The sequence below is a fragment of the Melanotaenia boesemani genome, chromosome 4, assembly GCF_017639745.1.
Source record: "Melanotaenia boesemani isolate fMelBoe1 chromosome 4, fMelBoe1.pri, whole genome shotgun sequence".
Taxonomy (NCBI): Eukaryota; Metazoa; Chordata; class Actinopteri; order Atheriniformes; family Melanotaeniidae; genus Melanotaenia; species Melanotaenia boesemani.
This window is the reverse complement of record NC_055685.1, coordinates 28,145,574-28,564,613: the sequence shown is the minus strand read 5'-3', so window position 1 is coordinate 28,564,613 and position 419,040 is coordinate 28,145,574. Positions and strand designations below refer to the sequence as shown.

The following is a 419,040-nucleotide window of genomic DNA, read 5'->3' as shown; positions in this document are numbered from 1 at the left end:
CTTAGAGAATATGAATGGTTTAAAGTCTGTTTGCTAATTAGTTGCTGTTATTTATGCATAGCATAAAGCATATTTGAGCATATTCAGAAATTACAAAACAGAGTTAGCTAAAAAAAAAAAAGGCAATTATTTAATATTTTTTATTAAGCAATATTTTATTAATGGGACAGAGAAAATAATGTCAAATGTAGAAATTTAAACATTTTACCATTTGATGAAAATTATTAGCTCATCTTGAATTTGATGCCAACAACACATTACAAAAATGTTGGGACAGGAGCCAGTGGCACTTAAAAGAAACAGCTGGAGAAACATGTTGCAACTAATTTGTTTAATTGGAAACAGGTTAGTAATATGATTATGTTTAAAAAGAGCACCTTAGGGAAGCAGAGTATTTCACAAATAAAGCTGGCTAAAGGGTTAAGCAATTTCTAAAAAAAAAAACTGCCTATAAATTATTTTCTCAAAATAAAATTATAAAAACTTTAAATATTCTGTTGTTTGCAGGATGTAATATCATTAAAAAATTTCAACAGTCTGGAATGTGACTTTACATCAAAAATGGACACAAGTCTGTCATGGAAATCACTGCATGGGCTCAGGAGTACTCCCAAATGTCTGTAAACAAAGTTCACTGTACCATTCACAAATACAGGTTAAACCAAGCGATGAAGAAGCCATATGTGAACATGAAAAACTGTCTTCTTTTAGCCCAACCTCCTTTAACATAGGCTGAGGCAAAGAGGAAAACTCTCATGTTGCCATACAGATCTAAATATTAGACCTTTTTAGAAGTCATGGATGACACATCCTCCAGACTAGAGAGAAGACCATCTGGCTTGCCACCAGCGCTTGGTTCAAATCCCAGCATCTCTAATGGTATCTGGATGCATTAGTGACAATGGAACTGGTAATTTGCACATCTGTAAAGTAACCACAAATGCTGAAAGGTTTAAGTAGGATTTAGGGCAACATATGCTGCCACCCAGATGACATCTCTTTAATGGAAGGCCTTGCATCTTTCAGCAAGACAAAACTAAATAGTAAACTGAATCTCTCACAAAAGCATGGATTCATCTTCCTGCAATCCAGACCTTTTACCAACTGAAAACATTTGGGACATCTTGAAATCCAAAATACAACAAAAAAGACCATGGACTGTTGATCAGCTGGAATCCTAGGTCAGACAAAAATGGGATCCCAAAGATCCAGTATTTAGTGTCCTTAGTTCACAGATGTTTAAACAAACTTTTGTCAGAAGAAGAAGGGGTGTTACACGGTGGTTAACATCAGCCTATCCTAACATTTTTTAGACATGCTACCACCATCAAATTTAAAATAAGTTCTGGTTTTCACAAAATATTAAATATCTCATGGTCTAAATGTAATGTTTTCTGTGTTCTGCTGTTAATAAAATAATACTTATTTGGTTTGCTATCATTGGACTCTATTTTGATTTACATATTGCACAATGTGTGAGCTTTTATGGAATTGGTATTGTAGTAAAAATCCATCAAACCAATTATCCTCATGTGTGTGTCAAAAAACATAGTGAAAAAACTAAATAATGATCTTATGGTACAAATATACTTCTTTGAGATTGTCTAAAAACAATTCCTACACATGTGCACTGAATAATTCATTTTGAATACAACTTTTTACAGTTAAGCTGAAGCTCGGCCTCATTAAGCTCTGCGCAAAACCTTTCCAACCCCACAATTTAAGCCGTTTTAGACCAAATCTGTGTTTTTCCATTTCTAACAAATAATAATAACAATAATAATAATAATAATTATACATAGAAAGCTTGCATATGTTTTATAAATCCATTATAGATGCAAGTCAAAATGAAGCCATCAAGTAATGACGATGATTTTGTGGTATTCTCCTTTCTTCATGGTAAAAAGAAAAAAAGAGTAGACAACTAGTAAGCCACCGTATCTCATGTGAAGAGCAAGAAGAGTTTCACCAGCTGATAAAAGCAGCCCGATTATCTGATAATAATCCAGATGTGGTTTAATGTGTCAGTGGTCCAGTTTGATCCCCTGCTAATCATACTGGAACCATGCATTAAGAGGAAGTCATAACATGCCTGGTGCTGGGATCATACCAGATGTAATTTTTGTTTATGATCTCTTCAAAACACATTAAAATCTTTAATTAATTAATTTAAAAAAACAGAAAATCTATCATATTCTAAAAACATCTGAGCTGCTGTGTACATGTGATTACCTTATTGTGACACTGGATGTGTTTTTCAACATCTCAGAAAACTTGTTCACTTTATGAAATATTTAATATTATTATCTGTTTTATTTACTTGAAATATTTCTTAATGGAAAAGTGAGTGACTAAAGTTGATGACTTAGAAAATCCAGTCTGGTCTCATACATCATACACCCTGGTTTTGTTTGGAATGCTCAATGTCGGATTTCAGTGTGTGGTGCATTGAAACAATTTCTTTCCATGTCATTATCTGATCCACTGCTTCAAAGAGATGAAGCCAAGAAACAAGGAAAGCCAAAAATTGAAGGACAACACATAAAGTGGAAAACCTGCTGTCCCAAAGGGGGTTTTTATTGAGTCTATTGTAAAGTACTAGTCCTGTCATACTTAAAAGTAAACAGATTAAGTAATTTGGTGTCAAACTTATAAAGAGGATGACGGTTGTGTGTGAGGCAGGGATACAAAACAGTGGATGAAATGAGGAAAAGGACATGGGAAAACAATTTCTGAAAACTTCAAAATTGTTTTGCATCTATAATTGGCACAAGTACTGATGACTGCCATTTTATTTTAAATGCCATAATTACATATATTACATATATTTTTATAATATGGCACAGTAAAAATCTAAAGTTTGGGTATTTCCTTTCTTGGATTAAGCAAACAAATAAATAAATAAAGACATTCCTATTAATTTTTGTTTATTCACAAATGCATATAGAGCAATACTACCATCAAACACACATATACACAAATATAGGCTGTAAAATTACACCTACAAATAGTTTTAAGGTTACATCGACTTGCAAAAACTGCATTACTATTAGATTTTATTTTATTATATTATATTTGCAAAAGTGCGCTTTTATGTGTCACCATAATTGTTACAAAATACCAGCTGCTTCCATTGAAAAAAACTGATAAATACATAGACTGAGGAATGACAGAACAAAGCGCATCTAGCAGTGTTTTGCACTACAGATTTGAGATTAACATTCTGTATATGTACTAAAGGGCATACAAGTGTGTCTAATCTTATAGATTTTTCCATAAATATATGCAGTACATTTTCTTTTAGGTATTTAATATGAACTGCATGGCATATTTATACATGAACAACTTAATGAATAAAGTGGACCACATATTTCTCCTGATCCAATAATAACATGTTTAGAAATCACCCACACTCACTGGACATCTAAAAATATTAAGCACTAATGGAAAAAAAAAGTCCAACAGTCAATATGTGACATTTTGGAACAATTTCCATTGACTTCATTTCACATTAAGTAAAGGGATCTTTTTTTTTTTGCACTGTATTTCTGCCAGTTACAAACCATTCTTTTTTGCACTAAACATCCAACATCTTTTTTTTTGTAACTCAGCTGATAATGAAAATAATTATTAGCTACAGCCCTACGGCTTTATCATGAGTGAAATCCCAGCAGATATACAATCTAACATCACGAGATTGATATTACAGTGATACATCCGCCCACAGCTCTGCACAATGTGCACAGGCCTGCATGAAATGCTCACAGCACAAACAGGGCGACTGACTCATTGTGTCTGACTGATTCAAAGGGACATGATAGGAACCTGTTTGAGGTGGTCGGAGCAGAAAGAAACTAATATAGTGCGTTTTACAAGTCAAATGACAGAAAATCCATCCAAATTGTGTGCATGTGTGCACAAATGTGTCTGAGTGGTTTAAGCAAATCACTTTGCTTTTTTTTCTCTTCAGTGGTTGATGTAAATGACCTGTACATGGAAACTAACCTCATTACCTTTGTTTTCTCGCTAGCATCCAATATGCAAGCATGGCATGCTCATGCATACACATACATATATACACATTTGGATGAGTCACCTTATAAAAATCTGCAAATATATGAATAATTCAAAGGTGATCATTCATTCCTGTCCATTGTGCCTATTATATAAAGCTAACACAGTATGACACACTCAAGGTTACACTTCTTAAACAATTCAAACTCAGGTCCTGTCAGCCGCCATCCTTCCCTCAGCCCATCCTCTCTTTCATTCACCACATTTTTCCCTCTGCATCTCTTACAGTCACTGCTGCCTCTCTCACTGGCCTCCTCCACTGACCCAGTCCTCTCGTTCACTCTCTGAAATATTGATAATGGACTCTCACTTGGTCTGCTCCCTCTTCCTCTCTGTCTCTTTTCTCCTCATATTCCCATCTGTGGTGCATCAGCAAGCCAAATCAGCATTAAAACCCCGTTTGTGGGAGTTCACTGTTCAAGGCAGCACACAAGACACTGCCATTAAGGTATGTGTAATAATGATTTCAGCTGATCCATGGCATACCCCCTCTTCTGTATCAGCTTTAGACACCCTGAGTCATTAGCCATTTGTGCCTATACCCCTCTGAAGAGTACAGAGGAGGCTAATAACGTGCATATGAATATTTTACAGCACTCACGCCTGGCTCTCCTACTACTGACCCAAGTAGAGGTAGGAGTCTCTGGACAGCAACATATCAGATCCCTGTGTGTCAGTGATCAAATGGCACTTGGCAGCAGCAGCAATGTAGCAAGGCACCTCTGCTGTCTTCACGGGCATTGATCATGTATGTGCACTTGTGCATTTGAACAGAGAGAAAGAGCAAGAGCTGAAGAGAGGGAGTGAGACGAAGGGGCGGGGTGCATCCTCACAGCCCATATACATATCTTACCGTCAATCCTCCGGTTTCCCTCTTCCTCCTCCTCCGCGCTCACTGCGTCTCCCGCATCCCGTCTCCGCGCCCTCACCCACTGAACTCTACTCCTTGTCTCCTGCTCCTCTGCGTCCGATGCATGAAAAAAAAAAATAATAATAATAAAAAAAATCGATAGGAAAATTTTGATGTGCTGTACCAGCTGGATTATATGTCAGTCATTAGCACGATATGTCCAACAACTGGGCGTCCGCTCCCTCCTCCCTGTGATCAGTGTACTGTGCAGAGCTCTGCTCCGCTGGACCTCACACCCTCCCTCCGTCCTGTCGAGGCTCGATGTCTTCCCCGCTGTGTTGTGTGACTGTGCGTCACGTTGGTATCATAATTCCCACGGGTTTCATGCCCGGAGGTAATGCGGGCTGTAGGCCTTAAGAGCTCCGAAGTATAAAGGGAGCAAAAATGCACGATGGACTATAAAAACATTAATAATTAGGCGCAAATAACTGCACAAACCGTGGTTGCTCTGCGTCCCTCCTTCGATTTCTACAGCTCACCAAGCCCTGCTGTCGCTTGTCATTGTTGGTCCTATGTCTCCAGCATCGTTCATTAAGTACATCCTCGTATTTCAATGGAAAAAAATAACGTCGACGTGATAACAGCCGCTTCGCATATCCTTGACGAATCGTGATGAGACGCAGCGGCACATCAGGACGGATGTGGGGATTTATTAGGCTTTTTAAAAAGAGGGGGCAATAATCGCGTTAAATATATGCTGGGGTAAAAAGAAAACAAAAAAACAAAAATACACAAAGACAACAGCTGGACAGCCAGGAGAGATAAGGTTTCCCGCTCCTGGCCTCGCCTTGTATCCGTCCTTCTCTCTTCTTCGCTCTTTCCATCCGCTGGTCCGCTTGTTGCGCGTTCTGCACTCGAGAGCGCGCAACGCGTCTGTGCTTTTGTGTGCGCACGTGTGAGCGTTTATGCGTGCGCGTGTGCAGACAGAGAGAGAGAGAGAGAGAGAGACAGAGAGAGAGAGAGGCAGGGGGTGTGGGGGCTTCGACTATATTGTCAAGGTTTGTCTGAGTGAGCAACAATAAGATGCTGTGTAGGCAAAAGCAAAGGAATATAGAATAAACAGAGGCTCGCGTATGTGTTGGTATCTGTCTCTTCTTACATTTCTGACCAGCTCCGAGTACACTAAGCATTTTCAGTTCTTTGATGGAGAAAGGGGGTTATTGTGTGTGCTGCACAGACAGCCAGCACAAGCTTTTGCAGTATTTCCATTACAGTCACGGGGAGCTTTGTTTCATTCTGCTCTGATAGAAAATATGACCTGTTTGTCAGTCTTTCCAGGATGCTAAAGCTTTGAAATAAATCATTAGGCCTTTTTAAAGCACATCAAATTATACCAATCAAACCATCACACCTCAATGACACCTGATGATACTCTGGTTTCATCATCTGTCTCTCAGATACATTTTTCTGCTGCTGCCATTATACTGTCACACTGCCATCCAGCTTCTTCTTTCTATTTGGAGGTACTGACAGCATGTGTTTAAGGCTTGGGACAGTCAGAGAAAGAAGGAAGAAAAGCTTGCATATTCCTCTGAGAGAGCTGTTGCAAATGGGGATCCTGACTGATCACATAAAGACATTTAGGAGGAAGGGTGCAAAGTCTAAACATAGTCTTCAGTACATTCAAAGGAAATCACTGATTATGTAGCACAGCTAGTTTCCCCATCACTTCACCAGTCTCCCTTTGAATAGCTCTGATTGCTGCTTGTGTAATCTATAAGTGCAGCTAGATTTCGCAAATACTCAAAACAAAGTCACTAACAAAATTATTTTAATGGTGCTGAATAATTCATTGATTTTAGATTATGCATGTTGGGCTTTAATTGGATGGTACACATTATCATGTATAAAGTGCATTACAGAGCTCTGCTGTCATAAATGGGGAAATGGTTTCAACTAATGCTTCTTGGTGTAATCAAACAAGCCAAACTTGGCCAACACCAAAAGCTTTCTTTGCTGTAAACTTGGCAACATTCAAAGATGTCAAAATGAAGCTGATTATTAGCTGAAGCCAGCCTTGGTTAGCAGCCTTCAGTGAAAGTGTTTCACATGGTTTTGAATTATTTGATGGCATATCTGTTTTTGTAAGACCACAGTCTTCTATTGCCTCTCATTTCAAGCAGTAGAGCCAAAAAAAGAAAGAAAAATCAGCTTTCAGTTTCCACTTCACAGATAAGAAACATGAATGTTTTATGAATTTTAGCTGAGAAATGTTTTTTTGTTTGGATAAACAAAACTGCATTCATGGCTGTACCGAACAAAGCTTAGTGACAAAGCTTTTTTTTTTTTTTATCTCTAATCACAGCAACTTTTGGATTAAAAACACAGTCTTGACCTCTGGTTTTTGGTCTGCATCACCATGGTGACCCGCCTACATCCTTGTCATCAGCTCCAGCTTCCACTTTCCCATCATCATCACCACCTCCACCCCAACCCCTGCGATATTTCTTCTTCTTTTTCTTCTTCTCATCCTCCACCTTATACTTAAGTCTTCTGACAGGGTCACTCAAGCTACGCATGGATTTCTCCTCAAAGTCCTCTGTTGTAAGGAAGTTCCTGTCAATGAGCTCTGCTGCCTCGTGCCAGTTGCGGTAGCAGTCTGGGCCCAGACGGATTATCTCCTCTACTGCATTAGGGATGAGGATAGAGCAGTCGGGGCGCAGCACCACCACTGTGGGCAGCTCCTCCACATTAAACATAGCCTCCAGCTCCCTGTGAAAATACACACACATACGGGCACATTATACCATAGAGCTAATGGATTTATGCAGCTTGGCCTATTTACATTGTCATCATTCACCAACAGGCTGTATACACTACTGACTGGTTGGTCCCACACACCTCCTGTAGGGGTCCTCATAGGCCAGGAACAACGACTTCTTTGGAAGCTCCTTGAGGAAGTTTTCTAGTTGTTCCTCTGACTCATCCAAACTGAGAAGTGAAAGAAAAAACACCAAACCGTTAAGAGATTAAGAAAGATATACAGCCTTCTGTAGTTCAAGTCTAGAAAACTGTTCAAATGTAGTTTTTATGACTTCTTATTATCATATATAAATGGTTACACACAAAATTTAACATCAAAATGATCAGCATTCAAAGTTTTAAGCACAGTTTATATATATATATATATATATACACACAAACACAGGCACACACACACACACACACACACACACACACACACACACACACACACACACACACACACACACACACACACACACACACAGAACCAAGTGTTCCATTGTGGCCACAAGCCAAAGAGGGCATCACTATTGACAGAAGGCACAAGAAAGGCCAGAGTTTTTTTTGTAATAATCTTAAGGCCCCAGGGAGATCAACAGCAGATTGTTAAAGCAAGTCTAAAATTTCTAAAATGCCACAGTCTCTGGAAGAATGTTCTATGAACAGGGGGCTCTTTAATGTGTAATCAGGAAAAGAGATGAAGTCTGTAAGCTGATGTAAAGAATGTGCACATTACACCAATACATGTTGGTTAAATTATGTTTTAAGGCTTCTTTCTGCCACTGCTGATGTCAATGAACACATCCAGTGAAAGACAATGTCAGACTATTAAGGCAGTTTAAAGTGAAATGTGTCTCCTTCTGTACAAAATAAAAAAAAATATGTAAGGTTTGGGATTAATGTCCAGGGTCAGCAGGACAGTAACATAAAACACACCCTCAGCAAAGAAGTGTGGTTAAAAAATAATAAATTATAAGCTTTTAACAGCTAAAATCTGCCGCTGTAAAAAGTACTGGTGATGCAAGACGTTTCCAGATGGCTGTATGTATGGAGCATTTAGAGAGTGTTCCCAACATTTCTTCAAACAAATAAACTCAACACACAAAGTATAATAATATTAATATTTGATTTATTATTTATCCCCTTTAATACAACTGGTGTTGTATCATACATTGTTGGGAAGCCTGCTTAGTCACCTTAAGAACAAGGTATAACTTGTAAAGATTGAGTTTCTTGGGAATGAGCGGCACAGCTAAACGTGTGGGTAGTGCCCTGAAAAATGTGCTTACAGTTTTCTCCTGTTGGTATTCACTTTGGATTTGAGTTGGTTGGTGCATTAGATGATTTCACGTTCCTATGGTAATAAGGAAAAACAACACATATTGATCATTTTTACATTTTCAGGGACCTCAGTAGTGTGTCCATGTACAACCATAACAGCTTGGCATCTGCTCCTCATGCTGGTCACCATCCTGGTTACATCTTGCTGTGGAGTGGCATCTCATTCCTCCACCAGGGGTTTTTAAAGGTCAACCAGTGTGGTTGAGTTGCTTACTCTGGCACACACAACACACCCAAGCTGATCCCACAAGTGGTCTGGACTCACAGCAGGCCATTTCCTCAGCATTTCCATTCTCCCCACTCCCAAATTCCAGAGGTTCTCTGTGATGACCTCTGTGGAGAAGCGTTGTCATCCTGGAGGATGAAGGTCCCATATTCTGGAGATATGGGAACACAGCTGGCTCCAGAATCTCAGCCCAATACGACTGTCTGTCAATTGATAGTCAGGCCCCAGTTGTACATCTGTGATTGACACACACCTGAATCTCAAAACAAGCATGAGTACTATCAGGAGACTATTGCAGGGGACTGTGGCACTTTTTTGGTGCTACTACCCACACATTTAGCCATGCTGCTCATTCCATATGCGTATGATCCTTATTATTTACATCTTGTGACAAAAGTGACTAATTAAGCTTTTCATTGAAGTGTAATACAATGCCAGTTGGTATTATTAAAGGGGATAAATAATTGACCAAACACAAATCAGGATCAGGATGAGGTTGCTGCGCTTTGTGGACTAATTCCTGTCATATGCATTAGTGAGCAGCCCCTCATACAGTGCAGTTAGTTATAAACACTTAGATAAGTGTTCGCTGGTGGACAGTGTACCTGATGTACAGGAGAACCAGCTGTGCGGCACGCTCCACATAGAACTCATCTGTCAGCTGTTTGAAGAATTCATGGAGTGTTGGAGCAAACTTCTGGCAGGTCTCACATTCAGTAGATGCAAAGAAAAGCATCAGGATACGATTCTGCAGGCGCATGACAATCTCACGTTCAGTGTCCAGTTCATCCTGGTCTTTGTTGTTTTTCACCAGGACTCGATCAATAAAAAGATCCACCATGACGACCAGTTCAGTGCAGAGATTAGGAAGCTGGCAAGGACACAAAACAAATCATTTTATACTCTTTAGAACTTACAGAAAATTAATCAAATTATTAGTTACCTTTTTTATTTCTGTCTGCAAACTGCATCAAATCTGTGAGCCTTCAAATGAGAAGAATAATCCCCCCAAAACAGTTTCATACCTGGCAACTACTAGACATATAAAATATACACTTTTTTATTTGTAAAAAAAATAAAATTATGCAAATTTGACAAATAATACAGTTTTTTTTTACAGAGATGCCAGCTTATCAACATTTGATTAAACAAAAATGAAAAGAGTAAATAATGAAAAATCAAGCTTTATTGTGTAGCAACACCTTATGCTCCAAAACTGATTTGGTTTTGTGGCTTCAGATAATTACACAGTTGGAAAAGCGTGATAAAATCATGGCATGCATATAAAACTGGGGAGCCTATACAGGAAAACGTAATTTTCTTAGACTGAAACCATTTAGATTAGGTTTAACAAGTCTGGACAATTTCATGATATGGGCCTTGGATTTACAGCTGTGAATGCAGAATAGAAAAGTCAAACAGTGAGTCATAAATAAACAAATACATCAACATTTGTAATTATTTTCACTGGTCTACACAAACGTATCTCCTTAAGGATGACTGTCGTCATCGATTTCCACTCAGTTATGCTTCCATCTATTAATCATTTAATCTTGCTTGCTGTTAAACCCGATAATCCTCACAGTTGCTTACCTATATTATCTCCCCTTGAGGCAGGGAATCCAAAAAGAGAATAGTCTTCAAATTTAGTTTTATTTTTCTTTTCAACCTTCCCGTGATCACTCGAATCAGCTCCAAGCCTGTCAGTATGTGTCACAGCCACCCATTGACTCGTCTCCCTCACCTCGGTGGCAGTAGCTGCTCTCTCGCTCTTCTTCTCAGTCTCCCGTCCTCCGTCAGGAGGGAGGGACTGAAAGACAAGGTGACGGAGGGAACATGAAGTGCTCACAGTCTTTGTCTGGGCGTGTGTGTGTGTGTGTGTGTGTGTGGGTGTCTGTGCACTGGCTTAACAGCCATGTCTCTCTGAATAAAGAGGTATTACAGAATGAGAGATGTGCTCAAAAGAATTAAATAAGAGAGATTAATGAAGTGAGCCACAGTGAGACTTGTTGTTCAGTAACTAATGGAGAAGCAGAACCACAGGGAATCTCTGCATAGTGATGGAGTTTGATTCAGTCTATTGGACCCAGCATTAATGACCATGAAATGTGAGAGGTGAGAAAGACTTTTTTTTTTTTTAATGTTTGTTTATTGTTATTATTGTTTGTTTAGTTTTTTTCTGGGAATATTTTAGATATGGGATTTTAGCTATTTGACAGTTCTGGACCTTCTCTATGTATCAAATGTTTTAGTAGGGTGACAGATCTGAACTGCAGCCAGGTCAGTTTAGTATCTGGACTATTCTACTGCGCAGCCATGCTGTTATAATCTGTGCAGAAATGTGTTTTGGCAATGCTTTTCTGTATTAAGTAAGGCTTTCTTTGAAAAGAATTTAATCTGTGTGGAAACATGTTGCTCTAACCTGAATTTACTGTTCAGGATTAATGGTGCCACACAGATTACAGATGTGGAAGTCCAGTTAAGTCTCACAAAAACACATAATCATTGCATCATTTATCCACAACTTTATCATATACATTTACCCAATATGCAGTAGTGTCACAATAATGTTCAGAAATTGTCATATGGTAGTGTTTGTCATTGTCTGGTGTTGAGGATAGGGAGACATTCAAATGATGTGAGCAAACTTGTAACATTGTATTCAATGATATTTAAAGGTGGTACAATAATCACAAACAAATAAATTTAGTATATCATTAAAAATGGTGTTTCTATTGGTATCAAATCACTTTACTAAAATAACTGTGAATGAGCTGTTAATATCTTCTTGCTGTGGGTCCACATACATGGCGTCTGCCATATTTGTGCCACCATTTATGTGAGCTGAGAACCATCTGAGCTTTAAAACTGCAGTACTGGCTTTGTTTGATCTACGCTAGAGCACCGTTTAAGATAAGTAATGCCTTAAAAAGAAGATGACAGTACACAATTTTGAAGCAGACACCTGTAGTACAGTCATTGCTGCAGCTGAAGCCACTTGCAGATGAAACATGTTTGTGTCAGGAATAATTTTGGCCACTGACAGCCACCATCTATTCATAACTGTGCTTGGCATGTAAAGTCGTAGTTATGCCCGTTATTTACCACTAGATGCCCGTAATTCATACATTGTGTACCTTTTAGCCAAGCCATGCTTTAATCAACATGAATGTTTTATGTTGCAAACAAACAAACTGTTAAAACACATTAGCTAACAACATCCCATCAGTCAAAACCAGGAGAATGTTGTGCTTTGTGCCGTTGTAGTTATATTCTGCATTTGTGGATGCTAACTGTTGACTGGTAATAGTAGAGTTTATTACATATGGTTGAAATTATTTTAGAAATGTGTGTACACATGGGCTGAAGAGTGTGAGTCAAAACATTCATTTATCATCAAAACACACGTTCTTTTATAAATACCAATCTATGAAAAGAAAAAGGTGTTTGCATGAGTTTTTTCTGTGTGTGTCTCATTTGTGCTTCAGGTCGAAGGTATTTTTGTGTATCTAATATTAACATTTAACAGACACTTTTATTCAGTGATTAACAAGTAAGAAACAAAGAAAAATAATATGCATCATTGGTACATTTTTAAAGAATTTAAAGAATTTCCAAAGCATTCAAATAATTTCTTTCTTCCCTTTTATGCAACACCCAACTTTCATAAAAACAGGATTATACATATTTGCATCTATCAGTGAAAACAATGACATTTAATTTGTTCTCGGACAAACAGCTGGTCATATTCAAGACAAATAAATTATGGCAACTGCTATCATTTTTACAATCACAAAATTAATCATTTATATTCTTAAAATATACGTCAGATGCAGGAGCAGGTGAGCAGTACTCTATTCCACTTTCTTTCATCTTTTCCTCCATGTTCCTTTATGTGTGTCCTTTCCCTTCATATCCCAGGTGTCATCTTTCTCCTCATTATCATTTCTGTCTTTGCCCTTCTCCCATAACTTCCACCATTTCTTTTTCCTCTTGTCGTCCTCTGTCTTGTACTTGAGTCTTCTCACGGGGTCGGTGGCACTACGTAGATTAAGGTCATCAAACTCTTCATTCAGCATAAAGGTCCTTTCAACGATCTCAGCTGATTCTTGCCAGTTGCGGAAACAATGAGTGCCAAGAGAAGAGATGTCCTTCACAGCATTTGGAGAGAGGACAGATCCATCCGGGCGAAGCACCACTACTGTTGGTACATCTTTCACTTTAAACATGGACTGCAATTCCCTGAACAAGAAGAAAACACACACACACAACTTACATACAAACAGTAAAATGTCTTAAAGATGTTGCAGCAAAGGACAGAAAAGTACCCGACACAGGTAGCTCAAATTAAAAAATACTTTGTCCTGATAGCCACTTACTTTCTGTACAAGTCCTCAAAGGGCAGGAAAAAAATTTTTTTGTGCAGCTCTTTGAGAAATCTTTCCTGCTGCTCCCCTGATTGGTCCAAACTGGAGAGAGAAAGATGGACATCTTACAACTAATAAAACAGTGTACATGTGTTTATACAAAGGGTGCAAAGAAGTTGTAAATGAAAGCTGAGATGAGGACCTGATGTAGATGAGTGCAAGCAGTTTGGGGTATTCGATGTATGCAGGATCTTTCAGTTTCTTGATAAAGTCATTCAAAGCAGGCACAAACTTCTGGCACGTCTCACACTCAGCAGATGCAAAGAACAGCAACAGGATGCGGTTTTCTAGGATGCCGATGATCTCACGCTCTGTGTTGAGTTCATCCTGATCGGAGTTGTTCTCTATTAGAACGTGGTTTAGGAACAGGTCCACCATGATGGAAAACAGGAATGGAAAACCCCTCTGTGGAGAAAAGATGGCAGCTTTATATAGAAATGTCATCCTGATGTATGATATCAGTCATGATTAATGCACTTTTATTTATTTTTTATCTTTGTTATTTTTTTTTGTTTTTTGTTTATTGTTCAAAGTCAGGTGCCATATAGGAACCATATTTCAAAAAGTAAATGTCCAGTGTCCAGACACAAATATTTTATCAGTAATGTGAACTATAAACATTTTACCAGCCTTTTTTTTTTTTGTTATTTTTGTTGGCAACAAGTTAAAGTTTAAACGAAGATCTACATTTGAATATGATTTGCAAATTGCAAATTATTCTTTATTAAACTATTTTGAATAAAACATTAAAACATTAAAAGTTCATATTGCCTTCCAGTCCTCTGGAACTGGTGCATTTATTATCCCCCTTTGAAAATTTCTCACTCGTAAATCCTCTCGCATCATACGAGTTGGATTGTCTTTTTTTCTTTTTTTTCTTTCTTGTTTTTGTTTTGTTGCGTTTTCTTTGTTCCCTTTTCTAAACAATTGTCTTATTCCCCACAAGACAAAATACCAGAATTACTTTAGTTGTCAGAAGTGTTCATAGTGTAATAGTTTGCTATGTTTACCCATCTGTAAGGACTCAAACAACCTCTAACTGGACAGGGGCACTTCAGAGGCCATTCAGATGGGCTTGTGCCCCTCCGACTCAACATCCAGACCTGCCCATGTTTTTTTGTTCTTTGTATTTCATGTTTTTCTGAATGAAAAACTTAAATAATGCAAAGATATTGAGAGCAAAGCTTTTGTATTGAGCTTTAATTGTCGGTGTATGAAGGAGAGAAACATCCAAAAAATTGAAGAGTTTTCTCTTTTTTTTTTTACCCATAATTTAAAAAAAAAAAAAAAAAAAGAATGAAAGAAAAAAAAACACAAGCTGCCTCACATTATGGTAATAGACTTCTGAAATCCTGGTTGTATTCCTAAGGTATATCTGTTTTCTGATTACTCTAGGCTAAATCATTAGCCTAACTGTATAATTGCCTAAGCCATAGTTAAAGGTTTTATAGGCTCTGATGCAAATTGAATTGGGAGTTTTAACTTGTCATTGCTTTGTGCTCACTCTAAAAGGTAAAAAACAATAATTAAAAATTCTTTCTTAAAGGCCTTTGGGAAAAAAAACAATTTAATCCTAACAACAAAACATCAAGCTATGTACTCATCTAACTTAATCTCAGCAAAATGCTTTTCCTCAGTTAAAACATGACCTTACTTCGATGAGAGATTACAACATGGCCCTTTAAATGATGAGTTTTGGAAAAATATGTTGCCTGATAAAAGCTTGATAAAAGTCATTTTATTTCTAATTTTTACTTTGTGTACTCTCTAGTAGTTTCATTGATTTGAATTTGGGCCAGCACTTTGGTCAATGCTTGTTGTTTTTAAATGTGCCTAAAATAAACTGACTTGATGCACCAGTTCATTTCTACCACACATGCAGGTTTCAGAGCAAAATTTAATGTGGCCAGCGTCTGGAAACAGCCTAGTCATTTGACAAAGGAACAAACCAATAAATGGTCTTTATTCAGATTAAATGAATGCATTATAAAGCTGTTTGTTTGTAATATCTGAATTCAGATTCTCCTGTTGTCCTACTGGATAATGTTTTTTCCATCTCCTAAAGGGAAGCTACTGAGAGATTGACTAGCTGAGTCATGCCTACACAAATGGAAATCCAGTCTGCAGAGTTTTCTAAAACAAAAAGAAATAATAATCTAAACATCACAGCAGCCCAGCTTGAACCAGTTAGACAGAATAAATAAGGCTTTTATGAAATGCTGTTTTCAAAGAGCCGACTTATAGCTCAGAAAATACTCACACATACTAATAAGAAAAGGGGGGGCATAAGAAATAAATCAGAAACTGAAATAAAGTTTAGGCCTGAGAGCTGAGAAATGGGCTTTATCTCTCTTGCCCAGCCTGTATTTCTGTCCTGGCAGCCGGTGCGGGCTGTGAATTGACAGCGATAACCTCACAAATTAGATTTGGCTCGCTGGCACTGAGCTGTGCCAGATCCACCTGAGACTATGATTCTGGACTGCAACTTCCAAGACTGATGTGCGAGAATTATGTTTGAAATTGAGCAGCATCAGACGTTACCCAGAGAATAAAGATCTACTGTAAGACTTTCGAATAATACGGTGCACTTTGCAGTCTGATATACACCAGCATTTCTGCCATGTTTTGTTTGTTGCTAATTTAATAGCCCATCAATCTTTGTATGTGCACTGGCAGCTGAATTTACACAAGTAATTCTGCTCACCTTGAAACTCCTCGACTCCCACAGGAAATATATCCACAGATTTTCTCCTCCTTCAAGCCATTGTGGTTTTTATTTGATTTATTTTCTCTTTTCCTTTAAATCCTGTGAAGTTTGTTATTTTACTGACACCTTTCACTGCCTCTTCACTCCTCTCTGTAATTTGTTCACTCTGCACTCTGTGGTCTACTGAGGGAGATTAGAGATAGCTGGAGGTGTGGCAGAGCTGTAATTGAGGGGTAGAGGTTGCTCCTAAGTGTTTGCTGTGTGTGTGTGTGTATGTGCACATACGTGTGCTCGGCAGCCCCTAAAACTCCAGCTCAAGAGTAGAAATCTTATTACTTGAAGAGAAGAAGGGAGGGTGGTAAAGAAGGATGAAAAAAAGACAACAAATTGGATTGCAGAGCAAGGACAGGCGTACACTGTAGGTAAATAGGTGGAAAAAAGACAGAGAAAAAAATGCAAAGAGCAGAGACATCAAGCATCAAGTGAGCGTAATGGCCTGTTTCAACAGCCAAGGTGAGCAGCTGAAGTCTGATGTTGCCCATTTACCCTCCAAAGCATAATGATGAATCTCATGCATCTGTTCCAGGTGATTTGACAGCCAGGATGTGAGATCAAGCAAATGAAATGAACTGAGAAAGTTGACAGCTTGGGCATGGTTCTGGTAAACTCTGGGTTGTTCACTGGAAAAGTGCTTACTGATTTGCAGAGGCACATGCAGAAAATACCCAGGCTAATCTCAGAGAGAGCCAATAGGTAAATATAGAGGTGGGAGAGCGAGAGATGTAATAGGATTACTCTGAGTCACGTAGACAAAACGTCACTGCCCATGAATGCATACACACTCATACTTACACACCCACAGCATAATGCACATATACACACTTTGTGGATTGAAGAGGGAGTACTCACAATGAATGCCAAAGCTTTTTAGCCATCCCCGAGGCATAACTTTACTGTGTGGGTGCCAGTGTAAATATGTCTGTTCAGTCAACATATGACAGTAAATTAGCTGTATTGATGATTTCTCATAACTGTAGAGACCTGTTTGCTTATCAGCTTTACTTCAGTAAAAATGTCAGTGTTTGTGGATGGAAAACTGTCTAACGCATAACAGTTCCTGTTATTATCACTTGTACTTCATACTTTCTGTGCAAAAGTTTGGACATCTATACAATCACAACACTTGTGACAAATAACAGGTTAAATAAAAAAATATACATTTTCACACCTTATAGCACCTGGCAGTAGGTTGGATATCCTTATTAGTCAGTAATTAAACATTTCCTCCTTAAATTTGAGGTTTTGGAAACAGACAAAGAGGGCAAGAGAAAGGATTATAGCTTCATTCAAGGTGTCCATGCTGACCAGTGGACTACTGAACATCAGAACTGTTTCATGGAGAAATGAAGGAATGCAATCTGGTATAATGCATCACACTTTGTTTTACATCGTGTGGATAGGCATGTGCAGTTTCCACTGGGAAACCTTGTTTCCTGAGGATCCAATTCATGAGGATGCTACTTTGAGACATCACACTTACTTAAAGATGATTGCTGACCAAACACACCCCTTTAAAGAAACACTATTTTCTGTTAGCAGGGGTCTCTTTTAGGACTACACAAATGTTTTAAGAATGGTTAAGAAACACGAAAATAAGTTTGAGATGTTGGTTTGTTGTCACCAAATGTCCAGTCTCAGATTTGTAGGATGTCCAATCCATGGAGGCCCCACCTCATGACTTATGGTACTTGATATCGGATAGCATTATATACTTTCAGAGGGCTAGAGAAATCCATGCCTTAATGAGCCAGGTCGGTTTAAATGGGGGGAAAAACTACTCAGAATTACAAAACATGGAGAAGCAGCATTTAGCTGTTAAGCTGCAAACAAGTGGAACAAACTGCCAGTGGAGATTAAACTTTCACCAAATGTAGAAACTTTTAAATCTAAAAACTTTAAAGCTGAAAACATTTATTTTCTCATGCGCCTATGCGTGAAATCTGCAATGTATCTTTTAACATATCCAGACTGTTGCTTGTTTTTATTTGTTTTGAGTTATTTCACATGATTTTATTATGATTTTTTGCTTTTAATGTCTTACGTAAAACACTTGGAAATGTCTTGTATATAAAATGTGCTATACAAATAAACTTTTCTTAACTTGCCATTAGGGATTTTGTTTAAAAATGTTATGCAGAACAAGTGTCTTGTTTTTATGTGGTATAATTTTAGATCAAAATAGAAACAGAAAATGAGTATAAAAATCAAAGGTTTTGAGGTTAGAGCCCAGACATAACTGTATAAACTGGATTTGTCAGGACTACAGCTCACCAAGGATCAGTGTTGGGAAATGCTAAATACTAATGCAATTTTCAAAGATTTATAATTACGCTGATTCTGAGTCTTTTCCCAATTATCAGTCGCCTGGGGTTGTTATGTAAGCTGATCAGCTCTCTAAAATATTAGTATAATTGACACTCATAAAACAGGAGAGCAGATGAACATAACATAGTATATTCAGGTACAATCCTGTTTGTGATGTGATTAAGAAATGATAAAGTATTGGTCTGAAAGAACAATAAAACTTTCTATGTGTTGCCTGTAGGGATGTTAGAAAGGTAAAAGTCTTTTAAAGATCCTGAAAAGAAGATTTTGGAGTGGTGATGTAATGAGTTAACAGGAAATCAAATAAAAAACCTTTCCACCATCCTCAATTCAAAATTCATCATTTAACATTATCGTAGAGCAAGCAGTTTACCCAGCAGGTCTCTCTTCTTCCCCTTCTGTTGTGTTTTGTGAGTTGTGATTGTAATTTGTGAGTAGGTGGGCGTAACTCCATTAGTAGCAACTTGCAATTTGTACTGTTCAAATGTCACATCATTCACACCAAACCTTTAAATAATAAATGAATCTAAATTACATCATGGATGTTATTTTGACACCTGTCTGAACATTTTCACTGACCAGTCACACCCCAGCCCTCTCCGACAGCAGCAGACTCCATTATCAGGATGCAGTGGGCCACATGAAAAACTGCTCAGGAAAAGCTAAAAGAACATGAGAAAGAGTGTGAGGTGTTCATCAGTGTCCAACTCAACCAGACACCAATCTGATGAGATCTGACACCATCTGTTGGAAGCATACACGTGGACCCCACATCACAATCTACAGTCTGAATGATCTACATCTCAGTGGCAGACACTCTGGGGCATCCTCACATCTTTGCCCATGCCCTGATCGGTTAGTTTCATTCAGCTTCCTATAAACGCTATGAAATGCACCCAAATAAATAAAGAAAAAACTCAAAACAGACAGGTAAGTGTTTCAAATACGGCACTGGTGAAAGTAGAGAGAATTTTATTTTCTGTGACTATTTCCTTGCTTGTGAGTGGGCCTCTTTGTTCTGATTACCGTCCACGCCTGCAATCTTTTCATGACAATAATCCAAAGAACACTTCCAAAACAAATCACACAAGTATTTCTAAAGAAAAAAAAGCAGAACTATTAGGCCAAATGTGTTTCCTGAATACCAAAGAACACACTGTTGATATACTGTGGAGGCCTGCATTTTCACTACAGTAAACCTAAACAGGCAGTTTTGAACTTTACATTTACCCTGCTGTTCAGCTTAGAGGTAATGCAATCTTTGTACGGTGATGCAGTTTTGATTCATGCAGCTGCACACACACAGTGACACAGCAGTATGCTCATTTCTGTTGAATACACATACTTGATGAAGACATCGTTTCTTTGTGTAATAACTTTTTCTCTGTAATTTAATTGCGAACCCCTAATTAGACATTATGAAACTGGGGAACACGGGCTTGTTTTACTGGTGGTTTAAAGGTTGATTATTAAAACAGTGAGTGAGGAGGAGCAATCATGTCCTGCTGAAGCTCAAACTGACCATTATGTAATTACAGACACCAGCAGGCTGTAATTAAAAGAAGTCTCTGTTGCACTGTGGGATGTTCTCATTTGTGCTAAAATAAAACTGCAGCGTGGTCACACAGGAGTCAATAGAGATATTTTAAGATGTCTAGCTGCTTCAGCAAGACATGAACCCAAAATCAGAGTGCTGACTTACACTTAGGGTCAAGTTTTGAGGTGCCGATGCTCAAACAGTTCAGCAGGAAACAATGTCAGTCAGTTTTATAATCAAGTTTTACTTCCCTTTTGTTAAAAATAAAAACAAAATAAACAAAAGACTTACAAAGACAGGAGAAAAAAAACAAGTTTCTAAAAATATACATTTGTTTCAACAAAGAACATGCAAAGATTACTAGTTTGGATTAAAACTGAATCATGAAACACTAAATCAATTCTTCTGCTTGGTAGTCATGTTAACAAAAGAGAAAACAGACACCTTTAAAGAAAATAAAATATAATAAATGACATTAGGTATTGTGAACAACACACAGGCTACTTGGAACTACACTAAGCAAAAGGATAAGAAAAAGAAAACATTGGTAGATAAATCTTCAGTCTCACAAGATGATTTGACAGAAACATCATAACATATTTTCCTCCGCAAAAAATGATGCCTTTATTCTTTGCTTTCATCTAAAAATGAATCTCTTATTGGGAGAACCAACCACCATAAATGGACATGCAAAAGAGTCACAAGCCAAACAGCTGAGAAGCCACAGAGTGCAGTGAAAAAAAACAAAAAAAACAAAGGCAGTACTTTAAGGATTCTGGTTTCTTCCAAGAGTCAGTAAAAATATGTTATATGTGTTTAAAAAGGAACAAATTTTAACTCAACATACTGCAGATTTTCACTTAGGATAATGGAGAGATCTGGTTCTGTGAAACTAGGAGGTACAAATTCTGATTGAAGTCGTCTGAAACATTTTTAACATGTGAAACTATGATCCAATTTTCTTCCAATTTTATTTATTTTATTGCAAAAAAAACATGATATGCACTACCAGTCAAAAGTTTGGACCCATTTCTCCATTAGATTTAATGGGAAAGTGTGTCCAAACCTTTGACTTGTACTGTACATCATGGCATGACTTTGGAAAACATTCATTAAGGAAAAGAAACTGTTATTGGATCAGATTGTGTACAAGGCATGTGTGTTAAATGCAATAAATAAAACTAAAGCTGCTGGCTGACTCTTCAAGAGTTTACACTACATCTTATCTCTCAACAGAAAGATTGAATAGAGGAGCGAGAAACTAACAAGGAAAGGCATTTGTTCTCCTCATCAACTCAGTGTCCATTAATTCTGCCTCTACTGCCTTTATCTCCCAATTTCTGTTACCTCCATGTTTTCCCATTCCCTCCCTCTATCAAAGCTTTGTTTCATCTCCTTTATCTCTGCATGTCAGAGTTCAGTATCTTCTACTTCTCTTCATGTCTTTGTTTCTTCATCACAGCTCGTCCCGTGCACTCCAGTTCTCCAGTTTTGACTGCAGCACGTCTGAGTTTTGGGCCTTGAAGCTCAGCTCTCCCTGCTCCTGAGTCTTCCTTGACTTGGCTCGATCCCAGTCAGTTTTGACTGAGTCGTTGTCCCAGACCACAGAAGTTTCTGTGTCACTGATGTAGCCCGGGTCTCCTGTGTAATGGGTTGGATACACCAGAAGTGGCTCAGCAGAAAATGCACGTAGATCCCGATGCTCAAAGTGGTCCATGTACTCTGAACTGATAAGGATAGGAAAGGGGATGTAATTATATCGAGTAGAGCACCACAGAACAGGAATCAATGAGGTGAGACTAAGAAGAGGGCCAGAGAGAGGATGGGTTATACTCACATTGGATGTTTGTTGTACATCACAGGGAGGAACTCATCAAGAGGAAGAATCTTTCTCAGAGGCTCAGCCTGGAGGAGCTTTTTGGCTCCTTGTAACGACAGCATGTAGCCAAGTGTCCAGTAGGAGTAGTCTGCCTCGACCAGATTGTTGACGTTTGGTACAGATTTTTCTGGGTGGTCAATTTGCATCCGTTTCCGTCCAATGTAACTGAAAAAAAAAAATTAAAATGGGATAAAACAAAGAAACAACTTTTTGTTAAAAATTACAACATCTGGTATGTAAGTTCAGCTGTGAAGAACCCAGAATCCAAGTTGCATCATGTCAAATTCATTTCACCACCTACTTTTATAATGTTGTGGAAAAAAATGCAGTAAATCCTCTTTTAATAACTGTGTGAAAAATGTATGTATCATGATTTGAATAACTTGAAAAGTCCCAGAACTTTCAAGGCCAGATCCAAGAGATCAGACCTTGAAGGTTATCATGACTGAAGTTAGTGTTACACATAAATAACCTGATGCATATTTTCTTGACAAGTTTACGTATTAGAAATGTGAGACAAACTTACACCTGATCAATGCAAACAGAGTAAAACAAATGTTACAAATGCATGAACCTTCAAATGAGCAACAATGAAAATGAGCTTCCACAAAAGATTTCTCTCCTTTACTCAAGCCAGTCAGTATCAAACTTTAATAACTGATTATATCCCAAACATTTTGTAACAAGAAATATTTGAACCCCTTTAAAAATGTTGTTCCTATTTACAGTATTATGAGAAAAAGTCGGTGCTAGTATCAGACCATTTTCAGAGAACACTGACCTATGAACCATCCAAGCATAAAACAGTACTTAACCAATGCTGTGTGCACATTACAGACAGCTCAGCAATGAACCAAATTTAAATTGTATATTTACGTACTTTGTTATGACCAACCCATAACTGAGACAAAGTTAATTAAGTTGCATCAATGGAGAATGCCAAATGAAAGAAAAAACACTACCTACAACACATGAGGAGCATCTGAAAGTGATGTCCTTAAGAAAAAAAAAACAAAAAAAACAGCAAAAACCTGACACAGAAATGAGAGGTGCATCTGGACCTTCATTTAATCCAGTTACTGTTTCCTGAAGCCTCAACAGAAAATGGTTTTCACTGAGGGGTGGCTGTTAAGGGACTATTCTTATGAAAGGGAAACAGGGAGAAAAGGCCACAGTATGCCAAATAACACAAGAATTGGACTGAAAATCAGTGGCAACAGTTCCAGTGAAGTGATGAATTCTCCCTGGAATCCAGACATCAACATTACTGAAGCAGCGTGGGATCATTGTAACAAAGAACAGAACAGAAGGCAGCAACATCCAAAGAAGAGCTTTGAAATATCCTTCAAGAAGCCTGGAGAAGTTGTGTTCAGGCTTTGTTGGAAAACAAGGATGGTTGTATCAAATGTTTCCTCTGTGTCAAATTTCCTCTGTGTTTCAACCATTTCCACATTTCCTGTCAATATATAACAAATACAAGTTTGATTTAAATTTGTGGTTCAGTGCAGTTCACAGGTTAGATTAATCTAGAACAAATAAAAACTACACTACAGCTGATGTGCTCATTTTAAGCTACTCTCAGCTTGCTAACAATTTTAACGTAAATTTTCTGGAAAACTGCAGCGGGACAGTTCTCAGTAGTTGAATGTTAAGATGCATTATTCCACAAACGATTTCGACATCTGATTGGTGGCAGTTGAAATATTGCATGCGACAGATGGATGGATGCCACTGTAGGGGATGATGATAATCCTCTTTGTTTACTAAACTCTGTTTTTCCTCTGTTCATTGAAGCTACACTCACATGAGATCCCAGTCCAGCTTGTGTGTCGTCACCTCCTGCAGCAGCGCCTGGAGACGGCGTTTAAAGAACACCTCAAAGCGAAGATCATCTTCAAGGACCAGGGAGGTCTGTAGACGACGCTCAATTATCTAAATACACACAGACATGCACACACATGTGCATGCACGCACGCACACACACACACAAAGGATTTAGAGCATTACAGTGGTGGTGAGATGCAGATGATCCGGATCATACATTATAATCTAAAGTGTGCGAAAGTGTAGCAATTAGTGTAATGTCTAATAAATTATTTACTGGCATCAATGGCATTTTAAATGTGTATTTTGTGCCAACTTAAGCAAATCCTTTTTTTTTTATTTTATTTTTTAATTTAACTTAAGCAAATCCTTGATTTGAATTTAAATTGGCAAAAAAAAAAAAAAAAAAGAGGAAATTGCACTGAGCCACATGTGGAAAGTAGGGCAGGCGGTGAGTCAGCTGTGTTGGTTCAGCCAATTGATTTGATTGTTTTTAAGTGCAAGTTGACACAAATTTGCATGATGGCATGTGTGACATTTCAGTTCAATTGTACTTCATACTCTTTCACAAATGATTCAGGACACTGCAGCAGAGCTTTGACCCAAAAATTCACAGTGTACATTCTGGTAAATGTCAAAGAAACTGAACTTCTGAATTAAAATTACACCATATAATAACAAAGACCGCCAAGAAAAGTTTGCTAGATTTCAATTTCAATTTAATAATGTTGCTAAATAAAATATGATTACTTACCTTAGAATTAATGATTTATACCCATTTCTGCAATGTTATTTACGTGAAAGGTACATATAGAGTGCTGCTCGGGGGGTGGCAGAGTTAGAAAGTGGAGGAATCAGTAGTTGTTGATGCTGTTTTATGAAAAGACTGAGAGTACACATTTGAGAATTTAAGGATAATGCTTTATAAGTCATGCAAAAATGCATGAATCACCCTCACATGCACTTTTTCTTCTGTCCTGACTGAGCACTTTAAGAACATATCCAGCACATTATTACACCTATGCTGCTTTTAAACTAGAAACTACAGTGCTTTTCATCTCCCAGTGTTTAACACTATCAATGTTTTTTAAATCTGCCATTGTGTTTAAATCTGTCACAGTTTTTTAATGAGTTTGTAGAATGTGTGTTTGTACTAAGCACTGATGAAACGGAGAACAGTATTACGTTTCCTCATATGCTGCAGGTGTGTAATGAAAGTGATAATAAACTGAACTGAAATCATCAAAGAAAGGTGAAGCAAATTTGGAATAAGCGAAGGCAGAAAACAAGCATAAACACCAGTGTGGTTTTCCTCAAATGAAAATTTCTGATGCAGACCTGTGGAGTGATGCTGGCAGGTAGCTCAGGGGGCATGCAAGCTGGACACTATGTCCATCATGACTGCTAAATACCAGTAATTGTTACACACTGTTATATTAACAAGGCTTCTTCACCGAAGACTGCTGCTTGGTCTCTAAGTCAAAGCAATAGACCCAGCTATCATCTTGTGGAGATCATCAACGTGCGTGTTGGATCTGTTTGCTTACTGCACAATTTAAGACACAGCAGAAACCAACGATGCAAACCTGCTAAGCGTCTGAACAGCAGCGGTGAAAATTTAAAGAGGTATATTATTAAAGGTTTAATCAGGTTCTGTTCTAGTTCTTGAAAAATAATCAGTAGTTATTACAGAAATAGTTTTTAAGACAGATATGCAAAACTATCCTTATAGGACAACCTCATGGCTGATGGTGGTTAGTTTACAACATTATAACTGTTCTGTCGAAATAAAGCAGGAAAATGTCAAAGAAAACTGTTTTCATTTCTGAGAGGATGTTGATGTAAATTGTAAGCAAATAGACATATAGACATTTTTCTTTAACTTTTTGTATATATACAACATCAGGAAAAAACGTAATTCACAAGTCACTTTGTCTCAACAGTTTATATTATCTGCCACATGTCCAAAGTGTCTCACCTCTTTCCAGACGTTGTGATGTGAGAGAAAACAACCCAGTTCACCCTTGGTGAGAGGTCGACCATGATAAGGGTCTTTGTATCCTGGCAGCATCTTAATCCCCATAGTCTGTATATCAGAAGTATTCAGAGCTCTGGGAGGGAATGAACAAAGATATTAGAGAAGAAATCAATAAGTTGTATGTATATAGTGTCCACAAAGATGGGAAGCAAAGGGCTGCATAAACATTTAAAAACAAATAAATCACAAACCATGTAGTTTTTAGGACAGTTATGAATTCAGGTTAGAGAGGATGTGAATCAAAATACTTTAAATATAGTATAATTCCTAATGAGCTGATATTTAACTACGCAATTAACTTGCATGTGAGCTGAATCAAAATGTTTCAGGACATCTTTAAATGACAGCATGCAACCTGCATCTTTTCACCTGGTCGTCTCAGCCTTGCTTCCCTTCATTTATCGACACCACATGTTAGAGAAGAACATATTAGGAAGACATAGGCAACAGAGGAGGAAGAAGATGAGACGTACTTGCCATCAACAGCTTCAACAACCTTACAGCTGAGCTCCTGCTCATACAGGCTTCTTTTCATTCGATTATAACGCTCAGTTCTCCGCACCAGATTTATCATAAAAACCTGAGTGCACACAAACACAAAACTTCACACACACGCCCAGGTTTTAGTCTCTGCTTGTGAGTATGTGAGAGTGTGTGTTGTGTACCTCATCAAAGCCCAGCTTGTCAGGCTGCTTGGCAGAAAGAAACAGGAAGCTGGAGGGCTCCAACGGTGGATATTTCACTGTGGAAGAAAACGGGGAAAGTTACAAAGAGAATTACTAATGTGTCAGAACAGGGGTTCCCAAAATGTGGTCTAGGAAACTGCAGGGGTTCTCCCCAGAACCCCTGCAGTTTCCTGGATTGTGCAACCTCTGGTGGGTCTCCTGGGATCTCACAAAAATTAAGCATTTTTTTATGTAAAGGTTATATCCATTTTGTACACAAGGTTTCTTTTAATGTTCCTTTTTATGAAGAGGTTTTTATCTATTGACATCTTAAAAGGGGAAAAAAAGGTTTTGTTGATTGTCATAGGTAGACATGTAATATACTGTGTCATCATCTATTATACAAAATCTAAGCCAGAAGCAGTGTGAGGCATTTTATACCTTTATAGAGATAGCAGACATGCACTCCTCAAAAACCTAACAAAGCATTTCATAACCAAGAAGAGAAAGCATCAAAAACGATAAATAATCGATAGTAGCACTCAACAGTCTTCATAATATATCTCTACGGTCACAAAACAAATCTTTGTTCACTTCAGATTCTGTGTTTTCTACAACTGAGCAAAACTTAGTACCAGCACTATAGCACCAACGCAGCCAAGAGCAACTCACAGCTCAGATTGTTTCAGAAGTTATTGATGACTTCCTCCGAGTGGCAACAAATAGTTAAAACGTGTGGATATGCATCTGCAGGAGCTGAGAGAAGCAGTACACAGATGTAAGTCCAAGATGGGAAAACATTAGCAATGATCTCAATATGAGATGAGCTATTAGTCAATTTCCAAACAATTAATTTCATAATTTTACAGTAAGAAACATTACTCACAATCTGAAAATGTTTAAGACAGCTGCTAATCAGAGACAAACAACATCTTTCAGTGCTCCTTAATGTTCTTCAAAGTACTGAATCACAGAGTACACAGAGGGCCTGATTTATTATAGGTCTGTGTGTGTAAAAACTAGGGATGGGACTTGGACGTGGCAATTACGATTAATTATTAACAAAAAAATTAACGCATTTAATTACAGTTTGAATTCAAAACTACGCGGAACCTTTTGCCAGTGCAAGAGTTCCTGGTACACTGATAAGACTGGTGCACACCTCAGAGCTCGGCTAAAAATTAGCAACTCTGGTGCTATATTTAGCAAGTTTTCAGACCCCTTTAGTGACTCTATTTGATAGAAATCGACTATCGATAAATCTAGAGGCGTTTTCTGGTGTAACCGGCGACTTTAGAGAATGATGAGGGTAGGAGCGTAGATCGACCGGTACCAATGTTATTTTATTAAAAGGTCTATTAAATTTAGAATTTAAATAAATTATATTTATTATAGCACATATACAGCACGTATACGGAAATCTGGAAACCAGTCAGGACACATCTAGTTTTGTCCATCAAAAATTATTAAATTTGCATCTAATATGATTAAATCCACTCCCATTTCCTAAAACTCACCCATGATCTCCAGGTGGGTGTGCATAAAGCTCTCTGCCTCATCCTGAAAGGTAGCATGAGCACGCATTGGAACTGGAAAGTAACCGTAGATTTCTTTGTTGCACACATACATCTGCACATCTGAGGGGAGGAAGGACAAACAGTCTTACACATTGAACCAACTTTACGGGTCCTCAACATGAAGAGCCTCTTGAAATTTTTCCTACCTGCCATGCGAGCTGAGTAGGCAAAGATAATGACATCATCCAGAGCCCAACTGTATTCTGGGTGCGGTGGGTAAAAAGCCAGCTTACGAGAGGCCTCTTTCCTTAGATCCACCAGGTAGGTAGAGTGAACCATCGGTACAGCAAAACAGCCACGACGTTCCCGCCTGCGGATGGGCATGTAGGCTGGTGTACGCTTGTAGTAACCCTGAAGCACAAAATTGTTCCAGTCAGGGGACGAAAATGACAAAAAATTAATAGATCTGTCTCTCTGGTGCGTTTTGTGTCAGATAAAATACGACTTTTCTTTTCTTTTCTGTTTTGAAAATAAGAAAATACAAGAACTTAAAAGGCATCTTGCTGAACAGACATTGATCACAAACATCTTTTGTGATTCAAAATCTTGCATTTATTTTTTAATCATGTTTTATATTCACCCAATTAAATCATGAAGCCTAAGAGCAAATATGTTCAGTAAAATCAGCGTCAACATGCTGAGAAAACAGACCAAATTAAACGTAATGACTGTGTAGTCATGAAGCTTCATCAGCGCTGGATATTGCATCAATGTTTCTGAGACAAAACAAATTGCTTACTTTAATCATAAATTAATTTGCCAGCGCACGAAGAACCTGCTCAGTAATTAAAGAAGGAAAAGTACACCAAGTTCAGCTAACATACCAAAACCTCTTTCCTTCAGTCTCAAATTGATTCATTTCTTCTTTCTAGTGACTTATTGCATAAATGTAATTTCCTCCCAAGCAAATTTACTTCCAGGATATTTCTCCATGTTATGAAAATAAAAGGAAATTTATTCAACAAAACTAAATTAAAATGGAAACTGTATTCCAACCTAATACTGATTTCCATTTTTCATCCAGTCTATAAAGAGGATTTTATAGAGAAATCCAAAGACAGTACTAGACCAATTCAATACCCTTCATTTACAAAACAGCTAATAATCAGTTTAAAAACAAAAGCAAAAAAAGGACAATGAATTTACCCACAAATCATAACTAACCGATTACATACAGAAAGTTAATTGTCAAAGAGGCAAAAAAAAGTTAATCAAATGTGAACTAGAAGCTCTCAGAGGGCTCAGACCTCCACCAAGCCACTGTAAACAAACTTTGCCAATGATTGTGGGTATTGTTTTTGAGTTAGAAGCTCTAATGGCAAAAATTATCCCTATTAGTTAGTGTTGTATCTAATTTAATATCAGATTCAAAGAAACTGTTAAGAAAATTTTGCTGGACAACCTGGTTGCATGTCTGTGATGAAATCTGGTGCAATATGAACATGTGAAAGGAAATAGAAAAAAAAGAAAACTGGGTGGACAGTCTGAAGGAAGCATGAAACATGTGTCGTGGTGGTTATGGTCCACCATCTCATTTGCAACCACATTCTCCTCCCACTTCTCAAAAGATTTTAAAGCACAAGAAAATCAGTCATTAATCTGTCATGTGGAGTGTCTCTAGAAACCCTGTGATACATCATCTCTGCAACCTGTTTGAAGTCTTTGTGTTGATGAGAAAAACACAATGCTAATGAAAAGAATGTAAAGAAACATTTAAAGTAGCCACTTTGTATGCCATCGCTTTCAGTCTATGCTTGGAATTTAAAACTGATTAAAGTTACTAACCTTGAAGTCATCACTAACTGTTAGTAATACTGTAAAATATTATTACTGCATTATAACAAAGTACCTCTGTTTGCCTTCTGACCATCGTAAGTGTTAAAAAGCAAAACTATCAGCAAAGCCTTTCTACCACAACCATGCTGTGTAAGCTACACCACATCCAACATGTGCATGTGGTGAGAAAGATGTGAAGAGACTGTGTCTGATATACAGATTGAAAAGAAATCTCTGCTACCTGTGAAGTCATGCCACACCAGAAGTTGGAATATGCAGCTCTGGATTCCAGCATGGGAGCTGCAATGGTCTTGTTCTCCTTCATCAGCTTCCACAACACATCCGGATTGGTGAGCAGGTTGTCACAGTCAACCACCTGGAGACGGGAGAGGATGGCCAAATATTGACTATGGTGTAAGCATGCACAACGTGTCCCTCACTGCCACTAAATGACCGATTCTTAGACCTTCTCTTCTCACAGTGTATGGTTTTAAACAAGCCTTAGAAACTGCACGGGAAAGGGGGGGTGTTTTGTTTTTGTTCTGGTAGGTTCTTCTACAATCCACTGTGTTATTTCTACTAGTGTCTTTGTTGGTATTTTTCCTGTGTGAGAGGATGCAGTAGATAGGAACTGTGGGATATTTAGAGCCAGGAAATGATAGGCAGTGTAGGTCCAGCCGGCTGGAAGTCAAACAGCTGCTAAGGGGATTTTAGTCCAAGCGATAAAATGCAGTCCATCCATTTAACCATAAGGTCACCCCCACCCCCTCTTCTATGTTTTGGATAAGTGCTTTTCCATGTTTAGAGATTCTCCAACAGTGAATGCCAAAAATTATGTTTGTTGGGTTTGGTGGGCGTTTTTGTGCCAGCTGAGAACAACAGCTGTACTCTTAAGATTTTCTTCAGCTCTAACATGTTTTCTCTGATACTCAAGTATTTCCTCTTTATCTTTGTGATTATATATGCAGGCCTATAAGTATTACTTAGTATATTTAAGTCAAAATAAAACAGATCCATCACTGTACAGGTGGAGCATATAACACTGACCATTTGATTAAGAAACTGAGAAAAAGCTGGTTCTGTGCTGAGGATAGAACAAGAATGATGCACAAGGTGCTGAAAGTAGTGAAAGATTCCTCACATCCTCTACATAATACAGTGAAGAAACAACAGTGAGAGACTTCTTCAACCTTAACCCTGCCAACAGTCATCACCCAGAATAATAACTAAGTATTATTTTTATTACAAAAAAAAAAAAAAAAAAAAACTATTACAACACTGAAATTTCCCTCTGGGATAAAATATTTGTTATTTTATTTCATTTCAAGATGCAGTGTTGAGTTAGGAAGCATCAGGTCCTGGAAAACATGTGGAAACTATTTTGATACTTACCCCCAGGGTTAAATTAAGACTGGTCGTGTTGAGTGGAAAAGGCTCTGCGGTTTCAAGCCTGCCATGTGTGAACATGCCTTCAAGCATCAGCAACATCGGCTGAAAATTTCTACATAAATGTATGAAGATCTACATTTCAAATACACTAGAGATTTAGAAGAATAGGCCAATTACATCTTTATGTGTTCAGTATGTTATTATCCAATACAGAAATGGTGGTGTAAAGCATGTCAATAAACTGTCTTTTAACAAATCTGATATAAGTCACATATGGACAAAAAAATCAGACCTTAAGCTGCAGTGTGAATGGAGTCTAATTTCCTAATCATCTTGCACATGCTGCTTTTATGCCTTCCTACGAGCAAAAGTCATGGCAGGAGACGAACTCACATCTGTCACATCTGTTCAAACTAAACTCTTGAAAATGGAATATTTAGGAAACTGGTACAGGGGTCTCCTTTGTCCCAAATATCCACTTGAACCCAAGATTGAAGTTAGTAGAATTTTGTTGGTTAAGTATCAAGTTTTCTTCACAAAACAAGTTTCCACCCTAACACAAGATTTTATAAACTAAATGAAAAAAAGTCCCCAGAAGGTCTTAACAGGTTAAAATGGTGTTTTATAACCAAAAGGGTCAAAGATCAAGTCTGGACATGTATGGATGTGACTGCAGCTGTTCTGCAGCAGCATTAAACCGTGTGGCAGTACTTTCAATTCAGTAAAATTTAAGAAAATATTTCAAAAGATACATAAGTTACTAATGAAGAAGAGAGATATGATGGCATATTTCTTAGAAATGATCTCTTAAGTATTATTTAAAGTAAAAAAGGCCATGTTGAGACTATAACTTATACATTTACATTGCCTGGGAATGGTGTGATGAATACAGAGAAACACTGTACCGCAGTTAGGCTAACACAGTTAAGTCAAATTTATAAGATAACAAAAGTGTCATTTTCATCCAATTTCCTTGAGTTGGCAGTCAGCAGGTATCGGTATCAAATAAGAGACAGAGGAGTTTAGAGCCATGACTCAGCTTACAACAATTAGCACAGACATCTCCTAACACACATAACTCAAGAGCAAGAAATAAGAGGATACGTATGTTACTGCTGAATGGATGATAACGTACCAGGAAGTAGTCGGCCCAGATCTCGCGGGCAGTGTCTAGTGCTGCCTGACGGAGCTTCATTATATGCTCATAACGGAGATTATTCCAGTGCTTTGGGCCCACCTCGTCCTCAAAGGCACTGAAACATGTAAAAACAGACCCATTAAACAATGTGCACATCACCCATGTACAATCCCACATTCCCACACTCACAGAACACAGTACCTGGGTTCATCGTCAGGTCTCCACTCCACATAGTGATAGTAATTCTGCACTTTGACGAGCCAGTCTCTTAGAATAGCTGTGGTGTTATCTATGTTGTGATCTGTCGCCACCCTGTGGGAGAATAACAGACAACAGAGGCGATATGAAAAGAACGTGTCTAATTTGACTCAGGGATAAATGCAGAGATAAAATCTTTATCACTCTGTATGGGATTTGATATTAAAACAGCAACATAGTACGTATGAACCAGTCCAACATGCAAGGACCAGTGTTGATCTTGATGCTGCTTTTATTAAGACGATGCTACTTCACATTAAGAGTTTTAGCCCTTGGCTGTCCTAGGAACGACTCAGGATCCCCCAGGATCAGCTGGCAAACGTGGCCAAGGAGAGGGAAGTCTGGGCTTCCTTGCTTAGCTGCCCCCACAACCCGACCCCGGATAAGTGGCAAGAAAATGGATGAACAGAAGTCTTAATGCTGTGCCTGGTGGCACATTCTAAAGCTTTTATTCTATTATAACTAGGAAAGCAGGTACATGCTGCATGAGGCAAAATGTATATCAATTTGAACTGGGAGCTGGTGAACTAGTGGCATTTATTTGGTGCTATGCTTTCTTTGCACATCTATCCACTGGTTCAGTGTAGATGGAGTGGAGAATATATAATCCAAAGCAAACAGCTAGGCTAGCAAAACTGAAAATATCACACAGCTCTACATATTAAATTAGCACATTTACAAGATAAATTTCAGAAGAGGGGCTTGAAACGCATAAGTAGAATAATGTACCTACCCATTAACATTCAATGAGTAGGTGTGTTTAAGAAGCATCAAGATGTTGATGTTTAAATAAATGCCAAAAATCCATTTTGGAAATATTCACAAGTAAGCTAATGTTGATGAAATGAAAAAGGGAGAACTTAGAAAAGTGGAAGTGAAGCAGCTGGACGGCCCTGATCAAGATTACAAATGAGCCGTTGATTGCACCTGACTCTGGGTTTAACCATACTCATCCTTCATCATCCGTCCACTCTAGCTTGTATCACATCTTCAGAGACTAGCTTGCTTGATTTAGCTTGAATCATGTAGCCTGACCTCAATTTGTCTAACATAGGAATTAGAATAAAACCTATTCCAGTTACTAAACTTTTCCCAAGAGCTCTGTCAATGCTCCAATTTCATCTTTTCTGGGCGCTCTCCTTTTTCATTTAGTTTGAGAACAAAATGTCCCCATAAAATTGTTGCGGTGTTGCTGCGGTCAGACAAGTTCTTTCTATGCTTTAGATGGGTCCGGCAATGTCGTCTACAATGATTTTCGTCAAATTAGTATCAGCGGACATAAAAATTTCCCTTTCAGCCACTGAATATAAAAACTGCAACTTTTAAGTTAAAAACATAAAAAAAGGCATAACTTTTAAAGGTAAAGAAAGTACTGAAGTTGTATATTTAACTTTAAATGTTACATTTATGACCCGGCACTACACTGGCTTTTTATCACTTTTAGGGTCTTGTTATCATTAGTTTTGCATCACAAAAAGTCAGGTGTGAGCAGACAAGAACACAGACATAATGGGGGCTTGAGAAGGCCAGGAGCCACATTCATCTGCTGTCTGTGTTATCACAACAAATCCCAGTGTCTCATAGACGAACAGCAACACAGACCAGCAAGCGAGTGAAAGAATGTGTAAATATAACAGAAACGGATCCACTTCTAACCCTGCCATGTAGTGAGTGACACTCAGCGTGCTGCTGGTGTTTGTTTCCCAGCACTCTGAGGTAATTTAGCACAGCAGTGCCATCTCAACGCCTACATGTGACCAACTCACCGATCCATCTTTTTCTCTCAAGTTTTCTCTGTGTCTGTCTACCTCTCGTCAGTTAGAAATATCTTCAGAGGCTGTGAATGGTCAGGGGTAGTGAATGAAGATGGTTAATGGGGGAGTAATTATTTTGGATTGTAGCACTTCTAATGGATAGAGCTGAGAAGAGGAATGAATGGGTAAATAATTTAAGAATTTATAAAATTTATTCTGCACGTCACTGCAGAGCACAAGCACTCCACTATTAGGCAGACGGCATGCATGTGTGTGTATGTTGCTGCTTGCCAGGTATTTAATCTTAGCCTGTCACACTAATCACCGCAGGTATCTGCAGGTGGCCTACTAGTCTTTACATTTCATTTTAAAACTTTTTCACATTAGTTTTTCCATCAATGGGGATATAAAGCATGTTGTATATTAAAGCAACCAAAGTGAAAATAGTTTGCCAAGAGGGCATGGTTAGAGCTGAGCACAAGATGTGAATTTCAAGTTTAGCATCCCGCATGGTTTGTTTAAAGAGACACAAGGATTTATGAATCCATCATTCAAGCTCCCTCAGATTAGAAGGAGTCTCAGCATCCCCTCTGATCAAACAATCCGATTTATATCAATTAATTATACTGGCTTTAAATTCAGATCCCTGCTGTCACGTTAAATATAACTCTGCTTGAGGCTTTTTGGTTCCATTTTTCTAAGTCAGTCCCCTGAACAAAAGAAAGGGGGTAAAGAGAGCTAGTCTGTCAGGTGTGGCTGATAATGGAAAGATTAACTCAATCATTACAAATACGGTAAATCTGCTGGCAAAAGAACAAACTAAGAAGAGGAAGTAACTCAGGAAAGTAACGGGAACATTCTGGAAGTCTGGGGCTGGGTGAAAAGAGGAAGAAGCCTCACAAAAAGTGCTGAACTAAGCATGAGTTTGACACTTCGGTGCTTAAAAAAAAACTTTTTACAACATATTTTCTGCTCCCAGTCGAGCCCTGAAGACGGATATGTGGAAGGGGAAAGGGAGGGGAAGAAAAAGGGAGGGAGAAGTCGGGGGAAGAAAACGGAGGGGCGATGAGTAAAGACTGAAGACTGACTGAATGGAACTTTTCATGGGCACTTCTCTGCTGGAGGATGCCTCCCCCCGTGCATCGCTCTCCTTGCGCTTAGGTCCACCCCGGCGACCGTGGAGCCATGCTGTTTGTCAATTCCAACAGTTTCCTTTCCGATATAATTTACAAACTTAACGCAGACATATTTTGTACACAAGCACAAACACGTGGAGATATTTCTAAATAAATTTTACAACTTGAGAGTTGGAAATTACTCTTATTAAGACCTACTTTACTGGCAGTTTCGTCCTAAAACACCTTTAAAAGTTTTGACATTATACCGAAAGTCTTGTGTTAATTGTTGTAATTACTGTGTGGTACAGTGCTTAGTTAACGATGACGCTCACCACAGCGCAATGCGGTCCTTCGGGTAGTTGAGGCGCTCGATGGTTCCCAGAAACAGCGGCAGGGAGTGCGCTGAGTTGCGGCAGACCAGAGCGATGACAACCCGAGGAGCGAGGAGCGGAGACTCGGGGCTCCAGCGCTCCTCGGGGAAATATCCCTGACTCGGGCCCGGTAGTAGGAAGTAAAGCAGGGCAAGCAGCACCAAAGTGACCCGGAGCATCGCAAGGGGAGAAAAACTCGTAAATGACGCGGCAGACGGAGAGGAAAGACAGAGAGTGTAGAAGGAGACGATCCCTCTGTTGTGTTATGCCGATTCTGGATACATGGCGGAGTGGATGTCTGAATTAAAGGGGACGTCTGCGCCGCTTTAAGGGGAACTCGCTGTTCTCCAAAACGACACAACGCAAGCGTCTGTGTGACGGTTACATGGTGAAAATTTATTATAAAAATTATGTCCTGCTAGATGAGATTAGAACTACCTCTTCCTAAAACGAATTACAACCACAGGTCAATTGGACATTTACGAATCCCCTTGTGAAAAGGATGCCCTCCCCTTTAAGAAAAGAGGAAGATGCTCTCCATAGGAAGCAGATGGATCAGCTATTAGGCGTGTCAGGCTTCTACAGGGCTGTTGTAGGTTACGAAAAAAAGAAAAAAACTTTACACTTATAGACAGATGACCGCCTCTCCTGAGCCGCGGGTTTCATCTTTTTATGCATCTATCTGCAAGGTCAGACTCAGGTCTAGACCATTTCAGATGAACAGGCAGGCCCACAGATCGAGAGTGGCAAATAACACATTTCAGGAAAGGGACTAAATCGTAGAAAATAACTGGTTATTACAACTCATATGGTCTTGTCATGCAAGAAATAAGGTTAAATGTTTAAAAACAAAAGGCCAGTGAAATGTTTTTCCCTCAACAATTGTTTACTTAAGATGATCCTGCATATGGCTTCAATCACTTAATCACAAACACTTCTACTTTATTTATGAAGAAAAATTTGCTTTGGGCCAAATCACAAGTTTTAACAGTGTTTCTTCAGCATTCTTAGGTTTTGAACTTTATGCAGTTGTCATAACTTGCAATGTTATGACGTTTACAACCATCCATCCGTCCATCCATCCATTTTCTCTACTGCTCAGTCCAGTTAAGGGTTGCGGGCAAGCTGGAGCCTATCCCGGCAAGGCGAGAGGCAGGGTACACCCTGGACAGGTCGCCAGTCCATTGCAGGGCAACTTTTATAACCGCTTCATAAAATATAAGCACTTTGAACATCCAAATATTAACGCCCACACTATAAGCATCCATCCGTCCGTCCATTTTCTGCTGCTTATCCGGAGTCGGGTCGCGGGCACAGCTGCCTAAGCAGGGAAACCCAGACTTCCCTCTCCCCGGCCACATTCACCAGCTCATCTGGAGGAATCACGAGGCTTTCCCAGGCCAGCCGAGAGATGTAGTCCGTCCAGCGCGTCCTAGGTCTTCCTCGGGGCCTCTTTCCGGTGGGACGTGCCCGGAACACCTCACCAGGGAGGCGTCCAGGAGGCATCCTGGATATCTTAGTGAGATAATGCTGTGTGAATGCTGCAGTATGATCAAGAACATGGTCCTGTTGATGTAGCCTTGAACAACATATAGAGTACATGCTGCATTCACTTGCACTTCAGCATCTGAGGTTTACCCAGATAAAAGTCAATTTACACTGAATAGCTGTTAAAATTTAATTGTCTTCTCTCGGGATGGCACCTGGGGATTAGTCAGATTTTAGAGGTAGCCTGTAATAAGCTGTATGGCCCATGCTGAGGTTGATCTTATTCTCAGTTCGTACAAAATTGTCTCACTATGGCTCAGCGTAATAAAGAACCAGGCCGGTGTGCACTAGATAAAAGAAGAACAATAGACAGACATTTAATGTTGTAATTACTAATAACTAATTTGATGTGTCTTGATCAGATGTGGAAAAATTGTCTTTCAGGCAAAAACGTCTCTGGACGCTGACTTGAATAATAAAAAGAAGTTTATTACAAAAGTTCAGACATCAAAACAGATTTCTGCAGCAAAATCTGGAGGTCCCAAAGCCAGAACGAAGACCTAAAGACATTATGTGTCGTTCTGTCTTATATAGGGTTTAAACAAAGAAAATTCCTCAGTCCTGTGTCCTCCAATCATAGAGTTTGCCTATAGGATGCTCATTTGCATGGAATGCATGTTCTTGTGTCAATCCAGTCTGTGGGACAGAGAACCTTATACGGTAAAGACTTAAGTGTGTACCATACAAATGCTATGCTTAGATACCTCAGTTTAAATGCCAGAAATGCTGAACTGCTTTCTAATGAATCAGTTATAATTAAACACAGCAAGGCCATTTTTGACATGAGACTTATTCACTAAATATACTTTGAAAGACTTTACTTAGTAGTGACACATACTTTCCTCCAAACCTGCCAATGACATATGCTTATTCTGCTATTGACTTTTGTTTGATGTAATTTAGTGGACTGGATTATTGAAGTCTGAAGAAAGAAGGCATATTAGCTAATTAAAAATGTATTAATTTAACACATAGGGACCTCAGTAGCATGTGGAAGACCCATGCAGCCACAATAATCTGGCACCTCCTCCTCATGCTGATCACCCACCCATGCACAGGGATAACATAGAAACTCCACATAGAAAGGCCCTAGATGAGGTCCTAACAAGATCCCCACATTTCTAAGATACTTTTATATTTTTATAAAACATTTCTGAGCAAAACTGCAAACTCCATCTTGAACGAGACTTAAGGATCCACTTTGAATTTTTATCCTGAAACTGATAGCAAGCAAGTCACATTGGAGCTTAAATGCACATCGTAGCTCATGAAAATATTTAATTTTAAAGTATTTATCAATCAGTACTGATATATGACATCCTAATAATATTGTGCAAAGCTAAAATATGTTTTTCTTTATCCAAAGACATCAATATTCTGTTAAAAAAACAACAACATAGAATTGTGCATCTAAAAGGCTTGAATTTGGTTAATTTTTATTTAACTTTATTTCTGTTGCACTCACCTTCAAGAAAGGTGCAATAACAGAAATACAATGAGTGAACAGGATTTATGTGTAAGTATACATAACTGAAAAATATGGCCTGCAGGAATAAGCATTTTGTATGAGGTTCCTGGCAATCTGCCACTCAACAACTTAAATCAAAAGAAAAAGTCAATGAAAAAAAAAAGCATTTATCATTCTGGAGACAAGTGAAAACAAAGCCTGTACTGCCATTTAACCCAATTTTCCCAGTAGGAAGCTCTGTTTGTTTTATACTTAAAAATAGGCATCAGATTATCTCTGCCAGGTTATTGAGGACAGCAGTTGTCGTGGCAACACCAGAGTAAAAAAAAGGATGTTTTTTTTTAAAAAAAACAATGAAAAGGTATCTTTAAATGTTACATTTTTAAACCAACATATGACAACTAAATAGTACAAATGTCACTTGACAGGCAGAATGTTTGACATGCTGAGTATTGCAGTGTGGACATGCAACAACATGCTACAAAGTCATTGTTGAAAAAAGGCTGAAAAAGTCCTGAAGCTGTCTTTCAAGCATAGTATTGTTTTACGTAGCAGTCAGGCATCCACAAGTCGGCAAAGAAGGTTAAGCACATGCTGTTGTACAAGTGAAGGCGTTGGAGTTGTTCTCTTAAAGCGGATTTTTAAGAGCATGACCGAAACAAATAGCATGCTGCGTTTGGTTGCAGTTGTCCTTCAATTGCTTTAATTAAGTCATTATGGCCTTCTGCAAAACAATGTTGTCCACCAATTATTTTAGAGCATTTTCTTTTTTCCAAGTATAACATGGAATTTTATTTCATCATATATTTTACGCTCTTAATGCATTTAAACAAAGACCATTTCATTATAAAGTGAAAGTGGCAAATTTGTTGTGAAAATTGTTTAAGATAATTTAAGATATACGTAGGGAGTGATCGATCCACCTGGACAAGCTCGCAAATGTAGCTGGGGAGAGGGAAGTCTGGACTTCACTTCTTGGGCAACTGCACCCACAACCCATAGCCAGATAAGCAGTAGAAAAGTAGAAAAATGGAGAAGGTGTTGTAGAAAAATTACCAAGAGTCTGGAATGAGTAAAAGTATATAAGGTTTATTTACAGGAGAAGTATTGAATAAAGAATTACTTGCAAGTAAGAGAGTGGTCATCTCGACTTGCGTGGAGTCAGAGAGAAACTTGTTTTATTCAGCTGGTCCCCAGCTGAAGGTCAAACAGCAAAATAATAATATGAGGAATAATATGAGGAATAGAAGACTGAGGGGAGCCACTTTCTTCCAGTTTTCAGACAAAGCTTACATACCACAACAAGCTGATGGGAAGACAGGTAATTCTATAAGTCACCTGATATACTTAAGGTGTGAGTTCACACAAAAGCCCAGGCACGTCAACACATTTAATCATACAAAAAATGAAAAGTAGCTGAAGTATACAGGCATACCTGTGATGTGTCGGCACATGTCATCACAAGGTACTCACTCAGGTACGGAGGTGAAGCTCTGACAGCCAGAAAGTACAAACTCTGTCTTACTAATACCTGGAATATTTAAAGTCATAACTAATCGTACTAAAAGCATGTAAGGATGCTTTATCAGCCTACAGTGGAAGCACGAGAAATATGCATGCAAATGGATTCAGGTTTACCTCTGGTGTCATGACTTTCCTCTGCAAAACAGTGGGTGACTTGCAGGTGGCAATGTGTCCAGCTCTCACCTACACGCTGAGGCAGAGCCCCCTCCATGACAATGACCATGCTATATCACATTCTTTATCACAAAGTTCATCATAAAAGAAATACTATCAAATTTTAACGTCAACACAGATTTTTTTGTTTGAATATTGTTGTCAAAAGCTTGTGTGACTTTCCTCACAGTGTGCTGAATCAGAGGGCGCCATGTGATTCTTCCTCCGGTGTGCCAGCAGATGAGAACAGTGGTGTTTAGAAGGAGGAATCAGGTTATCCAGGATGTCTGTGATGTATTTAATGAGTAGGACCATAAATCATTAGACAAGTGTGCTCTTTTTTGTATGATGTGCAATGCTGCAGAAGATACCTCCATTGAGCCAAATTTCTTATTTATAGACACTGTGGATAATTATTATAGTTATGAGAAAAGATTTCAGCATTTTAAGATTTTTGTTTGTAAAAAAAAAGCACCTTGTAAATGACCTTCAGTAATGACTAAGTTTAATAAGTTTTTTCTAATCTTTATAAGTTGTATACTCTGTTACAAAGGAAGCTGTTTTATTTTTAAACTCTGGCTTTTTTCTTGAAGTAAATGGTGCCATAGAAAAGGAAACATATGAGGGAAAGAATGGAAAGATTTTGAGGATTTTGAGAACGAACAACATCTCTCCTGAACTGCTGAAAACCTTCTACCACTGTTCTATAGAGAGCCTACTGACATATTCCTTTTTAGCATGGGTTGGGAACTGCACAGAAGCAGACAGAGCTGCTTTCCAGAGGGTAGTAAACTTCCCTTCCCTGAAAGACATCTACAGATCACGCTGTGAAAGCAAGGCCTGCAGAATCAACTGAGACATCATTCATTCCTTCCACTATAGCTTTTCTCTTTGCCCTCTGGGAGGCACTAAAGGGCCCTGAAGTGCCATAGAACAAGGCTGAGGAACATCTTCTACCCCTCAGCTATGTTCCATGAGCTGAGCTTGTGCTCCCCTATCCCATGGCCCCTCACCTCCACTGATCTGACCTTTTTTTAATCTTCTTTTTATTTATTTATTTAGGCACACAGATTTTTCACCTGCGTCCTGAGCGATTAGCTCTCTTGGCACGTAAAAGGATGAATTGAAATGGTCTCCCTTTGAATGTGATTGAGACGATTCAGAATGCCAGGGCGCCATTCACACATTAACACGTGGTGCGTGTTTCAGAGATGGTGTGATAAGAGGAACATACTCTCCTTTCAGTGTTCTGTTTTAGATGTGTTATATTTCATGCAGGATTTGTTGAATGATGGGAAAACCTTTTCTACCATTAAGGTTTATTTAGTTATTTCAGTCTGCCATGCGGGTTTTGGTGATGCACCTGTTGGTCAGCATGTGCCAATAAGGAGATTTATGAAAGGCACGCATAGTCTGTGGCCTATGATTAGGACTTAAGTACCATCATGGGATTTGCCTGTAAGATTGGAAGCTCTCTTAAGACTGCTTTCAAGCCCAGAGTTCATTGATTTAAAGACACTGTCTCTTAAAGCTATTCTTTTGCTGGCTTTAACATCAGCAAAACTAATTGGTGAGCTGCATGCTCTTTCTGTGCGTGCCTCTTGTTTGTGTTTTTCTCCAAATTTTGAAAGGATTGCAACCTCCTGAGCCCATAGCTCCATACCAGTCATTGGGGATGGGTGTGTGGGTTGATGATGGATGATGGGTGTGGTGGTATGGTATGAGTCGAGGAGTTACGCTTTGGAGCATGCAATCTGGGAATAGGCTACGTCTCCCATGGTGAGATACTGAATGGGCTTTGACAGGGAATGTTAGGTTACTTTTGTAACCCTGGTTCTCTAAAAACTGAGTGAGGTATCTAACTGCACTCCCCTTCTTGCATGAGCAGGCGAAACACATACCCTTTGGCATACCTGCAGAGTTACCTGCAGAGGTCTGGAGGTACTAATGAAGGGGGTAGCTGCCCCTGTGCCAGGCATGTGATTGGTCTGTTGACAGACTTGGTGGTAATGGAGCTTCTGTGGTCATGCCAGAGAGCACTTCCCTTAGAAAGATACCTCACTCCTTTTTCATAGAACCGGGGTTACGATTGTTACCTAATGTTATATTGCGAACAGACAAACCAATGTTGCTGAAAGCATACCCTCTGGCAGTGTCACTGTAGTCTGGAAACAAGTCCTATCAACTGATCATGTAAAATTAAATTTATAAGAAAAGTTTATTGTTTATTTATTTTTTATTAATTTTTTTTACAAAAGAGGTGTAGAATTTAAAAATAATACATATCCAATTGTGAAACACAGGAGTTGGTTGATCATGCTTTGGGTTTGTGTTACAGCAAGTCAAGCAGGCACATTTCACTTATGGTGGAAAATGAACATTTATTTCAAATGCCATTTATTTCTTTAAGCAAAAATTACTCTGACAAAAATGCTGAATAAAATTATATCTAGAGAAATTAAACATACATCAGCTTTCAAAATGGATTATTTCAAGAGCCGTAGGAGGTTTTAAACTGGCTCCACTACTACCCTGATTTAAATATAATTAAAAAATTACTGTACAAGTACATAAGAATTACATAGTCTAAATATCTTACAAAATTAAAAGCCTTATAAAGAAGAATGGAAAACAAAACAATGTCTACAAAATGGAAAACTTGCCAGCGCAGAACTAAATGGTGCTCAAACGTTGTGCCCTTCTCATTTATTGTTGTTTTGAAACAGAATAAATTCAAAATGAAAGACTGACCCTTACATATAATCAGAATCATCAGTTTAAATTGTGCATAAATAATAGAGGACATTCAGTTAGACTAAAAAAAAAGTGAGGACAGAATATAAGAAATTTCAACATTTAAAATAGTTCAGGGACATAAAAACCACTCCAAACTTAACAACTAATATGATAACTCATTCAAGGTGGGATAAAGAGTCAGATTATCCTGAAATATAAACAGTTACCCCAACCTCATATATATATATGACAAACATACCTTAGATATATTTTTGTTCCTTAGAGTTTAGGTCACAGGTAAGTTTTTCTCCCATTAAATGTGGCTTTATTCTCACGAGTCTATCCACAGTAATTTCTCTCTTCTGCTCCTACTTTACTCCATCTTATTCTAGTCATTCACTAATGTTTTTTTACAGCTTCTTCTCCACTTTCGCCCTGATTCACAAACTATTTCAGTGCAGTAGATTCAATAAAACTGATTTATGTTGACAGTCACAACCTGGCAATCAAGGCAAAACAACTACTCACTCCACTGATACTCTTATATTTAAGTATATTTGAAGCAATGTTAAACAGTGGAGTCAGGAACAACAGAAGTAAGTGACTGATAAGGCTTTTGCTCAGAAAGGTGTAAGCGTGGTGATTATAGCACAGCATCATCATCTTATGGAGAATTAATGGACTCCGTAGACAAATATAAAACTTCTTTGCTCACTTTCAAACCCACAAGATTAGCTTCCATTCATCTCAAAGCTAGTCATTATCACCTTCCCACCTCCTTTCATGTAATGTCTCTGGTGACAGATTAAACAGACTGAGATTAAGGCTGTTCATGGTCAAAACGCCACCATTATGTTTTACAAATCTGAAGCATGAATAGACCATATGAGTCGACTGCATTATCACCAACGTCAGTGAAATGGAAGCGTCGTTAACAAGGACACAGGGAAATTCAGGCACATCCAAACTGCATTACTATCTCACAGGCTTGGAGCCCAGTCACATAATCTGTTCTCTGGGAACCGTGTGATTAACACAAAGGCTCACAAACCAGAATCAGTGGTACAGCCACAATCTCTACAGATAAACATGTGAAAAAACTAATGAATGAGTAGGAACAGAGTAATAAAACATTTCACTGTCAGTGAATGTAAATTTCTGAGTCCTTAGGTGTGATTATTTTCATGTGAAAATGAAAGTAAGATTTACATAAGCTTAAAAATAATCTCATTTTAACCAAGTCTTAATTAGGTCAACACAAACCCAGATGTTATTATTTAATAAAAACTAAACCAAAATGCAAAGGAGATGCATTCGCTTTACTACTTCCATGGGAATTGAGAAAGTACTTCTTTGTGTTTATTGGTGGATTGCAATAAAACTTTAAACTGTATACCACCAGCTACCAAGGACACCACGAGGACCTGGAGAATCATTGAGTTGACTATGAACTCTTATGTACTTGCGATTCCATTTGTCAGACAGCAGAAATTTGATTAAAATTGGGTCTTTTAGCAGAATTGTGATCCTAATACACCAGCAAATTTGCAACAGAACAACTAAAGAATAAAATAAACAATGTATTGTAGTGATGAAATCAAAATCCAGACCTTAGTCTGGTTGACATGCTGTGGTGGGACTTTAAGAAAGATGTGCATAAATATGTCCACAAACCTCAATGAGCCAATGATGTAGAGTGGGTCAGAATTCCTCCATAGTAATGGGTGACTTACATGGTGTAAAATGTCATGTGTTGTTATTCTTTTAAGGCTGTATTTACCTCATTTTAAGAGGGGCAGATTGACCTTTGTAGGGTCAGACTATTTTTTCTTTTTAATATGTCCTGATACATAAAACCTTTGAACTGAAACTGGCTCCACTTTATTTTTACATGACTGTCAGTCTAGAGAGTTAACAGTCAGCTGTTGAGAAGGAATGTGAAAGCACATAATGAAGCCTGAAATGGCTCCATTATAAAATACACAGGCACATGCTGGGACACCTTTTGTAGGAGATGATGTGTTTCATCTTGTCCTGGACTGTAAATCACAGCCTGAACTACTGGTGATTCTAAATTAGCCATAGAAATGAGTTGAGCATGCAAAGTTGTCTGTCTCTGTTAACCTCATGAGAGATTGACGACCTGTCCAAGAGTGCCCCGCCTCCTGTCCCATGATAAGTTTGAAAGGCTACAGTCCTCCCTCCTCAACCCTGTGTACAATAAAGCAGGAATTTAGACTGAAAGGATGAAGGAATGCAATAAAAACAGCAAATGCCCACACCAGCTGTGTGTGCAAATGAGCACATGATTCAAAACATGGTTCACTTCTGAAGACAGATGTGTACTCATATTTTCAAGATCTGAGCAGCCCAGAGAGTTAAAGGGCAGCTGAACTGGATCCATGCAGAGGTGTTGGATGTCAAACAGCAGTGCTTCATAGTCAGATGACAAACTTAAATACAAATTTTGCAACTTTATTAGACTTTGAAACTGAGAGGCTTAAATTTGGTATTAGGAAAATTCAAAACCTCCATAAGGTCTAAAACTGGGATTTTAAAGACGCTGAATTGTGACTGTACAGATGACTAGCATAAAATATCACAAGAATCTAAACAAATACTACACAGCTACACCTCTATGTCAAAAACATGAAAGTGAAATGAGTTTTGTCCTGGGATATGAGAATAAACCATAAATAATAGAGTCAGGGTGTCGAATTGACACTGCAGGATGATATATGCCTACATCTGGTGGTTGCATGTTGGCTCCTCTTTAAGTTTGAAGAGACTGTAAGCAGATCTTTAGTTCCTCTTGTGGTTGACACAGATACAGGCCACTTTCAGACTGCAACTGCACTGCAACACTGACACCAAAAGATCAGTGCACCTCCCCCTTGCTGTTCTCCAGTTCCCACTTGTCCTGACGGCTTCGTTTTGACAAGCCAAACTAGCGCCAGATCTGTCGGAACAACCATGAGCAACCAAGCATCTCTCCCTGCACCCCTTCTCAGACCTGAGGTAGACGTCTTGCCTCTCTCATCCCTGGACTCTCCAGAGTGGTGTGAAGAACACAAGGAGTACCTGTCTTTGTTCTGTCTGGATGACTTGAAGCCCTTATGTAAACACTGTGCTCCTGACAGTCACGAAGGGCACAGGGTTTACCTTTTAACTGAGGCAGCAGTTGACTGTAAGGTAGGAATCTGGCCACTGGAACTGCAGCTGCAAATCGGAAACTGCACTGAACACATAAATCATACCAAAATATTTGTACTCTGAACTCATAAGGGCATAAGAAAAAATATATATTTTTAAGAATAGAACTAAACAATAGTCAACATATGTTTGTCAAAAGGGCCATTGATTGTTTAAAAAAGTATTTATGTGTATAAATGGAACCCCTTACCCTAACCCTAATTAAAACCATATAGTAGCCTATTTTTAGGAGAAATCTCAGTAGCTCAGAACAGTCAGAAAAAATAACTTTTGTAATAAAACTTTTCTATTCAGTTATTTTTTTTGTCTAGTGTGACAGGATCTCAGATGACCTGAAAAACACATCCTGAAGGATCAGATAAAGAGCATCTGGTAGGAATTTACTCTTTCCCTCAAGGACACCAGCAGGGCAGATGATTGCCATTCATGGTGCTTGAATGCTAGCATTCCAGTTACATCAGCTTGATGCTACAATACCAAACCAAAGGAAATTACATTTCTGTAAACAAAGCTAGTGATGAAAGCATATCCACATTTTTACTTAAGCATGACTCAATTTTGAGGTAAAAAGCTGTCATTAAAAATAAACATTTTTGCAAACTTTTGCATAAACAGAAAGAGAGACAATACTGCTGTTTTAAATATTTTTTCTACAATAGTACAGGTGCTTGAGAGTAAAATATAAAGAGCTTATTGTGCAGAATAAATTACCCTGTTATAGTTTTATTTCATCAGTATCAAATATACTATAGTGAATAGGATTTAAAACGTACAGCCTGTCAGTACAGTGGTGTTTTAAGACGGGAATAATTTTCTATTTATTTACTTCTACCACTTTCACACACGTGACTCATTCAGCTCCAACTCTGGTGTGTTGTTATAGGTTGTCTCACCCAAGTTTTGAAATGAGTCTCGCTCACTTTAGGTCCTTTGGCAGAAGTTTGACTTGGCCATTTAAAACAGTATTTTCAGTTTATTTATTTATTTATTGTAAATTGTATTACTTATTTAAGTATTTATTATGTATTTTAATATCTTTATTAATTCTTCTTAAACATTTTCATCATTTTATGCTGACATCTTACTGTGTACACATCTAACTTGACTTGGTGAAACTGGCGCTTGGTGAAAGACACCAAGTTGCACTGAGGTGTCAAAACAACACCTGCTAAGATAAGAACCTCGAAGACAAAACTCAATCTTCTTCACAGCTACACTGTTTTATTTTTCCCTCCCTCTGTGGATAGAAGTCTCTACACATTATTCATTCATTTCAGAACCTCTTTTTCTCTTCTCAAATAAGCTTAGTTAAAATTCACCCATCCAGACTCTTAAGTCATTTTTCTACAACAACTGTTGTGGCTCAGAGGTTCTGGGGTATAAAATATTTTTCAGCTTCTTCAAGTTGATCACATATCTCATAATTACTCACATTTTCCACCAATAAATGTCAACTCAGAACAGCCTATTACCTTTAACATTTACAAAAAGTACTGACTGAAGTGGGAGTTGGATGCAATGTACAGTAGTTTCATATTTTGTTCTCTTTTGGACACTAGGAGGAGCTCGAAACATTGCTGAACAGACTGACCATGAAGATGAATCTCTTCAAGCAGTTCATACAAACCTGTCAACATTCTTCCAAGTTCAATCAGGTGCATCTTCCATACCCACCTAAAAAATATATTTCCTAACTTCTTCGCCTTTCTGCATCAGTTATTGATCTTTTCCTTTTCTTTTGAGACCGAGACAAGACTCACAGAGGAGCTCATGAAAAAAGAATTTGAGAAATTTCACCAGTTTCTGAGACAGGAGGAAGCAGCCAGGCTTCTTGCACTGAGGCTGGAAAAGGAGGAAAAGATTAGCAAGGCAGAGGAAAGAATAGCCAAGATGAATCAGGTGATAAAATCTTTGGAGGAGAAGATCCAACTGATTGAAGGGGAGCTCGATGCTGGAGGAGACGGAACTGAATTTTTACAGGTGACATCAATCAAATGATGCACAGTTAGTAAAAGAATTGGGATATGTATTATATCTTTAATCACTCAAATTCTTACCCACAGCATTACCAAGACACAATGAGCAGGTACTGGACTTTACAATAGTTTTTTTTTTTTTTTATCAGACCAACACATGCAAAAAGAAGACCAGTAAATATCTGTCCATTAATTCACTGCAGCACATGGATAAATCACATGATGCCACAGAAATTGTGCAGACCTCTACTTGATGTGGCGAAACACTTGGGTAACCTCCTGTATGCTGTGTGGGAGAAGATTAAACACATCGCTCCGTACAGTTAGTGCCTCTTCATTTATGCATTTTGTATTGTCTTCTTTGTTCTGTCCTTTGAATGCTTCTGACTTCCTTTGTGTTTTACAGCTCCAGTCACCCTGGACCCCAGAACAGCTGGCCAGTCTCTCAGAGTATCTCCTGAGCTTAACAGAGTCCAGATCACCTCTGGGCCTTTGCTGGAATCAGAAAAGGATATCGATGAGATTTTCCCTGTCCCAGCTAACCCTGAACGATTCCATCATACCTCCTGCATCCTGACTAAAGAGGGCTTTACAACAGGAGAACACAGTTGGGACATTGAGGTATTGGCATTTTGTTTGTAGACATTTGTATTTATAAGCTCATGTTTGTGGAAAACTTGGTTTCAATTATTTAAATTTACAACTCCAATTCCAAAAAGTTGTCACTTTGTGTAAAATGTAAACAGAATGCAATGGTTTTCAAATCTCAAACTAATAACATTTTTATTTTATTCCTAATTCAACATTGAACATATCAAATGTTGAAAGTAAGTAGTTTTGCTATTTCTTGAAAAATATTAGCTTATCTGCAATTTAATGGCAGCAACATAGAGTTGCCTCTAAGTTTACATCCTCCCAGCATCCCTTCTTCTTTCACCAACACTGTTAACATCTGGGAAATGATGAGACTGGTTGCTGGACCTTTGGGAGCAGAATATTTCCCATCCTTGTATGATATAGGATTCTAGCTACTCAAGCTGCTGGGTCCCATTTGCCACATTTTGTATTTCATGATGCTTTTCAAAAAAGCTGTGTCACTGCAATAGCTGTGGCATACCGTTGAGCATTGTCTTGCTAAAATATGCCTTTGATGAAATAGACATCATTTGGATGGGAGCAAATGCTGCTCTTAAACTTGCCTTTCAGCATTGATTGAACATTTCCACATGTGCAGGCTGATAGTTTCATAAACCATTAGAGATGCAGGTCTTTAAACTGCTAATAACATTCTGTGGTCTGGAGGGTGTACGAGTGATCCATGATGCATGAACTCATGTATGCATGATCCATGAATTCCAAGATAATTTCCTATTTAGATATGTATGACCACAGAACATTTTCCACTTTCCTAAGCTCATGGTGTGATTTCCATGAGATTCTTGTCTATCTTTTGCTACGTTATCTAAGGGCCCAAAGATCAGGATGTCATCGTCCAAGTGGGATGAGGTGATGAAATGAACCCAAATCAGAACAATAAAGGAGATGAAGCCTAGTGATGTTATGCTCGAGCCCATCTGCTCGAGTCCGCCTCAATCATTTGAATTAGAAAAGTTGCGACCATTGTTTCAACACTTCTTTAAGGCATCAAGTCACATGACCACACCAACTGAGATCTCTTTACATTGTCTGTGCATCTCGAGCTGCTCCCAGGAAATTTAAAGGCACTGAGTTTGTTAATCTGTCAATGCTTTAAACGGGTTTCGATCACACTGTAAATCAAAGGTTTTTGAGAGATTTTTCTAGCGATCATTTATCATTCCATTTAGAAGATAGATTGAATGAAAGGATCACATTAGAATATTATATGAAATCACACTTAGTTTAGATATATTACCATAAATTCACACAGTGACAAACGCTTAATACATTCACAGACATACACATAGACAAAGCACACACACATAAACAAAAATGGATAGAATTTTACTACACAAGCAGTGTAAACGAGTTGATTTCATTTAATTTTTCCACCTTTTGTTGACCTAATTGAAACTGTTTTAAGTTGTGTTATCATAAAATTTAAGATGAGCTAATATTGTTCATGAAATTGTGAAATGTCCTTTCAATATTTCATATATCTTGTGTTCTATTGTGAATAAAATACTGTTTTATGATATTTGCAAATCATTGCATAATTTCATTCAGTGACCCAACTTTTATAATTATAGTGATGCAATATATTGGTGTTAGTTTATGAAATCTACCAGGATATACTGTATTTGTACACCATACTGTCCTGAGGAAATTATTTTTGTGTTTTAAAAGTAAATGGTTTTCTTTGTTGCTTTAATCAGGTTGGCAACATTAACAACTGGACACTTGGTGTGGCTGCTCAATCAGTGCCCAGAAGGGGAGAGTTTGAAGTATGTCCAGAGGCAGGACTCTGGTGTATCAGCCTACAAGATGGAGAGTACCGAGCTCTCACAAGTCCCACTAAAATCCTCAACTTTGACAACTCACACCACCTCAGCAAGGTCCATGTGAGGCTGGACTGTGATGGAGGGATGCTGGAATTCAGAAATGCTGATACTGGTGTACTTATTTTTACCTTCACACATTGCTTTGCTGAAATAGTGTACCCATACTTTGAGAGTATATATGTGGGGGGTAGTCTTGCCGTGTTGGCACAAGAAGTGAACATCAGCTTGGGGTCAGATTATAACTCACTGGAAGGTACTGCTATCATTTTGGAGGACCAGGAAATGAAAAGCCAATCTCCATCAGAGAACAATATTGTCACTGACTCAAACAGCACCATCAAAATAGACGTTGGGCATTTGATCGAAGACAAGGAGGCAAAAGCAATTTGTCCGATTAGAGAGAATACAACAAAACCTAGTGAAAAGGTAAATAGATTAAACAATACAACTGCTATCAGAAAACACATCAGAAAAACCAGATATAACGTGACCTACCACGTTTCACTGAACAGAGCCCTGAACAACATCAACAATGAATGTGCCACAATGAACATGGCAACCATAAATAAAGCTTGATAAACAGTTACAAGAATCCTAATCTCTGTTATAAATAACAAGAGTACGCAGCCACACTGAATTGTAATATCTAAAAATAAATGCTGGATTGGTGTATTGTAAACACAGTTCTAGCAGGTTGCAGTGGTGCTATGTCTGCCTGCATCACTTTGTTCCAAACTTTTCTAAATGTGTCCTTATTACATACATATGAATTTTATTGTTTCTTCTAGTGAGCCAGTTAAACACACATGCACACAAACACACACACAAACTGGAATCACAGACATCACTTTTCCTTCAAAGGACAAGAACATTATTAGTGTTTCTTCATGTTGGCTGTAAGCAGTTAGAATCACAGGAAGCCCGACATGACATCCAGCAGTCTGAGATTAGGGTCAATGATTTTTCTGTTAGTATTTGAATTTATTAGGTTTCCATGTCTTTCATTGATCTAATATTCAGTTTTATTATTAACAAATTAACATGCAGATGAATTTTAAGTTCTGTTGAAGTGAATATACTTGAACTTTTTAAATAAAGTAAATGAATAATTACTTTTCTGAGTAATTAATTACTTTTATGATGCTGTAACTCCCTTACTAACGCAGTTACTTTTTGCGAGAACAAACTAGTAACTTTAATTAAATCCTTTTTAAAGTAATGTGCCCAATGTCATTCCATTTATTTTTCATATATAATTGTATTTAAATTAGGGCTGTATGGCAAGCCAAAAGGGCCATAATTCGCCACTCTATTGGCGCATTTGTAATAAAACGGCGGGAAAAAACGCTGTTTTGTGGTGAAAAACGGCGTTAAAAGCGCCGTTTTATGTGGCTAAAACAGCGTAAAATACGCTGTTAAAGCTTCGGTAAACGCCGAAAAATATGACGTTTTTGGTGGTCTTTAAACACTGTTCAATAAACGCGCGTAAAAAGCGCTGTTTTGTCGGACTTTAACGCGTGTTTAAAACGGTGTTTTGTGCAACTAAAACACACGTAAAAAGTGCCATTTTGTTGTATTATAATTATTCCAGCCCCTTTTTTGCCAGTACAACTTAACCGTGATCATTCAATCAGTAAGGATACAAGTTCAAATATGGATCAAATATGTTATATCTTTTCTAAAGAAAGAAAGAAAGAAAGAAAGAATTCTTTGTTCACAGATGTCAACATACATACGTTATTATCTGAAACCACACACTGAGCACCAACCTATGCATAAATAAATTAATAACGCTTATATTTAATAGTATAGATAATAAAGTGTATATACTACTATATTTACTATAGTATATTGTACTTAAAGAAGAACAGCATAATAAAAGATAAAACTATTAATCCCACAACAGGTAAATTTACAAATGCAGTAGAATGAAAAGTATATACCACAGTAACTGCTGTTCTATGTACAACCATCTATGTATATCCATACATACACCACCTGCTGGTGGTGGTGTCCAGGGTGTTAACAATCCAGGACTGATACTAGACTGGCCAGAGAAATTTACTGGTCATTTACAGGTAGTATATACACTTTATTATCTATATTATTAAATATAGACACTATTAATTTAGTCTGTCTCATTGTAATGCATAGGTTGGTGCTCAGTGTGTGGTTTCAGACAATAATGTATGTATGTCAACATCTGTGAACAAAGAATTCTTCCTTTCTTTCTTTCTTTCTTTTTTTGCTTAGAAAAGACATAACAAATTGTATCCTGGCAGTGCATTTGAATATGGCTGGAGATGTAAGCACACATGCAGACTGCAGTGTTACTGGAACAATGCAGACAATCCTTCAGAAAAGATCAGTGATGAACTGAAGTGGTCTGCTCTTATTCTTTACTGATAGGATGATCACGGTTCAATTTTACTGGCTGTACAAAAAAGGGGCTGGAATAATTATAATACAACAAAACGGCACTTTTTACGCGCGTTTTAGTTGCACAAAACCATGGCAAGCCAAAGGGTCCATAATTCGCCACTATATTTGGGCGTTTGTAATAAAACGGCGTAAAATATGCCGTTTTGTGGTAAAAAAAAAATGGCGTAAAATACGCCGTTTCTTAAAGCTTGGGTAAACGCCGAAAAATATGACGTTTTTGGTGGTCTTTAAACACCGCTATTTGCGGCGTTCAATGAACACGTGTAAAAAGCGCCGTTTTGTCGGACTTTAACACGTGTTTAAAACGGCGTTTTGTGCAACTAAAACACATTTATAGATAGATATAGATTTAAAAAAAATATTTTAGCCATGTGTGGAAGGTCCAGAGAGCCACTTGCAGCCCCAGAGTTGCAGGTTGGAGACCCCTGATGTAGTGTTTGTAAACCAAAATTTACTGCATTTTTATATATATATATAACCTGTAACCTGTAACCAAGTCATGCAACAACTGGTGAAACTGAACCAGAACAAGGCTGCAGGTCCAGATGGTGTCAGTCCCAGAGTTCTCAAGACCTGCTCAAAACAGCTATGTCCGATTCTCCAGCACCTGTTCAACACCAGCCTGAGTCAGAGAAGAATCCCGGTGCTGTGGAAAACATCCTGCCTTGTTCCAGTGCCTAAAAAACCACAACCAGCTGAACCAAAAGACTACAGACCAGTCGCCCTGACATCTCACGTCATGAAAGTCCTGGAGAGACTCTTACTGGCTCACCTCAGCAAGCAGGTGAACACCTTTCAGGACCCATTACAGTTTGCATACCGTAATGGGCTTGGGGTTGAAGATGCCATCATATACCTGCTTCAGAGAGCCCACTCTCATCTGGACCAGTCAGGCAGCACTTTGAGGGTCATGTTCTTTGATTTCTCAAGTGCTTTTAATACAATTCAGCCTGCTCTGCTGTGTGAGAAGCTGCAGAAATTCCAGGTGGATCCCTCCACAACCACCTGGATTTACGACTACCTCACAAACAGACCACAGTTTGTGAGACTGAAAGGTTGTGTGTCTGAGATGGTGGTCAGCTGCACTGGAACACCACAAGGGACTGTACTTTCACCATTTCTATTCACGCTGTACACCTCAGACTTCCAGTACAACTCTGAGTTCTGTCATCTGCAGAAATACTCTGATGACTCAGCAGTTGTTGGGTGTATCAGTGATGGACAAGAAGCAGAGTACAGAGAACTGGTCGGTCAGTTTGTGAAATGGTGCGGTGACAATCATCTCATCTTGAATACCAAGAAAACAAAGGAGATGATTGTTGACTTCAGGAGGAACAAGAACACACATAGAAGTGTTTCCATCATGGGAGAGGAGGTGGAGGTGGTGGAGGAATACAAGTACCTTGGAGTTCAGCTGGACAACAGACTTGAGTGGAAAAGCAACACTGAGTACATTTACAAGAAAGGTCAGAGCAGACTCTACTTCTTAAGGAAGCTGAGATCTTTTAACGTCTGCACCAAAATGTTGCAAATGTTCTACAGGTCTGTTGTTGAAAGTGCAATCAGCTTTGCAGCAATCTGCTGGGGCAGCGGCATCAGAACCAGAGACTTGAAAAGAATTAACAAACTGATCAAGAAAGCCGGTTCTGTGCTTGGAGTAACTCTGGAGCCGCTGGAGTTGATCATCAAAAAAAGAATTCTGTACAAGCTGACGAAGATAATGGAAGATCCTTCACACCCTCTACACAACGCCGTGACGAAACAACAGAGTGTGTTCAGTGGGAGGCTTGTTCAAGTCCGATGCAAGACAGAGAGATACAGAAGATCCTTCCTTCCAGCAGCTATCAGGCTGAAGAACAAAGCCCTTAATTAATTAATGTGATTGTTAAAAAAAAAAAAAAAAAAAAAAATTACTACTACTACAATATTGAATTTCCCTTTGGGATTAATAAAGTATTTTTCATTTCATTTCATTTCATTTCATATATATATATATATATATATATATATATATATATATATATATATATAGCCGTAGGTCTTCTTTTAAAGGAAAGAGACATTTTGCGACAATGCGATTATTGCAATTAAAAATTTTAATAGTTGCCCAGCACTAATTTAATTGCAAAAACACAATGCAGTCATTTTTCATTTTATTTGCAAAGAGAATACTTTCTGACAAGCACGTTGTCTTGACACACAGTCTGTATTTTTTCCCTCTTCTCTCATAGTGACACTTTACCCTTTGTAATGGCGTTATATAGTTCATCAGTAACAGCCTCATAACATCCAGCACGAGTGTTTAGAAAATAGATCTGTTCCTTCGTGTCTTGTGGTTTATATCCTTCCTTCTGCAGACGAACCTTCTGAATTTTGAAAGTACCTGAGAATAAAAGGGAGGAAAATAAGTTACATAAGCTTGTTACATTTTTAGCAATAAGCTCTGTCCTTCAATTGTTTTCTCACCTGTGGTGTCAACAGATGGCATGAGTCGCAGGAAGACAGGCCGTGCATAGGAGGGAAGGGCTTTTTGTACAGCAATCAAGAATACATCAAGGTCCAAATGGCTTCCTGAATGAGCTATAGCTGCCATACCTGCTTTTCCTTCAACACCTGCTCACACACATATACAGACAGCTGAAACAATGACTGCTTTCACACAACTCCCCCCCCTTTTTTTTTTCTCTCTACTCTTACATGATTGGATTATATGATTTTACCTGGTACAGACACCCCATAGACAGCTACATCAGCATGCCCCAGCAGGCCACTGAGGACCCCCTCCACCTCCGTGGTAGAAACATTCTCCCCCCGCCATCGAAATGTGTCTCCGCTGCGGTCCTTGAAATATATGTAGCCATATTCATCCATCACCATCACATCACCTGATGATTAGAGACATAGAACAACGTAGCACAATACACAAACAAAAAGCTCACTACATGTTAGTGCAATTTGAAATCGAGCTTTCTAATAATGGATACCTTTGAATGAACACAGCAAAGCTGGATATCAAAAACTCACACATCACATAAATACTACTCTGATTATAAAGAGACAGAATAAAACGTGCCTGAGATATAAGCAGAGTCTCCCATCTTGAATACATTGTGAGCTATTTTTTGATTGGTTGAATCCTGATCAGCATAGCCGTCAAATCTTCTGAGCGGATCGGTGTCATTAATGCATCCCACTAACATGCCCGGTTCCCCTGCAGAGGTAGAGACAGACCTTTGTTGATTATGTGCAACATGTTTTCTTCATGTTCTGGTTTTATCTGTGTGTGTGTGTGATGTTACCAGGCAGACAGGGTATACAGAGTCCTTGTGAATCCCTGAGCAACTCTCGCTGATCCTGCTTCACCCTGACTAGTCTGATGGGGTAAAAGCTGGGCATGATGCGACTACTGAAGCCACACGATCCTACCTGGATGTGTAAACAGACCGCATGAGACAAGACTTTTTTCAAATTTTTCAGTTTAAGAAGTTGCATAAAAGCACACCTTTCCATCAATGTTGATCAGGCTGCAGTTACATTCAGTTGCACCATAAAATTCCCCAACTCGTTGGATTCTGAATCTCTGGACAAACTCTTCCCACACAGATGGACGGAGGCCGTTACCGATGGCAACTCGAACCTTGTGATGAGTCTCAGATGGACGAATAGGCTGGGCCAACAGATAACGGCAGATTTCACCTATATACTGAATTACCTGGATAGACACACAGAAGCACAATCAAACACCAGATTGAACTGTTTTCAGAAGTGTTTAGTAAAATCATCAATAAGGCTTCTGACCTGCAGACACACTTATTGTAGCAGTGTGTACTTACAGTGCAGTTATGTTTGACGCAGTCGTCCCAGAAACGACTAGCTGAGAACTTCCTCCTGATTACAACAGTTACACCAAACAGCAAACACTGTCCTACTCCCATGATGGTACCTATAAATATTCACATGAAATGCACAGTGGCAGTAGTAAAAAAAACTAGTCAAGAATTCAACCAATGGGAGCAAAGTACAATTTAAGCATATTAAAAAGGGAACATTCTAAATTGACTCTATTTCAAAAGGGTGTGGTTATTTAAATTAAGAGCTATATGATGCATAAATGAAATCAAAACAAAACCTACCTGCAGAGTGATAGAGGGGAAGACAGTTATAGATTATGTCATCACGACATATGCCATAAGCATGAAAACCAAAGGCAGTAATTCGGAAGTACCTGCCAAACAAGATTTTAAAAAGTGAATTACAGAAATTGACACCACTTGTTTGTACATATTAACAGACTGAAACTGTCCTCCTTCCCAAAATATGCCGTTAAGATTTCTGTTTATACAGGCAGAAATCAAAGAGCACGCAGCCTCTAGTGGTCATGACAGTAACTGCATATGAAGTGTAAAAATGGCATGATATAGATAGGATAGGAGGAGATAGGAGGATAGAGTTTCAGCCCTAGCCAAGATCATTTTCTAAACATTAGCAAAGTATTTTACATTACTAACCCTAACCATGTAATGTTATCGTCAAAACCCAACGCAATGATAAAGTTTGCACTTGTGTAGAGTTTGCATGTCCTTCCTGTGCATGTCTAGATTTTCTCCAAGAACTCTGGTTTCTTCTGGTCCAAAAACATACATATTTCATTAATTGTTGGCTCCTTATTATTTCTAGGAATAAATGTGTGTGTAAGTGGTTGTTTGCTTCTCTGTATGTTAGCCCTGTGATGGACTGATGATCTATGCAATCTGTTATGAAAATGCTTTGTATGCTTTATAAGTAAAATTTGATTTGTTTTGAAAATGCTTTACTTCCAAAATAATTAGTGACTAAATAATAAACAAACAAATGTTGAAAATCATATTTCACCTTTAGAAATGAAAATTGGAAGTCTAAAGTCCTATAGAGCTAAATCAAGGCTGATAACTCACCGACTGTGCACAACTATCGCTGCCTTTGGCATTCCTGTTGTACCAGAGGTGTAAATGTAGAAAAGTCTGCCTGCATTGAAACAGAGGAGAAAATCCACAGACTTTAAACACTTTTAGTGCTTAGAGTGTCTGTTTCGTATTTTCATTTGTGTGGTATGCACCAAGAGTCCCTCTTCATTCCTTAACATGCTCCTTTCTCTCCTGACAGGCAAGCAAAGACTTGAGGATCATTGACAAAGGAATGCAATGAGTTAACAGATGTAAAAATAATAGATTTTACCAGAAAGGAAATCTGCTGATAAATATACAAATGCTCAATTATCCTGTAATATTGACATCAGTGATTTTGGTGATATTTGTAAGAAATTAATTAAATAAAGATAAATATTGATCCCAAAGTGCGTATTTGTTGACGTTCGTTTTTTCATTTTCCTTTTTTTTCTAAGTGAGCTGATGATTTGTTTGACATAACTTTGTTTGTGTGTGTTGGTACAAGTTGTGAAATAGTTATATCCCTAGCCAAGGCCAAGGAGAGTGGAATCTGGCAGACGGCAGTTTGCTCCTGCAGGCAAAGACTTGCTAAGAAGAAAGTAGTGTTGCAATCAAATGTTTGTAAAATGTAACATAACATTCATAAAGCAACAAAACCCTACCCTCATCCCATTGATAAGCACTACAGAGCCTTACTGTTAAATCCTTTCTTCAGTTTGTGGGCCGGCGGGTGTGTGGGAGAACGGGCCAGCAGGGCATTCAAACTCTGAACCTGAGCGCTGCAAAGCTTCTCCTCATCTTCCTCATTACCACTGCTGAACAAAACCACGCCGGGCTGCAAAGAGTCAGTCACTTCTGATACCGCTGGCAGAGAATCAAACATGTATATGAGGATACAGAGAAGATAATACATTCTTTTATTAACTGAGTCGCAACATAAAACTTCAAATAGCAAATATTTTCATCTGCATTGTCTGTACCCACCTTTCGCCGTTTCTGTTCCAAATACCAATGCCCGAGCACCACACACACTGACGCTGTGCAACAGTGAGTGTTGTCGAAGGTTGTGGTTGATGAGAGCAGCCTCTACACCTATCATAGCCAGGCCCAGCCATAAAGCTACCACTAAAGGCTGGTTTTCCATGTACAAAGCCACAACATCACCCTCAGCCCAGCCCTGTTCTAGAGCCCAATTAGCAACAGCATGGCATCGCTCCTGCAGCTCCTTAAAACTCCAAACCTGGAAAATATACAGAAATGCAGTGAGTTTGTTTATTTATTCTTTTATCAACATCTCAGTGGGGGTGCAACTACTTTTGTTGATGCATTCATTTTTAATCGCTTCACCTCTCCTGTGGCCTCATAGATCAAAGCGGGTTTATCTGGATGCAGTGTCACGATCTGGGCAAATAAGGCAGGGATGGTGCTTCTATTTCGCAGATTACGATACATAGAAAACCTCACCCGCACAATGATAGCCAAACACCTATTAGACAGAAAAAGTCAAGGAAAGATGGAAGGTTGAAAACAGTGAAAGGAAGATCTCTAGGTTCATAATGGGAGGCATAAACCAAAGTATTCTAACAAATTTGTTTAAAAAAACTACTTGCATACAATAAATCTCTCTTGATGGTGTGCAGAAAAATACGAATGTTCTTCCAGGATCCCATCCATGCAATGAAGAGTCCCAGCCCTGTTAACAGGGTGCAGAGCCAAGGGAGGGAACACAACCACACAGTCCCCAAAACAGTGAGGCTCAAAATCACACAACTCATCAGATTCATTATCTGTGGAAATAGAAACAGGGACCTCAAACACAAACAGAATCAAAGTAAACAAAATTTCAATTTGGAGAGCTGAAGCTTACCTTACAGAAGATTTTTATAATACTTCACTAAGAAAAAGACGCATAAAACAGCAGCCTAAAGAGCTTCCTCTCAAGTGAGCCACAGAGGCAGCTCTAAGCAGATGTTTACAGTGTGGCTGTCAGAGGTTAAATGCCTTATAAGCAGCACAGAGCAGTGCAAGTTACAACTCATATCTCTTACGTCACAGCAGCGAGTGTGACTCTTTAGCCCTGGAGGCAAAATGTCATAGTTTTGTAGTTTTGTAAAAAGGCCTACTGCAGTTTTAGTTTTACATGCTTTTTATGTGTGTGCAACAGTTGGTGGGTGAGAACTTTTGTATAGAAGACAGACTCAATCTTAATAACAAACACTCTTAACTGTCAATTAAAATTAACATTAAGAATAAGAAAACTTTTATTAGTCCCTCAGTGGGAAAATTGCATTACCGTCTACATAAACATCCGGAAGCTTTCTAACAACTGACTGAGACTCATGTCAGCAAAAACATTCATGAAGAAGATTTTCCAGATGAAGTAGAAGCTTTAATTAATTTTGTGGTGAATATTTTCAGAAAAAACAGTACCAAATAGTATACAAGACAAAGTACAAAAATAAGCAAATAAAACTATAGTCTATCATAATAACAAGGATTTTTACATTCACAAAAAAACGCAAAATGCATTTTGCTTTTTTCACATAAAAAACGTCAAATAAAATCAGAGGTTTTGATGATCATAAAAAGTGCAGTCCCACTTATGAAGCCAAGAATAGCTCATCTATTCAAAACAATTATCAGGAATTTAAATCTCAACAAAGTGTAAGACAAAACCAAATCTTTCCTTTTTTTCCAGTTATCATCTTTCTCAGATCTTTTTTTTTTTTTTTTACCCATGTTAGTAAATTTAGAGATATGAAAATATCCATTCAAGGCTCTATAAGAGAGACTGCTCCTCAAGTGTTCATGATTTTTGAGTGAACATGTGCTGATCATCATTTTTACAATAGAAAAGTGCAATAAAATATTCAAACTCATGTCTGGACAGATCCCATTACTGTTGAGGCTCTCATTTCAGGGATGAGACTTCAACCTTACAGTAAGTAACATTGCATGAAAGCACAGGCAAACGGCTATAATAAGAACACATTACACAAATCCACATTTATTGGATAAACAATTTGATTGCAGGAAGCTGAAGGCTTATCAGAAGGGTGGGTCTGTTTTTGTTAATTGCCCATAGAGTCATTTTGTCCCAAATTTGTTTGCTTGGTTTACAATACCAAGAATAAAAACTACAATCATCAAATATACTACTTAAAAAAAAGAGCACAGCTCAATTGTAAACCAAGTTGTATCCCTTAAAGATAGCCACAAGTGATTAAAAAATCACTCATTTTGTTTGAAACCAAAGCAACAACTGGACGCCACATGGAAACTTTCATTTGCTTTCTCATTACAACATACTGTTAAATACAGTTCATGTAAACAAAAAGCATACCCACCCTTACTTTAACATTTAACATGTATATAAAATACAGTGCAAACTACTTGCTCGTGCTCATACTGTATGTATATAGAGTAGACTGCTACTGTTTGCACTTTTAAATAAATACATATAAAACAAGTCAAATTTTCCATCACTTTGAAGGGAATACAGCTTATATGATTGTGATATGTTCTCCATCCACTGAAGAGTGACTCAAGTGGTTTCACTTTTATCTAAAAAGTTCATGAATAAACACTTTAACTTTGGTTTCTTTTTGCCAATTGAACCATTTACTCCTAAATAAAAATGTCATTTTTCACACAGCTTGATCTTCAGGGAATGTCAAAGAAGACTATTTACTCAAAAGAATTAAGTAAATGAAAAAATTGCCTGTATTACTATTGACTGGTAGATATTACCAGACTACTTACTTTAATAGATCTAGGTACAGTATGGTTTTTAGTTCTACAAAATAGTAATAATAAATTAAAATAAAATTTATAAAATTGGTCCCATTAGCTTAATAAACTATAAAAATCTCAAAATAAAAAATATCTGAAAATATTCAAATAAAATGTTATAACTAGAGCCACATTAATTGCAGCAGCTCACAAAATATCTAACCTGTGAGACTAAAGATAAACACCAACCTGCAGGCCCTCAGTACCAAATAATGAAAATAATTTTGAAAATTATTTCCTTAAGTTTCAGAGGTAATATTGTCCTGTTTGAAATAATCTCAGCACAAGGATGTGCATCTCAAACGTAACGGCCAAATCCTCATAATAAGGGGAGATTTTGTAGTAGCTATGTCCGTCAATTTTATACACTCTCTCCCCTTTTCTGACTTTCAGTTTTTTAACCTTTGGTGGGCACAAAATGGTAGTTTGAGGTGTCACTGATTTAACAACACACCAGAAGAGAATTTAAACTGGTTTGCAGGTAATAAACTTGATTACTCATACATTTCAATTGGAAGTGAGTCACACCTTTATCCAAAACAGACTGGAGGTGTAATAGTCTGTCTTTGAAGTATCATAACCTTCATATTTGGGATTCTCCTGTGTGCTGTCCAGTCCGAGATCCCTAAAGGGAGACAAACCATGTCATGAGAAACAGAGTCATCATTTAAGCAAAAATAACTAAAATGGGATCAGCTTAGATTAAAATTTTGTTTTTAATTTATTGTTTTGTTTGTTCTTTTGTTATTATTCATAGGACACTGTTATGTGGCTTAAAAACAAAATAAAACATACATTCTTTTGAAATTGACCAGGAACAAGGACCAGATTGAAAATGAGTGGAAAAGGCAATGTCCAAAAGAAAACTTTTCTTCAGAAAACCTTGATAATTGTTGCCAAATACCATTTAAAAATGTCTGGCTCTTCAGTGGATGCAGCATAAAGAGAAATGAAGACTTTCGTGCAAAACTGGACTGAAACATGTTTGCAGACCAATCACAGCCACAATGCGGCAACAGCACTTCTCAACGATCAGAGGCGGGTCTGGAAAATTTCGGATGGGGAAGAGGGCACAGGAAATAGGGTGGCACATGTAGACATGAGGCAGTTGGCGAGATGATACTCTTTAGTGTTGATGTAGAAGATACAGAAGTACATTACATGCTGCATTCACTTGCACTTGGACATCTGAGTTTTACCCTGGTAGAGGAGTAAAACGCTCTAGAGTTCTTAGGGTGGGGGGGCAACTCCCTGAATACCAATCCTCTAAGTCAAATCTGGTGATATGGCACCTTCCACCTTGGCTGTGCTGAGGTACGAGTGCTGCTATTTGTGCTCCAGAGCATAACTTTAGGGATACATTCGGAAAATTACCTTTCGATTCTCGATTCACAGTTTTGTTCAAAGTATTGCTGCTCCCCTCTCCTCATTATTTTCCAGCATGGCTTTCTGCAGCAGGAGAATAAATGACAATACATGGCATCTCTAGATATTTCTGTCTGGCTGTGAACTGTCAGTTTTTTTTTATTTTTTTCCACAGCAGCTGTATCACTTATGATTTCGTTTATGATGCCAAATTAAAATAAATGTTGCTTAAGATTTGGTGGCCCTGGCCAATACCAATATTCAAAAAGAGAAATGGTGAAAATAAACAAGATGGTGATTGGCTGGAAAGGGGGAGAAAGATGGATTAGCTTTAGTTAAAAGAGCTGAAGAATAAATCAGGAGGAGAATAATAAATCAATGAATCGAATGAATAAAATAGTATTTTCCGTTTGTTTAAACATTTATGTTTCATAGCACAAACACTCTTCAACACTTTGCCTCTTTCTCAGATTTTATATGAATACAACTGAAGTGCAGCTTTATTCTCAATGGCGTGGCTTCATTTCTTTCTTGGTGGTGCAGTCAAAGTTGACTTTTTCTGAATGTGAATGTGCAGGAACTGTCTTAAACTTGGGATTTCTTCCAACAACGTTAAAGAATGCCCCTAGTTTAGGACCTTCCACTACAGAAAGTCATTGAATGTTCTGACTTTCCAACTGTTTTTATGTAGCACAGACAAAAAAACATACATACCTGTGACTGACTGCTGGAGGGATTGGTGGTGCTGAGGTCCGAGTATCTCTTCTTTTGTGGTGTGCAGATACATGAGAAGAAATTTGCATATTCTTCTCTCACCTGCAGAGGGCAGCAGAACACCAGTAAAACAATCTGTAACTACCAAACGTACTAACAATAACATACATGCAATCTACTTGTCATGAATATTTTCCCGTATTCTACGTTTTAAATTAAATCATTTTAAACCAGTCATCAGACTTCTGCCAAGCCATAGGGTCACTCACCTGAGAAAATACCCAAAAGGCCAGACAGTCCACTCAGTTACAAACCCCATTTTCACATGCTTGTGTATACTTCATTCAAATACCACTACCTATTCCCATAATCAGGATAGATGCCACATCTTATTTACAAGTCTTGACCCTGGAAACATACCCTTAGACACCAGGATGAAACAAATGCTATAATAATCGTAGTTAAAAATTAGAGAAAAATTACATTTTCTCTAATGGCAGCGGTCTGGGTTAGTTGTTAGTATTAACATTGACATACACATGATCATGACGGATGGAGGAAAATGTATATTCATGAAGAGAATTACAATGGTGAACTGGATCATTCCCAAAATGTGATCACTTGTTCTTTTTCCATTTCTTAGATTTCCTGAAAATTTAATGAAAAATTTGTCCATAACTTTTTGAGTTATATTGCCAACAGAGAGACAGAAAAACCAACGCTGCCGAAAACATAAACTCAGGCTAGGCAAAGGCAATGATTTAATCTAACACGTTAATATTAAACTTTGCCACAAGTCCACACCCAGCTTTACTCTCACACACTGGATCCTACCTGTTTAGACAGCAGGCAGTGCATGACAAAGACCAGAGCACCCTGCAGGCTGTTTAGGATTGTGAAAATATATTCCACCGCTGGCAAGCCCGCTTGAAACAGGAAGGCCCCAAACACCCACATGAGACCCAGTATACACATCTGGGCTATGGCGGTTACTGTGAAAGCTCTGCAGGGGATAAACGATAATGGAACATAAGGAAAAACAGATAGAGCATGGTAAAAGATTACACACTGCACATTCAGTTAATTATTACATGTCTCAAAAACCCCTGGGGATTAAATAAAAAGAAAAATGCTCAAAGAAGCTACAGAATAAACAGTTCCAATAACTGTCTGTTGAAAGTTAGTTGTAGATAAAAAGATAAGGCAAATTAGAGATATAAAATATGAGATTAAAGAGAACAAGCTATTTAAAAAAAAAACAGTCCCTAGCATTGTGCTCATACACTGCATGCTCTCTTTATATTATTCACTGAGCCAATGTATTCACTTTTTTATATGAAGATGAAGGTTTAAACTCAGCTCTTCAGAATCAGATGGTGAGTCAACCATCTAGCCACTTTAAAACAAAAAAAATGTAATGTGTGGGCTGGTTGCTCATTTCTCTACCCAAAGAAACATCTTGATTTTAGTTTATAAGGGTTCATCAAACTAAAGAAACTTCTCTCTACTCAGTTTTTGCTGAGGAAGTTCCAAATTCCTTGGATAAATCATTGATTAATGAGCCGATACATTGCATGATGGATACTTTTTAATTAAGATGTGCTTTGCAGCTGCATACTTTGGAGTTTCTACTGCATTAGTTGAGTAGAAAAATAAGCATAGACAGGACTGGAGGGGGACATCCATTTTTTGAAAAAAAAATTCCCTGAATATTTTTTCACATTCTTTCCATTAAAGCATTTCTCTACAGTGAAGCTACTCCACTAAATCTTCATCCTCTTTTTCAGTTGTACAATGGACATATGTTACCTAACAAATGGAAGAAAAAAAAAGGCTGCAAGACCCTTACTGTTACATATGCACACATCCATAAATATAAGGACTGACTTGATTTTGTGCAGCTTGGAGAGGTCTGGGTTTAGGCTGGCGAACTTCTGGGCGAGTTTCCAGACAGTGATGATGAAGAAAAAGACGTTGAGTATGACGATGAAGCAAACAGGGCCAAAGAAGCTCCAGATAAGGCCATTGTCGAGGGACAGCCAGCAGCTAGGTTTAGGAGGAAGGAAATGTTTACGTCACTGATTGACAAGAGCAATATTGTGTTAACCACTAATGCCATCACAATGACGCAAACATCAATGTGGTAACGTTTACAAAAACAAATATACTTCCCACAGTGTTTTGTCTCAGGTTTGCTCTTCGACACAACAAACAAGAAGAAATTTATTTAATTTTTGCTTCCCTTAAACACTTACTGGTGGGGAGTTCCGTATCCCTCTGGTCTTATGATGGCAGATATAACGACGATAGCAAGAGGTGTGCCGTAGCCAGCGGCAAACAGGTACAGGGGCCGAACGGTGGCGTTGAACACCAGGACGACCATGCGATATAGCTGCACTCCTTCTAACAGCATCCAGGTGATCACACCCAAGAAGAAGAAATGGAGCGCCCCTGCAACAAACTTACAGCCGCCCTGTGATGCAGAGAATTACAGTTCAGAGAGGATGGAGCTCACGAGGACAGGACTTTCAGATTAAATGATCAATATAGATCAGTGGGAGGAGAAGTAGATTTCTCATTTTATTTTACATAAAACAGGTATTGCATTACATTACATATGTCATGCTTTCTAAATTTTTTGAGTACATTTTTAAATACAAAAGAAGTTCATTTTGGAAGACCTTTCCTTCTTGCTACTTGTGCTTTTCCTCTGCTATTCCCTGCTTTCCCACGCTGTCAAAACTTCCACATTCATTATGAAGTCACTGCTCTGGTCCATTGGCCTTGCTGCTTCCTCTCTTACCCAACCAATCTTCTTTTCTCATTTCACTTCTGTCTTTCTATTTCCAGACCACGCGTCACACGCGTCACGTTTGATGGCAAGACAGGAATAAGAATGTGTTGCTAGAAGCTTTGCACGGAGCAAGATGTTGCAGTGGCTTGTTTCCAGGTAATGAAAGCAATAGTCTTTATGTCATGGAATTCTGCATTCGCAGAGCTTCAGTCATACGTTTTATTTTGCATTTCAACCAATAAATCATTCCTGAATGCAACAAAGAAATTTTAATTGCATTTTGGCAACAGATGTTTTAGTTGTCAAATAATTCATAAGCTATGACTAAATCCTCCACCCATTAATGACACAAGAAGATGCTTTGAATATTTAATGAATTACCAAATGAAGTCCAACTTTTTGGTGTTCTTGGGAATTTGGGAATATAAACACCACAAAGGCTGGAACATGTTCACCAGTTGTAAACATAAATTCTTATGAGAGATAAATTCAGCAGTCAGCATAACTTGAGTCACACATCCTTGTAATTTAACTTACCTCAGGTTTAGTTTGAGAAATTCCCGCCAGGAAAATGAGGTCAGCCATGAAGAGGCAGATACAGAGGTGCAGGTGAATGGTGGTGCGGGTCCCTTGTATGGAGCGGCAAAACTTAAATGTCAGGATGCTCAGAATAAGACAGAGAAGCGAGATGGCAAGTCCCAGCTTAGTCACCACCATCAGTCCAAAGTTCGGCTGGAAGAGAAGATATTTTATGCTCTAATAACTGAATTCTATTACATTTAATTTACTTTATTTATTGCTCCAAATCACAACAAAAATCATAATTATACACTTTAGTGGGAAAATAAACAAGTTCAATACAAAAGCCAAGCAGACAAAAACTAGCTCAAAGATTAATTTCTCAGTAATGACAAACAGGAAGAAAGATGCAGCCAAAAACCATAACAAGGACACACTGTCTGTTCTTTACATGCTTAACGCTAGTGTTTGGACAACCACAAAGGAAGTCACATGCTGGTAAGCAGCAGAGTGTTACCATCAGGAGAATATGTGTTACTTAAGTACTAAAGAAAAAAATGGCGTCATGACAACCCATTTAAACGGGACTAGTGTAGCTGCAAAACCTAAATAAACCACAGATTCATCTGTCACAATGTTATTTCAAAGTATAGGTTGGTACAGCTTGTATTTGTATCAACAAGCAAATTAAAGATGCAAATTGAATAAAAGGTTTAAAAAAAACTACAGAAACTCTACAGCTTAAATATTTTAAGACTAAATGTCAGCACATTATTTCGATTTCTGTTAAGGTTTGGGTATATATTACTTACCTCCATGGGGTAAAGGGCCATAAGCACAGCAAAGCTGCTCAGATGTTTGCATGTACACACAGTGTGTGTGGCATTGGACTGCTGCTGAGAGCAACCATCTGTGGACCAGGCACCTTTCTCTTTCCAATAGGCGCAGATGTAGCTCAGCTCCGGCGACTCCTTTATATCCTAATGCACAAACCCAAATCCAAAATCTCAAAGACAGGCTGTATGTTTTATTTATATCTGCATGTAATTTTAAAGACTGCTCTTAACCTTCTTAGTAAAAAGCCTCAAAAGATGTTTTGCAGTTATAATATAGTTAAGATCTGTAATTAAAGTCAAAAAGAGCCAAAGGATGGATTTGAAGTTTAGCTGAGTAGAACATATTATAAACATTGGGTTTATTAGGATGTATTTCAATAGTAATGATTAAAAAAAAACAAAAAAAACAATGAGCTCACTGGTTAAAGTTGGACTATAAGGTGTGACTACCTGTAGATGTCTGAAAGTGATGTTGACAGGGTGGCTTAGATTCTGAGTGGATGGGTTAGAAACCACAACAGACACAACTTTGGAGAAGATCTGGAAGGATGGTCCCGGTTCTTGTTGTTCAAGCTCCTCAAAAGACCTGTTCACAGATCCCTCAAGGTTCTTGTAGCTCAACAATCCAGCCATAGCAAACCCTTTAAAAGATACTCAGTCATGTTAGGCTGTTGATGTAAAGTGTTACTTATTCATAACAGAAGAGGAGTTTACCTGGATATGCTCCCGTCCCAGCTGCTGCCGTCCAGTCAGTGCTGAGGCTAGCATGGTCATTGGTCAAATGAATTGCTCCAGTTGGTCGGGTCATTCCTCTTTGAACAGCAATCTCTGCATCTATTTAAGCAAACATGACCAGAAAGAATCTTAGTCCCCTAAAAGTGAATCAGCGTGTAACCTTTTTCAGATGTGCAAATCTGAGTTGAGATTATGGGGTCAGGCTTCTTACCTGTCTGGGTGGTCTCTATCTTGGTTTTGTTGTGTATTAGCTGAGGACCAATCAGTAAAATAGAGTTCTCCACAGCACCGAGCAGCTCAGTCACACCTTCACTGCTGTCCACAGGTCCAGGAGACAGGATCGAATCGGTCGCTGTGAGAAGTTTCTGTCCGAAGTGCACATGAAAAATACCATTAAATTTCAATGTTCTTCAAAATGTTGTCACTTAATTTGTTTTAACTGCGTTATTCAGTCTATTTATTTTGCAGGTGGGGGATGAATCTATATGATGGATAACTCTAGTTCCAGCCACAAAGAGGCTTCCACTCAGCTTTTCTGTTTTTTCTCACTTACAGTGCCAGTCAAAAGTTTGGACACACGTTCCCATTAGATTTAATCAGTAAGTTTGTCCACATTTTTGACTGGTACTGTACATCCAAAATGGATCAAAACATGTTGTAAAAATATTTATTTTTCTTTATTTTTTATTTTTATTTTAAGGATCTTCTGCTCAAAATGTGTCCAGCTAACATTTATTTTCTTATTCTATTAAAAATATATTTTTGTTGTGTCTAAACAACCCACACAAATGGATTAGTAGATTTTAAAAAATACACACCCTTTGAGGCGTGAATAAAGTAAAAACTGAAGCCTCTTTTTTATACTCCTAAGTCTCTAACGTTTAGCAGTGTTGGGCAATTGTGAGCTCAATATTATAGTTTAGCCCAACTACATACTTTAGCCTGAGAAATTGTTCCCTTTTAACTTGAATATCTGCAGTTTCTCTTTCATATAGATCCCCTTGCAGGAAAAAAAAAAGCATCTCAACTTTGTGGTGGAAACTTCTGGTTGGGCTGACACATGATTTGCATGTGGTGTCGGTAAGTTTGTGTTTTGTATCCATTTCTGACCTCTAGCAACGCTTCTCCATCAGCCTTCTTTTCATCAGAAGTGGTGGGGTTGGACAGAGTCAAACAGCTGTTTCTCATCATGGACAACATGTCTGCCAGGCCTCCGAGCAACTGGGAATCACAGACAGAAGGAATAAAGAGACTATTCAACTTTTTTGGGTTAACATTAGTCAAACCCTTGATGTTCCTTTTATGCATTATTTAAGTAGTCAGTAGTTGTGATTTCTGCAGTCAGTAGCTGTTCACTCGTCACACACTTACTTGCATAGGCTTGTTGTCCACACTGAATCTGCCACAGCTGAGCTCTAGATAAAACAAAGCCAAACATTTATATTAACATCATGCCAGTTGACTCTTGAACTCGACTGCAACATTTGCTTAAATCAGAGAAATCTGACAGAATCATTAAAAATTAGGCACTGAACAGCATCTGATCGGCATTTTCTTGTGAGACACCGCAGACCCCTGGAATTTTATTAGTCAGCACAAAAACAAGAGTTAAAGGCAGTGGAGAGTGTTCACAACAGAAAGGGAACAGAGATACGCTGGATAAAAGATAATAAAACTCCAGGAGATAAAGTCTAGCCAAGAAACAGATTAATTCTTTTTCTCTGCCCTGCTAAGTAAAAAGGTCAGTTTTAGGTGTCACTGTGTAACTGTGCCGACAGCAATCCACCACAACGAGACATTTTCAGAAGGATTTGCAACAAAAGAATTGAAATTAAGAGGGAATAAAAGCACATTTGACAGCAAAAGAACATTTTAAATGGTAAGTAAAGTACTTACTAGAGCATTGGGTCCTTTCATTACCATAATTGGTATATCCTGTTTCACATTTGCACCAATAACTCCCATTAGTGTTCTCACAAGAGCCTTTCTCTCCACAGATGTGTTCGTTTTTCATTTCAGCTTCCTTGCATTCATTTATATCTGTGTAAGGACAGAGCAGGAGGGATAAGTGATGACTGACATTCCTCAAGAATGACCTCTTTGATAAGGCAGGTGGATAAAAACAGAGAAGATATTTCATGAGCTCATTATTATTCACTATCGGAGAAATTTGTGGTTTGTGTGAGGGTGAATTTCTCAGTAAAATCATTTCTGAACTTTCCTGGCGTGTGCAGTTATGAGGTGTTGACTTGTTAATTAGAGATAGTGAAGATCTACAAGATACAGCCAGCGGGAAGTAAGAAAAGGCTTTGTTGGTTAAGTCAGAGTATGTTGTGGTTAAATTGTCAGGTTATATGAGGTTATGTTTTATTTTAATGCTGTCAGAGCAACAGTCAACCGCGCAGTGAGAGCAGTTTATTTATGCACCAGGCATATGTACACATTTAATCTTAACTACAGCCCATGTTCCCGTTTTCTTCTTTAACCCCTTATCAAGCGGGGTCATTTTGGCAAAAACGCCTGTAATATGACCTCTCCAAATTAGAATTACTGCTGTTATTGAACCCTCTAAATTGTTAGTACAGGCTTGGGCTCTTTGTAAAGGTAACACTCTCTAGTTTCACCCACAGCAATCAGAATCACTGTAAGTATTACTGATAAAAAGTAATACACTTTAGAACACACAGAAAAAATTTTTTTTTTGTCCTAGCCTAAAATTTTGAGACCCATCTGGATGGGAAATATTGATCTTTGACCTATAGAGAGCCCTCAAAGGTAAGGAAAGTCCTTTCCTTCCAGAAAACGTTCTGCTTTTCTGTAAAAAAGGCTATAGTGTTAGCGCTGTGGTTGTTGTGTGTCAAAATGGTTTATATCATCGGAAAGACGAGACTTTGAGCTTTCATTTGATGTGTATATTGTGGGCATTCATGACGGAGGGGCTTGCACACATGGCTGCATTGTTGTTGATTAGTAGTTATGTAGCGGGACCGGTACGTCTGCAATGTAAGAGGTTAAAGTACTTTCAACAAAAACCACACAACCCAGAGGGGGGTTTTGCTGCTGTAGCGTTATTGTATCTGTTACTTCTGCAATAAAGAAATGACTAGGCCAGTTCTTTTTCATAACTCTGCTCTGCATGTGTTATTGTTACACCATCTTCCAGCATTTATCTGAAATACTGCAGATAATTAAATTGCATGAGGTTATGTCAGAGTACATCTTTAGCTGTTTATGCATGTCATGAATGATTGTTGACATGAAAAATAGTTAAACCTGAATGCAGACAGCATATGGCAGAAAGTACTAGATCCTTATCAGGTAATAACAGCAGTAAGAACAGAAATCATCTGAGTGGGCTTTAATTTACACTTCCTGTCTGCAGCCTACACCATCACAGCCAAGTTCTTATCTTTCTTTCTTACTTTTTTTTTTTATTTTTGAATACAAATGTGTCATAAATGACCATAAAGTGACCTTTTTTTTTTAAGCTGTTAGGTGCAGTCAAAGTTAACTTTCCCAGGACAGTGCCATCCAACATGAAGTAAAAAAAAAAAAGAACACACACATACAATTAAAAACCACCACCTACCTTCACAGTTTCCAGGGCTACTGCTGTTCTTGATGTACCCAGACATGCAGATGCAGCTGTAGTTCCCAATCTGATTTTGGCAAATAGCCAAATGACCGCATGAATGTAGATTTTCAGTACATTCATTGATATCTGACAGAGTAACAAGACAACTGTTTACAGCAACTCTGGAGACACATATCACTGTCAGTGGCTTCACACATACACACACACTTACCAATGCACGGTCCTTCCACTGCTGTGAAGTTCGTTTTTCCATGATTACCCTTGTACCCACTGAGGCATTGACAGTAGTAGCTGCCATTCGTGTTGATGCAGTTTGAGTTGTTTCCACATATAGATGGTTTTTCTTCACACTCATCATAATCTGTAGTTTAATATATACATAAATAAAAGAGATTAACAGATCGATACAATTCAATATTCATTGTGTGACTAAAGCTCCACTATCCACCTTTGGGCACTTCTCTAAGTATTTTGCTGCTGCTTGCCAGCAGTTATCCTGATTTAAGAAATTAAAAAGCTTGTAACTGGCTCTGGATATGAGCTTAAATAGCAAAATTGGAAAAGTAAAAAAACAGCAACAAGAAAGAGGAACATTATCAATAAAACTATTTTCCCAGTTAATCTCCACAAAGGGGTATTTCATTACAATAACACCATTGAGTGGGAGCGTCCACACTCTCTGGTCCCTGTAGGTTCAGGTATGGAAGGACACTAAAAGGAAAGCTCAGTGAAGATTTACCCTGACATCGGTTATTAATTGATGTTTGACCGAGTCCACATTCTCTGGAGACAGATATCCACGTCGCACACACAAACCCTGCAGAGAAAGACACAAAGATCAATTACTTAAACCTCACATGTAAACTAAATAAGTTAATATATAAACCTAATCTACATGGAGGGGGGGTTCAAGCTTGCAGTCAGCGTGGCACTGGCACACCGTGGACCCTCCCTAGAACCGCCCCTCTCTACCCAGTCCAACACACCTGATTCAAATTAAATGAGTCTCTTCAACAACTTGTTGTCAAGCATGTGGACCCATTAATCTGATTCAGGTGTGCTGCAGCAGGAAACATCCAAGGCCCACAGGACAGCAGCCCTAAGGACCGACTTTTAACACCACTGCTGTGTGATCCACCTTACTCATAATAATAAATTATTTAAATGGGTGACATCTCATCTATTTTAATTATTTTGAGAATTACTGTTCTAAAATTAATTTAGTCCATAACTGTGTACCAGGTTGTAATCCTTATAGACCTTTAATTATCTAGTTGTGAAAACATAAAAAACAAAAGAAACACACACACACACACACACACACACACACACATAAGTGTCTCCATCTGGGTTAGGAGTCAAAAATGAAGTATGATGAAGTATCTACGACAATGCTGCACGTCACAGCTCATCTTTACTTTTAATTAGATCTGATTATAAACAACACAGATCAAGTCAATGTTAAAGTCCCAGCTTGATACTGCTGTGTGTTACGTCCTTATTGTGGTCTTTATTTTAACTTCCTACCTTGTGATAGACTGGAAACTGGTCTAAATTGCTTAAATTGTAGCTATGAGAAACTCCAAGCTTGTGTCATAACTCTAAACATGGAGAAAATATGCATCCAAAAGTGACGGTCTGCATACAGGCCCCTGATTGAGCCAGTATGTGATAAACTGGGAGTAATAACAGGTTGCCCACCATGGCTCTCTGAAAGTTTCCAGTTGGCAGTATGCAGCAATCATTGGTCTGTGTAATGCGGACCTCATTTTTTATGTCACTGGGAAAAAAGCTTTTTTCAGCTCCAAGTTAATGCCCACTTGCTGCTACTGTATTTTCGTTAAACAACCATCATCTTGCTAGGAACATTTGCTGTGTATGGGAATGTTTTTCTTCCTTCATTTGGTTTTAGCTTACACTCATTTCACTTTATTTCCACTTTCATTAATATTTCTCTCTTGAAGTCATGTGTACACACTCAGAGGACCCTTTTAGAACAATATTTATTGTAATTTTATCTATTTCCCCTTTTAAACTCCAGCCATGACAAACCCTCAGCAAGCTAGAAATATGTTACACATCAAAACAGAAGCATGGCAACAACCTATGACTAAGGAGTCAGTGAAATAACAAAGCAGCTACCAGTCCACATGGTGTTTAACATTCCTAGATCCCTCCGCTGTGTTTCCTTTCTTTGACCACAATGAGCCTCCTGTTAGTCCATGATGAGGCTGGAGTCCCACATTGACGCTTCAAGCAAACCAGACAGGGCTCAACAGTAGGACTGAGTGTGAGAAACACTGTGACTGAGTCTAATTACATGATGAAGTATCTGTGGATGGAAACAAGGCCCTGAATTTTTTCAGAGAGTAACTTTGTGCTCAGCTCACAGACTCCATTCACCAGTAAGCAGAATTCACTGCCTCTACTATGACTTTTCTGCCTTCTATTTCTTTGTAAACTGTGTTGCATTTCTCTGTTTCTCTTTCTGTTGCACTGAACACAGACCTAACTTTCCATTGTTACCTCTTCCCCTTTTGAAAACACATGAGCTTATTTCAGTTACTCAGATTTTCAAGACATCTAACCTTTGAAGAGATCTTAGTCAAAATAATTGTTTCGTTTTGTGGATAGTATGACTGTAGTTTCCGTCATCTTGTGTGTCTGTGTCATCTAGCAGCTACCACTAAAATGACTGATAACATCTGTGAGTGTTGTGTCTGTCTTAATATATAAAGACAGATTTTATCGACTTGATAACATCACAACTGTGAATGATACAGACATATACCCTTTTGGCAAACATACCAACATTTAAGTAAAAAAAATGACTTGTCAGGCTTAGTCTAGGGATCCTCTAATGCTGGTGATGACTTTGAAAATCCAAAAAATCCAATAATTGAAATGGAGCTCTGAGGAATTTGAACTGTTTTAGATAAGAATTCCAAAGGTGCTTCAGTCATTACATTTGAGACATATTGTTCAAACTTTTTATGCATAAGCTACGGGTATACATTTTGAAACATTGGCTGGATTACAAAGCTTATAACAAGAAAACTGTACAGGCATCACAGCAGGCATCAATGCTGTTCTTTATTTTATACCAACAGATGGTTTCCAAGAGTCAACAGTCAGTGTTTGCTTAAATAAAAAATATCATACTGTCATCAAGTCCTGTCATCGCTTCTTATTCTGTGATAATATAAAATGTAAGGTGATGTGATGATGTAGTATAGGCATACATTTAACGTTATGATGATGGTATAACCAAATTGACTCCAAACAGTTGCTTATGTACAAGGTATAATGCAACATAAATATTAATTTGTTGAGGTTTCCATTTTCTTTTAGAGCTGCATCAGATCTGTAACAACCTCTGTTAGAAAAATCCAACTCTGAACAGTTTTTTTCATTATTTACTCTGTATTTCTGTTTCTGTTCCTGTTTTTGAGAACACAGGGAACTTTTCAATTGTTAATAATATGATTTAGAAAATAATAACCAAAGAATGATGTGATCAATGAATAAAATAGACAAAACCGTACAACATATGTCTTATCTATGCTCTTAGATGACATACAATACATGCAAAGTACTGATTATTTTTCAGTACAATATAGGGACTATCCTACATACTTTGCTTCACTGTGAATAGTTGATACTTAACGTTTTGTTGCATCATCTTTGCACAACTTTAGAATAGTGGCACCTTTGTTTTAGTTTGACCAGGTGACAATATGTTTGCTGCTGTAGTTCATTTACACCCTTGCATGTTGCCACAACACTTTAATGCTCTGGATTTATGTAACTCTGACAGTCTGAGCATCCTCTCTGGACTCTGTGGACTGGTCAGTGTTTTAATGACAGTGGTTTAAGTTGCACAGTTTCTCTGACCTCAGTTTACAATCCACAACCACTGTAGAAAACACTTCTGATAAGGTGTTATCTTGGCAAAGCACGGATCCTTAGTGGGATTATCAATGTGACTTTACGTTAAAACTTCACTCTTTAAAGTTCAAAAGATGTGGTTTATAATATTTAGAAATACCAAATTAGCTGATATGCACTTAAAAACATTTCTACAACTTCACAATATCTAAGAAGGAAAACTATCAGACAAAGTTAAGTACATCAACTTAAGTGTTGGAATATTTCTAAAATTTCCCACACTTTTGGTTCTTTCTTTTTTCAGTCACCCTTCACACACCCACTGAGTCACACAGACATGCACAAAGACATAAAGTGGCTTCTCTGGTAGACTTACCAAACATTAGTAGTTTCTTCCCAAACCACATGTTGATGGCAAACAATAGTCCCGTACAAAAGAAAATCTTTAGAAAAAATACTCAATTTTATTTTAATTAAAAAGCTTAGCTCCTTTCAGGTTAAAGAAAGGTGTATCATCGAGCATAAAAGTAGTCCAAGGTTCATAACAATCCACAAAGTATTAGAGGGGACAAACAAAAAGTTATCTACAAAAAGAGCTTTCCTTTTAGAGGACTATATTTATAACTGAGGCAGAGGAAAGAAGAGTGAACCCTGACCAGCTTTCTTCTTGTCTTTGATTTAAGATTCTGTGAGCTTGCCTCGCGCTGACATTCTCCGCCCCAATCTGCTTTACTTTCTCTATTCCTCCCCCTCACTTATCTCTGTGGGTTTGTGTCCCTCACGTTGCTCTTTCTTGCTCTTTTTTCTTTCACTCCAGATCTTTTCTCGCAAACACGTTTCTCACACAGGCCCCATATCGCGTTGCTTGCACACACAAACCCCCACTCTGTCTAAGCCATTTTTCGCCTTTCCCTCTCGTACGCTTCAGTGGCCTCTATTTCAGGAGCTATTCAAAGCAGTCTCATGAGATACAGGAGAAAAAAAACGAGATAGGGGGGCTGAAGAGAGGGCGATGACTAACACTCAGTCCAAACAGCTGCTGCTGTACTTGAGTTTTGCCAGTAAGCAACGTTATATCCGCTCCAGATTCTCCACCAACTCCTTCTCTGCACCCCCCCTTCCCTCTTCAGGATTTAGCCCTTCACCCATTCCCAGCGGAAAACTAAATATTCTCATCCCCTCCAGACAACAGACTGAAGACGGATGTGAAGGATGATCTCTACAAGACCCCAATGTTTAGTTTAGATGTTATACAGACATGAACTAATAATCTAAGAAAGTTAAGACACTGTAAAAAAAAAAAAAAAAAAAATATATATATATATATATGTACATATATATATACATATATATATATATATATATATATATATAGCAAAGGAGGCCACTAATTTTTAATGACCTGAAGACCCACATATAATATGTGCAGTTCTTTGACAGTCAAAGAGGGGTGGAAAACATCCCCGAGGCCACTTTTTAATAAATTCATTGTGTTTTTTCTTTTGTTTATTTTCCTTATGTTGTGTTACTTAGTTCACAAGTTTAGCTTTTTTTGTGTTAGACAAGAGTTGATGCAGAATTGATCGAGTAATCTGATAAACAGTTTTTAATAACTTTCCAATAACTGTCTGCAAAGAGTCATCGGAAGGTAAGTTGCACAAAATTCAGGAATACACAAGCAAAACCAGACATTTTAGTCATATATGTAAAAGAAAGGTATTCAGTAATTCTCTCAACTCTATGCTGTGTTTATACTTTAATTTCCACAAGTATTGCCTGTGTTTGGTGTGTGGAGAGGCAAATAACCGATGGGTTATAGGATTAGTCATATGAGTAACATGCTCCTCCTTGATCCACTTGTAATTTCCATTCAGCAGTGATGTTTGTAAACAAATATTATTTTTGAAAGAAAGCAAAAAACTTTTTACAAAATTGTCAAACGGTGTTATTTATTTTAGTGCTTTTAGAATAAACATTTAAAAAAAATGTTGACAGAAACTCTAAAGGAATTACCTGAAAGTAATGTTTAGTTCTTCCAGATAATCTGACTCTGAACTCTGACTCACTAGTAATTAATTAGTCTAAAAAGCTGAGTGTGATAAGTAGAAAGTTCTGTTTGAACTGTTTATCTTTTAGCAGCAGATACACCAGACGTGTCAGCTGTGTTCCTGTTTAACTCTCCGTTTAACCACTTCCTTTTATTCACATTAAAAATTCACATATGCATCATTAGCTGGTGAAGAAATTCAGAACCTGATAGCTGAACTTCTGCTTGGTCTTGACCAAACAATCACCGCTGACAGGGAAGTGTGCCAACTGTCAGTTGACGTCTGCTTCGTCTGCTGCAAGTAGACACAAAAAGATTATAGAGGAAAGGACAGCAACTTTTACAAATGTGTGGAAGGAAATTGAATTAGAAAATCAGATTGAGAGGAGAGGTTGAACTAAGATAAAGACATACTTCTAACAGATTTAATTTTATATCCAAGTGCGGAGATGATCTCTGTTGTCATGGTTACTGCACTGTTTATACAACAATATCTTCTACCACAAGGTGAATGTCTTATTTTTAAGTGTGTGATGTAAATGACAAATGATGTCATGATCAGAAGCTGAGTTTCTGTTCCTGTGGTGGTGTCACACAGTATGATTTCTGTGCCAAAACCATTTTTCACAGTGAGAGAAAAGCTCCCTGATGTGACTTAATTTCTTTCCTTTTGGTCTGACATTGTCTCTCTCTGCCTTGGCTTTCTGAATCAACATCTTGACTCTCATTATTTTTCACATTTTTCATTATATTAGTGCAGACAGAGGGCCAGACAGATGGAGACAAATAAAGAGACACATGGAGACACACAAATTACACACACATGTAGGCAGGAAGAGGATGAGCTTAGGTTGCTTCAGCATCTTCAATAAACAAAAGGCTAAATGAAAGCAGACATCTTGTCCACACATGTGTGTGTATGTGTCTTTGCTGGGGTAGGGCAAAGGGCAGGGTTTTTTTTTACAACTGCACTTGTATATCTTGTGTTTTCTCCTATAAACACAGTTCCACCCAATAAGTATGTTTTTTTTTATTTAGTTCCCACATTAGGACCTTTTCTAGAATGATAACTGACTCATCCTTATCAAGATAAAAGTCCTGCTGATGCTGAACATCTTTTTGGGGTCCTGGTTAAGGTTAGAGCTAAGGTGTGAAACTGGGTGAGCACTGAGATTAGGGTTAGTCTGTACACAATGAATGGATATCAACTCAATTTCCTAGCAAGGATAGTTAAACAAGAGTGTGTGAATGAGAGTGTGTGTGATTGTGTGCCTGCATGCACTTTTGTTGGCTGCCAGTGAGCATTAATCCCACATGCATTTTATTGACGTCTGTGCATTGTGACTATCAGTCATCCTAAAAGAAGGAGCTGTGTGGGAAAAATGTGATCTGTCAGAGGGAGAAGATTATTTATACAAGTAGCAGTTTAAACTGTTTAAAAGAAAAGATATGTGGTTAGGCCTCAGTTTACTTTCTAGCTGTGATTTGCATGTGAGTGTGTGACAGACTGTCATTTGATCAAAATGGCAGAAACTGAAACAGTCATCACCTCCCTGGCCGAGGCGGTTTGTGCATGAATGCAAAACAGCTGACTAGTGAGCTAATCTAAAAGTATCCATGTGTAGAAACCCACCTGCAGCCCCACACATTACACATGTTGCACAGAAAAGTGATGTAACTGAAGGCAGTTTGTTAAAAAAAAAAAAAAAAAAGACAGCAAGAAAGATAATACACCATGACTTTTCAGGAAACACAAAGAGCATTTCACTCAAATACAATAACACATGAAACATTTCAAGATTTTACACAAAAAATAAATAAAAATCTAAAGATGCAACCCATTTCAGAACTACAAAGCAACACGTGAGTGCAACAAAGGAGTGAATCATTTTACAAAACACACTTACAGAAACAAAAAAATCATTTTACTTTACATTATATCATCAATTACATCATTACATCAAAGGCATATTTCTCGAAATGCAAAATGCAACATTTTACTAAAAAACAGAAACATTTAACAAAATACAGAAAAAAAACGACAAAATTACAGTAATTTTCTTTAAAGATATATTTCCTAAAACATCACCTTTTAAGACACAACAAACTCAAAACAATTTGTTTTTTAAAATTCTGCTGTGTATTGTCCAGTGTTGTAATGTTTTTTACTTCTGGCCTTCCATACATTTCATCATTATTTCCTAAAATAACAGTTTCTTTCACAATGTGGCAACAGTTGTTTCTGATTTCACGTTACCAACCAGCTCATTCAGATCTCAGATATGAATTTTTGTCTCTTAGCTTGTGTAAAAAGTCAAAAGAAGTGCATTGTGTTGCTTGTGAAAGTGTTCAAACTTCCAAATGTTGGATTAGCTCTCACTGGGCTAAACCTTTTTCCTTTTTCCTTTTCAACTTGTATATGCTCCCTTTGGGTAAAATATTACAAAACTATAGCATTAATTATCAAAGTTATGCAGATGATACACAACTTTATGTGTCTCTGTCACCAGATGACTGCAGTCCAATAGACTTAATGTGTCAGTGTCTGGAGCAAATAAACACCTGGATGAGGGAGAATTTCCTACAATTAAATGAAGACAAAACTGAGATTATTCTGTTTGGTAGCAAAGAGAAGAGGGTCAGCATTGGCAAACACCTGGAGACTCGGGCTCTTAAAATTACCAACCAAGTTCGTAACCTGGGAGTGTTGATAGACTCAGATCTGACTTTCAGCAGCCATATCAAAGCTGTCACTAAGACAGCTTTTTACCAGCTCAGAAACATCAACAGAATTAAAAGTTTAGTCTCCCAGAAAGACCAAGAGAAACTCATCCATGCATTCATCTCCAGTAGACTGGATTACTGTAATGGTCTTTTAACAGGACTTCCTAAAAAGAGCATTAAACATCTGCAGCTCATCCAGAACGCTGCTGCTAGAGTTTTAACCAGGACTAAGAGATCTGAACACATCACACCAGTTTTAAAATCTTTACACTGGCTTCCAGTCAGTCACAGAATAGATTTTAAAACCCTTCTGATCATTTACAAATCCCAGAATGGTTTAGGCCCAGAATACATCTGTGATATGTTCAGAGAATATAAACCTAGCAGAGCTCTTAGATCCAAAGACTCTGGTCAACTAGTCCAGGCCAGAGTCCAGACTAAACATGGAGAAGCAGCATTTAGCTGTTATGCTGCAAACAAATGGAACAAACTGCCAGTGGAGATTAAACTTTCCCCAAATGTAGACATTTTTAAATCCAGGTTAAAAACTTTTCTTTTCTCATGCGCCTATGCATGAAATCTGCACGGTAACTTTTTTTTTTAACTTATCTTGCTTTTAATCATTTTAATGTAATTTATTATTTTATTGTGATTATGTGTTGATTATGTGTTGATGCCTTTTACTATTCTAAATATCTGTAATGTCTTTGTTTTATGTAAAGCACTTTGAATTGTCCTGTACATGAAATGTGCTATACAAATAAACTGCCTTGCCTTGCCTTGCCTTGCCTATACTGTAACAGGCTAACTTTTCAGCTCAGTCTTTAAAAAGAGATGCAGTCCCTCCCCTGTTAGCTTTACTCAGAGCTAACAGGGGAGGAATCCTCAAGACATTTAAGATCCTCAAGATATCTAGGAAGTTACCAAGAAAAATGGGAATTCCCAGCTTAAAAGTTAAATGAAAACCAGAAACTGGAAGTCAAAATACTCTTATCTCCAATAACTGTCTCAGACATTTTTTAACGACAGTAAATCACTGGATTATCCCTTTAATGCATTTATTATTAAATCCAGCGTGGATTGTCAAAGCACATAAAGACAGTTGCCTTCATGTGACATTAATGGCATAAAAAATGAGTTTGGAAATACTTAGAAGAAACAAAGCTAATTTGTTTCCACCCAATAGCACACAAATTATGGTGGAAGAATTCTTTCATTCTTAAAGCTCTTTTCCAGAAGGATAGCAGAATATAATGCTGTTGAACAATATGTGTGCAGAGATGGAGCCAAGGGGGGATATCACCATTCTTACAATCTGACTGCCCTTCGCCATGACATACATTATTTTTGCAGAAGCACAACTTCCTATTACCTGGTGCATAAAACATGGCAGGGGGTGGAAAATAGTTTTCCAGCAGAAGAATTAGTATTAAAAAAGCAGGCAGGTAAAATTAAGTCTGTTTTGAGTAAATAACTTTTAATGATATGGAATGCTACCATATGCTAAAAAGCCCTAAAATAGTACTGCAGCTATTATTCATGTGAAGCAGTGCTGAGGTAGCTAACATAGCCAAAGTTATAAACTGGTTGTTGTGATGGTGAACCACAACATCATGTTGAGAAGATACAGCTGCACACAGCTGCACATTTGGCCACAAGTAATCACACCATGTTAGTCTCCCTATGCCAGCACATTTTACCAAGACCAGCCCCTTTCCTCTCTTTTCTGCCATGTCCCTGATAACATTGCTTCACTATTGCATCACATTTGTATGGTGGAAAGTTTTTGGTTGAAGAGTAACCAAAATAGAAACGTCAGTGTGATGAACTGCTGGCACACACACCTGTAAACAGACTCTTTCCTTATGGAAACAGGATGAATGAAGCATAATCACACTGTAGCAGTTGCTTTTTACATCCTCAACATATTATTTTATTTTCCACCAGTCTGGAAGGACAGCTGATGATATGGTACACGCTGACAACTCATCGACCCCCACTCAGTTACTGCGTCCTCGTTCCTTCTCATTTTATAACTCTTTACTTACCTTTTCACCACTCACCTCGTCTACATCACTTCTCTATATATATTTATATCAGCTTTTACTTTTATGGTTCTTTTTCATTTTTGTTTTACGTATTATATCTTGATTAAACAAAACACTGCTCTACAGAAACTGCATGATACTAAAACAGTCGAGCACTGTGGGTTCAGGAGTAGCAGGATAATCAAGTTAATATTCAAAGTTAAAATATACTAGCTCAAAACCACTGGTCGTCATTTCTTTTCTCTGGTTTAAATATTGTAAACATCCTGTTAATGTATTCACATACATTATATAGAGAATTTATAAAACACATAACAAAGGAAACAGAAAATAAATACAAAAAGTACAATGCACTCCACATCCTGTTCTGTTCCATGGTCTCACCATATTTACTTACTATATAGAGGTTTGGGGCAATACATATAAAAGTTTGCTTGGTATTAGTATTCAAACGGCAATAAAGATTAATTCGAGTCATCCATAAAGCAGGTTATCTTGAACACACAAATCCACTTTTTGTTAAGTCCAAAATAGTAAAATTATATGCTGAAAAGTCCGCGCTCCTCCCTCTTTCTTCTACTTTTACACCCTGTGTTGTAACCAGAAGTGCAGCCCAGGCTTTTTTTCTCAATATCAAGTGGTTTCCACTTTGACTGAGGTATACACACAGATGTGGTTGATATTTAAAAACTTTGGTCTTATTTAATTCACCAAGCTTTTACAAGAGAGGATTTTGTGCAACACAGGAAGAACTGTAAGCTAGTGAAAGCAGCTGGACATTAGCCTGTGTCTGATGACGACAGCCTTTTAAGTGGTTGGAGATTAAGTAAATCTTGTGATTCCAGGGCACCCTGACACTGGTCTGTATTTGTTGTGCCTTGCAAATGCTACAACACATCTTCACATCTACTTACAGTAATAGGTGACCAGAAGCAGCTATAAGGCCGTTAGTCTACTCCATGAATTTGTTAAAATGTTTAGCTTTTGCAGACACAATCCCCACAATCATCAAAGATGAACAAATTCTGCACAATATTAAATTAGGATGGGATAAATTAGATTCACGGTTATTTCGTTGAGATGATTATGCAAATAAAATAAGTTTGAACGCTGTCATACTGCACGCCTGTCACAAAAAAGTGTGAATACAAACACATTTGCAAGCAAGAACCAAGCATAAGTGTTAAAAGCTCACAGTGCACACTGAAACTCTGGTGCAAACTCTTCAATCAATGCTTTGTCAAGTATATACAGGAAGTCTGTATACATAAGTGTTTTGCAACAATGAGTCATCCCTGTTGAGTGTACAACACAACTCAATATACAAAAAGTCAATGTTAAAAACATTGACCTGAGATGGCTTGAACTTTTTGTTGGCTTCTGAAAATACCAAACCAAGCAAACCCAATGTGCAGGAGCTGCCAGTCCTTGAAAGGGGGTGATAACAGTGATAATGAACAGAAATAGCTCTGCTTTATGCTCTGTAAAATAAATAAATAAATAAATAAAAGCAGTTCTGTGGACTTGATTTGTGGATTTGTAATGGAGAAACTTTCCCTTCACATCAGTTGGAAGAGAGATCAGGAGATGAGTTATTCATCTATTAAAATGGGACTAGCTGTTAAGTTTACACTGAACCAGATCTGGTGTTGGAGCACCCATAACATTATATACATACACTACCGTTCAAAAGTTTGGGGTCACTTTGCCATGGGATTCAATAAGGAAGTGACCCCAAACTTTTGAACGGTAGTGTATATATATATATATATATAGAGAGAGAGAGAGAGAGAGAGAGAGAGAGAGAGAGAGAGAGTGTAGTAAAAGAAAAACTGAGGGGTGGCTCCAGAATTCCACACAGTGCTGCACATGAAATGATTTCAGATTAGCATACAGGGTATATTGTTGCTGCTTCCTGTTTCACAAGAACGGGACCATTTCTCAGACTCATTGTGAGATCAGAGTTGTGATTTTCTGTTTTCTGGTATTCATTTCACTCTGCAGTCAACACAATACAGAAACCCAATGCATTATCACCCCCATCAGCCTCCCTTCCTATGTTCTGAATAAACTGTTGTTTCTTTATTGTTTCTATAAGGTGCCCTACAGCAGCTTATCGGACCAGGTGGAAACCCATAGCAACAGCCCCGGCAGGCGCCCTGTGTTCCACCAATCACTTCCTGAGGAAGCTCTTGTCTCATTGGGTCTTTCCTGAGCGATCCTTTTGACTGTTATTACTGCTGGAACATCACACTGGTTTTCATCCTAAACCAGTAAAAGTTCTTAATGATGTGCAGAAAGAGGATTTTACTGCTTTTGTGGGCTGATGCAACCTCAGTGCTTTTGTTTTTTTCTTTCTTTCTTTTCAACGAACATGAACAATATATTACAGTCCTGTCAGATATTATTGCTGTCTAATGTGCAGATACCTCCACTTATAACTGCCTGCCCCAGTCAAAGGCCAGCCAACTTCCAGCCAGTTTTAGTCAAAGACTTTGCAGAAGTTTGGCTGGAAAGTGGATGCTTGTGCGTAAAGCAGTCAGCCATTCTAAGTGGCTGTATCTGTAATGTTTCTGAAGTTGTGACAAGTGGTCTATATGAGTTTGTGTGTGTGAAAATCGCCTGTGTGGAACATCATCTTGAGTTTCTCTGTTTATATGAAGCTCCATCAGAGCCCATAAATTCAAGTCTAGTTAATATGTATACAAGACCAAGCACGGACACTGAGGAAATGAATGCAAGGAATTTGTGTTTCCTCCCATTGCTGATGCATTCATCCATTCTTTTCTAACTTAAATCCCTTTAATAATTTTGAAATAAGAATTAATTTGGCTATCCCTCTTGTGCATTCCTCTCTAAAATCAGTTCTCTTTGACCCCTAGTACTACTGTCTGTGAAGTGAGGGGGTGGATTGATGTAACAGAGGGCAGATGTTTCCTCCCAAGCTTTGAAGTGCTTGTAAAGATGCAGTAAGGACCAGAGAAAAGGGTACAAGCCTTTTTCTCCATGGAGACATTACAAGGGAGGCCACAGTCACGCTCAGCAGATACAGGCTTCGTTCTGGCAGCAGTTTTGGAAATGGCAGCTCACTGTCCCACCTTCTGTAACCACAAACCCTTAATGTCGAACTGCCACCTAATATAGACAGAGCTGCTTTAAATGTTGCATAAGAACTCAACCGTCAATGAACACATGTTGCAACACATTTGTTTGGTCAAGAAGAACTTTTTCCAGGGGAGGGTTATAGTTTACATTTACATGGTGGGCTGCAGTATTTGGTCAAAGGTTTCTGTCAAAAAAAGAAACTTTGAATGTGGACTGCATCTGTCACTCCATTTATTAACAGTGTGACAGCTAAGATCATTTTATTAGCCTGAGGGCAATGTGTGTGTGTGTGTGTGTGTGTGTGTGTGTGTGTGTGTGTGTGTGTGTGTGTGTGTGTGTGTGTGTGTGTGTGTGTGTGTGTGTGTGTGTGTGTTAAAGGAAGATATTGCCACCATGTGGTTGAAAAAGTTACTTTGGGGTGATCCTTGTATTTAAAATCAGTATGATAGAGGAAAAAATGTAACATAAATAATTTCTGAAAAGCAAATGCGCCACATTTGTGTTTTTTAAAGTCTAAATGAGACGTATAATCTTCCACTTTATATTAAAAAAGTATGTTCTTGTGTTTTTTCACTGAGTAGAACAACTTGCAGCTGCAAGTTGTTTTTAGTAATGATCTTCTGCTGCTCATCATATCACTGACAGCCCTTCTTATCTGCCCCCTCACAAACTCTGTAATTCATTCAAGGACAAGGAAAGAAGAAGTGCGTTAAAACCATTTTGAGTAGGTTCTGTAGACAGTGTACTGAGTAGTGACACATGCCAACATGATGGGAGTGTATATTAACCAAGTCTGTGAGTACTTCTCCAGAGTCACCCAGCCGACTGTGTGTTGACTGCGTGACTCTCATTGCTGTTCAGCTCTTAATAAATATTTGATTTGACTCCCACCGATTGTGTGATATTATTTAAAATGAAATTCCACTACACTTCCCCGAGTTTCTTCCGACTCCATGTGAGTCGGAATGACCACTCTCATTACTTGCAAGTAACTTGTCTGTGTTCATTTTCCCTTTAATAAATTTTGTTATACTTTTACTCATTCCAGACTCCTGGCATTTTTTTTCTACAACAGGACCTTTTTTATACATTTGGAGAGACAGGAAAGTTGGTCAGAGAGCGGGAGTGACATGCAGCATATGAGCTGCTCAATCAGCTGAGCCAAATGCCAGCCTAATTATTATTGATATTTCTTGCTATAACTCCTGATATAAACACCCAAATAGACGAAGATGGGAAACTACTGACAAGAAGGAAAATATTCTGCTGTTAAAGAAAGTTAAATGCAAAATGTGGTGATGAGCTCCATTTTACCTTTTGAATGGCTACACAGACAAGTTGCTGAATAGTCTGAATGAAATGTAAACTCCGGTGAGCCACAATTTAATTACAGAGGCTGTAATTCACGGTATTGTAACAAAGGGATCTTTACTGAAGAGTTTACAGGTGGGTTTTGACCTTGAGATGTCTGTGTTGGGATGGTCTAAAGGGGGCACAAACTGAAGCTCTTCAGTTTTTAAGCTGCTTTGCCAGCATTTGTGAATTTATTGCCTTTTCTGTTTATTTATGTCAGTTAAAGATTTAATAAGAATCAAAGTGACATTGTGAAATACATCTTATAATCATAAGCACACCTAAGATTCACTTTTAATGTTTAAATTTTACTGTTTACTTACACAGACCCTCATTAAGCACACTTGAGGAAAACATAAAAGCAGTTTTCATTATACACTAAGCTATATTTTCATGTTATCGTAATATCAGAAGTGTTACTAAAATTTTGAACAGTGGTTTACCAGATTACATGTGTGAAAGAGAGCTGGTTGTAATGTGAAGAAAAACCCTCACATTCACACTTTTAGAAGCAATCACGTCAATAAAAGCAACACTATTTCCTGTAAAGTACAAAATTAACCTGTACTCACAGAAGTATCAAAAGTTTAAGGATCAATAGCATGATATACATCAACATATATGAATTTATTAAATATGATTTCACTGTATAGATTCTTTTTGTCAGCCAGACGCTGTGTGAACAAGTTATTTCAGCCTGTAAAGATAAACAGACAAAAACACAAAACAGACCTGATTAGACAGCGAAAAACAAATGGAAAAACTGTTTTTATATGGTTAAAATCACCAATCCTGAACATCAGCTCACCTTGTATTATGACCTTAGCCAGAGCCTCACTGGAGCCAACGTGGTTGGTGGCCACACACTTGTATGTTCCGCTGTCGCTCTGTCTAACACGGGCTATCAGCAGCTTTCCATCCTTTGTGGTCTCTGCTCCAGCAGGTAAAGCAGCCCTGCCCACCCGAGTCCAGGAAAACTGGATGGGATGAGAGCCGTGAGAGAGGCATTGCAACTGCAGGGCATCTCCGGGCTGGAGCCTCACCTGGTCAGGCAGGCAGGTGGCGTATGGGGGGCCTGATGAGGGAGAACAACGTGAATCTATAAACATGAGGACAGACCTCAGAATCTGGGTTTGTTTGATATCTGTGTCGTCCACTCACTGTCCACCTCCATCTGCGTGTACGCCTCACTGTAGCCATGTATGTTTGTTGCATTACAAATGTATTGTCCTGAGTCTTGCCGTCCCACGTTAGTCAGAGTCAGAACTCCATTGACTACAGTATGTTTCCATGGCAATGGTGCACGTAGCTTGGACCAGGAGATGTCAGGAGGAGGGGAACCTAGAGGGACATAAATTTGAGAAATGGAAGCAGAACAAAGAAACATTTATAACACAGCCATATTGGCACCTTACCTCTGGCCTGACACTCCATTGTGACTGTTTGCCCCTCCACCGCTGTTATTTCTTCAACCGTCACTGAAGCCACAGGCGATCCAGGGGGCCCCTCGACAATGATCTGAATTTTCACTTCTGACATCCCTTCATTGTTCTCAGCTTGGCAAATATACACTCCTGACTCCTCTGGGTGTATAGCAGACCACTGCAGAACAAACAAACAAACAAAAAATAGTCAGACATAATGTAATATAATGTATTTGTCCGAAATATGGAAATTGTTATAAGTTTTATATTTCACCTTTATAGTGCTGACATCATTTGTCTCTGTGGAGACCAGCTGCAGGGTTGAGCCTTCGTGTTTCCAGGACACTGTGGGGCGAGGCCTGCCCGAGAAGCGACATTGCACCATCACAGGCTCACCCATTCTGACCCGGAGTGGTCCCGCTGGTGTCAGTCGTAATTTAGGAGCATCTGAAAGGAAGATTGTATAAAAACTCTTATTTCAAAATATATACTCATATTATGCAGACAAAGAGCAAGATTTTGGTGCCATAATCTCCCTGACTTTTATTTGCTTCATTGACTATTCACAACCTGCTCTCATCTGATGACAGCTAAGCATTTTATCAGTTTTGTTTAATCTATCTGAATTCTTTTAAACATCTAAGAGACACATAGCAGAGCTGAGATAGACATAAACCAGCTGTGCTTACACATTATCACTGGTGTAAAACATGTAGAGAAATGTAAGCAGACTTTTTTTTAAGGGCAACACAAAACTACTAAGACAAAGCTCACGTTTGACGTTCAGCACAGCTTTGGCAGAGCTGCGGCCTGCAGAGCTGACGGCCACACAGTGGTATTGGCCCTGGTTTCCTGGTCGAGCATTGGCAACTGTCAACACAGACCCATCAGGACCGACCTTCACATTGTCTAGATGAGGGAGAGAGGAAAAAAACACAGTAAAGCCTTGTAGTTTTACAGTCATGTTATTACACTGTCTTCCAGTTCAAAAGTTAAAGAAATCAGAAAATAATAGGGGAAAAATCCTCTAGTCATCGCTGGAGGATTCTTAATATTTTAATATCTTAAAAAAGAACTTAAAACCTCAGATGAACAAAAGCACATATTACACTCTTGTTCCGAAATTAGGCCAAAATTCACAACCTATGTGGAGAAAACTAAGAGCAGATTCACATACAATTTAAAAGGTTAAGTATCAGCAGCAGGATGCTGCAAATCAAATTAAGTAAACAACAGCAGCTGAAAAAGCAGACATCATGTCAGTTTGCTGGTTGGAGCATTCAGGTGTGTACTAACACAAGGAGGAAAGACATCAAATAATTTTTTTTTTTATGCAGCACTTTTCATACAGAAAATAGCACAAAGTACTTTACATAAAAAACATTTTGGTCCATTAAAAAGAAGATTTCACACACTATGCCCTAACAATCTTAAAACACACCCCTGATCATATTCTCTCTCTCACATGTACACACACACATACAACATGCATGCATCACCACCCACACCCCCATCCTATTTTGCACGCTAACCTCTATGTTTCTATGTATGTCTCTTTAACTGAATATTAACATGGAAATAAACATCTGGCTTGACGCTGCTGTGAGGAAACTATATCTTGGGGATCCATTCACACCAGGAGCCAGCCCACTCAAAACCAGAGAGGCTGCCACCACTGGAAAGAACCTAGATTAGGGCAGGCTGGGGTCCACACCACAGCCATAGCACCCTCAGTAAAACAAGACAATAAACACAGAGACCCATATAAATAGATATTATTTAAAATACATTTTAAAAGTATATGATTTAAAAATAAGTTGGAAATAAATATATAAAATGTTGAATAAATAAATCCAAACCAATAAAATAAACAAGAAAATAAATAGGAAAATAAAATAGAATCAAACAAAAAATTCTGTTAAAAGTAAACAAAAAAAGGCAGGTCTTTGACCTCTTTTTAAAAACCTGGGGTTTTCTGGCAGGCTGTACCAGAGTCGAGGGCAGTAATGAGCAGTCTCTATACTGTGGTTTGTACTTAAACCAGATTAATATTTTTCTAAAATATTGCATTTGTTCAAAAAACAATAATTGGATTAAAAAAGGGGGGTTTTCTACAATTTTACCTGAAAACAGCTGGATACAGGTGGGTATTTATCAAGAATTTTAGGATCTCAAAGGCACTCCATCAGAAGGGACTTCACTACTGCCATTTTGAAGGCAGAGGGGAAAACACCTGCCTTCAAAACAGCAGTGGTGAAGCCCCTTTCAAGGCGGATGGGAAAACACCAGGCTGCCTAGTAGCGTGGTGGTTAGCACCACAGCTTCACACCAAGAAAGTTGCTGGGTGGAGGTTTGATGCTGCGGAGGGGGGGGGGGGGGGGGGTGGCCTTTCTGTGTGGAGTTTGCATGTTCTCCCCATGTATGTGTTGGTTCTAATGCATGTTAGGCTAATGGGTCACGCTAAATTCTCCCTGTGTGTGTGCGTGTGTGTGTTTGTGAATTTGTTGTTTGTCTATCTGTTTTGGCCCTGCGATGGACTGGTGACCTGTCCAGGGTGTACCTGCCTCTCACCTGCTAAACAATGCTGGGATAGGCTCCAGCTTACCCACGACCCAAAATGGAACAAGCAGTACAGAGAATGAATGAATGGGAAAACACCCATCTGAAGAAATTTATTTAGTACATTTAAACGCTAAATAAAAGTTTTTAGGTGACGTGGGAATTGGACCTACAAGGCAGGTCGCTGACTTTGTAGAAGCAGTGCTCCATATATGTTACAATCAACATTTTGTTGAGATGAAAGGCTGGATCTCATAGCACTGATCTTACTTGTTCAAATCTGTGTTTGTATAAAAGACTGATTGTTCTAAAACTGAATTTCAAGTTGTTTTTATTGTCCATAAGGAGGTTTGATTCTTACCACTTTAACTGTCTTATTGTAGATTTTGAGTTGTTCATGAAAACTTTATAAAATTTAATTAAATTAATTAATTTAGTTTTCCTCCATTTCCTCTCTGCTCTCCTGCAATTTCTTTTCAGTTTCTTCATTTCATCATTTCTCTGTGGGTTGCTCTTCTTGTTTTTATTTTAATGGAGCCACAAAGTCAATGGTCCACTTGAGTTTGCTGTTGAAAAGATCAACAATAAAATCACAAGAGGCAGGTTAAATCTGATCAGGAGTTTAATGTAAAATATCAATAAAAAAAGATAGAATTTCCTCACAGGTCTTTCCAGGGCCTCCTGTTGGATAGAACTGGTGATATTAAAAAATACACAGCAGTGGCCTAACACTGAAGTAGTTACTAGAAAAGTAATTGTTGCTGCCTTTTAATCTGGGAAGAGTTATATAATAACTTGACAAATTCCAGTTTAATAATTCAATATCTGACCCACAGCTGACCCAAAAATGGAGGCTGAGAACGAGACTGTTATCCGCTGTTATATTTTTAAATAGCTATCTTGAGATAACTAGTAAATTTACTTGTCATCTCAAGATAACAAGGATAATTTTCTCAGACCCCATGACAGCTGATGGGAGGGTCTACAGTCATGGTGCATGTGTGTAATTATGTGAACGAGTGATTGGTAAAACTTAACAGCCAGACACGTTGCAATTTCAGTTTTCATCAGACTTGATAGAAGTAAAATCAAATCAGAGGTATTGATCACTGATTGATGTTACTCAAACTGACGTCAGCATGCATCCGTTGCTGTACTGAGGACCCATGGATCCACCAGTTGAGGTGTTGGGAGAGAATTTGAACGTTGAGAATAAAAGTAGTTTACAGGTTAAATGTTAAAGTTTATGAAAGGACAATTAGAAAAAGACTAAATGAGTGTGGCTTCTTTGAAGGGCTAGCAGAGGAAAGCCTCAGGATTTAGCAAAGACCTATCTGAACAAACCACAGGACTTGTGTCCTTTAGAGAGATGAAACCAAACTGAATGCACAGTACCACGTTTGTTGAAAAATATCATGGGATGTACTTAGTATTCCACTCACTTTTTTTGGACATGGCTTTGCATTTTCTGTGTCTTGACTCTGATACATGATACCTTACAACTGATCAGTGTCCTGACTGTGAAATTGTATGAACAGTGCTTATGTGTCAGTGTTATTACTTCTGACCTGGCAATGCTTGAGCATTAGTTTTACTCCACTCCAGTTGGACAGGTTGTACGGTGCTCTTCGCTTGGCACCTAAAACTGGCAGACTCCCCTTGGCGCACAGTAGCCGTCCGGGGTTCCACAGTGACAACAGGAGCCTGAGCAGCCACTATGCAGAAAAGCAGAGTCATCAAACGTACATAGAAGAGCAACCACAAGTAGTTTGCGAACTTTTAGAAGTGTCTGGGTAAAAGAATACATGATAAACAAACACCACCCCAAAGCAAACAAACAGAGCAAACACAAAATGAACTGTGCTGCTACCTGATGATAAAAGCTGTAGGAAATATATTTCCCACACTGAAAATTGAATCAAAGACAACAATGAATACTTCTCTGCATTGACGCATTAGCTCACCTAAATGATATTAGATTAGATTTTTCCATAGTCTAAATTTTTCCCAGAGATTTGTGTTTCCAGAAATATCCAAAGGGTATACAAACTGTTGTGCCCAAATCATGTCATTGTGCTTTCCTTAGGTTTAGTGTAGAATAAATCTGTATAAAGTACAGACTGAGAAGTGTCTTCCTTATTCGGCACACTGGTTCCTACAACATTTTTTATCTAATTTTTAGAGCAATGAGAACAATTATGTGTCAGCTGGCCATTTAAACACAGCTATGTCTCACAACTAACAGAGGTACTGTTGAAGTGTGAGCGATGTGTGGATTCAGTGTTAGAAAACAAGCAGCGATGCAACAAATGTGATTTTGTTGTTTAAATGAAATCAGATTCATTACCTGAACATATTAGAAAGCAAAAGATGAGAAGCGCAGTAGATGAATCCATGATGAGAGCAGACGAGACTGGCTGTTTCTGCTGTGCACAACCCCTCTCTGTTTGCCTCTTATCATTTTCAACCTTTAACCATTCAACTGTCCTCTTCCCCAATTTAAATATAGCTGATACTTCCAGTCACGTATGAACACAGACGTTTTCATTTTTGAACTCTGAGCAAATAATGGTCTGATTTCTACGTAATGATATCCAAGGATATTTGAGCTGCTCTTAGCCAACTTTGTGGCTAAACTGTTGGTATGTCAGGCAACAAACTAGTTGCCTAGTAGTTGCTAGTTGCTAGTTGCTAGTAGAAAACTATCTTTCTTTCCAGAGAGTGATCTCTCTGCAGACAAACTCTTTGCATGTGTTCATCAGTGAGCATGTTCCTATAGTGGGATTTTAAAGCCTCTCAGCACAAACTGAAAGTCTTTATGAATACAAATTTCCATGTTTTGGTCCAGTTTTTGCTGTAATTTAGATATATTTGTAATATATAGGTGTTTCGGTCACTATGGTTATATTGTTTTGCAATTATAAAATTTTGCTGAGCTAAAGAATGATCAGGTATTTGAAAACGTATGTACAATGGCCTCTAAATGATCATCAAATGGCTGTTTTTTTAAAAATCACAGTTCACTGAAAGATCCCAAAAGCAGCTCCAATTGCATTAAGAAATTTCAGCAAATTAAAATGTAAATGTATTCAATTATTGTCTTCATTTTACACCAATAGATCCGACAAATCATCTCAAATCTTTGTCATATAATGACCAAATCATACAGTACAGGTTGACATATATTTATGTTTTATCAAGAAATGTGTTAAAATTTATGTTTTAAGTTAGGGAATTTTGGGCTTAATCCATCTGAGAATAATGTAGATTTGCATAAAATCTTCTGATGTGAATAACTCAGTCAGAACAACTTCCGCTCTTCTGTTTACCTTGCTCGATTTATTGACATTCCTCTCTAAAGATTAACTGCAAACACAACAGGAATGATGAAAGAAGGAGTCTGAAGGAAATAGTTGAAGATGCACTGACACAACTCAACACTAGGGGGCATATTTGAGTAACAACAGGAGAAAAACCTTTTAGACTTCTTTGGTTACGTTTCTTTAAAAGCAAATAAGGCAACAACCCAACACACACGTTATAAATGATAATGAGTTGGTTATGTGAGGACTGCAAATATATTTAAGAAAAAAATTACATATACACAGTTACGTAGGACAAAATGCTTTTTTTTTATTAAATAAATCTTGAAATAAAAATAGTCACATTTGGGTTGACAGTTCAAAAGCACATGGAGACCCTATCTTTTTAACATTTTCCTTATTTTAAGCGCCTTCATTAATTGTTTACTTCTCAGGTCTTTCTTTCTGTTTTTCTTGAATTGAACTGGAAAAGAAAAAAAAACACTCTTTTTACATAAGTCCCCTCTTACACTATATATATATATATATATATATATATATATATATATATATATATATATATATATATATATATGACGTGTGTGTATTATTGTTAATTATTATTAATATTATTATTAAATATTATTTAGATCGCATTTATCTCGCACACGTCTACACTACCACAATCAAAATCAGAAAGTAAAACTGTATGTTTGGTAACGTGGAAGACCGCTGCTTTTAAGCAGATCACAATGTCTGGGAAAAGCTGCTTTTGATGTTCACCTAAACATGGTTAACATGATCATTGATAAGTGTGAATGTGTACGTGCGCATGCATTTTTGATGCCGCGAGTGTGCATGAGTAAGCGCGTGCGTGTACTATTGGGCGTTACATTCGATTTGTTCTTCGATCCGTGACAGATTACAGATATGTATCAAGGCCATGAAGCAGGAGCGTTCTAAACGTTGACATTCTGTTTTTGACATTCGGAAGAAACTCTGAAAGTCAGAAATTTGGACAAAAATCTGTCTTTAACAACCGTGTGTTAAAGACATTTACGGGCATAATCTAAAGTTTAAGTGGAAAGATCAACCAGAAGCAGAATTTCTGCCAAATGTGGCTCTGGCATCATTAGGTAAGTCATCATTATCAAACACAACATGGAACTTTATATATATCAGACAGGAATTATTTGTTTTTGAGATTCCTAACTAAATATATTTATATGTTTTGTGTGCAGGAGCAAAAATTGTAACTTGCAGGACCTCAGCATCATACGAGTGGATAAGACCATGCATCTTTATTCAACATTCTTCAAAAAAGCAAATTAGTTTCTCCAAATGTTGTCATACATGTATGTACTACATTCAGAAAACATAATGATGACTGATTATTCAACTAAATCTAACAGTTTTTTTATACATTAGACTTACCAACTAACCATAATTTCTTTTTCTGTTCAGGGATCATCAAATCTGCTTCCTGGAAACTGCTGGTCCTTTGCTGGTCAGCAAGGACACATAACTATATTCCTGTCTCACAAAGTTCCCATCAGCCATGTGACACTGGGTTATATATTAAAGTCTGTATCTCCATCTGGAACGACATCAAGTGCGCCTAAGGAGTTTTCTGTCTATGTAAGTCACCAGTTTCTCATTTTTCATTACTTTAATACTTTAAAATCTTGTCTAAATCTTTTTAAATTTACAGATACAGAGACCAGAGAAGTGTTAACCAAAAATATATCTCTTTTATCTTCCAGGGAAAGAAAACAATGGAAGATGAGGGAACTCTCATTGGAACCTTTATGTATAATAATGATGGAGACCAGTTCCAAACCTTTAAGATAGAGGTAAGTATAATCCTATGCTGTCATGCATGTGAGCACGTGCATACATAAAATGTATCTAATCTATTATTTATTTTCATCTTCTATTTACATATGTCCCCATCACACTAACACTCATTCGTCTTTTTTGTCACACAGGACCATAAGGAGGAAATGTTTAGTTTTGTAAAGTTAAAGGTGAACAGCAACTGGGGCGAGCCGAAGTACACCTGTCAGTATAATTTCAGAGTACACGGAAAGAATAGTAGCCCACACCCCATCCCTTACCAGAAATTACTAGAGTAGAATAAGACACATAAAAAAATATAAATTTAACTAAACAAAACAAAACCTACAAGATCATCTAACAGGACAAAATATGCAGATAAAAAAAGAACAGCATAGAACAACATGGATTAAAATTTTTGTGATCCCTGGAGACGTGACTAGGAGATAGTGTCAGGGCCTGGTGTGGGGACCCAAGATGCTTAACCGAGCAGGAGGAAGGTGAATGGAGGAATGTAGATGTTTCATAGTACAAAAACCCAAAAGTCACTGCTACAGCAGCTTCCAGAAAAACACAAGCCAAACTGAAAAAAAGGAAACAGTGGACTGAAGGAACAACTATAACTACAAGGAAAAAGGTACTACATAATAACAATGGCAAGGAGAAATTGAAACCAAATACACAAAGGACAACCAGAAACAGGCTAAATGAGTTAGCTAAAACAAACCAGGTGCATTAATGACAGGAAGAAGAAAGCAAAATGGAAAACAAGGGAAAATCTACAAAATAAGACAAGAAAAACAGAAAACAGACCAATCAATCAATCAAAATCCAGAGACCCTGGCAGGATCCAAATGCAGGACTGAGATAAGAGACCAGCACAAGGAGGATCATCTCTTGGACATGAAATAGGATATAAGACTAGAGTCTAAAGAAAGACTACAGAAATCCAAGAAACACTACAGCAAAAAAGCAAAGACAATAAAAAAAAAAAACAAAAACAAGAAAAAATCAAAGAGAGAATAGAACATAACAGAGTAGCTAAAACAGAGGAGGAAAATACAAATAGAAAAAAACAAATACAAAAAAAAACAGACAGCAAAAAACAACACCTAAAACACCAGAGAAGAGACCATAAAATGAACATAAAAAGCAAACAAGAACACATGAAGCCTTGAACTAAATAGGATTTTTGTGATACATGGAGATAGGATCCAAATTCAGGACTGAGATGAGACACCAACACAAGAAGGAAATTTCTCTTAGACATAAAAGCGGATACAAGCCCAGAATATAAAGACAGTCTACAGCTGTGTCCCAATCAGTGTCTGCAGACTTCGGAGTATCCTTGTAGTCCACAGACTTTGTAGTCTGCTACACATATATATATATATATATATATATATATATATATATATATATATATATATATATATATATATATATATATATATATATATGTATATATATATATATTAGGGCTGTCAAATAAAATAACATTTTTAATCAGATTAATCACCATTCGCGAATAGGCCTGAATTTTGCCTTTCTTTACTGTATCAACAGAACAAGCCAATGTCACAAATATTTAAACTTTGTTTATTTATAAAGCGTGTTTCCTGCCCAAGGCAACACAAAGTGCTTTACAAGATAAAAAAAAAGCATATTTCATGTCATGCATAATAAAAATAAAACAAGCCTTTCTACATCAAAATAGAATTACATAACAATAAAAAACACTTAAAATCTTTCACACAGTCGCATGCACAGCATGCACAGCATGCACAGCATGCACATGTAAACTGCATATAAACTGCATGTAAACTGACTTTATAAAATACAGTTTAAAAGAGTGTTAACTGGCTCCAGGTCATCAGGAGACACAGCAAAAAAAAGCTGCGTATCATCAGCATTGCTGTGAAAATCAATGCCGTGTCTCCTGATGACGTCCCCAAGAGGCAACATGTACAAATAAAAAACTATCGGGCGTAAAATTGATCCTTGGGGAACCCCACATTTGACTTCATGGATTTCTGAGGAGCATGTATCCACACTTACAAAAAATTGCAGATCTTTGAGATAGGAGCAAACCCATTTAAGAACAGTACCTGAGAGGCCCACCAGACTTCTGAGTCTGTCTATTAAAATTTGGTGATCAACTGTATCAAAGTATCACTGAGACCCAGTAGAACCAGGACAGAAAGTTTCTGTGAGTCTAAATTTAGTCTGAGGTCATTAACATTTTTACAAGGGCCGTCTCGGTACTGTGGTTTGCCCTAAAACCAGATTGATATTTTTCTAAACTCTTGTGTTTACTCAGAAACTCATGCAGTTAAATAAAAACAGCTCTTTCTGTCATTTTACTTAAAAAAGGTAAGTTGGATACAGGTTGGTAATTAGTAAGAATTTTTAGATCTAAATTCACTTCAGAGGGGGCCTCACCACCGCCAGTTTAAAGGCGGCAGGGAAGACACCCGTCTGAAGACAGTAATTTATTATGTTTAAAAGCTCAGGCTCAAAGAAACCATAAAATATTTTTAAAAGTGATGTGGGAATTGGGTCTAAAAGGCAGGTTGTTGGGTTTAGTTGGGAGAAAACTCAACCAACCATCTTTGCATCAACCAGGACAAAGCTCTCCAGCGCTTCCTCAGGTATGTTAAAATCAATATGCCGTTGAGATAAAAGGTTGGATCTAATAACATTCATCTTACTTCTGTGGTCTGCAAAGTCCTGCATGCAGCATCTGATGCAGGCATGGAGGACTTGTTAAAATCTGTGTTTGTTAAAAGATCAATGGTTTTAAAAAAGGAATTTTGGGTTGTTTTTATTATTTGTGATGAGGTTTGAATAGTAGAGTTTTCTTGCCTGTTTTGCTTAATTCTCACCGGGGCCTCCTGTTGGCTAAAACTGGTGATGTTAAAAAAAATACAGTAGTGGTCTGACACAACCAGGTCAACAACAGAGGACACACCAGTGGACAGGCCATAGGTTATGACCAGGTCCAGGGCGTGCCCTCAGTTGTGAGTAAGTTGTGTAACATGCTGTTCAAAACCCATACTATTTAAAATGTTTGAAAACTCATTGGTGTAGGAATCACTACTGTTGTCAGTGTGAAGGTTAAAATCACCAGTTATTAAAATCTTATTGTATTTAATGTGTACGGTTGATAAAAATTCTGAAAACTCTTTAATAAAACAGGAAGGAGGCTTTGGTGGTCTATAAATTGTACTGGATAAAACAGGTGGGTTGGTAAAAACAAATGAATGATGCTCAAATGAACAATAGTTGTTCCAATGAGATTATTTTTGCTGCTATCTAAAATTAGATTATTAATAATAAAAGATTTGTTTGACAGCGATCTGATGTTTAAAAGAGCCATGTTGAGTGTTGCAGGAGGATTCGGCTGTAAAGTTGTGGATATGGTTCCGTACTAGAAGCTGTATGTATGGGATGGAGACATCTTACGGTGGAGGTATGTGGATAGGCATGTTTATACTGTCTTCTGGTGATGTGTACTACTATGTGATGTGTCTGAGAGTGTTTTAACTGGGGGAGGTGTGTACTGGCTGGACCGTCAATCTGAGAAAGCTTTGCAGGATTGGAGGGTGAGATCAATGATGAGAAGATGAGAACCTGTGTGATTTGGATGTAAAACGTCTGCTTTGAAAAAGTGTGGTCTGTTGTAGAATGTGGTGAAGTTTTTTATGTATAGAAAACTAATGGAGTGACAGTAACCAGATATGAAGTTGGCAGATGCGGATGATAGTGGGGTGAAGGAAGTGGACCAGAGATGATGCAGTGTTTATTTACCTGTTTGATGCTGTTGATGATGTTGATAAAATCCTTTTTTAGAGCCTCTGACTGTTGGAACTTGAGATCATTTGTACCTGCATGTATTACAACAATGGAACCTGAGGGGTGTTGATGGAATAGATGGGGGGCGGAGTTAGTGATGTTTGTAACTGTTGAACCTAAATGACAGGATGTGAGGCACCTGTTAATGCGCACATGTCGGACAATGGAGTCTCAATGGAGCATGCGGGGGGTCAGCTCCAGACTTTGGGTGATGATGCTGCAGGACTTTTATCACTTCTGCACAAACGCTTACACTTCAATAATAAAAGGGAACACGTGTTTTTTCATCCAGATCAGTTTCTTCATCAATGTTGGCTGTTTAACTTCAGACGTCTCTTCTGATGGTTTCATGACAGAAATTTTTACCATGGAGACGGTTGGTGAAATAATGATGTATAAATTCTGAATTATAATCTAGAACATGGTAGAGATGATGCAGAAGAACATATAGAAGTAAATTATATGCTGCATTTACTGAAGGTCGGGGAAGGTCCGTTAACACTAAATATTTGTAGCATATATATATATATATATTTATATATATATATACATACACTCGCTCTCTATTTGTTTCTCAGCAGGTATCTGTGGTTCTGCTATTTATGTGTATGTATCTAGTGTGGTATGACATTGTTATTTTTAATAACTTCTGCTTTCTTATTTATGTCTCAGCAGGTTTTTATGTTTGTGTGTGTATAACAACATGCAATGGCAATAACAATGTCTTTATGACATTATTGTTGCTATTATCTTGTGCTTATCCTTTTCTGTCTCAGCAGGTATCCCTGGCTTACCTTTATATGTATACTGTGTGTTATGACATTATTATTGACATTAACTTTCACTTTTTTATTTCTCTTTCAGCAGGTATCTGTGGTTCTGCTATTTATGTGTATGTATCTAGTCTGATATAACATTGTTATTTTTAATAACTTCTGCTTTTTTATTTATGTCTCAGCAGGTTTTTATGTTTGTGTGTATAACAACGTGCAATGGCAATAACAGTCATTATGACATTGTTCTTGCTATTACCTTGTGCTTATCCTTTTCTGTCTCAGCAGGCATCCCTGGCTTACCTTTATACGTATATTGTGTGTTATGACATTATTATTGACATTAACTTGTGATTTTTTATTTCTCTCTCAGCAGGTATCCCTGACTCAGTCTCATTGTGCTTGTTTTATCTCTCTGTCCTGTCCTCTCCATCCCCAACCGGTGGCTGAGCCTGGTTCTGCTGGAGGTTTATTTTTCTTTTGAAAGAAAGCTTTGTTTCCTCTCCACTGTCGCCCACGTGCATGCTCAGAATGGGGGATTGAATTGAAGATAAGATTCGATGCAATCCGTTGGTTTCCTTAGGTAACCATTTATAATTATGAATTGGCTCATATAAATTAAAAATTGGGCTAAATAAAATATTTAATTACTAAGTTTAATGGCTGTCTCTGAAATCTTTATTTCTTTTTTTCTGTTGTTAATTTTATGATTCCCTTGCCTCTTACCTGACAGAATATGAAATAGACTCCACAACAACAAATTACTTACTTATGCAGAACGGCTCTGTTAACAATATTTCTTTTACTCTCGGGATTACAGCAACAAAAAAAACTCCTGCTTTTTCATGTAGTGTCCACTAGATGTCACTGTAATCAGGAGATTGAAACGCTTGACAAGTTATGAAGACATGATCAAAAATTTTGTAAAATGAGAAAATATATTGCATCAAAACTGTTTAGTTTTGGAAATGATGAGGCACAAAGAAACCAGATTTAAATAAACTATCTTGCACTGTTTTTTGTATTTAGCTGATCAAGCGAGACAGGGCCAAAATGTGTTCACATGAACTTTTAGTCTTTTTAGGGGCGGACTACAAGGAAAGTAGGACTGAAGAATATCTTCTTGACTTGACCCAGATGAGCGATGGATTTTTTTAGCATGTGCAAAAACATGTTTGCTTTTATAAAACAAAATATTATACAGCATCTCAGCTTTCAAATTCTGACCACCTTAAAGCAGACAAAAAAACTGGGTTACACTTATAAATTAATGAAAGTAATTAACATATAAATCAACAATATTAAAAACTAAATCAAATCAAACTTTATTTATAAAGCGCTTTTCATGCTGAAGACAACACAAAGTGCTTTACATGATTAAAAAAAAATCATGTATATTTCAATTAATGCATACTAAAAAATAAAACAAGCCTTTACACACATTGAAATAGAATTATATAATAAAAAAAGTTTCGTCCTGGTGAGTGTAATATGATATAATAAATATACTGTTGGCTGTGAAAACAAATCTTCTATGGGACATTACATTGAGATGATTTTGAGTCATGTTTTATATAAATGCAATCATCTCAAATTCATTCATACCCTTCTATTAAAGGCAAAATTCTCAATAATTACTCAAATAACCAGAAACTAAAAAAGTAGTAATAAATAAAAATAAGACATTGCTTTTGAATTGCAGTTGAGAAAAATAATTAAAAATAAAAAAATAAACGGCCATGCAATGTTTGGTGACCTGTCCAGGGTTTATATATTTATATATTATATTTATATCAAACATGGCTCAAATCCTTTGTTTTTCCTTTATTTTAAACTAAAATTTAAAAACAAGGTAAATATTTGTTACAAAAAAAAAAAAAAAAGCTTTTAAAGTTCGAAAAGTGTTTTGGAAGAAGCTGAACATCTAGTCCAAAACCCTTTTATCAATAACAACTTAAATATTGACACTTTCACAGCATCTACGAATAATATTACACATTATATCATATTACAATATCACATTACACAACACACAATGGTAGTACTCATAATAAATCATTATTACAATATACATAGCTTTCAACAGATATCATTATTAGCTTCATATCCTTCAATTATCTAATCTTTTATCGTTTATCGTTTTATCGTTATTTCATTTCATTAGGCTACTATGGACACCACATTGCTATTTTTAATGATGGTTATAAGTTTTCCTACTAATAACCCAACTTATATAGTCAGTGTATAGTCAACTTATATAATCAGTGGTTAATAATGCAGCTTTTTGTTACTAATGCTGTTACATTTGTTAAATACATAAAGCCATAAACATAAACACAACCACTTTGTGTACAGTTTTCTTTACTCCTTGTTTTACTGCAGATTTCTTTAACCTACTAATTGGGATTCTTGTGCTGAAGAAGATTACACTCAAATAACCCACAGGTTGTGTGGCTTGTAAATGCTACCCTACCCTACTCACCCTCATTTTCATGTAGGCCTAAATGAGAACTGATAATTTTTTCAGCAACTCTCTGTCATCCAACTTCACAGTAGCCTATGCCCAAAGGACCTGCTAAGGTCTGGCACTTTAATCAGTAACGCCCCACAAATGTAGAAATAATTAATCTAATCTCATTTGAAAGAGTTTGCTGAAATAGAGAGTGATGAAAAAATTATGTATAACCTTCCAAATACTTGCAGTCTGGACTGTATGTATAATGAGGCCTTTGATGCCTAAGAGCAGAGCTGAAGCCAGGTCTGTTATGCAGATATGCTAATTATGGGAAAAATTAGGACGGGAATGTCTGTTTGTAGCATGAGCTGCTGTGACAAAAACACTCCAATACACTGGATTGAATGTCAGACTAAGTTACAGTATATTGGTGAGAGCCGAGAAAAAGTGGACGGCATATTCTCGTGCCGCTGCTGCCATCTTGCGTTCAGATTACGACGTAACTTCGCGTATGACGCGCATGCCCCGAAGCTTGATGGATATTGTAGTTGGGATGACTTCATCACTTCCTGGTTCGACTTGTCTACGGACATTTCGGCTGGTAACTAAGAAGTGTTTCATGTTTTTTTCCAGCGAACAACACATCGAAAAAACAGAAGTAATACAGACACAGGGTAAGTATCAGTTTATGTTCACAGCAGTCACTTTATAGAAAATGATAATTTAACTTATTTAAAGCAAGAAACAGAAGTTTTGTCAACCGAACAATCGTTAGAGTGTAAAGTAACCATGACATTTACTGAAATGCGCATGAGACATATGTATAAAAATCAATCAATAAACGGGGATTTGTTGTGTCATTTATAAAATGGGGTAATGTTGGTGTCAGAGTCTGTTAAAGTTCAGCTAAAACTGACTGAAGCTATTTGGATTTGGTTTTGTTTCTACGTTTCTAACAAAATGCTTGACATAGGAACAATTTCATAAGGACACGAAGTACATTTTCCTATGTATGTCATTGCTTCACTCCAAACCTAAAATAGTTCATTGATTGGTTTCCATGACTGTAATTTGTCGACTCTTTCCTAAAATTTAATATTATTTTTATTTACACTTTTGAAGTTTTATACCACCTTATGGTTCTACTTTTGCGTGTGTTTTGGTGGGTGTGTTTTTAATTTGATTATCCTTTTTATTGTTGAACAAGCTAGCTTTGAAAGATTGGGATATGTGTTCCTTGGAGCTGATCATTTTTTTTAAGTCCATAACAGCACTTGACACTTAAAAAAATGTAGTAGGTTATTGATAAGGTTGTAGGTTCAAATAAACCTCTGACTGGAAAATTTGGAGATTCAAATAAGAAAATTCCTATTCCTGTTGCTATTAGGGAGACAAATTCTTGAACTGAATTGTTTAATACAGTTTCTGATTTTATCACAACATAACTATTTAGCTGTTGTTTCCTAAACAATGAAGCTTCATGGTAGCACACACTTTCAGACCTAATTCACCTCCATAGGCTACTTATTGTTATTGCATCGACACAGCAAGTTTGTTCTCAATGCCAGCATGTCAGAGGACACATTCTTCTACACTCAGACACAAAGTGTGGACAATGGGAGCGTTTGCTAACACAGTTGTGTAGTGGTTTTTAAGGTTTTGAAAGCTGTGATTGGCTCTTGTGGACTCACCACCTGCAGGAGAGACCACAGGATCAGGTGGAGTGTGAGCTGGGCGGACAGTTGCAGAAGCTAGCCCTAGTGACGTGGAACATCAAAGAACATCCAAAGAGCTGAGCCATAAGGCAAAGCTATCGATTTACCAGTTGATGTACGTTCCTATCCTCACCTGTGGTCATGAGCTGTGGGTAGTGACCTCCGTAGGGTGGCCAGGTTCTTCCTTAGAGATAGGGTGAGAAGCTCAGTCATCCAGGAGGGGCTCAGAGTAGATTTTCTTCTCCTCTATATCAAGAGGAACCAGATGAGGTGGTTTGGGCATCTGGTCAGGATGGCTCCCTGGTCCGGTGTTCTGGACACATCCCACTAGGAGGAGACATTGGGGAAGACCCAGGACACGCTGGTGGGACTTTGCAAGCTGGCAAATGTGGTTGGGGAGAGGGAAGTCTGCAGCCTACAGCACCTTGTATTTAGTTTAATGAAGACCGTAATATTGAGCAGTCCCCATTATTTTCAGTCTATTTGACAAATATAAATTGTTACAAAAACACAAGATTTCGTCTTGGGCCAAAATGACCCCAAAAGAAAACAAGAGAGTTAAAGTTTGTCAACTTATCAAGAGTTCCTCCCAAGGAACAACTGCCTGTCCCAAAAGGGATCAGCTGTTTTTCTTTTCATCAACCCCATTTTTAGCATTTAAAGCTAAACTTAAAAGTGACAGAGTCCTTTGGTTTGGTTTGGTTTGGTTTGGTTTGATTTGATTTGGTGTTACTTTGGACTCTTTTTTACTTTGTTCTTTGGATAAAACAGGGCATCTATTCCCACTTAGTTATCTTCCCAGTGACCCCACTATTTAAAAAAATGCTGTAATTTAACCTTTAAATTTATTCACTACTGTCCTTAAGATTGAAATCCGTTTGGCAGTTGCTGATATGTAATAGTAGATAACCTAATATTAGATTTTCTTCATAAATTCTTCAGGTGAGGGTGCAAATGTGATGATATTTTAGGTTTTTATGTAGAAATGCACAGGGGTTTTCAAACTTCTAAACATCATTAGATGTGTTTAGATTCACCATTTGCCTTTACACCCACCAGTGAAACACTTACCTTTCTTTATTACAGTTTCCCCTATTTCTCTCTTCCTCAGATGTCCTTGATGGAGCATAATTTAGTTCGGCCTGTGACTGCAGTGGCTTGGACGTCCAACTCCAGCACCTGCCCCAAAGATTTTAACCTGGTAGGAAAGAATTATGAGGAACAGATTTGGCGAGCTTTTTTATTTCAATCTAACTTGACCAATTGTTTCTGTTTTAGTTTAAAGTTTTAAGCAAAGCCTAATTGATGCAACCCTCTTTATCAGTAGTTGGTGAGATGAGGTCTGAATCTGTACTTTAGAACCAGGGATTGTTTAGAATGACATCAGGTGACTGTAAATTACCATTGCTGAAGATTCAGAGTAAAAAAAAGCCTGTTGCCATTAAATGTGCATGTGTTTGTGTTAATTATTTAAACACTGTAAATATTTTTTGAATTTATGGTCCACAATTTAATCCAACAAACAAGTTTGTTTAGCTTGAGGACAAGGTGTTTCATAAACATGGCCTCCATGCAGTAAACAGTTGTATACACAATCAGATCTGCACATTTCCAGAACAGTTTACTCTGCTGGCCAGGATACAGCTGAATGCTGGAGCCAGTGTTTATAAAAGGTCTGGAAATCAGCAGCTACTAATGACGTAGCCTCCAGGAGCTTCGGCTGTGGTTGCAGAGCCTCAGGTGTTGCCAGTTGATATTTGAATAACAAACACATGGACCAAGACTTTATGTTACCTGTCCTGGTGACTGTTTGAATCAAGACAAAAAAAAGGACCTTAAAAGCAAATAATAGATTAATGATTTACTTTGGTGAATGCATTCAGCCTCTTCTCATCATCTTGTGAGCTTTTTCCTTACATTCAGTTCAGCTTTATTTGTATAGCACCAATTTACAACAAAGTCCTCTCAAGGAATTTTACAGATGTAATCGATTCAAGCCAATTTATTGTGATCCAAATAAAACAAATCCACATTAGTTCATTTTGTAATAACAGTGTTAATAAAAGAAAAATAGCCTAGCTAAGGAAAGCCAACAGATTCAAATCTAGTCTTTTATTCATCTAGAAATAGAACTTTTCAGATACCAACAGATTCTATTGATCTGCTATGGAAATGATTCTCTTTACACCTCAAGTTGTTTAAGTGTTTTCACTGTAATATGGCCAAAAGCTGCAGTTGGCTTGTTAAATGTTCCTTTCTTTCTTCATATCTCTCAACTTTCTGTAGATCAGCATCACCGAGGATGGATCATCAGCAAACTTCACTCGCAGTTTTGCGATAAAGTCTGGATATTACCTCTGTTACAGCAAGGTAGACACATCCTATATTTAATAAATTATAAAGTTTACATCACAGCAATACTTACGTATGTTTGTCGTCATCCCTTTGGGTTCTATACTCATACAAATGAACTGTTTTCTCCTGTATAGGACCTGACAGGTGGCATGATAGTGTCAGACCTTCAAGTTATTTCAGAAAAAGACTCCATCCCTCATGGTTACTGCTATATTGCAGAGCACCTTGAAGCAAGTAAGGAAAGACACACATATTTGCTAATTCTCCACAGGATAATTTATGTATTTTTTATGCTGGTTTGTTTTGCTGTCTGATGGATGAAAGAATTCTGTATTTTTGTGTGTTCAGAGACCTCCGTTTCAAAGAAAAAACGTGTGTGCGTACGTGTAGTCCCAGTGGGCAGTGTGGACACAGCTGTGTTGGATGTCAAACTGACGAGTAAAAGCAAAATGATGTTGCAGCACTACACATGTGTTGGGTTAGTAGCATTTACATTTACATTTGCTATTTTTATATATGTGTGTTTGTTCATATATATATATATATATATATATATATATATATATATATATATATATATATATATATATATATATATATATATAAAACTACAATATATATTTTTTACAAATAGATCATCTAAATGGTAATTTGATTTGTGTTTTAGTGCCTTGTTGAAATTAAAAAAAATAATAATCTGCCATTATATGTGTCTTTTACACAGTGACATCCATGGATATGTGCTGTGGTGCAGGAAGGGGCATTTTTCTAACCCGATGCCCCAAGCCAAGCCCCGCAGTCTCTCCTTGGACATCCGCCAACTTTCCTTGGAGCAGCCACCTGCTCCTCTTCCTCTCAGACCAAGGTAGAGCTCTTAAATAAAATGTGTAGTTTCTAGATGTCATAATAATTTTTTGTCTGGCAGGAATTTGCAGACAATTGATGATTTCATGAACTTACGTTGTAGTTTTTATCAAAGCATTAATATCTTCTTTTTGTTTCCCCAGCAACCCTCCTCCTCCTCTGCCACACAGCAGGCTAAGTCAGAGACGCTGCAGCCTCAGTGTTAAGGACAACCTGGATAAACCTGCTGACAGCAGTTTTCAGGGAATTACAGGTACACCAAACCTTTTTTAAACTAAATAAAATTCAGTTATTCAAAATCCAGTTTTACATTAATTTTCCTCGCTGCTTCATTCAAAGTACTTAAGTAATAATCTTGAGAAAGGCCCGAGGGATAAAAATATAACGTTAAATAAATTTGAAGCTGGCCTGTGCAGCACTTTTTTCCTCTTATTGTTTTTTTGTTTGTTTGTTTTTTTTTTTTTTGTATCTCTTCAATCATCAGCACCTCACTGCAATTCTTGACAGGCAATACTTAACCATATAATTCATTTATGAAATTTGTAAATTACCAGAGGTTTGACACCAAGTGAGTCGTATTGCCAAAGTTATTATGGGGACATAGTTTTCTGAAATGTTTTGGTAACACGACAGCTTTTCTAATGATGAGCAGTGAGCACAGTTGTTTTTGGCTCTTTAAATGTTACCTCTCATTTTAGCTCAGTTCAGTGTTTTTGCTGCTGCTCTTCACTTTGTGTGTGTCTCTATTTTTAAAATCAACATACAAGAACTAGCAAAAAAAACTCCTTAATTAATTATATTTTTGGTGGATGTTCATTCAGCTGTTTTCTTTGGCTAATAATAATAGAATAAACAAATGATATGGTACCAAACAGTTGAATTTTCCAGCTGAACATTTTGACTTTGTAGAACAGGCCTAAAAAACTAATAAAATTTTCTAATAAATGGCTTATTTTTTATTATTTCAGTACCTGTTACAGGTAAATAGAAAGTGCTGTTAATGCCAAAATCTGTAGAATTTCTGTGTAAAAAGCAGAAGATTTGTCAAATGAATATCCATCATTTACCATGAGTCCAGTCTCTTAATGTAATTGCAGCAGTGGGGACTTGTGGTGGCTCCTATCAGTACTTTTTACAGAAAACCAGCAGGGATTACCGACACCAGGGATGCTAGTCCTTGGGGGCTGCAGTCCTGCAGGTTTTTAGATGTTTCCCTGCTCCAATCCACTTGATTCTAATTTAAATGGATCTCCTGAACAGCATGTTGTCAAGTTCTGACCAAGTCTATTAATGATTCATTAATCTGTGTTAGATGTGTCAAAGCAGGAAACATGTAACACCTGCAGGACAATGGCCCTTGAGGGCCAGAACCAGACACCCCTGGCCAACACGTTTATTAGACATTTGAATAATTTAAAGAAGTCCATGCCAGAAAGAGGCTCAAGTCTTCCCTCAGACACAGGACATTACTAATATTATTACATGAGGGACCTTCTTCATCATTTTCCCTCCTTGCAGCCCTAGATGGAGTTCCTTTCATCCTGCATCCAAATTACGACATCCAGGCAAATGGAACGGTATGGTTCATATTTTCAACAAACTAAAGTAACAGAATGCAAAGATATCTGATAGTTTTTACATTTCTAACATTTATTTTTCTTATCGCTTGTCTCTATTACAAACAAGTTTGTTTGAGCTTTTCTCTTATGTTCCTCTTAGACTCTTCAGCTAAACACACAATTAAACAACATTCGTATAAAGTCTCTGAGAGACATTGAAAATGAAGTAAGTTCCCATCTGATCACTGATTTCTGCTTTGTGATGTTTCTGCTTCTATAAAATGAGGATAAACTTCCTTTGTTTTGGGGTTTTTCAGTATAGCTACACATTCACTGTTGAGGAATCCGCTGCAAAGAGGACCAGACCTGCAATCCAAACAGGAGAGGCCTCCTTGGCTCAGTGATCTTTGCACTTTGTCGAAACAAAACCAAGTTTCTGTTTTTTATTCTGTCCAATGAAGGTTTCTAATGTAACATCTGACATCAGGTGCAAATGAAGGATGATGTCAAAATGTAGAGTCATATTAGTAGTCATTTAGTCTCACATGTTAAGTCTGTTACCACAATTTAAAAGATGTAAAGCCTTCAAATTTCCTATTTACCAAAGAAAGGATCTGTTTGAAAAACATTACAGGGTTTAAAGGTGTGGCAAATCTCTGGAGCTCAACAGTATCTCCTGCTCTGAACCAATCATCTGCCGCTTTAAGCCAGAAGTCTTTGTTTTCACTTTCTTTATATTTAAATGTGGGATACTTGTTTATAACGAAGATGCACTTTGCTGCTTAATATGTCTTCTTGCTCTTTTGTATATTTCCTATGTTTGCTACAGAACTTTGTCATTTTAGATCAGTAAGTGTCAAACAGAGCTGTAACATTTTTGATCAGCTTTGCTTATGATGCTGATGTAGTTAGACTAACATAATCTGTCTAAATGTAAAATATGGTGCAGTTCCCTGAAAGAACAGTGGTTTACTGTTTAGTTTATATCACTCCCAATAATTAATATGTCATATTTTAAGGTGGATGGAGGGAAGAGGAAAGTTGTGTTTTTTGTTTCTATACTTTAAGATGTGTTGTATTGATGGGGAAAATATTTATTTCTTCCCTATTTTAATGTAAGGACCAAATATTTATCATTGTTGAACTGCCGTTTTTGTTACCTTTACAATAAACTCTTATTGCATCAAAGAATAAAAGCAGCAAAACAGCAACTTGTGTGTTTTGTACATAAAGCAAAAAATGTTTGCATTTATACATTTTTCACACACAAAGCTTGCAGAAAGTTTGATGTAAATTAAAACAAAAATGCAAAGTCGATGAAGAACCGTGCAGGACATGCAGTTATAGATGGTATGTTTTAGTTGCAGTGGCCAGATCTGAGGTGTAATGAAATCAGTTTATTTTGATTTATACACAATTTTTTTTTCTAAATTAAAGGAAATTGTTCCCAATGTTTTGAGTGTGTTACTGTAAATTTGTTATATAAATTATACCTTGTTCCCTGATTTTTGGTGGTTGCACATTGTGGTGCAATAGTGCCATCTGCTGTAAACGGACACATTTATGCAGACTTCTCTTTGCACTACAAATCAGCCAGATGAAAATGTCAGTGTTTTTGTGAATGAATTAAAATGTCATATCATTTGTAGAATGCATTTAAATACAACATTAATGTTTCTGTCTCCACTAGCAGCTAAGATTAATTTATTTTCATAAAAAAATAAGTGACTATACTTTACAGTACCATAACATTAATGATTTCAATTTTAGAAATGGTTTCAATTTATAGCTATATTAAATGAAGGAAGGGGTTTAGCATAATGCATGTATTGTATTTTCTGGGTTTTGATGTTAATAATAAATGAACCTCTTTAAAATGACTTAAAATCCAGTCATATGTTGAGTGAGAGCTGCAACTTTTAGTTTAAATAATTGGGACTTTCACACAGTCAGAAGGAACTATAGTTTCTTATAGATCTGAAAGTGTAATTTAAAACAGAAAATGTTAAAAGTTTTTAAAAAGGCAAGTATAAATATGCTCTATACCCTGTTCGCTCACAAGTACATCGTCACCCTTAAGTTCTCAATGACAGTGCAGTAAAAGGATGCATCTATGGCAGAGAAGTACTCTAAAGGAGGGGCGTGGCCAGTCTGGTCTCATGGTGTGAGGACAACAATCTCACCCTCAACACAGCCAAATGAAGAAGATCTTAGTAAACATGTGGGAAGAGAGCTCACCTTATCATCTGCTGTTCATTTGAGAGCTTCAAATAGCTGGGCGTCCATATCACTGAGGACCTTACACATCACACAGCTGGACAAGATGGCTCATCAGCAGCTGTACCTTATTAGGAGGCTGAAGAAATTTGGACCATTACCTAAGATCCTCAGGAATATCTACAGCTGCACCACTGAGAGCATCGTCACCACTTGCATCAACTAGTACAGCAGTGCTACTGCCTTGGACTATAAATCTTCTGTCCTCTTTGCAGAGCATTTATCACCATAGAGTCCACAGGAGAGCTGCCTCCATTCTGAAGAGCAATACCTGCCTCCAGCATGGACGGGTCACACTTCTACCTTCAGGCCAGAGGTGCACAAGTATGACATGCAGGACTTCCAGATTAAAGTGCTGTTTCTTCTCCATCAGACTCCTTTAATGGAGTCTGATGGGAGATCAGTCTACTATTTACTTTTTCCAATTTGGACATTACACCACTTTGCACTGTACATTTTAATTTGTCTCTATTATCTTATTTAATATTATCCACCATTTGCTTCTTAGTTTCTTCTATTAATTTCTATTTTCCTACTTTTCATATTTATTTGGTGTTCTCAGACAGCAAAGAAAGAATTTCATTGTACAGAGAAACTTTTATATGACACATTGTGTAATTTTCAAACAGAGTGGCATTTGTTGCTAAATGCAATGTTTAAGGACTGCACTGGTGGGCAAGGTAGGGTGAAGGTGGGAGGTGGGGTGGGAGAGTGTTAAAACAAATTTGTTGCAAAAGTAACTGTATACATGCAAGGTTAGTTATACAGTTTAATTGTGGTGTAACTTTGAAATTACTATTATAGTTTAATTTTAGTGTAATTTTCAAGGTACAAAAAAAATTACATCATTTACATTCTCTGAGGATTAATGGTACAGTAATGTGCAAAAATCTACATTTTGCTTATAAGAAAACAGACTTTCTTAGAAATATTTAAAGTGGTCTTAAATGATGGTTATCCAGGTTCGCTTAAAGTATTTAACATTTTTTCTTTGAAGATTAGCTTCCTTTTCAATCACTTTAAGTCCACATGAAACTGACTATTATGGATGGATGGATGGATGGATGGATGAGTCTCTTAACACTCATTCAAGCAAAAACAGACATCAAACTCTAGGGATGAACAAGAGGCCATTTTAAAATGTACCTTTAGGCTAAGGCTTTCAAAAACAAGTGATTTGCTCCCATTTCTTTTGTAACATTTACAAAAAATGTCAACGATAAGACTGTTTGGCCTTTTTGAACCAACAAGATGATTCCCAAAGAGTCAGTAGCTGTAAATAAATAAATAAATAAATAAATAAATAACAAAAAAGTGCCATATCTCAGCATGAAATGACGTGAAAAGAAAACTGAGGAAATATGGGAAATTGAGTTCAAAAGAATAAGTCAGGTATAAAAACGAACTTTGCTTTCTAGTAATAACAGATTATTCAAAACCAGGGTCGCGAGAGTGCTGGAGCTGTTCCATCACAAAGAATCCGATCACTCATCTAGCGAGAATTTAGAGAATCAAATCAGCCTAACATGTAGCTATGTCTTTGGACATTAATGAATTACAAAGGCTTTTAATGAGTGTGTTTGTGGTCTAGTGGGAGCAGTGCTGGTTTCCACGATTTCGGTGCAGTAGTCGGTGCTAGGGAGGGGTGTGTCCTACGGGAACTGTTGTAGGGACAAACTTCGTTTTCTCGAGATAACGAAGTAAATTATCCCTTTTTCATGAGAAAATGGTCCTCGTTATCTCGAGATAATGATTTTATGTTATTTTTGAATAACAGCCAAGCACGGCCACTTTTAGTTTTCGTAAGATAACAAATAAAATAAACCTAAGATAATATTAATAAAAATAGAATAATCTTTAGAAAACATGCAAACAGCTGGAATTTAGCTTAACTGTACAGAGAAATACACAGACCGCAACCTTGAAGGTTATTTTGGTCTAATTTCCTCTGCTAATGCCTATACTACTGATGACTTCCATCCAATCTGGTGCAGTTATTGTATTATAATTAGTATTTTGCTCACTGCTGATAAATTTTTAGGACTAAAGTCACTGCTGGTCTGTTTGTTCTGTTTTCCGGAAAACGAGCTCTGATTCCAACCAGCTGTTTCCCGCCTCGCACAGATCAGCTGCACACACACACACACACTCGTAGTAGGCGGAGGCTAGATCCACACACACACACACACACATTGGAGGGAACCCCATCAGCTGTGGAAAGCAACACAGCTTGGATTTGCTTTTATTTTCTTTATCGCTCCTCCTCAGATTAAATCTGAAACCGCGTTTATGAGTTGTGCCATCCAGGAGTTCAGTTAGTGCTCGGCCATTAAAACGAAGATCATAATATTTAACGAGTAAGGAAGTGGGGAGAAAGGAAAACAGAAAACACGAACTACAGAAGGTGGCTGTGAAAGCATGGAATATTTCATGATGCCGACAGAGAAGATACCGTCCTTACAGCAGTTCAAGAAGACGGAAAAGGATGTTATTGGAGGTCTTTGCAGGTGTGTGGCACAAGTTGGACATTTGTTATGGGGCGATACAGCTTGCACAAATTATTCTTCATGTGGCTATAGCATGTGGATGTGTGTGTGGTAGTCTGACTTAATGTAGCATGCTAGCTGTTAGCTCCAGTGCCATATCCTGGCAGCTGAAACATGGTTGTAAAAAAAGAAAAAAGCTGATTGTTGTGCATTTTCAGTCTGTTGACAACGATTATATACGTCCCTTTTCGTACGGTCGTCTTACCTATGCCGATTGAATAAGTCGTTACAGTTTATAAATCACGTTTCGAATAATATTACTAAGAAATATGTAAATCTGCTAGGTGGAATCGATACATTCAGATCCAGATGGATACCAACCACGTGGTAGTTAACGTGTTCGCCGCCGCTTCGCAGTTTCCCAACAAATCACGTCTGTAACGACATAGTTCTTACAACACTTGCTGTTTCCTCACATAATAAAACAAATGAATATATATTTTTTTGCACATGTGTGAAATTAGAGTGTTTTAATCTGAGTATAGGCGCGTGGAGATGTGTGCTTGAATACTGCACCGCGCAACAGCCAGCGCTGGGTCATGTGCTAAAATTAGCTTAGCTAAGCTAACAAGTTACATATCACTGCGCACTTGTTTTCTGAATGAGTTAAATACAAACAGGTTTCCTGAAACTAAATTCTATTAGCTTGTTCAACTGCGCCCATATGTCTCATGTGAGTTACAGTGGATACATTTGTGTATCTGTCTGGTACAGGTCGGAAACAAAGCGCTAGCTCTGTGCTACTGACGGAAAGCATTGTTCTCCACGGTGCCAGAGGGCCTGCTGCTTCTGGCGGAGTCACATTTCAAAGCTACTGCCGTCCAGACTGGCTCACGCGCCCCCTTTTGGCCACAATAAAAGCCCCACTTCTCCTGACAACAGCTGGTTTCATCTCTGAGCTACAAACCCCAAAACCCTCAAGAGTGAGAGACAGATGCGGTTGTGTCGTTTTCTGATCAAAAGAGCTTAGATTTGTGTAAGAAAATAAGTGTATTTTGATGAGCATCAATTAAATTTAATCCCCAGTGGCCTACAGGTTTGGTAAATAGACTATTATTTATATGTAAAAAATCTGTAACCAGCACATTTCTAGTTGTTTATTTGTTATGATGGACTTAACTTAAGTCTGAAAATGGAAAGTTTAATAAGATTCCTCCCAGCTGTGTTAGAGTTGAAGAAGTGCATGCTTAATTCAGTTTCTCCAAAAGATTTAAAATACGATGGAGCATAAAGTTATGAATGAGTCTCTTGAAGATAAATTGTAATGTTGGATTTAAGCATTAAAATATGATTGCTTGCTCATCCGCTGTAGAGACAAACTGTTATGGCCACATCAGCTGCATCTTGTCTCCGACCTTTCGACTCGGTAAACTTCCCAGATCTGGTTCTTCAGGTTTGTTGTTGACATCCACAGCCTTAATGGTTCACAAATTTTTTTCCCCCCTTTGAGTAAATATGACACAAGGTTTTACCAGCATGACATCTGACATCATGAGGTAGCAGTGGGCGAGGGGGCACTGAGTTCAGCCAAACTCAGAGACCTCCTTGCAGCTTGACTGAGGAATGTGAAGGGGTCGCAGTGGCAGTCAGGAAAACACCAGGTTGGAGACTTGAGGTGTTATTGTTAGAGATTACAGGCAGTTACAGTTTTTTTTTTGTGCATCATTGCAGCACTAAAATACCAATTTCATCGAATGAGGTCAGATGTGAGAGTTATGATCCCCCCCCCCCAAAGTTTCTGGAGCTAAATTAAATCAAGCCTAAATTCCTCAAAGAGGTATACTCTCTACAGGCCAGTGCTGATTTTCATAGTTTTACCAAACATGATCTGGATCTGTACCAAATTAGTTCTTCCTTTGCGCAAGCTCACATTCCTCACCAGGTTTAACGAGATTAAGCTGGATATTTGCTTCTGCATAGTTTAGCCTACAAAAAGAAAAACAAGTCAGAACAACGACACATCTTTTCCTAGCTCGTAAGAAGGCTGAATTAAAATCTAGATCCAGATTACTTTGAACTTTGTTACTTCAGGGTGTGATGATGATGAGCATCTCCAACCTTTGATTCCTCTCAGCTTGGCCAACATCCCCCTCAGTCCAGAGTCAGCCCAGGATCAGGAGAGACGAATCCGCCGTGAAATCGCCAACAGCAACGAGCGGCGTCGTATGCAGAGCATCAACGCTGGTTTTCAGTCTCTTAAAACACTCCTACCACACACAGACGGAGAGAAACTCAGCAAGGTGCCTTTTTTTCTTTTTCTCCTCTTAATGAGCACAACATGGGTTTGAAAGTCATGATATAACTTTTCTCTGTGCATCATCATTGCCAGGCTGCCATCTTGCAGCAGACAGCAGACTACATCTTCGCTTTGGAGCAAGAAAAGACTCAACTTCTGGCCCAGAACAACCAGCTCAAACGTTTCATCCAGGTAAATGCATGTGCCATGTCTTCGTTGCATATCACAAAGGTCTGGATGTTGCATGCTGTTTTAACTCTATCTTACAGATACACATGTCACGCATTGGCTTTTTCTTGCATAGGTAGTGAAACAACACTAAAGCCATCATCTCAGCTTACTTGCTGCTAATATGTTTTGGTTGTTATGTGTAATCTGTTGACATCAGATAGTTTTAGTAATAGGAACCAATGCTAAACAAGGACTAAGGTGTCATGATTAAAGATTTTATTGGTATGATCATTGTCAGAGAATAACAATTTTACAGTTATTATGTGTTAATTTGACACAGCACATATAACTCTAACAAAAAAAATTCCAGTCAGGTCGAATATATTTGAACAGTAAAATGATCCGGCCAAAAAGGTTTCTAAGCCTTTTGGTTTTTCTCATCCGTATCATGTAACGTTAAGTGAATGCTGCTTAACTCGTCACATTGTGCTTTAATCCCATTCTGCCATACTTAAGCGGGCATGCTTCTTCTGCATGTAGAAGTAACACAAGCAGCAACGTTGTTTGTTCCATATACAAGTAGAGCTGATCTTAAACAGTTTGCACATAATTTTTATAAAAAGTAACCATGTTGAGGGATCTTTACAATTAATTAATCACAGCATTTCATACCATGAGTAATTGTGAAATCAAGTGATTGTGACATTTCTAACAAGTACACAAAAACATTGCAGAGTGCTGATTGGTCAGGGAGGATCGTCACCTGTAAGCGTAACAATAGCAACAGTGTTAATGTAGAAGTGCTGAAGTCCTGAACACAGGTAGCAGTGGGGACAGAAAGCTCACAGAAAACGTCTCATACGGTTTCTTCTATTTTTTAATATTCATTTCTCTAATTAAAGCACCACTTTACATATTATACATTATACCTTCCTCTTCTTCACTGGTGAGGTGTGTCTTCTTGCACATGAACAGATTTCACATCCTGGGAAACAGTTGAAAGTCGTCTTTGTGTTCAAGTGCAGTTTTGTTTGTTCAGTTTCTGGCGATGCAAGCTGGCTCTTTAAGTTGGTTTGGTGTGAGAACCGTTAGAGCTTTTGGCTGGGTAAGATGGCCTAAAAACAAAATCTCCAAATTTGATTTCCGATTTTATATTTGTTAGTGCTTTCGGACAAACGCCGTTCGGATATGAAGGGTGAACTGAGTCCGCTGCTAACTATGGAAGCCCAAGGAGAGCGTTTGCGGTCCCGATTTTCATAAGAATAAATAATCAGAAATGAAAAGTTTGATTGATTGATTTTTATTGATTAATCACACAGCCCTAATACCATCCAGTTAGTCATCTGACCTTATTTTCTTGTCACACTGGCATTTGTTGAGTTTAACACACTTCCCTTTAAGCAGACACGACTTGTTAAGGTTATGTTTAAAATTTTTATGGTAATACTGTTTTACATTTAAGTTTGTGGCCTCTTCCTTTTTCATCACAGGAATTTAGTAGCACTTCACCTAAAAGGAGGCGAGCAGAGGAGAAGGATGAGGGGATCGGGTCTCCAGACATGCTGGAGGAAGAGAAGGTTGAGGAGCTGAGGAGGGAGATGTTAGAGCTTCGGCAGCAACTGGACAAGGAGCGCTCGGCTCGCATGCAGCTGGAGGAGCAGGTGAGGCCGGATTGATGTAAAAATATTTGTTGTAGTTGTACAGGTGACTTGATGGTTTAAAAACCCGATTCAGCTGAAGCCTGTTAAAAAAAAACTGCTATATTTGGTTAATGTGGACTATTACTGTCCACATTGCGATGTTATTATAGGATCTTCTGCAATTTAAAGAGCAAACATGAAACTACAATACATCTTGTGGTGCTGACACATTTATTAGCAAATCCATCAGTTCCTGATTAGCTCACATCCTGGATCTGCCTGAACACCAGGTTCAGACTTAAGACTGAACAGGTGCTGAAAGCAAACAAACCAAAAGAGGCCATTAAAGTGGTCAGTAAACATGAGGGGGAGCAGGTGTTTAGTTTTTCCAAAGAGTCTCAATAGAGTCTGGGAGAACGTCATAATGTGGTATTAAATGTATTTTCATGTAATTAAGCAATGCAACATCGTATGCTTTTTTGTGTGTGCAGTTGTAATAAAAAAGGTAAAAAAAGCTTTTAAAAAAAACTCACTGCATTTTTAGAAGACTAATAAGAACAATTAACACCCACAATTGTGGGTGGCTGGCTCCATGCATGTTATAAGTTGGATTAAAAATAAGGCTGCAGCTGTTGGTTGATGAATTTAGTTGCACTATGTAACTTTCTGACCCTAAAACTCTGCATTCCTGATTTGGGATAGCACAGTGACATTTTTTATGTATATTTCTGGAGCAGCTGCTACCCAGCAGCTTCCCTGGGCCAAGAAACTGCACTTCACAATTTTCGTTCCCGGGACGCCGTGTGATGTTTCAGCTGAGTTTCGTTTTACACACCGCGTCACCAGCCACCAAGCGGATATAAACACGCTGATCATTTTGAACACATACAGTGGCATATTAAGCAAAGAAACACAAGAGGATATTATCGAAGGAAGAGAGGGAAAAGAATACAAGAGTTAACATAGGGCTGACTTTTACTGGCTGGAGAGAGCTCACAGTACAGGTAGGATGCAAGATGGATGCCGAATTAGCTGTCATTACGGGGCGTGTCACCGAGAACATCTGCCAAAGTTTCGTAGTGTGTCTTTAACGCGTGCCCATGTTCCACGTGTGCTCCTGTAGGTGCGCTCTCTGGACACCCAGCTGCACCCAGAGCGTCTGAAGGTGATCACCCAGCAGGTGGAGGAGGAGCAGGCGCTTATCCAGAGCCAGACGCTGCTACGGCTACAGCAGATTCAAGCCGCTGACAGACAAACACATAGTCCACAGGTCAGAAACACGCATGGACAGAAGGTTATCAACAGCAGTATGTTTACCTCTGCTTTAATCTAATTAATGTCAGGGCTCCAGAGGGCGGCCAATATTGCCTGGAATTCGCCACACAAATGCGCTTAACATTTAGGTGGTTTTCACACCTGATGGTCTACTAGGCTCGATGCTATTGGGGACTCTGTTCAGTTGGAGGTTGCAACATTCAGCCGGTCCAAGTTTGCTTTCGGACTGCGTCTAGTCAAAAGATCCTTTTGAATAACATTTTCCTCTCCTCACCAGAGGCAGCACAACATCAAGATTAACTGAAAGAGAAGATTAACTACAAACAAGATAAACTTTCATATACTGGTTAAGACAGGGAAACTTCTGTTTCCACCATATAAGTTGGGGGATGGACTGTTCTCTCTGAGCTGGGGTGAGGTCCTGCCCCAACTGGAGGATCTCATTCAGGGGTGAGGGAAGAATAGAGCGATAGAATGACAGGTAGACTGGTGTGGGGTTGGCAGTGATGTGGTCTCTACATCAGCCTGTCATAGTGAAGAAGGTGCTGAGCCAAAGGGCAAAGTTCTCGATTTACTGGTCTGTCTACATTTCTACCCTGACTTATGGTCACGAGCTGTAGGTAGTAATCGAAAGAACGAAATGACGAATTCAAGAGACTGAAATGATGTTTCCTTGCAGAGTATCTTAGATATCTGGTTATAAGCTCAACCATCACAGAGGTACTCAGAGTAGAGTTGTCCATGAGAGCCAGATGAGGTGGCTTGGGCATCTGATTATCATGCCTCCTGGATGCCTCCCTTTGGAGGTTTTCCCAGCATGGAGGTCACCAGGAAGAGGCCCAGGGAAGATCCAGGACATGCAGGAGGGACTAAGTCCTTCAGCCGGCCGGGCGATGCTTTTGGGATTTCTCCAGGGAAACTTAAAGAAATGGCCAGGGAGTGGGAAGTCAGGGTCTTGCTGCTTACACTACTACACCCATCACTCGACCGTGGATATAGGCAGAAGATAATGAATGGATGGATGGAAATATTAGTCTGTTTTCAGCATTTGTTTCACTTGCACTAAGCTGAGACCTATGTTTTCAGGTGTACCAGAGTTCACTTCTATGATGTTCGTTAGAGTTCAGTTGCACATTTGCACCTCCCCCAACAAAGCAAACTTTCTGAACAAACAAACAAAAGAACGGTTGGTCTGGATGCACCTTTAGCTGGTCCTTTTAGGGCCAGGATATACTTGCTGTTAGTGACGCATGCGCATTAGTATCATGGCTGGCATGCATTCTCGCATTCATTAGGCAAGTAGGCCGCTCACGTTGATGCGAGGAAACGTGTTGTTTGAGCGAGTTGCAGTATTGACTTGATCACTAGAGGCACTTCTATGAACAAGACCATGAACACGACAGGTCAGAGTTAAACACAATGGCGGATAGTTTGAAGACCGTATCTCGGACCTTGTACCGGCATCTTCCTCCCCATTGCACAGTAACTTGTGCCTTAACAATTGGCACCAAATTGGAACTGTTTTGGGGGTGAATGCCCTGGAATTACATGTGACCGGTAGATCGACCTTTTCACTATTTCAGAGTGCTGTGTACTGCCCCATCAGGTGACCTGCAGTAATGAGCATTTTGGCCATGTCGTGCTTCCATTGTTTGCAGCAAGTATATACACAAACATAGCGGAACACTGACGTGTAAGCTTGCGTTCACAGCGAGTACATCCCAGCCCTTATTGTAGTGGAGCTAGAGGCATGATGGAAATCAACTAACTAACTAATGCAGGCAGTAAGTCTTGAATATGTTGTCTGTTCCCCAGGTGCTGATTCCTGCCTCCACCCACCACCCCACGGTCATTGTCCCGGCCCCAACACTAACCCAGCATCACCATGTCACCGTGGTGACCATGAGCCCGTCTGCACACACCAGCACCGTGTCCACTTCCAGACAGAACCTGGACACCATTGTGCAGGTTTGAGCTAGTTTTTTTTACTCTCTGTGGAGAATCGTAGTTGCGCGAGTATCGTTGTTCATACATGTGATTGTCCCAGTATTAACATAGTTTTGTTTCTGTCTGGCAGGCCATCCAGCATATTGAACGCACTCAGGAAAGGAAAGCCAGCACCGAGGATGAGCAAAGAAGAGCCGTCATTGTTAGCCCCACCCACGTCGCCATGGACACCGCCTGCTCAGACACAGACACAGACACAGAGGGAGAGGACTGTTCAATGAACTGATCCGCCCCATAGACATGTGCTCTGTACACACACACACACACACACACACATACACACATACAAACACTTAAAATACCTACTCATTGTAAGATTCCCTCCAGGAGCTTGACTACTTTAAAAAAAATAAATAAAAAGAGAGAGAAAAGAAATATTTCCTTGGCATTATCCAAACTCCTGAATCCAGTAGTTAAGCTCTGTGTCAGTCTTGTACTGTAAAATCTCTGAATATTGACAATATAGGATGTTCAGCTTCCAGAGGAGGCCCTGCAGGATCTTTAGAGTCTGTTTTTCAATGTCAGAGCCGGTCTGTGGCTACTTGAAAAAAGAAAGGGTCTTTTCATGTAAAAAGCTATCACCATCTGTCACCCTCATGTGTGCAAACAGGATCCATCGTTACTGGCACACAGACAGTATTACTACAAGTTAACGGAGTCAGTATCTCGGAGAGTTGAATGTAACAACACAATAAGCAAGCAGCTCTGATGTGAGATACAGAGTTACTTTTTGTCTTTATATATGTTCCTGTATCTCATGTCCAGGGGCTGTAAAACCAACTTTAAAACACAACAAAGCCATTTCTAAATTTCAGAACTTAAAATTAATTAATAAATTAAAAAAAAACACACAATTGAAAATTTGAAGATGCACGTTGAATGAAATTATTTCTGATTTACTTGAAAAAGGATTGCTGTTTGATACCTAAATACGCCCTTGAAAATAAGCTGAACAATGTTTCATTGGTGGTCTTTCAGTTTTAATGTTTTTAAAGTTTATGTTGACATTTGCTTACTCAGTGCTAAAGGTTAAAATGATGTCGAAATTAGCAATTTTGAGGTTTGTCGGGTTTCCACAGAAAGCTCTCTGAGATGAAGCTGAGCCAGCTGTCCCTTTTACTTATCACCCATTTGGTGCACTCGTAGGTGAGGTAGAAAAAGCAAAATGAAAAGTTTTAGTAGCTTTTGGTAAAAAAAACAAAAAAAAACAGGTGTTACTGTGCAATCCATTAGACATTCAGACTAAATCAGATTCTTCATAGTTTGGCTGATGTGGAGAATCTGGAGCAGATTTGGGTGATTCAGATTTCCAGTGCTCCTCCAAAGACCTGAAACAACCATCTGGTCTTGGTTTGTCAGTTTCACCGACTATGCACCAACGTTGTTGGTATTTATGCAATTCCATCTTCTGTACATTTTGTTGGCATCATTTATCCATGAGGTGAAGTTCTCTATGCACCGTTGATAGGTGTGTACATTACACCTACAGATATGTATGAAACTTGACATGCTCCTATCAAAGAATGTAGTCTCTATTCGTAAGGTGCTTTTTTTGTGTGTGTGTGTGTCAACATGGTGCTCTGCTGGTGAACAGTGAGCTGAGGCCAAAAGCCTACATGTAAGTTCAGTTTGTCACGTTTCCTGAGCGTGCCTGAATTTAAAAAAAAAAAAAAAAAAGTTTTTTCATAAGTGATATTTGTCATTACTTGTAGAAAAGAGGAGTGAGAGGAGGAGGTGAGGAGTTGCATTTATTCACATGCTAAAATATATCGAGCTTCCATCCAATTTAGAAAAGAAACCTTTAGGAATAGTTGGAGCATTGGCAGCTTTAGTTGGAAAACTAATGATAGCTCGGTGGAGGTTTTCAGTGTTGGGTGAAAGTGAGACGACACTGAAAAGCTCTGAAGTGAATTGCAGATGTGCCCAGCCCCTCTCCTTTTCTCTGACATGCACCAAGTCTGTCTGCCTCATGTTAGTCTGCTTATGTTTGTCTCGGGAATTTGACTGGAAACCCCTGCCACGAGCTTCTCTCCTGTCGTACTCGATTTGATTCGCTGACTTGATGCTGTAAACATTCCTTTATTTGGATTTTTATGAGTTTTTTTTTTTTATGTCCTGTATGATCTGTTGCCAACTAAAAGCGTATTACTAATCACAGTTTTCTCTTGTCTTAAGCAGCTTTTTGGTTTGACGTCCTGTTTATTTTTCAAACCAAACAAGGGGGGTGGGTGGGGAGGGAGGGGGTCATATTGTTATGAAGCTTGGTTAAAGGGTTTGGTGTTGCTTTGACTATTGTTTTGCCACAACCTGAATTTTAGGTGTGGTTTGGTTATCGGTCAGAGAAGCACTTCAGCCTTGAATGTTTCTGTACTTGTGTTGGCAGCACTGCTGTCTTTTGGTGGACTTTTACATATGAAGCACTTGTTGTTCTGTACTGCCTGAACCAATGATGAGGAAGTTGAGTTGGGTTTTTTTTTTTTTTTTTTTTTTTTTTTTTTTTGTTGTTTTGTTTTACTCTAATTTTTTGCTGCCATTTTACTTTTTGTAAGCTCTTTGCTGTGACACAATTTAACATCTGTCCATGGTGTTTTGCTCTTTTGTCTATTTGTACTCCTTGTTCTACTTTCCATTTTTTTTCAGTGACAAGACTTTTTATACTTTGTGTGACTTAGTTTTTTTTTTCCATCAGTCCATGTTGAGAACGTGTTATATTTTGTTTATATTAAAAAAAAAGTGGTTAAACAGACCTTTGTAAAGATGAAAAAAATAAATAAAATTTGTACTTTTTTTATTACACTTGGTCTCAGCTGTTATTATAGGTGTAACTGTTTGTGTCCACCAGGGGGCGACAGTGAGTGATTCCTCATGAGGCGTCAGCAGGCGTCTTCTTCAAGCCGTTAGTTCACATTATGGCAAACACAAGCACAGGTGGCTTGTTTTAGTCACATTTTTTGTATAATTGCTTATAAGATCTTTTTAAGTGTATCAACTCTGTACAGGACATAGTAAATAAAGTTTTAACAGTCATGGAGCCGTGAGGCTTCATTTTACCAGGCTCAAACTCACACTGTTCTGCAGGTTTTATATTTATGATCACTAACTTTATTTAATATATAATGTCAAAATGCCTAAAGTAAAAAGTAGTTAAACCAGAATGCAGTTATGTTTTTTCAGAAAGGAACAAAAGCAGTGGAAAAATTGTGTAATAAGAAAAGAGAGGAAAACAAAACAAACTTGGAGCACCTTGTTAAAAAAAAGGTTGAGCAGCAAAAGGTCTGTAACAGTGTTGAGTTTGGAAAGATTGAAATGTATTATTTAATCAGCTATGTTACATAACATTAGTAAAACATTAAGAGAATTCACAAAATTCTACATAAACAATGCACACAATACCATACCAGGAGGTGTGCTTTTGCCTTTCAAGCAATTGTTAGGTTCACAAGAAATTAATTTTAGATATTGACTAATAGAGAGTTAATAATGTACAATAGAAGCTGAAATACTTATCTTAAATGGATATAAATACAGTATATAATGTTGTCACAGCAGTCTGTCCTAGCAGCTACTTGGCAGGAGGGAGGGTAGAGCTTGGGCAGGTCACCAGTCCATCACTGGACTTCCACAAGGACACTGCTGAACAACTCAGGAAGAATTTAGAGACACCAGTTAACCAAACATGCATGTTTTTGGACTGTGGGAGGAAGCTGGAGCACTCACACATGCATGAGGACATGCAAACTATACACAGAAAGGCCCCATATGAGATTTGAATAACGGACCTTATTGCTATGAGGCGACAGTGCTAACCACAACACCAACCTACAGCCATGTGTGCATGTATTTCACAGACTGACTCTGTAGGAACACCATAACAAAGTTTTGGCTTTCTCATTTAAAATTTTATCAATTTATATAAAACACTTAAATTCTTTTGGAATTTACATGAAAAAAATTACTTCTTATTTGAATTCTGGCTGCATAAAAACATATATCTTGAATGTGGAAACCAGCTCATCGCTGCCACCACAAATGGAGGTTAAAACTCTTCTATGCATAAACAAGCATAAACAGCAATACTTCTCCATCCTTTCTGGATCTTATGAAGACAACACAGAAACACTGCTGAATTTCCTGAGCTACAGATCGTAATAACCAGAGTCAGGGACATTTAAGAGGAAAGGAACTAGCCTGCTTGTTATTAATGCAAAATCAGCTTCTATGATGGTATGTTGGTGAATTATAGCAATACCCTTGCAGACATATTTTATGGCAATCCATATGATAAGCATTGTTTTATACACACAAATAAAAAGGAAAGCTCCATTACAGACAAAATCACCAAAGTCCTCAGCTTTCATTGAGTTTTCATTGAGTTCCTGTTATAAACCACCCATCACTGTTATTCACTACTGTGGCAAAACTGAACACCCAAAAAGTATAATGAAATATCCTCTAATCATTTTAGCTAAAGAACTTTCAAACTTAAAACCTTAAGAGCACAACATAATCAGTAATTCCCTTCCTGCTTCACTCCCTCAATGTTCCTGATTGGAGCAGGCAGCTGTTCTGACTCACCATGGTAGATATGGGTGCAGCTGCTGCACCACACCTCCTCTGGCATGCCCTCTGACTTTCGCCACAGCAGTATATATAGCTGGGGAAGATGATCAGAAGGCCCCTGGCAGCCAAAATGAAGTCTCTGGTGTCTGTGTGCTGCTTGCTGTCTCTCCTGGCTTTGTCAGCTGCAGGTATGGAGGAGGGTTGACATGGGGTTTTGGGTGATATAGTCAAGATTTGCAGAGCTGTTTGTTGGATGAATTCAGGGAGTTGTTCAAGCAGGTACTGCCAAGTGAAATGGAAATTTTACTTCAGCTGAAATGGCTGCACATGTATGTGGCCTGTGTCTTTCACAGTTTTGCAAGTTGCAGTGATTATGTTAGGTCATTGGAAGTTAGTTGCATTTTTGTCAAATTCTTTGATCAAATGACAACATTTTCACCTAAATTAGGGAAGTACTGTATGCTGTTGTGATCCAGGGCAGAATTAGTAAAGGTTGAGGTGTGATACCAGGTGATGGAAACTGTTCTGTCTTTCTCTTATTCTCCCTGGCCTGAAGAAAGACACTGCAACAGCAATGACTGAGTACATGAACGCAATACCAAGAGTCGCATACACAGCTTTTCCAGTTAGACAGTCTATTCACAGCACTAGGAATTTTGGCTTTGTTTAGCAATATGATATTTTACAAGGTTGTCTTAAAGTCTGTTTCACGTTCATAACTTGTTCTGTATGTCACACATTGAAGCTGTCCACATCACGTGTGACTCCCAGGTTGTTGCAGTATTAGAGGCTGATAATTGACTTCTACATTACAGCTAAAGCAGGGAACACCCTTGTCTGTCCTTGCACCAAATCGTTTTGACCCCCACAAGTTGCTGTAGTCAGGTGTCAGGGATCCATCAGACAAAGTCGTCATCAGATACTGTTGTCACCAATGGTATGGACAGATACACATCTCTTTAAAGCTCTCAGGAATGCACACACATCACGTACTCGGGTGTTTAGACTTATTTGATTACATCTTCTTGCAAACACAAAGCCATAAAGTACAAGTAGATTCTGTTTCTGCAGGACAAGTGAGTGCTGCATTTAATGTCACTTTATCTGCTCTGTCTGCAGAGCTGCTAATCTGCCATTCTAGTCAGTGGAAAGCATATGGGGGGTGTCCCATCTAAAACAGGCATGAGAGAGATCAGAGGTGGCCGTGTAGGACCAGAGGACAGTAGCTAAACAGCTGGACTTTTTGAAGTTACGTAACTATATAATTAAGTGCTTTTAAAAGTCAAATTAAATAGAAGTAACCTGAGGTAGAAAGAGTTGTAATTAATTAAATTTGGTGCAGATAAACCTCTGCTGATTTGTGTTTCTAAGCACTTTTCCTGATGTCAGGTGTCGTAAACTTGCATTAGATCACTTCTGGCCTTTGTTTAGTTTATTTCTTTGTATCTAGTTATTCTATTAAATTTTCATTTGCTTTTATTCACTCTTATTTATGCATTTATTTTTATATAATTTATTTTATTATTGATTATTATTTATTTATTGCTATTAATCCATTTAATATTAAACTGTACTTTTCCTTTTTGTTGTGTTTTTCCCCATTTTTTCCTGTATTTATTTCAATCTTTAACAACTTTAAATAAATTTAGGCATTACAGGGTTAAGCACTGAGGAATAACTTTGCAAACATTATTGTGTATTTACACCAGTTTTCACTGTGACTGTTATGTTGAATGTGCAGTGTGGAAGTGATAATTTCTAGTACTTAGGTGTTTATTGTTCTTGAAGAAGATTCTCAGTCATGCACAGTTGTACATTGTTGCATGGACTGCAAGCAATAGTGCAGAGTTGCAGCCCAGCTTCATGACAATCACAGGGAGGTGAAGAGCGTCACACTTCCTGAAAATAGAACTGGAATTATCCCTCCTTCTTTTCACCCTCTGACTCATTGTGGGACTATTTCTGTTTATCCAGCAACCAGGCACCTGTCCCACTCTGTCCCCACAACACTGAGCTCTGAACTGGCTTCATTCAGCAGCAGCAGTGGGGTGCTGGGACTGCAGGAGTACCAGAGACACACTTTGGTAGTGATGGAAGCCAGCAAAGGATCTGCATGCTGCACTTGTAACTTAATAATGCGTTACAATGATTTTTATTTATTTATTTTTCATGTTGTGACTTCTCTCTTCTCCTATTCTTTGATGATGACCCTGCAAAGTGTTAATCCACTACTCTTTACTTAATTTGTGCCAGAATGGATTTAACTGAAATTACAATGTGAAGGAAAAAGAAAAAAAACAATAACACATTTTAAATCTGAACTGATCAATGTTTTATTTTCTAATTGAATTAAATAACTGTAATCTGAGAAAGAATTGTTACAAAACTGTTGCTCTGCTGTTTTCATTTTAATAATCAGTCTTGCAGCTGTTGCAGAGAGCTGTTTTCTAACAAAGTTTCCTCTGTTAAGAAGCCAAGTGCTTCTCTAAGGAGCAGCTACAGACTAAAACAGACCTGTATAAAGAGTGAAGACTTATATTTGATGACCAGAAAACTTTATACCTTTGATGGATTCAGTGTGAGCAATTTTATGAGAGATGAAGTGTTGACAGTTTGCTGGACTAGAATATTCAGATGCAAACACAATGCCAAGGAGAAAACACATCAGCAATGATCTTAAAGAAACAACTGTTGCGGCCCATCAGTCTGAGAAGGGTTATAATATTATTACCAAACATTGTCATGAAAGATCGTTCACAAGAGGAAAAGATTCAAGACATTCGTCAGCCATTCCAACAGTGGTCATCCCAGCATGTTCACACCAAGATCAGATGGTCCAATGCTCAGTGAAATTGCCAAAAACCAAATAAAATAGCATCTCAGTTTTTGCAGGCCTCACAACAGTTAAAGTTCACAACAGTCCAATATGGAAAGACAGAATAAGTATGGCTTGTTTGGAAAAATTTCCCAGAGAAATGTTCCTTTTTAAAAAGAAAGGCACAGTTGAAACCAGGGTTCTTCAACTCCAGTCCTCAGAGCCACTGGCCTGCAAGTTTTAGATGTTTCCCAGCTTCAACACACCTGACTGAAAACAAGCTGTCAGATCCATTTCAGTTGAATCAGGGGTGTCAGAGCAGGAAAGCCCCTACAACCTGCAGGATAGTGGCCCTTGAGGACTGGAACTAAAGAGTCCTGGCGCGTAGTGGGTGTGATAGGATACAAGTGTATGTATTCAAGATTTTATGTATTGTAATGCATATCCAAGGCATGTCAGAGCCCCGTTCTTATACAACTAACTTTAACTATGTATTGTATATATATATATATATATATATATATATATATATATATATATATATATATATATATATATATATATATATATATATATATATATATATATATATATATACATATATATATATATATATATATGTATATATATATATGTGTGTATATATATATATATATGTATATATAATTCCCTGTTTCTCTTAACATCTTTTAAATTGATTTGTTAATTAACTTCCAGTGTCTTGTCCAAATAAAATTGAAACTGATAGTAACAAAACCCTCTTACCAACTGTCAAGCATGATGTTGCAAGTAATGATTTTGGCTTGTTTTGCATAGTCAGGACCGTGGCAATTTAAAGCCAGCGAATAAACCACAACCTGCTCTGTATTCACAAGTCAAATGTGAGGTCATCTGCATGAAAACTAAAGCATGACAGAAATTCTATTCTATTCTATCTCTAGCTGGACGTCAAGAAAGCTGTGCTCCAATGAAAAATGGAAAACCTCAATAAACATATTAACGTGAATTTTTGATTCCCACCCTCAAAACAATGGGTGAAGTTTTGCAACTGTTGATGTTGCTAGATGAGATGCTAACTACGGCTATCCTGACTTGTTTTTATTTACCAGGGAAGTAATTAAAAACAAATTCTTATTTACAGTGACTGCTTGATTCATTTAGAAGGGAAAATAATGTCATGGTAATCTATCCAGTTGTTGAGATCTTTAAATCTGTTCCAGCCAACCACACTGCATTCCTGCAGCAATGCTTCCATTGTGACGGAAGAGAAGCTGCCAGCTTTTTGTTTTTTTCCTCTTTATCATTTAAGGCTTAGCAGAATCAGCCTCAGAAACACCGCTGTGTATTCTCACTTGTACTTTATCTCTCCTATCGCCCTCCCCCACCATCATACCATTTTCCTCTTCCTAACAATATTAACTTTTAATTCAATTTGGCCACTGCTAGAAGCTACCACAGCAGAAAATGATCTCCCTGCTTTATCTGGAAAGCTATGTCTAGATATGCTATCTGGAAAAAAAAACTGGTTGACTAACTTTAAGTTGTATAATTGCAGGTGAGTACATGTAATATGTGTGGATAGCGATTGTTTATCAGTTAAAGTTTGACATTCATTCTTTGGCTGATAATACAGAGGGTTTTTCCTCAAAATTTGGATGTCAAACTGTTCAAGTGTACCATATTTACTATACAGACTTTGATAAGAAAGTTAGAGATTAGACTCACAGAGCACATTTAAGATACTCTGTGCAACAAGTCTGGGTATGTAAAGCCTCTTAAATGTTAGTTTATTGGCTCACTGCAGGATCTTGACTCCTACTGCTGTTCATGTTACAATGCAGCGGATGCTGTAACACCACGTCTTTGGACTGCATCCAAACCTGACACCACTCGATCAGACCAAGCTGAGCACCATCAGATGCTGGTCAGATTACTCCCTCAGTCAGGCTGGGTTTTATGAGACCCCCACTGCAGTGACTGCGAGAGGCTGGACGGGCACCCCTCAAACTGAGTCAGCAGCATCTACCCAATCTATCTTGAAAAGTATCACTAGACAGTTACACTCCATATTTTCAGCATTGTTGATACATGAGTTGAATTTCTGTGTTTGGTAGTTGTGATTTTAGGGTTTAACTAAAGCCACAACATTGCAATCTTTGATGGATGGGTCACGTACAAAATCAAAACTGTGATCTGTTCCAATATCATAAGTCCTAAAACCTTATGGTTTAAAAAGGCTTATTTTTTCTGAGTGCACACAATGTTCTGTGGTGTCCAACACTGACATATCTGCCCCTGGGAGGTGATAAGCTAAACCGCTTCCAGATACAAGAGGTGGCAAACAACATCATAAGGGTAAAATTGTTGTGGGATTGGCTGCCTCAAAATAGAGGGAAGAAAGCATCATGGATAGCAGTCAGGGTGACAGGATAGTACATGGAGTCCTGCTAGCATCATTCAAGACAAGTGACATTAAATCCTCCAGCCAAGCTCAAAATACAGCGTAATGCAGAAATTAAATGAAAGCCATTTGTAAAGTTGTCTTTCCAGCTGCAATTTTAGTGGCCCTATAGTTTGCCTGAATTATGATCTTGCTTTACTTTGGTGAACTAAATGAAGATGCGTGCCAACCCATATGTACTGATAGAAAAACAAAGAAATAATCACGTTTTGCATCTTCAGCTGGTTCAAGTATTGCTGCTGTGGTGTTTCCACACTAAACACAATCCCTCATAGCAGGAAAGTCTAGGTTATTATTGATGTCTCAGTTCCATTAAATGCTCCAATAGGCCATGAAATTGAGTGGTGTCCAGCATTTTGATTATTTTCTTGTCAAAATTCGGAATTTTATGTTAAGGATCAACCAGATTTATGAGTTATTAATAAAACTTACATGAAAAACTTACAAACTAACACTAAACAGAACAAATGATGCAAATAACAGCTGCCAGAAGCTTTCAATCTTCATCCCTGTCTCTTAACTTATCTTGTAACATGAGCTGCAGGCATTCATTTAACTGTCTCATTTCACACTGTGCACCACTCTGCTCCTCCAGTTAAAATTAAACACAGGTCACAAACTTGTGCTTTTTTTAATACTTCATTTGTGAAGAGTGTCAACTGTAAATCCATATGATGTAATGAAAGGGAGCCCCCTCTTTATAGGTACAAACACCTTCTATCAAAACCTATGTTCACTCAGTTTGGAAAAGTTAAACTGTTTAGCTTTGTAAAAAATACAATCACAACCACTAAATCAGAGTAACAATGGCCTTAATTTACTTTCAAAAACAAATGTTGGGGTATTAAGTGGGAAAAAATCCAAAAGAAAACACAAAGTAAATAGATTAATGGAGGATTAATGTGTACATCTGTTATTTCCTGTGCTATAAATAATAATAATATTCTGAGGGGAAAACTTAGGTTTTTGGCACAATAAACATGTCTTAAGGATTTTAAGCATAAAAAATGAAGACAGACTAAAACCCTCAAGCTTATTGCTTACTTTTTCAGATTTACAGTCACTCTAGATAAAGTGATGTTGGTACACCACCTTAACAACTAACATAAATACTTCAGTATCTTTCATTAGTTCAAACAAATTGCTATAATTTGCAATGGGAAAAAAAATCACAAAACTTCATTTATGTGTTTTTTTGGAGTGTTTAATTCCAAAAATATAAATTCATTCACTTGAAATCATTTGCTATAGCTGAGTGGAATTCTTCCGTCATTTTTTTTTTTTTGGATCCTGCAGACAACTGTCTGCTGTTTGTTAGCCTTAAATAGCTCATTCCTTATGGCACCATTCAAGGAGCTGTAATCTGAGTCAGAAATCTGGGAGGTGCTGAACGTGTGATCCGCTCTGTTCTTTCTCACAGTGACTGAGTTCAGGTCAAGTGCTGACGTAGCGCACAAAGGTGACCAGTCTGTGTTTAAATTAGTACTTTGTGAAGTCTGATACATTTCATTGAACTTGATTGATTATTTAGACAGATTTACCTGTAATAGACCTGCCAGGTAGCCAGATTCCCACTGAAAATTGTAGGAGCAAACAATGAGCATCAACATGAGCGTGAGGGCTGTAATGTCAGAAATTATGACTTTTCACAAACAGTTATATATATGACAGCAGTTAATCTGTGGCATTTTTAACAGGCAAAATATTTTCCACTTATAAATGTTAACGTTTTGTGTTATGCTCAAGAGAAGCGTATGTGTTTATATTCATTTTTTATTCTGGCAGACTCCTCCATCCTCGATGAGGAGCCTTTGATGCATCTGCAGCTCCAGCAGCCAGAGGGAGACCTCTTCTCCTGTGGATGTGACGCAGCAGAGGATCAACAGAGCCAGAGCTCCTCCAATGACACCCCAGCTCCTGAGAGAGCCATGTGCCAGCCCTGCAAACCCCTGTCAACTACTGAAAAAGAGCCTGCAACCCCCTTAGAGCATGAGGAAGAGGAGGAGGATCAAGCACCCCTACCTGAGGATGATTTTTCTGCTGAGGTGGTTTCAACTGAAGAAGAAGACCAGGAGGAAGTTGTAGAAGAGGATCGAATTGTGACATCTGAGGAAAAGGCTGAAGCAGAGCCTGAAGAGGAGTCACTGGAGGATCAAAGTATGGAGGAGGAAGAATCTGAAGAAGTTGTATTACCTGTAGAAGAGGAGGAGAAACCTGAAGAGGGCGAGGGAGAGGCGATGGAGCAATTTTCTCAAGTACAAGTGGATACAAGTCAGGAGGCTGATCTAGAGGAGGAAGAAACAGCTGCTGCTGACAAAGAAGCTGCTAAGGAATTAGAAGATGTGGACACAAAAGAAGGAACAGAAGTGGCAGCAGAGGAGCAAATAACTGTGGAAACGGTCCAGCGGGAAGCTACAGTTGCTGAGGAGGATGACACAGGAGCTGAATCAGAACCAGAACCAAATCCAGAACTAGAACCAGTGGCATTTCCTGAAACAGAACCTGAACCTGAGGAAGCTCAACAAGAACTAGAATCACAAGCTGCACCAGAGGAGATTTTAGATCCACAACCAGAAGCAGAAGTGGTAGCAGAGCCTGAAACTGAAGTAATACCAAAACCAAAAGCAGAACTTGATGACATTTCAGAGCCAGATCTAAATCCCAGGCCTGAACCAGAACTGGAGGTCCCTCCTCAGGTGGAGCCTGAACCTTTTGTGGAGGAGGTTACACCAGAATCTGTTGAGGAAGTTGCTGTGGAGGATGTAGTGGTGGAAACCCCAGTGGAGGCTCCCGTTGCTGCACAGGAATTGAAAGTAGAGGAGGCGCCTGCAGAGTCTCAAGCCAAAGGTACTAAAGGATGTTTTCATTTCAGGAGTAATATCATTTTAAAGAATTTCCCAGTTTGAATTTACCATCTCCTAATAGTGAAACAGTTCAAGTTTGCTTACAAGAAAAACCTCTTCTAGTTTTCTGTCTCAGAAGACCAGGAGTGATCCTGTTACACTAAATCTCATCTGATTCAGTTGTACTTCTAGAAGCATGCTGTTCTCTTGTGCCCATGTTGCTATTATGAGACAAAATTTTAAGAATTTATCCAATCTATTAAATTCATACTGTGAATAAGTTCCTTGCACTGGTACAATTTTTATTTAATACATATTGTCACAGTCCATCTGTTTATGCAAGGCAAAGATTGACACCAATGTGACATCTGGATGCAAAAATGTCATGGTATAATCAGGAAGTAGTTGGTTCAGCAAAATAACTAAAAATGGGTATAATCAAGTGGCTAGCCTCTGCACAAACATCAAACTAACACATAACGGTTTTTATAAACCACTAAAGCCACAACATTGTTTTTTTTGGAGGCAAAGCAGTTAAGCTACATGGACTCAAATTTTGCTTCTTCTTGGAGACAATTACTTCTCAAGCACTCCAGTGCCACAAATGAGTAAAAAATGGAGAAACATTTATACTCTTCACCTTTGAAAAATGTGCTCCATTCTTAAGAATTATGTACTTATATGTTATTATGTAAGTAATATCTTCATATATATATATCTTTGTAACAAAACTCATAACTGTAATATTATGGCACACACCAGCCAATTGAAGTGCAGATAATAACAAAAATAAACACTCAGAGAGAGAAGATGTCTGCCAAGCCATAGGGTCACTCTCCTGAGAATTACCCCCAAAAACGATCAAAATCCGTCCATAACTGTTTGAGCTATGTTGCAAACAGACAGACAGACAGACAAACAGGCCGACACCACCGAAAATATAGCCTTCGCCTTGGTTGAGTTAATAACCAAACAAATACACCACAAGAGCACTACAATAATAAGAAAAAAAGTGTTTTGCATAATGATTATAAATCTATTTTCTTAAAAAATACATGTCTAGCAATACTGTTGAAAGGTCCTGAGGTCCCCAATATCAGTCAGGTTGTGGCACAAGCAACATTTTTTCTCATCTTCACCTAAATTGGAATTGATGATCATCAGAAAAAAAAACTTGATTTATTTGGGTATAAGATTTTAACTGATATAAGTCATGACAGCAAAAGCCTACCTTTGTCACCTTTTTTTCATTTCTGACTTTGTTCCAAACCTCCCGAATTTGACACTGAGAAGCTAAAGAGGAATTAGTAACAACCTTTAGTACAGAAATAAACAGACTAAAATAGCATTGGAAAGGAATACACAGATACTGGACAACAGCATGACATAACAGTTGGACCAGTACTCAGCTCAGATGGCCTGGTCACTCACAGCTCAGAAAAATCATCTACCTGGGGGAATACACTGGTTTTGTCATTTCTGCAAAGGTTTTGCACTCCATAACTCTACCCACTCTTACCCACAGTATAACATAAATGTTCTCTGTTCCTCCCATTAGATCACAAAGAAGCTGAAGCTAAGGCCTCTACTCTGAGGGACCGCTCTCACATCGAGGACATGCTTCGCCTGGCAACTGCTGAGCCCTCTGCAGAGTTCTCTGGTAAGGCACATTTTATCAATTCAGTGTTACTGATATAAAACAATATGCACAGTGAATTTTCACCAACTGCTCAGGCCCCAAAGCAAATAGAAACACATGCACATATTAAACACAGTGAAACACATGATGCTGATCAGACATGGGGATCTTCAGCGATGTCTCTCTGACTTTTCTTGTCCAAACGTCGGAAGTTAAATATTGAAATAATAATGCATCAGAATGTTTACAGTAAGTCTGCCAGTGGAAAATAAAACCAGATGTGTTTGCATGGAAAGGAAAGGAAGTCTGAACCAATTTAGGCGGCTTTTCTGCTGAAACTATTCCGAAAATTGTTTCATGATGTCTAGGTCCCAGGCTTCTATGTGTGAGAGCGTAAAATGTGTGTGTGTGTGTGTGTGTGTGTGTGTGTGTGTGTGTGTGTGTGTGTGTGTGTGTGTGTGTGTGTGTGTGTGTGTGTGTGTGTGTGTGTGCGTGTGTGTGTGCAGACAAGTCTTAAGGCAGGTGATTAATCAGTGCAAATGTTTAACTGTCTTCTGCATGAAAACCCCTCTGTTCTGTTGATGCTAAAGCCAGCCTCCTAATCACTTCAGCTCCATTCACTAAACTTTATTCATCACGTACAGTCAATTATACTAGTAACAGCATCCCAAATATTGCAACTCAGCTCCTCTTTGCTCTTCTCTTTGAAGGTGCTATAAAGACGGTGCTGAACATCTACCACAAGGCCATCAAACCGATGGAGCAAGCCTTCAAGTACAATGAGCTCAGACAGCATGAGGTCACAGGTAACTGAACTGCACCACACAAACCACTGCCTTAACAGCTTAACTTTTACAAATCCATTTCACAAAATGCATCATGCACAAATAAAACTGCAACTTGTAATGTCAAAATCTAATAAGAAACCTAATAATAAAATCTAAAATCTAATAACACCCTTTACCCACTCACAGGCACTACTCTGGACATTTTTCAGTACCTACAGTGCTTGTTATAATTAACTGGAGTTGTGAAGAAATCATGAAGTACAAATAATGTCATAATTAAGAATGTGTATGCAGCCAGGGTTGGTCATTTTTCAAACCAGACACACAGAGAAACACAATAAGGACTCTGTCTGCTGAAATTTAAAGGGAACATTGTGCTGGCCAGGCGCCCCACAACTTTGTTCCATAGCACTTGAGGGCAGGAAGGGGGCCAGAATGAAGACTTCACTCTGTGCCATGTGACTTTGAGACACCATGTGGTGCAGAATAAAAGTACATGATTGCAATCAGAATATTTAAAGGTTTTCTTTTTTTTCTTCCTTATCATGATTTTGCATTGACATCAGGAGATTCTCAATGCTCAGTGGAACTTCAGGCAAAACCACTGTTTAATTTTGAGATTTTGGGTTATTTTGCCTCCATAAATCTTTTGGTTTTAGCCTTTTCAACTTCATCTAAATGTTTATTGTCTGATACATTTTCACTTTATGCAAACCAACATATATTTAATTACATAAAATTTGCATTGCATTAAGACATAACTTCTCATTAAACATTTAATAGAAAAACATTGCAGAGAATAAGGTGCAGTTACAGATCTGCATAGTTCTCTATACAGCATTTTATAAGATTTCTGTTTAAAGTAAATTATATAATGTACTTTTTTTGGGCCTTTTTGCCCCTTTTTTCCATCCTGTTCTGATTCACAAACCTGCAGATGGTGAGGTCACCTCCAAGCCTATGGTTTTGTTTCTGGGACCTTGGAGTGTGGGCAAATCCTCCATGATCAACTACCTGCTGGGTCTTCATGGCACCCCTCAGGAGCTATACACAGGTTCGGATTAAAACCTGATTGCTAATGTGTCAGCATTAAAAATACTGAACCTTTATGCAGATCTAGTGAAATCTCTCCTATCTATTTCTTTTCTGCACCAGGTGCTGAACCCACCACATCTGAGTACACCGTCATCATGCATGGTGAGAAGTTTCGGTCCATAGAAGGTATCGTCATGGCAGCAGACAGTTCAAGATCCTTCTCTCCCCTGGAGAAGTTTGGCCAGGGCTTCCTGGAGAAACTAGTCGGCATTGAGATGCCCCACAAGCTGCTTGAGAGGGTTACTTTTGTTGACACACCAGGCATCATTGAAAACCGCAAGCAGCAGGAAAGAGGTGACTGAATAGAAATATGTTAAAAAAAAGATGTAAGATATTAACTGACTTGAGTTTCTTTGTCAAAAGAAACAGAAAAATAGCATCTTCTTTTCATTGTAGAGTAGTATCAGCTCTCAGTTATCAGTATCACATTAATCAGTGAGGTGCAACACACACTGTGAAGCAGGCAGGCTGACAGTTATTTAGACCTGGAAATGTTGCATCCCATCAGATTTATGAGATTTTTAATAAGTTCACTTGTATGATTTGTACATAAAACCATTTAAAAGGTGTGAAATGTGTCTCTCTATGGTATTTCAGAAGATCTCTTCTCATGTGATCCATCTCTAACAGTCTTATTCTTTGTCAGGTTACCCATACAATGAGGTGTGTCAGTGGTTCATCGATCGAGCTGATCTGATCTTCCTGGTGTTTGACCCAACCAAGCTGGATGTGGGCGGGGAGCTGGAGATGCTCTTCAGACAGATGAAGGGCCGTGAGTCTCAAATTCGCCTCATCCTCAACAAGGCAGACAGCCTTACCACACAGGATCTGATGAGGGTCTACGGGGCCCTGTTCTGGAGCATGGCACCACTGATCAATGTCACAGAGCCCCCGCGAGTGTATGTCAGCTCATTCTGGCCTCAGGACTACGCTAAAGATACCAGCCGAGAGCTCTTCATGAGGGAGGAGATCTCCCTGCTGGAGGACCTGAACCAGGTAAATCTTGTGACTACAGTAAAACAGTTTGTCTCCTTTTGTTTTTTTGTTATTTTTTTTATGCCTTCTTTCTTTTTATCACACTTTTCTTCTTATAGGTGATTGAAAATCAGATAGAGAACAAAATCGCTTTCATCCGCCAGCACGCCATCCGTGTGCGCATCCACGCCCTGCTGGTGGACCGCTATCTTCAGACCTACTATGACAAGCTGGGCTGGTTTAGTGACCCACATGAGGTGTTTCAAGACATTGTCAATGACCCGGACAAGTTTTATATCTTCAAGTCCATTCTGGCCAAAACAAATGTCAGCAAGTTCGACCTGCCAGACAAGGAGGCCTACCAGGACTTCTTTGGCGTCAACCCCATGTCTAACTTCAAGCAGCTCTCCTACCACTGCGGCTGGACTGGTGGCTGTCTGCTAGAGAAGATAGAGAAAGCCATCTCTCATGATCTTCCAGCTCTGCTCAGCAGCGTCAGCAAAAGCACAGACACACCGGCCCCACCGAAGGCAGCGCCAACACCCCCACCTCCTCTCCCTGGTACCTGCGAGGGTCCCGGCTGTGAGGAGAAACCCAAGAACCGCTGGAGGAAGCAATAAGATGAAGGAGAAGGGTGCAGGAAGATGAACAGAGGAGGCAGATGGCAGCAGCAGCCCGAGGGTTCCTGAAAAAGGTTTCACTTCTGGTTGTGGGAAGGCTGGGGGAGAAGAAAATGTGAAAGATATATAACTGGAAGACCAGAGAATCAGGGAGGACTTAAAAGTATTTATTAATGAGTATTTGAATCTGCTCAATGTATGAAACTGACATCTGACTACCAAAGCCCTGTACAGGACAACAAAACAATATTTGACCACAGTTTCGTGTAAATAGATGTGAAGTGTTGTCAAATTTCCATCTGAGGCTATCGCTGTTTTGCAAGCTGTGCTAAATATCTGCAACAGAAACATACTTAAGAGGTAACGTCTTGTAAACCTCTCATGATTGTTTTCCAGTTTCTCACTGAGGTTTATTATTTATTCACGTTTTTTCCATTAGAGAACGATGCTGGCAGTGATTATACTCCTGTCTAATTATTCAGTCTAACATGCTGTGCTGTGATTCATGTAACCACCTGGATAATGTCCTAAAACCCGGGTAGGCTGATATTTGTATGTTAAAATAAAGAGAAGGTTGCTCACTTTGCATTCAGCTGCTGTATCTCTGTTACTGGACACTGCACAGTAGCTTGACTGTATTGCACTGTACTGTATTCATTATGTAAAATGTTTTTATTTTAACATGTACTCTGGATTTTTAGAGAATTTAGAGAATATTGCATTTTAATTGTAGTTACGTAAGCTTGTATTCAGTGTGAGGCCTTTTCAGCCCTTTGAACAGATAGTATTATCTCAACCTATGAATTTCATATGAAATTCAACATTTTCAAGCTGTTTGTAATCCTCATTGTCTTGTGTGATTTATTTTAAGTAAATAAAGGAACAGTATCAAGCCTGTTTCTTTCTTGATTTCTCCAAAGTATCCAGTTAAAATCTCTTCACACAATGTATATGTTTCACTGTTAAGCTGACAAAAGAAAAAAAGACTTTTGAAATGGAGTTAGGGTAATCAGGGGATATACGTACAAGCAGATATGAGATCGCCATTTTGATTTCAGACATAACAACAAGGTGAGCAAACACTAGCCCCACCAAAACGTGAAAGAAAAATGTTTTCTGAAAGTTCTTGGTTAATTATTATCTGTAGTTACTAAAAATAGACACCAGATGGCGCTTCTATTTAGTCAGTTGGCTTCTTTAAAAAGCTGCTAAATTTTAGATTTTAAAATATGTTAACTCCAAATTCAGAGTAGAAATCAACTATTGGCCAGAAGAAAAAAAAAACAAAAAAGAAAAAACTTGGAAGCAAATCACTCTTGTCTGTGTCTTTTAATAAGATCCTTAATAAGCGACATATTCTTAAAATCTCCTAATGCAGCCTTTGTGGTTTTGTTATCATCCTTGCTATTGCATTAAATAGGTTCATTTGCTTTGAAGAGGGCATATGTTGTAGTCTATATGAGTCTTAATGTTGATTTGGTTAGTTTACAAAAACTCTTTCGATAGATTCCAGATATCAGAAACAAGAAGATGCAACAAAATCAACTGATGAGAATCATTCAATAACAAATATGCTCCATTAAGAAGAAGTTACTGTCTCACAGTATTTTATTAGTTTGATTTATATTGCATCCCTACAACAGCAACTGAAAATGTGTACAGTCAGTTACAGCCTCACTATAATAATGTTGCAAGTCATACAGTCATCAGGTATACACATGGGGGACGGAGAAAGAGGAAGGCTCAGCTAAAAACACTCTCGAAGCTACTGCATGTCTTTACATTCATTTATCAACCTTAATGAGTGTATATGTTTTTCCTCCATTTTATAATTCACAATTAAAAGAATAATTAGAGCTAATTACTACTGGGTCTGGCTGTAAATATATTAAGGTTTCTTTATAGCTCCAGTTATTCTGGCAACAAGATTTTGTAATAACAATATTACTCCAATCTCAGAGGAGGTAGTAATAATTTCTGTTTGTTACCACCTTAATTTAAGACAGTGTTTTTCTTTCCATATATAAACAAATCAATTTGGAGATGGAAAAAGTGAGTCTGATTTTATGATAACTGTAAAACAACAATAACTCAAAGCAATTCTCTTTCTGTAAGGCAGCTTTACATCATTGTGGAGAAATTTTGGCTCTTTTTCAATAATGTTGCTTTATTTCATAAAGGTTTGTGTGCATTTATTTATGTACAGTTCTTGTCTTGGTCTTGTCACAGCATTTCTAGCAGGCTGAGGACTGAACTTTGGACCATTGCTACACCTTAATTCTTTTCAGCCAGTCTGTGGTAGATTTGCTGGTGTGTTTCAGATCATTGTCCCGTTGCATGACTCTGTTCTGGTAGGGCTTTAGCTGTAGGACAGGGTGACTCTACAATACTTTAGGTTTACAGAGGAGTTCACGACTGGCTCACTGACTGCAAGGTGTCTGGGTATTGTGGCTGCAAAACAAATGTAAATCCACTATCCACCCTCTTACTTTAGTCGACAAAGTGTATTATGACGAAAGCACCTTCACTTTGGTCTCATCTGTCCAAGAGACATTATTCTACAAGTCTTGCGATTTGTTCAGATGCAGCTTTGTAAACTTAAGTCGGACTGCCATGTTTGTTTTAGAACAAAAGGCTTTTTCTCGGCAACACTTGCAACCAAGTCGTACGTGTTGAGTATTTTTTTTACTGTGCTGTCATGAACTTTAACATAATAAGAGGGGTGTGTAGGAGATGTAGCTCTTGGGTATTTTTCAGTTTCTTTGAGCTTGGGACATCCATCTCTGGGAAGACTGGTAGCTGTGTTGAATGTTTTCTACTTGTAAATCCTTCACAAATTGATGAGCAGCAACAATTGTTTCTCAAAGATCATCACCAGCTACATATCAATTAATCAAGAGTATTTGATTAGCAGCACCTGACTTAACTTATTTAAGACCTTGTATGGACCAAAAAAATTTTTTTCTTTTTAGTTTGCCCCACTGTATAGAATTTTTCCATTTTAATATACTTCTTCTTCCAACGACTGCTAATCTTTATTATTATTATTATTAATGCACTTTTATTGCTTTCTGCACTCTGCTGAAATGTTTTATGTAAAGCACTTTGAATTGTCTTGTACATGAAATGTGCTATACAAATAAATTTGCCTTGCCTTATTTCAGAATTGGCTATAAAAAACAATTAAGAACAATTTTAAAATAAATAAATAAATAAAGCAATGCGTGACCAATAAAGATTTTGACTAAATGATTGCAAATAAAGTAAAAAACACAAACACACATCTTTACAAAATGTCCCAATGAGCCGTCCAGTAGCTGTTTGGATATTTTCCAGTTTAAACATTAAAATTTGTACAATAAACCACTTAACTGCTCATCTGGGAAAACTCCATCTGTTTGATATGAGTGGAGTTTCATCTTCGTCACTAATCTTTTTGGAGGTTTGTTGGGTGGATGCACCTCCCAACAAGAATGTTTCCTCTCATTCTTAAACATCTTGATTAAAATCTGAAGCTTTGCTGCAGCAGACACTAAACTCTGAGGTGAAAAGTTCATTTCTCCACATCAATGTATATATGATACCACTTCTTTTTGCTTGACAAGGCATGGACACAACTGTTTATACATGTTATGCCTTTAAACACACTTTTGAGCTTGTATTTGCTGAGCTGACACACCGTGCTCCCAGGCACAGTGTCAGCCCAGACTTATCAGCGAAGCTTTATCAACTCCTCAAACAGTCCTGTCCTGTAAGCTCTTGAACTTAAGCATGAACACACCACCCACACACCCTTTACACACACACACACACTTACTTGAGCAAAGCACAGAGGGTTAACTTCATGGAATTTAAAGTTTAAACATCATTGCATCTTTAAACATCCTCACCCACACTGAATCAGCACTATAAACCTTTATTACCTTGTTTACTTTCTTACTGTTCACCTGCTGTTTAAAATCTCATCACTTTACAACCTCTAGTTAAATATAGCCTGGATACACCAAGCAAGAATATATTAGCTAATATACTCCATCTCACATCCAACTTACCTTTGACAATAGTTTTTTTTAAAGCAGCAATAAACAAAAATGAAACGTAAAAAAAGTACATGTATCTGAGTTAGTCAAGGCTAATTTTTATCAGTAGTACTTTTCCGCTATGTCATCAGGCATCCAAATTTTATTAAGTAAAAGAAAAAGTAGTCCAATTAAAAGACCCTAATAAAAAGTAAAATTAGCAAACCACTTCATTTCAGATAAAATCAACGGATTATTAAATGACTGTGTTGATTCTCGAAGCTTTTACTTCACGTTGTGTTTAACTGATGATGCCTTTCTGATTAATTGCAGAACATAATTGCACTGATGAGATGTAATAAAGGGGAGAAACCAGCTAACTAAGCTCTCCTGTGTGGGATTGCAGACTACTGTCTTCTCTGACTGCTCTCCTTCTAACTCTGTTTGTAGAAGATTTCAAACAGAACAAACCAGAGGATAAGGAGTTCAACCATCATGCCTTGTAAATTTAATGAGCAGGGTATATTTCTCTGGAATATAACAGTGACAAAAACTGAATGGATTATTATCGTCTGATTGAAAAAAATGCTTATTTGTATAATGATAAGGCTGAACTGAAAACTGAAGAGTTATCAAACTATAGCTAATTTAATAGAAACTCACTGAATGAAAACAAATGTTTCTTGCAGAAAGTCTATGATACATGTTAAATTTACCAAATGGCGCTTTAGCTTACTACACCCCCTTAAATGTGGTGCTAAAAACTGCTACCCAAATTTCCCTGAGGACTCTCCAAAGGGATTAATAAAGTATTTCTATTGTAAAAGTTAGGTTTTGAGTCTAAATACAAATTTAAATATTTAGTTTATTATAAACCTATGCATTTGAAGGTTTTTCTGTTAAGTTTTAAAACTTTATTTTTATTGTGTCAAAATTTATTTGAAGACTGGACTTTTTCACAAATACCTTTGGCAACTTTATCTATTCATCTTTCATCATGAAAGTAAAATAAGCCCTCAAAAGCTTGCATTCACACAGCTGTGGTATTAAACAGTTATGTTCTTCCATCCACTGGAAAATATTAACAATGATAGGTGTTTCTAAACTGCATTTTTAAACACCTGTCTTGTACAGTACACTAAAATGCATGATAATTGGAAACTCTGGGAGAACTCTAGGAAATTCAGGAAAAAGATGCTTGAAATGAATTCTCTGTCAGGAAGGGTTTCTCCATCTGCCTTTCATCATGAGCACAGATCTCCATCAAATGTGACCCCTGTGTGAAAACAATTTACATATCTTTATTTGCAAAAAACTATATATATATATATATATATATATATATTAGTTTCAAATAAATAAATAAATGACGTGTCAAATGTATCCAGAATCCTTTGTTGTATTTTTGTTTTATGATGAGTCAAATGTTTGACAGCTTTGGACTGAATTTTTAGTAGTTTATTTGGTACCTGAACTGTTTTACTTTGGGGCCATACTGTCATAATTTGTGCAGAGTGTGTGGTTTAGTATGGTCTTGTTTAAACAACTGAAGTCTTCCTTTAAAAAAGACATCTGAATGACTTTGAATGTTGTATATATACAGGATTATATATATACACTATATACACTGTTGAACCCATTCCTGACTTTACTGAGAGAGCCTAATTTCGCTGACCTACACTACACTTTCAATTTATTTCATATAACAAGCCTTTTTTTTTTGCATTTTCTTGCTCATGTACTAACTTCTTTGCAGCCACTTTGAAGTCTAACATTCATTAATAGAATTACACAGACAATTTGAAGTCAAGCAGTATAGACTAAGTCCAGCTATTAAGAACAAAGTACAGCTATTACTGGTTCATTTTTGGGTGAACTTGACATGGTGTTTATCATTTGCAGAGATGTTGCAACCACAAATAATAAATAAATAAATAAATAAATAAATAAAAGCAGGTTGAACATTCCCTGAGGGTTAACAATTTTCTTTATTTCATGTTTTTTATGTTAGCAGTCCTTGTTGAGTGCAAAGGAATGATCAATGTCAACAGCAACATAAATCGTGCAAACAATTCAATATAAATGCTAAAATAGTCATTCACAAGCGACTGAAAGAAGCCGAGCTCTTTATTGAATCACCAAACATCAAGTTAAAAGATAGGGAAGCAGGGAAATATCGGAAGTCAAAGTCTACCTTCAAATTTCAAAGTCTACCTTCAAATTAGATTCAATAATACTGTGCAGTTAGCTATCTCTGCTATCTGTTAGCAGACAGCTAACAAATCAACTCTTAATATCTGTGATATGCACTTCTACATATATATATATATATATATATATATATATATATATATATATATATATATATATATATATATATATATATATATATATATAGTTGAGTTATGTATTCTACTCCAACTAGCCTACACATTTCTGTAGTTAACATTAGCTTCAAATGAAGCTAGCTATCAAGAACGGTACTCATTCTCTCGATCTTCAGTGGTAGCAACATGTATTTATTCGCCTTCTATATATCCTAACTGCTGTCTAACTGAACGTAAATACAACAAGTTGATAGAAAGTTTTAGAATAAAAACAAATACTGCTACTTCTTTAGCTTGCCAAAGTGTTATGTAGCATATTTAGCCTGTTTACGCATAATTAGGAAAAAATTGGTTAAGAGTGGTTTAAACATTTTAATATCATTGTTTGCCTAGTTGAAGGCTGGACCGGAAACAGTATTTTCCTTCACTGCGGTGTGCTTTACAGATCTCACCACCCCACACAGCCACAACAGCTGGGGAAGGATTTCCCACCCAGTGACAACGAAGAAGGTGGCAGTTACATGACTGAAGATATCACGTTCGCCCGTATAAGACCGAACATAACAGGCGTATAACTCCAGCTGTGACTGCGTCTGTTCAGCGTCCAACTCCGTTTTAGAGCTGTAACAAGGGTGACAACCAGCAACGGACGGAAGAGGACGCACCACAGCCAGAGCGCACAGTGTTGTGTTTGTTGGACACATGGATTTCAGCGAAAACTAGTACTATCCAGACCTAAGGAATTGGTTGAGATAAGAATATAAGGAGCGCTTTTTAATCATCCAACCGAGAAGAGCCAAGTTGCTCCGGATTTTTGTCCGTCTTTGCACCAAGGGAATGCGGAGGGAGGAAATCCAGTCTCAGCTCCAAATAAGCAGAGACTCTTAACTGAGTCTTCTCCAAACACAGGAAATACGGCCTGGGAAGAAAAAAAAAGTTTGGGAGCTTTTGGGAACGAGAGGGGGCCTATCGCTGACGCTTTGCATGCGTTTTAGGTTACGACTTGACATTTTTACCATAACATTTTGGTAGTTAGTGTTCCATCTGTCCTACAGAGGAAGTTGTAGAAAAGCATTCCCATTTTACATGCTGTTGGTGGTGTTATTTGCAAAAGTTTTGATCATCACTATTTATAGACCAGCCTGTTCCGACCGAGGCTGTTCCTCAGAACTGTAGCCTATGTTTTGCCAACTGCGCGCAACAAGTTGCAGACACTGTCAGCAGAGATAAACCTACGCCAATTTGGGGCAGTGGATGGAATTTTCTGCTCTTGTCTTTTCGGACCATTCGTCTTTGAATAGCGCATACCCCTCCCCGAGCCCCTCTTTGAAAAGCAAAGGGGAAAATAAACGGTGGAGATCCGGAGAGGGAGTTCAGGAAAGGACGGGGCTGCATCGGTGGGAATAGGCCTGTCTGACAGGCCTTCAATGATTTGGGTCTTGGGCTGGACAGGGCAAAATAACTCGGTCACGAATTGTTTAGTTTTTCTTCAAATTCTTTTTTCTTTCTTTTTGGAGTGGCCCGTTCGAATAAAGATGGAAATTGAATGTAGGGGAATAAGAAAGGGAATTCCTTCACGCTTTGAGCCGTGTATGAGAATGGATGTAGTGAGAGGTAAAACCCATTTAATAACAGATCATCCATTTTTTTAATTACCTGGATGAAGTGGTTCTTCTCATTTCAGACTGGCATGGGTTTTAATTGAAACATTTACTGTGTTTAAAGATAACCACGCTCGATAAAATGAAGGGAATTCATAAACTCCAAACACATTTTTATTTCAAGACTGGTGGTCGTTGATAATAACAAGATTTTGGATGTGTTTTAACAGGGAAAGAGGAGTGTAAATGGACCATTTATCGCGTATTTTGTGGAGATAAGAAGGACATTGTAACTTTTACAGCCAGCTGTTGACAGCTTAAATCAGTATCTGCACACACGATGAAACCTTGGACTTGAACTGTTTTTTTTTTCTTCTTCTTTTTCACTCAATCAACCTGATTGAAGGATGAGGGAAGAAACTGGCATTTTTTCCTGACGTTACCTAACTTTATTGTGTCAGTAGTATCAAAACCTTGCGCACATCCACAGGAGATCATTACCAGTCGTGTAACGTCAGGGCTGACTTGATGAAGAAAAACCGTTGCATCACTAACCAGTCTTTTCCGAGAAGGATGTTCAATTCAGGAGGCAGAAAGAGTGATGAGTGTTTTTACCGCAGCTGGAGAGAAAGCCGGGCTCCTACCCAGAGCCTCTTTGGAGAGGGATGCATGTAATGTGAGCACTGACGCAAAACCCAGACTCGGATAATGGTGTGCTCAAGAAACTGGAACGGCGCGTCTTATGTGAGTGAGTGAGTTGAGTGTGCAGGCTGCTGTGTGCGTAGCCAATACGTCTGTACCGCGCTCACCATTCATGCAGTGTGATTATTCTAACGAACACCTTCCCTCGTCTGCCTTGTTTTGTCACTCCGTCACAGCCGCCTCCTCCTTCCTTTTCCGCGCCACGCGTGCACACCCGGCGCTCGTGCACTGAGTCTAATTGCCTGAGCGCCTTCAGAAGATATTATTATTAATATTTAACACCCCTTGTTGCACATCTCCCTCTCCACTCGTTTCCGCGTCACACCAGTCAACATGGCCACTCTTCAACATCACCGGCAGCTTCTTATGCATGGCACGGAGGTGAGCTGCGGCTCCGGCGGGGATGGGGCTGTCACCGTGCGGATTACCAACAACTCCCCACACCTGCATCAGCGCGAGCCACCCAGGGCTGCCAATAGTGGAGCAGGAGGAGCTGGAGGCTGTGGGGGTGCTAATAAAGTGAACCCTAACCTGCACAAATACAGCATCTCCTCCAGCTGCAGCTCTGCAGATTCCAGACCGGCTGTGACCTCCACTTCGAGGGTGAAAAGAATACCGCCCCTGTTTGAGCGTTCTGCCGCCCAGTGCTGGGACCCCAAGTTTGACTCTCCTGTCCTGGAAGAGGCGTGCCAAGAGAGGTGTTTTCCTCAAAAGCAAAGGCGGTTCCGCTATGTCTTGTTCTATCTAGCTGTGGCAGCTGGACTCTGGGGGGTGTACTTTGGGGTCAATAATGACCGCTGCTGCCCTACGACCTTCCTAGCACCCACTGCCTCGTTTTTGGCCTTATTAGTGCTCCTCTTTTTGTTCACCTTCACTCAGCCATATTCATGGTGGTACAACCAAACCACCTTGCTCCTGATAGCAGTGACCTTTGCCATAACTTTGGCTCCACAGATACAAACTGCTGGTTATACTGAGCTGGAGTGGGCTGGTGGTGGGAATGCCTCATATCACTCCTTGAAGAATGTGGCCTCACCTCAAGTCCCTTGCATCTCCCCTGTTGGCACCTTTTCTTTGTGTATGGAGGTTCTTTTGTTATTATACAGTGTTCTCCATGTCCGCCTGTATGCTTCGGTAATGCTGGGACTCCTGTATTCTATATTGTTTGAGGCATTAGGATGGCTTCCATTGCTTCACAGGAGTTATGACACAACTGGACATGTGTCAGGGTTAGTGGGCACTGACTGGGAAGAGGACACACTACGCTGGCTGGGCCCAGCCAAAGGCCTACTACACTTATGTGCCCATGTCATTGGCATCCACCTGTTCATCATGTCTGAAGTACGTTCCCGTAGCACATTTCTAAAAGTGGGCCAGGCTATCATGCATGGCAAAGACTTAGAGGTGGAAAAGGCCTTGAAGGAGCGTATGATTCACTCAGTCATGCCAAGACGAGTTGCAGACGAGCTGATGAAGCAGGGCGATGACGAGGGTGGTGGCGAGAATTCTGGCAAGCGATACTCCTCTGGTGCCTGCTCTGCCTCGGCTGTCACAGTGGGTGGTGGAGGAAGCGGCGGAGCTTCTCAAGCACAAAGTGTCATGAGCTCCAAGAATAACCCTCACAACAATCACAAACGCAAAAAGACCTCGATCCCCAAAGGGCAGATCATATTTAGGCCCTTTAACATGAAACGGATGGAGCCTGTCAGCATCCTCTTTGCAGATATTGTGGGTTTCACCAAAATGTCTGCCAATAAGTCAGCACCAGCTTTGGTGGGCCTTCTTAATGACTTGTTTGGACGTTTTGACAGACTCTGTGAGCTAACTTTTTGTGAGAAGATCAGCACTCTGGGAGATTGCTACTACTGTGTAGCAGGCTGTCCTGAGCCCAGACCGGAACATGCCCACTGCTGTGTGGAGATGGGTTTAGGCATGATCCAGGCCATTGAGCAGTTCTGTCTGGAGACATGTGAGACTGTTAGCATGCGTGTTGGTGTTCATACAGGCACCGTCCTGTGTGGCATCTTGGGAATGAAGCGCTTCAAATTTGACGTATGGTCAAATGACGTTAATCTGGCGAACCTGATGGAGCAGCTGGGTGTGGCAGGCAAGGTTCACCTGTCTGAAGCCACCGCCAGATTTCTGGATGACCGTTATCAGGTTGAAGACGGGCAGGTGGCAGAGAGAGCTGGGCAAAGTGTGATGGAGAAACTGAAGGGTAAGTGACTTTAATAGTGTTTTCCATATAATTGCTTTGCATCAAATGACACAGATTACACTGACTAATAATTACCTTGAAAGAAAAATGTGCAATAAGGTTATATTCAGAGTTTACTGAGTTGTGATGACATGTTCGATACTGAATTTGGGATCAAGGCAAGTTTATTTGTATTGTACAATTTAATGACAGGGAGATTCAAAGTGCTTTACAGAGACATTAAAACATAACACAGGAGAAAATAAGAAGCATAATTTGTCATTAAAAACAAAACAGAAAGGAAGAAGAAAGACTGGTATAATAACAGTATGTGAAACATCATTTAGTTTCAAAATTTAATCTTAAAACAAAGTGCTAATTAGGACTAAAATAAGAACCCTATTGAAATGCAGCAGAGAACAGGTGGGTCTTTAACATGGATTTAAATAAACTGAGTGTTTCAGCTGATCTGAGGCTTTCTGGGAGTTTGTTCCAGACATGTGGAGCATAGAAGCTGAATGCAGCTTCTCCATGTCTGGTTCTGACTCTGGGAACTGATAAAAGACAATATCCAAATGACCTGAGGGTTCTGGTAGGTTCATACTGGGTAAAGAGGTCACTGATGTATTTTGGACCATTCAGAGCTTTTTAGACCAGCAGAACTTTAAAGTCTATTTTCTGACGGACAGGCAGCCAGTGTAAAGACCTCAGAGCTGGACTGTTGTAGTCCACTTTCTTGGTCTTATTGAGGACCTGAGCAGCAGGTCTACAGGTAGATCGGTAAAAACACTGTTACAACAATCAAGCGGACGAAAGCTGAAAGTATGGACTAGTTTTTCCAGGTCCTTTTGGGACATCAGCTCTTTCACCCTTGAGATATACTTAAGGTGATAGTAGGCTGACGTTGTGATTCCTTTAATGCATTTTTCAAAACTGAGTCCATCCACACACCCAGATTTCTGGCCTGGTTGGTGGTTTTAAGGTGTATAGAATGAGGCTCTATGTTGATCATTAATCTTTTCTCTTTGGTTCCAAAGGCAATCACCTCAGTTCTGAGTAAATGTGTACACCTTAGCACTTGGTCATCAGGTCTGACTTGGGGTCATTGCATGTTTAGATTACACTGAAAAATGTTATCTGACCAGCTAGTCCTGTTAAAACGGTGTAGCAGCCTCAGCAGAGATCAAGCTGTTAGACTAAGAGATTAGAGCACCAGGAAGAGGAACGTAGTTTGGGTTATATCAGTTGGATACTGTTCAACATTTCTCAACAGATAGTTGACATGTGGAGCTTTCAGTACATATATCATGTTATTGCTGAAGTTTATGTTTTACCCTACTCATTAAAATCTCAATCATACTGAACTGTGGTACTGTAGGGATAAATACAGCTTGTAAGTGTTATATTTTGTAGCAGAACGCCACAGATATGTTTTGAATGACACAGAATTGTGCCTCTGAGATTAGAACCTTTAATCTCCAAATACAACAAATGGATTTGAAATCCTCACAGCAGACAAATGTTAGCAACTTGCATAATAACAATATTAATGGACGCTACCAGCTCAAGGATGACAAGATAAGCATATATTTTTAAGGGAAGGCTTAGATATGAAACTGTGACTGATGCAGAAAACTGGCACAGTATAATGGATCGTTTGATAAGGTTGTTTGGATGAAGACAAACAAGGTCAGTTTGGCAGCACAAAGCCTCTCGGGTCTGTTTTAGCTCTCACCCATAGCAGTTTTTGGCTCATGTTCCTGACTGGTTGTGGCTTGTTGTTGCGGTTAGGTCGCATGAGCTGAGATTGCAGTCAATAAGAAGAGGACTGGATGGATTTACTGTTCTGAGGGAGTCTATTCTGCTGGCTTCTGCTGGATTAAACAGGCGCTCATCATATTGTGCCCACCACCTGTAGGAAAAGTAGTAGGAAGGTGCAGAGGCCAAAAAGACAACAGAAGGCAGGATAAAAACAGTGCTGTGTGCCTGTACGCAATTTGTTCAGCATTAACAGGCAATTCAGTTCATGAATAGAGGTTAATGGATCAGAGCATTTACTTAGAGAAAAACACAGTTGAAATGTATTTGTGTTAATAATTTGTTCAAAAATAATAATAGAAAGATAAAAGCACATTTAATTTTTAAACCCCTGGCAAACAAAAAATGTGGAATCACTACTCTTAGAGGCTGTTCCTTCATTTATTTTTGTAGGATAATGAACTAACTATTTTATCTAACAGCTTAACATTGTTGCTTTGCAAAACATGCCTAAGAAAAGAAAAGTAAAAACATATTTAATTTCACATTGAATTGATCTTCATGGGAGGGCTTCACTAATGACAAACAGTATTCTTCATTTATCAGGTTAAAACTTTTTTGTATAGCAAATGACAGATGAGATTTGCAGAATTAAACCTTGATATTGATCTTTTTTTGAAAAACAAAAAAGAACATTTTATAATAAATATATGTATGTAAAGAAAGGTTTTAATGCTCTGCTCTGTGACAATATACATGACCATAATGAACAATAACTTAATGATCAAAATACCTACTTTTGCACAGTGTAATGAGAAAATTGTCTAAAATATCAAAGTACTGTCATGCATTTACTTTAGAGGTAATACCTGCTATTGTCCCTGGGCCTTTACCCATCATTCATTGCCATTTTTATCTCTGAGTGTGGAAATTTGCTTGTTCTTTTGGGCACCAAACCAAAGTTCCAGCATCTTGTCCTTGCCAAGTGAAGATTCAGAATTGAACACCACTGTAGCTCACTGTAACCCTATTTTTTTTGTTTAGCTGTTAATGATGGTTTAGAAACAGCCACAAATGTTTTGCTGATGTTGAATTACCTTCTTAAAGGAGTTTTATCATCCTGTCTGTTGTTTTAACTGACAGTTCATATGTTGGTACCGTGTTTCCTGCCAATTAGACAAGTGCAACTCTTCATTACGGTCTGCAAGAACTCTTTTAACTGCAGACTAGTTTGCATATTAAAATAATATATGTTTTTATTTTTAATGCAAATAACAAGGTATTTCCAATAATTTCTTCTCTGCTTGCTTTGCCATTAATTCAGATTTTTTTATGAAGTTTTAAAATGTATATTTTACAAAGCCAGAATCTTTAACTGTCACATTAAATAAAACAACTGAATAGACATCCTCTTGAAATGGTGACTCCGTATTATTTTGCAAGGAGCTGCTCTACACAAGGGATCTAATAGGTGGTTTGATAATTCATCTGTTTAAAATAATAAGCATTTTGATGGTTATGGACTTTCAAATACCAAAATTTGCTTTACTTTTTTTCTCTTTTTAACTACTGCTGACTAAGTTAAAGTGGGGACTCAGGTTATCACTTTGGGCATAACATGTTGAAGCCCTGTCATTCTTTAATATCCTCCTGACTACCAGTGGTTCAGATTTGTCCTCTGTGGGGGACATTTGTAAACTTGTAAATTTGTGAATATCTCCCACCCACTGCATTCTACTGAGTTAACTCCTTTTGCTATCTACAGAGGACGTTTAGGGCTTTTCAATGATACCAAATGTGAAGGGGTGGGGCTTTGGTACCTTTTGGTAACAAAAAAAATGTGATTGGACAGTATTTTTTTTTCCTGGTAGTCAAGAGGATATAATTAATCTTGACAAATTATCCGTAATCACATTTACCTTTGCCATTAAATATGTATGCACACACTCAAAATACAACATGCAGTTCTGCTTCAAATAATGTAACTAATCTCTCCAGCAGGGAGTTCCTCGTGGGCTCTCTAATATTAGGTCGCTTGTGAGAAGAGACTGTCTGTTCTATTGTCAGGCCTTATATCAGAGTGTATTCACACTTGGCACTAAATGGTGCCATCACTCTCTATTTCCAGACTGGTGAACGGTGACAGAGTGAGATATTGACAAGAGGTTTTTGTTGGGGAGAAAAGAGGAGATTGAATGGCATTTAGTTTCCCACTGAAAGAGAGAGGAACATTTCCTGCTCAGGGCATGAGATGGCACTGAACGCTTTGATCCAGACAAACAATGATTTGCATTGTTTTGTTTTTTGTTTTTTTCTTTCACAGAGTTTTTTAATTGAGATATAAAAATAGTATTGAACACTGACTGGTGCAATAATTGCTCTGTGACAGTGTTAATCTGCTCATCTTAAATGCTCCATTTGACAGAAATTTGTCAATATGCCAGATTGTTTCACAGTAAAAAAAAAACAAAACAAAACTTTGAGTGAGCTATATAGTAAGGGATTTGTCTTCAAAGCTTTTTTGAGAAATCTAAACTTAGTGTAACTCAAAGTAGTATCTTAAACGAAATTAAATTAAATTAAATTAGGCCAGATATTCAGTTCGTGTCTTTGAGCTGAAACAACTCATGTTAAGTTGAAAATATTTCTGAAAAATTTGTGACAACTTAGGTCAACAGGGTTGCTTCAGCTTTATTGCTTGAGTAAGGACATATTTACTCAAAGATAGTCTGGGGGACTCATTTCGATTGGATGGGAAATTTACGAAAAATTTCCCACCATCATTTGGTTTGGTTTGCTTTCACACTGCACTTTTCTGAAGTGGCTCAAACTGCCTGGACAAAGTCATGCAGTTAAAACAGCTGCTCGCCAGGGGTAGAATTCCCCAAAATGACTGCTGACCAACAAGAAAGAAGAAAATCTTGCTCGTTGATTGGCTCTTTCATTGCAAGTAAACCATGGAGCAACACCAAGTCTACGAAGTCTTAAGGTTTCTGTTTTTATTTAGTGTTCAAACCCAATAAGGTTTTTACCAGAAGTTTCCAGTTGTCCAGTATGAGCAGCAGAAGAGACGAGTTGTCTGACATGTTTTGCTACAAAAAGTCCTACATCACTTCCTCTCAGTGGTTCACTAGATGATCCATTTTCATTCACACTGCAGGGTTATCACACCAGGATTCACTTAGATGTGGGGTAAGAATTCCTGTTTTCAAGTGGACCAGAATTTGCTTCTTTGGTCCGCACTATGCGCATTCACACTGCTCCAAATGAACCATACTATCTGTGGAACTGGGCCAGGGTTAGTTTGAAGCAGACCAAACAATCCCCGTGTGAATGTGCCCTAAATCTCAAAAGTCTGTATTCCATCCATCTTCTATACCCACTTATTCCAGCGCAGGGCTCACGTGGGGCAGGAGCCCTTTTCCCGAAGAAAGGCCAAGTCTCAAACCAGGAATCTTGTTGCTGTGAGGCGACCGTGCTAACTACCACGCCACCTTGTTGCCCAGGAAGTCTGTATAAAATAATTCAAATAGCCCTTAAAAATCACATTATTTATAATTTCCGTATTAAACATTTCTATTGCAACATCATCACAGGCTGTGTCAAAGCCATAATCAATTATATCAGCTACCAAACTGGTCTTTAGGGTTTGAGTCCTGGCTGAACAGTTGGTACAGGTTCATGGAAACCCTTTAAATGATCCTGTGGTGATTAGCACTGTTGCTTCACAGCAAAAAGATCCTTGGTCCGAGCCTCGGCCTTTCTGTGTAGTCTACATGTGTGAGTGAGAATGATTGTTTGTCTCTCTGTGATTGATTGGCGACCTGTCCAGGGTGTACCCTGCCCCTGATCTACTAGCTGCTGGAATAGGCTCCAGCCCGTAAATGGGTATAGAAAATGGATGGATGGATGAAATACAGACTTTCCAACTATGAATAGTGGAAAAAAAACTAAAAGTAAGTCATCCTGCTTGAACGCATTTTTGAATAAATTTAAATAAATAGATCATGCAGTATCAACTTAAATAAAGAGCATAAATCAAAATCGAAATATTAAGTTTGACTAACTTGAGACTACTATTCAGAGATATTTGTAATTTAATAACATGAGTTGTGTCAGTTCAAAGACATGAGTAGACCTAAATAGCTATCCTAACTCATAAATTTAAGATTCTGCTTTGTTATCCTCTTAATTTAGGTTAACACAACACCAGAATCCTTAGTTAAGTTACCTCAAAAAATCTTTTTATCTGGATGGGTCCCTTTCAGAAGATCACTCAAATTTTTTAACAACTTATTTTTGCAGCATGTGTCCTTCTGTATTTAAGACCACTTGCATCCGACTGTTGTAGTGAGGTGTTGCCATTTGGTGATTTTTCATCACTCTTTTGTGTATGAACGGCCTCTCTTGGTCTGTTGTCTCCACTCCTCTTTGCCTACAATGTCTCTTTTAAACTGTTCTTCCCTATCTCATGTTATCAAACACTTTTAAACTAAGTGTCTGATAACATAAGAACTAAATCAGCTATTGAAAATTGTAGACACTATGAACTTTATTGTATTAAAAAAAGCTTACAATGTGTTTGCAGCCCCTGGTGCATTTAATGTCTCTTTCATGTGTAAGTGATGAAGTGAATAATATTGGTGGGTTTCTTGCCCTCTGTCTGTTAGCATTGTCTTTCATGTCCGTCATTATTTCCTCTGCTTTTCCTCACCCTTGCTGTGTTATCCCAGTCACTGCCTCAGTTTCCCACCTGTCACCCGGGTCTGTCTGTACTAGTGGTCTGTTGTGTAACGCTGCTTTAGTGCTGCGTGTCTGTCTTTAGTCAAAGCTCTGCCATAGATCCCCCAGCAGGCTGAATGAGTCACCTCAGACGGCATGCTTTGAGCTATTCTCCTCTTAATATCTCAACACCCATCACAGTGTTCCCCTGTTAGTGCCAAGAACTCAGCTAACTAAGCAGTGTCTAGCCATGAATTAGATGCAGTAGTTTGTCAGCCATTGTTTAAGAAATGCACTGTCTGGGTTTATGCAGCAGCTAAAAATCTATAAAAAAAATAGTAAAGCTATATTTACTAGGGTTAGATATACTGGTAGTTTGGATTTTATTGATTGTGTTATTGTAATTGTCACTTACTAATAAATAATTCTATTGATCATGCACTGCATAACCAGCTGCAAAAAATAAAGAAAGGACATGAAAACATTTAACATATGAAACTCTGCATTTGACAGTTGCAGGTCTGCCTCTGCAGTTTTGCTTGTCAACTATCATGATAACAACTGAGAAGAAAAAGCCTAATTTTGAAGTATACAATACTACTAATCTTATTTGCATTACACTTAATACTTTGCAATATAATTTTGGGTTGAAATTTCAGTTTTATGTCTCAGCTATTTTTAAAAAAAGCACTTTGCACAAGTGTACTATAATTTGAGTTGCTTCTGCTATTTAAAAACCATAAAAGATAAATGAAAAAAAATATTTATCTAAAGCATAAATTATTACTACACAAATGTTTATCTTAAGCAATATGCCTGTAATAAAACACATTGCTGTAGTGTGATCAGAGATTAACAAAGCCAACCAGTCACGTTACACTGATATGCTTACGTATATAAAATTACCCGAGCGGCCATTTCTTTACATCTACAAATATTAACTAAAAGCAACATAATTTGTCATTTTATCTCATTGGCACAACATAAACGTCTTTCAGACTCTGGATAGCTACATGCTAGCCATTTACGAAATAACAGCTGTTGAAGTTCCAGCAAAAGCAGCTCAACTCCACTATAGCTTTTTACCTGCACAGTTGACATTTTGCACTTTTTCCCTCTCATCTGCCCTTAGCTAGCAATAGAGAATGGCTGTAAAGATCTGGATGCTAACCATGTCTGATGGATTGTTTTGGAGTGTAAAGCAGGATTAATTACAGTCTGTGCTAACTGTGTTTTGAGCTAATAACAGCAATGACAAGTTTCATCATGTCATGATGAGACCTTTATTAGATTTGCAAATCCCATCAGTGTCAAAAGCAGGAAGTTGCAATGTGGATGTAGGTGTAGCCCCTCCATTTTTATTTAATTTAACCAAGTCAGTCCTCACATTTAAACACTTCGCCTCCACAGAGATGAGAGCAGCATGTTAAACATGTCGTTGCAAGAGCTGCAGATTTATTTTCAGATGCGAGCGGCTGAAAAATTAGATTTAGCATGAAAAACCAATAAAAATACCAGCTAGATATACAGAGAAGCTGGCATGGCAAAATTAATCTTGTAGATGAACGGGACATGTTCAGTACCTGAGTCTAAAGTCATGAAATTGAACTAAATTTAACCTTTAACAAATGTTATTTTCCGTTTGAGATTTAATTATTACTATATTTAATGTTTACTAGGTTTTTTTTTGTTTTGTTTTGTTTTTTTAAACTTAGCGTTTACAGCAGGGGTGTCAAACTCCAGTTCCCGAGGGCCGGTATCCTGCAGGTTTTCATTGTTTCCCTGATCTAACACACCTGAATAAAAACTAATGGATCCAACAGCTTCTTGTCAACTTCTTCACAATACCTTATTAATTTCAGTCAGGTGTGTTAGATCAGGGAAACAATGAAAACCTGCAGGATACCGGCCCTCGAGGACCGGCGTTTGACACCCCTGGTTTACAGGATTGACTAAAAGGACAATACACTGATCTGCAAATAAAAACAAGGACAAGTTTAAAACTACAAATAGAAAATGCCAATAAAAGAGTCACTTAATATTACTAATCAGTCAGAAACTGTTATCAATATATGACTGGTTCACTGCACCTTCCCTAGCATTTTTTCTGTATTGCCTTTTTTTCACTTTTTACTGAGCAAACTAAACTATATTTTCAAGCTTAACAACATTTTTAAAAGAAAAAAGATGTTTACACTTGCTAGTTTGGGGAGGCATGGCTCAGTGGGTAGAGTGGTCGTCTTGTAGCTGAGGGTTGCCGGTTCGATCCTCAGCTTGTCAAGCTCATGTTGAGGTGTTTTTTTTTCTTCTTCTTCTGTCTTTCTTTTTTTTTTTTTTTTTTTTTTTTACATACACAACAGTTAGGACTGCTGCAGTAAACAACACCCATGGTGGAGAGTTAACAGATAATTTCTACATTTTCGTTATAAAGCAATTCAGGACATGCAGAGGATTAATTTTCTCACTGTTTCTCTCAGTGGTACACTGTTTTCAGGTTTCAATTTGTCAGTAATGGTGTTAGATTTTACACATAGATTAGATTTCCGGTTAGATTATTATTTATTTCTTCCTAAAAAAAAATCCTCAATTTTCCTCCTATTTGAACTGCTGTTGTGTAACTGGCTGCTCCCAATCCCTCTGCTCAGCTACTCGTGTCTCATCTGTCCTTTCTAATTCAGTCCTGCCATGTCTCTTTTAGCTTCTAGCACACAGACAGTAGAACATTTCTCTGCAGGTGGCGAGGACTGCAGTTTTCCTCTCTAGGGTTCTTGTGAAGCTGGTCTTTATATTCTCCCCTTCATCTGTTGTGGTTATACTTTTTTCTAGGCTTCCCTCAATAAGTGTGGTTAGTTTAGAAAAAGAGTTTGTAGGTTTTAAGTTTTTCTTAATAATCTGTGTGTGGATTTGTCTATCACGGATATTTTATTTGATGGTGCAGCACAGCAGCAGGTTTTACAATACCGCTTCTAGACTCAAGGTTTGGGTTTTGAACTCTTCTCATGGTATCATAGCATAGCACTGGCTCCTTTTCACATTCAGTTTGCATCATGCAAAGGTAACATTCGTGTGTGGGCATAAATGTGTGTTTGCACATACACATGTGCAAGAGGCATGCATGTGTTCTTGTTTTTTTTTTTTGTTTTTTTCAGTTTGCAACTCAGGAGTCGCTGTTTTTTACCTCAGTAAATATCTATTTGAATATTACCAAAATAAACTATGTAAATTCATAAATTTAATCAATTGCATTTCTCTTCATCTGTAGCTTCTTTACTAGAAAATGAACTGAGTCATTTTCACTGTATCACATAGGTAGCATTATGAAGCTATTGTATATATTGTTTACTTTCTGCAGCCAAAGTTTTTCAGCTTTTTCTGCTGCAGCTGATTAACATTTTATTACAAAATGTGCAGAAAAAGGGGCAAACATTAAAGCAGAGACCAATGGCAGTAAGCTTGCTGTCTGTGTTGTATTGTAATTGCCTCTCCTCCTCAGATATTCATGTTTCAGCAAGCAGCCGCACTGCACAGGCTTGTCAAACTAAAATGTGTGTGTGTGTGTGTGTGTGTGTGTGTGTGTGTGTGTGTGTGTGTGTGTGTGTGTGTGTGTGTGTGTGTGTGTGTGTTTGACAATAAAGATAAGGCATCCAGGTAATATAACAAAGCGACTGATCAGTCTTTGTGCCTTAGATACACTGACACACGTGCGCTGTTCACACAGAAATTTATCACCAGCAGGTGTGCAGAGACTGTAGAAGTTAATTTTAGCATTTATGTTGTTTATGTACGATGAACCGTGTGAATGTCTCTTTTTCTTTACTGACCCTTCTTTCTTTTTTTCCTGCACTTTCATACACACCAACCTGTAATATGCTGCTCCTTGGTATACAATCTCTTATAATCTACAACTGAAGAATGCAAGAAAGCCCTATTTTTCTGACATTATTAGCAAAAACTATCATAATGCTCGGGTCTTACTCGCTATTGTTGACAGGTTAACAAACCCTCCTGTGTCAATAGCACCTGAACTTTATTCCACCAAGGCCTGCAATGAGTTTGCCAAATTTTTCATGGAAAAAATCCAAAATATCAGACAAGTAGTTGGTTTATCAACAGCAGGTTCAACAGACATACTGTGTCCATTGAAAACCAGTTTAAGCACCATGACACAGTTTAATCCCATTAACAGCAAAGATCTGGGCGACATCTTATGTCAGCTGAACTTCTCCCCTTGCTGCTTGGACATCCTACCCACAGGTTTCTTCAAAAAGGTCTCAAAGACTCTGGAGCCGGATCTGTTACAGATTGTGAACTTGTCTATAATTTCTGGCATCTTCTCAGAACTTTTAAAAACAGCTGTAATCAAGCCGCTGCTAAAAAGGGACAACCTAGACAAGACACAAATGAGCAACTACAGGCCGATCTCAAATCTTCCTTTTCTAAGTAAGATAATTGAAAAAGCCGTTTTTCATCAACTAAACAACTTTTTAACATAAAACAACTGCTATGATGTCTTCCAGTCAGATTTTAGACGGCACCACAGCGCTGAGACTGCTCTGACCAAAGTCATTAATGACATATGTTTGAATACAGATGATGGAAAAATGTCAGTCTTAGTCTTACTGGACCTCAGTGCTGCATTTGATACAGTCGACCACAATAAATTGCTTAAATGACTGGAGAACTGGGTGGGCCTCTCTGGCACTGCGCTACACTGGTTTAAATCTTATTTAGAGAACAGAAAGTACTTTGTGTCAATAGGTAATTTTACATCTGAGCAGACAAAAATCACATGTGGAGTTCCCCAAGGTTCCATCCTGGGGCCTCTTCTGTTTAACATCTACATGCTCCCACTGGCACAGGTCATAAAGAAAAACAAAATTAGTTACCATAGCTATGCAGATGACACACAGTTATATATTACAATGTCATCAGGAGACTGAGGCCCCATACAGGCTCTTGGTAAATGCATTGAGGAAATTAATGACTGGATGTATCTAAACTTTCTTCAGTTAAACAAAAACAAAACTGTGGTGATTGTCTTTGGAGCCAAAGAGAAACGATTAAAGGTCACCACAGAGCTTCAGTCTATACACCTAAAAACCACCAACCAGGCCAGAAATCTGGGTGTGTTGATGGACTGAGACATTAGCCTTGAAAAACACATTAAGGGAATTACAAAATTAACCTACTATTAAGAATATATCAAGGGTAAAAGATCTGATGTCTCAGCAGGACCAGGAAAAACTAGTCTATGCTTTCATCTTTAGTCGGCTTGATTATTGTAACAGTGTTTTTACAGGTTCTACCTAAAAAAAAAATCAATTAGACACCTGCAGCTTATTCAGAACTCTGCTGCTCAAGTCTTCACCAAGACCAAAAGAGTGGACCACATCTGTCCAGCTCTGAGGTCTTTACACTGGCTGCCTGTTTGTCAGAGAATAGACTTTAAAGTTCTGCTGCTGGTCTATAAAGCTCTGAATAGTTTAGGACCAAAATTCATCAGTGACCTCTTAACCCAGTATGAACCTACCAGAACCCTCAGGTCATCTGGTTCCAGTTTCTTATCAGTCCCCAGAGTCAGAACCAGACATGGAGACCCACCTGTTCTCTGCTGCATTTCAATAGTTTTTATTTAGAAGTCAAAATCTACATCTGGTTCTTTTAAGCTGGAATCATGTTTTAATATTGTCTTTAACTTTATTTCTTGCATTTTGTTTATTTTATTTTCGCATATTCCTTCTGCTTTTATTTCATTAATTGAATTGTCTTGTACATGAAATGTGCTATACAAATAAATTTGCCTTTGCCTTTTGCCTTTGTTCATCCCTGGAAGCAAACGTGTGCCTTTTATTCAACATGGTTGTCTTCATATGACTTAAGACGTTTTTATTTTTTGTTTTATTGCAATTAATCCATGATTTACAGAATGTTTTTACATAAGATGTGTTAATTATGTCTGCTGCAGACATTTGTCAGTTCTGTTCATACAGTTCCTTTTCTCTCCTAATCATACGAAGATCTGCTCACCGGGGATAAGTCACCTGGCATTAAAATGCATTATGTCTAAAGAAGGGATGTCAACAACAAAGAGGCTTAGACCAAAACCTTATTGCAAATATCCAGTTTTATGGTTTCATGTTACCATTGACTGTTCTGCTAAAAACTGTAGCTTGTGGATTATTCTAAGAAAGTGTGAATTGAAAGCACATCAGAAGATGTATTTGCTTTTTTTCTCTGAGAGAATGACAAGAACTTTAGATCTGGAATGGCCATCTGTGATTGGATCTTGTTTTACATCTCTGCTGGGAAACTCTGAAACTGGTGTGTGACCTTATTTATGTGCAGTCTCAAGAGGTTGCAAGAGCTGTCAACTTGTGATTGAATTTTCAGAAATGAGTTACACAATTAGAGTTATGGACAAAGTAAGGAAACCTAAGAAAGTCTATAAAGGATTCATACACTAAAGTTTAGGACCAGACATGGATTTTGAAGTCGATATAGTAACCTTGATGTTATCCATCCCACTATGGAGCATAAAGTTTGGAATGTTTTCTGTCTCCATATTGCTTCTTTCAATGAGTGAATATTGAATCTGACAGATAACAGTGGAAACTACACACCCCCATGATGTAGTGACTTAACAGCCATAAGGAGCCCTAAAGAAAATCCTATTTTAGCATCTGTTTTATAGTACAGCACCTTTCAAACTTTCCATTAATCAGGTGTAAACTAAATAGTCATCTTAATATGTGCAGGTGCAGGCAGTGACTGAGATGCTGTCCACCTGCTCAAGAAACTTGATTATGTTCACATGGTTATTGTCAGTTGTCTCATCTGCCATTATTGTGTTTATCATAACTAATATTAATTGTTTTAAAAATGATTTTTTAAGTTTTGGTTCATGCTGCAACTTTTTCTCACATACAGTAATGCCAGAGAAAAGTGTCCCCAGATGAAGTGAAAGATCACATTTTTCCTTAAACTGCTGTTACTGTCATTGTTATAGTGCAAAGAAAATCCTCATGACCATGAGGTCAGCAGATTATTTTATTCTACTTATAATAGGATGCTTACATGTAGAGTAGCAATAATTTAAACTGATCCCTCAGGATGTTTTAAATTCTAATATAGATTTTTATGACAATATGACAAGTTCTTGTAGGAAAGCTTTGACTTTAAAAGGACTTCACTATTATACTTAACTTCATGTACTACACAGTTTTTCTTGAATTATAAATATCACACGTATACTGTGGCTCTCTGATCTACAAATGGTGTAAGTCAAAATGCAATTCTGATTAGTTAAAGTAGCCTTAAGATTATATAGCCATTACAAAGAGAACTGAGGCAACAAATCAATATTTTTGCACTAAACTGCACAATCAGGAATTTTTTTAAACAAATGGGTTTCACCCTTCTGGTGTTCTGGTTGCTCTTTAGATTTCGAGGCACTATGCTTCTTTTAGTTGCAGTCAAGAATATTTCTGCATTATTCTGCCTACATCATGGCAAACCTCTTTTTTGACAGTACAAACTACCAGCAGCAATCAGTCAGTAACCACCAGTCAGTAGCTCAGATAGCAGAACTTTTCTACAGATAGTCCACTTCAGATTCAACCATGCAGTTACCTTGTGTTTTCCTCTGCATATTTCACACTCTAATAGAGCTTTAGTAACATCCCTGCCCATTGCATAGTTCTCTCTTTTTATGAATCTGTAGTTACACATACTCAGTGTCTTTCCCATCAACCAAACTGTCTTTTATTCATACTTCCCACAAATTTCACTGGAGTTTTGTCATTTCTGTTGCTTAAGAATGTCATGAGTCAAGTTTGTTTGCATGTGTGTTTACTGTTGATAAGCGTGCCATGCCCTGTCCTTGCCTGATTGCAGATGTATAGCCAACACACCCTTATGTTTTTGTACTTCTACCTTTGTGAGGACACACATAGAAAGAACCTAATGATTATAAAATATGAACCTGTTTCCAACTTAAACCAATAAAATAAAGTCTTGGCCCTTAAACACCCACTTGAAAGTGTGTCAGGAATAACAATGCCCCCTTTTTCCAAAAGGTTTCCAGGCCCGTGCATACATATGAACACCCACACAGCAATAATCTTTGAATTGTCTATCCCTGTAGTTTCCTGTCCTTGTAAAGCGTCTTGCTATTTTTAGAAAGAGTCTGTTTTTGTAATCACTTGAACTCCAAACATATGATTTCCCTTCTCATATTAAATGTATGTTTGTATGTGAGTTGTCAGTCATTCTGTTAACCTTTATGTAACACTGTTGAGACATGATATTGCCTCTAATGTGTGTGTTTGCCTGGATTTCACAAATACTTAAGGGGATTTAGTGTGTGTTTGTGAAGTAGAGTTGTACTTAGGAGTATCATACTTGTAGTAGGCAGCAGCCTGAGTGCCCTCAGTCTTTGGATACAGAAACAAATCCTTAAAGATGAGTTAAAATCGTACTAAGAATGGGGCCATGACAAAAGCAAAGTTGTTGCCATCTAAAATAATGCAAACTTTCATGGCTGTTCAAACTATATGGATTTTTGTGGGTCAGTGAGGAATTTTACATTGTTAGTTTTACATCAAACATATACTGGATCCATGCGACGTAATCTACGTTTCTACACGGTGTTGTAGGACTGTGACATTGGTAGTTTTCTCCATGACAGATTTTTTTCCCCACAGATCTTCTTTAGGACAACCTCTAGGTGCAGCTCAAACACACTGGGTAACTTTGATGGAGGTTGCTCTGGTTGTCTGGCAACACTCTTCATCAGCCAATATATTCTCAGCCTAATGCTTTACCAGAAACAGATGCAGGAGGCTGCAGCTGTTAAGTACGTTTCACTTCCATCTTGCTTTTCTTGTTCATTTAGCTCAGAGACCATAAAAAACTCTTGAGATAAGGAGAAGCAGATTACACCCTCGTATGAGCAAATACCACAATATTTTATATTTTACAACTGATTCCATTTTTATTGGAATCTGTGTCGTTCCCTCTTATACCAGTTAGCATATAGCTTTTGACGTTTAATCACCATTCAGTCTTGCATGAAATGACTGCAATAGTTGTGGATATCTTTTGGTTCCACCACAGCATGGCATTGATGGGAACATAATATCTGGGTGCACATTGTAATATTCCACTGAGGATGCTATACTCGAGGCTACGAAAGTGGGTGCAGTGCACATTTAAAGTCCTTGTCTTAAAAATAAACTAGCCTCATTATCCCAGAGAGCTGTGGTTATCAGAAACTGTGGTCCAGCACTGCATGTTAGAGTGAAATCCTTGGTACATCGGACCAAGATGTTTTAGTTTTACATGTGATTACTATCCATGGAGAATTCTACTAGTTTTAGCAGGTGCATCTGCTTTTAAAAAAATCTGTTTAAACATAGTGCTATTGCTGGAAAAGATGGCACAAGCAAACTTAATTAGGTTAATAAAGCCAAATTTTATAAGCATAACTCATGGAAAAACAATTTTAAAAAGCCCATTTTTGTTTTTGTAAGAATTGCTTTAAATGTTGAAGTATGCTTTGTCATGGTTATCCCTTTGACCTACTGGTCATCAAATGTTGGATTGTCATTATGATTCACTGTCAGGGGACAAAGGCTCACCCAACACGCCTGTTGAATTGTTACTAATTGACCAGCTCACACAGGGTGTATCACTGTTCGAGTAGCAAAGTTGAAAAATTGAATGTGTGTATGTATGTGGGTCGGTGGAAGCCTGTCATGGACAGCTGTAAACTTTCATTTGGGGTTTACACACACACACACACATGGTAATATCTCCCACACACCAGCCAGTCAGTATTTATTTTGTGTGTGTGTGTAATTTGACAACTTTTTAAAATTCCCACATTTGCAACAGCTGTTTGTGTCAGTGAGACAACACTGTGATTGTCTCAGCTGCCCTGTGTTTGTGTGTGTGTGTTTGTGTGTGTGTGTTTTCCAGCTACAGTTCGATAGAGTGCTGCTGTGTTAAATGGCTTTTCTGAATAATAGACACAATGCAAAATCCATGACCTTCCTCTGTGTTGGTTTGTGAAGATGAGCTGCTCATAAAACAGAGAAATAAGAGTTTATGGTCTGCGCAGGGAAAAACTCAGGGTGAGATTCATGATCACTAACTCAACACACAAACAAAGAATGAATGACACACAGAGACACCTTGAGTTTGAAAACTTGTTTAAATATTTTGACTGCCACATCACAAGGCAAGGCGTTGGATAGAGGTGTAATTTACTGCTAAACATGTCAGGAAAAAAAGGTCTGAAATTTATAGTATATAATCAACATGTAAATAACTTTAAATCAGTTTGTTGCACCTACTCAGCATTTACAATGACATGCAATATCATTAGATTTATACACTGTATTTATTAGATGCTAAGTTTACATTTACTTTTTATGCAAACCTTTTGAAACATCTCAATAGTTAAGTCGGGATTAGCATGGGTTTCCTATAAATGCATTTCCATCCCTGTGGACACATCGTTTTGTCCTTATTGTCTTGTTGCAGTGGCTTAAGATACACATTAATGTTTGTGCAAAGTGGCACAGAGAAAGGTATCATGGGTAATCTCCAGTCACAGCCGCTCACAAAGCAGAAGATACAGACATTTAACAGGTATGTCATTAGTTAACAGGTTTGGGGTCATGATCCTGTAGTAAAGGATTGGGCAAATTATCAGTCTAACTAACTAAGAGCAGGATGAAATGTCCTGCCCTTGGCACGTTTTGGCACTTTTCAGAGCTTTCAGCACCACTGAATGATTAATATTTGTGTATGAGTGTTTTTGATTTGGTATGTCTAATTTTATCCTATGGGAACAGCATTGCTCAAACAGTTCTTTGGCGGGTGGTGCTGCTCTTCCAGCATTTCATTCCACAACATACCGCAATACAAAAGATGGAAATGCAAACTGTGGAAGTCAATGTCTCAGATTTAGTCTTGGCTTCGGAATAGTTACGTTACATGAAGGTGTTGATGCAAAGCAGTAAAACCCCAAAGAACTTTTGATAGATCTTGAGGCTTCGGCTGTAACTTGATGCACCTTGTTAGGAAAATATCAACTTTGCCTCAAAAAGCAGCATACTGATTGACTTTGTAGACAACCACGGAACTGACAGATTTTTCTGCCAGTCATGGTTAAAAAAATGTGATGTTTACTTCATTTACTTTATTCAAAATGGGTGCTTTCATCTCAGATTCAGAAGTCAGTGCAGATTTAATGTTTCTGCCAGTCTGGATTGCTGACCACTAGATCACTATCTGGGATTTAAAGTGCTATTCCCTGGTGCTACTTGGAAAGAAAGACTTGTGTGACTGGAGGGAAGAAAGAGAAGGAAGGAAGGAAAGGAGGGGGCAAATTTTCTGGTCATGGATTTCACACAGTCTAACTCTGGGCAGAGAATAAGGTGTGTGTGTGTAATAGAGAGAGAGAGAGAGATTGATGAGGGCATTGTGAATCCATGACATACAGCAGAATGATTCATCCCATGCAACACATGTATGACTCAAATAACACTGTGTAATTCATTCATCATTTGCTCTAGAGAACTATCACACTAAGATACAGCCTTGTAAGGATGATGAATATCCACTACCTCGCTGCATAGGCTTCAGTTCGCTCCTGTACTCTGTTAACTAACTAGAACTTACAGTCAACTTACTAAAAGGAATTTGTGGATTTTGTGACTTGACTTATTAGACTAAGGTTGGTCATTTGTTCTTAAGGACTCTCAGCAGCCTCTTTTGGAGAAACCCAGAAACTCTGTGAACTGAAGAACAAAAATGCCTTTTAACAGCTGTGTGTGTGTGTGGGGTGTGTGTGTGTGTGTGTGTGTGTGTGTGTGTGTGTGTGTGTGTGTGTGTGTGTGTGTGTGTGTGTGTGTGTGTGTGTGTGTGGTGTTTATCAGAGTGACGCAGTGGCAGTCGGAGTGCGTCACTGTTCCTACATGCCACAGAAATGCTCACTTGAGGAAAGAGATTGATAATTGCTGAAGTTACATGAGTTGCATGTAAAGCGGTAAGCTGCAGTGTTCCTCCTAAAACTCCTTTCCATTGGAACGTGACTAAGGTCTTGAGTTTGACCCAAAACCCAAGAACTCATGCTCATTGACCCATCAAACTCCTCATAGATGCCTAATTAAATCCCTGCAGGGTGATTTAAAAAAAAAACTTCTAAAAGAAATGGACTGGGAGGGAGAGAAAGGGTCAAAGAAGAAGGGGAGAGTGAGGAACTCCCTGTACTGAAATGATGGCACAAATGAGGGAAGGGATGGGAGGGAGGATGTTTGAGGGAGGATTGTGTGAGAGCCTCATCTCTTGGTTCCATCAGCGTGTCCAAATATGGAGGCTTCTGCTATTGTCGAGCCCTGTTCTCAAGACCCGCCAACGACCAGGGAGAAAGCTGGAGGGTTAATGGGGGGAGGGGGAGTGGTGGGAGAAAGATTTAGCTGAAAAATGAGAAACCAAGATAAGATGGGTAGTGTGAGGTGCTGTGGGATGTAAGGCTAGACTAGATGACTAGACAAGAGAAGTTACAAGCTAGTTTTTGGTAAATTCAAACAGATGATGTGGAAAGGAAAAACATGTTGAAGCCTATTTTTAGGGCTGGAGTTGTTTATTTTCTGACTGTTGCAAGCAGTAAGATGAAAGTGAAAAATGAGAGACCAAAGTGATTTCATGAAAAAAAAAAAAAAAAAAAGCGAATGTTAATTAATCCTTTTCTACTTCTGGTTTGAAGTTGATTGGCTTTAATTCTTATATGGCTTAAGTCTCTTCCTTCTCCATCTCAGTAAGGCCTTCCACACATAGACTGTGGTATAATATTGCTAAGAAGACCTTTTTCATGCCATTGCTCACTTTTACTTGTTCACAATGACTCAGGAATCAGTGTTGTGATGTGTGATGCAACCTGTCTGCATCTCACGTGATGTATCCCATCATCCGAGATCTTCCTTTCGCACGGACGTCGATTTGACTCTGCATCTACTTTCACTGCAAAGGAGCAAAACCAAACCTTCCGCTAGTCTGTCTGGATACCTTTTATGTCCTGAAATAAATAGAAATAAAAGCTGCTTTTCGCTTGTTTATTTTCACATATATATTCACTATTTTTGTGTGTGGGACCAGAGGGAAGCCAGTGACCTTTGGGCCACTGGGGATGGCTTTGATCATGTGGTTGGAAGCTGCCATAAGGCGAAAGGTCATTTGTCAGGAAGTGCAGAGTCCGGACTGGGTTGACCCTCTGGGGATTGTCTGAAATGTCAGTTTTAGTTAAAAACATTCACTCAGACAGTCCACCAGCAGAACTGGTGTGTGAATTTCTATTAACTCATGTATGGTTTCGTACGTGAGCACTATGGAGTGATCTTGCCAGAGTTTCTGTAAGCGTTAGTGTGTAGTGAAGGTTAAGGAAAGCTGTTCAATCATTCACCTGTATTTATGAGTGAGCTATTAGATTAAAGCCGGTAAACAGTACAAGACAATGATATCTTTGATAATGCTTTTTTTTTTTTTTTATTTAAATGTTTATAGTTTGATCAGACGGTCCAAAAAACCCAGTGTAATTTCCCAAATCCTAAAGGATATTCTCAGATTGATTACTTAATCCAACATTTAATAAATGATATTCATTTTTCACACAAAGAAAGAATTTTTTCCCCCTTTTTTCATACATAAACAAATGCTGACAAGTAAATACAGCAACTTTTTCAGTGTGTTCATGGGAGAGCCATTTTCTAATGTGTTTGCGCGTGTGCTCAATATGCGCATGGTCTTGGAGTGTACATGTGGAATGTGACGACTCAGCTACACTTCCTCTCCATTTATCCCTGGTTTCACCGATTGACTGATTTATGTGTGTGTGTATATACCCTTTATATGTGGTTTCATGCAAGTGAATGGATGTGCATGTAGTGTGCATGTGTGTTTTCAAGTCGGGGGTGTTGTCAAATACCTGAGGTTTGTCATACAAGCAGGAAGTGCCAGGTTTGTGTGTGTTTGTGTCTGCTCCTTCGGATCAAGCAGCTAGTTTGTCTGAGACAGATAGATCCTGTGTATTTCCTGAAAAGTATTTCATCTTCAAGTTTATGGTAAACAATTTATTTACACAAGGAATAATTAACACAAATTGAGTTATGACTTCTTAAAATTAAATGTGAAAAGCTTTCCATTATTTTGCACACTTCTACACTCATGGAAACAAAAGTTCCTAAACAAATATGAAAAAAAATTGCTGGTTGCACTGATGGATAGTAGGGATACACTGATACCATATTTTTTTAAACCGAGTGTGAGTTCTTATATTTGAGTACTTGTTGATACTGAGTACCGATATGAGTACTAATAAATCCTATTACAGTTCACTGGTGAGTGTAGACCAGAATGTCAGATGTGATAACGGAGTGGTAAATTGTGTGAAATATCAAATACTGAAAAGCTTTTTTTTTCTGTCCGATGGTTAATCCTGTGGCCATTCTCTAATTGTAAGGCTTGTCAGAGTCTTCATAAATAAGAAGGATAAAACGTTTTTTTGGTGGATCATCTTCACAGCTGTGACAAAGTAGCTAAAAGGCCAAAATCAGCTTCTCTCGCAGAGATAATGACAAATTCAGGTTTTTAAAATGATACCCATAATAATTTGTTTCTGGACACCTGATGATAAAAATTCTAAATTTAAGGCTTTAAGAAACTATCAGCAACTTCATAAATTAGAAGGAAAGGGTGATTTTTGGTGAATTCGCTTCACCACCAAGTTTTTTTCACTTTGGTGTTGTATTCTGTAGTATCACTTTCATGAATACAGAGTATGAGTACATGCATGCATATACACACTACTGGTATTGGTGTATCTTTAATGGATATGTTAGAAATGAAAGGAAGACCAATATATATGAATCAAAATGATCCCGCTTACTCTGGTTTTATTATGGTATGATTTAGAAGTTATTACATTGTAATCTGTCTTTAGAATGACATAGGTGACAGATTTGTATTTCGAGAGGTTAGACAGTGTTTATTCACAATAAACTTCTTCAATGTGTGCTTGGGAGCCAGCAGGTTGTCCTATAAAGCCCTTCTTATGCACATTAACAAATTAAATGTAAACGAACAATAAACATCAAACAAATGTCTTTGGTTGCAGGACCATAACAACAGTTGTCTTTGAGCCACTGCTCCTCAGTCTTCTCTCATCCAGGACTGTTAATAATCCCTCAGTGCTTAGCATTAAGATAGGGGGTCACACCAGTGCTGAAATTTATCTCACATAGCGTAGGAAGCACAGATCTTCAACTTACAAGTGTACTTAACGATAAAGTAAACATGGATTTCAGTCTGGCCATTTTGTTGTAGTTGTGAGGGGTTGTCCTTAACTGAACTGTGTCTGCTCCAGCTGGCCTGAATAAATCAATAAATCCCATTGAGCTGCATTGAGACTGGTGTCAGTTTTTTTCTTAGAATACTCCCTGTGTAAGGCCTCAGTGGACATACACACACACACACAGCTTAGCTTTGCTAAGCTGTAGAGCATGAACACATGCACAGAAGTACCACACATGCTGTAATGAACTGTAAATGGAAAACAGTACATACACAAAACTTTGCACCAGCACACACACACAACTGCTGGAAAACAATCTTTCACTGTAGGCGCTGTCATGCAGTTAAACACTCTGAAAAGTCAAGGTTTGTTTTTAAATTTAGAACAGACCGATAAACTCTGAAAGATGAAATGGACGTAAACAGAATGTGGGTTATCCGAGGAATGCTAAAAATCCAAAACCTTCACTCCACTCCTGGTCTCACCATCTCTGTGCCAACTGCCACTATTTTCACTATCTTGTCCAGGAGTCTAACTTGTTGGCATGTAGCTTGTTGTGCAGAAAGCATAATAACTTAATATGTAATATGTATATTTATTATTAGTCAAGCATGTTATGACCATAAAGATATTATTTTCTGTCTTTGCAATTAAATATAGTCTAAAAATCATTCAATAATGTGACTTTCCTTAGCACTTACAAACTAGGAATAGTACTATTTTTCATTTAGATAAAGGCTGAATAAATCACTCTGTCATGTTAGGTGTTTTTTCCTGGTTTTTTCCTGGTTCCCTACAGAGAAGATTCACATCGGGCACTTTTCTGTTACCAGGTTTGGAGTTAAACAGTAACAGCCACTAACTTGGGGCAAAGTTTTGAGGAAGAAGAAATTAAATCCAGATATCGCCGCAATATGCTTTAGGAAAAATAAAAAATTAAACATTTTTGGAAATGGTAGTTCTGTTTTTCTTATATGCATCAATGCTTCCAATAATGGCAGAAACGAGTGTGAAATAGACATTTTGTTTTAGTTAGTTTCATTTTTCAATTTTATTACAAACAGTAGCTCTGAAAAGATAAAAAATACAGGCTTGGACAGCAAATGATAAGTAAAGACATGCTCCTTTATTCATGATTAAAGTGCCCTTGAACACAACATTTAAATACCCCAACTGGTGCTTCACCTGCTCCTTTGAGGTACCCAGTGTGTGCTTTATTCTTCCAACAGCCAAAGGTTTGTCTTTTTTATTTCTCTAAAAGCACAATTTAGTAAAAGATTACTTAATTGTCAACCTTGAAACTTGGTTGAAAGTCACTATATTATAGGTATAGGAGTGATAAATTGTTCATTTTTTAAGCTTAAAACTGGAGCTATCTGGGATTTCTAGAAAGTAAAACAGTAATGTTTCATTCTGCTGACAGGGCAGTGATGGGAAAACAAGATCAAAACAGAGAGAGGAAGGCGAATGTCCCTGTTAACTTAGGGGGGGAAGGGCAGCACAGAAATATCAGTTAAACTTTTGTGGGAGTGCATATTTGTGTCTGAGTCCAAACTCTGGAAGTTGCTAGCCTGAAGGCTGAGGACTTCTACCAAATGTATGGGCTCAAAATAAAAGACACACACCACCTCCAGTATAAGTTTACTGTAAATAATTTAATTTAAGCAGACTAGGAGGGAATTAAAGTTTTGGTGCAACTCCATCATGTGATCCACTGGAATTAGGAAATACTTTGATGAATCATAGAAAGATTCTGTCAGTGAAATAATCATACAACAGAGCATAGAAACAGACTTCAGTCTACTGGTAATCAGGTTGCAAAAGTACATACATGATTTATTTTAGTATTTAGTATTTATTCAACTTATATGCATACAGTACAGGCTCTGACAGATAAGTAAAAAGTTATCCTTTTAGAGACAACTCTACCAGCTGTTTGTTGACAAAGTGAACTGATCCTTATATGTAGAAACACCCTGATGGGTGCCTTCATGACACCCATTATCTTTATGTGATAAAGATGTCCATAAAAAAGGAATGAAACACTTTTGAAAATGTTTCATAATAGTTTCATTGGGCAAAGTCAAGTCAGCTGAGCACAGAGAGCCAACTTTAGTTTATTACAGACAGACAGATAAGATACAGTAGATACATTGATAAATAGATTTAATTTATAGACCTACAGTTACAAGTTATAATTTAAACATATAAGGGCTGTGCATTTTTAAGTTGCCATTATTTGTAGCATAGTTGTAATATATTGGATTATTCTAGAAGATAGTTCCTTTATAGTATAGTTTCAATTCCTTGTAAAGCTGCTTCGATGGACTATAGTGTGTGAGATGTGGTTATAAAGGTGTATCATTATAATTTATTATTAACTCTTACTTATTCAGGTAGTCCCACTGAGACCCACACAGGCCCATTTACAAGAGAGACCTGTTTATCTAACCTAACATGCATGCCTTTGGATGCCCCCTTCCACCGAATGCATTGTTGATATTGCGTGTTAATCAATCAATCAACCTTTATTTATATAGCACCTTCTCATACCCCAGGGTACCCAAAGTGCTGTACAGATAAAATTACAACAAATAAAACATCAAAACATAGAAAAACCTGTATACAGAATATACTAATACAGAACAATGCTATAACTACTAGCATTAGCTTAATAACATTATTTAACATGCTGAGGGCTCAACCCTGCAAGGCAAGTTGCAAATGAGCAGGAGAGAGAGCAAGTTTTTCACAACCCCCCTAGGAATTACTGTCAGAAATTTTACTGTTTATTGTCCCCCCCAAAAAAAATGAAATGGGATTTTCACCCCTGGCGGTTTGAATCAGACATTTTAAGCACAGTCTGAAGTTGTCGTTGAATGGCAAGATTACATTTGATTGTCCTTGTGATTTAGCTTTGCTGTGTCTTGTTAATTCTATTGTGTGTCAACTGAAAAAACTACAGAGCCCGTCTGGTGACATTACTAGAAATATATTAATTTGTGGCCATTCTTTATAAACAAGTGGGAGCAAGATGACCCCACATTAGTTATGTGTGGGAACGTCTGACTAAAACATGCTTGTAATATGGGTAATCATGATTTTATTAAATGAAATTGTAATGTTGATATTAATTATAATGACATTGTTGAGCTTACTGGCTTTGCCTAACTAAATAGTTAACAGCACAACAAGAAATGGAGGTGGGACAACAGGTGTGGCAGCTCCACTGCCCAAAACTACAAATCATACAAAAACAGGCAACAGTCTGCTTACTGATGGGACATACGTCCTATTATAAAGAAAAGACAAATAGTTGGTGTCCCATCATGCAGGTTTGAATTGATGATGTAATGATGCAAAATAACAGTAGTTTCAAATTCAGTGAAACTAAAGTACTAAGCCTCTTTAAAAAAATGTAAGCACTACAAAGTGAAGGTATTTGTATATAAATGTAGCTTGTGAAAACATTTGTACTGACCTCCACCTGAAATGAAATTAGTTTAAAACTTTCAAAAGTAAGTTTTCATTTCAGTTCATTAAATCTCAACATTTTAAAGGGAAATTTAACTGTGAGTAATAGTGAAACTAAAACCTAGTATGTAGCCATTAATGCCAGTACAGTTCTTCTAGAGTATTATTGAAGACAAGCATTTTTTTTCACATTAGATCATTACTTTAGTTACTCAAAGGAAGATAAAACAAAAAAGGGAAAAAATGGGAGTTTCTCATTGCAGAGTTGGAGGAATAAAAAAGATGCAGAGACATCTGTGTGTTTGATTAAAAAAGAAAACATCAAAACTGTTTCAAATCCTCTGTAGTACACAAACTAACCTAATAGTCCACCCACTAAGCATCAGATTGATGCATACGCTTTTACATAGACGTAGGTCAGATCAGACACATGTTTTAATATCATTCCTTTTTCTGTTTTAGAAAGAAACTAATATCAGGAAGGCAAATGGCTCCTCCCTCATTTTAACGTTTAATGCTTCCACATATCTAGTATTTCATAGTATGTGTCAGGGATGTGATCGTTAGATTAGCAAATTCTAGATAAAATCCCAAAGTGAAGCTGAATCAGTGTGGAATTTCATAATTTATTGTAACTCCCATTTAAAGCTCCTAGAACTTCAGATTTCCAATACAAGTAAGCTAAAGATGAGAAAATGCAAAGGTAAAAAAAAAAAAAAAAGCAGTGTTAATATTTAATTTAAAGTAAAACTTTAGTTAAAAGCTTTATGGCTAACTCACTAATTTATGGATGCATTCCTACTTTTGTCCCTGATGCAGAGGGGGGCTGTAGCAGGATAGCTGCTAAAGCACAAGCTAAAACCTGTCATTGAAACTCTGCGTGGTGGCAGCTCACATCAATGAAACACAACTGCCAGTCAGGGGTCTCTTTTTTATCATATCCACACTATCAAGGATAGGGGTGTTAGCTGAAGCCAGCTAACCAGGTTACTGTGTGTTTGGACAGGCTGATAACAGCTGGCGGTGAGCCACCACTCTAATCCACTGTTTGTGTATTTCCTTGTTGGCTCTGCACCAGTGTGAAGAGGCCAGACCCCTAAGCTGCTATGCAAACATAGTTGGTGAAACACCCAATACAGCATTACCATCTGCTTGTCAGCATTTGTTTGCATCAACACAGATCTTGATTGACTGATGAGTGTATTGCTCCTTTCAAACACATGTCATGCTATGGCCTCATCAGTCTGTTAAAGCTGTCCTTTTAGACTTTTTTTGTGGTGGGATTGTGTAAATTTAGTAGATGTTACATGTTTTTAAAACTGTCCAGCCTTTAGTTAACACCTGGGGGAGTTGCTTTTCCCCCCACAAAGAACAAAACAAAGCAAAGCAAAACAAGAAAAAGATTCAGGACTTTAGACTGCTACCATTTAGTGCTTAGAGTTTGTTGCTTTAATCATTTTTTTAAATTGTCATGATCATCAGGACTACCTGGGAGAATTGGTGTGTCAAGAGCACATGCATTGTACTTCTTGTTGTAGAAGTATAGAGTGGGGAGAGTTGTGCACAGACTCACTTTTCTATGCTCAGTAGCTCCCTAAGCTCATTTTTTGCTTTGCTTTCTTGATGACAAAGATGCAATCAAGACCCACTTGTTTCAGCAGAAGTGAGTCATGCAGTTTTTCTGGCCACTCAACCTCAAACGTACACATGAAGCATGTGTGAAGCTCAAAACTAGCATGAGACATAAAGTGTACAGTGACAAATCCACTGCTGATGCTGCAGCATGTCTGCCAGAAGCACTTTAAGAACATGAATTTGTTGTGTTAGATGTCAATTTAAATAGTTATATATATTTTTTTTTGCAATAAAGAGCACCCAATTGAAATAGCTGAAACATTAATTTAGAGTTTTGCACTCATCGTAAACTCATTATTATGAAATAGATTTTACTAATAATTGACATATTTCACAATATGTTTGCAAAGGATCATCAGCACATGAATGCATATTAATAACGTAATAATAAGAACGTTAGAAGTACTTCACAAATAAGAATATGACTCGTGGATTTCTGAAACATAGAAGTTTTCTTTTATATTAAGTACATTATTGTGGGCTTTTTTTCTGTCATATTTAACCTGTGCTCAGCAGTCTCTTTGCTGTGTGCATCAGGAAGGAGAGCTTGCAGTTTGGCCAGAAATAGGACCTAAACCATTCATGCTAGATACAGAGCAACTGAAAACTTTGTGGCTGTTATTCTTTGACATGAACAAGACATGAAGGAGGAGTTCAGTGAGCATTTATGTGTTTTGGAGTGTTGGGACATTAACTATCTCATCACAAATTATTCTGGGGTACTATCATTTTTGGTTTAAGTTGCTCCTGCAGTGTTTTTTTATAATAAATAAAACTGAAACAGAATGTCATAATTATGAATTTAAACTTTTTATGTTTGTAATTTCTCTTAGGCATGAAAACGTACCTGATCTCAGGAAGGAAGCTGGACCATGATGTGCAGTGTGGCTGTTCTCAGGTTGGACTGTCAAGCATGGATTATGTTGGAGCCAGCCTGTCCTCCTGCCCTCCACCCCGCACACCAGACCTCATTGCTGGAGGGGCCCATGCTCCTGAGTCTCTGCTGCCTCACCAACCAACAGACAAGACTGGGGTAAGAATAATAGTAAAAATAGGTAAATAACCCTTTATAAGTTGCTTTACTTACCTTGTTGTGCTAAAAGACTGACTCTAAGCTGACTAAGATCTAAGTTAGGGATATAATGCGACGCTTAATTAACGCAACACTTAATTAACGCCGTTAATTTTTTAATCGCGCGTTAAGGCCGCTGGCTTTGATGATAGAAACATGGCGTCTCTGTCTCCCTTCCCTGTTGCAGCTGTCCGTCTGATGGAATAAGGAGAGAGAGGGTTTATCAAAATGAAGAGACAGAACATCGTGATTTTTGGACGGGAAACTGCTCCCAAAAGACAATGAAAAACTTTTTATTTATTATAATTTTTTTAATAAATGCAGTTTTAATTTAGGCAAGACAGCAAAGGTAATACATGCTTTCTGACTTTTACAAACGTGCAGCATAAATCAGGCCTTCTTCTGCCTCTGGTTCGGTGAATCTTGGTCATAGCAAGATGAAACTTCCAGCTGTGGAATCTGTGAGATGTGAGCTTTCAGTAGAGGAGCTGTTTTTCGTGTTCATGGGGAGACATCGTCTGTGTTTACATATTTTTCAGACTTTGTGAACCTGGTCTTTGAATTGTTTGCTGTCTTAACTGTGTTTGTTGGTGATAGAAATAGTTTTGCTGAGCTGGTAGCTGAGATTCTGGACTTTCTGTGGATACCACACATGTTTATAGTTACATCTACAGACCTGACGGAAACGAGATGTTAACCCCTTAACTCCCGGTAGCGGAGGGTGCAGGTGCAGAGGTGAAGCTAAACAGTCAAGCTAAGAATGAAAGGTCATAGGCCAGAAATCTGGATAATAAACCACTTAAGGTGCATGGATGGAAGTTATTGTGCATATTGTGAATATTTCTCTCTCCTCACCATCTAGAAGCTGTGAGATTCTAATCCTGCTTTCTGACTGTTCACCTGATGCTGATATTCATCACATATTGTTCCTTCTGTGTTTATGAGGAAGCAGCTTCACTTAAATTCATCCTGAACATTTCATCCTTCTTTCTCATAAATATTTGATTTTATAAATATGTATGAAGAAAAATGTTAACTGTTGCTGTTTAAAGAGAAAACTGCTGCTAAACCTGTTTGTGTTTAGTGCAAGGGTCTGCAGCCTTTCCAGTCCAAAGAGCCATTTTTCCCTCAGTCAGCTAAATATTTTTGAAGAACCACATTTTTATTTCCATTTTTAGGTTTTAAAATAAATAAAAACATAAAACCTTTATAAAAAAAAAGAGGATAGACAGACTTTCTTCTAAGAAATGTAGATATTTGTGAAAAATGATGTAAAAGGAAAAAAAAAAGTCCCTGGTTTTCAACCTAAAGACAAGAAAGATAGATTTAAAAAAATATTTTAGCCACGTATTTAGAGGCTTTGTGCAAGGTCCAGAGAGCCACTTGCAGCTCATGAGTCGCAGGTTGAACACCCCTGATGTAGTGTTTGTAAACCAAAATTTACTGCATTTTCTTTATATAGCCATGGGCCTTTATTTAAAGGAAAGAAAGAGAAAAAGACATTTTGCGCATAACAATGTGATTAATCCCAGCATGTCATGCGATTAATTGCGATTAAAAAATTTAATGGTTGCCCAGCACTAATATATATATATATATATATATATATATATATGACACACTTTCTTATTAATTCCAATGGTTAAATGTGTCCAACCTCTTTACTGGTAGAAAAAACAAATTGATTGTACATACCCTACAAGAGGAAAAAACAAGAAAGATTGTTGTCCAGCTCTTCTAGTACTTCTCCACTGAGTAGACGGTGGGTAGCCCAGCTTCATCAGATGGTGTGTAACTGTTTTCCGAAATGTTACTCATGCTTTTACTTTGGTTCCAAATAACCTCAGATTAATTTCTCAGTCCTAATTATTGTGAAGGTAATGACTGGATTGCACAGCTACCAATAATTTAGCATAGACTAAACTAAACATTTAAATGCAAACAGCTCAGTCAGTCATACTATATAAATTTAGAATTTTTTATAGCACAAGCTGCTTTTGTATAATATGTTATACTTTGTCAGCCGTTCAGCCTGATGTCATTTTCTCTCTAGCCTCCCTGTGTGCACCACAGTACAGTATGGCCCTCTGTGGCAGAGCAGGGTGATGATGTGGCCATGTTGAATGGCTGCCAGGAAGAACTCAAGACAAGCAGTGCCAAGGTACAGACACACAGTAACATTAACACTTACACCTGTCAAGTAGCTTGTGAAGCATATTTGGTCACTTACATAAGCGTCTCAACAAGCAACCCCAGCATTTTCCTTTTTTTCTGACAATTCCTCATCCATCTCTCCTTTATCACCTTTATCTGCTCATTCAGTTTATCCCAGGTCATAGCCCCAGGGCAGCCAACGGCCTCCTGAGTCCTCCGCTGGAGGACCCAGTGCGTGCCAGTCAAAGTTCCCTGTGTGACATCCTCCAGGAGAAAGAAAAGAAGACCAGCACAAGCACAGGAACTGGCACTAGCCTTGGCATGGCTGGAGGCACGGGGGCAACAGGTTCAGGCATGGATCACTCTGCCCTCATTCAGCTGCGTGCCGAGAACTTCAAAAAGAAAAGCGACGGCCACTTTGTAGATGTTATCAGGGAGGACAGGTGAGCAAGAGGTTAAAGGTGGAGTTGATGAACTGATAATGTCTCTGCTGACTTGGCAGCAGTGATAAAAGCGATGTTTTATTATGAATACAGTCTTTTCATACTATTTTTCATCAGTACTAAACCTTTGCACACGTCTGTATTTACCCTGAAACTCTAAAAAGATGCACACACCAAACAGAAAATGTGAAGTAGGTGCACTTGTGCATCTTCCCGCTTCTTTGTTTCCTTCTAAACATACTACAGTAAAAAGTTTAAGTGATGCTAAACATTTCAGTTAAAGCCTCATGTATGCTTTCATGTGTTTAGATCTGCCCAAATGGATGTACCAGTGGGTCACTTCATAATAACCAAAATTAATACAATGCACACTACTGTTATATCATGAATGAAGGACATTTAAGTAGAATTATGCACTAGAAATTTCTTCATCTTAAACAATTAATTGAAATAAAACCTACCAACAGTGGTGGTATACAACATAAAATGTCAACGTCTTATTAACTTGTAATGTGTTCAGTGTCTCAGTGTGATGAGGAGGACTGTTTAAATACAAGTTGTCATAGAGCCAGAAAATCCAGTGGTCAATTCATCACTCAGACACTGTGGTTGATTCAAAGTGTGTATTATTCCAGTGGAAAGTCATGTTACCCTTTAATACCATTTTTTCTTTTCTGACTGATTCCCAGTCTGATGAAGGACTACTTTTTCAAGCCACCTATCAACAAAATCAGCCTCAACTTCCTAGAGAGATCTCTAGAAAAGGCCTATCGCAACAGCTACAAGGAGGAGGTACAGATACATGATCAAATACACACACGCACACACACACACACACACACACACTGTGTTCTGTATTGATATACAGAAAGACTGATATTATAACCTAGTTTTAAACCTCTTTTTATGCCCTTTCTGTAAATGTGATTTCCACCCAGCTTGTCACTGCTCATAATAATCTGAAAGTAGTTCCACATACAATACAATTATTTTGACCCCTTTTAGAATATTTGTATAATAACGCACACACAACAGAACCTGTTCCAGTTGCCCAACACTGACCCCCACAGTCTTGCAGCCCCCTGCTGTTAAACTAATGTTACTACAAACAAAACATAGACTAATTATACAAGCTTATATGCAGTTGTATCTTGTTTGTTTATTATTAAAATATTTATGAAATATAGATGCAAGTAGTTGTCATTTTATCCTCTTTTTAATCCATAATTTGAAATTAAATATGTTTTGTGGTCATGCTTGGCTCATCCACCCATCATAGCTGTGGTTTGTTGTAACACAGATAAACATTAAGTTTTTGTTCTTTTTTCTGTAAATGAGATTGGACACAAGACAGGCATGAAAACTATAAATAGATTTGACTGCCTGTGATCTGTACAAGATGCTTCGGGGAAAATGTGCCTCTTGCTGCTTCTCGTCATTTATGCCGCACATTTTCCTGCAGGTGAAGAACAAGATTAAGGTTCAGACATTTGCGAGCTCCACCTTCAGCTCCTTTCTGGACGTTCTCCTCAGCTGTTTTGTCTCCCTGGCATTAACCCTGGCCTGCTTCCTTCCATCTCTGGTGAGCCCAGCCACTGTGGGCTCCTCAGCGCTCACTGCTCTGGTCGTGGCTCCCCTGGTTGCTCTGCTACAGTTGGCCTCACTGGTGTTTGCCATACGGTGAGGGTTTTAAGCAGATGACATGCACCCATATAGACTAATGGGTTTGGGTTTATACCACTTTATATCAGAAATATTGACAAATAAACTATTAGAATTTTTTTGGTTAACATAACAAACTTTGACTATTTTATTAAACATAAGTGAGTCAGTGTTTTTTCCCCAGTTTTGAGTTTTCTTTTTTCTTTTTTTTCCTGGCAGGATAGAGCAACCACTGAAATATTATTTACAAATGTTAAAGTGGGCTGTCCTTGCATTTAAATCTAAATCTCTTTGGCTTTAGTGTCACAGGATCCAACAAACCACTGATAGACCAATGTGTTGCATTGCAACTGTCCACTGAAACCAGCACAAATTACAGAATGCTGTTTAATGTTTTATTTGGCTCACCGGCCACAGAGGATTAATTCCCCCAGTCAGATCTGACTGGCTCAGGCTTTTGAGAAACACTAGCAGTGGCTCAGAAACTGGCTCAATGACATATTGCTACCAGGTCCAGTTCCAAACCTCAAAAATTATAATAAAATAAAATAAAAAAAAAGAAAACACAACTGGCTGGATATTCCAGCACTCAAAAGTGCTAAAAGTAATTTTTGTAATTGTCTATTGTTTAATATGTGTGCATTGGGAGTATTTACTCATTACCATGCATAACTAGGCCATAAATCTTCATGTCTTTGCTGGATAAAAAGATGTGCAGAGAAAATACCATTTTCTTTATTTTGATTTTGTTATTACTGGGTTTAGTTTATTTAGATTCTCATTCTGACAAGTTGGAGAATGATTATGTAATTTGAATTTTTTGTAATGTTTTACACTTTTTATGCCCTTTTGAGAGCTCCTCTGGGATGGGCATAGGAAATTAGCACTAACTATAAATACTGTGATACTGTTAATGCATGTTAGTGCATGTTAATGCATCTGTCCCTGTTGAATAAACAATAAATTAAATGAAAAAAGTTTATTTTTAAAATAGTAAATTCCTCTAAATTTTCTTAACTGAGGACCTTCCCTCCTTTCTCAGTAGTGATTTTTGCTCTTCATTAAGCTTAAAACCTCCTCTGCAAACAGCCTGAGACAGATTTTTTACATTTGATAAACAAATAAACCCCATTAGAAGAGCTGGCTCCTCAAGACTGAATTTCACCTATTTTAATTTATTTACAGTTAGCTGAACTTATTTTAAAACCTTACTCTGTATTTTTAGGTTATGAAATGGCTTAGCACCTTTGAGTGAATTCCAACAGGTGAATATTTCAGAGGAATTTTGTAAAATTTTTTTGCTGCACTACCCACACGTTTAGCTGCGTTGCTCATTTCACAGAAACATGATCCTTGCAAGTTATTCGTCGTTGTAAAGGTGACTAATCAGGCTTTCCAGTGGTATACAATAGAACAGCAGCTGGTAATGTCAACATTTGTTGTTTTAAACAGACTCCTAAATAAGTTGGCTAAACTTGATTTATGCTTGACGTTATGCTGCTGGACATATATCCCCGTCTGCCTCCTCATAATTCTTTGTCCTCTCTTTCCCCCCATAGCATAACCTTCTATTTGGAGGACCTGATGAGCTGCACTCGCTCCCTTCTCAAGGTCATTTCTGGCTGGGTCTCTCGCCATGTGATTGGGGCTGTTTTGGTTTCCCTTCCAGCCATCTCTGTCCTGTCCCACCTCATATGCAGCGTTCATCCTCCCCTTCAGGTAAATGTAAGCATTTGGTGTTGAGGTTAAAAGTAAAAATATGCAGAGATTGAGTAACATCTCTTTATTAGATTTAAACACTTTGCATCATTTGCACTGAGAATAAACTTAAACATGTTTCAGATTAGCAGTATTTAGAAAGTAAAATGAGCTGTAGTTAAATCCAGCTACAACTTGCTGTGCTTTAGATGTGACTGATCCTCACACTGAAGATAGAATGCTCACACAGCTGCTGTCAACACCAAATCATGCTGGAGAATGAGATCACAGACATTTTTTAATAGAGGTTGCAGCATGTTTAGTAACTTCTCCTGTTTACAGTGCCACTGCTTTAATTTGCACTCTTGATTCTCAAACTGTAATGGCTTCTACTCACTAATATCTTCGTGCAATTGTGAACAGAGATGAGCTAGCAAGAGTAAAGGTTTGTCTTTGGTGGCCTAAAGACCGAGTTTAATTAGAAGGTATCAGTCTTGATATGATATTTAGATGCAAATTAGCTACAAATCTTCAGCAGACATCCCTTTTTGACATTACTGCCAGAAACGTTTTTTCCCCTCTCTGAGTCTTGCATTTGAAAGAATTCAGCCACCATTTTTTTCTCCTTTTTGAGTCATCCAGCCTCATCCAGCTCTGTACAAGCCTGACTTCTCCTTCCAGCTTCCAGCCAACGGCTGCTCACAAGATGTCCGGTGTTTTGATATCTTGTTTTTCACCAATTTTACTATTTCTCTCCCTCCCTGCTATGTCTTATCCCTTAGCTCTCTCCATCTCCTTGGGGCTTGTAGATCAAAGCACTAGTTTAAGGAATATTTTTTAATTAGACATGCAATTTATTGGACTTTCATGTCTTTGACGTTACCGAAGCCCAAATATCAGGCCTGAAAGGTGGGAAAGGCAAGACGAAAGGGGGAATGTGTAGGGATGGGAAGTATAAAGATGTTATAATTTCAATGTAATTATTAACAATTTGTGAATTTTCTCAACTGTCTATATCTCTTTACACAAAAAGAGCACCTCAGAGGCCATATCAGCATGACTTTCCATTGAGTTTTTTTATGACTATGATCTCGTTATATATGTATATTTTGTGACACCACAAACAGTGTCTTACATGTACGTTATATGCGATATCACTGTTTATTTCTTTATTTCTGAATATACTTTTGTCAAAATATCATTGGCAAGAATTGAAAGACCTCTCACAATGCCAGAAGAAAGGGAAAAATATCTCAAATGATTACCATGTTTGTTACAAAACAACCTTTTATTTGCTCTGAAAAATGTAAAATATAGTAAAAAAACATTAATAATGCTGTGGGTTGTCAGTTTCAGTCCTACATTCATTTAGAAAATTGCAATAAAACATAAAATGTAAAATTGCAGATTTTTTTTTTTTCTTATTTATGTATCATAAACTTGTAATATAATTTGTGTTTAGTGGATTATTTCTTGTGTTGTAACAACACTTTTTTGTAATAAATCCTATACTGTTGAAAAGCATGTTGATTTCCCTTTAAAATGAAGCCACATTTGCAAAGAAAATGCATTTGTGGGATGAGCAGCAGGGTTGAGTATGTGGGTTGCACCCATAAGAAACTTGCCAAATCATCTCTGCCAATGCCTAACAGTTGATTATGCTATTGACTCTTGTTTTGTATTGTTTATTGGATTGGATTATTAAAGCCTGAAGAAACAAGATTAATGGCAATTTAACAATTTATTCATTTAACAAACAGGGACCTTAGTAGCACGTGGAAGAACCATACACGGTCACAACAGTCCTCATTCTGGTCACCACCGTGGTCACACACTGCTGTGGGATGACGTCATTTTCTTCAACCAGCATTTGTCACAGTTCAGCCACTGTTATTGTGTTGGCCACTCTGGCCCGAACAGCTGATCCCACAAGTGTTCAATGGAATTGAGGTCAGGACAGCAGACATCCTCTTCCCTCCATAATGCTGGAGGTTGTCTCAGGTAAACTCCACACTGTGGTGATGAGCCAATCCCAGACTGTGAAGATATGGGATTGTCACTGGTTGCAGAATCTCATCTCGATATCTCTCTGCACTGAGATTGTCTCCCATGAGGACAAGAGTTGTTTTTCCAGTGAGGAAAATTCTGCTACACACCGTCACACTGGCTCCACCAAAAGCTGTTACCCTATCATTACAGCAATGACCATAGCCTTCTCTACACCCTCTCCACACTTTGACTCTTATGATCTAACTGCTTTTGGCAGAATCTGGACTCATCACTGAAAATAACATTCCTAATGAGGCGACCAGCTCATTAGGAATGTTTTTGTGAACTCCAAAGAGTCAGTAGCAGAATAAGCTGTTTGCCATTGGCAGAAAAGATGAGGCACATTTTTTATGGACACGTTCCACATACTCAACTCTGCTGCTCATCCTACAAATGCATTTTCCTTACAAATGCGGCACCATATAAAATAGACAGATTTCCCAACCGTTTATGATTTATTACCTAAAAGCATTGTTACAACAAAGAAAAAAAATCCACCAAATGTATAAATATACACTGCTCAAAAAAAAAAAAGGGGAACACTTAGGAAGCAACACTGATTGACAATCAATTTCACATGCTGTTGTGCAAATTGAATAGACAACAGGTGGATTATAGGCAATTAGCAAGACACCCCCAATAAAGGAGTGGTTCTGCAGGTGGTGACCACAGACCACTTCTCAGTTTCTATGCTTTCTGGCTGATGTCTTGGTCACTTTTGAATGCTGGTGGTGCTTTCACTCTAGTTGGTAGCATGACACGGAGTCTACAACCCACACAAGTGGCTCAGGTAGTGCAGCTCATCCAGGATGGCACGTCAGTCGGAGCTTTAGAATTTGCCAGAGAACACCAAGATTGGCAACACTGGCGCCCTGTGCTTTTCACAGATGAAAGCAGGTTCACACTGAGACATGTGACAGATTTGACAGAGTCTGGAGATGCTGTGGAGAACGTTCTGCTGCTGGCAACATTCTCCAGCATGACCGGTTTGGCAGTGGGTCAGTAATGGTGTGGGGTGGCATTTCTTTGGGGGGCTGCACAGCCCTCCATGTGCTCGCCAGAGGTAGCCTGACTGCCATTAGGTACCAAGATGAGATCCTCAGACCCCTTGTGAGACCATATGATGGTGCGGTTGGTCCTGGGTTCCTCCTAATGCGAGACAATGCTAGACCTAATGTGGCTGGAATGTGTCAGCAGTTCCTGCAAGACGAAGGCATTGATGCTGTGAACTGGTCCGCCCATTCCCCAGACCTGAATCCAAGAGAGCACATCTGGGACATCATGTCTCACTCCATCCACCAATAGACTGTCAAGGAGTTGATGGATGCTTTAGTCCAGGTCTGGGAGGAGATCCCTCAGGATTATCTGCAAGATGCTGCAGATAATCTGAGTTAACTGGATTTCAGATCAAATTATACTGGAATTTTTAAATTCTGGTCAGAGTTTATAGTATTATCATCGCCTCAATCAGACCACATTTGGATAGATACAGAATTTTTTTCTTTTAAATCTGGAAGAAATCTTGATCCCCACTGACTACAGCAGTAGAAAACTATGTTTTGATCGCTCTGTTACGTTGATAAATGCAATGATCATCTTCTTTTCCTCTAGGTGACCATGTTCCTGTGCTGTGCCACCATCCTGGCCATCATCCAATATTGTAACTTCTGTCAGTTGAGTTTTTGGATGCGTTCAGTCCTGGCCACTGCTACAGGGGTCGCTCTGCTGCTATTGTTGTACAGTCCCTTGCACAGGTGCAGTGTAATGTTATCTGTATATATATACAATGATGCATATGTGGGATACTTAAAAATGGCAACGGAATCAATTTAGACGAAAGTATAGTCATTTTTAGGCAACACATGAGTAAATGTCTGGACTTGAAGCAATGTTTCTACTGATTCAAGGAACATTTCTACCAAATTCTTATATTAAATCATTATTTTTTAAACAGGTTTTCATTTGAAGTACTTGTTTTGGACATTCCTCTATCTGTTTCTGAGCCAGTAAACAGATTTAATCTAATCTGCACTGTAGATGCCTGCATGTGTGTGTGAATGGTTTTTTTTCCTGACAGACCCTGTTTTCATCTCTTTTAGCTCAAGTAATAACAGCATGCCACTTCATGGGTGAGTGTCTCCATAGAAACAGAGCATCTTGATCAATGAATGACACTTGAAGGGTCAACAGGAGCAACAGCTCTCCATTGTCGTTTTCATGACTACAGCTATTTTGTTCATTGGCTGCTTTCCTGATATTATGCTGCTATCCATCTCTCAGATATCTCCTCCATCTCTCACCGTGTGCGCCGGTAATGGCTGTTAAATGCCACAAATGTTAGAAATGACTCATCCAGCCTACGAGTCACAACCAAACTTTAATTAAAAATCACCCCAATTCTCAAAGAATATAGTTACTATGCTTTATGAAAAGAATGCAATGATTTGCACATCTAGAAACAGAAAATTCTTCAAATCCTAAAAGTTTTACTACTTTGTGAAACATGGTTTATCATGTCTGTAATAACAGCAAAACATGTCAGAAAAGTTTAGATACTGGCATTAAAAAGGCTGGCTAAATGAATGGCACTTAAAAAAAGAGCTGGAGGAACACGTTGTGACTAATTAGGCTAATTAGCACCAGGTAAAGGACAAGACTTGGTATAAAAGAATATCTTTGAAAACTAGAGAATAGAAAATGAGCAGAGGTTCAGTAATTGTGAAGACTTTGAATATTTAATCATCTCTACTGCATAGTATCACCAAAGGAATCCAAGAATGTGGACACATCTTTGTGTTCAAGAGATATGGCTGAAACTGCTTTGTCAGCACTGTATGAAAAACATGGCCACAGAGACACTTACAGAAATCATTGTGAACATAGTTCACCACGCCATCCACAAATCCAGGTAAAAAAAAAAAATCTATGGAAAGAAACAGTCATTTGTGAACATGATCTAGACGTGTCATTGTCTTCTTTAGGCTAAAGCTCATTTATAATGTACCAAACCAAAGGGTAAAACTGTTTATGCAATCAAATAATCAAAATTTGAAATTCTTGGCCTGTCCTCCAGATTAAAGTAGAGAGGGACTATCTGGCTTGATTTCAGTTCTGTATTCCAAAACCTGAATGGGATGGGATATATAATTACCTATGGAGCTGGGAACTTTCACATCTTAAAAGGCACCATCAATACTGAAAGTTATATTAAGGTTTTAGAGCAACATATGCTCTCATCCAGATAATGTCTTTTCATTTCATTGTCTTGCATTTCAGCAACACAACCATGAATAATATGCTGAATCTATTGTAGCAGCATGACTTTGTAGTAGAAGAGTGCAGGTGTTGGACTGACCTGCCTCTCATCCAAACCGTCCACCATTTATTTGGCTAAAATAATAACAGGACTGTTGAGTAGCTAGAATTCTATATCAGACCAGTTGTTAAAAGACTTGTTAAATGAAGAAAGAATGCTACACAGTGGTAACGTGTAACGTTTAATATATTTTTATGGTGTAATGTGAGTTTTATTTTAGATTTGCATTTGCTGCATTGTTGCAGATTTGCAGTGTCCCAACTTTTTTGGAAGTGATTTATTTATCAATTTTACTTGCCGTGATCAATTGACGAGGCTACAGCTTCGATGTCTAGAACAAATGAACACAGGATCACTAAAATAATAAACTATTTTACATACACTTTTACTGAACACATTGAGTTGTCACTCAAGGTTGAAAAAGAAATTTAGCACCTCTGAGAACCAGTCTTGGTTGAAAACTTAATTTCTTCTTGTTTAACCATTCTGTTTTTGATGTGATGTTTGCCCTGGGTAATTTCCATGTTGCATCATCCATAAAGAAAAAAATTTTTTTTTATTCATTTAAAAGTCTACCACTGGAAAGTGTAGCATAGCACCTCAAACCATGACACTCCCAACTCTGTGTTTCACAAATGGAAAAAGCCTTTAGTGCAAATGTACACTGCTGTTTTACCTACAAAATACAAACAGTCTTTTTTCCAAAAACCTAAATATTTGTTTTAAGTGTGCACAGATTATTGTCACTGAAGTGTTGTGAAACAACCAGATGGTCTTTATTGAATCTGACATGTGTTGCAGTTATTTCTACAGCACTGGTTTCCTAGCATTGTTCTTCTGTATATTTGTGAATACACAGACCTTTAAAAATCAATTTATTAGTATTTCTGACTATGTGCATGTAATGTTTAATCTAAAATTGTGCTAATGTTACTGTGATTAATACAGATTTTGACCAGACTTTCATTAAACAGACTTGTTGCAGGTTTATTTAACGGGACCACATACTACAATTTATAATTCTAGTTTTATCTGTTTAATCTGAACCTGACTGTATAAACTAGGGTGAAGTCACTAGCTCAAATTGTCACATTATTTTTCTGCCTAAAATGTGAATAGTTACTCAGTGTGAGATAATCAGTCCATATTGGAAACTCTTATAATCCCAAATGCTTTGCCATTTTCTATAAATAAAATAAAACTATAAATGTATGTTAAACTTTAAGTTGTAGATCTACGAGGTAACATCTGTATCTTAGAGCCATCCTTAGTCTTTTCTTATTAATTCCCTAGATTTCTCTCATTCTGGACTCACTGTCATACTGTTTTATTCCTCAGACTGAACATCTCCACACTGAGTGAAGGTGGTTCAGAACTGGGTCCAGGCCCTCCTCAGCAACTCTTTGAACTCTTGGTCCCAGAGGCCATCCTGGCATTTTTCTTGCTTCTTCTCCTCGTCTGGTTCCTCAATCGTGAGTTTGAGGTCAGCTACCGTCTCCATTACCATGGCAACGTGGAGGCTGATAAGCACCGCTCCAAGATTCAGATGATGAGAGACCAAGCGGAATGGTTACTGGACAACATCATCCCAATCCATGTCGCCGACCAGCTCAAGGTTTTTGTTTGCTGTTGAATCAGAAATATCAGATTTGATTTAGTTTAGGCTTTTGTCTTTTATTTTTAGTTAATTTGTGAATGTTTCGAGTTTAGATCGATGAGAAAAATAGCCTCAACATTTCTTTATTATCATTATTATTATTATTGCCATAATCATATTAATTATCAATTCATTAATAATTAATATCCATTACAATGAAATGTACCAAAGTAGAAGTTTATTTACCTTTTTTGAGTAAAATAACTGAAATGTGCTTTCTGTTTTGTATTCTCAGCTGACCCAAAGCTACTCCAAGAACCATGACAGTGTTGGTGTGATTTTTGCCAGTATTGTTAACTTTAGTGAATTCTATGAAGAGAGCTATGAGGGAGGAAAAGAGTGCTACCGTGTCTTGAATGAGCTGATTGGAGACTTTGATGAACTCCTACGGAAAGCTGAATTCAAAAGCGTGGAAAAAATCAAGACTATCGGCTCTACTTACATGGCAGCATCAGGACTGAATGTCCAGCAGCTGGCTGAGGAAGATGATGATTCTCCACATGCCCATCTCAGGGCACTTTTCAACTTTGCCCTTGAGATGATGGGTGTCCTGGATGATTTCAACAAAAACATGCTGGGCTTTGGTTTTAAACTTCGTATTGGATTTAACCACGGGCCCCTAACAGCAGGGGTGATTGGCACCACTAAGCTGCTTTATGACATCTGGGGGGACACGGTCAACATTGCCAGCCGCATGGACTCCACAGGTGTGGAATGCCGGGTGCAAGTGAGCGAGGAAAGCCATGCTGTGCTCAGCGCCATGGGTTTAGAGTTTGACTACAGAGGGACAGTGAATGTTAAGGGCAAAGGCCAAATGAGGACCTTTCTCTACCCCAAAAGTGAGGAAAGTCCATGCCAGGATCGAATGGAGCTGGCAGCTGGAGTTGGACCTTTGTCTGCGGCTTTACCTGCCAGTAACACTTCAGTATACGCTGCCCAGGCAGTAGCTCCTCCTGCCTCTCCTTCCACTCCTTCAACCTTCTCTCTTTCCACTCTTTCCCCTCAGCCCCAATGCACTGTAAGGCCTGTAGGGGCAGGGCCTGAGCCTATCTCCGCCAAGTGCTCAGAAGTGAGGGACGAAGGATATAGGGACGCTGCACACCTACCTGAACAATCCCCTGTCATAGACATCATTCAGCCCCCTGCCCATTCTGAGCCAGGCCCACAAGCCAGTGCTGCAAAAGCGCCCTCCCCAGTGCAGCCTGCTCCTCTCGCACTTCAGGAGGAAGATGAAGAAGAAGAGGCCAACGAGTTTACAAAACTCAATGAGGAGTTTTATGCTCGTTTCTGATCCCTCATCTCCCCTGCCCTATATTCCCCGACTAACCCCAGCTGTTGCCTCTCCTGGTTCTGGTTGCAGATGTGGGCTTCCTTTAAGCAAAGCGTTTTTGGCACAGAAGAAGGAGCTGGTCACTTCGACAAAAATAACGGCATCAATGGCTTTTAAAACGGCTACCGAGATTTTTCATTGGAGTGTTGCCTTAGTGCGTGTTAGACCTGTGTTGAGCACAGTGGTTTCTAATGGAGGAAAAGGATGAAAAGGGTCAAGACAAAGAGAGGGAAGATATATCGGTGTTGCTTATTTTTTCCGTAATAGTTTTTGTCATCAAGTGCCTTCAGGACTAGAACAGTGAACAAATAAATATAAATACTGAACAAATTTTAAGAATATCACACTACACAACACGCTGGTGGTTCATACTCCGTGCTTTTATTTCAAATGCAAATATTTCTTTATAAATCATTATCTTTGTGCCATATCAGTTGTTTTAACTTGATCAAAGTCCTGACTATTGCGTAAGGAAAATCTTCTTCTCTTTTTTTTTTTTTAGATTTAATTTAAGTGCCAGCACAGTATGATGGGCTGAGCAGGAAATTATGGGAAAAATGAGGGAATCACATGATGCAGTGTTAGTTTACATATTCTGCTTTTACACGAGGGCTTAAACACAGTATTCATTTATGCCAGAGTTTCACTTTCAAGGGGACATGCTACAAAAGCAGCTTGTGTAGATTTTAGCTGGTATTGTAGCTAAATGCACATTATAAGCACAGTTCTTGCACAGTGTTTTATCGACCACTTGTATTTGGTATCTTATTACTGCTTATTAGCTTATAAGAAATTTTAATGAGTTCTTTCAATCAAAAGCACAAAATCTAATTAGATAAGGGAATCTATAGGTGGTTTTAAAGAGTAATGCCATCACGAAAGCAGGAAGGCACTTTAAATATACTTAAAGTCACTCCAAAATCAGTTTTTTGAGTATGTAACACTCACCCCCTGTAGACTGGAAAGATGCAGCGGGAGGCTGAGAAGGTGGGTTGATTCATGCATTTAACCTTATAGATGGCAAAAAATAGAAACCCACTTTATTTTGTATTGTCAATAGATTTAATTAATGAATGAAAAGACCAAATCAATCTGCATCTGATAGCCTTTGACTTCCCTTCGTTTTGTGGCATTCGGCTGCAGTCCAGTTTGTAAATTTGTCACAGGAGTTTAAAAATGGAGAAAGCGATTTTTTTAAACTTTAGTATACACCAGAGAACTTTCTTGACATACTGAAAAAAAGATGAGGAATGACATCTAACTCAAAGCCAGCGCAGCAACTCTATTTTTTCACGAGTCCTGAGACAGTAAATTGTGAGACATTTTTGGAGACTTTTCCATTATTGGACTTGGTGCAGTTTCAACAGAAGTATTATGTTACCTGGTTTGCTGATTGTAATAATTTTAAGACAATAAAATAACCTACGCCAAGCTTTCAAAACAGGCAGCGCTGCCAGTAGATTGAATTAATTACTGTTTGTGGTCTTTTCATATGATGCAATTAAACAAATCCAGAACAACACCAGTTATCCATTAAAAAGCTACAGTGGGGTGAGAGTTGAATACTTCAATGATTTTGGGTGGAATACAACTTTTAACAGGACTGTGAGGGACAATCACTGTGTAGTTAGACGTAGATGACGGGGCGGTCCGCGTGCAGTCGCTTCCGTATCAAAGAACAGAGCAACTGAATTTTTTTTTCCACAGTACTGTGTTAAACCTCAGAGTTAAAATTGTGTGATGCTCCATTTGTTGCTTTCATTGCCAAAAACTAGACATAAAAAGAAAGAAAAAAAAAAAAGAAAAGAAAAAAAAGATTAGACCATTGCTACAGATTTACTCAACAGATCAGTGTTGTCTGCCTTTAGCTGTGTGATTTGCTGTTGAAGGGTTGGGACTTTTTAAAACCTCTTCCCTAAGAGGGGCCCTCTACTGTATCGATATTGTGCCACTTTAATAGAGTGATCTATAGGTGCAGTGCAACCTAAACTAGCTGATTGTTTTGTGGTGCCTAAAAGTATGACTGTATTTTTTTCTTTTTCTTTTTTTTAAGTATTTTGGTTTTCAGTAAGTTTTTTATGCTGTCATAATAAGGATAGATTATGATTGTATCTTTGAGAAAATTATGCTTCTACAGTGTTTGCTGCAATTTTCATTTGACAAATTCCATTTTTTTTTTTTTTGTTTTGTTTTGTTTTTCTTTGCTTCTTTCCAGTGTATTCATCCTGTTATTAACCAGGTGTCTAAAATGTTGTGGTCGTGTTCACATTGAACAGCTGCCTCTGTTTGTTCTATTTTGTCTTTATTCACTTCATGTTTTGCCTTTTCTCTTGAAAGCACTTATTTTTCTCTTGTACTCTGTGTGTATATGTTCGGTATGTGTGTGAGAAACTTCAGACTTGTACTAAATATCAAAAAGAGAAAAAAAAGGTGCAAAAGGAAATCGTACTAGACCCCCTTTTTTAAGCCGTTATCTCGTTGCAGCTGTCTCATTTGTATAGGAATGACATTTAAACTATACATTATTTAAAAAGAAAAAGCAGGAAAGGCCTGAAATTTCAGATGCATCAGTTGACACATCACCAACACATTACAGAGTCTTTCCTTCAAGTGTGGCCACATGCAAAGATACAGACATGACAACAGAATGGAGGAACCATCTCTTTTTATCTGTATCATCTGTAGCATGAAAATGTGTTTACCTCTGCCATTGTGCATTCCAAACATAAACAACCAGTGCCTTTTCATTTTGATTATGTTTAATAAGTAAATGTGAGATGTGACTATATCAAATAACATAATCTTAGTAGCATATAATACCATAAAAATCCAAAGAAGCATCCCCTTAAGCCGTCATTGTAGCTTCAGACGTAGAGTAACGTGAGATCTGCTCTTGTGATGCAAACTTTCTTGTCCTCTTGTGATGCATTTATCTCATCTTACTTGTATTTGTCAAATGTAATGAATCAGAGCACACAAAGTTACAGAAAAAATTAAAATATCAGGTATCAGTCATGAAGGAAAGTTCTTGTTTCTAACTAACATTTTCCAAATTACCATTCTGCCTTATGTAGTTTTTCTTTTTCTTTTTTTTTTAAGATAATCCATGGGTTTCAAGCCATGTGGCTGCACAGCATTAAGAGGCTACCCCAAAATACTTTTGAGTTATAGGTGGACTCCATGGCTACACAACCTTTCCAGTAGTACAGGGCTGTACAGTCCCGTAAATAAAATATTAAAGTGAACCCCACTACCTCTGTGATCTGTGAGGCAGTAAGGGGGGAGATGTGTTTGTGATCTCTTTTGCATGTGAGCCATCTCTTTTTTTTATTCCACACCACACTCAACTTTCTTTTATTTAATTTCAGTATCCCTCTTTCTATATTTATGTTGGACCTGAAGCATATATTCCCAATATTGCAGGAAATTTAAATCATCATGCTTTGCTTCTTTAAGATTATTAGGATATTGTATTAATAAGTTGTGAATGGTGAGATTTGTTTCAGTTTTGGCAAAGGGAATGGATTAGAAAACAGTACTCCCTTCACAAAAACGTAGTTTAAAAACAGTAATGTGCAAGAAGAATAAGTTGTTTAGCAATCCCTTTTTGTTGAAGCAATGTGATTGTGTCCTATGACAGTGATATAATAAAAGACATAGAAGGGCATAATGTTAGCATTTACGTTCATCATCATGAAACAGCATCACCTAATCACTAGTAAATGGTGACAACTATTAAACTGCAAATAAAATCAACCCATACAAAAGTTATACAGTGTTGTTTGATTTGAAATGTTATTAGTTTTTGATTTTAGCTTTTTTGTTTATGGATGAGATGTATTATATATGTTTTGTGCACATTACCCATGTATCATTTATCAACACATGATCGTAATCTGTACACATTTGCACAAAGCACTCAGTGTTTGTACATATGCAGTTATTTTGTCACACATGATTTTTTTATACATGTGCATGTGTCAGAGATTTTTGTCTGAAAACAAAGAGACATGTATTATCAGATTGTGTCTATTTGTGTAAGTGTGAGATATATGGTTTTATTCCTCTTCTTTTTTTCCAGTATGAGAGAAATAAATGTCCAAGCAGAAAACTAAAGAGTCTATTGTAAAGTATAAAGACAAGTTCATTTTGAACAATTGTATAAGCACACAGTTACTGGTTATCAGAAGATTTTTGACATTTTAAGATGACATTACAAGATATGACAGGGCAAAAACTCAAAAGCGTAAAGAAGCATTACTTGCACCAATGTTGCCCAAGGTTTAGAACGCTATAAGAATATCCAGAAGATCCCAGAACTAATAGCCCATGGAAGAGCTCTATATCATCAGCTGCCTGATTACTTTACTACTGTAAACAGTAGAACCAAGTAAATAGTTTTAGACATCGGTAATTTGTCATTTTTAAAAAGAAAGTATGACTAAAAGCAGACATTATTGCTTCTGCAAGGGTTAGATAAATGTGTTTGAAAACACTTCAATATAAGGGGTCAAAATCTGTAAATAGGCTTTAAAAATTAAGCATTCTAATTTTTAACATGAAAACAAATCTGAGGAGTAGAATGTAGAGATTTGAAAAGTGTATATAATTAACTTATGGGTTTCTGTTCGATTAATATTTTTAAAGTAATAAAATTTATTTGAAAAATTTGTGAAAATTTTAATTGAGACGCATGTAAACTGCTTGTGCTTCTGGCAGTGCAGGAGCGCCCCCAGCGGCTAACAGATGTAGTGTTTTCACGTAGGGCGTGATTGCGCGGCCCCTCCCCCTCCACAGTCGATCTGGAAAAGAAAAAAAAACTTTTTTGTATCGAAGGAATCAACAGCCGCCATCTTGTCGCGGCTCGGAATTGGGATTTCGGTCCAACACTGGGTTTTACGTAGAAATCGACCATCCTAACCGGGATATGACAACGTCCTTCTGCATAAAACGAAACCTTAACGTCGCATCGGAGACATTTTGTGCGAATAAACGGGAATTGGATCGGTGGTCGTCGGGCAGAACAGCTCCGTATATCTGATTTCCCCTTCAGAGTGCGGCGATTCAGCCCCTGTCGCCGTTCGGGAGCAGTTTTGTTTACCGTGGGCAAGCGGAGACCAGATCGTGACTTTCGAGGGGATTTGCAAAAATCTTGGATTTTTATGCAATTGTGCATTTTTGTGGAGATTCGCGCGATTTTTGCATGAAGAAATTTTGACGTCACGCAAAATGGGTACTTTGAACATCTAGAAATTGCGACTTTCTCCCGGAATGCATCAATCCACCTGATTTGTCTGGATTCTCATCTTGAAGCTTGATTTGTACATGGGGAACATTTTATTTTGGGTTATTTAATGATAATAATGTGGGTGTTGGGTGTTGGATTATCATGGGGTGAATGGCGGTGGCGAAGCGGGGCGCTATTGCATTTCTTTTGAAAGACACTGACTCTCACAGCAAGGAATAGCTAACGCTAACAGTTAACTTAGCTGGTAGCAATCAATTAGCTAGATATTAGCCAGTTAGCTAACGTTAGCAGGCTGCCAGCTTGCTAATGTGCTAACTGGGAAGGCTTGGATTGATCAAGCAGCTTCCTTGTTTAAAATTCACAGTTGTCAACTTAAGAAAACAGAATAGAAAACAATTATGGCTGAAAACCTGCTGGATGTCGGACCTCCCAGCTCCAAGCGGCCGAAGCTGAATTCACCTGCCCTGTCAGCGTCTGACGGACAAGGTAAAGGCCCTAACACACATTATACACGTAAAACTCGCAGTAATTAATATTTGGTCTTAGTCTAACAATGTTTTATTTGTTATTAATGGCATTTACCAACCATGCAATATAGTTCTGGGTTAGTAGGTCAATTTGGTGTACTGCACTTAGTTACTTTGTTGTGAGCACGCAACTGCATCTACTTTCTGTGCTCCAGTGCCAGCTTGTTAGGTTAGGTACACTTGTGTTAATGCTGTTTGATACATCTGTGCAAAGCATCATCCCTCCACTTGAGTCTAACGCAACAGTTAAACAGCATTGCTACATACAGGTTGTGCTAAAAGCACTCGGTAAAGACAGTGCTGCAGGTTTAGTGGGGGGAAAATAAATAAAAAAAAATGGTCACCCTTATGAAAGTTTGGATTTCAGCTGTTTGTCCATATGTTGGGCTTATTTATTTTGTTTATTATTTTTGTTTTTATTCATTTATTTATTTTGCTAAACTATTGGTGACAGTCGACCGAGCATGTTATGCATGTAAAGGCAAAAAGTACATATTTAGCATGTACATGTCTTTGAACACTTCCAGTAAATTTCAGCATGTTGGAAAATAGCCTTTCTTGAAGAGAAGCTTATGGTGACGTTTAGGTGTTGTGCATAACACCAGGCACAATGATTTTGATGGGTGAAATGGGGGTTAGAACAACATAGAGTCCTCTCCAAAATGACATCTGTTACAAATTCATATGCTTCTGTAATTCATAATGCACTACGATACTGTAGCTGATAATGTTTCCATGCTGGTGTTGCTGAAATTGGGAGTTATTTAAGAAAACGTGTCATATTATATATTGTGCTGCTCAGTGTTCCTGTCTGTTGATGCTGCTGTAGATGTGAATAAACAAAGATGACATGTCTAATGCCTGAACTCATCTCAGCTATCAAGTGTATAAAAAAAACATATTGGCAAAGATAAAAAGGAAAAGATTTAAAAAAAAAAAAAAAAAAACAGGGGCAGCCACCTACTTGGTCTCTGTCACTGCACCTCGAAGCAAGCATGCAACCTTACTCCCAGCCTGTATGAGACAGGGCAGCATTTGATTTTGTAGATTTTTTTCTTTTGCTGCTTAAGCTTATGTAAAGAGTACCCTTATGGGACACTTTTTTTCTGTAGTAACATGCATTCTTGAAATGCATGATAAGAATATGCATGCATGGTTCTGTGAAAAAGTGTTGAGTTTCCATGTCTTACTTTGTGCCAAGCTTTTTTTTTTTTTTTTAAGTAATCTTTTGAAGTGTTAAGGTTAAGAGCTGTAGTTTTGTTGCAGTCTTTATGAAGGTCTCTCAAAGTTTATTGGGACATTGCCTGCCTTTTCATCCATTTTCAGTCCAGTCCATTCACCTGAACATTTATAGAGGCGTGAGTATTTTCATATGTTTGGCTGTGTAACACTGACTTATGAATCATACAAGCATTCAGTGGCACCAAACTCAATGTATGAGCCAGTGCTGTAACATAATGGGCAGCTTAGTAAATAACTGTTTTTATTTATTTTTTAAAATTGTGCCTTTAGGCACTTTTTAGTAGCAACCTGTCACAGACATATTTCTTTATGAATAATGCTGAAAAAATATTTTGATTAGCATGGAATTGTTTTTTTTTTGTTCCAAGAAGGGTAATCCACAAAAGCTTTCGGCTTTAAGGAAACTGGACAAGTGAAGTGGAACAGAAATGGCAGAATTAAAAACTATTTAAAACGGATGAATAATTGTCTAAGTGATCTACATTTGAAGAACAAAAATAAAGAAATAAAATTTCTTGACAGAAATAAATGGGTAGGGAATAACCCATAAAAAATGTGAGAGCTGTATCTGGCCCTTCAGGTAATCCATCTATTTGAATCCTCTTCAGAAATGGAAGGATGGCCATCAAAAAGCCATTGTACGGCAGGAAAAAACCTGAAATTTTGTAGCAACTGATCGTATCGGGTGATTAATCTTGTCAGAGCTGAGACCTCAACATTATTGAAAAGGTGTTAACCATTTTGACAGAGAACTCAACAAAAAGCAGCAAACAAACAAGAAAAGCTTTAAAATGCCACCCAATAAGGCTAAAGGACTATTCTTGAAGACTCCTGTGTTAGTTGTTGAGAAAATCTTTTGAGTTGTATCACTGTCATATTGACTTTAGTTTTAAATGAGCTATTAGAAACACGATTACAAGTTTACTGGTTTAAGCACACTTTTTGTGCTCCTTTAATTTAAATTGAACTGTCAAATTTGATTAATTTAAAATAAGTAAATGCCCATTTAGTAATTCTAAAGATGTAATTGTCCTAAAAGCGTAAGTGTTTAAATATGAATGCACTGAATTATCTGAATACATGTCAGTCTTATGATGCATTACATTCTCTTGACATTATGGTCTTATCTGCAAGCATTGAAACTTAATGCACCATATGCATTTAATCCAGTCAGCCACTGTGAAATATGAAAGAATTTTAAAAATAATAATTATTCTTGTCTATACCTTTTGAAAAATATACTAAATCCCAAAACTTAGTTACATTTATATCAAATCTTTAATTTTGTCGACTGTTACATTCAGGTGACATGTCAATGCACACATCTGTCACTGCAAGCAGTCAGTTTATGACGTGATAATGTTTCATAAAGGTTGTCACAAATTAATTTAAAACAGTCGCAGAAAGGATTTTTTTTTTTTTTTTTTTTTTTAAATCATTGTTTTTGTTTTACTGTTGGCACGTTGTAGTTGAGTTGGTTTCATTAAACCTGCAGTTGTTTTCATCCCACCCCAAAAACGTTCTTCTAAACCCACCACCAAACAGACAGGGTTTTTACAGTTCTTCTAAAAAAAAAAATAGTAACAACGCCACCTTGAGTCAAGCTAAATAATAATAATAAAAAGTTGCCTTAGCATTTAGTTGAAACTACTTAGCCATGGCTACATTTATATGTGAGTTTGTGGTTCAGTTACATGACTCTTTCTGCACTTAATTATCTGAAGACGGGAGAACAAATTGTGCCAAACTTTCCCCTCTATCATTTAAAAAATGTCATTTTTGTAATTTTCTTGTTTCCCTTTTCTAGTTAAATGGTATTCTGCCGGTTAGAATGATCTCCCCATGTACGCATGGGTTCTCTCTGGGTAGTCGGGCATCCTCCCACCATCCAAAGACATTCATATGAGGTTAATTGATCACTTTAAATTCTCTTGGTCACTTTAAATTCTCCCTTGGAGTGAGTGTGTGGATGTTTCTCTCTGTGTTGGCCCTGTAATGGACTGGTGACCTGTCCAGTGTGTACCCTGCCTCTCGCCTGCTAGTTACAAGGATAGACTCAAGATTCCCCTGTGATCCTGAATTGGAATAGAAAATAGAAAATGAATGAAGTCCACACGGAAGAGTAACCACCTGTGAAGTTAATGTCATGGATGTATTTCACTGTTTTGAACTGTGAAATTAATCACGGGTGCCCAGAGTCCCAGCTCCGTTCCTTAAGGGGCTGCGGCCTGCAGATTTTAGACGTTTCCTTGCTCCAACATGCCCAATTCAGTTAAATGGCTCTTCTCAACAGCTTGTCAAGTGTTGTCCAAACATGCTGAACCAGATGTGCTGCAGCAGAAAACATCCAAAACCTGCAGGACAGTGGCCCTCGATGACCGGAGCTGGGCACCCCAGCTATAACCAAAGATGATTTTTTATTTATTTATTTTTTAAAACATTTAGAAGTGGTGGAAGCCCGGCAGTGTTTGGGAAGACTGAGCGAGAGTGAAAGCAGAGTACAACCCCCCCCCCCCCCCCCCCCCCCCCCCCAAAAAAAAAACTTGTGTATTTTGGGTTTAAGCCGTGTAACAGTGGGATGCATAGTAAAGTGTGTTTTGGCCTGGTTGCAGCACCGCAAGGCAACACCACAAATCTCTACAGTCACATTAATCACGTACAAAGCAAGAAACAAAGACAGACGTCAATAACCGGACTGAACCTCTTATACAATGCGCATATATATAGATATATATATATAATGTGCAGTTAACTGACGTTAAGTGCAGTTTAATCCTTTGCATTTCTTTTCCTGCTATAACGGCACTTGATTTTTCAAATGAGGAAAGCCTGCAGAATGTTATTATTTGAAATTACTCTGGGGAAAAAAGTACATATAGAGCTGTAAGAAATAAATGCAGCAGATCTGAACAGACTTTTTTTTTTTGATTAATGTTCTTTTATAGGCAAGTACTAATAGGCTCTGTTAGTTTCACGCTCATTATGTGCAATAAGGGCATTTTAAAAAGGTTTTTAATAACCATTGAACCAGTCTAGACCTCAACTTGTTAGTTTTTTTTTTTTTTGTTAAAGTTCAGTGCGAAAAACATTTTGTGAAAAAATCATGCCAGAGAATCGTGATCTTAATTCTGAGCAGAAAAATTGTAATTCACATTTTTTTCTGAACCGTGCAGCCCTAATATATATAGGTAGATGGATAAAAAAAAATTGTTGTGCAGTTGTTCAGCTGAATGCCTCCTTGTTTAATTTAAAAGCATTGCTTCCTTTTTATGTCTTAATTTTCACAATATTGATGCCAGGAGTAAATTGACTTGATGTTTATAGTCACACATAACCCTACAGGAAACTAAATTTGATTTTTGATCTATCAGTCACTCAGTAGGTCAGTGGTTGATTATAAATGTCAATAATTTGGAGAACAGGGCTGTAAATGGGCAATTCAGCACATTTAATTGCTTTGACAACAGATCTGAGTCTCTCCTTTCTCTACACACTGATCCAAAATATGACCACAAGCATGACAAAAGGACTGTAGATAAGTTTTATTGACCTTTTTTTAAAACATTTTTATTCATTTTATGTATACATATTTTTTTTGCGTGAGCTGACTTATGACCCTGGTTTGTTGGGAACAGCCACAAGGGATTGTGATGTACATGCAAAAGTTGTATTTATTTAGTTTTGAGTCCTTTAGGAAAGTAGACTAAGAAGGTTTTTCTCTACTCACCCCAGTTGACCGATTTTAAATAGCTTGCCTTAATGTTGACATCTACTTACTCCCTATAGTCCCCACATTAACAAAATCCAGTTTTTTAATGGGTGGGACTCCATAAAAAAATAATCAAATTGATTAGAGGCTTTGTAATTGATTAATCTTGTGTAATCGCATTTTAATCACATGATAGTACTTGGACCAAAAAGCAAATCTTTAATTTGTATTGGATGACTGAATCAAACAATAAATACAGACATTAATAATGTAAACTCAAGCTCTAGTATGTGTGCAAAAATGCATTTAATTGCATTTCAATTTAAAACAGTAGAAAAAGAAATAGAAAATATCCCTGGCCCAAATTGAACAGACCTAAAGTTAAAGTGTCATTTTAAGTACTTTAACTAACAGCTCCAGGTGTTCTCTAATTAGGTTTCAACAACATGTTGTAGTACTTTTAGCTTTTTTAATGTTTTCATCCACACTCTGCATTAATAGACATTAATTTCTGACAGTAAGCCAGGGTAGGACCAGCCAGTGTCAGCTTTGCACGCTTCATTTTCAGTCTGGTCATGAAGCAGAGGTGAACGTCTCCTGTTCTGACTGCAGCTGTGAGGGCTAATGGATGGGGGAGGGGCCAGTGGAAGTGCTGCTCATTGAGAACAAGTAAACATTCTTTTACGTTAGTTTCCAAAAAGTTTCCAATAACACCAGAAAAAGTCACTAGATTTGTTGCTAGTCACTTCCTTGAAAGAGAGTCTAGAGGGGTCTGAAAGCTGAAGTGTCCAACAATTTGATAGTGAAAGATCTGTGCAGAATGTGGACTGGAGACCCCCAGGTCACAATGAAAAACGCTTTCCAAGGTGGTGGAGAATGAGAGGGCTAAGATCCTGTGGGACTTCCAGATATAGACTGACAAAATGGTGGTGGCCAACCAACTGGACATTGTGATCATAGATAAGCAGCAAAGGAATGCCATAGTGATCGATGCAGCCATCCCCAACAATGGAAATATCAGGAAAAAGCAACACAAGAAACTGGAGAAATATCAAGGACTCAAGGAAGAGCTGAAGGAAAGCCTGGAAGGTTAAGGCAACAGCAGTACCAGTGGTCATCAGTGTGTCCCCCACACTGGAGAGGTGGTGCCAACAGATACCTGGAGAAACATCAGACATCTTCATCCCATCCAGAAGAGTGCAGTCGTAGGAACAGTTAAAGCCTGGTACACACAAAGATTTTTTTGGCTGTTTTTGTCCCGATTTTGCCTCTTTTCAACCACAGATGGCAAACGCCTGAATATCCTAACTCTTATAACATTTTTCTGTACAATTATCGTCTGGTCTGAGGTGTGTTACAAGCAGATTTGTCCCGATAATCCGCTCTGAAACGAGTCATAGCCGACAATTGGAAATATTGAACGTGTTCAATATTTCAGAGGCAATTTCTGAGGAACGCCGACGACTTGTGCATTGTGTCTGCTTGGATGGTGGCGTAGTACGGAATGTAGCCAATCAGAGAGAAAGTTGGCTGGGGAACAAGGAAGTAAAGAAAGTCCGTGTTCACGCCGTCTCCAGTGTGTTATTTTTTTTTTCACTTCTGGCTTTTTCTATTAACAATAGTCCCAAGACCACCATAATTACCTAGTCCTATATATCCCCTTCCATGCTGTGTGTTGTGTTTTCCCGTTTTTTACTATGTTTCTTCTTCTTCTTCTGTTTTTTAGCGGGTTGTTGCTATGGTTCTTCTATGTTTTTGTTAGATAACATTTGGTCAGGTGAGATGTCCAGCTTGAAGGACTAGATTGTAGATCACTTGCGGAACAGCATCGTTATGTGTGTGTTCTGTGATTAGATTATCGGATCAAAACTGTTAAATGCCTGATCTTTTTATCTTCACGTGTGAGGTCTCGACCAGATAAAAAATCTTATAAGATTAAAAAAATTGTTATGAGTGTACCAGGCTTAAGATACTACATAGGTCAAGCTCTTGGGAGTCTGGTAGAGGACCTGAGCTTGAGATGAACAGCCACCCAGCCAAGCCAGGGAAATGGGAGGTTGAATGAGGGAAGAGTATATGAATGTATATTAGGGATGGACCGATATGAAAAATTTGGCCGATACCGATATCCGATAATAATGTTGTTATGGCCGATGACTGATATTTACCGATGTCTATATATGTATTTTGTTTCAAAAGGTTTAAGATTATGAAATTCTGTACTAAGTAAAAATTATACAAACATTAGGGGCGTTGGCTTCCCACCACTGTTTGTAAGGTTCTGGATGGTAGTTTTTCAGATGACATATCAAATTTGTGGTGTTGAATGATTTGACTTGGCATCGCTTCGACTTTGCAAATGCTGCATACTGCTTTTCAAATATCTTCTTTTGACACTGGGAAAAATTACCACACAGCTGACATTGCTTCTAGCTTCAGTTACATACCACAATGTAAAGTTGCATCGCTGTCAAGTGTCCAAACATGGCTAAACCCCCCTCGTCCTCCCGAGATACATGTGCAAACAACCTTTAGAAAAAATAAATATTGGCTGTTAATATCGGCCCAGTTTTGCTCATCGAACTGATATGTTAAAATGACTTAACAGCCAATACTGATGTTAATGCCCATATATCGTGCATCCCTTATTGTGCATCCCTTTTTTATTTTATATATATATATATATATATATATATATATATATATATATATATATATACTACCTGTCAACTATTTTATTAGAGGAGAGCTCCCCTGATATGTATCTCAGAACCTGTTCATAATTTAATTTAAATGATCAGACCTGTGTCTCCAACATTTGCAGAGCACCAATGATTTAGAGAAGACATGCCCTTGTCTTCTGTGTCAGACATGGATCTGATTGACATGAGAATGAAAATGTAGTTTACTTATATATATATATATATATATATATATATATATATACACACACACAAAATATACTATACTATAATACTATATTATTATATTATAATAATATAATATATATTATATACTATAATATACGTGTGTGTATGTATGTATATATATATATATATATGGTAAATAACATCAGGCTGATATATGTCTAAGCACATGTGGTTTATGTGAATCCTGCAGCATCCATGTAGCTACTGTTAGACCGAATTGAATGAGGGAACGAAAGATGGGTGGTCCCTTGAGCCCCAAACAAGCTCCTTCCACATGGAACACCTGCATGTTTGATGCCGGAGGACAGACTGTGAGCTAGCATAGCAGATTTGCGCAGCCAGGCTGTGTTTACTCAGGGAAGTGTGTAGGCCAAGAGCCCTCATTAAAAGCTGAACACTGACTGAATCTCAATGAAGATATCCAGCAGCCGTAGATGGTAATGATTTCTCTTTTGTTCCTGTTAAATTCCAATTCTTAACACAGGGACTTTGTTTACTTTGTTACTAGCCAATAAAGTTAATGTTTGTAATAAAAGGAAGTTTCTTCAGGATGCAATGTGGACATGCCATGCCAATATAGCTGTAATCAGTTATAGAGGAACTAGAAGTAAAATGGTTCCCTGTCAAAACAAAAGCTAAGGATTACATATTGGTGGAGCATCATTTATAAAAAGATTAGCAGGATGTTTTGTGAAACAGGATCCAGTTTAACATTTAATAACTGCCATTTCAACAAACGGGAATTGATCAACATGAAGTTAATGTTAAAACTATCCTATTCTTATACGAATACCCTGCATCATATAGTTAAGCAAATACTAGGTATGCACAGATCCAGTTTATTCATTTTCAATACCAATGTAGTATCAGCCGATACCAATCGGGTACCCATACAGAAAACAGCGCTGAATTATATAACAAATTTATTTCTCATTGTGATCTTTCATTTGTGCAAGGCAACATCAGACTATAGAGATATAATTGTACTGAATTACTTATTTTAAAACTGTGGATTGTTTTATTATTTAAATAAACTAACAATCTTAAATAAGCTTCACAAGCTTGGTCAAACGAAAAAATATAACTAAACCTCTCCTTGTTCAGTCAGGTTAAATAAGAGTATAACACCCAATGTAAAATAATAAAGTGGTGAAACTGGAAAAAAATAGCTTGACTACTCTTGATAAACAGCATGAAAAATAAACAAGAACAAAACCTTTTTTAAATGGTTCAGTTAGTTCAATTAAGAATTCAAAATCCAATGTAAAATAAGTAATAATGGAGCTGAAATTGAGGTGACAAAAGCAAAACAGTAGCTCCACTAGCTTGGTTGGTAGATATTCAAAATAAACACAAATCAGCTCTTTACAATAGTTTAATGCAATTGTCCAATTATTTAATCATTAATTATTGCATTTGTATGTTTTGATCTCCGTTAGCTGTTGGAGTACAACTATTCTATAATTTCTTCATCCACGATCAACCACCAACCATGCTCAACACCGGTGTTTAAAAACTCATCAGCCTGATGTTATTTACCTTATTTAAATGATGGCATGTACTTTCTGACTCTACAAGGTCGCATGTTCAGAGTTCTCCTCTGCCCAGATGTGCAAAGACACGTGCTTGCACATACGCAGAGAACGCATTGGAAAATATGTGGCGTAAATAATAGATTATATCCAGGCTTTGCTAATTTACCCTCCATCCCGTTGATAAAACTGAAGTACCGTAGTTTGATCGTAGTTTTACGTAATTCTTACAGCTATTCATCATTGTCTCTGCTCCATTGTACCAATCTGTGGTCCATTGTAGATTTCAACTGCAGCTGGGTTTCTCAACCATATATTTTCGATCAGTTAATGTGTTTAATTGAGAGCAAAACACAAAAACTCTGCAAGCCGAAGATCCGGCATGTTGCCGGAATACTTTAAGCCCTGAAATTAAACATCCATTACAAAAGCTGCTTAATAAAACAATAGCTTTAATGGCTTGTTTAAAAAAAAAAAAGAAAGAAAAGGAAAAAAGTCCCAACTTGCCAAGCATTTTCACGCACATACCACTGTGTCAGCGACCTGCTCAAGCAGATTTATCAATCTTCTCGGAACATTCGCTGTGTGGATATTACATGTAGCTGTTGAGTGCGTTGGCTCAGGTAGTGTTAAAAAGTTCCTGATTCTTTCGCTTGCTCAACTTTGCAAACAAATGTGAGCCTCCATGTGTTGATTGGTTAATGTGTGATGTCACTCAAAGCGCACAGCATAGAATTACACCAAATATAGCTGCACCCATGGATCGGGTGAATGAATTAATGTGGATTAAAGCAGTTTTTGTTAGCTGAAGCAGAGTTCACATTAATTGGCTGATGGCTAATATAAAAAACAGAATAAGTTTGATAATGTCAGATAAGCTGCCTTCTTCAGTAATGGTGGACCAGTGACGTCATTAGTCCAGATATCCACAGTGCCGTCCTTGTCTGCAGATACGAGGTATTTAAGGCTTGCAATAAAGCTGGCACCATAACACACAAAACATTAGCTGTATTTGTCTATAGCTACTTGTAGTTGTACTGTAGGTGGCACTGGAGAATTCCCTGGTGTTTGGCACAAGTACTCGACATGTCTTGCAGAGTGCCTGTGTTTGTAGTGTGTCGTCTCTCTCATAACCAGCGAAGTTCGAAATAGCTGATGTGCTGTTCTGTTTAGTTACAAGTTCTTCTGCATCCACATTTTCCTCGCTCCTCTACATTCAGCCATCAAAATGCTTACTCCATGTGCTCTAGTATTCCAGCCGTTAGCATCTACATGGAGCATGTAGGACATTTGATTCGCATTGACGTGCACAGAGCATGAACGCTAAGCAGTGTTTGGAAAGCATCATGTCACTTCCTCAAAATATTCAAATAAGGACCATTTATCACAAATCAGGCAGTTGTTGCAATATGCATGGCGCAAAGGCTAATATCACAATGAAGGTAAATTTTTGATATATATGTTGCACTCCTATAGAAAATTATGCAGTATAATTAAAATTACGTAAAGAACAACAGCAGGTTTTAAATGGAGAGTGAAGTAATTGGCATGTGATTTTGGCCCTGGCTGGGTTTGAACCTATGACTGCAAGACCTAAAGACATTACCTTAACCCACTAGACTGTCCAGTCAGGCGGTGCACTCCTGTGCAGAGGCACAAAAATGTCTGTAATGAGAAGTTGTGCAAAAATGTGTAAGGTTGAATTGAAAAGCTTTAAAGAAGTTTAAAATAGTTTGCAGATATAATTATTTGGCTTAAGTCAATAGTAGAAATATTGTTTTGAGGTACTATAATGGTGGGATGTTTGATAAATTGTAAATTGCAAAAGAAAAAAATTGATGTGCAATGCTTCAAACTTTTCAAGTTCACTTTTCCTATTTTTGTGCAGCTTCAATCCACTTTGATTCTGCAGCAAGTTGACTTTGCAAATGCAGCAAACACCTTAGAGCAACGAGTTTAATCATACAGTATGAATTGGTCTTAATGGTATAAGTAAGATTTTAACCTGGAGACTGGTGCAGAATGTGCAGATTATTGAAAAAATGTCCAGAGTTTGATTTGACCTGTGATCTGCAGTGTTGCAGTCCTGCATCACTACACATGCCTCTATATGCTCTAAGGCTATAGAGGCACATTTATATGTCGGGGTAGAAGCACTTGGATTTTTACCATTGGGAGAAGAATGCGTTTTGCTGGACACTCTTCAGTGATGCACCCTGCTGACGAGGTTTTTAACTCATTATGCACAAGATTGTCCAATCGCTGGGGTCAGTTTCTGCATTGTCCAATCTGCATTTGGTCTGAAGAGCTTTTGTCTAATCAAATGGCTGGATTTAAACTTGGACAAAATGCTTAAAAACTCTAAAAGTATAAAAGTTAAAAATGAAAAAAGCTGTTGCTGCATCTCTCTAGAACAAACAGGTGTGATCAATTTCAACTTAATGGTGTTGTCTGGTTGTTCAGAGCTGCTTCCTTATAGCAAACAGGCCAAGTTATGTTTGTGTCCTTTGTATTTCAAATATATAAGTGGTAGGGCTGGGTTATAAATCCATTTTGAAATTGCCATTTATGACCATTTATTTTGGTGAAATTGTGATTTTTCTTTCTTTTAATATGCACAGCAAACACTTCGTGGGCTTATACTCTAATGTGACTCAGGCTGTAACAGTAACTCACGGAGTAACATTAGTTTCAGACTATTTGTGACCATTATGTTTAAAATGCAGCTCTGTTAAAGATGACATGGTTTGACATCTAAGAAAAAGCCTGGTTTTTATTTTGGTTCATATGAGTCATGACTTCATGGCCAAGAAAATAATGGAGAGGAGGAAATGTGATTTAACATTAAAGGGCATCAGAGGGCTGCATAAATAATGTTTTGCCAGTAACGTCGCTCATTATATTGCTTATATATAGCATACACCTCTGGCCTAAATTTAAATCAGCCCAACTGGTAGCTATATTAATGCATGCTCCATAGAAAGAAAAAGTCACAATACAAAATTGAAAATAAAATAAATTAAGTAAGTTATTTCAATTCATATATTTTTTTTTTATTTAATGGCTGATTAATCGGTTATCTGAATTTCTATCTGCCAAATATCTGAATCGGCATCAGCCTCAAAAAATCCTGATTAGTTGGCCTCTAATCCTGTATGATGAGAATGGATCCCAGTGGAAGAGATCACTGAAGCAGTTGCGTATCGCCAAACTGATTAAGTCACCTACTTAAACAATAACAATAAAACAGACAATAAGCTTGTTCTTGTTATCGAATTATCACAGCAAATAAATGAGATATTTAATAAGAGTTAGGTCAGGGTAATGAATGTCCTTTTTATGAACTAGACTAGAGAGAGGTGTTATGAGGAATGAGAAGAAGAGATGAGGAAGGTAGCGTGATAGAAAATGACTGAACTGAAGAAATTGAAGATCTGTCACATAAATGACAGTCATTAAGTGTAAGCATCGCATGGTGTAGCATTGGACTTAAACAAAAAATAAATATACAAATTTTCAGCTTACAAACTGTGCACCATCACCCTTGTTGGACTCTGTTTTGTTTTTTTGTTTTGTTTTTTTTGCCAATCCAGACGAACGGAAACATATCTGCTTGTCATTATAAAAATTTGCAGAATTTTCTGAAATTATGTCCCAGTTCCTGCTATCCCATGCTTAACCCTCAATCAAGACATTTATAATGGGAAGTATTGAATGAGAGATGCATTGTGAAGTGTTTTTGTAGAACCCGTAGCAAGATTGAAAATTGCCCTTAGTGTGACCATGGACCTCATTGTGCGTTTTTGTGACGGATCCAATTCTCAACTTTAGCAGCTTGTAAGATGTTGTAGTATGTTGTAGATCTTTCCGCTTTTAAAGTTTTATTTGGCTAATTTTAACGCTGAGAAATATTTTGACAAGTTTGCTTATTTGTCCACTAGCTGGGCAAAGAGACTAGAAAAACGAACTATTCATGTTCACGCAGCCCCGCTAATCTTTTCTCTCCGTCTTAATCACTTCATCTCAAACAAATCGGACCTCCCTAGGCTCTCAGTATTATGCTAACACCTCTTGATGGTGTGACACAAATATTCCTCTACATCCCAGCAGGATTCTCTGTCACACTAAACTTGCCAGCCAGTGACGATCCTCTTATTATTACGCTGTGTTGTTTTTCTTGTACGGCTGGGAAAGGCCATAGCACAGCAGCGTTTAGCATATATGTTTTTTAATATCCTGTAATTGGAAACGGTAGTGAGCTGTCATGTGAAATTGTGACATGTTTCACAAAGAGCAAATGTAATATCTTTAAAATGGGATCAAATTTATCTTGTTTCTTTTCTCTCCCTTCTCATAGATCTGGTGAGTTCTCTATCCTGGGATGATTTGGAAAATGACCTTCCAGATGAATTGATCCCTAATGGAAGTGATTTAACCCTGATGGGTGGGATGCCCTCAAATGGTGGAGCAACACCTGGAGCTGGGGGGCCAGGTGGCACCCAAGTAGGTCTTGCTGGTGGTGCCAATGTTGTCCCGGATGCCGCTGCTAAGCATAAGCAGCTCTCAGAACTTCTTCGAGCTAGTAGCACCTCCAGTATTGCAGGGGTACAGGGCACAGGGCTCAACTCGGCTAGTCCTCAACCTGGAGGCATGGGTCCACAGCTGGGAGCGCCACTGGGCAAGAGCCCCCTTGGCCAGGGTTCTCCCAACAACCACCCCTCCCCCCAAGCTCACAAAGCAGGAACACCAACTGGAGTAGCAGGACAGAACAACAATAACAGTACTGCAGCTATGGGCTTGAACACAACAGGGTTCAACCAGGCTATGATTAACAATAGCCAGGGCCATGCCGGACTCTTGGCTCAGGGAGGACAACCTCAACCTGGGCAGGTGATGAATGGTGGTCTTGTGCCAGGAGCTGGGAGAGGACGGGGAGCTGGAGTAGCAGGCATGCAGTACCAAGGTTCAGCGCTGCAAGGAACTGCGCCAGGACCAGGAGGATCTGGAAGCGCATTGGCAGAAACACTTACCCAGGGAGGGCAGCAGATGGGAGCTCATACCACCCTTGGTGCAGCCCAGCAAGCAGGCAACATGAAGGTGAGTCATGCTCCCACGTTTTCACGTATAGCATTTCTGCATTCAGGATGTTAAGGCACACAGGGAATATTTCTCTGATTATGATATATTTGCATATACTTGTGTATTGTAGATGTAAATAGTTTAAACACTGGGCGCAAGTTTAAGGTTGGATCATTTGAAAACCTGTAGATTTCTGGCAAATAAAAGTCATCGGCTGAATGGAGATTTTTCATCTAAGCTTGAACGTTGTCAGGTTGTTCTTGTAGGGAAGACATAACCAGTGTAATGCCTTTTATCTTCTGGATATGTCTAAAATCGCATGATGCCCTTTGTCAATCCTGGATTATATATTTTTATTTGAGAATGTATTTAATTTTTACTTTGAGATGGAAAAGCATGAAATTATATGGAGAAAATACAAAATCTACCCATTAGCTTGAAAGATGCCAACAGACACAGACATTTCACTATAAATAAGATTTCGTTTGGTCAGTGCAAAAGGGGGAATAAGGAAATGTTTTAAAACTGAATTAAAGACATTTTACATTGACATTGAACAGCTCAGACTGAAACCTTTGGCCTTCAGAATTTACTACTACGTAACACAGGAGGATGCAGCATCACCCCTAGTGCTGAGCGAATGCATGCTGTAATATTTCCTCCTGGCAAAGTGGGTATTTGTAGAATCAGGAAATTGCAGAAAGTGCTAAGGAGGTCCTTCTAATTCCAGTCTCTAATGTGGCAACAGAGCTGGAATTTAACCTTCAGAGCAAAATCAAACAGCCATGCTGAGTTGTATGTCCAAGGCAAAGATGCAAAACCTGAAAACTCCTGCCTCTGCAGCAGTTTTTCTTGATGTTTTTGAAGCACAAGCTAGAATCCCCCTCCATGTGATTTATAGCACAACATTACTAAGGCCGTCTGATGACATAGAAAGAAAAAAAAGTGTAACATAGATAGATGCAGACTTGTGGCCACACATTAGTTTAGCACATATTTATGGGTAGTCATTTAGTTTGATTCTGTTTTAATTTTGAGGTTAATATAGAATTGTAACCGAGCGTACGTGGTTGTTGATGCAGTAGTAATCCCTGTCCTGTTTAAGAATGCATGGCCCCAAGAGAATTTCCTTTTGATATTACCAAATGGTTTCAGTAATAAACTAGAAGCACTCAGAACGCAGACCTCCGCTAAGCCCTTGTAATTTTTTTCCATTTTTTTTTTTATTCCATTTCTGAGATTTCATCAAAATCCGTCCTCAACTCTTTGAATTATGTTGCTAACAGATAAACCAGTGCCCTTGAATACATGACTTTGGCAGAGGTATTGAATTGATTATTTTTCTCATCTGGTTAAAATTATGAAAGGGATAGCTACATAATGAAAAAGGTCTGCCAGAAATGCATCAAGCAATTACAGCTACACTTGGGAACGATATTGAGAAAGCATTTAACTTCTCTCTCCTAATGCTCATAAACTAGCTAGCTAGCTGCATGCTCCTTCTCCATGCTTCTTCCTGTCTCTCCTGAAACAACAACACACATGTGCGCAGGAGAGTTTTCTGGGTGGGCGGAGGAGTGAGCTGTCGGTCTGCTGTGAAAGAAGTTGTGCCGTGTGGAGTGAGCTTCACTTCGACCAGCAGATAGAGCGCTACGAAGAAAATCCGTTGATGTGATAGTTTATACTTGACGTTCGCGATATAGCCATTTTATATATCCTATGTAAAAAAACATCTCAGGATACATCACGTATACTCTATACATTGCCCACCCCTACTTTAGTTTTTTAAAATATTGTTTGTAAATGAGTCCTTGCTCTATTAAAATATACTCTGCCTGGCCAAAAATAAGTTGCCACATGGATTAAACTTAGCAAATGGGGACAAGCCTCCAATTGGATAATTACTGCATGGACGATTATCTTCCAGCTGGCAACAAGTTATTTAACCCCAGCTGATGCAATTAGTCGCTTCTAATTCCATGTCAAAAGACTCATGCTGTGGTCGTGGGAAATGCGTTGGTCTGTTTAAGAAGGGTCAAATCATTGACATTCATCACGCAGATATGCCATCTCAGATGAAACCATCTAAGGAGATGGCTGAAACTATTAAAACTGCATTGGTCTGCCTCTGACCTCCGTAGAGGCGTGGTCGCATTTGCACGATCTCACTCACCACTCTTCATCACTGATCACTCCTTATTCCTCATGTTCTGCATGCTGACACAGTCACTGAGTTACCCAGTGGGTTTATATACGAAGAGATTCTTCTTCTTTTTTTCTTTTTTTTTAGTAGTTTTTTTTAGTTAGTATCTGGTCGCTGTTGTGCTACTTTCATGATATGTCTTTTTGATTTGGTTATTATTTAAACTCTTAATGACTAGCAGCTCTGTTTTTTTGTAAAAGTTGTAGGAAATTTTCTGGTGTGTTCATGTACAGGTGTAACAGTTTGTTGTCTAGCGATGGTGTGGATTGAAGGGTCCGTTGCCTTCTGTCTGTGATGTGTTTGTCTCCTTTCTTCTTTCCTTTTTACTTCTTTTTACTATTTTACTATTATCTTTTTCTGGCCCCTCCGGTCAAGTCCAGCAAGATTACATAGATTCCGTGATTCAAAGTAAATAAATAAATAAATTAATCAGATTATCAAGAGGAGCCTTACCCATAGACCTCCCCTTGGCAGAGCAAATTTGTTCAGTACGATACAGAACCAGATTATCATTTTGCTAGCTATGATGCTGGACAGGACATTAAAAAAAAAAAAGAAAGAAACTATTAAAACTGGGTTAAGAATTGTCCAATGCATTATTAAAAACTGGAAGAATAATGGGGAACTATCTTCGACGAAGAAATGTGCTCGGAAAAAAATCAGAATGATGATGATCAGCGACCACTCAAATATTTGGTGAAATCAAGTCAACGACAAACAACGGTAGAAGTCAGAGCTATGTTTAATCGTGGAGTAAAGCATTTCTGTATGCACGATGCGAAGGGAACTCGAGGGGTTGAGACTGAACAGCTGTGTAGCCATAAGAAAACCACTAATCAGTGAGGCTAACTGGAGAAAAAGGCTTCAATTTGCTAGGGAGCATAAAGCCTGTACTCTGGAGCAACGGAAGAAGGTCATGTAGTCTGAAGAGTCCAGATTTACCCTGTTGCAGAGTGATGGACGCTAGGAATGAAAAGCTGAAATGCTCGATTTACAAAATGATAGAAAATACGATAAGGGGCTCATGATACGAAATACTCAGGATACGAAAATGGAGGAAAATTATCTGAGCATAATGAAATTGATGAAAGGCAAATTGACAGCAAAAAATTGGACAGTGTATGGATTTTTGCTCTACAAATACAGAAAAAAAACTAATGTCAAGTTATACCACCTGTGTCCACAACAACAAACCTTAAATGAACCATAAAACCTTAGTCTTTGACATGTTTTTATACTTTTGGCTCAAAGTAAAATATAAAAAACATAACAAAAAACCTTTGTCTTTTTTTTTGTTCGGTCTTATATGCAACAAGCAAACATTTTGCCATCCTCTCTATAAAATATAAAAGTTAGATGTTGTATTTTGAGGTAAATTATGGCTAGTGCAAAAATATAAACATCAAATTATACTCTGCGTAATGTCTTTTGCTCGCCGACTTGCAGCATGAAATGGCACAGCAAATAATTTCTGCAGAGTAGTTTGATTTTTTGGTAGCTTTTTAGGCTTTGGAACTAGCTTCTCCTTATGATGATGTTGTAAATGGTACATCATGCTAGTTGTGCTGTAAAGCGTAGTGAACCAACATAGCTTGCAGCTCGTTTTTTGTTCGATCCACAGTCTTCTCGCCGTTGCTGTCTATCTTGGTTGGGAAGCCAAAATGAGTCCACACCACCGACTTTTGTAAAGCCGGAGCGTCCATAGTAACCTTGTGTTCCATTATTATAAAGTGAGACTGCCGTTTATAGTAGGGCGAGAGGGTCAAACTTAATCCCAGGACTCAGAGCGCGGGGCCCCTTTGTGTTCTTAAATTTTTTTTATTTATTTATTTAGTTTTTAAATTTTGACTTTTCATGTGTTTTTAGTTTGTCCTTTTTTTGTTTTTGCAAAATTTCGTATCTTGAAATTTCATTACACCTCCTAATGGACGCATCGGGGTAAGAAGAGAGGCAGTTGAAGTGATGCACCCAGCATGCTTGGTGCCTGCTGGACCTGCACTTTTTAATAAAAACCAGTGTTTCCTGACCCTTATATTAGAGGAGCGCCCCAACCCATCAACAGCAACTCCCGCCTCCCAAGTTTATTTTATTTTCTATAATTACTTAATATCTGATATATTTTTTCATTCAATTTTTTTAGATTAAAATATTCATATTTTATGATTTAGGTTATTTTTATTTTGCACCAGATCTCAAAAGAAGTAATCTAGGCCGACTTTCCTCTAAAACAGGTTTGTTTGTTTTTTTTTCTTTTATTATAAAACTGAACAGCCTGGTTTCATTTCTTATTCTCATGTTGACATGTAATTGCGTCGTGGCATGTCTATAGATGCAGTGCTGAATGCACACATAGGAGAGCTACACTCCCATCAACAAGGAGAGAGTGCATGTTGGAAATTGTTGCGTCAAAAACAGACAAAAATATCTGATTTAAGATCTGCTCTTATTTAAAAATAAGAGCAGCTGGAGAAGAAGCAGGTGAAGGAGTTTCCTGCTCCGGTGTACTAAGAACTTTATGTCCATTGGGAAACGCACACAGCTGAACAATCAGTCTCCTTCTGAGGTGTATTACTGCTTAAAATTGGCGTGTTAAATTCAGCTTCTATCTCTAACACTCATAAACTAGCCTGCTAGCTGCATACTCCCACGTACACCTTGTGTCCATGCTTCTTTCCTGTCTCCTGAAACAACGTGCATGTTTGTTGGCCAGAGGCTGTTATGACTCCTTCATATCACATGTTTTTTTTGTTATTGTATTTGCATGGGGGAAAAGTGATGGTGTTTCCCACTTGCTTTCTCTGGGTTATCGAGTAGCACTTGTCTATCAAATATGTGGGAATAGACAGGTATTGTAAGAAATATAATTGTTTAAATTGACTAATTGACTTAACTGGAGAGTTGGCAGCCAGATCAGCCAGAAAAGTCAGCTTTGCTCCAGATTGGTAAGGTGATAGTTGGCTTCCGTTTCATCTGCCAATGTATGGAGTCGGGGCTGAATAGGACTTCTAAGGAGAGTGGGTGTTTGTGTGTGTCCTCTTGCTTAGCTGTGTTGAAAGGCTGCCAGTGTCTGGGCGTCTCAGCTGGATCTTTTTTATCTGGTCTGTTGGAGCGGTGTCAACAGCCTGAGGGGATACAGCCTGGCCTGACAGTCTGGTCTGGTTTCCCGCTCTGTGGATGAGAGAGCAGCAGCAAATAAATCCATTTGTAAAGCAAGGCACTAACAAGCTGTCACACAACGTAATATATACATGCATGTTTCTAAGAGGGTAAGAAGTACGATATGAATCTTTTTGAAAATCTGTAAAGTCCAGACTATGTCCCCTAGTTTCTCAATGTGAATGTTGGTTTGCAGAATTAAAAACTTGTGATCTAACAGCATCTTTATTCTTGTTTGCCGACTTTATGACTAGCTTTCTGTAATGGGGATGGAAGGAGGTGGAGAAAAGGTCTGGCTTGATGCTGTAGTCAAGTTGAAATCTTTTAACTGAGTTGGTGTCATGCGGAGCTGTCATTGTGCCATAGTATCTCTGGGCTTATTAAGACACAGTTTTCCTGGCAAAGTTACAATAGTGCTTGTCCAGGCGGAGGGTGTCTTGTAATGACAAATTGCCATTGGAATGGCAGTACCCTTCTTGGAACATTGGCTACTGTGAATGGCTCTTAAAACTCAGAGAAATGTTTGTCATTCAGAATGAATGTATAGTTGTATCCAGACTTTTAGATTGGTACTGTATAAGTTCACATTTTGAATGCCTCAATCCTTTTAGCAAAAAGATTACCCTTCAAAGGTTTTGGGCTGTGAAGATGCTTTCCCTGTGAACTAAACCCTGCAAAATTATATTTACTTCTGTGTCTCTTGTCTGCTTTTCCAGATGGGTATAGGTACCAATGGAAGTCCTTTTGGGCCTCAACCTTATGGTCAAGGGGCTGCGGGACCGGGCCAACAACTAAACCCACAGCAGCAGCTCCAGAACAAGGCTGCCCTTGCCAACAGCCTGCCACCATTCCCTAATGAGCTCAAAGGGGCTGCTGTTACGAGTGTGCCAAATATGGTTAGTGTTTGCACTTTACCTACACAAAACAACAAAGATTTGTTTTTGTACTTTTACCTCCCACAAAAGCATTAAATATTTTCAAGTTAAAGATAATTTACTTCTGAGCACTGAGTAATTCAAAAAACTTTGTTCTCCTGTTACTTCCACACAGCAGCTCCAGCAGCCGCAGCAGCAGGCAGCAATGCTCCCACTGGCCGGCAGTGGAGGTGTGGCAGTGCCTTCGGCAGGTCCCACAGCGGACCCGGAGAAGCGCAAGCTGATCCAGCAGCAGCTGGTCCTGCTGCTTCATGCACACAAGTGCCAGCGACGAGAGCAGGCCAATGGGGAGGTAAGGGCCTGCGCCCTGCCTCACTGCCGCACAATGAAGAACGTCCTCAACCACATGACCCACTGCCAGGCCGGCAAATCCTGCCAGGGTAAGTCAGAGCAGTCTTAGCCTATTTGAAGATTAGCTTGATCATTTTCAAAAGATGTAATGTTAAAAATTACTGGTTTTTAAAGGTTGTGACTTTATCACCAACAACTTAAAATAAGTTTAAGTTTATGAATCACATACAGTGACTTCTCAACTAGTTTAACTCACTGGATCATTTAGGCTTTAGATTTCAGTTAGTCTTGTCTGCATAGAGAGGTCTGCTGTAGGAAGTCAGTGTCTCAAGGTTTTTTGTTAATGACTAAATAAGTGTAGAGTCATAGCCATGAAAGTTGCCACAGTTTTAGATATTTTCTTGCTTCTGAAACTTGGAGGAAAGAGTTGACAGAGCATTTAAATTCAGCTGAACTCCATGAAGCTGTTTGGTTTGGGTGAAAATGGCTAACATGGTAGCTCATATCAGTTATACTGGATCATCAAAATATTTAGCTGCAAGGTGAATGTTACAGCCTGCCTTCCTGTGATGGAGACTTTCCTTCAAGCTACTCTGATTTCCTATTTGGCTTTGTGTTGTTTTGGGGCTTGTGTGACCAAAAGGTGCCAAGTTCTAGGACTTGGTATTGATGTCAGTGTCTCTCATAAATCCATAACTGTCCCAAAATATGAGCAAAAAAGTTGGTTATCTGGTTTCTTAATTTTAGACTTGCTGATTTTTCAAATAAAAACCTTGTCAAATTTGACCAGATTTGGTGTTGAATAGTGGGCAGTACCCTACCTGGCCCATGGAGCCACATATCAGATTTTAAAAAACCAAAAATATAAATATACATAAGCAAATAATGCTGTGGCTTTTCATGGGAACGTAAAATCTGAGTCTGTTCCTCTATATTCTGCACCCTAGTTAATTTCCTCTTGCACAGGATCCTTGCCTCTCATACTACTGAAATAACTAGAGAGATTTCTACTTCAAAACCCAGTTATCTCCACCATTATGATAGCACTGCTGTGTTTGACTTTTTGCCAGTAGTGTTGGTTTTCTCACAATGATAATGAAGTTATTGTGCTTATTTGTGCATAGTTCTTGAAGCTTGAGGTCGTGTACTTAGTGAGTTGGAGCTGCTTTGATAAGTGCCAGGTAACTAGCATACGTGGTTTCTATCCATTTATTTCTTGTGCGATATGCTGCTTTACAAAGCTTGGAAACAAATTGCAAGAACTACTTTTCATTGGGTCCAACCGTGATCTTTGAGGAGTTATTTAAGTGACTTGAGTTTGGTTTTATCTTTGCACCTACCTGTCTTACTTTGTCTGCATTTTCCCACTAGATGATCATAATTTTGTGGGGGTTTTTTATTACACGTCTGTGTCTTAGCTTGCTGTCTTTTATGTGTAGTATATGTTTGGTCTTCAAGGTGGTTAAAAAAAAACTATTCCAGGAAGCTCACAATTCTGCAAATGCACCATTAAGTTTAGTTGAGTATCTGACCTGGTATAGCTTAGATCATTTCTATAGTTAATTAAAACAAGAGTTCAGTTAGTCTTGACAAAGTGAGGAATTTATGTCCAAGTTGTTCATCCAGAAGTTTGAATTGATGTTTTTTAAGATGAGTTAATTTAATGTAAGGTATACTTCCAAGTGTTGAATCACCTTTTGCTGGGATAATAGGTTCTAATGAAGCACTGGTACAGGAATATATACCATCTTAATTGTGAGGCAACACTATGCCTTCATAGAGAATATGTTGTTCAAAAGGAAGCATAGTGTAGCAGCTGGTATTTTTAATGTAAACATGAAAACTACAGCAATATTTTATTTGTATTAAGCGCTTGGTAGGGACCAGTTATGAGGATGAGATTTTGAAATCTTGTTTTTCTCTCTCTTGCTTCCTTTGCAGTGGCTCACTGTGCATCATCCAGGCAGATCATCTCCCACTGGAAAAATTGCACACGACACGACTGTCCTGTCTGTTTGCCGCTGAAGAATGCTAGCGACAAACACACCCAGCAGCGTAAGTAAAAGTAGCAATCTTAAACACACCATCGCTCAACTACTGTCAAGTCATTTTCCTTAACTGTAGGCTGTACAAAAGAAATAAGGCTGAACTACTTATATCAATTATTCAGCAAGCAGAATGTCAGGACTTAAAAACAACAACAACAAAAGAACAAAAAAACTTTGTGTTGCCTTCCAGATGCCTTGGTTTTTTGTCTTGACAGGTGTAAGAGCTGCAAAGATGTTGTGATGTAGTGTGCATGTCTTGCCAGAGTCAGTTTTATTTCTGTGTGCTCCTTCCTTTTTCTTTTGCTCTGTTCACCAAGTTTGATCATTTTTTCTACGTCAGACTGCTTATCTTCCTGTTTTGTTTTTAAGGCTATCATGTAACTGTTGTCTGTTTGGCTTCCCTCAATTTTAGTCATTGTACAAACTTGAGAGTGTTGTATAATTTGTTTTTATTTATTTAATTATTTTGCTTTCAATAAAACATATTTTCATTTATATGTATATTTTTTTAAATTTGGTGTCATGTTAAATCTGCTAGATGGACAACACTACATGTTGGTACCAGTTTAGTTACTGTATCATATTTGGGTCTTTAAAACTGTTGGTTCTGTCTCTATTCCCAGCCTTGCTGAGTTCCCCAAATACCGGTCTCCAGAACTCCATGTCCTCTGTTGGTGTGGGCCAGCCCACTGCTCCCAACATCAATCCCCCAGCCCCTATAGACCCCAGCTCCATGCAGAGAGCCTATGCCGCACTTGGTTTGCCCTATAGCAGCCAGGCCACTGGACAGGCTCAAGCCCAGCAGGCCCCAGGACAGACTGTGGGTGCTCAGAACTCCCAGGCCCTGATGAGACCCATCGGTACTATTGGTAAAATCAATTTAGCCATTTTTTTTTTTTTTTTTTTAACATATATTTTCTTTTAGCACATCAGTCACAGTATACTGGGTCCTCTTGTCATGTATGAATGACACATACGTAGATATAATGAAATATTTCTATATTATCTATACCTGTCTATTTAAACTAAAGCAATGCTATACGTTCACACCATGATGTATTTACAGGTAACCAGATTACTCTTGGAGGTGGGACAATGGGCGTGACCACTTCAGAACAGACGAACCTGCACACAGACTCCCTTCCCAACACACTCAACACTAACAAGTCAGTCCCTGTTTCACATAATTACTAAAGTGCTTTTGTCTCCCCAAAATGTTGCAAAATGAAAGTGGCTTCTTGAATTGTAAATGACTATTGGATCCACTTTTGTTGTGAGAGTTAAAATTATGTAATTATAAGAAGAGATGTATTATTACATGTTTTAATGTAACTTTCATATCATTTTGCTGCCAGTCAACTGCTGTCAGACGGCTCATCTGTGGGCTCAATGGGCAGCCTACCCACAGCAGCACCTGTCTCTGCCACAGGCTCTAGGAAAGCCTGGCATGAGCATGTCACTCAGGACCTGCGCAATCACCTCGTACACAAACTGTAAGTGTAAAGCTGAGCTGGAGAGATTTCATTCACACATGAAACAATTTGAACCAAAAGCAGCATTTTACAGTATGGTGTTGAAAATGACCAGAGACTATAATTGCTACAAATTCTGCTCATTTTTGGCAGAGTACAAGCCATATTCCCTACCCCTGACCCGGCAGCTTTGAAGGACAGACGAATGGAAAACCTTGTGGCCTACGCCCGAAAGGTAGAAGGGGACATGTATGAGTCCGCTAACAGCCGGGTAAGTTTTATTTTAAATAAAAAAAAACAAACAGTTGTAGTTACCATTCAAATTGCTTGGCAACAAAAAAATACAATGCAAATCTGGTTAAATTAACTTTAAATTTCACATCATACTCGATGTAATCAGTCATTTTACGTATCTTCCCATCACATCATACTTGTTTGCTTTCAGGATGAGTACTATCACTTCTTGGCTGAGAAAATATACAAAATTCAAAAGGAACTGGAGGAGAAGAGGCGTTCAAGGCTTCAGAAGCAGATCATAAATCAGGCACCGATGGCTGCGCAGGGTACCCAGCAACCTGGTCTTCAGCAGCCAAATGCGTTGGGCCCAAGACCACAGAGTGAGTAAAAATTTATATTGCATAATAGTAGAATCCAATATAAAATCTAAAAAAATATTTGAATGTATGGCTAGGGTTATCCAAAATTCCAGTGTACTTTTATTGACTTCTTCAAGGGTGTACCTGCACATTTTTTAATCCAACAGAGTTCATTGCAGACCATTGTTTCTCCAGTAATAGCAGGTTTTAAGTCCAGTTGTTTTATCCACTTTTGCTGTGTCCTGTAGCTTAATGCAGGGCAATTTCTGAGGCTTCACAATATTCTTTTTAGATCCTTGGATATAGAAAATATACAGTTTTATTCATATTATTTTTGTAATTGTTGAAATTGTGATCATTAATCTGTGAACATTATGTATCAGTTGTCCTTTTGGAGGTGTCCTTATGATTTTCATTTGTTTTACAGATGGGCCCGTTTCTCTGCCAAACATGCCAAATCAGATCATGAATCGCATGCAAGTTTCACAAGGTAATCATTTAATGTAAAAACACACACATACCAGATCACATTAAGCAAATGGATATCTTAAGACATTTGAACAAAACATAAATCAGCTGATTGCAGTCCAGAAAATAAAAAGTTTAATTTTCACTAGATGAAAAGACGAGTGACAAAATAAAGAGAGAGAAAAAACAGAGTTATCTAATTAAGAATAAAAGGAAGATATTTATAATATCAAAGTCAGCTGTACAGACATGCAAATGAATCGTGATTATGTTTCCCACTGTCTTACGTGAAGGTAGAGGACTGGTTTAACATCACTGTGCTGTTCAAGCTTAAACCCAAACCAAGGAAGAATGCATAGACTTCCACTCCTGTCTTGTTTTCAAGCTGCATGCTTATTTCTGAACAGTTTGGTTTTCTGATTATCTAATTATCTGTATTTACTATAAAATAGGAATCAACCAGTTCAACAACATGGCTCTGCACAACGCCCAGATGTCTCAGGCACCAATGGGAGCCCGAGCTGCTTCTCCGATGAACCACCCACAGCAAATGAACATGAGCTCAGTCCCAGCGGTAAGAAGGGGACAGGGACCAGGGGAATCATTATACACATAATCTTTATTTAGCCCAGACAACCTCAGTTGTATCATAAATGTAGTTGAAAGGTCAAATTTCCTTCAGACATGGCTATCTGATGTATGTGTTAGTTTTTTTTTTAAGAGGAAAAAAACAGATGAGGAAGTGACCAAAAGCATAAAATATAGCACAGATAGGTGTGAATCAAATACAAGTAGAAGACCATTATTAAGTAAATTTCCTCTGTTGCTACTTCGTTTTGTATGTAAAATGTGCTGCACCAATAATACTGGTTCCAGTACCAATAATCCTGATAATAATACTGGTTAGACTTTTCTGTGTCTGAATAACTGAACATGTCTAAGCTTTGTGATGGCGATACTTTTACAAAACTTTTGTATTTCTGTAATACTAAAGCAGATTTATCCTCTGATAAGAGAATAACATTTAATTGATTAGAAAAAGGCAATGCTCTTAGACGGTTGTAAAATTCTGAGTTTCAAGCTGTTTCCTTTGAATAAATATTTTATGTTTTACCCCTTAGATCTTAAAATAATTGACTGTTTACGACACAACATAGATAATGTAAATTATTAAACCTTTTTCCCTTGTGTTTGATGTTTCTGGGTTGCTGAAAGGCCAATAATACTCTTATTATTTTGACGTCTTTTTTCTTTTAGATGGGAATGTCTCCCTCAAGAATGCCCCAGGCACAGGGGATGATGGCTGGACATGGAAACATGGTGGGCCAGACAGCCAATCAGGGACAGTTCATGCCTCAGACCCAGTTTCCTCCCGGTGCTACATCGGGTGCTATGAATGTCAACGTGGGTCCTGGTATGGGCCAGCCACCGGCACAGGCTGCTGTCACTCAGGTGAGACATTTAGGGAGATGAGTGCTATGGAGCTGTTGTAAAGCAGGCTGCATAACTGGTTTGGTTTGGAACAATTCTGTGTTTGAGTTGCATCAAAGTTGTGCTACTGTCAAGTCGTGCCGTGGAACTAAAATAAAGCTATATTAACCAATCATACTACACACTAATTACTCTTTAATTGATCATACTTATTGCAATGTGCTCTCTAAACCTCTAGTTAATTGTGGTGTCTGTTGGAACTTATGTGTTTGTCTGCTTATGTTGTTTGTGTGTCCGCTTGCTCTTTTGTGTGTCCTTCTTTCCAGCAGCAGCAGCAGAGCGCTAACCTCCCCATGAATGCACTTGGCCCCTCACTGGGCCCTCAGCTAGCCTCCTCCCAAACCCCCTTGCACTCCACGCCTCCACCTACTGCCACCTCCACGGCTGGGGGGGCAACTAACCTGCCACACCCCCAGTCCTCCAGCCGCAGTTCCACCCCCACCCTCCCTGGCCCTGCCCCAGCCCAGGGTGCCACCCCACCCTGCCCCACTCAGCCCCAACCCCAGGTGGAGCTCCCTGCAGCAGCACAGACGCAGCCCCCGCCTCAGCCCCCTACCACACCGGTGAGACTGAGTCCCTTCGCATGCCCTCCACTTTGATCCCCCTCCCTCCCTGTGAAAATTCCCATCGCTGTTATTGCCATTTATAAACCCATCCCATTCACATCCACCTTTCTAATAACTTCATCTTCACCACTGTTTGTAGCGTCCATCACTATGGGAATGCCACATCTTTCAATCTCTGGGAGAAATGATGACTAGAGAAGTCATGCGTTCGTGTCATAGCTACAGCTCTGCATGGGGAAAAAAAAAATCTGGCAGATAGCTCATATTTGACCTACCTTTCTTTGTTCTCTCCCTTCTCTTTCTGTCTCAGCTTTCACAACCGGGAGCCAGTCTGGAAAATCGGGTGCCTACGCCTGCCTCGGCCGCCAGCGCCGACCTGCACTCGCAGCATGTTGGAGCTGACCTACCAACTCAGGAGGTCAAAGCAGAAATGCATCATGACCAACCAGAGTTTGAGGCTGCTGGTGGGAAAATTGAGCCCAAGATGGAGGTAAGTTAGGGCAATATCTTTGACGATTAGTATGCTTGAAAGAAAGTGCTTCCCAGATGGTCAAACACTGAAATTTGGATGGTTTAATCTGATTATATTTATCATTTTCAGATATTCTGATTCAGCCACTCAAGATTTTCTTTTAGGATAAAGCTCATGTTGGCAGATCTTTGCATTCATGTGTTTGAAAATCAGTTCATGCAGTCATTTAATGTTAATCAGGGGGGTGAGTCTCTTTGGCCAAGTTCACCAGTAACAGTGGTTCATCTTGTTAGTCCTAATTGTTTCTGGTGAAACTTAGTAGAGCTACCAAGTGTAAAATGATCATGGCAATGGTGAATGTTAATGATGGTCTACTGGTCTCCATCAGACTTGGTTTTCTCTTAAGTATGTATGTAGCTGCAGGGCAACTTTTCAGTTTGGCTCTCCTGAAAATGAAGCCAGTGCTTCTTGTCATAAGTCCAAAGCAATTTAATAAGGAGCACATGTTCTGCTCCTTCCTGAGCCACCGCCTTACTGTGGTGAAGGAGTTTGCATGTTCTGACAATCCTAGGAGCTATGTTTTCGGGGGCTTTATGCCCCTGATAGTCATCCATGGCAACAGGTGTCTAGGGGAGGGACCAGACGAAGCGCAGCTCAAAGCACCCCTATGACAACAAAAAATTATGGACCATGCTCCCATGGGCTCACCACCTGCAGGAGGGTCCAAAAGGGGTTGGGGCAGTGTGAGCTGGGCAGCAGCCAAAGGCGGGGACCCTGACGGTCTGATCCTCGGCTGCAGAAGCTAGCTTTATCAATCAATCAATCAATCAAAACTTTATTTATAAAGCGCCTTTCGTACAGGATTGTGGCTCAAAGCGCCTTACATTTAAAAACATGGAACTTTAGGGACATGGAACGTAACTTCTCTGGCGGGAAAGGAGCCTGAGCTGGTGCGCCAGGTTGAGCAGTTCCGGCTAGATATAGTTGGACTCACCTCGACGCACGGCTTGGGCTCTGGAACCACTGTCCTCGAGAGGGGCTCTTCCATTCTGAAGTTGTTCCCAGTGAGAGGCACCGAGCAGGTGTGGGCATGCTCATTGCTCTACGACTTGGTGCCTGTACGTTGGGGTTTACCCCGGTGGACGAAGGGGTAGCCTTCCTCCGCCTTCAGGTGGGGGGATGGGTCCTGACTGAAAATCTTAAAAATAATTGAAGGTTTGGTCTTTTTCAGCAGGTCTGAAAGTGTGTGAGTGATTTATGAAAAAACATAAAAAACCGATGTGTGATGACTTTATAGCAGTATAACAGTTTTGCCACAAAGGGTCCTTTAGAGGGAGTTTCTAACACAAGATGAGAAATAAATGGAAGTAAATTTTGTTGCTAATCTTTGACATTTGCAAGTGTATTCACAGACAGTTATTCAAATATTCAAATTGAATTAAAATCCAAAAAATGATTGAATTTGGTATTTTTGATTAGGACAAGTTTTTAAAAATGATTTATTGGGGAAAAAAAGCAGAAAAATTAACGTAAACATTGGCCACGAAGGTCACCAGAGGGTACTAAATTCATTAACAGAGTATAAATGACATGATAGAAAAGGTGTGCTTCCCTTTAGATCATTACAAGTATTACAAATTTTGTTATTCACCAACCTTTTGTGGTTTTCACTTTTTATTTTTTTAAACATGACCTGATTTCTGATATGATGGTGGTTTTTTTATCTCTCTATAGACTGAGGAGGACTCTTCTTCAGCTTTGGTAAAGAAAGAGGAGCCAGAGGAAAAACCAGAGCCAATGGAGGTGGAGGAGAAAAAGCCGGAAATAAAGACGGAACCCAAAGAAGAGGAGGAGGGTGGAACCAATAACACAACCTCCTCATCCCCGTGTCAGTCACGGCGGAAAAGTAAGTCTGAGGCTAAGGTATGAATAAAACCTGTGTAGTTTCATGGTAGACTCTCTTTAAGGCGGTTTTTCAGCAGTGAAAAAAAAAAAATCTACCAAAGGGTTGATACTTTCAAGTAGCCCTTTACATTTCCTTCACGGTTCGAATTACTGGGGAGCAAAAGGTGAACTTGGTTCCCCTGAAAAGCAGAGGAGCTGAAGACATACAGCTCATACTTTAAGTGTAGCCCTAAAAATAGTCCAATGTCAGTTTAATTTTTCCATAAAGTTCCTGAAGTTTCGTACAAAGAATAGCATTAATTTGTTGGCCTTGTTTGTTTATTAATTTATTTAGTTTAATTAAATGAATTGGATCTTCTAAACGATGCAGGTGATCCGTTCTGTTTCCCTCAGCAACATGGACAGTAGCATTGTTTGTTGTTAGTGTCCATGTAACGTCCACATGCTTCTTTTTGCGATTGTTAGAACAACTTTCGTTCCTGTTTCCGATTAAACAAGCTGCATACAGTAAGGAACAAGGTTTTTTTTTGGCAGTAACCATATTTTGCATTAATATGTATGTGCATGCCTGTATATAAGGCTCCCCCGAAAGTCCCAGTGTAATTCTAGCCCAGATTTCCTTGCTCGTAGTTTGGCCATGAACAGCTGGCACTGATCTCTGTTAATATACCTGTGACAAATCATGGGGTGATTCTTCCATCATATTTAAGAAACCCTCGGCTTAGTTGTTGGTCCATTCTTCTGTGTTTTGTCTGTTTGTTTAGCAGCTAATGACTTTAAAACCAACCACTTCAAACAAATGTAAATTAGAAGTCAGATATCCGAGTTTGGATTTAAAAAAGTTTAAAAGTAGAAATTGCATTGCATTTCTCTAAAGTATATTTTATAAAAACGGGAAGAGCAGCAAAGGGCATGTGTTGTGGGAGGTTTCTTGGAATACTGGGAAGTGACTTGTTTTTCTCTTTTTCATATCTTCCCTTTTATGAGGAAAGGGGACAATGTAATGTGTCTGTCAGAGGGAGAACGGCTGAGTCAATGCTCTGCAAACACATCCAGATTTAAGTTGCACCAGTTTGGAAAGTAAAAGATAAAAATATGAGCAGGTGGCCAAATATGCTTCAGCAGACATTATTATACCTTAGTGGACTGCACAAATATAAACATTGTTTGGGAAACCCTTCACTTGTCACCTAAATGTCTTAAACAATTTTTATCAAGTTTAAAGTTTAAGTTGCACTTGATTTTCTGTCAAGGACTGAGGTTCCCCAGATCTACTCAGCGCTGCTGACATGAAGGGACTTTTGCTGTGTGCAGACTGAACATGGCAGCGAAAGTCTTGGTTTCCAAGTATCTAACTTGATCATTAGAAACAGCCAATGTAGTAAAGATTTAAAAGAAAAATGGATACGGATTTTTGTTTTTGTAATGTGAGCCAATTTGAATTTTGTACTAAAAATGCATGTCTTCAAAGTATAAAGTGTCATATTAGGCCTTTTGTCTTTTATCTTGACATGTTCCTTGTACACTTGTAAAACTTTTTTCATAACGTGACTCTTTTGCGTCCTTTTGCCTCTCCCTTGTTTATTTTTCAGTATTCAAGCCTGAGGAGTTGCGCCAGGCTCTGATGCCGACTCTTGAGTCTCTTTACAGGCAGGACCCAGAATCTCTGCCATTCCGACAGCCAGTAGACCCCATGCTCCTGGGTATCCCAGTAAGTATTCGTTCTGGCTGCCTGTACACAAAACTGTTCTAAATCAGTAACTGCCACAAACAGTGATGGTTGATTGATACACAGTACATTTGCAACCTATGAACTTATGCATACATTTTTTTTTCCTCCTTAGGACTACTTTGACATTGTTAAGACCCCTATAGATTTGTCCACAATAAAGCGCAAGCTTGACACAGGACAGTACCAAGAACCCTGGCAATATGTGGACGATGTGTGGCTGATGTTCAACAATGCCTGGCTCTATAACCGCAAGACCTCCCGGGTGTACAAGTACTGCTCTAAGCTGGCCGAGGTGTTTGAGTCAGAGATCGACCCCGTCATGCAGGGCCTGGGATATTGCTGTGGGAGGAAGGTGAGGTAGAGAGGGGGGGTATTAGATTTTGAATTTATGGTTATGTTTTTTTCTTTGTACCATACATATTTTATCACATCTTCATTTTAAAGATAAGTGTCTTGAAATAGACTTTAGAAGCAGATGATATTTCACATACTACATGAAGTTACAAATAAATACATCTTGTCAACTCCTCCATCCTTATACACATATCAAACTTAAATCTTCATGAACTGACCCTTGCTGCAGGTGTGTTGCCAGATAAATATTGTGGTGTTATTTTACCTTTTACTGTAACGATATTCGTGTTGGTACTAGTAGTAAATTTAAATGCTAAAAATTTAAAACATCAAATGGTTTTACTTAAATTGATTTTCTGCTCTTGATGGAAAAAGCTTGTTAAAAGTTTTATTTTTCACTTGTGGCTGCAGTACGAGTTCTCCCCTCAAACCCTCTGTTGCTATGGGAAGCAGCTCTGCACCATACCTACTGGAGGCACATACTACAGTTACCAGAACAGGTATCTAGTTGTGTGTGGTTCAGTGTGTTTTTTTTTTGTTGTTGTTGTTTTTTTTTTTAATACTACTTATTACTAATTGTTAGCTTTGGGTTGATACAGTTTTTTAAAAGAATTTGCACTTTTTTTTTTTATTAAATAAATTCAGATGTTTGACTTTTACCATCCTCTACATCTGTTTACTTAGTCTGTAACTAAGCCGTGAATTTATGTAGTACTGCCATGCTAGCATAGCAATTGCTCCTTTAATTGTTCTGGTCATCCTGGAACGATGTGGCACAACAAAATGTGTTTTCTCACCTTTATTGACTTTCAGGTTTCTAACATTGCATATAAATAAAAACCCAACAGAACCAACAAGAAAAAAAAAGCATAATGTTTTCTTGTCAACATCTATCAGGGGTATTGAGTGATATCAGGGTAGCCCTCCCCTCTCTTGTAGGTCAAATGAAAAGATAATGTTTTGGTGAATGTTCTGTACCATCATTACCCTTACAGCTGAAATGGAGCACATCATTTGTTAGTGTTTCTTTGCTCCCCCTGCTGGATAAACTGTGCAACTCCAACCCTTTTTACATATTGGCAGGGTGCTTTGAGAGTACAGAAGTATGGAAAGCCGTTTTATTCAAAATTAAATAAATAGAAAAATAACTAAATTATTGAATATATATATATATATATATATATATATATATATATATATATATATATATATATATATATATATATATATATATATATATATAAATAAGTAAATATATATATAAATAAATAAATATATATATATAAATATAAATGTATATATATATATATATATATATAAATAAGTAATATATAAATAAGTAAATATATATATATAAATATAAATGTATATATATATATATATATATATATATATATGTATATATATATATATATATATATGCATTAATTTATTTAATTGGGATCATGAGGACACTTTTATTTTGGAGTAATTTTTGGGAGCAACATATAGTGCAGCACCACATTGTGCTGCGCCTATTTCGTGCTTCTGTTTTATTTCGGATCCTTATATTCAAATTAAGGGGCGGGGCTTCTAGACGTGGGCTGAATGTAGTAGGAGCAGAGCAGAGTGCCTCTAGAGAGGGTGGCGCCACCGGAAGCTCAAAACGCTTGCCGATCACGTGGTCCATGTAGCCTCCAAAAGTTCCAGGAAGTGCTTGGCGGCCAATACAAAATAATAAGAAAACTACGATAATCGGTAAATAATGATCAATGAAGACTTTGCTTTGCAATATTTTTATAGTTGTGTTCATTGATATGAATCATGTTAACTAAACCTGTATGACATCAACAGCAATGTAAATCGTAATATTTTCTGTTTTTTTAACTTTATCTTTCAGACTGAGGCATACCAACAGGTGATGACAATGATTTACAAAGTGACTACACAATAAATCTAGGCTCACAGCATAATGATAACTGTTCTTACAGGAAATCTATATCCAATAAATAAAATTTAGATCCCAATTCATTTCAAATAAATGGGTTATCTATTCTTACTTATTACTATCTACTTGTGTGAATTGCTTTTAAGTCTTAAGACTTATTTTGACTGAGGCAGACTGATAACTACACAAGTCTGGACTCACAATATAATGTGTTATTACAGAAAATCCATGGCAAATAAATAAAATTTTGATTTCAATTCATGGAAAATACATGGCTTTCTATCACTATTTGTTAACTATCCCAAGACTTACTCCCTACATATACACAATAAATCAGACAAACACCCTTTGTTTTCCAAATGCATTTAATACCTAAAAGAATTCCTTTACAATAAAACTCGACTAGATCAGCATATCTAGCCATTTCTTTTCTCTGCTATCCTTGAATACAGTCTTCACCATGGTATGCTGTGCTGCATGGGGATGCTCCAATCGCTCAGAGAAAGGCGTGCGTATGTATGGCTTCCCCAAAGACAGGGACAGAAGGAAAATATGGATGGCCAAAGTCAGCAGGATACATTTGACCACCATCAGGGACTGTGAAAACAAAAAAATATGTGCGGTAATCATATTAAAACAATGCATTTACACATTTTCAAAGACCATATCATTGGGAAGTTTAATATTTTTAAATTAAACACAGAGAACACATCACAGGGAGATTTATATGGTTGAGGTTGCAGAATGTAGAAAAAAAGACAGGAAACAACACTTAAAAGTGGCCAAACCAGGAAGGTGAAGAAGAACAGTATCCCAGTTAACGTCAGGCAACCCCAGAACTGCTGAAAGTTCTTCAGGACAATGCTGCACGAGAGAAGAGTGATATACTTCCCTTAAGCATCTCTCTGCTTCTCTGCTCTCATCCTGCACACTGGGAGAGTGCTGAGTGCTTTCTAGTGCAGCAAATGCATTCAAGTACAATCAGCCACTTATTTTGTATATGTATATTTTGTTAAGTTCTTAAGGTTAACATGTTTGTTACATTTAACAGGTTAGGTTTTATAGTTGCAAAGATTGTAAACATATATACTAAGAGTATTGTGCTATCTAATACTGTGTATTCATCTTCATATGTTTGTCCATAATTCCACAGCCTTATAAATACATTAAAATTAAATAAAAATGTAACTACAATCGCTCTCCCTACACATTAACCTCGCTATCAACGGCGTTGGATCAATTTATATTGACGAACAGAATTTACATTCATCAGGCTGTGGCATCTGTTGCTATCAGTGTGCTAGCATAAACTTTTATCGGTTTATAATCTCTAAATATATTAATCTAGACGGGGACAATCCGTCGACGTATTTAATTACTCCTGTCAAGTTGATTTCGATTCACAGCTGATATGGAAATATGACTATTAAAACATCTTACCTTGAAGAAGTGTAGCTCCGACAATCTGCTCCATTGAAATACATTGACCGTCGCTTAGCTTTTGCTAACTACCGGGAACTTTTGAGGGGCTCCATACGCCGCCATTGCTGTGAAAAAACTGAACCATTGCAGTGAACGGAGATGGCGCCACTCTCTCTCTAGAGGCACTCTACTCTGCCCCTACTAGATTCAGCCCACGTCTAGAAGCCCCGCCCCTTAATTTGAATATAAGGATCCGAAATAAAACAGAAGCACGAAATAGGTGCAGCACAATGTGGTGCTGCACTATATGTTGCTCCCAAAAATTACTCCAAAATAAAAGTGTCCTCATGATCCCAATTAAATAAATTAATGCATATATATATATATATTTATATATATATGTATATATATATTTATATATGTATATATTTATTTATTTATATATATATATATATATATATATATATATATATATATATATATATATATATATATATATATTTATTTATATATGTATATATATATATGTATATATATATATATATATTTATTTATATATTTATATATATATTTATATATATATATATATATATATATATATATACATATATATATACATATGTATTCAATAATTTAGTTATTTTTCTATTTATTTAATTTTGAATAAAACGGCTTTCCATACAGAAGCAGCAGCAGTAGTAGAGACAGCATGGGTCTTTTGCAGCACAGTCTATTTACACTTTCAATGGGAGTTTAGAGATTCCTGCTGTGTTGTAAAGCACAAGGAAACATGCATTTTGCCCACATTTGAATTGGACATTTAGAAACAAATAGCTTAACAAGTATTGCAATATTAAATTAAATCCTTATACTTTATATTTGAAAAACAAAACAAACTTTAAGATCTGCTATTAGCTAAAGTTGCTCAATATATTTCTTTGCAGGTATCATTTCTGTGAAAAATGCTTCAATGAGATCCAAGGGGACAGCGTGACGCTAGGAGATGATCCTTCACAACCACAGACGTGAGTAAAATAAACCTGCTTATAATGAAGCTAAATGAAACTGCAAGCTGAGAGGCAACTCTCTTCTCTTTTTTCCTACAATTTGTCAACTTTAAACTGTGAAATATAAGCTAATTTAAACCATGTCCAAAAATGTTTCATTGTTTTCATTTTTCATATTTTAAATCTAAACAATCTGAACAAGATCCAGCAAAATACTTTAAAATTGAAGATGTCTCGATGTCTTTCATGTTATACTAGAAAAAAAATGTATGTTTGCTTATTTATTTTTTGTTAGACTTGAATTATAATTTCACGCACATGTGTTCCACTAGTTGACTTGCATTTTTTTCTTTTTTGGTCACTTTTGCTAACACTTTAGGATGATATCAAAAGACCAGTTTGAGCGTAAGAAGAACGATGTTCTTGACCCTGAACCGTAAGTAGACACCATCTCTACAACCTGTTTGTGGACTTGATGAAGTCAGAAACATATGATTCTTTATTTCACAGAACTTGGTTTAATTTTTCATGAGTTGTCATGGAAATGTGTGTTCATCTCCATGTGTTGCTGATTACACAAATATGACGTTTTTTTTTTTCCTGCTACCCACATCTGGCTTTGTTTTTGTGTTTGTTTTCCATTGTTGTGCACAGACTGCATGTTTTTTTTCCCAGAAGTTCTAAGATCAGTTTTTCAATGAAGCCATAAAACAAATGAGGAATATGCCTTCTGAGCCTTTCACCTGCTCAAAGTCAGAGCTCTGATTTGAACAGAGGCTCCTACCTGCTTTGATAAGCAGTGACTTGTTTTTATTTTTTTCATAAGCTAGATACAGAATTTGTACTCTAAACCTCCCACAAAGGCGCTCTTGTATTGGCTGGCTTGCAAGAGCGTAACGACTGGAGGAACATTGACCTGAATGGAGATGTTTGCTTGCTGCCGAAGCAGTTAAGATATCAACATTCGAACAAATTAAAGCTGTTACGGCCATGACTTTGATAGTTTTGAGAATTGAAAGTGTTTTGTATTCTTGCAGTGGTATGTGAATCTTTAAGAATGTTGCCAGTCTTTCATGACCACAGAACAGGTTACCTTTGATTTAGCACTGCCAAATTCTCTGAGTAATCTTTTTATTTTTTAAAAATGTCTGCATGTTTGTTTTTTGTTCAGTTTTGTTGAATGTAAAGATTGCGGACGGAAGATGCATCAGATATGCGTTTTACACTACGAGGTTATTTGGCCGTCTGGGTGAGATGAAGTCTTCTTTTACACAGATTTGCAGATTTGAGTCAGATAAAATTGCAAACATTAGGTTTAACCCCCTGTTCTGTCTGTCCTCAGATTCATCTGTGACAACTGTTTGAAGAAAAGTGGGAAATCAAGGAAGGAAAACAAGTTCTCTGCAAAAAGTTAGTTTTCTCTGTATTTTGTAAATGCAGGCCCTTTTATCATCTTTCTCTGTGATTTTGAAAGTTTCATCAGATGACTTGAGTTTCATCTCTCGGTATGACACAGAACACATGGACTGCATGTGTCTCTGGCTCTTAATCCAGAATTGTCCTGGTATTGGTGGTCTGTGGTCTCACTAGTGGTTTTGCCCAGTGTTTTAATTCTAAAAGCAGTTGGCTGACCTTTGGTCTTAAGGTCTTGCATGAACCATCAATAGAGTCATAAAATTAAATTACCTTTCATGTCGTCTTAACTTGACAGCTTCTGAATGTTGTTTAGAGTCTTAATGGACCCCCCCCCCCCCTTAAAATAGAAAGTTAACAGAGTTGAACTATTTCTTTCATTTTCTCGTTCACTATAGGGCTGCAGGGAACACGACTGGGAACGTACATAGAGGACCGTGTGAATAAATACTTGAAGAGACAGAACCACCCAGAGGCTGGAGAAGTGTTTGTGAGGGTGGTGGCAAGCTCTGACAAAACTGTGGAAGTCAAACCAGGCATGAAAGCCAGGTAAGATCACAACAAATGACAAGTAGAGAGCAGTGCTGGGTGACTGTTTAAAATGAGATTTGAGTTTAAATGTTTTGCCAGTCTCCTTTTAATTAATGCATGTTTAATAGTTGACCACAGGCTTCCGCTTGGAACAATCTGTGTTTGATAATTAGTAAAAAGCATACCTGTTTGTAATTCAGTCCACCCACCCTGACTTAGTTTTGATGGGTGAGTGCACATGTTCAGCTGAGTGGTAAACGATTGTATTGCCTGCACAGATGTTACTTCCCAGTTGGACAGGTTATATGGGAAAACATGGCTGGCAGGAACCTGTCATTTAGTCTTGTAGGAATGGAGAAAGTTGACTGAAAGCACTGCATTTCCTACTTGCCAAAAAACACTATACTGCTTTGATTTACAGTGACCTGGCACACTGGGTGCTTTGGCTTCATTTTGGCCAGTTGTGCACCTCTTGATTTTTGTAACTTGTTTTACTATGTGGCACTTATGCCACAAAAATGGAATTGGAGGGAAGTGTGTGTGATGAACAGTGCTCAACGTTTTAACCTCTAATGTACCTTTTCTCATCAAAACTTATCAAAAATGATTTCAAATCTTATGAAAACTACTAATGTGAATTAAACCAGAAGTTGAAACTGTGTGGTTGTGTGAATGATGTATTTATCGTACAACTCACGATATATCTGTGCTGTTTAAAAATGTGATATCTTGTAGGGTAGGATGTCCAAAGTGCTGATAAACTGTTATGATGCTTTACCATAGACCAACACAATAATCGACTCTTAAATGGTGCCTGTTGTCATAGTAACAAGCATAATATCCTGAGCTGCGCTGTGATTTTACTGCTTGTAAAGTCCTAAAGTGGTTTTCCTTTAAGCATTTAATCAAGTAAAAATCAGATTGAAATACTAGCAGAAACATTAAACAAAGGCAACAAGAAAAATGGTTTTATTTGATGAAGTGTCTGAATTCATTAACTAAACCCTGATCAGACTCGTCCCTCTCTACAGTCCCTGAAGTCTGGCCTCCTGCTCCTAACAGTCCATGTGCCACAGCATTACAGCCTTGGTGGGACCATACTCCCTGATTTTGCTTTTTATTTTATTATTTAAGAAATAAACTTAACAAAAATTGATAATAAAATTGTTAAATTTAAAGCTTATTGATCTGATTCATGACAAATAGGTAATATTGAATATAAATAGTTTATCAATAATCATAAAAGCTGATTTATAATTATAATGAACTTAATAACTGATTAATACAATAATAAGTATCATTATTATTATATTGATAATATACTGCTGATTTATCCTCCAGTTCACCGTGCTTTCTTTTGGAAAGCTGGCCGGCTCCTGCTAGAAATCTCCACATATTTACCTACTTAATTAGCCTGAGCTAAACGGCAAACAGAACTGAAACAGTGCAGCGCATTCTCGTGTCACGTGCGAATGTTTGCGTCAGTGCATGTTTGTGTATGTGCGCATCGTTCATACATGCAGACAGCAGAGGAACATAAAGAAGAAATTCACCAAAAGGAAGACTGAAAAACATGACTAATTTGGTATAAACATTTACTCGCTATTTGGCAGATAGTCTCTGAGATTTACTCGCCAAATGAAAAATTTACTCGCATTTGGCGGCTGGCGAGTGTTAATTTCGGAGCCTGAATACTATGGATCAGTCGCCCTTCTTGGTCAGACAGATAACCATGGAGTCAACAGTCACAATGAAGAAAGCCAAATGGCAGTCTTCACATCCTTCATTTGATGAGCAACCACAGATTGTCGTTGTCCCAAACTTTTTTATTGTCTTTGTTTTACAGAGCTGAATGTCCTCCATAAAGATTATATACCCATTCAGAGTAACTGTGGGACCTGCCTATTGCGCAAGATAAAGCAAACACTCCCTGAGACATTAGGACTGGCTTATTGTTTCATCACCGTTAGATGAAAGTCTGCCTTAGTTGTGGTCTGCAGCTGTGGCAGACTTTGAGGGTGGAGTCTCACATCCAAAGAACCTGTTATCTTCAAGTTCATTGATGTAAAACTGTTTGCTTTCCATGGACTAAATGTCACTTGACTTCAGGTGTCACACTATATTCTTGCCTGTTGTCTAAAAGTGACAAACATGAGAACCTCTTGGGCAACTTGTAATTCTTGTTTCCTAGAACAAATTTGAAGTGAAATGTGAAGCAAAACTTTAGTAAACATGAAGTGTACTGTATTAATCTTTGTGTTGGAGCATTGCTAAGATTGGTAGTTATGCTGTGGCATATATACATAGTTGGCAGTGACACGAGGTACAAAACAAAAAATTAAAACAAAACTATTTTAATATCTCCACTATACCATGCTGTTGACACTTTTTTGCTTTATCTTTTTCCCCCTTCATTACAGATTTGTAGACACTGGTGAGATGCCCGAGGCCTTTCCTTACAGAACTAAAGCACTTTTTGCTTTTGAAGAAATTGATGGCGTGGATGTTTGCTTCTTTGGCATGCACGTGCAGGAGTATGGCTCAGATTGCCCATTTCCCAACACTAGGTGTGTTTAATTACACATTTAATGGTTTTACTGTATGCAAACAATGAAAATGTATTTAAACTGATCTGTGAACTCAATGTTTCTTTTCTCAATCTCTTCAGACGGGTCTACATATCGTACCTTGACAGTATTCATTTCTTCAGACCTCGGATTCTACGAACAGCCGTGTACCATGAGATCCTCATTGGCTATCTTGAATATGTCAAAAAACTTGGGTATGTTTGATCCCTCTTTCTGCTTCACCACTTAGAATTTTCCAAAGCTATCATACAGATCTTTGAACCTCTGCACGGTGTGTGTGACTTGACTTTTGCTTTGTCTGGTTCTGCAGGTACACCCAGGGCCACATCTGGGCGTGCCCACCCAGTGAAGGAGATGATTACATCTTCCACTGCCATCCTCCTGACCAGAAAATCCCCAAGCCTAAGAGACTGCAGGAGTGGTACAGGAAGATGTTGGACAAGGCTTTTGCTGAGAGAATCTTGCATGACTACAAGGTAAAAAGAAAAAATTTCCCTCTGCAAGTAAATGCAATCAGTATATTGACTATAAAATTCCTTATCACTTAACAAGTGGCAGTTGTTAATGGTTTATTCAAGTGTAAAAACATGTGTCCCTTCGTTGCGTGTTTAAAGTATTTTGTATGTGTGAAATTTTTCTCTCAGGACATCTTCAAACAGGCGACTGAGGACCGACTGACCAGTGCCAATGAGCTGCCGTACTTTGAAGGGGATTTCTGGCCTAATGTGCTAGAGGAAAGCATCAAGGAGCTGGAGCAGGAGGAAGAGGAGAGGAAGAAGGAAGAGAACACAGCAGCTACTGAAACTCCAGAGGTGTGACCATTATACCATGATGTGCTGAAGTATCGGAGTAGAGAAAATGCCAAATATTTGAAGTAACTTCTTTAAATGATAGAATTTATCTGGACCTTTAAATTTAGATAATCTATTTAAAGTAAAATCAGTGACGTTAGGATTGTGAGGATTTACAAATTTATCAGAGAGATTGTTTCAGTTATCTAAACTAAAAAGAAATTTTGATCAAATGATCATATCAATAAGATTTATTCTCTAATGTGCCTTTTATATATCCCTCAGGGTACACCAGGAGACAGCAAAAACGCAAAGAAGAAGAACAACAAGAAAACCAACAAGAACAAGAGCAGTGTGAGCCGAGCCAATAAGAAGAAGCCTGGGATGCCGAATGTAGCCAATGATTTGTCCCAGAAATTATATGCCACCATGGAGAAGCACAAAGAGGTCAGATATACTCTTAAAACATCAAATGATGCTGGAAACAGTTGGTGGTAAATGTGTATTTTGTTGCTATTTGTGTAATAAAAGTTAAATAACAGGTAAAACATGTAAAATAAATATACACAAGTGAATTATAAAACGATCCATGATTTCAGCTTTACCTCTTGAAAACATTGCAGTGCTCAATTCAATGTAGCATATGTTTTATTATTGCCTTCCTTCTCACTCTTTCTCTTTTTTTTGTTACATTCTTTCTTTTCTCCTTGTTCAGGTTTTCTTTGTGATCCATCTTTATTCCGGACAAATGGCCAACACCCTGCCACCCATTGTTGACCCTGACCCCTTGATTTCATGTGACCTGATGGATGGCCGTGATGCCTTCTTGACTCTGGCAAGGGACAAACACTGGGAGTTCAGCTCCCTCAGGAGGTGCAAGTGGAGCACTATGTGCATGCTGGTTGAGCTGCACAACCAGGGACAGGACCGTTTTGTCTACACATGCAACGAGTGCAAGCACCATGTGGAGACTCGCTGGCACTGCACTGTGTGCGAGGTAAGCAACTGTTTTTGTCTATTTACAGAAAAGTCATGTGTGAAAGTGAATCTTCAACTTTTTATCATATATTTATCAGCCATAGTTGGGCTTATTTTAAGTGCTGTGTACCTTTCTCTCTCTTTTTTTCCTCCACACTTTCCTCCAGGACTTTGATCTTTGCATTAATTGCTACAACACGAAGGGCCATGAACACCAGATGGTGAAGTGGGGTCTTGGCCTGGATGATGACAACAACAGCCAGAGTGGAGAAGCTTCCAAGAGCCCACAGGAGAGCCGGCGTTTAAGTATTCAACGATGCATTCAGTCCTTGGTCCATGCTTGTCAGTGTCGCAACGCCAACTGCTCTCTACCGTCCTGCCAGAAGATGAAGAGAGTGGTACAGCACACCAAGGGCTGCAAGCGCAAAACCAATGGTGGCTGCCCTGTTTGTAAGCAGCTTATCGCTCTGTGTTGTTACCATGCAAAGCACTGTCAGGAGAACAAGTGTCCTGTCCCGTTCTGCCTGAATATCAAGCACAAGCTTCGCCAGCAGCAGCTACAGCATCGGCTCCAGCAGGCCCAGCTAATGAGGAGAAGAATGGCCACCATGCAAGGCAGAACCATGCCTCTACCGTCCCCACCAGCCTCAGCTGCCCCCAGTACTCCCACTTCTCACGCCCAGCCCAACACTCCTCAAACACCTCAGCAGCCCCTTTCCAACCAACCACAGACCCCCAACTCAGCAGGAGTCATGTCCCCTTCTTTCCCCAATGCACCACGCACTGGTCAACCTCAAGCAACAGTGTCCCAGGGAAAGCCTGGGCCCCAGGCCTCCCCCCTACACCAGCAGCAGTCCCCCCTTCCCCAGCCTCCTCAGGCTCTAAAGCAGCAGCCTCCGATTGCAGCAGTCAAGATGGCACGACACATCGAAATGATGGCACAGGCCCAACAGAGCCAGCAAAACTACAGAGTCAACATGAACGGCTTACCCATGAACCCCCAGCAGCCACCTCAGCGCACAACTGGACCGATGCAGCCAACAATGCAGATGGTGCCTGGGCCCCATGGACCACAGGTCATGCAATCTGGCATGGCTCCTGGACAGTGGCCTGGAGCTGCAGGGCCAATTCAGGCAGCTCAAGCTCAGCAACCAGGCCTTGTCCCAGGTCAGACCCCACAGCCGGCCATGACCATGCAGAGAGTCATGATGGCACAAGGGCAGCAAACTCAACAAGGCCAGAGGATGCTAATACCACAGCAACCTGGTGTCCGGCCCCAAACTCCACAGCGACCTGGTACTATACCCCCCAATGCTCTGCAGGACCTTCTCCGCACTCTCAAGTCCCCCAGCTCTCCCCAGCAGCAGCAACAAGTCCTCAACATCCTCAAATCAAACCCTCAACTTATGGCTGCTTTTATCAAACAGCGAACTGCCAAGTACCATGCAAACCAACCACAGCAGCAGCAGGTCGGTCAACAACCACAGCCTGGTATGCCAATGCAGACCATGGCTATGCCAGGAGGGCCAGTGCAGAGGCCTGGGATGCCCCCTCAGCAGCCCCAGCAGCCTCCTGTGCAGGGCATGACTCAAATGGGAGCTCAGGGGCAGCTTATGAATGCAGCACACAACACCAACCCCCAGATTCAGGAGCTCTACCGTCGGCAGGTTTTAAGACCACAGCAACAACAACAACAGGGAGTGATGCCGCAGGGTCATCCTGGCCAGTTCCCTGCACAGGTGCAGGGGACAGCGCCTACATACTCCCAGCTCCGCATGCAGCAACAACAGCAGCAGCAGCAAATAGCCATGCAGGCGGGTGCAGGAGCAGCTGGGGGACCTATGGGTCAGCTTCCACCCATGGCTCAGATGGCTCAACCTGGAATGGGGATGGACTCTACCCAGAACTTACTGCACCAACGATTGCTGCAGCAGCAGCAGCAGCAACTTCCACAGCAGCAGCAGCAGCAGGCCGTCCTGAAGCAGCAGATGGGCTCTCCAGCCCAGCCAAATCCCATGAGCCCACAGACCCACCTGCTGGCTGGCCAGACTCCGGGTGCAGCCCACCTTCCCGGCCAGCCAGCATTAGCCAACGCCCTCAGCAACCAGGTCCGCTCCCCTGCGCCAGTTCAGTCTCCTTGTCCACCCTCGCAACAGCAGCCCCAGCAACCACCACATTCCAGTCCTTCACCACAGGTCCAGAACCAACCCCAACCATCCCCTCAACACCTGCCCCCATCTCACTTGGGTTCTCCCCATCCAGGGCTCGGTGGCCCACTGCAGGCCATGGAGCAAGGACATTTGGGGACACCAGAACAAAGCGCCATGCTACCACAGCTTAACACGCCCAACAGAGGAGGACTGAGCAATGACTTGGGGATGGTGGGAGACGCTACAGGAGACACTCTGGAGAAGTTTGTGGAGGGATTGTAGCATTTTTTACTGGGAGCTAAAGATGTCATCCTCACTCCCATGGACCCATCCTTCCACTGCTCCTCATACTCTTTATCCCAATTGAGGGCTTTGTTTGTTCTTTCTAAGGTTGAGAACGGTTGTTTTGTACTGACATGTAAAAAGTTTCAACTGTGGGGAAAAAAAAAAAAAATTTGGTCAAGAAAAAACAGTCAAAACTTCTAGGGAATGTAATTGTTTCTGAGACCCTAATGGTGGGTATTTCTTCCTTAATATGTTTAGGGATTTGCAAGTTGCTTCTTAAATAAAGTTAAATCACAAAGAATATATTTTTGGTTGAGACCAAATGTGTTCAGTACTCAGTTTATTTTTTGGTTTGTTTTTGGTATGGTTTCATGCCTTTGTCTTTTCTTTTTTTAATGTACAATTGCATTATATTATTCATATCTTTTTATTTTGTACCTTGGAGAAAAAAAAACGTAAAGCATTTTTGTGTTTAAACTGTAAAATATTTCGTCTGGGAATCAGGCCAGGTCTTTGTTCTTTTCTCAAGCTGTCATTCCTGGCAATTGTAATCTAGTGTTGTACCATTACTGCAAGACGATGCGTTCAGGGACAGTAACAGCTCCCTTCCTTTTTGTGTGTATGAAGAGCACTCAGTTGTATAAAAGTAGGAAATGGCCTGCAGCAGGTTGTGTATACACGGGCATGTATGCAACCACACATGAAGAAACCGACACAAACCCTCCGCCACTAAGAGAAACACAGCTCTGAGTGGTTTCACAGAGGTGTACGACAAGGACTGCTACGAACATCTCAATTTGGGAAAGTCTGTCTTGCCGGTGAAGAAAGTTGTTGCTTTGACATTAAAATTAATTTGTCATACGTTTTTGTCATAAAAATGTTGTAAAGTGTAAAGAGAGTGTGAGAAAGAGACCAGCCCCCTAAGCTGAGGTGGAATGATAACAGGTTGTTTGTAGACATCTCAAAAGGCGTCCATCCCCCTAAAATTTTACACTAAGTTGTGTGCTTTCGAGGGATAAAGGGCACATATGAGATTCACTTTGAGGAAAAACTAAATGTCAACCCTCATTCCTCTCTCACAAAAACTTGAATTAGGGGGATTTTCTTTTTCTCCTATTGTAAATCAAGTTATTAAACAAAATACTATAAATATAAGGAAGAGAGAATGAAATCACTGTATAAACTGGTTAAAAAAATCATTTCTTACTTATATACAATATTGTTAATAAACTGTGTGCAACAGAAGAACTCCGGTACTCTGTTGGCTGAATAATGAGGCATCACTCCTTTCAGTGTGTTCATTTCATGGTGATCAGAGTCCAATTTGGACTTCATGTGACTTAAATTCTTATTTTCCTAAATATTATTTCTTATGTTTTAATATTTCAGCACTTCACGCACTAATAAAAGAGGCACTTTTTGTTACTAGGGGAGATTTAGCTAACTTTGATCTATTTTCATACTTTCTAATGTGAAAATACAACCTAAGAATAAACTACTCTGGTCTTAATAGACTGAAAATGATTCTCACCTAATACTAAAAAAATCTAATATGTCGGCTGTTTTTTAGGTCTGTTAAATGAAATATTGACTTCACATGATTCAGTCCTAGCCTCCAACCCAAGTCACAAGCTTTCCAAATGACTTAAAATTGTTTTTTTATGTGCTGTTTGAAGTCATGTCTGAGATTCGGGCATATGCAGCCACAGAGGCTATAAGAGTGGGTGTTTATCTGACGTTAAATACATTTTAGAATAATGAGAAAATTTTTAAGATGTTAAGATATTAACGTTAAAGAGCCTTGTTCTCCACCTCAGAAAGACAGAAAAATAGTTAAACCCAATTCAACACTTGACAATTATTTAAGTGTATATGAACTTTTAATGGAAGCTGAAGAGCAGATCTGCCTTTTGTACCTTTTGTCTTCACCTAATACTTTGAAAGTACAGTACTGTGTAAAAGTCTTGAGCCCCCCTTGGTTTCTTTGTACATTACCAGGAAAATGGGAAATAGTTGCAGTGTTTTAAGGAAGAATTTACATAAATACAGTATATAAGGCAAGTGTAGTTTGTATAAATCCAACAAGCATGAAATGCATAACTTGATATGACTGGCTCAAGACAGCCTGAACCCTCGTAGAACAGCCTTTTTTAAAACTTACTTTAGTCTTCAAGAATAGTTTTCCAGGCTTCTTGAAGGACATTTCAATGCTGTATCTTTGATGTTGACAACCTTTTGTTCTAATCTGTCGAGATGATCTCAAACTGCTTCAGTAATGTCGAGGGTTGGACTCTAGGGAAGATGCATTCCTCCATATGAACTTCTGCCACTCATTTTAATTTTTTTAAAGCCCTGTGTACACAACTTGGTGAGGAACCAGGATTAACTTAAACTTTTAATGACTAAAAAGTTCCCTAAAGAAAATAAAAACAACGATCCTTATTCAATCCTCTCAAATAATAGCATTGTGATCACATGACTGTGAAGCACCCATTCGAGCATTCGCTGTCACGTGACCGGAAGTTAGAAATGAAGCGGTTGAGTAAGATGTTTAAAATAAAAATAAACACGTTGAGTCTTACTTATTTATATCCCAGTTTATTAAAACAATGTTACATATAGCTGAAAATAAAGTACAATAACCAGAGCGTCAGACTATTCAAGCGATGAAGTGGAAAGCTAAGGAGTTATTTTATCAGACCTCGGTAAGATTTAGTGTTAGCACAACTAGCTAGTTGTCCAACTGCCTTATGTTTATGCTTATATTTGTACACTGAATACACGTTAGATGGTGAGAAAACATATTGGGCGGGAAATGTTTTAAGCTGAGTTTAATGTAAGCATGACCTTTTTTTTCAACACACAGTTGCCGCGCAAATTGTCCTAATATGCAAATTCTCTTGTGTGTTAGAGGAACCTTGTTTGCTTCTTCTTTAACCAAACTGTATTTGCAGGTTCAGCCTGGCACATGCTGTCAAGGCCTTTTAATCTGAGATTTCACCATCATGGATGACTCGGACCATGATTTTGTAGATCTCTGCTCCAAGTTGCTGAAACGCGTCCGTAAGAATCCAGGTGAGCCAACCAGACAGAACAGGAAAGCAGGACAGCAGAGCTACAGTCAAGCAAGTGAAGGAGACAAGAGGAGTCGGAATAATAATCCAGATGACAACTACCCAGCTACCCAGCCTGCTAGAATCAGAGCTGAGCAGGATGTGGTCTGTGGAGCAACTGGTTTTGGTTCAGGGGATGCTGGATCTTCTGTTGTGTCTTCAGTAGAAGCGCAGTCTGACAAAGATATGAAGGCGAAAGACAAAGTTCTTCTCAGGATGCAACAGTTCAAAAGAGCCATTCCACAGAAGTTGGCACACAACGATAAAACACAGCCAACAAACCACGTTACTGGTAGTTCAACTGCAGAGAATCACAGACAAGGTGAGTTGATGTTGTGTTGTCTACAGCAGTGGTTTTCAAACCTTTTGAGCCACGACCTCCAAGATAAGATGCATTGGTGTTTAGGACCCCCACGCAACGACTTCATGATAAATTGTGTGATGTATCAAATGGGTCAGCTTGCAGCCATCTTCTAAATGTAAGGCTGGAAAACTGTCAGAATCTTCACAAATAAGGAGGATAAAGTGGTTTTGGTGGTTCACTGCTGTGACAAGGCATCTACATGCCCAAAATCAACTTTATCTGCAGAGATAATGTCAAATACAGATTTTCCATTATGGCGTGTGTACTAACTTTATGAATTATTGTGTTAAAAAAAATAATAATATGCTGATTTCAAAGCTGAATCTTCATTAATGATTTTTAATTGGACAGCCCTGGTAAAAAAAATCCCCAAATTATTTGATAAATGTAGGCTATATATTTTTTTAAATGATCTAACGACCCCTCAGTTTGAAAACCACTGGTCTAGAGATTGCTAACCACTTTGATTTGGTAACAAGTTGAGAAAAGGATGTCACTTTTATTGGTATTCCACTGATACACCATATATTTCAAATGACTAGGAACATGTAATAACATGCTCCTTACTTGAGCTTGTATCTGTTTGCAGATGCTCTGTCCTGCGTCAGGTCTGATCCCCACTCAGAGCCCCTGAATGATGATGAGGCATTGGCTCTGCAGCTGCAGCAGGAACTGGACTGCGAGGCAGCAGAGGCCCAGTTGGTTGACATAGAAGACGGAGGCCTTTTCTTTTGTCAGATCTGCCACAGAGACTTATCACATATGACACTTGAGGGGCGTACACAACACCTCAACAGGTCTGAGTACCTAGATTTAATTTAAAATGCTTATCCCCAAAGTATCTAAAAAAAGTGAGATCTTTTTTACTGCATTTACTAGTGGAAATGGCAAAGATTTCTACATGATTTGCACTGATTTAAGCTTATTTCTAAGAACCAAAAAGGAAACCTCTACATGTAAAGTTTGTTTAAGGAGCTGACTGGATACACTAGATATTAATTGTATGATGTTTCACTTTGAAGGTGTTTAGATGAGAGTGAACAGAGTGCCCCACCTCCTCCTCCACCCTCTGGTGTTCCTGACTGTCCCATCTGTGGTAAAAAGTTTAAGTCACAGAAGAGCCGCTCAGCCCACCTAAAGCGCTGCTCCTCAGAAATGGGCGTCACCCCGGCTGTGTTGCTGCAGGCTCTGCAGAGGCAGGCTCAGGAGAGTCAGAGCACTGCTACCACACTGTAAGAGCCTAATGCTTAATTTAACAGTTGTGAGAAGCTAAATTAAACCTCACTCAAACTATTGTGTGTTTTGTCTACTCAGCATACAGACTGTGGGCACTAAAAGAAAAGTTGCATCCAAGTCAGGCCTTCCTGTGAGAAAGAAACCCAAAAAGAAGACTGAACAGCTGGATGAAGAGACCATGGTGGCTCTGGCTCTTTCCACCTCCATGCTGGAGCAGGAGAAGGAGCAGCTGGGACTGAAGGAGGCAGAGAGACATTTGCAGAGAGTCACTGCTTCCTCTCACAGCTCCATGACTCCAGCACTAAAGTGGCAGCCAGATGCTGGTACAGTAATATCACTCATAACAGTTGTTTTAAAGTCTAATTTAGCTTTTCTGTTAAAGGGGCCTTAAGTAGTATGCATGAACCGTTTTTGTACTTGCTCTCTCAAAGTCTGATCTTCATAACAGACCTGGGTAACACATTCCAGGATAGTATTGTCTGTAGAAGTCCAGGGGTCTCATTTATAACCGTTGCGTACGCACAAAATGGGGCCTGAAACTGGCGTACGCCTCTTTTCACGCAAAGGTTGTGATTTATAAAAAACAAACTTGACGTGAAAATGTGCGGTCTTTCACGGCAGCTCTGACCCATGCGTACGCTGGTTTTGGAGACTGGGGGAATTGGCGACACAGATGGAGAGGTGGGGAATTAACAACACACTGCATCCAGAGTCCTCTTGTGGCAGCGTGGGGTCCTGTCACCATGTCTCCAATTAATTTTGCGCTCTGGCTGTATGACCGCAGATGTGATTTCGGCTCACTGGTCAGCGTGCATGACTTCAACCCGGCAAGAGTTCATAACCCGTCTCCGCTGTCTATGCGTCCTGCTACACTCTTCCACATCCAATTTCTCTATATTGCAGGAGAACAGGCCGACATTAAAAGGCAATTTGCAGCAATGTCCGGTTTTCCTAATGTAATCGGCGCAATTGACTGCACTCATATTGCTATAAGGGCCCCATATGTCGATGAATTCATGTATGTCAATAGGAAGCATGTGCATACTATCAATGTTCAAGTCATATGTCAATCCAACATGATGTTGACAAATGTAGTTGCACGATGGCCTGGCTCTACACATGACTCTTACATCCTAGCGCAAAGCAGTGTAGCGAAGAGACTGCAGGCAGGCGCTGTACGTGATGGCTGGCTTCTTGGTAAGACAATAACTTTATATTGACAACCAGCTTAGCCAGATGCAGACCACTGATGCACTGTTTCATTGAAATGCAGGGGACAGTGGCTACCCCCTCCGGCGCTGGCTCCTGACCCCCTTCCCAAACCCCCAGAGCGCAGAGGAGACCCTGTTCAATACCGCTCACTCCCGTGCGCGCTCAACTGTAGAGCGCGCCATCGGCCTTTTAAAATGCCGGTGGCGGTGTCTGGATGCGTCAGGGGGTAGAGTATTGTACCATCCCCAAAAGGTGCGCAGGATCGTGAGGGCGTGTGGCGTGCTGCACAACCTGGCACTGAGGCACGGCATCCAACTACCTCCTGGCCTCCCCCCTCCTCGGAATGCCGACCCTCACCCACAGCCCCCTCCCAGACACAGGGAGTTCCAACACGGGGCACGGCTCCGTGAGGAGGTCATGCAGCGATTAAGCAGACAAGAAGGTTCACTTTTTCACAAGCTCTTTTAATGTGTTTGAAATGTCGAACATAATGTCACACAAATTATGCAGTGTTGTTCTGATTTCCTTCAGTTCATTGATGGTTTCTTTTTGATCTCGCCATGGTCCGCTCTGTTCCGCTCACAGAGTTAACTGAGGTAACTATGTGTTGCCACTCACGACACTTAGTCTTATTTGTCACGCCACTACTGTGGCTACCAAACAAAATAATTTTTCGACTCTCCACCTCACTCACTAATGCATCGATTTCTGCCTCTGTGAAGTTGCGTTTTTTGGTTCGCTTCCCTGCGGTTGCCATTGTTCATGGATCACAACATGGATCAGCTGGCTCATTTTAATACACGCTGAGCTACTTTGCATTGACCATTTATGGTGGAAAGTGGGCGTGTAGTGGGCGGAACATGAGCCAAATTCACCTGCGCAAACTTCAAGGACGAGTGTGATTTATAAAGGGGAAATTGCTTGCACCTGTGCGTACGCACGGTTTTATAAATCAGAATATTTTATGGCGTACGCCAACTTCCGGTTTTGGGCGTAAGCACACTTTTAGTAAGAATCCTACGCACAGTTTTATAAATGAGACCCCTGGTCTTTTTAGGTGTCCTGTCATGGTGAGTTTTCAGTTAACAGTTAAATGTAATGTGTAAAGAATAAAAAAATCCAACCGTAAAAGGAAAAAAAAACTTGAGGGTTCTTTGCTCAAAGAATGAAATTACTCACAAATCCCGAAGTTTGTTGGTGAAGAGCACAAACATAAAGATGAACTATTTGAACTAAGACTCCAATACCCATCTATCAGTCTTCAGAGAAGACAACAAGCTGTAACTCATCAAAGCTTTTTAAACCTTTTTAGAAAGCAGATGAACCATCTACTTAGTTGTGTTAAGTCATTTTCTTCTATTAAAGGAATGTTTTTATCCTTTTATGCAGAGCATGGGTGTCAAACTCAAATACACAGTGGGCCAAAACGAAAAAATTGCCTTAAAAACTTGTAAAAACTGTAAAAACTCTGGTGGTTAAAGGGTTAATAACTCTTCTACCTTTTGGAGTCTTTGTTTCCCATCTAGATGTTTGTATCTGTCATGGTGTCTCTTGCTTTGTATTCTTTCATTACAGCCTCGCTATCTCCACATAGAAGACACACAGCTTTGTCCTTTACATCCGCAAACATGTTCTCTCTTTAGTCCACTTTTCATTTAGCCATTTTTTTGGAGAGAGGGGTCGTTGACAAAGGTGAGCAGCTCAGTCAGGCGAGACAATGAGTGATGTATGCGCTCGCAGCCTGTGATTGATGCGCCAACGCGCTGGCAATGCATTGTGGGACTCGAAGCATTATGGTGGTGCGTGCGCTCTGTCAGCGGGCCAGTTCTAATAGTCATTAAATATGATTATACAGGCCAAAAATAATTAATTCACGGGTGGATGTTGCCTGTGGGCCTTGATTTTGACACATGCTGTTAAGTTTTATGTTACATTTCAAACCAATCTTTGTGTCTTCTCTCATGTAAGTCAACTTTAACACTACTGTGGGTTTGCTTTTAACTCCAGCAGTTCCATATTCTCCCCTTTACTTTACTTCTCCCTCAGCGACCTCAGTCTCCATACAACGGGTGTCAGAGCTTGGCCATTGCAGGCAGAAAGTTTTATTCATTTTCTGTGGGAGTTGGACTCCACCAAGGCTTCCCCTTGTGACGATTCTGTTCATAACTTTTATGGATAGAATTTCTAGGTGCAGCTGAGGTATTGAGGGGGTCCGGTTTGGTGTCCTGAGGATTGGGTCTCTGCTTTTTGCACATGACGTGGTTATCTTGGCTTTATTGGGCCGTGATCTCCAACTCACAGCTTCACAGCTGAGTGTGACGTGTTTGAGATGAGAATCAATACCTGCCAATCTGAGATCATGGTCCTCAACGGGAAAAGGGTGAAGTGTCCTCCCCGGGTCGGGAATGAGGTTCTTCCCTAAGTGGAGGAGTTCAAGTATCATGAGTGAGAGAAGTATGGAACAGGAGATCGACAGGCGGATCAGTGCAGGGCTGTCATGTTGAAGAAGGAGCTTAGTCGAAAGGTGAAGCTCTCGATTTACTGTTTGATCTATGTTCTTATCCTCACCTGTGGTCATGAGCTGTGGGCAGTGACCAAAAGAATGAGATCGCAAATACGAAGTGAGTTTCCTCTGCAGGGTGGCCTGCTATCCCTTATGGGATGAGATGAGAAGCATGGTCATCAGGGAGGAACTCAGAGCAGAGTTGCTGATCCTTTGAATCAAGAGGAGCCAGATGAGGTAGCTCGGGTATCTGGTCATGATGATCCCTGGGCACCTCCCTGGTAAGGTGTTTCGGGCATGTCCCTCTTGGAAGAAGCCCAGGGGAAGGTCCAGGACCCACTGGAGGGACTATGTCTCTCAGCTGGCCTAGGAATGCCTTGGGATTCCCCCAGGGAAGCTTAAAGAAGAGGCCGGGGAGAGAGAAGTCTGGGCATTCCTGCTTAGCCTGCTGCTCCGTGACCCAACTCTGGATAAGCGGTATAAATGGATGGATAGATGTACTTTGCTTCACCGTCTTCTCTTAGATCGATCATTTCTCTGTGATGATGAGACAAGATTTGTGCTTAACTCTTCCAAAGCAAACTTAACAAAGTCTATTGAGGCTTTAAGTTGTGTTTTTGTCTATTATAATTTGTGGGTTTTGCCTTAAATTAGGAAACAGTGAGCAGAGATCTTTTTAATGTAGTTGGATATTTGGCATCTCAGTTTCCTCTCCTCTCCTCTCCTCTCCTCTCCTCTCCTCTCCTCTCCTCTCCTCTCCTCTCCTCTCCTCTCCTCTCCTCTCCTCAAACAGGTAAGGGGCGTGGGAATAGGAAAAAGGCCGCCATCCCTCGTCCTCCTCCGCTCCTCCTCATTCAGGATGCTGAGGCGGCCCTGACGAGGCTCCAAGAACGCGTTTCTGCTCTCCTACTACACAAGCGAGCTTCCTCTCCCCCAACCCCAACCTTTAGCCCCAGCACTTTGCCTGGCTGGACTGGTGCTGCCCCCCTCTGGCAGAAAAGTGCAGTGCTGGATGGAAGCTTTTATACTGCAGAGCTGAAGGAGTTCTTCATACATACTGAAGCAGTACCAGTGAGTGAGACCAAAAGACGTGCTTGCACTCATTATTTAGATATTTGTGCTGTATTTAAACTGACAGGGGAGCTGAAATTAGTATGTGTCAGTATGTGTCTTAAATATTAAAGTTCAAAATAGTTGGCAGATCTGTAGGTTTTCCTGATCCATATAAGCTATTTCAGTGTCTGCAGCTATACAGTTTACATTCTTAAACATCACACTGGCACCTGGTTAAACAGATTTTTCCATTCTGAATTCACGTGTTTTAGAGCTCTCTAAAAACACAATGTTCAGCCCAGCAGTTATTGTCACATTCAGATTGCTCTGCTTCAGGCCACAACTTTTTATACATTAAGAATCTTTTACCAGAGTCCAAGCTGAGATAATCAGTGCTTCTCCCCTCTGCTTCTAGATGGAACTAACTTCATTAAAACCAAGCAACAGGCGGGAGTCTTCTGTCCAGCCTGTGGGTGGAGGAACTCCATCTTCAGGGACCAGAGTCTCCATCCTGCCATCCTGCTCCGAGGCAGTTTCTTGCTCCTCAGTTCACTACACTCCTGGGACCGGACAGCTCCCAGTAGGAAGCCAGACCCTCCGGGACTTGATGGAGCTGGCTGAGGACGGCATGACCCTGACACAGTATGGATACTCTGCTAAAGGTAAAACACATTGGCACACACTTTACTAATTAATTATAGAGATGAGGTTGAAAGGGGCAAGAAAGGCATTTCTAAGGACTGTTTTTATTAACCCAAAATTGGTTTAACTCTCAGGGCTTTAAGTATTCCGGCACCGTGCTGGATCTCAGGCTTTTCACTATAATTCAGGGGGAAAAAAATGTTAATTATGGGTATAATGGTTGAGATTCTGAATTGACTCTGAATTGTAGAAAATTGAACAATGTCAAAGTCGGAAATTACACGTATTCATCTTCGAAAATTTCAGTGTTCAGCAAATAGTGACAATATACCACACTTCGTTTTCTCCGCCGAGTTAACCTGTAGGGTGAACACTGTCTCCGAGTGGCCTTGAACGCAGCATCCAAGCCGACGGTTGTTTTACCGAAATCAGACTTAAAAAAATGGAGAGTAAATTCATGAAGCCAGGGAAAGACGTCCAAATTGACAACGGCCTTAGAACCAAATGGCGCTGTGCATGGATAGAAGAAGGGGTGGAGACGGCAAGCTTTTAGGGAGCTGGTGCCAGAAACTAAAAGAGCCAGGTAGGCCTACTTGTTTCTGTGTTGTGCTCGAAGAAGCTGGTGTATGCAACTAGTGGCAAAAAAAGTTCAATGACGCCACGAAGGGGACCCCGGCAGCAGTTCGCGCTGTCCAACATACAAGTCGTTTGCCAGGTGTTGTGCCCTAAAGTGAGTAGCTGTGTCCCAATTCAGGGTCTGCACACTTCGAAGTGCGCAGACTACGTAGGCTACAGAGTGTCCTCCGTAGTCTACACACTTCGAAGTCTGCTTAACGTTCGTGAAATGGGACAGCCTACCTAGTCTACAAGAATTTCCCATAACAACAACACAGGACGTTTAATCACTTAAACCTCAGAAATTACTCGTAGGAAACGTCAGTAGACGCTGAACACGGAGAGGCAACACCGACAGTTTAAAAAAAAAAAAAAAAAAAAAACGGTTTGAGGCTCTGTTGTTTTCCAGCCGGTACACAGTTCATTAACCCCTTAAAAGTAACTGAATATCAAATATTACCGAATTTTAATGTCACCATTTAACAAACATGCTTTAAATGTACTTGGTTTTGTAACGTTTATACTAAAGTGTAGTTAAAAAAACGAACTTTTTTTCAAATAAAACTTTATTTAAACTTAATACGACTCTTCTGAGGTTGCTGATTCGCCACCGTCCTGTGCGCAACGAATTGTGGGAGAAAAGAGGCCGCGAAGGATGCATCACCAGCATCCTTCGTTTGAGGCCAAACGAAGTGCGGATTCGAAGGGTGGATTCGGAGGGTCCTTCAAATTCTGTGAATTGGGACAGTACTTCGCGCACCGCGATGACGTATGTGGCCGACGAATCCGCACTTCGAAGTGTGCAGACCCTGAATTGGGACACACCAAATGTCTGCCAAAAACTGATTAAACTGCCGCGGGAGCGCGCGCTGCCTGATAGCGTCGTTTCGCTCAGCTTCTCTCTGTTTTCTGGTTATGTGTGGTTTCTGAAAAAGAGATTTAGTACAACAATAAATATTCTATAAATATTTCAGGAGTTTGTTATGAACTAAACAACGAACACCACAAGAATAACACATAAACATATTCAACATGCAAATATCTGAAGTTAAAGAGTAGCACAATGATGAAATATGACAGTAATTATAAAGAAAGGTTTTTGGCAGGCAAAAACCACTATTCTGAAGCCTAATTCCACCTTAAAGGGTTGTGGAGTGCATGCAAGGAAGTAGATGGCCATTCGTATGTAAAATATGTCTCACCTGAACAAACTGTAGCTATTTCAAGCAACATTTTTTGTTTTATTGACAATTACAGGGCCCATGATCAGCTATTGATATGTTAAAACGGTTTTTCTGAGACCAAATTCCACTTTAAAAGAATTAGAGGTGGGTTAGAGGTACTACTTGGCCAGTAATGTGCAGAGTATAACTCTTGATTGATATCAGACCACTTTAATGTAGATTCTGCATTTTATTAACAAGAAATGTACTCTAATAAATAAAATAAGTCATGAACATCAGTGGAAATTAAACTTTGTAAATCAACACACAAATCATACATACTTTCAATAAACAAGCATGAGACAAACCCATGAAACCTAAACAGTGAAGCAGCAACATGCCTGGATATCGTTTCTGATTACAGCACGTCTTCATCTGCAGTGTTAATAAATCCGTTAAAGCACTTGAAAAATTATACTTTCTTTGTTAATTTAGACATATTGTCACTTGCATTCGCGTACTATGTCGGTTTTACACCGAGAGGAAGAGCCGCAGACAACAGAGAGAAGCTGAGTGAAACGACGCAAACAGGCAGCGCGCGCTCCCGCGGTCGTTTAATCAGTTTTTGGCAGACATTCACTTTAGGCACAACACCTAGAGCAACAGCCACAGCTGACGTAGCGGCCCCGGTGACAGATCTATGTTAAATAGGAGAGGAGAGGAGAGGAGTCAAAGCCCAACCAAAAAAGAAGAAATAGAACAGGAAAAAAAATGTGTCAATGAGCCGTGGTGATTGCACTGGAGGCTTCAGTTTAGCAGTTCTCAGTTCCTGAAGTAAACTGTTTATTTTCTATCCATTTCTTATGCAGTTTAATCAGGTCTTGGAGCATTTTAACCTTTTTGTTGCTGTTGTTGTTAATTGAACTGACTTGTAGTTCCGTGTATTAAATTGCATTTGTTTGTTTTTATTTTCTATAACCTAATTTGGTATTGTTTTGAACAAAAACAATGGAAATGTTGCAATTTAAAATTAAAATGTTACCTAAAGTTCACTGTTTCTCTGTAACTGTTTTTTTTTTTTTTTTGGTATATATTGCCCTTTACTAAATTAAATGATTGCTAAATGAATAATGTAAAATATTTAGCCTGACTTGAGTTTCACATGTCCTTATATTATATTACCTTTACTTTCTAAAATTCACATTTAAACTGTAGGTCATCTTATGCCCTACCAAGCACAATGGCAAAAAGTTGTTTGCCTATAGTGTGTATGCATCAGATCCACTGCACCTCCGTTCAGGCTCAGGATTTTTTTTTACTTTAAGCTCTGAACTCTGCAGATAAGGGACGTTTAGTACTGGTGCTACTCTCCATAAAAGACTGTACATTTTATATCACTGAAAGAGATAAAATGAAGTTAAATCCCACTTTTTCTCTCTGCAAAAGAGGAAGAATGTGGTTATCTAGTCTGTTATGCACAATATTCACAATTTGATTTTTGGATTAAAAAACAAAACTTCATCCCAGCTGTAAAGCCTGCCTGGCGGAGAGAGCATCATGGCTTTAACTTGCTCTGTAATCACTGAAAGAACAATAGCTTTAAAACTGTTGAGAAATTTACCAGAGAAGGTTACAAATGTGTTGGATTTGTTATAATCCTGGATAAATCAATTGATGGATTAGTTGCCATGGTAACATATCCATTAGGTTAAACCTACTTGGGAACAGGTTTATTCATCGTACATAAGATTTAGTTACATAATGAAATGACAAAAGTTTTAGCAAATCTACAAAACCTTAAGTCTGCCATTACATGTGGTTTGAACATTGATGATACAAAGAGCGACTCAGTTAGACGTCCCTTCGTTGTTTCAGCTGACAAAGACCACCAACTCTGAGGGATAATGCTGAAATCATCAGCACATGAACTCACAGAAAAAAAACATGTTTCTTTTCTTATATTATTTATTGATTTTGTTTTCCCATTCTTTCTAGTATTTCTTTCTTTCTTTCCTTCATTTATTATCAAACATAGAAATCCTATTTAGATGTTTTTTTTATATGAGGCAACTAAAATCAAGTGTGTTAAAAGTGGTCAAAACTGGAAATAAACAACCAGAGTTATATTTTACTTTTAAAACATAGAAAAAGTGGTATTAAAACTTTTTGATTTGTCTAAACCAAATACTGTATTGGTTGAAAGGGACAAAACAGTTAACCAACAGTTTGGGTCCTTGTGATTTGTTTCTGTAGACAAGCGTCTGAGTGGTTTCATCCAGGAGGAGTCAGAGGAGGCTGAACTCTGTGCCAGTGGTTTCCTGTTAGAAACAACCCACAAACCCTCAAAAAACACCCTCAGCCAGACGGTGAGGGCGACTGATCAGCCAGGAGCAGAAGATAGAAGTGACCAACAGTCGGTAAGAAACTCCCAATATTCCCCATTCAGATCCTTGTGTGAGGTAAGTCCTTAATGTCAGCATTCATTCATAGCTTTTTTTGCCCCTCTTCTTTCTGCAGTTTGATTTCACCCATGTATTTGCATTTTTCTTCAACATTCCTTTGTAGTTTTTTAATGGTGTAATTTACATGTATGTTCACATGTATCATAAGTACACAACACGCAGAGAATGCGCATTATTGTGCTAAAATATTGTGGTATTATATGATGCATAATGGACTTTGCTCAGATCTTCCAAACTTAGATGATCCAAACTGGAAACTGCTGTAAGTCCTGCCTTGACTGTCCTCTTAGTGTGTGCACTGATCTCTGTTGTGCTGGTATTCCCCCTGTAGGCAGCGCTCTCCAGGTTAACAGCTGATCTGAGCAGCATGGTGAACAACCCTCAGCTCAGTGATGTGCAGCTCCAGGTGGACAGTGGAGAGGTCTACTTTGCACATTCCTTCATGGTGTATGCACGCTGCCCCCTGCTGGCAGAAATGGTAAAGGAATCATTACAGTATGTTTTAAGGGCTATTATATCTGTGATATCTGGAATAGATAATATGTTGTAAGTTCATTGTTTTCATGGTTTACATTCAAATACTTACAGTAATAGTCACTTAAGTGTTATAATTATAATGGCTTAACCAAAAGATGATTACTTGAAAGCATAGCTTGATCCAAACTATGCTGAGGTATCCTGAAATATTTAAAAACCTTTTTAAAAATAAAAATAGTCTGCCAGTGTCCCTTTTTACCTATCTCTTTGGTGTCTCTGCTCATCTAACAGGTGCATGAAAATGGGTTTGGGGTGCAGGAAGAAGGCGTGCCAGCAGCTCAGAGGGTGTTGCTGAGTGACGTCCCTGGTCAAGCGGTGTTCACTCTGCTGCAGTACCTGTACACCACCCAGTGCTCCATCACAGCATCACTGCAGCCTCACATCCTGGAGCTGGCATCCAGGTTAGCTCATCACCCAGACATTTGCAAGCAATTTCTTAAAAGAAAAGAGGAAGCCTTAAAACTCTGTTATCTATGTAGAGTTTGCCTTTGTGCTCTATTTCTAGTAATAGAAATGGTCCAAATTTGATCCAGTAAACCACAGTCTAATGTACAGTCTTCTTTTTATTTTTTTCTACGTTATTTTTAATGTGTCTCATGTTTCATGTGCAGGTGACAATATTAGTACTTAAAACTGGACTGTTTTAATCAGGGATCACAGCGGTTTGTTATTCCTGTGGGCTAAACTGTCTGTTTTCATTAACAACGCATTTATCAGATATCATATTAAAAAGGAATAAATATTTATGTGTTTAGCTGCTGATTTAAGTGTCATTTCCAATGAGCTGCACACATACAGTCCAAAGTCACATTCACTTCACTCTGTTACCCATAAATTTCAGCATTGGCTGGACTTCCCTTACAAAGTGGCCGGATGTGCTGAATTTTCTTGTCATTTCAATTTCCCGTTTGTTGATTCCTGCTTTTAAGATGCTTAGATCACTGTAGTTTATTCAGTGTTGCTGCGCTTTGAGCGCCTCAGGTTTTATTGTTTGTATATCTGTACCTTATAAACTGCAGCAGTTTCATGTTGCAAGTAGATCTTTGCCTCTTCTCACAATGTCTGTTGCCATCAGAAATCCATGGTGGTCATCTTACAATTAATTTTCTGTTCCAGGTTTGACTTGAAGGAGTTGGAGCAGCTTTGCCATCTCCACAGAGAGGAGGCAGCAGCTTTGGTAGACGAGGCACACGAGTTCAATCAGGAGGAACATCCAAACAACCAGACAGACCAAGCCTTCATGGAGCTGCTCCAGTCTATGTGGAATGAAGAGGACGAGGATGACAAACGGGAGGACTCGGATGGAGGAGGCGATGAAGGGGATCGGGTAAAGGAGGATCATCGAGCCGACGGGGTCACGTCAAGCGACAGAGAGGTCTGTGAGGAGCAAGTGAATGAGGAAGAGTTGGAGGAAATCTATGAGTTTGCAGCCACGCAAAAAAAGAGGCAGGAGAGAGACAGTGAGGAGGACGAGGAAGAAAAAGACAGAAAAGACGAGGAACAAAATGGAGACATGGTGTTTACAAAGCTGAGGGAATCTAATAAAAACATTAGTAAAAACAATCTGAATCCTGACCTTCAGCCTGATCCAGACTTGAGACTGGATTGTAGCTACAGCTGCCTCTTTTCACAGTCGTGGGGAACCTACAAGGAAGATGATTCCTCCTCTTCAGCCTCTGACTCTGATCCACCAAAGACAAGCCCACCTCAATTCAAACAACCTCAGTCTCCAAATAAATCATCATCTAAGGTCTCTGCCAGAACTCCTCCACCCATTATACCCAACTTGCCTGTTATAGGACTGTCTCCTGGTCAAGTAGATGACGCAGGTCAAGGTGGACATGTGAGAGAAGAAGCTTTACAACGAGAAAGCCAAGGTCCTCGTAGTATTTGTATCCCTCTTTCTCCCGATTCACTCGCCAAGAAGGAGGAACCTGAGCTGATCGTTTTATCAGATTCGAGTGAAGAAATGGAACATGATGGTGCGGTTGTTAGCTCCAGTAGGCTCTCTCCTCACCTCAACCACAACCTGCAGACCTACACAGAGGTCAAATCCAGACAGAGATCATTGACCGATGCTGCTGCTTTGGAGAATGAAGAGTCCAGGTATACGGAGTTAAGTCCTTGTGATCCACCGGACTGTTCTCCTGAAGTTTCCTGGTTGATCCCTTCCACACCAGTCCAGCCTGGCAGAAGCATGACGGCCAGCTCCACTCAGACCAAAAGTAGCATGTGCAGGATGAAGCTGTTCCCCAAATTTGAAACCTCCACACCCTCATCCTCAGTCTTCTCTTCTTCTGTGTTACCATTGCAGAACAAGCACAACACCTCCAGCAGTCAACACAAATATCCTGCCTCCTCTGGCAGAGCAGAGAGCGGCGTGTCCAGGTCAAAGCTGAAACGGACGCCTCTCAGAAGCTCCAATTCGGACCCTAAAGTTTTTCCTGAAAAGAGTAAGGACATAGAAATGATTGGAGTTAAACCATCACAACCTAATCAGTCACATTTATCAAGCTTGATGCACCATCACTCCCTCCAAGCTTCATTAAAGCAAGATACTCCTCTTCACCTCTTGCCCCAACCGTGTAGCAGCACTCCCTTGCATCCACAGCTCCACCAGCTGCCTGTTCTTCCTGCCACCTCCCCCCTTCACACTGACACAGATAAGCAGGATTCATTCAGTCAAATAAAGGAAAGGACACCTTCAGAAAGCCCAGAGAAGACAGAGTTAGGAAGCTTTTATTTTTCTCCTTTGTCTAACCCCTCAGATCCACCATCTTCTTCCTCTCACAGCGGTCATCAAGATTCAAATGGGCAAAGCAAGTCCTGTAGCCTGAGTGGATGTCCTGATGAGTCCAGCAGCGTGGACAACAAGGAAGCAAGAAATAAAAGAGAGAAAAGAGAGGTGGATTTTAATAATGAAGATGATGTAGAAGAGCAGAAAAATAGCAGAAAAAAGGAAAGGGGGGAAATGGAAGAGGCTAATCTTGAAGAATCCGATTTCCAAAACAGTTTCATGGCCATGGATGAGCCTCCAATAGCTTTTAATGACTCGTGGGGACTTGATGTCTGTGCAGAGGCCAATCCAGGCTGCTTCAGTCTGAGGCTAGAAGACAGCAGAGGATCCAGAGGGATTAGTCCAACACAACGAGAACCAGCCAGGTCATCCTCCTCTTGCATTTCTAAACATGTGACCACACTTTCACCTCAGAGTCACAGTCCACAACCATCCAGCAGTCTACAAGCAAACACAGGCCCCTCTTTCACCTCATCACAGCCTCACCCCAACACACCGAACACACCAGAGATTGACAACTGCCTCCTGGACCCCAAAATTTGGGACAGCTGGGAGGAGGAGAAAGGAGATGAGTGTCTTCCTCTTTCTCAAAGAGTAAACCCGTCTGTCCTGCACAAAACCCCAGGTAAGTAGTTTTTACCTTGAATCAGAACTCTTGACTTCACTTTCAAGTCCTTTTCTGTAATTTACCTGCATGCAGTGGAAGTTTCTGCAACTACTGTTTACCAAAAGCCAAATTCAAGTGGAAATATAGATTCAATATAATACAATGATCTCTGTAACTTGAAAAAATCATAATTTGCAACAGCATATTTGTAAACGTAAACATGCTTAATTAAGCAGAAATGGGCCCTCAAAATGGTAAATTAAATTGTCATAATACCCCTTACCTTGTTTACTTTGGCCTTTCACACTTAAAACAAAATAAAAACCATATTGTTGAATTCACTTATGCCACCTCTGCCTAAGTGAATTCAGTGGAGAGCAGATCTGTCTTTATAAGGTCTTACAGTAAAAATCTGCATCAACATCATCACAATGACCTCCATCATTCTCAATTTGAAGGAGTTTGAAACTACACCAGATCTATCCAGCCAGTAATTAAGAATAAAGAGTCTTAATGAGGATGGGAAAAACTTCCAGAAAGACATACAAAAGCCATTCTTCACTAAAAACAAGGACCAGCACAGATGGCTATAAATTAGCAGGAAAAGCAAAAATCCTCCAGAATTAGTGGGGCTTCATTGCTACAGTCAAACATGGTGACAGCAGCGTCATTCTGTGGAGAAATCTCTCTGAGAGTGGCTGGTAGATTTATTAATGTAGAGAGGAAATGGAGAGAATGCAGGGTGATTGTGGTTGGAGTGATTTGCACCACAGGTTACATTTCAACAAGAACACAACCATAAGCATACCACACACAACACAGAAGTGACTTTAAGTGTTTTCTGTGTCAAGGAATGGTAGCAAAAGTATGAAGGTCCACTTTTATCACAATTTATTTTAGCAATATGGCTGATAACAGATCTGACTCTTAATTGAATTTACATGGAACTTAATTGTTCTGTCTGGTCTGTTTTTGTGTAATCAATATAAAAAAAAGCACAAGAGTTTTTAGTGTGTACAGTAGACAGAACAATATGTCGTTTGATACTTAATCCAGATGAAGGAAAAAAAAATTAAATCCTCTTGAGCCACCTTATTATTCAACTCACTCATATGTTGAAGATTATTTAAAGAGCTCTCATCTGCACTGAGCTTTGTGTTTGCTTTTCAAAGAATTTGAAAGATGGACTCTTTGAGCATGCAGTTCAGGTGGATTTCAGACAGTATACCATAACAATGTCTTCATGCTTCTGTTTCAACAGTGACACACAATAAAAAGCGACGCTCCCTGGTGCCCATCACTCCGATGCCTCACTACTCTGACATGGACACACCAGAGCTCAAGAATAAACTCAACAGGTCAGTTGGACCACTGTCTGTCCTTGTCTTAAAGAAGGATTACACAAAGGCCAGGCTTTTTTTTTCTTTTTTTTCTTGCCACTAATCAAGGCGATTAAACAAGGAACCGATCAGATTACCTCCCCCAAATGTCACTTCCAACTTAGTGGCTCTGCTGTTTACCCCCCATCCATCTGCTGGTTCCACCCTCAATCACAAATTACCTTTAATCGTCTCTTCGACGCAGGTTCGGGGTTCGGCCTTTACCGAAGCGCCAGATGGTCCTTAAACTGAAGGAGATCCACCAGTACACGCATCAGCTGGCCAGCTCCGATTCTGAGGATGACTTTGAGGGAGGCACAGCGCTGACGAAGCCCCCTGCTAGCAGAGGCATCTCCTACACTCAGAAGGAAAAGTTTAAAGAACCCAGAGCACCTGCTGCTGTGTCTCCTGTCAAACCCAACAGAGAGGAGGACATACAGCCGCTGTCTGCTTCACAGAGCTCCAACACCTCCTCTACAGCTGCCAGTGAAGAATCTGAGAGGTGTGTGGATTGGTACAGGTTTTACATCATGTAGACTTACTTTGCAGGGCTCGGTCGGTACTTCAGATCCAGCATAGAGCATCTGAGCCACAGCAGATGTGTAATTCTTGGCTGACAAGATGTACTGTAGAACACATTGATGTTAATCAATTCCTTCCCTTCTCATTAGGTCCAATCCAGAGTTGTTAATCTCTTCTGATGGTGACTCAGACAGCGATGGCGGCATCTCATCCTCCCAAGCAGCTTCACGGCTCAAAGATCGTCTCCAGGCGGTGCGTTCCTTCATCCTGTCCGACTCCAAGCTATACAATCAGATCCTCCAGTACCAGCCTCTAGTCCTGTCACAGCTCCAGGAGCAACTCAAAGCAGCAGGCATCCGCCTGGCTGCAGCCAAGCTGGTGGACTACCTGGACTCCCAGTGCATCACCTTCACCACAGCAAAGCCGGGCCACTCTGCACCCGGCCGCAGACGGGGCAAAAAGCCGGGCAAGGCAGCACAAACAGGAAGCAGAAAAAAAGTAGCAGCAGCCCTGCTTTAAAAGTGGCTGGGAACGCGAGTGGAAACTTGCAAGTGGAACCCGTGATCAATATAAAATTATGACTTTAAGTATTTTGGACAGCCAGCTTCTGGTCTGCTAACAGTTTTAAACTGCGTAAATATGAAGTTTTTCCTCAACAGGTTTTGTATTAATTCTTTGCTCAGATGTTGCATTTGTCATAAATCCAACTGTTAAATTAAAAAAATGGTCGACTATATAAAATGCAGTTGCGAAACCAACCTGTGTCCTAGCAAATATACACTAAGGAAATACCAAAGGAAAACTATTTTGAGCCAGATCTGGACAAACCCAGTCTAATAAAGAAATTCCATTACACAGGAACTTTTTGAAAAACAATTTATTGTTTTACTCGTCATCAGCTTCATACTCAAACATCAGCCTAGATGTACATAGAGCTGAGCACGCTTACGAAAAGGAGACAAGCTTCTCATTCATCATTCAAGTAGACAGATGGGCCCTTAAATGCAGCGCAACATAAAGTCAATGCTATCAAGAGTTTTCAGTCAGGCCACTGTTGTTGCACTTTTGAGAGGCAGAACTGTTCTGCGTTGTGCACCCAGGTTTCTTTACACCAGCACCAAGCGCATGGCATCAAATCAGATTCCAAGTTCCGCCCAGCGCTGCAGATCCCCGAGACAAGCTCGCCTCCTGTCCACCCTTGTGATGGTTCACCAATAGTCGCAGCTGTGGACTTCCAGTCCTGGCTCAGCCTCACACAGTCACGACAGGTTGGCAATGTTGGCGAGGAAGCGCTGAGCCCACCACTCCTCCAGGTCTATTGGCACAAAATCTGCATGGAAAGGATGGGGAGGGAGGATTAAAGCTTAATCTGTGCTCAGACTTGAGCCTGTTGGTAATTAATTTGGTCATATAAATGATTAAATACAATTTTATTTAAAAGAAGCTGTAATAAAGCAGATGCAAAATACATGCAAACAGGTTGAATATGCTGTCAGAAACAGGAGCAGACGGGTGTGTGTGTGTGTGTGTGTGTGTGTGTGTGTGTGTGTGTGTGTGTGTGTGTGTGTGTGTGTGTGTGTGTGTGTGTGTGTGAGATCCAAGACAATACACGCCAGCCGTGACTGGTTTATCTGGAACAGACAGGTCCTCATAAACCAAAGGGTTTAAAATTAAAGCAGTATATTGCAACAGTTGCCCTCTGGCTGCAGGAAAAAAAAAAAAAAAAAGCTGCAGTGCGATTTAAGTAGAAGCAGAAAAACGGCCCATCGATTCTTCTGCGTCGGGTTTGAAGAATAAGCTGTTGTGATAAATAGGAGGCGAGATTACAGGTTCAAAGTGCAGAAGGTTACTGAACAGGAAAGGGATCATCTGTTAGGATGCTATAAACTAGAAAGAGATTAGATTGCATGGAAGCGGATTTACTTTGATGACTTATTTGAAATGTTGCAGCGGAGGTGGTGCAGCTACTTACTCTTCATCACTGCACTGGGGGTCTTCTCTGTGTACTGAACGGGCCCCTGACTGTCAGCTGAATCCCCTCTGTCTTCCAGCTTCTGCTCCACCTCCTGCCATACTGTTAACAATCACACACATACTTAGTTTAAACACTAGCAGGGGAAGAAAATACTAATTTAAGTGCTTCAAATATTCAAGATGTCACTAATTGGAGAAAAAGCCTCAGATGGAACTGATTTAAAACACCAAATCTGCAGACAGTTGTCAGTTTTTACAGATTAGTTCACTGGAATTGATTTGCACAAACTACAGACTGCAGCTCGTGTGACAGGATGGGAAGGTTTGTAGTAAATGGTTTCCAAATATTATAAATATTATATTAAATATGATAAATTAAAGATAAAACTAAAAACGGATACAAGGATAGAAGCGTCTCTAATCTCAGTTTTTCCACAACCTTTCAGACACCAGTTCACTTTTATTGTGACCAAAACCAAAACGGGTCATATAGCATGAGAGATGGATGAAATGCTCTTTTTCATGAAGAAAATCAAAAACTAACACTTGAGTTGTCACTGGCAACAATCCAAGACTAACAGATATTTCATAACAATTTAGCTTTTTCCAGTAATTCTTCACCACTGGACACGATGGATTAACTTCAAGACAGTAAATGTTGCAGCATGACAGTTTAATTATTGTCAGGTTTTAGCGACTGGAAGCAACAACCTTCTGAAACACGGAGGACAGGCTGCTGAATTCTTGAAGCTGTGCCAAATTCAACTGAATCTGTGTCCGCTGACAGTGACTCAGCATTATTAATAAAAGCTAATATGAAAAATATTACATTTGTCTTACAGTTGCTGCAGCACATGATCCTCACTGTGGTTAAAAAGCTTGATCTGGATAAAGATAAAGTCCCCAAACCACTTCAACAGGGAGAAAATCTAAGGAAACCTTACTTCAGCAAATAAATGTTTTTACTGAAAAGTACAGAAAACACAACAGGATTTAAAGAAACAAAAAACTTGGGGATGAAACTTTACATCCACAGCTGTAAAGCAGCTGCTTTGGTTGAGGTCGAAAGTTTACATCCTTCAACCTTTAAATCTTGATAAACACCCGCTTCAGGGTTAAAGCTGGACATGACTTCAATTTGAGGATCCATCCTTTCACTAATCCCATGACCCTCACCTTCATAGACAAATCTGACGTTCTCCTCGTGTGCAGGAGTGAATCCCTCCGCCGGGGTCTGGGTCTTCTGCATGGCTGAACCGTTGTGGCGCTTCCCATTGAGACGGTTGAACACGATCTTTGGGGGCGGAGAGCTGGAGAGGACACACACTGGGTTAACTGGAGAAGAGAAGCTTCAGAGCAGGTGATTTTTAAAAGTGAATTTAAAAAGGCTGCCGACTTTGTTTTGGATTACTTCACAGCATGCAGCAATGCTTTTCTAACCTCGGCACATGTCAAAGGTTTATTTACATGCGCAAGAAAAATGATAACTCCAGGTTCATCTCAGAGCTTTTAACCACAGGATGCAGTCTAAGGACATACAGAACATCTACAGTCTTCACTTCTTTTAGAATAGATTTTAGAATAAAGAATTGGGAGTAAAAAATTGCACCCTCTTTAAAGGGAAACCGATCAGGTTTAGGTCTGGACTTTTACTGGGCCACTGCAGCATCTTGATTCTTTTCCTTTTCAGACATGTAGATTTACTGCTGTGTTTGAGATTATTGTCCTGTTTCATGATCCAGTTTTAATCACGTTTTAGTCATCAGACAAATGATTTCGTACTTGAATCTAGAATACACTGGTATACAGAGTTCATGGTCCACTCAGTGACAGCAAGGTCTCCAGGTCCCAGGGCTGCAAAAAAGGCCCAGATCATCAGTCTTCTACCTTCATGCTTATCAGGTTTGTATAAGGCGTTTGTGCCGATATCCTGCATTTTGGTATTCTCCAAACATGGTGCTGTGGAATATAACCAGACATCTTTACTTTAGTGTCATCTGTCAACAGACTTTATTCCAGATTTAGTTTTTTTCCCCCCAGATGCAACTTTGCAAACCCAAGTTGTGCAGCCATGTTTCTCTTTAGAGAAAAGCAGCCTTCCTCCCCCAAAAAAGCCTAACTTAATAACTGTTTTGTTTTCTTTTTTTTTTGTTTGTTTTTCCCCCCTGAAAAATAAAGATCTAAGATAATAAAGATCTTGAAGATCTAACATGCTAACTGAGGTCTGTAGAGATGGAGATGTAGCTTTTGTTTTGTGTTTTTTCCTTTCTGTGCATTACAAGGCATAGCTATAAAAATATTTCTCATTCAGATTGTTTGGAAACAGCCTGATAACCTTTGCAGATTGATGGGCAGCAACAGTTACTGATGATCTTATTCTTCCTCTGCATTATGCTAACAGACACCTGAACGATCCAGATAGTAAACTAACCAAACATCTGCTATGTCCGTTTCTATCTTAGATTGTTCTAATTGTTTAATTTCTTTTAATATTTTAGTGTGTTTTAATTGTCTGTTTTTTATTTTAATGTGTTTATTTACGTAGTAATAAGCCACAGCCTCTGTTTCAAACTACTTATCACAGTAAAAACAGATTATGTTTAACTCTGTCCCTGCCGTTAAATCCTGTTGTAATGCATTTAATGTTTTATGTAAAGCACTTTGACTTTTCTTGTAGATTAAATGTGCTCTCCAAATAAACTTGCCTTGTCCATGGTCAGTCACTCAAGTGTATTAGATTAGCTGAACCAGGCTACTACTTACCCTCTTAATTCCTTCATTTGGATGGAGTTAATCTAGTTGGTTATTTGCACACTATTTTTGCATTTTTGTTTAGTTTCTGTTGTACAAATTAAGTGGACTTATTTCATAACCTTAGTGGACTTTCTAAAAATTGTATGTAAAGTCCTACAATTGAAATAACTGAGTTTTGCGTAAATATTCTCCCAAATAAAGTCTGTACCTGGACTCCCTTGCAGAAGAGGTTTTTAATCTCAATGGGACTTCCTGGTTAAATAAAAATAGAGTCTGTACAGAATTCTTTACTCTTTACACTGATTTCAACTGTTTTCTGTTTTCGCTTTTAGTTGTTGTTACACACACAGATGTGGCACCTGTGTGTATTTTTATCAGGTACAACCAGGTAGTCATGCACTTGTACATGAAAGCTCTGTAGAACATGGATTTGTCCCAGTTGTTTTCAATATTTCCCACCTTTTTCATGTCATTGAGTACAGTGGTGTTGACTGATTGTCGCTACTTGCAAAACCAGGTTAATTATTTGATATTTTGTGATTATTCCCACATTTCCGTATTGTCCCTGAAGTGAACGCAGGTCTGACTCCTAACAGAGGGGGCAGGACAGGTGAGATTCCAGGTGACTTCTGAATTTCAGACTGTTAACACACACGCAATGCCCTTCAACCAAAGATGGCACCACCAGTTTAATCTGAGTTACATAGACACTGCAAAAAAAGTTGTGTCCGATAACGGATGCAGAGGTGTTACATGAGCTCACCCCCAGTGCACGTGCAAAGTATTTTGAGCCCGCGCTGCTGAGTTCGTAGCACAGGCAAACAGCACAGAAAAAAAATCAATCAATAAATAAAGATAAATGAATAAAATCTTTGGAGGCAGCTACTTACTTTGAGGTGAGCCAAGACGTCGGTTTGAGTTTTAAGTCGCTGAATTTGCTCTCGACCTGTTGTGTAGGACCTGAGGTGAAAATCAAGAGTTAAGCCAGTTTTAAAGCTTGTCACGGTTTTGGCCATCACACTATCTGCACACTGACGCAACAGCCACCAAACTTTCCCTGTCTCATCCCAAATGGCAGCGTGATGCTATGTTGCATCACGCTTTAGATCACACGCTCAGTCCCTCACCTGTCCTCCGCTGCGTAACGAGTTTGCTGGGACCTCTAGTGATTGTGTACATCATGTGATCGCCAGAAACCGCAAAAAATCCTGTAGTGAGGGGTTCTTTAATGAGCAGGTCCAAACATTGAATCTGTCAGCTGTAACGTCCAGTCCGCTCCTTCTGACGCAGTTGGTCTTGGTTTGTTGCCCAGGTCAGCTGCTCCAGAGTCGGCCTGAAACATGCAGCAGACTCGCTTTAACTTGTTGTGTATTAAGACGCACAAGGTGGCTCCAAACCAGCACGTGTTCAGCAACCTAAGTGCGTTGCTTGTACTGTAGGTGGAGTGTAGGTCATTCAAGGAGAACGCAGGTCCAAATGCCGGGAACACGCAGAGGAGGCAGGGTGGACACTGCATATGTCTGGGGATCGTGACAGTCCGGTCCGGAGAAACTCTCCTCTCCTCTCTGCAGCGCTTATCCTCTGGACCTGTCCGCAACGCGTTCCCTTTCTGACAGATCACAAGGGCAACGCACACTTTACTTTAATCAGGACGGAAAGCTACACGCGTAACCATTGTCAAGTTATCTGTAATCATCACCAAGGTTTCCGGGCAAAATTTTCAATGTAAAACCCCTCTCTTACATCACGTTGTTTTACATCATCCAGCAACGCTTTAAGCATGACGATGATGATTGTTTCAGCTCTTTAGAGGATAGGGCATTAGTTACACCGCATGGTGGTGAGCCATCAGGAATACAATTAAATCAATCTAAGTATTATTAAATGTGTAAAATGAGCAATTCAGATTCACTGTACACAAATTAGAATTTTTTTTAATATAACTTTTTAGAGTCTAACTGTAAAAATGACTCGAAGCCAAGTTTGGAGATGTTTTAGTAAAGATTTTACAGCTTATTTGTTGTTTTATACATTATTTTCATAATTCTCCAAGCTTTTAGGTGTGGAATGACTGGGTAATCTATTTATTATCTATATATTGTAAATTATGTTTAGATTGTGATACAGTGAGAGCCATGGTAAACCTTCAGCATGAGCCTCATGATGCATGAACTTTACAGATGGTGCGTAGATCTAAATCACCATTTGGTTTTTGAAGTGTGTTTACAATCTTTACCCTTTTTGTTCCCTGACACTTTGCACCGACTTGTCTTGTGTACTGCTAAAATGACTGTTTTTAAATTACCCCCTTGAGGACAAATAAAACTTTTTAATTAAATCTAATTGAATTTCCCTCAAATTCTGCACACATTTCTCTCTAACCATAAACTTTTTTGACAAGAAGTTCCTGTTCAAAACTCTTTTATGAAATTAACCAGAACCAATCCCAGTTGTTATCAGGCAAAATGTAAGATATACCCTGAAAACATCGTCAGTCTATCACAGGGTCAGTTTATTTGATTTTGGATTATGTGAAGAAACTGGAGTGCCCTGAGAGCATGCATGGAGGGTTCCACTCCAAATCCAGTATCCAGAGGCTATATGCTAAGGGCAGTCAGGAATAGTGAGCATCAGGGCCACTATCAAAGATGAAACATCCAAGCTCCATGAATACATCAGGACGATGGCCCCAAGTGATGAAGTACTGAGTGAATGCTTCAGGCAATGGAACCTGGAGGAGAATGAAATGGAGGAACCATCATGGAGCCCTTGCATGGGACCACCGGCAGATAGCTGAAGTGGCAGATATGAACAAGTACTACCAATGGCTAGAAAGGGCTGGACTGAAGGACAGCACAGAGGCGCTAATAGCAGCACAGAAGGCCCAAATCTACCACACCAATGCAGGACCCCAGGTGCAGGTTGTGCAGAGAGGCCCCTGAAACAATCCAACACCTCACAGCAGGGTGCAAGATACTGGCAGGCAAAGAATATATGGAACGCCATAACCAAGTAGTCGACATAGTTGCCAGAAACATCTGTGCAGAATATGGACTGGAGACCCTTAGGTCACAATGGGAAAAACCAAGGTGGTGGAGAATGAGAGGACTAAGATCCTGTAGGGCTTCCAGATATAGACCAACAAAATGGTGGTGGCCAACCAACCGGACATAGTGATCATGGATAAACAGCAAAGGAAAGCTGTAGTGATCGATGTAGCCATCACCAACAATGGAAATATCAGGAAAAGGGAACTCAAGAAACTGGAGAAATACCAAGGACTCAAGGAAGAGCTGGAGAAAAACCTGGAAGGTGAAGGCAACAGTAGTACCAGTGGTCATCGGAGTCCCCCACACTGAAGAAGTGGCTCCAACAGATACCTGGAGAAACATCAGATATCTCCATCCAGAAGAGTGCAGTCCTAGAAACAGTTAAGATACTGCGTAGGACCCTCAAGTTCCCAGGATTCTGGTAGAGCTTGAGCTTGAGATGAACGATCTACTGAATTCTGTCCGATCCACAGGTTCCTTATCCACCTTTAAGAGCAAGTTAAAGACTCAGGAGCATTTCCACACTTAGCTTAACTCTTCTACTCGTCTGAATGAGTTAAAAAGATTTGTCCAGCTCTTTGGCTCAACTCAGCACTGAATAAGCTGTGTGCACTTATGCCCATGTAAACTGTGTGTATAAATATATGACAATAACATAGTTTTAGATCATTAATGATTCACAACAAAAACGTACCGACACACATTATATCAACTGTGAATGTTTATTATTATTATTATTATTATTAAAGTTTTTGACCATTTTTGAGGAATTTTATAAGCTCTCAACATTAAGCCTTTTGGCGACTTTAGTTTGAAGTTTAAGTCCCGTCGTTTCCGGTCACATTGTTTCTGTTTACGTCTGGTCGGACTGTTAAATAACGCCCCGCCCTCCGTCACGTCATCAAACGCCCCTCAGACGGAGCTACCACCTTTCACCTATTAAACCACTTAACTGAAAAAAACGCTTTTCTAATAAAACGGAAACGAAATGTTTATTTTTATGCTGTCTGTTGGTTTGTTTACTGACAATAGTTCATTTAACACTAATGAAAGGAACAAAATATTAGCGTTTCTCTTTGCATCATCTTTTAATCTTCAGACTTTGACCATCCATTATTTTTCATATGAACTTCCAAGTTGAATACCGTGATTAAAATTTAGAGTTCATTAGCACAGGTGGCTTCTGTTAGTTCAGGTGAAAAATCACCTGAGTGTGTGCTGAAGTGTTTGCTGAAGATCAACCGGGACAAGAAGCAGCTCAGACAGGCTTATCTGGATGATATCCAATACCCCCCCCCATTCATCTGTACTATCTGGGTCAGTCACCTGAGTCTGAAGGCCAAGAGACTGATTGTCAACAATCCACATGATACAAGTTTAAAAGCAAAGACTGAAAACTATTGCCAGGTACATATTTCAACTTTCACACTCCCTCTGCTTCTACAATTTAAAACTCTGCTCAAGACATGTTCAGAGATACTATTGTAGTACTGTAGCACAAGTCTTTTTTTTTTTTTTGTCACATACTGTGTTCAAACGAACACATTTGTCTTAAATATGTCTTTGTTTTCCTGAAGCATCCGTGAGCTGGACAAGTACTAAATAATTTGCTGCAAAATAAGTCAAAACAGCTCTTTTTAAACTAAAATCAAATAAAATCATTAAGCTTCTGCTGTCGCAATGTGGTCCAAAAAAAGATACTTTATTTGAACATCCAACTCTTTATTCAAATTTCAGTCCAGCATAACCTCTCTAAAAACAGAGTAGAAAAACAATCAAACATTCATTATTCATTTAACTGGTTTTAAGACAAGACGACTACATTAAAAGAAGACAATCACCTGTAATCTAATTATAGTGTTTGGATCAAAAGCATTCAAGCAATTCTATTATGATTTGTTATTTAACCATATATATATATATATAACATTAATTAGAGCTGCGTTCCACTCAGGTGTCCCAGTTATAACACCCTCACAGCACACATCATTGTTCACTGTCATTGTTATTTACACCTGTGCTGTTCCATCAGACGGAAACCTGCTTCCTGTTTAATACAGATCACTTTCTGAATTTATTTATTTATTTTTACTGCTCATCCTTTACTCTTTCTTTGCACCAGTTACACTTCTTTGTTAAAAGAATGCATTTCAGCAGCTTCTCAGCTAGTGAGGTAAGAGAAATACTACAGACTGAAAAATAAAAAAGGTTAATGGCAAATGTTAATAAAATAATAAAGACACAAAGGTGAAAACTTTAAGATAAAAAAAATGCATAAATACTTCCTTTTCCTTGATAATTTTCTATCCATATATATTCGTCATTTTTTTGTATTGGCTTATTTTCTGCAAGTAAATACAGTGACTTTTTCTTACATATTAATTGATTAAAAAAAAAAGTTTTGGTCATAAATTACCCTTAGTGAGGAACTGAAAAGACACAATTAAAGTCAGCAAACATAAAACTAAAAACAATTACAGTCCTGAGTATTTATATTTATATACAGTACGTTTGATACACGGTGTTTTTTAGACTTGTATTAACATCAGGCTGTATTTAAAGGTTTATAAATGCAATGCATTTAATTGACCTTCTCTCATATAGTTTAAATGTTTCTGTGAAAACAAAACTTATTACCTGGTCGTTTGTTATCAAGTAAGAAAATGAGTCTGATAAGTTTGAAAGCCTCTGCAGAGATGAATGAAGCTGTGCCAGGAGATGAGAGAACAGAGAGCATTTGCTCTCTATTACCTACTGCCACAGTCAGATCATTTCCAGTGAGAAAACATTCCTTCTACTTATGAATTTTGTTTCATGAGGATGTGTGTGAGCAAGATGTTTGCTGGGTTTCCTTAGTAATGAGGGTCACAGTCTTCCACGAGGCTGTCTGTGATGTAGTTGATGTGTAGCAGCTCTTGGTAGTACTCCTTCTCCACTTTTGTGTTGACGGTCCAGGCAACAACTTCCACCCCCCTCTGAGCCCAGTACTGCACATACTCCCTGCAGAAAGAACACAGAAAGTGTTTGCCTGCTGAGAAACTGAGCTCTTTAGACATTCAAATCTACAGGCACTGGGAACATCTCAGAATGTCTTGTGATATTTGACAAAACATAAAAGTCCAGATTTTAATGGCTTTGAGAGACATCCTGTGCTCTTAGGAGCTCAAAAGAGGAATTTTATGCACATTGTGTAAATGATGTGTTGCACAAACTTACGGTGACACAAAGTTCTTCTGTATCAGGAAGGCTGAGATGCCACAAAGCTTCCACAACACATGATGGTGCGCCCAGTCTAACAAGATGTCCAGTAGTGTCATCCAATAATGTTTCCATGATGATAAGAAACGTGGGGCACCGTCTCCGAAACGACTCAGGCTCCATGGCCTGTGGGTCAGCGCTGTGACCACTTCAGGGTCACTCTGTCTCATCTGGGATACAAAAACAAAGTGTTGATGAATGTTTGTTGTACAGCAGCAACACACAGGAATGTATGAAACTCTGCTGCTCTGTTTCCATCACATTTTCTCTCCTTTTTCTCAGACCGGACAAGATTTTTCTAGTGGAATCTTTTCTTTGAATGTGGAAAATATGCATTCAAACGTGGAGGTTCCACTAAGGCAGATAAAAATGAAGAAGAAAGAGCTAAAGCACTTAACTCTGGGAGCTCTGTGGTTTTACAGACATAAATCTGTGTTTATAAAAGCAAAACAGTTACAATCTACAACATTTAAAACTCATTTTCAAACACTTCTCTTGAATGTGTGTTAACATGGAGATTCTTACCTGACTTTCAGTTCTTTGCAGGCAGTATGAACCCAAGAGATTTTAGGTTTTGTTTAATAAAGTTAATTTAATTAGTTAATATACATTTAGTTTTGCATTTTAAGTTTATAACTCCTAAAATGAAGAGCAAGCGACTTCATTGGAAGAAGTGGTGTAGATAATGGAAGGAAGGGTGGAGGGTATGAACCCATTTGACTGTTATGTAAAACTGAATATGATCTGAATATTCACAGAGCCCTCTTACCCTGTAGATGACTTTGGGCTCGAAGGAGCAGACGATGCTGATGTTGTACAGTTTTGGATACTTCTTGTACATGTCTTTAAGAGCTGCGGCTGCCTGGGTGGGAAGGACAAACACAGTTAACAGCATGCGTCAGGCTTTGTGTTTGTATTTGTGGCATTCCCATCCAACCCCTTGGCGGTACCTAACAGCTGTATGTGCAATGTCCTTATTATTCTTCATTATTTATTAATCATCTTTTTATTAGTCATTTAATTAATCTTTATTGCATTTATTACATATTTTCTTTATAATCAATATAGTCTTTAACCATTTTTATCCATCTTTATGCACTGTCTTTTTCTGGGTACACACTTGAGTATTTTTCTGACGAGTGAGGACCTAAGAGACTCTGACCCTGGTCTGGGAACCGTGTGGTTCTTATAAGAGACCCTGGGTTTTATGAAGATGGGACATCGGCAAGTTAGGACAGATTGTTATGAGAGAGAAGCTGACTGTCTTATCTGGTCATTCAGGCCACCCTGACAACTCGAGGTACAAGTGTACAAGTCCTCCTTTTACAAGTGTTTTATTTTTCTTTTCTGTAATAAACTTTGTTAAACTTCACTTACCCAGACTCTTAATAATTTATTTTTCTACAGCAGTACAGACACACTGCTGCAGGGCCTCAACTCAAGAACATCACTGTCTGAAACAACAATCAACGCTGCAGCTCTGTATTTCTGATTCATCTAAAAACGTCCTGAAAATGCAGCCACTCAGCAAAGAGCCAAAGGCCTTTAGCATTTATTAAACTTGAACTTTAAAGAAACCTGAGCTTTTAATGTACAGGGGTCACCGTGGTGACTCAAGTGCATCTCAGCACAGTTGACTGAGACTGTTGTCACTGAAACTAACAAACACAAAGTCACATTTTCACATGAGACGGATTATATTTGCCCATAGAAAAGACCATTTTGTATTTTTAACCAATTAGTCAACGGACAGGCTGTTCCAGCTCTACTACATACAGATAATCCTACCAAACACCTGCTATGTTCATTTTGTATAAGAACAATGTATAAGTAATCTGGAGACCTCATGTTACAGCCCAAACATCACGTTTTCTGCCTTTTGCAATTTTGCCTGAATGCAGATCAATTAAAACAGCAGACAGAATGAAGATCATCAATACTATTAGTTTTGTTGACTGCACCTCTTCTGGATGACCTTTGACATCAAAGTAGATGGTGAGCTGCAGTTTGATGCATTCCACCACCGCTTCCTCCAGAGTTGGGATCTTCTCTCCAGCAAATTTGTCCCTAGTGACGAAGGAAGCAAGCAAGACTTAAATACATGTTACATTATTCAAAACTAACTAACTTGTTCTGTTTCTCTCTGGGTGAATAAGGATGCAATCCCTTCATGAGGCAGTGCACGCTGCCCCTGAGCTGGTGCATCACTATCCAACCAGAAAACCAGCTCGGTGTAGGTGAACGTTTGTTATTATTGGGGCATCTGTGTGGTATCAGCAGAACTGACAACTGTTGTTTAACTAAAAAAGAAATGTTTAGATTCTCTACAGAAGAAGTCGCCCTGGGTAATGGACCCTGTTTTAACAGTTTCATTACATGTCCACTCATGCTTATAAAAAAGTATAACAGGACTGCACACAGCCTGTTACCTGATTATGGTGGTGGTGGACATGTCAGTGGGTTATCACGGATAATAATTAGCTCTCTCAAACAACTTATTTTAAGTGTACATCATCAACATTGATGCACAGACAAATATTATTGAGTTGTATCTACAGTTTAAAAATAAAAGTATTCCATTAGTCTGCAAAAACAAGAATCATTTTACATCATCTGAGCTTCTCTGATCTGCAGGTGTGTTCTTAGCTTTGTTCTTGTTTCATACCTGAGACGATGTTTAGCAGCTGCATCAAGTTTACGCAACTCTGAAAATCTCATCTGGCTGAGTGGCCCTGACCCATTGGTGGTCCGATCCACAGTGTCATCGTGCATCAGTATTGGGATGCCATCTGCTGAGAACTCCAGGTCCAACTCAACACCAGTTGCCCCATTCTTATGGGCCTATAGCAGGAAATGTGTTGGTTATTTCCAAAAAATCTGACAACTTGTTTAATGTTTTCTGTCAATGGTGGACCTCTGCTATTTTTTTAAACCTATTGTGTTGTCTGCAAGCCGGGGGTGGGGAGACAAAAGAAGGAGAACTACTTCTAACCTTTTCCACCCTTCTCTCACCTCCTGAATCGCTGCTATTGTGTTTTCCGGTGCATCGTGCCCACCGCCCCGATGAGCGACCACTGACACCTTCCCGGTGCCCACCACGCGGGTAGCAGGATGCAGCACCTGCCAGGCTCGACTCGTAGCCACCTGGGGGAACCGGAACATGGCTAAAAATAGGTAGAGGGAGGCAATGAGCGCGGTTGTCCATATTGGGCTTCGAGTCCCCAACAGAACGACCACGAAGACAAGCGAGAAGACGGAAACTTCATCCCCAAGCTGCAGCATTGTTTTCCGGACTTGCTTTTAAGAGCTTAGGAAAAGTAGGACCTGATAGGGGGTGTGTCCTCGCCTGTCAATGTGACATTTACTGTCCTACATTTTTTTCCAGACTCCTCTGACACATGCTCCGCCTTGATTATTTACAACAGCAACAAAACGATCACGCAAACGCCAGGAAATCTCCTAAATGCTGACCAGACTGTTACTGGTTTAGCCGGTACCGGCAGGAACACTTTAGGCTGCACTTCGCAGCGGATATGACAGCTTTGCTCTTCCGTGTCGTTTTGTTCGCAAACCTGTTGTACTGAAAATAATCATTTAACTTGAAATAAAAGTTTAACAAAAACACAAGTAAATTAATCGCAATTTACCATTGTAAATATTTCCACAAGGGGGCAAGCGAGCTAAAAAAAAAAAAAAAAAAAATGTTTAGGAAAATAAATGGTTAGCGCCGTTGAGTACTTCCGGGTCACAGAAAACTGCTCCATGTTAGCTTGTTATTAGCTGCCCCATATTAGCGTTAGTTCAGTCTTGGGTTTGTGTTTGTGTTCTTCTCTGCACTTATCCTGTCGCTTATCATGGTGAGCCTCTTCCCCCTATTAAACTAGTATATCGAATTTACAGCTGAGCAAATTACGAGAAAGACGTGAAGGTGTCATTAGCTGGTATTGCATTACAGTTCACTTATGACATGTGTACTTCTACAATGGCATTGCTAAATTTACTGTCAGTAATGAAAGTAAAGTTCACTGTGTCATATTGTGTCCTTACATTTTTATCCATTTTTATCTCTTGGGAGCTAATTTCTCAGTTAGAGCAAGAAAGGGTCAGCTGATACGGGAATTAAAACCACACTCTTTTTAGAGATGACAAAAGTATGAATGGCAAAAGAATGGGATTTCTGAACCTTGTCCTGGTGTGTTTCTTTAGACAAAGACCTTATGAGGGCGTGTCTCTATACCATTATAGCTTGACACTGCTTGGCACTAAAGAAAAGATAAAGACTGTTTGACTATTTGAACTGCCTTGAGACAAAGTTGACTCTCCTTTAGTGCTTATTTAGCTGCTGCAGCAAATGATAGTGTGGAGAGAGGAACTTAGTATCTTCACAGATCCATCTGATTGTGTTTTAATGAATGAATGAATTTTTAAAGGTTTAATCTGTGTCTTTCAGAGAGACTAATTGATCTTGAAAAATTTCACTCAGTTGGTAAGTTGATGTGATGTTGCTTTTCTACAGATCAGGTCAGTGTTGCTGCACAGGTCAACTGCCCGCATCCTGTCCTGCACCAGAGGATCATGTCTGCTCTCGGGTCAGATACCTCATAGTTTTCAGCCTCATTCTTCAGGTCAAAAATCAATCCAACAGAGCTGCCATGGACCTGTCACACCTAAACTCACAGCCCTGGTCAAATATTCAGACTTATCGACACAGAGATACTCTATGATTTACACCCTGCCACACATTAAGCTCCTCAGAGCTGTGTCCAGACTCAAACTGCTCCAAACTGCCATCACTGTGGTCATCTTGCCCCCAGTGTACATCCTCTACTTTCAGGGAAGTGCTTCCTTGTTCCTTGTCGGCTACACTACGGGGATTGCACTGTTTGCTGGTGTCATGCTGTACACTGTCAGTCACTTCTTCAGACGGGTTGTGGGAATGATGTACCTGGATCTGGCCCAGACCACACTCAAAGTTTCCCACCTCACTTTCTGGGGCAAACGCCATGACATTTACATGCCAGTGTCAGATGTGATGACCATCTGTGACACAGGGGACTCAGGAAATGAGACGATACTGAAACTTAAGAGATTCAGCAGTCCAGAGACCTTGTATTTCTCAACTTACTTTGGACGAGTAGTAGACAAACCAAGTTTTGAGAAGGTGTTTGGAAGCTTAAAATGATTATTTGTTCAAAAGTAAAAACAAAAAGAATTTAATTCTCCTGAATATTTGAATGAAAATATAACTGTATGAGACAGATATGTTGTGTATGAAAAAAATTAAAACTTGACTGAAATATTGTAGATCTGGAATATTTCCTCATCAGTAGATAATTTTATATTTATATTTTTTAAACCATGACAACATAAATAGAAGAAAAAGGCATGCATGAGTCAGATCTTTGTATCGTCTAACTGTGGTATCAAGTCTTTGAACTATGTTGCAAAAACCGTAAACTAAACTTCTGAAATTGGGACCTGGCATGGTCACATTTTTATGTCATCAGGTGTCCCTTAAAATAAAGCTATTTCATTGATCTTTGGCTTTAAATTTGAAGAACCCCATTAAGAACCCAGATTCCCAGGACTTGATAGAGAACAAGACCAATACTGTTAGAGTATCATTGGTTTATTTATTTTTAAGGGAACTCAGTAATTACTGATGAGAATTTTCTTTCTGAGTTTATAGTAAAATAAAAAAAACGAGCAGAGGTTTAACTTGGTACAGTGAATACAGCATGCTTTGAACTTAAAGTTGGGTGGATACAAAGATGGGAGGCTGCAGATTTGTACTGTGAGCTGGGTATGTGTGGTCCAAAAGAAAATGTAAAGATTGTGTACGTTTGTGTGTGTTTTTTTAAATATGTTTTTGAGTCAGTTGTGACATTAAAATATGTTCCCAGGCAAGTAACATGTTGCCTTTAATATGTGAAGCAGTAAAAATCCAGAGTCTTAGCAAAAGGTCTAAATACTTGTTTGTATGGAGGTATTGCCTATTAGGAATTTGCACATGAATAAATAGATTAAAAAATCTAGTACCATCACTGAAGCAGCTGAAAATTCTTTATAACATGACAAAATAAGATGACAACATACACACAGATATTTATTCCTTTAACACTACTGCTTAACTTTACTTGAGAGAGCTAAAACTTTGGGACCACATAATTAAGCTTGTAAAACTGTAACATCAAAAGTGGTGAATGCTACTCAGTTTTACCTGCCAGGCTTTAAAACCACACTTCCACAGGTGCAGCCAGTTACCCTGCTGAAGGTTAAAATACTTTTCACTGCCACCAAGTTTAAAAGACCATGTTAGCTGTATTTATATATTTATTTTATAATTGGTAAGGCAGAACAAAAAGTATTCAATCAGTAAAAAAACCTTTTCATTTATGACTGCCTGATTCAGAGCAGAGGGAGTTTATAATAAATAAATGTATACAGTGGTATCCATTTGGATTACAAGGAGAGTTGTGATTGGCAGCTTTCAGGATGTGAAGTAAAGAACAGAAGGAAACTGAGATCTCTGACTTTAAAAATAAATCTGTGGAGATAAAGGAAAAGGGCAGATGAATCCAAACTCTGCAGCAGTAACAATAATAAATTGGATTGGATTGGTCTATATCTAATTAGACTTGTTTTGGATTTGTTTCTCTTTACAGTGCCTGAGATGACGTTTGTTGTGAATTTGGGATGTAAAAATAGCCCAGTTTCTATTTGGGCTGTAGAGCATTAATTATTTGCAAAACACAAGATGAAAACATGATTATCACGTTGTTACAGTCATGCTTTTAACACAATCACTTCACGTTGCCCTGGCAATGTGGATGTTTTGTTTATATACACCTGAAAAAGTGCAACTTTATTATTTTTAAAACTGTTAAGGAATGGGCATCTTTTTGAATTGCATCGCAGTTCGGTTACCATAGCAACCATCTGTGCATCTTTCAAACCTTTGAAATGCTGCTCTGTCTGAAGACACCCAGAAACCTGCAGAGGTGTGTTGGAAAACATTCACACATAAATTGTAAGAAAAACTAAGTTGAATGGTTTAAAAAACTGACTATAGTATTTCAGTTATTCTTACTTTTTTTCTCAAGTACAGCTTAAGCTGGAGTTATTTACAGAATGCACAAACTAATGAGATCTAATATCTGTTATTGAAGCTTACTAATTAAGCTTTTTAAATTTTAAGATAGTTAACAGTTTGCAATAAATATTACCACTCTGTGTTATGGCATGTTTATTTCTTTGTGTATGTGTCTAACAATGTACTCATGTCACTGCTGCTGTTGTTGCATTTTGGAGATGTTTTGTTCAGCTAATTGTTTTATGAAATTATACTGGATCCAATGTAAAGATGGCTGAAGAGAAGAGTAACACCAACAACGTGAGTCTATTGCTGCATATGGAGAGATTTGCACTTATGAGTTGGTAGAAATAATGTATGAACTGGCTCCTAGGGAACATTTGGTACACCCTTTGATCAAATATATTTAAAGTTTTGGAAGCTATAATATACGACAACTGTCTTCATTACGATTGAAAAGTATTGTTTTATAAATAGTAGTGATAATTTATGCTAATAGCCTAATATTAAATTGAACAGTCTTAAACTGTTCCTTGAACGGTGGATGGCTATTAGAGAAAACTACATCGAAGATGAAACTGATAAAAAAAAGCAAATGTGTCTGCTGCTACAGCACCGCGGACAATACTTGGGTTGTATGAATACTACGTTTTATTAAATGGCAGAGCTTTCAGAGTCACGGTCTATGCCGTTGATTCCAATTGAATGAGTTTGACTGGAACAACTTTCTAAACAATGTTTGCCTTTACCCACTTTGCTCTGCTAGGGGATGAAAGAGAGTTAACAGGTTAGCAAGTCTGATACGAAGAAAACAGTCAAGCTGACTTAAAGACAAATCTATATCATTTTGATGTTTGTGATATAATGGTTAGGAAGCATATCGCTGCTGTCGGGTGCAAACCTCCTATCTCCAAAATTCGTGATTTTTGTTTTCCTTCATAAATCAGTACTATTGGTCACCCTCTATGTCCGTCTGTTGTTTTACAAATATTTAACCAAAGATATATGATTAAAACATAATACAAAGTTTGATGGCATTATGTCCTGTTATTACAAAACCATTCCGTTTTTTTTTATTTTTTGAAAAATGACAGTTTTGGAGATAGAAGGTTTTTGCCCGACAGCAGCGAATCCTGTTCACTGCCTCTTTCTCTGTCCATCTTTTTTGGCTTTACAGAATCTCACCTTCCCCGGCCAAAAAAAAACAAAAAAACAAAACAAAACACAACAACAACAAAAAAGACAGCTGTTGTCATTGTGGAAAGAGTTTCATCCATTTAAGAGCTTTGAAACGGCATTATCATATATGACTAGTGTGGGAGGTGTTTTTTTTTTTTTTCCATTCACAACACTTGAAACGCCATCAGCGTATCCTCCCTGGAGAAAGGCCTTACACTTGTGACCAGTGTGGGAAGTGTTTCAAGTCTTTAGGAAATTTGAAGAACCACTGGCGTGTCCACACTGGAGAAAAGCCCTACTTCTGTCATGTGTTTAAAAAGAGTTTTAGGCACTCAGGGACTTATTCAGACCATAAGGAGTCATATAAACACTACAGAAAATCCTTGTGTATGTGACTAGTACTGGAAGAGCTGTGACTTTTTCAAAGCTTCATCACCGTCTCCACGGTGACCACAGAACAGTGACTAGTTTCAACCTGTTTTAAACAAGTAAAAATTACATGGTAACATTTTGTAATAAATGTCTAAAAATTTTAAATAATATTAATTTGTATGCATCTTCAATTGTCAAGTGTTGTGATTTTATCTTCAGCAAGCACACACACACACACACACACACACACACACACACACACACACACACACACACACACACACACACACACACACACACACACACATAAACATGTAAAAACTTAAGGGCCTTCTGCTTGACTAGCATAGCTCAATGAGACTAGGTTAAAGTTATATTTGGGGCTACATGCCAACATCAGCTGCTACTGTCATGTAAATCAAAGGTTTAACATTCCCCGTTACCCACACCTTAATCTTTAGCATATTATTATTTGCTAGTAGAACATTGGATACTTTTCCATCTGTTATGACTATATTAGTCTTTGGATCCTTTTGTGTTTGGATGGCTTGCCTTCAGCAGGTCCCAGAGCATGAAAATATGTGATAATACTGCATGCAATTTCTACTTAAGTCAGGTTAAAACTATTATTTAAGAGACAAAGTGAGATTGAACCACTTTTATTGACGGACAAATTCTCCAACCATTTGTACAATGCATATTTAAACTCCAACACATTCCCTGCACAAAATATAGTTGAATTTACCTTAAATACATTGAAGTAATAATACTTTGACCTTGTGGAAACGTAGGCATTTCAGTTTCCTACATGGTGAAGCATCTTCAAACCTAATGCACACTCACACTTCCAGCATAGCACATGCATCATGAAATGGCTTTTATGTGCATGGTCAGAAAACTTTTTATCTGAATGCTCAGAAGCAAAAAACTGTTTTCCACAAAGTGGAATTAAATAAATACTAAAACACAGCTTATAACTGATTAGTGAGGGAGTCCATGAAATGCTAGGCTCTGTTTCTGTTTCCTGTTTCACACTTTTGGGCAGTAACAGTTAAAACGATGAAGGTCAAATTCAGCAGGATGCAATGAGTTTACAGAAGATACCAGGCAGTAAACCCAGCAAAGACCGCTACCCAGGCAGCCAGGGCCACCTGACAAGGTGGATGTTTGAGAAGCATCATGGCTAGCTGGAGTACAAAGGTGGGATTCCCACTTGCAGCTGTGCAGAGAAAGGGAACAATCTCAGATAGAGGTATGCAATCCACACATTTTTTTATTGGGTACTACACTAAATAAACTTTACATTAGAGAGTTGGTAAATGTTACCATATGGGCACCCATCTTGTTAGGAAAATACTCTGTTAGTGATGACACCATTTAGGAGCAGAATAAAAACACAACTTCATCTGCTGAATGTAGGTGATAAATAATATATAGAAGTGATTTTTGTGGTACTGTTGTCCTATCGTGTGTTTCATAACTAAAACAATTTTCTGTGTCTTTGTTATAACAAACAGTTCTTGGGAATGTGTGGTCATCAACAGTAGAAAACATCTTACCCATTTTAGCTGCATAGTATGGACACTTGTTGACATCACCACCCTGCATGATCTCTGCATGACTGTGTCCAAATCCGGCATCTTGGAATTCCTCTTTGATGGTCTTTCCAATTTCCTCCAGCTCTGAAAATACCTGATTCCAAAACACAAAAGAAATTTCTGTCGAACCTACGATTATCCTCACTAAAACAAACTTTTGTTGTTCATTTTTTTATGCTTTATGTTCCTTTTGACTCCAGAGATCTTCCTTGTTCACTCACCCTCATGTTGAAGCCAAAAGCCCGATTGGACTCATCCACAATCTTCTCTTTTGTTTCCATGTCCATCTCAAGCTCGTTCATCCTGCTTCGGTAAAGCTGCTTAAAGCCCCTGTGACTGTGAATTCCCTCAAAGTGGTAAAAGTTCAAACCCTCTCCTGTTGAGGGAAGCTTCAGAGCCCTCTGGGCCACTTTCTTGAGGATCTGTCCACCCGAGAGGTCACCCATGTAGCGGGTGTAGGAGTGGGCCACCAACAACATTGGGTCCTTTTCTCCAACCTCATGGATGCGGTCCACATAAGGCTTAGTGCCTTCAGAGAGTTTGATCTGTGAGAAAACACAGCTATGAAAATGAGGTTTTCCAGATTGACGAGGACGATAATTGTGGAAAAACTTATATAAAAATTTATACACACACGTTGAATGAACAATATTAATTTAAGTGAAGCTGTATGAGCCAGTTAGTGAGTAATGCTCTAGAAGATGCCACTCATCTCTTGTCTGTACATCTTTTATGTATTTTCTACTCACCTGGCTCTGCCAATCCTCTCCATAAAAGTACTCCAGGTCCCGGGCAAGGGCCTCACCCCGGTGCAGCTCGGTCGGAAAATAGATTGGTGCGATGTGAAGATGGTCTTTATTCTTCTCAATCTCCTCCTCCATGGCCGAGTAGACATAGTAAAGAGCTGCTGTGCCTCTCTGAAAACATATGAAGAGGTAGAAAAAATGAACAACTTATTTACAACTAATTTAGATATTTTAAAACCTTGCTTTTCGTGTACATAAACTAATACACGATAATATTAATAAACACTACAGCTAAAGTACTGCTCATATTATATTATTATATTGTATCCAATTAATTGATAAAATCAAGGAAAAGAAAATCTAGATTGTATAACAGCAAAAACCTCACACACTAAGGTAATTTTGTGGAGTGGACCCTTTTCATGCTCAGTAAGAGATAAGTGGGAAGAATATTTGGATCAGAGGTAAAACTTAGACTTAATGCTTTCAGGCACACATAGAGGTCCAACAGTTGTAAATTAGCCCACAAATTTCCATGTATCCTTGCCAAAAGAGGAATGAATGGAGGGATGTGATCAAAGCTGTTTGATTTTTTAACAAAGTTAAAATAAAAATATCAATCTGTTTTTTAGGAAACTTGGTGGAATAAACAAGCAGGGAGATGCTGTTTAATTATAGTACATCAAAAGATACTTTTTCTTGTAAAACTGTGTGATATGACTGCTGACCTGTCCAGATACATTCTACAAGGATTTTATATGAAAACATATTTGCTTCTGACCAGTTGACCAAAAATAAGTTGAAAATCGGTGTATGTCTATGTGGAAATACAGCAGCAAATAATCCTGAACATTTATGAAGTGAGTGTGTGTGGGTGAGTTGCTGCTGCATATTCTTTATTTTTTCTGTGGACAAGTGTATGGCTTCCGGATTTACAATCACTTGTTTATGCCTCACGCACCATTTTTGGTGCACTGTAATCACAAGTAGTTTTTGTATAATTTGTTGTCTGTTGTACAAGTGTTTATAGCCATTTTTTTATGAAATATTAGTATTGCCAATTTCATTTTTAGTGATGAGAGTTGATAGTGGCATGACAACTATATAGCAAAACAAAAGGCTCTCAATGACGATAAATTATAGATAGATCAAGGGTGCTGAGAGATCTTTTCTCTTAGTGGACATTGTAATTAAGGGGCTGATAATATTACGTATGACAATGATATAAGATTCTTTGGCGGCCAACCTTAAACAACTCCCTCTTGATGCGGCCTCTGAGGAAATCTTTGACGAATTGGCAGTTTTCTGCTCTGTCATGAGACTCTTTGGTGCCCTCAGCTAACATTTCGGAAAGGTCGCTTGGGCTTGGTGGTGCAAAGAAAAGGGAAGGTAAGGGAAGCAGATATTAACACTTTAAATCATTGTGACAATATAGAGATTTCTGTGAGATCCATTATAGAGATCCATGAACGATGGCCTTTTTTTCATACCTAAGATCTTCATCATCACTGTCCACAATAATCCTGGCCCCTCCTTTTTTCCCACCATCGGCTTTGGGCTCAGACATTACCTTGGTTTCCATTTTCCTGGTTTTCTCAGTGCTTTCACCTTGAAGGGCAAGAAACATAAATATATGTCAATTAATTAAATGCAATCTGATTGAGGTAAACAATTTATGACAACATGGCTTCTGCATTGTCATATACATTTATACCACATATACAAGGGTCATTAGAAAAGTTTAATAAAAGGGCAAGGCTCACATAACTAAAATAAGTGATTTATATTATCATCAAAAGACAATTGCCACCCACTCTCCTTTAAACAAACTCTTGTTGTTTTAAATAAGGGTTCGTGAAGATCCCTATTTAAATAAGAATCATATTCCTATTTAAATAGGGATCTTAAGTTTACCATAAATATGTATGCATTTTCCATTTAATTCTATATGATTACACAGCACTTCAGGACTTATGTCTATTGCAATTTAAATTCTGTTAGTTGATCAAACGCCAGGTGCAAACAGAGCATATTTACGAGCTGCTATTATTGACAGGAATTACTACAAGTTAATCTACAATAATACAACAATAACATTTTCAGCTGGCATTCTTTTGGCAAAACATTGGAGAGAAGGTCGAAACACGGAGCTGACACTTGAGGGGACAATTACAAAACTGACACTTGGCTTCGTACCTTGTCTAAGTGGCGAATACAGTTAAGTGTGTTACCATGCTGACTTTAAAAATTCTGTCTTTGTCTCTGTATATACTAACTCATGACATCTATTCTTATAAACTTTGGAGCAAATAAGAACGAAAGAAAAGGTTTATTTACCTCTTCGAACGTCCCAAGACAGCTGAGTATAAAGCGGGAGGATCTCTGTCACAGCTGACCAATCATATGAGTTCCCGTGAAGACGTCAAATGTGATTGGTGTTTTTTTCTTTCTTTTTTTTTTTTTTTTTTTTTTTTTGTATCACCTTTATTTGTAACAACAAAACTGGCTACACATAAAAATAATTAAGTTTACAGACTGAGCTTGACAAGAAAGGAGGAAAATATAGCTCTGGTAACATTCATAGTGCAAACAATGAGAGAGTAAATAATCCAACATGAAGAAAGAACATTTGATGCAAAATGAATAATGAAAAACAAACACAAAAAGAAAGAAAGAAAGAAAGAAAGAAAGAAAGAAAGAAAGAAAGAAAGAAAGAAAGAAAGAAAGAAAGAAAGCTTAAAGTCCAAGTACACAGGTGGGATGCATGAAGGTTGTGGGAGGACAAGAAAGCAAAACAGACTTAATCTTATGTCAAGATAGTCACTTAAAGTAATATTAAAGGAGGCTTAAATGTTTTAAATTCTCCTCCAAACTGACTATGCTGAAGTACTTTTGCCTGGTGTGATTGAAAGTGGTTTAATTTAATTTAATTTAATTTAATTTAATTTAATTTAATTTAATTTAATTTAATTTAATTTAATTTAATTTAATTTCTGAGCGCCTTTTATGACACTTTAGGTCACCTTACAGTGAAAGATACATAAAATAAATAAGATACAATGAAATACAACAAGTTAAGTTAAAAGAACAATTTAATTTAATTTAGTTTAAAATGTGAAAAGATGCATAAAAAATCAATTTAAAGCAAAACACATTTGTAATGTTTTTTTTAATGGCTTTGACGAAAGGCACAAATTTAAGGAATTTTTTGTCAAACTCAAAAAAAGGAATAAACACAAAAAATAGGATCACTAACGAAAATAGAAGAAAAATCTGGAAATTACACAAAATATTAAAAGTTAAAATATAAAAACAATATAGGGACTAAACTTTATCTTAAGGAGATACAATACAACCCAACCTATGAGAGACATGAAATTTTTACAATGACAAATGGTCTTCCATAATTACATCTTACCTGAAGATACTCTGGCACATTATTCTTTTCCCCCTTTAGAAATTGAGGTGTAGAACATTACTACATGTTGTAATTTGTAACTTTGAACACCAGATGTTGCTAGACCCTTTGTGTGAGATTCCCCCAAGCTCAGTTTGATTCAACAAATGAACAGCGTCAGTGTATTTAAAAAAGAGCTACTAATGCTAATAACTGCTGTTTTGCATATGCAAGACAAATATTATTTTATTGAATTTTATGCCCTCTTCTGCAGCAACTAACCTCCAGTACCACCTACCATTTGTGCCTCTTCATTACAATGGAACATGCAAACAAACACACTCAAGTCTTGCTCTGAAAACAACTGACAATACACAGGAAATGTATAGTTTACATGCCACTGTCATATTTTATGTGCAATATCCTCATGTGGCCCTCTGTCTACATCACCATGCTGTTAATCTACACATTTATTCAGCCCTAAATATCCAGTAGGTAGAGACTGTTTTTCTGTAATTGTAGTCACACCCTAGACAAAGAACACCCTTAGTTCACCTATGGGGTCCCTGAATAACACTTGAGAACAGAAACAAAGGAACAAAAGTACTGAACTGCATTTTTTCCTCTGCATAACCTCAGTGTATTGAAAGGGATACTGGCAGCTCCAAGTGCTTCTTTCATGTCTTGAGACCCAGAGAGCTCGGCTCAACTGGAGGAAAACCCCACTTCTTCTTGTTTCTGTCCTCCTCTGAAACATCTAGCTCAGAGTGTCCCACCTCTGTTTGTTTTTGTCATTGTTAATAGCTGGGACGAGCTTCCTATGATCAACAATATTACATTGACCTCGGCTCCTTTGCTGCAAGAATGATTTTGCCTCTATATTCAATACAACTTCCTGTGTTTATGAATTTTTTGGCTACTCTTCTCTGATTCATTACTCATTAACAATATATGGAAGGTGCGTGAAGCTTTTAGAACTAATGTGTAATACTCTTAAGTATGCCAGCTGGTTTACTTTGTCAGAGGGCTATTTATCATAGTACAACCTGGATAATGAATCACTCCCTGTGAGTGTTCAGCGAAGGCCATTGCTCTCTGAGGTTTACATGACGCTGTTGTGATCAACTGTCCAGCCATGCCAGAGTCTGTTAATCACACGTGTATGATGTGGGTAGTTTGTTCCCTTGCATTGTTTACCACATTCCAGTTTGTTTTTGGCACAGTATTTTGCATCTTTATTATCCAGTAGGGAAACTTTCTGTCTGTGAGGGATTTCCTCTTATTTTTAATCATGAAAAGGCTCTGACTAAATTAATCCAGAGTGGGATGTGTTGGTGGTTTGGTTCAGACTATTTGGAGACAGCAGCAACAGTGTGGACTCTTGATATTAAGTGATTTTTAAGATCAGTTTAGGTTAACTATGCTTTAGTGCTTGGTTAATCTACACTCTGCATTCCTTGTTTCCTCAGTGATTTGACAATGAATAAACAATACGTCTCACAATTATTGTTTCTTTTCACTTGTGAAGGAAATCTGAAGCAACATTTTGAAAACCTAAAACAAAGGTCATGTTTTCATTGGCTGGTTTAAAGGGGGTTGCATGGAGATGTGGTGGTCAGCACTGTGTAAGGTGGAGTACCTGGAGAGCATCCACACATGCTTTTGGAGAACTTGGAAACTCCACGAAATAAGGCCCCAGCTATGGTTCAAACTTTATTGCTGTGAGGTGACCACCACAACGCTGTGCAGCCCAGAGGAAAGAGGAAAGCTGAGAAAACTCCTGTTTAAGAATGACTTTCACCTCACACTTGTCATGTAAGATTATTGTTTGCCAACCATAAACTGCCGGTTAGTCCCAGTATTTTAATCATTTCCAATAATGTGAATCAAGTTTTCCTCAAACTACCACAAGAGTGCATAGAAAGTATTTTATGTATGTGTGGAAGTTTTTTCAATTATAACCCAGCTATATTTAAACTCAAAGACTAGACTACATAAATTCAACAATACTTTTGTGTACTACTTGTCTGAAATTCACTCATAAATAAGAAGACTGATATTTGTTATGGATGACACTTATTGTCTTTTCCAGTGCACCTCTGTTCAGTTTGTGTTTAATCACTTTAAAATCTTCTATCTGCATCTTGAAAAAAAAAAAAAAAAAAAAAAAAAACTAAACAGTTTTGTCTAAAAAAATAAAAAAAAATCTAAAAGTAAATGCTATTTAACATACAATTTGAGGCATTTATCTTCTTTTGTGTTGTGAATAAGAACATTTAGACAGCATAATTTTTTATCTGAGTAGTTTTATTGTGAGAAATATTCATCATCCAGTGAATTTCACATGTATTTTATTAATAGAAAAGCAGGCTGGCCATTTCTTGTTGCTTGTAGTCCTTGAGCCAAAGTGTTTTTTTTTTTTTTTTTTTTTTTAATTTTGCCTCATGTAGTGCAAAGACACTAAAGTGTTACTTATATTCTGTGTCTGTCTAATTTGAAATACTCCTTAAATTAAAGTATGCTGTCCCTGTTAATCACATGGACTGCTGCAGAGGGGGGCATTGGTGGTCTCTCTGCACAGCCTGACTGAGACACTAATTTATTTTGCATGCACACTTTTATGAACAGCTGTTGTACAAAATGTTTGTGATGTATTAAATATAAAGTTTGTTATAAAAAAAATCAGCAAAATATAAATAAATGTAAATGGCTGGTTCATTCAACAGATCCCAACACAGGTGTCCCTTACATCCTGCAGAACGGGACGCAGCAGTGTGCAGATGGCTGGCAGCTACTGGCCGTACTTTTCTTATTTACAGTCACAGAGAGGGAAACGCTTTGCTTCTTTGGTGGGTTTAGGAATGAGAGCATGAACCTTGGTACCATAAATCCTGGTAGCTGTGGTGGCCAGCAGAGAGTGTGTTTAACCCTGGATCAGGTTTATAATTGGAAACACACCTCCCTGTATTCACTTGCAGGAAACAACCCAGGCCTCCGTGTGTGTGTGAGGCAGCAGACTAACAAAGAGAGGAAAGTTTACACATGGGGCAGGCATGCAATGTGATCACATTCTGTTATTTGAGTGCTGTGATCACCTTGTTAGAATGTGCAGGTGGATGGAGGGCAGGATGGAGAAAGCCTATGAGATGAGTTAAGCTAAAAGTCTTTCTTGTTCTGTACGTTTCAGACATCAGTGAACCATGAGAGCATACACCAGACAAAGCTCTGCAGGTCATGAAACACTGGGCTGTGACTTAGAAGATACATTTGCACTTTACAAACACACACTGTGATATTTACATGATAATTTAGTCACTTATAGTACATTTTTTAAGAATCGAGGATCACGTTTCCAAGCATTAAGATGTTTTGTCTATAATAAAGGTGTGAGTATGAAATGACTTTTAACCCTTTAAACATGACCTCTTTTGTCCATCTGCTGCCACTGTACAGAAGTTTTTTATCCCTTGGCAAGTTCCTGACATAAGGATCTTGATCTGCTCCACGGGATATTTGCTTTCACTGATCCTCTGTCTATCTTTATCTACTTTGTCTCCAAGGAAATCCAAAACACATGGAGACAATCTTAAAGTCTGATTAGAAAACTTAAGTACTAGTTGTGGAAATCCTGTTTTGTGTAACTGACACCAATTAGAATAGACAGAAAACTACAAAAAAAAAAAAAAAAAAAAAAAAAGAAGATATCTAACTATTCCCAACACAAAATGCACCTAGCACACTGTGAAAGTCTTACTGAAACTGTTCATTGTAACCTCATTTTAAAAAATAATGAATGTGTAAAATGCAAACAGAAAAGTGATTGCAGTGTTAGTAAATTTATCCTATAGTCTTACTTCAGAAAATGTAGTAATACCCAAACAATTTCGAAACATTTTGGAGACTTGGTTGTTTTGGCTGTGGACCAATGGACCAATTGGACCAACTGGACCAATTAAGACAATTTGCAACAGGTCAGTAACTATATAAAAATACAAAAGAACATCCTGGAGAGTCTATTAGAAAACCACTAGAAAGACAATGTTGAAAAGTCATTAAATTGAGAAATTAAAATTCTCAAAGATGATGAAGATTACAACATTTACGATAGAGTATACACTGCAATATTATTGCGTCATAGAATCTAAAGAATAGAACAGAGAGCCTATATTGTTATTTTGCCAATAAAATGTATTTTTACAAAAAAAAAAATAAATAAAAAATTACAGTGGGCAGTGCAAGAAAAAATGAAAGGATATTAAATGTAATATTATTAATATATATATATATATCTGTATATATATATATATATATATATATATATATATATAAGTATACATATAATATTTAGGTAAACAGCGAGTACACAGGGTCAGAATGGTTGTGTTTAATTGCTAATACAAAGCAGTGGGGACAGACGATGTTAATCCTCATAATGGTGGAATCGTAGTAAATTAAAACCTCTTCTACAGTTCTCCTTAATGGAGCGGTATCAAGAAATGCATTTGCTGCCTGGATTTTCAAACCACCATCAAAGTTTTAGCTTTGACAGGTCCTTTGAGATGTAGGTCCTCAGGAATTTACGCTTTTAGCAACATGTACATTTGTACATTTTGCACATATGTGAAGGCAAAATCAATTCTGAAATATATATTAATGTTTTGGAACATACGCTGGTATCTAGATGTCGTTTTTAGGGAAAGCGCAGCTTTTTTCAGCAACACAATATTAAACCTTGTTCTCCACATATAACAGCAGCACGACTTTGTGGTGAAGAAGGACAGGCGCCAAACTGTGCTGCTTGTAATCCAGGCTTGTCATACATTTGGTGCATCATAACACAGAAAACATGAAAAAGGAACCCTGGATAAATTGGGCAGCAACAATTCTACATCAAGCTTGAACAGGCAAACACTTGGATTTTAAAAAAGGCTTTTAAAAGATGAGCTGATGAGGCACAATAATGAATACAAGCTTTTCAAATTAGGTTGCGGAACTCTACAAAATATTTTTGTTTATATTATGAGGAATATTCAAGATGCAGAACATTTTAAAGCCATTAGACACTGACTAAGAGGTAAACTGACAAAAACACCAGTCCCTGTTGTCTTGAATTAAGACACCAAAGTATAACCTTCTTTTTTTCTTCTCAACAACTTCTTTATTATATAATCTTCTTAAATGATCTGCTTATGTGGTTGTTTCCTTTTTAAACTAAAGCCAAAAGTCAGCAGAGCTTCTGAAAAGAGAGAGCAAAGTTTCTATTTTTCCTCTAAAGTTTATGAAAAAGTAGTTTAGGAGCCATATTGTTAGACACACTTCACACCATCTTCTTTTTCATCAGTCTTTTTCATGAAGCGTCGCATCTCACCAACCTGGCAACGCAGGCAAGGCCAGACAAAGCTCTCACTAGAGGAATTTGTATAAAAACAACAAGAGATAGAGATTCACCAGTTCAGCCAATGTTTTTTCCAGTAATAGTAGGAGGGATGTGTTGTGGGGTAACACTGGGTGAGGCTGGGGAATCTGACAATAGACAATGGGTAATCCACATCACAACATCCATTGTGTACGCCAGTGAAATGTCTCCTAGTTTAATTCGCAGAGTCCAAATATTCCCTCCTTTGAGCTGGACCCAAGACTGCTTTTTTTTTTTTTTTTTTTATGAACAGCACAGCATAATTTCACCAGGGAATCCACAACAACAACTACAAAAAGTTCTATTTCTGGTGTCTTTAATATTTTGTTTCTTTTAAAGAAAAGTGGAAAATGTACACAGGGCACAAGATACTCAACCCTGTTTGAACGTAGTACTGCACTGACCCTGGATTGGATGTATGCTCCATTTGTCCTTATAAGGTTAAGGCTGCTCTAAATACATTCATTTGAGGACCTGTATGAAATACGTATTGGGGTTAGCCAAGCAAAGTACATAGGTTAACAAAGACTACTAAACGTTTGCACCCTTGTTAGGAACTGCCCCTCGTTGGGCTGAATCTTTGTTGTACAATTTCCCTCCCTGAAAAAAACACATTGAAGCCAGCATGCAGGACCCGTTCTCACACCCGGCCTACAGAGAAAAGCCTGGTGGGCCATGCTGTGCATTTGAATTCTTTGAAAACTATGCCTCACCCAGTGGGGGGGGTTCCTGCTGAAAAGAGGAGAGCGCCTCAAACTTGGCCTCAGAGACTAATACAGGATGACGAGAAGGCTATACTGCTTCCAAACATTATATTCCCAGTGCTCCCAGTGGCAATCCCAGTCTACTTTTACATTAAGCCCGCTTCCTAATTAGGTGTCAGATGGGTATTAAGGGAACCTATTGGTTGATTAACTGTGTTTACTTTGGCCACGCTCATCAGACTGACGGTCTCCACTTTAGAGCTAGGGGGGATTTCCTCAAGGTTAATCTCATCAATAATGAACAATGCCACAGTGCTGCACGAGGTAAGCAGGTATAAGGAGGGTTTGGGTGTGGGATGGAGAGTCGGTGCCCTCTGGGTGTTGAGCGATGTAATCTGATCAGTTATTGTAGCACTGCCACTCATGGCTTTAATTACTTAGCTTGAATAGAGCACAATGTGCAACAGAGGAAGTCCATGTTTTGATGTATATCAATGGTTGGCAGGTTTATGGTGTAATTGTACCGTTATCAGCAGCTCCATTGTATAAATGGCTGTTTATGATATGCTGTACACAGTAGGAAATATATATGCAATAAGAATAGACTGAGCTATCGTAGATGTACAAAAGGTCATAAAGTGTGTCTTTTTAAAATTTATTAGCTTGTAATAAAGAAGTCATTTAGTGGGACCAGCTGAAAGCTTGAATACATCATTTGCATATATCTAACCTTTTTGAAAACTTGTAATACAAAATAAATGATTGTCTCAATGAAAGTAGTCAGTTAAAGATGAAGTTTTGTGGCTATGTTTATTGATCTCCTTAAAAAAAATCATGAGAGATTCCAGACCAGATAAACATCTTAGTTCTCAAACCAACAGCTTGGTTAGTTTATTAACTGTGTGATGCCAGATTAATTGAGATTTCATTCCTGCTGCTTTAGATAAAATCATTAAGACAAGCGAAACCTGGCGACTCAGTTTTTGTGTCATTGCTGGATGATCCTTGTGAGCTCGTCTCTGTCCACGTGCATGGCAACATTTGAGTGTTTGCTTTCATGCAAAGTCTTAATTACATCCACATCCCTCAAAACACAGTGCATTAGCCAAGTGTGGTTTCTTCAGCACAACAAAAGTGTGTCTTCTTTTCACTACTGCCCTCCTGTTCTATACTGAACTCTGAGTGTTGCCTGATCTTGTCATAGAAAGTGAGCAGGAATTTCTCTGTTGTGTTTTTGTACAGGTTTAGCAGTTGGTTGTCTAGTGTTTGTTCATTGTGCTTGTTACGATGCTGGACAGGACAACGTAAAAAACAACAACAACAACAAAAAACAACAACAACAAAAAAAACAAAAAACAAAAACAACAAACCCTAAAACCAACAACAGTGTTAGTAAAAAAAGAAGCACAAGGTGATAATAATTGTAAAACAGCAGTATGTGTGACACAACATGATGTAAAAAATTAACTGAGGTGTAATATGGGATTAAGGTGTAGAATTGTCTGCATGATAAAACTATAATAATGGCTCATTTTTACATAGCTTCATTCAGTTATTACTACACTATATACTACACTATATTCATGTTACAGTGATTAGAGAAGACTGTTTCTATGGAAGTGTCTTTTTTTGGAGTAAGGCTGAAAATATACATGCATTTAATAACACTTGTGTCTTGTTTATTTTGTATTTGTTTGAAGTGTTGTGTGTGTCCTCATAAATTAGTGCTATACATTCACAAGCTGCAATATACAAGTAACTGCTAAGGGCAATTTTAGGACCTATTTGACCTGAAAGTAAGATTAAAGAATGGACAACGGTAAAAATCAGAATCAATAAGAATCGATTTTTCACTACCTCTATTGTCATCATGTTTATAGTCTTGGTTATACCCTACAAATTGTTCTCTAATCCTCCCCCTAGTGGAATCATTTAGTAATACACAAGCAAGTATGTGGACAAACACGCTCACAAGTTAATTCCACTTGTGAATGCAAATGTAAACAGAAAGCATATTTTCAGCCTAAATTTTAAAGGTGCAGTGTGACAAAATCAAAATTCAGAGGCAGAAAAAAATGTACGTATCACGATCAACTGTGTTTCTACTGGTATCTAATCACTTTACTAAGACAAGTGTTTTGTTTTTATTCTCTTAAAATGAATCATATCTACTTGCTGTGGGTCTACATATATGGCAGCTGCCATATTTGTGCCAGCAGTTTTACTACGGTGTCTCTGAATGGACAAACAGTTCTGTGTGAAGTGAAAACCTTCTGAACCATAAAAATGCAGTACCGGTTTTGTTTGATAAAGGCTACAGCACTGTTTGGGATAACTAACATCTTTAAAAAAGATACAGAGAAGATAACAGTACACATGTACACAATTTTGAAGTAGTTACCTGTAGCGCAGTGATGCTGTGCCTGAAGTCACTAAATCCACTCGCAGATGAAAATATGTTTATGTCTGGAAGAGTTTTGGCCACTGACGGCCACTGTTCATTCACAACTGTGGGTGAAATACTAAGTAATTTAAGTGCCCATTTCTACCACTAAATGTCAGTAATTCTTAAACACTGTACTTTTAATATCAGAACGTTTCTGTACATGTAAGCATAGTCACTGTTTCTTTCTTCCTTGTCTTCAAATGTATTAATACTTAGTTACAGAAGTTAAGTTACCTTTTAAATGAAGCAGAGCTAAGCTTGTGACAAACTTTTCTATGTTCACCATCTCCAATGAAGCACACCCCTGACACCTCCACACTCCCAGATATGTCTTCATATTTCAAAACAAAATTACAAGTTTTGCTAATCTGTGTCCAGTTTCATTTCCTGTTGCATCATAGTGACTTTCTCCTCTGTCCAAACCTCTGACCTTCCTGATTGCCATCCCTGACTTGGATACCTCTTTATCTCAGTAATCTGAAGCAGCCTCTGGTTCGCTCTGTTCCCTGCTCTCTCCATTCAGTTCTGCCTGGACTCCTTCTGAGTTTTCCAGCTCAACTCACAGCACTTTTGGTCCAGTCATCTTGGATCTTTTCTAGAATATTCAACTACAGTTTACACAAAGAAAGCATCCAACCACAAACTCCAACTTAACTCTGCTAAAAAAAATAAATAAATAATAATAATAATAATAAAAAAAAAATAATAATGCTGGTCTAAACTTGAACTCATAAGGAAATATTGCTGCTTAATAATAATAAGTATGATTAAAGTGTCTCTTAACCTACACTGTATTTTCACACTTTTTGAATAAGAGAAAACTTGGCTACAATTGAGGGAGAATAATCCACCCAGCAACTGCAAAAGGCCGCAATTACTCCCAGGGTCATTACTCTGTCTTGGGATGAAAATGCCTGTTTTTATCTTCTCAAAAGCTCAGATTAACATAATTATTTGACAGCATCATGGATAAGAATCCTACAGATACAACATCCATTACCAAGCAACACAAGTCTTGCTCTTAAAGAAATATCTTGTAGCTTGTAGCTATATTCATCAAAAGGAAAAAGTACACCCTGTTTTAGTTCCATGACTTTACATATTAGTAGAAAAATTATCTGGATTTTACTAAGTTTTACAATTAGGTAACAAAACCTTTGGATAAGCATTAATCCACAACATATTACAATATACTGATCTAGAACTTGCAGGTGTGTTAAATCACAATGTCAGTGAGGAAATGCATCAGCAATGACCTTAGAGAAGTAATCATTGCAGCCCATTGATTTAAGAAGGGTTATAAAGCCATTTCCAAACCATTGTGGCTATAATGAGAAAGATTATTCAAAAGCGGAAAAGACACTTATAAAATTTTCACAGGTCTAGACGTTCTAGCAAATTCTGCAGAAGTAATAGACATGTAATTGTTACACCCGCACCAGGCCCTGCCACGGACACACCAGCCACGCATCGCCACAGTCAATCCCCTGAATACTAATCAGTCACACCTGCAATCAATCTGATCCCTGGACCATGTATACTCCAACTCCACATTCACTCCCCGTGCAGTTGTCTCTTTCCTGCTTTCCCCTTCCCGGTCTCAACTCACCTGGCTAATCCTCCAGTGTTTTCTCCCTGGCTACTCCTTGTCATAAGCACCTGTGTAAAGATCTGTGCCTGTAATAAATCCTTGCTCATCTCTGATCTGTCTGTGAGAGGTCCTTCATAACAATAATGCTCAGAGCAACTGCTCAAAAACCTCAGACTACAGGCTTCAGTTAGCTTAAATGCTAACGCTTATAACAGAGCAATTAATTGATCAAACAGCACAAAAATTACCTTTGGACAAATGAGACCAAAGAGATTTCAGATAATAATGCACAGCAGAAGATTAGTTGAAAACCAGACACAGCATTTAATCACCAACACCTCTTACAAAGTATCAGTGCAACAACCATTTGTTTCAAGATAATTCACAAGAATAAATGAAATGTCCATATTTAGTTTTGCTGACTTCAACTTCATCTTGATTTCAGTTTCCATATTCACAATCCTTCCTTGAGAAAATTCTAAACCTCTGCCAGGTAATTATTCATCAAACCATGCTGGCTTTCCCAGAACCCTCTTTTAATGACACTGTGCAGCAAATTGCTGAAAGCAGCAGATGGAAAAATCAAATACTTCTTGTGTAAATGAGTACCTCATTATTTTTTAAAGACAAGAATTAATGGTAACTGGACTACAATCACTTTTTACTTGTATTCCTCATACAATCAAAGAAAGCGACTGACAAATGAGTGCATGTTCATTTTTCAAATTCATTCCCCCTCTATAAATCATGGGCTATGTGAAGAAGAATACTCTTAAATATAATTTTAGTAGGTGTGTATTATATTGGGAAGTTACGTAGCAATTACCCAAACATACACCTGTCATTCATCATCCTTAAATAAATAGTCTAGTTTTTACTGGATGTTTTTTCAACCACCCTTTCTATGAAACATTTTGGACATGTTGGAAACTAGGTTTAGTGGGTTAACAGACATCCTTTCTTTTAATGAGGGGCTCAAGAATATAAACTCTTTTCATTTTAATCATTCACATACATCAATGAGCCCATAACAAAAAAAAAAAGCTGTAAAAGTAATTTAAAAGCCTTAATGTCATGGTTTAAATTTTCAAGTCAAAAAAAGCTCAGCTGATTGCTGTAACCTGATGTGTTTTTAAGGAATCTGATAAAATCTTGGTATTTCAGTCCAAACTCAAGGCCCATTTGTTCAACACAACCTACACCCTGTTTAAATTGTCAGCTGGAGCCTGTCTTTTATTATTTCTGGAGTGATCCAGCGCAATGTTACCTGGTATTTCTATCTGTAAACACAGTCATGCATTCATACTGCATGTGTGTGTATGTCTGTAAAAGACACATAATGTTCTACTCTTTGGTCTTTGTCAGCCCATTTATCTGCAGGGCTCTTCACACACACACACACACACCTTAGAATTGCTCAAATTGTATTTCCATATACAAAGTTCATTATTCACAGTATCAGGCTGCAGCCAGTGAGCCCCATGAGTCCCTACCTTATGACTGAAAGAGAAAATCAGTGACTTGCTATTACTAATTACAGAACACTGGGAACTCCTTATTAAAACGAGGCCTCATCAGCTCACATCTGGCGTTAGACACTATCTCTGCATATGTAGCTGTGTCCCAATTCAGAGTCTGCAAGTGTGCAGACTAGTCTGCATACTTCGAAGTTTACTTAATGTTCGTGAAATGGGACAGCCTACCTTTCCAACGAGAATTTCCTATAGCGGCAACATAGAACGTTGAATCACTTAAACCTCTGAAATTACTGTTTGCATATCATTGAACGCTTTAGGGAATGTTAACAACAACCGGGTAACAACGTAAAAAACAAACAAACACACAAAAAAACAAGTCGGTAGACACTTCATTAACCTCTTAAAAATCCACAAATATCAATGCCACCATTTAACAAACATGTTTTTAATGTACTTGGTTTTTGTCACATTTCTATTAAAGTTTGGTAAAAAAAAAAATAAAAAAAAAACAAAAACAAAAAAGAAACATACTCTTCCGAGCTTGGTTGCTCATTCATCACCGTCTTGTATACAACGAATTCTGGGAGAAAAGAGGCCACAAAGCAGCCCTCATTACAGGCCAAACAAAGTGAGGGTTTGTAGGGTGGATTTAGAGGCTCCTTCCAAATGGGACAGTGCTTGGTGCACCATCATGACAAACGTAGCCAACGAATCAGCACTTCGAAGTGCGCAGACAGCTTATGTGTCTAAATGACCACTTAAGTTCTGTTATTTGTGTTCTGCGATGTGTGATACATCATTTTTGTCAAGCCAGTGACAGTAATGCAAATAAATGTTTTGACAGCTGACCAGAAGTCTGCTGTTATTCATACGTATTCAGTTGCAGCAAGTTCATCTTTGAAGTTAGTGATAACTTCAGTGAATTCTTTATGTAACAGTCCCTGCACCTTCCTTCTTTAGGGTACATGTCTGCCTGGCTGCAAATCAGTCACTATAATGAAGGAGGGTGTTTCAGCCTTACTCAGAGGCTGTAAATCTGCAATAATGTAGTCCGTTATTATTCTGTCTACCTGTTTCTGGGAAGTCACACTCTTGAAGGCTGCAGACAGTGTGATCTGGGTCTTTTAGGGCTGTCGGGAGGAGGTATTGCCATTTTGTAATGGCGTTTTTGATTGTTGAGGACTTGCAAATGGGCTGTGTGGTGGTATGGTGGTTAGCACAGCAGCCTCACAGCCAGAAGGTTGCTGGTTCGACTGGGGAGAGGGTGAACCTTTCATGTTCCAGTGTATGCCTGGGTTCTCTCCAGGTACTCAGGTTTCCTCTCACTGTCCAAAGATGTGCATGTTAGTTTAATTGGTGATAAATTCTACCCAAGAATGAATGTAGGTTTGGGTGGTAGTTTGTCTCTCTCTGTGTTGGCCCTGCGATGGACTGGCGACCTGCTCAGGGTGTACTCTGCCTCTCGCCAGCTAATTACTGGAATAGGCTCCAGCCTCCCTACAACCCTGAATTGGACTAAGCGGTATAGAAAATAGATGGATGGAGGACTTGCAGACATCATCCAAAATTTAGATAAAACTTTCATGAAAAGTATAGATATGTCAGAATCTCCTGCAGCCACTACGCAATATAAGTAATCATGAGCACACGAAGCATGCAATGTGCACGCTGCATCTGCTGCTTCTCTCCTTTCACCATTTCAGAGCGGGACCACACCGCTCCTTCGCCTGATTGTCTGTTTGCTAGAGTAGACAATGCATTGTGGGGCAACGTAGTGTGAAGTAAGTGTAGCATGAAAATGTAGGGAGTGACTATTGGAGGACCTCACTTAATCTGAGCGAGTTCATGTTCACGTTCTTTATTTACACATACATTACAAATACAGTTAAATGTTTTCAGAAAAATAACATATTCAATAAACACATTCATTTTAGAGAGTTCATTTGAACATGTTCATGCACTGATAATACTGGTAATATAGAAGCATTAATGTCAAAGCATAGTTGTTTCCATATCATTAGCATTGCTTTGATATTAGAATTCATTTTATTTAGAAGAAGGATTTGAATCCTTACACAAGTTACGAGCTCAAAGAGACCATCATTGTATCCTAAAATATCCCTGTCTCATTCAAGACTCTGTGGCGCTTAGAGCTTCTCCCTCTGGGACCACCAGCTAATAACAGCATACAATCAAGTGACAAACAAGTGCATCACTTTTTTGTCATATTAGGGCATATCGCAAAACGGAGAGCAAGAGAGCCAGAGACAGTACCTCCTCCAGATTCTCAGGCCTCAGCAGGTCTGTCTCAGTGGCAGAATGGACAGTTCCTGTGTTTGTGCCTGTTCCTGTCTCCCGCTGTCACCCTGAGGCGCGTCGCCATTGTTTCCGCAGCGAGCGCCGGAGGTCAGGGCTGCTCTCTCACTTGCTCGCACCATTTCTCGGTCAACCTCGCAGCCCAGCTAAGGGCGGGGTGCTGGGGGAGAGCTGGAGGGAAGGCTCCAAACAAAGCTGGTCACACCTAAATACAATAAAGATACAGTCAGAAAACGGGCTCCTGAACTGTTGATTCTAATAGTGCATGAAGTACACGCTGCTCACTCCCACATGCACACGTCCAGCTTTTGTTGTGCAGAAGGGGGATTCCAGGTTTTCTGGTAAACACTGTACAGGTAAACAGACTCCCTGTCTGGCACACTGAGACAGAATTCTTTGCTAGTTTTTGCAAAACAGTTTACTTGAAAACACTTGCATGCAGTTAGGACATGCTGTCCACAGTTTTCTGTTGCATTCTGCAGTTGTCTTACCTGCTTCTCTTGACCTGTACCTGTGCTATTAGTCTATTATTCAACATTTTCTCATTCATTAATTCCAGTGCGCTCACCAATTTGAAAATAAAAAGTACTTACATTGCATCAGAGCTATTGATGCAATTGTGACATAAGATGTTAATAAATAATAAACAAGACAAACAAAAAACAATCGAAAGAAGGTCTTCACTCAGTGTGTCGAAGTTAACTGTGGTCTGGTACATATATGCACAGGTGCTAGCTAAATATATCTTCCTAAAATCCTGGTCTAATTTTTCAATGAATCAAGATTCAACTGAGCCACTGTTGCTAAGCAGATCTGTAAGGTTAAAAATGTCATATTTATACAGTCTTCTCACCTAACAGGATGGATACATTTGGGTCATTTACATGTTGAAGTACTATGATATTTGCACAGGTACATGTGTTGAGAAACTTCTTCGTCCTTCCAAAAATAATCCAGGGTAGGTCAGGCCTCTCTGATTGTGAAGAAATTACTCTCATAACGCTGTAAATTGTGCATTAAGGGCTGAAAATTATTGCTAAATTGATGCCTGCTCTGTGTCAATATGACAGCAACAACTCTGAAACTTTCACACAATGCTATACTGGATCCCAACTGAATATGTTCTAATTTATATTGTATTTAAAATATTTATTGGTCCAAGAATATGTGTTTAATTCTTTAACTTTGCAAGACTCAGCATTTAAAGCACCCATAGTCTTCTTTATGTTCAGCCATCAAGTGATTATCACTGAGTGACCTCCATTTACATGTACTGTAGGGTTTCCTCTCATTCACAAAGCACTGTTTTTAATAAAACTTTGCCCACATTAACCGTAACTTTTTCTGCTTTGAATTATAAAGCAGACTGCAGTAGACGTTATAATGAATGCGAAAACCTTCAATACAGGGAAGGCCATAGCAAACAAAAGTGATATAGACACAAACTCAGCCAAAACCTCGCCTTGTTAATAGAATAACTTGAGTTTTTTCTAAAGATTTCTTTTTCAGTGTGTTTGCTGTGTTTTACCAACCTGTGGTTCAAAACATGCTTTAGAACAAGAATGTGACTAAATGAGGGATCAAAGCCCAGTGTAGCGCCACTGCAGATGAGGGAAATCTAAGTATTTTAGAATAAAATTACTAATCAAGCAGGTATTTACAATGTGTTTTGTGGAAGTCTGAGCTCAGTTTGCTGTGTGTGCTAATGTGAGCATTAGGAGCACTAGGACCTGTTTGTTCTCTGACATTGCAAGGCTAGGCAGGGCTAAATCTTTTATATAGAAAAAATCAGTAGTAGACCAATTCAAGTGCTTTAAAGAGCATTAAATACATTAAAAAGTACAATAAAGAATTCAAAAGATTAATAGAAAAAAAACTGTAAAAGGTAGTTATGCAAGTTATTAATCAAAGTTTTTCTATAAGAGAAAGTCAATGAAATCAATTAGTGGAAAACAGTCTTAATATTGAACTGAAAATAAGCAAGTGCCACAAACTTGGAGTTTGTTCCATTTTCTGTATGTGATGCCGGGGCCGACCTTGGACTCAGACTCTGGAACGCCCTGCACCCCATGTCAGCACAGCCCCCACTGTGGAGTGTTTTAAGTCTTGTCTTAAGATGCACTTTTATTCCTTGGCTTTAAACACTGCGTGAGCTGTGTGGTCCTTCGTGTTTTTTATTTTATTTTTTATTTTATTTTAGTTATTTATTTATTTTTTATGACGGGATTTTAATTTAACTTATTGTGGTATATTGATTTTGTGTGTAGCACTTTGTGAGAAGTGCTAAATAAATAAAGTAATTGATAAATATTAAAATCATAAATAATAATAAAAAAAAAAACTTGCTGTAATATATCAAAATAAACTTTTTGATGGGCAGGAATCCTGTGTAGAACCACAGAGCTGGAATGATATGATTTTCTGTTTTTAGTGAGGACTTAAACAACAACGTTCTGAATCAGCTGCGGCTGTCTATTGATTTTGTAGGCAGTCAATACACCTTTACAGAGATCAGCTCTGCTACAGAAAAGTGCACAGGTATGCTATTCTATAACAATTTGAGACTTTAGTCCTTTGATATTTGAAATACTTTTCAGCTGACAGTATGCTGACTTTGTAACTAACATATGTGGCTGAGTCCATAATGATACCCAGATCTTTATCTTGATTTCTTATTTAACATCACAGATAGAAGTAAATTTTCACCACAACCTTGCAATAATAAACTTCAATAGTTATAATAAAACAATATAATGTGTGTACTACTGTAAATGAACTGTAAATTTATGAATGTAGCAAAGAAGATGATTTAGATTGTTTTAGGGATCTTTGAGGTATTTTGACCAAATTATTTCAAATGTTTAAAAAAGGGTATATCATGTCTGTAAGGATACCTCTCTCTCTCTCTCTCTCTCTGTGTGTGTGTGTGTGTGTGTGTGTGTGCGCACGCGTGTGTGTAAGGCTACAGTACTGTATACAGTAGCAATTTATGACATAAATAATGTTGCAGTGCAAAACTTGTAAGATTTTAATGCAGATTTCAACCAGAAAAAAAAAAAAAAAAAAAAGAAATCCAGTCAGAAAATTGACATTTAGAAACTAAACGAATGACATTGAAACTAATAATTTGCCCTGTGGTGCAGTTTGTAAAACAACAGTGAGGTTGTTGTTAATGTGTCTTGTCATATCTGCCATTAACTGTCCTAACGTCTAAACTCGGGGAGAAAAATTATGTGGATATCACAAACTTCCAAGTCTTCTTCCAGTTTTAACAACAATGGCCCCTAGGATGATGCAAGTCCATTACAGAAATGTTTTTTCCACTTTGGTGTTAAAACCTTGACTGAACTGCACAAAGTCCTGATTTCAACACCACCGAACACTAACAATTACTTCAAGCCAAGCCTTATCAACCAGCATCTATATGCTTCACTTTCTCACTGTTTTCACTGAGATTTGGGTTCGGCCAGGTTCCAAAATACTGTGAAATCTCTCCCTGAGCCAACCTTCATGAAATGTTCAAAAAACAATATTCATTTGAATTCAGTTAATTGTTAAATGTTTATTTAAAAGGAAAATGTTGCACCCGAATGAACATGAATAGACACGTAAATGTGGAGAATAATTTCTATTTGATTGTGCCTTGGCAGGTTACAACAAAACACGTACACAAAATACAGACAATAAAGATACAAAGTGCAAACCAGCTTTAGTAAACATTGTATAGAGTATTTGATTCAAAGTTTATGAGATAAAGTGCATATTTAAAGTGCATGAGGTTTACCACCAATTCACACAACTCACTCATGACACTTAAAGATACAGTTAAATTCAGTCTAATTCATTGTAGTCCAATTACGATCCAATTAAAACAAATTTATTATATGTTCAGTTTATAATAAGTAAGTTAATTCTGTATAAGTTCATAAAACGAATAATAGCATAGCTAAGGGTGTCCACAGATTTGTGTCTGTGTAGTGTATAAAATGGTTACACTGCAGGCAAAAAACCACCCAATCTTCCATCCAAGCATCCTTACATTTTTCTGTAATGCAAACAATGAATAAAAACATCCTTTATCTCTCTTTACATCTCCTTTTATGTTCTGTCCTATGACCCTTCTTTTCTCCTGTGGCGTTATTTACTCAGCTGGCAGCAGACGCCTGAACTCCAAACCATGTCGACCCTCTAAGCCCCTGCTGGCTTCGTATGTTATACAGACTGACATGCAAAAGGCACTTTTCTATCTTTAACTAAGCATGTTCCATGTTTTCTTTTACACTTTTAACACACATTAGGCTCATTCTACCTTGTAGGTAGATTTATTTGACTATTACCCAGTCCCACAAACAAAGACTGTCACACAAAATGTTAATGGCTTTGGCATTTTTTCCTGTTTATATTTGGTGCGGCTCTAAAAACAGCTCAGAGTATTTAATAACACAATTATTAACACTGAGGAATATAGATGTCTTCTATTTTTAATATAAGATCATTAGACATGGGTCAGAAAAAGCATCTGTGTTGCATTGTCATCAACTGCAGGTAGTAAAGTCACACAAGGCCTGAGCTTTAGCCATGAAATCTAAAATTTTCCAGTTGAGATCAAGTTCTTAACTAATGGCTTCTGCCATCTGGTCTTGATGAAGAAAGGAAACTCACTGAGCTTTACCTGAAGCCTGTGATTTCAATGTTCACAGTCCAAACAGAGTAAAGTGTCAGCAATAGATTCTCGTCATGATATAGCCGTTTGTTTTTACTATGACATTAGTTATCTCCTGTTGATCTCAAAGCACACAAGTTCAGCGGTGCCTTCCGTTCATGAGGGGGCATGAGAGTAATTCCTGATCCAATATAGCTTTCATCAAACAGTGTATAAGTTGTAAATGAAGTACTAATACTGGTAAAAATATTGTTCATTAAATGCTAATTATGCTTCATTCATGGACCAATACCATTCTTAAGTGATAACTTTGAATATTTTCATTATAGTGAGTTAGATTGAATTATTGTCTGCGTTTGTACATAAAAACTCTCCCATCTCTCTCTTACCACTGACAGTGAACAGTAGCTTTCCTGAAGCCCATCTACCCCCCAGTGCTGAACCTCAGGGCAGTTGGCATCATCTTAATCAGGAAAAAGCCCAGATACTCACATGACTTCATGTCAAAAAGATGATGAATCACTTACATGGGCAGTCATGATACCTGAGGACAAACATACATTTCCACAGATTGTACATGTTGCACACAGAAAAAAACCCAGTTTCTCATAAAACCCTGATTTTAAACAGCTGATCTCCTCATCAGTGTCTTAACTGCAATAACATGAATGTGGATCTGAACATGATGTGCCTGCCGTCGGTGGATTGGAGCCTTTGTTTGAATAAAGAGGTTTTGCATTAACAAGCAGGGTGCAGCTGCTCCTGAGGGACGGAGGAACAAAGGCTGCTGTGTAGGCAGCCTGTTTTACTGAACCTGGCTGTTCTAAGTTCAGGAAGTTAAGTTTGTGCTTGTGATATTTTAAATTTGAAACCCAAACATATATTTTACATATTTATCTTCATTTGTGATAATTGTTGGATTTTGGATGACTTGACATTTTTACTATTTCACAATAAATGGACATACTGTTAGCCTAAGAACCATAGCAATGATCAGAAAATGACACACAGCATGGAAGGGGATGTATAGGATGAGGGAATGATGGTAGTCTTGGAACTATTGTTAACAGACAAATACAGAAATGAAAAAAAAAAAAAAACAGACTGGAGATGGCGAGAACTTTATTTACTTCCTTGTTCCCCAGCCAGCTTGCTCTCTGATTGGCTACATTCCTTACCATGTCACCATCCACGCAATCAGAATGCACAAGTTGTCGGCGTTCCTCAGAAATCAGCTCTGAAATATTGAACATGTTCAATATTCCCGATTGTCGGCTACGACCCTTTTCGGAGCGGATTATCGGGACCAATCTGCTCGTGACACACCACAAACCAAATGATGATTGGACAGGGAAATCTCATGATGATCGGGCGTTTGCCGTCCGAGGTCGAGAAGAGGCAAAATCGGGACAAAAACTGCTAAAAAATCATTATGTGTGTACCAGGCTGATACACACATAAAGATTTTTGGGCTGACGACTCGTGCATTTTGATTGTGTAGATGGTGACGTGGTACGGAATGTAGCCAATCAGAGAGCGAGCTGGCTGGGTAACAAGGAAGTAAATAAAGTCCGTGTTCTCGCCGTCTCCAGTCTGTTATTTTGTTTTTTTTTTCCATTTCTGTCTTCGTCTGTTAACAATAGTTCCAAGACCACCATTATTCCCTCGTCCTATATATCCTCTTCCATGCTATGTGTTGTGTTTTCCGGTTGTTGCTATGTTTCTTCTTCTTTGTTTTTTGCCGGTTGTTGCTGTGGTTCTTCTTCTACGGTTTGACGTTTGTCCGGCTTGGAGGACTAGATTGTAGAGGAGTTGCGGGACAGCATTGTTATGTGTGTGTTGTTCTGTGATTAGATTATCAGAGCACACCACACACATTTTGAAGGTACAAATGTGCCAAAATGAACAAACTTGTAGATTTGATGTGAAAACTTGTACAATACAATGTGAGGTCTCGACCAGATAAAAAAATCTCATAAGATTAAAAAAATTGTTACGTGTGTACCAGGCTTTAGGCAATGATGCACAGTGAATGAGCCTTGTTAGGAGAATAGAGTTAAGCAGATATCATAATCTGATCAAGCAGTTATGCTATAAGGCTAACAATATCTAAATCCTCATTTACAACTGCTGCCATGCATGATTTTGAAAGGATTTAGCAAGAAAGATAATTTGACTTCTTCTATCAATTTAACAGATTTTTTTGGGGGAAAACCGCATTTATTTTTTTATTTATTTAACATAAACATGTGTAAGTGTTGGAAAGTGAAAAATTGAGTTGTGCAACATGCTGCTGATCATAATCACCTCCAAGGTCCAAATAACAATGTTAGTCAGAAAAGATGTAAAACTTAGATTAAAGCCCCAGGGGAAGAACACAAGTAATTAAGTGATCAGATAAAAGTATTGAATATGATATTACTCTGATAAAACCTGCACCTTAATTAGAATCATAAAAAGTTTTTATCAATAGCCAGTTTTCAATTCAATCATCTAAACAAGCTGTGGAGAGAAATTAAACAAGTTCAGTACTACTCAAATTTAATATAGTTTAATCCAAAGTTAATAAGAGTAAATATACATCATATCGTTGAATTAAATCCAAATTGCTTACCAAATTCATAAAAATTTAGTAAGCTAAATAACCAAAAGATAGGATTGAATCTTCACATCCATTCATTCCCTGCCTTGGCCAGAAAAAGTGAAAAGAAACTGTTTCATTTCAACAGGATGACACTGGCAACATAACAATTATGGAAAAATAAAAAAGTAAAAAGGTTTGACAGTCTCTTGATGGGAGAAAGGACATAATAGTTACACAGTTATAAAAACACCAATGATATTCAAATGAGGTTCAAATATTCAAACAAACCCTGAAAATACAGGACTTTCAGATTTAAAAAGATACATAAAATTAGAATTTTATGTTTCTTCTGTCCAATTAAAACTAAAATCTCTTAAAGTTTTACATAGATCTCCGAACTGCAGACAGTTCAGTCTGAACTACTCATCATGCTATGTTATGCAAACTTTATTCCACAACAATTTCAAAACTCTTGTTGTTTTTGTACTTAAAACCATGTTAAGCAAAGAAATGTGCTTAAAAATTTTATCCTGTTGGATTTAGCAATAATAAAGCAATCAGTCTTGTCTCATTAACAGAATTCAATGTCTGACTTGGCTTCTATTTATTTGAAAAGCATGTGACAGGAGGCCAAATACTTTGGCCCAGCACACAGTAAACTGATTTGTCTCTGCTTTTATTGTTAATCTTCTTTTCAATCTTTGCTTACATTATTTCTCTTTTGTCTGTTTGGCTGCCAAATATTCACACACACAAACAACTTGTGTTTTTTTCTTTTTAAAGAAATGTAGTAATTACTTTTATCAACATTTTTGCACACAACCCTCACTGGAAACACTACACCACACAGCTTTTCCTATAATATTGTTACTATCAGTATTTTTCTGCTTTTCTTCCAGATTTGTGTTCAGTAATTTGCATTCCTTTATCCCTCACTATTTTATAATTACAAACGACACCACATACACACCTTACCAAAACTGCACTCCAGTTTGTTTGCAGACATTTTTCCACACGGCGCCTCAGTTCATAGTGCAAGTGTCTCTAAAGAGCCTGAGTTTAATATACCATGGTAAATTACAAAGACAAATCAAGACTAATGACTTTTTAACACTGGTTTTTAGTCAGCTGATAAAATGCACCATGACCATTCATCCCATATTTGCAGAAGTTTCAACACTGGCAGCAACCTGGGCAAACAGCCAACATGTGGGTGAATGCCCTATTTTGCTGGTTATAGGTTTAACACACTCATGCATGTATCTTTTTATCCCAGCCCACTTCCCTGTAACTCGACCCACTCTCTGAAAACACAAATCAGTCTTTAATTAGCCTGGGAAGCAGCAGGGACAAAACAACTATCACAACTCCACTTGCTGTGGTTTGAAAGGCCTGGTGGTTTGCACTCCGTCTGTGGTTAAGCAAAGGCATCAGAACAACTTCACTTGGACAGACTGTGGTTTTTATTTAAATGTTAATAGATGTGTTTCATTCTGTGTGGACTTTTCTGTATTGAACTAAGCCACAATCTTCCTTTAACTCGAACCATCTGCTGTCGGTGACTGCAACAATAAAACATTTTGCAGAGTGACGTGAAAACCAGTGTCATCCCCATCTGTCTCATCTCTTGTTTGCTTAATCCTTTTAACACTGTTGAATGCTAACACATTGCAAACATCATGCTTGATGATCATCAGCATATTGGCATAGTCAGTGTGAGAATGTCAGCATTTACCTTAAAGCACATGATACAGCCTTAGTCGGTGACTTGGATTACTTTTGATCCTCTTTCACACTAAAGTAAAAAAAAACAAAAACCACTAACATCTGGCTTTTGTCTTCAGTGGGAAAGGGTACAATTGGCATTAGTTCTGAGGTCAAAGGACTCTGCAGTAGTCACAGGTATTTATCCATTTGAGCAGTGACAGAAACATGATACCCTCATATGCATACTGAGTTTTGACCATTTTTATTGTGGTATCAAATGCTGTTTGTACACCACAAGTATTGCTTTTAGATGGGTTTTTAAAATGTCTGCACTTGCCAAAACAAGGCCCTTAAATCTTAATGTATCTTTGGCGTGACATGTTTTTGATGCTTTCTAACTCTCCATACTGATGATAAAAATCATGTTTAATAAATAGAATGCATTGTTGCATTACATTGGGGTGTAAAGGATGCATTGCTAATTAACTTGAATTAAACCAGTGCAATTAGATTTTTTTATATAAATTAATATATAAATTTATATCCAGCCAGTACAATAATCTGTAGGTGTGGTGATGCTTCCCGGATTTCATACTGAGATGCTGGTCGCTTGATGATGGACTTGTGACAGGAACAGCAGCAAAAACTGATAAAGTCATGCTAAAAGTATGTGCAATATGGCTTGAATATTCCCATGGAAGTGGAAGATTTATGATTACAATAAGATGAGTATTATAGTACAGCAAGTACCATTTAAAAAAAGAAAGAAAGAAAAAAAAAAGGGTTTAAACATGTCCATAAATCCATATATCATTACACTGATCCATCTAGACATCAACCAAGCTGTTTTCTTGACAATGGCAGTTTTGACCAAATTCAGATTTACATATCCATTTCCTTCTTCCCCCCGGGCTGATCCTCCCTTTAACTCATTTACGTGCTCTAGGTGGGCTGGTGACATCTAATGCAGCCTATGCTTATGCTTATGATTATAGCAGCTGTTTACAAATGACTATCAGGCCATCTATTGAGAACTGCAAAAGGAATGAAGGGTTGGGGAAAATACCAGCAGTCTATTTGGTTTAGTGGCCTCCTGAGGCGTCCTGAAATCCCCACTAAAACAACTTTACCCCACCTGCAGCCTCCCTCCCTTCATGTCCATTCAGTATCTGAGAGATGGTTTGATAATTGTTCTGTTTGTTTTGTGTTCTATAAAGAGTGCTTTGTTGTAAACCCGTATTGTTAAAACCACTTTATAAATACTTTTGACATGTCTGAGTTTGTGTTTACCCACGTACACACACACTCACATCCCCATGCAGTCAATGCAAATTATGTACAGAAAATCACACACACACTGGAATTTAATTGCTGTATGAAAGTTTTCATGTGCATGCTCTTGTTGCATTCCAGTTGATCCATGCATAACACAGGTCAGATTAGGAAGAGTCTGGTTAAGATTGCCTACAACTGGCTGAATACACGATGAAGCTACTTTTTAAAATTCCCACAGATATATTTATTAAAAAAAAAAAAAAAAAAAAAAAAATTACTTTTGTAATGTTCATCAATGAAGGGTCTCATAATTGTTGACTTTGTGTCCTAAACCTGAAATAATTAAGACACAGTGATTATAAACATTTCTGATCATGCTAATTGGTTCTCAGGGAAAAGGGGACTAGATTACATGGGATAATGTTTATTTTTGTCTAATCCGTTGTAACTGGACTAATGTGTATCTGATATCTACCTATATCTATACATCTTATATCTAATTTATAAATGTATATTTTCTACCTGTTATGTAATTTAGTAGTTGCAAAGATTGCCTTTAAAGCTCTCAATGCAGCATCTGTTGAGCTACTATTTGACGTACACTCATTCCAAATTGAACTTCTTGTTAGCTTGTTATTACAATAATTACAGTGTTTTTTTACATGACTTGTTAATTCTGGGCAATTTTAAAATGTCCAATTTTCAGACAGTAAGTACCACAACAAAGTGAACCTTCCTATAAGCTCTTCTCACAAACCTGGTAAGAGCAACTACATTCAAGCATACGGTATACAGCACAGTGGTTAGTTAGTGGTTAGATAGTCGCATTTCACATAGTCACACACAGTTTAAGGGCATCTATATTTGAACTACACCAATAATTTAATAATTTCTGCCACTGTGGGGTGTCTTTTTAGTGGTGTTGTTTTCTTGTCTTGTCCAGCATCGTGGCAAGTAGAATGTTGCTAACATATGACCAATCGTGTGACGTGCCAAACATACAGTACCAGATAAAAGTAATACATCTGATTCCCTAATAAAGCTGGTTTTTTTCTCTCAGGCCCTTTGCTGCGTGTATGAAATAAAAACTTGATACGTGGATGTAGTTTTTAACTTGTTTCACACTAATATGCTTCTGGTACAAGTCTCCCATGACTACATGTGCCCTGCTTGACCACTGCCTGAGTTTTGCTCCATATATACTCACTCATCATCAAAATCTGTTTCCAGCTATTTCTCGGTGCACCATGATATTCATCAGGGAAAAAGATGGTAGGTCTGAAGTCGCACTGGGATACTTAGAGATTAGCATGCATTTGTACATGTTCACATCTATTCTAAGTCTCCTCATGACTTCCCAAGGGACAGTTTTGCTGGAGAAGGAAACTATGCCACCCAAGGTAGTTCCACAACCTCTGACCCCTGTGACATCCCTCTTTTTCTGTCAATTTGTGGCCTTCCTCACCACAGGAGGGAGTCACAGCTCAGTTTATTTTCACTTTAGCATTTTATTGGGACCCCCCAGCCTGGGACCCTATGGTGAGCACTTCAGGCTATTTGTCTGAAACTGAAAAACTGTGAACAACAAAATAATTTCTTTTCTCTACATGGACACATAATGTGCACAAGTGTCTGTGTAAAAACATGTCCACAGTAAAGCAACGTTTCTCATAGGAGGAAAGATTTCTATATGACTCAGCCATATTTCACTTGTTGTCACTTTAATATCCATGGTGTAAAACTGTCAAACCATCAGTCATGAGAAAATGTCTTATAACTGATGACTGAGTGGGGGAAAGCTCTATTCTTATTTATAGCTAACACTGAATGAGTTGCAAGGAGGTGCCTCTATATTGTTGCTGCAAAGGCAAAAGTCAACATCATCACTAGGAAATATTTAGATTTAGTTTTAGCCATCTAAGGTTGTAGCCTGTGTCTGAAAACCCACTAAGTGCCAACATAATCTTTTCTGTGGAATGAAATTAAGTTAGGCATGGATTGACTTCAAAGCATGTTATTAGTCTGTCTTATTATCCCTAATCAGTTTACAATCTAATATCACTATGGACAGGAACTTAGAATAATTTTTCATCCTCTCACCACTGGTGCTGAATGTAGTTATGGCATTGTGATACATATGAATGGCTACTGTGTAAGATATTACTTCTCTTGGTAATCAGACGGCAATCTGGATCTGATGGTTATGGAATGTGCATTTATTAATGCACATTTTATTGCATGCATGCATTGGTGGCCGGGCCTTTGCCCATGGGGCTCGGTCGCACCCCCCCCCCCCCCATACCCCCCCCATACCCCCCCCTTTGTAGTCCTATCATCGGACTTGCGGCCTCATGTCTTGGACACTCGGGTGAAGACAACTGATCACCACCTGGTGGTGAGTTGGCTCAAATGGTGGGGGACGATGCCAGTCAGGCCTGGCAGACTCAAATGTCTGGCAGAGTCCCCTGTCAGAGTTTCAACTCCCATCTCCGGCAGAGCTTCAACCATGTCCCGGGTGAGGTGGGGGACATTGATTCCGAGAGGGCTGTGTTCCGTGCCTCTATTGTTGAGGCGGCCAGCCGCAGCTGTGGCCGCAAGGTCGTTGATGCCTGTCGTGGCGGTAAGCCCCAAACTCGATGGTGGACACCAGCAGTGAGGGTTTCCGTCAAGCTGAAGAAGGAGTCCTATCAGGCCTTTTTGGCCTGTGAGACTCTAGAGGCAGCTGATGGGTATCGGCAGGCTAAGCAAAATGCAGCTTTGGGGGTTGCTAAGGCAAAATCTCGGGCATGGGAGGAGTTTGGAGAGGCCATGGAGAAAAACTTCCGGATGGCTTCGAAGAGATTCTGGTCCACCATCTGGTGGCTCAGGACGGGAAAGCAGTGCTCCATCAACACTGTGTACAGTGGGGATGGGGGGCTGCTGACCTCGACTCGGGATGTTGTGAGGCGGTGGAGGGAATACTTCGAAGACCTTCTCAATCCCACCAACACGTCTTCCGATGAGGAAGCAGAGTCTGGGGACCCTGGTGTTGGCTCTCCCATTTCTGGGGCTGAGGTCGCTGAGGTGGTTAAAAAGCTCCTCGGCGGAAGGGCACCGGGGGTGGATGAGGTCCACCCGGAGTTCCTTAAGGCTCTGGGTGTTGTAGGGCTGTCTTGGCTGACATGCCTCTGCAGCATCGTGTGGACATCAGGGACAGTTCTCTTGGACTGGCAGACTGGGACCTCAGCCTCCCTGGTAAGGTCTACACATCAGACTTCCAGTATGAGTCTGAGCTCTGCCACATGCAGAAGTACTCAGACGACACTGCCATAGTTGGATGTATTAAGGATGGACAGGAGGAGGAGTACAGGAGTTTGGTGGAAGACTTTGTTGTCTGGTGCAGGGCGAACCACCTGAAGCTGAACACTTCCAAAACCAAGGAGCTGGTGGTGGACTTCAGGAGGAACAGATCAGACCTGAGGCCCGTCTCCATAGAGGGTGTGGAGGTGGAGTCGGTCAGTTCATATAAGTACCTGGGACTGCAGCTTGATGACAGACTGGACTGGTCAGAGACCATCAACGCCATCCACAAGAAAGGACAGAGCCGTCTGTACTTTCTAAGGAGGCTGAGGTCCTTCAACATCTGCAAGAAACTGCTGCTGATGTTCTACCAGACTGTGGTGGCCAGTGTCCTTTTCTATGCTGTGGTGTGTTGGGGAGGCAGCATAAAGAAAAGGGACGCAGCACGGCTGGATAGAGTGATCCGAAGGGCAGGATCTGTGGTGGGCACAGAGCTGGACTCTTTGGTCTCAGTGGCAGAAAAAAGGACCTTGGACAAGATCCTGACCATCCTGGACTCCTCCTCTCACCCTCTGCATAGAACTCTGAGCAGGCAGAGGAGTGTGTTCAGCCCCAGACTACTGTCCCTGACCTGCTCCACCAACAGACTCAAAAACTCTTTCGTACCCCGGGCCATCCGGCTGTACAACATCTCGCTGAGGGCGCAGGGGTCACAACCACAACCATAGTCTGAATAGTTTTTATGGACATGTGCCTTTTTCTCATTTGGAAGCACATTTGCTCTTATCCCATTCTGTTAACACTGTCTCAGCAGTTTTTGCACATCCTGCACTTTTTCACTCATGCACCTTGTTTGGCTACCACCGTCAACATATGTACATACTTGATCACCTGTACAGTATATATGTACATAGACCATAATAATGGTCTTCTTTATCTACCGTTGCCTCTATTTAATTTTAAATTAGTCTAGTTATGCTTAAGTACTAACCCCTAATGTCAAGTACTAACCTTTAATGTATGTATATGCTACTGGATGCTTGAATTTCCCCCGGGATCAATAAAGTATCTATCTATCTATCTATCTATCTATCTATCTATCTATCTATTCAGGGGTGCTGGTGAGGAGGTTCCGTCGGATAGTCAAACCTCGGATTGAGGAAGAGCAGTGTGGTTTTTGTCCCGGGCATGGAACAGTGGACCAGCTCTACACTCTCTTCAGGGTCTTGAAGGGGGTATGGGAGTTCGCTGAACCAGTCTACATGTGCTTTGTGAACTTGGAGAAGGCATTCAACCGTGTCCCCCGGGGACTCCTGTGGGGGGTACACCGGGAGTATGGAGTGCCGGACCATTTGTACGAGCTGTCTGGTCCCTGTACGACAGGTGTCAGAGCTTGGTCCGCATTGCTGGCAGTAAATCAGAGTTGCTTCCGGTGAGGGTTGGACTCCGCCAAGGCTGCCGTTTGTCACTGATTCTGTTCATAACTTTTATGGACAGAATTTCTAGGCACAGCCGAGGTGTTGAGGGGATCCGGTTTGGCGGCCTCAGGATTGGGTCTCTGCTCTTTGCGGATGATGTGGTTCTGTTAGCTTCATCGGGCCGTGATCTTCAGCTCTCACTGGAGCGATTCGTAGCCGAGTGTGAAGTGGCTGGGATGAGAATCAGCACCTCCAAATCTGAGACCATGGCCCTCAGCTTGAAAAGGGTGGAGTGCCTTCTCCGGGTCGGCAATGAAGTCCTGCCCCAAGTGGAGGAGTTCACGTATCTCGGGGTCTTGTTCACGAGTGAGGGAAGGATGGAGCGGGAGATCGACAGGCGGATCGGTGCGGCGTCCGCAGTGATGCGGGCTCTGCATCGGTCTGTCGTGGTGAAGAGGGAGCTGAGCCAAAAGGCAAGGCTCTCGATTTACCAGTCAATCCACGTTCCTAGCCTCACCTATGGTCACGAGCTGTGGGTAATGACTGAAAGAACAAGATTGCGAATACAAGCGGCCGAAATGAGTTTTCTCTGCAGGGTGGCCGGGCTCTCCCTTAGAGAAAGGGTGAGGAGCTCGGTGATCCTGGAGGGGCTCAGAATAGAGAGGAGCCAGATGTGGTGGCTTGGGCATCTGGTCAGGATGCCTCCTGGACGCCTCCCTGGTGAGGTGTTCCGGGTACGTCCCAGCGGAAAGAGGCCCCGGGGAAGACCCAGGATACGCTGGATGGACTACATCTCACGGCTGGCCTGGGAACACCCCTGCGGGATCCCCCCCGGATGAGCTGGTGAATGTGTCCGGGAGAGGGCAGTCTGAGTTTCTCTACTTAGGCAGCTGCCCCTGCGACCCGACTCTGGATAAGCGGCAGAAGATGGATGGATGGATAGATGTTTCCTCAGTTGTATACAATTCTGTTAACCTAACTTTTTTGGAGTAGCCATTAGCTCAGTTTAAGAAATTCTCCATAATTAGAGCGCTCTGTCCATGTTGCGCTTCGTAGGTATCCTGACTACTCATTGGTACTTCACGCAACCCTGCTAAAAGAAATGGAAAGTCTCCTTCTGATCCTTACCAGGTGTTAAATGAGGTAAATGTAATCTCACTTCACATATTACACTGTGTCAACATTTATTTAACAAAACTAAGCCAACACGCCGAAGCAGTCTGAGATAACTAAGTACACCATTACTGTTTCCCTGCAAGAAACATGCAGCAGCCAGGTGCTTTTGATTAAATGGACTTGATTAATTCATAATCTGCAGGAGTAAGCGTGTCTTTATAAGCAGAAGATTTGTCATCTAGTTTGCCTGGAACAGGTGTGTGTTAACACAAAAACAAAGAGGAAAGAGCTTAGTTATGATCTTAGAGAAGCAACTGTTTCTTCCTGTCAATCTGACAAGGATAATAAGAGATGGACTCATTTGACTTGCATGTTCACTCCAAGGTCTGAATTTAAACTGCTTAGAGAAACTGGAAAAAACTCCCAAGAGCTACATCTTTGACTCGGCTGTCCTTAATTAGCATGTTATATGTTAAAATTCATTATAGTACAATTAAAATCTATCTGACAGCTACAACTTGGCCAAAATAGGGTAATGTAACAGAAGTTTAGTTTCAACATGACAGCAAATCTACGCCACAATAACCAAAAAAAAAAAAAAAAAAGAATCATAATGATACAATTACCCAAAGACCAAACTTGAGCTCAGAGAGTTGCACATGACTGAATGTCCTCAAACTTCAATAAACTAGAGCAATGTCCCTCCACAATGACGTAAGACTGATAATGTCAAACAGAAAACAATAAGGGTCTGAAAGTACCTCTGCAGTCTCTGCACAGAATCTTTTGCCAATACACATCCACAAGTCAGGGTTGTTTGCTTCCACTTGGGAGAAGTATCAGAAAACTGCAATTTGTTGTTGATGTTATTTTAGTTCTTCTGTAGAAAACAGAAATCAGAGTGGACAAAGATCTACTTTATGATGGAGTGAAACTAAGTGCTGCTTAGAAAATAGCTAAGAAACCTGCGTTTCTTAGCCACTTATTCAGTTTCAGGCAATAAGCAATGGACCATCATGTAGCGTAATGTCTAAAATTTTATCTAGTTTTCAAAGGACTTCATGTCTAACCATCTACACTGAACAAATGGACAGGGACTTGGATACCTCTGCAAAGACTTAAGGCAGCAGTAAATTCAATAAATTGTTGCTATAGTTAGTTCTACTCGCAGCTGTCATTAGATTTTCAAACTTTTGTTGTGATTTTAGGACCCTGCCATGACCAGATTGTTTTTCTTTGTTAAATCTTGACACATAATCCATTAATATTGTAAGAGTGCAATTTATTTTTACGAATGTCTTCATTAAGCTTGCTTCAATTTCAGTGGTAAAGTCACCATAATTTGCTGTCAGATTGTTAAAAAGGTCTGAAAGGAAATTACAACCTAACATCTACAGGTCATGCCTTCATTCTTCATTGCTTTGAAAAATGACTCAAACTGATTTTGACAGAAAACACCACCAAAATATTTTAAGGAACTCTGATATATTACACAATTATCTTTTGATGCTTTTCTTTTTTCAGCACATGCACACCTGGAAACTGTCTTTAGACACACACACACACATGCACACACCCTGACTATTGACCAGCTGCACTTTAATAGATGGGGTTTAAGAGTATTGTTGATGAGGGAACTGAGAAGCCTCGGTGTGTTTTTCCATTCACATTCTCAGCCAGTGCAGGGATTTGAACTGATGACCTTACAGTTAACAAGCTTGTATCTCTAAACTTCATGCGGCGGCCGCCTTCTTCGGATCAGCTCTCAGCAAAACAGCCTTACCAGATGAATTCACTCAAAGTTGAGCATCAACATCCACATACCTACAGTTCAAGTTCATTTGTTGTTGAGATATTTCTGAAATCTTGGCAAACACACAGTGTAACTTCAACTCCTTTTTGAACCATGAGTATTTCTGCAGTTATCAATATCCAGTAACTAAAACCGAAAACTTCATGTGTAAGGGAAAAAAATATAACATTGTGTTCAAGACTAAACTACATGTATTCAACTTTGATTTGACATGATTGAATACCTGCCATATGTTAGCTGCCTGTAACTGACCTCCAGTGGGAGCTTTGTTACATGTGTTTACATCAGGGCACTTCCTTTGTGTTTTTGCGTCCTGCTCAGGAGTCCACACAGTGTATTTAACATCACACCTACAAAATGAGGCCACTTGAGACGGAGACTTATGAAACACATGAGGATTTCACTCTGCCCTTTTCCTTCATAAAGGAAGTTCACAATCAGGGTTCCTTGTTGGAAAGGAGAAAAAAACTTAACCTCGAGGGTCAGTCAGGAAGTCCAAACCAATATAGCTTGAAGTCTTGTTCCAAAAACTACTCTGAAAATGAGATGTTGGATGCTTGTTTGTAATCCACATTGGGTCAAACCTTTAAAGGCTGCGTTGGAGGAAAGAAGCTTATCATTAACGTTCACAGATTGCTGGTTTTATAGGAACGGACACATTTAGTAACATTATCATCTAGTAAACTCGGCTTTAAATCAGATCTAGCTTCACACAAGGCCACTAAAAGTTTTACCTTTCCGAAATAAACTTTGGGGAAATGGTTTTCATTTATGCTGTTTTCAGTCTTTATTTGAAGTAATATTTTTATCAGGTTTTTTTTTTAAGATAGCAATAAAAAAAATCTGTCATTCAGATAAAAACTAGACTAAATGCTTTGGTGGGACAGTCATCAGGGATAGGAATCACAGTGATGGAGAGCTTCCTACAGCACCAAAGACAAAATTCACACCATCTCCTCTGTCACCAGAAAGTGTTACAAATGTGTACAAAAAAGTCAACAAATGACAAAGCCAATGGGAAACTTAATAGTACACTGAGAATAATGGCAAACAGTGAGGAAGATGAGAGAGAGCAGGACCTAAGTTGTTTCAGATCTGGGCAGCGAGTTATGATGTGCATTCGACAAATGTTGGCAGATTCGCCTGAACTCTGCTCTCAGCGGTTCATTTGACTTCAAAGAACAGTTCCTTGTAAAAGTTTAGAACATTTATTTTGTAGTGTCACGCTCCAAACCTGGTACTCCATGTGCAGTTCAGCTTTTTCCCCAAACAAAAAACACAAGCAAAGCCTCTGAAATACAATGAAGTAACATCTGGATAATCAGTGAAAATGTTTTTGTTGTTTTTAAAATTAGATTAATTAGGTTTTTTTTTTTTTTTTTTTAACAAATCACCAACAGTCATGTTGATATGATTATGCGTGTCAATAGTCATACTGCTAAATTACTCTTCAAATCACTCAGTAATTTATTTTTATGCTTATGTCCTCTAAAATGCCTTATCCTGACTATACTGATACATATATAATTATAATTATTCACTCCTTTCCTGAAGCAGGAAAGAGTTACTCCTCTTCTGAGTTGTACATTAAATCACAAATTTAAAGGCTAAACACTGTCTTATGTCAGCAATAGAAAACTAAAACCTCCAGTATTAAACAAAAGTTGCTTTAAAAGTCAGAAATTCTTCCTCAGTAGGATATACTCATGATCAAGTCTACTTCTGAGGCAAAGAAAGATGGCTTCCTTACATTTGGCAAACATAATGAAACAGTCCCATCAAACTGACATGTTAACATCATTGCAATGGTCCCATCTTCAATTACACCCAATAAATTAGAGGTGAAAATGTACATTGCAGTTAAATAGCTGTTAGTTCTTAGATTGCTAACAGCCATCTTTCTAGACATTTTTACATACATAGTAAAAATGACTAACTTTTAATTTAGCATTTTGCACCAGTGTTGATTTATCTTTAGCCTTGGTTGAGTCCAAAGTACTGTGAGGTCATTGAGAAAATGAGAGATGTACAGAAGCACCTTTGAGATTTCTCTCAACAGAAAACTGAGTCCTTAAAAGGTTCCTTGTTATTGGAGCAATCATTTGGTGAAAATTAATGATGTGACATGACAGAGGGTAACTTAGTCACCATCAGTGGAATATTTTGTGAAGTGGGAAGTTATCTGACCTTAAGACCCTGTACGTCTGACTCATAATGATGGTACACAGATTGGGCACATAACTGAAGCCATCATTGCTTTGCATAATTCTGAGGTTGTGAAACCGAACTTAACAATTTCTTTTTTAATTTCTTTTACTTGGCAGTTTTGCTTTATGGTACTGCGTCACACACCAGCAACTGGATATCGGCACACTTGCCGTTTTGAACGTGCACCATGACTGATTCAGCAAAGAAATACAACACCATCTGAGGAAGTGAGGAAAAGAAAGTGACACAAGGAAGAGATGAGGCAATAGTCAATATCGGGCTATTACCGAGCTCAGAGAAGAGATGCCAAATTAGCCTATGCTATGGGGGTAGTACTACTTTAAAGGTCCAGTGTGTAAGAATTACTGACATTTAGTGGTAAAGATGGGCAAAGAAATGACTTCAAATTCCAAGCACAGTTGTGAATGGATGGTGGTCGTCAATGGCCAAAATTCTTCCAGATATAAAAATGTTTTCATCGGAGTGTATCCAGTGGCCTCAGGTGCAGCTATTCAGTGCTAATAGACATGTAGTTTTGAATGATATTTAACATTTTTCTGTCATTGACCTTTAATTTTGTTACACACCGCACCTTTAAGGGATTGTGCATATCCTCAAAGCTGTCTTAACATGACTGAATAGGATCTCTCCCATCCTGCCTTCATCTTCCTAATTCCTACAACGTCTTCTGGCAGCACATTCTCGCCAATAAGTTTGAGTTAGTATGTGGACTTTGTTTATTATTGTTGGAAACTAAGTCCATAGCTGGAAATCTATGTTTTATGGGTTTATAATTTCATCTTCAAGTTGTTTGGTTTGGTTAAACAAGCTCAACTCCTGGTTGCTGCATTCATTTTAGCTGGTATGAAAACTGCCAATTAGCACTTCCGTATTTCAGTTCTAAACCCTGGGATGCAAATCTGAAGGAAACTCAGATTTATATGATCTAGAATAAAACTTTATATACTTGAAGTTAGATTTTATTACTCATGCTTTTCTGGGTGGTAGTAACCAATTTCCAATAACCAATTTCTTACTTATAGTGCTTTGCACAGACCAGTTGAAGCTTGTGGGTGATCATCAGCATCAGTCATGAACAATGATTTTTTATAAGCTTGATCTTCAAAAGTACTTCAGCTTAGTTTATTTTTTGTAGCATGTGAACAAGCAGTTGTTTAGACAATAACTGAAAAAGAAAACTTATCTTTTGTTTAAATGAAAAAGATAATAAGAAAAAGTAAACATCCTTTTTCATGTTCATATCAAACTCTTTTAAATCTAAGGCATTTTTTTTTTTAATCTTTTATTATTTAACAAAATACTGAGTAAATTATGGAGTTGTTTCCTCTTACAGTTGATGCAGTGGTTCAGTAATAATTGCCTGCAGGGGTTGCCTGCCTCAGAAAAGGAAATAGCTGGGAAGTCAACTTTTCAGTAAGTTAATGATGCCTGTCTGTTGAATGCCAGGAGGAGAAGTCTGATAACCAGGCAACAAAGACAGACCGTCTGGTCCTGCATCACAGTGAAACGACTCATTAAATGGGGATCATTGCGTGCCTTTTGTTCGTGATGTCTTCCGAAATGAGCCGTGAATGATAGCATACCCTTTTTTTCATACTCAGAGTTTTTTTTTTTTTTTTTTTTTTCCCAGAAAATGGTAAATAACGAAGATGTATTAGAGCCTTTTCTCTGCTGTGGAATAATTGTGACTCATTGCTGACAAGTAATGATATTCGTCCAGTCCCTCTCCTCTCCTCCTCTGCTCTGCTTTGTCTCTCAGTCAGACATAAGGGATGTCCCTGTACGGAAACAACGATCAACCTGTTTCCACTAGTGATGCCTGTGACCTTTCTCTCTGCTGTAAGGTTAGAAAAACACTGAACCCTCAGTCGTGATGGATTTTTGGACATTCCAAAAAGCCTGGAGCTAGTGCCTGTTGATTTGATGCTGAAATCTTGAGGGATATGTGGTTTCGGTGACTGCAGGAATTTTTAAATCTTTCATCCTTCTTTCTTTCCCTCTACAATGGCACTGTCAGTGGTTCAAACGTCGTCAGTCATTTTCAGACGTTGTTTGTTGTTTTTTGTGTGTTCAGGCCTGGAGCTGATTGTCTGTGGGGGGTAACAAATGCCTGCATATATGCAGAGGAGTCATCACATGGTCAGCTAACAGCAGAGAATGGATCACAGGATTGTTCTTTTGATGTGCTGCATGTTTAAGTAATGTTCAGCTGAAGATAATATGGTCAAATGAGCATCTAATTACATTAATGTCCAATAGAAAAATATACTATGAGACAACAAATATTCAGAGTTAAAACTATAACGGTGTGAACAGCTGATTGATGTGTTTTGGACTGAAACGTTATGTCTAATGGACACCTTTACACTCTACAAGTAGATGAAGGCTCCTGAATCAAATCTCATCCAGTACAAAATCTTTCTCGACACATATTTTTGTGCATGCTCATGTGACCATTTGACTGCAAGGCCATGATTAAAATGCCTTGTACGGTGCATTAGAAAATGGAAATGCAGTGGCTTCTGGAGTTACCACCCACTTTGGGATTTTTATCTTTTATAAAATTTGTATAATTTGATTCATAAAACATACCCAAAACTTTGAGGGTGCTTAATCGCTTTAATTATATTCAGTCATTCTGATTAGTACTATGGCATTTGTTTTAATGTAACCCTATATTAAATATTAGGCCATATTATCCTTTTCCCTCATGTTGTTTTTTCCCCTCATTATTATTATGGTAATTATGATGATGATGATTATAATTGTTTTAAATATAAATATAAACACTCCCTCCCCTCTTGTAACTAGTAAATGCCCATAAAGTAAATCCTCACTCATAAAACAACACATGTTAACAGTTATACAACCAAGGTCTTGCCAAAGATGCCAATTTTTTTAGCCTTTCCATTTCAATGTTTTTCTTTCAGTTATGTTATAAGTATAAATAATAAGTATAATTAAAAGTAATTATTATTATTATTTTGTTTTAAATGCTTTTCTTTTTCACTTCTGCCCTTCATTCCTGTACACTGTATTATAAATATGATCACTATGGTTAATAAACAAACAAACAAACAAATAAATAAATAGATAAATAAATAAGTAAATAAATAAATATCACTCTTTAGCTTCACATAATGTCAAAATACCATCACTTTCATCTCCAAAAGATAAAAATTTTCACAGCAAAAGGGTGACTTTTATTTTGAAGGTTTGACGTTATAGTTGTATTGTCCATTTCTGTTATATGTGTTTTCAACGCAAACTGTTGACAAGTTGCGATTGGGATTTATCTCGAGTGTGACCTCAAAGAAATAGGTGCTAAAGTGAAACACTTTAACAGTAGGTTAACAAAAAAAAAAGGTGCTGCTGCAAAGTTCAGTGAGAGAAAAACAATCATTTAAAGCTTGTAAACTTAATCTAAGATTAAAAACACATACCTGTGAGTGATCATAGCTCTTGGTCTTTAATTTTGATACCCATGGCATGGCATTTCTTGCGAGACAACACACACAGACATGTTCACACACCTCAGGCAACATGTTTCCTATTAACTCCCATTCAGCCAGCTGGGTTTTAAGTTGTTCAAAGATCTGTGGTTTTGAGACTCAAATCACACTGGATTACCCACAACCTCCAGGACCAAATCAGCTGTGCAATTTGTTGTCCAAGCTGCTTATGTTCCCTGTCTGAGGTGATTTGAGTTGAAGGTTGATGTGTGAGTGAAGCAGTGTTCATTTCAGGAGGTTTACTTGAAGAGAAGGAGATTTACTAACAGGAAGGCTTACATGTTAGGTGTTGGTATAGGTCAACACTTTTCTCATAGTAAGTTCAATAGCAGAACATAGAACTCTGTATCAGCTATGTCAGAAGCTAAAAGCAGAATATTTGAGGTTTTTTAAAGTTGACAAACTTATTCATGTAGTCTTTTAGATAAAAGCTTTAAAAAGTAAGATAACTATTAAGGAGTCCGATTAGTCTTTATTAAAGCATCTAAGGTAATGCTTCTGTTATTTATCTTTATTTTAAAATCTTGGTTTGGTTCAGTATTTGGTTTTCTATTAGTTTTTTTAATGGATGTTCTTAATTATATGCAACCTGTAACACTGTCACACCATGTGACAAAAATGATTTGCATTGGAAAACAAAGCAAAGTAGAGCAAGTGTTAGTGAAGAAAAGTTTCATGACACCAAATCACATCTGTAAAGGTAAAGCTCAAAATAAAAGTTACCACTCAATTTGTTCATTTACTGACCTGTAAATGACAGTTAATATAATCGTTTTATCCCCTGCTTAAATGTTTAAAATGAGCTAAGCACATAAAATACACCTAATTTAAAAGATAAACCAGTTATTTCTGTGCTATTGGTTATCTATTTATCTGCTGACATCATAAATGCATGTTTGATTTATTAAAAAAACAATCTTTTTGATTCATTATCATTCGGTCCCTCAGTTCATAGAGGACCTGATTCTTAAATGGTTCTTAAATGACTTTTTAATTGATTTTTTCACAATGACTGTTGAACTTCAGTGTTTTTACAGCATAGTGTAACTAGTAAATGAGGCCTTTATGAATACAAAATGTGCTACAGCAAAAATTTCATAACAGTTCTGCCCTTTTAGGAGTGACAACCAAAGGAGATGGTTCTGATAATGAAACGTATCATTTGCAATGTTTGCCTTGTTTAGTGTACATTTAAAGTAAATTTAAAGCAAACATAAATATTGCTAAATGCATCATGATATCTTTCCATTATGTGGTTTGAAGGAAATAAACTAAGCTGAAGGACACATAATACACAGCTGCAAAAACAGCGAAGTTGTGTCTAAGTGGAAACTAAATCTTGAGAGAAGAGCAGACAAATAAAACCAGTCACCTTGGCCATATGTGAGAGAAAAATGGAAAGGGTTTTAGGATTGCACAGGAGGACTTGTTATACAGTGTAACTTAATTCCCGAAGCAGTTAAAAAAAAGAGGATAAAAGAGAGTAAAGAGGTGTACAGGCAAAAGCTGGAAAACTAACTCCAGTAGAAAAATGTGAGGGATGTGTGGTGAGGGATGAAAAAGATCACATACTTCAAGGACAAGGGGAATCAGACTGATGGAAATTTGGATGGAGCAAATGAGCGGAACATATTTTTCAAAACGTTCAGTTCAATGCAACGTGCAGCCTTTTCCTCCCCTGCTTCCAGTTACACAGATCTTATACATTGTGCTGACCCACACCTTTTGAGTGTCACCCTGCACCTCGGTTATGGATCTTAACAAAGCTTCACCAACATCTACCCCCACACCAAGACACACTAAGACCTCCTCTGCCTCCACCTATAGCATGTCTGTCCTGCTGGTTAAGAGGAAGATGTCAGTCTCAGGGTCCTGAAAGTCTGATAGAGTTCAATAACCTGAATCAGGAGAACGTCTCAGAACTGTGGAAGACATCCTCTCTTGTTCTGATACTTAAAAAAAAATCTTACTACTTTCAGCAACCACACATCAATCGCCCTAACGTCCTGCATCCTGAAAGTCCTGGAGAGAAGAGAAGAGGTAGATAAGGTGGAGCACCACAGACGCCTGTGTGTTCACCTGAGCAACAGACTCGATTAGAAATGCAACACTGAGGGCGCCTTCAAGAGGGGACAGAGAAGACTGTACTTCTGAAATAAACTTAGGTCTTTCAGTGTTTGCAGCAACATGTTGATATAATCTATAAGTTTGTAGCGAAGAGAAATGTTACGGCAGCATCATCACAGCCGGTGACTCAAAAGAAGATGAACAAACGTTTAAAGAAAGCTGGCTCTGTGCTAAGCATTGCTCTGGAGTGCCTGGAGATGATCAGAGAGAAGAAAAATGTTGCAAAATCTGCTAAAGACTATATATATTTGGCTGAGTTTTCAGTCAGGCTCCTTCAGCTCCTCTGGGGAAAAATCTTTAGAGTAATGAGCAATGACTAAAAACACCAATAAGTAACTAATAACTGCTATTGCTGCAGAATCATCTTCATTCTTGGGATTAATAAAGTGTTATTCATCTAATTCAATTCAGTCCAATAATAAGCGACTCCAACCTTGTAAACCACTTGGTACATTGCACACTCCTTCAAATATCCTTTGCTGTCTCCTTAAGCTTTATGTGAGGTCCTCTTCTCACAATGCCATTTGTGTCAACATTTACTCTGCTTCATCTGTTGACGTGTCTTCTCATCAACTTGTACTTTTGTTGTTCTTGGTTGGACATAGTATGTCTGATTCAGACTCTAATAAGCCCACTGGACACATTTTATTAGTCACAACTAGCTTGTAATGTTTTATCTAGCTTTATTAAAAATGTTTCACACTCTGACCCAAAGACCTCTTTGTGTTTGGTTAGATTTTTTTTCTTTGTTGTAAAAACTCTCCAGATTGCTCAGCAGAACATCAGATTGATGTGTCACTAAAAATACATCTCAATAAACATTCTGTGCGCATGCTGGCCACCTCCATCATGTCTGGGTCTCAGCTGAGTAAGCACAGTATCAAAATCCCATAATCATTTCTGAATGTGCCCAAAAAGCCCAAATGCACAATTCTGACCTTCTAAATCGCTTGGTACACATCCAAATCATGTCTCATGTTCCTCGTATGCATCCACACAGAGGTCAGAGGAGAGAGCAGAACCATGAAATTAATCCGTGCTACATGGTTCCACTTTATTAAAGCTGACAGCTTCATAAACCTACATGGGCTCCCTGGTGCCACAGACAAGCGGTGGACCAGTACTACACAGACCTTAGGTGTTAAAATGTCACACCAGGATGTTAACAGGTCTTAAATGTGCCTTTCCTCTTTACCTTTAATTGGAAAAAAATATTACTGAACAGCTTTCAGTCCTGAGGTGGAAAATGTTAAATGATAGTCCTGAATTACTGACTAAGCCCTCAACAGGTTGTTCGAGTCATAGCAAAACATATGTAAAGTTTTCATTTTCTGTTTGATTTAATTTATTTAAGAAAACCCTCTATAATAAATGTGGTCTGATTTAATTAATCTTTGTTTGTAAAAGGGTTTTACGGTCAGTAGTTTATATAATTTCACCATCTGAGGAGTAGCAATGACAGTTGTTTATTGATATTTTATATAAAAACATTACAGATATTAATATTTCTTAATATCAGTAATGCTTTTGTTTTATGTAAAGCACTTTGAATCGCCCTGTACATGAAATGTGTTATACAAATAACACCTTGCCTTGTTGCTACCATTAAACCAAGAGACATTTTAAAAAAGATACAGTATGAGCCCTGCAGAAACATTTTAAAGCTGCATTAAGGCTTGCTGATTATATTGAAAACATTAATTATTAGTGACTTTATTTCACAGCTCTGTAGATCTGTTATAGCTTTTAAAAGTAAGCTAACATGCATTAAAAACACGCAAATGGAAAACACAGGAAAAACTTCCCCAATGTGAAAACATGTGCTCAAGATTTAAAAGAAAAAAGGCTATTAAAGGATACACATTAAAAAGAAGTTATTTACAATAACATCTGAGTCTTTACGTTAGTAAATGTAAAATGAAAAACACAACAAGTTTAGGTCATCTCACTCTCTCTCTGTTTGCATGCATTTTAACAAACTGCTCCATACTTTCAGGTTAATTTTGAAGCCTAATTCATTAATCAAACATTTTTCTAACTTTATACAACCACACATTTTTCATCATTCAACTTGTAGTCTGGAATAATTCCCATGTAATACATTTTGTGGGTTTTCAGCGGCTCTGTAGGAAGTCACCAAAATTTCACACAACTTTTGCAAACATGGAAAAGTGAAAGCACCTTGCAGTCAAAGAGGCCACCATCTAAACTGACTTAAAACTAATACTTTTAATGGCAGTTGATGCTATATAGATAGAATTCTACACTGTGTCTCCTGCGCATTATGTCACTGTTTTCTCAACACAAGAACCGGGAAGAACTACATGCATCAGTGGATGCACAGTGGCCGACAGTTCAGCTTGCGTAGACCCAAAATACCAACTAAGACAGGAAAAATTAGTGCAAAGCTTGGAAAATTATCAAAGCTTTAAATGAACAAGCTACGCAGACAGATGAAACACACAGATAACTGATTTTTATTTGATATGACTTTATTGAAAAATGAGCTTATCACAGCTAACATACTGCTTCTTGGTTTACACGTAGTGAGAATACAGAGTAATATTCTAATATATCTTTCAAATATGAAGAGTATGTGTAAGAAGCTGCCTCAAAAGAAATGTTTATCAGTTATTTCACATTGTCTTGGGGTCCAAAGTAAAAATAAATTTTACTAATTTATTAACACACCCACAGCTAAAAATATCAGCCCTAATGTGTATTTTATCTAAATCTTACACAAAGAGATTTAAAATAGTTAAAGGAGTGTGTGTATGTATGACGAGGTTCAATATGCTTCCACAGGTATCACAGGAGCAAATATAACACCAACTGAAATCTGACAACATAACTAATACTCATTACATGACATTAATTGTATCAGCATGAATCATGAGTGAAATAAATGCTGCTAGCGTGTTGGTAAAGTTTCCAGAACAACTCAGTTTTCTTTCTAGAGTTAACAAGTGAATTGTTGAATGGAATGTGGTTTTGTAATAAACTTACACAATGAGTGAAATTACACTTTAATCTTTGCATATCAGTCTTTTTAAAACACTCTTAGCTTATTTAACCATATGTTTACATAAATTAGTGTAATTAAATAAGACTAGTAAGACTAATGGATGTTCATTTGCATTACTTTACTGATAAAAGAATTGCATGATTATTGCACCACTGGTTGCAAACTGATAAGATTATCACCAGTAAAACAAAGCAGAACTAAGGCCATAAAAATGACCACATCTGGACTTTCATAACAAGTTGTTAGGGGTGGGGGGACTGTTTTCTGTTATGGCAGCAGTTTGAGTACAATGGAAAAGAAAGCTTGTGGGGTGCAGGGAGTGTCCAGATTGAAAGCACATGCTGGTCGATTGACCGAGCCACCAGCATGCTCGCTCAGCTGAGGGTTTGCTCTAACTTGGCTCAGTGGCTCTGTTGACACATCGTACATCAAACAAAGTAAAGCTATAAATAAAAATTGAGTTGTTCGATGGGGGCCACCGGTGGGCTTAATTATTTTCTGACTCGTGTAACCAATGACAACAGCACCGGTCGATCAATCATCACATCTTGGAACAAACAGATGCAGCTCAGTCTGATTCTAGACGATAAAAAATACAAAATTTGCTGAGCGTGTTATTCATGCTGTCAAACTGCGATATTTGAGTGTTATTCCTTTATAAGGAGCAAAGGGTGCATTGCATACCTTGTAACATGCTTGCAAATAAATGACTGCATACAGTACATGTGTAGAAATACTTTAAAGTTAAGTTTAATACTGAAACAGCCTTCATTTAGTAGCTACTGTCCACTATACAATGCATTAAAAAGTATTTAGTAGGATTATACATGTATAAGTATATAAAAAAAACACATTTAAAAGAGACACTTGATAATAAAGTGGCTCAAACATATATATATATATATAATCAAAAACTTTCCTTTTGCCACTATGAACTTTCCCTTTGTGACTTTTATCACTCAGATTTTTATGACAATTTTAGCTTTTCATTCCTACCAAGGACAGGTGTTGGTATGAAAATATTGCAGTCGTAATCATATACAGCTCCTTTGATGAGTAAACTGCTCTCAGTTTGTATGGTACACCACCTCCTTTCCCTAACAATACTGCAGTGACCATGTTTCCTAATGCTGCATAATTTACTGAATAATGTTAAACTTCCTGATACATTCAGATGTAAAAAACAAGCCATACTAATGTGTGTTTTATTTTTTGTTTGGCCAAAGTGTCACCTTAAATTAGCTCTTTTAAACATTCACTAAATCACAATTTTAAGCCACAGAGGTCAACACATCCCATCTTGAATAAAATTCTGCAAAAAATGAACAGTGAAATACAAATATACCAATGGCTTTGACCCATTATCCTGAATATACAGCACCATGACATCAGTGCTTGTTTTAATAGCAGTTTGCACAAGCCTCCTCTCTGTTTTCTTCCTAGCGCAAGCTCAGAGGTAATGCTAGCAAAGATTGATCAGATGGTTAACCCCACTGGACAGTTCTGGTGTCTGTCAGTCAAGGTGTGATACCAGATTCACCTCAAATCAGCAGAATGGCTGGAAAGCCCATATCACAAAAATGGCGAGAAGGAAAGCCAAAGAAGAAAGTCATGGATGTGGTGATGGAGGACATGCAGGTGGTTGGTGTGATGGGAGGAAGAAGGAGAAGATGGAAACCAATGATCTGCACTGGCATGGTGAAGCATGGTATAATTAGCACAATATGAGTGGCAGTCACAAGGACATGATCACTTGATTTCAACGAATGTATTCACCTTTGGTGTTCATAAAATTAAACACTTCTTCATTTTCCAAAACCATAATTGGGATCAGTGCACCAGTCCCAGCTTTACTTCTGCCTTCAAAGCTGATGTGAGTATTTTTCTTCAGCAAAGAGCTTCTGACATTGAGCAGACATGACATGATGGTGAGAAAAACCATCAAGTGAAAATGTTCCTTTGCAGCTGTGTGAAGCAAAAAAAAAAAAAAAAAAAAAAAAAAAAAACTATATACAAGCATCTATCAGAGTTAGTTCATATATATCACATTCAAACACATACACAGGCTTTTTCTTATGTCTTAGCCATCGACTCATCTATCCGACATCTACATGCATCTCATCATTCCAGGGTGTAATTGCACTTGGTGCTAGTGTGGCTTGTTGGAGATGACAGCTTGCATATCCAGGGGGCATCAGGGGCCGGTACTGTGGACGGCCCAGTTTGGCAGTGAAGTGCTGCATCTGCAAGCGTTCCAGAGAGGTGGAAAGGTACATACAGAGTGGTTGCATACATCCATAGCAGTGACAGGGAGGTATAGAGGTTCGACCTGGGGATTTCAGGTTCGATGGCAGAATGCTCAACTGACATTCCCCTGTATTTAATTTGTCTTGTTACTGCGTCTTTTGGTTTTCTTCACCCTGCAAGGAAAAGTCAGAAGAATGAGATTGTTACTGTTTGTATGCATCATCTCGATCAGGTTAATGGAATGAAAATTTTCCACTAATCCAACATGAGATTTAACATCAGTGTCACTGTTGGAAGACTTGTTGTTTGACCTCAAATGAAAGTTTGAAAATGAAAGAGTGCTTCAAGGTGCATGTTGAGTGGCGTAAAAAAGCAAAAGTTCATATGACATAAGCTGGTACAGTTATGCAACTGTAAATATTTGACTTTTACCGTACCATCTTAGTCTCTTCCACATGTATAATTACGAACTAGAAGCACTCAGAGGGAGCTATATGTTAGTACACACATGCTCACAGACGGACGACACTTCCAGCAATGTTCACTTCATTGGCTGTCTGGTACAAAATCCTCAGTGTTTGCGAATGAGATTCTGGTGCCAGTGAGATCAAACTCAATCTATTTTGATGACAGTGGTCTCCCCCACAGAGCCAGGATCATCAGAGTACTTCAAGGATTTGGGACTAGAGAGGATGTAATGGCCTGTCCAGAACTCAACCCAATTGAAAATGTATGGGATCAGCTGGGGCGTGCTGTTCATACCAGAGTGGCTAACACAACCATGCTGGTTGATCTTTAATAACTCTTGGCTGAAGAATGTGATACCATCCCTCAGTAAAAGATGGTGGCCAGCATGAAGGAGGAGGTGCCAGGCTGCAACTGAGGTGCTTCCAAATGTTATCAAGGTCTCTGACAGTCTAAACTGAAGGAAGTGTAAAAACAGCCAATGTTGTTTTTTTCTTTATTGCTGTGGGAGAATGCAATCATCCAATCCATAAGAAAACTTAAAACAAGAGTGAATACCAACAGGAGAATATTGCAGGAGATTTTGGCACATTTGTTGGGGGCACTACCCACAGTTAACTGTGATGCTCATTCCACAGCAGCACAGTTATTACAAGTTATACCTCATTGTAAAGAGGAATAATTATGATTTCTAATGATGTATAATACAACACCAGTTGGTAATATGAAAGGGGAAACAAATTTGCTTACCTTTTGTGCTATGGTAAATATACATGCCTCATTCTAAGGTAATAAAAACCCTGCAATTCTTATTTTTCCTGCAATTTGACCACAACTTCAGTCCTGCCAAGAAATTGAACATCAATCGCTTTCAACATAGAGTAGAGTGAGAATGAAAGGCTGATGCCTGCTGTGTCTGACAGACTGTTTGCTTCTGTGCCACATGCCAGCATCGATCATCTATATCTTACAACCCATCTTTTTTTTTTTGCTAGACCAATAAACAATGTCTCGTAAATCCCCAGAAACATCTTTATTGTTTGTTTGCACATTGTGCACTTTAAGTGTTCGTGGTGTTTGAGGAAGCAGACATGCAACCCAGCGATAATCACCACCAGACATGTTGGGAACACTTTTTTATAAGGAACAAATACATTTTTACAGCGTAGCTCATTAAAGCTGAATGAGCTACAGCAATTTGAACAATTTACCTACAAAACTGCTTCCCAGCCATAATCACTGTTGCTGATGAGTAATTATTGACAGAAAAAAAGAAAAAAGAAAAAAGAAAAATTCTAAATTTGACCAAATGTAATCGAACATCTGCGCATACTGATTTCTGCTAGTTTGGATGAGAACTTGGACGTATATACGAAGAAAAAAAGACAGGAAGATGTATTTCTATTGTTACTTGATATTAATTATTTAACTGATAATAACTCAGCCTCTTGCAATAATGATGTCAACCATTTCAGAGAGTAATTGTAAGCTGAAAACCAGAAAATGGCCGATTTTGACAGTGGTTTATTTCTTCCCCACAAGCTCTAAACTCAGAGGAGAAAAGCACCATATTTCATGTCTTTTTCTTTAGAGAGATACAATTCTCAGAAAGTAAAGTGAGGAGAGTTTTCTTACTTGTTGATAGCGCTCTTTAAGTACTGCTGCAGCCATTTGGTTTCTGGGTTGATGCAAACCTCTCTGTTACTCTTCAGCTTGGCACTGAGGGAGGAATAGAAAGTAAACATTGAATTAATAATGCAGGTTGTCTGAGAATGCCTCAACTTTAAAAACACAGGATGGGTTTACTAAGTGATTATTCTCTTTTGGTCTATATATAGACTTACAATTACCTCTAAAGTTTATACACTTAACTCTGGTGTTTACATTAAGCCAGGGCAGCAGAGATAGAGAGGATGTTTTTGAATCTAATTCATATTCTAATAAATCAGAGTCAAGGACGACCCTGAGGGATATTTGCACCTCTGGGCCTCTTTTGTAGCTCAGCATTAGCTTATTGTGTACGGTGCACAGATTTTATCCAGTACATTAGCGGTAAGCTCATTCTAACTGTAACAACAAGACCTCTGATTAAACTCAGTGAAATGTGACTGGAATTTTAATTAAAGAAGTTTATTCATGTTTTTGCTGCTGATCTCTAACCATGCTTGTCTGTCAGATCTTGTCTGTTCACGACTTCAGTGCCCCAAAACTTTTTTGCCTCATAAGTTTTGTTTATTACTGTTTTCCAAAAGTCCTGCAAAGATCATAATACATCAGATGTTCTGGAGCTTCTAAAGATGTATAGTCTTCAATCTTTTCTCTGGAAATAAACCACCAAATTATTTTTTATTCTTATACTAGAGCCTAAAAGCTCAAAGTAATTTGTGAAAATACCAGTTAAACTCACAGGATTAGTATCTCTAACAGGCTGTCACCTTCATATTTACAGTAAAAATAAATCACCTTGGTGCAGCTTGATCAGCTTCATTTCTTCATTTCATTTCAACACAAATTTTCTAAAAACTGAATGAACACATTAAAATGCCAGTGTTATTGAAGGTTCAGCTGTGGCTGAATAAATAAGAATGACTTTATGCTAAAATAAGGACATTATGTCAGGACATGATGTGATATCATTTATGAGGGCTGAGCACAGAAGATGACATCTAGTCTAAAAAGCTGTCTCTGCACTGCGCACTTATTGTTTACTTCAACAACAATACCTTTTCAGGAAGGGAAATAAGAAATACAAATATTAACTGTAAACTGGACACAAATATTTACATGGTCAGATAATAATTGTTAACAGATGATTTGGCAATGACAAAACTTCTAAATGTTTTCTTTTTTTTTTAGCCATCTTGAAGTTTCTGAATTTATCTTGAAATGTCAGATTTCAACCTTCAAATAAATTTTAAATCTATTCTCATATTTAAATAATTTTTTATCTATTTGTTTAGCTTTTTAACTTATGAATTTGAACTTTTTAAAGCCGTTATTCAGGAAGACTCAATACCTTCATATCTAATACAGTTAGATACATATCTAATACAGACTCTTAGTGACACATTTTACCCTAAAAAACACCCCTGTAATCCTCAAAGTCCACCTTTCCTTTAATACATTCAGTGTCTGCAGTCCCACAACATGATAAAACATCCACTGTGCTTTGCTTGAGGTAGGATACTCTTTAAGTTGATACACAAAATGAATTAAAAGAAAAATAATCTTCTTCAAACAGATTATAATGTTATTATAGAATTTATTTATTTTTAATTAGAAATCACAAATCATGAGTCAAAGTCTTCTTTCAGATGCTGGCTGTATAAAATAACGTAGGCCTAACAATGCCTCTTGTCAGACTCAAGCTTTATTGCTCTAAAACATCTTGACAACTGTTGAAAAGGGGATTATAAGATCTTTAGTGATTGCCTTTGAACCTTTGGAAATAGCACTGTATGCTTGGATGATTACAGCATTTTGCTTTTTTTTATTTATTTGGGTCTAATTTAGATAATCTATACAGAAATTTTAATTTTCATTTATTTCGTGTTTTGATTAAGGCATCATTTTAAATTAACCACTAAGATACTAATAAAAGTGTTCAGCTTCCACTTTATATCTGTTTTTTTCTTTTTTTATTATAATTTCTTTTTTCATATAAATGAAGCTTTTTTGCAGTATAATCTCACATTGATTATTTCTCATAGATGTGAGAAATGTTTCTTCATGTCATGTCGTTGTGGACATTTATGCAAAAATATGAAAACTTACTTCAGTATATTATAGACCAAAAACTGTCACTGGAACCTCAACATTTTTCTGCAAATAAACTTGATCAAATGTAAACAAAATAATTTCTTGAAAGTGATTTTTAATTTACTCCAGCAAAAACAGAAGTCCTTACTCCAATCTGAATTGTATTACTAGAGATTATTTCACTTATTGATGGAGGAATTGTGTTTTCAATCAGTATGTACCAGCTGCCGGGACCTCTGTATGCTGTGCTCCTTTGGTTTCTGGCCTGTTGGTGTTGAATTGAAGAAGATATTTACAAGAGGATTTGTTCCTGTCAGACACCACCGGGTGAGTCTCATATCCAACTGGTCAACCAGTGGGTGGGCAGTGGGGGTCTTGCTCCCTCCAAACATGTGGATATCACACCTCAGTGGCAAAAAGTCATGTATGAGATTTAACAACTCAAGGGTCTAGCGCTTCACTGCTCCCCTTTTTCCTCCCTCTGTTTCCGCCACACAACTGTAAATTAAATACATTCCTGTCTCAGCTGCTCCCCTCTTCACTGCTTTATAATTCAATTTGTGCTCCCAGTGTCTTGCTATTCCTGCAGTTCACCACCTTTCCAATCCTACAACCTATTTAGATGCACACACATTAACAAATGAGCAAATAGCCCCTGAACTTATAAGAGCTCCCCAGTAGAATCAATCCAAAGCATTATTCCCAAATCCCTCAAACTAACATGTGAGTCATGAGGCCAAACAGATCAGAAACTGGATCTGTGTTTGCTTTTCCTCCAGGGATGTCCCCTTCCTCCCCTCCTTTTTTATTTTATTAGAGATTGCCAGCTCATCCGTTCGGAAGCGCTCTGCTGTTTTGATGTGTCTCCCTTCATCCTGTTTATCTGTCTGCTTGTCTGGATGACACACTGAGAGCCCAAACCCTAATTGACTTGGCTGGAATTTAAGGGCCGGAGTTCCACGAGCAGCAGGTAGTAATTACTTCACAGCAAGTTAATGCCAACAGCATGCTGGGATGAGTGAGGCGGGGGATAGAAAGAGGGCACATGGTGGGACACATGGGGGAGGAGGATTTCTTTTGGGGGAAAGGAGGTGTAATGTTACGGACTTTCTTTTATCTGCATCAGTAGAGATACTGGAGCAGCAATCTGCAGGCTCTCGCCTGAATGACTTCTTGACTCCTCTGTCAGTTTTCTGGAGGGGGCTCGAGAGAGTTTGTGGCCTGGCTGCAACGCAGTTTGTTCTTTTTGACCTTTTGCCACTCATTCACCCCATCCATACTCCCTCCTTCTTTTTGGCAAAGACCTCACAGCCTTTCACCCTTTAGGCTGTGAGGTCTTTGGTGTCCAGTTTTCTATGGCCAAGAAATGAACGAAACCTTTTTACTTAATATGTTCCAGACCACTGACATTATACTCAATGTTGCTGGCAGGAAATAAAAAAAAAAAAAAAAAAATGGGTAAGGGATGCAGGAGGTCAGCAGAAACACAAAGGTAATCACTTTGACCCTTAATTATTGCTTCCTTTGCAAAACATAAATGGTCCCCTCGAGCTCTGGCTGTTACTGCTTTCCTCTCTGGGTGGATTATGTTGTTTTAAACTCTCTTATTAAGGAAAGATATTAACACTATACGTCACACATACCACACACAACAGCCCATTTAAGCCTGGTCTCTATGGCATCGTGTCAGTGGCTTTGTCTAATTTAATTAACATTGAAGAGAACTGGATTTCTGACTGGGATTATCAGTCATATAATCTTCTGTATTTCATGCATATGTGGATGTTAGTGTCTATCTCCGATATCCTCTACATACAGAAGCTGATATAGCAAACATATACTTATTATGAATTTTAAATCAGGGGACATAATTATATAAAACGCCTGTGGAGAGGCATTATTGTAATATTGCCCAGCTTTGCTGCAAAAAGTTATGAAAAAGAGAACTTTTTGACTGAGTTGATGAGAAAAAGTCCCACCATCCAACCCCTCAAAGCTCTAAATGTCAACTTTCTTTGTGACTAATGAATGTTCCTCTATGTTATTTTCTTGCCCAGTAGCATAAAAAAACACCAACATTCCTGTCTGTTTTTTTGTTTTTATCATATTGTGTGTCACCATTTGTATGCCTAATGATTTCCACCAAGATGAAAGTTCAGTTGTTTGGGAAAGAGCTCACTCTTGAATCAGAGATATCAAATGTCATCAGATCATAGATTCAGAAATAGAAATATTTATAGCAAATGGCGAGGAATTACTCACGAATTGGTCACCTTACATTTCTTCTGAAGAAAATATGAAAAAACATTGTAGCCTTCACATAAACTCTGACTATGGACCAGATGAGGATCAATAAATTATATATGCTGCTTTATATTTGTGTTTATATTTTATTTGCACAAATCTATAAAAATGCCAAAGAATTTTTGGCATTCTTGTCAACGTTCTCTGTAGAATCCAGTTACAAAGAAACTGACATTTAAAGAAAAAACAATCTACTGAAAGAACCCACACCGGTGACATAATCATTGAAAAACAATCAGACGATTACAGCAGGAAACACATTTCTTCGAGTTAATCACCCCTGTAATCTCACACTCATTTACTTACATGACTTGGAAGGGGCAGTTGGGTGTGTGGAGAAACTTGAGCTCTTTGATGGAGCGCTGAGGAACGGTGTTGAGTGTGGAGCGACACCAGCAGCGCTCAACCAGACTGATGGGCTTTGCTGCGTAAGACAACACAAGAGAAAATCTTTATAACAAGCTCAAACTCTCTGAACACACACATGCATGTACATGCATGCGTCAGTGAAATGTGCACAGACATTAATGTAAATCAGACTGTAAATTTACAAAAAACCCCTACAATCTAAAGGTAAAATAACACACTGCAGTACCAATAACATGACAAACATATTTAATGCATTTAACCTAAAAAGTGAGATTGTATTCATGTTTAGTGAAAAAGGTTTGTTTTCAAGAGTTTAAAAACATGTTTAATCTACTGTAACAAATCTTGACAAAGCATGGGAACGTATGCGTTTACCTGCTCTTTCTCTGAACAACATGTTCATTAAAAAGAGATTAGCCCTTTCTGACCGCTCTTTCTCTCGCTCACACATGCAGAACTTTGGCTTTTCACTCGTAAAGCATTCAGTCTGGCTACTCTGAATAAGAAGGGTCCTCAACATTTCCAATATTCCGCTCTTTTATGAAAGAGCACTCTGCAGCTCAGATGGCATCAGCAGCCTTGGTGGAAATCAGCTCAAGCACATTCTTAAAATAATTACAACTCACCCCTGTGGAACGCAGATGTGCACCAATAACTCCAAAATAATGTTGTATTTGTGCAGCTTTTCAGAATTAAACTTTGTTTAAAAAAAGGATAATTAGTTGTGAATAGTTAAGAAATAAGAAACCAGCCAAATAATGTTGTCTTGAATTATTGCATGGTGGGTTTAGAGTTAAAAATGCTACACAGGAGCAGTTTAATGCTAAACATTTTAAGCAAATTGTCACAAATAATTTTTATTTGCATTTCCTGCTCAGATAAATGTCTTTAAATCAGCTGCATCATGTGTAACTTACAGACCTTTACTCTGTGGTTCAACATGTTCCCATTGATATGCATGTGTGGAAAGAAAAACACCAAATGCCCTTCCACAAATGGCTAAATCCTCAGTAATATCTGCCTAATGATTCACACCCATTCAGGGTCTTTTCTCATGCAAACTAGGGGATTATTATGCAGCTTGCAGCACCAGGGCCACAAGCAGACATCCACTAGTATCACCAGCTCCCTCTTTATCCCTAATTAGAAACTAATTATAAGAAAGCAAAGAGAAAAGACAAATACACACATATAGACCTGACGCTTTCATATGCAACTGGTCCTTTTACTAAGGCTGGAACAACAAGCTTAGAATAACGCAAGCCAGGCGACTCAACACTGTCTTGTTCCAGAATAAGGTTAACATGAGGGGATCAATGTGGGGTCACGGAGAAGGCAGTACTCAAGATTAAAGAGTTGATATTCCAAATTCATCTAAATTTTAAGACTGTATGGCTGAATTTCAGATACAAATCTAATACAGGATTTGGTCTAAAGTACTGAATAAAATGATGAAGAAAATCAGCTGTTTTTAAAGAAATGCTTAAAGGTTTTGCATTTTTTCATATATTCTCCATAGTTTCTGCCACGAGTGGTCTTGATCTGCTAAAACTTTAAATTCTTCCATTTTTCTCTCAGTTTGAAATGGAAGTAAAAATAAAACAAAAAAGAAATAAACACTTATCCAGATAAAAATTAGAAGTTAAAGAGAGTTCCTGTGCAATCAAGATAGTTGCAACTCAATCAGTTCAGTAATAAAATGATAAAATAATTAGTTTTTAGATAAGATCTGTACACTTTCCATGCCTGTAAATTTTAAATTTAATATAGCAGAGGGAAAGAGCTGCAGTTTAATCATTACACAACGGAGATAATGTCAAAAGACATCTTAGTCACACAACAAATCTCATCAACTATGAAACCTTTCAAATCAAACTTGATAAACTGGGTAAATATGTAAAAACTTAAACCTCACTGAGGAAAAAAAATCCTACAAGAATATAAAGAGATTTTTATTTCATTTAAGACAGTTGTCTTAATTAGTCAGAATCCAGAAAAAGTGAAAGTTCCTAGAAAAACGAGCTAACAAGTAAAGAAATAAAAAAATAAAAATCACCTCAAAGTTTCAACCTGAAATGTGGCAACATTTCTCCGAGGAAAATTTAAACCACATTAAATGCTCTCCATTGTTCCCCCGCCTGGTTCCTGGACTCACCTTTAGAGGTCGGAACATGTGTGGCCACGGCCAACAGAGTCATCAGTGCCAGCAGCTTGACATCCATGGTGGCGGGCCAGCAGGCTGCAGGAGGGCTTCTCTCTTTCTCTGTTACAATCCAGCGCACTACTGTGGCCGGCAGCTTCTCTCTGCGCTGTGATAAATCTCTAGATGGGAGGGAGAGTGAGCAGAGAGAGGGAGTCCCACTTTCTCAGGAGGAAGGAGGAGGGGGGGTCCCAGCATGAGAGGAGAGGAGGTGAGAGGAGGGGAGAGGAGAAGGGAGCAACAGCAAGTCAGCAGAGACTTCCTTGATTGTAAATGTTTTGGCTGTGAGTCAAGGAGAAAGTCTGAGGGCAACGTTTTCTTTTTACTCCCATTTTCATTTTTTTGTCTCGTGTTCTCTGTTTTAATTTCATGCATATGTTTCATTTCCAGTGTTATCCTTCTCACTCTGCACAGTATTTTATCGATTGATGACTTTGCCTCCTCCTGCTACACACACACACACACACACACACACACACACACACACACACACACACACACACACACACACACACACACACACACACACACACACACAAACTACAGTACAAGTGGGTCCACCAGTCAATCACAGTCTATTGTGATAAGCAGCGCACCCTGCTGCTGCACTAATATTGTTGTATATTTCTGCTGTGTATTGTGTTATTGTTTGCATAGGACAGAGCCAACCCCCCCCCCCCCCCCCCCCATCTCCCCTCCTCTATACACCACTATGTCCCACTTTCTTGTTGGCTCCCTGCTCTCTGGCTCAGGTCTTGCTCTCAACACCTGGTTCATGTCTTTATTGGACTCCAAAAGACTTTCATTGTCTGCTCTGTGAAAAAAACAAAACAAAACAAAAACAAAACATAAAATAAATGTTGAAACTTCCTGTTGTTCCATAACTGAGAGAGAAAAGTTGTGTTTAATAAGAACAAGGATAACAATAGATCAGAGCTGACTGTTTTGACTTTACTGGCTTCTTTTTTGACTAAATATAATTAAGAAGAAGCTGAGGTTTACATGATTTTGACAGATTTTGTCTTTGATTTGAAATAGCTCATTTTAGTTTGAACTAAAATGTAGTTTGTTTCCTGCCTTGAGAACGAAACAGTTTTGTTTTCTTAATACAATGATTTTATGAAATGATGAAAAAGGGCAAAACAGTGAGAATTAGTCTGATGGCTGTTCAAGGATTTTCTTAAAAAATATTTGCATTACTCTGAAAAAAAGAGTAATGAACTATAAACAATGTTCACAGACAGTCGTCAGAGGCTTCAGAATAGAGATGAGAGTAAAATTCTACCCAAGTCTTTGATAAAAAACAAACATAAAAACAAGAACAGCAACAACAAAAACAAAACAAACAAAAAACCCCACAAAAAACAAACAAATAAAAAAAACACACAAACATTTTACAGACTGAAATAAGTAAAATAAAAACTTTAAATTTTAGACTTAGTGATCACAGGTTTTCCCTAAAAAGGTTTATTCTTTTATATTTTTAATTTTTTTTATCTAAAACCTTTTAAACCTCAATATTTCATTTTATGGGCAGTTGCTTTCCTCTGCTGGACCATCCCAGGGTTGTTTCTGTACTTGTCAGCTTTAAAACTTGATTTAATAAACTATGTGTGACAAACACTTGATGAGCTGATCAAGAGCTTCTAGCTTCCTTAGAACTTGGTGCATGTTCAAACATGTCTGCAAGTGTGTGTGTGTGTGTGTGTGTGTGTGTGTGTGTGTGTGTGTGTGTGTGTGTGTGTGTGTGTGTGTGTGTGTGTGTGTTTGTGTTGTATCTTTGGAAACATGCATGTAATTATGCATGCATTTTCCTCTTTTCTCAACCAGCAAAATGAAACTGGTCTTCATGCCAGAACTAGACATCTTTCCTGTCAGTGTATTTGGAGGTGAGTCAGCCTCCCCTCTGTCCATTTTCACATGTTGCCCCCCTGCCATGACCACCAGTAATAAAACCATACACTGCTAAAGACTGCCTGTCAATTTCTACGCTGAAAACCCTCCCCTGCAGTTTACAGGCGCATTCTGCTGCAGCCGTGGTGAGAGAGTGCTCGCAGGTCTGAGGCCTGTTGTCAGCCATAAACCTGAGAGGGTGTTTACTGTTAGCCAGAGACTCATCCAATAAAACGGCTATTAACAGTGAGGAGATGAAACTGAGCTGTGAGCAGGCAAACACATAATTACCTCCAAGGAATTTACTCACTCGTCTTTTACACAAACAAGGCACTTTTATTGTTTTACAACCTGTGTAAAAACTGTAGCTACAACAAATTCAATTACCAATTTACAGTAATGATGTGTGTAGATGTGCTGACAATTATAACAGAAAATAATTGTATTTAGTGCTTTAAGCACTGAAATTATGAATAAAATCAGCCATATTTATTTTTATTAAATTCAATACAAAGACCAAAGCAGTTGACAAGATTATAATCTATAGATTTTATAAAGTTACTGAAACATCCAATAATTTGCACTCTTTGTAACAAACTTTTTCAAAGTTCAACAATGTGACTTTAAATTTAATGAATTTTTCAGGCATCTATGAAGGATGTAACTATTTCAGTGATGCTATGATTGGAAATTATATATATATATATATATATATATATATATATATATAGGTAACTCTGTATTATGTTTCATACAAACTAACATTTATGGGTTTAGCTCAGATAAACCTCCAAACTACCTTAAGCCTTGTCAGACTTATCATCACAGCACTAAGGATTTTATTTACTGAACCACAAAAACAAATGTCAGAAGTGTTTTAGCCACGGGAGTGCTAACATGCCCCAGCAGTGCTGCTGCAGTGCAGCTTGGGAACTCACGTGGCACATTTACCGCTGACCTGTGGGACAACACTGTCACTTATATCACACATAGGGTCAAAGGTTGGTGTTTCATGTCCCTGCATAGGATTACCGGCAGCATAGCTGCCAGGTCTTTGTTCTGCACTGTTCCTGATAGACAAGCATGCATAAATGGCTACCATGGTGACGGATGTGATGGAGAGCAGATAAGTGTTAGGCCTGGATGGAGGGTCAGTATCAGGTCCACACATGCAACATCACCCAATCAGAATTAAATTACTGGCAAAGTAAAGACTATAAGGTGCAATATCTTTTTATTGTACACTTGTTTCAATAATGAGGATTTGGTTCATTTAAAGTTTTTAAACTAATTCAGTTCAATAAAACTTGCTGCTCTACTGCTTTACTTTCTGTCATCATCTATAGTGGATAACCTCAATAAAAAAAACCTAGAAGGAAAAACAACCTTTAAATATTTGACATAAACTAAAACCAAAAAAGATCTTATTTCTGCCATCAAAGCTAAAGAGTTTATATGGCACTGTTTCCACTTCATTAATCATCTTTTGTCAACAGGTGTGTCAAAGCAATTAAAACAAACCAACACAAGCATATTATGACTGTCTTTTATGCTGCTCTGTGTAAAAATGAAGCCAAATAAACAGACAAATCTTTGTAGTCATCTCCCATGTGACCACAGATCCCAACTCTCCCGACTGCAGGGATCTATGTGAGGAGATCGCTTTGTGGTTCGGAGTTTATTGTGTTTGTCCAGCAGTTTGAGTCTGCTGCTGAGTTTTATTTCATGGTGGCAGAGAAGATGAAAGGTTTTCCTCCACTGGGCTTAGATAAACAGTAGTTCGCAATCACAGCCTGGGCTCAAAATGTGCCATGTAAACACATATTAATCAGCATGTGGAGCAATTCTCAAGGGGACCAGACACTGAATAATGGCAGCTGGATCATAAAAAGTGTTGAGTAAAAGCTATTTTTATGTGTATTTAGCTACCTTACAGTTTATTAAAAGATTTGCAGTCTAATGAGCTTGGATTGGATTTGGATTTCTCCAGCAGGGAAACTAAAAACTTGAATATGCTGAATGTGTGTGAGTTGAGCATGTGTATTTCTGGAGGTGTTGTGGTGCTGTGGGTCTGTAAACAGGGTAAACTGGGGTGTTTAAGGTGTGAGTGGGGTGTGTGAGGGGGCTGGTTGTGTGAAGTGATTCTTGGTGGATTAGTTTTATCAGATTTTTTCCCCATGAATCTCGACCTCAGCAGCAGTCTTCTCAGGAGGAGAAAACAAGGAAACATACATTCAAGATGTAATTTCTGTTAATGAAAAATGTTTAAAAAACATGTCTGCCAAAATCTTCTCTATCTAACTATTAATGGATTATTTCAAACATGTTATTTAAATGAGCCAAAAACTACTCAAGTGTGAGCCTTCTTTTTTGAAGTTTGTTTTTATTATAATACTGTTGTTACCGGGGTTACGGTTTAACAGATTATTAGGAAATCTAAAGAGTAAAACTAAAATGTGCCTGACATGATATGCTCATCCACAGTTCTCAGTTTTCTGATTGGATTTGCATTTACTTTGTTAAAACTCCAGTGAAATGACTGTACAGTTACTGTGTATTTCTCATGTTTAAGACGATCCAGTACATGTCCAGATATGCAATAAATGGCCAATATTTCTTACATACATAATAATTGAGAAAATTGCTTGAGCTGCAGCAAAAACTTAATGTATTAAAATTTGTTTTACACAGATTTTCATTTCCATTCTCAACAAAAACAAGCCATTACGCTAAATGTGTTATTGGTAAACTACCTTCCAACATTCTTAACATTAGAAAGGTTTGTCTAATTCTCCTTCCATCTTATAAAAGAAAAACAATTTCCAGAATTTAGATGCAGCAGTGCAATAAAACCTGAAAATATCAGAGTTGGTGGTCTGTCATAGTGTATGTGATTTTACCTTACCAACAACTGTGATGGGCTCATTCAGCCTGTACCAGTGTTGTAATGGTGTTGAACTACTTTGGTTTCTAACTGTTTATGACAGAGAAAAGAAGGCAGACAAGCCTTAGCCAACCAACTTTTAATAGTGAAATTAGGCATCAAACAATAAAATAAATTAAGTAAAGTAAGTAAAATTAAATAGATCTCCTAGTAAAATTGATTACATGAGCTTCATTGTTAAAATTGGGTATTATTTCATACTTCACTGTTCTTGACTCCTGACCTCAGACAATAAAATGCTACTAAAGAACATTATAATCACAAATGTGACTGCTTGAAAGGACCTAACATCTGGAGGACTCAACTGTACTCTTATTCTTTTTATTTATTTTTTAGATGTTTTACCTCTGCCAAGGTTCCGAGGTTGATATGAAATAGAGTGGTGATGTGAAAAAACTGCAGGCCACTTCTCAGTCAGAGAGAAACTTCACCTGAGGGTGTAACAACATATCTGTGGGACTGCTGAAGTCTGGCGTTTACCAGTACATTTTTGTCTTGTACTTTTTGTACAATTTAAGAATCTGAGTGGTCGAACTGCAAAACATTAGATATGGATATCCCGCAAAGAGCTCCTTTCTTCCAATTTCTGGAAGTTAACTCAAACTGGTCAAACACTCATACAATGCCCAGAGATTGTTGTGTGTCCTCCTTTTGTGTCACCCAAGTGTCACTTTAATGATTATTGGCACTTTAAGATGATCTGCAGAAGAAAACAAAGTGTAAACAGACTTTGTAGAACAGGAACCAGTACTTGTGTGACTTTTATAAGGGGTTTAGCTTATTTTTCAAATGTGCTTGAGAGGCAAACACTGAAATTTGAAAGCAAAGTGAATCTTATTTTGACACCACTTCTGAGCAATCTTAATTTTCATATTAACACTGTTCATTTAGATTTTGGCAATAAAATATTTGCAGGTTTAAGCAACAAAATCTCTGGTTTCAGGATTTGTCTCAGTTAATCAGAACTTGTACGGTAAGATAAAAACAATCCCATTTTGTATCTTTGGCTGACTGAAAACTTTTATGCCCTTTCTCACACAACTATGAGAGGTTGCTCATCTTTATAACAGGAATATAACAGGATGAAATACCCATTTAATTATGACCTACCTTTTTTATGGGGAAGACTCTCAGAATAAGTAACTTCATAATATTTTCAATTAAAATCAAACACAAGTGAATCTCTGACAACAAACACGTGCAAGTAAATTGATTTCTATAGTATAAATCAGACATGTCAAGATATTTATAACATTTAGTGCAGACTATAGAAATAAAGAGTTCAATAATAATAATAATAAAAGTGTTAACATTAAGTATGTGAAAATGAATATTAGCTTCAATAGCACTGAAACTAGTTAAGAAAAAAACATAATTTACTGTCTCTATCAAAGATTCTCACAGTGTTCCAGGCAACACTTTCACTGTTTGAACAAGTTAAGTAAACATATTCACAACACGATCTTAGGGATCGCAGACAGCAGCAAAGAAGAAAGAAACAGCTATTAATTACAGACTAAAAAAGGTCTTAGCTGAACAAAATGTAGAAAAAACTTACATTGAATTAAGCTCTTGACCATTTTAATCCGGCATTCTCTGTTTGCATGTACAGCACATACAGTCAGAAAGCTATGGATGCCTGCAGAGACGGATGAGAAGGGCATTTCCATCTGAATACTCCACTGCTCTTTAGGTAGGAATGTCCTGAATACGATTGAAGTTTTCCGCTCCCCTTGGCTGTCATTGATGGAGAAAAGCGTCTCAATGACTAATCCAGTTTACTTTGTGTCCATCTGTGGAGGAGAGAATTTGGCATCGCACCAAATGCCACTCAATAGATGCTTTTCCAGACAAAGGCAAAAAAAAAAAAAAAAAAAAAAAAAAAAATGGCTGCCCCTCCTGTTCTCCTTCTCCTCCCTTCTTGTTTTCCGCTTGACAAGCACATTGAAATGAGTCTTGCTTTTCATATAATTGTCAGGAGCACGTTTTGTATGTGACCCCGTTGCCATAGTTTCAGCTCCTGTATGGAGAAGAACATGTGTTTACTGTATATATTAGAAGATGCTGAAAAAAGAGAGGGTGGACTGGAGTGCTTGTGGCCTTTGGTGCTACATTCAAGTGAGACTGTGTGTTTTTAATGGTAGGCATTTGAATGCCTTTTCCATTTCTCAGGAAAATGCAGAGAGCAGTAAGCCGTATAAAAGGATGGTCATCAAGACTCTAACTCTAATTGGATGGGATGACCGTGAATGCTCAGCGACCACATGCATGTGGTCAAACCACATCAGTATGAAGTCTCTGTTGTACAGAACGTGAAGGCTCAACTGAAACCTAGAATATGGAGCAGAAAAATGTGTTGTGTGTGGACCACATCTGGGCCATAATAGAAAATTAAATGTGGTAGATATTTGAAGCAATTTGGGTTTATTTGGTGAGTTTTGGTTGAAATGTGTTGTTGCTCTGGTTTGCTTGTGGTTCAGATCTGGCAAATAGATGTAGATCAGCCCCGACCCGCCAGCATTATCATGACATGTGGGTTGACAAGGCCAGAAAGTGGATCTGGGTGTCTGAATCTGGGTGTGAGGCTACATAGCTGAAAATGGGGAAATGACAAATCCCTGTGAAAATTGCAAATTATTTCTTTACAATTATGTTGTCATTTGTGTGATGGAGTGATGAGCAATGGAGGCTTTAGCAAAACATGAAGTTCAAGAAAAGTTTGGCCAGCAGTTTGAACAAAAACATTGACCCCTGATATATTACTGTGTTTCCAAAAAGACAAAATAAATAACCCAATCAACAACAACAACAAAAACAGCTCTCAACTGTTTAAGATCTGTGTGCAGATTGAGAATTTAAAACTGCAAGACTGAACAAGTTAAAGAAAAGGTTGGCAAGCATTGCACTTGTGTCATATAACAGATAATAATTTTGTTGAGAATTGGTTTATTGGAAAATTTATGAATGTGAACTGAGCCTGAGAACAAGTACAAAGTATTGGTTGTCGTCTTTTTGTGCCAGTGAGACTGCATGCAGACTTCGTCCTGACATCACCTCTGATATTCTTTATAAAAAGACACTCGTAGCAGCAGCGTTTTCTCCCTCTTCCAGTCTCAAAACAACGTGTGATTGAGGGGTCCCGTTCAGATTGACAAGTTCAATTTCCCTCAGACTGTGTCAAGTGAAAGCTTGGCGGAGGCCAAGAGGATTCAGGAGAAAAAAGGAGAGAAATTGAAAACAGCGGGCAGCATGTCATAGTTTTAAACAACATATGTCTCTGTTGAGCTTTGTTCTATTAAATCTGAATTAGCCAGCATTCATTCTTCTGCTCCAGCTTTGATCACAACAAATCTGAAAAAAAGGAAAAAAGGAGCATTTTGTTAGTTCACTCTGCTTTACTCGAAACAATTCACTGTGTAAAACCTGTGCAGCCATGGATGCTGTCTTTGAGATGTAAATTACTGATTCTCCCTAAAGGCTTAATGGGATGTAAGTCTGGCACATCAGGAACAAATGTGTTGGCTTTGGCTTACACACACTCACACAAGCACACACACACACGCACCTCCACACACATACACCAACAGCTTAATTCAAACTCCACACAGATACTGCACAGAGCAGAGCAGCTATATGGAAGTCAGGGTTAAGCCCAGGCAGTGGTGAGATCTTCGAACTGGGACTGGGATGAGGTCACAACCCTGGCAGATTGGGCTGCCAGCATTAGTGGGAGTCCTCCACAGTGCTTCCAGTCTGGCCAGACCCCACACTTTGGCAGGTGGAAGGCAGGTGGTACTTTCTCTTTTAAAACTGTTAAAGTAACAACAGCTGAAGTGTTTGTGCCTCTACAGCCAACCTAATCCGGCATTAAACTGGCAAAGCCTGTTAAAAGGTGTTTTATTCCAAACCACTCATAAAAAAACAAAAGAAAAGAAAAGAAAAGAAGAATGATTAATATGGTTATGCTGCCTTGGGTATTTTGGTTGAATTTAGAACTGTTGCCAAGACTAATTATGGAAAAAAAAAAAAATTTTTTTTTAATCCTGTTGAGCCACCAGTCCCCTTAATATATGTTTTCTAGATATATCTTCTTTTACTTTCCACCATTTCACCTCTCTGTATGTCCCCTTCTGTACTGCTTCTAATGTTACCAGTCATTTATATCATCCAACTACAGACCACAGCAGACTTGTTTTCAGAGCATAAGAGCCCGTTCTCCCGGCCAGCGTTTGACAGGATCAAGAAAAACTCAGCAGCTATTCCGTCAAGATGTTCAGGAGCGACTGTGAGCCGTGAGGTCAGCTAGACTGGTTATCTACACACATTAAAAAGAAGCAAGAATCACAGATGTGCTCCCACACACACAAACCAGAAAATGCAATCACACACACACACAGGATCACATATGAAAGTATTTACTTATAAATCATCTTCCCATTTCCTCAGTTTCCAAGATATACTGGATATTCATTTGAAAAACAATGTGTTTTATTACATAAAATGTCTTGTTGGCTTTGGACTATGACAGAAACAGTATTAATGCTAAAGACACATGCAGTAACCACTATGAGTAATTATAGCTACATGCTTCATTTCTCTCAATTAGTACAGTAATTTGAGGCTTATGTAAAATCACTCTGACTCCTTTCTCTTCACTGGCATAACTGTGTACATAATATCTTCCAGCTAAACATGGTAAACCAGCTTTTAGAAAAACTGGGTTATTTTTAAATATTACATTTTTTTCTCTTTACATGTAACTCAGATGGTAAACAGTGGATGTGTTTCCAGCCATCTACTTTTAGAGGAAATGAATGAATGAGGTTGTAAAATACTGATGACCATTTAATTTGCTAATGGGGCATTTTAGCACCCAAAGTGTAAAATACTATTATAAAATATTGATAAAATCTTGAGGAAGCAACAACGGACACTACGCTGCCCAAAAATTCCCACGATGTTGTTTGATTCTTTGTGTGTTTTTTTCTTTTCTTTTTTCTAAATTTAGTTTTTTTTATCTTGTGAAAAAAATAGTTCAATCTCCTTGAATCATCTTCAATAAGCTCTATCCCATTTATCTTACATCTCATGCACCCATCTACATTTAGGCAGATGATTATTCAAAATGAAAACTTACATTTAAAACAGTTGGTCAGTGTTTTCCCCAAATACATGAACTACGTCTGAAACTTTAGACTGAACAAGCTTTTCCAGAGATGAGATAAAACACAAAAGTTTCTCAAGCTCTGAATTCCAGCTGATTTCTTCCCATCTCAGACAATTGTAGCTTCCCATGGGATGTTCTCTTTAGAGATTAACTGTTACACAGCTGCAGATATAGTAGAATATAGTATCAGAGAAAAGACCAACCATTAATCAGCTAATGTTTTGAGTGGAGGGTGTGTATATTTAGATTGTAGAAATGAAGAAGAATAATGTGACAAAACTGGTTCCATTATAACAAAAAGGTCTTGAACTTCAAAACAAGCTTTTTAAAATAAACATAGACTTTTGACTTACTTTGATATGAACATACCCCCATTTCATTTTACAGTTAATCTCAGTCACATCATTAAATGCAATAAATATTTCTAAATTCAGCCTAGACTTGAATTTCATTTTGAGACCAAAAACCTGCTGCCATCAGATCTCTCTGAGGACTGGATGTATTATTTTTGCTGCGCAGCCATTAATTGGTATTATAACTCTTTACTTCTCAGGATCAGCAATTTATGACTCGTCTGTGAAAACATGACAGAACATCCCTCCTCCTCATTCATCTCAGCGGACAAAGGGATAACAACAAGTGATTTTTATCGACCCACTGAAGTCTCAGTGAGATGGTTCCCAGATGGAAAGGAATCATAAATCTTCACACCAAATGTAATGGGACAGATCAAAGTGTATTCGTTGCTTTCCTCTCACAACGGTGGCAGTGGTAGGTCAAAGGCTTTGTCTTGATTCCTGCTGTATAAAAGCAGTTCTCTCAAACATAGAGAAAGTACAATATGAGAAGCATGACACTGAGTTTTCCAGATGTGGAATGACACTGGAACAACCAGTGAACACAGACTGAAACAGTGATAATGTCTGTATCTTTAGAACATGACATCGCTTATAAGATTGTGCATGATTAGCTTCCTGAGGACTTTGCATTCATCCTCTAAGAGTCAGGCAGCATTGAATTTTATCTTTAAAAAACAAAAAAAAACCCTACTTTAACATTAAATTTTCCTTCTATGATTTCTTACTTACTTAGTTTTAAATTTAATTTAACTTCCTTTTATTTCTTTTTATTTAATTTAATTTACTTTAATGCTTGATTCTGAAGTTCCCACGCTAACAAGATAAAAAAAAATCTGGGCAGCAGTGTGTAATAATTGCTATAAATCCCTTTTAGGTTTCCTGCTGATGCAAAATCATGGAAGTATGTGAGGTCACTCATGTAATGTATCCAAGCCCATTAGTGCCTGCCTTTTTAGCAAAGCATCAAGTCATAAATCCAACTGAACTGTCTACTTCAAATTTGCTAAAACCAATAAATCTGTAAATGCACACAAATCCTTTGTCTGCAGTCCTATCAGAGTGTAGATCTTTGAAAGTTGATCAAAACAAACATTTTTTTTTCTTTTATAGGAAGCATTTGCTTAAACAACCGTGGATCTTATTTTTTAACTAAATATTGTTCAGGCAGAATGCAAAGAGTCGGCTAAATTAGTTAGAAAACTTACTTCATCTGGACAGTGACAGTGCATAGAAAGGTCGATTTTGGTGCCTTTTAAGAACATCGAAGACTTCAACGTCTTTTTGGCTTTGCTGCTGCTACTTTTGTTCATGCATGTCAAAATAAAAGATCATTTTATTTACCCTAACATTACAATTTTCAGTTTGCAGAGCCATGTTAATGACGGGGTTTCTGACACAAGCTCCAGCATTTTTTTCAGTGGAAATGTGTAAAACCGGTTTTAAGTACCAGCATTAACTTTGCTTTTGTGAAAAGGGCTGAAGTAAAACTTGTACGATGCTGTTTCCATGCAAATATTTTTTCCTTATTCTTTTGAGAGAAAAAAAAAGAAAAACCATTTACACAACAGCAGAATGAAAACTACGTTGGTGCAGGAGAAAATGCAAAGAGGACCAGATGTGATGTAGTGCGTATGCCAGGCCTCAAGTGAGCAGGGAAACTTTGCAATGATACACCCGTGTACAGCATCCTCATAAGACCGCAAAACACAACACAACACAACAGAACAGAAGCGTTACGTGTCAACCACTAGTTATCTGGCGCACGTAAACTATGTGTCTTCACTGATGGCGTAAATACTCTACCAGAAACACATTTTGTTTCAACAAACCAAATAAATTAAAAGATGTAGTGGCACAAACATTACAAGGAAATCCGCCTTTGCTGTTGCCTTTTGTTGGTTAAGCAGGGTCTCAGTGCACAAGTGCAAGATGATGTGAAATACATTGTTGTTGCCACAACATCCACTTCCTGTTTAAACTGACAGGACTCGCCTTGCGTTGTCAGAAAATTTCAAAGATTGTCAAATCTTTGTGGTTTTATCCACCCAAAACTCTGCTACCGCGCTAATGAAAGGCCAGAATGCAACAAAACTTCCCACCGCCATCTTGACAGTGTCACACATGTCGTGAAGAGGTGGAGCTGAGAGGGGGACTGTGAAGGTGGAGTGGATGATTGACACCCATCAAACTCCGAGCTCCCTGTAGCTAAGAGCTAACCGAGCTAACTCGGATCTAATGTGAGCTAACCAGCTAACGAAGGTAGGTGGTCTAAAACTAAGGCACACTGTTAGCCAGCTAAAAACCACGTTTGTGCTACACTCTCCCTTCTTGCCGTGGATATTGGATACCTGTCAATCAAAAGGAAACACCCATAATTATGCCAAATTTGAAGATTAAATAACATCTAAACGTATAAGTTATAAAAAAAAATTAACCCTCTCACAGTTGTCATGAAAGTAAACTTGACCTATTAATCCTAAAATGTTTTTTTGTACCAGGCTTTAAACATATTTTTGCTGCGAAGTTGATCTTTTTAACATGGGAGTCTATGGGGACTCACTCTTTTTTGGAGTCAGCCAGGTTTGTGCACTTCCACATAGGCTTTACATTTTATCGCCTGAGGTTGCTGCTTGAGATCGATCGGTCAATTGAGAGCTTTGCTCAGCTCCTTCTTCACCACCTCACTAGAAACGAATCCGACTTACTGCAAACAATGTGAACCAAGCTCTGGCATCGGTTGTACAGGAACCAGACAGCTCATACAAGGGGATCCAGCACTCCATGCTCCTGGAGCACTCCCTAAAGGAGTCCCTGGGGCACACAGTCTATTGCCTTCTCCAAGTCCACAAAGCACATGTAGATTGGTTGGGCGAACTCCCATAACCCCTCCAAGACCCTGAGGGGGTATATATATTTCTATATTTCTATATATATATATATAATTCAATTCGTCAATCTGGCTCCCATTGAACAACAAATGATAAAAAAAAAAAAAAAAAAAAAAAAAAAAAAAAAAAAAAAAATCTGCCTTCTGAATATTCTGCTATGATGATATCAATAACTGGACTGTAAAGATCAGCCCACTGAGGGTAATCAGGGCATAACTGAATTTGAATCCACCTTGTTTAAGCTAGAAATGCCCAATTTAAAAAAAATGATCAATGATGAGGGTATGCAATGATGTGTTGAAAAATGTGTTAAAATTGTATGTAGTTGTGTGTAACACACCACCTTCTAAGACAAAAAAGATTTAAAAATTTTTAATTTGGGGCCTCAGAAAAGCTTCCTTGAGAAACATGGAGGAAAACTGGTCTAACAAAGTCAATGTCTAAAAATACAACCTCCCTGAAATGTTGGACTGCACAGAATTTCCGTAAATGAGTATTAAAATAAAAAGTAAAAAGGTTAAAAATAAGCTGATTTTTAAAAAAATTCCACTATTGAGGCATAAAGGAACACCAACATACACTTAAACCTTGTGATTCTTTTGATGTTTTATTACTCAACCACCCAGATTGATCTTTCCTAGAAATCAATACAAGTATAGAGCTGAATTACTCTTGGGTGACGAGCAGCTGTCAACACTTTTAGTCCAGGGCTGTTTATATTGATCAGATTCACATCTGTGCTGCTTTTAAAGGTTTCATTCTCGTGTGTATTAATGATGGATAGATATGTGGATGTGAGTGGACAAGCCTCACATAGAGAAAGACACAAACACAGCAGATATTTTCACACACAGCTAACACACACACCTACACATTCCATCCTGCTCTTTCATCTCTTCATGTACCTAACACCCGTCTTGAAAGATGCCACGGGTCTGGTTGAGGTGTAAACTCTAGTGAGTTGTGTTTGAAGTGTGTTTAGGGAGGTTGTCCAGCTGGGCATTGTCTGCTGACACACACATACACACTCACACCCACACACACACACATACACAGTGACCTCTGGTGATGGCCAAAGACCCCGCTGAATAAAAGAGCAGATGGCTTCAATGGAAACTGAAAACAAACTGTGTGTGTGTGTGAGTGTTCATGTGGGTGCAGGTTAGTCCGAAGTTCCTTGATTTAAAATGTTTTCAAGCCTCAGTTTAGTCAGTGGGATAAGCCTGATTATCTCTGAATCTTTGTATCCCTAAAACATAAAAGGCTTTGTAATGAAACTTAATACAACTGTATTTTGAAGCATGAACTCCTGTAGCTACTATTATAGACCACACACACACGCACACACACATCCGAATGGGGTCTGAATTCCCCATTGTGTAAGATGTCTGCCTCTCTGGTTAGCATCACTTTTCACATTAAAATTCACTTTAGACTTGAGAGTGTCTACACAATGAGGTGACTCATGGCTGCTTATCGATTATTCGATGCGGTTACGGCACAAAAATGTGTGTTTGTTGAAGCATTTAGCATCAGAGTTGATTTATTTTAGCATCAGAGTTGATTTATTGGTTTGTGGCTTATAGATTTACTATTGGACTTACTGATGAAAAATGTACCGTAACGCTTTTGACAGAAAAGTGTAACACTCTGTTTCTCTTTATGTGACAGACAAGTTATTAAGAGATTAACAGAAAAATGTAAGCAGGTCACAGGGGAGGTATTTTCAAACCCTTTGAAACGTTTCTGAAACAATCTCTCACGTCCAAAAGGACACATGGATCATTCCCTTGCCCCATCTTCGGTCCTGTCCTCAGCAGCTTCTATAAACAGATCCAAACCAAGTTTCCATTAAATTTATGACTGTTAAGCCCCAGAGCACTGAACTATGTTTCTGATGATAATGTGCCTAAAATAGTGTCCAACGCTGAACTTATATCTGGTGTAAAGTTTCCATGGCTTTGGCGATCCTCAGGGGAAACATGTATGTAGTAAGTTACAGTAAATGGAACCACAGGTCATTAATGGAGACAAGATGGAGCAAATTTAATGTAATGTTTGCTGTGTTGACTAATGTAAATACCGTTTTAATGTCTGAGATGTGCAAATGTAAGAACTGTGATAATATTTAGCTTTAATGGTAAACTTTTGCCATCGTCTACTGTAGCACTAACAATGTGGGAGGTCAAAATATGCAGCAATCAGACAAGAAATGTGAGATGATAAGCAATACTACTGAAACCTGTCTCTGTGTGATTGGGGTTAAAGTCTTGGTCTTGTTATTTTTCTGAAATATCAAACCCCACCTCATCTATTTTGAGTGTGCCCCACACACTCTCCAGATGTTTGATGTTTAAAGTATTTTTCTTTTTAATTGACCTCTTTGGGGGAAGAACAGAGACCCTGCTCCTCCAACACACATTTCAACAGCAGAGCTTTAAACAAACTGTGTGGATTGAAAGAGAATTAATTAAAAATCTAACAAGGTTTTTTTCAGTATATTTGTTTTTGCATTGAAAATGTGACACAAGGGAGCAAATAACTTTGGACAAAGCAAAACAACAAAACAAAAAATGTGGCAAAATTTCACAAAAGACAAATTTTTTCAGTGTGTTTTTGGTGTTTTCTGTTAATGAGTTGTGTCTTCTGTTTCAGTTTTTAGTTGTGCACCTTAGGAAAACTGTAGGAAGTTGGTAAAACTGGATTATACTTGATTAACCTTTTCACACCTGATCCATCATATGTGTGCTTTTGCCTTTTAGTTTGTATGTAATGTGTCATGCAGCGATGAGCTAAACCAAAAACCAAACCAGACCCCACAGATCATGACACAAGTTTTGTTTTGTTTCTTTAATCAAGTCTTTGGTCTTTACACATTTAATTTAGAAACAATTAAATCCCAACCAGTCCCTTTACTTACTGGTCGCCACCTGAATTCTAAAAGTCATTATGTTGCTGCCAGGTTCCCTTGTTCTGTGTTACATTATGTTTTTGAATTTCTGTGGCATGCATTTGTCTTGAGTTTAGTTTTGTTGCCACAACTTTGTCTGTTTTTCATATTTCTTTTTGAACTCCTCACCCCAGCACATTCCTTACGTATGAAATGTGCTATATACACATATATACACATTTGCCTTGCCTTACCTTTAGGTCTTGTTATTAAAATCAAGGTGTTTTCTGCCTCCTGAGATTGAATCTGTGCATGGGACTCATAGTTTTACAAATAATAAAAATAAAAACATAAAGGACAAATGAGGGTTAAGTCATCAAATATAAAAGCTTGCGGAGAAAAGCTTCAAATTTAACACATTTTTTTTAATCTCGAGTTTTTTTGGAAGTCAAAATGTAAGATATCATTTTGGACAACTTTGAGTTATCCAGAAAATCCTCAGACATTGAGGGTTTTAAAAACTTAAGCCCAGTGTTGCTTCAGGTCGAAAGGGGAAATGTTAACACTGAGCACAAATATTCAAAAGGTAGATGTGAACCAGACAGTATAACAGTAAGGCTTATCAGTAACAGCTACATACTTGGAAATATATAGCTATGTGCTTTGCTGTGGACTAATGTCAGTAGATCAGTTCTTAGCTGAGCAGCGAGATGACAGTTTGATTGGTAATGATCAGTCGGGCTTTGCTTTAAAATGTATGAATACAGACAAAACCCAACAAAATCTAGAGAACACTTTTTGTTTTGATTTATTTGACTTATTTGCACAGTACAAAAAAAAAACTAAATTAATATAAAAACATAAAAAACTTTGCAGGTGAAATGAAAACATCTTAAAGGGTTATAAGATATCTCAGCTAAACATTCAAAAGAACAAAAAATACAATTACAAATACAATACAAAGATTTAACCTTGTATAAAAAATAACTCAGTGGGAATGTGTAACATGGTTTCTCATATTTGTCATGATGAACAACAGCAAGACAACTTCTGCTTCCTCCACGTAAGAGCGAAACATAGACCTGCATCAGATCCTAGTGGTCTTGTATTGATCATGTTTCTACACACACTGAACCCACAATGTCCTTTGTGTTGTAGTCTGCTTCCTGTATTTGGTTCACTTGAAGCATTTGTGGGTGCATAAGTTTTTTGATGACATTTACACCTCCCGAAAAGAACCAGACTTTCTGAGCAAATGAAGCCAACCATGGAAGCTAAAGTACTGCCACATGCTAGCTTTTAATACAGAAGGTGCAGATTTTACGCTGTTTTGTGCACATCACAGACTGCCTGGGTACTGCACTGTCACAATTTTGCATTCTGCCTTTTGCAGCATGAACTTCCATAAAATCCTTGTCTCCACTGATCAATAGAGAAGTTGTGTTTCTCAGACTTTTCAGCATTATTCACCCTGTGGAATAATTTTTCAGCAACATACCTTCTAAACCAATGCAGAGCTTTTTGGGTTGGGAATAGAAGTAAACTAAGGTATGGCATCAGGGCCTGATTTATTAAAAATTGTAACTAAAGCAACACTTTGAAATTTTAAATATATTTAAAAAAAGCATATTTCAAACATGCTGAATGTAAATAATCCATGTCTAAATTCATGGCAAACCTTTTCTCATCACCAAAAGCTCAGACTATTTTCATGGAAAATGTGTCCGTAAACATTGTCACTTTCAATGTATCCAATAAAAGCACAAGTCGTGGGTTTCCACACATCTGTGGGTTGATCCAGCTGGAAAGAAAAATTTGTTTCCTAGTTTTCTCACTTATTCAACAGCATCTGTACCTACTGTATCTACCCTGCAGCTAACTGTCATCACAGATTTGAGTTTTTCTGCTGTGTTTTTGTCCATTATCGTCTCTGCCAGAACATTATCAGCAGCAGGAGGAGGTCTTCAGAGATGAAGGTTTTCAAGTATGTCTAACATAGTGATATGGAGGTGACCTGTTTTTTTTTTTTTTTTTTTTTTACAATGAATTAAACTGACCACTGAATGTAAATTTTACTTTATAAGCTAACATCTATATTTAATTGAAATATTACATATTATTTAATTTTTACATTAACACTGTCTTTGTTATTTGTTTTGTCTTCTCACCCACATTGTACATACATGTACCCACATTTGAAAAACAGTGTTAGAAAACTGCAGAGAAGAAAGAGGAGGGAAAATCTGGTTTGTTTTCAAATCTTTGACTAAATCAGCTCTCACCATGTGGGACCGGACATCTGTTGACAGCTTAAGCCACTATAGTGAAGACTGAGGTTACAAGGTAAGAAAAGGAAGAGAAGGATTTGTTAAGTGTGTGTTTGGAGCAACATGTTCTTGTATGTCACATGAAGACTCATCCTCCATCATGGAAGGATAAACTTAATAATGATCCACATTAATAGAAATCTAATGAGATCACAGGGATACCAGGGCCAAGTGGAGGTTCAGGTCAGGGACTGAATATTTAGAGAAATTCAGGCACACTGAAGGATGAGTTTTCTTCATCCAGCCCCCAAAATAAACACACCAGAAAACACTTGACATGTTTCAACATCACTGACGTGACTTCCTTCACCATCAGGAAACATTCTGAAGCATCAGCGAATCAGTGAAGTGTTTACTACTGAGACAGAGAGATGTGTGTGGTATAGCTTGTGTGTATGTGTGAAATGTGTGCCTACGTGCAGCTTCATGTACACACACTGTGTGTGTCAGGACGAGAATCTGGTAGACATTATCACCACTCAGCTATGCCCACATCCAGAAGGCACTTAACCATGTAAGACAATCACTGCAGGGTTCATGAGGTCACCGCATCAACCGTGCAGCAGCAAACAAAAAGAGAGCATGACGGAGGTTAACACGGGAGCCGGTAGCCTTTAAGACCACACTTACACAGATGGAATGGAAAGAGAAAATAGCTGCCTGGATGACACGGTCCGTCTGAAAGTGTGTTTGCACTGTGGGCGTCAAACTATTTAGGATCCTTAAGTGCATGCATTTTGCTTGACATTTTATTTCCAGCACTTAACACTGGCAGGTAATTACATTTAATTGTACACCCCCTTCCTCAAAAAAACAAAAGGCTGTATTTTTTTTGTAAATCTGTAAAAATGTAATTATTTGCAAATCTTTAAACCTTATATAAACATAAAATATCAGATGTTGAAACGGAAACTGTATTGTTTATTAAGCAATAAATAAGTGAGCTGCAGAATTGCTTTGGAACGGATCTATTACCACATTAAAATGTTTTTATTCTGGTTTGACATAAGATCCCAGCTGCTCAACATGAGGGGGCCTTTTTTGCCGTAATTTTCATTTCAAAATGCAGTAAATGTTTTCAGTGGTGACATGTCTGAACTGCAAACAGGCCACTTTAACACCTGGGCTCTTTTTTGTTTCTTTGCTCCAGAATCATGTTGCTACAATACATGTGGTTTATGTTTAGACATGTTTTTTTGATTGAAATTCACAAGATTTTCTTATGAATTTCAAGGCAGCACAAAACATTTATTGCTCAACGTCCCTTTATAGTTGCTTTTATAAACTGGTCAGTATTGTGCCACTTTTTCTAAACCTTTTAAATAATCAGTTTATGTGTAAACAACACTAATGACTGGAAGAATTGTGGGAATGACTGGCTTCACATAACCAGTGTTTCATTAGAGATTAAGAATGGGTACATGGTTTTCTTGTCCCCATGACCAAACCAACTCCGCAGATGTGAATGGGATCCAGCATTGTACCATGTAGGCCAGCTTTACCAAAGCTTCCTATTCATGTGCATGTAATTCATTTCTGTATATTATAGATGTATGATGCTATGGTTCCCCTGCATTCTCCCTTCATAACAAATGCCCATGTTGCTCTTCTGCTTCTCATCTAGGTGTTCTTAAAACGCTGTCTGTATCCTTTATAATCTTTTAGTTTCTGCTGTGGTTAACAGCATCATCTCTGGAGAAAAGGATTAGATACAAGATTATGATACGTGAGGTAGAACAAGCTTGTTCAGGGCCAAACTCCAGTCCTCAAAGGCCTACTGTATGTTCTGCAGGTCTTAGATGTTTCCCTGCTACCACGGCACTTGATTCAGATCAAATGGATCCAACAGGGAAATATCTAAAACCTGCAGGGCGGTGTCTCTTGAGGACTGGACATCAGGGAACATGGACATATCAACCACATCTTCCTTTTACAGTACATAAGTCGAAGTTATTGGACGGAAAATCCCAAAACAAGACATGACAGGCAGGAAGTTAGCAACACTAAGATCTTTATTTAGCTAAACCAAAAATGTGGTTCAGAGTGAGCAGAAAAGATGCTAAACATGAAAATCAAAGAACAAACTGAGGAAATCAAACAATACAGGACAGAAAACAGAAATCTAAAGCAAACTAACACAGAAAATCTGAAATGACAATCACAACATAACGTAACAGAATAGATGAGGGGCATAATATATGATGTAAAACAGGAAGTGAAGCTTATTAGAATATTATGAACAGCAAACACACAAGACCAAGGCAAAAGAACAAAAAATAAATGTATACCCATAGATCATGATACTCTTACCTCTATCAAACCTTTAAACAAATATCTGATAGTGATGGGATTGTGCAGTAGTTTGATGGTGTTTTACTATTTGGTTTGTGTAAAATTAGTTATTTATAATAGAAATGACAGATTCTTTTAGTATATTGTTAAGTGCAATTTATCATCATGATTATCTCTTGATGGAATTATTGTATGTGTGCATCATTTTTACACAAGGACAACAATGTATATTACATCATATTTTATCTTTTAGTATAATGTTGTACATAGTATGTTTTGTATCATATTTTACCATAACAAGTTGTATTATATTGTTTCACATTGCAGTGCATTGCATAACAGCCTTAAATGGACCAATAAAAAGCAGGGAAACAAGTTGAATCAGAGCTTTGAAGGAACAGGACTGTATAAGATGTTTATTTTGTTTGGCTGCACCTCAGTCTTTTTACCCAGCTGGAATAATAATATGGCTCACACTAAATAAATTTTGTGAAAGAAACAAAATTTTCTAAATTACCCAGACTTTAGGATAAATCTTGGAAGTGCCTTAGGGCCAAAGTGACTTTGCTCAGACAATGACTGCAACATAATATTCCTGTGACCTGATGTGAGATTGTGTGCGAATGATACTTTAGCAAAGAAACTGAGAAAGATGAGCTGATGGGAAGAGTTGAATGTGGTGTTTTGTCAGGACACAGTGCAAAAGGAGGAAGAGGGTACAGGAAATGAAGCAGAAAAGTAAAACTTTATTCTCTTCATGAAAATGTGATAATGCTTTCATTCTCTGTACATTGGGTACAGAGAATTATGCAATACGATGGCTGATCCGAGACTGTGGAAAAGTCTTCACGTCAGAGCTGCTCAGACACTTTCTGATTTTAATGCTTTACTGTTGACTCATTTCTTTCTTTTAAACACAGTTGAGCTTCACATTTATTTTAACTTTGTTTCTTTATTTTATATGTTTTTATTATGTATTGGTTTTTATTGTTGTCATTATGTTTATTTATTTATTTATCTTTTTTGTTTTATTCTTTCATTGTACACCACTTTGGGCACCTGGGGTTGTAGTAAATGTGCTATATTAATAAAACTGACAGAAGTCAGAAACAATCCAGCTGCTTCTACCTCAGATGCTTCTTTTGTTCGACTTCCCTAGAAGCATGTCCTTTTTTAGCTAATCACACACATATATAAACATGCATTGAGATAAGTGATTGCAAACCTATTGAAAGATCTGATAAAGGCAGCGCAGCATGGTTTTATATGTGTAGATTATTCTCTGTTGTGTCACACTAAGCATACTACTTCTTAATAAATGATTGATAAATAAATAACTTAAAAGTGAAAATAAGGACACATACTAGAAAGAACAGGTTCATTTAGGGATCGAGCAATAAATTTATTTAAAATGAAGCTGCTCTTATTTGTTTAATCATATCAGTTCAGATAAAACATCAAATAAACTGCAGTTTATACATTTAATAGTGATGTAAAAAGGAGTTCAAATCTCCATTAAATGCTTCATAACTTTGCCTTGACAAGGCATTCAGACACATTCATTCTGTCCACCTGGGCTTTTACAACCATCTCATCCATGCTTCATAAACTTTGACTTCTTCCTAATGACTTACCCTGTAAAAGAAATCACCTCTGAGAAAACAGGCGTCAAAAGAATTTTTCCAAACTAGTCTGAAGCATCAGCCTCCAAAGGACTGTTAGACATGTTCACACCCACACAACAACCCTCAGCTAATTTACTGTTTTTAGTTCAACTCAGGCAAACTGAACAGGTTAGGAAGCCGAACAGCAGGACCTGGTGCTCAGGTGGAGGGCTGAATTCATCCATCCACAGCAGGCGGAGCCCAGACTGAATTATGGAAGGAGAGGGAGCTCGGCGGGGCGCCAGGACTCGCTTTACTGTTTATTTACACTCCTGTTTAACGAGCTTTATGATTCATAAGCCAGCGCTAACGGCCTTTATGGAACCAAATATTTATGTAAGTCAGACCTCAAGTCACAAGTGAGGAAACTTAGACAGACACACACATTCACACACAGCGCTGAAACCAAGTGGTCTGTTTTACCCAGGAGCTATTTCTCATTATGAACACGTGGCCCCAAAACACCTGAAAGCAGACAACTGAGATTAGCTGCTGATGAATGACTTAAACAAAAATCTTTGTGATGTGTCGGTGTGTGAGAGAGATGGAGGGACAGACCAAGAAAAAAAGATAGAGACTGTGATCTTCAAGGAAACTAGGGGCTAAAACATAGAAAAGAGGAGAAAATGACAGTGTTGTTAGTGTAAAGAAAGATGAGCAATGAATGCAGAGGAGCTGGTTGGGAGTTAAGTCATAAGGAGAGGAAAGGGAGAGTGATGGAGTAACATTGAAAGAGTGATGGTGCTGCTGTCTCCCCTGGTGGTTTCATAATTAGCTCAGGAAGCTCTGGTTCCCATTATCGCAGTTCATTCCTCTGGACTTCTCCGCTGCACAAGACATATGCAGGGGTGGATTTAAGCATTTGGAGCCCTCAGGCAAACAATCTATGGGGCATCTGTCGTATCCCCTTCATTCTCTTTCCAGTTTCGAATGGTTGCAGGGTTGCCAGATCTTGTGAGAGAAATACAAACTATGGAAACAAGCTCAAATCAAGGAATGTCACTGATCCACAAAATCGTAGCTAGTTAACATCTAGTTAGCAGTTTACAAATCAATGGGCACAGAATGCAAAACAAAACACGGATATGCAAATACAATGATTGTTAGTCTATTATTATGAATGTATGAGTTTTTTTTATTATATATACATATTTGAGATTTTAGTTAGAAAAAAGAAATGTGACTAGATGGATGTGCACATTTCTTTTTTGGGCTTAGCTGATCAGGACTGACTCCTGCAGCAGATCAGACTAAAACTACATTCACACTGCAGGTCTTAATGTTAAAATCAATTTGATTTTTACCAAAATTAAATTTTTTTTGTGTGGTCATTCACATAATTATTTCACTGCAACCTTCATCACATTTAAGTGTGAATGGTACAAGACCCGGAAATGACACACGATGATGGTAGGAGGATAACAAACCACTGAGTAAAAATATACATATTGTGATTTTATTTCAGTTCCGTTTAACAATGTTGGAAATAGATTTTTTAAATTTTATCTTCTTTTGTTTGCCAAATTTTAGGTTCATGCCATTATTTATTTAAAAATACATGAATAGACAAAAAATGTCATGCACTCCTTTTAACTTCCTTTTAACTTCTACAACTGCTAAATAACCAAACCGGTAAAACAAAAAAGAATAAAAAATAAATCCAAGGCAAAGCAGGTTTATTTGCACATTTAATGCATAGGACAATTCAAAGTGCTTTACAAACAAAAATAAAAGCATTGCAGCAGGGTGCAGAAGAACATCAAACTAACACAAAGAGAGGAGAAATTAAACCATATAAATATTGTATTATTGAAAAGAAACCTACAGAAACTATATGTGTTGAATAATAAAAAGTAAAACCTGAAAAAGTTCGAGTAGATTACAAATGAAGAAAAAACCTCAACTGATGAACACTGAAAACTGTAGGCCTGTATTCCTTGTTTAAACAAATGTTCACTTATAATGGAAAATTTACTGATGAATATGATTTTTAACATGAAATATTAAAAAAAAAAAAAAAAACTTGTTCAGATTTTATTGACACCAACAAGACAGTTATTTATAGTTCAGGTGAATTAACTCCACTTGTGTTTCTGGTTATCTGGAATGTGTTGATTCCAGTTGCATTGCTGGCAAATCTTCTCCAGACCTGTCCTTTATAACCCTTCAGAGCCTTTTATGATCTTTAATAGCCCCTGACTACCTCTTTATAGCCTAAATCACCATGACCTGGGTCAATCCACTTAATCTCTACCCATTATTTCCTCCACAGTTCCTTTTATACCTGGACATCATGAGGCTACAGGCCTACTTATCAACTGAATTGATGAAGTTGAAGAAACAAAACAAAACCCTGCAGTAACTACCTGGCTGTTGAAAAATGTAAAATTCTTTTATACTGGACAGTCCAAAATTATCTAAGTAGAGTTTTTCTCACAAAAGAGTCAGTCATGTAATCAAATGTCCATTTAAATCTTCATTTGCTAATGCATTTTATAATCTTTTTTATCGATTTTATCTTTTTCTGTATGTGTTATTTTATTTAGTTATTTTTCTTTCTTAAATTAATTTTCCGTTTATCATTAGTTTTAAAATTGTACAGCACTTTGGCACAATGCTATTTGTTTTAAATGTTCTTTATATATTAACTGGATTGGACTGAAAATCAGTTGTGTAAACGGATTCTGTTAAATATGAATGTGGCGCCGCATTAATAACAAATTTTCCTCTTTCTCTAATGTTTGTCTTCATCAGTGGAGCAAACAAATGCTGCTGTGGGATTATTCCCTGTGTGCTGTAGCTGCTGCTGCTTTGCAACAAACTTATACGGCCACTGTAGATTTATGTCCTCTTACTGTTTCAGATTCATTTGTCTGGGATTACAGCTCACTGAAAACACTCGGGTCTTTGACTGGCTCAACTTATTTTAAGGATAATTTAAAACTTAACAAGTTTAATATTTTAAACTGTACAACAAGATTAACTTGGTAGCATTTTGGACTCATTTATCAGACACTTAATGAGAATCTACATACATCTAGTAATAGGGAAAGAAACTCATAAAATACTTAAGGAAAATTCCTTGAGCAATGCTTCATATACTCAGAATTTGCACCCGAAACAGTTAATATCTACCATACTAGCAGGAGAATGCACACCCAAGTAATATATCCAAATCTAAACATTTCAATCTGTCTGTCAGTCTGAGTGTTGAGAGTCTCGTCATGCCTCTGTGTCTGAGGATTAGGGGGTATGTTGGCATACAGGCTCTAGACTGGACTCCTATAGTTAATGTGCTTCTCTCTCTCTCTCCCTGTCTCTCTTTTTTAACTCAGCAAGCTCAGTTTACAAGGAGCTGAAACCCCCTTCACCACAAGCCTCCACTGTTGTTCTCTGATACCCACTTCTTCTACTCTGTTGTCAGAGTTCCCATCTGATAAGTCAGTGGATGCAACGGCCAACAAAAACTGGAATCGTGCTTCAGGCAAAAGTTGGACAACTTTTAGTGGAAAAAGTATTTAAAATATTTTCATCTGTATTTTTTCTAAGTCTGAGATAATCTCCCCAAACAGTAACGTTTAATTAAGAATGAAGATAAATCTGTGGGAAAAGGGATAAATTTGCTCTGAATTTTAACAAATCTACTTTGATTATTATTTGAATCATTAAGTTTTATGTCTTATGATCTTTATAACACAACAAGAAACACACTTTTCCTAATTCCTCCTCTAAAACACACAGAATGAGAAAGAAGCACTTCAACTCTGAAGAAAACCAACAAGAGCCCAAGTCTGTCCAGATCAGCACCGACCTCATGACTTCCTGAGACAAAGACACTGGCTTCTATTGAAACTTCTCTTCAGGCTGTTAGTTTTGTGAAATCTCAAAGCAAATCGCAAACAGGAGTCGTCCTTTGCCCTCCTTTTCAATCCACATCTTCCTCTTCACACAAGCAGACAGCCATCATTCAAAACCAGTCTCGTTCCAGTGGCCGAGCCACAAAGGCTGAGGAGGTCCCACTAAAGAAAAGAGAAATTACACAGAAGGAGTTTTCATTGGTCGAAGACCACGGTCAACTTTCAAGCACCAGTTTGAATACACCTTTAGTGATGTTCAGGCTTTTTATGAATGTCATTAAGAATTTCTTAAGCTTCACCAAAGCCCAAAGGCCAGTGCAGGTCAGCCTTTTTCACTCTTCAAAGATAAATGCACTTTTTCTACATTTTCAGACTATTTTGCATCTTTGAAATCCCAGTTGGCATCAAAGTAACTCATCCACAGTCAGTCCATCTGTAAACCATGCCCTCCCTTTGAAAGAAGTGAGCTTTCACTTCACAGATGTTATTTTGTAGCCACTTTCCCATAAAAGGTAAACATGAAAGATTGACTGTATGCTTTGCACTGCAGTAAAAATCTACAAAGTGTGGATTCTCTTAAGGTAACAAGCTCTGTAACACATCTGCTTCTGCATTTTAGGACACTTTTTCCCAAATGCATTTGGAGTCAAGCAACAAAAGAAAGAAAATGTTAGTAAAAGTCTGATGAGGCAATATAAAATGATGTATATTCTCTGGAAATATATAACAAACAAAATGCAGAGTAGGCAGCAGTTGTTTCCTTACACCCTGTACTAACTTTTATACATGCAAGTTTTGGTAAAAGTGTAAACAATTAAGACATAGCAAGGTTAGCAAGTTTGTGAAATACAGTAGCAGCTAGCGCTGATTCACATTAAGATGCTGCTTTGTATTTTATTATACAGATAGAAATGCTATCCATCGCCTCTTCTCACTTTAAAATAAAAAGCGGATTTATAGAATACGTGAGTTTCTTTCAGTTTCTTCCTTTGTAGCCTTTTAACAAAACAGAATTGTTTGCTGTGTCTAAAATATAGCCGGTAATGTGAAAGACATGACAAATTCAATATTGTTGATGGGATGTATTAAATGAAGTTTGGGAAATACATTAAAGATTTTTAAACAGCTCTAATACACAGATGAATGCTGATATGTTCGTACAAGTGTGGCTGCAGTGAGACTGTTGACATAAAAAGGCTTATTCATTGCACACCAGGTCATGTTGTGTCCTATGAGAAGACATTTTTGTAGTTTTCTGTAGCATTTTAGATTCTGTATTGTTAACACATATTTCATGGTTTCCATTTGTTTAGAATATTTTCATACATTGCAATTTTGAAAGATTACATGATGGAAGCATCATGGTATTAGAATTCATTTATATTATTAAGGACATTTAGAAGTAATAAGGTGAATTTATTAGTGTTTATTAGAAAAGTGTATCAAAACAATGGATCTGACTGGAAGTATCCTCTCCCATAGTGTCACACATGATTCTTAGTTTTATTGGAAAATGTGAATGCATATTCAAATGAGGGGCCCGAAATGACCATAATATTATGTCAAAGCTCTTCTAAAGTTAATCAACATTAGCAAAATAGATAATAAATCTTTATTTGTATAGCACTTAAAACACGCATCTCTTCCAGACCTGACATGCACCCGTGCTTGCAGCGCGGTTAAGCAGAAATACTCCCTAATGATTGGTCGGTTTGTGATGACGTATTTTTTGGGTTTCTGCAGCTTCTACTTGAGTGCAAGAGCACATCTCACCAGCATTGGCTGTGCCGACCCTACCGTATGCAGATGGCACACGGATATAAATCCAGCTTTTTAGATCATGTACAACACCTAGTGCTTTCAAAGAGGTATAATACAGCTACTGTGTGGCATCCTTGGCATTTATTCAACTCTAACATCAGTCTGAAATAGACTAATGAAGATTATATTTGCTGCAATGACCTCATAACCCTTTGTAATGAAAAGAATACATTTTGGAAAAATGAATGTACTCTGCTCGAGGAAGACAAAACATCCAAGGAGCGACATGCTGCAGCTGAGGCTCTTTTTGCATTTTTTTGTAATCCTGTTAGTACACACTTCGTGTCACACTTGGGTTGCGTATGCAGAAGCTGAATTTTTACTTTTTGCTTTGCTCTAAATTTCGTCTGCATCTGGTCTGGAGCCAACTCTGTGATGTAATTTATTTCTTTATTCTGTGAGAGATTCATTGGTTATTTAATGAACCTGTATTGTAACCTCAGTTCATCGCCTCATTTGCCAAACATTTTGTTTCAGTTCTCAAACACGCTTTCAGTTCTTTTCCCTCTTTCCCAATTTGTCTTTCAGTATCTTTATTTTCCCTTCCCCCCCGTACTGTTCCTTTCCACCACCTCTCTAACATGCAGATCAGTCTCACCAGCAGGTCAGCAGCTTTGTCTTATCAGTGAATCCATCTGAGCTCTGTTTCAGATCGCGTTCACATCAGAGATCCCTGCTTCCACTTTGCTTGTATCTCCATTTATGTCACTTTCACTCTAAAAATATACATAACATTTTTCTTGAAGTTAGAATTTAGCCAGAAAACACAAATGAACAAATTAAAAAGTCTTTACCAGTAAATGTGATTTAATTACTACCTGATTTGCTGTCGGCTCACCAGCTGCTTCCTTTCTTTGTGGCATCAGATCTTAATTATAATCAGAGGAAACTTTTATAAATATTTACAGTTCCTATTCCCCTGCTTCTTTCCTCTCTCTAACAGTTTCTCCTCTTGTCTATTTTTCTGTCTGAATTGCTTTGTTTCCTCACTTTGTTGTTCCTCTCCGCTTATCACTAAACCACATAACTGATAAGTGTTACAGAACAGCTGTGATTGGAGTAGATAGTGGTGGAGTTAGCAGTGCTTCATCTTCTGACCTCTTACATGTTGTAAACCACAACAAACGACTTTTAGGTGAGAGTTATGGTCCACTTAGTAGGAGCAAAAGGTCAGGCTGTGGGACACACAAGCATTTAGAGAAAGTGTTATAACGTCTTGGCATGTGTTTATCACGGATTTAGAAAAAGGGATGACTGGATTACGCTCTGACAGCTCCGGTGCTTTAGTACCACAGGCAGCTGTGTTTCCACATGCAGGGTCAAATGTCATTTTTCCATCAGCCGCGGTGTGTAGTTTAAACAAATCTACAGTACTGTAATGAAAGGCAAATTAAAAATGATATTTTTTTGTCTTTATGAATTATTGTGAACATTATATGCTTCTTTCATTTTTGCTGTCTTGACATTGACACTGTGTTTTTGTTACAGTCTGTATTCTGAGTCAGGAACAGTCACTGAAGTCACTGAGCTGCAACAAGAGTCTGACCACAATTACACTAAGCTGTGATGTGGGTCTGCTGCACTGAAACTATAGATGTTCAATAAATATTAACGTTTTACATACTTTGTCTAATGTAATCTCATCACAGGACCCTGACATATTAGTATAAAGTATAAATCATATCATATTAGTATGACGGACTGCAGGGTAAGGCAAGGCAAGGCAAGGCAGTTTATTTGTATAGCACATTTCATGTACAGGACAATTCAAAGTGCTTTACATAAAACAAAGACATTACAGATATTTAGAATAGTAAAAGGCATCAACACATAATCAACACATAATCACAATAAAATAATAAATTACATTAAAATGATTAAAAGCAAGATAAGTTAAAAAAAAAAGTTACCGTGCAGATTTCATGCATAGGCGCATGAGAAAAGAAAAGTTTTTAACCTGGATTTAAAAATGTCTACATTTGGGGAAAGTTTAATCTCCACTGGCAGTTTGTTCCATTTGTTTGCAGCATAACAGCTAAATGCTGCTTCTCCATGTTTAGTCTGGACTCTGGCCTGGACTAGTTGACCAGAGTCTTTGGATCTAAGAGCTCTGCTAGGTTTATATTCTCTGAACATATCACAGATGTATTCTGGGCCTAAACCATTCTGGGATTTGTAAATGATCAGAAGGGTTTTAAAATCTATTCTGTGACTGACTGGAAGCCAGTGTAAAGATTTTAAAACTGGTGTGATGTGTTCAGATCTCTTAGTCCTGGTTAAAACTCTAGCAGCAGCGTTCTGGATGAGCTGCAGATGTTTAATGCTCTTTTTAGGAAGTCCTGTTAAAAGACCATTACAGTAATCCAGCCTACTGGAGATGAATGCATGGATGAGTTTCTCTTGGTCTTTCTGGGAAACTAAACTTTTAATTCTGTTGATGTTTCTGAGCTGGTAAAAAGCTGTCTTAGTGACAGCTTTGATGTGGCTGCTGAAAGTCAGATCTGAGTCTATCAACACTCCCAGGTTACGAACTTGGTTGGTAATTTTAAGAGCCCGAGTCTCCAGGTGTTTGCCAATGCTGACCCTCTTCTCTTTGCTACCAAACAGAATAATCTCAGTTTTGTCTTCATTTAATTGTAGGAAATTCTCCCTCATCCAGGTGTTTATTTGCTCCAGACACTGACACATTAAGTCTATTGGACTGCAGTCATCTGGTGACAGAGACACATAAAGTTGTGTATCATCTGCATAACTTTGATAACTAATGCTATAGTTTTGTAATATTTTACCCAAAGGGAGCATATACAAGTTGAACAGAAGAGGTCCAAGGACTGACCCCTGGGGGACTCCACAAGTCATGGCCACTCGCTTGGATTTATAGCTGCCGATCGTAACAAAATAACTCCGGCCTTCTAAATAGGACCTGAACCAGTTAAGGACCGCTCCAGAAAGTCCAACCCAGTTTTCCAGCCTGTGCAACAGGATTCTGTGATCTACAGTATCAAACGCAGCACTGAGATCCAACAGAACCAGGACTGATACTTGACCAGAATCGGTATTCAACCTAATGTCATTTAACACTTTGACCAGAGCTGTTTCAGTGCTGTGATGAGGTCGGAAGCCGGACTGAAATTTATCAAGATTTCCACTTTCATTTAAAAAGTCATGAAGCTGGTGAAATACAACTTTTTCAATAATCTTGGAAATAAAAGAGAGGTTAGAGACAGGTCTATAGTTGTTCATTATAGAGGCGTCTAGAGTCCTTTTCTTTAGGAGTGGCTTAATAGCAGCTATCTTTAGTGACTTGGGAAAAATGCCTGATGCCAGCGAGCGTGGGGGTTAGCGCCACTTCCTCACTGTAAGAGGGTTCCTGGTTCACACCTCAGCTGTGGGGAGGTGTTCCACCAGGGCCTTTTAGTGTGGAGTTTGTGGTGTACCCAGGGAATTTTTAATGGGGTGGCCAGTCAATAGATATCACTAACTAAAATGTCCAGAAGGATTATTATTAACTTTGATTAGAATCTGTGTGTGAAATACAGGGTTTCATGGGTGTCTGGAAATCCTCAAACAACAGTTCTGAGCCCTTGTTAGTTTAAATAGTATAAAGAATATTAAATGAATTTTGATAAAAAGCAAGTTGTTAAAATAAACACAAAATACTTAATCACTCAGAATTTTTTTTTTTTTTCGAGTTTCAAATAATTATACCAATAACATAAATAGTAATAAAAGCAAAAAGAAATATGTTTACTTCTGTTACTTTTGACATGCCAAGCTTAATGAACTTGACAAGCAACCAACCAGAAATGGGGTGAAATTTCAGGTTTTTCTTTGGCATTAACAAAGGAACAGCAAAAAAAAAGGGCACAAAAGTGAAAGATATTGTTGTCGCAGGCTGCTTACACTTACCCCCCTTTCCATGTTTTTGTTCTCATAAATCACAGTAACTATGACTAAATAGTAATCATGCACCAGTTATGCTGTTTTTCTGATCAATAGATCAGAGAAACTGCATCGTAGAATGTAAGGGCCTGTGGAGACAGTGCTGTTCAGTCCTGTGACACCAAATTTGTTAAAGATTTGAACTCTATGAATGCTAATGTGTAATTGATCCAGTTGTTACTGTATTTTCTAAATACACATGAAAATTATAGGCATAAATGTATGCATGTCTCATGTCAGCAGTGTCTGTTGCATCTCTGACATCCAGGATTGATCTCACCTCTGTTTCCAAGGGAAAACGAATATCTTTTGAAACAAATATTCCCTAAGTGAGGTTCAATACTTATTTTTACAGCTGCATCAAGAGTAAGGGAGCGCGTTTGAGTACCACAACCTCATTTAAAGACTGAATCACTGCTTTGCTAAAAGCCCTTCAGAACAAGGTATTTTTCCACTCGCAGAGGAGAGAATTAAGTTGGCCTGTCATGCAAAGAAAACAGGTGAAGTGACTTCCTATTTCAACACCAGCTGGGGACCTTTCAATCCTTTCAGGCCTCACAGTGAGTCAGCGTACATTCACACATTTACATTGACTTTCTTTCTCTAAGCTCTTTGGTGGGTCATATCCAAATGCTTTTAAACTCAAAATTTCTCACTTTGTATTACAAACATGTTTGATTCATTGCTTTTTATTAGTTTGCTGCTTAAATGGCATAAAAGAAATATATATATGCATAAATACATGTGAACCTAATAATATTTTTCATTAAATACTAGTTACAGTATGAGAATAAAGCTTGAATAACATGTATCCCTCCAAGATAAATTGAAGACAAAAACATAACAGACCACACATCTCCCCAGCTGAAAGACATGTTGATTTAGCCTTTGCTCCATCATCTGTCGTGCACGCCGTAATCAGAGATATAAACCTATGGCAGTGACCCCAGACGCTGCTTTTATGGACAGCCCTAATTATGACTTGCTAAAGTTTTGCCTCCTATTTGTCGGCATGCAGATAAGAAAACAGTCAAGCGTGTTCGCTTTGATGGACATGATGAGGAAGGAAAGGTCGGCACCATAAAATCTGACCACTGAAAGACAAAATGGCCTCAGTAGAATGCATAACATAACATGTCAAATGAAAGGATGCGTTTGGTGAACGCTCGTGTGTGTAGAACAGGCAGAGAAAGATAAATAGAGACAGAAAGAACAGGCTGTTATCAGGTAAACAAGCTACGACATTATAACAACTCACATCATCTCAACAGTTTGGGATGACTGTTTGCTTGATGTTGAGCCATCAGCTGAAAGCAGGGTTGTGCACTTACATGGAGGGAAATCAGTTACCCAACAGCTTTTCAGACAGCTGGTTACTTGAAGTCCACCCAGAACTTCACAAGCTCCAACAGCTTTCCTACTGAGGATTCCCCACTACAAATCCAGTTTAATTCATTTATGTCAGCCACACATGAAAAATGATGCTCAAACTTCAGTTTTAATATCTGTAATTATTCTCTGTGGCATGTTTGATCCCAGCAGACAAATCCATGCACACTCTAAATCTCCTTAAACAGCTATTTCATTTAAGGGATTTTTTTAAAAATATATTTTCACAGGGTGAAAAATTAGCATTTGTTTGGGGATAGCATGTCTGCAAACTACTGATTTAGTAAATACAAACTTGTAAGTCTTTGTGCAGCTATGTGCAGAGCTCTAAATGAACATTTTAGACCACCAGCTAATGTAACTGGTAGATTCATAAAGTTTCCAGCCAATCAGACTTTTTGCTAGCCAATTTTTTGGAGGTAAAATAAACCATCTGCAATTGAATTCGTTTAGACATAAATGTTTCTTTTGATTGTTTTTGTTGATGATCATTCATGAAGGAACAAATGAACTTTTACTCTTAACACGTTTGAAATGATCTATTTTAAACTTTAGCTTAGTAGATTTTAACATTTTTTAAAAATGTTAAATTGCTTAAACGTCTTACATCTTACATTCTCTCCTACATTCTTTTTTTTCATTTTTTTTAACAAGAAACACCATCCTACCACCTCCACATTTTTGTTTTTGTTCTACACTTACTTTGTTTAAATTCCACAGGTAAACAACACCATGCATGCTAAAGCAAGCACGCAGCCACTGCATGCATGACATGTCATGAAATAGTGTTCATGGGATGTGATAGTGCTGCAAGAACAAATAACCAAAATGATTTGCTTTATTTATCACCTGCCAAACTGGCTAGTAAGTTGCATTTATACTTGCCAAAATTAATTTTACCACATACTTAGCAGGTTGGTGGGTGGTGATTTAGAGCCCTGGTTATATGTAGTATTTGGTTGTCAAAATCTCACCCATGATTTTCTCTGGCTGTATAAATTGTTCTTACTTTTAAATCTTTTGTCAGACATAACTTCTGGAAAATAATATTCTTTCACCTTTATTCTCTGTTAAAACTGTTAAACATGAGAGAAAAATACTCAGATGCAGAACTATGGTAAAATAAAATGAAATAAAATAAATAATCCGAAGGAATCATTTTACATTTTGGGAAATCCACTTTTTTGTCATCTCTTAAGATGTTAAATAAGAATGTATGTTCTTCTGTCAGCAGCTCGCCCACATTATCCACAATTTATAACGTACATGACAGTTTACAGGTGGGATTTGGTCTGTCTGTATACTCGTTACAATTTGAAAAGCTTGTCTAAAAGCTTCACTTTTGTATTTAAAATTTATATTAATTTTTTTAGTCAAAAGATCATTTACTGCTAACCCGGTTTCATTTAAAAAAATAAATAAAAAATAAAAATGAAAAACCAGAGCGATATTTACAGGGTCAAGCTAACACTGTCACACCTGGGTTTTAATGATATGAGATGCATGCAGGAAGCTAATGAAGAAGCAGTGGGGTGTAAAGTGTAGAGTTTATTGGCGTCTTCTCTAATCTTTGGATAAAGGAAGAGTGAAAATGAGACTGAATTTGAAAAGAGGACATGAGTTGGGGAGCTTCTGAACCACAGTAGTGTTTTTATTAGACACCCGTAAACCTCTGATGATCCCCAGGACTGACAGGCTGCCTATAAACCACCATTTAAGAGTGTCCAGGAATGTTCTGCACTGAGACTGAAGCTAGGTAGGTAAAAGGACACCGTCGGGTCTGACAGGTTTATGAGACCCTCAACCCTCTTTAAAACAGACAGGCTGTCTCAGAGGACAGAGAGGATTCTTTTCCTGTTGATCTGAACAGGGAATTCCAGGCCTTAGTGAACCAGAACAAGTAGGATCAGGGCTCCTCCGAGTAAATCCAATGGGCTGAAGAGGATGAGGTGAGGTGGGGGGTATGTCGATGGAGTCAAGAAGACAGAGGAAATGAGGCTCTGTGTGTTTACTTCCACACATGGCTGCACAGCATTGTCAGCTTGTCAGGAGTGCTGAAAACGTCATGCCAGTCTGACACAGCCCAGCTTTCCTTATGTGTGTTGCTTTTCTAACTAAACATGGCTTTAGATTATAATATTGCTGGGTCCACAACAAAATCCATCCCTGCAGCTTTAAGCAAATTTTCATTAAAAAAAAAAAAAAAAAGTTGTGTGTTTACATGTTTTAGCCATCACCTCTCAATCCCCAGATGTTGTCTCATGTCTGTTTTTCTTCTGTTGCTGTTCACGCTGACTTCCTCTGTTTACTGTAATGGAGAGGGGAAATTATGTTATATCAAAGTGGCCCTAATGGATCTGTTATCTATGATCCAGCCATGATGTAGTGTGTAGTCTGCTGGCCCTTAGTTTTTTTAAACTCTCAACTTGGAGTCATTTAGCACACGCTGCTCATTTATCAATCTCTCACTCAGGCCAATGCTAAACAATCCGTGTTCACAGTTAACCTCAGACAGACACTGCTGCATCCACCCAGCACTGAAATATAAGGCTCAAAGTAAAGATCGGTATGGAACATCTGGTCAAATATTCTGAAATAATATTTTATAAGGTAAACTGCTTACATTTGTCAAGTGAAATAAAACACACTGCAGCAAATTTAAAGCGAAACAAAGTCTTAAAACAAAAACAACCTTCAGTACATCATGAAAATGATTTATTTCCTTCTGATGAAAGCCTGTATCGCTACTTTAGGTGTGTTTTTTACAGACTTTACTGAGAGGAAACTTGATACAAACATTGAAACAATGCCTGCTGTTATTCAGAGAGACCACTTTCATTCCTGCATTCCTGCATTATCGATAAAGATCATAGGTCACTCTTGAAAATGGCTGAGAGCAGAACATTAGAGGAAAAACTGGAAAGAGACAGAAAAAGCTCTTTTTTTCCCCTCCAGCTGGATTGTCTCCACACCCTTTGCTGAACATTAACAATACTGTGTGTCACAGTTTGTCCCTCAGGTCATAGAAGCTGGATTTGGGCCGAGTTAAATAAATACATTGTTAAAAATGATCTCAGAACTTATTAGAAAGAGAGGTTAAACTTAGCTTGTTCATGTGTATGTGAGGAGTGGCGAAGGCTGACTGGAGAGATGATGCAAGTGTCAGGCAAATGTACTTGTGCTATCAAATATGTCCAAATATTCACATCAGTTCACATGTGCATGTGCATTTACGTGTTTGTGGTGCAACAGATGTGTTTGGATTAAGGTCCTCTCCTTAGAATGTCAAATACAATGTCTGTCTGTCTTTAAAGACCTGTAATTTTTAAAGAAAAGAACAAAAAGTTTAAATCAGGGTTTATTTTGAAAGTATAAATTTTATTAACATAGATCTAATTTTTTATATTTTAACATTTTAATGCTTTCGTGGAGCATCCAATTAATTTAAAATTTGTTGCTCTCTCATGAAGAGAGAGAAGAAATTAATTTTTTATCCCCTCCGGGATTTACAGAAAACACAAGAAACTGTGCGAAACCTGAATATTCTTAACAAGTAAGTGTAACAGCTTCCCACCAACATGACATTTGATGCCATGACCTTAGCCAGAGGGATCATGCCTGTTACAACTATCCTGCTGCAAACTTGTAATAAGTTACAGTTAGTGCAAAGGAGGATGTTTTATCACCACTCATGTGGTGTTGATGTGAGATCACAAAGTGCTTCTTGGTGGAAATAGAGCCTCGGGCTGTTTATTGTCCTGTTAAATCCACATGAGCAAATCAGCAGACAGCAGCAGGCACCAGCAGGTGGCCAGCTGTGGAAACACACATCTTCCCCTACTTCAGAGAACGATACTGTTGCTTCAATTTGTGGTGAAAACCTAATTTATACACATAATAAAAAGCTCATTATGTGCTGGTTAAAGTCTGCAGCAAGGGTAGACTTGCATGCTTACCTTCAACGCTTTAATATGACACATCCACCAAGCATTAGTATGTACTCAGTGATAATCTGCTGTTCTGTTTATATGTCTTGTTTCAAGATAATATGCAACCACTTGATAAAATTTATTACTTTTTGGGGAGGTAGAGTGTGGAAAAAGAATCCCATCAAATATGATGGGAACCACTTTCATTAAAACTGCTAAATTTGGCATAGATGTAGTACCTGCCGTTGAACTTATAGCAGTGTCTCACATGGTGTAGCTGTGCATGGAGTGTCGGTACACTCTTAAGTTCTAGTTGATTTTTTATTTTTTTTATTTTTTAAAGCAACCCATACGGCAAAATTAATCACCCCATGTTATAAACAGTGACACAGAAAAGTAGTTTGTCATACAAAGGTGACCCAAAAATGGGTCAGCTATATTTATACACTGTCACATATCTTCTGCTGCTTGACATCAGGGAGTGAGCATTAGTATGAAAATAGAATCCAAATTTAATGGATGAACCTAAATAACCCGTCCAAAGAAGGTAACTAGTATCAGCCATGAGAGGCGGACATGGTCAGGCATGTCTTTGCCTTTATGGGAAAATAAAAATGGGCTCTCAGCTCACAACTCACATAATCTGTGTGTGTGTGTGTGTGTGTGTGTGTGCAAACACTGCTCACTCCACTGGTTTTCCAGTCAGTTTTCAGAACTATTACCATGTTTATGAATTATGTGTATATGTATAATTATGTACTTTAAAGCAAAGTGTGTTTTACCTTAAAGTAACATATTTAAAATAATTTTGATGGTTTACACTCAAACGGGGAAAATGGGAACCGGCATTCTCATTTCTCTATTAATGCCATTTCCAGTCAGTGTTTCTGGTGTGTGTTCTATCAGTTTGAAACTTTTGGTGGGAAGGTACGGCCTTCAGTAACAGGAATGCTGTGCTTTGAAGAACTATTAGCTCAGTGATTGCTTCATTGCATCATGTCAGATGTTAAATGAGTGAGAAAATTGTTGATGGTAGATACCAAGAAGAAAAAAGATAGCTTAATACAACAAGCACTTGATGAAGAGTAAATCTCAGAATGGCTTTCATTTGTTTGCAAGTGCTTTGGAAAGTCAAAGATGAAAGATGACCTTCCTGCTGTTAGACAATTAATCAATAATCAAGTCAGTTTGTTTTTGTTGTGTCTTGTGTAGATGCTGGTTTTCTTGAGAGTTTTTGACACAGTAAATCTGAACCACACATTTAGTTTACAACATGCTTTAACATAAATTATTTTATTACATTCATATTCTGCATCAGCTACTTCACATGCAAAGAAATCTAGTAGGAAATGTAACTTTATTATTTCTGTTTAGATTTTTCTCACCTCCAGTGCTACACTAAATAAAAAATATGCTGACACATTTCTGTAAAATCCTATAATAATACTCAGCCTTGTTAATTGCTATGTTTCTTTTCCTCATGCCATCTTTGCCGGTTGAACACTGGGGGCTGCAGAGCCATTTCTTATAGACCACACAGGTGGCTGCATAGGACGCCACCTGTATGGAGATGCACTGTTTAACAAATAACTTTCCAAATTGTATATTGGTATTACTAAAGCATGTGATAGATGTTCCCAGATACCCTGTAACTTAGCACATATCATGTTCTAAATGGTCTGTAATTGGCAAACTGTCCTTAAATTTATCTTGGATATTTTAGGTATATCTATTAGTCCCTCTCCACAGACAACCATCTTTGATGTGTGTCCTGAGCTTGTCACTATGTCTATACAAGACAATGTAATAGTGTTTACATCTTTGATAGCACCTGGAATAATTCTTGAATGAAAATGCTCTCAGCTGCCATTCATTAAAACCTGCCTACAAGATTTACTATTTCTATTGAAGCTTCATAAATTCTAATTCAGTCTAATATGTCGTCCTGAAAACTTTTACAGGAATTTAGTATTAAACTATGTCAACAAACTTCCTGCTTCTGAAATATTTCCATGATACTATAACCACCCCCGCCCTTTTTTTCCTCTTCTTCTTCTCTTTCTTCTCTGTACTAATCCATTTTTGAAGCCATATTTATGTATTTAGTTAGTTAGTTATTTTAATAAAGAGAATGTAATTTATTTTGGATGTATTGGACATTCAAGTGGAAGTGAATAATCTTAAAAAGGGCTGTTTGTAATATTTCAAATATATCTGAAAGTCAGAGTGAATATTAATGAGTAAATTTTGAGACAGATTATGTTAATGTTACACTGATTAACTCCCTCTACAGAAGAATGTTCATAATGCATTACTGCTTATTATCTATCTGTAGTTTAAATAAAATCAGATAGCTAAATGTTGTCTCTTGCTAAATATTTACCATCCTCTCATGCAGCTACTCACAATTAATAAAAATCAAACTGTTGATTCATAAAATGAATTTTCTGATGTTCCAAGATGAAAATGTCAAATGTAAAACCAGGAATGATGAAGAGTTCTCTACACAAGGTTTGCAGAATTACACAAGACAGAAATGTATGGTCTGATATCTCTATTAAAACCATATTTTCTTTCTACCTCTGATCTCTGACCCACACAGTGTGGCCATCATGACTATTTACTGATCATGCTTTTAGCCCCATGGATAGCTGGGGCCAGCAGGGATATTTGTTGTTCCTGCAGGGTCAGAGGTGGAGTTTAGCCCACTTAATGGAAAGCACTCCCCTGAGCTGCCAATCACGGCTAGATGTCTGAGCCAATGACAATGTTCTGTCTCCCCCACTGGAGCTCAAATTAATTTTAACTTAAAGTGTGTCTGGGAGCAAGAAATAGGACAAAGCTGCTCTGGATGATGATGTAATGCTAGAGTGCTATGGTATAGAAGGAGAGGAGGTACTCCTGGGAAAGTGCAGGATGTACTAGTGAAAAATGTTAAGAAACATACATACCAGACAGAGCACTTTGAGAATGCCTTTGACACACTAGGTTATATAAAACTACCAAAGCGTGTTTAACAGCTTAATAAATATGCATTTTATTTATTTATTTATTTATTTATTTTTATTATTGTTTTTATCCCCTGTATGTATTTACCTTATATCACTTTAATTTAGCGTCGACTGAGCTGCACATTTAGTTGGTTGTTGGATTACCGAAATGTAAGCTTTTTGTAGAGAAAACAAGAAGCAATAATAACTGTTCAAACTCTAGGGGGGGTCTGCCTAAAAAGGATTATTCACCATGAATTCAGCTCCAACCTAAAGCAATGTATTAAGTTTCAATATAGTCTGAAACAAATGCTGGACATACTCCAGGATACATCTGTGTGTACTTCCATTTCACAACTAATTTATCATGAGTTTAAAAAGGTACATTTCCTTTTATACTCTGAGGATGCAGCTGAGAATACATTAATATCTCAGCAGATTAAGAAGCCAACTAGAGCATAATCTAATAAAATTCTTAGCCAAGTTCCTTGTAAGATACAAGCTTCACTGCTTACTTAAAATATAACAATTTAGTAGAAAAACAGACCAAAACCTACTGTTCCCCTGACTTAAAAAACATTTCATATTAATGTAATTCAGTCAAAAACAGTTTCCTGGGAAAATATGAGTCTCTCTTTCTATGAATCAATGACATGAGCATACAATGAAAGATTTGACGAGCTGGTGGTCAGAAAATCTGCAGATGTTTGATGTCAGAATTTACTGGGCTGATGCGGTATAGGGATACTGAGTGAAAAGAAGTTATTTTTGTTTCAAACAAAGATGTGGACAGTTTGATGAAGTGTGTTTGTCCAGTGATGATCTATCCATCATCAGACTAAATCAAACACACTGACTACAGTCTGAACACCAGCCAGGTCAGAGCACACACCTCCCAGCATCGCTGCCTGCCATGTGTGTGGCTGAAGCAAATGTGCAGTGCAGACCTGTTCATGCATGTATGTGTGTGTGAGAGAATCGCATACAATACCTCATATGGAAGTGATTGTCTCCAGGCCGGGACCAACCTTTGCTTAAAAAGCAACAAATCCATTTATCATGATTTATAGCCTCTGATAAATGTCAGATAGCATATGTTGAGTATTTTTTTTAATTGCCAGATAAAAAAGAAGAAAAAAAGAGAAACATTTACCCTATATCTTAATTTTAAAGATGAGATTAAAGTCCTGGAAATGACCACTCAATGAGCAAAATGCTGCAATTAAGTATTTCAGAGCTATGATTATTACAATAATTTTACTAGCTGAAAACCTCAAAGAACTGATAAAACCTCAATTACATCATTAAATATTTTGCAAATGATCCATGCTGCACCATGCTGTGTGACGTAATTAGGAGATTATGACATTCTAATAAAAAAAATAAATAAATAAAAAAATACTTCATCACTTTAATATCAGCATATATCCACTTGTATGAGTTTCACCAAAGAAAAAAACAAACCTCAAGCTGAAATAACTCAGTTGTGGATCTAAATTGCTGTAATAACGATAATAGAGTCATGCCATCATTGCTTCCTTACTTCTGAAGGCCAGAGAGCACTTACAACAGTTCCTGCTCTTTAATTTGGGAGGAAAATTGATGAATGATCTATGACATGGATACACATAAACCATGTGACAAAACAAGATCATAATCTGGGAGTTTTACATTAGCTGGAGTAACAATTGTAAACCAAAATAATCTAGAGAGTAAAACTTGCACTAACGTTCAGATTTGTCTATTTACTCTAGGCAGATGGAGAACTCCACCTCTTCTCACTTCTGTCTGTTTCTTCTGATTTATGACTTAGATCTCATCATGTCTGCCACCATGCTGTCGTGTGCCGTGGTGAAGCCTGCACTAAAAAGGAGAGAAAATCATAAATGCACTCAGAAAACCTAACCAGGTAACAAGGCACTGAAATCAATAAGAGTGGGAAGACAAAGGGAGCAAAACTGTAAATGACAGCGCAGACACAGCACAGCACTCTGATCACCCAATTTCTCTTTATTATAGCAAAGACATTTCAGGCCGAGCGCTTCCTCAGTTCCCTTCCTTTGCTTAATATTTTCTTATATTTTTGAGCCCATTTTGTGTTAAATATTACTTCCTCCGTCACCATGACAGCACAAGAAATTGTGTGTTCCATAAATTCATAGTTCTGCAGTTTTGCCATGTGTGGCCATTACTATTAACCGTGTTGTTTCAGATCAAGCGGCAACCTCCACCTGTAAAATGTGAAGCCTATGCGAAAGTGCAAAAAAATTGCGGTTCACCCCTGATCCGCTAGGGGCTGGCTCCAAAACAGAGCAAATCCACATAGACTCCCATGTTAAAAAGACCAATTTTACGGCAGAAATAAACATGTTTAAAGCCTGGTACAAAAATCCATTTTAGGATTAATAGGTCAAGTTTACCTTCATGACAACTGTGAGGGGGTGAATTTTTTTCTAACTTATCCGTTTGGATGTTATTTAATCTTTAAATTTGGCATAATTAGGGGCGTGTCCTTTTGATTGACAGGTATAAAATATCTGCTGAAAAAAGGGAGAGTGTAGCACAACCACGGTTTTTAGCCAGCTAACAGCGCGCCTTAGCTTTAGCCCGCTTACCTCCGTTAGCTGGTTAGCTACCGTTGCTCGGGGTTAGCTCGGTTAGCTCTTAGCTACAGGCAGCTCGGAGTTTGATGGCTGTCAATCATCCACCCCCACCTTCACAGCCCCCCCTCTCACATCAACCTTTTTGCTCAATTTTTGTATTTTCTGGGACTAACAACACACATGACGCTACCAAGATGGTGACGGCGGGAACCGCCCATTGAGCTTCACTTTTGCTCTTCAGAAACCTATATACACAAAGATGCCGCATTCAGGCTTTTCAGGCACGTCAACATGGCCGCCATCTTGGGCCGGGGTTTCAGACCCGCTCAGATCAGTCAGACTTGTGTGTATGAAACCAAAATACCAGATTTTTGTGCTGCATATGGATGTTCCCATGAAGAAACATCAAAACCAAGAAACAAGGGATAACATTTCACAAGGAAGAAGTGGTTATACTATTTAACTGTTATGAACTTGTTTAATTTGACGTATTTCTTAAACTAACATAAATTAAATCGGCTTATGGCAGGACAAGAAAATTAAAAATAATTAAAAAATAAAATTTTTTCTCCACACAGATCTTCTCTAGATCAGTCAGGTTTCTGGGCTGTCGCTGAGAAACAGGGAGTTTGAGCTCCCTCCAAAGATTTTCTGTTTGGTTTAGGTCTAGAGACTGGCTAGGCCCCTCCAGAACCTTGATATGCTTCTTACGGAGCTACTCCTTGCTTATCCTTACTGTTTTGGAACAGTAACCTTGGAAACGGTGATCCCAGCTCTTTTCAGGTCATTGACCAGCTCCTCCCGTGTAGTTCTGGGCTGATTCCTCACCTTTCTTAGGATCATTGAGACCCCACAAGGTGAGATCTTGCATGGAGCTCCAGTCAGAGGGAGATTGACGGTCATGTTTAGCTTCTGCCATTTTCTAATGATTGGTCCAACAGTGGATCTTTTTTCACCAAGCTGCTTGGCAATTGCCCCGTAGCCCTTTCAAGCCTTGTTGAGGTCTACAATTTTGTCTCTGGTGTCTTTGGACAGCTCTTAGGTCTTGGCCATGTTAGTAGTTGGAGTCTTACTGATTGTATGGGGTGGACAGGTGTCTTTATGCAGCTGTCAACCTCAAACAGGTGCTTCTAATTTAGGCTAATAGGTGGAGTGGAGGTGGATTTTTTAAAGGAGGACTAACAGGTCTTTGAGGGTCAGAATTCTAGCTGATAGACAGGTGTTCAAATACTTATTTGCAGTTGTTTCATACAAATAAATTGTTAAAGAATTATACACTGTGATTTCAGGATTTTTTTTAAGATTATGTCTCTCACAGTGGACATGCACTTACGATGAAAATTTCAGACCCCTCCATGATTTCTAAGTGGGAGTATTTGCAAAATAGCAGGGTGTTAAAATGCTTATTTTCCTCACTGTACGTGTATATATCTATGAGAAACCTACGGGTGACGTCATGGAGGATCCGTCGATCTTTTATATACAGTCAATTTTTAAGATGCAACCCTTGTGGAGCTAAATGGACTTCAGAACAAGTCAAGAACAAATACAAAAACATACCTTGAAGTGGTCAATGACAAGGCTTTATTTCTTCATGTAAAGGATGCATCTATCCTTCCTCTCCTAGGAGCTCCTCTCACGATCCCACACCAACGTAGGTAGGTAGGATGTTCTAAGAACTGCCAGGCCATTTTTCAAGAGAACTGATTGGTCAGGAGGTGGTGCTTTTATACTTGTTGATCTCTTATCCAGAGCATAATCTTCGCCAGAGCAGGTTAGCCATTCAGCACAAGTTACCATAGTGATTTTTTCCAGGTGAACAAGCATTGTAGTACAGAAAATCTTGGGTTAACCCAGAAGGTGCTTCGATTAGAGAAAGTCCAGCTTCATATTATAGGCCTCAGGAGCTTTAAGAAAAAACATAACACATGGAAACCGATACAAACCAGAAACTTAACAGAAACTGGAAGCAAAACTACTGATATTTACAAATAAACAGAATTCTCAAAATAAACCAGGAAGTAAAGTAAACTGGGAAAGTGAACATAGAAACACATAGCACAGGGAAGACAAAAAATACAGAAACCCCAAAACCAGGATAAAATGAATAAACCAACCTACGGACCATGGCAGCTGTGAACAGTGTGCCAAGAAAAGAGATGAAAGCTTGTGCATATCTCTGAACCACCTGAAACTTTGATAAATGTGCCCAGCGCCCTTAAAATGTGAGTTGGATAAATTAAATTAACAAGGTATCCATTTGCATAAGATTTCAATGTGCAGGGTAGAGATGGTGTAAGCAAAGCTTCGTGAAAACACGTTGACACGTTTGCTGTGAGATCCTGCTTCAAAGCATTAGATACAGTCAAAAGAGCGGCACCTGCTGGCTCTATGTGTGTGTGATGCTTTTAATGAAGAGCATGGACAGGACTTCATTACTCTGCATGTCATGTGTCTCCCTGTCTCATCTTTGACTTGCTCTGCTCTGTGTTACTGTTTCATCTGTTGTTAATATAAATGATGAAACAAGACTCTATGGTTCAGGTAAGATTGTAAGATTAAGGTGTAACTTATTTCAAAGTAACTCATCTGTAAAAATAGAAGCTTTTGGCTCTAAATGAGTGCTTTTGAATGAGAAAAATATGAGAAAAAGGCTGCTTATGCAGCTGGAATAGTATAATACAAGTTATAAACTTGTAATGGGAGGGATTGAAACCTCTTTTAAAGCACTGAGACACTGACAAGACCAGCCCTTTCAAAACCGGTTGATGTAACAAGGCCTTGAATGGTGTAGTCATGTGACTTTTGACATACTGAAGCAATGTATGGAAAAAGTGCTTGCAACACTTCCGATTCAGTGCATTACAGATTTAAGCAGATGGACTTGAGCATAACATCGCTAGTGCAGTGTAGTCCAGTACACTTAAATTTCTAAAACAGACACCATGACACCACTGCCGAATACTCAGTTATTGTTGTACAATCTAACCAGGCATTGGGAGAGAAACATTTTTCAGACAAATATGACAACAGGTCTGATTAAACATAATCAGAGGAGGGTTGTCTGTCAGTAAAACATAGTCAAAAAATATTTTCCCATCTAATGCAAGAAAACCATCATCTATAAACATAATAATGACCCAACACCCAATTTAATGGATGGCATTCCAGACTAAGGGCAATGTCTCAAAATATACTATTTAATCAACTGCCATGAAATAATGATTTGTTTTTTTTATATTAACTTAATTATTGAGGCACCATTTGTCTACATAGATTTTAGCCAGGCCCTCAAAAAATTTTAAATAGTCCAAGCTGCTGGGTAAAAATAATTTCTTTACTTTGAATGTCCTTTTTCAGCGGTTAACAACAAAATGATGAAGTGGGTGCTTCTGTTAAACATATAGTTAGCTACTGCTGGGTGGTAACCAAGGGGACAGTCTGCAGAGAAGGAAGCCGCTCCAGACAATCATTTATCAACAGGGCAAAAACATCATGACACCACATCCCGTGCTGAAGAGGAGGTCTCTGGGTTATGTTTGACTTTCATAGAGGGTGGTAAACGTATGGAGTAACTAAAGAAATAAAGCAACTTCCAAATTTAATCTTTGCTCACCAAAAGTAGGAACACAGTCTTGTACGTTGCACCCTGAAAAGAATGAGATTGAGACCAACTGGCCCTAAAGAGCAGCTGTCCTCCAAAGCAGTGTCCACTGGGTCCTTATTCTGAGCTTAGAAAATATTTATCAGCTCAGTCAAATGAATAGTTTTGGACCACTGTGATTCGCCGGGTGTTTTGTTTCAGTGCTGCAACCACACAGGCTTCGGGGTGTGTTACCATAACAATGCACGAGGGTCTAAAAATGAAGGTGTTGATTTAAGTGACCCAAGATGTGTCAGCCTGATTGGATTTGTGTGCTTGTGCCTGTGTGTGTATTAAAGGTGTGTGTCTGACAATGAGCCCATGTGTGTGTATGTCCAGCTTTCAGTAGGCTGAGGTAAGCAGGACAAACATTGGGTTTAGTTTATTTAGTATAATTAGTACAGCTTGGAATTTAATGGTGGCAATAAGAGAAGCCCAGTGGCTTATTCCATGTCATCACCAATTTTTTAACTTTCATGTCAGGGTTATTTTGATAATGGTGACATTATTTAAATAAGACGTGAAGTACCTTAGTGCACCAAAAACAAAAGGAAGACGATACATTTGCACAGCAATGCAATTTTTTTTCTCAGGTGCTCATCAATGCACTCATTGTCTACAGCGTTGGTATGATTGTTTTGCTGTGCTATTGATGTACACACTGATATAAACTAATCTGCCTCCACACCCACATAGCACCTTCCTGCAGGCTTAATTTCCAACTGATCTTAGACCTGGACATTAACTGTTTTCAGATCTCTATTTCCTTACATTAGCACCAGTTCATTGTTTTAATCAAAATGAGAATAATTTGCATGGAAATCCTTGATTAGAAAGACTGTAGAAATACCTGGGCTTGGTATATATGTGCCTGGTAAGCAAGCTGGTAGAGTGAATATAAAATTGATATGGTAAGATATTGAAACAAACTAGTTAGCATAAGCCAGATTTAATATAAACACTAATCACTTTTTTAGGTGACAGTGGTAGAGCAGGTCATCCTAGAAGGTTGGTGGTTTGAATGTCGCCTCGTCATGTTTAATCTGTCATTGTGTCCTTGGGCAACACATTTCAGCCACCTTACCTCCAGTATCAGCAGCAATGGTGTATGAATGTTGGTTGGTTGATGTTGATTAACAGCTATGTTTCCATCAGTGTGCCTCAGGGCAGCTACAGCTGCACATGTAACTTACCACCAGCAGTGTGTGAATGTGGAATGAGTGAATGATGGATCCAATGTAAAGTGCTTTGAATGTGCCTTGAAGTGCTATTTCATTTTTATTATGCTTCACAAAATCTAACACACAGTTTTGAAAGTGAGTGCAGCTAAATATAATCACTGAAAAATTATTGTTTGACTATTTTATGTTTTAAGCAGATGAAAAAATTGAAATTTTTAGAACAATGTTTTGCAAAACTGTTCCATGGCCCATAAGTGTAGCAGCAAAATCTGTGTAGTGTGACCATAGTGACAATTAAATATTATGCATGGCTAATAAAGCTAGCCAAGTAATGTAGCAATGCTTGACAGGCAGAAAATAATAATAATAATAATAATAATAATAATAATAATAATAATAATAATAATAAAAGAAACACACAACACACACACAAAATAAAAAAAATCAAGCATACATTTTTGCCCAGTTAAAAAATTTAATTACTTTCTAAATTAAAATGAAGGGGACTTTTAACTCATAATTTATTACATTTCTGATTGCCAGCTAGGAGGAAAATAGAGAGGGAAAAAATGGATTGCTTTTTCAAAAATAACCACCAGTGCTAACATCACGCCAGCCAAGCAGGAGGAGTACGTCTACGTGAAAACAAGCATAACTTGCACCTTAAGAAACAGGTGGGCTTTGTTCAAAGCAGCTGGAGATTTTTAACAGAGACAGGGACTGATTGTGTGAAAATGTCTACAGATACAGTCTTACGGTACAGGAGACATTCCTCCATGCTGCATGTAAAAAATACAGGGACAATGCTTGGTTCAGATGTGCTTTACTGACAGTAAAATCAAAAGAAGAATCAATTACATGCCAGATGGCTTTACAGCTGAGTTCTTGGACAAGTCTCCACTGGCATTAGCTAAGCCATGGCCTGCCAGTTCAGACATTAAAATAGAAATGTGAGTGGTATTTTTCATGAGTGGCTGACATTAAAGAGTGGGACTGAATTCAAGACCCATTTATTTCAAAATCCCGAATAGAAAACCTCACCATGAGAGTTTGTTCTTGAAAGATTTTACCTTTGACTCAAACATTTTTAAAGCCAATGACTTATAACAGCTGGGAATATATTAATCTTTAATGCACGTTAGATCAAACTGTCTGAGTTAATAATACTTTATAATGAATGAACAACAATATTCCCTTTCAAGGGTTTAAACATCCACCTTAAATTATATGAGAAAGTTTGACCCATTTTAACTATCACACCTCCTTCAAGATATATCCTTACTTCATCTGAGTTTCAAGGATGCCACGTACCAATCAGAATGAAATGCATTTTTTCACTTTGTTCAAAGGTTGAGGGAGGAAAAAGAAGTTGGAAGTTTCATCCGGTTTCACCTTTAGCTCTAGTTATGGCCTTAGCCTCAGTAATTGTTTTTCATGAGAACCAACACCCCACAATTACACATTTCTAATAATAATTTGTGCACAATTTATTGGTTACACTAAAATGTTAAAGTTATCCCTACAGAGCTGTCTGACTGGAGCTCAGCTGGTTTCCATTTTTCTGTCATCATGGCTTTGCATTTGAACCCAGAATACTACAGAGCTCTGTGAAATCAATACCTTATGACCAAATACTATGATAGTTAATGGCTGAGTTGTGCTCCTCTAATGTACTGTAGAACACAAGATCTTACAGGTCTTGTGGGGACTGGAGTATTAAACTTCTGGAGGACTTCAATATGTTCTATGACACATTGGAGATTTTTGTATACTTAATGTTGTGATGTATTGATGTAATTGCTGCCATGGAAACAACATGTTTCTGGTCCCTACTGAAAATGTTTGTAGTTTGCCAAGCCAACTGCACCCTTAATGCCGTTCTCAATTTTTCTGATTGGGAAATAATTAATGAGCTCCTTATCTTCCCATGAATTAAATGAATGTACGTATTTAAGTGTGGAGATATAATGAGCCCCTTCGAGTATCACATTAAGCTCTAATTGAGAAAGAATAATAAACTCTCCCCAAGTTCACAAATTCAGCTAAAGGAAGTGAGGGGGTGAGGGACAGGGCTGAGAAAACTAACACAGTCTTGGTCTCCACATTGACCAGATGATCACTGCATTCAGCATAGATGCTAAAGAAATGTTTGGGGGCAACACTTTGCACTTCTGGGGCATATCGTGGCCAGACTCTGAAATGCCTGATACAAAAATCCTTGTTATTCCAGCATGAGTGAACTTTGAGTGGTTCGCTTGGGTCTGAAAGATTTGGTGGGAGTGAGGCCCTCAATGGCCCAGGGTCACTTCTGCTTTATGTTCACCCAAACCTGCATGTGTAGGCCTCATTGTATTTAGGGGAGGATGCATGTGGTTGCCTACTTGTCAAGAATTAATGATGTTTCAGTATCCTTACCTTCCATGTATATATTTAAAGCACATCTCCTCGGCTAATTTAGTCACATGAATTCATATAGGATCTTTCATTTTAAATGTGATGTTTGACCTGAATGGGTACGAACTCGTGATGGAATTTAGTTTATTCAACCCCTAGTTTGACCTTAGCTTCTCAAAATAAATTCTCTAAGTGGAGTTGGGCATCATGTAGGTCGGCAGCAGTTCTACACTTTTTGTTTGAGTTACGTGTGAAAGCAGAATAGTTATTGTTAAACCAAACCTCAATAACTGAGCCTGTAAACTTATTATCACCAACCACAGATAAATCTGTGAAATTTGCAGAGAGCTTTTAGTAACAACAAAAGGGATATGACACACTGAGTTTCTGCAATTAAATATAAATATAATCATAAAATATCGTCAAAGTACAAAATTAGCCTTTGAGTCTTTAGTTTTTATCTGAGTTTCTTAAATCGTGAACAATGCTAAATACTATTTTAATAACTTGACCTTTTCAGTTTATCATTGAGCATTAGTTCCTGATTTTGGGAAAGTATTGACTTTAGTGTTTTGTGGTTTCCTTTTGCCTTGTTATAATTGGACAATACAATTTTACAACGTCATCAAAATGTTACCTGCTGCTGTTTAACATTCATCACCCACTTATCTACTGCTTGCTTCATTGTCATACACATTAGATCCTGCAACTTACTCTTACAAAGAACATCTAATGTGCAAAGTAAACTACTGTCCCTGCACTCTGACAACAGTGCTTCAGTTTTCAACAACCGTCAGCACAGTGATGATTCAGATTCCGATGAGCCGTAAATTCTCCGTGAAGACAAACATGTTCTCGGACTGCAGTAATTCATCATCACTGATTGTGATCAGATGCAGCCCCTAGGCCTGACTACGAAGAGGGTGTTTAAAGGGCTTATCATACGTGTTTTGTTAAAGCTCTGTGATGATAAGCATTGCTCAATACAGTGAAATGTGATGTCCTGCAAAAACACTTGTCTTGTTAAAGCCTCTTAAAGATGAAAATAAATAATAACTAAAATGACTGTGTATTGATCTAATTTTACTGTTTGACAGTTCTAATTATATTTACACCTTACACAACATTTACTTTTTCCTATGGAAATAAATAATAAGAAAAAAATTCACTTAGAAGTTTGCAGTGTAATTCATCATCTTTGGCCAAATGTCTCAGAGTGACATTGTCCACCTGCGCTTGAAGAGAGGATAAAATAATTTTTAACAAATCAACCATCAAGTAAAACGCGGTTGTTCCCCTGTTACTGTGCTAATGAAGTTGAACTTTAGCTTCCAACATTTTTTAGCACATTTGAAAATAATTATTATGATTTTAAAATGTTGCTGTTCAAATATTGTAGTATAACTTGTAGCTTTGAGCTTGTGAAGTTTAATACTAGCTCTGAAGAAACCTAAGTTTTCAGTTTCAAACATATTTTTCCTCCAAAGGAAAAAACTAATACTAATCATTTGTTTTATAATCATATTAAACAACAATCATCATCAAATAGAAAAAAACAGAAATACATGTTTGAAATTGGAATTTTTAACCAATAGTAATTTAAAGATGCAATACAAAACTTTAGCAATTTTCTCCCCCCTATCGATGGCTAACTCATCATCCATCTTGCATCCTACCTGTACTGTGAGCTCTATCCAGCCGGTAAAGGCAGTCATTTTAAATCTTGTCTTATTTCTTGGTCTTTCTCTTTCACTCTTTCTTGTCATCTCTTCCTCTGATAATGTCTTGCGTTTCTTCGATGAATTAGTGTGTTTCAGTTACAGTGTGCATTTAAACTGGCTCCCAGAAATGTACATAATAGATGTGCCATCAAACGAGTCTGTAACACAGAGCTTTAAGGTTGGAAAGTTATGCAATGTGTCTTTAAGACCCTTCAGACTCTATAAAACAGTTTTACCATTAGTATATAAAGTGGTTTATTGGCAGATTTTTTTATGGTAGAAAATAACTAAGAATAAATACATATTTTGGAAATAAAAAAAAAAAATTACATATGTTCCAACAACTAAAAATGAGAAAATCACCACATTGGAAAAAGAAAAAAAAAGAAAACAAGCTTAAAATACCCAGTTTATCAGATTATGTCACCTAAGTACAGTCACCAAAATGCAATGAACATTTGATATAAATGAGATAAACATTATATATGACACACCAAATAGTCATACAATATGTCATCATTTTGTTCAGGTCAAAAGATGGATGGAGCTCATTCCTAACTTTAGAGTTAAGGTGACTGAATTATGCAATGAATATATTTAATTGTCTCAGCAAAAACTGATTTAAAGGAGCCCTCTTCAGTGTTGCAGTCAGACACAGGACCTCAGGAGTGTTGGGCCTCCAACACACACCGCTATCCAGCTGGCGGAGGCCTTACAATCACACACACACAACCTCTGGTGTGTCTGATCTCTGAGGAGAACATTATACCTCCTTCCCTTCTTTCCATGCTTGGACGAGTGTGCTCAGTGTACCATGAACCACAAAGTATGTGATTTCACTGTTAGCGTTGGCTGCCCACACTGAATCTGTCTGAAACAGCAGCCTGCCGGAGGCTGAGGGAAAGAACAAGCTTCACAGAAAACCTATTTTAAAAAGCTTCTGCTTTGTTTGAAGGAGGTGTGCTTTGTGTATTCTGATACAATGGAGCTATAGTCAGTAACAATCACCTATGCGCTGTGGCATTTCAGGGTTGCATCATGTACTGCTTATGTGTGTTTGATGTTCACAGTTGGGTCATGTCTGTAAACAGTGTCACAGACAACTTTACAAACTGCCTCAGCCCAGACGATTTGACAAGGTTTATTTTAACACAGTAGTAAGTTGCATTTATGAATTGAACTGTGTATACTGTAGTGTTTGACAAGGTTATCACACAGTAATATTTAGTCTATTTGATTGTATCAGTGGTTGGTGAAGGATAGCTTGTAATGCAGTGCCATCAGAGGGATCAGATGTTTAGAGGGAAAGTTTGTATATGCTGTTGAGATCACCTCTTTGAAACATCATTATAAATACTTCTTTCTTTGTTTTTCTATAACTTCATTTGTTGCTTTAAGTTGCATTGAACAATTTTTTTCACATAAATGAATGAATTGATGGACATTAATATATAAGGAAGTTGATGAGTGCAAAAAATAGTAGTGAGAAATATTCTAAGAATTATTGTTTTTCTCTCTTAATTTTTTTTTTCAAATGTCCTTGCATTTGTGGGTTTTACTTTTATCAAAAGGAATCTTTTTAAAAAATGTCTTTTGCTTGTGTCAAAACATGCCTAAATGAAAGAGTTGGGACTAAAATATGTAAAAAAAAAAAAAAAAAGCTCAAATAATCAAATATCAAGGCAGCAAGTTTGATTGCCATATGTTTGCCTTGTTGATTTATGAAAACCAGCATTTGATTACACATATTTCTAGTTTACTTTTACTGGTTCCCCCTCGTCTACAGCGTGTGTGAGGTGGTTTTCCTCTGCCCCGTCTTTGACTTGTTGGGAAACACAGCGACTGCTGACAGATGCTTTGATTCTCACAGGATTAAGTCTGAAGAAAAATTCCCAAATCTACACAACATTATGACTGATGAGATTAAATGTGGTCGGTGCTTCAGCAGGATTTTTGCCTCTTTCCCGTGTCCACCCTGTAAAAACAAGTTGGTGTGGGGGGGCTGCATTCCTTCAACCATGTCCATACAAGAGGTCTCTATCTATATTCGGGCACAGCTCCTGCATCCCACACATGCATGATTCTCCCTGGAGTGTCTGGTGACATCGTTTTCCCAGAGATTTCTGCATACATGTATCCTGGGTCAACTTTATTTGTCATGTGGGCACTCCTGGATCAAGTATGTGGTTCCCAAAGGAAAAGTTTGTTAAGGTTTGGTGAGAAAACCAACAGAGACATTTAACATAGCATTTAACATGTATTGACAAATTTTCTTTAAGTTCACGATTTCATCACACAATATCAACTTGGGCATAAGTGCACACAGCTTATTCAGTACTTGGTTGAGCCAAAGAGCTGGACAAATCTTTCAAACGCATTCTGTTGAGTAGAAGAGTTAAGGTAAGTGTGGAAATGCTCCTTAAACTGAGTCTTTAGCTTGCGTTTAAAAGTGGATAAGAACTCTGCAGATCGGATGGAGTTTGGTAGATCGTTCCACCACCGGGGGACAACAGAGAAAAAGAGCCACTGATTTTGCGCCATGTTGTGGTGGAAGCACTACTGCCAGTAAGAAGTTGCAGTAGCCAATGCTGAAATGACCAGAGCCTGGACCAGGAGCTGTGCCGTGTGTTCAGTCAGGTAGGGTCTGTTCCTCCTGATGTTGTAGTGCGCAAATCGGCAAGATCGAGGAACTGAGGCAACATGGTCTTTAAAGGTCAGCTGGTTGTCCACCATCCCACCAAGATTCCTGGTAAAGTCTTGCAAATCTCAACTAAAGTACTGTATAATCTCAATTGTCAGATTGTAACAAGACCCCTAAAAATCTGGTAGATGCAGGATTTAAATCATTGCACCCAGAATTAACAGAACAGGGTGGCACATGCCAGGCAATCGGAGACTTTTGCTGCACTTGCATAATTTATTATCCTCCATGAAAGCTGCTGATGGCAGGCTGGGGGGGTTAACATCTGTCCCCTTGTATCATTTATTTCTTAAAATACTCACACCAGTTATAGTTTTGTTTATCCTGTTCTGTCTGTTCACATCCTATGTGTTGCCATGCATCAGAAGGATGATCTCTGTAGGTGCAACAGTAGGTACTCACACCACTGGACATGACTATGATGATCTGGAAACCCCCACTGCAGATAATTTTTATAAAGAGAGCATGTAAATTGAATGTGCGAGAAAACCTTGTATGACCCTCTTTCTGAAAATCCATGTGAAATGTAAAGAGGAGACAAACAATGCTTTATTTTTTATTCTATTGAAGTTTTCATTATTTGCTTATTCATATTATTTTCTTTATTTGCTTTGAGGTAATCCACTCCTCATGCTGTTCTACATGCCCACATCCAAACATCTGGGCCGTCACCAAGGCAACGGGGCAATGTGGATGGTTTCTCCAGAAGATTACATCTTGCCACTAGGGCTTTGTGTCTACATATGGAAGCATGTACAAATGAACAGAAAAACAATCATATACAGGAGGGAATGTAAGAAAAAAATAAAGTTCATAGTTATAATTATTTTCCTGTTAGACTATTGCAAACATATTTTGTGAATCGTACATTGTGGCTGCGCCTGTGGGTGGATATTATCATTAGATACACAAAGAACTCATTCTTCTGCTAAAATGACCTTTCTAGAAAAAGCTTTAATACTTCTACAAAACATTTGTGCCCTTAGTTCACAGTTTGCAGCTCACTGTTCTTTGTGAACTTCTTGTAAGTAAAACTTTCTCAAACCAAGTTTTTGCAAACTTCCAGCACTTCTGCTTTTATTGAGGTGCTCACATCTGCTGATAATCTGTTAGTTCAGTGCATTTGATTAGCACCACCTGGCTGCTGCATATCCTGTCAATTTCTATGTCAGGAATAAGGGTGATGAGAGTGCAACAGGGCCAGACTAGGACAGAAAATCAGGCTGGGAGTCATACACTCATTCAGGCCTCCCCAACTCCCCAACTGTACTGAATGCATATGCTCACAGTCACGTAAGTACATACATACACATGAACCAAATAGGCAAGGCAAGGCAGTTTATTTGTATAGCACATTTCATGTACAGGACAATTCAAAGTGCTTTACATAAAACAAAGGCATTACAGATATTTAGAAATAGTAAAAGGCATCAACACATAATCACAATAAAATAATAAATTACATTAAAATAAATCACCAAAGCTCATTATTCTAGACCAAAATTCACACAAAACTACAAACCACTCGTCCAGTGTTCTTTCCTCTCTACCCTCATCAAAAGGTTCAATACAACTGTCAAAACATGACTCCTACATTAATGATGATATTATTTTGTGATGAACAACATGATTATATCTTTTTGTAAGCAAAGTAGTACATATAGTACAGCAACACTACTATTTTCTATGAAAGTAAAAACATGAAGTGGTCAACAGAAACTCCACCTGATGTGATTTATGTAATATAAGGAAATGAAAAAGTCAACTCAACTTAGACATATAAGAACCTAAAGAGGGGTTCCCTAACTTTTCCATGCAGAAATCCACCTGTGGAAATTTGATCCAGCAGGAACCAAAAAATATTTTGTGCACTAAAATAAGCCATCTCATTCCCATGTAAAAAGAAGCACATCCACCAACACACACTCCATGTGGAGCTCCAATGCGGGATCACACAGGACAAGGCCCCTCTCTGCTCCACCTTTCTTCTTTTTTTGTAGACGAGTCCCTTTGGCCACCACGATCCTCCTCTCATCCGTTCAACCTTGTGCTTGTGTTGATTGATTGTAAAGAAAAAAATCTTGATCAGGTTGCTGACCAATCAGCATTAACCTACTAGTGACAACTTACAAGAACACATAGTTGTGTCTGTGGGTGAATGGTAGTACCAGGCAGGCCTATCAGCTGCACCAAAGTAGGGCACAGTGACATTTTTTTTAAAGAATGTATTTATTTTCTTTGGACAAGCAGGCCAGTCAGGCCACTCAGGGCCCCCAGGTCACCTGAAGTTTTTATTAAACAAATAAAGGCATGGTGAAAAATGTGGGGCGTTGTTGTTCATCTGAGGTTATATATAACTATTTTTAAGACTTGGTAAAAACCAGATGATTTTTATTATGTTCTGAAATGTAAAGCCTTGTAAGTAAAAGAGGGTAAACTTTCTTTTTCACATGAAGGATTTCTTTGAGTGGCTTTTAGATTAAACTGCATCACAGAGTCATTTTAACTTAATACAATTAAAACAGAGATGTCTAAGTTAAATTGACACATTGTTTGTGTTGTCATATCAGCACAGATACAGCAGCTGATTAGCAAAGTGCCCTCACTATTCTTGGACTTCATGCCACATACAAACTGTACATTTAAACATGAGAGGATGCAAATCTCCTGGCAGTGCTGAGAAAATCCATCTGAGCTGTTCTAACAAGACATAACGTTTCTGGTACCCCTGCCAAAACTATTTTCTTAACCGAATAAGAGCGAACCAGACACCATTTTAGCACTTAAGAACAGACATGCAACCCTTCTTTCATTGATGCAGAGATAACCAAACCACTAAACAAAACATGTGACTAACCCACATAAACAACATGAGACTGACCAAACACGCTGTCCTCTTGCCTCCATTAAAATAGAGTTTCTTTTGGGTTGCTTGACAGATCTATACATCACTGGTAACTTGGATGTTTCTGAGCCTGTCAGTGGGTTACTACTAATTTCCCTTGCTGTGTCTTGGATGCTGAATTAAATTTTTAGTCAAAAGAAAAAAAATCTCAGTAAGTGAAAAGGAACAGATGTAGTTGATTTTTATGGTAAAGATGAAAAACTCATGAGCTCCTAGTTGTCAACACTTATTGATAGATTTTTGTGTTAAAGCTGGACCATAGAACTTATATGGACCATGTACCTATAAATGTACAGAAACGTAATATTGTTGAGTGATCGTTAACTTTCATTAGCCCTATAATTTAACCTGTTGCAAGTTGCCATGATTCAGCAGCAAGGGCTCCTCTGCAGAGATGATTTATTGGTCACAGAGAAATTGTTTTCAGATGAGTAAAATATTGCACAGGGAAGAAAAATGACTGCACTGTGCAGAACCCAGACAGAGTCTTTTGAGTAATATGGTTCACCTGCATTATTCACACCCAGTCATAAATCAACAAATTGGTCTAAAGTCAGGAGGACAGACTGTTTTAATAAAGAAAAAAGAACAATCCTTCTCACTTTTATTTTACTTACCATTAATAATTTTAAAGATGTTTAAATACAAATATTTCTTGTTTGTTTCTTGTACTTATCAATTCTCATAATAAGGAAGATCTGAGCAGCGGTGTATTCTCCAGCCATCCTGAGTATCCTGAGTAGATTCTCCCCTGACCATCAGAAACCAATTCATTTCCATATGGCTTCATTTTAATATCTTGTTTTGACTATTTGAGCCTTGAGGTAAAACCAGGCCTGGTGTCCTGGTCCTCACATTTATCTGTATGGAAACAATCTGAATTTGACTAAATGACATGGTTTGATTTAGCTGATCTGTTGTATTCTCTGCACGATGGATGTTCAATTTAATCTGGTATCACTAGGGGTGCTGTAGTTTTGGATTCCTCTGCCCTCATTATGTCCTGGTTGAGCTGATGTATTTGTAGCTTTGTACAAGTTGGTGTAATGTGTTGAATGTGATAAAAGCAGAATAATGATATCACGTTTCCTGAGTGGTCTCTCACCTTTAAGTTATCACAAGATCCTTTTACAGAGGTGTGTTTTCCCTAAGCACTGCAGTCTTTCCTGGATGACAATGCCCTGAGGAAAGTGTGTCTTTCTCAGTTTCTTTTTGCCTTGTCTCAGCAGTTCAAACAGGCATTTACTCAACTTTTTTTTTCCCCTTTTTTTATGTTCACAGTCCCTTCCATGAGAACTGGTGTGAAGCTGGGTTTCCCAGTAAAGTCAGTTAAAGTGAAGCCAGAAAATCAATACTAGGCCGAGAGGCTGAAACCTGAATGGAGCTTTGTTGGGTCAAGTGGCATTGACCTCGGCTGAGTGGTGAAACTTTGCAGACCTCTCAGTCTTGCCAAACACTAAGTAGTGACATATATTGTAAAACCCCACAAATCTTAGCACAGTCAAAATTTTGCTTTTGTGCCCAGAATTTGAAATAATGTAATTTCTAGTCTCATTAGAAAAAAATAAGGCAACTGTCAGACATGTAATGCAATCAGACCCAAACATCCACAAATTTAAAATAAGAATAGTGCATGTAGATATAATACATATCGATTAAAAGCAGATAAATAAGGGCAGAAAACTGCAACCATGATTCAATGTAAACACAGTTTGATGTCACAGACTGTGATGATAATGTAAAATTTTGAAATTGGGACACAATATGCTTTGGACAATTTATTGTTCTTGTAAAAATAAATAAATAACTAATCCTTTAAGTAACATGACAAAACAGTTTCGATAGTAAGCAAATTTAATCAAACTTCTATTTAGGCTATTTAGAGACAACTCAACTGAGTACAGCACAAATAAAAAGAGGCAAAATACCAAGTTAGTAATATTTCTGATAAAATAGAAAACAACTAAATCATGCATGAAATAGTTTAATCAAAATGTACAACTAATATATACACTGTGTCCAGATTTTAACTGGTAATGTACACATATGTTTCTTTCTGTTGTGAAGATCTATTGTCATTTTTCTTAAGTCAATAAGACCAAGTTTCACTAAACTTTACAAACTTTTTCTTTCTCGGATATTTAACAGATTGGTGAGAGATCAGCAGGGAAATTCAGCTGATGACATGTTGCCTCTCAAAGTGCACCAGCAATTTATCTTTCCTGATATTCATGATAAATAGTTTGTTAATCTAAATACAATCATTATTAATGTTATTTGGATTGTTACCTCATCAACTGACACAAGCACAGTACATTTTCCAGTGCTGCCTTTCCAAATGCTCCTTATCTCATCTGGGAGCAGTTGAGAACAGATAACCTTGTTTGATTTGATGGATTACAGATAGGAACTGTGTTATCACACCCAGAGGTTAATACAGCCGTATTGGCAGTAAATGATGGAGGCTGAGACTGACTATGCTCAGCTCAGGCAGGCTACAAATGTTGGGGAGGAGAGGATTAAGGGAGAGAAGAGTAAGGATAAAAGAGAATTTATGAAACAGTAAACATCACATCACCCTTTCATGTCACATATGCTATCTCCTTATCGACAATGAAAAGATAAAACTGTAACCAACAACTAACATGAAGATACTGTATCTGTGTCCAGGAGTTAAATAAATAGCTGCTGTCTCAGCACCTTTCCTTTCCACTGAAGGCCTGTTTGGCCTCTCTTTCTCTCTGCAGATACTCCACCCCACTCTGCTTCTGGCCAGCAGCAGCTTTAGCGAGTATGTTTTGAGGAAAGTGTTTAAGTCTACTACTCTTTCAGCTTTGTCACACACATCAAGATAAGTAGATGTCTGATGGGTTTAGTTCAGATAACTGAACTGGCTTACTGGGACCCTTACACATGAATGAATGAGTGGATAGATGCCCAGTTTATTATCAAACTGTATCAGATCTAAAACATGCCCATACAATTAAGTTAAAAGAATATGTGACCTCTCGTGGCTGTGAGAGCAACTGCATGTAAAGGGTAAAAATGGCGTCCATGACGGTGGCGATCACATTGTAATAAGCATGTATTTTAAACATGTTAACTATAATTGTTTTCTTACCCAACCCGGTAGTTTTAACAAGTGTAAAATGGTGTCCATGAAGATGATGGTCATTTACAATTTAAAAAAAAATGAATACAGGAAAAGTTTCAGGAAAACAATGACTAAAACAAAAAGGCTGGAACAAAAAAAAGTACAGTTTCATATTAAATGAATTAATAACAGTACATAAACAAGTATTAATAAAATAACAATATAGAAAACAAATACAAAAAGTGTGAATAAAAGCAAATAAAAAGATAAAACAGAATAAATAAATAAAAAGGATTAAAATAAACAAATTAGTTTGATGCACATTTGCGACACCAGGTGCTAAGAGGTTAAGACTTTTTTTTAAGGTGTACTTTTAAAGTGTTTTACTTGAAGGTTTTTTAGACCGGGGGTCTGGGACCCCCCAAGGTGGTCCCCCAAAGAGCACAGGGGTCCCTGAGACTTTGAACATTAAACGTCATTGTGATTAATGTCCACACATTGTCCCTATTTTAAGAAAAAAAAAATAATAATAAGGCTCAATGTTAATTTAATTAACTTAATTTTCATTATTTATGGTGAGAATCTCACTTTTAAAAGCATAAAACCAAGTATAGTTTCAGCACGGGGTGGGTCAGGGGGTCCATGGCTTGTTAGTATATGCATGATGGGGGTCCTCAAGCGAAATAGGTTAGGAACCACTGCTTTAGACAATAACATAATAAACCTGCAATTATAACAGACTTAAAAATGTTACAATATTAATTCAATACATCTCAAATTAGTAGATTTTTAAAAGTAAGATATTTTTTTAAACTAAAGTAGTACTCATAAACAATTTCCAAAGCAATGAGAATCTGATAAATCTAAATGTAAAACCCTGTAAACTCCTAGTAAAGGACACTGAGCTGTATCTCATAAAATGCTTATTTGACAACAACTACTACAGCAGCCTTAGACTGCAGATGTAATTTTCTCCACATCAGATTGTATGTACCATATTAATTTATTCTTGTACAGATATATTGAGATAAACACTGAAAAAGCCAAAGAACATTTAAAAGATCCTTATAAGACTTTACTGTGAAAGACCTGCGCTTTCTTTAAACACATAACATTAAACTCAATCAATCCACGCGTATCTGCTGTGATCATTTAGGTATTTTCTGAAACTAATTCAATATTTAGTTGTGTAAACCTGAGCAAGTGGCCTTCAGTGGATGTTTTAGAGTCAGTTCCCACCCTGGCTGAACCTGTAAGTGTTGGTTTATAAAGCTGTTGGTCATGCATGACCCAAGAGTTGGTGAGGTATGTGTCAGGAAAAAAACTGAACAAAGGTAATAAAGCTGCATGAGAAAGGTAGAGACTGCACATGATTGTGGTTTTCCTGAAAACATAAAAACATAAAAGGTGTGAGGCTGTATATCACCTTGATGATATGCAAGTATTTTCAAATTATAGTAATATTTCCCTCAAATTTAATATTTGATTTATTGATTTCATTCCATTTTCAAATACAAAACAGATTACATGTAGTTCACAGATCATTAATTCTGTTTTCATTGCTAAGAACATGATTATTAATTTGTTATACATCCATTTTTCAGATGTTTTTACATAAAATTATTACAGTAAGCTTTCATCAAACACTCACTGTTTAATTTATCATTTAAACAGTCTATTAAACTGACAGAATATTTAAAATATAATGTTGTTTTAGAGGTTGAAGGGAAACAATGAAGCAATCACTTCTTCCACCTCTGTTGAGGACAGGCAGAGAGAAACAGCAGATGGTGGAAGGTCATGGGAACTTTTGCTGTTTCTATTCATTTTAAATTTGACTAAATTAAAGCAAGTAGTATAAATTATGTGATGGGTGACCACACGACTTAAATGATCTAAGAATAAACTCCCTGCTCTTCAGCTACGTGTAACCAGGCAGCTATTAAACATCCCTCAGACTTCAGAGTAAATCAGCTTTCACACATGCCCAGCAGCTCTGACATTTTCTAGATCTTATCCAGAAGGGCTGCATGTCAGAATGTAAACATGTGAATAAGGTGGGCAGAGACCATGTGTGGGAAGGGCAGGTATCTGTCCAGAGAATTCATGGCAATATAACTGAGAATAACACACTAGGAGAAAAAAAGTCAGCATCTTGTTCCGAAGGGGCTTTTTGGTGGCAGGAATGTTCTCCTTTACCTTACTGACCACAGCGAACTTAAGTCTCTCACCGAACACGCTGTTGTTTCCTTGCTGTGTAGAGGATGAACCAGCCTTCTTGACCAGATTGTCCAGTTTCTTTAAGTCTCTGGCTCTGATGCTGTTGCCCCAGCAAATGGCTGGAAACCAAAATGAACTTTCCACAACAGACTTATGGAAGAAATGCAACATGTTGCAGACATTTATTGTCTCAGTTTCCTTAAGAAGTAGTTTACTTTGTCAATGAGGTTAAAGCACTTTGAATTGTCTTGTACATGACGTTTCCACCTGGAATTTATGGAGCTTCTCACCTAACAGAGCAGGCTGAATTGTATGAAAAATACTTTGGAAATAAAAGAACATGATCCTAAAAATGCTGCCTGATTGGTCCAGATGAGAGTGGGTTCTCTGAAGCAGGAAGATGGCGGCATATTCAAACCCAAACTATTAGAATAAGCAAACTGTAATGGGTCCTGAAAGGTGATCACTTGCTCATTGAGGTGAGCCAATAACAGTCTCTCAAGGACCTCCATGATGTGAGATGTTAGGGTTACTGGTCTGTAGTCATTTGTTTCAAATGGTTGAGATTTTAGGTCCTGGAACAAGGCAGGATGTTTTCCACTGCACTTAGCTTTTTACTAACGCTAATAATTAAAACTCTTATATTGAAAAGGTGCTGAAAAATCAAGGTAGCAATTATACAACATTACAACCTCTAATTGGCTTAGTTGCATGTGCATCAAAGTCAATTTGGACGACTACAAAGAATCCCAGGAAGCTGCTTTTGGCCTCAGACCTCAGTACTGCTTTTTTATTGACATAAAAAGGTCATTCATGTTGTAGAGCTTGTGCAGCTTTTTTATGCAATAATTTCTCTGCCTGACGAAGTCACATGTTTTTCAAATCTAACAAAGACAAAAGAGTTAAGAAGAAGTCTGTCAGCGTGAAAACAAGCTGTAGATACTTTTTCTTTGGTAAGTGTTAAAGCTGAAATCGACTTCGCTATGTGTCTCTCCTTGACTCTGCTGTGCAGCTGTGTGGTACTTAGACAACACACAAGATAGGATAAGAAAGCTAAAAACATCTGGAAATAAGACTGGAAGTAAGGTAAGTGGATTGCTTATCCAGTCCTCCGGGATTAATTGAAAAGGATGAATGCTTCTGATTCTGTTTGTTTTTCTGCCTCGTGGCGTTTCTCTGACTCAGCTTGGAGTGGGTCTCTGTACAGTTTCTTCTCTTTCAAGATGAATTCAGGCAAAGTGGAAAGTGGAAGCCGCGTGTGCAGCATGCAGCAACAATCTGTTTTCTTTTGGTTCTGGTGGACCACACAGATCGAAACACAAAATCTTTTCTATTATACTTTTCATTTTAAAGTTCTTCCCTCTTAATAAGAAACCTCCCTTTCTGTTCTTAAACATGTTCTGTATGCTGTGTGGCAACATCATTTTAGAAACATTGTACATGATTGGTGCTGTCTGAACTGCGACGATATCTGTAAGTTTTAACAATTTTGACTGTAAAAACAGTGAGTGGGTATGATCCAGACAACTTATTGCCCTTTTCTAAAGAATTTTTAATGGATTGATTGACGTCATATAGTTATTGCCCCTTATTTCCACACAATAGTGGAAGTATGGTAAATCAATGGAACGGTATATTTTACTGAATGACTTCAAATCAAGAAGCAGTTTAGCTTTGTTTAAAATTGAGATATATCTTGACGTTTTGGCTTGTACGTATTTAATGTGTGATTTCCAGCTAATAAACTTTTTCTATCCAAACTCTGTCTAACTGAATATCTACTATACTTCTGCTTGATAGATAGCAGCATGTTTTTATACATTTTTCAAAGTAAATCACTGTGAAATAAAAAAAAAACATCTTATCTTGAGCCTTCTGAAAAATTTTAAAATCTGCCAACTCAAGCCCTATAATTTGTCCAGACAAGATCTTCCTGTGGACACCATAAAGTCTCAGGAGTCCAACGAGTCTCTGTATTCATCTGTCTGAAAATACACAGCCAAAGGTTCATGGACAGTTATCTGCATAAACATTTCAGTTCAACCCCTTTTAGTTTCCACCCATCTCAAATTTTGCACAGTTCCTCAGCTCCTCTTGCCATTACTCTCACAATCAACTTTCCAAACACTAACTGACCTTTTCATCCCCATACTTCAATTCATTCACTCTAAAAACTAGAATAGGACACGTCTCCTGTTGTGTTTACACGCTAAATTCCTTCCTGTTCCTGGACATCCAGCCTCTTTCAGCAATCCCTTTCAGATGACCATCCCTGCTTTAAACAAAGCTCAGACACAGACTGTGTTCAGAGATTTAGAAAACCAACAGCAAGTGTGCTGCAGTTCCCACACAAAACCTCCAAGAACCATTTGCCAAACTATATTTACTGCTGGAAAGCAAAGGATTAGGCCTGGATATCCTCAGGGTTTGCAGGGGGGCTGTCGGTGTCCAGCCAACTCAGAACTGGGATGAGACACGGCTAAGAGATATATGAATGTAGGGGGCCGAGCTGTTCTGCACTGTAATAGTGAGTTATGAGTGTTAGGTGAGAGTTCGCCGTTCAAGAGATAGAAGTGAAATGCAGGTGGTAGTTTGAAGACTTCAAGACACTCACATGAGATTACAAGGATTAGAAAATACATAAAAGCAGCAAATTTGAGTTTACCACCCACAGGGCTCTAATATTTGGTCATTTGTTCGTTTTTGTCTAATTTTTTCATTTTTTCCATTCTAAAAAAGACAGTATGTTATTTATTTGTTTATGTATGTATGTATGTATGTATGTATGCATGTATGTTTTAGGAATTTAGCTACTTTACCTAGAATATCTCAAAATCTATACATTTGGTGCAGACCTGATGCAGCTAGCCTGTGTTTTACAGGAATCTGATGTTCAAACTACAAAAATATGCATGTTTAATGAATTGATAGGTAAATTGATCCTATTGGATGTCAGTTTTGTTTTCTTTTTTTCGCTGTGATAGCTCTGTGATAGATTGTCGACCTGCTCAGAGTACCCCACCTCTCACCTAATACCTAACTTGATTAAATTTGTTCAAAAGCACAAAAGCAAACTGAATTAAGAAGCATGATCTGGTGATGTTGATTCTGTTATTTCTCTTCGCTGTTGTTTTCATTCCTGTATTAAAACGGAGACTGATGATGTGTCAGGATTTGCACAAATTTGTTTTTGCACGAACATTTAAAATCCCTTAGATGTGTATACAGGCTACCCTAGCGCATTCTTTTGAAATGTTTTGCATTATCTCTGAACACAGTTCACCTCAGCTCTATATCACTTTAATAGTGTGCTGACAAATGCAAGCTTCCTTCATACTGCCAGATATGTTTAAAAAAAGGTATATTTTCATGTCTGGCAGCAGGTTTGTGTTTCTTCTCCTGCTCACGTTGACACAAACTGAAGATTTGTCTGAAATATTGTGTAATTAGTAAACATTTCACAGCAACTACATGGTTCACAAGCCACGAATCTCTGAACTAATGTGGTTTCTGAATTCGTGATATTCTTAAATATGAAGAGATTATGTTGGTTTCTAAAATAATCTTGTTTTCATATTGGAGAAAATAAACAATTTAGAGTAAATCTTTGTTATAAATCTTCATGTCAGTGCAGGAAGTGTTTAAAGCTTATCAGTCTATATACACACACTCTGACCTACTAACTGGGTTTCTTCTTCATATTCATCGGTGTAAGCCTTGGCATTCCTTGTTGTCTGGTCCACTGTTGTGTTTGTTAGAAATCTGGCTCAGGGCAGGTTTCCTGTGTTGTTCAGGATGGGATGCAGGGTCAGGAAAGTTGTTCATACCTTATGGGTCATGCACCAAGCTTCTCTCTGATTAAACATATAAGCCTTGGTAAGGTTTTGCAGGCTTCCACTGAGAACCATAATTTTCTGTTTAAATCAGACAGAACAGTGATAGATGGAGAGCAGAGCCTCTTACGGCTCCTTGGTGTTTGGTTTGTGATTATTATAAACTCAGCTTGGGTATTATTCTGTCCCATACGTGCCAAAGTAGGTTTCAACTACATGCCACCAAAGGAAGAGAACATTCTAATTTCCTTCATGCTGAGCAAAATGCAGCCTTTTAATCTTTTGATGATGCTTCAGGAGACACTAAAAAGGCTGTATCTCAGAAAAGCTATTTAATCGATTCTTGTACTTTTAATGGTTCATTTTGGCTTGTGAGACTCATAGAATATATTTATACTGATTTTGTTTTATTTCTTATTCTACATTATGTCTGTAATCATGTCAAGGCAAGGTAAATTTATTTGTTTAGCACATTTAATGTACAAAACAATTTAAGGTGCTAATGTTGATCATTTGTTGTGGCTTTTGCACTAAACAACAAAGTTGGAGTTGAGAATGAGATGAGTCTGGCCTCAGAAATTCTTTTTCTGCCTATTTGATAAACCATCAGTGCATTAGTCCTGATGAATTTCAAGTCTATTGTAAAAGCAACACAGAGACCGACAAGCCTGCTCATTCTGATTTATACAATGTTAAATCACAGAGTAACTTGGATGCATTTGAACTGTGGGAGAGAGCCAGAACACCTGGAGAAAACCCAGAGAAAACACATCAACTCCACACAGAAAGGATCCAACTAAGCAACAGGTTAATGCCCTGCTTTCTTTCATGCCAATACTGTAAAATACACCAAGAGAAATGTAAATAAGCCAAAAAATAAATGTCTATATATCATTTTTCTAAAGCCTAGAATGCTCTTTTTAGTTTCTGCTTTTTGTCAACTGACAGAATAAACCCAAAAATATTCCATTTGTAATCATATCTATCCATTAGTGCACTTACGCACTAAATCCATTTAAAGGAGGAGAGAAGCTGCGCTGGAGTCTTCAACTATCAGGTGAGAAAGCAGGGTACACCTATGGGCACCAGTCCATCACAGGATACAGAAATCTAGAGGATCCCTGTGCAACAACACTTCCAATATAGTTGGGACACTGAAAACTTTAAATGGACAAGGTACTAAATGATTTGAAAATCTCACTAATCACTAATAACTCTTGCATGATTAGCTTTGATTTGATGAAGGCAACATATCTGAAAAAAATGGTTATTTTTGTAACTTCCCATCTTCTTTTGACAACACTTCATCTGGGAACCAAGGAGATTTTAGTCTGATAGGCTGTCTATTTGTTTTTTTGTGTTTTATAATGAAACAGATTTTTTTTAATTGAGGAAAGGACTGGAGTGCACGCAGACCACTCTTCCACTTCGAACCATGCTGTTGTAAAAGATGCTGTATGTGGTTAGGCACTGTCTCGCGGAAACATGCAAGTACTTATCTGAAAAAGATGTCACCTGGATGGAAGTATTTGTTGCTTGTTACTTTTAGCCTTGATGGTGCCCTTCCAGATGTGCAAGTTAAATAGGCACTAAAGTGTCCCCACATCACAGATAACAAGCTTTTGAATTATGAAGCAATTATTAGAACCCAGAGGGTCCCTCTGCTCTTTAGTCCAGAGTATTCGACTTCCATGATTCAGAAATAATTTCAATTGAAAATCATTCATCAGAGATGTCTCCAGATTCTCAGACATTTCTGGTCATATTATGTTTAATGGAGTATTTTAAAAATTATTTTAAAATTACACCAAGTAAATCATTGTACAATTTCTTCATATTTTTTTAGAAAATTATTTTCTTTATTTTATTTTATATATATATATTTTTTTACAAATTACCAAGCCCCTTCTCATCTTTACTTACGAGCGACTCTGCCTCTCTCAGATGCTCTTTTTAATAAGCATTCATGTTATTAATCTGTTGCCAATTACCTAATTTACTGCAACATGCTCCTCCAGTTGTCTGAACTAATGCAAAATTAATATTTAAAACTTTAAACATTCGATTAGTTTTTTTAGGAAGAAAGTATTGACTTATGAAATCTGCTAATTATTCTTTTTATTTCTCATTTCTATTTTATTCAGCTTACAAATGATCGAAAATCAATTATTTTTAATACAAAAACATGTTTAAATAATTCATGTATCAATAATTAAAATTTGATGCCAAGTTGACTCTACTGGGCAATCTGGAGCACTGGAATGATTCCAAACATAGACATTCTTTTCTCTCTCTCTCTCTGTATAGTATTTAGGTAAAAAAAATATATATTTGATCACTTAAAACACATTTAGAATAGTTTTCATATCCACAAGTTCAATTTTCTCACAATTTGCTCACATTCATTTTTATTCTGTTATTATTACCCTTTGAACAACACTGCTGAACATTTTCTGTCTTAATGATGCATTCGAAAAATAATCAGAGAAAAAGCAAACTTCAGGATAGGGCTTCCTGTAATACAGGTTGTATTTTCTTCTTGTGTATATCCCTCCCATATCGTATGTTTATATGTTAATAAACCTCCATCAACTGTAAGTCTTTCAACATGTACACAAACCACCATACCCAGTAGCATGATTAGCAATACAAAAACCAATGAAAAACAGAAATCCAAAACACACGCAGTAAGCATTGCCCTGCTTTTGTGAGTTAAAGTGTACCTCCAGACTTTTAACTGACAAGTGTAATAAATCAAGGCAGGACCTGCCCGCTGAACCACATCAGAACAAATGGATCACGCCAGAACTCTAATTCCCCACCATCCTCTGTCTAAACACAAAAAGGGGGAGGCAGAGGGGCAGAGTGGAGTGAAGGGTGAGGAGGGGTGAGGCTGAGTGATGAAGGATGGCCAGGAATTCACCAGCCAGACATTGGGGAGGGTTTGGGGAAAGATTATAGCATAGATGATTGATTGACTTTTATGAGTCAATGAAAATATGAAATATTTCAAAATTCTACTGAAATCCCCTCCAAGTGAATGTAAAAGCCTTCAGATGCTCGTCTTAGGCTGTATGAAGCATGAGACCAAAATTATTATCAATTTTGGAAGGAGAGGTTCCAAATTTTTTTAAATAAATCTTCTCCTGGAACAAGCAGAGCATGGAGGTCAATAGAAAAAGAAAGAGTGTGTGTGAAATAAGTGTGATGCATTCAGCAAGTTTCACCTGCTCAGTCTATTTAAGGTCCTCCAGCAATACAGACTTACTCCAGAGTTATCTAGTTTAGTGAATTGCAGAAACAGATGCAGTATGAACATTAAAAGATTGTGGAATCACTGTGTTTTCTGGGTTTTAAAGCTTGTTGCATGGTCTTATTTGTCTTGTAAAAACTGAACTCTTAATGTTTTACATTGTCACTGCCACTGACACTGTCAGAAAGCGATATTGCATAGTTATAACATAATAAGAAACTTAAAATGTAGGAGGAGAAGATCGTGGGTTTACATCACATACAGTCATCCCTGAAAAGTGAGTTCTGGCCTCATCCCACCCAATATTATCCAAGGACTTTTTGCTTGTAAACTTGGGCACAAAAATATATGATTATAGTTACATATTAATACATCCATTGTTAGGGTTAGGAGTAAAAATCAAAGGTTTTAGTTTAATAAATTTAATAGGTTAGTATCACATCTCATGATGTCCTGAGTAAGTAAACTCTACCACAGTAAAGTTCTGCACCTTTGTTATGATACTGCCACGTTCTCCTGAGGCTGGACTGACTCCAGACAGAAATGCCTGAAAGCTTCTTGTAAAACTTGGACTGAGTTTTACTGAGTTTTAGAGTAAAAATGATGAGGTAGTGTTTGAGCTGTGTGCTACACTGATAAGCGAGGTGCTGCTGGTGTATAGGGTGTGAGGATGAGACTGAGCATTAACAGTGTTGAATATTTTATCCATTTTTTTTCCCTAAAGCTGTCATGCTTTCAGGTACCTCCCTTCCTCAGAGCTTTATTTTTGCATTAGTAGGTTAAGTGACATGGCTTATCAAAATGATAAACTTTTTAGTGTTTCCAGAGTATTTATCAGGTTATTGTAAGTTTTAAATCTGTTTAAATATATTGCAATTAAGTTCTTAAATCTCTTGTTATGGTTAATTTATTTATTTTTTTTCTGTTCTTTGAATTGTTTTATGATATTATGGCACTGATTAATCTAGCTTACAATTTCTGGTTAAATAAAGTAATGCAAATGTAAACACTTTTGCAATATGTCACGATGGAAATGTTAAAAAATCTACCACAGTACATGTAAAAACATAGCGCAGTCAATAAAGAGCACATTAATAATACTGAGGTTTTTCTCACATGCCTCTAAAAGCACAGGAGGCCAAGAGTTCAAACTGGACTATTTTAATTGGATATCAGTTTAATAGAGTATACAAAGCAAAACCAGATGCTTATCGTGTTATTTTGTTGACAGAGCTTTATGTGTGGCTAAAGAAATGACGACGTACGTCATTTAATTCTTTTCACTTGATATTAACAAGACTATTCTCCTACAGTGTGCATCTACAGTCATTTTTTTCAGGATAAATACTATTACTTTTAAAAACTGAATGAATTTCTTGGGACTAAAACTGTAAATCAAAGCAATCCAAATTATTCTTGAAAAATACCCACAGTTATATTAAAATACGTATTATGAAGTCATTCTCCACATGTGGTATTAATATTCCTGTTGTGGTTGCAACTGGAGTATTCCCAATCTCATTCCTATGTTAAATGCAACAGAGCAGGTTAGTTTATGCACACTGCCGAGCTCAAATAAACCATGCCAACATAATCCCACCCACATACCCCATAAATCAAAACAGCTTAACTGTGCAGAGAGCCGGGATTGACGTGGAAATTTAACGGATGTTAAAGACATTTCGGAGGCTAATGAACAGAGATTTCCGCCTCTATGTCGCGGCATGTTTCCCAATCAGTGGCTTTGCTTTTCTTTACCATATAAAGGTCTCAGCTGTCGTACAAACCCAATCTGCAACACTGAGAATACTTCTGGGCTGCAGCTGAGTTACACTGATTCTAGACTGAGGTACAGACAAGCAGGCAAGGTCTGACACCCAGTGGAGATATTCAACAAAAGCAAGACCAGTTCATTTATATTTCACAACTCAACATCGAGGTGATTCAAAGTGTCATGGAAAACAAAATTCACTAAAACTAAATTTACAAGAAAATTTTACTGCAGGGATTTTAAAAAAACAGATTACATCTGATTAAGTCTCCAGAATATATCTGTATGCATCATCGAGGGTCTTTTGGATTTGATGTTCATGTCTGCATTCTGACACTGCTGTAACATTTCCATTGTCCCCTGTGAACCTAAATATACTCTTGTCTTTATCTTATCTGTTTTAGTCAGTGTGCTCAAGCAGACTTGCTGTTTATTGTGATGTGTAACTGTTAGAATAAAAAAAAAGAAAAAGAAAGGCAAGAGCTTTTGTTAAAAAACAAGAAAAACTTTAAATTGTAGGAAATAATTAACTAATCATTACAACTTCAGTGTTCACTTAATGTAAAAACTTAAGCAAAACTCGTAAATGCAACTAGCCAATGACATTTCTTTTCATCAGCAATGGAAAAACTTCCTTTGAGCCAAATCAGCAGTTTTATCAGTGTTTCTTCAGCATTACTGGATGTTTAACTTTTCACAGCCATCAGATCTGGTGGTTTTATTCATTTTAAATCTTCTTCGTAAAATTTACACAGTTTAGACAAATATTATCTCCCATGTAGGCAGTTGGTTACGATGCTGTTTAAATGTTGAATAATAATCAAAAACATGGCAGTATTGTTGTAGCACAACATATAGAAGTACGTTACATGCTGTATTCATTTGCACTTGGGCATCTAAAGTTTTCATTTAATTTATTTTTATTTATTTATTTTCATTTTTTTAAAACTTTACCCCCGTTAGCTGCAGCCAGCAGTTGCTGCTTTTCATCCTGGGGTCCTTTTGTTAAGTATTAAATATCCATGCACATATACATGTACATGCAGACAAATGTCTTCACATATACACTAAAAACATGACATTAATACTTACAAATTCCATAAACTATTTTTAAAAGTATATATAAAAATGTATTCATACATATCTAGATACACATAAACACACATATATTCACATTTCTTATACCCATACACACACATTAAAATGTAAAAACTAGATTGCTTTAATAAATGCTGCCATACTGTTATTTTAAACTTGATGCTGTTTTTATTTATTTATTTATTTATTTTTTGGTAAATAATTCTACAACAAAAAACTGTCTTCTTGATTGCACTTGTTTGACTCTAAAGTAAAATTATTTCAGCTGTGTGCCTACTGGTGTTTATTTCTACTGAAACTGAGGTTTCTGTACAGTATCATACATGTCTTTGTTACAGAGATATTCTTGATTAAAATGAGTAGTTAGTATAATAAGTACCACTGTAAGTTTACCGAGGTAAAAGTCGGTTTACACTACATATTTGTTGGAATTTCATTCTTTATTCTTGGGGTGGTACCTGGGAGGGCAGTCATCCTTCTGGTTCAACCTGACTTTTCTTTCTAGTCTCTTCTCTCGGGCTCTCTCTCTGTGTGGATGTGTTTTCAGAGGCGATGCTTTCTGTGGATTTCACAGGATTTCACAGGACCCTTCAAGTGGGTAAGTTGCAACTAGTCCACCTGAAGGTCCTGGGAAATCCTCCCACCTTTTTGCAGCTGGACAATCTTCCTGAGACTTAAAGCTGGTGTTTTCCACCAGTGAACGCACCACGTAGCAGTAGTGAAGTGTGGTGTCTATGAGATCCCTTTTAAATGCTTTTTCATTTAATAGATGCCTCCTGCCTCGTGGATTAAAGAACCTGAGAGAACATTTCTGGACTCACCTTCCAGATTTAGCAACCTGCCTGCCTCAGTTACAACCTTTATTTCCTGGTGACTTTGGTGAAGACATTAAAATATTATCTTCAGCTCTGTGTGTGGATCTGCCCTGGTTCATGATAATTTGTAGCAATTGTAAAGGATTTAATGATTAAAAATTAAATTAAAATATTTACAGCATTACACTATATATCACTCGTTATGTTACAATAATCTCTACTTCTAATCTCTAATTCTACGTATCTCTGCTTCTGAAAGCTTTTTACAATTAAACTTAAGTTTTAAAAGATTAAAAGATATGTTGATTCATGCAATTATTTACATTTTACATCCCCCACTTTTTTTTAAACTGCATGCTTATACACACAAAGGTCACTCAAAGTCTTAAAAGTGCAAGTTCAAACTGTGTGGAAGCTCATCTTGACAAACAGAAAAACAAACATGTTTTAATGAGACACTCTGCTAATTGCATAATATCTGTCTCCCTGTGCACATCATGAAGCGAAGCGTTAGCGACAAGGAGAAAGCTGCCATTGTTGCCTTTTTTCTGGCTTGGTTCAGACAACTATTTGAAATTACTGACCCATAGATCCCGGCAGTTTGTGAAAAACTGGCCCTACTTCCACAATTCAGCTGTACTCCTGTCCTCATAACAGCAGTGATTAATATAAAGGCAACAGGTGTCGAAATACAAAAGACCTGACTAAGAAATCAGAAGCACAAAATTTTTATTTTGTCTCAATATAATCAGAACCAATAATAATTATCTAATGACTGATGTGTGTGCAGCTCATTCTTGCCCT

The 419,040-nt window shown here is 38.2% G+C and overlaps 19 protein-coding genes and 1 long non-coding RNA gene across 39 annotated transcripts in view; 9 read left to right on the top strand and 11 right to left on the bottom strand.

Moving 5' to 3' along the window:
* The window catches only part of LOC121637827 (adhesion G protein-coupled receptor L1-like), a 35,418-nt gene extending 29,605 nt beyond the window's left edge, over positions 1-5,813 (bottom strand). For 5 of the 6 annotated variants that reach the window (XM_041982125.1, XM_041982128.1, XM_041982130.1 and 2 more), the window contains exon 1: positions 4,928-5,813. The gene's annotated coding sequence lies outside the window, so the exon portion shown is untranslated. The remainder of the gene's footprint in view (positions 1-4,927) is intronic. The other variant, XM_041982127.1, reaches the window with a different exon arrangement.
* Positions 5,814-7,127: 1,314 nt separating this feature from the next.
* Positions 7,128-10,964, bottom strand: LOC121637893 (nucleoredoxin-like protein 1). The gene is made up of 4 exons (XM_041982242.1): positions 10,890-10,964; positions 9,902-10,167; positions 7,826-7,915; positions 7,128-7,696 (listed from the first exon to the last, which is right to left on the bottom strand). Exons 2-4 carry the CDS (start codon positions 10,135-10,137, stop codon positions 7,339-7,341), a joined length of 684 nt encoding a protein of 227 aa, XP_041838176.1. The 5' UTR covers positions 10,138-10,167; positions 10,890-10,964; the 3' UTR covers positions 7,128-7,338.
* A 1,976-nt stretch (positions 10,965-12,940) lies between these two features.
* On the bottom strand, positions 12,941-16,527 carry LOC121637891 (nucleoredoxin-like protein 1). Its single transcript, XM_041982240.1, has 4 exons — positions 16,428-16,527; positions 13,866-14,128; positions 13,676-13,765; positions 12,941-13,538 (listed from the first exon to the last, which is right to left on the bottom strand). Exons 2-4 carry the CDS (start codon positions 14,099-14,101, stop codon positions 13,166-13,168), a joined length of 699 nt encoding a protein of 232 aa, XP_041838174.1. The 5' UTR covers positions 14,102-14,128; positions 16,428-16,527; the 3' UTR covers positions 12,941-13,165.
* A 4,049-nt stretch (positions 16,528-20,576) lies between these two features.
* Positions 20,577-36,653, bottom strand: LOC121637854 (procollagen galactosyltransferase 1-like). Its single transcript, XM_041982183.1, has 12 exons — positions 36,101-36,653; positions 32,840-32,950; positions 32,636-32,753; positions 30,353-30,487; positions 28,482-28,686; positions 28,276-28,395; positions 26,759-26,835; positions 26,567-26,673; positions 26,034-26,166; positions 24,036-24,163; positions 22,190-22,396; positions 20,577-22,079 (listed from the first exon to the last, which is right to left on the bottom strand). Exons 1-12 carry the CDS (start codon positions 36,316-36,318, stop codon positions 21,809-21,811), a joined length of 1,830 nt encoding a protein of 609 aa, XP_041838117.1. The 5' UTR covers positions 36,319-36,653; the 3' UTR covers positions 20,577-21,808.
* A 10,048-nt stretch (positions 36,654-46,701) lies between these two features.
* On the top strand, positions 46,702-52,257 carry LOC121637860 (zinc-binding protein A33-like). The gene is made up of 6 exons (XM_041982192.1): positions 46,702-46,760; positions 48,341-48,761; positions 48,845-48,867; positions 48,961-49,079; positions 49,164-49,378; positions 51,112-52,257. Exons 2-6 carry the CDS (start codon positions 48,552-48,554, stop codon positions 51,811-51,813), a joined length of 1,269 nt encoding a protein of 422 aa, XP_041838126.1. The 5' UTR covers positions 46,702-46,760; positions 48,341-48,551; the 3' UTR covers positions 51,814-52,257.
* Positions 52,258-55,759: 3,502 nt separating this feature from the next.
* On the bottom strand, positions 55,760-60,614 carry LOC121637851 (long-chain fatty acid transport protein 1-like). Its single transcript, XM_041982177.1, has 14 exons — positions 60,472-60,614; positions 60,219-60,391; positions 59,952-60,090; positions 59,589-59,844; positions 59,301-59,468; positions 58,614-58,683; positions 57,813-57,904; positions 57,513-57,622; positions 57,182-57,391; positions 56,979-57,105; positions 56,753-56,890; positions 56,400-56,564; positions 56,146-56,292; positions 55,760-56,062 (listed from the first exon to the last, which is right to left on the bottom strand). Exons 2-14 carry the CDS (start codon positions 60,386-60,388, stop codon positions 55,905-55,907), a joined length of 1,950 nt encoding a protein of 649 aa, XP_041838111.1. The 5' UTR covers positions 60,389-60,391; positions 60,472-60,614; the 3' UTR covers positions 55,760-55,904.
* A 221-nt stretch (positions 60,615-60,835) lies between these two features.
* On the bottom strand, positions 60,836-77,805 carry LOC121637846 (adhesion G protein-coupled receptor E5). 3 transcript variants are annotated; one of them, XM_041982169.1, is made up of 18 exons: positions 77,219-77,805; positions 73,694-73,771; positions 73,166-73,315; positions 72,949-73,080; positions 71,256-71,399; positions 70,731-70,774; positions 70,470-70,580; positions 69,571-69,724; positions 69,339-69,458; positions 69,075-69,265; positions 68,601-68,768; positions 67,807-68,001; positions 66,731-66,948; positions 66,363-66,521; positions 65,310-65,478; positions 64,473-64,577; positions 63,771-63,848; positions 60,836-63,021 (listed from the first exon to the last, which is right to left on the bottom strand). In XM_041982169.1, the coding sequence occupies exons 1-17, from the start codon at positions 77,247-77,249 to the stop codon at positions 63,798-63,800; spliced, it is 2,220 nt and encodes a 739-aa protein (XP_041838103.1). In that variant the 5' UTR covers positions 77,250-77,805; the 3' UTR covers positions 60,836-63,021; positions 63,771-63,797. The 3 variants fall into 3 exon arrangements, with proteins under 3 accessions (XP_041838103.1, XP_041838105.1, XP_041838104.1); XM_041982171.1 differs by lacking the exon at positions 63,771-63,848 and having other exon boundaries at positions 60,836-63,030; positions 64,476-64,577; positions 77,219-77,804; XM_041982170.1 differs by lacking the exon at positions 63,771-63,848 and having other exon boundaries at positions 64,476-64,577; positions 77,219-77,804.
* LOC121637912 lies at positions 73,948-93,769 on the top strand. The gene is made up of 3 exons (XR_006009964.1): positions 73,948-73,958; positions 80,253-80,260; positions 93,641-93,769. It is a non-coding gene; the product is annotated as an uncharacterized LOC121637912 (long non-coding RNA).
* On the bottom strand, positions 88,396-94,557 carry LOC121637863 (basement membrane-specific heparan sulfate proteoglycan core protein-like). Its single transcript, XM_041982196.1, has 8 exons — positions 94,450-94,557; positions 93,671-93,817; positions 90,318-90,452; positions 89,818-89,990; positions 89,535-89,721; positions 89,281-89,460; positions 88,928-89,194; positions 88,396-88,816 (listed from the first exon to the last, which is right to left on the bottom strand). The coding sequence occupies exons 1-8, from the start codon at positions 94,496-94,498 to the stop codon at positions 88,812-88,814; spliced, it is 1,143 nt and encodes a 380-aa protein (XP_041838130.1). The 5' UTR covers positions 94,499-94,557; the 3' UTR covers positions 88,396-88,811.
* Positions 94,558-104,884: 10,327 nt separating this feature from the next.
* Positions 104,885-111,346, top strand: mvb12a (multivesicular body subunit 12A). Its single transcript, XM_041982230.1, has 10 exons — positions 104,885-104,997; positions 107,150-107,239; positions 108,325-108,408; positions 108,528-108,627; positions 108,742-108,871; positions 109,118-109,258; positions 109,401-109,510; positions 110,776-110,834; positions 110,977-111,042; positions 111,134-111,346. Exons 2-10 carry the CDS (start codon positions 107,150-107,152, stop codon positions 111,218-111,220), a joined length of 867 nt encoding a protein of 288 aa, XP_041838164.1. The 5' UTR covers positions 104,885-104,997; the 3' UTR covers positions 111,221-111,346.
* Positions 111,347-115,248: 3,902 nt separating this feature from the next.
* Positions 115,249-124,670, top strand: LOC121637875 (transcription factor AP-4-like). 5 transcript variants are annotated; one of them, XM_041982216.1, is made up of 8 exons: positions 116,051-116,562; positions 116,952-117,240; positions 117,714-117,879; positions 117,969-118,067; positions 119,537-119,707; positions 120,810-120,956; positions 122,777-122,929; positions 123,039-124,670. In XM_041982216.1, the coding sequence occupies exons 3-8, from the start codon at positions 117,805-117,807 to the stop codon at positions 123,192-123,194; spliced, it is 801 nt and encodes a 266-aa protein (XP_041838150.1). In that variant the 5' UTR covers positions 116,051-116,562; positions 116,952-117,240; positions 117,714-117,804; the 3' UTR covers positions 123,195-124,670. The 5 variants fall into 5 exon arrangements, with proteins under 5 accessions (XP_041838147.1, XP_041838148.1, XP_041838150.1 ...); XM_041982213.1 differs by lacking the exons at positions 116,051-116,562; positions 116,952-117,240 and adding an exon at positions 115,249-115,600; XM_041982217.1 differs by lacking the exon at positions 116,952-117,240.
* Positions 124,671-127,607: 2,937 nt separating this feature from the next.
* LOC121637843 (sarcalumenin-like) lies at positions 127,608-141,650 on the top strand. Its single transcript, XM_041982161.1, has 8 exons — positions 127,608-127,716; positions 134,590-135,651; positions 137,206-137,307; positions 137,997-138,092; positions 139,012-139,128; positions 139,230-139,463; positions 139,816-140,165; positions 140,264-141,650. Exons 1-8 carry the CDS (start codon positions 127,632-127,634, stop codon positions 140,762-140,764), a joined length of 2,547 nt encoding a protein of 848 aa, XP_041838095.1. The 5' UTR covers positions 127,608-127,631; the 3' UTR covers positions 140,765-141,650.
* Positions 141,651-147,628: 5,978 nt separating this feature from the next.
* On the top strand, positions 147,629-197,956 carry adcy9 (adenylate cyclase 9). Its single transcript, XM_041982141.1, has 11 exons — positions 147,629-151,631; positions 179,388-179,587; positions 181,680-181,787; positions 181,949-182,223; positions 182,913-183,015; positions 183,686-183,903; positions 185,445-185,604; positions 189,244-189,386; positions 189,732-189,761; positions 192,287-192,563; positions 192,841-197,956. The coding sequence occupies exons 1-11, from the start codon at positions 149,747-149,749 to the stop codon at positions 193,894-193,896; spliced, it is 4,455 nt and encodes a 1,484-aa protein (XP_041838075.1). The 5' UTR covers positions 147,629-149,746; the 3' UTR covers positions 193,897-197,956.
* An 814-nt stretch (positions 197,957-198,770) lies between these two features.
* On the top strand, positions 198,771-246,259 carry crebbpa (CREB binding protein a). 5 transcript variants are annotated; one of them, XM_041982119.1, is made up of 31 exons: positions 198,771-199,669; positions 213,481-214,220; positions 220,278-220,457; positions 220,615-220,876; positions 222,729-222,842; positions 223,459-223,704; positions 223,902-224,001; positions 224,191-224,328; positions 224,461-224,578; positions 224,753-224,924; positions 225,331-225,393; positions 225,824-225,945; positions 226,629-226,823; positions 227,132-227,425; positions 227,739-227,918; positions 229,635-229,806; positions 231,398-231,516; positions 231,650-231,889; positions 232,303-232,391; positions 236,185-236,265; positions 236,627-236,683; positions 237,419-237,496; positions 237,590-237,657; positions 238,059-238,209; positions 240,612-240,758; positions 240,860-240,973; positions 241,090-241,255; positions 241,424-241,591; positions 241,856-242,017; positions 242,286-242,567; positions 242,716-246,259. In XM_041982119.1, exons 1-31 carry the CDS (start codon positions 199,582-199,584, stop codon positions 244,978-244,980), a joined length of 7,371 nt encoding a protein of 2,456 aa, XP_041838053.1. In that variant the 5' UTR covers positions 198,771-199,581; the 3' UTR covers positions 244,981-246,259. The 5 variants fall into 5 exon arrangements, with proteins under 5 accessions (XP_041838053.1, XP_041838051.1, XP_041838052.1 ...); XM_041982117.1 differs by having other exon boundaries at positions 227,129-227,425; XM_041982118.1 differs by having other exon boundaries at positions 220,612-220,876.
* Positions 246,260-247,486: 1,227 nt separating this feature from the next.
* On the top strand, positions 247,487-266,151 carry slx4 (SLX4 structure-specific endonuclease subunit homolog (S. cerevisiae)). Of its 3 annotated transcripts, XM_041982134.1 has the most exons (15): positions 247,501-247,688; positions 247,938-248,058; positions 248,260-248,418; positions 249,050-249,257; positions 249,483-249,692; positions 249,775-250,019; positions 254,205-254,482; positions 254,880-255,126; positions 259,138-259,301; positions 259,678-259,824; positions 260,115-260,284; positions 261,000-263,305; positions 264,549-264,645; positions 264,872-265,168; positions 265,338-266,151. In XM_041982134.1, the coding sequence occupies exons 2-15, from the start codon at positions 247,989-247,991 to the stop codon at positions 265,705-265,707; spliced, it is 4,968 nt and encodes a 1,655-aa protein (XP_041838068.1). In that variant the 5' UTR covers positions 247,501-247,688; positions 247,938-247,988; the 3' UTR covers positions 265,708-266,151. The 3 variants fall into 3 exon arrangements, with proteins under 3 accessions (XP_041838067.1, XP_041838068.1, XP_041838066.1); XM_041982133.1 differs by having other exon boundaries at positions 247,487-247,525; positions 247,938-248,418; XM_041982132.1 differs by having other exon boundaries at positions 247,938-248,418.
* Positions 266,050-271,587, bottom strand: mcrip2 (MAPK regulated corepressor interacting protein 2). The gene is made up of 5 exons (XM_041982253.1): positions 271,044-271,587; positions 270,807-270,876; positions 268,339-268,472; positions 267,161-267,262; positions 266,050-266,518 (listed from the first exon to the last, which is right to left on the bottom strand). Exons 1-5 carry the CDS (start codon positions 271,096-271,098, stop codon positions 266,448-266,450), a joined length of 432 nt encoding a protein of 143 aa, XP_041838187.1. The 5' UTR covers positions 271,099-271,587; the 3' UTR covers positions 266,050-266,447.
* A 3,060-nt stretch (positions 271,588-274,647) lies between these two features.
* On the bottom strand, positions 274,648-279,761 carry gde1 (glycerophosphodiester phosphodiesterase 1). Its single transcript, XM_041982208.1, has 6 exons — positions 279,237-279,761; positions 278,890-279,065; positions 278,186-278,291; positions 276,994-277,086; positions 276,183-276,394; positions 274,648-275,966 (listed from the first exon to the last, which is right to left on the bottom strand). Exons 1-6 carry the CDS (start codon positions 279,504-279,506, stop codon positions 275,819-275,821), a joined length of 1,005 nt encoding a protein of 334 aa, XP_041838142.1. The 5' UTR covers positions 279,507-279,761; the 3' UTR covers positions 274,648-275,818.
* Positions 279,762-279,928: 167 nt separating this feature from the next.
* tmem186 (transmembrane protein 186) lies at positions 279,929-283,784 on the top strand. The gene is made up of 2 exons (XM_041982243.1): positions 279,929-280,081; positions 280,741-283,784. Exons 1-2 carry the CDS (start codon positions 280,079-280,081, stop codon positions 281,404-281,406), a joined length of 669 nt encoding a protein of 222 aa, XP_041838177.1. The 5' UTR covers positions 279,929-280,078; the 3' UTR covers positions 281,407-283,784.
* Positions 283,785-285,518: 1,734 nt separating this feature from the next.
* hmox2a (heme oxygenase 2a) lies at positions 285,519-289,593 on the bottom strand. Of its 3 annotated transcripts, none has more exons than XM_041982224.1 (7): positions 289,550-289,593; positions 288,703-288,820; positions 288,459-288,576; positions 287,216-287,383; positions 286,688-287,011; positions 286,428-286,560; positions 285,519-286,087 (listed from the first exon to the last, which is right to left on the bottom strand). In XM_041982224.1, exons 2-7 carry the CDS (start codon positions 288,792-288,794, stop codon positions 285,960-285,962), a joined length of 963 nt encoding a protein of 320 aa, XP_041838158.1. In that variant the 5' UTR covers positions 288,795-288,820; positions 289,550-289,593; the 3' UTR covers positions 285,519-285,959. The 3 variants fall into 3 exon arrangements, with proteins under 3 accessions (XP_041838158.1, XP_041838160.1, XP_041838161.1); XM_041982226.1 differs by lacking the exon at positions 289,550-289,593 and adding an exon at positions 289,444-289,462; XM_041982227.1 differs by lacking the exon at positions 288,459-288,576 and having other exon boundaries at positions 288,783-288,820.
* Positions 289,594-332,757: 43,164 nt separating this feature from the next.
* cxcl12b (chemokine (C-X-C motif) ligand 12b (stromal cell-derived factor 1)) lies at positions 332,758-344,757 on the bottom strand. Its single transcript, XM_041982257.1, has 4 exons — positions 344,608-344,757; positions 342,390-342,507; positions 337,656-337,739; positions 332,758-335,728 (listed from the first exon to the last, which is right to left on the bottom strand). The coding sequence occupies exons 1-4, from the start codon at positions 344,672-344,674 to the stop codon at positions 335,689-335,691; spliced, it is 309 nt and encodes a 102-aa protein (XP_041838191.1). The 5' UTR covers positions 344,675-344,757; the 3' UTR covers positions 332,758-335,688.
* Between the last annotated feature and the right edge of the window lie 74,283 nt (positions 344,758-419,040).

Excerpts from the sequence above, each read along its gene's own strand:
- hmox2a (XM_041982224.1), bottom strand. The coding sequence starts at position 288,794 with ATGGAAACCAAGGTAATGTCTGAGCCCAAAGCCGATGGTGGGAAAAAA. Across the intron at positions 288,577-288,702 it reads AGTGATGATGAAGATCTTAG|CCCAAGCGACCTTTCCGAAA; the intron begins GTATGAAAAAAA and ends TGCACCACCAAG. Across the intron at positions 287,012-287,215 it reads GAGAGGATTGGCAGAGCCAG|ATCAAACTCTCTGAAGGCAC; the intron begins GTGAGTAGAAAA and ends GTTTTCTCACAG.
- LOC121637860 (XM_041982192.1), top strand. The coding sequence starts at position 48,552 with ATGAAAAAAGAATTTGAGAAATTTCACCAGTTTCTGAGACAGGAGGAA. Across the intron at positions 49,080-49,163 it reads TAAACACATCGCTCCGTACA|CTCCAGTCACCCTGGACCCC; the intron begins GTTAGTGCCTCT and ends TGTGTTTTACAG. Across the intron at positions 49,379-51,111 it reads AACACAGTTGGGACATTGAG|GTTGGCAACATTAACAACTG; the intron begins GTATTGGCATTT and ends TGCTTTAATCAG.
- LOC121637854 (XM_041982183.1), bottom strand. The coding sequence starts at position 36,318 with ATGCTCCGGGTCACTTTGGTGCTGCTTGCCCTGCTTTACTTCCTACTA. Across the intron at positions 32,951-36,100 it reads AAGGACCGCATTGCGCTGTG|GGTGGCGACAGATCACAACA; the intron begins GTGAGCGTCATC and ends ATTCTCCCACAG. Across the intron at positions 24,164-26,033 it reads ATCACAACGTCTGGAAAGAG|ATAATTGAGCGTCGTCTACA; the intron begins GTGAGACACTTT and ends GTGTGTATTTAG.
- cxcl12b (XM_041982257.1), bottom strand. The coding sequence starts at position 344,674 with ATGGATGTCAAGCTGCTGGCACTGATGACTCTGTTGGCCGTGGCCACA. Across the intron at positions 337,740-342,389 it reads AACTGCCCCTTCCAAGTCAT|TGCCAAGCTGAAGAGTAACA; the intron begins GTAAGTAAATGA and ends TTCCTCCCTCAG. Across the intron at positions 335,729-337,655 it reads TTAAAGAGCGCTATCAACAA|GGTGAAGAAAACCAAAAGAC; the intron begins GTAAGAAAACTC and ends TTTTCCTTGCAG.
- LOC121637891 (XM_041982240.1), bottom strand. The coding sequence starts at position 14,101 with ATGGTGGACCTGTTCCTAAACCACGTTCTAATAGAGAACAACTCCGAT. Across the intron at positions 13,766-13,865 it reads CTTGCACTCATCTACATCAG|TTTGGACCAATCAGGGGAGC; the intron begins GTCCTCATCTCA and ends TTCTCTCTCCAG. Across the intron at positions 13,539-13,675 it reads TTTGAGGACTTGTACAGAAA|GGAATTGCAGTCCATGTTTA; the intron begins GTAAGTGGCTAT and ends CTTCTTGTTCAG.
- crebbpa (XM_041982115.1), top strand. The coding sequence starts at position 199,582 with ATGGCTGAAAACCTGCTGGATGTCGGACCTCCCAGCTCCAAGCGGCCG. Across the intron at positions 231,517-231,649 it reads CCATGCTCCTGGGTATCCCA|GACTACTTTGACATTGTTAA; the intron begins GTAAGTATTCGT and ends TTTCCTCCTTAG. Across the intron at positions 238,210-240,611 it reads AAACCAGGCATGAAAGCCAG|ATTTGTAGACACTGGTGAGA; the intron begins GTAAGATCACAA and ends CCTTCATTACAG.
- LOC121637851 (XM_041982177.1), bottom strand. The coding sequence starts at position 60,388 with ATGAATCTGATGAGTTGTGTGATTTTGAGCCTCACTGTTTTGGGGACT. Across the intron at positions 57,905-58,613 it reads GCGATAGTTGTGCACAGTCG|GTACTTCCGAATTACTGCCT; the intron begins GTGAGTTATCAG and ends CTTGTTTGGCAG. Across the intron at positions 56,293-56,399 it reads CTATGGGGTGTCTGTACCAG|GTGTTGAAGGAAAAGCAGGT; the intron begins GTAAAATCATAT and ends GTGTGTGAGCAG.
- LOC121637893 (XM_041982242.1), bottom strand. The coding sequence starts at position 10,137 with ATGGTGGATCTTTTTATTGATCGAGTCCTGGTGAAAAACAACAAAGAC. Across the intron at positions 7,916-9,901 it reads CTGGTTCTCCTGTACATCAG|TTTGGATGAGTCAGAGGAAC; the intron begins GTACACTGTCCA and ends TTCACTTCTCAG. Across the intron at positions 7,697-7,825 it reads TATGAGGACCCCTACAGGAG|GGAGCTGGAGGCTATGTTTA; the intron begins GTGTGTGGGACC and ends GTATTTTCACAG.
- adcy9 (XM_041982141.1), top strand. The coding sequence starts at position 149,747 with ATGGCCACTCTTCAACATCACCGGCAGCTTCTTATGCATGGCACGGAG. Across the intron at positions 185,605-189,243 it reads GCGTTCATCCTCCCCTTCAG|GTGACCATGTTCCTGTGCTG; the intron begins GTAAATGTAAGC and ends CTTTTCCTCTAG. Across the intron at positions 192,564-192,840 it reads ATGTCGCCGACCAGCTCAAG|CTGACCCAAAGCTACTCCAA; the intron begins GTTTTTGTTTGC and ends TTGTATTCTCAG.
- LOC121637863 (XM_041982196.1), bottom strand. The coding sequence starts at position 94,498 with ATGGATTCATCTACTGCGCTTCTCATCTTTTGCTTTCTAATATGTTCA. Across the intron at positions 93,818-94,449 it reads TTGCTTTCTAATATGTTCAG|TGGCTGCTCAGGCTCCTGTT; the intron begins GTAATGAATCTG and ends TTTTCTGCATAG. Across the intron at positions 90,453-93,670 it reads TAATGCTCAAGCATTGCCAG|ACAATGTGAAGGTCGGTCCT; the intron begins GTCAGAAGTAAT and ends TCCCTCATCTAG.
- LOC121637846 (XM_041982169.1), bottom strand. The coding sequence starts at position 77,249 with ATGTGGTTTGGGAAGAAACTACTAATGTTTG. Across the intron at positions 73,316-73,693 it reads AATTAATAACCGATGTCAGG|ATTATGATGAGTGTGAAGAA; the intron begins GTAAATCTTCAC and ends ATTAAACTACAG. Across the intron at positions 66,949-67,806 it reads TTTCTCAAACTAAACCTGAG|GGCGGCTGTAAGTTTGTTGC; the intron begins GTAAGTTAAATT and ends TCTGCATCACAG.
- LOC121637875 (XM_041982213.1), top strand. The coding sequence starts at position 115,512 with ATGGAATATTTCATGATGCCGACAGAGAAGATACCGTCCTTACAGCAG. Across the intron at positions 117,880-117,968 it reads ACGGAGAGAAACTCAGCAAG|GCTGCCATCTTGCAGCAGAC; the intron begins GTGCCTTTTTTT and ends CATCATTGCCAG. Across the intron at positions 119,708-120,809 it reads GCATGCAGCTGGAGGAGCAG|GTGCGCTCTCTGGACACCCA; the intron begins GTGAGGCCGGAT and ends GTGCTCCTGTAG.
- LOC121637843 (XM_041982161.1), top strand. The coding sequence starts at position 127,632 with ATGATCAGAAGGCCCCTGGCAGCCAAAATGAAGTCTCTGGTGTCTGTG. Across the intron at positions 138,093-139,011 it reads CAGACAGCATGAGGTCACAG|ATGGTGAGGTCACCTCCAAG; the intron begins GTAACTGAACTG and ends ACAAACCTGCAG. Across the intron at positions 139,129-139,229 it reads CCCTCAGGAGCTATACACAG|GTGCTGAACCCACCACATCT; the intron begins GTTCGGATTAAA and ends TTTCTGCACCAG.
- gde1 (XM_041982208.1), bottom strand. The coding sequence starts at position 279,506 with ATGCTGCAGCTTGGGGATGAAGTTTCCGTCTTCTCGCTTGTCTTCGTG. Across the intron at positions 278,292-278,889 it reads GCTGCTAAACATCGTCTCAG|GGACAAATTTGCTGGAGAGA; the intron begins GTATGAAACAAG and ends CTTCGTCACTAG. Across the intron at positions 276,395-276,993 it reads AGCCCAAAGTCATCTACAGG|ATGAGACAGAGTGACCCTGA; the intron begins GTAAGAGGGCTC and ends TTTGTATCCCAG.
- slx4 (XM_041982133.1), top strand. The coding sequence starts at position 247,989 with ATGGATGACTCGGACCATGATTTTGTAGATCTCTGCTCCAAGTTGCTG. Across the intron at positions 248,419-249,049 it reads TGCAGAGAATCACAGACAAG|ATGCTCTGTCCTGCGTCAGG; the intron begins GTGAGTTGATGT and ends ATCTGTTTGCAG. Across the intron at positions 260,285-260,999 it reads ATCCTGGAGCTGGCATCCAG|GTTTGACTTGAAGGAGTTGG; the intron begins GTTAGCTCATCA and ends TTTCTGTTCCAG.
- mcrip2 (XM_041982253.1), bottom strand. The coding sequence starts at position 271,098 with ATGATGTACACAATCACTAGAGGTCCCAGCAAACTCGTTACGCAGCGG. Across the intron at positions 267,263-268,338 it reads CGTCAGATTTGTCTATGAAG|TATGGCAGGAGGTGGAGCAG; the intron begins GTGAGGGTCATG and ends GATTGTTAACAG. Across the intron at positions 266,519-267,160 it reads CCCCAGTGCAGTGATGAAGA|ATTTTGTGCCAATAGACCTG; the intron begins GTAAGTAGCTGC and ends CTTTCCATGCAG.
- mvb12a (XM_041982230.1), top strand. The coding sequence starts at position 107,150 with ATGTCCTTGATGGAGCATAATTTAGTTCGGCCTGTGACTGCAGTGGCT. Across the intron at positions 108,628-108,741 it reads TGCAGAGCACCTTGAAGCAA|AGACCTCCGTTTCAAAGAAA; the intron begins GTAAGGAAAGAC and ends TTGTGTGTTCAG. Across the intron at positions 109,259-109,400 it reads CCTCTTCCTCTCAGACCAAG|CAACCCTCCTCCTCCTCTGC; the intron begins GTAGAGCTCTTA and ends TTGTTTCCCCAG.